The 576,716-nt window shown below is 39.4% G+C and overlaps 1 protein-coding gene and 1 pseudogene across 1 annotated transcript; one reads left to right on the top strand and one right to left on the bottom strand.

The window, feature by feature from the left end:
• The first annotated feature begins 98,074 nt into the window (after positions 1-98,074).
• On the top strand, positions 98,075-103,094 carry SPRY2 (sprouty RTK signaling antagonist 2). Its single transcript, XM_032611704.1, has 2 exons — positions 98,075-98,437; positions 101,300-103,094. Exon 2 carries the CDS (start codon positions 101,351-101,353, stop codon positions 102,296-102,298), a length of 948 nt encoding a protein of 315 aa, XP_032467595.1. The 5' UTR covers positions 98,075-98,437; positions 101,300-101,350; the 3' UTR covers positions 102,299-103,094.
• Positions 103,095-332,518: 229,424 nt separating this feature from the next.
• On the bottom strand, positions 332,519-333,185 carry LOC116743270 (annotated as a pseudogene).
• Positions 333,186-576,716: the final 243,531 nt, after the last annotated feature.

Here is a 576,716-nt window from a genome sequence, read left to right as displayed (position 1 = left end):
AAGAAAGAAATAATCTTGTAGCTGCTTTTTGAAAAGAGGGCTGTGGATGCTCAGATACTTAAGAGTGACATTGAGTTCAAAATAGTTTAAAGCTGTGCTCTGTTTCTAGACTGTCTGAATTAAATACTGAATTTACTACATCCAAGTCCACACAGCTCATGGAGGTTCATTTGATCTTCCTAAGACTCAGTCTCCTTATCTGTGAAACAAGTATGGTCATATTACTATCTCATAGCAGGTTGTGCAGATGAAATGAGATGCAGATTAATCCCTGTAAAGCACCTAGCAGGGAGATCAGATAGTATAATCGCTTAGAAAAAGCCATTAAGTCATGCATAACTGCCCTCCCCCATCCCTCTCCTTCTCTTCTTCCCATCTCCCCTCTCCATACTAGCACACACTAAGGCAAGGCCATGGGAGCACCCAACTAGAAGGTGGCTGTCTACAAGCCAGGAAGCAGGTCCTCACCAGACCCTGAATCTGCCAGCAACTTGACCTTGGACTTCCCAGCCTTGGTAATTGTGAGAAATAAATTTCTGTCATTTATGGGCTTGTTACAGCAGCCTGAGTAGACTACGACACCAAGGAAACAGTGTGAGATATGGTACAGAGATGGAAATGGATCATTTGTGTTCAGAAAATGGCAAGCAGTTAAGACAAGCTAGGATGGAACATTCATGTTGTGGAAAGGAGAAAAATATCAGAGGACCTGAATGAGGACTGAGAACCCTGGAATCCTTGAGTGCCTCTTTCTTCCTAATTGTCTAATGTTTCCGGCAGTTACTGGCCTCTATTTTCACTTGAAATGCCCACTATTTGTAGAAGGGCAACAGGAGTACTCAAATAACGAACCAGCAATCATAAGTGGAGATGACTTTAGCTGCTCATCCAGAGCAGGTCCTAAATATAATTGAGCAAAGAAGAGCTCAATATTCCCAAGGCAGAAGAGAAGTGAAAATTCTACATCCAAGAACTCAGTTAATATTCCAAGAGGACCCTCACAATGATGCTTTGCAGAGAACTTTATTATAAAGAGGCACTTAAACATCCTTTTCATTAACCTCAGACTGCAAGCTGCTTATCCTTTTGCTTTCAAATTGACCTTTAGTGATTTGCAGTTCTTTTGGAAATGTCTTTATTTTAGCAGATAGATCTACTCTTCCAGCTCTTTTTGCTTTGTGTTGTTATGATTAATTGCTTTATGCTCAGCAATCCTTAGCATGTGTGTGACTCCTCATAGTCACAAGAAGACCATGCCTGGGTTCCAGGCAGAAGAAAAGAAGTGGAAAATCAAAGAGCCTGATTCTGCCTGCCTTTTTAGAGGCTGTCTGGGAAACCCTACCAGGAACATTGGCTTTCATCTCATTGGTCCACAACCAGACTTCAGGGCTTCAATGCCACCACAAACAAATTTGTGTTCTGTTGGTAATAAAGAAAATATAAGGAAACAAAATCATGCATAACTATCATGCATGCAAATATTCATTTGCATACCACTAAAAATCCCAAGGGCCACGAGTAGTACACAAAGAATATCTGGGTAAGCACTGTACTTGAGAACCCTGAAAGTTGGCCTTGAATCCTTTAGTACATTGAAAATATTGCCCTGTTGGAGGGTAATTCTACTTTTCAGTTCTATATGAAATTTCTGTATATTAGATTTGCTGAAAATAGGGGTATACTGTAGTAATCTAGATAGTTCATGTGATTACAAACAAATGTATTTTTAAAGTAACATAAACATAGCTAAGATATATTCATTTCTTATTCTTGACATATTAAAGTCACATCCACAAGTATCATTATTGTTTAAGGGTACTTTCCTTTGAGGGAGCAGAAGCAAACAATAAGGGGTCTCTTACAGTGAGCCCAGGTGCCCAAGAGAAAGGATGGTCAACCTCTGCTCTTGCACAGTTTGACAGGCCTAGGCAACAAAATGGATAAACATGGGCCTTGGTGTCAAGCTGACCTAGGCATTAATTCCTACCTATTAGCTATGTGACCTTGAAGGAAATCATTCAATCCCTCAAAGTTTCAATTTCCTCAGACCAAATAAATCATACTCTCTGGGGTGGGGTCCAAGCATCATATTTTTTAACTCCCAGATGGTTCTGATGTCAAGTTTGGAACCCCATCCTCTAAAGCTAGTGGTTCTCAAACCACAGCATACATCACCATCAGACTGCTAGGCCCTGCCTCCAGAATTCCTGATTCTGTAGCTATGGGGTGGGGCATAGTTTGCATTTCTAACAAGTTCCAGGTGATGTTGATGCCGTTGATCCAGGGACACACTTCGCGAATCACTCTTAGAAATGCATCGTATTACCTCTTGTTCCCCTGCAGCGGTATCTATGGATCATATCTGAATGCCCATCAACTTCCTGCTCCAAGTCATTCAAAATCCCTCCTCCCCTAATTTTTCATTTTCATTCCCAATCCCTGCCAACCTCTGGCACTGTTGATGTTCTCGGTCTAGGCTCATTAGATACCACTCATAATTATTTTTATCAAAACTCCAAAACCAGAATGTTCCATATTATTTGTTTATAACTCCATTATTCTTCCCAGTCTCTACATTACTCCAAGGACAAAAAAAAACTGCTTAATTCATTTTCATATCCCTGGCTTTGTGCAAAATGCCTGGCACATGATGGGAGCATAATAAATGCTTTGTTGAATGGAAACAGCCCACAAGCCAAAAATACGTTTCTAACACCTAAGTGTCAAACCTATTTCTCTGAAAAGATCAGCTGGATCAATGATGATGCAAATCTCATCACCACTTATCAGGACCTTTCAGTTCTTTTAAGAAATGTAAGCTGTGTTTTGCTTGGTAAGAAAAGACATGTGTTTTTTTAGCCTTATTTTTAACAACTTTTCACACCTCTGTTCGCTGGTCTGACCATGCTGCTCTCTCTCAGCCTACACACATTACACCTGATAACCACAAACCCCTAGCACTTACTGCCGTGTGACAAAAATATACTGAATTTTCCAAATGGAGGTTTCTTACTTTTTAAACAATAATAAGAGAGAACACATCAGGTGAAGGTTGGCTCTGTTTAGCTGTGCAGTCCTGATAAGTAAACAGGATGGAAAACACAACAGGAACATTTGAATTAGCCCCAGCGGGTCCCGCTGATATAATTGGCCCAACGTCTGTCGAAGTAGGTCTGCTTAATAAGGTGGAGGCCAAGACGGTGCCTGTTACCCTTTAACCTCAGGGTCTGTTTATAATTTGTTATTCATTAAACAGCTAACTCTTTACCAGGAGGCTAAACGCTTGGCTATCTTTGCTGCGGTACGGTGTCCTAAATCTTGTTGGGGCTTGTTCTGCCCTTCCTTTAGCAGACATTATAAGTAAGCTCAAGGAACAAATGCACTCAAAAAAAAGCATACTGTGACATTATATGTGTCAAAGCCTAGTGAAGGTTCTGGAAAATAACCTTTGCTAAAACAGGGTCTTGGTGCCAAAGGGCCATAGGGGGAAGATTTCTGTTTTGTTTTGGTGTGTGTGTGGGTGTGGGTGTGGGTGTGTGTGGGTGTGTGTATGTGTTTTAACGATGGTGGTGGTTCGGAAGGAGGATAAAAAAACCAGATTTGGGGCTTCCCTGGTGGCGCAGTGGTTGAGAGTCCGCCTGCCGATGCAGGGGACACAGGTTCGTGCCCCGGTCTGGGAAGATCCCACATGCCGCGGAGCGGCTGGGCCCGTGAGCCATGGCCGCTGAGCCTGCGCGTCCGGAGCCTGTGCTCCACAACGGGAGAGGCCACAATAATGAGAGGCCCGCGTATCAAAGAAAAATAAAAACAAAGGAGGACTTACCTGGTGGCGCAGTGGTTGAGAGTCCACCTGCCTATGCAGGGGACACGGTTCGTGCCCCGTACCGGGAAGATCCCACATGCCGCGGAGCGGCTGTGCCCGTGAGCCATGGCCGCTGAGCCTGCGCATGAGCCATGGCCGCTGAGCCTGCGCGTCCGGAGCCTGTGCTCCGCAACGGGAGAGGCCACAACAGTGAGAGGCCCGCATACCAAAAATAAAAAAAATAAAAAAAAAGGAAAGGGGGCCTTACCTGGTGGCACAGTGGTTGAGAGTCCGCCTGCCGATGCAGGGGACGCGGGTTCGTGCCCCGGTCCGGGAAGATTCCCCCATGCCGCGGAACGGTTGGGCCCATGAGCCATGGCCGCTGAGCCTGCGCATGAGCCATAGCCGCTGAGCCTGCGCGTCCGGAGCCTGTGCTCCGCAACGGGAGAGGGCCGCGTACGTACCGCAAAAAAAAAAAAAAAAAACAGAATTGGCTGGTGGAAAATCCTGGGATCTTTTACTCCACAGTACAAGAAACTCAGAAAAATATCAGAAAAGAAAAAGTGCCTGAAATAAAATGCTAGGAAAACAAACCAACAAGCAAACCTGTTAGCTGAGTGATCTGGTCTTAAGAAAGAGATTAAGGAAAACTCCTGCTTCCTTTCAAATTTAAGGAGAGAATATGAGTTTGCATAATTGATGAAATTGTTTGAAACTCCACCTACAATTTCCTGGAAGAGTTAAACATTTATAATTTTTTACAATGTTATCTTCTTAACAAATCGTATCTCTGAATCCCCGGGCATGTTCCCCTAATCCTAATGATGTGGCTTCAGTCACTTGACAAATATTTTCTGTATGCCTACTGTGTTTAAAACTCTATACTGATTAAAGAAACACACTCATACACAGACACATACACAATGGATGCAGTCTCTGTCCTCACACAGTTTTAAGGCTCCAGAAGGCCTGATTTTTAAAAATGTGTTTAAAGATTAGACCATCTTCATCATGAAACGTTTAGAATTAAGTTTAAAGTAGACAACATAGGCTAAGCAAGTCTCTAAATTACGGCCTCTGGACACTGAAAGAATAGCAGAGATGCAGAAAGGCAGTTCCTGTGCAGTGAGAAGATACTGTTTCACAAAGGAGCATCCAGGATTCATCATTCTCTCTACCACGGAATCTCCTTTGAAAGAAAGTTACTAATATCAGTGGAGCCAGTAAGGGCGAAAACTTAAATTATTACTTTAGAGTCACAAGGAAACACATTTATAGGGAGTATATGCATGTATGTTTATTTTCATAACGTGGACCAGGATAAGAAATTGGGGAATTAATTGCCAAGAATTTTTTTAAGAATACAGTATCCATATTTCATCACTTTGTAGAAAATAGGAACAATTTTCCACTCTCACATAAAACAATCACTATCCCTTAAGTACAAGTTTAATCCTTGCAAATTAGAGTGTCAAAACTGATTCAGAATCTGTATCACAAAATGCTGCTATAAAAGCAATCTTTCTGCTCATCAGAAATTATTTGCTGTGTAGCTCTTTGTAGAGTTGTGTTCTTCTCTTGTCATTTAATTCACCTTTCATTCACCTCTGAAAATCAGTGCCGAACATTTGTGTTATATTTTCAAGGAATACATGCCGAACCTTGTTTATGGTGCTATACCTTGAGTCCAGAAAAATAAATAAATAAATAAATAACGTAACCAAAACTTAAGTATACTGTAACCTAGCACACTGCATGTTGAACTATATCATACTATTCATAGCAAGTAGTCAAGGGTGGTTATCAAAACATAGCAAAAAATTTCCCCGTGTTATTTCAGGATATTTCAAAAACGTGCCTCTGAGCTGTAACACAGGGCTTGATTAATGCATGATTTCCTCTTTAAAATTAGAACCAGGAATCAAGAATGAAGCTTAATAATTTTCATTTGCTCTTCTTTTCCAAGCATTCTAATTAAGGTCTGGTTCCCAGACCTGGTGAGGCAGCTCCTACATCTGACTGCAGTTTGCCGTTATCCCTGCAAGGCAGGAACTCAAACTTTTTTTTGAGTGAATGGGAACAATCTGGGAAGAAACAATACGGGGGATATGCTGTGAAAGGGGGTTTATTTGGTTTTGGTTTTGCTCTTGTAATTAGAGTTTGCCATGCCCATTGCAACAACACAATTTAACAACGAATGTCAAAAACATCCTTCTAAGTAAAACACCATTAGTTTATGACCCTTGGAGCCCTCTATTAGGGACATCCTAGTGTCCATTGCTTTACCCTTTTAATTCCTTGAGCTAAATGGTACAAGAGAAGTAACTACTTTATTTTCTATTAAGAAAATGTAAAAGATGTATGTGCTATTACTATCCAATGCTTTTAATCTCTTGGATTGACTGTGATCATAAAATGAATTTGAAGTCTTTTTTGGTGGCTTTCATGGAGAAAAACATGGAGAAGAAAGCAGTAATTGTCAAACATGAATTTTCTCAAAATTATTTTTCTATCTGAAGATAATGACCCTGAATTATTTCAGGATAATAATTTTTTTAAACATTGAAAAGTTGCACTGTAATGTAGTTGGTGGTCTTTAAATGTTTCTGGCTAATATTCAGAAAATAGATATTTAAGTTGTCCTTCATAACAGAAGAGTAAAAGTCAAAACTTTTCTTATGCAAATCAGATAATCATATATGGGTGAAGTCAATTTCTTGGACTCTATATAGATGTTCTCCCCACCTTCATTTTTCTAAATATACATTTTTTTAGCTACCATGGCAGTGCCAGGCCCAAGGGGTATCATGTATTTAATTGAGTGAGGTACAAATCTTAGAAACGGAGAGCTAGACTTCGCTCACACATCCTTTCTCCATAGCCACCACTGCACTCTCACGCTCTGCATTCTATCTCCCCATCTCCTAAATCAAAGAAGACCGACTTGATTCATCGTCCTAGAGTAATGTGAACTCATCCCAACCAGTCACTTAAGTAGTTCACTTAAATAAGCTCATTCCAAATGAATGAGTCCCACCCTCACCACCCCGGTTGCCAAAAGCCCATATCAGACCCACAGCCCTTTGCTTCAGGGTCGGGTGATGTTTACCGAATTGTTTTCGGTGCTTCCACCCTCCCTCTCCATGCCTGCCTGCAAAGCGGACACCCATTGCTTTCTCTTGAACACCCCTTAGTTACCTTCTCTAGTTTAAAAGTCTCAGCCCCATCCAGATCAATCTCCAGGTGGTGGTACAGACTACACTTTGAAAAGCAAAAATTTAGATAACTGTTCCTTTTTGTCGGGGAAACACTGGTCTCTGGCAAGGGCCAGCAAGAGAACTATGTATAATAAAATAGCTTCCATCTGATTGAATCAAGTTAAGAACTACCCAAACCTCTACAAAAGTTATGCGGTATGGCATGGATGATTGATAACTGTGTACATATATGCCATAGATTTGTCTATATCCTATGTAAATAAACCCCAAAATAACAATTGAAACTTCTGAAACAATTGTCCAAAGTGTTTATCTGCTATATAACACCCAAATACCAGCACAAATAACACGAAAGAACTGTGAACACTGTATTTCTGTCCTCCATACCTGTGCATCATGCATTTATTTGCTTTTGCTCAGCTGCTGCCCTCCCACCTGCAGTGATCCGTGAGCTGGACTTTCTCCATTGGTTCCACTACCTGGAGTCCAGCACCCTGTAGCCAATGGTACTTCTTGCCTGTCTTTAATCTCTACACGATTGGAAGAGCTAAAATAATGCACTTCAAAAAATCCTAGTGGGTGGGTCTTATAAAGTTTATATGCTTTTATTTAAAGCACTTTTTTTAAAAAAGACCATGATTTCTACTTTGTTTCCTACGTGAAGTACTGACAGAGATTCCTAACCTGAGAGAACAATCTTCAACGTGGTTCAATAACCGCTCCTAATTGCACTGGCTAGAAAAGAGATGGAAAATAAAACCAATCAAATTTTCACATTGCTTCAAATATAAAATTATTAAACATGTAGTTTTAGTATTTTTATTGAGTTCATATTCGTGATAAAATCTTGAATCCTCTGAACTCTGGGGGAACCAAAGAAAGCTTTTATCTTGGGGAAGATGGATTCAGCGTTTCTGTAGGCCTTCCATAAATATAGTTCAGTTTTTATAAAATGGAAAATTATATACATTTTATGAAATTTGGTAAAATAAACATTTTCAAATAAAGAGTGCTAAATTTGTCCATGTGTATTATTGCCTAGTTCAGAGTGTGCATGTCACTTGCTCAGGCAAGCTAATCAAAGACCTTACCTGGGATTGATGTACAAACTTGGGAAGAGAGGTTCTCTTTCTACCAAGTTTGCTAATCTGGGAGAATGTGAATCTGGCCTTTACAGTAGCCCAATAGTTCCTGCCACTTGGGAAGAGCCTACAAACTCATACGAATGTATGTGTGTATGAGGCAGGGCAGGGGGAGAGAAGGAGGAGGGAGAAGAACAGAGTGGGGGGGGGGGGGCGAGAAAAGATGAGAGGAGAGGAGAAATTTGCCAGTACTGAGCTTTTATCCCAAACAGTAAGGTCCTAATCTCTGAAACTTTTCTTTTGATCATGTGAACACACACACACACCCCGCCCCTGCAGTATACTATTCAAACTTGAAAGACAATGAACTCCCTTATTTTTGTTAATCTAGTTTGAATCAAAGAAATATTAATACACCACATCCATATAGGATATGTTGAATCCACTGGGTTGTGTTTTTTTTTAATTTTTTATTTGCTTATTTACTGAATTGCTGTTTTTTCACCTGCTCCGCTCAGTTTGGGAATGCAGCACTTGTGTTTCCGTAGCCATTCTCTCCCATCTTGTTCCATTGGGTAACAAGTATCCAGTTTTATGGGTACATTACCTTCCAGTCGAACAAAATACAACTAAAATATCTTCAAAGTATATAACAAAGAAATAATATTTTTTCTGATTCTTTCCTTTATATTAGATCCTAAAGCCAAGAGAAGAAAAGATATCTTCCTTTTCCTCTCCCAGATACTCCAAGTGCCAAGAAGATGTTGCCTGGACGGGCCCCATAACAGATGGCGAATGAATACACGTGTGTGCCAAGAAGCACGCCGGGATAAAGCCCTACCCAAAGGTACACAGAGGCCCCCAAATTTATCCTGAAGACAAACTTGGAAATATGCTTGTCAAGGTCTCTGCATGTTCCTTCTAAAAGCCATGAAGTCAAGATAAATGAGGATTCCCAAAATTGCTACTCCTGAAGTGTCTGCAAAACCTAAGAGTACTTCCTTTTTTGAAGAAGGTGACCTAACAGAGTCTGGGAGCAAAATCAGATTCCCTGAATAAACAGGAGAGAAGCAATAGAGAGGAACAATATCCTAAATCCAAGAAGTTGACTCCATCATTTAACTACATCTAAGTATTGAAGCCCTTGTTGAAGAAGAAACCCTACTGTAATGAGGGAAATTTTTAAAAAGAAAAGCATAGTAGTTGACCCTAAAATGTGTCTCCAAAATATGAATCTTCCTGTCTTACCCTTCCCTGAGAAACACAGATTGTTACATTTAAAATAACATCTTCCCATGACACCTCTCTTCCCAGCAACTCCACACGGTTAAGCCTCTCTCAACAGATGGAGTCTTGTCCTTTCTTGATCCTCATTCTCCCAGAGAGAGAGTAAATTCACTGAATCAGTCTTAGAGAGGAAAGGGAAAGTTGACGCAGTGGAATTTTTCCGGCACAGACGTCATGATGTCTCTGTTCAATAGCAGAGTCACCGGCAATACAGCCCAGTGATTACATCTTGTTCTCTAAACATGCCGGGCTCTCTCTTTGCTTCTCTCCACCGTTCCCCATTATGCCACACAGCCACCCTCTCACGTAGACAACACTCCTGCCTTCTAGAGTTCTCCTCCCTTTACTATGGTGGGAGGAACTTTCTAAAACCTTTTGGGGTTTTTTTCCCCTCAAATGAAGACAATAAAAGACTGTTCCAATGTTTCCCTAAACACTGTCCATCATGCTACAGATTTATACTTGAGAGACAGATGTAGAAAACAGCATACAAAACCAACATGACCCTTTCGTGTATGGAGCCTTTACCTCTGCCACTGAGTCGTTAGTAGCTGTGTGGCCTTCACTGTTTTATGCCTCAGTTTTCTCATTTGTAAAATGGAGAAAGCAACGATACCTCCAAGCATGTAGTTGTGGTGACATTTAGATAAATTCATACATGTAGAGTTTAAAGACTGCCTATCACGTGGGAAGGACATATAAGTGCATTCTCATCATTGCTTCCTGCACTTTCCCCTTTCGTTGCTGCCTCGGCTCTGCATTGCCCATGGGCTCCTTTTACACACACCCACACCAACGGAAGTTAAGATCCCTCCCTGGCTTGTCCCTTCAATGGGAATTTACTGCTTAACGGTCTAACGCCACGTTGGGAATTTGTGTTTGTTATAAAAATAAGTAAATAAAAGTTCACATATTTAAGAACTTTGTCTTTTCACAGATTTCAGTCCAGGATCTAGAAGCAAACCTCTACAAGTTATTTTTCAGGTGGTGTGATTAATGTCATGTCAAAGCTAGCTCAACTCTTCTGATTAAAATGGAAAGAAGGAAAGAAAAAGGAGAGAGAGAGGGTTAAAAAAAAAAGAAGGGGGAGAGAAAGAAGAAAGGAAGAAAGAACGAAGGAAGAAGGGAGGGAAGGAAGGAAGGAAGGAAAAAGGGATGGAGGAAGGAGAACTACTCTGAGGAAAATCATGAAACTACATCAAAATTCACTGTAAAACAATCCTGTCTCATATCCTATTAAACTCCATAGGGAATGACATTTGCTACAGTCAGAAAAACAGATGGTGGAAGGAGAGAGGAAAATAAAACTCTTTGAAAACTGAGAATGAAAATGCCATTGCTACCATTTTGGGTCCCTCTGACGTGTTCATATATCACATTCTAGCCTCCAAGACAGTCAGTTTCTTTATTATGTGCATGTCTTCCAGCCTAAAATAGTTCCACGGGGCTTCTAAAGTAAGAAGTGAGAGGCGTTTGGATGTGTGTTTGTGTGAGGTTGCATGTGAGCTTGTGAGTGGGACCAGAACGGGGAACAGTGGGGGTCATTCAAACCCATGAGACAGGCGGCCCGGAGTGGGTGCTTTGCCAGCAACGCAGTGATTCATCTTCCTCTCAGGCGCAAGTACATCAAGTCCTCTGTTTTGCTCTTTAGTTCACATTTGTCCTCTTTAAACCAGTGAGTCATAAGTTGGAAATATGTATGAAATAAGCAAGAAGAATATGTCACTGAGTTATTTCTGGTCATTCAATATACACATCCTAGGACATCGTGCATTTGAAAGGCAAATTTTTAAAATATGAGAGGTTTATCCAAAGCAGATAGAATTGGGGCTACAAGAAAAAGAAAAATCAGGTGCAAGAAGAAATGGAGCCTGGTAAAACGATTAGATTTCGGTGGAAAGAATAAAGTATTTCTTCATGCTCTCAAAAGGATAATTTTCTTCAGAGGAAATTGCATGAATTCTTGGTCATTCGAATTAGCAGAGAACTATCTTTGCCAAAGTTTAGTGCTGGGAAACAAATGACATTTGGACCTTTGCAAAGCTGTCCCATCTCTTGTGGCAAATAGGAGCTTCATACCTTAATGCAAACTGAATTCTTCTATTAACACCTTCCCAGCCAAAACTAGTCACCTGAGAAATCAGAGGGTTAAATAGTTGAGGAGTTTTATCGGGAGAAAATACAAACCTGAAAGCAGCCACAGAGAATTTCCGGCCTAAGAATGACCAACACACTCCATTTTCACATTTCCATCTGTTCAGTGGTTACCTGTTGAGCACCTGTCATGTGCCAGGTTGGAAGTATCCGAGGCACTGAGGACATAGGCCATTTCCTCATGGACCTTGGGTTTTATGGGTCAAGACAGGTATTTAGCAAATAATAGAAGTAATATTTGTGACAGTCACTAGTGTGAAGAGTAGCTGAGCTAAGGGCCTTGCTTGTCTGGGTTTGGGGGCAAATGTGTGATGCAGACATGAATATTTGAAATTTCGCTGAGACTCAGGGAGGTGAAGGATGAGAAGGCAAGAACAAGCAAAGGGAATGTCATTAGAAGGCCATGAGGCTAGAAGGAGGGTAAGGTTTTTGAGAAACTGAGAGAGAAGAGTGTCATTGGAGCACAAAGAGAAAGGGGGAGGCACAAGATGAGACCGGAAAGGCCAGAGGTCATAAGGGGAAAATCTTCTAGGCCATGCTGAGAACTGTGGACTTTCTCCAAAGAATAATTACAAGTCACTGGAAGCAGGGGAGTAACATGATCAGATGTGTATTTTTAAAGATAACCATCTTTTATGGAAAGAATTTAGTGGGGAGAAAGGGAGGGAAAAGAAAAAATGTTCAGGGGCTATTGAAGTACTCCAACATCTTGATCCAAGATGATGGCCATGGAAATGTACAAAAGGTTGTGATGAATTGAGAAAGTCTTGTTAAGAAGACAGTGTGATTGTTTTCATGCCCTGGAGGATAGGGCTGGATGGGAGAGAAAAAAGAATGGGAGAGGAGGATGGTGTCTGGGAACTCTCCTCTGTGAATTGTAAAACAGACTTCCTCTCTGTGTCATATGTATTCTTGTAACTTAGACACTTCCATTTTCCTATTCTTTTTGTCCCCTCTCCCCTACTAGTTTTTTTAAACATCTTTATTGGAGTATAATTACTTTACAATGTTGTGTTAGTTGCTGCTGTATAACAAAGTGAGTCAGCTATATGTATACATATATCCCCATATCCCCTCCCTCTTGCGTCTCCCTCCCACCTCCCTATCCCACCCGTCTAGGTGGTCACAAAGCTTGGAGCTGATCTCCCTGTGCTATGCAGCTGCTTCCCACTAGCTATCTATTTTACATTTGGTAGTGTATATATGTCCATGCTACTCCCTCACTTCGTCCCACCTTCCCCTTCCCCTTCCCCGTGTCCTCAAGTCCATTCTCTACGTCTGCGTCTTTATTAGCAGTTTATGTCACAATGCAATCTATAGTTGAAAGACTCTCTGGCTGGGATCCTGGCAGAACAAAGGGAGGATGGGTGTTACCCAGAGAGTGTGGCCTGAGCTGGTTGCAGTAACTGCTAGGAATGAAAAGACAGTGGGTGCATCCTCAGTTTTCTACAGAATAATTTTATTATGTTACATGGAAGCCATTTTCTCTCATAGAAGTATATGTGTAGAGGGAAGTATACGTTTATTTTCAACAGCCAAAGGGCATACACCTTATAGACATTGGTCCCTTTTTTGGCTGCCCAGCATCTGATCTTCTTCTGTATCTTTAGGTGATTTCACATCTTACAAATCTTGGTGGGTGGCATACCCTACCATAGAGGCAAAAGATGCCAGATACTCACCAACCCAGATTTCCTTGCAGCTGGGGTATGTGCACATTTCCTGGGCTGAGCTAGTCAAATGTACCCACCCTGTATTGTAAATCAGAAATTATGCAAAGAAGGGACAGCTGAAAATGTGCTCTGATGCAGGTGGTAGTGACAACATCGGTATCTGCTTCTCAGAGATGGCAGAACTAGGGTATCTAGTGTAGGTGAGACACATCAAGGTATAGATCTCAGCAGTAGTCACTGTATTTTCTCCAGAAGAGTTATAGGATGTGTTTTACGTTGTGGTTCTTGCTACATCAAATCTCAAACTCTTTGTTCTGCTTTCCCAGTGATTCTGTGAGACTCTCAATAGCCTTACAATTAATTTTCTTCCTCCATTTGTATCTGGACTTTAAACAAAAACCCTTTAGTAATGCAATAATATTTCACATCCCACTCATTGGACAGTTAACAAACTGAAGCACACTCTAGATAGTTTAGATAGCACATGTAGAGAGTTAATTTAGCAGTCTGTTATTATATATTTCAGATGATTGGTATCTTCATTCAGAAGTCTCAGTTTTTGTTATTTGTTGTATTTTATTACTTCCTTAACTTTATAAAAACATATGCTTTTCCCTAAATACACAAATACGGGCCTTTGAGAAGATAATGAGTAGAGATGAGACTTCAAACTCTCAAGCAATAATGTGACTCTGCCAGCTGGCATCTTCTCGATATCCATGCCACCAGGTAGGCTCCCACTGACACTGCCGATGTAGAGACTAGCCCCTTGCACCTCCTGTCAGAACCCAGAAGGCACATGACCTCAGAAGGGATGCTAGCCAAAGACAACACAGGAGCAGCAACGAAGGGAGAAGATTTAATATTACCACAAGCCAAAATGGAGCAGACCAAAAGTATGTAATTCCAGGCTCCAATTCCCACACATTCCTCAAATGATTCTCTTTGGGTATAACAAAAAAAGATCCACCAGGGAGCTGGATACACTCCTTCATCAGGAGTCTACCCCAGCCTGATAATCCTGCAAGCAATTTCACAAAGGTGTCAGCGTCCCAGGGAGCCTCCAGCATGACCCTGCATTGTTAATAGCTCTCATCCTCCCACTTCCTTCTTAGCAAGGCAGCCTCTGAAAGGATTTGGCAGAGCTCCATGGACAAAGTTCCGGCTCCATATTTTAAAGGCAGTCTTTTTTTTAATTGAAGTATAGTTGATTTATAACATCGTGTTAGTTTCAGATGTACAGGCAAAGTAATACAGTTGTATCTATTTTTTCAGGATATTTTCCATTATAGGTCATTATAAGATATTGAATACGGTTCTCTGTGCTATACAGTAAATCACTGTTGCTGATCTATTTCACTTATAATTTGTAAATATCTGTTAATCCCATTCTCCTAGTTTATCTGTCCCCACCTCCCTTTCCTCTTTGGTAACCACAAGTTTGTTTTCTACATCTGTGAGTCTGTTTCTGCTTTGTATATAGATTCATTTGTATTATTTTTTTAGATTCCACATATAAGTTATATCACATAATATTTGTCTTTCTCTGTCTGACTGACTTCACTTAATATGATATTCTCTAGGCCCATCCATGTTGCTGCAAATGGCAATATTCATTCTATTTTATGGCTGAGTAATATTCCATCATGTACATATACCACATCTTCTTTATCCAATCATCTGTTGATTGTCACTTGGGTTGCTTCCATGTCTTGGCTATTGTAAATAGTACTGCAATGAACACTGGGGTGAATGTATCTTTTTAAATTAGAGTTTTCATCTTTTCTGGATACATGCCCAGGAGTGGGGATTACTGGATCGTATGATAGCCCTATTTTTATTTTATTTTACTTTTTTTTTAGAAGAAATGCACAAGATGATTTATAACAATAGTATGCATAATAGCTAAAAACAGTACAAATTTAAGAACTCATCAGCAGTAGAACAGATAAATACATTGTGGTATATTACTACTAATAGAATATCATACAGCATTAAAAATTGTCAAACTCCTGCTATGCACAATAATGTGGATAAACCTCACAAATACAATGTTGAGTGAAAGATGTTGGACACCTAAGGTTAAGTTTATATAAAGATTGCATTTACACTGCATTCAAAACTAGGAAAATTAATCTATATAATTAAAAGTCAGGTCAATAGTTACTGTGGTAGAGAGAATAATGCCCTCCCTAAAGATACCTATGTCCTAATCCTTAGAACTGTGAATATTTTTCCTTACCTAGCAAAAGGAACTTTGCACGTATGATTAAGTTAAGGACTTTGAGATGGAGAGATTATCCTGGTTTATCTGGGTGGGCCCAGTATAATCATGAGGCTTATAAGAGGGAAACAGGAGGAGTCCAAGTTAGAATAAGGAAATGTGATAATAGAACCAGAGATTGGGATAATGAGTTTTGAAGATGGAAGAAGGGGTCACAATCCAAGGAAAGCAGAAGCTAGGCTCCAGAAGCTAGAAAAAGTAAGGCAATGGTTTCTCCCCTAAAGCCTCTAGAAGATAGCCTTATTTTTAGTGTTTTAAGGAACCTCCATACTGTTTTCCATAGTGGCTGCGCTAATTTACATTCCCACCAACAGGGTAGGAGGGTTTCCTTTTCTCCACATGCCGTTCAGCATTTATTACCCGTAGACTTTTTGATGATGGCCATTCTGACTGGTGTGAGGTGATACCTCACTGTGGTTTTGATTTGCATTTCTCTAATAATTAGTGATGCTGAGCACCCTTCCATGTGTTAAATGCAGTCTTTTACTCTTTGCAGTCAAATCTATTTCTACTAACTAGAAACCTCCTGATATTCCATTAGCTTTAGCTCCAACGCCTACTCAGTGTCAGAGGCACTTGAGGGCTCCACACTGACCTCAGAGTTAGTGGCAATGGCATTGCTGAGGCTCAGGAAGCAACAGGAGTGGAATGAGAGCAGAGACTGGGAGCTCAGTAGGGTCACCCCTGCTAGAAGAGACCAAAACAGGGATGGCAGCTCTAACACTCCCTTCCTAGGCGATTCCTGATTCTCCTCTAATTCCATGACTTCAGCTCTCATCTGAAAATAGCCAAATGTATATTTCCAGCATGGATTTCTCCCTTAAACTCCAGAATCATACACCCACCTGCTTACTGGACATATACACTTGGATGTCTAACAAGTAGGAAAACTTAAAATGAGCAAAAACAAATTCTTGATACCCGGATACCCTCCCCTAACATGCTTATCCTCTAGTCATACCCATCGCAGTTAATGGCACTTCCATTCCACCAGTTGCTCGGTCCAAAAATTCAGACTTTACACACAAATCATCAAGAAATCTTGTCAACTCTATCCTTGAAATATATCCTGAATTTGACAAGTGCTCATCTCTCTCACCACCCACCTTATACAAACTGCCACATGTTCACAGGACCAACTTCAGTAACCTCTTAATTGGTTACTCAGTCAATTTTTTCCTCCCCCGCTCAACTGTCACTAAGCCCATTCAGTTTCACTTAACAAAATTCAACCTTAAGACTGAGGTCGCTGATGATCAAAACTCTCCTGTGTTTTCTTTAAAGCAAAAGAGATCATGTATTTTTTTTAAATAAAGGCAGAACTATCAATTTGATTCCAGCTACATGATGCCTTATTGTTCAAATTAGTAAATACCTTATAAGCAGTAGGGTGAATCAAATAGAACTCTTTTTATTAATTTTTATTGGAGTATAGTTGCTTTACAATGTTGTTAGTTTCTGCTGTACAGCAAAATGAATCAGCTACACATATACATATATCCTCCCTTTTTTGGATTTCCTTCCCGTTTAGGTCACCACAGAGCATTGAGTAGAGTTCCCTGTGCTGTACAGTAGCTTCTCATTAGTTATCTATTTTATACATAGTATCAATAGTATATATATGTCAAGCCCAATTTCCCAATTCATCCCACCCCCCTTCCCCCTTGGTATCCGTACATTTGTTCTCTACATCTGTCTCTACTTCTGCTTTGCAAATAAGATCATCTGTACCATTTTTCTAGATTCCACATATATGCGTTAATAGACAATATTTGTTTTTCCTCTTTCTGACTTACTTCACTCTGTATGACAGTCTCTAGGTCCATCCACGTCTCTGCAAATGACCCAATTTTGCTCCTTTTTATGGCTGAGTAATATTCCATTGTATATATGTACTACATCTTCTTTATCCATTCATCTGTCAATGGACATTTAGGTTGCTTCCAAGGCCTAGCTATTGTAAGTAGTGCTGCAGTGGACATTGGGGTGCATGTGTCTTTTTGAATTATGATTTTCTCAAGGCATATGCCCAGGAGTGGGATTGCTGGGTCACATGGTAGTTCTATTTGTAGTTTTTTAAGGAACCTCCATGCTGTCCTCTATAGTGGCTATACCAATCTACATTCCCACCAACAGTGTAGGAGGGTTCCCTTTTCTCCACACCCTCTCCGGCATTTATTGTTTGTAGATTTTTTGATGATGGCCATTCTGACTGGTGTAAGGTGATACCTCACTGTAGTTTTGACTTGCATTTCTCTAATAATTAGTGATGTTGAGCATCTTTTCACGTGTTTGTTGGCAACCTGTATGTCTTCTTTGGAGAAATGTCTCTTTAGGTCTTCCGCCCATTTTTTTGATTGGGTTGTTTGTTTGTTTTTGATATTGAGCTGCATGAGCTGTTCTCCTATGGTTTTATATCTCAGAGTAAAATCTGAAGTTTTATTATGAGTCACAAGGCTCCCCTTGATGTGGTCCTGTATCTTCTCACCCACTCCTTACCTTACCATTTCTTTCTCTCTCTTTCCGCTCTAGGTACACTGGCCTCCTTGCTTTTTCTCGTACCTACCACACACCCTCCTAACTTGAGGTTCTTTGCATACTGTTGTTACATCTTTCTGAAATGCTCATTTCCAAATTATAACCTGTAACTTCCCTCACTTCTTTCAGGACCTTCCCTTGTACCCACATAAAACGGCCTCCTCATCAAGTAACTCCGTACTCTCTCATTATGCTTTATTTTCCGTTGTCCCACTTGCCTCCATATTTTTTGCTTATGTGTCTATTTTCTGTTGCTTCCACCAGATCGTACTTAATGTAAACGAACCCTGCTTATTTGATTCACTGCCACATCCCAACACTGATGATAATGTCCAACCATAGCAAAAGTATGAATAAGAAGAGATCTCTGAAGGAACCATGATATTTGAGGATTTAAAGAATAATAATAAGAGAAGTTCGTAAAGAAAACTGAGTAGTCTCCAAAGAGGAGGCAAGTAAACCAGAAGCGCTGGTGACACTGAAGCCACAGGAAGCAACTATTTTGAGGAGGAGGAAGTGGGTAGCACAGTGAACTGTTACAGATGAGTGGCCAGTGAAGTGTGGGGAGAGCAGGGAGAGCGGTAAAGAATCAGGTTAAGCAAGGAGAGGGTTTCAAAAAAATAGATGGTGATCAGCAATGTCAAACATTGCTTATGAATTAAGTAAGATCAAATGGTCCTGAGTTTGTAAAACAGAGATCTCTGTAACTTTAATAAGAGAGGTGAAGATGAGAGTCTAACTGGAGTGGTCCAATCAGAAGCAAAGAAAGAAGGAAAGGAAATAATGAGCACAGAAAACTGTGTGCAGTAGGATGTACAGTCACCTGGGGGCATTTTTTTTCTTTTTCAGATGGAAGAGTTTACTCCATCTTTCTATGCAGATGAAAATAATCTAGTGGACAAAGAAAATCGGTCATATAGTAAAAAGAGAGAATAGCCCAAATAATACTTTGAGTATTGAATTTCATTTCCTCTTGACTACTCAAAGACATTATTCCTGTCCTTGTCCTTGTTTGAAGACCAGGCTTTTGTAATCCATTAAAAATTCAAAATAACCCCACCCAAGCTTGCCATCCTCCTTTTAATCTGCCTTTTCTCCTTTTATGATATGTGAACAATTGTAAATCCTGTACACAATAAGACAGGATTGATGTATAACCCAGTTTATACACTAAGCATATATGAAGCATGCTGATATTTTCAATTTCATTTAAAAGAAATGCTGCTTAAGACAACTGGTCCTGGTTGCAAAACACCAATGCAGGGTCTGACAACAGAAAGGGAGTAGCTGATGTGGAGTTAAGGACAGAATCTTTGGAAATGAGTAGATCAAGGATTTGAGAGACCAGTGGGACGGAAATAAACTCAGGAGAGGTATATTGAAATCACCAAGAGTTTGGCAGGATTAATGTCAACACAAGAGAAGCAGTGAGCCAAGTGCTAAATCTGAAAGAATTGAGGTGATGTGGTCCAAGCGTCTCTGGATGGCTGCCAGAGAGAGACCTGTTTGTCAGGCTTCAATGGAGTTGAGCATCTTTACTCTGTGTGCTACCCCTGGGTGACTACAACAGCTCCTACCACTTTAATTGTCAATTTTATGTTAATGGCTCATAAGAATATATTTCAGTGTTGCTCTGTCCTCTGAACCCCAGACTCACATAGCTATCTACTTAAACAACATCTTCACTGACTCTCCCACAAGCCCCCAAATTAAATACATCCAAAATTAAAGAAATCTCTCATCCCTTCCTGGTTGCTTGAGAAAGAAATCTCAATTTCTCTCTCTCTCTCACCCCACACATCTGTAAATCACAAATCCCTAATGATTCAAGCTCCCATATATCTCTCATCTAGCCCACTTCTCCACAGTCTTCTGTCACAACTCTACTTCAAGAGCCCATAATTTCTTGCCTCATTTCTGTAGCAACGTCCTCATGCGTACTCCTGTCTCCTTTCTCCACCCTGGTCTCCAAAGGAAGATGGATTAGAGGGAGAAATGACTAGAAGGAGAGTTCACTTATCGGACCTTTATTTTTGTTATCATTCTTGCTACCCAAATTTTCAATATTTCCTATTTAAGAGAAATGCCCCACAGCAACTGAAGGAGGACAAAGTTTTTTTTCTCCCCATCTTCCAGTGCCTAAGGCATTGGCATGCAGTTTAGGGTAGGCTGATTTGACACTCACACTCAGGGTTTTGAATATGGAGTAAATAATGTGAAGGGACAGCTAGTGGCATTCAAAAACAGCAGAGGCCAGGGGCCAGGGTGTTGGCAGGACCAAATGTGAGAATGGTGCTTTTTTTCAGCAGGGCCAGTGCTAGCAGTGACATCCTAAACAGTCTGTTCTGATACTTCACCTTGGCTGTGTCCCCAGCTGACTAGACCCCATTGGTTCCCATGCATTTTCTGAACACGTTCTCCAACTAGCCTGTTGATTCTCTAAGTATTCCCAAACCTGTATGAAATATTCTCTTCTGCTTGAGCTGGCCAAATAGTCATTTTCCATTGCTTACCATGAAAACTCTGACTGACACAGACTAGTTAAGAGGTTGTTGTGATAATTTGGGATAAAAGAGGATGGTGGCCTGAATTCAAGCAAGGATGTCATGATGGAAAGGAGAAGAGAGGGTGGAAAAATAGGAGTTAAAATTCATAGGAATTTATCGAATGGTAGGATAAAGAGATGAAAGAGTCACAGAGGACAGTCTTTAGCCTGGATAAATGAGATGTTTTCAGTACTTCCAGACACAATGAAAAAGAGAGAAATAATAATAATAAAGGGGTTGGGCAGATGAGGAAGGGGGTATATTCGTGGTGATGGAAGTAATTACCGTTTTATAAAAGTTGAGTTTGAGTCTTTAAGATGATATTATGGGAGACATAGAGCAGACAGATGGATAGAAGTATGAATCTGTGGGAAAATGTCAAGGATAAAGATAGAGAATTGAAGTCATCAGGAACTGAAATCATGAGAGGAAATGAGATCACTCTGGAAGAGTTCACAGCATGAGAACAGTGGGTCGAGGATGGACATCTGGAGAATACCATAATTTAAGAGATGAGCTTAGGAAGAAAAGCCTAGAAAATAAATCACATCATTTTGGACCACAGTTCCTTTCTTGATGAGATGGTATGACTTCAATTACTCTTTCTAGTTTCCCTGGACACGTAGAGCCCCTTGAAAATCATTTGCTTGTCCTTGGCAGCTCCTTCTCGATGAGTAACAATTTCAAATAATTATCACCTGCCTCAAGTTTCTAACCCAAGATCCAGGACCTACACTCTTTGCTGGCAACCTCTACCTGCAAGGTTTGAAAAATAACACACCCCTCTACACTGCAGACAATTCTTTCAGAGGGCAAACCTCTAAAAGAAGCACAAAGAAGGGACTAGCTATCTGTCACTAACACTCCCATATAGATCTATTCTATATGTGGGCTTTCTCTATTTTCCCCCAAGGCCACCCTGATTGTATGGATTTTAAAGAAACAGAGCCCTATTCCAGCCACCCAATTAGGATTTACTTGACCAACAAGGGACTCTACCAGCTCCTTCCTTGGCTTTTAACCCTATTTTGATCTTTGTTGCCTCAGGTCAAACTGATACCACTGGGTAAAGATGCAGGCTGTGTTGACATAAAAAACCGCTTACAGTTAACCACCTTTCCAGCTTCCTCTTAGTTTCCACTGGCCTCCTAGGATTTAACTATTGCCGCAACATAGCTAGCTTTAATTGATGCACAAGAGGTGATAAGAAGGAAAATAAATCTAGGTTCAATTTTTCCATCTTTCCCTGTCTTAGGGTGGAGGAAGGATGAAGAAAGGATTGTATTCCATAGATCTATGACGGTTAATTTTATGCGTCAAACTGACTGGACTGTGAAATACCCAGATAGCTAGTAAACATTATTTCTGGATGTATCTGTGAGGGTATTTCCAGAAGACATTAGCATTTGAATCAGCAGACTGAGTGAAGAAGATTGCTTTCACTGATGCAGGTGGGCATCATCCAATCTGTTAAGAGCCTGAATAGAACAAAAAAGCAGAGGAAGGGCAAATGCGCTTCCTGCTTGATCTGGGACATCCATCTCCACCCATGGGAGATGATCTGGGACATCCATCTCCACCCATGGGAGATGATCTGGGACATCCATCTCCACCCATGGGAGATGATCTGGGACATCCATCTCCACCCATGGGAGATGATCTGGGACATCCATCTCCACCCATGGGAGATCCTGGTTCTTAGGCCTTCAGGTTTGGACTGGAACTGTACCACTGAGCCTCGAGCTTATGGATGGCAGATTCTGGGATTTCTTCTTAATAACTGGCTCATCGGAGGGGAGTTCCCTGGTGCCTAGTGGTTAGGTTCCCGGGCTTTCACTGTCATGGCCCAGGTTCAATCCCTGGTCAGGGAACTAAGATCTCGTAAGCTGTGCAGCACAGCCAAAGAGGAAAAAAAAATTGTCTCATTGGCTCATATGAGCCAATCTCCGAAAATAAATCTCTTTCTCTCTCTCTATGTGTGTGTGTGTGTGTGTGTGTGTGTGTGTATATATATATATATATATATATATATATATATATATATATACCCTGTTGGTTCTGTTTCTCTGGAGAACCCTGACTAATAAGGACCAAGATAGGACAGGAAATTCCTAACCAATGCAACAGGAAAAAATAAGAAAGAAAATAATAAGCCAAGTATAAATTCATAGGACTATGCTACAATTTAGATGACGCAAACACAAGTAAGAATATCAAGTTCAAGGTATGCAGAGATTAAAATAAAGGTTCAAGTCACAGAGGTAAGAGTTAGGTTAGAAACAAGACTGTTGGGAGAGGAAGGAGTCCTGGGGATTGGCGAAAACTAGCAAAATGTTTATAATTTATATAAAGATGTAGGGGAAGGTTTGACTAGCTTAAAAGCCAAGGGAATGGGAAGTAGCATCAGTGAAACTTTGGACAACATAAAAAGAAGAGGAGAAAGCAAAAAGATTGAGCAGAAGCTGTGTGAAAGTTAGATTTTAAAAAGGAATGGGAGGTATTCCCTAGCAGTCCAGTGGTTAGGACTCTGCGCTCTCATTGCCGACGGCCCAGGTTAAATCCCTGGTCAGGGAACTAAGATCCCACAAGCCGTGAGGTGTGGCCAAAAAAAAAAAAAAAAAAAAGTAATGGGAGAGGGGCTTTAAGAAGGTCAAGGAAGAAAGAAAGTATGTTTGTATCAACTGACACCAATGAAGAGAAAGAATAAGTTAATAAGTTAATAACTGAACTAGGTCCACTGATTTGACAAGCCATCTATGTCCTTGTCAATAGCTGTGTCTATACAGTGATGAAGGTAGAAAGCAGAAATCAGTGGTTTGTCAAGTAGACAAAAGAAGAGGAATTGCCAAGAAAAAGCAAACACTATATTTTCAACAACTGTAGCTGTAAAGACAAAAATAATAAAATGATAGCTAAAAGGAACAAAACTGAGTTATTTGTAGTGAGGTGGATGGACCTAGAGACTGTCATACAGAGTGAAGTAAGTCAGAAAGAGAAAAACAAATACTATATGCTAACACATATATATGTAATCTTAAAAAGAAAAAAAAAATGGTCATGAAGAACCTAGGGGCAAGACGGGAATAAGATGCAGACCTACTAGAGAATGGACTTGAGGATACAGGGAGGGGAAGGGTAAACTGGGACAAAGTGAGAGAGTGGCTGGGACACGTATACACTACCAAACGTAAAATAGATAGCTAGTGGGAAGCAGCCGCATAGCACAGGGAGATCAGCTCGGTGCTTTGTGACCACCTAGAGGGGTGGGATAGAGAGGGTGGGAGGGAGGGAGATGGAGGAGGAAAGAGATATAAGGATATATGTATATGTATAGATGATTCACTTTGTTATAAAGCAGAAACTAACACACCATTGTAAAGCAATTATACTCCAATAAAGACGTTAAAAAAAAATAAATAAATAAAAGGAGATAGAAGCTAATGTTTCAGTTTTTTTTCTTTTCAGAGATTTGAGCAGTGAATATGTTTTTCTATTATGTGACAAATATGAAATCCAACTTGAATTGCTTAAACAACAAAGAGAATTTATTGACTCTCTAAAGTAAAATGATCCAGAAGTAGAGTCAGCTTTAAGAATGTTTTGATAAGTTTCTGCTGCTCTAGTGAAAACTAGTCACTGGAGTCAGCAATGGGATCAGCTTCCTTGGGACCTCATGGTTTCCCCAATGAGAGACTGCTGGTGAGAGAAGGGAAAAGGAGGGCAAAGATTCAGGGAGAAAACCAAAAGGGATTCCATTACAGTCCACACCTTTGGTTACAGCAACCGGCATCCAAATACACCTTTCATCCAAGATGCACACTTTCAAAAATACTGATGCCTGTGTGAAATATACTTCCTGCTTCCCCAAATGAACTCAAAAGCCTTTCTGGTTACTTCATCTAAGACGATCCCAGGGCCTCTATGTCAGGGGCAATCTTTTCCAAGAGGAAGTATTCAAGTACCTACAGCAACTGAGCAGCTGTCCACAACATAATATCCAGAACCTACTAGTGGAGGGAGGAATGGGATCATCACAATAAAACCTCCCACTTGGGGAAAAAGGAGAATCGAAGTCAACGGTGGTCTCTACTCATCATTAAATGGAACAGTTCCTAGGACAGCTTTCTGGGGAGTTTCACTCCGTTTCTCTCCATTGTAACATCAGAGATGGACAGTGGAATGGCTGCTTCGTCTGACAGCTGACTGCTTTAGCAGTCAACATTCTCACAGTGTGAATTTGGGGTCTATGAATAGATGGGGGTTGAACAAATATAGGCTATGTTTAGCCAGGCTTGGTTGGATTTTATTGGTAATACTGCTCTCTAAGGAAACTGAGAAAGATTCTTACCAATTTGTTTCTGCTCCATAACAGGGCTAGTAGTTAAAGCCATAGATGTTATCTAGTTAGAGTTGTTAAACCCAGACCTGGGCCCAGGAGTTTCTGTTTCCTAGTAGCCCAGGTTTGGTTTCTCCCATACTCCTAGCCCTCAGTATAATAGTTTCCACCCAAAACCACAGAACTGACAAGACAAATATAATGGGCCCCTTGCCTCCTGGTGGGGACCCAAGAAGGCTCAACAGAGGACCTGGGAAGAAGATTGGTAAATCAGGCCCTTCCTGTACTCTAAATTTATCTCTTACTAAGTCCTTTCCCTCCCTGCTTGTTTATATTAACCTGAGCTTGGGGTCAGGAATTTGGTATTTCCAACCCTACCAGAAACCAGATAATCAGATTTCATGTTATGTTTGATACCAGTCTGCAGGCAGAAGACATTCCTTAACAAAATATCTTCTCTCCTCTCGACTTCCAGGAGGCCTAATTTTGAAAGAAGCCACACAGGTTCACAAAATCAGAAATTAACAGCTTTGGAAGTTGCAATAAAACAATAAGTGTGGGGAACAATTAAGTAATGCCACTATAATATTCAAAAAGGAAAAATGGAAGACTTGGTAAAGCAGGAATTATTCAAAGGAGAAATATCCTCTCATTGAAAGAAGAGATAAATCTAAAGTAAAGTGGTAGGGATTATCTTCAGGTAGCAGAAAGACATCACATATTGCAACATATTAATTAATTAATTAATAATCCAGATTGTATTTTACATTAACTATCACCACTGCCTGCATTTCCAAAGTCAACCTCTCTTGCCTGGAAACAGACTTCTCTTGGATTTTATTTCAATTGAAATTTTTATTCAGATAATTGTAGATTCACATGAAGTTGTTTAAAAAAAAAGAGATAAATTGTACACTTTAACCGGTTTCTCCAACAGTGATTTTTTTTTAATTATAGTGGAATATGGTGGCCAGGATATTTACACTGATACAATCCATCACCTCTCTTAGATTTTGAAACCAATGGAAAACAATGAAATTGATTCATAATTTAGAAGGGAAAACAAAGTTCAATTGAGGAAGTGTTTGTCTGATGGCCTCTATTGCTTTTGAGGGAAAGAGTCATCTTTAGATAATGAAGTATGTGGGGAAAATTGGGGAGAAAGAAGTTTGCAGTAAAACATACTGAGAAATATCAGGATTTTTCAAGAAAATACTTGCGACGGCTTGAAGATGGCGGAAGAGTAAGACGCGGAGATCGCCTTCCTCCTCACGGATACACCAGAAATACACCTACACATGGAACAACTCCTACAGAACACCTACTGAAGGCTGGCAGAAGATCTCAGACCTCCCAAAAGGCATGAAATACCCCACGTACCTGGGTAGGGCAAAAGAAAAAAACAAAAAACAGAGACAAAAGAATAAGGACGGCAGCTGCACCAGTGGGAGGGAGCTGTGAAGGAGGAAAAGTTTCCACACACTAGGAAGCCCCTTCGCGGGCGGAGACTGCGGGAGGCGGAGGGGGGAGCTTCGGCACCGCGGAGGACTGCACAGCGACGGGTGCGGAGGGCAGAGCGGGGAGATTCCCGCACAGAGGATCGGTGCCGACCGGCACTCACCAGCCCGAGAGGCTTGTCTGCTCACCCACCGAGGCGGGCGGGGCTGCGAGCTGAGGCTCCGGTTTCGGTTTCGGACAGAGCGCAGGGAGAGGACTGGGGTTGGTGGCTTGAACATAGCCTGAAGGGATTAGTGAACCACGGCTGGCCGGGAGGGAGTCCGGGGAAAAGTCTGCACCTGCCGAAGAGGAGAAGAGGCTTTTTCTTCCCTGTTTCCTGGTGCGCGAGAAGAGGGGTTTAAGAGCGCTGCTTAAAGGAACTCCAGACACGGGCGCGAGCCGCGGCTAAAAGCGCGAACCCCAGAGACAGGCGCGAGCCGCGGCTAAAAGCGCGAACCCCAGAGACGGGCGCGAGCCGCGGCTAAAAGCGCGGACCCCAGAGACACACGGGAGACGCTAAGGCTGCTGCTGCCGCCACCAAGGGGCCTGTGTGCGAGCACAGGTCACTCTCCACACCCCTCTTCCGCGAAGCCTGTGCAGCCCGCCACTGCCAGGTTCCCGGGATCCAGGGACAACTTCCCCGGGACAACGCACGGCGGGCCTCAGGCTGGAGCAACGTCATCCCGGCCTCTGCCGCCGCAGGCCCGCCCCGCACGCAGTGCCCCTCCCTCCCCCCACCCACCCCCGGCCTGAGTGAGCCGGAGCCCCCGAATCAGCGGCTCCTTTAACCCCGTCCTGTCTGAGCAAAAAAGAGACGCCCTCCAGCGACCTACACGCAGAGGCAGGGCCAAATCCAAAGCTGAGCTCCTGTGAGCTGTGAGAACAAAGAAGAGAAAGGGAAATCTCTCCCAGCAGCCACAGAAGCAGCGGATTAAAGCTCCACAATCAACTTGATATACCCTGCATCTGTGGAATACCTGAATAGACAAGGAATGATCCCAAATTGAAGAGGTGGACTTTAGGAGCGAGATCTATGATTTTTTTCCCTTTTCCTCTTTTTGTGAATGTGTACGTGTATGCTTCTGTGTGAGATCTTGTCTGTATAGTCTTGCTTCCACCATTTGTCCTAGCGCTCTATCCGTCCATGGTTTTTTTTAAAAACTTTTTTTCTTAATAATTAATTTTAATTGTAATAACTTTATTATACTTTACCTTCTTTCTTTCTTTCCTTCCTTCCCTCCCTCCTTTAGACAACGAATCACCCGAAATTGAGGAGGTGGTCTCTGAGAGCAAGATTTATGATTTTTTTCCCCCTTTACCTCTTTTTGTGAGGGTGTATGTGTATGCTTCTGTGTAAGATTTTCTCTGTATAGCTTTGCTTCCAACATTTGTCCTAAGGTTCTATCCGTCCCTTTTTTTTTCTAAATATTTTTTAATTCAATAACTATATTATACTTTATTTTATTTTTACTGTATCTTCTTTCTTTCTGTCTTTTTTCCTTCTTTCCCTCCTTCCTTCCTTCCTCCCTCCCTCCCTACCTCCTTTCTTTCCTTCTTTGCTTCTTTCTTCCTTCCTTCCTTTCCTCCTTTCCTTCTTTCTTTACTCATATTTCTACTAATTCTCTCTACATTTTCTCCCTTTTATTCTGAGCCGTGTGGATGAAAGGCTCTTGGTGCTCCAGCCAGGAGTCAGGGCTCTGCCTCTGAGGTAGGAGAGCCAACTTCAGGTCACGGGTGAACAAGAGACCTCCCAGCTCCACATAATGTTAAATGGCGGAAGTCTCCCAGAGATCTCCATCTTAACACCAGCACCCAGCTTCACTCAATGACCAGCAAGCCACAGTGCTGGACAACCTATGCCAAACAACTAGCAAAACAGGAACACAACCCCATCCATTAGCAGAGAGGCGGCCTAAAATCATAATAAGGCCACAGACACCCCAAAACACACCACCAGACGTGAACCTGCCCACTAGTGAGACAAGATCCAGCCTCATCCACCACAACACAGGCACTAGTCCCCTCCACCAGGAAGCCTACACAACCCACTGAAACAACCTTAGCCACTGGAGACAGACATCAAAAACAACGGGAACTACAAACCTGCAGCCTGCAAAAAAGGAGACCCCAAACACAGTAAGATAAGCAAAATGAGAAGACGGAAAAACACACAGCAGATGAAGGAGCAAGATAAAAATGCACCAGACCTAACAAATGAAGAGGAAATAGGCAGTCTACCTGAAAAAGAATTCAGAATAATGATAGTAAGGATGATCCGAAATCTTGGAAATAGAAATGACAAAATGCAAGAAACAGTTAACAAGGACCTAGAAGAAATAAAGATGAAACAAGCAACGATGAACAATGCAATAAATGAAATTAAAAATACTCTAGAAGGGATCAATAACAGAATAACTGAGGCAGAAGAACGGATAAGTGACCTGGAACATAAAGTAGTGGAAAACTACTGCAGAGCAGAATAAAGAAAAAAGAATGAAAAGAACTGAGGACAGTCTCAGAGACCTCTGGGACAACATTAAACGCACCAACATTCGAATTATAGGGGTTCCAGAAGAAGAAGAGCAAAAGAAAGGGACTGAGAAAATATTTGAAGAGATTATAGTTGAAAACTTCCCTAATATGGGAAAGGAAATAGTTAATCAAGTCCAGGAAGCACAGAGTCCCATACAGGATAAATACAAGGAGAAATACACCAAGACACATATTAATCAAACTGTCAAAAATTAAATACAAAGAAAGCATATTAAAAGCAGCAAGGGAGGAGGGAGGGAGACGCAAGAGGGAAGACATATGGGAACATATGTATATGTATAGCTGATTCACTTTGTTATAAAGCAGAAACTAACACACCATTGTAAAGCAATTATAACCCAATAAAGATGTTTAAAAAAAAAAAAAAAGCAGCAAGGGAAAAACAACAAATAACACACAAGGGAATCCCCATAAGGTTAACAGCTGATCTCTCAGCAGAAACTCTGCAAGCCAGAAGGGAGTGGCAGGACATACTGAAAGTGATGAAGGAGAAAAACCTGCAACCAAGACTACTCTACCCAGCAAGGATTTCATTCAGATTTGATGGAGAAATTAAAAGCTTTACAGACAAGCAAAAGCTGAGAGAGTTCAGCACCACCAAACCAGCTTTAAAACAAATGCTAAAGGAACTTCTCTAGGCAAGAAACACAAGAGAAGGAAAAGACCTATAATAACGAACCCAAAACAATTTAGAAAATGGGAATAGGAACATACATATCGATAATTACCTTAAATGTAAATGGACTAAATGCTCCAACCAAAAGACACAGATTGGCTGAATGGATACAAAAACAAGACCCATATATATGCTGTCTACAAGAGACCCACTTCAGACCTAGAGACACATACAGTCTGAAAGTAAGGGGATGGAAAAAGATATTCCATGCAAATGGAAACCAAAAGAAAGCTGGAGTAGCAATTCTCGTATCAGACAAAATAGACTTTAAAATAAGGACTATTAAAAGAGACAAAGAAGTACACTACATAATGATCAAGGGATCGATCCAAGAAGAAGATATAACAATTGTAAATATATATGCACCCAACATAGGAGCACCTCAATACATAAGGCAAATACTAACAGCCATAAAAGGGGAAATTGACAGTAACACATTCATAGTAGGGGACTTTAACACCCCACTTTCACCCATGGACAGATCATCCAAAATGAAAATAAATAAGGAAACACAAGCTTTAAATGATACATTAAACAAGATGGACTTAATTGATATTTATAGGACATTCCATCCAAAAACAACAGAATACACATTTTTCTCAAGTGCTCATGGAACATTCTCCAGGATAGATCATATCTTGGGTCACAAATCAAGCCTTGGTAAATTTAAGAAAATTGAAATCATATCAAATATTTTTTCTGACCACAGCGTCATGAGACTAGATATCAATTACAGGAAAAGATCTGTAAAAAATACAAACACATGGAGGCTAAACAATACACTACTTAATAATGAAGTGATCACTGAATAAATCAAAGGGAAATAAAAAAATACCTAAAAACAAATGACAGTGGAGACACAACGACCCAAAACCTATGGGATGCAGCAAAAGCAGTTCTAAGGGGGAAGTTTATAGCAATACAAGCCCACCTTAAGAAGCGGAAAACATCTCGAATAAACAACCTAACCTTGCACCTCAAGCAATTAGAGAAAGAAGAACAAAAAAACCCCAAAGCTAGCAGAAGGAAAGAAATCATAAAAATCAGATCAGAAATAAATGAAAAAGAAATGAAGGAAACAATAGCAAAGATCAATAAAACTAAAAGCTGGTTCTTTGAGAAGATAAACAAAATAGATAAACCATTAGCCAGACTCATCAAGAAGAAAAAGGAGAAGACTCAAATCAATAGAATTAGAAATGAAAAAGGAGAAGTAACAACTGACACTGCAGAAATAAAAAAAAAATCATGAGAGATTACTACAAGCAACTCTATGCCAATAAAATGGACAATCTGGAAGAAATGGACAAATTCTTAGAAATGCACAACCTGCCAAGACTAAATCAGGAAGAAATAGAAAACATGAACAGACCAATCACAAGCACTGAAAGTGAAACTGTGATTAAAAATCTTCCAACAAGCAAAAGCCCAGGACCAGATGTCTTCACAGGTGAATTCTATCAAATGTTTAGAAAAGAGCTAACACCTGTTCTTCTCAAACTCTTCCAAAATATAGCAGAGGGAGGAACACACCCAAATTCCTTCTACGAGGCCACCATCACCTTGATACCAAAACCAGACAAGGATGTCACAAAGAAAGAAAACTACAGGCCAATATCACTGATGAACATAGATGCAAAAATCCTCAACAAAGGACTAGCAAACAGAATCCAACAGCACATTAAAAGGATCATACACCATGATCAAGTGGGGTTTATTCCAGGAATGCAAGGATTCTTCAATATACGCAAATCTATCAATGTGATAAACCATATTAACAAACTGAAGGAGAAAAACCATATGATTATCTCAATAGATGCAGAGAAAGCTTTCGACAAAATTCAACACCGATTTATGATAAAAACCCTGCAGCAAGTAGGCATAGAGGGAACTTTCCTCAACATAATAAAGGCCATATATGACAAGCCCACAGCAAACATCATCCTCAATGGTAAAAAACTGAAAGCATTTCCACTAAGATCAGGAACAAGACAAGGTTGCCACTCTCACCACTCTTATTCAACATAGTTTTGGAAGTTTTAGCCACAGCAATCAGAGAAGAAAAGGAAATAAAAGGAATCCAAATCGGAAAAGCAGAAGTAAAGCTGTCACTGTTTGTAGATGACATGATACGATACATAGAGAATCCTAAAGATGCTACCAGAAAACTACTAGAGCTAATCAATGAATTTGGTAAAGTAGCAGGATACAAAATTAATTCACAGAAATCTCTGGCATTCCTATATACTAATGATGAAAAATCTAAAAGTGAAATCAAGAAAACACTCCCATTTACCATTGCAACAAAAAGAATAAAATATCTAGGAATAAACCTACCTAAGGAGACAAAAGACCTGTATGCACAAAATTATAAGACACTGATGAAAGAAATTAAAGATGATACAAATAGATAGAGAGATATACCATGTTCTTGGATGGGAAGAATCAACATCGTGAAAATAACTCTACTACCCAAAGCAATCTACAGATTCAATGCAATTCCTATCAAACTACCACTGTCATTTTTCACAGAACTAGAACAAAAAATTTCGCAATTTGTATGGAAACACAAAAGACCCCGAATAGCCAAAGCAATCTTGAGAATGAAAAGAGGAGCTGGAGGAATCAGGCTCCCTGACTTCAGACTATACTACAAAGCTACAGTAATCAAGACAGTATGGTACTGGCACAAAAACAGAAAGATAGATCAATGGAACAGGATAGAAAGCCCAGAGATAAACCCACACACATATGGACACCTTATCTTTGATAAAGGTGGCAGGAATGTACAGTGGAGAAAGGACAGCCTCTTCAGTAAATGGTGCTGGGAAAACTGACAGGTACATGTAAAAGTATGAGATTAGATCACTCCCTAACACCATACACAAAAATAAGCTCAAATGGATTAAAGACCTAAATGTAAGGCCAGAAACTATCAAACTCTTAGAGGAAAACATAGGCAGAACACTCTATGACATAAATCACAGCAAGATCCTTTCTGACCCACCTCCTAGAGTAATGGAAATAAAAACAAAAATAAACAAATGGGACCTAATGAAACTTCAAAGCTTTTGCACAGCAAAGGAAACCATAAACAAGACCAAAAGACAACCCTCAGAATGGGAGAAAATATTTGCAAATGAAGCCACTGACAAAGGATTAATCTCCAAAATTTACAAGCAGCTCATGCAGCTCAATAACAAAAAAACAAACAACCCAATCCAAAAATGGGCAGAAGACCTAAATAGACATTTCTCCAAAGAAGATATACAGACTGCCAACAAACACATGAAAGAATGCTCAACATCATTAATCATTAGAGAAATGCAAATCAAAACTACAATGAGATATCATCTCACACCAGTCAGAATGGCCATCATCAAAAAATCTAGAAACAATAAATGCTGGAGAGGGTGTGGAGAAAAGGGAACACTCTTGCACTGCTGGTGGGAATGTGAATTGGTTCAGCCACTATGGAGAACAGTATGGAGGTTCCTTAAAAAACTACAAATAGAACTACCATGTGACCCAGCAATCCCACTACTGGGCATATACCCTGAGAAAACCAAAATTCAAAAAGAGTCATGTACCAAAATGTTCATTGCAGCTCTATTTACAATAACCCGGAGATGGAAACAACCTAAGTGTCCATCATCGGATGAATGGATGAAGAAGAAGTGGCACATATATACAATGGAATATTACTCAGCCATAAAAAGAAACGAAATTGAGCTATTTGTAATGAGATGGATAGACCTAGAGTCTGTCATACAGAGTGAAGTAAGTCAGAAAAAAAAGACAAATACCGTATGGTAACACATATATATGGAATTTAAGAAAAAAAAATGTCATGAAGAACCTAGGGGTAAGACAGGAATAAAGATGCAAACCTACTGGAGAACGGACTTGAGGATATGGGGAGGGGGAAGGGTGAGCTTTGACAGGGCGAGAGAGAGTCATGGACATATACACACTAACAAACGTAGTAAGGTAGATAGCTAGTGGGAAGCAGCCGCATGGCACAGGGATATTAGCTCGGTGCTTTGTGACAGCCTGGAAGGGTGGGATAGGGAGAGTGGGAGGGAGGGAGACGCAAGAGGGAAGAGATATGGGAACATATGTATATGTATAGCTGATTCACTTTGTTATAAAGCAGAAACTAACACACCATTGTAAAGCAATTATACCCCAATAAAGATGCTAAAAAAAAAGAAAATACTTGCATACGTAGTAGTCTGTATTCAGACACTAATTATCTTTTATGTGAAGTATGTATATCAGTTGTGCTTTTCTACTAACAACCCTGAGAACATGTGATAAAAGCAATTGTGACAGCATTTCAGAGTGGGCTGGCCTTAAGTCAAGGTGATTAAAATAGATTATTTCTAAGTTTCCATAATATATAGTTACTTATATTTACATTGACTTGATTAAAATTTCTTGAACCATGAATTCCAAATTCATTAAAAATAGCATTGTATTTTAGCTTCAAAATAAATGCTAGGGTAATAAACAAAAACTCTACCATGAATGAGGTTTGGCAAAACAATCTTGGAAAAAAAGAAAGTGACAAGTGACATTTTTCATCCAATGTAGAAGTAGGATACTGAAGAAAGTTTTGTGCTGCTTCATCAAAGGATCTAAATGCATCTATAGAAATGTACATTCTGGGCCTCCAATGGAACTTTTAAATAAGATATTATCTTTAAATGGCACTTGGAGCAAAAAAAGTCAAAGCTCCTTATCAATTCTATATTCTCCTAATTTCATATCTTTAAAATGTATTTCTACATTTTAATAAAATTAATTTTATTTAACCAAAGTGTTTATTGAGACTATTGTATGACTGGCACTGCCCTGGATCCTGGGAATCTATTGGAAAGCAAAACAGACATAGTTCCTCTACTCTTTTTTTTTTTTAAAGGTTTATTTATTTATTTATTTATTTATTTTTTGGCTGCATCAGGTCTTAGTTGCAGTGCTCAGGCTTCTCTCTAGTTATGGCATGCAGGCTCGGTAGTTGTGGCATGGGGCCTTAAGTTGCCCCGTAGCATGTGGGATCCTAGTTCCCTGACCAGGAATTGAACCCGCATCCCCTGCATTGGAAGGCAGATTCTTAACCACTGGACCACCAGGGAAGTCCCCAGTTCTTCCACTCTTAAGCTTACATTATGTATAGGGGGAAAAAAGGGCAAAGTTTTAGGGAAAATCAAAAGTTTTCTCCCCAAACTTTCTCAAATCTGAAAGAATGTTTGAGCAAAACTCTACACCTTTCTATTAGGATAGACTCTTCTAACTGTTAATATCATTTAATCATTCTTATGAATGGTGAACTAACACACCACCTGGGTTTACATGGCTTTTGAAGGCAGGCATTGCCTCAAACCTTACTCCACACGATTTCAGTGATTTTCTGGAAGCCTTAGAACATTGGCTGTCAGCAGCAGTTTCAGTTGAATTTATGGAGTTACTCTACTTTCCCAACATCTATCTGTCATGGTATTGAACCAAGGGTGACAGTAGTTCCCCTCCCCAAATCATTTAGGAATGTAGCAAATTTAACTGAAGATGGGGGAAGATATATAAGAGGTTTTACATTCAAGCAGGGCATCCATTCAAACTAAATACTACATCCATATTATTCCAAAGTCCTCTGGCTACCCTAATGGCTGTGATGTTTTTTCCCCAGGACCATTTTACCCAATTTAAGACTCCAACCTAAACCACCTCTCTGGCCTTTTCTTCCTCATGTGGCCCTTTCTCTTCTCTAGCTGTTCCTTCTGTGTAACCCCTGATGTTTCTCACTCTCTTACAGCCTCTTGTCCAAATTTCATTATAGGCCTACCTTTGCGTAATCCAAATTTATCAAATCCTGTATCACCCTGCTCCTCTGGAATGTGATTATGGCTCTAAATAATAAATCTGCCCCTCCATTATTACATTATGAGATATTTTCATTATAGATCTGTAGTTAATATAAAAATAGTTGCTTGGGTATACTTCTAGGTGAAACAAGTGAAAAGTGCAGGTCATGTTACCACAGAGAGGCATTCGGTGACTGAGAGCCGGGCAGAGGACGGCAAAAATTATTCTCTGCACAAAAGAGTTCAAAATAAACAAATGAAAGAGATCAGGTAGCAGTAAAATAAGTTAGAATTTGCGCCCACCATGATCCCTGCCACTCCACTTTTTTTTTGGACATTCTGTGCCTCAAGTGGGAAGTGGGAATAGAAATGCATCAGTTGCTCTGGCTGGCAGCCCCTCAGAGTGTAGGACGTGAAGATATGACAGCCCAACACTACCTCAGAAGAAAACAAGTACAGTGCGGAGAGGGGTGATAGTAAGATGTGTGGGTGAGTTAGGGTCGAGCTTGGTTGTGAATAACAAAGAACCAAGCAATCAATGACCAAAGGAAGAGGAGAATGTTTCTCAAATAACAAGAATCCCACTGCCCTAGGAATCAGGATGCTTTTATTTTTCTGTCCTGCCATTCTTTAGCATATGACTCTCATCCTCATGGTCATAAAGCCGCCGCTAAAGCTCTGGCATTGCAGACAACAAAAAGGAAGTGTGCAAAGGGGAGGGTAAAATCCCTTTCCTTCAAGGTTTGCCTTTCTATTTGGCAAGAAAAGGAGGGAAGGCCTCCCTCAGAACTTCCCTCCCCATCTACTTGCCTAGAACTATGCTACATCATTGCTCTGGCTTACAGGAGATGGGATCTTGAGTGTTACTTTTTCCTCTCAATTTTGTAGAAGTCAAGGGAGAAGAAGTTTGGAATGTGTGTTGAGAGAGGCAACCTATTTGTACAACTGGAGTGGCGATGAATAAGAGTCCCTCACTACTTTTTTTTTTTTTTTTTTTTTTTTTTGCGGTACGCGGGCCTCTCATTGTTGTGGCCTCTCCTGCTGCGGAGCACAGGCTCCGGATGCGCAGGCTCAGCGGCCATAGCTCACGGGCCCAGCCACTCCGCGGCATGTGGGATCTTCCTGGACCGGGGCACGAACCCGCGTCCCCTGCATCGGCTGGCGGACTCTCAACCACTGCACCACCAGGGAAGCCCCCCTCACTACTTTTAAGATCCAAGGAAAGATTTGCACAGTGAAGAGGTAAGATGGTCATCAGAAAGGCACATTCACCTCAGGGATTCACATGTTTACTCAGAAACAATAATTTTAAAATACAGTGAGATCAAGTGAGATGAAAGGTATTTCCTGCTGAAGTGACTTGATAAGTTCCTGATGTTGATATGGTATCTACTCAGTTATTGACACACACACACATGTATATATGTAGCGTGTGTGTGTGTGTGTGCGTGCACACACAGAAGGAAGAAGGGGACGAGGAAAAGGAGGAGAGGGAGAAGGACTCATCACACGGAGGAAGAAAACCCTTTCACCTTGCTCAGTGACAAGACAATCTAGCCTCATTTCAAATACTTCCAGAAGTATTAGGAAATAAGAACACGAAACTGGGCTATATTCCATACAACAAATTAATCTGGAGAACACAAAAGTTAATGGATTATGGTTTTACATAAATAATCACATTAGCTCCGACCTACAGCAAACCTGGTCACACATTTGTTGGTTAAGTAACTTCATTAAGTTTTGTTTTTTAAAAAGGACAGGTTCTAAGAATTCTTTCCAGAAAACTTCAGATAAGTGCAGCAGAATACTGATGGGCATGGATAGCTAGGCATTTATTAATAGGATTTTAATAATGTACTACCAAGAAGTTTGAAAGTTGTCCTTGTTTCATATATTTAATCTGGGCACCAAAACAAAATTAACCGAAGTAGAGATAAGTTGTGTTGCAGTGTTAAGACTCCACACTTCCACTGCAAGGGGTGCGGGTTCAATCCCTGGTCGGGGGAACTGAAGTCCCACATGCCCCATGGTGCGGCCAAAAAAAAAAAAAAAAAAAACTGTCCTCATCACAAGAAAAAACTAAGATTTCTAATGTTAGTTTCTGCTTTTGAAAGAACACCAACAATAGCCCCACCACTCTAAACATATATTTTTACAGGAGTAATTGTTCCAATTTTTCTTAGGTACCAATATTTCAACAGTTCTAAATTTGATCTTGAAAATGCATACTTCCATAATGCTGACTCTTTTTAATAAAGACATGCATAAAATAGTGGGTCAGGACATATTAACAGTGAAGTTTCAGGTGAATATTCTGGAGATTCATCACTCATAGCAAGAGAATTGGAGAAAAAAATAGTCGTGGAGGGAATTAATTGGTTTTTTGAACCCACTCTATCAGGTAAAGGAAGAGATTGATTTGGGTTATTACCTGAATTATCTAGGTCTTTCAAAAGCAAAGAAAAAACCCAAAAGGATAATTAATTTTCCTTGATTCAGTCGAAAAATAAAAGCATCGCATGGGAATACCTCAACTTTGAGTAGTTTTCAAAAATGTTCTTAGGGCTTCCCTGGTGGCGCAGTGGTTAAGAGTCCACCTGCCAATGCAGGGGACACGGGTTTGTGCCCCGGTCCGGGAGGATCCCACATGCCACGGAGCGGCTGGGCCTGTGAGCCATGGCCGCTGAGCCTGAGCATCCGGAGCCTGTGCTCCGCAATGGGAGAGGCCACAACAGTGAGAGGCCCGCGTACCGCAAAAAAAAAAAAAAAAGAAAAAAAAAGTTCTTAATAATTTATTGAAAATTATAAATAATATTCGTAAATCTAAAAATTCCACTAATAGGGGGTCTGTTTTAAGGAAATATCCTATATTATGGTAGTTCCATTTACAGACACATTTACTGCAGTGTTTTTTTAATTCATTTATTTATTATTTTTTTAAATTTATTTTTGGCTGCTTTGGGTCTTCACTGCTGCACATAGGCTTTCTCTAGTTGCGGCGAGCGGGATGTACTCTTCGTTGCAGTGTGCGGGCTTCTCATTGCAGTGGCTTCTCTTGTTGCAGACCACGAGCTCTAGGCACGCGGGCTTCAGTAACCGTGGCACACGGGATCAGTAGTTGTGGCACACGGGCTTAGTTGCTCTGTGACATGTGGGATCTTCCCAGACCAGGGATTGAACCCGTGTCCCCTGCATTGGCAGGTGGATTCTTATCCACTGCACCACCAGGGAAGTCCCCAGAGATGTTAAGATGTAAAAAAAAAAAAAAAAAAAACCTGCATCTTACAATTGATGAAATATGGAAAGTATATTTCTTTATTTGGTATAATCATCACATTTAAAAAACACAACAAGGGGCTTGATCAAGCCCGTGTGCCACAACTACTGAAGCCACCGCAATGAGAAGCCCACGCACCACCACGAAGAGTAGCCCCCGCTTGCTGCAACTAGAGAAAGCCCAATGCAGCCAGAAATAAAATATATAAATTTACTTAAAAACACACAAACATGAAGATTAGTCTTGAAGTGATGTTTTACGGCTATCTAATAAATGATTTAAAATAAAGGGATATAATGGAATATTGAAAGTTATACCATAAATATAATCCTCTACCTGAAGGATTTCCAAGTTTTTCCAGTTCATAAAAAGTTTCACGTTTCAACTGAGACATATTTCAAATGTCAAGTAATAATTGCATGTTCACATGACTACAAGCATTACAAATAAAGGAACAAATTTGTTCACAACATATGTTGTCAGCAACCATTTTGCCCCAGAGGTAAAACAGGTAAAAAGTTATGCATGCCCATATCCTGTGAAAAACACAATTGATACCAAGGGTTTACATCAGATTTGAATCTTAATCAATGCTATATTCTTTTTTTCTTAAACATGTTTATTGGAGTATAATTGCATTACAATGGGGTGTTAGTGTCTGCTGTATAACAAAATGACTCAGTTATACATATACATATATCCCCATATCCCCTCCCTCTTGTGTCTCCCTCCCACCCTCCCTATCCCACTCCTCTAGGTGGTAACAAAGCACCGAGCTGACCTACCTGTGCTATTCAGCCGCTTCCCACTAGCCATCTATTTTACTTTTGGTAGTGTATATATGTCAACGTTACTCTCTCACTTCGTCTCAGCTTACCCTTCCCCCTCCCTGTGTCCTCAAGTCCATTCTCTATATCTGCATTTTTATTCCTGTCCTGCCCCTAGGTTCATCAGAACCATTTTATTTTTTAGATTCCATATATATGTGTTAGCATATGGTATTTGTTTTTCTCTTTCTGACTTACTTCCCTCTGTATGATAGACTCTAGGTTCATCCACCTCACTACAAATAACTCAATTTCATTTCTTTTTAGGGTGCAGTAATATTCCATCGTATATATGTGCCACATCTTCTTTATCCATTCATCTGTCGATGGACACTTAGGTTGCTTCCATGTCCTAGGTATGGTAAATAGAGCTGCAATGAACATTGTGGTACATGACTCTTTTTGAATTATCATTTTCTCAGGGTATATGCCCAGTAGTGGGATTGCTGGGTCATATGGTAGCTCTATTTTTAATTTTGTAAGGAAACTCCATATTGTTCTCCATAGTGACTGTATCAATTTACATTCCCACCAACAGTGCAAGAGGGTTCCCTTTTCTGCACACCCTCTTCAGCATTTATTTTTTCTAGACTTTTTGATGACGGCCACTCTGACCATGAGGTGATACCTCACTGTGCTTTTGATTTCCATTTCTCTAATGATTAGTGATATTGAGCATCCTTTCATGTGTTTGTTGGCAATCTGTATGTCTTCCTTGGAGAAATGTCTATTTAAGCCTTCTGCCCATTTTTGGATTGGGTTGTTTGTTTTTTTGATATTGAGATGCATGAGCTGCTTGTACATTTTGGAGATTAATCCTTTGTCCATTGCTTAGTTTACAAATATTTTCTCCCATTCTGAAGGTTGTCTTTTTGTCTTGTTTATGGTTTCCTTTGCTGTGCAAAAGCTTTTAAGTTTCATTAGGTCCCATTTGTTTCTTTTAGTTTTTATTTCTATTTCTCTAGGAGGTGGGTCAAAAAGGATCTTGCTGTGATTTATGTCATTGAGTGTTCTGCCTATGTTTTCCTCTAAGAGTTTGATGGTGTCTGGCCTCACATTTAGGTCTTGAATCCATTTTGAGTTTATTTTTGTGTATGGTGTTAGGGAGTGATCTAAACTCATACTTTTACATGTACCTGTCCTATTTTCCCAGCACCACTTATTGAAGAGGCTGGCTTTTCTCCATTGTATATTCTTGCCTCCTTTATCAAAAATAAGGTGACCATATGTGCATGGGTTTATCTCTGGGCTTTCTATCCTATTCCACTGATCTATATTTCTGTTTTTGTGCCAGTACCATACTGTCTTGATTACTGTAGCTTTGTAGTATAGTCTGAAGTCCGGGATCCTGATTCCTCCAGATCTGTTTTTCATTCTCGAGATTGCTTTGGCTATTTGGGATCTTTTGTGTTTCCACACAAACTATGAAATTTTTTGTTCTAGTTCTGTGAAAAATGCCAGTGGTAGTTTGAAAGGGATTGCATTGAATCTGTAGATTGCTTTGGATAGTACAGTCATTTTCACAATGTTGATTCTTCCAATCCAACAACATGGTATATCTCTCCATCTGTTTGTTTCATTAATTTCCTTCATCAGTGTCTTTTTTTTTTTTTTTTTTTTTGTGGTACGCAGGCCTCTCACTGTTGTGACCTCTCCCTTTGTGGAGCACAGGCTCCGGACGCGCAGGCTCAGCGGCCATGGCTCATGGGCCCAGACGCTCCGCAGCATGTGGGATCTTCCCGGACCGGGGCACGAACCCGTGTCCCCTGCATCGGCAGGCAGACTCTTAACCACTGAGCCACCAGGGAAGCCCTCATCAGTGTCTTATAGTCTTCTGCATACAGGTTTTTGACTCCTTAGGTAGTTTATTCCTAGATATTTTATTCTTTTTGTTGCAATGATAAATGGGAGTTTTCCCTTAATTTCTCTTTCAGATTTTTCATCATTAGTGTATAAGAATGCAAGAGATTTCTGTGCATTAATTTTGTACCTGCTACTTTACTCAATTCATTGATTTAGCTCTAGTAGTTTTCTGGTAGCATCTTTAGGATTCTCTATGCATAGTATCATGTCATCTGCAAACAGTGACAGATTTACTTCTTCTTTTCCGATTTGGATTCCTTTTATTTCTTTTTGTTCTCTGATTGCTGTGGCTAAAACTTCCAAAACTAAGTTGAATAATAGTGGTGAGAGTGGGCCACCTTGTCTTGTTCCTGATCTTACTGGAAATGGTTTCAGTTTTCCATTGAGGACAATGTTGGCTGTGGGCTTGTTGTATATGGCCTTTATTATGTTGAGGTAAGTTCCCTCTATGCCTACTTTCTGGAGGGTTTTTATCGTAAATGTGTGTTGAGTTTTGTCAAAAGCTTGTTTTCCATCTACTGAGATGATCATATGGTTTTTCTCCTTCAATATGTTAATATGGTTTATCACATTGATTGATTTGTGTATACTGAAGAACCCTTGCATTCCTGGGATAAACTCCACTTGATCGTGGAGTATGAACCTTTTAATGTGCTGTTGGATTCTGTTTGCTAGTATTTTGTTGAGGATTTTTGCATCTATGTTCATCAGTGATATTGGCCTGTAGTTTTTTTTCTTTGTGACATCCTTGTCTGTTTTTGGTATCAGGGTGATGGTGGCCTCATAGAATGAGTTTGGGAGTGTTCCTCCCTATGCTATATTTTGGATGAGTTTGAGAAGGTTAAGTGTTAACTCTTCTCTAATTGCTTGATAGAATTCGCCTGTGAAGCCATCTGGTCCTGGGCTTTTGTTTGTTGGAAAATTTTTAATCACTGTTTCAATTTCAGTGCTTGTGATTGGTCTGTTCATATTTTCTATTTCTTCCTGGTTCAGTCTCAGAAGATTGTGCATTTCTAAGAATTTGTCCATTTCTTCCAGGTTGTCCATTTTATTGGCTTATAGTTGCTTGTAGTAATCGCTCATGATCCTTTGTATTTCTGCAGTGTCAGTTGTTACTTCTTTTTTTTCATTTCTAATTCTATTGATTTGAGTCTTCTCCCTTTTTTTCTTGATGAGTCTGGCTAATGGTTTATCAATTTTGTTTATCTTCTCAGAGAACCAGCTTTTACTTTTATTGATCTTTGCTATTGTTTCCTTCATTTCTTTTTCATTTATTTCTGATCTTATCTTTATGATTTCTTTCTTTCTGCTAACTTTCGGGGTTTTCTTTGTTCTTTCTCTAATTGCTTTACATGTAAGGTTAGGTTGTTTATTTGATATTTTTCTTGTTTCTTGACGTAGGACTGTATTGCTATATACTTCCCTCTTAGAACTGCTTTTGCTGCAGCCCATAGGTTTTGGGTCGTAGTGTTTTCATTGTCACTTGTTTCTACGTACTTTTTTATTTCCTCTTTGATTTCATCAGTGATCTCTTGGTTATTTAGTAGTGTACTATTTAGCCTCCATGTGTTTGTATTTTTTACAGACTTTTTTCCTGTAATTGATATCTAGTCTCATAGCATTGTGTTCAGAAGAGATACTTGATATGATTTGAATTTTCTTAAATTTACCAAGGCTTGATTTGTGATCCTAGATATGATCTATCCTGGAGAATGTTCCATGTGCACTTGTGAAGAAAGTATATTGTTGTTTTTGGATGGAACGTCCTATAAATATCAATTAAGTCCATCCTAGTTAATGTATCATTTAAAGCTTGTGTTTACTTATTTATTTTCATTTTGAATGATCTGTCCATTGGTGAAAGTGGGGTATTTTAAGTCCCCTACTGTTATTGTGCTACTGTCAATTTCCCCCTTTATGGCTGTTAGCATTTGCCTTATGTATTGAGGTGCTCCTATGTTGGGTGCACAAATATTTATAATTGTTATATTTTCTTCTTGGATTGATCCGTTTATTATTATGTAGTGTCCTTCTTTCTCTCTGGTAATAGTCTTTATTTTAAAGTCTGTTTTGTCTGATATGAGAATTGCTACTCCAGCTTTCTTTTGATTTCCATTTGCATGGAATATCTTTTTCCATCCCCTCACTTTCAGTCTGTATGTGTCCCTAGGTTTGAAGTGGGTCTCTTGTAGACAGCATATATACGGGTCTTGTTCTTGTATCCATTCAGCCAGTCTGTGTCTTTTGGTTGGAGCATTTAATCCATTTACATTTAAGCTAATTATCGATATGTATGTTCCTATTACTATTTTCTTAATTGTTTTGGATTTGTTATTGTAGGTCTTTTCCTTCTCTTGTGTTTCCTGCCTAGAGAAGTTCCTTTAGCATTTGCTGTAAAGCCGGTTTGGTGGTGCTGAATTCTCTTAGCTTTTGCTTGTCTGTAAATATTTTAATTTCTCCATTGAATCTGAATGAGATCCTTGTTGGGTAGAGTAATCTTGGTTGTAGGCGTTTCCCTTTCATCACTTTAAATATGTCCTGCCACACCCTTCTGGCTTGCAGAGTTTCTGCTGAAAGATCAGCTCTTAACCTTATGGGGATTCCCTTGTATGTTCTGTGTTGTTCTTCCCTTGCTGCATTTAATATTTTTTCTTTGTATTTAATTTTTGATAGTTTGATTAATATGTGTCTTGGTGTGTTTCTCCTTGGATTTATCCTGTGTGGGACCCTCAGCGCATCCTCGACTTGATTGACTATTTCCTTTCCCTTATTAGGGAAGTTTTCAACTATAATCTCTTCAAATATTTTCTCAATCCCTTTCTTTTTCTCTTCTCCTTTGGGACCCCTATAGTTCTAATGCTGGTGCATTTAATGTTGTACCAGAGGCCTCTGAGACTGTCCTCAATTATTTTCATTCTTTGTTCTTTTTTCTGCTCTGTGGTAGTTATTTCTACTCTTTTATCTTCTAGGTCACTTATCCATCTTCTGCCTCAGTTATTCTGCTACTGATTCCTTCTAGAGAATTTTTCATTTCATTTATTGTGTTGTTTATCATTGTTTGTTTGCTCTTTAGTTCTTCTAGGTCCTTGTTAAACATTTCTTGTATTTTCTCCATTCTATTTCCAAGATTTTGATCCTCTTTATTATCATTACTCTACATCATTTTTCAGGTAGACTGTGTATTTCCTTTTCATTTATTTGGTTGCGGGGGTGGAGTGGTTTACCTTGCTCCTTCCTCTGCTGTGTATTTCTCTGTCTTCTCATTTTGTTTAACTTACTGTGTTTGGGGTCTCCTTTTCACAGGCTGCAGGTTTGTAGTTCCCATTGTTTTTGGTGTCTGCCCCCAGTGGGTAAGGTTGGTTCAGTGGGTTGTGTAGTCTTCCTTGTGGAGGGGACTGGTGCCTGTGTTCTGGTGGATGAGGCTGGATCTTGTCTTCCTCATGGGCAGGACCACAGCCGGTGGTGTGTTTTGGGGTGTCTGTGAACTTATTATGATTTTAGGCAGCCTCTCTGCTAATTGGTGGGATTGTGTTCCTGTCTTGCTAGTTGTTTGGCATGGGGTGTCCAGCACTGGAGCTTGTTGGTCGTTGAGTGGAGCTGGGTGTTAGTGTTGAGACGGAGATCTCTGGGAGAGCTCTCGCCGATTGATATTATGCGGAGCCAGGAGGTCTCTGGTGGACCAATGTCCTGAACTCAGCTCTCCCACCTCAGAGACTCAGGCCTGACACCCGGCCAGAGCAACAAGACCCCGTCAGCCACACGGCTTCCTGTTCTCCTTCCTGCACCAGGAGAAAAGCGTGCCCCTGTGCCGATGCTCTTCCACCTGGGCCTTCTCTTTCACATCACTTTTTGGAGGTGGGCAAGTTGTTCAGAGTGGATGAGCGGCTCTACTCCACGAAATCATCCAGGGGCTCTGATGCCTTCTGCTATATTCATTCTTGAAAAATTGTTTAACATCATAAAATAAACAGTGAATCTGCAAGCACTTTTCAGTAATGTAAGTAGTTTAACTGAGGTTATGTTTTACTTAAGAATTACCATTTTAAACGTATTTATTTAATACCAAGCTTCTGACCCAGCTACTTCTGTAAATCTACTCTTAGGTTACTCAAGAACATTCAAAATGCTAGTAATGCATAGGATTTACTTAATATTTCACTTTATACATCTCTTAGGCCTATACTGTACATGTCAGAGTCAATAAACTACTAGAGCCCACATGCTGCATTTGTAAATAAAGTTTTGTTGGAACACAGCCATGCCTGCTCATTTACAGATTGTCTATAGCTGCTTTCCCACTTGAAGAGCATGTGTAGAATTGTGTAGCTGAAGTAAAGACTGGCTACCCTGCAAAGGCAAAAATATTTATTACGTAGCCATCTACAGAAAAAGGTTGCTGCTCCCTATTCTGGAGCAAGGTGACAGTTTTGTGCTCCCCTTCACACCCTACACACTACACCCCACCTTCAAGCTGACTTGTTTCCCATTTTAACAATGAGAAAAATTTGACTTTCATTTAACAGTAGTGTTCTATTTTTCCATGGGGTAATACTTAAAAAAACTCTCAAATATTCCTTGGAGTAGAAAGGGAGCTTAACCCCAATGCAATCATAAAATTTTCTGTGCTCATATGTCAGACAAAGAACCATAAACATCATTTCCTTTGCAATTCAATTGACCACCACCAGCACCCAACCCATTCCCGCAATGGTACAACTAAGATCTACCTGGTATAGTCACTTTTAGTATATTGTCAGGAGAGAATCTCTACTCATGGCATTCCCAAATACAAATATGCTTTTCAGGTGGACAAACTGAGGAACACAGTGGCTCTTATTTTTGTCTGCTCAACCCTTCTTACCTTCTTTTGGATACATGGCCCATGCCCTTAGCCTCAGGATCAAGAACGGGCTTGTGACCTAGACTGCACCAGTTATAAAGCTTCATCCCAATGTCCAAAATGATTGTTCCAAGAGGAGGGAAAAGCCCCAAACCAGGCAAATCAAAGTATGTCCCTCGGTAAACCAAAGTTTGAGAAGAGAGCAGTTTTTTTCAACAGTTTGATCTAAGAACTGTAATTGAGGCCAAAAATTCCATTCTCTATTGTTAAATTAATTAAACAAGGAAGTCATTAGACTAAGGAGGGCCATATAAATAAACCAAATCCTAAGCCTGTAATGCCACAAGGTTATGAAATTGAAACCTAAAGGCAGCAAATCACAAACAGCCAACTAGGCTTTAAGATTTAGCCAATCAATAATTTCCTTACTTTGCTTCTGCCTTTTGTCTATAAAAGTCTTTCCCTGAGCTGCTGTTGGAGGAGTACTTCTAACCACTTCTGGTTTGGTGCTGCCCTATTCCAATTGAGTTTTGCTCACATAAACTGTTTAATATACTTCAGGTTTTTTATTGAAGTATAGTTGATTTACAATATTGTGTTAGTTTCAGGTATACAGCAAAGTGATTCAGTAATATATTGATATTTTTTTCAGATTATATTCCATTATAGGTTGTTACAAGATGTTGAATATATTCCCCTGTGCTATACAGTATATCTTTGTTGCCTATCTATTTTATGTATAGTAGTGTGTATCTGTTAATTCCACACTCCTAATTTATCCCTCCCGTTTGGTAACCATAAATTTGTTTCCTGTGTCTGTGAGTCTGTTTCTGTTTTGTATATAGATTCATTTGCATTATTTTTTAGATTATTATCTTTTAACACATTTCTAGCTGCAGTTCCAGGTGGCCCAGGAAAAAAAGAGAGAGAGAGAGAAATCAAGCCAAAGGAGAAGCAGAGATGAGAAGAAGAAGGAGAAAGAAAATTCCTGATAAGGCTTTAGATCCCTGATTCCAGTCACCCCTCAAGATCCACCTTTCCTATCCTTCTGTAGTGTAGGTAGAGCAGCCAAAAAAATGTTCCCTTTTCCTTCAAGTAGCTCAGTCTGTATCCCCTGCAACCAAGACTCCTGACAAACAGGGCCAGATAATCTTCAGGGAAGGCTGCCAAGGGCACCTATTCTGTGGATGTTGACACCACTACATCTTCAAGCCAATGAGGGCAACAGAACCCGAAATACCATCCCTGTTTTCTCGTAGAAGCTTTTCCTCCCTTCTCTTCTTATGGTTTAGGAAATAAACAAACCAACAAAAGTTTGAAAAAAAGAAGCAAAAGTATTAGTACAACAACAATGCTTAGCCCAATTTACCAGGCAGAAATGTAATCGGCTGTGCACACTTCAAAGCGGGTTAACGCTAATCACGCGGCCCTCCTCTCCCTTTCTTTTTCCTATCTTTCTGTCTCTGCTTCACATCTCATAAAAATTTTATGTCTGAAAGTTTAAAAAGTGATTTATGTAAGGTCTGCTATAAGTATTTAGCTCAAGTATCAAATTCATTTGCGTACTGATAGATAAAAGTAGAGGAAAACCATCTTCTGTCTCGAGTAAGACAAAACTGTAAAGCGAGGCAAAAAGCAATATACAGAAGAACCAAACCTTTTTTTTTTTTTTTAACTTGGCCGATCCTCCCTGCTGTGTGCATCTAATGTTTTGCCTCTGAGAATAGAACTTATTAGCAACCCTAAAATAAAAAAGGACAGGATATTTTTCAACCAGGGCCTCTGCTTTGCCAAACATCCCAGAGTTTGTCTCCAAGGACTTGAAAAGAAAGGAAAGAATAAAGAACGGAAACCATAAAGCATGCAGTAAGGCTATCATCTAATTACTGAATGAATGGCACAGTTGTTTTGTCTGATTGCACTAAGCTAGTTATCCACTGCTAGCTTCATTGACAAAAAGAGAATCGACACAAATTATAAGGAAATTCAAGCACTAAAGGAATGTTTTGGTTCAGAGGTTTGCAATGACTATTGGCTTCGGTTTTTGGCAAAATCTGTCTTTGCCGTAGGAACTCGGCTGTGCTGGGTCAGCCTGCAGTGTTCCCAAAAGCCTAGAAGAGGACGGGCTTCCTTGTCATCTGTATCCCATCAATAAATTAAAGTGATGTTCTCCAGCTCGTGTTTGTTTCTTGGCAGGCTAATCTACAATCAGAAAAAGAAAAGCCTTTCATTTGTGGACTCCAGCTAAAGGAAAGAAGCCTTTGTATGCGGATTCACCGGAGACCAAAATATTAAAAAGTGGAAGAGGAAAACCATATGCTGCATTTCTCCTAAGGAAGCAGCTCAAAGTTCTGGTTAAAGAAATGCTTGAGCTCATTATACAGTGAAGTAAATCTTTTACTACGAGAAGAGGGTATGCTATTGTAATAACAATATTGATACCTCTGGGATGTTACAATCATTGACATTTTAACTAATGTTCCATTTTCTCCTATTGTTTATCAGAAAAACCTAAAAATTAGATATTTCAAAGAAACCTGAGCTGATGATACATTTTAGCATAATGCTTTCAGATTTGCACTTCATTCAAGAAGGAAGTGAGGAATCCAGTGGAATCTGTGTAGAGGATAATATTCATAACCTCATGGCTCCCTCTCTAAGCTAGTTGATACTTTATAGTTGCAGCAATCAAATCCAGATTAAAGTAGAAGTGGGAAAAAAAATCACTGTACTGATTATCTGAACTCTCTTGCATAGTCTGTGACATAACATAGTGTTAGGAACTCTTTTTATTTCTCTTGGTTTTTCAGGGGTTGACCTTGCCCTAGTATCATCTGTGAACAAGTACAATGATGAGAATAGAGCTGGTGTCCTTCAACTGCCTGTAAGAGAGAAAGCACTGGGATCTTCCAATCCCTTTTAGATTGACCACATTTGTGTCTGGTGTCCTTTTTTATCTTTTTGAAGCAGCCAAGCAAGAAAGCCTAATTTAACAACTGTATCCTTTAAAGAAGGCAAATTTTCAGTACTTCAGGTGCAAATTTTCAGTACATTAGGGCTTCATGAACCAATGGTTCCGCTCCTTACAGAAGGGAATTAATGTTGGTTTTCTTTTGTAGTGGAGTCACTTATAAAAACCAGCAACAGGGCTTCCCTGGTGGCGCAGTGGTTGAGAGTCCGCCTGCCGATGCAGGGAACACGGGTTCGTGCCCCGGTCCAGGAAGATCCCACACGCTGCGGAGCGGCTGGGCCCGTGAGCCATGGCCGCTGAGCCTGCGCGTCCGGAGCCTGTGCTCCGCAACGGGAGAGGCCACAACAGTGAGAGGCCTGTGTACTGGAAAAAAAAAACAAAAACCCGGCAACAGATCTAGTGCAAGGGATATGACTGGTAAGAATGCTTGATGAAAACTTGATAGAGGCGTTTCATTGGACAGAAATGTGGATCTGGCTTTTGTTACTCAATAGATAACTGAATCAATCTGTACTTACCTAGTTTACTGGAAAGAGGACTAAATCACAAGTCAGGAGATTTTGTTCCCAGTTCTGGCCTTATTAAGTGGTGAGCAATACACTCTCCAGGGCCAGACTGACTGGCTTTGTATCCTGGCTCTGTCATCTACCAGCTGTGTTACTTTTGCTAGTCACTTTAACCTCTCTGAGCCCCAGCTTCCTCATCTTAAAATCAGGATAAAAATAATACTCATTTCATAATGGGGTTGTTATCATCTGGCATGTAATAATCACTATATAAATGTTTGTTCAATAAAATAAATTATTCTGCTACTGACAGCAAAGATCAGATATTAGCCTTTCAAAACTCAGGTTTTTTTGTTGGTAAAGGGAGATAATAACTAGTGCTTCTTACATCACAGTGGTCTCCAACAAGTAAATTATCTTATCTTTTGCCCCATCCTGCTTCCAGATACAGGAAATACAGACATGGTGCAATGGCACTCTACATGGAATTTAAAGTGGTTGTAAAAAAATTCTATCAGGAATTGCTTCAGACTGTGGACGGTTGAATACTATTTTCCACTGAAGAGAGATTTGTACCTGACTAAGAGAAAGAATTCATTAGAGGACCAAAGAAGTTTTACTCTCTAAATGCCCAGAAGATACATCACTAACCACTTCTCTGTGGCAAATAAAGCAGTCGGGGATAATGATGAATATTTCAAAGAGTCTCTTATAAAGACTAACATCAGATCAAGTGTGAAGAGTTTGATTTGTGACTTTAGGCAATTACTTCTTGTTAAAAGAATATTACTTTCTAATAAAAGAAATCATTAGTTTAGTTTTTTTTTTAATTACCTTTCATCACAATCCTCTGTTAGTAATCATTTGGACAGCAATAAAGGGTTTATTCTTCTCAGGAAATCTCCCATACATAAGAAATAGACACATTTATTTTCCCTTCTAAACTCATCTTTTCTATGAACCTCAAGTTTGAAAGAGTTCTTAAAACATCTTCCAATTCAATCCATTTGAAACTTGACACCCACAATAGGGTGAGTGCCCAGTATATGGTCCCCGTTCTAGAAATAGCAAACCACTGATTCCTAGACTGCTCTTATTACTATAAAAATCTCTCATAGCATTAACAGTTAAAAATTTCGCAAAACACAAAATGTAGAGATATACCTCACATTATACACAACAATATTTTCTACTGGATCAATGAGTACATTGCCGTTTATAAATCCATTAAATCACAGAAAACTAAAAGAAAAATTTATATTTATCAGATCTTTGGTGAGGTGATGACTTTTTAAGGTTAGAAGAGAAACAACAAAAGAAAATAATTAACAAATTTAACTACACAAAAACTAAAACTTTTTAGGGAACAACCAAAACTAAAATGATAAGGCAGACACTTAACTGACCAAAAATATGGATGAGTAATTAACATAAAAGGAAATATGAGTAAATAAATAAAATATTAAAGGTCTCACCAGTAACAAAAATATGCAATATTTTAAAACAATAAGATATTTTATGCCTAATAACAATTATTGCCTTTAAAATTATCTGCTAGCTTTTGCCTAACACTAATTATTAATTATGACTTTTATTATTTATTTATTTATTATTTATTGACCACGCCATGAGGCATGTGGGATCTTAGTTCCAACCAGGGATCAAACCTGCACCCCCTGCATTGGAAGCACAGAGTTTTAACCACTGGACAACCAGGGAAGTGCCTAGTTATTGCTTTTAAAATCAGGTAATGCAGGGTTGACAATATATACCCACACAGTATTGCTGGCAACATAAGTTGTGCAATATTTAGGAAAACAATTTGCCATTACAAAGTAAAAGAAATTGTATTCATTATTCTACTAAATAAACCCTCCTTATGGGAACTTAATTCTATGTAAAAATCCAAGAGAAAAAAAAGACATCTATATTTATATACTCATAAGAGTATTATTTAAAATGGCAAAATATTAAAAACCACTTAGTGTCCAACCATTTATCCCCTCAAAAGAATACTTAAAAGACATTTTAAAAGATAAGTATGGGGCTTCCCTGGTGGCGCAGTGGTTGAGAGTCCGCCTGCCGATGCAGGGGACACGGGTTCGTGCCCTGGTCCGGGAAGATCCCACATGGCTCAGAGTGGCTGGGCCCGTGAGCCATGGCCGCTGAGCCTGCGCGTCCGGAGCCTGTGCTCCGCAATGGGAGAGGTCACAACGGTGAGAGGCCCGCGTACTGCAAAAAAAAAAAAAAAAAAAAAAAAGATAAGTATGGAACGTATTAAGTTAGTCTTTGTCACTCTTCCAATCATTTTTTAGCACTGCTTCCTAACATTCTGGAAACCCTCTCTGTTGAAACTCAGTGTTTATATGTCTCTTCAATTCCCTTCCCTCCCACTGAAGACCCACTCAGGTCTGTCCTGTGAAAATTCCTAATTCTTCAGGTCTGAGGTGTTACTGGGAAAAAGCAATCAGGTCCAATGTGCAGAAGGAATTTATTTCCAGAATCAAAATATTTTCCTCCTGCTGAAATCTCTATATCAGCAATTAGTACCACTCAGTTATTCAAGCCACACTTGTAGTTGTCTTTACTCTTCTACCTCCCTCATCTCCCTTATTCAGTTGGTCAAGATCTGCAGAAATGAACTAATCTCTCTTCTCTATCTGAACTATATTCAAATATCAGCAAAATAACATAAAAGAGAAGTCTGCAGAAAAATCCATTTAGTATGAAAATAACACTATTATAGAACTAAAAATAATTAGAAACAGAAATAGAATATGCATGCTAAAATATAATTTCCAACATTAAGTCCTGAAAAATAACCATGAATGAATACAATAAGACAAACAGATCGAAGCAATTAAGGAAAAGAACATAAATACTGATGATAAAGACATTCCAACATAAGGCTACCAGGGATTTCTGAAATAGAAAACCTAACTGTTGAATTCTCTGAGAGAAACCTGTTTAATCATTCCCATCTGAGAAAATTGAGAAAAAAAAAGGTCAGTGAAAGAATCAAAATATCACTGTTATTTTGATAAAGGCTAAGCGAGTAGCTTAGTTGTGTAGCTAAATGGACCTGCTATCTGAATCGCAGTAGTTGGCATGCTGACCTTATCCATTAGGCAACGCTGAATAGGGGTAGACATCTCACCTGACAGGTAGGAGGACAGGGTGCCTAGTCAGGGATAGCCTGACAACACAGAGGTGAATGTCTGCTTCCTAAAGACTGCTCACTCCCATGAGGAAGAGGGGTAGAGCTGACTTAATCATCCCTAATTTATTTTTCCAAAATTATCAGTGATATGCCACTCTAACTTCTCAGGACAGAGAGAGTAAAGAGGTGGACAGAGGCTATGAGATACACTGAGCACACATTTTAAGACGGCTAGCACTCACTCTCAGTGGAAGGGCTCTCAAAATGTCTATCCAGTGGGATTTTTAGAATTATTCTCTTGTGTGTCTCCCAATCATCCCCTTTCTGAGTGGGAATGTTTACAGCAGTTACCCTATCCCAAAACCATCACTGAGTATTGGATGTGTAATGAAGAGAAAATCTACCACTTTAGTCTTAAAGTCTCTGGATCAAAAAGCACCATTTCTAAACCTGCTGTAGAGACTACAGCACATCACTAGATACCCTAGACTTTGCATTTGGTTTCCTTACTCTGTGGGGCTTTTTGGTTGTTTTCCTTGGGGTGAGAATAAATGTATTTTGCACATACAAAGAAGACTGAATCAAATATTGTGTTTCATAGAACAACTGTGGAAGATATTAAAGTGTGTTCTGCTTCTTCTCTCCTCCCAGGCAAAACAGACGATGGTATTTCCTTCTCCAGTGTGACTTGCTTAAACCAGTAAGACGTGAATGGAAGTGCCATATGTTCCTTCCATGTGGTAGCGCTAAGGCCAGTATGTAATTCACCACACTCCCTTTTTACATTTGGTGATTATGGATGTGCTGAGATGGAGTGCCTACCAGCCTACATCCCTGAAAGACTGCAACAAGCAGAGGCCCTCTAACCCATGTAGAACATCTAGCAAGTGAAAGAAATACTGTAAAGTTGTGTCGTGTTCTGTTGTGTTGTGTTGTTTGAAGAGCCCTGAGATTTGGAATTGTGTGTTACTGCACCATAATCTAGTGCATCCAGATGTGCACGCTGCTTTCTTGCAACAATTAGGAATTTACAGTGGAGTCAGCCCCAGTCACCTGGCCTCATTCAGGGTGCCTTTTTATCCTTTCGAGTACATTCAAAATCTCTTGATTTTTGTTCACCCAATTTGTTGAACTTAGTATCAATTCCCTCTGGTGAGACAGCACCCACAAATCCTTGTGACCAGGCATTTTCAGCCTTATACCTCAATGGGTATTTTCTTTGTTATGAAATGGCTTAGGCATTTTTTTAAAAGCCACCTAATTAAGTTTTCATCTTGTCTCCACATTTAGCTGGAAAAATCATCCTTACCAGATTCCTAATATGAAGCAACTATTTATATTTCTTAAGACTGAGCCCTCAGGGTCCTAATAAAGAACATGCAATGTTCCAGGCCTCAAAAATGTGTTTCTTCCACCAATGTCTTTTTCTCAATTATGCTTTTTCACCTCTACTCCTCTAAGGAAGACTCAGCTGAACTTGTGTCAGTCTATCTAGCACTGACTACTTGGCCCTGAAACTAAGAATATAAACCCAAAATCTCAGCTGCCTTGAAATTCAAGAGAACCAATTACAAGGGCAGAGGTATGGCCAAAAATACTTAAAAGGCCCCTAAAGAACCTCTTTTCTCTATCTTTGGAACTCTGCTTCTTGTATCAGTCAGTTATCACTGTGTAACAAATCAACCTAAAATGTAGAGGCTTAAGACAATATTATTTATTATGAAACTACATATCAGTTTAACTGTTTTGTTGAGTTGTGTTTAGCTGTTCTCATTTGGATTCCTCCATATATCTGTGGTCAACTGAAAAAGTAGAGCAGCAGCCAGGTGGTCTAAGCTAGTATTATTGGGATGACTCATTTCTGCTTCATGTAGTCTCTTATCCTTTAGCAAACTACACAGACTTGTTTTCATGACAATGGCAGGATTTCAAGAGAGGAAGTAGAATCACTCAAATACATTTCCAAACCTCTGCTTTTATTGTGTCTGCTACTATCCCATTGGCTGAAGAAAGTCATATGAGCAAGTGCAGAATCAGAGAGGGAAAACACTATCAAAGGGCATAGATACAGATGGCACAGAAACTAGGGACCACTAGTGCAGTTAACATATCACACCTCAACCAACGTGCTTAGGAAAAGCTAAGTGCGTAAAAATCTGTTATCAGTCTGCACTCTAAGACCATTTCTGAAACCTGCTCACAGGTTTGGTTCTGGCCCTCTAAGTGGTTGTTATTTGATGATGACAATTCACAGTCTATTTGCTAGGATCTATTCACCTTTTTCCAGGCCCACTTTGCCTGTGTGCTCTTGCCAAGAAACTCTGGTTCCCATAAGCCTACGGTCTCATAGCCCTGCACACACTTGACAACTAAGATATCTGTCTCTGTACACTCTTAATAAGGAAGCAAATAGCCCATGTGTAGTTGTTTGTTTTTTTTGTTTTTGTTTTTAAATCCTGAAGTGCTTCATGAATCTTAGAACTAGCACTTACCTGTGCATCAAGCCTCCATAATTTACAGTTGAAGACTGTCGTAGACTGAATGTTTGTGTCCCCCCCAAATTCATATGTTGAATCCCTACTCCTCAATGTGATGATATTAGGGGGAGGGGATTTGGGGAAGTTATTAGGTTTAGACATGGTCATGAAGGTAGGGTGCTCATGATGGGATTAGTGTCCTTATAAGAAAAGGAAGAGATGCCAGAGCTTCCTCTCTCTGCATGTGAGGATATAGTGAGAAGGCAGACATCTACAAGCAAAGAATAAGGTCCATGCCACAAACTGAATCTGCCAGCATCTTGATCTTGGACTTCCCACCCTCCAGAACTGCGAGAAATAAACATCTGTTGTTTAAGTCCCCCAGTGTATGGTATTTTGTTATAGCAGCCTGAGCTAATACACAGACCAAAGTCAAATACCACGTACCTAAAACAGTAGAAAGTTAGTACAATATAAACTTCTACAAAGTGCCAAGGTCAAAACAATCTACATGCACATTAAAATCAAATGCCTAGGGCTTCCCTGGTGGTGCAGTGGTTGAGGGTCCACCTGCCGATGCAGGGGACACAGGTTCGTGCCCCAGTCCGGGAAGATTCCACATGCCACGGTGCAACTAAGCCCATGAGCCACAACTACTGAGCCTGCACTCTAGAGCCTGTGAGCCACAACTACTGAACCAATGAGCCATAACTATTGAAGCCTGTGTACCTAGAGCCCGTGCTCTGCAACAAGAGAAGCCACTGCAATGAGAAGCCTGCGCACCGCAACAAAGAGTAGCCCCCGCTCACAACTAAAGAAAGCCCGCGTGCAACGAAGACCCAACGCAGCCAAAAATAAATAAAATAAATAAATTTTTTAAAAAGATTATAAAAAAAAGTTAAAAAAAATCAAATGTCTAAAGCTATACCAAAATCTTCTTTGGGTGTAATTTTTATTGGCAAGTTCTATTCTCTGTTATATCTAGCAATATTTCTAACCTATACACCAAATGCTAAGAATTTCAGAGGGCCTTGATAAATAGCACCCCTCTCTCCTGCTGAGATTATTACACAATTTAAAAAAAAGACATACCAGCCCTTAGGCAACCAAAATATCACCTTTATGATTGATAGAGGCGAAGCTAGAGGATGCAAGTTAGTGTGACAGCCAAATGTGCCTGCTAACTGAACCCTAGAACTAGGCAGACTAATTAATTCAGATATAGGCAGTACTGATGAGAGCTTTACTCTTTGTGATGGGAGGTGGGTGGTCTGATCCAGGAGGAATTACTGCATGGAAAGCAGAAGTTATCCTGCTTCCCGGTTCTTGCTTCCCTCAGACTTTTATGCCTCACAAGGAAAAGAGTGGAAACCAAGCCAATCAGGTTTAATTTATTTCATCCAAAGTGTAGACCTCCAATGCATCACTGATTGCTGTCTGGGATAGATTAAGTTAAGGGGTTAAATTACACTAATTGAGTTACCTCTACATTGATGGATATATCAGAAATTGGTGATTTGTATTTCTCCCTAAAATCAATAAATGGAATAAAAAATATGCAAAAGCATGATAGAAAAAAATTCCCTGCATTAAAGGAAAAAATATGCCTATTAAAATGAAACACTATGAATTCCACTTTTACCCATGAAGAAATTCAATGATGGCGATAGATAGATAGATATATCCATTTCAACTAATGACAGCGGAGCAATTAGATGTAAATAAGTAAAAAAATAAAACTTGACCCAAACTTCATACTTTATAAAAAAAAATATTCAAAATGGATAGTGTACTGAAATTATAAAATTATAACAGTTAAAGTGCTATTACGAAAAGACAGGACAGGGCTTCCCTGGTGGCACAGTGGTTGTGAGTCTGCCTGCTGATGCAGGGGACACGGGTTCGTGCCCCTGTCTGGGAAGATCCCACATGCCGCGGAGCAGCTGGGCCCGTGAGCCATAGCCGCTGAGCCTGCGTGTCCGGAGCCTGTGCTCCGCCACGGGAAAGGCCACAACAGTGAGAGGCCCGCGTACCAGAAAAAAAAAAAAAAGACAGGACAATGATTGTTGAGGAACCTTAAAGAAACTGTCCTCAGCTAGTGACTGATTTGTAAGTATCTTTCCCAGTCAGAAGTATCAATGCTGTCTGGCATTCACTGTTATTTATTCATGTATTCATTCATTCATTTATGTCACTCTTCTTGGAGGAGTTCAAAACACCAGAAAATGAAGTGTTTGTTCTTCTCCAGGCACTACATCTGCTGATCTGTCATCACGTTAATCCTGCAGAGGAGGTTAACACAGAACCTCGGATGGGGTACCCTTGCGGTGCAGCAAGCACACTGCATTGGCTGAATTACGGCAAGAAAGTAGGGAGACTGCTATGACTAGCTCCCCAGACACCTCTTCTGTGCTGAGCTTCACAGATAGGATTCCTTTGAATTTTTAATTTTTTTTCATTAAAATTCATTTTTTCATTAAAATTCATTTTTTTCAGTAAGGTATAGTTGATGTACAATATTATATGTTTCAGGTGTACAACAAAATGATTCACAATTTTTAAAGGTTATATTCCATTTATAGTTATTATAAAATATTGGCTGTATTCCCTATGTTGTACAATATAACCCTGTAGCTTATTTATTTTATACATAGTAGTTTGTACCTCTTAATCCCGTACTCCTATCTTGCCCCTCCACCTTTCCCTCTCCCCACTGGTAACTGCTAGTTGGGTCTCTACAGAACTCTGAATCTTTGGGGTCCTTGGTAATTCTGCTCTCACTTTAGTCATTCTTATCAGAAACAGGACAAAAACAGAAAATAGAAAAAAGGCAATAGCAGTGGTATTTTCACAACCCTAAAAGGCTATCTGGTTGATGATATTCTGACTCTGCCTGCTTTCTATCACCCAACAGCACAATATTTATTAAAACATAGCAAAAGCCAAAAGTAGGCTGGTTGCTGGCCACAAAGTTAATTTAAAGAGCTGAAGTAGCACGACTACAGAACAGGAGAGCTATGAGAATTACTTTCTGAGGAAACCTAAACAGCCAAGAAAGCAGTGGAGCATTTGTAACCCTGTTTGAAATCAGTGCAAATGTGGGGAGCTGCTCCAATATATCTGGCACACGTTCCCTTCCCATGTTACCATATCAGAAGCAATATTAGCAGTGGTTTACCAATATCAAAAATCAACATTAGATATGAGCAATGATATACTAATAATTAGATTTAGAAACCGCTGTGTTGATTTTTATCATTAATGACTGCATATTCTATTTCCTATAAGTCACTTTCATTCAAGTTCTTAAAGTCTGTTTTAGTTTTTAAAAGTAAGTAAAAGACTTTCACTTATATATTCATTGTTTTCTATGTCATCTCTTGATGAGCCAGATTTGACTCTTTCATACGAAGAAATCCTAGCTCCTTCTGACTGGCTTTCAACAGAAGGTCCCAGTAGCAGCAGCAAAGGGAACTGGTGACCTTGTAGGAAGTCTGTCTCTCCAGTCCCTTGATAAGCACTACTGGTCTTTGCTCACTCTCGGGCAAAGTCCTATGCTGATGATGTTTCAAGCCTGCTTTCACTGCTGGTTCATCTTATAGAAAAATTCAGCCGCTGTCAACAAGTGGATTTAACATTTTCAAGAAGATTTGCAATTTCAAAAAGCTTTTTTTTTTTTTTACCGTTTTTACAGCTAACAAACACTACAATTTGCATATTACCTCTTACACAAATTCTTTCTTAATTTATCTGATTGCATTGATAACAATGTAACAATCTTCCATACATGAAGATAACTACTTTGGATTTTATAGCTACTTTATATATTGTATATTTAAATATTATATATGTGAAGTAGGTATTTTTACCCCTTTTTTGGAGGTAAGGAAAAAAGGTCCACTTATATGCTCAAACAACTCCTAGCTAGTAAGTGGAAGAAGGAAAACCTGGACTCGGGTTTTCTGAGCAAGTCCACCAAGCTTTGCACCTCTACTCAAAAAATAATAATAACCACTTACATTTTCATGACACTTGGAAATATTGAAAGCACTTTGCACACATGATCTCATCTGATCCCAGAAGTATGCTACGAAGTACGCAGGACCAAGTATTGAGTCTGCATTTTATAGATGTAAAAACCAAGGCCCTGAGGGTGGATGCAGGGGGTAAAATGATTTATCAAACAACTTTCAAGTGGCAAACTCAGAGCTAGAAGCCAGGCAGTGAGACTCTTACTCCATCATTCTCTAGTTCCACTGGATCAGCTTGTGCGTTAGCCTCTTATTCAAACTCTTCTCAGTTGATCTCATTAAATTTGTGATAAACAGTATGGCCTCCATGCATGAAGAATACTGGACTACTTTGGATTTTATGAGGACTGCGGGATATTTTTATAGGGAGAAAACTTTTTTTGAAGAGTTCTGCTCAATAGGACTTTTTTTTAAAGTGATGAATCCTGCTGATAGTGATGGTGATGATGGAGATTAAAATAACTGTCAATTATTGCCAATGTGTTTGTGTGATTCTGTTCAGCTTTCCAATCATGGAAATTTATGCCCAACCTGTTTAAATACTGTTTTGTTTTGTTCTGTTTTGTCTCACAAAATTTATGATTGCATTGTGAGCGTTACGAATTAACATTAAAGAGATGTCTTTAAATAACTCAAGCTTTTTTTTTTTTTTTTTTTTTTTTTTTTGCGGTACGCGGGCCTCTCACTGTTGTGGCCTCTCCCGTTGCGGAGAACAGGCCCTGGACGCCAGGCTCAGCGGCCATGGCTCACGGGCCCACCTGCTCCGCAGCATGTGGGATCTTCCCGGACCGGGGCACGAACCTGTGTCCCCTGCATCGGCAGGCGGACTTTCAACCACTGTGCCACCAGGGAAGCCCTCAAGCTTTTATTTTAAAAATTAATTATTTGGAAAAATTATCAGAAACTACTTTGTAGGCATAGGAAAACTCTGTTAACTGGTTTAAATGAGCTAAGATTGGGAATTCCCTGGCAGTCCAGGGGGTAGGACTTGGCGCTTTCACTGCTGGGGCCCAGGTTTGATCCCTGGTTGGGGAACTAAGGTCCAGCAAGATGCGTGGTATGGCCAAAAAAAAAAAAAAAAAAGGAAAAGAGCTAGGATCATTCCATATATACACTCATCTCTTTTTGACATATAGAGGTGATATAACAGTTATTTTATGTTTTTTTGAAGTATAGTTGATTTATAATGTTGTGTTAGCTTCTGGTGTACAGCGAACTGATTCAGTTATATATATGTATTCTTTTTCATATTGTTTTCCATTATAGTTTATTATAGGATATTGAATATAGTTTCCTGTGCTATGCAGTAGGACCTTGTTGTTTATCTATTTTGTATACAGTAATTTGTATCTGCTAATCCCAAACTTCTAATTTCTACCCCCCCACACACTCTCTTTCCTGTTTGATAACCATAAGTTTGTTTTCTATGTTTGTGAGTCTTTCTGTTTTGTAAATAAATTCACTTATACCATATTTTAGAGTCCATATATAAGTGACATCATATGATATTTGTCATTCTCTGACTTACTTCACTTGGTATGATAACCCCCAGGTCCATCCACGTTGCTGCAAATGGCATTATTTCATTTTTTATGGCTGAGTAATATTCCATGGTATATATATATACCACATCTTCTATATTAATTTGTCTGTTGGTGGACACTTGGGTTGCTTCCATATCTTGGCTATTGTAAATAGTACTGCTATGAACTTCGGGATGCATGTATCTTTTCAAATTAGTGTTTTCGTATTTTCTGAATAGACACCCGGGAGTGGGAATCCTGGATCCTATGGCAACTCTATTCTTAGGTTTTTGAGGAACCTCTATACTGTTCTCCATAGTGGCTGCACCAACTTACATTCCCACCAATGGTGTAAGAGGGTTCCTTTTTCTCCACACCCTCTCCAGCATTTATTATTTGTAAGCTTTTTAATGATGGCCATTCTAACGAGTGTGAAATGATACCTCATTGTAGTTTTGATTTGCATGTCTCTAATAATTAGCAATGTTGAGATCTTTTCATGTGCCTATTGGCCACCTGTATGTCTTCTTTGGAGAAATGTCTATTAAGTCTTCTGCCCATTTTTTGATTGGGTTGTCTTTCTTGTTGCTGTTGAGTTGTATGAGCTATTTGTATATTTTGGAAATTAAGCCCTTGTCAGTCTCATGGCTTGCAAATATTTTTTCCCAGTCCATAGGTTGCTTTTTCATTTTGTTTATGGTTTCTTTTGCTGTGCAAAATCTTATAAGTTTGCTTAGGTCCTATTTGTTTATTTTTGTATATAACAGTTATTTTTAAATGGAACTGTTAAAGATGGGGTCAAAACAGCTTCCTCCAATTAATTTTCCACTATAACAAAAAAATTGTGTACTTCAGCTCCATGTAATATCACACGGAAATCTAGACATCTTTGAAATTTGCTTGACTTAGTAGGAAGAGTTCAGATAGCTTGCCTTTGTTGAATAAAAATACAACTGTGATTCAGGTTTAAAAAATTCTCTCCAGGACTTCCCTGGTGGTCCACTGGTTAAAACTCTGTGTTCCCAATGCAGGAGGCCTGGGTTCAATCCCCGGTTAGGAACTAAGATTCCACATGCCACACGGTGTAGCCAAAAAAATTATTTAAAAAATTAAAAATTCTCTCCAAATATTAATATCAGTGAATATGAGGACATTTACAGAAAGATAATGAGGGGATAACATTCCCCTCTTTTGTTAGAAGATAAACTTTATTCCTGCCAAAATGAATTCCTATTTCTCCCCAAAATGGAATGTGTGTGTGTGTGTGTGTGTGTGTGTGTGTGTGTGTGAAAATATTTTGCCAACTACTGGACACTAGTCACATATCAATATAAATTTATCGTTACACCATTAAGGAGTTAAAAGTATATGTTTGCTTCCCTTTAGCATTTAGTGTCTGATTACTAGGCAATAGAGCGTCATGGATAATAAAGGTGAAATCACCAATGAAATTTTTTTAAGAAAAAGAAAAAAACCCAGCTATGCCAAAGTTCTGAGAGTTCCATGTTGTGCAACAAAGCCACTGGCTTTGAAACAGTGCCACGACTCCAGCACCTTGTGCCAGATACTACATTTACTCAGGGTCGTTTGGGCAAAAGTAATGAAAAATATTAAAGCAATGTTTACATAGCAGATATGCAATATCAATCATGTTATGTACATTGGTGATAAGAGTAAGGATTGGGTTGTTTGGGCGAAAAGTGACATTTTCTCTTAAGTAGTGGAAAATTACCAGCAGACAGTGCGTTTGAATTCTCTGCTTAACTTTATTTCTTTATTCTTCCTTCACGCAGCTGCACTGTAAAGCATTGTGATAGCAGAAAAAAAGGCATCACCAGACATGTCTGCTAGAAGTGATCTAAGAGTCAAAGAAACATGCTGATAAACTATAAACTATACAGTGTCCAGTTTATTTCTATGATGACATAAATGGGCAAAGTGTGGGAGCAATAATTATGCTCAGAAAATGCTTATTAATGGCCCTCAAGAAGAAGACCACAGTCCAGCTCCTACCTCTCCCTGCCTCACTCTGATAACAAATTCTAAAGGCTTACAATGCAAGTGAACATCCCACAGTTCTGCTTAGCAATATAGCGTTAAGTCCTAGATCCACCAATACGTTTAAGAGCTGTCTTGTGGCCCCAAATGTGGTTTTCTTTGAAACCCACTGAGCTGTAGCTGTTCCTCAAACCCAAGCAATGCTTGCTCCATCCTAGTGACTAGCTTTGCTGTTTATTCAGTAATCATATAGTCGGGTCCTTAATTCCATACCCAGCTCTTGTATCTGCTAACAGCAAGCACTAGCCCTTGATACCTTATTTCCTATTCCCAAACTGAATACTATTCCCTAAAATAAAGGGCTCTAAATGCTTATTAATCCCCAGTCCAACCCACAAAAGCCTAAGTAATACATGGCACACCTAAAATCAGTATTCCAACTACTTCCAACTACCTACTTTGCCATTTCCTTTCCCTTTGAGAAATGTATTGAATCCCACTAGAGGAGCCAGAGAAGAATGTCTTCCCTTGATAGTAACAGAAGCTTTTACCTATTTTTGAAGGGAGAGAAGTAGAACTAAGCTTATCGCCTACACTGTTGCCCTGGGCACTTCACACAGGTTATCTCATTTAATCCCCAAGCAGATGTTACACAGACTTTACAGATGGGCAAGTAGAGGCCCAGAGAGCCCAAAGTGAAAAAGGAGTAAGTGATCAAATCAGGATTCACACTGTTAGAGGTCTAATTTCATAGTCCATGCTCCTTCCAAGAATACCATTCTGCCTTTCAAAAGAAAAGTCCAGGCCTAGGTCAACTACTGTTCAGGTGATCTAAATGAGGAACAAAGAGAAATTATTCCTGTTATGGGCTGAATTCTGTTCCCCCAAATTCACGTGTTGAAGCCCTAAATCCAGTACCTCAGAATGTGGCTGTATTTGGAGACAGGGCCTTTAAAGAGGTCATTAAGTTGAAATGAGGTAATTCCCCATTAGGGTGGGCCCTAATCCAATATGACTAGAGTCCTTATAAGAAGAGATTAGGACACACAGAGAGACACCAGGGACACGCATGCACCCAAGTGTACACACACGGAAGAAAGATCATGTGAAACTACACCAAGGAGGTGGCCATCTTCAAACCAAAGAGAGAGGCCTCAGAGGAAATCAACCTTGTCAACACCTTGATCTTGGACTTTCAGCCTCCAGAAATGGGAGAAAAAAAACTTCTGTTGTATAAGAAAACAGTCTAGTCTATGGTGCTTTGCTACAGCAGAACTAGCAAACTAATTCAATTCCCATGAGAGGGAGTGCTGGATCTCCTACCCATTCAGGTGGGCTGAGTTATCTTAAGGCCATTGTTGAATAATGCCGTTCATCTTTTCTAGGCTTGAGGTCTGATTTCTATAGAGCTTTCTATATAACCAGATCAGTCTAATTTCTATTAGGTCTTCAAATATTTTCTTTAGACACAGGAAACCACCTCAATGCATGGGATTGGAGACAGAGATATAAAGTAAACATGACAGAGATGTGTACAATATACCTGTTGTGATTGGTACCCTCCTGGTCTGGGAGAACGCAGCTTCCCGCCCCAAAGGTGGGGGTGTGGTAGGCTGGAGATTAAGCTCCACAAAAACTCAGGAACAACAAGATTTGATAAGCTTCTAGAGCGGTAGACATATGAAGGTGGTAGGAAGGTGACACACCCTAAGAGGGCATGGAAGCTCCACACCCCATGCCCCCGTACATGGGGCATGTATATGCATCTACGCATCTCTCCCATCTGGTGGTTCTGAGTTGTATCCTTTTATAATAAATCAGCAAGTGTAAGGAAACACTTCCCTGGGTTCTGTGAACCATTCTAGCAAGTCATCAAACCTGAGGAGGGGGTCATGGAAACCCTGGTTGGTCAGAAGTACAGGTGGCAATCTGGATGTAGCGGTTGACATCTGAGGTGGGGGGCAGTCTTGTGGGACTGAGCCCTTGACTTGTGGGATCTGATGCTATCTCCAGGTAGATAGTGTCAGAATTGAGTTAAATTTATAGGAGACTCAGTCAATGTCCACTGAGAATTGGAGAATTACTTGGTGTGGGAAAAATCCACACCTCTGGTGTCAGAGAGTTATTGAGAGTAGAGGAGGAAAATTAAGTTTTTTTCTTACACTACCCTTAAAAAACCCAAAACTTTGGGTTGGTCCCAGAACCTCGTTGGCCTCCCACTGTCCTCTAGAAAGTGGATGACCTACAGCTGGGCAAGGTCCCCGGCATTCTTGCAGGATACACTCATGCTCTCGAAGAGGAGGGTCTATCCAAGGGCAGGGGAAAGTACCAGGGGGCCTGCTACAGGCTGCGTCTTCCACAGCGTTGAGTCTCACAACATCCAGCCTCAGAAACTCACATTCTTCTGCTTGGTCTGTGTGCTTTGTTTAATAGTTAAGATGTAGGATGAAATATTTAATAAGTACCCCAAGACTCGCTGCCTTCTTCTACATTACCTGTCTTGATATGCCTCGTGACTTTAAATTAGCACACTGGCTTTTTATTTCCTCTAGTGCACACAGACGTTGACCTGGAAAACCATTTCCCCTTTATCCTTTCCATTCCAATCCACTGGGATGGTGGAAGAATGATGCTGGCGTTATTACTGTATGTTTAAAATTGGTTTCCGAAAGGTGGATAGGGCAGATTGATATTTAGATATTGAAGAAAGTATAAACCCCAGTCCCCTCCCCAGCCATTTGTGACGGGGGCAAGAGTTGACTTGTAAGCACACTTGCCGGGATTTGCAGGGCTTCGCCCTGCCAAGCACAAGTGTGTTGCTTTCTGCCCGCCCCTGGCCTGGGGCACTTATCCTAAGTGTGAGCATGTACTGGAGCCAGTGGGAGAGGCAGAGAGGGCAGGAAGGGGATGAGGAACAGAGGTCAGAGAGGAAAATCAGCCCTCACTGCAATCAGCAGCTTATTCTCCCTAGCCAAGGGAAGAGCTCGGTCGTGCGCCATTTTCCTGGTCCCCTGGACAAGCTCAATGGAAATGCCAGGGCAGCCAAGAAATGCTTTCATTCATGATCAAGACTGGAAAGGTGACTCAGCCTCTAAGAGAAACGCTTTTCACCAGACTCAGAGGGAAACTGCCGGTCTAATGTCCACTTGCCTGATATCACAAATACATGGGCATCAACTTTGCTGCACTAGAACTCAAACCTTTATTACAAACGATCAGTATCATATTTTTCAGAAAAGCATGTTGCTTTATTAAAAATCAGCCCCACCCATCATTCTTATTTTTCCTCCATAACACTAGGGAATGAACTAAATCCTCTTGAGGCCCTCAGCTCAGGAAGGTATCTCTAGGCTATCTCTAGGCTAGTGAAGAAGACTCTCCCCACCCTCCTTTCTCTCCTTTGGCCCCTGGCCAAGGCTGCTGGCAGGAGATGTGCAGTTACACCACCTGAGAAGCCACAGGAATATTCCCTGCAGGGCAGCTGAGCTGTGGCCAGTGCTGCAGGGCAGAGCAGCTGTCCCTGACAGGCCCCCCTGAGCAGTCCCAGACATTCCATCTCTCTGGGAAGTGCAGCCAAGAACGTTTGGGGGGCCTGGTAAGGTGATGCAGAGAACAAAGTTAGGTACATAGTTCTCCTCCAGGGAAGTCTGAAGAGGAATCTGAGGAAGAGAGAGAGTACCTCACTGGGTATTTATCCAATAATAGGAGAAAATGTGTTCCTACTGTGATTCTAAAAAAAAAACAGAGTTCTTTAGAAAAATCTCATTTGCAAATGTGTATTCTTATTTCCTCTTACACAACAGAGGACAGAAAAAAATGTTGTGACATGACATCTCCCAAGTCATGGAACATCTGAAACTCAGTATTAAAAGAGTTGGGGGCAGTGGGGAGGAGAGATGGTCTTCTACTGTAACCGAGCAGGACCCTATGGGGCCTTCCCAGAACCTGCTCCCCACTGCCCCACCATGTCCTACGCCTGCCTCTTATCTGTTAAAAAACTTTAGCCTCCTAGGCCTTCCCCAAGTTCCAAAGAGTGAGCTTAATCAGAGAAGTGAGAAAATGCAGAAAGACAGGAAAACAGTTAAACAAGACAAAATAATACTTTAGCCATTAAACAAAGCCAAGGACCTTAAGTTCCTCCTCAAAGGCTTTAGATAATCTCCTGAGCCACATCCTTTAAGCTGTTTTGCAGATACTGAAACCCCCACCAGGTGGAAGAAGTTAACTGTATGCTGCCCACAGGCACGCAGCCCCCAGACTTGCTGGAACCAGAAGGCTGATGATGCTGATTCCCGATTACCTCACCACCAACCAATCAGAAGAATGACCATGTGCTGATAACACCCCCCCCCAAAACCCCCTCCCTCATCCTGTTTTTAAAAACCTTTCTCTGAAAGCCTTCAGGGAGTTGGGGCCTTTTAAGCACTAGCTGCCTGGACTCCTTGCTTGGTGCCCTGCAATACATGCTGTACTTTCCTTCACGACAGTCCGGGGTCAGGAGATTGGCTTTACTGCAGGTGGGCAAGTAGACCCAAGTTTGGTTTGGTAACACTACTTTCATTCTAAAATCTACCATTTCTAATCCACTAACAAGAACCAAGTATCTGGAAAAGCAATAAATAAACAATGGATAAATAGATTTTATTCTTTTTTATCAAACAAGAGAATAAAATCTGGCACTACCCATTGTTACTTACAGAAAAAAATTCTTTTTCATTTAAAAATAGATTTAAGGGGCTTCCCTGGTGGCGCAGTGGTTGAGAGTCCGCCTGCCGATGCACGGGACGCAGGTTCGTGCCCCGGTCCAGGAAGATCCCACATGCCGTGGAGCGGCTGGGCCTGTGAGCCATGGCCGCTGAGCCTGCGCGTCCGGAGCCTGTGCTCCGCAACGGGAGAGGCCACAACAGTGAGAGGCCTGCGTACCACAAAAAAAAAAAAAAAAAGATGTAACTTAAATATGAAATATCTTACTATATACGTCTTATAAATTAGAATCTAGAGCAAAGATAAGCAAATGGAAATAATTTGAACAAACATGCAACTTAGGGTTTTACAATAATGTGTTACCTTTGGTATAGCGTAACATCCTTGTATCAGACACATAAGACAATTTAACTGGACATGTGAAAAATGATTACTTCTACCCATTTCTGAAAAATAATGAATGGCATTTGTTAACATTTTAATAGCTGAATATTAAATATTTCTTCTATAAAACAGCAATTTAAAATTGATTATACCACCCACTCTTACTATAATTTACTGTTGGCAACCCTGTGTACATTTGATAGCAATGGGAACTCCCCCAAGGGGCCTACAAATGGATAGACAGCCCCCTGCACATGTGTATCAAGTAACATTTTCAAGTTATGCTACCCAAATACATGTATTATAAAATGTTGGATGTAGAATTTAAAAGTTGATTTTCACTTTTTAAAATCGTTTTTATTTCTTTTTTCTAGGCTTTCTCTTTTAAACCCATCTGTGTATGTGTATTTTTCTCCTGTTTTAAAAATAACCTAAGTAATAGCATTTCATTACACAAATTTAAACAGTACCAGAATATACAACAGTAGACAAGGAAAGTCCCCAGCAAGACCACTAATAAGACGAGAGTCTGGTAGTTTCCACACGAACACTGGCTTTAGACTGCCTACATTCAAGCCCCAACTCAGCTACTTGCTATCAGTGTGATGTTGGCAGAGTTACTTCGATCCATAAAAAGAGGTACCTAAGAAAGGTAAAAATCTTTCCTCAAAATGTTTTGAATGTTAAATAAAATCATCCACATGAAACACATAGTATAGTCCCCAGTTATACTAAGAGCCCAGCAGATATTAGCTTATCATCCTCATCTTCATTAGTATCATTATGTTTAATGGGCAACCACCTCCAATGGTTTGATTTAATTTTCAAAGTTACTTCACTACTCTTAGTGACTTGAAGATCTTCTCAATTCACTTCCCCTTGACAGATCCTTAGACCTATTTCTGTGAATTCACAGGAACCAAATTCTTTGAATTGTAACTAAAGCCCAGAATAAACAGAAGCAGGATACTAAGACAGTATCTGCTCATTTTGTCTACTACCTGTTAGAATTTCCCTCTCACCAAGCACTCATTTCCTGTCACTGAGATAGTTCCTGGACAATTCTAGCATAGATTAGAAAAGGCTTGTGTAAATAGATCATTCTCAGTTGGTATCGAAAGGGTACCTTCTCTTCATCTCAAACTCAACATCTTCCACCGCCATGGATCCACACCCATAATGCATTCATTCCCTACACCCCACTCAGCACTCCACAAACTGCTCACCAGGCCCCCCTTCTCATAATCCATAATCCAAGGTGACTATAACACCTGGAAAAAACCAAATGCTGGCATTTCAGCTTTGCTTCCTAATGCTTGGCGTGCTCTGACACTCCTCCAGTCTGGAGGTTGCAAACGTGGGCTGTGCGTGACAGTCTATCATGGTGTAAGTTTCTACAGTCAGTTCTGCTAGAATGCTTGTTTTGAAAACGTGAATTTGTTCCAGCGTGACTGATAAATTAGGGAAAATTTTAGCACAACAGTAATTTTGGATTTGCTTGTGCCAATTTCGTCTCCAGGCCAACGCAGAACACTGTACCCAGCTGAACTGAGCTTTGCACAAATCAACAAAATGCACACACCTCTCAAGGTCAATGAGCTCTACCTACATTTGCTGCTCCGTTTACTGTTCCAACTTTCTGCATGTGCTCTTCCAACTTTCCAGCTGATTTCAGGTAACCTCCTTCCCATCACTCATACGCTGCAACCCTGCATTTCGGCCTCATGCCCTCCCTTGTCTTTCATTTCTTCCCCTTTCCTCTCAGCCTATTTTGTGGTTTTCCTCTCTGTTCTCTGTTATTTTTCTCTCTTTATTTCTCCTTCCCTCACTTTTTTTCTACCTTCCTAATGTTCTCTTCCTCTGGCACACAGGGTGGCAGCCACGGGAACAAGGCAGGCTTGGAAGGGGGGCAGTTTCGTAGGAGCTCCCACCCCGACAGACAGATGAGACATTTTCAGGGTCAAGTGCCATATTTATTGCAATACTGACATATTTCTTTACCATTCACCATGGATAAAACTGTGCTACCATTTTTATTATGTTGCTATCTTTTTTGTGTGTCACTGACAAAACTGTTGAGTGTTTACTCCAATCCCAGCCCTGTAGCTTTCAGTGCATGATTTTGCACAGTACGGTGAGTCTTAGGAACACATGTTAGGTACAGCAGAACTGACAGTATCTATCTCTCTATGATTTACTGAGCTTTTACCAGATTCTCAAAGGAACACATTATTATTCAAAAAAGTTTAAGAACGATTGGTCTACAGGAGTTTTGTCCAACAGATGTGAACCACATATGTAAATTAACATTTTTGAATACTGAAAAGTAAGAAATGAAGTTAATTAAAAGAAATTAATTTTAATAATGTTTTCTTTAACCCAACTATTGTCATCTCAATGTATAATTAATATAAAAAATATATAAATGAGCTAGTTCGCCATCTTTTTTTCTTCTACTAAGGCTTCGAAATCTCGTATATATATTACAGCACACTTCAAGTGCTCAACAGCGACATGTGGCTAATGGCCACTGTTAACAGGGTAGGTATGTCTAAAGGATTCTATCTCTCTGATCAGAAGAGAACGGAAGGCAAGGAAGAAGGTACCTAATTCACACTTTTTTCTCAGATAATATAAATAAAGCAAAAAGGTAGCTTTGGTTAAAAAGGGCCTTGAAATAAATCTACTAGCCTTTATATGCTTCCTAGCCTGATTTAGATAATTCCTTGCTTAGTGTCAGATTTGATGTGGTCCAAGGGTAGGGAAAATGCACATCCATTTAAATACATCGTCTATTTGTTGGGGAATTCCTGGGGAATATATAAGAGTTTTCTCTTTCCAAACCACTTCTCCTGGACTGTAAGGTTTATGAACACATGAGCGCTCTTTGACTAATAGTTCTTCTAACAATAAGAAGCATGGCTTTTGAAATCACTTTCATGAACAGAACGAGAAAGAGAAACACATTTAATTTTAAGTTGATTCATATAGGACTAACAATGCATAAAGAATATATTCATAAAGAGATCAATTAAAAAGGAATCCATTTTAGAATGTAGGCCTTCTGGGAAAAGTTCCCTACATTCAGTTGCTTCTGAGTATCAATTTGATTATCCTCAACCAAACACACTCATAGTTTCCTGAAAATTTTTAGGGCAATTCTTTCTTCAAGGGAAATACTATATAAAAGCCAAATATGTAAAATCAAAGCTCCCTTCCCTCCCCACCTTCATGTAGAAACTCAGGGGATTTGCTCTATAGAGCAATATTGGAAAAAACTAACAAACAAACAAAGCCCTAACATCTCTGTCATTTAGAATAATCTGGGTACAATATTAAGTTAAAGCTCTTAGGGAAATGGAAAAGATCTGAAAAAAAACAGTCCTGCATTTAAGAAACTTAAAATATATCATCTGAAGAGACACTACTAAAAACAAAGACATAAAAAATTAGAGAACAATTATGAGGGACTGATGGTAAATATAAAAGTTGTTTGAAGAAGAGGTGTTCTGGTCTCTTTAATCCCTAACCTCTAATGAACAGTGACTTTATAAGTAGGCTAAGAGTGCATTGGCCCATATATCATGGTTTGAGATGCAAGGGGCATGACCTCCCATCCAATAATGTATCTCCTAAAATTCCTGCTTTGGACCGTTATCTGTGTGGCTTATAGGTCTTAACTGAACATGCGCTCGCATACAAACCCTCTCCAGACTCAGGATGAAGGAATGTACTAGTACACTGGGGTCACTATCAAATCAGCCTTGACCCTAACTGCTCACATCCCACGATCCAGAACACGGATCCTGCCAGGAATCCTCCTGACCTTAGAGCCCAACCAGGCACTGCCTGGTACTCCAGGTCCTCCAGCACTGGAGTATATGGAGTGTGTGCACCTTCCATATACCCAGAACCCCCAACACTCATCACCCTCCCCACTCTTTCTAGAGCCTAGAATTCCCTTGCTTAAACACCAGGAGTGTGACTGGATCTCTGCTACGTGAAACTGCCTGTCCCTAACATTGTCACTTGCCTGAATCTCTACCTGGTGTTTTCCAGGGTATTAGGCTGATCTGACTATGGTATCTGGCTCACCAGTGATGGGTAAAGTTGACTTACGAGATCTGGCCTTCTACCCTATTATTTCCTTTCTCCTTCACCATTCCCTGAGCAGCCCTCACAGAGATGACTTTTTAAAAGGAGAGCAGTTCTCTTACCAAGGAAATGCAGCTCCTGTTCCCTGATCAACAGCACCTCCCCCATTCTTTACTGTCTGTTGTTTGGAGCTGTCTTAATTCTCCACTCCTTTCCCAAAGGCCTGTCCATTCTCCAGAGGCGACCCTTCTCCGGTCTACTTTGTCTTACTACAAAAGTTCTCTCCCTGAAACCTACCATTAAGAATGCGCCTTTTGGGGGCTTCCTTGGGACTTTCTGGGGGCTTCCCTGGTGGCGCAGTGGTTGACAGTCTGCCTGCCGATGCACGGGACGCGGGTTCGTGCCCCGATCCGGGAAGATCCCACATGCCGCGGGGCGGCTGGGCCCATGAGCCATGGCCGCTGAGCCTGCGCGTCCGGAGCCTGTGCTCCGCAACGGGAGAGGCCACAACAGTGAGAGGCCCGCGTACCGCCAAAAAATAAAAAAAAAAAAAAGTGCTCCTTTTGAAAGTTTATAGATTCTCCAGAGCTCCCTACTAAATGCATATATCCCTAAGGGAAATAGTTTCATATATTCTAGCAGTTAATACCATAACTGACACCTACCTAAAGGCAAAAGCTAGTGGAAGGAGTTGAATATGTACAGACAGAATCTTCACCTTAAACACCTTTAAGACACAGAATACCGTATTATATATAATATAGAATCCAATAAAGGTTTAGGAATGATTTAACACTAATATTTGATAAATGGATAGTATATATGGCTCAACATACTCTGATCCAAGAAAGTCAGGATTCCTAGGTTGGGGTGGGGGTGGGGGAATTAATGAATTCAATGAGTTCTAAGAATCTTTAGTTATAGTTTGGATATCAATATTAACTAAACTAAGAAATTTTCAAGTATCTTTTATATAAGAATGTACAGATTACTGTAATGATATAACAAGGTTAAATTTTTTAAATGGTCCATGATAATGTCACTCCCCCATCAGTTTTGCTTACTAATGTGAAAATGTTCAAATAGCCAACTACTAGATCCTGTTATTGACAGTTAGTTATGTACGATTAATCCCCACTCAAAAATTCCCAATAAATTAAGAATAGTTGTGTTTTACATCCTAGCTTATGATATGAAAAAGGAGAAATTCATTTTTAGAAAGGGTTATAATTATCTAGCCCAACTTCAGTATCACTATTAAATGTCAGGAGAGAACCCATTTTCACAAACTGCTTTGACACTTGCTGTCAGTCAAGGATAAGATGTGTATGTGGAAATGGTGTTTAAAGATCAAAGACTCAGCATAATTTTCGTTGTTATCTTTTCATCCTCCCAGGTTGGCCCGTTAATTTTTGTAGGGAAACCAGCAGAGGGAGCACCAACCATTGCTTTTTTGTATGTGTGCTCTAAAAACAAAAGGGACTGTGCTTTCTTTACGGATTTTTAGACATTTTACCAAGATTGGCAAAAACCTTGTAAAATACAAATTATATCTATGACTACTAAATTTCCTTTTTAAGTGTTTATATTAAATCAGTATTGAAACATTTTCTTTATTAAAGTTTTAATTAAGAAAGTAATACACATTTGTTGTACAAAGTGAAACAAATCAGGAAAAAAGTTTAAAAAGTTAATAAGCTCCTGCCTCCCCTTCAGATCCTCTGTATTATAAACACACTGGTATGTATCTTTTCATATCCTTCTTATTAAAACAAGTAAAATATACATACTTATAAATTATATTTTAATATATATTATATATTTATGTATATATATTATATACATATATAATATATATATATATCCCCCATGTAGTAGTTTTTTTCTTGCTTTTTTTTTTAATGGGGAGAGTCACACTGAAAAAGCTTATCAATAGGTAGCAAAATAGCATGAAACATCCATGAATATACAATGGATTCAATAAGAAATGTCAAATAAACACAATGTCAGGCCATATAAAAACCATGTATGTACAAAAGATCAAAAGCATATACCACCAGAATGATACTGCTGTACTTCTGAATGAAAAATCTAAACACATATGAACAGATTTGTGGATCTGGAATATCAAATAAGCAAGCCAGAATATACAACACCCTTCTTAAAATGCCACGAGGAATACTATGTGAATTACTATCTGGTTTGTAATTTATATTACCAAGGTCTTCACAAAATAAAACAACAGCCATAAAACTCAACGACGAAAGGTTTTTAAAAAGCGAAATGTATTAAAATGCACTCTTTACAATTCACGATATTTCATACACTCTAATTGAAGTAGGAGATGAAATCCCTTTCCACTCAAAGCTACACTCTATTAAGTTTATTGTATAATTTAGTGAAAAAGGAAAAGGATGTAGCCACAGCTGTGGCCAGAAGAGGCCCTCCATCCTATCCCACTGAGAGAATCCCTGAATTTCACTATATGTTCCAACCCCATCTCTTCACAAAAAGAACCTCTAAATAAGTGGTCCCAGGCCCCAGAGACCCAGCTTGCCAGCTGGTAACTGTCTCTGAAGTCCCATATATTTGTAAAAGCTTCCATAGCCCTTACTGTCACTCCCCACCCAGTCAACTCAGAAGGCCCTCCTTGTGTTTCCGGTGTCTCCGCTCACCCACAGCGGACAAAGCCTTTTAGAGGTATTCTTCAGCTTTGCTAATTTCTACACACCTTGATCTCACAGCATGTTGCTATGAAGGAAACATTGCAGGGGTAGAGGGAAAGGGAGAAAGAAACAGACAAGAAGGGCAGAGGGAGGGCTTCCCTGGTGGCGCAGTGGTTGAGAGTCCGCCTGCCGATGCACGGGACGCGGGTTCGTGCCCCGGTCCGGGAAGATCCCACATGCCGCGGATTGGCTAGGCCCGTGAGCCATGGCCGCTGAGACTGCGCGTCCGGGGCCTGTGCTCCGCAACGGGAGAGGCCACAACAGTGAGAGGCCCACGTACCACCAAAAAAAAAAAAAAAGAAGGGCAGGGGGAGACAGGAAGAGAGAGGGAGAGAGGAAAAGAGCAAAAGAAAAGGATGAGGAAAAAACTGACGTGAGTAGGAGGGAAAATTCCATACCTACAGGATTGGAAAATGAATTATTTCTAGGAGTAATTAACCAGCTGTGGTTTCCTTTCCATCTCTCTCCAAAAAGCAGATTTCTTTTTCCTTTTGCTAGCGGCGTCAAGCATTTAGAAAGTCTTTCAACAACCATACCTTCCTGATAAAATAAGAGAACACTGCATACTGATCCTCATTTGACAGAAGAGGAAAAAGTGAGGAATGGGGAGGTCCAAAGCCTGGCTCAATGTCACAGGAAAGGCAGTTGCAAAATGAGGATAAGACCCAGGGTTCTTGACTCCAGCCCTTGACTTTATCCACAAAGTCAACACAAACAGTCTAGATGTGTTATCTCGCCCCCTTCTGTCTCAAAAGCTGAGTGACAAAGAGTGCTTAGTGTGATACTGAGTGTAAATGACAGCACAGGAAGTCCATTCTCAGGGCAAGCTGTGAGACTGGCAGCTGAACAGGAGGCCAGAAAGCAAGTCTGTACAGAGCACTCTCAGTCTACACCCACCATCTCACCTGCCCCTACTGTGGCCAGAGTCCACAGGGCCACGGGGAGGAGTTGTGAGGCTGCGGGAAGGTATCAGAAGGTTCAAAGTCCACTTAACTCATCAATTCCTGAGCACCTCTGAGGGAGACAAAAGCCTGTGCCTTAATAAGAAATGAGTCAGGTACAGAACTGAGTATTTTACATTATTTTAAATATAATATTTATATTCTAATTCACTTATGAATGATATTATACAATCATCTATGAACCCGACATACAAATAACTGTGCAAATCCTCAAATTTTCTGACATGGTACTAACCTCACGATTCAACTCTTTGAAACGTGTTAATACAGTTCTCCAGGAATTCCATCTAGTCACGTATCACATGTTCGAAGCTTAAATGCTGAAAGTAAAGAAATGTTACATCAAAACAGGTTCGGTATGAATATCAGCCATATATGGAAGAAACATTTACGGGGAAACCACACCCACTGCTAAATTCACACTCGTATCAGCCAAGACATTTGTATACATACAAAGTGTGTAAGTTTAATCGTGTAGCACAAAGATGGGTTTATTTGTGCTATTATGGCATTGTCATTTATTGCAAATATCAAGGAAAAGAAATGAAAAAAGAAAATAAGAGAAATAGAAAAGAAGCCTACAATGGCCTAAGTCTAGTACAAATTGTATTTCATTATTATCTTCCTGTAAACATACCTTTCATTACAAGTGTGTTATTATAAATAATCTCTGCAACAAAATAAATAAAAATAAGTTTATTAAAGGACCAAATCTCAAAGTATAATTTATAATTTCTCATTTAATGCTAAATTATAATTGTCTTTATTTATTAAATAGTAGTAAACATATCCTGTAAAATAGATGTTTTACATAATCTTAATATCTAATCCTAACATTATTGTTTAATTATAATTAAATTGATTGACATAGACCTAGTGCATTGAAATCTGACAGATTCTCAAATACATTTCTTTTTTAATTCTAAATGTCCACAAGTTGTGAAAAGCTAATCTCTAAGGTACACAATGATAGCTCATAAAATATTTTCATTTGGAATGGATTTCTATTTGAAATATCAAGCATCTATAAAATAAAGATAAACAGTAATCATCACAGAAGGGAATTGTTTTATGTTAATCATTTATACTTATATTTATACTTAATTATTGCTAAGGTCAGTCAGAGGTTGGCAGATTTTTCCAAAATCTGAAGGGCAAACATATTCAAGGAGGGAAAGACACACACAAAGAAAACACAAAAACAGGCACAAAGAGAGACACAAAAAGACCAAAAACGCTCAAAATGTACTTTCTTAAAATAGCAGACTACTTCAGTTATGACATATGCACTAGCTTGGGGTTCCTAAATCAGCAGACTGAAGAAAAACTGCCTTGTCATCAGAACTCCAAAATATATGGATCCCACGAGAAACAGATATGTGGAGCTATAGGTCTAAATCCAAACTCTCTCTGTAGAAGAAAACAAATTTTAGCTGTACAATAAGTTGAGCGTCTTGACCAACACATTAAAAATTACCAAAGATATTCTAAGGACAAGATACTAAACTCATTTTCCTTTCAAAAGGGAGGAAAGCACAGATAAGGGACACTCACGGCAGCAAACAGAATGCAAAAATGAAAAGCCAAAATAAAAAAAAGACCGATGAAAGCATAACATTAAAAAGAGAAGTGTTTAGCTGTTAAATCATCCAAATTGCTTTGCCAAATTTTGACGTGCTTGATTTCCTGTAGTAAAAATCTTTTTTTTTGTCTTTGAAAAAAAAAAAGGGAGGAAAAATAACCAGCTGTTCCTCGTATAGTTCAGGAAACAAGTTTGATTTATTACTTGAAGGTTATTTTTGAATGAGTTGCTTGTGGCAGCCAGAGTGCAAGAAAAGTCACTGAGGCCTGTCCACTTGAAGGGCTCAAACTGTTTCCTGAACAGTCCTTCACTCCGCACCTCCGATGGCTATTATTGACAACGTGTGACTGGGGCCTTCCAGGATTTTAAAACAACGGGGGTCCCGGCCAAACAATCAGGCTGTCAATTACCTTTTCCCCTGTTGTGAAAAAGGGGCCCAGGACAATGCAACTTCCCAGCGGGGAGTCGTGCAGCTCCCAGTCTGTAACCCACTCCTGCACGGTTCAGCATTCAATGCCCAGTAAATGGTCAGTGCCTTCACTTTTGTCTGTGCCTGTCAGTTCCAACCAGCATTACTGCAAGGTAGATGTCTCCATGGAAGGATTCTTAAGTTCTTGCAAGGGCAAAATTGACTCTGTGCATTGTCATCTCTGGTCTTCTCGGACTTTTTTTTTCCCCCTAAGATCCGAATGGACACAAAGAACACCCCCCCAGCCCCCCTCTGTAGGCTTGTCCTCCGGGAACGCCCGACCCTCTCTACCTAGATTGTTGCTTAAAAAACTTCCTGTGGGCATTGATGACTCGCTGTGAGGACTGTCCGTCATCCCACCCCTTTGTCCGGCAGTCACTTCCATTCGAATTTGACTGACTGAGGAAGCCTGAGTTATTTGTAAAGAACAACAAGGCTTTTCATTCATAATTTTAGTAGGGGGACAGGGTGCTAATGACTGAGCTTGAATAACTCGGGAATGTGGTATTCAAGGCAGGAAGAAGCCCAACCGACTGCCAAACGAGGGGAGGAGAAGGTGTAGGTGAAAAGTGCCTGGGTAAAAAGCCAAACAATGGCGGGAGGATCACACATGTATACAAGTACAAAACGAGGTTTTCAAAGGTGAGACAATCAAAAAGATGGAAGCAGGAAGGAGGGCAGGGAAAGTCTAACAGGATTTCATTAGCTTTAGGGTCAAGTTACATGACAGAGTTTACAGAATCCGAAACCCATAGTGTGTACAGAGGAAGTGATCTTTTCTTCCACTGCTGGTTCTCCTCCAAAAATTAAAAAAATAGTTTAAAAAAAAAGTAAAACTGGTTTTCACTCTCTTTTGGTACCTTCCATATGTTCAGACAGAGAGTTTGTTTTGCAGGGGTACTCAGCTTGGTAATCCAGTCTGGGTTCCAAAGAGCTTGCCTACTTTCAGGGTCTCTAGTCAATTTTCTGTGCCTGCAGCATAAATACAATATATAATAATGTTATATACCTGCTGCTTCCAAGGAGTAGAAATTGTACAAATATCAGTTCCTGGTTTAACTTAACTGTATAGCTAAGTTTTATGAGTTTTCTTTTTCTTGCTAAAATAATACAATTGTTTGGCTTTTTTAAATTAAGAAATTAAAAGTATCATATTGAATTTTTAAAAATTTATTTATTTTCGGCTGCGTGGGGTCTTCGATGCCACACGTGGACTTTCTCTAGTTGCAGTGAGCGGGAACTACTCTTCATTGCGGTGTGCACGCTTCTCACTGCAGTGGCTTCTCTTGTTGTGGAGCACGGGCTCTAGGCGCACAGGCTTCAGCACGTGGACTCAGTAGTTGTGGCTCTCGGGCTCTAGAGCACAGGCTCAGTAGTTGTGGCGCACGGGCTTAGTTGCTCCGCGGCATGTGGGATCTTCCCAGACCAGGGCTCAAACCCATGTCCCCTGCATTGGCAGGCAGATTCTTAATCACTGCGCCACCAGGGAAGTCCCCAAAAGTATCATATTGAATTTTTAATGCATGATTTTATACATTAGATATAGAAAATAATCCAAAATAACAGTGTTGCACATTTTAATCTAATGCAGAACCAAAGTAATTCTATGTGAAGAATGTTTCAATCATTATTAGAAAATGTTTACTATGTCTCTTTTGTTAAAGCAAGTCAAATAAAGGTTAAAGTGAAGAATAACAAATGCTGATTTACTTAGAGATCAGCAAAAATAAATTGTCAGGTAGTAGAACTCTAGCTCGGCCTCCATTGAGTCTATTAGGACAGGGGTCCACAACCACGGGGCCAGGACCCATACCGGTCCTCAGCCTGTTAAGAACCGGGCCGCACAGCAGGAGGCGAGCGGTGGGCAAGTGAGCGAAGCTTCATCTGCCGCTGTCCATCGCCCCCCATCGCTCGCATTACCGCCTGAACCATCCGCTGCCCCCCAACCCCTCATCCGTGGAAAAATTGTCTTCCACGAAACTGGTCTCTGGTGCCGAAAATGTTGCAGACTACTGTATTAGGACTAGCGGTCTGAGGGAGTTCTAGGGCTACTGAAGTCCAAGGTCACAGTTCAGACTCTGGACTGGATGCTTACTTAGCTCTAAGTTCCTAAGTCATAAACTGACCTAGCAAACGTTCTTGAAAACTGAGGCACTAACTACAATCCCTATGTGGTCAAAATCCATTATCGCTTATCAGTCTGACAACCATCCTGCTCTGACCAATGCAGAAACTGAGGTGTGGAGAGACCCTCCAGTACTTTCCATCTGTTTCCACCTGAGTAGGCAACAAAGGCAAAGGATGATGAACACACTCCTGGAGCCTTCCAAAACTAACCTAAAGTAGACTTCAGGGGGATTTCATCATCATCATCATTTTGGGGCTTGGGTTTTAAGAATGTACGTGAATCTAAATAAAGTCAGGTGGACCAGGTTTATCTTGTGGCTTCCTATGCCCCTGCTATATCCCCACAAATCCCTAGTTGCTCTGTCTTTTCCAGCTTTATTGAGGTACAGTTGACAACTAAAAATGTAATATATTTAAAAGTGTACAGCATAATAATTTGATACACATATAAACCATGAAATGATTTCTACAACCAAGTTAATTAACAATCTATCACCTCACATAGTTACTTTGTGTGTGGGCATGTGAGAATGCTTTAGGTCTACTCTTTTAGCAAATTTCAAGTATACAATACAGTATTATTAACTATAGCCACCATGCTGGACATTAAATCCTCAGAATCCTTATTCATTCTATAACTGAAAGTTTATACCCTTTGACCAACCTCTCCCCATTTCCACCAGCCTCTGGCAACCAACTTTCTACTCTCTGTTTCTATGAGTTCAAATCCTTACGTTTTTGAGAGCAGGATTAAATAATTTGCCCCAACACATAGAACTAACGATTGATTGAGAGTTCAATCACACTCTGGTGATTCTTGATTCAAAACTTAGGCCCCAGGTCCACGAATGACAGATGGCCACGACTGGCCTGGTCCAAGCCCAGGACATTTAAATCATGAAGTAAGTGTATGATGTTTTTCACCCCAGACCTCCCTGCCAGCTGCCTCAATCCTCTCTTGCCGTGATATTGTTAATAACTGGATCTCTGGGATACAAAAAAACAAAAAAACAAAACCCTTGATTTCAGCATTTGGTGATTTCTGTGTTGTAAATAAACTCACCATGACTGATTTTCAAACCTAATGTCACTAAATGTGGAGATGAGAAGAGATACCCATAATCAGCTCTTGTATGCAAGCGTGAGCCTGTTCTAGCATTTTCATCTACCCATGCTCTGTTTAGTGTCTACTGCATTTTCTATGCTTGTTCTCAGTGAGCTATGAATCCCCATTATGGTTTCATTATAATAATATAATGACTTTCATTTATAGAAGAGTTATTACAAGTCAGACTTCTTCTAAAACTCCACATGCATTATTCATTTAACCCTCATGATGATGCCTGGACATAGAAAATAATTTTATCCCCACTTTACGGGTGAAGAAACTAAGGCAGTGGGCAACTGAGAAATTTATATAAAGCCTCCTCTCAGACCAACCTAAAATGGACTCTGTGTGAAGGATCTTGTCATCTAATTTCTAAAAAATCTCCCAAGTAATGCTAATGTATGGCCAGGGTTGAGAACCATTGATCTAGAAAATAAAGCAAGAACCCTTGCTATTTGAAAAAAAAATACAACTTTCCAACTGAATGAGGTTAACTGTATGTTAGATCTTGGATAAAGCTCAATTCATAATTCTACTCGGCTGTATAGACACTCATCATACATTAAAAAACCTTTGTGGAAGTACTTCTCTGGCAGCGCAGTGGTTAAGAATCTGCCTGCCAATGCAGGGGACACAGGTTTGAGCCCTGGTCTGGGAAGATCCCACATGCCACGGAGTAACTAGGCCCGTGCGCCGCAACTACTGAGCCTGCTCTCTAGAGCCCGCGAGCCACAACTGCTGAGCTGTGCTCCACAAATGCTGAAGCCTGCGCGCCTAGAGCCAACGCTCCACAACAAGAGAAGCCACCGCAATGAGAAGCCTGCGCACCGCAACGAAAAGAAGCCCCCGCTCGCCGCAACTGGAGAAAGCCCACATGCAGAAACAAAGACCAAATGCAGCAAAAATAAGAATAAGTTAATTAATTAATTTTTTTAAAAAAACCTTTGTGGAGATCAAATTAGAATGTGGGTCATCTTTAGGACGTGATAGAGTTTTTCTAAAAAAAATATTCTGAATAACCTAAATATCCCAATAAGTAGGGTAATAGTACATTTGGTAAAGTCTCTACTGTCTTACTGAAAGCATGTTAAATCCCTCCCAATCATGGATGATTCGATTTATAATGCCTGCTGAACTGTAATGCTAATGACTGCCACATAGAAGATGCCCTTTACCTCTTAGGCACCGTGGGCCCAGGACATTTGGTATTATCTTAGGTTTCAGAAGTATCATGATCCACTAATAACTTGAAAAGTAGCTTAAAAGGTAAGGCAAAAAAGCAAATTATTTTAACAGTTGTGTAAAGTTCATGAGAAAAGGATGCCAAATAATGGGAAGAAAATCATTTGTCTGCTGCCACAAACCCTGGCCCTCCCTGAGGTTGAAATTGTTCCTATGATGTCTTGAATATACTTATAGAATTCTTTAGGGAAATTCAAATATTTCAGCTTCTGTCTAGAACTATCTTATCTGAATTCCATTATAAAGTTACAGTACTAGAGACATAAAGGTCTTTTTTTACCCACACTCTAGGTATATATTCAGAGAGTTTTAGCGCCTTAATAAACCACTCGAGAGAGGGGAAGATGGCGGAAGAGTAGGACGCGGAGATCATCTTCCTCCCCACAGATATACCAGAAATACATATACACATGGAGCAACTCCTACAGAACACCTACTGAAAAAGACCTCAGACCTCCCAATAGGCAAGAAACTCCCCCACGTACCTGGGTAGGGCAAAAGAAAAAACCGAAAAAACAGAGACAAAAGAATAGGGACAGGACCTGCACCAGTGGGAGGGAGCCATGAAGGAGGAAAAGTTTCCACACACTAGGAAGCCCCTTCGCGGGCGGAGACTGCAGGAGGCGGAGGGGGGAGCTTCAGCGCCGCGGAGGAGAACGCAGCAACAGGGGTGCGAAGGCCAAAGCGGGGAGATTCCCGCACAGAGGATCGGTGCTGACCGGTACTTACCAGACCGAGAGGCTTGTCTGCTCCCCCGCCAGGGTGGGCGGGGCTGGGAGCTGAGGCTCGGGCTTTGGTCGGAGCGCAGGGAGAGGACTGGGGTTGGCGGCGTGAACACAGCATTCAGGGGGTTAGTGCACCACGGCTAGCCGGGAGGCAGTGCGGGAAAAGGTCTGGAGCTGCCGAAGAGGCAAGAGACTTTTTCTTCCCTCTTCGTTTCCTGGTGCGCGAGGAGAGGAGTTTAAGAGCGCTGCTTAAAGGAGCTCCAGAGACGGGCGCGAGCCGCAGCTAAAAGCACGAACCCCAGGGACGGGCGGGAGACGCTAAGGCTGCTGCTGCCGCCACCAAGGGGCCTGTGTGCGAGCACAGGTCACTCTCCACACCCCTCTTCCGGGGAGCCTGTGCAGCCCGCCACGGCCAGGTTCCCGGGATCCAGGGACAACTTCCCCAGAAGAACGCACGGCACGCCTCAGGGTGGTTAAACGTCACGCCGGCCTCTGCCGCCGCAGGCCCGCCCCGCACGCAGTGCCCCTCCCTCCCCCCACCCACCCCCGGCCTGAGTGAGCCAGAACCCCTGAATCAGCGGCTCCTTTAACCCCGTCCTGTCTGAGCAAAAAACAGACGCCCTCCAGCGACCTACACGCAGAGGCGGGGCCCAATCCAAAGCTGAGCCCCAGGGAGCTGTGAGAACAAAGAAGAGAAAGGGAAATCTCTCCCAGCAGCCTCAGAAGCAGCGGATTAAAGCTCCACAATCAACTTGATATACCCTGCATCTGTGCAATACATGAATAGACAAGGAATGATCCCAAATTGAGGAGGTGGACTCTGAGAGCAAGATTTATGATTTTTTTCCCTTTACCTCTTTTTGTGAGTGTGTATGTGTATGCTTCTGTGTGAGATTTTGTCTGTATAGCTTTAATTCCACCATTTGTCCTAGGGTTCTATCCGTCCGTTTTTTTTTCTTAATAATTGATTTTAATTTTAATAACTTTATTATACTTTACCTTCTTTCTTTCTTTCCTTCCTTCCTTCCTTCCCTCCTTTAGACAACGGATCATCCCAAATTGAGGAGGTGGACTTTGAGAGCAAGATTTATGATTTTTTTCCCCTTTACCTCTTTTTGTGAGTGTGTATGTGTATGCTTCTGTGTGAGATTTTGTCTGTATAGCTTTGCTTCCACCATTTGTCCTAAGGTTCTAACCGTCCCTTTTTTTTTCTAAATAATTATTTTTTAATTTAATAACTTTATTATACTTTATTTTGTTTTACTGTATCTTCTTTCTTTTTTCCTTCCTTCCCTCCTTCCTTCCTCCCTCCCTCCCTCCCTCCTTTCTTTCCTTCTTTCCTTCTATCTTTTCTTCTTTCTTTCTTTCTTCCTTCCTTCCTTCCCTCCTTTCTTTCTTTCTTTCTTCCTACTTCTACTAATTCTTTCTCTCTACTTTTTCTCCTTTTTATTCTGAGCCGTGTGTTTGAAAGGCTCTTGGTGCTGCAGCCAGGAGTCAGTGCTGTGCCTCTGAGGTGGGAGAGCCAACTTCAGGACACTGGTCAGCAAGAGACCTCCCAGCTCCACATAATATCAAATGGCGAAAATCTCCCAGAGATCTCCATCTCAACACCAGCACCCAGCTTCACTCAACGACCAGCAAGCTACAGTGCTGGACAACCTATGCCAAACAACTAGCAAAACAGGAACACAACCCCACCCATTAGCAGAGAGGCTGCCTAAAATCAGAATAAGGCCACAGACACCCCAAAACACACCACCAGATGTGAACCTGCCCACTAGAGAGACAAGATCCAGCCTCATCCACCACAACACAGGCACTAGTCCCCTCCACCAGGAAGCCTACGCAACCCACTGAACCAACATTAGCCACTGGGGACAGACATCAAAAACAACGGGAACTACGAACCTGCAGCCTGCAAAAAGGAGACCCCAAACACACAGTAAGATAAGCAAAATGACAAGACAGAAAAACACACAGCAGATGAAGGAGCAAGATAAAAACACACCAGACCTAATAAATGAAGAGGAAATAGGCAGTCTACCTGAAAAAGAATTCGGAATAATGATAGTAAAGATGATCCAAAATCTTGGAAATAGAATGGACAAAATGCAAGAAACATTTAACAAGGACCTAGAAGAAATAAAGAGCAAACAAACAACGATGAACAACACAATAAATGAAATGAAAAAGACTCTAGATGGGAACAATAGCAGAATAACTGAGGCAGAAGAATGGATAAGTGACCTGGAAGATAAAATAGTGGAAATAACTACTGCAGAGCAGAATAAAGAAAAAAGAATGAAAAGAACTGAGGACAGTCTCAGAGACCTCTGGGACAACATTAAATGCACCAACATTCGAATTATAGGGGTTCCAGAAGAAGAAGAGAAAGAGAAAGGGACTGAGAAAATATTTGAAGAGATTATAGTTGAAAACTTCCCTCATATGGGGAAGGAAATAGTTAATCAAGTCCAGGAAGCACAGAGAGTCCCACACAGGATAAATCCAAGGAGAAATATGCCAAGACACATATTAATCAAACTGTCAAAAATTAAATATAAAGAAAGCATATTAAAAGCAGCAAGGGAAAAACAACAAATAACACACAAGGGAATCCCCATAAGGTTAACAGCTGATCTCTCAGCAGAAACTCTGCAAGCCAGAAGGGAGTGGCAGGACATACTGAAACTGATGAAGGAAAAAAACCTGCAACAAAGATTACTCTACCTAGCAAGGATTTCATTCAGATTTGATGGAGAAATTAAAAGCTTTACAGACAAGCAAAAGCTGAAAGAGTTCAGCACCACCAAACCAGCTTTACAACAAACGCTAAAGGAACTTCTCTAGGCAAGAAACACAAGAGAAGGAAAAGACCTAAAATAACGAACCCAAAACAATTTAGAAAATGGGAATAGAAACATACATATCGATAATTACCTTAAATGTAAATGGATTAAATGCTCCCACCAAAAGACACAGATTGGCTGAATGGATACAAAAACAAGACCCATATATATGCTGTCTACAAGAGACCCACTTCAGACCTAGAGACACATACAGACTGAAAGTAAGGGGATGGAAAAAGATATTCCATGCAAATGGAAACCAAAAGAAAGCTGGAGTAGCAATTCTCATATCACACAAAATAGACTTTAAAATAAAGACTATTAGAAGAGACAAAGAAGGACACTACATAATGATCAATGGATCGATCCAAGAAGAAGATATAACAATTGTAAATATTTACGCACCCAACATAGGAGCACCTCAATACATAAGGCAAATGCTAACAGCCATAAAAGGGGAAATCGACAGTAACACACTCATAGTAGGGGACTTTAACACCCCACTTTCACCCATGGACAGATCATCCAAAATGAAAATAAATAAGGAAACACAAGCTTTAAATGATACATTAAACAAGATGGACTTAATTGATATTTATAGGACACTCCATCCAAAAACAACAGAATACACATTTTTCTCAAGTGCTCATGGAACATTCTCCAGGATAGATCATATCTTGGGTCACAAATCAAGCCTTGGTAAATTTAAGAAAACTGAAATCGTATCAATATCTTTTCTGACCACAATGCCATGAGACTAGATATCAATTACAGGAAACGCTCTGTAAAAAATACAAACACATGGAGACTAAACAATACACTACTTAATAACGAAGTGATCACTGAAGAAATCAAAGAGGAAATTAAAAAATACCAAGAAACAAATGACAATGGAGACACAACGACCCAAAACCTATGGGATGCAGCAAAGCAGTTCTAAGTGGGAAGTTTATAGCAATACAAGCCCACCTTAAGAAGCTGGAAACATCTCGAATAAACAACCTAACCTTGTACCTAAAGCAATTAGAGAAAGAAGAACAAAAGAACCCCAAAGTTAGCAGAAGGAAAGAAATCATAAAAATCAGATCAGAAATAAATGAAAAAGAAATGAAGGAAACAATAGCAAAGATCAATAAAACTAAAAGCTGGTTCTTTGAGAAGATAAACAAAATAGATAAACCATTAGCCAGACTCATCAAGAAAAAAAGGGAGAAGACTCAAATCAATAGAATTAGAAATGAAAAAGGAGAAGTAACAACTGACACTGCAGAAATACAAAAGGTCATGAGAGATTACTAAAAGCAACTCTATGCCAATAAAATGGACAACCTGGAAGAAATGGACAAATTCTTAGAAATGCACAACCTGCCAAGACTGAATCAGGAAGAAAGAGAAAATATGAACAGACCAATCACAAGCACTGAAATTGAAACTGTGATTAAAAATCTTCCAACAAACAAAAGCTCAGAACCAGAGATGGCTTCACAGGCGAATTCTATCAAACATTTACAGAAGAGCTAACACCTATCCTTTTCAAACTCTTCCAAAATATAGCAGAGGGAGGAACACTCCCAAGTTCCTTCTACGAGGCCACCATCACCTTGATACCAAAACCAGACAAGGATGTCACAAAGAAAGAAAACTACAGGCCAATATCACTGATGAACATAGATGCAAAAATCCTCAACAAAATACTAGCAAACAGAATCCAACAGCACATTAAAAGGATCATACACCATGATCAAGTGGAGTTTATTCCAGGAATGCAAGGATTCTTCAATATACACAAATCTATCAATGTGATAAACCATATTAACAAACTGAAGGAGAAAAACCATATGATCATCTCAATAGATGCAGAGAAAGCTTTTGACAAAATTCAACACGCATTTATGATAAAAAACCCTGCAGAAAGTAGGCAGAGAGGGAACTTTCCTCAACATAATAAAGCCCATATATGACAAGCCCACAGCCAATATCATCCTCAATGGTGAAAAACTGAAAGCATTTCCACTAAGATCAGGAATAAGACAAGGTTGCCCACTCTCACCACTCTTATTCAACATAGTTTTGGAAGTTTTAGCCACAGCAATCAGAGAAGAAAAGGAAATAAAAGGAATCCAAATCGGAAAAGCAGAAGTAAAGCTGTCACTGTTTGCAGATGACATGATACGATACATAGAGAATCCTAAAGATGCTACCAGAAAACTACTAGAGCTAATCAATGAATTTGGTAAAGTAGCAGGATACAAAATTAATGCACAGAAATCTTTGGCATTCCTATACACTAATGATGAAAAATCTGAAAGTGAAATCAAGAAAACACTCCCATTTACCACTGCAACAAAAAGAGTAAAATATCTAGGAATAAACCTACCTAAGGAGACAAAAGACCTTTATGCACAAAATTATAAGACACTGGTGAAAGAAATTAAACATGATACAAAAATAGATGGAAAGATATACCATGTTCTTGGATTGGAAGAATCAACATTGTGAAAATGACTCTACTACCCAAAGCAATCTATAGATTCAATGCAATCCCTGTCAAACTACCACTGGCATTTTTCACAGAACTAGAACAAAAAATTTCACAATTTGTATGGAAACACAAAAGACCCTGAATAGCCAAAGCAATCTTGAGAACGAAAAGCGGAGCTGGAGGAATCAGGCTCCCTGACTTCAGACTATACTACAAAGCTACAGTAATCAAGACAGTATGGTACTGGCAGAAAAACAGAAAGATAGATCAATGGAACAGGATAGAAAGCCCAGAGATAAACCCACACACATATGGTCACCTTATCTTTGATAAAGGAGGCAGGAATGTACAGTGGAGAAAGGACAGCCTCTTCAATAAGTGGTGCTGGGAAAACAGGACAGGTACATGTAAAAGTATGAGATTAGATCACTCCCTAACACCATACACAAAAATAAGCTCAAAATGGATTAAAGACCTAAATGTAAGGCCAGAAACTATCAAACTCTTAGAGGAAAACATAGGCAGAACACTCTATGACATAAATCACAGCAAGATCCTTTTTGACCCACCTCCTAGAGAAATGGAAATAAAAACAAAAACAAACAAATGGGACCTAATGAAACTTCAAAGCTTTTGCACAGCAAAGGAAACCATAAACAAGACCAAAAGACAACCCTCAGAATGGGAGAAAATGTTTGCAAATGAAGCAACTGACAAAGGATTAATCTCCAAAATTTACAAGCAGCTCATGCAGCTCAATAACAAAGAAACAACCCAATCCAAAAATGGGCAGAAGACCTAAATAGACATTTCTCCAAAGAAGATATACAGACTGCCAACAAGCACATGAAAGAATGCTCAACATCATTAATCATTAGAGAAATGCAAATCAAAACTACAATGAGATATCATCTCTTACCAGTTAGAATGGCCATCATCCAAAAATCTAGAAACAATAAATGCTGGAGAGGGTGTGGAGAAAAGGGTACACTCTTGCACTGCTGGTGGGAATGTGAACTGGTTCAGCCACTATGGAGAACAGTATGGAGGTTCCTTAAAAAACTACAAATAGAACTACCATATGACCCAGCAATCCCACTACTGGGCATATACCCTGAGAAAACGAAAATTCAAAAAATCGTGTACCAAAATGTTCATTGCAGCTCTATTTACAATAACCCGGAGATGGAAACAACCTCGGTGCCCATCATCGGATGAAGGTGTGGCACATATATACAATGGAATATTACTCAGCCAGAAAAAGAAACGAAATTGAGCTATTTGTAATGAGGTGGATGTACCTAGAGTCTGTCATACAGAGTGAAGTAAGTCAGAAAGAGAAAGACAAATACCGTATGCTAACACATATATATGGAATTTAAGGGGGAAAAAATGTCATGAAGAACCTAGGGGTAAGACAGGAATAAAGACACAGACCTAGTGGAGAATGGACTTGAGGATATGGGGATGGGGAAGGGTGAGCTGTGACAGGGCGAGAGAAAGGCATGGACATATATACACTAACAAACGTAAGGTAGATAGGTAGTGGGAAGCAGCCGCATGGCATAGGGATATCGGCTCGGTGCTTTGTGACCGCCTGGAGGGGTGGGATAGGGAGGGTGGGAGGGAGGGAGACTCAAGAGGGAAGAGATATGGGAACATATGTATATGTATAACTGATTCACTTTGTTATAAAGCAGAAACTAACACACCATCGTAAAGCAATTATACCCCAATAAAGTTGTAAAAAAACAACCACTCAAGATGTACTGCCAAAATGGGAGAATGATAGACCTGTACACTGAGGCCCAAAGACAGCTAACTACTGGCCCACTCCCCTGCTCAGAGGCTGCCTCCTTTGGGATCCTCCTTAACTCTGCTGAGCCAACAAAGCCTCAAGCACCAATGGCAGCCAGTTGAAAACTGACTTAGTAGATGCCCTTGAATGGCTTTCCAGTATTTTCATGGCTATTTGTCTCACCTGCCATTTAGACTGTCAGCTCCTTGCAGCCAGAAACTAGCTGGTTCTCATCTCACACCCTTGAGCATAGTGATAGAACTAGTGGCTCCCAGGCCAAGGCCATGAAGAGAGGAATTCTGCCTCCAGAAGGCCACGCTATGTTGATATTCGATAAGAAAGAGTGGTTGACGTGTTTCCCCAGAATGCTGGAGAATCGGATTTGTTATATAGTTCAAGCCTCTAAATATTATTATTCTGAGTCATCGCACATTCACCTTCACAGAATCATAATAACCTGAAGAATTTAGAACAACGGAACATCATAGCCTTCCAGTGTACAACAAATACCTCTGCCACACACCATTTAATGTAAGTGACTGTGCGTCTTCTTCCTAACAGAGGATAGAGCTTTAATACCATTTCAGACACAGGGCTCCATCCCCAAAATATACACTTAAAAATTCAGTGTTGGTAAGAGCCCAAATGTCAAAGCCACTCTCAAATAAGAAGGAACTCACATTTCTCAAGCCTCTAGATTTCCTGAACAAGTAATTCAATGAGGGGACATTCCAGTCAGAAACAACCACATCAGCTAAATAAGTCCCATCTTCCCTAAAGTTCTCTTACCTACTTTGAGAAGGTCACATGAAAACAAAAATCAGTGTAAGGTTAAGGTTTCTTTGAAATACTATTAATAGTTGAATATAGCTAATAACAGTCAAAACATGTTCTAAATCTCTATTTTTATTCCTACATAAGCACAAACAAATAAGATACATAAATCAAATTGTGCTTACTATGTAATTGTAAAACTTTTTGAAAATATGGAGGCACAACCATATTTAAATATTCATTTACCAAATAAACTACCAAGCCCAATTTAACTGAAATTATCACTGCTACTTACTGAGAGCTTCCCATATACTAGCCTTCATAGATACGTCATATCATCCAATCCTAACAGCAACTCTTTTACAGTTGGGCACTAAGGTTAATTGCCTGACTCATTCATTCATTCATTCATCTTACTTTAAAATGTTTGAGTTACTTATATGTGCCAGACCCTTCAGTGCTGGGGGTAAAATGGCAGGCAACACCCGACTTGGATTCCAGCCCTCATGGAGCTTAGAATAATACAGCGAAGGAGACAGTTAATAAATGATCACTCAATTATATGTATGTTTGCAGCAGAGAAGGTCAGGAGAAGAACAAGGGAGGTTTGACCTAGTCAAAGGGTCAGAAAAAAGGTTTCCTGAGAAAAAGACAACAGAGATTTGAAAGATAAGTAAGAGTTAACACAGCAAAAGGCCAGAAAAGTGAAAGGGGAGATTGCATATACAGAGGTAATAGTCACAGCAGCAAGGCAGAAAGCAGGGGGTGTGCAGTAACAGAAGGCTGGGAAGGAAAAGGGGCTGGAATGTAGGACCAGGAAGTTGGGTTAAGGACTTGGATCTTTAATCCAGGAATAATGAAAAGCCGGGGGAGGGGGTTTGAGCATCAGGGCATCCCGATCAGATTGGCCCCAAATGACCTAGCCTGAACCTAATTCCAGATTTCTTAAACTCCCAGCGTCTCTGGAACCTATTATGACATTTAACAGTTTAACCTTCGGTATCATTTTTTTTTAGGAATGACGGCTAAAAAAGAAAAATTTGTTAGATCTAATTTTGCCCCTGCATGATTTTAACATCTTTTAGGGTATAATGCAGGTATGTTGCTGTACTGTAAACAGGGTGTGAAGAATATTTCTCAAAATTGCAAGGGGACTTTCACATAGAACATGAAAGGCAAAAATGGTTCACTATTTGGTGGCTTTCTTGAAGCTATTTTAAAAATGCATTGTTGAAGGTTAGCAAAGTGCTAACTTCTTAATTTGAAACTACAGATTAGTACTTAATTTTAATTATTAATATACTTAGACTTTTGCCAAATGGACTTTTTCAGTAAAAAATTCATGAGTTTTCTTTTACCTATTCTTTAGCCCCCCATGATCAGCCTTTTTGTTAATTTCTTTATTATATAGTTTGAGAGTAGATGTGGATTTTCTTCCAAACACATAAAATTTCCATAAAGATTTCTTTTTTTTTTTTAAGATTTCTTTTGAAACTTTATAATATTTACTATTTCAGGGGTTAAAAATCATGGTCTGAACAAACTTATTTCAGTCACTTCCTAATAATTACACAAAACACAGTAGTAATTTGCAGGTTAACGGAATGACTCAAGTTCTGCCATTAAAAAATCCAAAAACTCTTTATTTGCTTTAAGAAAATTAAGGCAAGGGATTTCCCTGGTGGCGCAGTGGTTAAGAATCTGCCTGTCAATGCAGGGAACACGGGTTCGAGCCCTGGTCCAGGAAGATCCCACGTGCCGTGGAGCAACTAAGCCCGTGCGCCACAACTAGTGAGCCTACTCTTTTGAGCCCACAAGCCACAACTACTGAGCCCGGTGACACAACTACTGAAGCCCACATGCCTAGAGTCTGTGCTCCGCAACAAGAGAAGCCACCACAGTGAGAAGCCCGTGCATCAAAACAAAGAATAGCCCCCGCTCGCTGCAACTAGAGAAAGCCCGCACGCAACAACGAAGACCCAACACAGTTGAAAATAAACAAATAACTTTACAAAAAAAAAGGATGAAAGAAAATTAAGGCAAAAAATATTTACTTATTTTAATTACATTCATTAATTTCATTCATTTACTGGAAAGCACTTATTGAGTGGATAACGTTTAGAGTGATTTTTTTTAAAGAATAAGATGGTGAAGAACCTTTCCATTTCAGTTCCAGCCCACTAAGTCCAAGGCAGTCCTGACATAGACTCCCTCAGACCCTTGGAGCAGTCTAGCCTTTCGAAGAGTCACATCCAATACACAGTTTGCATAGAAAAGCTGGTTTATATAACACCACAATATTCTCAAATGATTCACAATTCACTGAAACTTCAAAATACTTCCTGTCCAAAGGAACAGGACAGGAAGAACAAATTGAATCTGCATGCACCCATATTCCATTTACCATATTGAACATTTTTAGACCTGACCTGTTAACTGAGATGATTAATTCAGGGCTGGCTGGCAGCCTGGATTTTATGTCTTCTGGATTATAAGAATGGCTGTCGTGGAATCTGTTTGATGAAATCTTCCTTAGAGAACAGGATGAACTTCCTATGCCCTTTTGATCACGGGTCCACATAATGGGAAGTAGAAAACCCAAACTTCCTATTTATTCAGAGGCTAAAATCTTCCTACTGCTACTAAGCTTGGCCAATAATATCCGAATACTCATTTCAATTTATGATTTTCACTTTAGCATCTGGGTTAAAAAGACTCCAAAATAAAGGGATCAAATGTTAAAAACAAACAGAATAAAACTAATAAACCTAGGGCTATTTGGGGACAGGCAAAGCAACAATGCTGTGGTCTCACTGATTAGACTTTCTCTGCACACATCAGTGCTACAAAGAAAGAAGCTTGACTGTAAGGTCAAGGGATAAATATATTGGAAATATAATGAGAAAAATCATGTTGGACTGCAGAGAAATTTTGCCTTGTTACAGAGATTCAGTCCACTTCTGACTTTGCATAAATTGTAGTAATAAAGTGCATGGAGCCAGCAGGAAGACTGATCAACCAGTAGAAACCACCAGGTGGATTCAGGTTGAATATAAGATCTCTGAAAAAAGACCCGACCAACCAGAGCCTCCAGTTTAAGATCAACTCATCAAACCACTTCTCTTACCCAGGGATAACTCCAGATCTTTCCCCCAGTTTAGATAAAAGGACATCACCAAAGAAGGTCAGATGCAGAGATAAGCTGTCCCCAGTCCTCCTAGGGATGTAGATAAGAACTCAAGTGTTCTATTTTGAATTCCTATTGCAGCCACTCCCAGTTCCCTCCAAAAGGTAGCAGCTATAGAATTTGGAGATTCAAAGCAATCCAAAAAAGTAAAATGACTACAGTCCTGGCTGTCAAATCAAAAGGTCATTATTGCAAAGCCGTTTCTTTAACTTAGGAAGGTCCCTCCCAGAAGAGTCCATGCATAAATTGTTTACTAAGGCAATTGGGATACTAAATTGTTACTCGTGGAAGCAGTATATGCTGTTGTATTCTGGGCCATCTTTAAATACAAATACATATATAACTCACCTTGGTTATAAAACTAAAAAAAATAAAATAAAATAACCAAATAATCAATATTCTTCTTTGTCTCAAAAACACATCATATCACTGCAAGATATCTCTCTGGTTATCAAACCTGGGTCTGAACCGAGTAAGCCCAAGTGGTTTGGTCAATCTCACAAAGAAACTGGAAATAGAGTTGTTTAAAACTACATTCTCCCATTACTAAAACATAAATCAGAAGCTCAGATGATTACGTGCAACCTTGAAAATATGTGACTTAACTTGGCCAACAGACCTACTGGTAAAGAAGCATGTCTACAGTGTCTACCAAAGACTGGGGGAGGCAAAATTCATGTCAGTTTAGAGTAAGAGTAAGAAGGCATGTTACCTGGTCCCTCCAGAGAACTTAGAGTTGAGTACCGGTGTAGCAGGCGTTTCCAAGGATTGGACATTTTTCAACATCAGGGAACAGGAACACGTGTTCAAACATCAGGGATGCCTCTCTGGACCCTCCACAGCACGTTTGAAAATGGGCTTCATTGTGAAGTTTTACATAACATCCTTTCAAAATGTAAAGTATCTTCCAAAATTAACCCCAGTTATAATTTTGGCATGTAACATGAGAATCAATTTTGGGACACATTACAATAGCTGCACCAAACACTTCATTGTGTGTGCATGCACACGCATACCTAGAAGCATAATTCCTCTTTGGGATGACAACTAAGTAAACTTTGCAGGCAGAATATAGTGCTTTATACACCACTTCTGAAAGGTAGTAATAACAACTAATAAATTAAATAGTAAGGAGTAAATTAGAAAGACTCCAATAGATTCTCATTTTTACCTTGTGCTTAAGTTAAAGGGTAAATGTTTTCCCAGCTTGCAAACAGGAGGCTGCTGGGGAAGAAGGAAGAGCTAGATTATATGGGATTCCTTCTAGCTCATGAAAGATAAGTATAAATCCCTAGATTCTTCTCTATTGATTCAGTAAAAATGGAAGGTACTCTCAGCAGCCGGAGGCTTCTAATTTAAATTCCATTTTATACTTTGAACCAGAACAACGTGTTTTCACAGAGTTCCTGCAGCGCTGGGAGCACAGCCTGGGCACAAGTGTCTCCTAAGAAGCAGCCATCGGGTGCAGGGGTTTGAGGAAGCGAAGAAAAGGCGTTTCTTTCACCTGTTCTGCCGGAGACATGGCCATATTCAGGCAGCGCGTTCCCACCAGCCTTGCACACCCTGGTTTTGGCCCCCAAGTCCGTCCCCTCGGTAAAAGCCGGGGTTCTTCTCCACCTGGTACCTCATCTCACATTCAAAAGGAATGTGTCCGAAAAGAGGGTAAGGAAAGCCACCTGCTGTTGCACTTACATAATAAATGTCTTTTTATTCATTGTGAACCAGTCGGCCCAAGGTACATTCTGGAAGGCACCTCCGCCTGCCTTCGTTGAGTCCCGGGTAAGAAAGCAGCCTCAGCCCCGCGCCGGGCGGGCGGGCGCCCCCTGGTGGCCCGACGGGCCGTGAGCGCAGCGGCGCTTGAGTTCACCCGGAGGCTCAAAGGACTCGGGCGTCGGGAGAGCGGCCAGAGCTGGGGTGGGGTGCGGGGGCAGTCGTTCCGTGTCCTCAGGCCCGGGGACGCCGTGGAGCAGGCGGACGTAGCCCAGTCCACCCTCACCCGAGGGGTGCGGGGACGTAGGCCAGCGCCCGGAAATAACGCATGCCACTTCCCCTGCCACCTCTGGGTCCAAACCTCGGGCGAGGAGAGAGAGCCCTAGAGAAACATGGAGAAGGCAGGGCGAGAGCGCAGCGCGGCCGGGAACGGTCCGGGGACGTTCCAGGACGAGAGCTCGGGAGAAGGCAACGAGTGCCAGGGTAGCTGTGAACGGATGTGGGCTGGAGCCGGACCCGGGAAATCTAGCACCAACCACGTTTTCCTAGCACTGTTTCAAGAACTCTAACCCCAGCACGGCGAGATCGCAGGTGCTCTTCGGGAGTTTTGACCGTGCTTCTCTGTAAAGTAAAACCGTTCTGTAAATCATTAGAATCCAATATTAGGAGTGTGTTGGGAGGGGTGTTAATTTCCCACCGGTGCTCTCACGTGCAAGCACGTTTCTTAGTAAATGAACGGCAGTTAGAGCAGTGCATATGTATGCATTTTCTATCTTTATATACGTATACATATTTTCTTAAAGTGGGAAAACACAGACCACCTTCAAAATGGACCATAGGATCTTCTTGGGAAATGTTCTACGTGACAAGGAGAGTCGGAAATGAAGGGTGACTCTTTAAGTGGAGGAGGACATCTGCAGTGAAACAGCGTGCCCCCTCCCATTTCAGAAGCCCGTGATGTCGCCCTTAGTAATTGTTTATGTGTGGATGACTGAATTAACTAATTTTAAGAAGGCCTGTATTGTACAGTTTCCTTCCGCTGTTGCGTCAAACAAAACAGTAAGAAAGATCTTCAGAAAGCCTCCATCTGTAGCTAACTGCCCCTTTAAAATTAAAATCTAATATTAAACCGAAAAACGACACAATCAAAAGCAGATCCCAGCAAGAGCAGAAGGCACTTGAAACTCGAATCTGCATTCCGTTCCTCGCGTACGCAGCTCTGAGGTGGGAGTGGCGGTTTGTGCTGGTGCCTGGTGTATAATCGGGTTAATCCAGTAGACAAAGAATAAACCAATAGCCCTCCCACCTCACTTCCCGCTCCCCTTCCCCTCCCCCTTCTTCTCTCCCCGTCGCCCCCTCGAGGGGGAACAGAAAAGGGGAGAGGTTGGCTTGCAATGGATTCCGAATAAAGTCTCAAAACCTGCAACTTGTTTTTAATGCTAACGCTGCGTGGCCCGGATTAGTTTGAAATGTTCATTCCCTTTTCCTAGTGGCGGGGAGAAAGTTCCCTAAGGCCAGCCGAACTAAGGCTCGTCCTCATGGCCCCTGGGGAAACCTTAAGGTCAGTGTTTCCTTGAAACTAGATAAACTGACCCCGCCGTGCCCAGCCCGGCCCCGCGGGCACCCCGCGTGACGGCGCCCGGGCGGCAGGACCAGCCTAGGGACGCGCGGGGCGGCGCAGTTGCCCTTTTGAATGCCTCCTGCGGCTCGGAGCGCTGGCGGGCGCTGGAGTGTGAGTGAATGTAGCCCCGCGGAGCCAATGAGCTGGGACCGGATGCGATATATCCTCTGGGACAACAACTGCTCTGTTCCGCCTCGGATCCACATGACGCCATTTACTGCTGCCGCGGCCGCCGCAGAGCTGCTCCCTGCCTCCTCCGGAAAGGCGAGGGCGCAAGCCAACGGCGGGCCCCCCCGTCCGGGCCCCAGACCCTCCCCCTTCTCCTCCTCCTTCGCACCCACCGCCCCCGCCTCGGCCTCGCCGCCGCGCCTCCACAACGCCCAGTCTGCACCGCCGAGAGCTGCGCGCCGCAGCGCGAGCGGAGGAGAGGGGCCGGCGGAGCGCGCAGCGCCCAGGCCCCCGCGCCCGCCCGGCCCGCAGCCCTGCCGCCCCGCGCCCCCGCGCCGCCTCCGCTCGGACGCGGCCGCGGCCGCGCGACTTGGCCATCTGGCTTTAGGTTCTCTGTAAGGCCGTTTTCTTTTCTCATTCGCTCATCTGCCAAGAAAGGAGACTCGCCGTTGGCGCTTTGGCCTCCAGTTCATTGAGAAAAAAGAGGAAATACTCCGCGTGCGCTTTTAGAAAGGGGGTCGCCTCCAGCCCCGAACTCCAGAGTGTTCATCGCCTGGGGACTTCGCTCCGGATTTTCCTCTCCTTTTCTCGTCCAGCCGATTGCTCGGAAGTTAGGCTGAAGCAGAGTTTAGAAGCAAGAGGGGAAAAAGTTTGCATCGGGGCTGGATTTATTTGCACATCGGCAAATAGGAAGAAGAGAATCCAACGGAGAGGGGTTGGTGCAAAGCCGCGATCACGGTGAGGCGCGTTTGGCTGGCTCTTCCCCGTCCTGGCTCCGTGGCCGGCGCGTTGTGGGCAACATGGAGTAGGTGCAGCCGGACCGGGAGTGGGGTCTGTCTCTCCTCCGGCCTCCCTTTCTCTAACCCCGCAGGTTTTCCGTGGGGAACCCGGGAGCTGCCCGCGGGTCTGCCTCGCCTCGGGCTCTGTCTGCCTCGGCGGGGGCTGCAGTGCGCGCCGGGTGCAGTGTCCCCGACCCCACGCGCCCGCGCTCTGGGGGGTTGGGGTTGCGGACGGCTCGCGGCGAGTCGGGTCCCGGCGGTGCACTGGCCGCGAATTGGGCACTGAGAGCGGGAGAGGGAGAGAAAACACTTTGTGTTTTCCAGGTCGCCGTTGCAGGCGCCCGCATTGCTAACCTGTTCCTCTCCGGGGAAGGCAAGTCCTGAGAGAGGCTGTCCCGAGGCAGGGGCGCCGGGGTTACCGAGGGAGCGTGGGTAGCTCGCCTCGCGGGGGCAGCTAGACCTCGCGGGTGAAAAAAGGACAGGGTGCCGGGTGGAGGGAGCCTCCGCCTCTGCTCGGTGTGAACACAGGCGAGCACGGAGCCGGGTGGGAGCGTCGCCCTGCCTGGCGCCGCGTCTCTGCGGTTCGGAAGTGCAGCTTTCTCTTTTTTCCGTTCGCCGTGGTCGGCTTGGGTCATGCTTTTTTTTATTTTTGGAAGATTGGGCCGACCCAGCACAGGAAGAAAGTCATCAAGCGGTCGCGATCGTTTTCCATTACCTGAAAGTAGGTGGCAAAAGTGGCTAAGGTTTGTTTTTTTTTTTTTTCCCTCCCTTTTCCTTTGATGGGCTGATCCACTTTTTTGTTGCTGCTGCTGTTTCTTAATTCGGAATCTTGTGCGTTTTTACAAAGCGGTTTCTGTGTCGGTTTGCCCCACCCTTGCTTGTGCTGAAGTCCTTTCCCCCTAATCCTTAGTCTGATCACACACTGCCCTTAATGGGGGTTTCAAAGCGGGGGGCGGGGGGGCGGGGGCGAGGGAGCGGGGGAAGGAGGGGTGCTGCGAAGGAGGCCAGGGATAAGCAGAAATCTCTCTAGTAAACCTCCTTACCCGCAAAGATGCTACTTTGCACTGCAAGCAAATCTGCGCGGAAACTTTCCAGTTTAGGGATCTGGCTCTTGCACGCCCGGCGTGGGACCCTGGAAAATGTTCTTTCTTTTAAAAGCATTTTTTATTTGACTTTAAGAAGTATATACATGTATATAGATATATATTTTTTCAATATATAGGCGTTTGCAGATTGCAGGCAATGCCCCTTCGGTCAGCGCAGGGTGGAGTCGCCCGGTGTGCATGGGTTAGACCTCGAAGTCCCGGCTCTATGTCCAAGGCAGGGCCAGTGCCCCGTGTTCGAGGGCCTTGGCCGGAACGTGCTGCGATGGGCGGTGTGACCTCCGCCTAAGGGTGGAGTGGCTCCCTCTTGGAGCTGGGAGGCAGTTCTCTGGGGTGGGGGAGATTCTATCTGCGAATGAAGAGAGGGGGAAGCGCGCTCTAGCGTTTCAGGGCACGTCCCCTTCCGACGCGCCCGCGTCCCCCGCCTGTCTGTCCGTCTCGGAATTGTGCGCAGGGGGGCCAGCTTGGCTTCTGGGCTGCGTCAGTCCTCCCGGAAAAAAGTCCCTTGGGGCTCCGACTGTGTGTCCCACCTGCTGGGGACCGTGTCGGGGCGCAGATAGAGCCGATAAACGGAGTGAAAGCAAAGAGCAGCGCGATCTCGTCTGGCCTCTCTGTTGGAACTGAGATCCGGTCTCCAGTTCTGCCTTTTTCCGAATTGGAAGGCGTGTGTCACCTGCCTGTCTCTTTTCTAAAAAGCCAGACTGGATGAAGGTCCACTTTTGCGCGTTTTTAGTCATTGTAGACTTGGCTGGCAAAGGGGTTGGTAGTTCTGAAATTTTACAGAGAGGTGGCGATTTAAGCGGTTACTTGTCAGGATGATAGATTTGAGATGTGACACTTGAATTTTTAAAACACTTCCTGTTACCGCCAATCAGTTTACGTTCTCAATGATTAGGTTCTTGGAAATGCGCAAAGTAGTTAAGATTTTGGCAGAATTTAAAATGTTCTCCAAGGCTCTCGGGTTGTACAATATGTGATTCTCAAGTTGTTGGGAAGTTGAAAATAAGTTCCTGTCTTTTTGTTGCTCCTGGTGTAAGTTTGCTTTATTGTAGTCCTGGCACCTGACAGGATTTGAATTGGTGTGTTTTTAATTCTATTACTTTGTGCTACTGTGTAGTTAATGCTAATTCATGATTGTTGTATAAAATGTATAACTATTCCTGGGGGGGGATATTTACTTTCTTGCATGTCAGATTCATCCTATGAGGTTTTATAAAGTTACAGAATAGTTCAAGGTATCTGATGCAAAAGCAGACTTAATTAAGAACCAAGAATTTCTAGGCTGTATTTAGTGATGTTTAAGGCAAAAATGACCATGATAAGTTTAAACCTGTTTCAGAATCTGAAAAGGTATTCAACTTTTGAAAATGTCAGTATCAATGTTATATTCCAACACTACTTTCCCACAGTGTTTTACATGGAACCTGAACCTTGCAGATTTTATGCTTATTTGAGTAAGGAATTGTTACTTACGCGATTGAAACACAGATCAGCTTGGTGTCACCACATATCACAGGATTAAAGAATTGATGCACAGCCATAATTTTTACTTTTTGGTACAGGCGTGGATCAGATAGCTGTCCGAATACCCTCCACAGCAACTCCGCTTGAAAGCCTGTTTCTCTAGGGGAAGTGGGGAGTGAAGAGTTAACTCAAGGGGGTGGAGAGTGGGAAGTATCCTGGAGTGTAAACCGTCTCCTTCCTCTTGGTTTCCGCAGGAATTCAGATGTGTTCTAAGCCTGCTGGGGTGAGCATACTTCCAAGACCTGATGGAGGCCAGAGCTCAGAGTGGCAGCGGATCGCAGCCCTTGCTGCAGGCACCCCGTGACGCTGGCAGGCAGCGTGGGGAGCCCGACCCCAGAGACGCCCTCGCCCAGCAGGTACACGTGCTGTCTCTGGATCAGATCAGAGCCATCCGAAACACCAATGAGTACACAGAGGGGCCTACTGTGGTCCCCAGACCTGGGCTCAAGCCTGCACCTCGCCCCTCCGCTCAGCACAAGCACGAGAGACTCCACGGTCTGCCTGAGCACCGCCAGCCCCCCAGGCCCCAGCACTCTCAGGCCCACGCTTCTGCGAGGGCTACTCTGTCCAGGTCCGTCAGCACAGTCAGCTCGGGGTCTCGCAGCAGTACTAGGACAAGTACCAGCAGCATTTCCTCTGAACAGAGGCTCTTGGGATCATCCTTCTCCTCGGGGCCTGTTGCTGATGGGATAATCCGGGTGCAGCCCAAATCAGAGCTCCAGCCAGGTGAGCTTAAGCCGCTGAGCAAGGAGGATTTGGGGCTGCACGCCTACAGGTGTGAGGACTGCGGCAAGTGCAAATGTAAGGAGTGCACCTACCCAAGGCCTCTGCCATCGGACTGGATCTGCCACGAGCAGTGCCTTTGCTCGGCCCAGAACGTGATCGACTACGGGACCTGCGTGTGCTGTGTGAAAGGCCTCTTCTATCACTGTTCTAATGATGACGAGGACAACTGTGCTGACAACCCGTGTTCCTGCAGCCAGTCTCACTGTTGTACACGGTGGTCGGCCATGGGCGTCATGTCCCTCTTTTTGCCTTGTTTATGGTGTTACCTTCCAGCCAAGGGTTGCCTTAAATTGTGCCAGGGGTGTTATGACCGGGTGAACAGGCCTGGATGCCGTTGTAAAAATTCAAACACAGTCTGCTGCAAAGTTCCCACTGTCCCACCCAGGAACTTTGAAAAACCAACATAGCATCATTAATCAGGAATATTGCTGTGATAAGGATTGTTCCCTTTTTTCTTTTTTTCTTTTTTTTAACACACACATATGCAACCAACTAAACAGTTAGAAATCTTGGCACTGTTGATAGAGGGTCGGGATATCCTTTGCTGTTTGCAGTGAAATGCTTTTTGTCCATGTGCCATTTTACGCGTGTTAGAATTCAGCTAATGGAGCTCAGAGTATGTGATGCAGATCTTGGCGACCTACATGTTGCATAAGCTAAAGCAACAGACACTCCTAGGCAAAGTTTTTGTTTGTGAATAGTACTTGCAAAATTTGTAAATTAGCAAATGACTTTTTTTCCCCATTGTTTTCTCCAGAGATAATGTGCTATATTTTTGTATATACAATAATATTTGCAACTGTGAAAAACAAGTTGTGCCATACTATATGGCACAGTCACAAAATATTATACTAATATGTTGTACATTCGGAAGAATGTGAATCAATCAGTATGTTTTTAGATTGTATTTTGCCTTACAGAAAGCCTTTATTGTAAGACTCTGATTTCCCTTTGGACTTCATGTATATTGTACAGTTACAGTAAAATTCTACCTTTATTTTCTAATTTTTTCAATATATTGTTTAGTGTAAAGAATATTTATTTGAAGTTTTATTATTTTATAAAGAAGAATATTTATTTTAAGAGGCATCTTACAAATTTTGCCCCTTTTATGAGGATGGGATAGTTGCTGCAAATGAGGGGTTACAGATGCAGATGTTCAATATAAAATAGAAAATATATTAACGTTTGAAATTAAACTGAGCTGGATTGTCTTATTTTACCTTTTCTTTTGTTTTTTTGAAGTGAAAAACCATTTTATGTCAAGGATAGCACTTCAGTGAAATTGTTTCACTTATCTATGAGATTATCTTATGGTTGCTGCTTTAAAGTAGAGTGGAGATTCGGTGATTTTCAGAGATAACTCTAGCCATCAGGAGAGAAATAGCTGAGCACCTGACTCAGTAGTATAAATCATATGAGGGCTCATTTTCGGCTCCTGTTGTTTTACTGATTTGCAGACTAGCCTTTGTTTTGCAGGTTTAAAAAAAAAAAAGTCTTATTCATTCAGGAGACTTCCCTAAAAGATGAACCATTAGACTTTTTCTTTATATACAATATTAAGAATGGATGTCATAAGGCTAATTCAAGACCAGAGAAATGAGTTCATTTCAACAAATATTTATTGACTGTCTTCTGTGTGTCAGGCACGCAGTATACACAGATCAATGCTTATAACTGAGGCAAAAATGTTTTCTTGACTTAGCAGATCATGGCTCTGTTTTTTCTAGTCTCTTTGGTTTTAGACTCTTAAGTTTATCACCATGATACCAAGTTCCTTATGTTAGAAAAGACATGGAAAGCATAACTTGTTTTGGTTCAGGCACTGGGTATCATGAAATTTCATCCTGTATTGGTCTAATAATTCAAGCACAAGCAGGCCAACTTGAGAGGCCCTGTTGTATTTATTTAATCAAATTATCCAGAAAATTGTTAAATTTTACACTGGGAAAAGATGCAGAATGGCAAAAACGTCAGTGTTTGCGGTTATCTTTTGGACGCAAACACAGCAAGCTGCTAAAAGCCCATCTTGACAAATATTGGGTTTTCTCACTTGTAATAAGTCACTTGATTAATTAGTCACTTTATGGCTGATTTTTTTTTTTTCCCAAAGCACAACCTTTTGCTGCCAAGAATCACCGGAAGTCTAGGAAATGATTTACCTGACATTATTGTTTAATCTCTCGTTTCCTGTTCTAAGGCTCCTTCTCTTAGGTTAAGAGCTCTTAGTACAGGCTGTCTTCTGTTTTGTTTTTTGAAATTGGCTTTCAAGAAACTATATAGTCTCCTAAACCAAGACATTGCTATAAGGACCTTCAGTTTCCTCTAAGCTTTCTCCAAAAAAAACCCTCCAAAAAACACAAGGGTAAATCAATTTAGAAATTACTCTTAAGTTTCAACTCTGGGATACTGAATGTTGCAATTCTAATACTCATAACTAACCATTATGGTCTAAGAGGAATTAAAATATTGAAAAAAAATAGGACAGGGTTTCTTATTCATCACACAGTTTTCAGGATTTGTAAAGCCCAAATTTTTGACTCCCAGTTTCTGACTGTGTATCAGAAACTGCCATACGCACTGAGAACTTTTTTGTACAGAAATTGTGAGAGTCCTTTTTTTTTTTTTTTAAACCACATGAGCAGCTTTCAAAGTGTTATATAGACAAATTGAATCAGATGCAATTCGGTGTTTATTGAAGATGTAGAATAAAGACCTCTTTCCATGGTTATGGAATCAATCTCTGATTGTGTAGCCTAGGGATTTGCATTTTTAATCATTCCACTAGTGATTATGTACAGTTTGAGAACTACTGACCTAGATATTGCTTTCTAATTTAGCTTTTTTTTTTTAATGGAGTCCATTGTAAAGCATAATTAACGAGTTTGAATGTAGAACATAGTGATAAACCAGCTGAAGTTAGAAGAGGACTTGGTGTAAGTCTATATGAAGTCTTGATCAAAATTATTTAAAGATAAATAAGGAAAACTGGATTCCTCAAGAAGCTTCTAACTAACTATTAAATGTTGAGTTTGTCTATAAACCAGTATAGAATTCATTTTCAGAATATAAAGAATGTTTCTCTCTAAACAGATTGAAAACAGATGGTGCTAACTCTTCAGTGTGTTAAAGAGCTTTTAAATATTGCAGATCATCTCACTGAGGTAAAGAATAATCACCTCAAGTTCTTTTCTTTTTTTTTTTTTTTTTTTTTTGCGGTACGCGGGCCTCTCACTGTTGTGGCCTCTCACTTTGCGGAGCACAGGCTCCGGACGCGCAGGCTCAGCGGCCATGGCTCACGGGTCCAGCCGCTCCGTGGCATGTGGGCTCTTCCCGGACCGGGGCACGAACCCGCGTCCCCTGCATCGGCAGGCGGACTCTCAACCACTGCGCCACCAGGGAAGCCCCTCACCTCAAATTCTTAATCTCAAGTTCGTGAAAATTCTTATTATAAATACCAGTTGATAATGCAATGGCCATTATTCGGATATTGCGATAGATTAAAAGTATAATGATACAGCCAACATTAGTTGACCCCTTACCATTTAGGGGCCTCTTAACTATATATTTTTCTGGTTTCTTGCCTTTTTATTTTTTTAGAAACCTGTGCATTCTCTATATTGAGATTCATTTAAGGATGACAACTTGATTGCTGTTACTGAAAACAGTCATTTATGTGTGTTGAGGAGGAGACTAAGGTCCTGCCAGGTTTCGCCAGGTTTCTCCATGTTGGAGCATGCTCTGGGCATTGTCTGTGAAAGAAGAAAGCCAAAACCAAATACAGGTACTCTCAACCAAACTTTGCATGGCTTTTTTCTCCAATACACCTTTGTCTCAAGGACTGCTTGCCTCCAGGATATATAAGATAGTGATAATGTCAGATAAATGAGTTTGCTCTTTGCACAGTGCAGTGAGGTATTGGATAGACAGTTGATGGGTTTAATGCTTTGGAACGTATATGTCAGAACTTTCAAGGGTTTAATGGGTTTCGAGTTTCACTTGTAGTTATATCCAAATCTGGCCGTTTGCCTTCCTCTCTTAAATATGCAGAAGGACCAGGATGTACGTGCAAAAGTCTCAACTTTGAAAATGGGTTAAACTGTGTAGATCAAAAACACTCCTTTAGTAAAGAACAATAAAAATAGGCATTAACTAGTTACATCAATACTGTATCAGTATCCATTCTTTGGTTTTCAATATTCATGAAGACACAAGTTACGTTAATTTCTACTTTAATTAGGCCAGTTGCCTCATTTCTCTGCAAGATACCAAGGGTGGGTCTCCAATGATTGAAGACTAGAGCAGAATTTTAAAATCGGGCCTGTCTCATTTGGCTGAACTGATCACTAGAGTGAAGCTGTACGTCTGGAATATTTAACCACTGGTTTAGCCATTCATGGGAGGATAAAGCTGTCAGACTGTATCCTATAGTTGCATTGTATTTGGGTATCATACACCACCTTCCTTACATCATGAGAGACAACCACTTGAATAATGAGAGATAAAATGTGAATTCGACTAACGACAGTGCACCTCTGGTCAAAATTAAATTTAAGACACTCATTTAACTTGTAGTCGAAGAAAGAGAGAAAAATATCTAGAATATATGTTATATAGAATATAATACACATTATATTCTATATAGAGAGAGAATGTAAAAATATATAGAAATAGAGCAAATAAAAAAAGATTAGCACTTAAACCTTTACCAAATGTTTCACATTTTTATTTAAAACTGCATTTTGATTGACCTAAAGAAATCTTAAAAGCCAGTCTTACTTGGCAACTAATATTTTTTTAATAAACTATTAAAGGAGATTAGAACGAAGACTGTTTGTTGCCTTGGCCTCTGGCTTGGCTAGATGGGGCATGTAAGGCTTCAGCATACCTTGAAGGAGTTAATTTCTCAAAACAGTTCTAATGCACAGAGAAGACATTAAAAATTTGGCTTAATACAAGAACTACACTCCCCACCCCTGGAATGGAATTTGGGTCCCCAAAACTAGGCATTTCAATTGAACACATTTTTTTTTGAATGCCTACTCCTTAACCATCACAGGGCTAGTGGCTGAAGTACAAAAGGAAAGGGTTAGTGACTCTAATGCAAGCCAGGACTTTCCACAGCAAAGGCACAAGCAAGGTGCTATGAGAGACAGAAAATGGGTAAAGCACTGATGAGTTCACGATGGGTTTGATCTCCAAGGCTTTGCAATGGTTACAGATAGTTAAATAGGCACAGAGTTTTTTGCTGAGTCAGAGGCAACAGAATTCCCACTACTCATTAAATAAAACTGTTCACCATGCTGATATCTTAAATTCTAAATGAAATGTAGAGAGGAATCCCTGGTGGTCCACTGGTTAGGACTCCAAGCTCTCCCTGCAGAGGGCTGGGGTTCAATCCCTGGTTGGGGAACTAAGATCCCACAAGCGTGAGGTGTGGCCAAAAAAATATTTTAAATAAATAAATGAAATGTAGAGATGTTTAATATTTGGACACCTATAATTTGATGTATTTATTAATTTTATGATTCATGATTGATTAAAACTTTTCCCTAAAAAAATGTGGATTAAAAAATACATTTGAAAGATATATAACTAAGACATAAGTTGGAAAGATCTGTTTATTCTTGTTTTTCCAGTTTTTACTAGCGTTTCCCTCTTGTCACTAACCCATAATTTTAGCTTGCTTCTGTACCTAGAAAAATGAATACTTGTGAAGAACAAATTGGGGATAATGAAACAGAAAAAAAACGCCTTCATGATAGTATGAAAGAAAGTAGTTGAGCTTTGGAGCAATTCCACCCTTGCCAAAAAACAATGCCTGAGACCTGACTTCCCAGGTCCACACGGCTCACAAAGCCCAGATGACCACCTCTGGCAACTACGTTAACACAACTAACATTTTTGAAATGGTTTTGTGCTCCAAATAACATCTGGTTTATTGACTTGTACCAATAGGGCTCACAGTCAAGCAGGCTCTGGTAAATATATTTGTATCGCCTCTCATTTCTCCAAGTTCTTAATAGTCTCAAGTGCATCCTTCCTAGACCCAGCTTTCCTGCTCCAAAGTAGGCACAAAGTAGCCGTAATATCTGCTGCTAGTCATAGCAGAAGTCGTTCCTGAGATTTCTGTTACAAGGTCATCTTTATAAGTTCGGAACTGCGTTCAGGGATGCATATCTGAGGGTCACTGTGAACATTATAAAGCCTAGTGACAAAGCAGCCCAGCATACATCGAACAGCAGCACAACAGAGCCTTGGGATAAACATTTAGTAGCTGTTATGTTGGCAAACTAATGGCTAGGATGTGTCGGGAGATGTTTGTCTTTAACCCGTCCCTCTGCTAATGAGGAACTAACTCCAGGACCAGTGATCTCAAGATCAACATTCGCATTCAGGTCTTGATGTCACACAATTAGGATACAGCCTAATTTGGTTTCATTCCAAACATTCATTAACACTATACTGTACCTTTGAGCTTAAACTTTGGCAGTGGTTCTTTTACAGACTATTGCTCTGATTCCAATAATCATTGATCTGATTCTAATCATCTGATTCTAATCATCGTATCACAAGATATGAACCCAACAGTGTGTCTTCTGAGCCTTTGCCCTGCCATGGAAACAATAAAAACTACAGGCTCAGAGTGCAATTTCTTGTCACTGATGTCATATTTATGGTGTATCTTCAGTGTAAGAGATGTTACAGTAAGTGGGGGGAAAGCATTAGATCTGTGATTGTGGATTAGCAAAATAAGAATGATGCCCACAGCCCTTTGGAAGCTAATAATCTAGGACTTAGGTTTTTAGTCATAGGAAATGATTGGTAGCATTACCCACGTCCTGCCCTGGGCAATTTGATCCCCCAAGGGGACATTTGCCAAGGTCTGGAGACATTTCTGGGTTTCACTTCTAGGGGTGGAAAGGAGGAGTTATTGGCATTTGCAGGTAGAGACAAATTGCTAAACATCCTCCACTGGCCAGCATTCCCAACAACAAAGAATTATTCAGCCCCAAATGCCAACAATGCTGAGTTTGAGAAACCCTGCTAAGAGGAAGCTAGGAGAGTAGTGGGGAGAAGGTAATATATCCTTCTGAGGCAGGGCAAGGACAGCCATCAGCTGTGTTGAGGGACGGAGAGGTCAAAGGACCTGGGGGAATGCTGTGACCATAATTTTGGAATTTCACATCTGAGTGCTAAACCTCTGAAATTCTTCTAATGGAAAACACCCTACATTTGTAAGTATCTATATATGTCCACACACCTACTTTTCTGTAGTACTTGAAGTTCATGTGCTCTGGAGACAAGCGCTGTGCAGATTCCCTTGTTAGCTGTGTAGCCACATGCAAGTTACTTAACGTCTCTAAGCCTGATGTCTTCATCTGAGAGATAATAATTCTTGACTCAAAAGTTGTGAAGATTGAAGAGGTATGTGTGAAATATTAACCCTTGTGATGGGTACAAAATAAGTACTAAAAAAAGTATTTACTACTATTTTGTATTCGGGTGATTTTTCTTCTTCTTCTCCTTCTCTTCCTCCTAATTCCCTCAGGCACAGTGTTAAATGCTGGAGACTAAAGACAGTATCTCCCACCCTCTTAGAACTTGTTTGTAGGAAAACCAAATATTTACTATAGAGTATAATACATGTGATTACAGACTTTAAATACACATAAAGAGGAAATGATTAACTCTATCTTGGGTGTAGTACGTGGGATTAGGAAAGTTTCCCAGAGAGGATGATGTCTGCAAAGCAACTTGAGTGATTCTTTAAACTGAGGTGGTGGATAGGAGCCCACAGACAGCCAGATGTAAAAGAGAAAGAACTCCATTCTTGACTGTGAAAGAAGAAAACAGAATTGACATGATGCCAAAGGACTGATAAATTTCAAATAAGTGTTTCTTTATAAGAGATTTATGAGATTTTAGTTTCTGAAAATTGGGTTCTAATAAATCTGCGTGTGTGTGTATGTATATATATATATATATATATATATATATGCACTCAAGAGATGTGCATCTTTAGGATTTATTGATGTGTTTCTGACATTTCTTAATGGACATAAATTTGTTTCAAGTAGCAAAACTTAGTCAACTGTGCCATAAAATTCACAAAATCCCTTTGCCGGCTGAAAAAAACCACACCAAATGAAGCCCCTACTCCAGGATGATTCTGTAAGTGAAATTATCAGCTTTACTCTAGTTTTAATCAATTTGTGGTATGTATACTATCTTTCATATTAAGCTATTTTAAAGTTCTTGGAGAAAAGGTAAAAGTACAAATCATTGTAAATAATACTCTAGTTAAAAAAAAACTGGGGTTGTTAAAATTGAAGATCCATTCAGAAACCCCATTTTTTCTTTCTAGACTGATTTTTGCTTGTTGATAGGTGCTATTTTCTTCCCACTTACTAAGTAGTTGACACATTGAAGTATACTTTAAAAATAACCTTCTGCTGAAAAAAAGACACAGGTAAATCCCTTTGTAAAGCAATGAAAATTTTCATATGACAAATAACTCCAAATCAGACTATCCATAATTAAGATAGAAGTCTGAAAAGGAAGTATGTAAAACTCTTATTGCTAGATATTACCTACTTCTAAGATATTAAAGGTTTCAAATTTATGTGGCTTAATATGAGGAACATTGGCTATAGGATCATAGGACATGCATCTTTGTGGGCAAGTTACATACCTCTCTGTGGTTAACCTCTTAGTTTCTTCCTTCAAATAAGGGGTAATAATACATACTTCAAAACTAGTCTGACAATTAAATGAGATACTACTCTTTAAATAAAGTATCTGTTAACAGAACACTGTTAAATGGACATTGTTAATAATATAGTTATGTGTTCATTTTACGACAATTTCTCCAGAGAGACTGCGTGCATCTATATATGCATGTGTGTGTGTTGGTGTGCACATGTAGATTTTTGCAATATTTCTACTAAAACAAATAGCTATATTCATTTCATCCGATGTTAATGTACTTTGAGAACACTATCAGAAAGAGGAAATTTAGGAACTCATGCATAGTCCCCCAAGTACTACAGCTTTACATTGATAACTTCCCAGTTGGATTTGTCACAGTGTTACAAATTTAGGTTTGTTTTTGTTTCTGCTTTTTTGGTGAGGGGAGGTGGAGGTTAACGGTAGTTGTGCATTTGGGCAGAGCCCAGTACTGGCATGTAGGAGGTACTCAATGAGAATTTGATGAATGAATTCATTCAATCAAAAGTAAAGGTATACTGAAGGAGGCTAAGAAAGAAAAGATATGAATAATAATACATGGCAAAATCTAAAATTAATTGATTGGTATAGATATAGTTCTTCACTTCTAAGATGAACATTTTTATTCTCGTTTATGCGTCTCTGAAATTAAGAGCATCTTACAATCAAACGTGTTTTACAATTGCCATTGGCTAGGCAGCAGTCATGACATACCTGTCATTGTTTGCAGTGGTTGAACTTGACTGTAGCTATTCATCCACTTCTACTGAGTTAATGTGCATTGTTAGTTCTACACATTTTAAGTTTAATTGTGTTTAAAATGTCTTCATGAAACAGCATGAAAATGAAGTTATCATGTGCGCCAAAAACAAAACTATTAAATATTGTGTTATTGGGCTTAAATTTAATACTAAGGAAAAATATGCTATTTGAGAAATGATTCCAATCTGATTTTTCTTGCAAAAAACAAATAAATGCCTATAGGACGTAAGAAACAGAGAGACCCACAAGTCAATGAATAGATGAGATAAATTTCAAAGCCATGCTAAGCTGGTATGACCAATTTATGTAACTCAACAGGCTGACGTTAAGATTTTGTTATGAATTTATCAACAGTACTTTCATTTTCTTCATGGTTCAAAAACACTGGTGTCTCTTACAATCTGTGGTGTCTTAAATTTTCAGAAACAGGGTAGTCATTTGGGACATTTAGAGAAATTGGCAGTGTTCAACCAGGGTACGGAGGACAGATAAAATTTTGTCTGGCTGTTGAAAACAGGTAGTGAGGAGGTGTTCTGGAAAGTCAAAAATCAGGATTGAGCAAAGTTTCATTCAGAGCAGAGTGAATAGACCAGTCTGGCTGAAATGCATGTTTATGTAAGGGAGAAGTGAAAATGAAGACTGGAGAGACAGATTTGGCCTCAACTCTGAGGAATCTGAATGCTAAACTAAAGAACCTGGATTTATTCCGAACATGTCCCCAAATCCATTTTTGGCCATTCAATAACATTTTCCAGTTAACAGTAAGCATAATCCTTCAAAAGTGTATTATAAACATTTTGATCCCTTTTTAAACAGATTTGATGACTTCCTTTTGCTCTTGGAACAGAATTCCAGTTCCTTCAGGATCCTGAATGATCTGGTTCCTCCCCACTCCAATACCTATGCTTCTGTCCCTTTCCACCCTAACCCCAAGGGTCCGCCTTCTCTCTTTTTCTGACGTCAGTTTCTTCCCTTCCCTCCACACATCCTTCACAAATACTGTTGCCTCTACATGGAATCGTCTTCCTTAGCCCTCATCCCACATCCGTTCATCTGAGAAATTCTTACTCCTCCTTTAAGATTCAGTGAAAATGTCACCTCCCAGCGAAGCAAGCTCCTTCTCACCCCTAGTCTAGATAATGTCCCCTGGTGATTCTCTCTCATATTATCCAGTCTTTTTCTTTCAGAGTCTGTATTATCAATGTAGCTACATAATCATCTGTGTGATTATTTAATTTTTCCCTCTGTTAGACCTTTTTTATTTAGTTTACAACTGGATTTCCAGGGCCAAGTCCCATACCTGGTACATAGGAGATGCTCAATAAATATTTGGGGAATAAATGAATGGATGAATTTAATAGACTTCAGATATACTGATGGTGTCTGAGAAAGAGAAGATATGAAGAAGTAGCCATTTTGGGAAATTCGGCTGATCATTTCATATGGAATGAATAAGAAGAGAAAGAATTTAGTTAAAGAAAAACTTGCCTCGCACAGCCATTTGTCGGAGGGCAGCTGTAACTTGCTACTGCTCTAACTTACTTACATACCTATCCTTCGGAACTGACTGTAAGGTTTGTAAAGACTGGAATGAAATCTTCCTGTCTCCAGCACTTATCACAATGCCTGGCACAAAGTAGATGCTCTCTGAATGTCATTTCAGATGAATGGGTTTTCACTAACCACAATCCAACCATTACTGAGATGAGTCTATTATGATTTTATATGTATATATCTCTTATCTTAGATACACATGACTCTTTGAGATTTTTTTCGGAGCCTCTGCATTTACTCCATCAGTCCAAACAGAAATATGGACTAGCTTTCCTAGTGGCAATGAATTAGATCACAGAACTGGAGAGAGTTTTATCAAATTTTTTGAACTTCTGCAGTAGTCGACTAGAACCAGCAAAGATTTCCCTCACTTACCCCTCACTGCCCCAGAGTCTTCAACTAGCCTGAAATTAAAGGACCCTCAAATGCCCCGAAGACAGACAGCAATCTAGCAGAAATACACTTACAAACATAAAAGGAAAAGGAAAAAGAGAAAAAAAAAACACCTTGAATTTCTGATCATCCTGGGTAGGACTTCTTTAACTTAACTGTGTGCATGAAACACCTGGGGACCCTGTTAAGATGCAGATTCTGAACAATAGCTTGAGGGAGGGGTCTGAGATTCTGCATTTCTAACAAATTCCCTGCACGTCTGCTGATCACTCTCCAGCAGTGTATTAGTCAGGGTTCTCCAGAGAAATAGAACCGATAGGGTTTGTGAGTGCGCATGTGCGCTTGCACGCAGAAAAAGAGACTTATTTCAAGGAATTTACTCAGGTGGTTGTGGAGGCTGACACGTCCAAAATCTGCAGGATGGACTGTAGGATGGAGACCTAGGTAAGAGCTAGTGTTGCAGTTCAAGTCCAAAGACATCTGCTGGTAGAATTCCTTTCTTGGAGGAGATCAGTCTTGGTTCTGTTAAAGCCTTCAACTGATTGGATGAGGCTCACTCACGTTATGGAGGGCAATCTACTTTACTCAAAATCCACCAATTTAAATGTTAATCTCATCCAAAAAACACCCTTACAGCAATACCCAGAATAATGTTTGACCAAATATCCGGGTACCATGGCCCAGCCAAGTTGACACATAAAATTATCACAAGCAACAAGGATCTAGGGCCTTCATCAGTACATCAAAAATTCACTACGTGGTGTCAAAAGAATGGGACTTCTAAAAATGGGACACTAAGCCTCTATTAAATAATATAAAATATATTTCTCTTCTGAAAAAGGATATATTTAAAATATCACTGTGTGTAAATAACTTTATAAGAGAACAATTTAATGTCTAAACTACCTATTAGAGCTTCAGTGGGTCTCTAAGAAAGCACCAAAAAATTGATTTTGATGCCATACAAACATAAGCAGTCCAAATCACTTACTTTAGAAATTGATAGAAGGCATCTCACGTTGGTGCCATCGCTTGCTGACCGACTGGCCTTAGGGTGGTTACTTAACATCTCTGAGCATCAGTTTACTCACATATGAAAGAGAGATTTTAAACTCTTCTTTTCGTGAACTGTTTTGTGATTATCTTCGCAGTCTTCTTTAAGTTGATTTGTATACTCCTTGACGGGGCAGGGGATATTTTATCCCCAGTATCTGGCATGTCCTTTGCATTTGCAGTATTTGTGGCATGATTACATGGCAATAAACAAAGTACTTAACAAATGGCAGCTTCGGTTGTTAGGCAGACACTTCACTTTCTTTATAGGGTGAAGCAGAATAGAAATAAGACCATTTTAGACTATATCATTATGTACCAAATGTACCCTGTCTCTGTTTTTGCCCCCTACATTTTAATATGCAAATTGGGGCTACATCTGTGCAAATCATAGTAATTTATTACAGTACCCTACTGTTGACTTGTTGCTTTCACATACAGAATCTCATTTTGACTTTTGATGGTGGCCCTGAGATGCTTGTAAGGACAGAAATTAATATTTCTATTTTACATAACAGGACGTTGGAGTTTCTGTAGATGAGAGGATTGCTCCAAATCATGTAGGAAGCAAGTAAAAATATCTTCAAGCCCAGACTTTTGATTCCAAGTCCCATGTTTTGATCATATCATAGTTGAATCTTTCTATTAATGCTTGCAGAGAAACAGCTTAAATGCATTCTGCGTTGATGACATTTTTCATTCTGGCGTCTTCATACATGGGCAACAAATTATTATTTAAAATGAGGCTATTCCAGACTATCTTCTTACATGAGGTCTAACACAATTTTTATTGTTGTAATTATCATTGCCATTGTTACTATTCCTTCAAATCAGGGATTAGTAATAGATCTCATCCAGTACTTCTCAGCAATTCTAATCCTATAAGATAATGAAAGAATACACAGACCTCCATATTTTTTATATGAAAAGTACTTAATTTGAAAACATATCTAAAGAGAAAGCCATGAAAATATATTTTCTATCCTCTACCGTGTTGCATTTTAATGAACCAGAATTGAGAAAGTAGTTGAATAACAAGAGTTCCCTCATGGACCTTGAATTTAAGAACAATTTATGTAATAGTTTACTCAAAATTTGCCATTCAATTCTCTGGTCAGTTATTATTAGGAAACATACCATTTTATTTTAATTGATTTTCCTAATAACTATAAAATGCAATTATTTTATAATTATTCTAATCATACTAATCTAAAAATGGAAAGAGTTATGAATTTTAAAACTGAAACACTAAATTTCATATTCTATTTGAATTTGATTGAACTGATAAATAAAGGTTGCCCAAGGACTGTACTGGAGTCATAATTGTGAACCTTCCAAATTCTGGGTTGGTTACTATTGTAGCTTTCTTTTCTTCCCTATAGAAAATGAAATGATGCTGACTTATTGAGTGTGGCAGATCCATTTTTATTTATTGCTTTAATTCATTGTTAATTTATTTGTTTTAAATATATTTAATTTATTATTGTTTTATTTATTATTTATTGTTTTAATCTGTTGTCTGTCTCATATATAATTAAACCCTAGGATTCACATCTGCAAATGCACTTACCAAAGGGGGAAAAAAAAAGAATTTACTTAAACTTTTCGCAAGTTCCACAGATTTGCAGGTGCATTCAGGTACATATAATTATCTGCTATCCCATCATCCCTCTCCCCCCTCCCCTCCCCAAAGAGCCTCCTTTCCTAAGACTCCGAGTTTATTTTTTTACAAGCAAAGGTCTTATACGTACTTTGAAGGGAGAGATGAGGCAGGATTTGACTTAAAAGGCCAAACCCTCTCAGTTACCTGCCTAAATCCTTGGAACCAAGCCTAAACTTTAAGTAGCAATTTAAACAGTAAATAAATTCTGCTAATGGCTATTAGATTGCTAGCTGGGGAGATTAGCATAGGGAGTAATTCTAATTAAATAGAGGACACTGAAGAGAGTTGAAACGTTTCAAGAGCAGATTTTGTCTCCCATGCCTCATTAGGAATATAAAATCAGCTTCCGCTGTAAGAAAGACAACCTTTCAAAAGACTGCTCTTGGGCCATAACGAGGTTGTATAAGCTTCATTTTCAAATTTTGCATTCCTTTTTCAGTAGTGAAGGGTATTTTTTTTTTTTTTGCCCAAATCCAACAGAAACTATGTTAAATCACCATGTCTGTTGACAACAATGTATCTCCCATGTAGACATATCGAAATCACCATGTCTGTTGACAACAATGTATCTCCCATTTAGACACATCGAAAGGCTGACTTCAGCCTCTGTAGCAGAAGGTAAGACTTCACAGATTGTGGCTTCCCAGTGGTTCTTAGATAGGCCTTGGAGGAGTGGGTGTCGGCTCACTTAACCTTCTCCATCTCACCTGCTTTCTGGACCCAGACCTCACACATCTTGCAGCCCCCTAGGTATAATTCATAAACAGAAGTGCAGAAGAAAATGAGGGTAGATCACTAAGTAACTGATTGGGTCTGCCTGATAGTCATCAATTCAAAGTTTAATTGCACAATTGATTGACTTAAAAAAAGGTGACTGAGTTTGGTGGTAAGCGACACTATGAGCATTTATAAAAGAAAATCGTGTATTTGTTTCGTTCCTTTCTCTATGAACATAAGCGAGTTAGCACTAGTTCTTACAGCCTTTGCCTTGAATCTTTGACTCGTGTTTGCTCTGCAGGTATTAAAAACATGAGAGCATTTAATACAGGAGACACTGTAGTTTATTCATTTTTTTATTGTTGTATAATCATGATGGTTTAAAAAAAAAGCTTAGACGTTGAAATAGACAAAAAATCACTTTCAAATTTTGGAAGTAAATTTCTAGGGGATCTCTCTGAGAATGGAAAACATAGGAACCGCCCACACTCCCCTCCCTAACAAATGGCCCTTACTGCTCTGAGCATGAGGTAATGAACCTACCAGGTAACTTAGCCAGAAGGAAGGGCCAGGTGCCTAGTTCTGTCCCCTCTCTCCTTCACTCAGTTACTCCCCACTCCTGTCTCTCCCTGTGGAACCAGAACAAATTATGCTGCGCTGTTGTCATAGATTATGTCAACATCATCAAGGTAGGCTGATCCTTTGCTTGGAATATACGTGCTGGTAGGGAACACACCTATAACTAAGACTCTTATGAGTCATTTTATTTATTAGTTTATTTGCTTATTTTACTAAGGGAGTAATTTCCTGCAAAAAATAAGTAGGCCAATTTATTTATTTGTTTTACTGATTCATTGTGCAGTGTCCCAGAAAGAACATGAGACGAAGTCGGCAATACCCTAATTTGGTCCCTGCTCTGCCAGAAGAAACCATGTGACCTTGGGTGAGTGTCTTAACCTCTCTGGGTTTCTTCATCCTTATTGAAAGGAAAAGTAATGCTTATTTCTCAAATTTTATAAGATTTCATGATAAGATACGGTATGTGCATTTTCAAGCACAGCATCTGGCTCATGCAGGGTGGTTCACAAGTATTAGTTCCTTTTTAATCTCCAATTCTCTTTACATCTCCCAATCATAACAATCCCTGATGTGACAGTCTAGTCTCTCCTGATACCCATGGTTTTGATGTTTTAGCTTTAGATTTGTAATTAAGACACACTGAATAAGTTTCTTTTAATTCTCTTTCTACTATAGTGCCCCTCTCATCCTTCTCTTGAGGAAGGATTGCAATGAAAGTCAATATCCCTTTTAAGGAATTATACTTTTTCTCTCAGGGGGCCAGCATTTCCCTGAACTGCTCAGTATTAGATAGCCAGCCCTGGTTTTGAGATGCTAGGATGTTGGCATTATCTGAGGCAGAATCAGGTGGTAAATGCTCGCCAAGTTCAAGCAGCCCTAATGTCCTGCATAGTCTCTGCAAAATCGAATGATGGGAGCCCTCCCTTTCTGTGAGGTAATTACACCGTTAAGTCCTTAGAGTACAAATTCAGCCTTTCTGATAGCATGTCCTCCTACACAGGACCTTGCTTTGGACTGTCAAGAGGATGCTGCGGATCTAGCACAATCAGACCTGCCATGCATGCAAAGCAAAGGCGTCGTGGGGTCCTTAACCACAGGTGGGCATATATTTATGCCACAATCAACCTAAAATGAAGCTACAATAACTGCACCAGCTTTCACTGTTTCTTTACACCCTCCCACATACTTTGTTCCTGCTGCCATTAGTGCAGTCTCTGGAAATAACATGGGCAAAGGGAGTAACTAGATAACACTTTCTAGAGAGTGTCCTACCCCAAGGTCATTACTTTGCTTATGTTATCCCAGATTTGCTTCTCTCTCTCTCTTGCCTTTAAGAGTTCAATTTCTCTTCTCATTCACTCCACATGAAATGATCAGCCGAATTTTCCAAAATGTCTACTCCTTCATACTTTTTCTTTCTTAGACACCATCAGTATATCTTTGCTCTATTAAATTCATTCATTCATTTATTCCTCAAATACTTATTGAGCGCCCCCTATGTCCCAGGTGCTAGGTTTCGCCCTGGAAATCTAGTGGCTGCCAGTTTCTTGCAACTGCCTCCCTGAGAGCCCCAGTCCAAGCTGAGCAAATTTTCCTGCCCTGTTCACTTCACATTGCAACATGGCACTGCATCTGGGGCGGCCATGACCAGGGAAAAGACATGGGACACAAAGGCGACCTGGTCCTGGGGAGGAGCCTGGGTGGGGCAGTGATAGCCATTGGTGGTGCTTACTCAAGCAGTGCCCCAGAAGCGGCCCAGGTCTCTGCCGGCAGCCACTCCACCACAGCACACATCCCGACTCCAAGAGTCCATGTGGGCCCCGTCTGCCCTGCTGAGTGGTTTCACAGCAGGGTGGGGCTGGCAGAGGCTGGGGGCAGTGACTGGCTGTGAGGAACAAAGGGGACTTGCACCTGAGGCTGTGTCTGAGTGGACACATGGGAGCCTGCAGAGGCAGCACATCAGATCTCCGTCTGCGGGGGACTTGCATCCATGTCAAATCCAGCCCTCGCACTGAAGGCACCAGGCCCATGCCACCTGTATAGGGATGCTCCCACATAACGTCACCACTTCAAGACCACAAGAGATGACTGTTTTACCTAAATTCATAGAAGCAGAGAAACTACTCTCAATTGAAAGAAGACGGGAAAAAATTTAAAAAGAGAAAGTAAAAAAAAAAAAATCCCATTTAAAATCATATCAAAAATAATAAAGTGGGCTTCCCTGGTGGCACAGTGGTTGGGAGTCCACCTGCCAATGCAGGGGACACGGGTTCGTGCCCCGGTCTGGGAAGATCCCACATGCCGCGGAGCGGCTGGGCCCGTGAGCCATGGCCGCTGAGCCTGCATATCCGGAGCCTGTGCTCCGCAACGGGAGAGGCCACAACAGTGAGAGGCCCGCGTACCGCAAAATAAATAAATAAATAAAAATTAAAAAAATATATAAATAAAGTACCTAGGAATACACTTAACCAAGAAAGTGAGAGACCTATACTTTGAAAACTATAAAACATCGATGAAGGAAATTGAAGAGGATATGAAGAAATGGAAAGATATCCCATGCTCTTGGATTAGAATAATCAATATTATTAAAATGGCCATACTACCCAAAGCAATCTACAGATTTAATGCAATCACTATCAAAATGCCCATGACTTTTTCACAGAACTAGGATAAATAATCCTAAAATTTATATGGAACTACAAAAGACCCAGAATTGCCACAGCAATCTTGAAAAAAAAGAACAAAGCGGCAGGTATCAACCTCCCGGACTTCAGACTACACTACTAAGCTACAGTAATGAGTACAGTACAAAGCATAGTACTGGCACCAAAACAGACACATAGGTCAATGCAACAGAATAGAGAGTCCAGAAATAAACCCACTCACCTACAGTCAATTAATCTACAACAAAGGAGGCAAGAATATACGATGGAGATAAGACAGTCTCTTTTCTCCATTGTATATAGTGCTGGGAAAAACTGGAGAGCTATATGTAAAATGATGAGATTAGAACATTTTCTCACACCATATAGAAAAATAAACTCAAAATGGATTAAAGAACTAAATGTAAGACCTGAAAATATAAAACGCCTAGAAGAGAACATAGGCAGAACACTCATTGACATAAATCACAGCAATATTTTTTTGGATTTGTCTCTTAAGGCAGAAGAATAAAGGCAAAAATAAACAAATGGGACCTATTTCAACTTAAAAGGTTTTGCATAGCAAAGGAAACCATTGGGGGAAAAAAAAAACCTACTGAATGGGAGAAAATATTTGCTAATGATATGACTGACAAGGGATTAATATCCAAAATATATAAACAGCTCATACAACTCAATAAATGGGCAGAAGACCCGAATATTTTTCTGAAGAAGGCATACAGATACATGACAGGCACATGAAAAGATGCTCAACATCACTAATTATTAGAGAAATGCAAATCAAAACAACAATGAGGTACCACCTCACACCGATCAGAATGGCCATCTTTAAAAAGGCTACAAATAATAAATGCTGGAGAGGGTATGGAGAAAAGGGAACTCTTGTACACTGTTGGTGGGAATGTAAATTGGTGCAGCCTCTATGGAAACAGTACAAGTTTCATCAAGAAACTAAAAATAGAACTACCATATGATATAGCAATTCCACTCCTGGGTATATATCAAGAAAATATGAAAACCTTATTAGAAAATATACATGCACCCCAATGTTCATAGAAGCACTATTTATAGTAGCCAAGATAGGGAAGCTACCCAAGTATCCATCAACAATCAGATGGATAAAGATGATTGATACACACACACACACACACACACACACACACACACACACAAACACACAATGGAATATTACTCAGCCATAAAAATGAATGAAATTCTGCCGTTTGCAGCAATGTGGATGGACCTAGAGAATATTATGCTTAGTGAAATAAGTCAGACAAAGAAACATAAATACTGCATGATATCACTATATGTGGAATCTAAAAAATAATACAAACGAACATATGTAGCAAAACAGAAACAGACTTACAGATATAGAAAACAACCTATAACAGTGAGGAGAGGGAAGAGAGGGACATATTAGGAATATGGGATTAACAAACTACTATGTATAAAACAGAGAAGCAACCAAGATATATTTAAAGCACAGGGAATTATGGCCCTTATCTTATAATAATTTTTAATGGAGTATAAACTGTAAAAATACTGAATCACTATGCTGTACACCTGAAACTAATATAATATTGTAAATAAACTATACTTCAAATAAGAAAAAAGGAAAGAAAGACAATGATAAGGATGTTATACGTCAGGGAAACTTGGAGTTTTTTTGAAGTAGTTCGGCAGAAATACATCTTACAGATAAAATTCCGGGACAACAGATGCCACATCAGAAAAGGTGGCTTATAAAACAGAACTCTCTTTAATTGCTTGATTGCTCAAAGAAACGCTCTGTCCATCTGCTTAATACGGTAAATTATTGGCAGTAAATAAGCTGCACAAGCGCTTTGCACCTTGGTTGCGAGGTTATTGCTCTACAAAAGGCCCCTCGGATATACTTCTTTTTTTTTTTTTTTTTTTTTTTTTATAAATTTATTTATTTATTTTTTTTGGCTGTGTTGGGTCTTTGTTTCTGTGCGAGGGCTTTGTCTAGTTGCGGCGAGCGGGGGCCACTCTTCATCGCGGTGCGCGGGCCTCTCACTATCGTGGCCTCTCTTGTTGCGGAGCACAGGCTCCAGACGCGCAGGCTCAGTAGTTGTGGCTCACGGGCCCAGTTGGTCCGTGGCATGTGGGATCTTCCCAGACCAGGGCTCGAACCCGTGTCCCCTGCATTGGCAGGCGGATTCTCAACCACTGCGCCACCGGGGAAGCCCCGGATATACTTCTTAAGTGAGAAAATACGGAGCAAGTGGAGCTACAGTGAGGTGAACTGGCTTCTGATCCTGATTCTCTCACTAATTGTTTAGCAGCAGGCAAGTCACTTAGTCCATTTTTGCCTCCTATAAAGTAGGAGAAGTGGATTAATACTAAATGATCCCTAAAATCTTTTACAGAAATAATGGGTCCTACTTTTTGGAAAAAGAAAAATAGAACTTGGCAATAGCTAAGCTCTTACATCGTTTCCCTATCTAGTCACCAAGAAGCAATTCTCCTTTGATGTCTTTAAGCACCCCTACGTTCTCCAAAGTGCACTCTCAACCCTCCTTGTTGTCCGTGAACTAAATTTTCAACACAGAATGAACAGATATCCTATGGAGTCCATTACACTGCATTTATATATGCCATAAAAGATAAAGGTAGGCTGATTGACGATTTAAAGAACATTTGCTCAAGGGAATAGCTTTTGCTTAGAGAATAAATTTATCTTGAATCAAATGCTACTCTACTGCTAAAAAGTGTTCATTTTCAAGAGGTAACAAAATTGTTTTTTCTAACCAGTAAGAGGTTTTTTTGTTTTTGTTTTTTGCTTGTATTGAAACTAATATAATATTTCTGATCAGGTTTCATCTTTTAGCGTGAACGGTTTAGAGGAGTAGTCTCCAAAGTGGGATGGGGGCTCCCCAGAGACATGTATAATGAACTACTGGACTGTAGAAAGATTATATATATATATATATTTTTTATTTTAGAAATAATAAAAGTTAATCTTTCTTAATTTTTAATTTAGGGTTACATACTAATGACTTCAAAGTTCTCATGCAAGTGTGCAACGTTCATCCCAGGTGTGGGGAGAAGGACACTGAGGGAGAGTGGAGGAATTAACATGGCTCTCACTAGCACCTTGCTTTCAGCACATACTAACATTTGACAGCTATGTGTTCTGGGTTAACTGCATTTGCCCATTATGTTATCCAGTTTAACCGAACCTAACACTCAAAGCCTAAACAAATGCTTAAAAATTTAGTTCAACTAGTGCAAGCACAAATAAGCAGTAAGAAAATGAAATAGCTGATACTTCTACTCCAAATCCTAGTTCTTCATTGGTCAAGATACAAGAAAAAAAGAATGGTAGTCTGAACAGAAATGGAAAGAAAACAAGAGTATGTAAACTATGGACATATTCACTAGCATGAGCGATAAACATACCTTAAGTGTTTATTTTATATAATAGCACTTTGTAACATGTCTTTCCCAACAGCCAAACGAATCATCAATATTAACTGAGCCTAACCTAGAATCAGATTTTCAAACCACTGTGTCACAAAACATTAATTTTAAAATTAAATATATTCAATGATGGTGGTTTTATTATTTGTAGTAAGGGCAAATTTATTTTTGTGCTCTTAATAAGATAAAGGATTACTTTAAAGCATTCATTATTCTATTTTTATCATATCCTTTTTAATTTTTATTTTTTGCTATATTTTATTATAGACACAATACATTAATATAGTAATACTTGTATATTTGTAAGTTATGACGTAGTACACTGTAAACTGTTACTGATGGGTACACGAACAAATGTTTGGTTATCACTGAGTTAGAGAAAAATTTAGAAAGTGACTTGGAGGAGGACTTCTTTATTATCTATGTGACTTTGGGAAAGTGTTTTAGGTTTCTCACCTGTACAATGTGAATATTAATAGTACCTAATATATATGATATTTGTGGAGATTAAGTGTGTGTATATGTATGAGTATGTGTATTTTTTAAAAGTGCATGATGTTGACATGTTAGATATTCACTCATTCATTCATGTTACTGCAGAATTTCCCAAACTGTGTTCCAACATACTTTTCTGGAAAAGTGCCTGTATAAATGTGAGCAATGCTGCATACTCATCTTTTCTTGGAGATTTGCAAAACACGTTACTATGTTAATAGTTCTGAGACTTCCTAAAGTAAAGGAATCTGTTTAATTTTATTTAATTCTTCATTGCTCAGATGTATTTGAGCCCAGAAGCCATTTTGTTTTTAAGGAACACATACGAATATCTCTCAAAACATGGTTTGGAAAAACTGCCTTCCTGATTATTTGTGTCTTGTCTTAATATTCTTCTGCTACCTTAGATGTCCTGAATGTTAAAGGTCAAGTTGGTTGATACAAACCCTCAGTGTTAGGTCCATGTCCAGAGAAAACTCACCCTTACGTGAGTTCTAATTCTAATCATAGCACCTCCTTTTATTTCGGTGCTTCCCAGAAATCAGAAAGATACCAGGACAACCCACTCAAATCATAATAACACAGGGGATACCTCAATTTAAAAACAAAAAGAGGGCTTCCCTGGTGGCGCAGTGGTTGAGAGTCTGCCTGCCAATGCAGGGGACGTGGGTTCGTGCCCAGGTCTGGGAAGATCCCACATGCCACGGAGCTGCTGGGCCCGTGAGCCATGGCTGCTGAGCCTGTGCATCCGGAGCCTGTGCTCCGCAACGGGAGAGGCCACAACAGTGAGAGGCCCGCGTACCGCAAAAAAACCCAAAAAACAAAAAGAAAAGATTGAAGAAAATACTGCTACTACTATTAATAATAATACTAGCACAGTGGCTCCATTAGGGAGGTGAAGGGGGATTCTAATCTCACTGAAATCTTTAGGCTAAGATAAATGCACTTGAACATCCCTTGACCTTCTGATATAGAGCATAAACCAAGTATGAATATTGCTGAACACAAATTTCACAGCAAGTTTTCCGGGGAGAGTTTGCAAAGTCCAGTACACCACTGTTAACTCTCTCAGAAGAATGAGTTTCCATTTCCGTCTCTGGTGTTTAAGGTTAAAGTCAGACCAGCAGAATCCCTGTTCCCCTTCCCTCCTGGGAAAGTCACATTTCCTTCCAATCTCCTATAAAAACTTTTCTGAACAACTGTCAACATTAGCTAGCAAAACTTCTAACCCTTCCAGCAAATAACAAAGGACAAGGAGAGGCTTTTGAAAATTCTTATTTAAAATGTCATTGGAATATTTCCTGGTTCTCTTCATTCATTTTTTGTGCTTTTTCAGTAATACTATTCCTATATTCCCCTGGAAATTCACAATCAAAAGTATTTCAATATTAGTGTTTCTGAAAAAAATATGTGTAATATATGAAATGAAAAGCAGGATATAATGGAATAACCTCTTTAAACTGCTTTAAGAAAACTTAATAGCCTTGAATAAACAGAACTATTTCCAGGAATAACAACAGTTCTTAGAGCATTTTTTCTCCTTTTTATTTCAAAATAAAATACAGCATAAAAACTAAGCTTCATAAATCACTGAGATATGGAAATAAAGGAAGCTATGTAACTTCCTAAATCAGGGAAAAAAATATTTTTAAATTTAATTTATCTATTTATAAGGATAAATATATCATATCTGAAGTATAAATAATTATAAAGTTACAAGTAATTTATTCTTCAGAGTGACAAACTTTTGAACAATTTCCAAATTTTCAACACTGTAAATAATATATAATTTAAGATTCTGTTCTTTAAGTTACAGGATGATGAAAGATATTTTTCTTCTGAAATACTGTCATAACTAGTTTGTAAATTTGCTCAAGTTAAAAGCCAGATATTTCATAATTAGATGATTAATGAGTTTCTTTCTTTAGTTCATGGGTCAGTCAGGGGTCTGAGTTGAAGATTTCTTAGGGTTTATTAAAAAGAAATACATTCATTCACATCCTTTTCTGCTTAAGAAAGCCTAAGACACCCTTCCATGGTTCCCTAACACAGCGGTCATTTGGAGATCTGGCCTGGAAAAGGTCAGAGCCTCTTATATCCTATGGAGAGTCTTCTACAAGCTTTCTTCCTGAAACTCAGAACTGATCACATAACTCTCCTGCTCAAAACTCTACCATACCAATTCACATCCTCTACAAGTTGCCCCATCATCTATCCAGCTCTACCAACCACTACCCAGTTTCTCTCCTACCCAACCCAACTTTACCCTTCCCATGTACACTCTTAAGTTCCTGAAATGACTTTCGTCAACTATTATTCAAACTGTTTTCTCAGCCCGGAATTCGCATCTTCCACTACTCTCTCCATCTGCACCTTTAAATTCCACCATGAGTCCCACCTCCTCCAAGACGCTTTTCTTAATGTCCGCAGTCAGAATTAAACTCTGCCATCTTTACACTCTTCCAGCATCTGTGTTGACCACTGGTATACCTTGGATTTTTCCAGTATTCTAGCCTGTTTCTTCATCTCGTCTTACTACAGATTCTTGCCTTGGTTAAAGTCATCTTTAGGGATTAGCTATTATTGAAATGAAACTGATTCCAAAATGTGTATTTTCAGTTCCAACCACTCCTCTGAGTGTCCCACCAGAACCTGCTCATTGGCCTGCATGCCCTGTGTTGGATGATATATCATCTGCCAAGTCACTTAAGCTATATTCCTGAATCACCTTTTTTTTTTTTTTTGCAGTACACGGGCCTCTCACTGTTGTGGCCTTTCCCGTTGCGGAGCACAGGCTCCGGCCGCGCAGCCTCAGCGGCCATGGCTCACGGGCCCAGCCGCCCCGCGGCATGTGGGCTCTTCTCGGACCGGGGCGCGAATCCATGTCCCCTGCATCGGCAGGCGGACTCTCAACCACTGCGCCACCAGGGAAGCCCTGGCTTTCACTTATTGTTAGAATTATCTTTCTAAAACAACAGTAGGAATAATATTAAGAATGTCATTTCCAAAGTCGGATAGATATTGAGGCTAGATTTGCAACTAAGTGTACGACCTTAGGAAAGATACACTGTCTTTTTGAGCTTCAGTTTCTTCAAGGGCCAATGGAACAAAAATAGTATCTACCTCAGAGGATTTTTTGTGACAGAGTATAGTGCATATAAAGCTTTCAGGACAAAATGCACTCTACAAAAATTCCCTATCAAAAAGCTTCGAATATGAGCTCCTATTATATTATTATCATTATCATTTTCACCATCACACTGGCTAGACACCTCAGTGTTGAAAGGGTAATTATTAATCATCATTCAATAAAAATGGTCTTTATTAAGTAAATAAACTCTAACGAAAAGCAGGTTGATTGCAAATCAATGCCTGCAGTTTGGAACACTGGCTCTCAGGGCTTATAGCTGAAACCACTTTGTTCATGGTATTTTACTTTGTTGTTAGTTCTCTCCCATCAGCTGTCACACAAGCCTCTTTTTGCTGTCTGGAGGATAGCTGCTCCTATGGCCCCCAAAGTCAACTTAACATATGTCAAGAACTTTGTGTTTTAGGGCTCATCAACTCAAATATAAATTCCAAATTTGATGAAATAAATTCAACTCTTGCTATGATGAGGTAAAGGGCACTCAGAGGATTTAATGTATATTAAAGACTCTACTGTTTTAAAAATTAAAGTTCTTTATTACCCTATTCAAAAATTTGACACTCTGGCTTAAGTGATCTGGCTTAAATGTACATTTCTGGGTTTATCTCTCTCCACTACCTCAATTCCCCTACTCAATGCAAACACACTTTTCTTGTAAGACCATGTCTCCTTAATGTCTTTCCTTATGGGTCCAGAATCTTCTTCTCTGGCTCTGCCTAGTAACACGTTGTCTTCTTCTAGGTCTATCCTAAATGTCAGTCCTACAGTAAAACCATTCCCATGACTGATTTCCCTACCCATTTACTTTCTTTTGGAGTCCACACAGCATTTTATTCATCATGTAGATGAACAGATCTCATTGTTGTGTAGTTAACTTTATAGATCTGAATCTCTTGGTTAGATTGTCAGCTTCTTAAGGATCACGAGTACTTGTACAAATAATGTCTGGTACAGCACCTGGAATACAGATACTGACTGGGTCTTTGCTGTACAGAATGATATTATAGTGATGTTTAGTACCCCTTTTGCATACTGACTTTTATTGGAGCTACTTCCAAACAAGTTTTCCCAACTAGATTGTCTCCTGGATGGAAAACATCATGTTTCATTCTCTTTATATTTCTCAGAGGGCGTATTACAGCATTTTGACCAGAGTAGGAGCATAAACTGACAAAAGATTAACATGAGAAAAGATATATAAATTTTATTCGATGTTAATATTTTAATTATTACATGCACAAAGGCTTTCTTAGAAAAGAAATGAAGACAGACTCAAAGAGGCATTAAACCCAAGGGGTTATATATCAACAAAGGGTGATAAATTTGGGGAGAGGTGAGGAGACAAAGAAAAAGCAGTTTGAAATTCTAGGGATGGTGAATTATGGGAAGGTAAATATATGGGGTAAACTAATGGAAGAAAGGTATTTTAGTAAGGTTTGTTTGTGCAGGCTCATGTCAGTGCCTACCTTCTGTCTCCAGTGATAATTGTTGTGATTTCTCTTCTTGGTACGGGAAAGGAAAGGGGGTAAACCTTCACAAAGGGGAATTTATGCCCTGCTTTTAGGCAGATAGGGGGAGGGCAGAGACCCCTTTCTATGTTTGCTGTTTTTTTAATTGCCTTCAGCTTAAAACAAGTCTTATGCTAAAATGGTATATTTGAGGATGGCATATTCTGATCCCCTTAATATAACAAAAGTGACGTTTAAAAATCAAAGAAGAGGGCTACCCTGGTGGCACAGTGGTCAAGAATCCACCTACCAATACAGGGGACATGAGTTCATGCCTTGGTCCAGGAAGATCCCACATGCCACGGAGCAACTGGGCCCATGCGCCACAGCTGCTGAGCCTGTGCTTTAGGGCCCGCGAGCCACAACTACTGAGCCTGTGTGCTGCAACTACTGAAGCCCGCGCACCTACAGCCCGTGCTCCACAGCAAGAGAAGTCACCACAGTGAGAGGCCCACACACCACAGCGAAGAGTGGCACCCACTCACCGCAACTAGAGAAAGCTCGCACGTAGCAGCGAAGACCCAATGCAGCCAAAAATAAATAAATAAATAGAAAAAAATTATTAAAATAAATAAATAAATAAAAATCAAAGAGGAAATGATTGTTTAATAAATGATATGGAGTTTATTGACAAGTGTTTTGGGGAAAATATAAGTTTGCTCCCTTAAAAGTACAAATACATTAAAAAGGAATGGATAGTCAAATATGTAAATTAAAAAAAAATAAAAAACAGGAAAGAAAAACTAAAAGATACATGAGTTTTTTCTTTTAATTAAAAAGAGACCTTTTTTTAAACACCAAAACCAGGAACTTTAATGTAAAATAGTAGCAGGTGGCTACATAGATTTTTTTGAATATCTAAATGGTAAAGGCCTAAACAAAGTTGAAAGACAGTTTATCTATCTATCTATCTATCTATCTATCTATCTATCTATCTATCTCTACCTGCCTACTTATGTATCTACCTATACTTACCTACCTATGGGAAAAAGATGAGCCAAATGATACAAAATGGGCAAACAGTATAAAGAGATAAGTAAAAAAAAAAATTGTGCAAGTGAAATATTGAAAGATGTTTAAACTCAGGAAAAGAAAGAAAAATGAGATGTTATTTATTACTTAAAAAACAGACAAAGATTAAAAATAAGATTATATCCATTGTTGGTGAAAGGGAGGAAAGTCCATAATAGAGGAAATGAAAATGGGTACAAACTTTCTAGAGAACTAATGTGAAGTATTAATATCAAAAATATGCATACTCTGATACTGTAAATAGATTTTAAGAAAACTTTCTTCGGGAATTATTAGATAAATGTTATGAGCTTTGTATCTAAAGATGTCTAATGCACATGTTTATAATAGCTACGATCAAGCAAACTAAATTGTTATTGATATGACTGTTAAATAAATTGTGACACACTTATGTAACGAAAAGTGTTTCATTGCATGTGCCGGTTAAAAAGGATGCCATATGTCTATATTAATGGTCAGACAGGAAAAGTATCCAAAAAGCAGACCAGAGAGTGGTCATTCTTGGATATATGTGTGTGTTGGTGCTTGTGTGTGTGTGTGTGTGTGTGTGTGTTTCTGTTTATTTAGGGTAGGACATATACCAAATTGTTAACGGTGGTGATTTTGTCTGGGGATACAGGACTTACATTTTATACATTGCTGAATCATTTACTGGAACATTTTCAAGTTTTTCTCTTAGTTTTATAATTTTAAAATGCAGACATTTAATAACATGGAAAACTTAAGAATAAACAATGAATGGGGCTATGTTCTTGATTTCATCTTTTAGATCAGCCGTCCCCAACCTTTTTTGGCACCAGGGACCGGTTTCGTGGAAGACAATTTTTCCACAGACAAGGTGGGAGAATGGTTCAGGCAGTAATGATGTGTGCGATGCTGGCTTGCTCGCAGCTCACCTCCTGCTGTGTGGCCTGGTTCCTAACAGGCTGTGGACCACCTCTGGCCCGGGGGTTGGGGACCCCTGCTTTAGATGGACACTACTGGATCGGAGTGGGAGCAAACATCCACTGAAGGGGTTGAGAAGAACTGAATAGAGGGGGGCAGTGCAGTTGTTTCTTGAAATAGGAGTAGTTATTCCTGAGGTGGAGAAGGGAGGGCAACAGCATTTCAAGTGAGAAGAATTGGGTGTATTGAGGCTAAGGGGTGGATCAAAGCCTGGGTTTAAGAAAAATCAGTAGTGATAAAGATCAAGAAGAAATGACACTGGGTAAAAGTTCCTACAGAACCTGGTGACTAATTGAACGTCCTTGACATAGATAAAGTTAATGATGCAATCCAGTTTTCCAGGCTAGATAATAACATCAATCATAAAGCTAGAGAACACAAGATGCAGAGTCCAGGAGCTCTTCTGTATACAGGTTCAGGCTCCAAGGCTGAGATGGAGCTTGTTACCTACTGAAAAGGAGGGGTTGGCAAAAGGGATGTGGTGACAGCAGAGAGCCTCTAATTCAAACCAATCTACTCTGCACTTTCCTGAGTTCTACCCCTTGTTGTTCATCTTCAATCAGATCCCTTCTCAGAACCCAGCTGAGCTTCACAATGATATTAGACTAAGTTCCTCAACCCATTCTTCCTAAAGCCATCCTCTGGGTGAATAACCCAGCTACAAAATAAGCAAGTTCTTAGTCTCTGAAGACAGTAGTTCAGCATGGGTTGAGTAGCTCCCAGATACAGGCACCTAGGTGAGTCTTCTTACAAACATGATTCCATTTAATCGCCACAGCCTGCTGTGAGGTAGATATTATCCTACGCTTGTAGATAAGATACTAAAGCCCGCAGATGTCAAACTGATATAAATGGCAGAGACGCCTCCATTCAAACTTTTATCTCATTCTGTTGCATCTTTATCAACTAACTTCCACCCTATTGCCTCTGTATTCTCTGTGATTTACAGCGTTTCTTTAAAAATGTACAAAACTAACCAAACAAACAAGAAATAAAACAAGACAGTGGGAGGAAGTATCTACTCTCCAATCGCAATGTCAACCTAAAGAGAAGGTCAGTTCCTTGGAGCTTTCGAGGAAAATTCCTTGACAAAATGATAATTTTCAGAGAATGCCTTTCTTAGAACTGTTTATCTGATACTAATGATTGTCTCCTGGATTTTATATGTGGATTTTACCGTTGGTAAATTTCAGAGCAGAAACCTACCAGCGTTACCTGGGCGTGAAATAAAAAATGATGAATAAATACCTCTGTGTTATCTATGGGGAATTCAGGTGTCTGGTGTGGTGCTCTTAAACTGCTAAATTTTTAAGCACTAATATTATAAACAGTACTGTTCAAGACACTGAGAAAGAAAGACCATATTTGTTCTCAAAAAAATTGTATGTATCTGGAGAAATAAGAGGAATAGGGTTAGTTAAGAATGTCATTGTAAAATAAAACAAAATAAAAACCAAAGCTTTCTGTGGCCCTGCTTCCCCTCCTTTGCAATGGAAACATTGTGACTATGACATAATAGACTGTAAAAACATGCATGCCCAACATGTGCTCTGCCTCCCAGCCCTCTCCCTTTCAATATTATCATATAAATGACTATTTTGGATATCTTAGGATTTAATTTTTACAAACTCTCTCTGCTTCAATGACATATATCTTCTTCAGCAATTACAACGTTTGTCCAAATTAGTCTTACCATAAACTTAAGGCTCAGAGATAAACATGAATCTGAAGGGAACACAGAAGGCATTTAATAAATAATTATAGTAATGATTTCTGATCTCTATCGTTAGAACAAGAACTGGTCTCTCCAAATTATGCACTCTTTTTTTAATAACCATTTTTTTATTGAAGTGTAGTTAATTCACATGCTGTTGCCAGTCTTAGGTGTACAGCATAGTGATTCAGTTATATATATACATATAATATATTATATATGTAATATATTATATGTATATATTCATTTTCAGATTCTTTTCCATTATAAGTTATTATAAGGCATTGAATACAGTTTCCTGTGCTATACAGTAGGTCCTTGTTGCTTATCCATTTTATATATAGCAGTGTGTATATGTTAATCCCAAACTCCTAATTTATCCCAACCAGCCCATCCCTTTTCCTGTTTGGTAACCATAAGTTTGTTTTCTATGTCTGTGAGTCTGTTTCTGTTCTGTAAATAAGTTCATTTGTATCAGATTTTAGATTCCATATATAAGTGATATGATATTATTCTTTCTCTTCCTGACTTGCTTCACTTAGTATGATAATCTCTAGGTCCATCCATGTTGCTGCAGATGGCGTCATTTCATTCTTTTTTATGGCTGGGTAATATTCCACTATATATATACATATATATACAATATACAAATTGGCACTTGCCAAATAACTCTACAAGGATTAAATCATGTTTTGCTGCAGCTGCTGATTTTCAACACCTCCTGAAAGGAGTTCAGGGTGGAGAGCAGAAATGAGGCACTCTGTGCTCTGGGAAGAACTGGCAGAACCGGTCTTCAGATAGTTAGATATTTTCAGGAGCCGATTTTATGAGCCCAATTCTTGCATCTCCTCATATCTAGAAAAGCACTAAAATCCTTCATAGTGACGACTGCCCCACGTGACTAGCAGAAACCTTCTGCAAAAAAATATGTGCTTGATTTTATGTACTCCCCCTTCACCAAAATCACATATGTACTGATATTCCCCCTACCTCTCTGGAACAGTTCCTCAGAGCTATCTGAAATGCTGTCTCCTGGGCTGCAGTCCTCATTTTGCCCCAAATAAAACTTAACTCGCAACTCTCAGGTTGTACAGTTTTTTAAGTCGACAATATCTCCTTTATCCATTCATCTGTCCAAGGACATATAGGTTGCTTCCATGTCTTGGCTAGTGTAAATGGTGCTACAGTGAACACTGGGGTGCATGTATCTTTTCGAATTAGAGTTTTCTCCGGATATATGCCCAGGAGTGGGATTGCTGGGTCATATGGTAGTTCTATTTTTAGTTTTTTATGGAACCTCCATACTGTTCTCCATAGTGTCTATACCAATTTGCATTCCCACCAACAGAGTAGGAGAGTTCCTTTTTCTCCACACTCTCTCAGCATTTATTATTTGTAGACTTTTTAATGATGGCCATTCTTACTGGTGTTAGGTAATTCTTCATTGTAGTTTTGATTTGCATTTCTCTAATAATTAGCAATGTCGAGCATCTTCTCATGCGCCTGTGGTCTAGAAATGAACTCTTAATTAAAATAAAAACTTTTAGTTCTAAGTCAAATATACTGTTGTAGTAGAAGCCCTGAGTTTTAATTAAGCTGTATACTTACTTCTGTGTCCCTTGGTTGCCTTAAAAAATGACTAAGGCATCTCGCTAGTCTCTAGTTCTGTTTCTAATCACTGAGGTAGCATCATGCTTAAACATTTAGATTTGAGTTTGAGACTGTGTATGCACATTGCTGGTTGCTTTGCCTCCAGTATTTCTTTTGGGACATCCAAGTCTCAGGATATCCAAAGCTTTGGCAATCTAGGAAAAAACTTAGTCACTGATCTCATAATTGTTACAGAAAGCCGTGGCGAGGCTCTGCCATTGATTACTAGATAAGGTAGAGCTAATTAAAAAATAAGATTCAAGCTTCCAGCCAAACTCACCTCCCAAATCAAAATTCAGCCAAATGTAAATGCAGTGAAACACTACTTGCATTGAGCTAAAAGCAGTGACCAAAAGGAAAAAGGGAAACTCACTAGTCAGCTAATGTGGACCTCTTTTTTTTTTCTTTTTAATAAAAAGTCTACTAAAATAATAAAAATAAAATAAAAATTAAAAAGTCTACTAGGAAATTATTCAGTGTCCCAGACTATCTATGGTATTTTTGTCAGACATAGGCGCCAGTGAATATCTAATTTTATCATTATACCTTATGAAAGGAAACACGATACCTTTTTTTTACCCTGAAACTCTTGATTGCAAAGCTCTATTATTTGATGAAGGGTAGTCTCTAGAAGGCAAAGAGTTAAAGACGTCACTTTAAATGACAAAAGCTAAACACTTTACCCCACTTTCAGTCTCTCATCCATTCACCCTTCTCATTGTGACCGATTTCGGCTTTCTAAGCTCTTCAACTACCTGCCCCTAATTTGTATTCCTAGGGAGAGGCTTGGCTGGTGATTTTGCATTTGTGTGCTAATGTTGATGAGCCTCCTTCTCTGGGGGAGGGGAGAGGAGGAAACCACAGGGCTGGACTGGGGGTGGGAGTGAAGGTGCTGGGTTTGCTCAGAGAGTCAAGCTGAATTTTAACCTTGAATTGCCTCTTAACAGAGCTTCTAACAAAGCCTTCCTGGTTTGGAGAAACCCTGTTCAAACTCCCATGTATACATATTTGAACCAAATAGTTTAGCCAAAAATGAAATGTGGATTTGGGGAAATTATTTTGTTATTATAATGATAACTAAAGAATAATAATGTGCAAAACCTTCAAGGCATATGAATGGCTCAGGAGAGCTCTTATAAATCAAGAAAGAGATGGATTTACTGCTTTTGGGGAGGGAAAAAAGGAAAGAAAAAAAGTCAAGTATTTTACTAAAAGAAAGAATATTTTTTTATCCACTGTTAATAGACTATGGGAAACAAAATCTGAAATAATCATTTCAGATATTTTCAAAGTATTAAGACCCTGATTTAGTTAGACCAGTGTTTCATTCTACTTCTGAGGGCACAATTCAGTCAGACTAAATGAATGAAATACTTCTTTTTATTTTATTTTATTTATTTTTTATACAGCAGGTTCTTATTAGTTATCTATTTTATACATATTAGTGTATATATGTCATGAGTATATCTGCTATTTGTAAAACAAAATAATAGTGTACTCATATCTTTTAATTAACTTATAAGGGGTGCCAAAACACCCACCAGAAGGAACAGCTTTGACCCACTATGGAGGTGTATTAATTCACCAGCTAACAAGGGGAGAATTTCATTTCTCTACCAGCTAATGCCCAAATTCAAAATTCTAATGAAGGTGTAGAATATCACTGGCTTTGCCTGATCAGTAATTATTAGAGGTTGTTGTGTGGTCCTTTTTGAAAGTAAGAGTAAATCATATTATTCAACAACAACAAAAAACTTGTGAGATGTAATCCTTATAACATTTTCTGAGGGAGATTGCAAAAGGATCTTGAGGGGAAAAAAGGCATTCATTCAGGATATCACAAACTAGTGAACAGAGTTCTGAAGTAAATGAGCAGAAATCAGAGATCAATCAACATTCAAACTTTGCATCGAGTACAAGCCCCTCAGACAAACTGTATGACTTGGTATGTCCTTGACTTCTCTATAGCTCCGTTCTTTTATTTCTAAATTTAGGCTAATTCTAAAAGAGAGAATAACAAAAATGCTAAAAAAAAAAAAAAGATTTAAATAGTCTTAAGAATATCAAAAAGGGGATTATTGTCTTCCTACTAAGAGTGCAAATATTTATTGGCTGATTTACTCCTTTTCCTCTGCAGTTTTACCCAGTTTACACAGTAATCTCTGCCCTCCCGTGCTGTGTTTATTTTCATCCTATAAACACACTTAATGCACTCATCTTGCGATGCCAATGAACTGTACATGACAAATACAGGAATTCACAAGTGAAAATAATGCTGAGGTCTAAAGTCTCTGGTTAACTTGACAAACATAGTCTTCAAGAAAGAAATGTGCTTCTTATCTCATCATCCTAGTCTGTTTTGGGATTGGAGTCTAGGTAATACTCTGAAATGGATTTTCCCTGTCAGATCAAGGCAAGGGTCTGGCATTTGACCTTTCCTCCATTGAAAGACCTGAAAACTGGCCATTCTATTCATTTATTATTTATTCCAATATTCATTGAATAAATACTTGTTAACACATTTTGTGCTAGGTACTATGTAAGGAAGATCTATACCTCTGTGGCACTGTGACCAAGGAGAGAAGTCACACACACAACATTATTAGAGTAAGTAGTAAGCCAAACTGGTGGTGTGTGTACAAAAAACTGCGGGAGGTTAGAGAATACGTAAGGAAAGAGCAAAAATAAGACAAAACCAAATAAAACACTGGAGATGACAGAGAAAGTTTCACAATGAACACTGAAACTAATAGCCCAGACATTTTAGTATGCAAATTATGATTCCTGGAAACATGCGATCTCACCCCAAGAATAAAGATATTAGAAAAGCTAGCAAGGATAGGGAATAACTGTTTCGTTAAAATGTGTTAGATATAAAAAAAAAAATGTGTTAAATTTAATTTGTCAATGACCATCAGTTTTACATTATTTGAAGTGCTTTCATGAAAATGAGCTATTTCACTTTTCTAACACATCTCTTGGTCAGGGTTGGACCACCATACCAAGGTTGTTTCCAGGCACCTCCAGGACATGCACCTCCAGGAATCAGAGAGTGTTTACGGTAAATGGTGTGGTCCAACTACATGCTGAAGTTACTGTCCTTTAACAAGGAGAATAACATTTAGGTGAGTAGTTTTGACTTTTATTTATTTCAGTAATTTATTTTATTTATATTTTTATGTGAATATTTTAATGATAATTATAATTATATTATAATCATTTAACTAAATATGTAATTAATTATATATAATTATTTAATTATAATTTCAGGGAGTTTAATAAACAACCACGTCCAATGCTTTCCTTCCCCTTACAAGGTTCAGTTTCACATTAACTTTTGTTTATACAAATTATAATAGCCTTTCAAACACACTCTCACTTCCTTTCTCTTTCCCACTGAAGTCCACCCTTCTCAAAGCTGCCCGCATTATCCTTAAAAACAACAAATACAACAATGCTCCCCTCTTCACAAATGTCATGGCATCTCTGCTGCTTATAAAGTCAATTCCCAATCTTTTTGCACTGATAAGGACGTCCCAGCCTCAACTCACCCATCCCTCAGCCTCATCTCCAGAACCTCACTACCTCCTTGAAGTTCAAGGTCTGTTCTCACTTATGACACCTTTTCTTTCAGGATCCATAACTCTGAACAGGTGCTTTTCCTCACTGAAAATGCAGCTCCCCATATTTTTCCCTCCATTGCATCATCACTTCTATGAGACTTTCTCCAACCCTCTCACCATAGTTGGTTGTGGCTTCCTCATGTCCCCACATACTTTGAACACAATTCTATCAAAAATTTTAAGTGTTTCAACTACTTGCTTATACATGTGTAGGGGAAGAAAATTTTTCCTTTACCCTTCTAGGTTCCTTCATCTTGTTAAGGGAGTCTCTAAGGCTCTCTGTTACATTCCTTTGTGTATAATTTTCTTTTCTTTTTTTTTTTTGCCATGTGGCATGTGGGATCTTAGTTTCCCGACCAGGGATCGAACCTGCGCCCCCTACATTGGAAGCATGGAGTCTTAACCACTGAACCACCAGAGAAGTGGTTTTTGTGTCTAATTTTTAACTTGATCTTTCCATAGGTATCAACAAGACAGTTGTTTAGGATGAGAGCTCTCTATTTTTTTCTTTTTTCTTTCAAATATGGCCAATTCAAAGTATCCATTACCTGGACATTGATGAGTACGATCTTATATAGATCTCAACAGCTACTCAAACAGATAAGCCTTCTTATGGCTTAACCATGAACATAAGAGGTGTCCCAAAAGAGGGCTGAAAAAATGCAGCCCTTGAAAGAACCAGAGAGTTTATTGCTAAGTATAATCTAAGAAAGTAAAGCCCTTTGTTGTCATAGGAGGTAAGAATGGTGTAGTGACAATGCTGTCTCTGGTTTCCCATTAGAATGTGAGATACCTCCAGTCACAAACTCGCTAATCTGTGACACCCTGCAGGTCCCTAATGGGACTTTGCCAGCACTAACAAAACAACAAAAGTTGAGACAACAAAAGCCCCTTATGGATTGAGACCCCTTATGACAAACTCTCCTGAGAGCTGGCAGAGACAGACAGAGCACCGCTTCTGACTTTGCTGGTTTTCCCTTTTTCTTTATTTTTTGGTCTTAATTTACAATATTGTATTAGTTTCAGATATAGAACATAGTGATTAAGTATCTTTACGTATTACAAAATAATCACCATGATAAATCTACTACATTCTATCTGTCACAATACTAAGTTAGTACAACATTTTTCTCTTTTTTTTTTTAACATCTTTATTGGAGTATAATTGCTTTACAATGGTGTGTTAGTTTCTGCTGTATAACAAGGTGAATCAGCTATATGTATACATATATCCCCATATCCCCTCCCTCTTGCATCTCCCTCCCACCCTCCCTATCCCACCCCTCTAGGTGGTCACAAATCACCAAGCTGATCTCCCTGTGCTATGCGGCTGCTTCCCACTAGCTATCTATTTTACATCTGGTAGTGTATATATGTCCATGCAACTCTCTCACTTCCTCCCAGTTTACCCTTCCCCCTCCCCATATCCTCAGGCCCATTCTCTATGTCTGCATCTTTATTCCTGTCTTGCCCCTAGGTTCTTCAGAACCTTTTTTTTTTTTTTTTTTTTTATATTCCATATATATGTGTTAGCATACGGTATTTTTCTCTTTCTGACTTACTTCACTCTGGATGACAGACTCTAGGTCCATCCACCTCACTACAAATAACTCAATTTCATTTCTTTTTATGGCTGAGTAATATTCCATTGTATATATGTGCCACATCTTCTTTATCCATTCATCTGTCGATGGACACTTAGGTTGCTTCCATGTCCTGCTATTGTAAATAGTGCTGCAATGAAGATTGTGTTACATGACTCTTTTTGAATTATGGTTTTCTCAGGGTATATACCCAGTAGTGGGATTGCTGGGTCACATGGTAGTTCTATTTTTAGTTTTTTAAGGAACCTCCATGCTGTTCTCCATAGTGACGCTATCAATTTACATTCCCACCAACAGTGCAAGAGGTTTCCCTTTTCTCCACACCCTCTCCAGCATTTATTGTTTGTAGACTTTTTGTTGATGGCCATGCTGACTGGTGTGAGGTGATACCTCATTGATTAATGATTAATGATGTTGAGCATTCTTTCATGTGTTAGTTGGCAATCTGTATATCTTCTTTGGACAAATGTCTATTCAGGTCTTCTGCCCATTTTTGGATTGGGTTGTTTGTTTTTTTGATATTGACCTGCATGAGCTGCTTGTATATTTTGGAGATTAATCCTTTGTCAGTTGTTTCATTTGCAAATATTTTCTCCCATTCTGAGGGCTGTCGTTTCATCTTGTTTATGGTTTCCTTTGCTGTGCAAAACCTTTTAAGTTTCATTAGGTCCCATTTTTTTTTTTTTTTTTTCCATTTTTTAATTTTAGTTTTCATTTCCCTTTCTCTAGAAGGTGGGTCAAAAAAGATCTTGCTGTGATTTATGTCATAGGGTGTTCTGCCTATGTTTTCCTCTAAGAGTTTTATAGTGTCTGGACTTACACATAGGTCTTTAATCCATTTTGAGTTTATTTTTGTGTACAGTGTTAGGAAGTGTTCTAATTTCATTCTTTTACATGTAGCTGTCCAGTTTTCCCAGCACCATTTATTGAAGAGGCTGTCTTTTCTCCGTTGTATATTCTTGCCTACTTTATCAAAGATAAGATGACCATATGTGCGTGGGTTTATCTCTGGGCTTTCTATCCTGTTCCACTGATTTATATTTCTGTTTTAGTGCTAGTACCATACTGTCTTGACTACTGTAGCTTCGTAGTATAGTCTGAAGTCCGGGAGCCTGATTCCTCCAGCTCTGTTTTTCTTTCTCAAGATTGCTTTGGCTATTCAGGGTCTTTTGTGTTCCCATACAAAGTATGCAATTTTTTGTTCTAGTTCTGTGAAAATTGCCATTGGTAGTTTGATAGGGATTGCATTGAATCTGCAGATTACTTTGGGTAGTATAGTCATTTTCACAAAGTTGATTTTTTCAGTCTAAGAACATGGTATCTCTCTCCATCTGTTTGTATCATGTTTAATTTCTTTCATCAGCGTCATAGTTTTATGCCTATACGTCTTTGTCTCCTTAGGTAGGTTGATTCCTAGGGTATTTATTCTTTTTTTGCAATTCCATTTTTTGCAGTTCCATTATCTCTTCAGTCAGCCTGTGAGCTATTTCCTTAAATATCTGAATTTTTTAAAACTATGTATGTCTTTAAATCTTTCAGTAGAAGCTGTTGCTGGGGACTCCACTGCAGTTTGAGGGGGCCAAAACAAAGGCAAGAGTCTGCACCTGTTTCTCAGGGAAGAGCCAAACCATCCAAAACATACAACCTTAAATTTGTGGAGAACAAGTTCCTTCCTATCTACCCTAGCACTTGCCCTTTGCTCTAGGAGTATGGGCTGCCATCTCCAAGGCCAAAGTGGGCTGAGGAATAAGGGTTCATAGCTGGTTCATGCAGGTCACATTCTTACCAAAGTTCAGCAGCCTCTTCCTTTACCAAGTGCTTCTCTGGTTGTTGTAAATGTCTGACCATGTTCCCAAGTTCCAAATTAGATGATTCTGATAGGTTTTTTCCCCAACTTAATTGTTCTTTTGGTGAAGAGGCTGATCCCTGGAGCTTCCTGCTCTGCCATTTTCCATGGCATCACTTGATGTATAGTATCTTAATTGTTTACAGTGTGTGTGTGTATTTCCCCAAATAACTGACCTTCTAAATTTCTGACACTTTTCATAGACTAATTCATCTGAGAATATTCAATTTTGCTAAGTTTTAATAAAATTTAAAGTAAATTCTTCTCATAAACCTTAAGTGTCATTAATTTTCCTAACCATTATTGAAAGTGGTATTTTAACTGAATAATATAAATATGTTTCCTTTATAAATCTTTCTTCATAAATAGAAACAATGAGCTTTGTCATCATTTTTGTTTGGTTATACTGTGGTTTGAATCAGTCAAAATGTTAATGAGGTTAAACTACATTTCAATATTCCTGGGTCTGCAGGTTAAAAGATTTCCAGTTTAGCACTCACTAACTATGCAAATCATGTCAGATACCAGTGGAAATTTGGTAGTGAGTACTAGGTTTACTAAATTATAGATAGCTACTAAAAGATATTTTGGTTTAGAACTGTATATGGGTATTGAAAGCATATGACAGATTTTGATAGATTAGGGACCAGAGTTAACAGATCTATATTCAGTACTGTTTGTGTATGTCTGTTAAAGCAAAAATATGACAATGTTCAGCTTATCTGTACCCTCATACTTTGGGGATGATCTTATATGCTCAGATGTGTGATGTGGAAGGAACAGAGGCAGATATGAATGGAAACTATCTTATAACCACAGGTAGGATTGGTCTCAGGTGTTTCAGTGAATGAGAAGAAAGTGACTTTGAAATTATAATGATCCATGTCACCCCTTGTTTCTTCATAAGGAATATGAGAACTCTTGTCCCCCATAGCAGCATGTGTTGGAGGACAAAAATAGCATATGGGCTTCCCTGGTGGCGCAGTGGTTGAGAATCTGCCTGCCAATGCAGGGGACATGGGTTCAAGCCCTGGTCTGGGAAGATCCCACATGCTGCGGAGCAACTAAGCCCTCGTGCACCACAACTACTGAAGCCCGTGTGCCTAGAGCCCGTGCTCCGCAACAAGAGAAGCCACTGTAATGAGAAGCCTGTGCACCGCAACAGAGCCCCCACTCTCTGCAACTAGAGAAAGCCCACGTGCAGCAACAAAGACTCAACGCAGCCAAAAATTAAATAAATTAAAAAAAATAGCATATAAATACATACATACATGGATATATATATTTACATGTAAACCAATAGTTTGGTAATGAAAACTTTATTATTTGCTTTGTGCTATGAGAAGGATCAAAAGAAATTTCCCTTTTTAGCTCCTGAAGTTCTCTCATTTACTCAATCATTCAATCATCTATTAAAAATTTTTTAGGAGCCTATTGTGCTTCAGGCACTAGGGATACAAAGATAAATACAATGTGGGCCTTGAAACTTCTAAATTAGTTGGCAACACAAAGTGGTGTTAAGTGAAACAATTAGCTAATATGATAGTACTGAAGGCTGACTTAGAAGTGGTGCCTTTCTACATATGGAGCTGAGCTAACACCAAGGGAATTTATCCTTTATGTAGGCAGAGCCTAGGCTATTTATAAGAGACTAAAGTGGTGAATGCTTCACCATTTCCTGTAAAGAATAAAATAGAATTTGTCCTGCTCATTAAGCATGAATCTCCTAAGGCCTTGTAGAAGCTACTCAAAAAGAAGGGGCTCATGTCCTGGAAAAGAGAGATGACTGGGCAGGAGGGAATCACTGGGAACAGAATTATCCAGTTTGGTTTATTTTGATTAGGGTATCTCAGAAATCAGGGGGAAATGAATTACCTAATTCTCTCTCTCTTTTCCTGAGCATGTAGGTTCAGCAGCAGCTGCTACCCATCAGGACAGGTACAAATACTTATAAATGAAATCATTATGTGGTAAAGGTGTAATAGGTTCATTCTTCTCCTTGCTCATGACAGTGCATAAGAACGAGGCTCTAGTGTGTGGACAGCTTCCTGTAAGACAAAGGCCTAATGACGCTATGGGAGCTCAAGTATGGTGACACAGTTTCACATGTGGGGTGGTCTGGTGGGTGTCAGTGACTAGGAAGGGTATTCATGCAGGGCTGGCCAGCTTGGTGTAATGCAGAGTCTAAGCAAGGTTATGAAATTGTCCATGTGGACAAACTGATGGAGTTTTTGGAGCTGAAGCATATGAGGAGGGCTTCTAGATGTGGGGATGGCCCAGATAGAGGTATTATATCCCAATAATAGTGAGAGGGGGGTTGTAGTGGTGATGGGAGTTTGGATCAATCTACTGTGAGATTGATCAAATGTATAAATATACGGATAATGTGAGATAGGCTCTTACTTCTAACAAGGAAGTTACAGATAAGGAAAGGGAGAAAATTACAGTGAATTCTGATGTTGGATTGGAATACAGGGTATTGGTGTGAACTCATGGATTTCAATGTAGAGAGATATATAAATAGAAATAAAGATAGATGTTAATGTGTATGAATGCACACACATATATTCCTTAGTGCTGTGAAAGGGCCTGGGAACAGCGCTCTAAGAGCAATGAGAACACCTAACACCCAAAACTGGGCTGCTAAATGTCATTCTTTATACAAAGGAACCAGAAATGGCTGGTTCATGAAGAAATGGCTGATTCTAGGGCCTTTGTTAATGTGTCAAATGGACACACCAACCAGCTTAAGTGGCTCCCACTGGCCAAAATAAAAATACAAATAAATAATGATATGAATGGATTATAAATCACCGAATAAAGTAGAAATCTATGAGATGCTACTGATATAAATTAATAAATGAATAAACTGAAAGTTTATTGAGGAATAGGATAACTCTTACCTCCAAAAAACCTCCCCCACAATATACTTTTAATTATAAACGAACAAAAATAGCTTCACAGCAGGAAAATCTGTCAGGCATCACCTTAATTAATCAAGAGATTAAAGTGAACATCACTATGTGCTCTCAATACGGTGCAATGAGGAGAGCACAGAATTACTTTTGTGATGTGGCTGTCAAAGATGCCTAACTCATCAAGAGGAAACAATAGAAAAACAGAAATTGAGGGATATTTTACAAAGTAAGTGGCCTATAATTTTCAAAAGTCTTGAAAATTAAGCAAAGGCTGTGGAACTGTTCCAGAATGAAAAAGATTAAAGAGATGTGGCATCAGAATGAAATGTGTGATTCTGAACTGGATCCGTTTCTCATAAAGAATATTATTGGATCAACTGGGTCTGAGGATTAGATGGTAACATATCAAGGTCAACTCCTAATGTTGATGATCATTTTGTGCTTATACAAATGTCCTTATTTGTATGAAATATACACCTACGTACTTGGTGGTGATGGGGCTTCAGATCAGCTACTTAGTCTCAAATGGTTCAGGAAAAAAGTCCTTTGTTCTGTACTTGCAGCTCTTATCTATGTTTGAAATTCTCTCAAAATAAAATCATATTTTACACTGCTAAAAATAAAAAGAACTAGGGCTCTGTTGTCAAGTTGCCTTAGCTCAAATTCCAGCTCCAACTGTGTGAGCTTGGGTAAATCCTGTAATCTCTCTGAGCTGCTGTTACTTCCTCTATGAAAGAACTATAATAATAGTAACTTCTTAAAGGGGTCGTTTTAAAGTTTAAATGAAAAGAGACTTCACATAGCCTCTGGCTCATAGGAAATTTTATTATTCCTCATTAGAGGTTATTTTTCTTACTCATTTTTATGGAATAAAATAAAGGGCTTAATTAGCTCAGTGTAAATGACTACAAATTAGCTAGCATTCATGTAGAGTTCGATTTTTCATACTGGAAGATGAAGCATTATATGTTTTAGTCACTTAAAAAAGAATCTTATCTTTCATCTTCAGTTTTGAATACAAGACAGGTTTCAGTTCAAGTCCATTACTTGAATAATATAATTTAGTTCAACCATATTGTGGTTTCATGTACTCTAAATTCCTCTGTAATAACAATGTTAGATGCCACCAAGTTCCAGCTGTGAAAACATCCATGTATAAATACACAGACACTTTTACTGCCAGAAATATTCAAATATTATAGACATCACAGTGGCAGAAACTATTTCTAAATCAACAACAAAAGATGACAAAATAAATTTTCATATTCAAAAGATTACAGCTGCAATTGAGAAAATTCAGTATAGTGAAGAAGAGGAAAGATGTATTAGTTTTTTTTTTAAATTATTGAAGTATAATTGACATACAATATTATGTTAGTTTCAGGTGTATAACGTAGTGATTTGATATTTAAATACATTACAAAAGTATTACTATGATAAGTCTAGTGACCATCTGTCACCATACAAAGTTATTATAGTATTACAAATTAAATTGCTTATACTGTATATTACATCCCAGTGACTTCTTTATTTTATAACTGGAAGTTTGTACCTCTTAAGTCTTTTCACCTATTTCTCCCAACCACACACCCAAAGATATATGCACCCCTATGTTCACTGCAGCATTATTTACAATGGCCAAGATAAGGAAGCAGCCTAAGTGTGCATTGACAGACGAATGGATAAAGAATATGTGGTATATACATACAGTGGAATATTACTCGGCCATAAAAAAGAATGCAATCTGCCATTTGTGACAACATGGGTGGATCTACAAGGTATTTTACTGATATGTTAGTTTTTTGTTGTTACCCTGACAAATAATCATAAACTTGGCTTAAAACAGAATCCATTTATTATCTCACAGTTATGTAGATACAGATCTGGGTGGGCTCGGCTTGGTCTTTGATTGGGGTCTTACAAGGCAAAGTCAAGGTTATCTCCTGGGCTGGACCCTTTTTTGGAGGCTCTGGGGGAGAATCATCTTGTAAGCTCATTCAGGTTGTTGGCAGAATCTAGTTCTTAGCACATATAGCACCAAAAGAGTGTGAAGAGAATCATCCTCAATGTTATTTCCCTTGTTTATAAATGCAACACAGGTAATTTTAAAGACATTTGAAATTATATACTCTACATATATATACACATGCTTCTACAGAGAATACAAAATTATTTCAATTTTGACTTAGAAATTTAGGTTTAGTTAAAACAGAACTATACAGTATTAAACATTCAATGTGTTCCACACCTTCTCTGGTTCCCATTCTTAATGGCCAAACTGGCCAAATTATCATCTACATAGGTGTTTTCACACTTTGAATCTCTGTCGGCGGGGTGGTGGTGGGGGTGCAGAGGAAGAAGGATGGCTTACTGGAAGAGCATTTAAGATGATTCTAGAGTTACCATCACCACAGTTGTCCATACCAATTTTGTTTTTGTTGCCACAATGAAGAAAGTTTTGAAACATTTCAGAGAATGGTAGATTAGAAAGTGGAACATGACAACAACGACACTGGGCAATTACAGATGCATGGAGTAGCATAAACGGTGGCCCTTAACATAAACAATAACCTGCATTTACGTGCTTTCATGCACAGAGCCCCAGGAGGGCCTGAATCTGGCCGCCCCCTCCCCCATGGTTCTATAGCTCAGAGGCTTGGCTTAGGTGGGGTTGGAAATGCCCTAGAATGGCTCTTTGTTGATTTTCCCTCGTGCTAGAGCCTAGTGTTGCTGTGAAGCAAAGTGCTATTGAATTTGCTCACTCAGGCAGAACACTCAACAGGAAGGAAGGAAGCGGCCATTCTTTCTGGTCCTATTGTCTGGCCACCCAGCTTAAGCAATCAAACAGCTCTGTGGCCATAGCTGGGTGCTTACAAGCCTGTCTAGTATTTTTTTTTTTTTGCCCAGTGGTGGTCACTGGGGAAGGGGGCAGGGATGGCGGAAAACTGGCTCTTTATGGTTTTCACTTATTTTTGATTCAGCCTGATGGCAAGTTTACACACTCACTCTCAGGTACCCATTTCCTTATAGCAAAGTGAAAGGAGAGTCAGAGTGATGAGAATGTATAGATTTTGGAAGTGGACTAGCTATATATTGGGCTTTCTCTATGGATGTGTTGTGAAAACAGGAAGGAGTAAACATTTTCTATCACTAATAAATTTTGGGATGCGTCACTCTTTCTGAATTATAGTGTTTAATGTGTCTCTAACCTTGTCTTTGGACAAGTCATTTATCTTCTTTGCACATTCTTCTCTGTCATAAACTTCTCTGCAGTTTTCTTTTCCTTTTTAATTAATAGAATAAGGATAATGACCTTACTTTGCTTATGTCACAAGGTTAGTATAATAATAGAATGTGTGAAGAACTACTTAGAAAAACATTGCATCATCCAAATATGCAATATTATACAATATACAATATTAAGATTCTCCTGAGGAAAAAAATGCCACCAATGAAAATAAGTAACCAGGTGAGAAAGAAAACTTAATGAAAGCTAAGAATTACTGAATTAAAATAATAAATTTTGTCTCTGACATATCTGTTTATAAATTATTAAAAAAAATAAATTATGGACAGCTTCCTTCAAAGTTTGAAGTTTCTCCAAAACACTATAGCTTTGGGATTGCCACAAGAAGTCAGTTAGTAGAAATCTATACCCAGCAGCAAATACTATTAGGGAGGGACAATTTTTTTTCCTCAACCATAATTCTTAATTTTTAAGTGCAGTTTTAAAACTCATTTATTAAAAGACTAAAACTTCATATGATTATTATTCTTTTACATATAAATTTTAGAGGAAATGAAAAATTTTAAATCAAATAAAATGTTGAGTAATTATAGTTAAATTTTGTGGGGAAAATATTGCCTTCACTAAGATGAGCTTTAAGTTGAAACATTTTTTGACAAGAGTCCTAAGTAATTATACTGATTACAGTTATATCTTGTAAAATTCAGAAGTCGTGAGGAGTTTAAATTACTCTGGGTTATTTGGGACTTTCTGATAATAGTTTCCCCATAGTCTGGGGAAACTATGCCGTAATCTTGAATAAGTAATAACCTTTAACATTAAAGTGTGAAGAATGGCAGTAGCTTTTAAGGCATGAGACAGTCATCAAGGACAGGATAAATTATATCCTTTAAGGAATATAGTCAAGGAAATATTTTCCTTTTCTTGGAAAGGATTTGAACGGATTTTTCTTTCCTAGGGACCCGATGTCAGGAGAAGCTGTGGCTAGCTTGTTAAGGATCTAGAAAGCAGAGCTCAGATGGGCATATTGAGATATTACCTGCTGATCTAGGAGCCTTCCCTCTTTGATTTGCCACTTTTAGAAGTCGGGTCATGATGCCACACTTTTCTTCTTGCCTATGCCCACTACCCTTCTCATTAGCAATTCAGTATTTGGCACTGTCAGCGTAATTTTCACAAGTAGAAGTCAAAAGCAGTTCTTTAGGAAAAGATTGAGGACACTTGAGTAGAGAATCTGTTTCATCCTGCTACTTATGGATATCCGGGTTATAAAGCCAGGGCTATCAGAACAGTGGTGGGAGCTCTCAAAACCTGAGAACATTATAGGAATTACAAGAGACCAATAATTCCTCAGCTGTAGACTAGGTTTAGATCGTCTCTTGTGTCATAATTTATAGGCAGGCTTGGAGAGCGTCCAACCCTCGAAAAACTACCCAGTTACCCCAGTGTCAAACTTCATTGTTTTAAGTTTACGCCTTTGGATTCTTATACCTTCGGATTGAGGTCCCTTCTTATTTAGAGTGAATGTGTTTTCCAGGCTCTCTTCCTAGGGGTGAGTCATTGTGAAAATACCAGAGCCTGCAGAGTAGTAAGGGAAAGTTGTGCTGAAAAGGGAGAAAAGTTACTCAACAGAGAAGAGAGGCACTGAAAAAGAGATTTTTCCTATACATTTTTGGCTATTGCCCCTCATGTAAAGCTTCAATCCCTGAAGTTTTAGGTAGAAAAAATAGGGAAGGTGATTAGATTGAAAGCCTAGAGAGCTCAGATAAAGCTCCTGCATTTCCACCGAAGGCATGTAATTTAAATTTCCAGGGCTTCCCTAGTGGCGCAGTGGTTGAGAGTCCGCCTGCCGATGCAGGGGACACGGGTTCGTGCCCCTGTCCGGGAAGATCCCACATGCTGCAGAGCGGCTGGGCCTGTGAGCCATGGCCGCTGAGCCTGCGTGTCCGGAGCCTGTGCTCCACAACGGAAGAGGCCACAGCAGTGAGAGGCCTGTGTACCACAAAAAAAAAAAAAAAAAAAAGAGTAGTTTGAACAGTATTAAAAAAAAAAAATGTAGATTCTGTTTCAGTAGATAAAGGACAGACTGAGATTCTGCATTTCTAACAAGCTCCCAGGTAGTGTCCATGCCCGTGGTGTGTAAACCAAACCTTGTTTAGCAAGGAGTTAAGAGATTATTGCAGACATCCAGGTGATAATGTGGCTCAAAGTGGTAGAGGTGGAAAGGAATGGTATTGAGGGAAATATTGGGATGCTGGATTTATTTTAAAAATGTAACTGAGAAGATTCCCTGATGGCTTGGATATAAGGTATGGAAGAAAACAAGTCAAAGCTCCTTCCAAAGTTTTTGCCTTGAGACAACTAGAGGAATGGGGAAGCCTGTAGGAGAAGCAAGTTTTGTCAGGAAATCAGAAATATGATTTCTGACATCTTAATCTTGAGATATTTATTAAGCAGGCAAACGATGAAGATGAGTTCGTGATTGGATACATGAGTCTGAAGTTCAGGGGAGTGGTTGAGATTGCAGCTGAAATTTATGAGTCTATATATAGTATTTAATGCCATGAGAATGGAGGTCAGTTAGAGAATCAGTGCAGATAGAAATAAAAAGAGATTCTAGGACTGAGCCTTGGGACCATCCAACATTTAGGGATTACAAAGATGAAGATAAACTAACAAAGGAAACTGAGAAGATGAGGTAAACCAAGATAGCTTGTGTCCTGGAAAACAGTGAAGAAAGTGAAATCAACAAGACAAACAATGAAATTACAAACACCACAAGTCCAAAATCTTAGTAACTCAACAACAACAAAAAAGCTAGGATGGCTCCATAAATTTAAATTCAATTTGGAGCATTTTAAATTGAAATTTTGAGCCATGAAGGTGTTTCAGAGAGAGTTTAGAAATGAGGGACAGAGCTGACATAGTATCTAAGTAGCTATATATTTTGTACTGAATTAGTCAAATCACTGAAACAACTAGACTTTAGTAATTAATTGGTTTGAGTTCTTTTCTTCTTAAAGAGACTGTTTACATTAATGTTATTTTGGCATCGTGCATAACTTAAAAATAAAACATATGTGCCTCATCAGGAAATATCTAGCCTTTTATTATTGGGTATCATATGGTGAGTTAGTACTGGTCACCTCAGATCTCTTTTGTGTGATCTTCATCTCATCACCTGCCTCAGTTTCCTCACTAATAGTAGGAGAAATTCCTATCCTACCTAGGTCACAAAGTTGTTGTGACAATGAAATGAAATAACAGGCCTCTATGGAGACATCAATATTATAGAAAGAGAAATATTTCTGGAAATAACATTATTAAAAGGATCTCCTTGAGTCAGCTTCTCAGTCTATATGATTCATAAGTGTATCTTATGAAATAAGCATTCTTTCCATCATTATATGAAAGGCTCAGAGTCACTATCTTGAAGGTACTTTACCTTTACGAAAGCATTTTGACCCATATAAATGATAATTTCACATGGTTCCAGCTAATTCTTCAGAGTTGATAGTAAAAAAGAGAAGATAGTTGATATTCTAAAGTCAGCAGGTTTTTTTCTATCATATTCCCAATATAGCAAAAAAGGATATTTCTATCGAGTCCTAAATGGAAAGCTTCCATGTTTACCTTCTGTATCCGTAAACATCTCCCTCCACTTCTGCCCCAGAGTCTATAAAATATCATTTTAGGGCTCAAGATTTACCATAGGAAGATGAGAAATGAAAGAAGTAAAGGTGAGAAAAAGCAGCAGCAGCATAAAGGCATTTCTTCTCCCTTTTTATTCCTTCCAAAGAAATTAGCTTTATGTGTTCCAGACTAACAATAGTAAGTTGCAAGAAGCAATTGGCTATCATTCAGGAAGAGCTAGATTATGCTGTAGCAACAAACAAGTCCAAAATCTTAGTAACTCAACAACAACAAAAAATTTTATAATTATTCTACATATTCAAGTTGTTCTTCTGGGCTGGGGGGTGGGCTTTACTTATGGTAGTCACTCTGGGACTCAGGTTGATGAAAACATCATCTTGATAAGACTTCCCATGATCATCAAGGCAATAGGAATGGGACATTGAGAATCACACATGAGCAATTACATTTTTTTCATGGAAATGACAGAGACTACTTTTGCACATATTTCTTTGACCAAACGAGTCATTCATCTGTTCCCAACTTACCATGTGCCCAGAAGGAGGAGCATTAGAATATTTGTGGGCATCCCTAGTGACTACCACTACCGTATTTGATGAAGGAGTGGGGTGATAATAATAGCTCTTATCTCATAGATTATTGTGAGGATCTCTATCACACTTAAGCATAGAGTAAGCTCTATTATATGAATTACATTTTTAAAAATACTTAACTTATACAATAAATATTTTTACAAAACTAACAATCTGTATGGGGACCATGATTGGCTAATATATTCTCTAGGAGACTTATGTGGAATTCTTATGTTTTCTTTATGTCATTCTATTTCCAGCTCATTTCCATGTTTACAAAATCATTGATATATCTAGACAAATTTCATGTTTAAATAATTATTGACTTCCTTTCATTGATGAAAATAGAGGCTGGAGGAGAAACATCAATTTTATCACTCCAAAAACACACACACACAAATTCAGAATATATTCTTATCAAATATTGTTTCCATGGAATGTTAAATCCCCTCACAAAGAACTGTACATGATCTTTACATAATATAAATAAAATAACTGATCTTTGTTATGGTCAACCAAGCTTTCAAAAACCATTCCATCAAATACTTCACAAAGAGTTATGCAGATAACAGAAAAGCCATCTCTGTTGCGTGTTAACATAGACATGCCTCTGAAAAACTTTGGTAGGAGGCAACTAAACTCAGAACTGCTCAGGATTAGATAGCAAGCTGAAGTCAGGTCTTGTCTACACAAAGGGAGTGTCTGTGGATGCAAAATACGACAATTATGCAATGAGTTTCATCCATGTAGACAATACCAATTTTTAAAATTTTTATTTATTTTTGGCCGCGTTAGGTCTTCGTTGCTGTGTGCGGGCTTTCTCTAGTTGCGGTGAGTGGGTGCTACTCTTTGTTGCGGGGCATGGGCTTCTCCTTGCAGTGGCTTCTCTTGTTGTGGAGCACGCGTTCTAAGCGCACAGGTTCAGTAGTTGTGGCGCATGGGGTTAGTTGCTCTGCGGCATGTGGGATCTTCCTGGACCAGGGCTCGAACCCATGTCCTCTGCATTGGCAGGCGGATTCTTAGCCCCTGCACCACCAGGGAAGTCCGAGGATACCAATCTTGATAAAGTCAAAAAAGGCAGATTTTTCTCAATGCATTTCTTTTGGACTGAATGATCTCAATAATTGTCTTAGCTCTCCACTTCACTTAAGGAGCTCTTTCTAAAGAAAAGTTGTGGTTTGGCAGGTAGCCAATGATTTGGACAGTAAAGTAGACAATTCAAGCCAGTGCAATACTTGGGATAGGGATGGAAATTTGTAGGCCTGGCTGAAATGATGACAGGGGAGAACTGTAAAACCCTTCCCCCCCTGCAATTGATGGGTTCAATGGCTCCGTCTGGACCCTCTTCTGCAACCTCCTTCTACTCAGATCTTTTTTTTCCCAGGTTATGCTAACCTGAGGCACATGAGAAATAGTGTGGTTACAAAATATTCAAATCCTAGAAAAGCTTATTGTTTTTTCTAAACCATATGAAATATGGAAGGGGATTCAGATATATTATAAACATAGTGATTTGTAAAACCAAATTAGAAAATAATAATTTTACTAGATGTAAAACCAAAGATAAATATAACCAGATGTAGAAAACTAATAAGAATCTGAGAGTAATGGAATTTGGCTGCATCAAGAGGGGCAAAGCCATATTCTCAGGAAGTAAACATTATATTAGATATTTCTTCCCAGAACCTAAAGAATTTTATAGTAATGTATTTCATTCCCAGAAATTAATAAAAATAAGTCACACAATTCCCAGAAAATACAGTTTAAAAGTTGCTTTTACAGAAAAGGAAATACTCTATTAGCAATTGTTACCAAAAGAAGAATTTATTGCCTTGAGTGAAAAATAAAACTGGAAGTTCAAAAAACTTTGGAATCCAGATTTTTCTTTTTCAGCTAAAAAAGGTTAAGTATTTGTAACAATATTTGGAAAGCCTATCAAATTTAAACAAAGTTTTTGCAAAAGAGATCTTTTTATAGATACAATTTTTTATTACCATAAATGAATGGATTGGCTGATTTAAATTTTTTTCAGAAGAGTGCCTTTCAGAAGTTGTACATACAGCTGCCACTGGTCTGTTAGAAACTCCCCTTTTGAATCAGAGAAAACTTTATTGTCTTCGAGATGGTGGTTTTTTTTTTTCTTTTTTAGCCTTTTTATTTCTTTCTTGCAATTGAAGATGCAAGTCAACATGTTCCTTTATTATGAGTTAATACACTTAGATTTTTATAAAAAAGCAGATGTTCTGAGTTTTAAATTCAAATCATATTGTTAAGAAGCATCCTCTTACTTACTTTTTCTTCCTCGTCCTCCCCCCACCCTTTATTCTATTTTCAATTCCTTATTATTCACAGATCTTCCATAGATTTCTGCCCTTCAGAAGATTATGGTCTTCCAAAGTTAAACCACTTAAATCTGTCCTTCTAATGGAAATGCTTTTTTTCAGTATTTAAGAAGGACATTGCTCTTGACATGACTGAGTCTAAATTTCCTCCCTCATTCTTTTATGTAGCTTTTATTTTCTCACTGTCCACATTTTCCCAAATTGCCATTTTACGGTTTGCTTTTGGAGTAACACTGCCAGTGTTATAATACCTGTTATTTATATGGTGTTTTACAGCTTTATAAAGCACCTTTATTTCTTTGGTTTATTTATTACATTTTGCTTCTTCCAAATGTATTTGTCAAAACTTTTTTCATGTGGAAAATGAGTCATGAATGAGGCATATATTGTTTTAGACCATCTATTGTCAGAAATAGTTTTCTTTTCACTACTTTCAGAATTATATTAATCCTGGAGTTTATATCGTTTCTGAAATATACCAATCCTGAATTTAAAGCTACAAAGCACTAAAGGCCATTATCATAATTTCTCATCCTAAAGTTACTTTAGATAATGGTATGATTTCTTTATTATTATTTTCTACAGACTAACTATTAGAGATATTACCAGCTTCAGTTTTGAAGAACCATGCCAAGATGTTAGTGTCTTAATAGATAAGTATTTCTTGGGGAATATTTCTGGCTATGCATATGTCATTGTCACACATTGGATCTATTTTAAAGTGAGTGCTGAAATTATGAACGTAATTTTGATTTTTTTTTTGTTTAAGTTTATTTATTTTATTTGTTTATTTTGGGCTGTGTTGGGTCTTTGTTGCTGCACGTGGACTTTCTCTAGTTGTGGCGAGCAGGGGCTACTCTTCATTGCGGTGTGCAGACTTCTCATTGCGGTGGCTTCTCTTGTTGCAGAGCATGGGCTCTAGGTGCACGGGCTTCAGTAGTTATGGCATGCCGGCTTCAGTAGTTGTGGCTCATGGGCTCTAGAGCTCAGGCTCAGTAGATGTGGTGCACGGACTTAGTTGCTCCGTGGCATGTGGGATCTTCCTGGACCAGAGCTCGAACCCGTGTCCCCTGCATTGGCAGGCGGATTCTTAATCACTGCACCACCAGGGAAGCCCTTGATGGTTTTTTAATCCTAGCAGGGTTATTATCTTCTTAGTGCTAAAGAGCAATAACTCTTCTCTTTAGTGAGGAATAGTAAACATTTCTTTTTTTTTATTTCTAAAGAAAACAAATGACTATAGTTCAACTTTCACTGTGAAAGCAGAACAAAATGAATTATGGATTGTCCATAGTGGTGAGCACAGCTTGTGATACTTCAGATATCTTTTATTTTACTGAGATTTGAGGATTTCATAGCTGAATTTGTTATGCTGAAATTTCTCTTTAGACACTTGAGGCATTCTGTCTGTTATTAGAGTTACTGGGAGATGGAATTACCCATGATGATATGTTGGCCTTTGGATAGTACTTTTATTATCGTTTTTTGGGAGCATTTTCTTTTATTTTACCCTTGTAACAGTTTTCCGAAGTAGGTGCTATGTAAGAAATTATATTCAACCTTAGCAGCTTAAACCATTTATTAGCTCACAATTTCTGAGGGTCTAGCATCTGGAAGCAGCTTACCTGGTTGGTTCTGGCTCTAGGGTCTCTCTAGAGGTTATAGTCAAGATATCAGCTAGGGTTGTAGTCACCTCAAGACTTGACTGGCTGAAGAATGTAGTTTCAAGTTCACTCACATGGTTATCAGGAGGCTTCAATTCCTTACTACGTGTTGGCCAGAGACTTCAGTTTCTTGCCATGTGTGCCTCCCCATGGGCAGAATCAATGTTAATGGAAACCGTCTTATTCCAGAAGAAAGAAAGAGAATGAGAGAGAGAGAGAGGAAGATGCAAGGAGAAGAAGAAGAAGAAGAAGAAGAAGAAGAAGAAGAAGAAGAAGAAGAAGAAGAAGAAGAAGAAATCATGCAAGACAGAAGCCCAGAAGCCGCAGTCTTTTATATAACCTAATCTCAGAAGTGATATCCATTACTTCTGCTGTATGCTGTTGTTCAGACCTCCCCTGGTACAGTATGAGGGGACTACACATGAATATGAACACATCACTGGGGGGGTCATCTGGGAGGCTGGCTACCACAAAAGGCAATCAGACATTACAAGGCTAAGTCAACTGAGGCTTTGGGAAACAACTGACTTGCTGTAGATCATATACATGATTTTGTGGCTTTGAATGTGGCAGTAAATTTTCCACATGAGAATCTCATGCTCTTCACAAGTTTTTCCCCCCATAATCATGGTTTCCTACCTTATGATAAAAATTTACAAGTTAAAAAAATTGTTACTGGATTCTATGAAATATTTTTCAATCCACGACTAGGTAGTTTTTTAAGCACAAAAAATGAGGCCTGCTGCACGTCTACCATTCCCATCATTTGTGCATTGAACTAGGGCACCACTCAAGTAGAGAATGTAATACCTCCTGTATGATTTTTGATCACACTCTCTTCCCTAGTTTCATCAGCCAAACCAGGAACTGTAAGAATGGACAGCTGTGACTACAAAGGCCCTTTACACCCTGAGTGCAGAGATTTGGAAAAGCTGTATGAGAAAGCAATGTGAATGGTGTCTCAGAACTTAAGCATGGTTAAGGTTTTTATCTACAAAGCAGTAAGTGACAAAATATGTGGTAATTACCAGGAGAATTTTCTACATTGTTCAGTAACACTTGAAAAAAGCGCATATAACTAGAAATTTACAGTAATCAAATTGATGATCTACTATTTTCCATCACAAGACTGTTACGCCCAACACGCGGTGTTAGTCATCGTACTTTCTGCTAATTATTGTTTATAACTTCGCAGCGTGGCACCCGTGGTCCTCTGGAATTGGATTTTTACCTCTCTCAACAGCTTCCGTTCCTCAGTTCCTGTGATTTGTATTTGATGATTCCTGACATTGAAAGTATTTTCCCCTATCTGTATTTCTTGCCACCTTTGTGCAGGCGTTCATTTACCTGATAAATGCAAAAGCATGTGACTGTGCCAGGCACAGGGTTAGATGACAGGAGAAAATGTGAAGAAGGCAGGCTACTTCCCTCCTCTTAATCTCTCTGTGGGAGATATTCCTGAATAAATGATTATAGATAAACTTATCAAATTATAATTGTAAAAATGGTATAAAAAGGGAGGACGAAGTGTTGCAGTACTGCGCAGGAGGGGGTCTAACCTAATGTGTATGGTGGGGGAAGGAAGTTGACAAAGTTCTCCCTGAGGGAGTTTTTAATAGTCGGAGACTTACATGAGGCTCCACACAGGCAGATGCTTAGGTAGGTTCAAGACTGTTCTTTAATATCCAATTAATTTAGTGGGAATTTCCGAATTGCCAAGTGCAAAGTTACAGATGTTATACTGCTATCCCCTGAATGTTACTGTAAATGCTTAAGTATTGGCCAACTGTTTCACGCAAAATAGGTGAAAATAAAGTATACATTTAAGCATAGAGTTAGTGATAACTTTATATAATTCGTCATTACAATTAAAGTGTTTATTCATACATTTAATAAACTTCTATTAAATAGTGTCTCATGGTGGCAAGAGAATGAGCCTTAGAATCAGAGATTTGGGGTCAGTCTTCACTTTAACATTATTGGTTTGGGGAATAAGCTGAACCTCATTGAGATTTAGTCTATTCATCTGTAAAGTGGGGACAGTGATGTATACTTTGAGAGCTGTTGAGATAACGAGATGAAGTATCTACCAGCAGTTGGGGCATTGTGGGTCTTCAATACATGGTAACTATCATCATCATCATTATTATTGTTAATTATTATTTGCCAGGGTTGAAAATAAATCAGATTTAGCTTGAACCATCAGAATTTTTCTGTAATTCAGTTGTGGAAATGTTATCAAAGTTTAAATATCTTAATACAGAGCCCAAGAATTACATCTGTAATTATCATTATCCAAGAATACCTGACTACTGTGTGAGCTTTAGAGAATGTTGTAATATATTCTAATTCAATAATTAGAGGTGTTGAAGAACCACAGGTTGTGCATAGAAGACCGGGAAATGACTAAATAGCCTTGATTTTGGTAACCTGTATTTATGGTTATGCTAATGTATGTAATTAGGAACTACTTAGTGAAACCAGGGGTGGTGGGAGTTGGCGGGAAGGAGGTGGTGGAATCTTAGAGGACACTGTCAGCCCTGCTAAAGCTCTATGTGGTGTGGGTGACAGAGAGAGTGAAATGTAAGCAGAAGTGTTATACACGGGCCGATCTGTTTTCGATGGCTTGCTTGGGGGAAGGAGTGGAAGATGGATTGAGTGAGAAGAGGAGTCAGCTATGAGTCCCTTAGTAGACTGGGTGAAAACTGTTGAGGAACTGAACTGGTCAGGAGATTACAAAGCAATAAAATAATCAGACTGAGAAATGGTGATGGCCTGAGCCAGATGAAATTAAAATGAATCTTTAGGAGATTTCATTGGCAGGGGTTTTTTGATGAGTTGAATGGAGCAAAGGTAGTCGTGTTTAAGGAAATGGATTACTGGGAGGTAGTGACAATATTGACAGAAAGTCAAGGACAGATTTGGAAAAAAAAAATATTTCAAAGGTAAAAATCAACTGGACTTGGTGATTAAGTGGATGGGTGGAAGTGAGTGAAAGGACTCACAAATGATCCCTGGGAGGGGCCACCTTTTGAGCAACAGAACATAGTTGAGAAATGCATTTAGAGGAGTTTACGATTTCTACTTTAATCCAACCTGTTGACTTTGAAGTGCTTATGGGACATCCAGGTGGTTATACAGGTAGATGCTGGATAACGTTCATCTGTCCTGTATATGTAAGTCTGGGAGACACAAACAGGTACGTGACAGCTGACCCCATGATTGGGGGATATCTCTTAGAAGTATGGGTTGAGTGAGAGCTGTGCCACCCTTAACTTCTTCCTTGCCCTTGTTCATCAAAAGAAACATCTTGCAAATGGGTCCCCTTTATTACATTATTCCACGCCAGGATCCTGATTCAGGCCCTTACTATCTGTTTCTCAGAGAGCCTCCAGAAAACTCTCCCTTTTCCCAGTTTTCTCCTCTAGTGCCACCAGAATTTTCTTTCTGTAATAAAAATTAAACCTGTAATCATCTGATTTGGTGATTAAAGACTGGTAATGGGTCTTCACTGCTCACAGTGTATAAATCCCACTTTGTAATGTGAAAATACAAGGGGTGCTGACCTCATATTACACCTTCCCACGTGCCCAAGATCTCACCAAAGTCACCACCACCTCCTGCACACACCATGTATTTTTATGCATCTAACATCTTTGCTCACGCTCTTGGTACCCACTAAAATATCCCTCTCTACCTTGTTTGCATGATGAGCTACTATTCAGGCTTCAAGAATCACTTGGATGCCATTCTACGTTCTGAACTTTTCCTTGATTCCTGAATTCTCATCCCATTCCCAATTCAACAGTCTGTATGTGCACTACTACATATGTGTTCACGTTTGTTTACATGCGTATGAGCTTTTTAAAGATAATGCATTGTCTTTTTCATCTTGTTATCCCATTGCTGGTACATAAAAGGCATCTAATAATTGCTTACTGAGTTGAATATGGCAGAAATGAATTCAATAAATTCTGTGGATAAACATATGAAAACAATGACTAAATTCGGTATTTGATTGCTGTGAAGAGAGCAATTTAGACCAGGGCTTGATTATTAGAAGTATATGTAGAGATGCTCATCCTTTCCCAAGAATCTAAATCGTGAGAGAAACAGCTCCTGCAGTGGTTTAAAGGAAGAAGTATGGTAAACTTGGAAGAGGGCTGGGAAAACAACAACTAATAGAGACAATCTTTATCACTGAGTGAACTTGGGCCAAGGGAAATTAACTGATGTGAGACTGTGAAAGTAGACTTTACCTGTTATCCACAGTTAATCACACTTTATCCTGCATAGTAAAGATGAGCTATTGCCCCTATGTGAACTTTAGACATAAGTGAAGCTTAAGTTGTTACTGGTGATTTTAAATAATATTAACTATTTCCTGAAATAAATGCCTTTTAGAAAAAACTTAGGTACTTTTTACCCTTCATAAACTGAATAGAAAAACATTTCTTCCTAATTATCTCAGGAACATCGTTATAAGGATCAAATATAGTTTAGAATAAGTTTGTATATGTGTACATATGCACACATATAATTTATAGAAAATTAACACAGAATTTCAATAAAAAGAAACAATCTTTACAAAGTAACTTTTATTACTTTCTCTGTTTATAAAAATTGCACATATTCACTGTAGAAAAATTAGAAGTTATATGCACATTTAAAGAAAATGAAAATCACTCAAAATTTTTCCATCCAGAGTAAACAATCATTTTTAACATATCACGGAATTTCTTTTATATGAAAATGTTTTTTAATAATTGGGGTCACATCATGTATGTCATTTTTATTCTAGCTTTTCACTTTGGTATTGCAAAGTAAGTCTGTGAGTCAGTAAATATCCTTCAAAAAATCTAAATTTAACAGGTTTGCCATATTTCATCACACTGTCATTTCTTACTTTAATAATTCCCCTATTCCAAGCATTTGTGATGTTTCCATTTGCTAGTTATTAAAATTAGTCATAATCTTCATTTCCTCACTGCCTGCGCTCTTTTTTTTTAACACATTATACCCTATACTTCTGTTTGTAAGTCACCAAAGAAGACATTATGGCAAAGGTCACCCAAACCTTCCAATAGCCCAAATCATAGGATTCTTTGCAGCAACAGAGGCACAATGACTACAGACTCTAGAATTAGATGCAACTGAGTCTAAATTCTGTCTTCACCACTTAGAAGCTATGTGATTGTGGGAAAGTGATTTCATTCTCTGTGGATCAGTTTTCTTATCTGTAGAATGGAGCCCATTTTTACAAATGTGATTTTCCCAGGATTGCTGGAGAATTCCTTGAGCTATCCATCTCAAGTGCTTGAGGAAACGTCTGCTGTGCGGTAAGCACAAAATAAGTGCTACGTAAGATGTTTTAAAACCCTTTACCCATTAATTCTTGTCTAAATTCTCTCCTCTCTCAGCTTCTGTAACTGTCTAATAGTACTTCCTCCACTTCTTTCTGTCCAGAGTCCTCAAGGTTCTTCTGTTAATTTTCTAACTCCATTCTACTTATGGCCCTTGGATGACTCTCCTCGTATTTCTCATACCTCGCTAGCTGCTCCTTTACTGACCTTTAACAAACTCACCCTCTTCTACTCACCATGAATTAAACATTGTAGCTCCTCAGTGTCGACACCGTTCCTGCCTGACACTCCTCTCTCTCCCCTGCTATTTTCTCCATGTGTTAAGAATTCAACTACCAGCTATGCAAAATTGATTCACAAACATGTATTTCTAGCTCAGACCTCTCCTCTGAGTTTCAAATTTTCATCCCATATGGATGTATTTGCCATCATTTGACTGTCTATTTGATATCTCCTCTTTAGTTCCCAAAGGCACCAAAAATTCAACACGGCTCCAAAACAAAATTTTGATCTTCCCAATCCTATTCCTCTTTCAGTATCACCTGGGCATCATTCTTAACCCCTTCTCCCCCATCCTCATCCAATCAGTCATGAATGCATTGATTTTACCTCCTGAGTATTGTTTGAATCTACGTACGTTTCCCCACCAGCACCCTGGTCCAGACTACCGCCATAGCTTACTTGAAATTTTAGTAGCTCCCTGTTCACTCCATCCCCTAAGAGTGGTCACAAAACTCCATCATCCAACCATAGTGAATTTTTCTGTATACAAATATGATTGGGTCACATTCCTGCTTTAAAACTTCCCCTGGCTTCCTAGTGCTTTAAGGATAAAAAGGGGTGGTAGTGGATGACAATCTCTTTAGCAAAACATCTAAGACATCTTCCCTCAGTGTGTCCTTCCAGTTACAGCTTTTACAACCCTTTCCCCCCTTTTCCTTCCTCTTCCCCCATGTTTAGTACTCAGTCACACTAAGATCCCTTTTGATTTCACATCTTTATTTGTTTTTCATGTAACATCCTCTGCTTGGAATGATTTTTTTCCATACCCCAAAATGCCCAGCAAATTCCTAATCTTCATTCAAGACTCAAATCAAAGGTTACCCCCTGTATAAACCTCTGGTCTAAACCAGTTGACTACTTCTCCCTCTGACCCATCTGTGCATGGCCAAAATTTAACTATACCACTGCAACATTTTATTGTGCTTATTTATTTATAGGCCTTATGTCCCTCTACTAGAAAGTAAGTTCCATGATGATAAGATTTAAAAGAACACACAGCACATTGCCCAATACGAGGTAATAAGAAAAGCTAACATCTATTCTACTCTTAGTAAATATCAGGCAGTTTGAAGTGCTTTACGTGTTTTAGCTCATCTTTCAACTTTCAAACAGTCCTATCAGAAAGGTAGCATTAACAGATGGAGAAAGGGTTTCCCTGGTGGTGCTGTGGTTAAGAATCCACCTGCCAGTGGAGGGGACATGGGTTCCAGCCCTGGTCTGGGAAGATCCTACATGCCGCGGAGCAACTAAGCAAGTGTGCCACAACTACTGAGCCTGCGCTCTGGAGCCCGTGAGCCACAATTACTGAGCCCATGAGCCTAGAGCCCGTGCTCCGCAACAAAGAGAAGCCACCGCAATGAGAAGCCTGTGCACCGCAACGAAGAGTAGCCCCTGCTCACCACAACTAGAGAAAGCCCCCGTGCAGCAACGAAGACCCAACACAGTCAAAAATAAATAAATAAAATAAATAAATTTATTTAAAAAAAAAAAACAGATGAAGAAAAAGAGACACAATTAGTAAATGGTGCCTTCAGACTTTGAAATCAGAGAAACTGGCTCCAAATTCTAGGTTTTAAGTACGCCCCATATCGCCCTTCACAGTCAGTACTTAAAAATATTTGCTGACTGAATTAATGCATTTCTTTCTAGCAGAGCATCTTTGATTGACTTCTCTTCCCCCTTGCTAGAAACTAAGCTGAACCAAAACTAGGCTTAAGATAATTAGGCTACCTGGTGACTGCCCTTGTGTCACATGTGATGGGCACAGAGCTGAGGGTGTCCCCAGTCATACTGCAGGGAGAAGTTTTATTTCATGGTTGAGGAAGCACTTTCCTCTATCTCTTCTGCTTGACTTGAGCAAAGAAGATGGTTATCCCAGTTGTGCTGGCAGCTGTTTTGCACCCATGAAGGGAGCCAGCGTGAAGATAAAGCTAACCCAGAGAAGAGGACCAAGAGCATTGCCGAGATAAAACTGAAGACTTGATACTACCGAACCTGGAACCTGGCTTATTTCTAGATTCCTGTTCCTATAAGGTGATTCCTATTTTATATGCCCACTTGAGGAGATTCCTGATTCTTGCAGCATTTCATTTCCAAGCTGCTATGATTTTGCAATAGCTAACATTTCTTGAGTGCTTACTATTTGACATTTACAGCACTGAGTGCCATAAGCCACAAGGTAGGTGCTATTATTAGCCTCATTGTACACGAGGAAGCTAAGGCTTTGAAAGCTTCATTAATTAGTATTGCTCACGTCACTCATAAGTACTTTGATTGTAGTCCAAACCTAGGTTCGTCTGATTCCACCCTCATCCTCTAGCAGCACGGCACTCAGTTTGACATGAACTCACTTTTTAGACAACTACTGCATGACTGTACCTCAGTAACTCACTTCCAAGCAACCGAGGCACTGCCAGAAGCTTTCCGTCTACATTACCTCACATTCTGATAACAGAGATGAGGTCCATTTTTAATGGCCAATAGCATGTTTGGATATGGAGTTCAGTGTTAGGTAAAGAGTAACCGTAAAGAAATGTGTGGTCAAAACTCAAGCAGGAAGAACATTTTGAAAGTGAGATTACTGTTCACCTAGGTGATGATGTTGGCAACTCATATAAATCATGCAAACTCACTGGGAAAACAATCAAGAATGTTAATGAAGTTCTAGGGTGGGTGCCTAGGGAAATAATTTGTAGATGATCTTACTTGGGGAGAATATGCCAATGTCATATTTTCAATATAAGTTTTAAATAAAGTTCGATATTATAAAATGCAAGCAGGACACAGAGATTAAAATCAGACTAAATCAAGTCAAAATCTTGTATTTGGGTTTTCTGACTCTGTGCCCTTTGTTTTAGCATGGATGTATCTTATGTGAGCTGAGTTGAATTTCCACACATCATCTCTGAATTACACTTTCAAAACTCCAATCCAGGACTTTGTTTTATGAGTCTTCCTTCCTCCAGCAACAACTTGTATTTATTCATAAGTATAGATCTCTTGGTTCTGATTGAAATGATTTTTTTAGAGTGCTGAAAGGAGAAAAATTCTGGCCTGGACCAAGTGTTTGTCTTCATGGGGCCGCTCTTTAACTGGTGTGACTAAATCAGATGAAGCAGCCCCATGCAGACACTTTGACACAAAGAATTTCCAAGCCACGTCTAATGACAGCATTTACTCTTAATATGGATGGTGTGAGAACAGAAACATAATGTTTATTAGCAGCCCTTACTAAAACAGTAGCTCAAAGAAAGAGCAAAGAAGATGAAAACGGGAAGTCCTCAGCAAAGAGCTCCCATTTTCTTGTGAAATTAATTCACATTATTGGGTGTGCTGCCTTGAATGAATTTCCTTCCTTTTACACTCCCACTTAGCTTTCCTTTAAGTGTCAAATGAAGCGGGTGGTGGAAAATGCGGTGCACCAGTCATTTTGACATTCCTTTGCAAATTAGTCAGGCTTTGATAGTACAGGTCGGCTCTACCAAGCAGGGGGGCTTTCAGCCTTGGGAGTCTGGCAGGAGTTCAAGAGCAACGCGTTGCTTTGAACTCACTTGTTAGCCGTGCAAAATAAACACCATCCACCTTGCAGTAAAAAAGCATCAGCAGGAGAAAAAAAGAGAACATTCTAAACCCCTCCCTTGAGACTTCAAAACCCTCGCTGGGGCTGCTAAATTAGGACAGGAAAAAGAAGGCTTGCTTGAGAAAAGAAAGGAGTGGGGAAAGAACTATCCTATAACAAACACACACAAAAATTACAGTCACTGAGAACTAATTATGTTTTCATGATCACAAATGCTTTGAGAGTTTGAAAGCTCACGGACGCATCCCCGATGCTGCTATAAAATGTTTCCTGGCTAATTATTTGCCAGTACAACTGTTCACTTCCTGTGGTGGATTTATGCTAAATCCTGTTATTAGTCTTGCTCTGCAATTGCCATTGTCTATGACTAGAAGCAAGCCTGAAAGGCTACAGTCGGCCTTTTATTACACAACCTGTGAATGGAGATTTGACCCAATGTCCGACCACTTCCCCCCTCTGGTTTTTATGTGAGCTCGCTGGGCCTTTCCCTATAAATCACCAGGTTCCAATGAACTTTTACTCTTTTTTCTCTCCTTTCAACTCCTCTACTGTGTGTGTATGTGTGTGTGCACGCCCGTGCATGCGCACACTTTAAAAATAAACCTCGCAATGTCTTTTTTCTCATTAACAGTCGTTAAAATCTTTTCATCATACACAGCTTCTACAGTTCTTGCTTTTAAAAAAATGAAAGCAATTTTTGATGACTTGATTTAGTTCAGTGGTTGAAATTGGGAGTGGTAAAAAAATTTAAGAAAACAATAAGAAAATAATTTACATTTCAGCAAGGATATAATTTTAAATAAATATAATGTGCAAAATATCATAGTAGCTACAGTAAAAACTACTTTCTGTAGACCTCCAACAAAATATTTTCTAGAATACTTGATATTTTGCTCATTTTAAGCAGATTTGGTAACAACTTCTATATAATGTTTTTCTTCGGATAAAATTAATATAAATATTGTGAATCATCTCAAAGAAATCTTTTCAAATATAGTTTGTACTATTCTAAATCTCCAAAATACAAATATAGTATTTCTGATTTGTGGTACTACTATATTCAAGAATATATTCTATATTTAAAAGCTATTCTTACATTTAGAAGTCAAATCTTAAAGATTCATGAAAGCTATAGGTTTTCAAGAGCAAAGTAGATTATGAGAATGAAAAAAATTGGAATGGTAACCAGGACTTGATTTTTAAGTTATTTACTCCATTTTTTCAGTTTTTAATGGTTGTATACATATCTTTATTATGCACTCTTTCTTTAAAATTTTTTAATCAAAATTGTATCCCCAAATATTCACAGGAATAATCCTTGTGGACTTTAAATTGTTCTCACAGATCTTTTTCTAATGTTCATGTAGACAGTTGATATTAACAACTTCGAAAATCTTATCTTAATTGCAAATACTCTTTGTTTTTAGGAATCAATCTTGTTAGAAAATTTCATCTACAGGTACTTGGTTATATCCTCGAATATTTTCTGTCCAGACTTTTAAAAAATTATGAAGTACTTTAGGCAACCAAAACAGATAATCAGTAGGGAGAGTTAAACAAATTATACCATATCCAGATGATGGGATTCTACATACCCATTTAAAAAAAAAAAAAGGAAGAGAGAGAAAGAAAGGGGTTGATCCTGCATGGAAGATGGATGCATGGAAAGATGTCCATGATCATTTTTGAATGAAAACAGTAAGTAGCAAATACTATGTATAGAATAATATCATTAAAAAAATACAACTGTATAAGCATATGTAAACACAGAAGAGTCCCAGAGGGTTATGCATCAGCATATGAACAGGTTGTTCCTGGGGACACAGGAAAGGAGGTGGGGAGACCTTTTTCACTATTTGCCTTGTATAACTTGGGAGAATTTGCTCTTTTTCAAAAAGTACTGCTCATTTAGACATTTTTTAAAATAATAATAATAATTATTATTAAATGTGATCTAGGCCTTTGCATCTTTGATGTGTGTCTGTGTCAGCAAATCTTTTATATCTTCAATAATATTTTAATTCTGCTTTATGAGAAATCTGTAAGGGGGTGCTTTCTGGGGCACATCCTCTCTCTGAGGCAGTCTGTAGAAACTTGTCAACAATGGCCTAAGTCTTCCTTCTCTCCATCTTCCCCTCTAATAAAAAGTGGAAAAGGACGCTGAGAGTACTGGCTGCATTCCACAGCAGCAAATAACCCTGAACTTCTGAGAGCGTGTGAGTGTGTCCTCCATACTCAGAATGGGGATCTGGAAGAAGTTTGGATAAAAAAAATCTCATCACCTCACTGCCCTCAATCACACTCCATTACTTCAGAGCTTCTTTATTGTGTCCTCAACCCTCCACCTCCACACACACACATACACACACACACAAGCACACAAACACAAACGAAATTCCCCCTCCTTCCTCTTCCAAAGATGCAAAATCCCTGACCTGATCCCTGTGTCAAGTATGTCTGGATAGGATGGGGCATCATTTTGTAAGAAGTCTAGGACCCTATAGCATGAATTGTGGAAAGGACTCAGGCATTGACTCTGAATCTTGGCATTTTCTTCTTTATACAAATTTTACACATTTTAAAATGGAAACTTGCCTATACTTGTTCAAAGTAATTTGTGTAGTAGTACCTCTCATATACGTTTGTGTGAAAAATAAACGCCCACCACGTTACCTAGCACATGGAGCTCAATAAGCAAAGAATGAAATAAATATTATTCATTTATTTTTACAAAATTTATATAAATGGCAGCTGTGATTAGTTTTTTTGCTCTAATACAGTTATACAAGTTTCCCTGTGTTCTTAGCGAACAGGTCTGAGGATCAGGAATTTTCTTTATTCTGTTTCAGGGGCCAACTGTATCGATTATATATCAATACTATGCCTGGGCTTCCCTGGTGGCGCAGTGGTTGAGAGTCTGCCTGCCAATGCAGCGGACACGGGTTCGAGCCCTGGTCTGGGAAGATCCCACATGCCGCGGAGCAACTGGGCCCGTGAGCCACAACTACTGAGCCTGTGCGTCTGGAGCCTGTGCTCCACATCAAGAGAGGCCGCGAGAGTGAGAGGCCCGCGCACCGCGATTAAGAGTGGCCCCCACTTGCCGCAACTAGAGAAAAGCCCTCGCACAGAAACGAAGACCCAACACAGCCATAAATAAATAAATAAATAAATAAATAAATAAAAAGCTAAAACTATTAAAAAAAAGAATACTATGCTTGAGGTTTGCATATTACAGTAGTACCCCCTCATCCACAGAGGATATCTTCCAAGACCCTCAGTGGATGCCTAAAACTGTGGATAGTACCAAATTCTATGTATATTATGTTTTTCCCTATACATACACATGATAAAACTTAATTTATAAAATAGGCACAGTAAAAGATTAACAATAATAGCTAATAATAAAACAGAACAATTATAACAGTAAACTAATAAAAGTTGTACAAATATAGTCTTTCTTTCTCTCTCAAAATATCTTACTGCACAAAGTTAACGCCTTTTCCATCTTAATTAAGCACTCATCATGCACTGTGGCTGTAACTTATGCAGTTAGAGGAGCAAGCTGCAAAATGGGCACAAATTTCTTTTTCCTTCCTCATAATTCATGAATAGATTTGTTCTTACCACAGATCTTAGCAACCTCAGCATACAATTTTTTTTCTTTCCTTAATAAGTCAAGAACTTTCACCTTTTCACTTAAAGGAAGCACTTTATGGCTTCCCTTTGGCATATCCAAATTGCCACTGTCACTACTCTTGCCCTTTGGGGTCATTATTAAGTAAAAGAATGGTTACTTGAACACAAGACAGTTGACAGTCGATCTGATAACTGAGCTAGATACTAAGTGACTAAAGGGGCAAAAGGATATGGGGTGGGGGGCCGTGGGACAAAGAGGTGAGTCCCGGTGGCACAGAGCAGAACAGCGCAAGATTCATCACTCTACTCAGAATGGTGCCTAATTAAAACATACAAATTACTTACTTCTGGAAATTTTTATTTAATATTTTCAGACTGTGGTTGACCTAGGGTAACAAACTGTGGGAAGCAAAACCACAGATAAGGGGAGCATTACTGTACCTCTATTAATATTTATAAGTAACAATGTCAATATATGCTCCTAGGGTGAATTTTTGTGTAAAGTCACATACCTGAATCCCACCAACTAAACCAGGTAGCTTCATTCCTAATGCCTCAAACCTTGGAAAGATCATAATAATCCCCAAATACGTTTGGTGGAAAATATCTTCCCTAGAATACTTCCTTGTTGACAAAATATTTTCTCTGGGGAGTGAGAATGAATGGCAGCATGTGAACCCATTAACATCACGGTAGGAGTTAGTTCATGAGATTAGCTAGATTTAGGAAGTTGGAAACCAAGGAAAAAAGTAACAGGTTCTGGTGGAAGTCCATTGCTTTGTAGGTGGATTTGTAGAGCACAGAGGTGTAACTGACAGATGTAGCTTAGAAGCTAGCTGTAACATTTCCGTGAAATATGACCTTGAGTCCCTAATATAATCTCAGTTCCTTCTCTTGTGAAAAAAGAGCAATGGGACTTACCTAGTGGCGCAGTGGTTGAGAGTCCGCCTGCCGATGCAGGGGACACGGGTTCGTGCCCCAGTCCGGGAAGATCCCACATGCCGCGGAGCGGCTGGGCCCGAGAGCCATGGCTGCCGAGCCTGCGCATCCGGGGCCTGTGCTCCGCAACGGGAGGGGCCACAGCAGTGAGAGGCCTGCATACCGCAAAAGAAAAAAGAAATAGCAATGATACATACGTAATAGTGTTACTGTGAGAATAAAATGTGAAAGACTTTTTTTTTTAACCACAGAAAGCATTTGATAAATATTAATTACTTTTGTTGTTCCATTGAGCTCAGTGCCTTGCTACCTACAATGGCCTAGCTTTGATTGAGAAGATAGGTACCAGGGAACCAATTATATTCCAGAAATTATAATAAGTATGAGAACACAATACTTATAAATGGATGTGTAAAGGAGTGATACATATTCCTCCTGGATATATTCTAGGAGCTTATGGTCTGGTAGGGGAACCAGATGAATAAACACATATTTATGCATCAGTGTGATAAGACTATGGGCAAGCACATAATTTTGGGGCAGAAAGCATAGACTAAGGAAAAGATATCTAGAGGACAAGACCTTTGAAGATAAAGTACTACCTAGAAACTGAAAGGGAAAAGAGAGGGTCAGAATAGTAAATATTTTAGACGTTGTGAGCAGTGGCAAAATCAAGGATATTATGTAAGAGAGTAAAAATTTCTACAAATTCTGCATCGATAAAATTTAAGATAGTAATAATAATAAAGTAAATTTTTTGTAATACAAGTCTACAAACAAGGAGAACACAATTCTTTGTTGGGGGGGTTGATAACAGTCACATAATTAGGGTTCAAAATTAGTTATCTATCATCAAAATTGATTGTAAATGTTTATCTGATTTACAAATGCTGATTTGTAAAATGTGTACGAGATTTTATATATTTCATCTTTGAAAATGTCCTTTCAGACAGATAGGTATCCATTAGCATCTGACCTCAATTGAGTGTATTCATCATTTAGAAGGCATTTATAGAATTCTATTAGATTCATCTCTTGATATTGCATTTTAGCATGTGATTACATTACAGATTATTAACTTCCAGGAGAACGTTACATAGAAGCTCCTCAGTTGCACATTTAAATGAATTTTGAAATGTGGAAATTTCCTTCACACTTACATCATGTTTGGAAAATGTTACTGGAGGTCAGAAGATATATCCATGACACATTTGTGTGGAAATGGAGAGCTCACTCCTTACTTTTAACATTCGGCAGAATGGGAAGTGTATAAAGTAGCTTGACGTTACTTGTGATTCAAACAATGTTAGTTTTTGTCAAAATGTCTTTATTACAGTACAAGTTTCTCCTATAGTGTTGTTTGACCTTGTAAGTTTAGCTTGAGTTCATAAAGAAACAACATCAATTCTTCAGCAAAAGCTAATTTCCAAGACCATTCAGTATTTGAAAATAGTGGTTGAGGGTAATTTTCATTCAGAAAAATTTTAATCTTCGCCCTGAGCTAAAAAATAAAATCACAATAAAACTTTGTCACTGCTGAACCATCAAATTACTGTAGGGCAAATCAGAATATTCAGCTTCTATTTCTGACCAAAACTCACAGAACTGATGTTGGTTAGCCCACAGAAGTAAATGGAGTTTTCTGTCAACATTACTGGTTCAAAACCACACAGTAGATTAATACATTTTCTGCAAAGCCCTGCTGATGAAAAATCATGGGCTTTAAACACTTTGCATTGTCACAAACTTTCTAAATTTTTCCAACTACGCCTTTTTCTGCTCTGTTCATATTTTCACTACTATTAGTTATAACACATCTTAGCAGATTCCACTTCAGGTTGTACAGAATTCGTATTTTGTTAACACCTTTGAGGGCCTATAGTTTTTAAATGAAGACTATTCATAGTGGCTAATTCTTCAGTCACTTCAAACTGGGCATTGCCTGCTCAAGTAAACAACAGCTGAGCATCAACTTTAACATCCTCAATTCATCAAGAGCTGGATAAAACTATTCAAAGTCATTTGCTTTGTATTTTAATTGGCTATTGATGCTCCTGTCAATGTCCTCAATTCTTTACCCAAGAATTCTCACCAATAGGCTACTAATCTTAAGAAAATTTATTTTCTCTGGACATGTTTCTTTGGTCAGTGTGTCAAACATGATTTAATTACATCACCATCAGTAAACAGATTTCTTGGAATGGCTAACAAATGTAATGTTTTTGGTTGCAGCTCATTTAATTTTTAATTTTTTAAACATCTTTATTGGAGTATAATTGCTTTACAATGGTGTGTTAGTTTCTGCTTTATAACAAAGTGAATCAGCTATACGTATACATATAACCCCATATCTCCTCCCTCTTGCGTCTCTCGCCCACCCTCCCTATCCCACCCCTCTAGGTGGACATAAAGCACTGAGCTGATCTCCCTGTGCTATGCGGCTGCTTCCCACTAGCTATCTATTTTACATTTGGTAGTATATATAAGTCCATGCCACTCTCTCACTTCGTCAGAGCTTACCCTCCCCCCCACCATGTCCTCAAGTCCATTCTCTACGTTGCAGCTCATTTTAATTCCTTATTCTTGTGGAGAAATTGTGCTAAGATGAGATGTTTTGTTTTAACTTTTCTAATTGTCCCAATCTCTGCTCTCCTGCCAGTTGGAAATATTGGGATGAGTGCTTGGTCTGGTAGTGTTGAAGCACATTGTATTCTGTTAGCACAGCCATGTTGTCTTTGCATAATAAACACAATGCTTTGTCATCCAATTTCATAACAAAATAATCCAAATTTAATTGTGCCTTGAAAGTGTGACATTCAAAATCCACTTTTTTATTTGCTTGTTATGATGTGATGTTACACTGGTAATAAAATTAAAATAAAATGCAGTACAGTGACACGCATGACACTTGAAATGCTACTGAGTTATAACTGTGTCACTGTTGTTTGTACTGTGCTTAGCAGCAGTGTGAAAACAATGAGTGCACCCCATATAGACCCTGTTGCAACTATTCGACTGTGTCGTTGTAACAAGAAAGCAGCCAGACAATATGGAAATTAATGAGAGTAGCTGTGTGCCAATAAAACTGCATTTATAGATATTAAAATTTGACTTTCATAAAATTTTTATCTGTCACGAAATGTTTTTTTTGTTTTTTTTTTTTTTTTTAAAACCATTTAAAAACGTAAAACCTATTCTTGCTTCACAGGCTGTATAAAAACAGCTGGCAGGTTGGATTTGGTCGTTAGGCCATACGCAGTTTGCCAATCTTCAGCCTAGAATAGTGCCTGGTATATAGTAAGTATTCAATCCAAATATTTGTGATTTAATGGATAGCTTGCAAATTATAGTGTACTTGTGAATCATATCCACTTATTAAAACAGGAATTCCTAATATTAACCTTCATAATTTGATTTAGTGGGTTTAGCAGTCCACAGAGCTGCTTTTTTTTTTTTTTTTTTTTTTGCGGTACGCGGGCCTCTCACTGTTGTGGCCTCTCCCGTTGCGGAGCACAGGCTCTGGACGCGCAGGCTCAGCAGCCACGGCTCATGGGCCCAGCCGCTCCGCGGCAATGTGGGATCTTCCCGGACCGGGGCACGAACCCGCGCCCCCTGCATCGGCAGGCAGACTCTCAACCACTGTGCCACCAGGTAAGCCCCAGAGCTGCATTTTTAACAAGTACCCTTGGTCATCTGTTGCTGGCAGTCCTCAGCCCATTCATTAGAAAAACTGCTGTGTTTTTAATTTTTTAAAAACCTCTCTGATAATTTTTCTCCTTAACTGTACTTTAAGTAATCCTCCAGACAAAAATTGGAGTGCCTTAGTTGTTTTTTTGATATTGAAAAATCCACCTTAATATGTGAATTAGTTACGTTCTGAGCAGAGGGTATATAAATGTTATGGGATGAAATGAATGTAATTATCAGTGAGTAACGAAAACAATTTTTTAAAATATCAAGATGAAATGGCAAATTCCTTCAAACTTGATAACTCATCAGCTTCCACTGGGCCTGGGCAGACACTCGCAAAGTTCTCACACCCAATTAAGGCTATTTACCAAACTTTATATATTTGCTTTCCACACTACAGGTTTATGAAATGGTAAATCATTTCAGATATTGTGAGATGGATGAGTCAAATCCTATTTGCAAACGTTTGTTCCTTATTTCAAATTACAATGAGCTTTAAAATATGCATGTAGATAGTATGTCATACATTGGGTATGACTTGAGAAATATCTAAAATACCACACAATTGTGGTATTTTATAAAAGTGTGTTAGATGGACAATGTCAGAAGGCTTTGTCTTCAATAGGCCATAATTATCACACATTTCATTAAGAAATGGATACTCGGGGCTTCCCTGGTGGCGCAGTGGTTGAGAGTCCGCCTGCCGATGCAGGGGACACGGGTTCGTATCCCGATCCAGGAAGATCCCACATGCCGCGGAGCGGCTGGGCCCGTGAGCCATGGCCGCTGAGCCTGCGCTCCGCAACGGGAGAGGCCACAACAGTGAGAGGCCCGTATACCGCAAAAAAAAAAAAAAAAAAAAAAAAAAAAGAAATGGATACTCATTTGTACCATCAGCATATGGAGAATTTAGAGATTTCTAAGAGATGGGACTAAATGCTGAAATTTTACGATTTCATTTGAATGTATTTTTCCTGAATATCTACTTGAGATCTTAAGGTCCAAACCAATGATATAGGTCAAATAATTTCCAATTATGCATATAGAAAGAATAATACTCATTTGTCTAAAAAATTTAAAGAAAAAAATGTAGAGATTGTATACTTCGGACTACATTAGGTATAATGTGTCTTGTATTATACTGAAGTAAATATGGGCGTAAGTTAGAGAATTGAAGGGAATCCTAGAAATGGTGGTGAACAGTGCTTCAAGAAGAAAAGATCATGTCATTTACTGATTTAAAATCACCTAGCCCTAAATTTTCATACAACCAGTGAAAACAAATATAGTAAAGTTTCATATGTGTCTGAATCAGACAGCAGGCTTTTACATTAATTTTGGGTGATTGATTAGAATTAACCTCGGAAACGTGTTGAAAATCAATGACACCATAAAAAACAATAAAGATGACTCTCCAGTTTAGTGACTCCTAAAGTAGAGTAGTCAGATGTAGTTTCCTGAAGACAGATAATTTATGAGAGGTAAACTTGGATGGTTATATATTATATTGAGGGTTAATGTATTGGTAGAGATTGTGAAGACCACGTATAACTCATGTTCCCTACGAGACTGACAGAATTACATCAGACTCATACAACCTATCCATCAGGCAGATATTACTGAACCCATTTTAAAGAAACAGATATAAAGCTCACAGAGGTTAGGATATTTATTCAAGGTCACATATAAGACATAGGACTTGGATCCAAAGCTCCTCTTTCCACTATATGCTATTAAAGGTCTGCTTTCTTGACCTTTACTTCGGATTGCTTTATCAAATTCGGTTATTTCAGTGGATAACAAAGTTTCCATTTTATGACTTTCATGAGCCACTTTGATGTAAAATGATAAATGAGTCATGCTTTACTCCCTCTCTCCCTAACTTCTCCATCCTCCTCTTCCATCCCACATATTCATTAGTACATTGCATCCATAAAGGTAAAGTATTTTTTTAAAAATATGAACTCCTGAGTCACTATGCCAATCAAATATAATAATTATATGTCAAGTAATGTTTTCTTTTCTCGGTGTTAGTCATAGAGTAAGGTTGGTTCTGTGTGTATCATTGGCTTATTCATTTTGACTAAATTTATTGGTGTCTTTCAAGATGAGTGTTTTCTTTAGGTTCTATTATTGACATTAGTTTCATACTTCAGTGTGGGAGACAGAATAAAAGTTTCCCAAAGACATCCACATCTTAGAACCTGCAAATATCTTACCCTTATATGGCAAAAAAGACTTTGCAGATGTGATTAAATTAAGGCTCTTGAGATGGGGAGACTACCCTAGATTATCCTTTTGGGCCCAATGTAATCAAAAAAGTCCTTGTAAGAGGGAAGTGGGAGGACAAAAGTCAGAGAGGAGACATGACAGTGGAAGCAGAAGTTGAAGTGATCAACTCTGCAGATGGAAGGAAGGGCCATGAGCCTAAGAATGCAGAAGACCTCTAGAAGCTGGAAAAGCAAGGAAAATGACTCTCTCCCAGAGCCTCAGAGGAAGTGTGGTCCTGCCAACAACTTGATTTTGGCCCAGAGAAACGCGTTACAGATTTCTAACCTCCAGAACTATAAAGTGATAAATTAGTGTTGTTTTAAACCACTAAGTTTGTGCTAATTTGTTATAGCAATAAAAGGAAGCTAATACGTTCATCATATCCTCTTACAATCAAATTGAATTGAGGGGTATTTCACTAAGATATGGTAGCTAGTATGTGGTCATCTCTGAAAAACTGATGTGTGTAGGAATGACCTTGATAATCTTTTAGAGTCATATTTCAAATAGAAACATTAACAGCATCCAACTTTTCTAATTGCCAATACTTTGTTGCAGACTAGTGGTTTGTAACTCTTCCAGACTGTGGATGTCTTCTGCATTATATTTAAACCACCATCTTTAGAGCAGTGAATAGCAGACCCAAATTAGATATGTTTCCCATGATAACATATTCTTCCAAGGTTGACAAGTACCTATGAACCAATACAAAAACCACAGTGTGTCAACTCTAATATTTGAAATAGTCGCATTCTATAAGCTAATCTTTAGGAAAGTTATAAAGTAAATGCTGTGATTTTGCATATTTACTACTGGGAAACTTTGTTCTAATAAATCTTAAATAATTTCCCTCCCATCCATCTTCCATAGCTTTTTTAAAAAATCAGTTAATTAATTAATTACTTTTTGGCTGCGTTGGGTCTGTTGCTGTGCGTGGGCTTTCTCTAGTTGCAGCGAGTGGGGGCTACTCTTCATTGCGGTGCGCGGGCTTCTCATTGCAGTGGCTTCTCTTGTTGGGGAGCACGGGCTCTAGGCATGTGGGCTTAGTGGGCTCACAGTAGTTGTGGCTTGTGGGCTCTAGAGTGCAGGCTCAGTAGTTGTGGTGCATGGGCTTAGTTGCTCCGCGACATATGGGATCTTCCCGGACCAGGGCTCGAACCCGTGTCCCCTGCATTGGCAGGCGGATTCTTAACCACTGCGCCACCAGGGAAGTCCCATAACTTATCTTTTTGGAACTACTGTTAATTGAATTTTGGATTTTCTGAAATGATTCTCTGTGTTGATTTCCTTCTTTTCTGATGTTTTATTTCTCAGTTTTTAAATTTGGCAATCATATTTTTAATTTCTAAAAACTCATTTTTTCCCCCCTCTGGCTGTTTCTATTTTCATGAATTAAGCTCTCAAATCTCTTTGAACAGAATAAAGATGGAATCTTTTTTTCCTGTTCTCTGATTTATATTTATTTTGCTCCATAAAAATAAAAATTAAAAGAATTTTCTTTTTTAAATGTTAGGTAGTGTTTCATAGCTTTTAAGAACAGAGGTTTTGGGCTTCCCTGGTGGTGCAGTGATTGAGAGTCCGCCTGCCAATGCATGGGACACAGGTTTGTGCCCCGGTCCGGGAAGATCCCACATGCCGCGGAGCGGCTGGGCCCGTGAGCCATGGCCGCTGGGCCTGCGCGTCTGGAGCCTGTGCTCCGCAACGGGAGAGGCCACAACAGTGAGAGGCCCCCGTACCAAAAAAAAAAAAAAAAAAAAGAACGTAGGTTCTGGAAGCCAGACTTCTGGCTTTCAACCTCAGCTCTAGCACTTATTAACTCTGTGGCTTTGGACAAGTGATTCCACTTTTAATGTGACTGAGTTTCCTAGGTTGTAAAATAGGGATTGTAATAGTGCCTGCCTGACAGAGATTTTATTTCTAAGAAGATTAAATAAATGAAGAATGTAAAGATATTGAATGGTATCTGTTATATAGTAATTACTCATTTGAAACTATTGGTTATCCACATTGGTCTGGTGATCTGCAGTTTTCCCTTCTAACTGAAAAATGAAGGTCTACTTTATTTTAGGCAGCCAGTGTGGATATAGGGAGCTATAATGCAGCTAGGTCAGCTTCCACAAGGGCTTCTCTCCCAAATAGGAAAACTACTCAGGATGCAAATAAGGTACTTCAGCTCATTGGACAGACTTCACTTTACTACAGGGCAGCGTGCAGGGAGAAAGCCAGAGGTTCACCTGGCCTTGCAAGGCCAGTGAGGAGAGTTTTACCCTCATCCACACTGGAAGTCTGAGCTTTACACGGAAACCTTGCTCACTTTTTTCCGGATAAAGCCTTACACTGTTTTCACCTGGAGGTAAATGCTGGGCTGCAATTCCAGTTTTTCTGCCTGCAGTGAGGATGAGGGAGTGGGGTTGGAGAGGTGCAACGAGCTGCAGGCGGAAGTCCTTTTAATTCCCCCCGTTTTAGCTTCATTCCTCACTCCCACTCTCCGTGCTGTCAACTCTGAGCCCACGGTGCCATTGCCGAGAAGATTGGCGTCCACCAAGCTCCCACCTGGGCTCTGTCTAGAATGTAGATCTGTCTTTGTTTCTCTGGTTTTTCTGATCAGCAGCTTTCAGCTGCTCCTAACCTCCCAGAATTTGTTGAAATCTCTTATCTGCTAATGACTGCACCCACTCCCTGCCTTCCCCTTTATTGTTATCAGTTTACTCTCTTTTCCATTTCCTTAAGTCTCTTCAGTGCGGTCTGGGGGCAAGGGTCTTGACTCAGGAGACACAGACTTTGTGATTAGAATAAAATGTTGACTCCCAAGTCCCCCCACCCCCTCTCATTTCTTTTTCTTTAAGTCTTACAATTTTATAATGAGGTATATATATTATTATTTCAGTTTTACATATGAAAATTTTAAAAGGATCAGAACACATGACTTGAGAGTGACAGCACTCAGATTCAAGTCCAGGTCTTCCCAATAAAAAAATCTCAACCCCTTCCTCTAAAATCCAAGAATGGGGACCCAATATGAGGATAAGCATTATGACTACTTAATATCAAGAAGTTAGAAGAAAATAAAAATATAAATCCTATAGATTTTGACAATATGTAGACCAGTTATTTAAAAAATTTTAAAAACTTTTAAGCTATGGATATTTTTCCATAGTGCTGGTGATGGTGTTTGAATTCTATAATTTGGAACCCAAGACTCTGGGAGGATTTTGAGTCCTGCGATTTGGAAGGCCTATGTCATGTATTCTTTGTTACCCAATTCCATCCAGTGTTTATTACCAGCTCAGGCAATAGAATCAAAGCCACAAGGAGATCCAGACTTTCCATTCCTTTCCAAGGCCCTTTAGGTGGCAAAAGCCCACAGCTATATTTCTCCAGAAGCACATGCAGTATGATTTAGAACCAAAGAAAACCACCACTCTAGCAGAAGTCTCAAATATTATCTCAGATCTACATTTTCACTTTCAAAGGCATGATGAGAAAAATGTTAAAAGTCTGTCAAGATTTTTATAGATTTGTAGCGAAAACACTACTAGTAACCATAACAAGCCAATACTCCTTGGGTTAAGTTCGAGAAAATGAATATGCTGTTATTATTATTATAAAAATTATTCATTGTATTGCCTCTCAACAATCTCTCAGTAAATGCAATCTGAGAGGAAAAGGAAATTATCTCTGTATTAAAAAAAAGTACTGTATTCAACTGTTGAGTCCAGTTGCCCACAGACCTACGATACCTATGGTTGAGGGAAATCATCAAAACATAGGCCACGGATTCCTTTGTTACTTTTTGGATGAAATTTGTGGTTTTAGCATTTGCGAAGTAAAGATTCTGGAAGAAAAGCGAGCGTGTTTCTTCTGATGATCAGTGGCTGCAACTAGATTTGTTCTTTTTGACCACATGACCTCTAAGAACAAACGTTGTGATTAGTTCTTTCTCTTGATCTGGTCTTGACAATTTGAAAATCTTTAGTGGTTCGCACCTGAATCTGACTTGAAAAGCAATATATTCAGAAAAGCAATAAATAGAGCAATAAATAAGGGAAGAAAAAGAGAATTTCTTAACCAAGTCTGAAAATATCATTCTTGATCTAATAACACAATGTAGCAATACAATTTTAAGTTTCTACTGGTGCAAATTGTTGTAAGTTTCCTGTCCAATGTCGTAAGGATTCTTCTTTACATACAAAAGGTCTGATTTTATTGCACCTAGTTGGTATGCTCAGCAAATTATCAGCTAATGTGTACCTTTTCTCTTTCCTAGCTAAAATATTTTATTAGCCATCCTTTTGTATTTATTAACATTGCTATGACTTTCTTATTTAACTATAGAAATCTGTGTATGCATGAGAAATAAGAAATGGGGCCCAGTTTTTTGCAAAGTCAAGGACTACAGTTGAATTGAGAAATAATACCCATGTATTTTAACAACTAGTGCCTAAACGTGTCTGCTTGCATTCTTTATTTCTCTTAAGTGGTATTTCTTATGAAAGATTTTGTTTGCATTGCTACAGTCAGAGAAAAGTACACTCAATGGCAAGTTGGACATGGAAAGTTTTCTGAAAGAATAAAAAGCACATGTTCTGACCATCATCACCTCTCTCAGCTCAGATCTGAACCCCAAATTTGAAACACTTAAGAAGCATCTAAAACTTAATACTGCCACTTATGCTACTGTAGCTTCTGAATCTAAGAAGATCCCCAAAGAACCAGGGGTTGCTAAAAAGCAGTTCAGTTACAGAATATAGAAGGTGGATATCTTTACTTTCAACTTGCATTGCAGGGGAATTAATATCTCATCTTTTGTAATGCAGTATAATTTTGAACCTATTTCAGGAAGGCTATTTATTATAGGGTAAATTGATGTTGATCAAAATGTGTTCAAATACTTCACATCTGTTCTGACAGTAGTATGATCAGGCCCAAAATAAATCCCCACTGTAACCTGCCTGCATTCAAGTTGGAAAAAAGGATCTTTATATTCCGTTGATTTCTAAGGCCACTCTATAAGTGAGAATAGCATCAATCTCTCCTCCAAATTTAAAGTTCAAATGTGTTTCAGATTACCCTCTCAAATATATACGATTCAGTTAACTTGTTTAAAACATATTGATTCCCAGTAGGCAGCTCCACCTGGGAGGAACTGATTTCTATTTAACTATGTAAACTTTTGCTTTTCCCCTGGCCAAACATGCGCACATGCATTCACACATACACATGCACACAGAGTGGATTTTTTTCACATTGAAACTGAAGATGTAAATGAAGGCCTGCAGTCTCTGTCTGGTTCTAGTTACAAGCTCTGTTTGTTGACATCACAGATGAAGGCCTGCTGTGTCTCTGGCTCTGTCTACTCCATTTCCCCTCTAATTAGGCTTTGCCCTCAATTAACTTAATGATGCAACTTTTCCTATAGATCATTTGCCCTTTCAATCAATTAACAGAATATGAGGGTGCATCCCTCCTTGGCTTGAGATACATTTGCCTGAGGGCAGACTGTTCAGCTCCCAGAAGTATCACATAAGCAAAAGCAAGATGTTGACTACCTTATCATATATTATCCCTAAGAAAATCAGGCCTAATGGAAGCCTTAACTACACTGCATTTCATTATTGATTTGTGTCAGGGTAAAGAATTTATCTGAAACACTAGGGTAGGTCAAAAATATTGATGGGTGTGTTGTGAATTTAAGGCAGTTCAAAAGAGCAAATGAGGACTCCTATAATGTCAAGTAGAAGTATGAAACACACACACACACACACACACACACATACACGCACACACACACGCCCCTAAATGACCTGGACAAATCATTAAGGTTTCCATTATTAGCAGAGGAAATCAAAATGATCCCTCTGAGACAAGATTACTTTCCTTTTCCCAGCCTGTAATTAAGGATTACAGAATGGATTTTAAAATAATTTTACTTTAAATAATAAAGATAACCATTACGAGCTTATTTTAGAACCTGTACCAACATTTGAATGATGCAAAGACCAAGATTTTAAGATAAAGTTGACTAACGCTTTCTTGAAATGTGTAACAATTAGGCTAAGAAAAGACAAATATGGAAGTTTAGCATTTTTACCAAAAGGCAGGATGAAGTAGACATAGGATGGCCACAGGGTTCCACATAGACAAGAAATATGAGAAATCATGAATCTTCCCCAGAATATTGTTTGTTTGTTGAAAACAAAGGCATATTTTCATATATCTTCTTTTATTACTTGTAATATGTGATATCTACTTTTAATAAAATATAACTTGGTTTTGATAGAGGCTTCAGATAAGAAGAAACGCTTCCACTAAAAAATTTTTAAAAGCTATATTACTGAGCTAAAGAAATAGGGTTTGTAGATTTTACCTGTAGAAGACTCAAGAAGACTATTTCATATAATATAAACACATGTGAAGGAATGTTATTTAAGCAGATTTCTCATTTCACTAAGTATAGCAGGGAGGAGACTTACAGGAAGAAGTTTAAATTAGACATTAGTAAAAGCATTGTACCCCAGAAGGATTATAAATAATGAACTTTATACATGGCAAATGGAAGACTCTTCTCCAAAGATGTTGAATACAGAGGATACATAGATCATTGTTTTAAAGGAAGAACAAAGGAGACTTTTCTTCTTTTCAAAATTAAGGATTGGGTGACCCCTTGGGTTGCTTTCCTTGATTCCCAAGGATCTTTCATCTCTGGTTTGTGTGTGTGTACCCAGGTGAGTATCTGCTTTATGCTGTGACCTCCAGGAAGGGAAGGTCCAGGTCAAACCCTGCATAACCACACCTGAAGAGAGGAGGTAAGGCACACAGATAGCTTTAAGTTTCATGCCATATTTAGACTCGAGCCTGAAGAAAGCAAGGAGCCATGGAAGGTTTTAAAGCATAGAACAAGTTCAGGTAATGGACGTACCACTCCAGGGATATTCAATTTTACATCCACAACTAAGCTTCAGGTATGACTGCAAACAATAATGGGTTCACCTGGCTGTCCCATTCATGTCTATTCAAGTTCAGCATGTCCAAACTTGAACTCATTATTTCCCCTCAGAGACAATGTTCATCTTCTTTCCAGTTTGTTCCATTGGTAGCCATACAGGAAACCAGAATCACTAACAGAGTACCTTTGGGATAAGCACAATAGAGCCCAAATACCGAAGGTCCACTTAGACCTGGAGAAAGGGAAATGGTTTAACCCAAACCTCATAGCCAGGAAAGGATAGATATAGTATTCCAGTCCAGTTAGAAATTACTCTATAGCCCAGGTTCTTTCCAAAAAATCAAAGTTAAATGATAATTAATGGAAACCTACCATCCAGTTAGGGTTAGGGTTCAAGTTACAATGGAAATGTGGGACCAGGGCGAGAGCTCAGGGGTAAAGCACGATGCTGAACAATGCCGCAGGAAGAGAGGAATGCTTGCCTATGTCCTAGGTTTTACTCAAGAGGAGAGGGACTCAGGGGAGAAGAAAATGAAGTTCTCAGACATCATTCTTGGGAAGGCATCCAAGTTTACACTGAATGGGACAAAGGCATGTTAAGCAGCTGTGGCCTTGGGAGTATCAAGATTGCAGCCCCTGGTACCAAAGGCATAACCCGAGTGCTAATACAATTAGGCTGATTTCCTATGGTCATTTTATAGAATTTATTTGATCTTGGGCCAATACATGAAAAATTAATTTTATTACTTTCATTATTTAAGAATTTACAGAGTATTATCTGGAAAGGAGGCAGATGATTCCCAATTCAGATATATATATATATACATCCTGAATTCATTGGTGATGTTAAAAACAAATCAACCTATCCATATGTCTGTGGGCCACAATCTGTTTCATCCTCCTTCCTCTGTGATCATTATTTCACTTGGAACTTCTGGCCTTTCTCAAATTACTGAACTGTCTCTGAGACAGGAGTGGTTCCACTTCATTTAGTAGATTTGGATCTCTGGGGCACTAAAATTGTAAGTATACGTAATACCATTTTCTCCTTTAGCTCTGAATTTAGCTAATGGCATAATGCTAGATAACACAATAGCAGACCACAAAAAGATCTGGGCGCAAAAAACTTTGATGCCTTCTGCAAACACTTTCTTTATTTTCCTTCCTGAGAATACATGTCTTTCTCACTCTTCTTTGGATAGTCTTCCAAAGAGGAGACTCTCAAGTTAGGTGCTATGTTTGGTTGGTTGATTCCTGGCTCGTGAAAGATCAGGGCAATGTTGCCTCCGTAAACATCTTTAATTTGCACCTTTCTCTTGTTTATTTTTTCCGAAGTACCTTTGGCCCATGGTGTTCTTATCTTATTATAGATTACACAGTTCGCTAGTGAAAAATTCACAACTCGCCTATATTTGTTGTGGGAAAAATGTTGTGGCCCATATCAGATATACTTGAGGTAAGTTTAAAGTATGCATCTCAACTTACTCAAATAGACTGATGATGCCAGAAATATTGATTAATCTAGAGAGGTCTACATTTTACCATTTTTCAAGCTGACCTTAATATTACTGCTTTTTGTTTTTTCGTCCATACACAGACTAAGGCTAAGCTAATTTTGTGGACAGATATTCTTTGAATCCTAAGCAGACAACCTTCCTCCAGACTTCTACAGTTGTATTTCATCACTTCTCAATGTACTGTCTCTCTAGTGGCCCAATTCCCTTTAGACCAGCCACCCTCAGTAAGACACTGTTAAGTTTTTCTATCTCCTCTCAAGATCTGCACTCTTTCCCTCTTCTGAAGGTACCATGCATTTTCCACCTCTTCTTCCCTGGGCGGGGGTGTGTGTGACAGGGTGGGACGGGGGCAGGGGTGGTGGTGGTGATTTATGACCTTCTTTTGTAATGCAACACCTTTCCCTGGATCATTCTCCCCAGATTTTATTTTATTTTATTTATTTTATTTTTATTTTTTGCAGTACGCGGGCCTCTTACTGTTGTGGCCTCTCCCACTGCGGAGCACAGGCTCCGGACGTGCAGGCTCAGCGGCCATGGCTCACGGGCCCAGCCGCTCCGAGGCATGTGGGATCTTCCCGGACCGGGGCACGAACCCGTGTCCCCTGAATCGGCAGGCGTACTCTCAACCACTGTGCCACCAGGGAAGCCCCCCCGCCCCCGATTTTATTTTTAGCCAGTGCTCCTAAAACTGATGTCAGTGCACTCAAATTCTCTGAGAATCTGCAAAAGTGGATTTTAATATTGATGATAATTGACAGAAATCAATACAAACATATTTCAACTCACTATGCCGTCTCCCTGTGAAGTAAGTGATGTTACTAAAATTTTACAGATGAAAACCAAAGTTAAGATTCAGGGAAACTAAGCAAATTTTATAAAGTCACACGCTACTAGATAGTAAAGCCAGATTCAAAACCCAGGTATTTTGGGTTTCTCAGAGAGAAGAAGCAGATTTGAAGACTGCAGTTGCCCTCCTACAGTGATGACCCTGGGGACAGCTAAGTTATACAGGGCTGTTTGTTTCTGTAACGAAGTGTTCCCCACATTGATACTTCATAGCTTTTTGTGCATTTTATGTTGTCAGTTTGCCCATCCTGGAAACAATCTTGTCTCATGTTTGCTGAGACAGAAGGAAAACTGAAGAGTCCCAGACCAAATCAGATAGCTGAGGCTGCTTAATTACTAAACTGAATTTTATTCTGAATGTTAAGTCAATGGGTACTGGCCTGAGGCTGACTGCTCTTCACCTGGGAGAGTAAAAGGGAAGGGCTTTAGCACACTGATTCTGTAAGAGCTACAGCATTGCTGCTTGGAATGGAACTTTCAACTGGTTTCTGAATCGTTAGGTTGGGCAAAATGAGTTGCAGTTGAGGGACAATGTAACGGAACACATAATTTGCACTGAGTTTTTCCAGGCTTGTTTATGTGCATACCTCCTAGTCATTAGGAAACCTTAAGAGCCATCTGTCACTCTTGCAATAAGGATGTAAGCTCTTCACATAATTACCATGGCACTCTTTATTTGAAGCAATCGTGTTTCTTCTTGTCTTCGTGGCACTTATTACTACTTGATTATTTTTCCTGTTTCCTTGACTATTATTTTCTCTCTCTCCTGGAATGTAAATTCCAATGAAGCAACTATAATCTGTTCTGTTCACCACAGTATCTTTAGGCCCACACCCATGTCTGAAACATAGTAGGTATACAGTAAATATTTGTGGAATAGATAAAGCATGTACTAGAGATGATTTGGGTGGATGGACTAGATAGCGCAGATTCCTTCCGACCAAAGTGTTTATGATTTCATAATTTCAGTGTTTTAAGATGATTTTTTTGACATAAAATTAAAGGCCATTGGTAGAGGAGTTACATTTTAAAATCAGGGTTTTAAGAAAATCGATATGGCAGAATATGCTGTGTGGATGACGAAGGGAAGAAGCTGTAGAGAATTTTACTACTTAGAAGGAAAATAATCTAGTTGAGAATGATGAAGGTCTATACAAGGGTAATTGTAGGACAGATGAAGAAGAGAAAAATACATGTAGATATTGATTATAAAGCAAACCAATTTTTAACTAAATAAAATAGATATATGGTAAATCAATATAACTGGTTGGAGATTTTCATTTACCACCTCAGGGAAACTTCTAAACTGCCCATGGATTGTGGACTTGAGCTTACAAAATTGCATCACGAACTTGCAGATGAAAGTTTATATTAACCCAATAAGTAAAAAGTCCTTATTTATTTATACCTTTTGAATGATTGATGACATGTATATTTGAAGGTTTAATCTACTTAGCTGATTATAAAATAAGTATTTCAGAGGGTATATTCTGTGAATTAATGAGTCACCTCAACTCTTTTAGCTTAATAAATTCTAACTGGATTCCAGAGTGTTAAGTCATACCTTTTATCAAGGTTTTGATGGTTACTTTAGATGATGACTACTTTAGCAGTAGAAATCCACTTATTATCACTTATACCTAATGTATGAGGACTCAGCTTATTCTATAAAAGTAGATTTTCTTGATAAATTGAAAATTTACCTGAAAGATTTCTTGGGAAGACAAATGTTATTGATTTTTTTATTGTTTTTTTATTGACTTTTATAAAGGATAAAATATGTCAATAATAATTACAGAATATGCTTTTCTTTTTCTGGATAGTTTCCAATATGTGATAGAAATACATCTTTATTGAAATAGTATTTCCTATAATTTGATTTTACTCTATTAATCTCAATAATATTCAAAGCAAACTAAAGCCCTGAGATGAGAGGCAGAAATGGATCAGCAATCACATTATGAAAAGAAGCAAAAGAGAGAGTTCTCCAGCAGGAGGAGAAGCTGTTGTCTGGTTTCGTTGTATCGTTCAGATACAGAAGGGGCTATCAAATCAGAAGTTTCAATTGTGGTTAATTTTTTTTTTTAACCACTTACCCATGGACATTTATGTTATGAATCATACATTTTACAAAGTAATTATAGATAATTTGAGGAATGTGAGGATTTATCTGTTGAAAGCCATGTTGCATTTTTTACAAAGAATTTGGGGGAAAAGTCCTTGTACTTTATAAAATCAGAACATTAAAATACACAAACAAGTCAGATGATCTCACCCTATGGGTAAAGGAGTAAGTCTTGTGACTGAATTAGGAAAACTTGGGATAACCTATGATATTACCTTTTTCCTCTAAAAGAACAGTTGAAAATTCTATAGGAGCAGATCATGAAGTTTGGAACCAGATGGCTGGAGACTCAAGGAAGGCTTGGAACTGGGCTTCAAACTGGAAGAGTATTCTGTGCTGTTAAAATTTGAGATCATTTAAGGCCATTTGGCTACAGAGTGAGAAGTCCTGTGTTTGTATTTCACACTTGCATGTGAACTTGCTTGAACTGAGAACAAACTTGAACTGAGGGAGCCAAGAGTGAGTAGCAATGAGAGTGCTATTCTAGACATAGGTTGGAAAGCTTGCCCTCCTCATGCTTCCCTCTGAGGGATAGGTCCAAACTCACAGGCTCTGATCTCCAAAATTCCAGCATTTGGTCACACATGACCTCACTTCTTCGTCCACCTCTGGTCATAATCAATCTGGATCTAGGAATAGCCAGCCTACGGTTTATCTGGAATTAAAATCTATGTCCTGGCTCTAAAGGCAGGATATAATCACAAAGTTTAGAGTTTTGTATAGATTGAAGTTGTGCAGGAACAGAAACAAATATTAAGTGAAGGAAGCTAGTAGACAGAGGGGAACGGAGTTCATATAAGGAAAAAGGAAAGACACCATTAAAGAGACACGGGAAGTATCTGGTGGCTGGCTGGATGTTAACTAGAATGACTATGAAGATCACTTTGCAATACATACAAATATCGAGTCATTATGCTGTACACCTGAAATAATGCTATATATCAGTTATACCTCAATAAAAAACAAAAACAAAAAGCTGGTGGTGGTTCCTTTGAGGCTTTATTAAGCTTTCCCTGCATTCAATGCTAGTGTGTTCTCTCAATAAAGTCCTTTTTCTGGCATGATCTGGGTGGATAGGGTGACCCATCATCCCAGTTTTCATGGAACCTTCCTGGTCTTAGCAGAAAACATCTCAATTCCCAGTAAACTAGGACAGCTGGTCACCTTGTCAGAGTCTCTATTTCTTGCAACCAAAACAATCCTGACTAGAACAAATCTCACTTATAGAAGAAAGATAAAGGCAATAAATAGATTGATATAAATTAAAAGACAAGACTCGCAATGATATAGCTACAAATTTGTGAGTTTGAAAAAATTCTTAGAGAGTAATTCGTTATAAAACCCACAAAAGTTAGAGGAACACCACATTTTCCAGTTCACCTAATTTTAAATTATAGCTTTTTTCCACATGAAAAAATGAGGTTGGTAGTATAGTATTTTTAAGCTCTATTTTAATTTAATTGAATATGTTATTTATATAGTTTATATGTAATATATCTTAAACTACATTAGAGGTACTTTATTATATATTATACGTATCATATACTGTGTGTGTGCATGAGTGCTTTAAGTCAGGGCCTCTCCCACTTTATTCTGCATATGAATCACTTCATCTGAGATCTTTTTAAAATACAGATTCTGATTCAGTAGCTCCGGAGTGGGGCCTGAGATTCTGCATTTCTAACCAGCTCTCAGGAGATGCTTATGCTGTGAAGCTTTTCGTGAGATCATACTTGGTTTTCTAACTATCCTCATCTGCACTAAATTTAACCTCCATATCTGAGCTACCGCCAGGTTTGAAGAGTAGAGAAACAGGGTCAGCCAAGTTGGGTTGGGATATGGGACAAGTCAGCAAGAAGGAAGCTAAACAAGCTAGTCAATGCTCCAGTTACATACAGGACAGATATAAAGCAAAGGTTCTAGGACCCTAAGAGTCAGGACGGTCAAAGCCTAACACAGGCACACCTTGGAGATACTGTGGGTTTTGTTCCAGACCACCAGGATAAAGCAAACATTGCAATAAAGCGAGTCATGACTTTTTTAGTTTCCCAGTACCTATAAAAGTTATGCTTGGGCTTCCCTGGTGGCGCAGTGGTTGGGAGTCCGTCTGCCGATGCAGGGGACGCGGGTTCGTGCCCCGGTCTGGGAGGATCCCGCGTGCCGCGGAGTGGCTGGGCCCGTGGGCCATGGCCCCTGGGCCTGTGCGTCCGGAGCCTGTGCTCCTCAACGGGAGAGGCCACAGCAGTGATAGGCCCGTGTAACGCAAAAAAAAAAAAAAAAAAAAAGGTTATGCTTGCACTATACCGTAGTCTGTTAAGTGTGCCATAGCATTATGTCTAAAAATTATACACAGCTTAATTAACACTTTATTGTTAAAAAAGTGATGCTCGTCATCTGAGCCTTCATTGAATTGTAATCGTTTTGCTGCTGGACGGTCATGCCTCAGTGTTGATGGCTGCTGACTGATCGGGGTGGTGGTTTCTGAAAGCTGGGGTGGCTGTGGGAATTTCCTAAAATAAGGCAACAATGAAGTCTGCTGCATTGATTGACTCTTCCTGTAACAAACAATTTCTCTGTGGCATGTGATGCTGTTTGATAGCATTTTACCTGCAGTAGAACTCCTTTCAAAATTGGAGTCAATCCTCTCAAAAGCTGCCACTGCTTTATCACTAAGTTTATGTAATATTCTAAACCTTTTGTTGTCATTTCGATAATCACAGCAAAATTATAAAGGGCGAAGCCATCAAATTAAATAGTACCTGGTGCAACTGAGGTCCAGTAAGCAGATTGAATCAGAGTCCCTGGGGACAGGAATATGAGCTGAGATCCAGGATGTCTCAGAGTGTCCATGTACCAGGCTGTGTAGGTGAGCCTTGATATCCAAGGAATTACATATGAGGCATAGGAATCATGCACCACGGGGAGTGTAACAACATCTTAGGAGGCTAGGGGTCCTCGATTAGGACACAGGTACAGTTAGAGTAAGGGCAGGACTGGAGCCCAAGTCCAGGCAAATAAGTATGCCTGATGGGCAGAAACCAGGCACCATGCATGAACCAAACAGCAAGAACAATTCACTGATGTAAAACAAGAGAAATCATTAAATGCGGAAGAGCAGCTAATACAAGAAAAGGGCAAATCTAAAACAAGAAGCCAAGAGAAGTAAATCTCCTTGCTTTCTTCATTCCTCTCACAATCTACCCTCTAGACCACAACCCATGTTCCAGATTATAGCCAAAAGCAACATATATCATTGCTTCCTTGAGGAGATGGTGTTTAACTGGGAAAATGCGGCACTAAATATGTACCATCTGTATCAAGACACTCACAGCAGTATATGACCTTATCCTTCAAGGCAGTAATAAATGTAGAATATCAAGTTGCTTTATTTAATAATATTGTATATTTGTGTAGTACTTTTGAAGCTGAAAGTACTTTCACAAATATTATCTCATTTAATCTTCATAGCAACACCATAAAAATTATACAGCTGGCATACCCAAGTCATGAATAAGGAAACTAAACTATGGAGAGATTAATTTGCCAAAGACCAAGTAGCTTCTAAGTGGCTGCACTGAAGTTTCTGATTTCAGATCAGTGCTCCTCTAATTTGACAAAATGTAAAATATTTTGTTCAATTTCAGATTTCTTTGCACAGGAGTTCTTGTTTCTAAAACCGCAAGTGGGTGGGGCAGAGTCTGTAGCTAAAATATTTGGAGAATAGAATAGATGGTAAGGAAAATCAGAGCAGATATAAGAGGAAAACAAGTAGATTAGAATACACTTAATCAACATTACCATCGTGAGTATCTTTGGGTATCAAAGAATACAAATAATTCTCAGGCAATTAAAAGCAAAGCTAACTGATTTACAATAGAATGAATGAAGCTTGGGATATGAATGACAAAAAAATGTAGCACGTGACTTGTTCCAGAAGAGAGAAAAAAAGTCATTTCAAGACAGCTGGGGAAAGGGAGATAAGACTTATTAGCCCAAGTTTCAAGGGACAAGTGAGTGAAGCCCAAGTTTGAAGGGACAAGTGAGTGAATAAAGCTGACAGTAACCATCTTACCTGCAGTCAATAGGAACACATGACTCACTGCAAGAGGCTATTTTTCTCCTCAGGACCAGAACATAAGAACAGAGACAGCCCTCATGGGGCTGTCTCGTAGCACCATATTTTATCACCAGAAGAACTCCACTGGTGGAGGAGAGACAGAAGTTAAAATTGAACCAAAGAACTAGAAAACATTGAAAGGAACGTAGCAAAGTCTGGCTCTAACCTTGATTTTTAATATGGATCCTAGATATGTTAGCAAGTGAAGCAGTAACTACCAAGAAACATTTCTTTACAAATCCACACACTGAAGAACAGGAGACGTAGACCGGAGATTGCAAATGTGCTATCGTGTGCTGAAGATAGGCAGCAAACATATTCTGATGGCCTAAAATGTGTTTTACAAAGTCAGAAAATGTTGCCAATCCAGTAATTTCGTGTAAAAATGTAAGATAAATCTTCCCATAAAAAAATTAATTCAGGGCTTCCCTGGTGGCGCAGTGGTCGAGAGTCCGCCTGCCGATGCAGGGGACACGGGATCGTGCCCCGGTCCGGGAAGATCCCCCATGCCGCGGAGCGGCTGGGCCCGTGAGCCATGGCTGCTGAGCCTGCGCGTCCGGAGCCTGTGCTCTCCAACAGGAGAGGCCACAGCAGTGAGAGGCCCGCGAACCACAATAAATAAATAAATTCAGATCCGGCATTACCACAGGGCTACAATGAGCCAGACCGAATAGCCATCTTTTCTTAGGGCTCACCAGGCACCCCTCTGACCAGCGCTCCCTGACCTTTATAGAGATTTCAATCTGCTCCATGCCTCTCTCCTCCCCACCTTGGCAAGTATGCTTGTTCTAGGCTAGAATGACAGAAAGGAAGCTAGTGACCCAAGCTGTGAAGGCAAACCCTGTCTTTGATCTTGTATCCACTCAACATATATTAATTAAACAACTAGTGTATGCCAGGGACTCTGCCAGGTCCTAGAGAGACAGACTAGAATAAGTTGTAGTCCTTGCTCTCACGGGGTTTACAATCTAAAGGGAAGGACAGACATCATGTGAATAATGGTAAGCGTGGTTAATATTAAGTTGGAGAAACGGCAAGTGCTTGGGGACTGTGAATATGGTGATCCAACCTGGTGGGGCATCATGGGAGATTCCTGAAGAAATGTAAGCTGAGCCTCCAGGTCTCCCCAGGATTGTCTAAGTTTGGCCTTGGACATGATTTAGGGCTCACAGTTAATCACAGAGTATTTATAAAATGGTTCATGCTACTGGGATGCTGTATAGCAAGAAGAATGTCCTGAAGAATTGGAACAACTAATTCTCTCTCAAAGTGTTAGTGATTTAGTCCTACCTCAGTGATGCTGCAAAATAGTTGTACGACCCACCATTCTTTTACCCAAGAGCAAGGACTCTGTTGGGCAGAACAATAGCATTTATAAAATTAATATCTTTCCACTAAAAAGAATAAATTAAAAATTATTCTAATGGCTAAAACAGTTATCTAACAAGTTAGAAAGACAAAGAAAAATGTTTTGCTGTTGTAGGAATGACAAACATTCATGGGTAGCAACAATGGTATTGACTGAAACTAAATCTTGGAAAGAAACGCAGTCTGGAAAAGGAAGTCAATGTTATTTGATCTTTACTATCTCCATCAAAGGCTCTCGTAATTCAGTCTGACAGCATTTTCTGAGCAGCTTTGACCATTTCACAAGGCTGTAACTTACCTTAAGAAGAAAATGACAATTAACAAGGTGCATCACAAAAAGATAATTGTGAACTGAAAGAAATGAAACAAAACGATGAAATCCTAAGATTGAGTTTTATAAGTCAAAATTTCAGTTTACAAATGGACACTGCTTAATATTGGTTTTTGTTTGTTTTTGGTTCTTCAGAAAAGAGAGTAGTGTTTGAATGTATGGACACACATACAGACAAGCCAGGTGAAATATGCATGGCACATATTCTGTACCCAAACCTCTATAAATTGTTTTGCATGGTTTACTGTATAAGCACACACATAATAATGGTTAGATTAGGAGTTTAATTCCTGGCATAATCATTTACTCCAGTTTATAGAGACAAAGCTATTATTACCAACTAGGAGTCTTGCTTTGGTTGAGAGGAAAAATTTTGCTGAAAGTGGATTAGAACACACACTTTAAAATTTTAGACGAAGAAAAAATGAACGCCTAGAGATTTCTTGACCCAGAATGAGATATGGCTTCATAGTATTAAAGCAAGTATTGCTCACAGAAGAATCATTTAACTTATGGTGATTCTGACCAGCTGTTTCCCTTCTTCATCTACTGAGCGGCCTCACTGAAAGCTCAACACTCCTTTGAAAGGTTGTTTTATCCAAAAATTAATTTAAAATTTACAGTCATTCCATTATACATTGTGTTTATTTTAGTATAAAACGTAATGCTAGAATTCCTTGTAAAATGGGGTGCATGACTTAGCCCCATTTCCCTGTTTGGTAGTTCAGGGAAGCCCAGAGTCCTCTCCAGCAAATGATATATGTAAAGCACTTAGCATAGCGCCGAAGACTTCATTCAACAAATGTTAGCAGTTCACTAATTTAATAAAGTATGTAATTTTAATAAATTTGATTAGTGGTTCACTTCAAATGAAAGTACAATCAAAACTGATTTCTTTTTTTTTTTTTCTGTTTCGGTACTTCATCTCTATGAATATTTAGCAAGGATTTCTACTCATGTTTATAGAATGGTAAAAAGGATACTATAAGTTTTAACAAAGAGACATCTACTTTAGTTACTGTTTGTTACAACACGTCCAGTATAATTCATTGGGACAAATTTCAATTATACTAGAAAGCCAAAGCATAAACCAGTTTAGAGACACTTGCAAGTGACACTTGATCTTTATTTCAACCAGTTACAGTTTAAATAATTCATTTTATTTTCTCATGTTGACCAAAGGGTCAGAACCACCAGTTATGCAAGAGGTGAGCTGTAGTTTAAATGAAACATTCATACAAAAATTCAAATAAATCTAATAAAGTTGTCCCTTGGTGTCCATGGAGGATTGGTTCCAGGAGCCCCGAAAATACCAAACTCTATGCTCAGATCCCTTATATGATATGGCACAGTATTTGCACATAACCTACACACATCCTCCTGTATACTTCACATCATCTCTAGATTACTTATATTACTCAACAGAACGTAAATGCTATGTAAATAGTTGCCAGCATGTGGCAAATTCAAGTTTTGCTTTTTGGAAATTTCTGGAATTTTTTTTCCCAAATATTTTCGATCTGTGGTTGATTGAATCCACAGATGTGGAAGCCACCCATAAGGAGGGCCAACTATATTTATAATTTTCTATTACCTTGACTTCAGTAGGTTTTTTTTTTTTTTTTTTTTTTTTTATGCGTTACGCAGGCCTCTCACTGTTGTGGCCTCTCCCGTTGCGGAGGACAGGCTCCGGACGCGCAGGCTCAGCGGCCATGGCTCACGGGCCCAGCCGCTCCGCGGCACGTGGGATCCTCCCAGACCGGGGCACGAACCCGCGTCCCCTGCATCGGCAGGCGGACTCTCAACCACTGCGCCACCAGGGAAGCCCCTTCAGTAGGTTTTTATTGTCTGTTTATCTGTCTCTCAATTATCGATCTAGCTAGCTTCTTCCTAGGATTAAGTTGGCCATGCTTCTCATATCTATCCAAGAAAGTGTGGAAAGGTATATAGAACAGTATCTTTCATTCTGGGCCATCTCGCAAGAGAAACTTGATTCTTCAGTGAAATACAGGAAGGATCTGCTTAAAGAAGCATAATGATGTCTCACAAGCTGCAATAGCAACATTTAGTAGGGGAAGGGAAGAATTTACTTTTCAGTTGAAACTCTGTGGAGAATTTTTAGGTAGAAAAGGGAGGGTATAATTATGTGGTTTGGAATTTGGCCAGGGCACTGGAATTCATACCTCTTCACTTTCAAGATGTGTCACAGACCCTTTAATTACCCGAAGTGGATCTGGACCTCTGTTTTCTGTCTATCCCATCAAAAAGACAACACACTTTGTTACACATTTACCCAGTGTATCTTTGAATTTTAAATTTTACTGAGCAACACGCAGAAATAATCTTAATCTCTCCTATTGGAATATTTTGGGGTTTTTTGGGAAATCCTGACTTACACGGATGGCAAAGTAGAAGCCATCCTTTCATAAGAGGATAACCACAGGTGTCCATGGGGTTCTTAGGCAAAAGCCTGAGGCTACTACCTACTAGGAATCAGACTCCTTGGCTTAACATTGACCTTGGCTACTTACTACCTGTAAAATCTTGTATGTATTAGTTAACCTTTAGTTGAGCTTCAGTTTCCAAATCTATAAAGCAACCAATATTCTTTTTTTATATATATATATATAAGTAAGATAGTGTTCAAAAGTTCTTAACCTTATACTTGGAAATAGCAAACAGTAAGTAATAACAAATGTTAAGTATTATGATTATTATTTCCATGGCCTTCTCTATGTCTTATATGCAGCACATAGTAAGCTATGCCTTGTGGAGAAGTGGTAAAGGCCCAGCTAAGAAATATAAATTACAGTCCGACTGTGAAGAGCTTTGAACATCAGGCTAAGAGGTTTAGATTATTATCCTTCAGGCAAAGGGAACCTTTGAAGGGTTCTAATCAGGGAAATGACAGGATGACATTTGTGTCTTAGAAATGGGGCTCTGGTTGCAGGGTGGAGGAGGAATTTGGGCTGGAAACAGTCTCAAACACATTGCAAACTCATCTGTGTCTTCAAAGAGAGAATGAACCTAATTTAATCTCAGTTATTGAATTGCCCTGCAATGCTTTGATGCCTTCATTGTCTTTTGAGAAACATAATAGATTATTTCATCTTCATATAAAATGACCCCCAACTTCTATCCACTTTTTTCTGCATCCCTTCCCCCAGGCCAGGCTGCTTTAGCTGCCTGCTTCCACATTTCAACATGCTTATTTGTTATACTGTTTCCACTTCCTATTTGTTACTTCTAAACTGTTAATGAGGATTCAAATAGCCAAACTTGTTAGGACTGTGGCTAAAACAATATTCGCATGGCTAATAGAAATACAGTTTCAATATAGACGTATTTCTACTTACCAAAATTCAGTTTATACATTTTTATAGAGATAAAACAAAACAAGCTACAGATGAGGACAAAAGTGTTCCAACTCTGGCCATCAGCAATAATGTACAAATAGTGATCTGTAATACTCTCTGTAATAGTGATCTGTAATACTCTCACAGGGATGTGGGGAAAGTGGAATAATGCTGCTCCCATTTCCATAAATTGCTGCCCTGCTGTGAAAAAGAGAATCAGGGATCAAGTCTTTGTCTTGCCTCTGAATCACATTTTTCTCCACTGTAAACCATTTCCTTTCTAGCAATGGCTCTTTGTACCTACATGCAGTATAGAAAGAGACAAAAAATTTTTTCATACCCATCATTTGTTTATGGCAAAACACCATTGATTTCCTGGAAATAAGCATGATACTATGTTGGAGGTCAGCACTGAAGCATTATCACATGAAAATATTAAAAATACCAGGTCATTGATTTAGCTGGCCTAATGTGAACTGTGTGGATTAGAGGGCAAGGAGTCAACCCTAATAGTGCTAGTAACAGAGAAAATGGAATAGAAATGGAAGTTGTCAAGCCTGAGACAAGGCTCAGATACTGATAGCCAAGGTGTAACTCCAGGGCTGAGATGTCAAGTCCAGATGTTGGCTTAAGGCCGTGGAACAGGAACCAAAAGACAAGAAAAGAAGAGACAAATGAAAATATCCAATGTGGCCAGAGATAAGGAAAGAGGACAGACAGGAAACAGAGGACACAAAAACTAGTGGCCCAAAGTTCAAAGGAACAGTAGAAACCTACAGGAGTAAAAAGAAGAAGGAAAACACACAGAAAACAAATCTGGGGTGCCAGGGCCTAGCTCCCAATAAGTAAGGCCCGTTTCTGTCTCATTCCTGTAATCTAAGCTTTACTGCTGTGGCAGGAACCAATGAGATTGTGACCCTCCTGGACAGTCTCTATCAGTGCCGCCAGTACATTTCACTGCAGAAGTCAAGAGTGGCCTGTAGCAACTACGGAAAACAGTATGGAGGTTACTCAAAAAACTAAAAATAGAGCTGCAATATGATCCAGCAATCCCACTCCTGGCCATATATCCAGACAAACCTAAAATTCAAAAAGATACATGCATCCCAATGTTCATTGCAGCACTATTCACAATAGCCAAGACATGGAAAATCTAAATGTTCATCAACAGATGAATGGATAAAGATGATGTGGTGTGTGTGTGTGTGTGTGTGTGTGTGTATGTGTGTGTATATATGTATATATATATATATATATATATATATATATAATGAAATATTACTCAGCCATAAAAAAAGAATGACATAATGCCATTTGCAGCAACATGGATGGACCTAAAGATCATCATACTAAGTGAAGTAAGTCAGACAGAGGGATACAAATATCATATGACATCACTTATATGTGGAATCTAAAATATGACACAAATGAACTTATCCACGAAACAGAAACATATTCACACACATAGAGAACAGACTTGTGGTTACCAAGTGGGAAAGGGGGTGGGGAAGGGATGGATTGGGAGTTTGGGATTAGCAGGTGCAAACTATTGACTTGGGAGAGATGCTAAAAGTCTGCCAAAGAAAGATGAAAATTACACTTCTTCACAATTTCTCCAATTCTAGAACTGTTAACTGGCTTATTACATCCCCCATTTTTAATTCTCTAATAAAAGAGTACACTCCCAAGACCCATAGATTTTCTCAAAAGACACCTTAAAAGTCTCAGTGATGAATGGAAGTGCCATCAGTAATAACAGTGGTGCTCTGTTCTCTGAAGCCTATGCTTGGAAATAGACATTTGATGTTTTCAACAATCTTGTTTAGTTTCTCACAAGTCATGCATCAATAATGAATTAATAGAGCTTCAAAATAACTCCCGAATCTGTTACCATTAAAAACAGTTGCCTGTCTTGAATAAATGTCTAATATTGAAAGGAAATGGCTTCACTTTCAAATATGAGACAGCTGTAAAAAATTATATGTATATACACATTTATGTACAGTACAGACTCTTCAAAAGAATTCTCAATGGAGAAGAAATATCAATCTATTCTTCAAAGATATCACACAATAGTTTGGCATCTCTATATATACAAATATATAATAATTCATCCACATAATTTATCTGATCATTTGTATTTTGAGAGTCTATTATATTCAATATAACCAGTATATCTAGTTATAGAAACATGTTCCTATATATAAGAACGAAAGATGAATAACGGTACCTAGTTCTTCCATTTGAAACAATTTCAGTGCAGTTTAATGGAACTAATACCTAATATTTCAAAAAAGGAATTATCCTGCTGGCAAAATCATCCTATACATAACCAACTTCACCCCCTCCCTCCCTCCCTCTCTCCCTCCCACCCTCCCTTCCTCTCCTCTCCTCTCCTTGCCTCTCTCTCTCTCTTTCTCTCTCTTTTTCCTTTCTCCACTAGAAATGTTATTATCCAGCACAGAAACCATGGAGAACAAACAGCTACAAATAATGACAACTAGTTCTTGGATGCCTGATATGGTGCAAGGTGCTGTGTTAGGTGCAGATACAACTATGTCCTAGACAGTGTCCTAGACACTGACCCCACTGTCATTGTTCACAGGCTAGTGTGGATCCAGACAGGGAGAGAGGACATTTCAATACAGCATGCGGAGGCCCAAGAGACATGATGTGTTACCGGGAAACATAGGACAGTCACAGAATCTGTGCTTGGGGGTGACAAAGCTTTCTCGAGGAAGTGGTATCTTAGTGGAGATCTGTGAATAAACAGGAGTCACTGCTTTGTTTTGGAATGAGGGAGGGTGAAAGGGAAAAAATGTATTCTAAGCAGACTAAATATTCATAAAAACTCAGAAGCAAGAAAGAGCCTAAAGAATATTAAAGACTCGCAGAGTTGGGGGTTTGCAGGTGGGAGGTGTGGTCAGTGGGTACCGGAATGTGGCTCAGTGGTAAGGGATAAGGTGGAGAGGTTTCCTAATAAATGTTTTGGAGTTTGGACTTTAAGAAAAGTAAACAGAAATGCTCATGAGTACAAATATTCAATCATGTCCAGATTACCTAAATATCTAGAATGCTTCCTAACCTCTGCTTTTAAGCACATCCTTGTGAAAATCAAGACTAGCTCAGCAGCAGGGACCTAAGGAAGCATCTAGTTCATAGATGAAGAGCTATATCAGCCACAGATTATTATTTGTTTTTTCTTACCAATGGCTAAAATAAGGTTACAGTACTCAAATGTAGACTCAGCAGATTTGAGAAATAGTTTGGAATCGTCATGTAAGCTGTTTTAACCCTGAATTACATAATATTTGAAATTACATGAATCTTCCCCAGGCAGGGGTTCTGGAAACCCTTAAGACCTCTGTGCACACTGCAGAGATTGCTGCCAAAGGAAACCCCCTGAATAGGGAGAGGCAGACCATGAGGAACAGGAAATGAAGAGCCCTGGAGGGAGGCGTGCAAGTCTGCACAGACACATCTGCCCAGATCCTATGAGTATCTGGGATGATGCAAAGATTAAATAATAAGTTGGGTTTTTTTTTTTTGTTTCTATGTCCTTTTGATTAAATTTCCACTGGAAAGTTTTTTTGAGCACTATCTAATGTAGTGACACTTGAATATCCCCAGATGAAGGGAGAATCATCCCCGTTGCTCTGTGGATATTACTGTTTAGATCAATTGTTCTTTGTCTATTTTGAGTGCATGGAACATTTTGAGAAATCATTGAATCTTGACCTTTGACCTCTAAATATGCAATCTATATAAATGTAATCGCACACAAAATTCTACCTAGAATTTCAGAAGGCTCACAGATTACCATGGTCTATCCATGGACCCAGATAAATACTGTAATAATGGTAACATTGACCGAATTTGTATTATATGCCAAGCACTCAGCTGAACACTTTATATGCCTTATCTCATTCAATCCTCACAATAATTATCTGATACAGTTACTAGTATCCCCATCTTAAAGATAAGCAAACTGAGGCTTAGAGGGGTTAAATAATATGCCCAAAGTTGCTCACATAGAATGATAGAGCCATGATTAAAGCCTAGTTAGGCTGTCTCCAGAGTCCAAGCTCTTAATCACTGCCCAGATCCCTGATCACATTTGCAGTCTAATGATACAGAATGACATGGAAATAAGACCATACTCAGATCCAAGAGACACATTTCTCATTCTGGTTGGGTTCTTCAAAATCAAAACAAGATAAAATAAAAGCTTTAAAATCATTTTAAGGAATCAGAAAATTCATAGAAGGAAAATGATATCAAAATCATCCATAATTGGTGACCCAGGGATATGCATTAACATCGCGAAGTTTATTGAATAACTTCTATGTGCAGAAAATGAGACTTAAGGTTTCACAAGCATCATCTCACTTGATCCCCATGGTATTAACCTAGGGAAGTATCTAACTTTTATCCCTACTTTATAGAATAGGACACAGGCTTAGGGTGAACAGGTAACTGATTCAAAATTATATAGTCAATGATTATGTGGTAAATTCAGAAAATTATAATTCAGTTTATTTCACTGCAGATTCATGGTCTTAATCAATTTGCCATATTGACTCATCTCACGTTATACTTTTCCAAATATTTATTTCTAGGCATAAATATCTACACGTCAATGTGTATTTTAAAAATAGATCATACTGAACACATACTTTTATAACAATATATTGAAAATTCCTATATCAATATATACATTAGTCACAAGTATATTTCTAAGGAAATGCTATTTAATGACTGTGTAGTATTCCAGTGAATGGATTATCTTGATTTGTGGACTACCTTAATTTTAAATATTCATATTGGTTTCAATTTTTCACCAATCCCTTACTTCTATATAAAATTCTTATTCTATTCCTTCATCTTAATAGCATTGTTCTACCCATCATAGGGTTAGTATGAGGACTGAATCAAATAATAGTTAAGAGTAAGTCCAATAAGGGAAAGCAATGTATTATCATTTCTCCTTTGAGGAAAGAAATATGTCTAAGCAGTAGGAAAATGAAATGGTCACTTTGTGCACACAAATGAAATCATGACCTTGTGAAAATTCCCTACTGTTCTACTTTATCAACTGTGAGCTTTATGCTTTACTATCCAAGATAAAGATATGTAAGAAATTATCATTTTATTTGAGAATAAGACAGATCACCAAGAACACTGGCTGACTATATAGTTGGTTTACAAAAAAAAACACACACAAAAAAACGGATAACCACAGATTGGGAAATTTTAACTACCATCCATGCAGTCTCAGAGCTGCCTGGGGTGGGAGGGAGGGAGGGAGAATAAGAGAGAGGAGATATCACTTTATTGTACAGATACCAATGTAATCAGTAAATGGTTCTCCGAATATTTTGTTTAGACTTATATCTTAGTAGTAATATGAACTGCATGACCAAAACTGAACTTGTACTTGTCATCTGATTACACACTTTGGACTTCTTTAAAAATTGGACCCAAACATATAAATTACTAATCAACATGGAGGTACGATTGGGGATTCTCATTAGTAGACTCAGAGGGTTATGATGACATTTGTCTATAGAGAAACTGGCAGGTCAGCCTCATCCCTACTTGAACTAGTATGTTATTGGTGTGCTTGATCTTAGAGAGAAAAGCACAGGGAAAACCCAGGGCATCTCTCTCCTTTCTCCTGGTTACCACTCCCTGCCTGTCAAATCCTTCTCTCAGACTCTACTACTCTCAATGACATCTCCAATTTCACTGCTTTGCAAAGTGAAGTGTGCATAGAAGTTGCCCCTCAAATACTGATTCAAACTTAGAATCATAGATTTTATATCTGGAAGGGTCATCTAGCCATGACTGGGTTTGGCTGTCTCTCTGGTTATGTAAAGTGTTATAGATTATTTCCATTTTACAGCTAGACACATGGAGACTTGAAGGATTAAATGACTTGTCGAGTCCCCCAGGTAGGAGACCAGAAATCAAGTTTTCTGATTCCTTGGGCAATAAAAATGATATCGAAATTGATGAAGGTTTGAAAAATATATTTCAAAGCAAAGAATAAAAATGTTTGGCTGAGTATTTTTTTCCTACATAATTCTGCTTTGAGTATATTTTAAATGAGGACAACACTGGTGTTACGTCATTACATTCGTGGGAAAATAAGTTCTGCTACCTAAGTCAACAGTGTTTTCCAGATTTGTAAATTAACAAACCTGATGAGATGTGTCTGTTTTCAGATGTAGATGACAGAAGGAAGAATGAATCACAGGGTAGTTTATAAGTGCATGTAAGGGTCCCTGAAACAAAATGGAAGCAATGGAAAAGCAGGAGGCCAGGTGCCAAGAACAGGAGAAAGGGGCTGAGCTGTTCACATGAAAGTGAATCAATCATCAGCCTGGGGCTGCCAGGTTAAGGGAGAAAAAAAGAAGATAATCCAAGGAGTAAGAAAGAAGAAAAATGAAATATGAGAAAGGTCACAGAAAAAGAAAAAGAAGAAAAAATATATATAGAGAGAGATCACAGCAACAAACAAAATGCAGAAGGGGAAATGGTATCAATTTTTAAAGTTCACATAAGAAACATGTGAGACCTTTAATCAGACCCTCTCCCTTTTCCTGCACAGCAATGTTGCCGTTTGGTTGGGCCGCTCACTGATTGATTACATAGGCCACCTCCTCTGCAACTTTTAAAAAATTATCTCTGGTTTGAATATCTTTTGGAAACTTTAAGTAAATGAAAACATTGTTTTCCCTCCTTTTGAGTAACTTCTCCCACAACCTTAAAATTTAAAGATTTTTTCAAAACTCTTTTTAATTGCTAATAAATAGCCTATATGATCTGTAAGTATTTTACAGCCATGAAATTTATTCAACAGAGATTGTCGACTGCATAGTGTTGGCCAGGCCCTGTTTTAGGTGCTGTGTTCTCATCTGCTTTCAGTCAAATGGTTGTAAACACCTCTACATAAACTATCAAGGAGGGACTTCCCTGGAGGTCCAGTGGTTAAGACTTCACCTTCCAATACAGGGGGTGCGGGCTCGATCCCTGGTTGGGGAGCTAAGATCCCACACGCTTTGCGGCCAAAAAACCAAAACAGAAGCAATATTGTAACAAATTCAATAAAGACTTTAAAAATGGTCCACATCAAAAAAAAAAATCTTAAAAAAAAAAAAACTATCAAGGGGCATTCACTTTCTCAGAAACATGTAAATATACTCTACTTTACAATAGATTTAGATCTACAGAAATGTTAAAAAGACAATGCCTGAAAAAAAAAAAAAAAAAAGACAATGCCCGTATATCCTTCACTAAGTTTCCCCTGTTGTTATCATCTTTTTTTTTTTTAACATCTTAATTGGAGTATAATTGCTTTACAATTGTGTGTTAGTTTCTGCTGTATAACAAAGTGAATCACCTGTATGTATACATATATCCCCATATCTCCTCCCTCTTGCATCTCCCTCCCACCCTCCCTATCCTACCCCTCTAGGTGGTCACAAAGCACCAAGCTGATCTCCCTGTGCTATGCAGCTGCTTCCCACTAGCTATCTATTTTACATTTGGTAGTGTATTTATGTCCATGCCACTCTCTCACTTCGTCCCAGCTTACCCTTCCCCCTCCCTGTGTCCTCAAGTCCATTCTCTACGTCTGTGTCTTTATTCCTGTCCTGTCCCTAGGTTCTTCAGAACCATTTTTTTTTTTTTTTTTTTTTTAGATTCCATATATATGTGTTAACATACGGTATTTGTTTTTCTCTTTCTGACTTACTTCACTCTGTATGACAGACTCTAGGTCTATCCACCTCACTACAGATAACTCAATTTCGCTTCCTTGTATGGCTGAATAATATTCCATTGTATATATGTGCCACATCTTCTTTATCCATTCATCTGTCGATGGACACTTAGGTTGCTTCCATGTCCTGGTTATTGTAAATAGAGCTGCAATGAACATTGTGTTACATGACTCTTTTTGAATTATGGTTTTCCCAGGGTATATGCCCAGTAGTGGGATTTCTGGGTCATATAGTAGTTCTATTTTTAGTTTTTTAAGGAACCTCCATACTGTTCTTCATAGTGGCTGTACCAATTTACATTCCCACCAACAGTGCAAGAGGGTTCCCTTTTCTCCACACCCTCTCCAGCATTTATTGTTTATAGATTTTTTGATGATGGCCATTCTGACCAGTGTGAGATGATCCCATTGTAGTTTTGATTTGCAATTCCCTAATGATTAATGATGTTGAGCATTCTTTCATGTGTTAGTTGGCAATCTGTATATCTTCTTTGGAGAAATGTCTATTTAGGTCTTCTGCCCATTTTTGGATTGGGTTGTTTGTTTTTTTGACATTGAGCTGCATGAGCTGCTTGTAAATTTTGGAGATTAATTCTTTGTCAGTTGCTTCATTTGCAAATATTTTCCACATTCTGAGGGTTGTCTTTTCATCTTGTTTATGGCTTCCTTTGCTATGCAAAAGCTTTTAAGTTTCATCAAGTCCCATTTGTTTATTTTTGTTTGTTTGTTTCCATTTCTCTAAGAGGTGGGTCAAAAAGGATCTTGCTGTGATTTACGACATAGAGTGTTCTGAATATGTTTTCCTCTAAGAGTTTGATAGAGTCTGGCCTTACATTTAAGTCTTTAATCCATTTTGAGTTTATTTTTGTGTATGGTGTTAGGGAGTATTCCTATTTCATTCTTTTACATGTAGCTGTCCAGTTTTCCCAGCACCACTTATTGAAGAGGCTGTCTTTTCTCCATTGTATATTGTTGCCTCCTTTATCAAAGATAAGGTGACCATATGTGTGTGGGTTTATCTCTGGGCTTTGTATCCTGTTCCATTGATCTATATTTCTGTTTTTGTGCCAGTACCATACTGTCTTGGTTACTGTAGCTTTGTAGTGTAGTCTGAAGTCAGGGAGCCTGATTCCTCCAGCTCTGTTTTTCTTTCTCAAGATTGCTTTGGCTATTTGGGGTCTTTTGTGTTTCCATACAAATTGTGAAAGTTTTTGTTCTTGTTCTGTGAAAAATGCCATTGGTAGTTTGATAGGGATTGCACTGAAGCTGTAGATTGCTTTGGGTAGTATAGTGATTTTCACAATGTTGATTCTTCCAATCCAAGAACATGGTATATCTCTCCATCTATTTGAATCATCTTTCATTTCTTTCTTCAGTGTCTTATAATTTTCTGCATACAGGTCTTTTGTCTCCTTAGGTAGGTTTATTCCTAGATATTTTATTCTTTTTGTTGCAGTGGTAAATGGGAGTGTTTTCTTAATTTCACTTTCAGATTTTTCATCATTAGTGTATAGGAATGCAAGAGATTTCTGTGCATTAAATTTGTATCCTGCTACTTTACCAAATTCATTGATTAGCTCTAGTAGTTTTCTGGTAGCATCTTTAGGATTCTCTATGTATAGTATCATGTCATCTGCAAACAGTGACATATTTACATCTCCTTCTCCAATTTGGATTCCTTTTATTTGTTTTTCTTCTCTGATTGCCGTGGCTAAAACTTCCAAAACTATGTTGAATAATAGTGGTGAGAGTGGGCAACCTTGTCTTGTTCCTGATATTAGTGGAAATGGTTTCAGTTTTTCACCATTGTGGACGATGTTGGCTGTGGGTTTGTCATATATGGCCTTTATTATGTTGAGGAAAGTTCCCTGTATGCCTACTTTCTGGAGGGTTTTTTTCATAAATGGGTGTTGAATTTTGTCAAAAGCTTTCTCTGCATCTATTGAGATGATCATATGGTTTTTCTCCTTCAGTTTGTTAATATGGTATATCACATTGATTGATTTGTATATACTGAAGAATCCTTGCATTCCTGAGATAAACCCCACTTGATCATGGTGTATGACCCTTTAACGTGCTGTTGGATTCTGTTTGCTAGTAGTTTATTTAGGACTTTTGCATCTATGTTCATCAGTGATATTGGCCAGCAGTCTTCTTTCTTTGTGACATCTTTGTCTGGTTTTGGTATCAGGGTGATGGTGGCCCCGTAGAATGATCTAGGGAGTGTTCCTCCCTCTGCTATATTTTGGAAGAGTTTGAGAAGGATAGGTGTTAGCTCTTCTGTAAATGTTTGATAGAAATCGCCTGTGAAGCCATCTGGTCCTGGGCTTTTGTTTGTTGGAAGATTTTTAATCACAGTTTCAATTTCAGTGCTTGTGATTGGTCCGTTCATATTTTCTATTTCTTCCTGGTTCAGTCTTAGAAGATTGTGCATTTCTAAGAATTTGTCCATTTCTTACAGGTTGTCCATTATATTGGCTTATAGTTGCTTGTAGTAATCTCTCATGATCCTTTGTATTTCTGCAGTGTCAGTTGTTACTTCTCCTTTTTCATTTCTAATTCTATTGATTTGAGTCTTCTCCCTTTTTTTCTTGATGAGTCTGGCTAATGGTTTATCTATTTTGTTTATCTTCTCAAAGAACCAGCTTTTAGTTTTATTGATCTTTGCTATCACTTCCTTCATTTCTTTTTCATTTATTTCTGATGTGATCTTTAGGATTTCTTTCCTTTGCTAACTTTGGGGTTTTTTTGTTCTTCTTTCTCTGATTGCTTTAGGTGTAAGGTTAGGTTGTTTATTTGAGATGTTTCTTTTTTCTTGAGGTAGGATTGTATTGCTATATACTTCCCTCTTAGAACTGCTTTTGCTGCATCCATAAGTTTTGGGTCGTCGTGTTTTCACTGTCATTTGTTTCTAGGTATTTTTTTATTTCCTCTTTGATTTCTCCAGTGATCTCTTGGTTATTAAGCAGTGTATTGTTTAGTCTCCACGTGCTTGCATTTCTTACAGATGTTTTCCTGTAATTGATATCTAGTCTCATAGCATTGTGGTCAGAAAAGATACTTGATATGATTTCAATTTTCTTAAATTTACCAAGGCTTGATTTGTGACCCAAGATATGATCTATCCTGGAGAATGTTCCATGAGCACTTGAGAAGAAGGTGTATTCTGTTGTTTTGGGATGGAATGTCCTGTAAATATCAATTAAGTCCATCTTGTTTAATGTATCACTTAATGGTTGCGTTTCCTTATTTGTTTTCATTTTGGATGATCTGTCCATTGGTGAAAGTGGGGTGTTAAAGTCCCCTATTATGATTGTGTTACTGTCGATTTCCCCTTTTATGGCTGTTAGTATTTGCCTTATGTATTGAGGTGCTCCTATGCTGGGTGCATAAATGTTTACAGTTGTTATATCTTCTTCTTGGATCGATCCCTTGATCATTATGTAGTGTCCTTGTCTCTTGTAATAGTCTTTATTTTAAAGTCTATTTTGTCTGTTATGAGAATTGCTATTCCAGCTTTCTTTTGATTTCCATTTGCCTGGAATCTCTTTTTCCATCTCCTCATTTTCAGTCTGTATGTATCTGTAGGTCTGAAGTGGGTCTCTTGTAGACAGCATATATCTGGATCTTGTTTTTATATCCATTCAGCCAGTCTATGTCTTTTGGTTGGAGCATTTACTCCATTTACATGTAAGGTAATTATCGATATGTAAGTTCCTATTACCATTTTCTTAATTGTTTTGGGTTTGTTATTGTAGGTCTTTTCCTACTCTTGTGTTTCCTGCCTAGAGAATTTCTGTTAGCATTTGTTGTAAAGCTGGTTTGGTGGTGCTGAATTCTGTTAGCTTTTGCTTTTCTATAAAGGTTTTAATTTCTCCATTGAATCTGAATGAAATCCTTGCTGGGTAGAGTAATCTTGGTTTTAGGTGTTTCCCTTCCATCACTTTAAATATGTCCTGCCGCATCCTCCTGGTTTGCAGAGTTTCTGCTGAAAGATCAGCTGTTATCCTTATGGGCATTCCCTTGTATGTTATTTGTTGCTTTTTCCTTGCTGCTTGTAATATTTGTATTTACTTTTTGATAGTTTGATTAATATGTGTCTTGGCGTGTTTCTTCTTGGAATTATCCTGTATGGGACTCTCTGCACTTCCTGGACTTGACTGCTTATTTCCTTTCCCTCATTAGGGAAGTTTACAACTATAATCTCTTCAAATACTTTCTCAGTCCCTTTTTTTTCTCTTCTTCTTCTGGGACCCCTATAATTCGAATATTGGTGGGTTTAATATTGTCCCAGAAGTCTCTGAGACCATCTACAATTCTTTTCATTCTTTTTTCTTTATTCTGCTCTGTAGTAGTTATTTCCACTATTTTATCTTTCAGGTCACTTATCCGTTTTTCTGCCTCAGTTATTCTTCTATTGATTCCTTCTAGAGAATTTTAAATTTCATTTATTGTTTTGTTCATCATTGTTTGTTTTCTCTTTAGTTCTTCTAGGTCCTTGTTAAACTTTTCTTGTATTATCTCTCTTCTATTTCCAAGATTTTGGATCCTTTTTAGTATCATTACTCTGAATTCTTTTTCAGGTAGACTGCCTATTTCGTCTTCATTTGTTTGGTCTGCTGGGTTTTTACCTTGCTGCTTCATTTGCTGTGTATTTCTCTTTCATCTCATTTTGCTTAACTTACTGTGTTTGAGGTCTCCTTTTCACAGGCTGCTGGTTTGTAGTTCCTGTTGTTTTTGGTGTCTGCCCCCAGTGGGTAAGGTTGATTCAGTGGGTTATGTAGGCTTCCTGGTGGAGGGGACCGGTGCCTGTCTTCTGGTGGATGAGTCTCGATCTTGTCTTTCTGGTGGGCAGGATCACGTCCGGTGTTGTGTTTTGGGGTATCTGTGAACTTATTATGGTTTTAGGCAGCATCTCTGCTAATGGGTGGGGTTGTTTTCCTGTCTTGCTAGTTGTTTGGCATAGGGTGTCCAGCACTGTAACTTGCTGATCATTGAGTGGAGCTGTGTCTCAGCACTGAGATGGAGATCTCATGGAGAGCTTTCACTGTTCGATATTATGTGGGGTTAGGAGGTCTCTGGTGGAGCAATGTCCTGAACTCGGCTGTCATATGTTAGAAGCTCAGGCTTGACACCCGGCTGGAGTACCAAGACCCTGTCAGCCACACAGCCACGTACGTGGGGATTTTCTTGCTTTTGGTAAGTCTGAGGTCTTCTGCCAGCGTTCAGTAGGTGTTCTGTAGGAGTTGTTCCACATGTAGATGTAGTTTTGATGTATTTGTGGGGAGGAAGGTGATCTCCACTTCTTATTCCTCTGCCATCTTGAAGGTCTCCATTGTTATCATCTTACATTACTGTGGCACATTTATTACAATTAAGGACCCAATATTCATATATTACTATTAACTAAATTCCACACTTGATTTGATTTCACTTGTTTTTCCCTAATGTCCTTTTGACTATTTTAGGATCTCATCCAGGATACGTTACATTTAGTCCTCATGTCTCCTCAGGCTCCTCTTGGCTTGTGACAGTTGCTCAGACTTTCCTTGTTTTTAATGACCTTGACATTTTTGAGCAGTACTGGGTAGGTGTTTTGTAGAATGTTCAAGGTTTGTTTGTCTGTTGTTTTGTCATAGTTAGACTGTGGTTATAGGTTTTGAGAAGAATATCATGGAAGTTAAATACCCTTCTCATAACATTTTATCAGAGAATGTATGACATCAAAGTGCCATATCAGTGCTGATGATAACCTTGATCACTTGGTTAAGGCAGCGTTTGCCAGGTTTCTCCATTGCAAAGTTATTATTTTCCCCTTTCTATATTCTATTCAATTAGCGAGTCATTAAAGGCAGCCAACACTTGAGGGTAGGGTGGGAGTGGAGATGGAAGAAAATTAAACTCCATCTCCTGGAGGAGGGAATATCTACATATATTTTCCTGGAATCCTTCTGTAAGAAAAATGTATCTTTTCTGCCCCATTTATTTATTTAAATAGATTATATATATGCTAGTCTATATACTTTGGATGGGTTATCTAATGCCATGTCTTTTGTTGCTCTCATTGTTATAGTTTTGTCCACTGGGAGCCCTTCCAAGTTGGCTTCTGTGTTCTTTGAAACGTCCTTAATTTTCATTGTTTGAGTACTTCCTTACTTTCTGGTACCACAAGATACTCTGGGCTCATCTTGTTTATTTCCTATCCCAGCCCCAGAACCAATTTTCTAATGAGTCCTGGTTCTTTTTATTGGAGAATGGTATTAGAAACCAGAAAAAGAGAAACATTCTTCATTATAACACTGTAAAGATTGTGCTTTTGTCTTTGGAGGATTTTTTTTCCTCAGGAAAGAAAAGCTTTTTCTAATCCCAAATGCTTTTAAGACAGCTAACGGACTGGATTCTTTTTGAACAGTGGACAGAGTGCTAATGTGTGCTTGATCAGACAGTAAACGGGAATAATATTTAGTATTTGAATAATTTAAAAAGGTTAATGGGAAAATCATTGTGAAAATATTCTTTTCCACAAGCAACCCTTGAAAACTCTAACCACAGAGGGACCTTCCAAACGACTACAATCTCTACCATCATTCAGGCTTGCAGTTACTGAATGGAATAAAGAATAAAGTAAATGTGGAAAATAGACATCTAATATACAGTTTTCATTTATAAACCCATATTTCTTAGATGAATACATATTTTAATTATTGAAGTAATAAATACAGCTCCCACTTACTGCAGACTATTCACTAGCTAGCTGCTTTACACACATATTCTCATACGTGCACTAGAAGTAGGATTTGAGATGCAATATATTTATGAGCCCAGAGCCAAAATCACGTGCAGAAAACAAAACAAACAACAAAAGAATCTCCTCACTTCTGTCTCATCCTAAACAACCAAAGGCAAAAGGTAGATATTAGGTTTTAATCTTCTTAAAGAAGTAAATTAAGAAAAAATATAAGCAAGTGAGAGTTTTTAACAAAGTACAATTCTAGCATGACACTTAGAAAGAGTCAAGTCACACTCTTTAACCTTTTGATAAAGAAACTAGAGTTCACAAGACTTGGCAGCATTCCCACCCAGCTGGTTAATGGCAGAAGTGAGACTGCAGCTCAAGGCTTTTGGTTCCCAGTTCCATGAACTTTCCTCTAATCCTTTCAACATATGTGTGTGGCCTCCCCTGACACAGACCGACAAACAATGCTCTGGACAGTTGCTGGGTGTCCTGCAATCCAACCCAATTCTGACCCGATCTACCCAGAGAAGGTGTCAGATTCCACAAGGTAAGAGTTCTGTTCTACAAGATTGGACCTCCTCCCCACTTCAGACACCAGTCAAAGCCCAGATTGTCACCTGTGTTTCTCATCCACTGGCCATACACTGGGGCCCCAATGACCCCCTCCTTGGCCTTCAGACCCCAATCACAAGTCCAGGTTGTTACTGGTACTCCTGACCAACCAGCTATAAACCAAGTTCCCACCACCCCCTCCTTTCTTGGGTTGGATTAATTTGCTAGAGTGGCTCACAGAACTCAGAAAACATTTTACGTACTAGATCACCGGTCTGTTATAAAAGGATATAACTCAGGAATAGCCAGGTGAGAGAGATGGGCAAGGTACATGGGAAGGGGTACAGAGCTTCCATGCCCTTTCCAGGTACCACCCTCCCCAAATCTCCACATGTTCACCAACCCAAAAGCTCTCTGAATCCAGTCCCTCTGTTTTTTTAGGGAGGCTTCATTACATAGGCACCATTGATCAAATTATTGGCCATTGGCTATTGAACTCAATCTCCAGTCCCTCTCCCTTCCCCAAGGTCAGGGGGTAAGACTGAGAACTCCAATTCTCTAATCACAGGGCTGGCCCCACTGACAACCAGCCCCCATTCTTGGTGCAGGCCAAAAGTCACCTCATTAATATAACAAAAGACACCTTTATTAGTCTCAACATCTTGACGATTCCAAGAGTTTTGGGAGCTGTGAGCCAGGAATCGTAGACAAAACCAAATATATATGAAATATATTTAGGTCATCTGAATGACCAAATATATATTTTTTGTATAAATCACAATATCGCAGCACCATTTTGGGGTATAAGTGGTAACATTGCTAGAAATCAAATGCAGAGCAAGGGAACATATAAATCCTAAAAATGCTGTATACAGATTGATGCAACTTTCGCCTGGCATGAAATAAAAAGCTTATAACATTAAATTAATGCTTTGGGACAGTTTCTGTGAGATGACTGTCTTCAGCCCTTCCGTCCTCTTCTTTTTTTCTCTCCTTCCTTGCTTTCTTTGCTTCTCTCTTTTTTTTTTTCTTTCTTCTTTCTTTTTTCCCTCCTACCTTCTCTCCTACTTGCTTCTCCTTCTCTCTGATGTCCTATAAATCTGGGACATCTGACATCAGGGTTAGAGCTGGGAGAAGGTAGAATAAAGTGTCCTTCATGCTTCTGTGAGGTCAAAGAACTGCTGGATTGAGCTGACTATTAAAAAGCAATAGATAATCCTACTGGGAAGAGTGCCATAGGGAGATGGTACTTAACTGTGCAGTCTTTTCCATTACTAGAGGCAAATTTCCCTCGGAAAATAATCAGGTAACTTGTCAAGTCATAGGCAGGATAATTATTCCTTTTTGCTTTTATTGGGAGTCAGGGACAGAGCCAGAGTTACCAACCACCTTTGAAAATTCAGTCTTGTCCCCTAGCGCCCCCACAGTTGCTCCTCCTATTGTGTGTGTGTGCGTGTGTGTGCGTGTGTGTGTGTGTTTGCATGAAAGAGAGAGAGTGATACACACACAGGCACAAAGGGAGAAAAAGAGCAAACTGAGGTAAAGGGCCAGTGTATTTTGGTATTTTTAACATCTACTCCATTATGGATTGCATTATTTCAAACGTAAAGCAATAGAATTTCATTACTAGAAAAATGAAGAAACATGAAAGACATAGAAAATACAATCCTCAATGTGTTTATTATTAGATTCAACAGATATAAATTACCCTGGGAACTTGCTATAAACATTTTTGAACACTTAGTCCTGACTTCTGTATTTACCTTATTGTACAAACAAACAACAATCAAAATCAGTCCACAGACTGGCTTTGAGTAGCATTGCTAGACCAATTAAATCAGACTCTTTAGGAGTAGTGTCTAAATCTCTCTGTCCCTTTTTAAATGGGATTTCTATGTAATTCTAATGTGCAGCTTTTAAAAGAAATGCTGTTGCTAGGTTGGGTCATCTGAAAAGTGGCCCTTATAGGCTCCTGTACTTAAAAAAGCCCTTCGGGGCTTGGAGATAAATTTTGGGGTGAAGCAGGGTCTTCTTACTCCTTTCCTTTCTTAAATTCTCACCAAACCTACGACCATTTTTTTTCCTAAAGGAACTTATCGAAAGTAGGTATTAGGGTACTGTGTGACAGCAGGGTAAATAGAGAGGTATGCTATGAAAAGGATGACCCTTTTAAAAACTAGCTTTTATTATTATTATGTTCGGATCACACTTTCAGAAAATAATAAACACATTTGAATCTCCTTTGATGTTAAACAGGAATGAGGTCTAATTCCCATAATTGAAAACTCATTCTTTTCTTTTTTTGCGGTACGAGGGCCTCTCACTGTTGTGGCCTCTCCCGTTGCGCAGCACAGGCTCCGGACGCGCAGGCTCAGCGGCCATGGCTCACGGGCCCAGCCGCTCGGTGGCATGTGGGATCTTCCCGGACCGGGGCACGAACCCGTGTCCCCTGCATTCGCAGGCGGACTCTCAACCAGTGCGCCACCAGGGAAGCCCCAAAACTCATTCTTTTATGCACTCAACAAAAGCAGTTGTGCAGGCACTAGGGATGCATTAGGGTGTTAGACAGAGCTCCTGCCCTCATGGGCTTAATGACCACTTTTATTTTAGAGAGAGGAGTTACTTACTTTCTCTCTAAGAAGTAATTCAATCTGGTTGAAGTTGATCCATTAATCTTACTTAGGCCCTGTAGATGCTAATGAGTTAGGACCACATGAGGATTAAGTCCGTTGAAAAATCAGAATTTAATTTATCCAGTACTAATTGCCTACAGGCTTACCTCCTGGAAAGCCACACGAAAGCAGCTATAGCTGAGTGATTCAGGCCATGGATCTTGATAGAGGGCTGAAGGGGTGACAAATGTCACCCATCCAGCACATCATGTAATCTGCGACCTCAATCCCATGGATTATGCCAGGAGAGGGGCTGGTGCTACCCCAGACATGACTGCAGATGTACAAGCCATGCAACCAGCCAGCCATATTACAACCACACAGCTTGGACCCCAAAATGTTTGCTTCCGTAACCGTTGAGTGCTTGGCTGATGAGCCAGGGCCCGAGCTGAGATTCCACCCATCACATTGCTGGTGTATCTCAGTCCATGACTGTGCCAGAGGAGGAACTGGTATTTCCCAGTCACTCAGTTCAAAGGTCTGAGGTTCCTCTTCTGGAGACTGACACCCAGACCTCTGGAGTTCCCGTGTAATGCTCCAGGGTGCAGCAGGCAGTGGGAGAAGGGCACATCTACTATTGTTCCCAGCTCTGAGAATTTCTCTATAATAAATCCTGCTCTGGCGGTCTTGGTAGATCTGCTTGGCTGTTGGCTAGATTTCTGTGGTATCTACCAAAAGTAAGAGGCACGGAGAGGTCACAACTCAGGGCAAACTTTGCCAGAGGAAAGAAGACCTTGGGAGATGTGAATCCAAGGAGTATTAAATAGACTAGATGGAATCTCCCGTAGGGTAGTAGAGGAGCCCAGGGAAGCACTCCACAGCAAAAACAGGGCCAGAGCAGTCTACCCACCTTCAGAGCAGTGGAATCAGCAGGTATAACCCAAACCCATAGGTATATGATTTGGAAAGCTGCCAGCACAGAATGAGTACTGCTTTCACTGACACATTCTTATGGGAAAAAATGATTGAGAGATAACTGCATGCCAGACTATAATAGGTAAGTAGTAGGGACACAAAGATAAAGAGAGAATCTCTGTTGTCAAGTAACTACGGCTAGTCAAGGAGACCAAGTCTAAAGTGATAAATCTTATAATAGGTTATACATACAATGCTATGGAGGCACAGAAGAAGAAACAGCAAACACTATTTGAGAAAAATCAGAGAGGACTTCACAGAAGAGGTGACATTTGAGCTGTGCCTCAAAGAGTGGGTCTACAACCCATTCGAGGAAATCTCACATAGGACCCTACAAGCTGCATTTAGTTAAGACACATCTGTCTCTAGTTGATGCATAGAGCTTTTCCTGGAGACCTGGGATCTACATATCGTAAGGCCAACTGGCCCGAGGCAGGGGAACGCAATCAGACTCACAGGTTGCATCAGACCGAAACTTTCCGGACCACCCAGTTCCAGAAACTGACCTGGAGACTTTCTGGACCACCCAGTTCCAGGAACTGACCTGGGGACTTTCCATCCGGCCCAGCCTTCCCGCCTTTCGAGGGGCGGGACTAACGGTCCCAAGACTGATGCGACTGGCACCAGATATTGCCACGATACCCGAAAAGACCACCAAATAAGGAATACCCTGCGCCCTCCCGGATTCACCACAACCCTTTCCCTTCTTCCCCTATAAATTCAGCCCAAACCCTCACCCGGGCACGACTTCTCTGGCCCCTTTCTCTCGGACCAGTGAACCTCGCCCGGGAGCGTTCCCAAATAAAGTTTGTTTAAGCTCTCCTCCGTTTCTTGGTGCCGTTCCTTACACATATATGGTACACCCTTGACATCTGTAAAGGGAACATTTTGAGATGTTCTAGAATCCCTAACTTCACATATACTAATTAAGATATAGAGGATGAGTAATCAGTCAGTCTTACTCACCAGCTAAGTACCTGCTTCTACATTTGAGCCATGTGGCAGCATGCATAGATGTAGCCGAACTCTTAAAGGCTGAAAGTGTAACCATGAGTCCAGCATGCTTTAGAGAAGGATTGTCCCAGTGCTGCAGAGAGGCAGTGATGCTGCTGGACAGGGACTGAGAGTCCTCGGCTCCCAGGAAGAACATTAAGGCACATCTGGTTACCTGGAAGACACAGCAGAGGTGACACTGAAGGAGGCGATTGGTATCTGGGGTCAAGTTACATGACCTAATGAGTCATAATGGGCCCAAATGGATTCCTTTCAGCTGGAAGGAATTTAAGCATGTATCATCTACTGAATCCACTCACCACATTCCTGGCACAGTGCTAAGCGCAGCACAAACCATTAGTATTTACTTGTCACCAAAATCCTGTAAGTTAGAAGCCATTATGTCCCTATCTCTGAGATGAGGAAACTGAGCTTGGAGAAGTTAATGAACTCAAGGGCATACAAACTGGGAAGTGACAGAATTGAGGGTTAATAAGGATTATCTATCACCTGAAACTTCTGCTCTCAGCATTTTGACCCTTCTTCATCCTCAGTTAAAGATCAAGGACTACTGGTGAAGTTTGTGCAGAGAGGAAAAAGGCTGATACACTTGGGACCTTGAGGCTGGCTGGGGACACGTTCCTCTAGCAGAGAATCATGCTTATTTCCTGAGCGAATTAAGACGGGCTCCCATGCCAAGCATTGTCAGGAATCTGGTTTTTGTCTTTCACAGGTTGATGTGGCCCATGACAGGAATTATACATGTCTGGGCCGAATATATGTTACTAGAAATAGATTACTTCAGGAAGTCAGATTTATACAGTTTAAATAGAAGTAAAGGAAACTGGAAGTAAGATACAGCAGCCTAATCTGTGGTTGAATCATGCACCATAATTAAGCCTTCTCATTTCCTGCTCTTCATTTTGCAAATGTCTCCATCTGTGACTCATCTTTTTTTGCAGCAACATTACTCCCTCATATTTCTTTTTCTTGCCTTGCTATATTCTCCATCGACCCTGTCTTTTAACTTTTCTAGGAAGATCCTATTGATGTTTAAAATTATCAAAGAGAAAGGTGGAAGAGACAGTTCCTGGAGAAACATTAAAAATTCACATTAAATAAGTCAGGGTCCTCAGTAAAGCCAGAGGTTAGAATTTAGTAACTGATGTTACTGAGAACATTATATACATAAATTAGTACAACATATTACTTTAAGAGCCTAATTTTTGGCTGGAGCTATTCTAGGTATTGGGAATATGAAAATAAATCAGACACAAAACTTTTTGGGTGTTACGGACCGAATGTTTGTGTCATTCCCAAATTCATATGTTGGAGATGGGGCCTTTGGGTAATAATTAGGTCATGATGTAAAGCCCTCATGAATGGGATTAGTGCCCTTACAAGAAGAGCATGAGAAAGATGGTCTACCTCTGACATGTGAGGATATAAGGAGAAGATGGCCATCTGCAAACCAGAGAGAGAGCTTTCATCAGGAACCTAATTGGCTGACACCTTGGACTTCCCAGCCTCCAGAACTGTGAGAAATAAATTTTTGTTGTTTAAGTCACCCAGTCTACGGTAATTTGTCAAAGCAGCCTAAGCTAAGACAATGGGTAAAACCAAGACATAAAAAGATAATGTCAATAAAACATGATGCATGTTGTGATAGAGATGTATACAAGTCGCTACAGCAGCTCTTCATCCAACCAAGGGGTTCCAGGAAAGTTTCTGAAGAAAAAGATAACAACTGAGCTCATTCATTAAGCATGAATTAGAATTAATTAGGGGCAGGCAGAGGAGTAAGGGACGGGGAAAAGGGTATTTCAGGCCCAGAAAATCCAGTAGATAAGCAAAGGCACAAAGGAATGGAACCACCAGGTATGTTTGGAGAATTACACGCAGTGCAATGTTGATAAAAGGCAAAGTTGCAGGTGGTGAGAGGCAAGAACCTGGGGACAAGCAAAGGCACAAAGGAATGGAACCACCAGGTATGTTTGGAGAATTACAGGCAGTGCAATGTTGCTAAAAGGCAAAGTTGCAGGTGGTGAGAGGCAAGAACCTGGGGACATAGCCACATTAGAGGGGCCTTTTAAAGAGCATGCAATTCATCCCTTAGGTGATGGGCTGATGGAGTGGTCCAGAAGGATTTTAAGAAAGAGAATCGACATAATCACATAGCACTTTAGAGTGATCACCTGGATGTTAAAAAAGAAGATCTGAAGGGTGAAACACTAGAACCTGGGACACCAGTCAAGGGTGGAGATGACGGGGCCTTGGGCCCTCGTGGTGTGAATGGAGGAGACATAACGCTGTCAGTACTTGGATATAGGGATTGTATGAAGTGCAGGGAGGATTACAAATCTTTTCTGAGGCTTTTTTCTTTTTCTTTTTTTCTTTTGGTTGCGATATGCGAGCCTCTCACTGTTGTGGCCTCTCCCATTGCGGAGCACAGGCTCTGGACGCGCAGGCTCAGCAGCCATGGCTCATGGGCCCAGCCGCTCCGCGGCATGTGGGATCTTCCCGGACCGGGGCACGAACCCGTGTCCCCTGCATCGGCAGGCGGACTCTCAACCACTGCGCCACCAGGGAAGCCCCTCTGAGGCTCTTCTTGAATTGCTGTTTATGAATAGCAAAGGTTACCCTAATCAGAATGTCAAAACCCTAAGGAGGTCTTTCTGCTGTTCATTTTCCTAGACCAATGTTGGATCCCAGTGCAGCTCTTTCTTCCTGTGCCTCGGGTCAAGGGATTTCCCCTCCTTCAGTAACTTCTAGCATTCTGTTGGTTCTTTGGAGGACTTTTTCCTCTAGCCCAGAAGTGGTAAGGGTCCCAGGCTTCTCAAATATCTTCTTTGCTTGCTATCCAAAAAAAAAAACCCAAAAAAACAAATACGCCTTTCCTTCATAACACTTACTGTGTTTGCAATTAATGAGTAATGCCAACAGTATTTAATGTTTCCTCTTTTGCAAGTATCTATTCTTGGTGGCAACCATCGGACACTAACTCTGTTCAACTGGGCACTAAAAGATATAGGAGAGAGGTTGACAGAGATTACTGAAAACTCAGGGAAGGAAAATTGGCAGGGAGCCCAAGTCTGGGCAGCTGAAAGGTGAGCCGATCACACCAGGCTGTCTGTTTAGAACCTCACCACTGAGCCTGCTGCTACACCGCTGGACTCAGAACTCTGTTGGCACTACATTCTTGAAGAATTTCTAGTTGTTCTGAGCCATTGTCATGTGCCCTCAAAGCTGAAATTCCTAGGAGAGAGCGTGTCTGGTCCTGGCTGCTGGGAGATGGGAAAGGAATGAGGGCTTCCTATTAACTTCTACAGTGGGAAAGTGGGAAGCGAGGTGCACTCTTCCCTTGACAACTCTCTAGGATTTCCTGCTCAAAAGGGTGAATTCTGAGTTGTATATCTCCCTATCTCTATATCTAGACACACACACACACACACACACATATATGCACATTTACACACCTGCTGGACTGGAAGTTTCATGAAGGTAGAGTGTGTCATTCTCATTGACTGTCACATCCCCAGTGCCCCGCAGAGTTAATTGCAGACAAGGGCAGATAGTAAATACTCAGCAAATAATTCTTAGATGAATGGAAGAATAGATGAATAAATATGCCTTTTATAAAAGGCATTTTACTTCTAATCACTCCAGGATTTTAATAAATCTCTACTACTTGGTCCTCATCGGTAGCTTCTAACTGCCTTCTGAGACAGTAACTGGAATTGCTCCCACCCTCTGCTTGTTTCATGGGGTTTATCATGCCCACCTCATCCCCGCTTCTGAACCTCAGACTTTAGCAAAGGTACTGTGGACCTTTAGTCCATGCTTATCCTGTTTGCCAGCTGGAAACTGATCAAAGCGATGCTATCAGCATTCCTAAAGGCAGCTAAGCTGTTTACCTTTCCTTGGATCTCCAGACTTGATAAGACCCAGCTCTGGAGACCTCTGGCTAGGGGAGAAAGCCTGCAGGTCCTTTCCTCCCAGAAGTCAAGGAAGAAGGACAGCTCCCTTGGTCCTGTTTAAATGCTAGTTGACAATGGATATGGTTTAAATTTAAAACCATTTGGGATTCAAACTAGTTGTTTTCTCAGAACCAACAGAAATATTAAAATTCTGGGGAAATACAACAATGTTTTGACGTGGATTATCTATTTTTGACTCTCTGATTGCCTTAAAAGAGTGAGCTAGTCAAAGTCATGTGACAATGATATAAAAAATATAACCCTTTTAGGACTTTGTAAACATAAAAATAGTCATAAAAACTTATCCAAGACTCAAACACTATTATTCAGTTGATGATGCTGGAAGTTAGAAGATTTTATCAACATAAACTAAGTAGTTTAATGCTAATGATCTATCTTCAGAAATAATTCTCCTTCTGTAGGATTTCTTAATCTAAAGGATTTTGAAAACACACACTTCAAAGATTCTATTATTGCCATCAGTTTCTTGATTAACATTGTCTCAGAACATGTGCTTGCTACGTTTCACTACATAGGCTATATTTTAAAATTTCTTTAACTTTGGTTATTGGTAGTTGCTTGCTTTAACTGGGATTCATAATTCTCCCTGCTGAGAATAAAATTTGTTGTCAGAATAAAGCACATTTGACTCTTTCTCAGCTGCCAAAATGTGAAGTCTTGTGGTTGGGTATTTTGGAAAACTGGCAGGTTTTGTTTACATATTGTGGTCTTTCTCCAAATTTATCCCACATCCCACACCCCACAAGTCTAGGACCCTTTCCAATGTAATTGCTGTGGACAAGTGCGAGGCGAAAATGGCTTCCGCAGTCACCAAAGCCCTTCCATCTCTGAATCACACACAGCAACGCCAGAAGAGCTTCCCTGGCCTTAAAAAAAAGAAATTGCTGACCTACAGAAATACCTGATTCTAATTTGCTGTACAGATGGAAACCTTTTCTTCTCTAGATTGGATGCAGAGGACTTTTTTTTTTCTCAATGTTTATAATTTAACAATTGCTTAGAGCCTTTCATCTGAAAGCAATTTACGCATGTTGGGCCCAATTATCCTAACATGTTTAAAACTTACCAGTATTTTTCCTCTTTCACCTTGGTGCATTAGTCTCATTGCACAGCAAATCTAAATTTAATCATGGAAGTGCTTTATGGATTAAAATGCTAGAAAACCCTTCTTGCCCAGGAAAGAATAATATCGGGGAAAATGATATATTCTTCTCACAGAGATTAAAACTTTTGGTTTGGAACTGGATCAGCCATGCCGTGTAATATTCAGTCAGAAGAGATGTTGAGTCATGAACCCACACTCACTTTCTGTTTCCATGGTGTTGGAAGAAAGCCATGCAGCAAATATGTTACCTTAATCTGCTGCCATCCAGCAGTCTAGAGCCATCTGCTTTGGCCATTTGTTAGGATGGCTTATTCAGTCAGTTCATTCAAGAAATGTTTATTGAGTGCTTACTCTGTGCCAGGGACTATGCAGGAAACTGGAAAGAAAAGGGTGAAAAAGCGAGATGTAAGTGTGCCCAGGAGTTTACACTCTGAGGGAGATAATCTGTACACAAATAGTTCATTGTAATACTGTAAAAAAAAAACATTGCTGAAAGGAGAACTTGGCCCCAGATGACCAAGAATTTGGCTTCATCGCCTGACTAAGATGGAGGATGTGAGGTAAGGCTTCCAAAAGAAGTGAGAGTTAAGATGAGGCAGGAATGGGTGTCAGATGAACAGGAGGGAGTAAGAGAATGCTGGGAGAGACAGGAGGAGCATGTGTGAAAACCCAGAAGTCACGTGCTTGCGAAACTGGAAAAGTTTCATTCAGCTGAAGGGTAGAGCTTAGGGTTGCGTGTTGTAAAAAATGTTGCTGAGAGATAAGGAGAATCCAGTTCATTAGGACCTTGTAAACCCTAAGAGGGAATTTACACATTTTCCCAAAGGAAACGGGGATCCACTAGAGGACTTTATACAGAGGAATGGCAGGAGTTGATTGCACTTTGGAACGAATATTTTGGCTGCAGTGTGTGGAGTAGATTGGATGGGGATTGAAGCTGGACCTTTGCTATCATAAAGGAGAAGGACGTTGGTTGTTCTGAATTATGGTGGCGACCGAGAAAATAAATAGAAGTTGAACTACTCAAGTGAAAATCAGTGGGTGACTGACTAGATGTGGGAGAGATAGGAGTCAAAGTTAAGGTTCGGGTTTTTGCTTAGTGATTTCCCTACTGCCATTAATATAACACCATTGGCCAAGCGTTCACGAATTCTCCTAAGTCAGTAGTTTCATGGAACGTTATTGCATGACATCTTCACCCCCAGCACTCTTGACACCTAGATATTGTTACATTGTTAAGAAGTAAATTAACAGGAAGCTAAAATACAACAAATGAAGTTTAGGAAACATTAAGTAAGTAAATAGCATAAGCACTGAAGAATTCTAGGTGACTGGTTCTGTGACTATATTCAACTTCACGTGCAAACATAGACTTCCGAGCTAGTAAATGACAGAGAAGTCCGAAGCAAGGTCTTCTGGATTCAGCATCCATGTTTGTGTCATCACTTCAGGGTTTTCAAGCGGTCCAAGTCCTAGGATCCTGTGAAGGTATCTGCCACGCACCCCTCCCCACTCCAACCCACACTCACACCCATCTCCATTCCAATCACAGCATCCCAGTGGTTCCTGTTTTATACGGTGGGGGTCTGCGTGATATTGTACTTGACAAAAATAACGAAAAGTCACAGGAAAAAGTTTGAAAGTTACTACTCTTCACACCTGCCTTCCTCAAGCCCCCAGAGTTACTAGCCACGGCAAGTCAATGCATCTCTTGATCTCCAGTCTCCTCATTCACAAAATAAGATCACAATTCTCTCCACTATGTCACAGGATTATGGAGATGATCCAATGGGGTTATTTTTATTGCAGTGCATTTAAAAAATTAACTTTACTGAGGTACAATTTATGTCCAATAAACTGGATCCATTTAAGGTGTGCAGTTTGACCAGTTTTGACAACATATACACCTGTGAAATCATTGGCACGATCAAATTATACAATGTTTTCATCACTCTGAAAGAGCCCCCTTATCCCTTTGCAATCCATCCTCCTTCTGCTTCTCCTTCCCTACTCCCTACCCTGCCCTGAAACCACCAATCTGCTTTCTTGTGGCTACAGATTAGTTTGTATTTTCTAGTAATTTAGGGAAATGAAATCATATGGCCCGTACTATTTGCATCTGGCTCCTTTCATGCAGCAGTGTGACAATTCTGAGATTCATTTATTGTTTTGTAACGTGATTCCTTTCTTTTCATTGCTGAGTAGTATTCCATTGTATGATTGTACGTTTTATCTATTCACCTGTTGATGGACATTTAGATCATTTCCTGTTTGCTATTGTAAATATACTTGCTATGAATATTCACGTACAAGTTTTTCCTGGACTTAAAGTGCTATTTGAACTGCAAGATGGCATTTAATATAAACTATAAGTATTTAGATGTTCAAATAATTTTGACTTTTATAGGAAGTGTCTGTCTCATGTAAGAGCAGTTTCTGTTTATTGATTTCTTGAGAACAGATATGGGGATGATGCATGTAGCATTTCTATGAATGCTGTCAATCCAGAGCTCCGTTTCAAAAGAATTTGCAACACTTCTTATTAAAGACATGTGAGAATAAAGCTTTTAATTTGAAATATAAAATTGTAAAGAGATACAGTATTTTTTTAAATGGCAGAGTCATTCATGAAAAATAGGTTTTGGTTAATATATGTTCACACTCCAGGCTATGATACTCCCTTGACGCATGCCCTGAAGTCCCTTTGACTTCAGGGAATCTGTGCCCATAAATTGAGAAAAGAATATATGCAGGGATTGTGTTAATTACAATAGAGTTATTGTTCAGATCAAAAAGCATCTCCCTGAGGCCTTGCCTTCTGGGTCAGCACTGACATCCTATTTGCCCTTTGACTACTGAACTTAAAGGAATATCCATTTGTTTCTAACTCTATATTTTGGCATCTTCTTAAGTTAAGTTGCACTCTTGCTCCCCAGGAAGTAGATATGAACTGAAATATATATTGATTTTCCGAGGGTCAAATGAAACCTGGTTCTCACCTCCTCCTTGAAGCTCTTCCAGATTTCCTCGAAATGTATAATTTCAGTCTCTCTCCTTCCCTTATGTGAAAACAATGCTTTCCTTGCTCAACAATGTTATGTGCAATTCTCTGGTATGTATTTTTATTTCCTATTCCAAAATTCCTGGCTCTCATCTTTGTTAGAAAAGCAGAGTACTTCCTCACGATTCTGAGAGCCGCTCTGGGGCAGCCTTTCTCAAACTATTTGTTCCTAGGGGCCCTTTACACGCTTAAAAATTATTGAGCACCCCAAATCACTTTTGATGTTAGAGTTATAGCTACCAATATTTAACCCATTAGAAATGGGAGCTGAGAAAAAAATTTTAAGTATTCATTTGTTAATTCATTAAAAAATAAATATATTACCTATTCAAATCAATAATGAATTTCCAGGAAAATAATCATATTTTCTAAAGCAAAAATGCAGTGAGAAAATGTAGTGGTATTGTTTTACATTTTTGAAAAATCTCTTTAATGTCAAGCTAATAGTCAGTGTCTTGCATGTGTTTCTGCATTCAGTCTGCTGAAATATCCCATCTCATGTAGCCTCTGGGAAACCTCTCTCAATGTTAATGAGAGAAGGATAGTGAAAACATAAAAAAAAGTCTTACTATAATTATGAAAATAGTTTTGACCCTGCAAACCTCCTGAAACATATTGAGAGATTCCCGCCCCTGCCCAGAGAGTTTCCTGGATAAACTTTGAAAACTGCTGTTTTAGTCATTGCTGCAGTATGATGTATGTTTTATTAGCAAATACATATGTCCAATATAAATATAATTAATGGAAAGTGGCATATTTGGACTTTTTTCCTTTATCAAGTTTTTATAATCAATTATAACTAATATAGCTAATTTATTGGTGACTGAATTTTTAATTGGCTCTACTGTTGCATATCTGGGTAAGTGAGACTCTAGGGATATAGATATAGCTACAGATATGGATATAGATATAGATACAGATGTATTCAATGAGGTGAGAAAAGCTCTCTGTGCAAATTCCTATCATAGAAATTAACATCATATATTGTAATAGATCTTTTTATTGTCTTACTGGATTACGGTCTCTTTGAGGGCAGCTGCTGTGTCTGTACATAAATGCAATCTCATTGCCCAATGCCATTCCTGGATCCCTGTTTATTAAAACATGTGTTGAATAAGATAGACCAAGGATGCTCCCACAGACTTATTGGTGAGGAATCTAACTACATGATATGACTCTAATATTTTACTGACAAAATTAGTTCCAAACTTAGAGGTGACAACTGAAAAATTGAAGTGCACAGGCATCCAAGTACACAGTGCTACCTGTCTCCATCTTGGCACTGAAGCACAAGTGGGAAGACAGCACTGTCTGGGCTGGCAGGACCACTCCTCAGGTGCCCTTGGGAGCATTTTTTAAGAGAACAGTTTCAGAGCACAGCCACTGGTCAGTTTCAGCAAGGTCCTCCAAATGCAGCAAACCAGACAAAAGCAGACCTGGATGAGCTGAAACGGAAGTCAAGAAATGGCTACTTTGGAAAGGAATAGGGAAAAAGGGGAGGCCAAAAGATAGATCAGGGCATGTAAGGAGGGATGTGGTCAGAAACGGTGTATGAAGACATGGGAGTGAAGATGTGTTTTCCCTAGTGCTAGTCATCCACTGTGGTGTGCTTTCATGTATGAGTTAAGTGGCCCTGCCTTTAGAGGGTCTCAAATGGCTGGCATCTTATGATGGAATTATTGATGATTTGTGAATCTTTAACTTAATGACATTTGATGCCATATTATTACAGAACGATCCACTGTTCCTAGAGACTCAGTTGGCTTTTTTGATTCTTCTTTCTTGGTTTCTCCCTCCCTCCCTCCTTCCCTCCCTCTCTCCCTCCTTCCCTCCCTCCTTCCCTTCCTTCCTCCCTGCTTGCTTCCTTCCTCCTTTCTTCCTTCTTCTCAGTCTCTCTCCCTTCCCCGCCCGCCTCTCTTTCTTTCTCTTTTTAGCTGCCTCTTATTCTATCCTGTACTGCTGGGTACAAGTTTCACATCAGCCCTTACATCTGTATGGCCCCTGAAATCTAGCCTCACATATGGGGTTTCCTAGAGCAAGTCCCTAGAGGACTCCAGATTTCTTCAGGCCTATTGTTAGCATAGCATAGTTCTGACTCTACAAAGTGCATCATAACTCGTCCTGTCTTTTCCTAGGTGTGCACGTTCAAAGCAGAGTCATACGTGCATGGAATTTCCTGAACGACTCTCAAGGGCTTACAATGACTGCAGCCAAATGTTGAGTTGGGAGAACTTCCCAGAACAATATGAGAATATCTGTAGTACAAACTGATGCAGAGCACAAAATGCTCATTTTTATTAGTCATACGCCATAGTGACTGCACCTCCCTCGCTGAAAGAGACCTCAAACTTAAGTTCAAAACAAAACTTGTCATTTTTCCTCACACATGTTCTTCTTTCTGTGTTTCCACCTTCCAGTTAATTTCAGCACCAAACCCCCGGTCATAGAGATTAGCTCATCTGATTCATTCCATCCTCTCCCTTGTTCTCAGATACAATGAGTGGCTACATCTGCTTCTCCCACATCTGCCCTCTTCCTCCCAAGTGAAGCCCTCATCCCCTCCAATGTGGACTCTTGCAGTGTTACGAACCCTGCTCAACTTCAGCTCCGCAAAGGAGCAAACACTTGCACCGCTGTCAGGGTAATCTTCCAAAACATGTTTCAGATTATGCTGTTCTCTTATTTACAATGTTTTCATAGCTTTGCACTGTTTAAAGGAATAAATTCCTGATATCTGGTTTCAACGTACCTTTCAGTCCTTTCTCTGGTAAAACTTCCTGCGGCACCTTCCCCAGCCCTGCCCAATCCCCATTTTCTCCTTCTTACAAATGAATACATTTTCATGACACATGAATGCCAAGCTAACCACTACATTTCCAGCCTCCCTTGCAGCTACAAATGGTCATCTGACTAGGTATTAGCCAATAATTTGGTAACAGAATGGATGGGTACCCTTCATGGATTTACCCTTAAAATAAATGATGTGTGCTCCTCTAGGCTCTTCTCCCTTTCTGGGTGCCTGGGAAATGGTGCAACTAGAATGCAATCTCAGGTCTTCAAGTGAGGGCTTATAGAAGACAGCAGAGATACCGACCAGCCTTAGAATAGCCCTTAACTCTAGACTGTTAAACCACTATAGTTTGGGCTTCCCTGGTGGCGCAGTGGTTGAGAGTCCACCTGCCGATGCAGGGTACACGGGTTCATGCCCCAGTCTGGGAAGATCTCACATCCCGCGGAGCGGCTGGGCCCGTGAGCCATGGCCGCCGAGCCTGTGCATCCGGAGCCTGTGCTCCGCAATGGGAGAGACTACAACAGTGAGAGGCCCGCATACCGCAAAAAAAAAAACCCCAAAATCCCCACTATAGTTCAAGAGCGTTACATTATAGCACCTTAGACTGTACCCTAACTAATACATTCTCCTTTTTCCTTAAACAATAATCATTTTTGTTCAAGATGATCATGTACTCAATTAAAATTCATTACCTCCTCAGACTTCCCTGCAATTAAAAGTGACCATAAGATACATTTTGGGACATGAGATATGACAGGAATACTTCTCAGAGGAGCTTCCAGGAAATGTTATTTTCCTGATAAGAAGAAATAGACTAGACTAGCATATGTCATTTTCTCCCCTTTCTTTTTGATAATTTTTTTCTTGCCCCAGGACCATTTATGATGCTGTTTTTGTTTCCAATTCCCTATTGAAAATTCATATCCCTCCTCTCACAATGTCTAAAATACTATTAGATTTTGCATTTCCTACCTAGGACTTTCAAGTTATCCATCTAATAAATGGGTGCACACTTAACTAAAACACTGATTCATAAATTTGAATTAGACAAGGCTTTGCTTTTTAAAACCATCCTGGATTGACTACCTTGGGATTTCTAATCATTTAAGGAGAAGTAACACAAACAAATAAACTTGTAGTTGGATTTCTCTTACTTCCAGATGAACTATTCCTAAGTAATTCAATGGAAAAAAACGATTTGGGAAATTGCATTAATAATTGGCTCAAAATGAGACAGCTATATAATGGGGTTACTGAAGAAAATAAATATAAATTTAGGATACACAAACAGAAGTATATTCTCCAAACCAAAGGACACTAATTTCTATTGTACTTTCTTCAGGGCAAGGCACAAGTCATTATTGCAAAGATTACATTATGTTAACAATTTTCAAATTAATTTCAATTTCATTATCAATAAATCATCCAAGATTAGTAAATATGAATCAAACAAATAAGGAAGTGTTTTATAACAGCAGCCCCCAAACTTTTTGGCACCAGGGACTGGTTTTGTGGAAGCCAATTTTTCCACGGACTGGGTTGGGGGGGTGATGGTTTTGGGATGATTCAAGCACGTTACATTTATTGTGCATTTCTGCTATTATTACATTGTACTATATAGTGAAATAATTCTACAACTCACCATAATGCAGAATCAGTGGGAGCCCTGAGCTTGTTTTCACTTGCCACTCACTGATAGGGTTTTGATATGAGTCTGCAAACAATTGATTTATCATGGTCTCCGCGCAGTCAAACCTCTCTGCTGATGATAATCTGTATTTGCAGCCGCTCCCCAGCGCTAGCATCGCCGCCTCAGCTCCACCCCAGATCATCAGGCATTAGATTCTCCTAAGGAGCTCACAGCCTAGATCCCTCGCATGCAGTTCACTGTAGGGTTTGCACACCTATGAGAAACTAATGCCGCTGCTGATCTGACAGGAGGCGGAGCTCAGGAGGCAATGCGAGCGATGGGGAGTGGCTGTAAATACAGATGAAGCTTTGCCTGCTAGCCAGCTACTCACCTCCTGCTATACTGCCCGGTTCCTAATAGGCCATGGACCTTTACCAGTCCATGTCCCAGGGGTTGGGGACCCCTGTTTTATAAGACCTTTTCAGGGCATAACTGTTCCCTGTCACACCAGTACAAAAATAAATGAAAATTGTAGTCCTCTTTTGAGAAATAAAACAAAAGTAAAACATTATACTGCTGACCCAGCACTCCTTACTTTCCTTCTTTCCCTTCAGTAGCTTCTGACGGGTCTAATTTCAAAATGTACCTCTTGAATTGGCCCACTTCACTCCATCTTAATGTCTACTCCGGAAACCAGTGTGCATCACTGCTTATCAAGACACCTGCAACCTCCTTGCTGGCCGCCCAGCTTCTATACTTGAGCCCTATGTTCTATTATGCCCATGGTACCAGAGTCGTTGTTTAGAAATGTAAGTCACGTCATATCTGTATTAGTTGGGTTATGTGATTTGTTATAGCCAATAAATCCAACGATTTTGATGGTTTAAAGCAAGAGGTTTATTTTTTGCTCATGTAAATGTCTAGCACCTGTGTTCCTGGTTGATGAGAAGCTTTCTTTTGGGCTAATTTCATCTTGTAGATCTGACATGCTTAGGGCTTCAGAGTCCTTTATTTCCAGCATGAGAGGGAAGACAGAGGGTGGAGAAGGCACGCTTTTTTACTACTTTGGCCTGGAAGTGACACAGAGCATGTCTGTCCGCATGCCACTTGTGAGAACTGGTCACCAGGACCCACCCAGATGCTATAGAGCATAGCACTCAAGTCTTGCAGAAAGCATATGGTTTCTGTTACAACTAGAAAACCTAATTTAATCATGGCCTATAAACCTTTCATGATTTCGGTTCTACTTCTGTCTTCAACATCATTTTACATTACACTTCTCTGAGCACAATGACCTCAATCCTCATTGACTTTCTTTCTGAACTTCGAACATTTTCTGCCTCAGGACCTTTACAGTTGCTAATCCTTATGCATACAGCACCCTCTCACCCATGTTTGCAAGGCTCTCTTCACATTCAGATCTCAGCTCAAATGCCACTTCATTATGGAAGCCTTTCCTCATCAATTCATCTAAAGTAGCCACTCACCTAATCACCTTCAATGATATTATCCTGTTATATTTTTATCTTCATAGCATTTATCATTATATGAATTTATCTTATTTACTTACTTGTTTATTTTCCCTTCCCTTTATGTGCTAGGAGTGCAGGGACATTTTATTCCTTGTACTCTACTGTATCTCCACTGCTGGTACACTATAAATGGCAAATCAAATCTGTTGAATGAATAAATAAATTAATAAAGAGAATTAGTTATGGAATATTTTCATTTTTCAACCATTTAAGGAAATAATTGTTATGGATTAACATAATTGGGAACTGTTTTATGGTTGATGGATCAAATCCTTTAATGCTTATTCCATGATATAATTAAAATATATTTGGAGTTTCTATGTAAAAAAAAATTCTATTAAGCAACACATGGTGCACAGAGATAAGTCAATGCATCGGCAAGCATGTACTCTATTTAGGCAAGAATTACAATGACTATAATATAAAGAAATGTAAAGGTTTAAGTAAGTTACCATAAACCCATTAAAATGAAATGCTATGGAGAAAAAAGGAAGAAGGACCATAAATGATTGAGGGAATGTGACAGGGCTTTGGCATGGTCATCAAGGATGGTTAGATTTTTTTTGTCTTATCATCTGTCTTTTCTGTTACAAGTAACAGAGAGTTCAGAGAATTATTTTAATCACAAGTTCTCCATGCTCTATATGCAAGTCTGTATGTTCATCAGACCTCATCCTGATCCTATGAAAAGTCAGCATACTGCCTGGAAAGAAAGTGTATCTCTTTGACAGAAACTTCTCAGACTGGCCAGTTACAAGTAAACTAAATACAACCCAAACTGGTGGATCCCGGAGACCCAGGCCAGCTCCTTGTGACTTTGCACTCGGTATTTCCACAACTGTAAAATGAGAATGACTACAAATCTTGCTCCTTCCCGAAAAGGTCCTTTATGAAATATCATGGGAAAATATTGACAAAACATTTTGAATTTGTGGTTAAAATATTCCTGGAATATCTCAGTGAATGTAGAATTTGGGGTTTAAAGATCAAAGAATGGAGTCTGATAAATGATGTATTTCAGTTTTTGGCATCTTTCATTCAGCTTCCACGATTCCTGGAATTATTCTGCATATTCAATTTTTCTTTTAAACTATTTCATGGTATTTTTCTTGAGAAACCATATTACTGGTCTCTTAAATATCCTGTAAACTCTAATCTGTCTTCTGGTAAATCTGTCTTCAGTGGTGATTGGATTAGATCTGTATTTAACATCAGCCTACCCTTTGTCAGTGGCGGCACAATGCAAGACAAGACAGAAGAGAGCCCTTATCACTGACTGCACAGCCAGACCTTCTGGGTACCACTGCACATCACTTCCGGAACACTGACCTGCTCCAGGGCACCCTTACCTTTCACCCTCTTCCAACTCATAGTACTGACATCCTGCCTTAAATATTCTTCTACTTCTACCTGCCTTCTCTTATCTCATATTCTAGCCTCTGATTTGTCAACAATTTACTCAACCCTCCCTCCCAACAAAAGCAAACATCTGTCATTCTATGGTTTATAATTGTTGACATGAACAAAAATGAAATTAGAAACCTGAATGAAACAGAAGCAACACATGCTTGGCCATCTCAGTCTCAGTATAATACTAGCTATTATATCTTAAAATTTAGAGGATCAGTGTACGGTTTCTTCCATCTGAATAACCTTCAGGGAACGACATAGGCTCCAATCGTTTAGGCAAAGTCATTGTTCTACCAATAATGTTCAATCATTATTAAATGCCTAATAGGTTTTTAAGCATTGTTCTAGCCTTGCTGTTCAGTGAAAAATAAAGGGCTTGTGGCTGTGCTGAAAGGACAGCACAGGCCAGCGGAGGGGGGAGAAGGCACATCACGTTACATGAAGTTAGAGGTATGAATGTGATCAACTGCTGGCACGGCCATTAAGTATCTGGTGTGTGTGTGTGGCGGGGGGTGGCTGGCTGAGAAGATTCCCAGGGGAAGTGATATCTGAAGTAGGTTTCATAAGGTGAATATGATTTTGAGAAACCAGGAGGCTTGGGGCATAGAGCAGTTCAGGCAGGGACCAGCAAAAGCATGGACTTTGAATGTATTTGCTGACTTTCGAGGAGTGGTTTTGGACTGAAATTGTTTCTATCCTCGAGAAGACAGGAAGAGGAGAAACTTAATTGCCTTGTGACTGGCTTGTACCTATTTTGATTAAGGTATCTTGTCTTTCTCTACAGCGAAGCTAAGTATGCCATAGCTATATAATATAAACTTATATATCTTCATCCCATTTTATAGTTATTCAAGTGCTTTTGAAAAATTGCTCAAGTCTGAGCAATTTTTGCAACAAGCCTGTGAGTGAGGCAGAGATGGTATTACGTATCACAGTCATTAAGAGCCTGGACACTGAAGTCCAACAGACCAGCCTCAGATTCTCCCAATGCTGGGCCAGTTACTTCATTTCTCTGAGACACATTTTCTTCTATTGCCCTCTCACACATGCCTATAATGTCACACTTTTCTTGACTGATCAGATTTCCTTAGTATGGCTGACTTTCCATTTGACTGTAGGAAATCCAACCGTTGCCAATTTTAGAAGCAGCAGAGAATGGAGATGAAGACGAAGGCCTTTGGAGTCCTATTGCCTGGCTTCAAATGGCGGCTCTGTTCCTCTCCACATGGAAGGACCACGGCTCTTCTTTGGAAGGTAACATCTCACTGTCTTGAGACTGAGTGTCCCTCACGCCCCTGCTCTTTTTGCCTGGACCATATTCCCCAAGCATGGGCAGAGGGTCCTTCCAGAATTCACTGTAGCAGAGCTGAGGCATTCCTATAATATTAACAAGACCATGAAAGGCATGAGAAACTGAAAGGGACCCTAAAACTGATATCAGCTTCATTTGCTGTTAGAATCCACAATCCTCGGCCCCTAGAGAGTTACTTCTGGTGTTCTTCTCCATCTCCCACTGTGTGGAAGGGTCAGCTTACTGCCTGAGGAAGCTGGCTCTGTAGCCAAGAAGCCCGCTCCCTGAGAGTGATGGGAGAGGGGAGGAAGTTTTTCCTCTCATACCAGAATAACACATACTCTTAGGGGTTCCCCTCCCCCTCAGGAATTCAGTCTTTCCAGGATGATTGGCAGAGGACATTTTAATTTCTTTCAGGCTGGAAAACTTTACGCCTTCCAAAGCTCAGTGAAGCCAGGCAGGACCCCTGGCAAGCTAAAATTTTGACTAGTCTTCCAACTGATATTTTTAAGTGTCCATTTATTTAGTGGGGCAAACATTGTCTTCTGTTAATAAAAACGGTAAATATCTTTTTTTTTTTTTTTTTTTTTTTGTAATTTAAAAGATTTTTAATGAATCCTCAGCCTCTTTCATTTACTCATTTTGGTATATAACAATCATTACTGCCAGGAATTCTTTTATTTGAATTTCACCTGGAATTTTGTTCTTTTCTAATTGAGATTTTTTTTTTTTTTTTTTTTTAAACATCTTTATTGGGGTATAATTGCTTTACAATGGTGTGTTAGTTTCTGCTTTACAACAAAGTGAATCAGCTATACATATACATATGTTCCCATATGTCTTCCCTCTTGCGTCTCCCTCCCTCCCACTCTCCCCATCCCACCCTTCCAGGCTGTCACAAAGCACCGAGCTAATATCCCTGTGCCTTGCGGCTGCTTCCCCCCAGCTATCTACCTTACTACGTTTGTTAGTGTGTATATGTCCATGACTCTCTCTCGCCCTGTCAAAACTCACCCTTCCCCCTCCCCATATCCTTAAGTCCGTTCTCCAGTAGGTCTGCGTCTTTATTCCTATCTTACCCCTAGGTTCTTCATGACATTTTTTTCCCTTAAATTCCATATATATGTGTTAGCATACGGTATTTGTCTTTTTCTTTCTGACTTACTTCACTCTGTATGACAGATTCTAGGTCTATCCATCTCATTACAAATAGCTCAATTTCATTTCTTTTTAAGGCTGAGTAATATTCCATTGTGTATATGTGCCACATCTTCTTTATCCATTCATCCGATGATGGGCGCTTAGGTTGTTTCCATGTCCTGGCTATTGTAAATAGAGCTGCAATGAACATTTTGGTACCTGACTCTCTTTGAATTTTGGTTTTCTCAGGGTATATGCCAAGTAGTGGGATTGCTGGGTCATATGGTAATTCTATTTGTAGTTTTTTAAGGAACCTCCATACTGTTCTCCACAGTGGCTGAACCAATTCACATTCCCACCAGCAGTGCAAGAGTGTCCCCTTTTCTCCACACCCTCTCCAGCATTTATTGTTTCTTGATTTTTTGATGATGGCCATTCTGACTGGTGTGAGATGATATCTCATTGTAGTTTTGATTTGCATTTCTCTAATGATTAATGATGTTGAGCATTCTTTCATGTGTTTGTTGGCATTCTGTGTATCTTCTTTGGAGAAATGTCTATTTAGGTCTTCTGCCCATTTTTGGATGGGGTTGTTTGTTTTTTTGTTATTGAGCTGCATGAGCTGCTTGTAAATTTTGGAGATTAATCCTTTGTCAGTTGCTTCATTTGCAAATGTTTTCTCCCATTCTGAGGGTTGTCTTTTGGTCTTGGTTATGGTTTCCTTTGCTGTGCAAAAGCTTTGAAGTTTCATTAGGTCCCATTTGTTTATTTTTGTTTTTATTTCCATTACTCTAGGAGGTGGGTCAGAAAGGATCTTGCTGTGATTTATGTCATAGAGTGTTCTTCCTATGTTTTCTTCTAAGAGTTTGATAGTTTCTGGCCTTACATTTAGGTCTTTAATCCATTTTGAGCTTATTTTTGTGTATGGTGTTAGGGAGTGATCTAATCTCATACTTTTACATGTACCTGTCCAGTTTTCCCAGCACCATTTATTGAAGAGGCTGTCCTTTCTCCACTGTACATTCCTGCCTCCTTTATCAAAGATAAGGTGTCCATATGTGCGTGGGTTTATCTCTGGGCTTTCTATCCTGTTCCACTGATCTGTCTTTCTATTTTTGTGCCAGTACCATACTGTCTTGATTACTGTTGCTTTGTAATATAGTCTGAAGTCAGGGAGCCTTATTCCTCCAGCTCCTTTTTTTCGTTCTAAAGATTGCTTTGGCTATTCGGGGTCTTTTGTGTTTCCATACAAATTGCGAAATTTTTTGTTCTAGTTCTGTGAAAAATGCCAGTGGTAGTTTGATAGGGATTGCATTGAATCTGTAGATTGCTTTGGGTAGTAGAGTCATTTTCACAATGTTGATTCTTCCCATCCAAGAACATGGTATATCTCTCCATCTATTTGTATCATCTTTAATTTCTTTCATCAGTGTCTTATAATTTTCTGCATACAGGTCTTTCGTATCCTTAGGTAGGTTTATTCCTAGATATTTTATTCTTTTTGTTGCAATGGTAAATGGGAGTGTTTTCTTGATTTCACTTTCAGATTTTTCATCATTAGTATATAGGAATGCCAGAGATTTCTGTGCATTAATTTTGTATCCTGCTACTTTACCAAATTCATTGATTAGCTCTAGTAGTTTTCTGGTAGCATCTTTAGGATTCTCTATGTATAGTATCATGTCATCTGCAAACAGTGACAGCTTTACTTCTTCTTTTCCGATTTGGATTCCTTTTATTTCCTTTTCTTCTCTGATTGCTGTGGCTAAAACTTCCAAAACTATGTTGAATAAGAGTGGTGAGAGTGGGCAACCTTGTCTTGTTCCTGATCTTAGTGGAAATGCTTTCAGTTTTTCACCATTGAGGATGATGTTTGCTGTGGGCTTGTCATATATGGCTTTTATTATGTTTAGGAAAGTTCCCTCTATGCCTACTTTCTGGAGGGTTTTTATCATAAATGGGTGTTGAATTTTGTCGAAAGCTTTCTCTGCATCTATTGAGATGATCATATGGTTTTTCTCCTTCAATTTGTTAATATAGTTTATCACATTGATAGATTTGCGTATATTGAAGAATCCTTGCATTCCTGGAATAAACCCCACTTGATCATGGTGTATGATCCTTTTAATGTGCTGTTGGATTCTGTTTGCTAGTATTTTGTTGAGGATTTTTGCATCTATGTTCATCAGTGATATTGGCCTGTAGTTTTCTTTCTTTGTGACATCCTTGTCTGGTTTTGGTATCAAGGTGATGGTGGCTTCGTAGAAGGAATTTGGGAGTGTTCCTCCCTCTGCTATATTTTGGAAGAGTTAGAGAAGGATAGGTGTTAGCTCTTCTCTAAACGTTTGATAGAATTCACCTGTGAAGCCATCTGGTCCTGGGCTTTTGTTTGTTGGAAGGTTTTTAATCACAGTTTCAATTTCAGTGCTTGTGATTGGTCTGTTCATATTTTCTATTTCTTCCTGATTCAGTCTTGGCAGGTTGTGCATTTCTAAGAATTTGTCCATTTCTTCCAGATTGTCCATTTTATTGGCATAGAGTTGCTTGTAGTAATCTCTCATGATTTTTTTTATTTCTGCAGTGTCAGTTGTTACTTCTCCTTTTTCATTTCTAATTCTATTGATTTGAGTCTTCTCCCTTTTTTTCTTGATGAGTCTGGCTAGTGGTTTATCTATTTTGTTTATCTTCTCAAAGAACCAGCTTTTAGTTTTATTGATCTTTGCTATTGTTTCCTTCATTTCTTTTTCATTTATTTCTGATCTGATTTTTATGATTTCTTTCCTTCTGCTAGCTTTGGGGTTTTTTTGTTCTTCTTTCTCTAATTGCTTGAGGTGCAAGGTTAGGTTGTTTATTCGAGATGTTTCCTGCTTCTTAAGGTGGGCTTGTATTGCTATAAACTTCCCCCTTAGAACTGCTTTTGCTGCATCCCATAGGTTTTGGGTCGTTGTGTCTCCATTGTCATTTGTTTCTAGGTATTTTTTTATTTCCTCTTTGATTTCTTCAGTGATCACTTCATTATTAAGTAGTGTATTGTTTAGCGTCCATGTGTTTGTATTTTTTACAGATCTTTTCCTGTAATTGATATCTAGTCTCATGGCGTTGTGGTCGGAAAAGATACTTGATACAATTTCAGTTTTCTTAAATTTACCAAGGCTTGATTTGTGACCCAAGATATGATCTATCCTGGAGAATGTTCCATGAGCACTTGAGAAAAATGTGTATTCTGTTGTTTTTGGATGGAGTGTCCTATAAACATCAATTAAGTCCATCTTGTTTAATGTATCATTTAAAGCTTGTGTTTCCTTATTTATTTTCATTTTGGATGATCTGTCCATGGGTGAAAGTGGGGTGTTAAAGTCCCCTACTATGAATGTGTTACTGTTGATCTCCCCTTTTATGGTTGTTAGTATTTGCCTTATGTATTGAGGTGCTCCTATGTTGGGTGCATAAATATTTACAATTGTTATATCTTCTTCTTGGATCGATCCCTTGATCATTATGTAGTGTCCTTCTTTGTCCCTTTTAATAGTCCTTATTTTAAAGTCTATTTTGTCTGATATGAGAATTGCTACTCCAGCTTTCTTTTGGTTTCCATTTGCATGGAATATCTTTTTCCATCCCCTTACTTTCAGTCTGTATGTGTCTCTAGTTCTGAAGTGGGTCTCTTGTAGACAGCATATATAAGGGTCTTGTTTTTGTATCCATTCAGCCAATCTGTGTCTTTTGGTGGGAGCATTTAGTCCATTTACATTTAAGGTAATTATTGATATGTATGTTCCTATTTCCATTTTATATATTGTTTTGGGTTCGCTACTATAGGTCATTTCCTTCTCTTGTGTTTCGTGTCTAGAGAAGTTCCTTTAGCATTTGTTGTAAAGCTGGTTTGGTGGTGCTGAACTCTCTCAGCTTTTGCTTGTCTGTAAAGGTTTTAATTTCTCCATCAAATGTGAATGAGATCCTTGCTGGGTAGAGTAGTCTTGGTTTCAGGCTATTCTCCTTCATCACTTTCAGTATGTCCTGCCACTCCCTTCTGGCTTGTAGGGTTTCTGCTGAGAGATCAGCTGTTAACCTTATGGGGATTCCCTTGTGTGTTATTTGTTGTTTTTCCCTTGCTGCTTTTAATATGCTTTCTTTGTATTTAATTTTTGACAGTTTGATTAATATGTGTCTTGGCGTGTTTCTCCTTGTATTTATCCTGTATGGGACCCTCTGTGCTTCCTGGACTTGATTAACTATTTCCTTTCCCATATTAGGGAAGTTTTCAACTATAATCTCTTCAAATATTTTCTCAGTCCCTTTCTTTCTTTCTTCTTCTTCTGGAACCCCTATAATTCGAATGTTGGTGCATTTCATGTTGTCCCAGAGGTCTCTGAGACTGTCCTCAGTTCTTTTCATTCTTTTTTCTTTATTCTGCTCTGCAGTAGTTATTTCCACTACTTTATCTTCCAGGTCACTTATCCGTTCTTCTGCCTCAGTTATTCTGCTATTGATCCTATCTAGAGTGATTTTAATTTCATTTATTGCATTGTTCATCGTTGCTTGTTTCATCTTTAGTTCTTGTAGGTCCTTGTTAACTGTTTCTTGCATTTTGTCCATTCTACTTCCAAGATTTCGGATCATCCTTACTATCATTATTCTGAATTCTTTTTCAGGTAGATTGCCTATTTCCTCTTCATTTGTTAGGTCTGGTGGGTTTTTATCTTGCTCCTTCATCTGCTGTGTGTTTTTCTGTCTTCTCATTTTGCTTATCTTACTGTGTTTGGGGTCTCCTTTTTGCAGGCTGCAGGTTCGTAGTTCCCGTTGTTTTTGATGTCTGTCTCCAGTGGCTAAGGTTGTTTCAGTGGGTTGTGTAGGCTTCCTGGTGGAGGGGACTAGTGCCTGTGTTGTGCTGGATGAGGCTGGATCTTGTCTCTCTAGTGGGCAGGTTCACGTCTGGTGGTGTGTTTTGGGGTGTCTGTGGCCTTATTATGATTTTAGGCAGCCTCTCTGCTAATGGGTGGGGTTGTGTTCCTGTTTTGCTAGTTGTTTGGCATAGGTTGTCCAGCACTGTGGCTTGCTGGTCGTTGAGTGAAGCTGGGTGCTGGTGTTAAGATGGAGGTCTCTGGGAGATTTCCGCTGTTTAATATTATGTGGAGCTGGGAGGTCTCTTGTTGACCAGTGACCTGAAGTTGGCTCTCCTACCTCAGAGGCAGAGCCCTGACTCCTGGCTGGAGCACCAAGAGCCTTTCATCCACACGGCTCAGAATAAAAGGGAGAAAAAGTAGAGAGAATTAGTAGAAGTATGAGGAAAGAAAGAAGGAAAGGAGGAAAGGAAGGAAGGAAGAAAGAAGCAAAGAAGGAAAGAAAGGAGGGAGGGAGGGAGGGAGGGAGGAAGGAAGGAAGGAAGGAAGGAGGGAAAGAAGGAAAAAAAGACAGAAAGAAAGATGATACAGTAAAAATAAAATAAAGTATAATATAGTTATTGAATTAAAAAATATTTAGAAAAAAAAAAAGGGACGGATAGAACCTTAGGACAAATGTTGGAAGCAAAGCTATACAGAGAAAATCTTACACAGAAGCATACACATACACCTTCACAAAAAGAGGTAAAGGGGGAAAAATCATAAATCCTGCTCCCTGAGACCACCTCCTCAATTTGGGGTGATTCGTTGTCTAAAGGAGGGAGGGAAGGAAGGAAAGAAAGAACGAAGGTAAAGTATAATAAAGTTATTACAATTAAACTTAATTATTAAGAAAAAGAATTTTTAAAAAAAAGTCATGGACGGATAGAGCCCTAGGACAAATGGTGGAAGCTAGAGTATACAGACTAGATGTCACACAGGAGCATACACGTACACCTTCACAAAAAGAGGAAAAGGGAAAAAAATCATAGATTTCGCTCCTAAATTCCACCTCTTCAATTTGGGATCATTCCTTGTCTATTCAGGTATTCCACAGATGCAGGGTATATCAAGTTGATTGTGGAGCTTTGATCCGCTGCTTCTGTGGCTGCTGGGAGAGATTTCCCTTTCTCTTCTTTGTTTTCACAGCTCACAGGAGCTCAGCTTTGGATTTGGCCCTGCCTCTGCGTGTAGGTCGCTGGAGGGCGTCTGTTTTTTCGCTCAGACAGGACGGGGTTAAAGGAGCCGCCGATTCGGGGCCTCCGGCTCACTCAGGCCGGGGGTTGGGGGATGGGGGAAGGAGGGGCACTGCGTGCGGGGCCGGCCTGCGGCGGCAGAGGCAGCGTGACGTTGCGGCAGAGGCCGGCGTGACGTTGCACCAGCCTGAGGCCCGCCGTGCGCTGTCCCGGGGAAGTTGTCCCTGGATCCCGGGAACCTGGCAGTGGCGGGCTGCATAGGCTCCGCGGAAGAGGGGTGTGGAGAGTGACCTGTGCTCGCACACAGGCCCCTTGGTGGCGGCAGCAGCAGCCTTAGCGTCTCCCGCCCGTCTCTGGGGTCCGCGGTTTTAGCCGCGGCTCGCGCCTGTCTCGGGGGCTCGCGCCCTCAGCCGCGGCTCGCGCCCGTCTCTGGGGTTTGCGCTTTCAGCCGCGGCTCGCGCCCGTCTCGGGGGCTCGCGCCCTCAGCCGCGGCTCGCGCCCGTCTCTGGGGTTCGCGCTTTTAGCCGCGGCTCGCGCCCGTCTCTGGAGTTCCTTTAAGCAGCGCTCTTAGACCCCTCTCCTCGCGCACCAGGAGACAAAGAGGGAAGAAAAAGTCTCTTGCCTCTTCGGCCGGTGCAGGCTTTTCCCCGAACTCCCTCCCGGCTAGTCGTGGTGCACTAACCCCTTCAGGCTATGTTCAAGCCGCCAACCCCAGTCCTCTCCCTGAGCTCCGTCCAAAACCAAAACCTTAGCCTCAGCTCGCAGCCCCGCCCGCCCCGGTGGGTGAGCAGCAAGCCTCTCGGGTTGGTGAGTGCTGGTCGGCACCGATCTTCTGTGCAGGAATCTCCCCGCTTTGCCCTCCGCACCCGTCGCTGTGCACTACTCCGCGGTCCCGAAACTCCCCCCTCTGCCTCCCGCAGTCTCCGCCCGCGGAGGGGCTTCCTAGTGTGTGGAAACTTTTCCTCCTTCACAGCTCCCTCCCACTGGTGCAGGTGCCGTCCTTATTCTTTTGTCTCTGTTTTTTCTTTTGCCCTACCCAGTTACGTGGGGAGTTTCTTGCCTTTTGGGAGGTCTGAGGTCTTCTGCCAGCCTTCAGTAGGAGTTCTGTAGGAGTTGTTCCACGTGTGGATGTATTTCTGGTGTATCCGTGGGGAGGAAGGCGATCTCCGCGTCTTACTCTTCCGCCATCTTCAAGGTCCCTCCGGTAAATATCTTTTTAAGTTCAAAAGAAGGGATGACATAATTTGCCTATAAAATAACATTTTTACATATTTGCCATCATAGGCAAGAAACTTAAAATATGTTTCCCTCAAAGATGATATCTATTTTGTCAGGAGTAAGAATATCCACTGCACCAGTCCTATTAGCCCAATTTCCTAAATATGGAACTACATTCACCTTCGGGACCTGAACTTTAGCTCATAAAATATAAATATAAATATATAAATATATATGTATATATATATATATATATATATAAAATCTGAGTGTATGATTTTTTAAGTCTGGCTTATTTAGTTTTCAATAATGTTGTACATGGGACATTAAACGTCCAATCCAGGCTGGTTTTCAGTTAGGACTGGGATCTCAACTCCAGAGGTGTCTGCTTGAGTTGAAGACACCATCTCCATATTGACTTTTTAAAAAAATATATTTATTTATTTTTATTTTTTGGCTGCTTCGGGTCTTAGTTGCAGCACACGGGATCTTTGTTGAGGCACGTGGGATCTTTCATTGCAGCTTGCGGGTTCTTCATTGCGGCATGCGAGCTCAGTAGTTGTGGTGCGTGGGCTTAGTTGCCCCATGGCATGTGGGATCTTAGCTCCCCGACCAGGGATCAAACCTATGTCCCCTGCATTGGTAGATGGATTCTTAACCACTGGACCACTGGGGGGAAGTCCCTCCATATTGACTTTTATAATCTTCTGAGTCTAAGCCCCTAACCTCTTGCAGGGAATAGTTTAATGAGAACACTACACACACACACACACACACACACACACACACACACACACACACCCATACATTTTTTTGCAGTAGCTAACTTTATATTTTACTATACATTATACCCTTAAACCTTTATTTCAGTAGACAATATTAATTACTTTCCTACTGTAGATGGTGAGGAAAATAATATATTTTATCTTCCTCCTCTTCCTCCCTTTCTCTTCCACCACCCAATTTTAATCCATTACATGTATTTTCTTAGTGTTTGCCTTTCTTTATTAATAGGATTATACTGTTGTTACTTGGTTTGTTAGCTTTAAATAATATTCTTTTAATCCTGATTGATACAGATGAGAAATTAGCATTCTCCACCGTCTGCTTTCTTTCCCTCTTTCTCTCCGTATTTTTACTAGTCATACCACACACACACACACACACACACACACGCACACACACAATTTACCCCTCTTCCATCCCACCCTAATGTCTACATTTGTTTTATTCTTAGTTGTACAGGTAAATATAGTCAATTCTTACTATCACCATCAGTTCTTTTTTCATAGTCCTCTTTGGTCTTCTGGAGATTCTACTAGATCTATAATATTGCCTGAGTTATTGTATGAGAAAAACAATTTGTTAGCTTCATACATAAATAGCAGTGTAGCTGGGTATAGAATCCTTATGGGGAACTTTTTTTCCTTAAAGGTTTTTTGTTAGGCTTACTCTTAGATACTGAATTAGGTATTGTGGAGAAGTCTGTACTCAGCCTTATATTTTTCCCCTTTGTAAGTAATCTTATTTGTTTGCCTGTTATCCAGGGAAGGCTTTATATTAAAAATTTATTAATATATGAGAATATGTCTCACTGTTGACAACACTAAGTAAATTTTCCCTGGCATATATACTGCATGTTTTCTTATGTTAGATTCAAATCACTTTTTATTTCAGAAATTAAATTTTGATATGCTTATTCTGTTGTGTTGTTTTAGTTTTATGCTTTGATTAAAGGACTCCAGTGTCTACACTGCATTTCTTTTTAATGTTTTTGCTCATTTTAATCTTATTTTGTCACTTTAATCATTTCTACACTTTGTATGTCTACTGTATTTTTGGCACTATTTTCCCTGGTAATCTAATGTTGCCTTTATTTTTGAGATTTCTTTTTCCCTGTCCTTCTCCTGAGCAATACCAGCTCATTTTTTATTTCTTACTCATATCTCAACATTATTTCCCTTAATTTTTGTATTTCTGCTTTGTGGTCTTGCTTCAGAGTGGCAATTACACCATTAAATTATTTTTTTAAATCAAGGTAAATTTACATGTATTTCATAGTATCATTTTAAAAAAATTAACATCTATATTCAACTTATTCTGTCATCATTACTCTTCTAAGCATTTTATAAATGTTAGTTCATTTAATCATCACAATAACCCCATGCAGTATGTATTAACTTAAACTCCGTTTTACAAACTGAGGAAAATGAGGCACTAAGGTATGAATTAACTTACTCCAGAGATGTGTATTGGTAAACATGCAGTCTGTTTCCAGACTCCACTGTATTAATGACTATGCTATGCTGCCTCCCAGATGAGTATTTCTTTTTTTTTGCGGTACGCGGGCCTCTCACTGTTGTGGCCTCTCCCGTTGCGGAGCACAGGCTCTGGACGCGCAGGCTCAGCAGCCATGGCTCACGGGCCCAGCCGCTCCGCAGCATGTGGGATCTTCCCAGACCGGGGCACAAACCCATGTCCCCTGCATCGGCAGGCGGACTCTCAACCACTGCGCCACCAGAGAAGCCCCCAGATGAGTATTCTTGGTTATTTATTTTTTATTCTTTCTTTCTTTCTTCTTTCTTTCTTTCTTTTTTTCCTTCTTTCTTTCTTCTTGTAGTATCTCATTTTTGTTTTTGCTTTTGTAATCATTATTGAAAAAGGTGCATTTTTCTGGCCCAACTATTGCAGGAGTTTCAGATGTGGAGGAGGACCCAGTTCCAGGCTGTGGCATTTTGCGCATTGGTTCACGTAGCTACTGCTTCTCACCAGTCCATGGATATGGGCATGTGCGAGACAGTGCAAAGACTATCTTGAACCTGGTTGTCACAAGACAAACTGCTTCCCTATACATATGGCAGTTTTATGAGTGATTCTTTATTTAGACCTCCCTTTTCTGTGTCTCAAAATCAACGCAGGTCTGACATTGCTTCTTCTGCCAGCTGGTGCACCCCAATTCTGTGTTGCAAACAGCAGTCTAGTTTTAACAACTAGACTGTACCCACCACATCTGAGGGTTGTCATTTTGCTTCTTTCTGATATCTGCAGAAGCTGACCCCTTGCCTGCTGCCAGGGACTTCACTCTGTGGCATTTTCTCTCAGTTTCCTCCCACATGGCCCCTGCTCTGCCCTGCTTGGTCTCCACTGCTTTTGGCAGCCCTTACACCTATTTTGGGCTCTGGAGATTTGAGCTGTCTCTTACTTTTGCAGAAAATGAAGTTTGTATTTTTGTTTCCCATTCCCCTTGTTGCTTTTGGATGTCCTCCAGTAGGAAAAGGGGGCTATGCTAACTGCACGGACCACATTCAGACCACTAGTGCCCCCTTTATATTTTTATACTTCCATTTCTTCCACAGTCAAAGACCCTGAAATTAAAGTTACTAGACCTCTGACGGGAATGGCTAATAAAATGATTATAAAGTTTTTCATGAATGATCTGTTATTAGTGAGAGAATGGGAGAGAGTATGAACACTATTGGCCTCATTTGATTAGGCTCACGTAGCCAGACTCTATTGAAATCACTTTTTACCCTATTCTCATTGATGAATGTTACTAGCATGCTGTTTACTTCCTTTACTGGATTACAAATGAATGCAATTAGAATTCTAAAGTAAAAAACCAAACCCTCTTGCCCTCATTTAATGCACACCTAAAGGGTCTAGATTCATAAACAGTATCTATTTATCATGTACAATGATATAAAATAAAAATGCTATTCAGCTTAAAGGTTCTTTTGTGGTTATGACTGAATTACTGAAGGAAGAGTATGGTTCTCCCATGTCATTTTAATAAAATATGTAACAAAATGGAAAGTAATAAAATATGCTCCCTATCAATAATCAGCTAAGGAAACATTTATTTTAAAGTCATTCAATCCATTCTCAAGATATTCTAGTAAAGTGAGATTTTTAAAGTTATGGCTTTACTATATGCTTGGATTAAACATCAGTGTCATTTTCTACTCCAGATTTTAAAACTATCCAAAGTAAAACACTGTTCAGAGCAAAGATAGTCTCAGAAGTTTTCTTGCAGCACTCCAGCTGTAAAGGAGGAGAAAGAAATGTGTGCATTTACTGTTCTCTTAGATTTGAAGCCTCCTTCCTAATTTCCAGGCAAAAATATTACCCATGTTTTCGTATGAACATTATTTAAAACTTGTGTAAGTTTCTTCCCATGTTTAATCCCATTTGATTTATATATGTAGTTTCTAATATTCCATTTCCCTTTTCATTAAATATTTACTTCAGAAACTGAAAGAATTTGTAGCAGGAAAGAGCAATTTTAACAATGTTAAATGAAATTGATATTTAAGTTGAAACATGGCCTTCTTCACCTCTCAATTCCCCATAATTCCTCTTATGCCTTAATTATGGTTTGTCAGGCCTATGATTTGGCTATAATTTGCTCCTCTGAAAAAAGTTTAAGAAATGAATCATTTGTTTTTAATCCTTATTAGTGAGATTTCTTTTTCCTCTCAATTTTCTCACCTTCTAATTTTCAATACAAATGATGAATCATGAAGTCACTGGGATTTTCCTAAGCATGTTTGGCAACCTCTTCGAATTTCTTGCCTATAAAGAAGTCTAATTTGGGATTTTTATGACAGGAAGACATCATTTATTACCTGAATAAAACATGTGTTAGTGAAACTAATTAAGTGAAGAACTGCTATATGATGTAAGTTGAAAAGTTTATACTGTTACATTGCTTTTTTTAAATTTCGAGTAATATCCTATTATTTTATGTTGATATTTACTGAAGCCTGTTCATGTTAAAGTTGTCCAAATTTTAAAAGTTAATAAAGTAAAAATAGTGCCTTTTACAATTAGTCTTAAAATTACATGTTATATGATCATCAGATATAGCAGAGCACTATAAATGTTTCGTTTTAATTTGAAACTTTGAGTGTTAATTCAATGTTAGTAGGTACTCAATGTTAAATGAACAGTTGGATGAATGAATGAATGAGATCTAGTAAAAGAAGGGTGACCAACTCATCCCAGTTTTCCCAGGATTGTCCTGCTTTTCAAACTGACAGTCCCTTGTTCTGGGAAACTTTCAGTCTCTGGCAACGTTAATGGTAGGTCACCCTAGAGAATGTAAGTTTACTTCACATACCTTCTGCTTCGTTTTAGAACAGGGGTCAGCAAACCATGGCCCTTGGGCCAAAGCCAGCCTGCAACTTGTTTCAGTAGAAAAAGTTCTGCTGGAATATAGCAATACCCGTTCACTTAGTATTGTCTGGGGCTGCTTTCCCACGACAATGATTAGTTGCAACAGACTGTATGGCTGCAAAGCTGAAAACTTTACTACTGTTTTCTTTACAGAAAACATATCTATATTCATACATTCCATATTTTATCTATTTTACACAATTAAAAGAGCATCATATAGAAAATAACTTTTGAAAATGTGTGATTACATTTGATTAAAGATATTATTTATGATTTGGGGGTAAAATAAAATATATTCACTTACTTTAACCTCCCACTCTATGCCAGCTACCGTGCTAAGTTTTAGAAATAAATGTGAAAATAAAGAAGATACTTCTGTCCCCTTGGGGAACTCATTCTATAGTCAAGGAAATAGGCAGGTAATGTTGATAAAATGTAAGTAAAATATAAGTGAATGCAAATGCGTTCAGATGAAATATTTTAGATCAGGTGGGATAATGTTTTAAGACAGTGGTCATTGTTAAAAATTTTCAACTTTTTTTTTTTTTTCTCCACTAAATCTATCCTTTATTCACCACCTCGGCGTAAAGATCAAGAAGAAAAGAGAAAAAAGCAGGTATCTTGGCTCCTTAATTTCTTGATTGAAGATTGTGACTTACACCTGCCACTTAACACTGCAGTGACTACACTTTCAGATTAAAGTTTTCTTCAGCATTCTCAAGGGTTTTTAAGTTAGTGCTAGCATGATAAAAATGGAACAAGCAGGACCATTTAGGGGAAAGTTGAGATTTAAACCAAACTCAGAAAAGATGACACTTGTGAGTCAAAGTTGCTAAGATCTTACAGGACTTTCTTAGCAAAACACAGATGCAGAAGGAAAAAAAGAGAGTCAGAAAGAGGGAGGAAAAATAAATTAATCCTTACTAGAGAAATAAGGAATGAAAAAAATCTTCAAGTAAGGATAATAGGAGCTTATTAAAATCTTATCATATGGTAGTGTTAGAATCCTGGATTCAGCTCTGCCTGAATTCCACCCCTGTACATTTTAGCAATGGGAACTATTAAATCCCATTTTTCACTTTTCCCTGATTCAGCTCATGTTTCTATCACCTATAATTGGTAAAATCACAGCTAATGCATAGTGATTCTTAAAATTTTCCTCTGAAATAGCAGAGGAAAATAAAAATGAATATGTGACAACTTGAAAGCATAGCCCAGAGAAGTCTAGAGTATGTATAAAACATCCATCTTTCAAATCTCACATTTTACCTTAAAATTCATGAGAATTTTGTGTCATTCCTCATAATATGGCTTTTTAAATAATAAAAAAGAATGTATGCTTCAGAAAGAAAGAAAAATAATAAAATCTTTCATGGGCCCTGCACTGGCCTAAGTGATCTACAAACCTCATTACATAAAATTTCACAAAAACAATTGGTATTATTATTCCTATTTTACATATGAGAAACCTGAAGCTCAGTGAGATTAAGTTCCTCAAGGTCACAGAGCTATAGATTGAAAAGTCAGTATTTAAATCCAGACCCAGTTTAATGCCAAACCTTAGCTATTGTCCTGAGACTCTACAGAATCACAGACCAGAAAGGACACAGAGCTGAGGGGCATCAGAATCAAGATGTGCTAAGAGATGTGTCAAGTTCACCTCAAGGACATGGAATATAGGCTTAGGTATAAGAATAACAACAAAAATAACCTTTTCAATGTGAGTATCTCATATGCATCAGGCACTGGGAACTAAAAGGCAACTGCAAGACCTTGGAAGGAACTACCAAGCTAGCAGGGTAATATGACCTTGTGCAGGAAATTAACTTCAGCTGTGCGCGTGTGTGGAGCTCCAACGGGTCTTGACATTTTAGTAAGCATTGTTGTGCCACTGAACTGATGTGGTATGTTGAGCTACAGAAACAAAACGGTGGAATGGGTAACACAAAAGAACCGCCAAAGATATACTGTGAAGAAAAGGGCGTCATCTTGGGAGAGTAGATCACCCTCCCCTCCCCTTCGGCACAGGTGGGCAATGGACACTCAGTGCTAGAGTGCCCGGCTAGCAGGAGAGCTTTTTGTTTATCTCACGGCTACTTCAACCTTGATTAGTCTTCTATCCTGGAACCTGTGACTCACAGGCTGAGGATAAGTAATAGCAATTATCAGGTATGGTTTTTTTTTTTGCAGTACGCGGGCCTCTCACTGTTGTGGCCTCTCCCGTTGCGGAGCACAGGCTCCGGACGTGCAGGCTCAGCGGCCATGGCTCACGGGCCCAGCCGCTCCGCGGCATGTGGGATCTTCCCAGACGGGGGCGTGAACCCGCGTCCCCTGCATCGGCAGGCGGACTCTCAACCACTGCGCCACCAGGGAAGCCCCAGGTATGTCTTTAATTAACATAGAAATATATTTTTAAAACTACCTTGAAAATCAATCTATTACATAAGGATGGCACACAGTTTTTGACAGTTTCATCTAAGATAATATATTAGTATATTATGCAGGTACACACATATAAATGCCTTCTTTTTTTTTTTTTTTTTTTCTTTTTTTTTGCAGTACGCGGGCCTCTCACTGTTGTGGCCTCTCCCGCTGCGGAGCGCAGGCTCCAGACGTGCAGGCTCAGTGGCCATGGCTCACGGGCCTAGCCGCTCACACGGCATGTGGGATCTTCCTGGACCGGGGCACGAACCCGTGTCCCCTGCATTGGCAGGCGGACTCTCAACCACTGCGCCACCAGGGAAGCCCTAAATGCCTTCTTATACACTCTTTTTCTTTTCTTTTTTTAAAGAATAAAATACTTTGTGTATCTACATGGCAAAAAGACACATGACAGGTGAATTATCACCCAGTTAATGATCCAGAATTGATGAAAGCTAGAAAACACACATTCTAAAGCAGATTTTTTTTTCCTACTTTGTGGAGGGGGAAAAGATAAGCAGAATTTTGTTTTGTTTATTCAGGTTACAACAGACACTTGCCTAGTGCTCTGCAGTTTCTAAAACTTTTACCCAAGTCACCCCATTTAATTCTCAGAACAACCCTTAAGGTAGATGGGATCATACTCCTTTTAGAGAAAAGGAAATCAAGACCCCAGAATTTAAGTGACCTACCGGAGGTCACATTGCCAGTAAAGGCTGGAGTTACAACTAAAGCCTAGGTGTCTGAACCCAATTCCATTCCTTCTCCAGCTCCAGCCCATCATCACTTCACTTCACTTGATACAATGTAAAGTCTGTGTGGATAGAATTTCTAAATAAACAAACCAACAAAACCCCAAAATGTTGCAATGAACTTGGGAGTGCAGATATCTCTTTGAGGGCCTGAATTCAATCCTTCTGGATAAATACCCAGAAATGGGATTACTGAATCACATAGTAGTTCAATTTTTCAATTTTTTAAACGGTCCTCTACAGTCGCTGCACCATTTTACAGTCCCACTAACAATGTAATAGTGGTCCAATTTCTCTACATCCTCACCAACACTTTTTATTGTCATTTGTTGTTGTTGTTTTATAATGACCATCCTAACAGGTATGAGGTGGTATTTCATCTTGACTTTGAACTGCATTTTCCTGATGATTAGGGATGTCGAGCATCCTTTCCTATACTCTTGGCCATCTGTAAGTCTTCTTTGGAGAAATGTCTATTTAGGACTTTTGCCCATTTTAAAAATCAGGTTAGTTGTGTTTTTTTGCTATTGAGTTGTAGGAGTTCCCTGTATATTTTGGATATTAACCCCTTATCAGATTTATGATATTTGCACTCCCATGTCCATTGCAGTATTATTCAAAATAGGCAAAACAATCTAAATATCATAGACAGATGAATGGATAAATAAAATGTGAGCTATAATAGATACAACTGATATATATATGCATATATATATCATATATATATTATATATATAATAAAATATTATTCAGCCATCAAAAGAAGGAAATTCTGTCATATGCCACAACATGGAAGAACTGCAGGACATTATGCTAAGTAAAATAAACCAGTCACAGAAGGACAAATACGGCATGATTCCACTTATATGAGGTACCAAGAACTGTCAGTTTCATTGAAGCAGAAAGTAGAAGGATGGTTGGCAGGGGCTGGCGGAGGGGAAGAGGGAGTTGCCTGCTGTTCAAGGGGTACAAAGTTTCAGTCATCACGAGAGATCTGCTGTACAGCATGGTGCTTATAGTTAACAGTACTGTACTGTATACTTAAAAATTTGTTAAGAGGGTAGCTCTCATGTGATTTTTACCACCGTAAAACAACAAACAAAAACAGGGTGAAGGAAAAGATGGGAGCACTAAAATATAAAAATCTATTCAACACAGTAGTTGACTGTTTCTGAATACAAATCCACTGCCGAGGACAATTCAGACCATCACTCAGGGCCAGTCTTTGTTCCACTGATAGGCAGTTGGGGCAGTGACACCAGGAGGCCACCTGCTGAGAACTGGGCCAAAGAGTGACCAGAGGTGGGATCCATCAATTAACCTTTGACCCCCCCGCTTTGCCATTCACCACCACGGTGGTGCAGATCTGGCTGGCTCTCTTCCTGTTCACCTTGCTTCACCCTCAGAGCGTAGCTGCCCTCGATTCAGCTCCTTTCTTGAGGGGTGGGTATGTAAGGGTGTTCACCATCTGACCTTCTGGAAATGAGTTAAGAGGTGAACTCTTTTCTTCTTTCTTTTTCTTTTCTGGTTGACAGTCAAGGAGATCTCTGGTTTATGAGAGTAAACTCAGATTTTTGGCTACAAATGACTGGCTCTCTGAGGAAATACAGATGGACAGTTCTTGGAGTCGAGAAGTGTGGAAAATCTGATGAGGAAGGTGTGGGCCCGGCCAATGGAAAGCGTTTTGGTGGGTCTAATGATTTTGGGAAAATCTCTGCAAGGCTGGAACATTTTGCCACACATAAGTGGTTATTTCCTTATCCTCTTCTACCTTCACTGAGGGCTCTGTGTAGCAGATCGGAGAGCGAGAAAACTGAAAAACAGCCTCAATGTGGGGAGAGAGATTTCAATTTAGGTTTTTCAAGTGTATGGCATGTAACAAAGCCTGTATTTCTTTTTCGTTTCAAATGAAATCTGCCTCATTCTGGTTCATTTAACTCTTGGAAACATAGTTTAATATGTTCCGAAAGCCCTTTGAGCCCTTTGAAGGAGGACTGTGAAGGCTTTCACCACCGTCTCCCTTCTGTAGAAGCAGGAAATCAAGTTTTGCCAAATGCAAATGAGCTCAGACTCCAAAAGGCCAAGTTTCAAAATGCAGAATGCTGTGGGATTTCAGACAGCACGCCCTGCACACATGGTATTTGGAGGGTCTAAGAAACGACAGAAGGTTATCACGACACACTTAAAATTTGTGACTTCAGAAAGGCTAACCTGCACAGGATGTCTTAGACTTCCGTTAGTGAGTTAGAATACCTTTCCTTCCTTTTCACGGTCGCCTTGGAAGCCCCTGCCCCTGAGAATTCTGTAGAACCCCCTGTTTCTACAGTTGTCTGTGTTCTGGTTTGGAAAAGAAAGGCCTCTCTTTGATCCCCATATCATAGTGGATGCACACTGACTGCCTGAAAAATGGCATTGGCTTTGGTGGAAGCAAACAGAAGCTGGTCCAAGAAAACCCCCTGCTGTCCCTCAAAGGGTTAATAGAGTCAGTTCCAAAGGAGTTAAGCAACCACTGAAATAGGATAATAAATGTGACACTCTCAGACTATCAGTAGCAAATATTTGAGCTTATCAAATAACGGAGGAAGTAGTTTAGTTACAAATCAACCAATCTCTCATAAAACAAGTTTTCACACAGGGTCATTTCATTGAGCTGGAGACAGCTAGAGGCCACTCGTAGGCAGAACTCCCACTCTGTGTGTACTGGGTACAGCCCCTGGTGATTAATGGACAGCCAGGGGGGAGGCTGCCCCCGCCGCCGCTCTGCTGAGAAACCAAGCCGGGCAGCCTATCAGCAGCACAGCCGTAAACAGCATCTCAGGATTATTGCGAGGAAGTGACTCATCTTCTGGGAACATAGCTGGGTTTGTCCTCCCTCTCTTTCACCACCCGCCTTCTTTCTCTCCCTTTTTCCCCCCTGTATAGCAGAGACCATCGTGTCCTAGAAACTATAGTAGATGTCACTGCTTGGCACTTGCTGTGCAAAGAGAGGACAAGTATGTGGGTGTGAGGGGGAGGTGGAATTCTACTCTTAAAGTAACAGTGACTGTGATGCCCAAAGGCTCTATGGAGGCTGTTGTTCTACCGCCTTTGAAATTAGTTTGTTGAAGGCATCTAATTTGGATTCCAGAAAAAGCACAAACGCTGTGTTAGGGTGGAGAGGGAAAAAATTAGAGCTCCTTGTTTCAAAGTAAAATTCTCATTGAGATTTTAGAAAAAAACACATCTTGGCATGATTTGATTAATTTAGCAAGTGAAAAGAAAAAGATAGAGTGCTGCTAGAACCTGGGGATGTGAATGTCACCTCTAACGAAACAGAAATATGCATATGATATTTCTATATTATGATATCATAGAACGTTTGTTTTCTCCCCCCAAGGATTGTAAAAATAAAACATGTAGATTATACAAAATACAGAAATAGAAATATAAAGTTGAAAAAATTCAACCGTGATACCACCATTTGAAGGCAACCATTATGAACACTTTGTATGTTTTCTTCCAGCGTCTTTAAAAATAGATTGTTGAGACCTTAACCATATGTAGAATTTTCTTTCTTTCTATTTTCAGCCAACGTGTTAGCATAATGATGTCCCCATCATGTTATTCAGTCTCTCCTTATACATAATTTTAAAGCTGCAAACTACGTATTTTTGCAACTTTAACTAACACAGGGCAGTTTTGGAATAGGCATAAGTTCACGCTGAAAGCAATATTTGCTCTATTTTTGAGGCGTATTTACTTGAGCTGTTTCTAATAAAAATGCAAGAGAAAATTCTATGCTATTATTCTCATGGTTAACGCATTAACTTTTGCATTTAAAATAAATATTCTGGCAATTGAATTTTCCACAGAACTAGAAGAGAATCAGTCTTGATCTCCTAGCCTTATAATGTACTTAACCCGCTAATGCCCTTTCCAAATGCACGAGCCCTTATTGACCAACCACCTTTAGATGTCAAGATGAATTAAAAAGTGAAGGCATGACTTTCACATTCACCCCCTTTCCCCACCCCCCAGTACCTGCATTTAGATGCATTTTGTTTATGTGGGACATCTGGAATTACTTTTGATGACTATTATCTTTTCTGGGTCCCGGAACTGGACACATTTTCTCCTAATCAGCCCCGGAGCCATTATACATTCTGAACAGTAACTCCAGTGTCTCACCAACAATGCCTCTGCCTTTCTCTTACTTAATCTGGAATAAAAGTTATGTTGTGAGTGTTTGCATAGAAATATGGCACTGAATTCACTTAAAATATTCAGCATGCCTTCTGGTATAAGGTATGTCCTTTCCCTGTTCCCAGAACAAAATTCTCACTAAGGGTTAAAATGCTGTGGTAGCCCCATCCATGGGGGCGGAAGAGACGACTGCCTCTTTCCAAAACATGGGATTCAGCTCGTTTCCAAATAGAGTTCCTCTTAATTGACTTTAGTATTGATTCCTATGAGACTTAAGTTAAAGGACAGAAAATAGCTTTCTTTTAGAATAAAATTCAGGCTTACCTAGATTTTTTTCTTGCCCCAGAATAGATATAATTTAGAAGGAGAATTTAGAAGATAGTTTTGAAAGCTGTTTCTGTTTGCAAATCCAAACTTTAATAGCCTTCCATACATTTAGTTAGTCAGAACTTACTGAGAGAGAAAATCTCAAATACTGTGACAGATTATACTTGCAAAATACTAAATTTTAGCGTCGTGTCTCTCTTAGAGTTTTTCTTTTAAGTTAATGGCAGTTCTCAGTTATAGGGATGTCTGCAAGATAAAGAAACCAACAATTTGGACTATGGATTTGAAGAAATATTAATACATCTCTACCTTTTTTTCTTCAAATCATTTGCAGTTAGTAAAAACACTGTATGAAGATGGAAGTGAATGAACTTTTATTTAGCACATACTAAATATGTTCCAAGTGCATGTTCCAAGCTTTATATACACTTAGATATTTAAGTAAACCTTACAACAATTTTGGGTTGTAAGTATTGTTATCCTAATTTTATCAAGTAACAAACCAAACATGTATAATTAGTAAAGTGTGGAAGGTCAGTTATCTCAAATTTGACAGTCACAAAGGAAAGTTATCACTTTTTAACAGACAAAGATGCTTCCAGTAGCATATCATACAATATTGAAACATAAAACTAGGAAGTAAAATCCAATCAGAGGGAGAATTCTAATAGAAATTCTAAAGGTAAACTTCTCTAAAGATACAATATTGTTTTTCACTCCTGAAAATTCAAAATTGGAACTTCTGAAGAACTATGAAATGTTCTATCATAGAGTGAGCAGGGAATACACAAAGATATTGTTTTAGTACTCTAATCTGAGGTTCCCATCAACCCTCTTATTTTCCTTCTCCTAATGAATGAATATTCACTTTCCAGTTTCCCCAGTTATTGTTCTCATTCTTTCTGGGTCATTTGACCCAGTCCTATTTCTGCATGGTCAAACCCCACTTCTGTTATCGGAGCAGAGGATCCGAGGAGCCTTGGAAGGGAGGTAAAGGAAGTAAAACCTGTGGGCAAGAGAAGAATGCAGTGAGGGTCACAAGAGCAGCCACTATTTTTTGAAGGCTGTCTCTGTGGCCGAGTTTGTGCCAGGTGCCCTGCCTGTGATTCTCACAGCAATGCTGGGTGGTAGGTGTCCAATTCTTCTTATTTCCTGTTGAATAACTTGAGGTTCAGAGATGTTAAAGAATTTGCCAAAGATAACAGCTAGAAAGTGCCAGAATCATTATTGAAACTTAGATCTGTCTGACTCCAAAATGTTGTTGCTTTTTATTAATCGATTGCATTGTTCTCTCGCAGGTATAGTGATTTGCTAGTACTCTCGTTTTTCACAGCTCACAGGCAGATATTGACAAATAAAAAATTAAAAGGACCCAGACACATCATGTCTAAAAGTCAGTCAAGAGACTGGGTTCTCAGAGGAGGATGTATGTTCCTTATTCTCTAGAGTTTGAGAATAAGCTGAGACAATTATTTTTCTCTTCCTGATTTATGAGAACTACGTCAAAGGTATGGACCAACACTTTCTTGGGTCACATCGGTCTCTGCAATTCTGTGTTCTGCGTTGACTGCCTCTTCTAACCAAACCTTCCATGATACGTAACTAGACTGGCATAGTTACTTGAAGGAATAAAAGTTCCTGATGACTTTTCAGGATAGATCTCGGATAGAACATGTGATAGAATTCTTCACACCATCTCATTCTTTTCAAGTTCCTGATGAGAGTTGCCTTAAAACTAGCAGAGGCTATAATGGGAACAGGGTCAGCTGGCCCTGAGAGAACTTTCATACTCATTGGTTTGATTCTTGGCTTTCTCAACTCTTAGTGTATCCTGAGATGACCGGACAGACTTGACACGGCGTCCTAAACGAAGGGCTACACTCTCTGGGGTTGTGAGGAGTCAGCAATATTTCTGACTCAGTATTGTTTCATATCAGATTTGTATATGTTACACTTTGCACTTGGTATAGATCTCCCTTCAAATAAAATAGCGATTATTAAATACTCTGGTGCTTTCCGGAATTAATATTGAACAACTATGCTTGCCTACAGTTCTTGAGTTTGACCGACTCAACTTCAGTGTATGTACATGTTTTTATTACAGGAATAATATTTTTGCAAATATTAAACCCGTTCATTTAAATTGTTTCCCTCAAGTAAAATTTCCTTTGTGTAGTTTCAAGCTTAGCACTTCAGGATAGGACAGAACAGGGACCTGATTCTATGACAAAGTAATGGGCTTGAAAGGCAGCCTCTAGGGAGAGCAGCGCTGGGAATGTTTAAATCCCTACTTCACCTGCTTCCTTCTACAGCACCCCTCCCTGCACATGGGCACATACTAGTCTTAACATTTCAGCAATAGCACCAGGAAGACCTCCATCATGGGGTCCTCCAAATTTACAGAAACAATCTCCATGTTTACTTGATAAGGCTTAGCATAGAGGCTGGCATTTGGAAGGAGGGAAATAGCGTAAAGGGGAAAAAAACATTCTTTCCATTCCAGGGGATTATGGGAAGAGAAAGAGAAGAAACATTAGCCTTTGGAAATATATTTGCGGTCCCTCGTATTTTGGTTGTAAATAGCATCCCATCCTCACTGTTGAGAATGTATTATTTGAGATAGCACCTAAGAAGCAAGAGCTGAGCTAGTTCCGCCTGTACTTCATGCGGCACAAAAAGCGCAACGCGAAGAAAGGATAAACACATGTGGAAAGTTACACCAGTGTACTCATCTCGCACTCATAGGTTGTGTTGCTTTTAGATTTGGAGAGTTTAGATTCTCTCTGGGCGTCCTGCAGATGGACCTCAGCAGGTACTGATAGACCTTAGGGAAATCTTGGGGTTCACTCTTTAACCCCCAGCCATCTAGAGAAAATGGATAAGGTTAGAACACCAAGCAAACTCCTGAAACTTTTATTTACCTAGCTCATTTCCAATGAGCTGGACCCTCCAATGAATTTCTGAACTTGTTGCCATAGTGGCGGTGCCCACAGCTAGCATCAATGGCTCCCATCTCAGGCTGTGCATTACAATAACCTGGCAAGCTCCAAAAGCCACCACAGCCCAGGCCCAAACTGAGACCCATGAAACCAGCATCTGCTGGGGGCGGGGCCCTGGCACCAGGCCTTCTAAAAATCTCTCCAGGTAATTATAACATGCAACCTGGGCCAAGGATGACTTAGTTAGCTGCAAATTACTATTGTCCTACAGCGGCAAGCAATTTTCATTCATGGGCCTCTTCCTGAATCAGCTATACGTAATTTTATTTGTTATCACTCAGGAAGATTTAAGCACAGAAGTATATTTCCTTTACAGAAGGATATATTGTCCATTTTAGTTTTTGTTAAAGGAGCAAAATTATGACAAGAGCACTTATTGTGGCAAAATAAGTGCTGCTCTCAGTTGACACGCATGCTCTGATGTATAAGGTGGAATTAAAACAGGGCTACCCAATCTTGGCACTGCTGATGTGCTCGGCCAGATAATTTTGTGTGTGTGGGAGGGACTTTCCTATACACTGTAAGATGTTTAGTATTATCCCTGACTTTCACTCACTAGATGCCCGTAGCACCCCCCTCCCAGTTGTGACAAACAAAAATGTCTCCAGACAATAGAACAACATCACAGGGATCCAGACATTTGCTCAAAAGAGAGGGAGGTAGAAGGAGGTGAAAGTAGGCAAACACTAATCCTGGAGGTTAATCCATTACAGTCAAAACCGCTGTCAAGATAAGTAAAATTTCCAGTCTAGCCATCCTTGACAGCTACTTCCTCCTGAGAACCTTTTCTCTTTCATTGTGACAGTCACTGCTCTTAAGGAATGCAATTGTCTGTAACTCAAGAAAAGGAGGTGTCAGATTGGGGGCTGTTTAGAACTTCAGGTATGGCCTGGAAAGAAGGCTTTAAAATGCACTGAAATTAACAATAGCCTTGGGTTTTCATAATTTCGCATGCCTTCTTTTCTCTCTCCCTTCAACCACTCTCTTTATTTAATTAATTTATTTATTTTTTATTTTTTTGTGGTACGCGGGCCTCTCACTGTTGCGGCCTCTCCCGTTGCGGAGCACAGGCTCCGGACGCGCAGGTTCAGCGGCCATGGCTCACGGGCCCATCCGCTCCGCAGCATGTGGGATCCTCCCGGACCGGGGCATGAACCCGTGTCCCCCGCATCGGCAGGCGGACTCTCAACCACTGCGCCACCAGGGAAGCCCAACCACTCTCTTTTTAGATGATAATCATGTGCATAATTAAAACCAATCGGGCTCTAGTCAATTCTGTGACGCTACAAAACATATTTCATCATTAGTGGTGTTAATATTGGTTAAGCTCATTTTATGTGAAACGCATCAGAAGGACGATAGGAATGTTTGATAAAAAATTTATATGAATATGATGTATGTGAAGACAAGCAATCCTTTTTCTTCCTTGAGATATTAAAATTCCAAATTGAAAATATAGTGGGGCAGTCTTTTAAAAAACATTCTATAGAGTAGCTGCTATGTAATATCACAAGGAAACACAGATGGGTTAGGGGAGACTTTAAGAGGTCGACTAATCCAAATTCAGTTCAAACAAGATCTAAATAATGATCTGAGATTCTCATTGTTATTTTCAAAATCACTCTCTACTTTTGGGAGCATATGGGATGCCCTCCGCTGGCTGAAAAAAACTCAAGTAAGCTTTGCAGCTATGTGAAAAGAAGAAGCCATTAGTGTATAACTTGATTTTGCATGTCCCAAAGCTTCAGGGATAAACAAACAAACCACCCCTAACAACAAAAACCTACTCTTTTCCAGTAGCCTGAACAAATCTCCAGGCTTTCTCCAACTGGAAAGCCCAGCAGAGAGCTGTCCTACTTTGACAAATAATTTAAATTTACTTCTCAGGTCTTGAGCCTACCTTTATTATTCCTCTTCTTTCTTCAAATAATATGAAGACACTCGCATTTTCTCTCTCTATGTTTCTACCTCCTTCCAACTCCATAAAGATGGACATCTATCCAGGCTCTTGATGAACTATTAGACCCAAAAATTGGTTTATTTGGCACTTTCATAGTGTGAGGCAAAAAATAGCCTAAGTTCTTTTTAGGGAAGAGGGTGAGAGATCCCTCCTTTTTTTCCCCTGACTCATGGGGACCCTTAGTTTAGGCAAGTATGTCCTACAAATATGGTTTGTTTGTTATTTTCACTTTCTAAATTCAATATGTTGACATTTGCAGATGTTTGAAAGTTATTATTTTTCATGAGAAACTGACATTTCTCAGTTTACAGATTTGTTACTTGTTGCTCTTAAAAAGCATGGTGTAAGTGTCCCTTTGTAACATTAGTCTAGAGCCTCAACATAAAGCCATAAAATTACTGAGTACAATGAAACAGTATGTTAACAAAGAAATCCATCCTAATATAAGTTTATCATGTCTCCAAAATTAAATTTTACATATTTAGTCTTAGAAAGATACTTGGATCTGATTTTTTTTTTAGTAAAACACTTCAAAGGTAAAATGAGTGTGTCTTAAGGCATTTTGGGTTTTCCACATAGAAAGTTTTCCAAACTCTCAGTTAAAAGCTGTGGGTCTCAAATGGGAGGAGGGCACTCCAGATAGACAGCATTCAAAGCTTGACTAACTGACTAATCAGATAAACCTTAGTGAGACTCTGGACATTCCAGGAATATGTCTGGAAACTATCTCAATTACCAAATTTCCAAGTACTGAAATGTGTGGGCATGCTCCATCCTGGATTTCTGCTGACTCACATTTTTATTCCCAGCAACACCTTTCTTCTGTCTCCCCTCACACCCCAATTGCAGCCTCCCTCCTAGTCTTCATCCAGTCGTGCCTAAGTTGATGGTCATTGCACAAAGGAAAAAAGGCTGTACAGGAATGAGATCTGGGGGATCCAAGAGCTGCTGTGAGGTAGAAAGGAGGGGAGACTGCCATTGTCACTCGCTTGCTGCGTCCTGCCAGCACTGCCACAGCACACGACTCAGGCGGGTCTAGGTCATTGCCGATGGTGGATCTTCAGTGTTGTTTGCAAAGAGCTAGGAGGCTTTACTGCTAAATCCGTGAATGTAAAGGAACTTCCGGAAAAAAAAATTGTTTCAGGAGAGTTTTTCCTCTCCCTTTTCACCTTCCTCCCTTCCCCCCTCCCCTTTCCTTTTCAAAGAGGGAGGCGGTATAGATGGTGGGTAAGAACTTGGACTTTGGAGCCGAGCTGCCTGACTCAAAACTCACTCTACCACTTACCAGCTGTCCGTCTTAGGCAACTATTTCACTTCTCTGTGACTCATTTTGTTCATCTGTAAAACCTCTCTCTCAGGGGTTGTTGTAACAATTAAATGAGTTAGTATGTACAAAACTAGCAGTATCTAGCACCTGGTAAGTACTCACTGAAAAAAAAAAAAGGGAGTTCCCACTGCATAGCAGGTGGATCACGCAGGATAGTCTATGTACAGGGACAACACAAAACCCACCTTAGTAGACCCAAGTCCAAGCCCCACTAGAGATAGATGAGCACTTCTGATTCCCAGGCTCAATTTCACAGAAGAAAAAATATAATTGGCACCAACTTGTATTGGGAATCCACCACAAATCTGAGCCTCTGTAACCATGAGGCCAAGATCCTTTAGTACATATGTAGGTTTAGGGATCCACTCTGTTTAGGGATAGTTCTTAGCAAAAGGGGAGGCACGAATTGAACAAACTCCTCAAAAAGCGCCTGCTACATTATTGTATGAGTCTTCTAGGGCTCCCATAACAAAATTGTACAGAATGAGTGGCTTAAACAACAGCAATCTATTTTCACACAGTTCTGGAGGCTGGAAACCCAAGAAAAAGTGCCAGCAGAGTACGTTTCTCCTGACTTGCAAATGGCCGCTTTCCTGCAATGTCTTCATGGGGCCTTTTCTCTGGGCTTGAGCATCCCTGGGGTCTCTTTCTCTTCTTACAAGGACACAAGTCCTATTGGATTAGGGCTTCTCCCTTATGACCTCCTTTAACCTTAATTACTTCCTAAAGGCCCTATCTCTAAATGTAGTTGCATTGGAGATTAGGGTTTCAACCTATGAATATTGCGGGGGGACACAGTTTAGACCATAACATTTATCTTAGATAACTTCTATGAGGTCCCTGTCTTAGAAACTAGTGAAGAACATGTTTGTCTGTTTTCTAGTTAAGCCTTAACCTTAAATCCTTAAATGACTGATATACTAGGAGGTGGTGGGGCAGTGAATAAAAATTACTCTCTTCACGTTCGTTATCAAAGGTGACCTGGAGTTTTGATAGCATGGAGGACTCCTAATAACTATATCACAAAATTGTTGCTGAGAGCGTACTTGTTTGGTAGAGGGCATTGGTCGGATATTGTTTAAATATGTACATGATTAAATTAGTGATAAAATTATATGTCTCTATATTTCAAATGATTAATTTGTGGAAATTTAAAAATGTTTATGTGCTTTAGTTCTTGATCCAAGCTGCAGAGCAGATGCAATTATAGAAATGCATTCCACAAAGGTATATCCCTTTCCCAGGCTTTTATCTTACTGCTTAAAACTCTTCTTATAATTTTTCATTTACCTGAAATAAAAACCTATATGTCATTATTATGTTAGGAATGATGCCTACTTTCCAGGTCCTTATACTAAAATTAGAAGGCTTTTCTTCAAATAGAACAAAATCTCAGTTAAGCAACAAATAAGAAAAGACAAATGTCATTAATTTAGGTAGAAAGTCATACAGAAAGAGACCAAATGAGTAAATTCTAAATCCCCATAAAAGTTCTTTCTAATTTGGAAATATTTTTTTCCTCAAACCATAATTGATACTGTCTCCTTGGAAACAATCCTAAGAGACTAGCTGGGTTACTGGAAACCATGTAGTTTAAACCTAAATTATAGTAATGTGTTGCCTCTTCCTATTAATGCCAGTCTTACTAGTAAAGACAATTTGTGTACCTTTCTATCATGTTATAGGCTAAATATGACGAAAAAGTGCTCTGAGTCAGAATGTGAGCTGAGAGGGGTGAGTGCATATTTTTCAGTGCAAAGTAATACATTGACATTTTGATTTTACTCATTGGTTTCTTGGGCTACATTAATGCGGCTGTGTGCCCACAAGACAAGGTCAGCTTCCTGAGCTTTCAAAACTGTGTGGGACATTCAGTAATCTCATACGGTGAGTTTTGGAGGCAGGGGTGGAGGAACCAACTATTCTCCCACAAGACATTGGCAGCTACTTAAAACACAGTTAATAGCAACTTAGTTGAATTTAACAAGCACCTCCCTCTCCTGTTAATTACAGTATGTAAGGCACTGTCCTAGGAATCTTGGAGATGAGAAAGCGAAACAGACTTGGCCCTGGAGAAAGACAGTTCAGTAAAGGGAATCCAATTGACTTTAGGACTCAGTGAAGTGTAATACATTATACTGGAGACACAGTTACCATCTGGAAGCGCAGAAAAGACAAATGTGTAGAGAGAGAGAGATATGCAGGGACAGCACACCCACTGTTGGGTGTCCACTGCTGCATGTCCACTGCTGCGTGTCCATGGCTCTTCCCAACACAGGAACCTTACCAGCAGGGAACAGGGCAGGTGACTTTCCACCAAAGCCCATGAGTGACTTTGAGATGCACAAGTGTGAGGAAAGGGAGAAAGACCTTCAGTCATCTCTCCAGAAGTCAGTATTAACTGTGTTATTAATAATAACTGTGCTATTAATAATAACTGTGCTATAATAAATAAAGATTTATTTTCTTTTATTCTTTATCCTCTGCTACCTAGAGGCCAATATTCTTGGAAGCAAAGAGACTTGGCTTCCCACTTGTGTTTTAGGATGGGAGCTTAAACCTGTGGAATGTGATAACATTCTGGTCAACATTCTGGTCAATGAAATACTTGATGTTAAAGTAAATTTATTAAATGCGAGTTCCCCTATTTCTCAAATAATTAAATCATTACTTATGGCAAACAAGCTTATTTATTAGCATGTATTTACTTTGTGATATTGTGTTTTGTGTATATTATAATTGAATATGCAAGGCTGAACTGTTTCTTTGGCATAGCCACTAGAAATTTGGAGTTTAGATGCTCCTTTTTCTACTAACAAAGCCTAGGCTTGGAGCTATTGTTTTCTGTGGAGCATGCTTTATTTAAAGTTGGAATTTAGATATAAAGTCTTCATCAATCTAATACTAATTTTATTTTTTTGGCAAGTGCCTCTGACGTAGCAAATTCACTGGTCACTATGATTTGATTTGGGAACCTGGGAAGTAGAGGTGATACCTTTACAAAGTCATGGTAGGAGAGTAACAGCTGGCTAAGCCTGGCTCTGATACTTGATGATCACTTAGTATTTCTTGAAATATGCTGAAGAGTGTGAAATTGAAATGGCGTGGATGATGACAATTATTTATTACATGAATATTCGGTGGTAGGACTCTCTGGAATATATTTATTCAGAAACTAAAGGAAGATAGATTCAACATTGCAGCTTCGTCAAATTACTATGCCAGCTTGAGCAGCTTGAACCAGACAGCATGTGAAGAGACTCTAAGACCCCCTTTTTCTGAGCTGTCTTCTCAATCTATTCACTAACGGAAATTTTGGTCTTCTCATCATCTTCAGAATCGACCTCAAGGTTTTATTCTTCCATTTCCTTTCTTTGTCACCTAGTCTCAGAGCCCATTTCTCTATCATCTTGGTTCCTTTGGCAGTAATTCTACTTCTTTCCTATTCGATACTGCTTTAGAAAATACCTCAGCTTGCCCCAGTACAAAGAAATTAACCAAGGAACATGCTTCAGTAGTTTTAAGTTACATTAACTTAAGAGCTACACAGCTTCTTAGCATGACAGCTTTTGAGCTTTTCAGTTTCTAATGCAATTTAGAGTAGTAAATTTGAAAACATAAATGGAGCTTATCTATTAATAACCAAATGGCATTAATAACCAAATATGATGAGGACATTGTGCCTGTAAGTTGAAACCAATATCAAAAATTTTTTAAATATTTAGATATTTACTATTGAAATATCTTTAAAATAGCTTTTATTGGTGTTTCAGATACATAAAATAGGATTTGAAATGCAGGCATTTCCATTAAAAAATAGTAAATAAAGTACATGCTATCTTTTAATCACTTTCAGTTTTGCCTGTAGCTATGATAAAGTATAGGAAAGAGTTGGATGATGGGATGATAATGATGACAATTTAGTATCATGTAAAGGTGTAAAATCTCAGGCTAGTTGTGCACATTCCATTGGCTGACTTTGACTAATGCCTTTTGACTGTGTCAAAAGATTTTCCAGACTATGCTGAAAAGAAAAATCAGCTGATTGTCTATGAATGTTAGACATCTGTGGCCACCTATTGCTCTTCTGAGCTCTTGTAACACTTTATTTGTACCGTGATTACTATACTTATCACTTTATCCTTGTGTTATAGCTATTTGTATATCTCAGTTCTCCCAGCAGCCTATAAACTCTAAGAAGTCATGATATAGATCTAATTCATCTTTGAATGTTCCATAACACCTATCCCTGAAGTCAGTAAATGCTTATGGAATGACTGAATGAATAACAGATGGTATTATTTTTATATCACCGCTCCATAATTAATATTGACAAATTTATATGGTCATGTAACAGATTTTAACAGCAAAGCTTTGTGCATGTGGGAGTCGAGAAGAGTAATGCACATTCCTGAACGAGTGAACGATAGCTGATGACTTCAGAACCACCAGACAACCATTTACTTTATCTGGATCAAGGACTCTGCATGGATAAAAAGCAAAGAAAGTCATCCTCCTTGAAAAAAAAAGTTGTCTTAAAATAGAGGTGTGCTATCTAAAGCTCCTTTAATTCTTTGGGTTCAGCCCTATGAAATCACTCTCCTTGATGTTTAATCATCCCAAATCCCATAATAATAACTTGGGAAAAGATAAACGGCCATAGAAAACATAGAGCATGGTAGAATTTTAAGTCTAGTATTAGGAAGATTTGACCTGGTTATAAAACTCATTCATGGAAGCATCGTGGTTAGAATTGGTGCAAAACCACTCACCTCTACACTTGCTTAAAGGTACCAACAGGATATAGGGAGAGAGGCCTTCATAGAAAGTAATGGACAACCATAATGCCTAAGTTACTTAAACTAAAACAGATGTTTTCATATGTGTGTTTGAAGTTGTAATTGCTTTTATGTTTGTTTGTATGTTTGTGCTAAGAAAAGAAATAGATATTGGAGGGAAACAGACAAAATGTTCTACACGTGCATTTCTTACAAAAAAGGAATTTGCAATACTGTTAAGGAGTAGAAATACTTAATGGTTGATCAATAAAATTCTTCCAGACTTTCTCATTACACTGACCTTGTCTCTCTCTCTTTCTCTATCTTTTTTTTGCCTTGGATTTGGCAGCTGCTACAGGGATTGTGGTTTTCATGAAAAAGTAGATCTTCTTCTTTTTAAATGTCCATATATTACAAATGTAAAACTTTAGAATTTCAAAATATGATAAAAATTTTTGTTACTTTATAGGTTTAGATTTAATTTATTTTAGAAGCTTCACCATTCTTTTGATAGTAGCTGACAGATCCAATCCTGTTCCCATATGCTTCCTGCTATTTTAAAAGAAACAGTACACAATTGCCTCAGAGAAGCACCATGTGTTTCTGAAGTGTGAATCTGAAAACCATCCATCTGGTCATGCTGGCATCTTTCTGAATTGTATGTGATTGAAAGAAATGTATTCAACATTTTGCAACTCTTTGGCTAGATGAGGAAGATAATAAGATAAAGGAGATCTTTTTCTCATTTCCATTTATTGAAAATCAACCTTTCAGCCTGGAATACCTTGCTTACCCTTCCACCTGGTTGACCCTAATCATCCATCAAGACCCAAATCCCATGCCTTCTCCTTAGTGAATTCCTCTGTAACCCTAGCTCTGTTTTGTTTGCAAAACTCTATTCATACTGGTAAGAAAATGCTTATTTACTTTGATTAAAATTATTTTTTAAAATATTGCCTCTCCTATAATCTGTGAACTCCTAAAATGGAAAGCGGATGGTCTTCAACGCAGTTTAATTTGACAAAATATAATACAATATTCCAGATTCTAGTTCTGGGCTAGAGGGCTGCAGAGATAGTATTGAATAAGCAGAGATCATTTTTCCCTATAGAGATTACAATCAATCTGGGAAGAAAAAACTGAACAACTAATTATACTTAAAGGTGAAGCTCAGTGAGGATATAGCTACATCTGAAACCTCATATACACAAAAATAAATCTGAAAGTTCAGTCTCTTTAAGGTTGCTTCTATTATTAATAACTTCTGTATGACATAAATATTCAGTTTGATTTTCTAGATTGGTGGAAACGTTGGATGGATCAATACTACACTTCAGTGTCTCATGAAGGTAATGAACAGTCTCTGAATTATGAGCTAAGCATAATGCTGGGTTTTATATATATATACTATTTTATGATGCATTTGTAAGCCCTCTATGCTAAAGTTACTTTATATTTTTGAAACTTAATCCCAAAAGTAAGAGTTTTCTTAAATTCTTTAAGAAGTAGGTAAGCTGTATTAAATCATTATAGTTTCAAATATATGATATTAAAATATGTCCACATATCAATCAAAAAGAACTTATAACTTTATGGTAAACTAAGAAACTAAGACAAAACACTAAGGGTAGGGTAACTTCCTGTATTTTTACTGCATCGAAATACATAATTGGATCGACTGTAAAAAGAACAGTAAAAAGACTCAGTAAAAAAGACTCAGTCCATAAAATTTTAGCTAAATTGATAGTCACAGAATTTGGTTCATTAATGAAATAATCTGTTTCTGCCCTAAATGGGGACACCTTGTTTGTGGGTCCTACTAGAGACCAAATTCCTCAAGGGCAGTCATCATCTCTACTTCTTTTGAATTTTGTCAGAGTCTTTGGACTAGAATTCTGCACCAAGTGGAACTTACTGAAGGTTGAATAAATCAACTTTGACCCTCTTTTCATACTACTAAAATGCAATAAATTTAATCAATACACATTCTTTTATCCCTACAAGCATCCTCTGCTATCTGCACTCTTTCTTATAATGAGAGCTCTTTTGCTCTGCAAACTCTGGAACTGTGTTGAAGCACTTACACTTTAGAGTAGAAAACTACTGAATAAGATGGGTTTCGGGCACTCTTTGGAAAGCTAGTGATCTGTGCACTTTTGGTAGGAAAAACTGCCTACTCACTGGCAGAGATAAGGAAAAAAAGGGGTGTTGTTACAAAGTAATACTGGAGAAGTGTAAAAGATGGCCTGGACAGGAGAGAAAAGAGAGACTGGAACACCAGCTAGGAAGCAATGATATTGAAAAAGTTAAGTTTTAACTTCTTGTAAAAGGAAGCGTTTACTTTTCAATTTTTAAAAGTGGTAAGATATAAATTTCAAATCCAAATTATTGTCCAACAATACTGAGAATATTTGCCACTCTGTTCTGTTTTGAGAAAGCTCCACTGAAAGTTGTGTGATTTTAGAGTTAGTGTAATGAAGGAAAAAAAAAAAAAACTTGAAAATCTCTTACTTTGTCATGACTGGGCTGAGGGCAGATGACTCACAGTGTGAATTCAAATAAAATCATTTAACCTTTTTCTCTTATTCAACCCATCTGGGAAGCTGAATACAAGCACTTTACCATGAAACAGATGGTGCACCAAAGCTAAATTTTCCCAGATTAAAAAAGAAGAAAAAATGTGTTATAAGCACTAAAAGAACCAAACGTAGAAAAAGACCAAGGATTAAAAGAAAAAGAGCTATAAGCTGGATCAAACCTTTTCCTCTGTAAAAAATAATGTAATACTTAAAAAATAAGTCCTGTGAGATGCTTTGGGGACAAAGTAAAACATTTCCTCAGCACCATATGTGTAAAGGTGTTCATGACCGGTGGTATGTATGGAAAGTAAAATGCTCTTTGTTGGCACAGAATTGTGTGTTCATTTACCTATATGTCTCAGAAAACAGGTATGATTACTTGAGTATTTTAGGTTATTTATTTGATATCTGTAAAGTTAAATACTAATAAAAGTATTTCTTGAGAAAATGTATGGGACCTATCTGATTACAGCCCTGATGAACATCAGCACTAGTTGACAAATTTAAAATATTTCTAGTGTGTTCTAGAATAATTATGTTTTCTAATCTATTCTCTCTCTATAAGTATATATATATTGCTTATATATATGTGTATATGTATATATTGATATATATTGCTTTGAAGAAAGGCAAGCTATTGCCCTTTGGTAACTCTGGATGATTCTACTTTTATTGTATATAAAAGATTATTAAGTTCAAATGTATTTATATGCCAGTATTAACATCTGTCCTATTTTATGGGAGAAGTGTCCTGTTGCAGTGAAAGCAAAGATATATTGATGAATAAAGTAGAACATAATAGAAAGTATCTGTACTTTCTTATTTCTTGGCTGGTTGTGATAAACTTGGGGGAAGTTAGCTTACTACTTAAATGACATAGTTCATAGATAAGCTAAATGTGAAACCCGGGAAATTCACATTGTAGACATCCAGATGCCACAGTATAAAAACCCAGATTGGACTCTGGGCCCAGGACTGCTTCCAAGGGGAGGTTCTACTGTGGATGAGGAAAATGGGCTCTCACTAACCCAACACAACCTTTCTTTTAGTTAATTCTCAAAATCCTGTTTATAAAGCAAAAAGAAAAACATGTATATATTTTTTCTTTGAAGAATCACTTTTTTATTAAATTTGGGTCATACTCCTATTACTGAGAAATACAGATGAGGCATGGCTAAATGGCTAAGAAGCAGTGAAAACTGAAAGGCAAACATAGCCTGTTTTAAGAAAGTAAAGTTTCTTACGTCTCTTATTCTAATTTCCTATGGAGAAAAGATAAAAGCCTCGACTATCATTATGGCTTTTAATGTGTGCAATAATCAATATCCAGATAAAGATAAATTCTCCAGTTTAACATAGCCCTTGTTCAAGGCAGCAAATGCACTTTGGGAATATTTGCATAAATAATCTAAAGTGAGCCAATACAATCTCTTGAGACTTCCAAACCAATCTGTAGATCCCTCCATTATTCTTTTTGGGTTATATATGTTCAATTATATTTATCAAGTATATATTCCAAATATATATTCAATTATATTTGCATATTATTTGTTATATGCATATATATACATATATATATATATATATATATATATATTCAAACTACATTTGCCCAATTCTTTTTTTTTTTTTTTTTGCGGTATGCAGGCCTCTCACTAATGTGGCCTCTCCCACTGCGGAGCACAGGCTCTGGACGCGCAGGCTCAGCAGCCATGGTTCATGGGCCCAGCTGCTCCACAGCACGTGGGATCCTCCCAGACTGGGGCACGAACCCGTGTCCCCCGCATCGGCAGGCAGACTCTCAACCACTGCGCCACCAGGGAAGCCCTGCCCAATTCTTTTAACAGCAAAAATAATGAGAGGGAAGTAGAAAAAATAAAAAATGAAGGATAAATCATTTATGTGAAGAATTAAAATTCCCAAATAATACTGAATTTGTGATTAAGTGTTATTCGGAGGAAAAGGGGCTTAGGTGCCAATTTCAAAGAGATTATTTGCAAAGTGCCTGTCACTGTACACAGACCTCCCAAGACTTGTACTGGCTCCTTGGCCTGTAAGAGTTTCTCATAGAAGCACTCCAGCTATACTTTTAGGCGGTTTATAAAGGGAAATGTCTGGAATGTGTAGGACCACCGTGCTGACTTCTGGTATATCACATCCAGCAAGTTCCCAGGGCTTTGCGTAGTACAAGACAATGTTGCCTTTGATGGAGAGACTTGGCTCTCTTAGATGATGCATATTGATTTTTCCATCATTATCTCTAGGGTATCTTCTTATACTCTCCCTTCTAATCGAAATACTGAACAGAAATTCCTTAGTATCTAGTACTGAATTTTTCTCCCATCTTTTCCCTAAACTAATCCTGAGATGTGACATGGTATTTGGGCTCCATGTAAGTTAGACTCATTTCTAATCCTTCACCATAACCAGAAGTGAGTCATTACTGACAGTGGTTAAGTAGTCAGGCTCACTTAAGAATAGTGCATTTACATGTATATATTGATAGTCCATAATGGAATTTGCAAAGTGTAAGCTCATATAAACACTTTCAAATCATTTCTACTCTCTCCATAAATCTAGCATAAAAGCATCTGGTGCTGTGTCTATATTTAATGTTAAAAATGACTAGTGTTGCTTCATAGAGCCATTGTTATCATTTCTCTCTGAGCATCAATTCTCTATATATGCAAATTACACAATCTATTCCCCTTCCTCACTGCACAGCAAGAACTGCAACCAAAAATGGATGCAATCTGAACACATCACAAAACTCTAATTAGTGGCTTCAAGTTTTATGTGCTCCATAGTTGTACTAACCTTGTAACTCTCCAAATAGGTAACAGATTTAGAAGAAAGATGTGAAACACATTTGCTTAATGAGAATCCTCCAGATTATTGTCTAACCTGACTTTTTATTTCAACTCTGCTATAGTATAATGTCATTTAAGTTACAACATTTTAGAATAGATAACCAAACTTATGGACACTCATATGACTGGTGGTTCTATCAAATGAGAAAACATGAATCTTCATGGTTATTCAGGTAATTGCTTATAGCATACTCTTAGCACACTATGAAGAAAGAGAAAGGAAACAAACACTTTTTGTATACCTTCTATTTCCCAGGCACCATGTTAATAGCTTTTATTTTACCTTATTTAATCTTCCAAACTCCATCTTGGGTAGATGTTATTATACCTATTTTACAGGTGAGTAAATTGAGGCACAGTAAGTTTAAATCAGCCCAACTCTAGTCTTTATAGATCTAAAGTCCAAGCTCTTTCCACTATATTGTATCACCTGCCCAAGAAGGAGAAACATATTTATATACTCGTTAATGCTTTTAGACCTCTTAAACCCAAGTATTTTTATCTTAACTTACAGTCCTGTTTAATTCCATGTGGTTTATTAGGGAGAGTTAGGCTTCCCCAGAATGAGTGCTTGCAAATTCTGGTTTTCCACTCAAGAGTGTAGAGAAATAGCACAGATTTCCTTGTCCTTCTTTCTGAAATAAAATGAAACTTCTATTTTGCAGTGTGTTGATATTTTTAACATGTGTGCTGATATTAGCTTAAAAATCTCTAATATTATTCTTTTTTTCTTCCTTTTTAAAAAATTTATTTTATTTACTTATTTTTGGCTGGTTGGGCCTTCATTGCTGCATGCGGGTTTTCTCTAGTTGTGGTGAGCAGACGCTACTCTTCATTGAGGTGCGCGCATTGGCAGGCAGATTCTTAACCACTGCACCACCAGGGAAGCCCATCTAACATTATTCTTAAAGCACTATCTTGTTTGAGATTTTGAGTGCAACTTTGTGATTAAATTAACCCTCTTAATTATTATGCGCGAAAAGACTATCCAGACTTCCAGCAACATGGCTCTTTTGCTTCTGCTTTTTAGCCTTTTCTCTTCTTGGAGTTTGCTTTTCCCAAAGGCACAACACTAAGAGAACTTTAACTTGTCTTGAAAATTGCAACAAAATAGCTAAAAATATTGTAGCATTATTTATTTTCCTATTATGGCTTTCATAAACAATATTTCTCAACATTTAGGCCAAACAACAATATTGAATCATAAAGGACGTGAACAGTCTGATCTGAACTAGATTTCTTTAGGAGTTGGATATATCAAAAAGACACATGTAAGAATAAGAGCATCTCTGATGGCTTCCTCTCCAACTAGAGTTTAAATGTTACACAGATAATTCATGTATTAATCACACTTTCAATCAATATCATCGAGGGCTTTCTAATCTAGCCCTTGAGCTGGTCAGTATAATAAAGGATTCTGTGGACAAATACGTTTTTAGGGAAGTTCTCAATATTCCATTGACCTCTTGGAGTGTCATCTTGTACATCCATTCATCTATTTAATAGTGACTTTGAGGAGATTTGCTGTAAAGGAGCTATTTAACCTTTTCTGGTCATGGAACTCTTTTCATTTCTTGGCATTCCAAGGAACTACTGCTTCTTGGAACAGATGTTGGGAAATTTTGGTGTAATCATTTGCAAGTGGAAAGATTTCTATAGGCTGTAATGTTTTAAGCAGCTGAAGTGTTCATTAATTAATTTAGTAGATAAAAGAAAAAGAAATAGGACATTTATAGTTATATGTGATTAAAAGAGACAGAATACCTAAAAATTTATAACCTTTGACTTTCAGTGCATTAATCTAGTTAAACTTCCCTTAATAGAGAAGACTGCTAGTATTTGAATGTATTTTCCAATAGCTATTTTTATTTTGTTGGTAAATAAAGTGACACTGAGTTGCACCAAGAAGACTCCCTAGATCTTATTGTTCTCTAATGCAAACATGTGGAACTCTTTGGAAAGGCTTCCAAGGACTGCTTATCATTTGAACATTGAGAATCAGATCATCAAGGTAGACAGCAAACCATGACTTCCATTCTGCTCTCCCATGAAACTGTCCACAAAGATTCCAAATGGGAGTTTGTTACAAATAACAGGGCTTTGTGGTTATCGATGGTCTTAAATTTTCATGCTTTTGTGTTCATTTTCACTTGCAAATATGGAGAGCTAATATCTAACCTCCTGTCCTTTTACCTCTTACCTAAAAAACATTGTGTTCACATATGGCAGTAGGAAATTGTGCTCACTTTGGAGAGCTCACTCAAGTGTCTATAGTTTCAAAAATACCATTAACAATCCATCTGCTTTTTACTACACACCTATTAGAATAGCTAAAATAAAAATACTGACATTACCGGATGCTGGCAGGGATACCGAGAAACTGGATCTCATAAATTGCTGGTGGGAATGTAAAATGGTACAGCCACTCTAGAAGTCTGGCAGTTTCTTTTAAAATTAAACATTTCCTTACCATATGACCCAACAATCAGACTCCTGTACCCATATTCTAGAGAAATGAAAATGGATGTTCCTGCAAAAAACCTATAGATAATGTCTACAGCAATTTTAATTGTCCTAGCCTAAAACTGGAAACAACCCATATGTCCTTCAGTGGGTGAAGGATAAACACTGTGATAATCCATCCCAGGGAATACAACTCAGCAATAAAAAGGAACAAACTATTTTTATATGCAGAAACACAAATTAATCTCAAGAAAATTATGTTAAATTTTTTAAAAAGCCAACACCAAAATGTTGCATACTGTGTGATTTCATTTATATAACATTCTTGAAATGATAAAACTATAAGAATGGAGAACAGATCAATGGTTGCCATGTGTTGGTGAAACTACAAACGGTACCACAAGGGAGCCCTTTGTGGTGAGTTCTGTATCTTGATTGTTGTGGAGCTCATATGACCAACATGTAATAAAATTTCATAGAATTACATTCACACATATGCCAAAAAGAAAAACACATACTAAAACCTCTAAAACCTGAGTAATGACTGTGGTCTAGTTAATTGTATTGTGTCAATGTCAATTTCCTAGTTTTGAAAAATGTGCTATAGTTATGTAAAATATTACCATTAGGAAAAGCTAAGTGATGGGTACAGAGGACCTCTCTATACATTTTTGCAACTTTCTGGAGTTTATAATTATTTCAAAATAAAATTTTTTTAAAACTTTCAAAATTTCATCTGTTTTTCAGGGGGTGGAAGTGGGAGACGTGAGTGAAGGTACAAATTTCCAGCTATAAAATGAATAAGTCCTGGGGATGTAACGTACAGCATGGAGACTAGAGTTAATAATACTATATTGTATTATTGAAAGTTGTTAAGAGAGTAGATCCAAAAAGTTCTCATTACAAGAAAAAAAATTTCTAAACTACGTATGGTAATGGCTGTTACCTAGACTTATTGTAGTGATCATGTTGCAATATATACAAATATTGAATGTTGTACACCTGCAGCTAATGTTATGTCAATTATACCTCAATTTTAAAAAGAAAGTAAAAAATTACACCTGTTTTTAAGAAGTCTTGTGTCTTGGGTTATCTCTCCAAATTCAGCTACACAAAAGAAATGATCTGGGCTTCCCTGGTGGCACAGTGGTTGAGAGTCCGCCTGCCGATGCAGGGGACACGGGTGCGTGCCCCGGTCCGGGAAGATCTCACATGCCGCGGAGCGGCTGGGCCCGTGAGCCATGGCCGCTGAGCCTGCGCATCCGGAGCCTGTGCTCCACAACGGGAGAGGCCAAAAAAAAAAAAAAAAAAAGAAATGATCTAACCAATCAGAAGTGCTGTCTCTGCCTGAGACCTCCTCCTCATTTTGCCCTCAGTACAACTCCTACAGTGAAACTCAGAGGTAAGACTTACGTTGATGTTTTTGGTTATACAAAGCTAAGTTAGGCCTCGCAGAGAGCAAATGAAAATAATTTTCAACTTTAAATTTAGAAAAAAGATGTTATCTAAAGACACTTTCTAAGAACAGTGGAATTTAACATGGTAGGTGAGGCTTCAACTGCAGTTTTGTGGACAACACCCTTTAAGCTACAGAGGAATTACTAACATTTTCCTTGGTATGAGTGCATAAGGGAAAAACTAAAATAGGGTAATCATGTCATGTGAACAATGATCTTATTAAACGCTTACGTGATTCAAAAACAGTGGCAGATGTGTGATATTGGGAGTGGCATATGGTGAGATTATCAGTGGAATTCTGTGAAAAGTTTTAAACTTCTTACAGATGATTTGAAGGTCTAATTATACAATGTTGATTAAAAAAATAAAAATGTCAGGCCATGTCTAAGATATGGCATGAAACTGAACAGGTTTCTTGAGTGACCCCTAGAAAGTCATTTATATATTTCCAAAGTTGTCTTTGGCCATATTTTCATTATGTAAAGTTGTAGACGATTGGTTTAGTGCTGAAAAAAATATACGTAAGTTGTTTAAAATATTTTTTCATGACCCAAATCATGACTAGATCTACAGCTATGTCTCTCTTTGCATTGTCTTATCTACTTCCAAGGCATTTATGGTCTCTGCTTTCCTTTGGGTACTCATTCCCAAAGACTTGTAAATTTGTTGTCCTGAATGTCCCAGAGGCCTTAAATACCTCAGCCTTAATATATCAATACTGAGTTCATGATTTGAATACAATTTCATGCAAACTTGTTTCTCTTCCTGGAGTTTTTTTTTTTTTTTGCGGTACGTGGGCCTCTCACTGTTGTGGCCTCTCCCATTGCAGAGCACAGGCTCCAGACGCGCAGGCTCAGCAGCCATGGCTCACGGGCCCAGCAGCTCCATGGCATGTGGGATCTTCCCGGACCAGGGCACGAACACGTGTCCCTTGCATCGGCAGGCGGACTCTCAACCACTGCGCCACCAGGGAAGCCCTGGAGTTTCAATCTTGATTAATGATGTGGCCATCCACCCATTCCCAAGGGGAAATACTCTTTCTCCTTCATCCACATCCCATCACCAAATGCTGCCGACTTGCATGAATGTTTTCAAACTCAGACTCCACTGGCCATTGGAATTGCCATCTCCATCTGAGCATGTCATCACTCTGTGTTAAAACCTCCATTGGTTCCTTAAGAGACTAGAGCTTAATTGTTCTCAGCACAAACAAGAAATGACAACTATGTGATAAAGGCATTAGCTAATGCCTCTGTAGTAACCATATCACAAAATATAAATGTATCAAGCCAACACACTGTACAGTTCGAACGTACACAATGTTACATGCCTATTATATCTCAATTTAAAAATAACAACAAACAAGCAAAAAAACAAAAAAAAAACCCTCCACTGGCAACTTGTGACATTGTATTAGTTTTCTGTGGTTGCCATGACAAGTGACCACAAACTGAATGGATTAAAACAATGCAAACGATTGATTACCTCACAGTTTTATAGGTCAGAAGTCTGACACGGGTCTCACTGGACTAAAATCAAGGTATTAGCTAGGCTCTGTTTCTTCCTTTAGACTCTAAGGGAGAATTGATTTCCTGCTCATCTGGGTTGTTGGCAGAATTCAGTGCCCTGTAGTTGTAGGACCAAAGTCTCATTTCCTTGCTGGCTGTTGGCAGGGAGTTTATTCTCAGCATCTAGAAGCTGCCCACATTCTTTGCTTTGTGACTTCCATCCTCCATGTTCAAAGCCAGCAACGTCTGGTCAAATCCCTCTCAGGCTGCATCTCATCTCTCTGACCCTTCTTCCATCGTGGCATCTCTCTCTGACCCAGCTGGAAAGACTCAGCTTTTAAGGACTCATGTGATTAGATTGGCATAATCTAGGATAATCTAGGATAATCTCCCCATCTCCAGGTCCTTAAACTTAATCACATCTGCAAAGTCCCCTTTGCCACATAAGGTACCACATTCAGGTTCAGAGGATGAGGATGGAGACATCTTTGAGGACTAGTATTTTGCATTCCACAGATGCGTTGTAGTTTTAGGAAAACCAATAGGTAAAGTCACTCTTCTTCCAAATCAGAAAACAACTGAGAGAGAAAATGCAGAAGTCTGACAGACTGCAGGGCATAGACATATCAGCTTTATTAGTGATAACACCGATTGAGGGATGTTGACTTTAGATCCATGGCAAAGGGTCTTTCTAATATTTCACCCCTGAATTAGACAGGTTTTCCCCTCCAGTCCAGTCCCCTCCAGTAGGGGCAGGCACAAGCTCCCGTGAGCATCCCTGTGGAAGACCAGTGTGTTTGAACTGTGCATGTTCAGTCCCTCCCCAGACTCATTTTCCAACCTACTCTTCCTCTTCCAGAGTGCGAAAGGGGTGTGCTGAGGGGACACTGGAAGTTCTCCATGAAAATATGGCAGAAGGAGACTAAAAGTGTCCCTCACCACAGTCCACTGACTGAATCCATACGTTAAATACCCTATTTTTCAGAGCTGAGCCCCACCCACTACCTTAACTCCAGCCAGTGCCCTTCTTGTACTCTGCATCCCAGCAGCTGGGGCTTGTCACTGTTCCTCTGAAACATACCAATTCCCTGCTTTCCTCTTTGCCAGCTTCTCTACCTAGACCATCCTTCCAGGCTTTGTGTGGTAAAGTCGTACTCCTCCTTTAAGACAGCATCGTTTGTCTTCTCTGGAGACAGCTCTGTAGCTTCTCTCCAGATTGCCTTCTCCGGAGGTCATACCTTCTCATGTATTTTCAATGTCTCACACAGTGGTTGGATTAGGGCATAATAGGATCTCATTAAATGTTGTTGAGTGAATGTCATTGATTTTGAATAAAATTTGTGAGTGGATTTCTTTGTTTACATTTCTGCCTTCCTCTTGAGGGAAGGAAACATGTCTTATTCATTGTTCTAGCCCCAGCACCAACTCCGTGGTTGATAGATACAAAGATCTGCGTAAATTTTTCCAAAAGAATATGTAAAGTAATGATTTAATTAATTCTGGAAAAAGCAGAATATGTTATTAGAGTTGTCTGTATATGTATACCTAGATTCTGTGGTCAATTGGTTCCTATTCTTTAAAGGGAACTTATGATACATAAATCAAGAGCTCTTCTCATGGCCCCAAAAATCTTCAACAGTCTGTCCTCAGGACACTTCTCTGATCTGATTACCAAACACTCTTTCCTGGCTCGTTCCCCTGTTTTGTTTTTATTTTATAGTAGGTATATCGACATACCCAATATTATACTATGTTATGCTATATATTGGTTTATTTCCTTTCTGTCCAACTAAACTATCAGCCCTGTAAGAAGTGACTTTGTTTTATTCAATAGCTCAAACAGTGCCTCCTACATAATAGGCTTTAAATTAATTCTTGTGCAGTGAATGAAAGGATGAATGAGATACTGTGGAATGGGAGGATAAAACCAGGACTTTGTAATCAGAGAGGACTGGATTAAAATCAAGGTTCTCCAATTTTGCTAGCTATCTGGCCTCAAGCAAATCATTTAATATTTAATAATATCTATCTTGCATGGTTGGTGGGATATTGACAATAGTGTATGTAAAATATCTGGCACATACTGAGTGTTCTTGCACTGTTGGTGGGAATGTAAACTGATACAGCCACTATGGAGAACAGTATGGAGGTTCCTTAAAAAACTAAAAATAGGGGCTTCCCTGGTGGCGCAGTGGTTGAGAGTCCGCCTGCCGATGCAGGGGACGCGGGTTCGTGCCCCGGTCTGGGAAGATCCCACATGCCGCGGAGCGGCTGGGCCCGTGAGCCGTGGCCGCTGAGCCTGTGCGTCCGGAGCCTGTGCTCCGCAACAGGAGAGGCCACAACAGTGAGAGGCCCGCGTACCAAAAAAAAAAAAAAAAAAAAAAAACTAAAAATAGAACTACCATATGACCCAGCAATCCCACTACTGGGCATATACCCTGAGAAAACCATAATTCAAAAAGAGTCATGTACCACAATGTTCATTGCAGCAATATTTACAATAGCCAGGACATGGAAGCAACCTAAGTGTCCTTCGACAGATGAATGGATAAAGAAGCTGTGGCATATATATACAATGGAATATTACTCAGCTATAAAAAGAAATGAAATTGAGTTATTGGTAGTGAGGTGGATGGACCTAGAGTCTGTCATACAGAGGGAAGTAGGTCAGAAAGAGATAAACAAATACCATATGCTAACACATATATACGGAATCTAAAAAAAAAAAAAGGTTATGAAGAACCTAGGGGCAGGACAGGAATAAAGACGCAGATGTAGAGAATGGACTTGAGGACACGGGGAGGGGGAAGGGTAAGCTGGGACGAAGTGAGAGAGTGGTATGGACATATATACACTACCAAATGTAAAACAGATAGCTAGTAGGAAGCAGCCGCATAGCACAGGGAGATCACCTCGGTGCTTTGTGACCACCTAGAGGGGTGGGATAGGGAGGGTGGGAGGGAGGCTCAAGAGGGAGGGGATATGGGGATATATGTATACGTATAGCTGATTCACTTTGTTATACAGCAGAAAGTAACACAACATTGTAAAGCAATTATACTCCTATAAAGATGTTAATAAATAAACTTAAAAAAAAGAAATGGTGGATATAATTTTGTCACTTTTACAGTTAAAGGCTTTATGTTAAAATTATTAAGGAAGATCAGTTTTCCTTTGCTGGCAGAATATATTTTTGCATACATCTTCACAAGGAATGAAGTGAAATTCTAGGGTACATACTCCATCGCTATCAGCAGAGTCGAGTATCTTTTATGGAGTATCATAATATCCACTAAACTTATTAAGAATGTTATAAAAGGATTTTAAACATTCCTAAGCCAGAAATATTTCAAAGGCATCCAAAAAGCTCTCCAAATTTAGTGCTTCTCATTCAACCCCAGAACGCTGGGCCAGAATGGCAGTTGTAAGACACCCATGGCCTCTGCAAGGCTAAAAGGCCTTTGTATGCATATACCATAAGGCAGGTTCATAAAACAAAACCCAGCCTTTCCATCATTCCCAAAGTGTTTTGTTGCATCTGCATTTATCTTAGATTTTACAATAAATTCAATTACAGTTTCAAGTTTGATGATGATAGAGGACTTTTTGTATTAAATTATACTGATTATTTTTAAAGTAATCATTATTTTCTATCTGGTATTTTATGGATTTCAAAGAAATGTATCCATCGTGTCTGCAGGATAGGGAAACATAAACTGTAAACTGCAGGCACATTATCTTGATTAAATTTGAACCACCCTGTAAAACAAGGTTAGTTTTCATTCTTCGTTAATGAGGAAGCTGTGGCCCAAAGCAATCTCGACTTCCCCATGGCTACAGGAATCAAAATCTGGTTGGTGTATGGTGTAATGGAAAGAGTAGAGCTTTTAGAAAAGTCTGAATCAGTTCTCAGCTCTGCAATTGGTTTTGTGTACTTGGCAAATTTTCCCTAAGCCTTAGTTTCCTTTTCTGTAAAATGGGGTTATTAGTCTCACACAAGGCTAATTTCTACATTTAAATGGAAAACCTATATATAGTAATCTTTGAATGAATCTTCTTACAGTTTTTAATATGGTGGTATTAAAGCATAAGTCTCTGACAGAATTTAGTGTCTTAATACACTCCCATATTTTCCACGTGGAAAAAAAAAAAAGAAACATGCAATATGCCATTTCTCTGCTTTGTTTTCTACCCTTGTGGTTGACTCTTACAGTGTTCCTGAACCACTTTTAAAGGACGTGCTCTACCTGCTTTACTGAATCATGGTCAATTCATTCATCTGACAGATATTTATTAAACAGCTATTATAGGCCAGACACTATACTAGGCATTGGACTTGCAGCGCTGAATGAGACAAGCAAGGCTTATATTCCCCTGGGACGGCTAAAAAATATAAAATTAAATAATGAAACAAAACAAAATATTGGGTCTTTGGATTATGATTAGAGCTATAATGAAATAAAATAGGGTGGAGTTACACAGTAACGTGGGGCAAACATATAGACTGGTGTCTTAGGGACACTAGTCTCTGGGAAGACTTAGAGAAGACATCTCTGAGAGACTGACAAATTAAAACCATGATAGGGAGTCACCTGAGTAAAGACCACAGCAAGAGTTTTAGCTTTTATTCTTTATTTAGTGGGAGCTCACTCTGGAAGCTTGGAGGACTATGCTAGTAAGGGGACAAAAGTGGAAACCATGAGATGAATTTGGGAGCTGCTCATCAAGAAAAAGTAATAAAGGTAGTAGTGTAACAGGGAAGGGCCAATCCTGGCTCCATGTTGGATCTGTTTCTTTTACTTTAACCTTTGCTTCCCATTGCTTTTGTTCCTTAAAAGGATACTGTCTATACATAAAGGCCTGCCTCAGGGAACACTGCCCCTCTGCCTGAATGTTAAACCAAAGGGCCTTTGTTCAGGGAAGTATCCTGACCCTGTTCACCTGTGAATGGCTACAAGAAAGAAGAAAGTAACACATCCCCTCCCCTAGGATGACCATTCCAGGAGATATTTGCAAGACTTATGGCCTTTTTACTTTACTTCCCCACCTCCTCCCCCTCTTTTCTATAAAAGAAACTGGCATCCAAACCCCAATAAGATGGTTTTTTGGAGACATTAGTCTGCCATCTTCTCAGTCTGCCGGCTTTCTGAATAAAGTCATATTCCTTGCCTCAATACCTCGTCCCCTGATTTATTGGCCTGTCGACTCGGTAACAATAGAAAGTAATAAGGGCATAGAAAAGATGGAAGGTGGGTGCTACTCCAGAAAGGGTGGCCAGGGAGGGCACCTCTGTGGAAGATTCTATATTTGAGAAGAGATCTGAGTGATGTGAGGGAGGAAAGATATTTCAGGTTGCTGGATTAGGCAGTAACAGTGGGCATGGGAAGAAGCAGATGGACGTAGGATGCAGAGATGACATTATCTGCAGGTGGATTGGATGTGGGGTGTCTGGGATGAGAGAGACCCTAAGGCTTGTATAGTTTCACAGGCTGATACAGAAATCCAAGAGAGGAGGAGATTTTTGAAAGGCTTGGTGAATCAAGAATGTGTTTTGCTTATCAATGACCATTTTAATTATCTGTGAGACATAAAACAGGAAAGCAGCAAACCTTTACATAGAAAACCAACTGCAGTTTTCTCATCTGGCATGGCTCTATTTTCCAAAGGTGGTCAAACTTCGGAAACATTTTGGTCAAACATTTGGTCAAAGGTGGTCAAACATTTTCACAGAAACACAAATACAGATAAGTTATGGAGCAGAGTGAAATAGTTATGGATTTTAAAGATGAAATAATCCCAGAAAATGTTAAAATGCAAATACAAATGCTTGTGTGTGTAACAGCTTAGGGAAACAACTTATACATAAAGGAAAGATTTTATAGTTTTGAAATGTAGAAAATGAGAGTTATTGATCTTTTCTTTTAGTTTTGCTGCTTAAAAAAAGAAAAATTAGGGGAAATATGTAAACTAGAAGCAGAACTTGTATAGCAAACTATATTGATACTGACACATCCTCAGAAATCAGGTAAGAAACAGATTGCTTTTCTGTCACAGTTTTTATATGCATAATTACCTGTTTAAGAACTTCATTGTATTTTCTCTTTACTTTTCTTATCTCTAGAATCATAACTCTGAGACCAATTGTATTCTGCTTCTACAGTTTTGCCAACAACTTGCTAATCAATTAAGCAACCCATCAATTTTATGGGAGAAAAGTAATCCAGGCATTTATATACAAAGGGAGTTGATCACTTTTAATTGTTTGATTTTTATTTAGTTTGATCATCTGCAACTGAAATACTTGGGAGGCTTGGATTTTTTTTTTTTTTTTTTTTGCTGTACATGGGCCTCTCACTCTTGTGGCCTCTCCCATTGCGGAGCACAGGCTCCGGACACGCAGGCTCAGCGGCCATGGCTCACAGGCCCAGCCGCTCCGCAGCATGTGGGATCTTCCCGGACCGGGGCATGAACCCGTGTCCCCTGCATCGGCAGGCGGACTCTCAACCACTGTGCCACCAGGGAAGCCCCTGAGGCTTGGATTTTAATCTAGTAAATTCTCTGGGCAAATGTCACTGCCTGTTCCTAGGTCTGATTCCATTGTGTCAGGCTTCCCGGTGGCAATAATCTGTTATTCACATATATCTGTGGTGCCAGGTTCCTATTTAAGCACGAAAGGAAGTGATTATGTATTTGTCCCCCTTAGAAGAGAAGCCTGAGGGACAGATTATGGTCAGAGTAGCAATGTTTAAGTTATTGAGGCAGAAATAACTTGTGCGGAAAAAAATATAAAGTGGTCCCAAGAGGATTAACACATTTTACTTAAATGCCTCCACATCGACCTCATTAGACAGTTCAAGGATAATTTTTCCATTGTAAGTACATGGCACTTTTATTCACAATAGTGTTAAGAAAAAAAAAGAATAATTATCTTTTCTTGCATTTTAACAAAAGATTTCACAAAGACAAAACAGTTTACTGAAAATAGCAGTTGAGGGGTCTGTTATAATTCTATTGTTACTTTCAGAGCAGATGCCATGTCACATGCAAAATGCCAAGACCACAGAAAAATATTTTTAGCTGGGTAAAAATATGTGACATTTAAGAAAGAAATGGTAGTGCCTTGATTCATTTGTTAATTGAGCACTCCAACATTTTCTACACACAATTGTTTGAAGGTTATAGAATGTAAAAAAGATGCAATCCTTGCCCCCACGGGATATATATTTTTAGACAATTAAGATACAGTGTTCTTTATGATTTATAATATGGAAGAGGAAAAGAGAGAAAGGCAGATAGATCAAATGTATTCTTGGTCTCATCACGGAGAGGTCCCAGTATTGATTTCAATATGACAAAAGCTTGGGCTGGACTTTCAGGGGAAAAAAATGTCTTAAATGGGCAAAAGGAATTTGCTGGAGTAGGAGCTGGAAATGGGAGAGAAACACTGTAGGATGTGGGAGAAGCTTACATAAACTTCAGATGAGATTAGATAGGGGTTTAGAGGAGACAAAGGACAGAAGTTACATTAACTTGCTGGCAAGTTCTTTCAGCAATATTTAAAGTAAAGAAATGTAAGGTAGGATAGAAATAGGTGACGTTTATTGCTTCAAGTCTGGACACAGACAACAAAAGCAAACATCTTAAAATTTAGGAAGTCTTGCAAAATCTATCATATGGGCATCAAAGCTATAGATGGTGAGACTATTTTGTGTATTGGGCACACTGTAAATAGGACCTCAATAATTTTTAAACAAAAAACACTCTCATTTATATGGTGCATATTGTTTTTCATCTCTAAAGTGAAGACCTAAGTTTAACTCTGGGACAGACTTTTGCTTGTTCCATAAAAAGGTTAACACTGGAAGTGGACACACACACACACACACACACACACACACACACACATATATGTGTGTATACACACACACACATATATATATATGGAGAGAAAGAGATATAGAGAGAAAAACAGAGAGGCCATTTATGTTCTGAGGGATGAGCTAGATGCAAGGAATTAAATCGAACAGAAATACTACAAACAAAATGGTTGGTTGAGCAGTTTAGAGTTGTAAATTGCAATCGTAAATCTGCAAATGTTATTTCTGATAGAGACACATTTCCTTTCCTAAGAGTGGGTCCAGACTGTTTTTACATGTATACTGTACCTTGCTCTTAGGAGGCATGTATTGTACATTCTGCTGCCTAAAGCAGCTGCCTACAGGGGATGGGTGAGGAGACCCTGGAATATGAGAGAAAGACGTAAAGACCTGATGTCCCCCTCATATTATGGCCACATGCTATAGGAGGTGGACCCACATTTATGTAGCACATCCTGGACAGAGTGAGGGATGTCTCATCTGTAAAGATATTTAAGACAAATATCATGGAATTTGGTGAATGTATTGATACTAAACTGTTATATGCCTTTTTAGAGCCATTTTGTAATCCTGGGCATAAAGCAGGGTTTGTCTCTGTGGTAGGCAGATGGCAGACTAATGGCTCCCAAAGATGTCCATGTCTAACTCCCCAGAACCCATGGACATGTTATATTACATAATGAGGGGGGATTAAGGTTGCTAATCAGATGACCTTAAAATAAGAAAATTATCCTGGATTGTCAGGGTGGATCTAATGAAATCACAAGGGTCCTTTAAATGTATAACAGAGAGGCAGAAGAACCAGAGAAGGAGTTGTGACAACAGAAGCAGAATCAGAGTGATGTGATGTGAGACTCAACAGACCATTGCTTGCTTTGAAGATGAGATTCCTCAAGCCAAGGAATGCAGGCAGCATCTAGAAGCTGGAAAAGGCAAGGAAACGAATTATCTGCTAGAGCCTCCAGAAGGAATGCAGTCCTGCCAACACTTTGATTTTAACCTACTGAGACCTGTTTTGGATTTCTGACCTTCAGAACTGTAACATAATATATTTGTGTTGTTTTAAGCCACTAAGTTTTTGGTAATTTGTTACAACAGCAATGGGAAATGAATACAATTTCAAATGCAGTGGATTACTGAAGATCAGTCACCCCAGAGAAGAGTCAGCTAATAGCAGAAAGACAGGACTCAGGAGAAAAGCCTGAGACTGCAAATTTCTCCTCCTCCTGGTGGGGGTTAGGGTCAGAGCTCCTGTTTAAGACTCCATGCCATGGAGATAAACAGAACACCTCTGTCGTGGAGAGTAAGGCAGCTCTTGCCTAATAGAGTTAGACCCAGAGTGAGGTAAGGAAGTGGCCTGAAAAGAGAGCCAAAGGCATGGTCACAGACTGGTGAAGGTCTCTTTCCTTCTCTTAGAACCTTCAGCAGAGTACCACTAACCATGACCTATTAGTCTTGGCTGAGAAACTGAGCCGGCTCAGGAAAGAGAGGGCAGTGTGTTTGGTACCTTCTCCCAGAAAGAGAGTGGTGAGGGCTGTGGCCTTCTTTCATCAGCAGAAAACAGCATATCTAGCAAAGCGCTGATGCCACAAGAGGAATGAGTAGAAGTAAGTTGGGGGGCTGGGTGGGAGGACATTTCTGTGCTTTTTTAAGCTGTTTTTGCAGAAAAAGCTGGGGTTAATATATGACAGTACTTATCTGGCATCAGCCTCAAGTGATCGTAATTTGGGTTCTAGCAATAAATACAAGATTTCTGACTCACAGCAATAAACAAAAATATGAAAGAAAAAAATTAAGTAAATTTAACTGAGCTCAAAAATAAAATGGACAAAATGAACCAGAAACAGAATAAGCTGGAATTGAGAAACACGTGAAGAGGTCAGTGCCAAGCAATATCTGAGTCAACAATCTAAAAAAAAAGTAATGATTAATTCCCTGACATATCAAGGACCTAAGCTGATAGTCTGACAGTAGTTACCTTTTGAATACTCAGAGACAGATCCATACAGATAGCTATATATGCAAATTGGTACATAGCAGACATGGCATGAATAGTCATTGGGAACTTTTAAATAAATCATGCTGGGATGATATTTTTCTATGTGGGAAAATGTAAATTAAAACACTACTTCACACAATATAAAAAAAAATTTACAAGTGAATCTAACCTATAAATATGAAAAGCTAAACTTTAAATCTTTTAGAAGAAAATGCAGGATAATGACAACATGATAATGGGTTAGGGAAAGATTTCTTAGACACAAACCCCACAAAAATGTAAAGGTTAAGGTACAATATTGATAACTTTGACAGCATTGAAATAAAAATAATGTGAACAGAAAAATAAACTACTAGTAAAATGAAAAAAAAGTGAAAAAATAACTGCATGAAATAATTGCAAAAATAGTTGCATAAAAGCATAAAAATGACAAATGATTCATATATTGAATATATAAGAAATATATAAAACATTGAGAAAAAATGAGCAAACTTTTGAATAGTTGTAATTCATATAAATAAAACTTGGATTTCTAATATATTATATATATAATGATTATACACATAACGATGACATATATAAAATGATTGCAAAGTCATAAGTAATCAGGTCAGTGCCTATGAAAATACTAGTCTGCAAATTGGCAAAATTTTAAATCTGCCAGTATCAAGTGTTGTCAAGCATATTTGGAAATAGTAATTCTCAAAATTTGCTGCTTGTGATGGAAATTGTTACAATTACTTTGGAAAGAACTTGACAGTATTTAACATAGATGAAGATATATCTAGATATATCTAGATATATCTATATCTATATCTATATATATATATATACCTATATATCCTAAGTCCTCAAATTCCACTTCTAGGGGTAAACTCTCCACTGTGCTTCCCCCCACTAAAGAAACGCACTCTAATATGTGCAAAGCAGACACGTACTAATAATCTTTGTAATTGTGCTAATTTAATAATAAATTATAAATTACCTAAATGTCCATCTGCAGAAGAACATGTTAAGTAATCTGTGCTGTATGTATAAATGCAGTATTATAAAATGGAATTAATAAATTAGAGTTACATCTATTAAATGGACATTTAAAAAAATCTGGTGTGGGCTTCCCTGGTGGCGCAGTGGTTGAGAGTCCGCTTGCCGATGCAGGGGACATGGGTTCGTGCCCCGGTCCGGGAAGATCCCGCATGCCGCGGAGCAGCTGGGCCCGTGAGCCATGGCCGCTGAGCCTGCGCATCCGGAGCCTGTGCTCTGCAACGGGAGAGGCCACAGCAGTGAGAGGCCCGCGTACCGCAAAAAAAAAAGGAATATGTACTATAGTTTTACAAGTTTTAAAACTTTGCATAAATAGATTCATACTCTCTCTATATATAATATGACCAGATTTTTAAAATTATTTTGTTTTTCAGTAGGCGGGCCTCTCACTGCCGTGGTCTCTGCCGTTGTGGAGCACAGGCTCCGGATGCGCAGGCTCAGCGGCCATGGCTCTCGGGCCCAGCAGCTCTGCGGCATGCAGGATCCTCCTGGACCGGGGCACGAACCTGTGTCCCCTGCATCGGCAGGCGGACACTCAACCACTGCGCCACCAGGGAAGCCCCATATTGCTTTTAATAGTTATATAGCTACATAGAAAAACACAAAAAATACATGAGAATCCAGACACATGGTCTGAAGGAAATATTTTTAAATGTTAAGATTTGTTAGAGAGACTTCCCTGGTGGCACAGTGGTTAAGACTCCATGCTCCCAATGCAGGGCGCCCGGGTTTGATCCCTTGTTGCGGAACTAGATCCCATGTTCATGCCACAACTAAGGAGCCTGCCTGTCTCAACTAAAGACCCAGCACAAGCAAATAAATAAATATTTTTTTAAAAAAAGATTTGTTAGAGCTAAGAGGTGATTTTACAAATATTGATTTTTATTTCTATAATTAATTTTTCCCCTGGAATTTCATAATTTAAAAATTCAATAGAGAAAGCAAAAAATGGGTGACTTTGGTTGGTCGAGTAATATATTTTAGACACATGAGATGTGATGATATGAGCTATTTCATATATATGAGACGGGAAGAATACTTGGAGGGGACTATACCTCATAAACAGGACAGCACTATGTCAATTACTCATGCTGTTAAGAATATTAAGCCAAATAAGTGAAATATCAATCATGTGACAAGTTTTCCATTCAAAAGGACATGAATTTTGAAAAGTCTTTGGGAAAACTCAAGCTCACTAAAATCATAGTTTTATAAACTGAATGAATATAACCTGCTATAAATCACCATTCAGAGAGTGCTCACTACGTAAGATCGAATTCTATTATAGCTCCATGTTTCAAGGGCTATAAGAAAAGCTTTTATTTCCAGTTTCCAAGTTCCAATCCATTAAAAACAAAACAACTTAAAGTCTTTGTTACAATTTCGAATGCCAGAATATCAAGGGGACTGATTCAGAGAAAATAAGGTTTAACCCCAGATGAGCCAATATATTAAAATTAATCATGAAATCTATGTTAGTTTTTAAAAAAATGTTATGCTTTTTGAAAAACAACTGTTTAAAAGTACACATTTTCTTCTGCTTTATCTTCTGATTTCCCAATAAAAAGAAACATTTCTTCTAGAATTACCATCTAAATAATAATTGAAATGTCTAGGTAAATAAATTGTACTACTTAATCACTCTGCTTTTTAACACTTAACATGGCACTTATACAGATTTATTCACAAACAAAATTTTAAATTCTAGTTTTAGATTATTCTCGCTGATGTACTTCTATTTTAATCTTATTTGAAACTTTGAATATAAGAGAAATTTTAAATTAAATTTCATATGTAAAACATTAAGATGCTAAGATGACATATACATTTGATATAAAGTGAACATATTGGTGATTGTTTAAGAAGGAATACATACATTTATAAAATTGAATCTCAATTAAAAAATATTTACAGGTGCCTACTATCTACCCAGAATTAAAAAATATAATAAAAGATTTGTAATATAACTCTAAGAGTATTAGCCAGTTAGTGTTCAGCGTGCTAAGACCAAGTTGTAAAGCTTGGAGCTTTCTCAACTTCTAATCAACAAAATGCCTGATTTATTTGAAAAAAGAAGAAAAGGAAAGCCTACAACCTTCTTGTCTAATCATTGCCATCCCACTCACAGACCTGTAGTTGTGTTGGGCATAAGTTAATGACGTACTGCAGCTGTATATTAAGGCAAGAGCAGGCACAGCAGTTAGGGGAGAGGAAAGGGCAGGAGAAGCTGTTGAGAATGACCTGTCAAAGAACCAAAGACAGCAAGGAAGGTTCCATGTGAGGCCACAAAGGAAGAGCTTCTGTAGGTACTGGAGGGAGAAATGTTTGTTGTGGAATGAACTTCATGCTAGCCGTTTCCACCTCAAATATTGTGTAACAAAGCGTGATTATACTTGAGTCAATATTAGAAAACCCTCATGATTCACCCTAAGAACTGAAGATAACTGTTGATGGCCAGTCCCGACTCTATGAGACATAATTGCCTCATCCGCCTTCACCAGCACCACCAACTCCCTCCCGGTAAACTCATCACTCTCTATTTAAAACACACAATGTTATCACTGGCAGAATTATTGATGTCCAAAAAAAAAAAAAAAGTACAACTCATAGAAAAGCCCAAACAGACTGGCCACTCATTTGGTCCAGCAGCAACACTAAATGGCGCTCTAGTCACCGACACAGATGGAGAGATTTTGGAGATGGCCCAAAGTCAATGGAGAACACAACTCAACTCTCATGCTCTGAAGAACTCAAATATAGAGAAAAATGAAGAATATAACAGGCACATAGATTTAATTGATATATTTTGTCATATTTGAGTCAGATCTCTCTCATTAAAAAATAAATAAACATACAGAGTGCAAGCCCCACCTCTAACCCTTCACTCCCCTTAATGTCTAATATTCTAATATTGGTCTCTATCTTACTTATGCAGTTAAGAGTTTTAATTTTTCTCTTCATGCGTTTTGATTACATATTAGAACTAGTAACAGAAATACCAGTTGTCTGAAAGAAGAAACATGGGTTCTTAGAAAGCAAACAAACCAACCAAAAAACTTGTTTAAAAGAAGAACGAGGAAAAAGAGGACAAGAATGACGGAGGAAGAAAACAAAATTGGACCACGGACACCTTAGCAGGTGGTTTCTTGGTGTAATTAAAAATGTATTCACCTGGGAGATCTGCTAAAACATCTACACTTCAGAATTCTCTCCCTACAAAATATTTTAGGGTCTCCAAACTGAGAGGATACATTGAAAGAGAAGAAATACAGGTTTTTTTGTTGTTTTTTTTTTTTTTGAGAAAAATGGTGGACAAAAGGAATCTGTGAAATTTCAAGGTCTGAAAGGACAAAGTATTTAGGTACAAGCTTGAAGCTTAGTTATGCTGTTCTTTTAAAATAACTGCAAACTATGGGAAAGAGGAAGGTTTAGTTCTAGTTATCAGTGTAAACTTGATGACAGCCATTCTGGTAAGTCAAAGGTTGTTCAGAATGTGTTGAGTTTATACCACGGTATTCAGTCCAGTCCAGGCTCCGGCCCTAGGGACTGAAGAGCAGAGAGAAAAGGGGAGAAGACCCCCTCTGAGAAAAATATCTACACTGCAAAGTGCTAATTGCCATAGGAATGAGGTCCTGGTGCAGAGTGTTTCTCAGTAAATCCCTATTACCATCTTAGAGACACCTCACATGACCACCTTATTTAAATATGCTAAGGTAAATAAATCACTGGATATACTGAACCAAAATATCTCATTGTGACACTAGAGTTGCTTAGATCCTTGGAAATGATATGATACTGTTGATGTTCATAGGATACCATTGCATTTACTAGGATGCCACTGCCAGAGAATCAATTACTTGAGTGAGGAGGACAAACATGAGCAAAAAATTTGAATTAATGAACAGATATTTGTATTTCACATCAAGGTGTATGATATATTTCTTTTTCCCTGGAGAGGTTGCTATGCCAAGTGGCAGAATTTAGGCATGGCTTATTGGGTGTTCTTTTTTGAGCCATACATATCTGTGGACAGAGATTTTCTTGAACATTTTGATAGGTATTATGGGCTGAATTGTGTCCCCCTCAAATCCATTTGTTGAAGTCCTAACCTCCAGTATGTTCAGAATGTGACTTGCACTTGGAGACAGGGTCATTAAACAGTAATTAAGACTAAATGTCATTGCAGTGGGTCTTGATCCAATATGACCGGTGTCCTTATAAGAAGAGAAGAACAGGACAGAGACATGCACAGAGGAAAGCCCACGTGAAGACACAGGGAGATGGTCATTGACAACAAGGGGTCCCCAACCCCCAGGCCTCGGACCAGTACCTGTTAGGAAGCAGGACACACAGCAGGAGGTGAGAGGCAGGCAAGCAAGAGAAGCTTCATCTGCCGCTCCCCATTTCCTTCATACCTCCCACCCCTGGTCCGTGGAAAAACTGTCTTCCATGAAACCGGTCCCTGGTGCCAAAAAGCTTGGGGACCGCTGATCTACAAGGTCAGGAGAGGCCTCATAAGAAATCATCCCTGTGGACACCTTGATCTCAGAGTTCCAGCCTCCAGAACTGGGAGTAACACAGAACTGGTCTGTTACCTTGTTACGACAACCCGAGCAAGCTAACACAGCTATTGTCTGTCACCTTTAGATTTCATAGTTTGTGGCCACTTAACCATCTACAAGTTAGTAACAGACTGACCACATAAATACTCTTTCATGAGGGTCTTAATAACAATGTCAAGAATCTAGAAAAGTTGCTATCTCCATGGTTATGGAGGACTAAAACAATATTTTTATTAGAAGATTTCCCCAGATAGCCAGAAATAAATTTTAACACAAAGTTCTGGTTCTTCCTTCAATCCTAAAATCAGGGTGATTGGAATAAGTGAAAAAAATTCTATACCTAATATTAAACCTGGTTTACTTGATCATTGATAAGAAATAAAATAGAACCACTCTAGGCAATGGCTTTTACTTAATGACTGCCTTACTTTCTTATCCATGGTTTGTTTCTGTGTTTGTTGTTTGTTTTAACCAAGATCAGGGTTACCTGCAAAATAATTTTTAACTGACTGATAAAGGTGGAACTCAGTAAGAATCATATTATCTACAAAGATATTCAAAGAAGAAAACATTCTTAAGAAGGTTCGGTAATTTGACATCCCATTATTTAGTATTTACCGTATGCTCCAGTACTCTCTTGGTGTTGGAGCTACTACACTGAGTAGTATAAGCTTGCCCCATGAAGCTTAAACTTCAGTAGAGAAGACACATTTAGCCATCACAGTGCTATGGGCACTTAAGGGCATCAGTTTACTTAATTAAGATGTTTAGGGTAAGGGCCGGCAAACTTTTTCTTTTGGTAAAGGGCCAGATTGTAAATATTTTAGGCTTTGGTGCCACACAGAATATCACAACCAATGGTATGTTTTAAGAAGACTTTATTTATGGACACTGAACTTTGAATTTCTTATATTTTCATACGCCATGAAATGTTTATCTTTTGATCTTTTTTCCAACTCTTTAAAAATGTAAAACTCAGTCTTTGCTAATGGTCACAGCTAGGGCACTAGAGAAGACCTTGTGAGGAGCGAGCATCTAAAATGAGAGTTGGGGGCCAATACAATCAGACAAAAGGAAATTGGGTTGGATGGGGTGGGGTGGGTGATGGAGCTCTCTAGTTGCTGAGCAACGAGGAATAATCGAAAAAATTGCATGAAGATAGTTCACCTTGTTGAAGCTGTCTAACCTTAATAAAAGCAGCTTAGGGGATACATAGCAGGAAGAACTTTTCTGTATCTCTACAATCACACAACATATGTGAGCACCTACTCTCCCTACCAGGAAACTGGACAGACTCCTTATATAAGCTGTGCGTAATTCTCACTTTACTCCATTCCCCTGAAGGCCTGTGAAAGTAGCAAATGATTCCCTTATTCTCTTGCTACTCTGGCAAAGCAATTTAATGAGTTCAGAAAAAAAATGAGATCACAAATGTATGTTTACTCAACAATGCTTTAGCAGTAAGTTTGGTGATCTTTAACTCCATTGGTGTAACTCTTTATGACATTGCATAACTCACTTCACTTCCTCTGCACATCCATTTCCTTCCTGCTAAGTAAAAATAATATCTACCATCAAATGTACCAGAGTTATTCTTAGAGTACACAAAATATTTTGGCATGCACATCACAAGAAAATCCCCAGTTTTAGAGCAATTAGATGAATATGGATCTAAGATCAAACATTAATATTTTCCAAAGACTAAGTAATCCAAATTCTGATTTTAAAAAATTTGACTGGGTGTGCTATTACATATTTGAAAATAAGATACAGTTTTCACTGTTTGGCTGCTGCCAAAACAAATGTATTTAGATAATTTAGAAAGGAAGCTACAGGCTTGTTTTTTTTTTTTTAAACTGCTCTGGAAAATAAAGTAGATTTATTGACTTTAAAGTGACATTCAATTTTAATCAGTATCATATTTGTTCAATGTATTAAAATGTAATGATAATCTGGCAAAAATAGAGAGCATGTGTTTGGCCGTGGGCTCAATACTTGAGTGGGGATGAGGCAAAAAGTTTTTTCTAGTAACCAAGCCAATACCGAGTGCCTGCAGTCCTAATATAACCGCAGTCACTAAGGTTTTAAAGTGCTATCAAGAGCTTGAGTCCACACCGGTTGGTAAATAAATAAATAAAACAGTCCTTCTGCTCATTAGGAAACCATCCAAAGCCAGTGAGAGAGAATCAAGTTCCTAATTTATGAGTCAGCCACTTAAAAAAAAAAAAAAGGCAATGCTAACGTAGTCGTTCATGCAGCCTTTCCTCACGCTGATCTTTCTGGAAAAATCAATTCCTGCAGGACTGCTCGGAATCACTACCAGTAAGATCTATTATACTGCCAGACTTAGAAAATAAAAAAAAGTTTCCCTGGAACTTCAAACAGGAGATTGAAGAAATGATTATGGCAAATTGTTGTCCCGAATTAATTCAAATGATTAACATGACACGCTGTGTAACTGAAAAATGCAAAGTGAAAACAAAGGTCCCCATAGTAAAGTAGATGCACATTCAAGATAAATGGAATAAAACTGGAAGAATAAGGCTCCATTAGTGTGTTCTCCAAGTAAGCCTTCAATTTAGTCTTCACTGTTGGCAGCATATTGACCAGTGGATAGACATTTACCAGAAAATTGTTGACCACAATTATTAAATTCTACAACAAAAAATTCTCAGATTGAACCTCATGCTGTGGACCGCGAGACAACTGAGAAGACGCAATCTATTTTGCTTTTAATTCTCAAAATCAAGAGTTTGTTTTATGCGTTTAAAACTCCCCATTAAAATAGCTTTTCATTCTATTCTCATTGTCTCTTTTGCTCCTGGTTTCCTCCCTTCACTTCCCCCGCTGCTCCCTCCAATTCTGACCCACTCCGCTCTCCTGGCATTGTTCTCACATTTGCCTGGCAGAACATAAAACAACAAATATGTTCAATTTGAGTGGTTTCCTGCAATGTTATTCTATCAAACTGGCAATTTCCGAAAGGATTTAGAAAGGAGTGTACAATTCCTTAGACACCCGGGAGGTCCGACAGTGACTGCCAAAGCAGGCCATGCTTCCAGCGGGTCCTAGATCTGAGCATAGAAAAACAACCCTTTCTCTCAGGTTTATTTTTTATGCTGAATATCGAGCAGACTTCAGACACCATCTAAGTAGCCTGAAAGCACTATATTTAGCACCTTAAAACTCAAAGGAATTTAGGATATTTTGATATGGGTGGTGCATGGACACACAGTTTTTTTTTTTTTCCAGCAGTCATGTAAAGTAATAAAATGTTATCAAGACATTTAAATTATATCTAATGGCCTCACATAAGGACCAGATGCAAAATTCATTAAAATGGGCTCTATTTATTCCCTTTATAGTCATTTCCTGCTCCCCTACCCGGCTTTTGACATTTCCAAGATGGTGGCAGCTTTGGAAATTTTATGATTTGATTGTGGCTTGGCTTGAACTCAAATTATAGGGTCTGATTTTGATCAAATTAGACATCTAATGACTCAGGCAGAACAGTGCATGCCAATGTCAATGGTGGCAAGATGTACTAGAGCACTAACTGAAGACAGAATCCTGCAGACTCTCAGGGTCCATGATAGTACAGCTCATGTCCTCAAAGTACCCCGGCTCTAAAAACCATAACAGGTTACTGTGGCCCATCATGTATTACTATTTCAGCTCTTGGAGGGCTGAAATCTTCTAATCTGGCAACGTGGACTTCTCGTGGGCCAGTTTGTTTGTTCATCAATGCCTGTAGCAACTGAGTCCCTTACCCTCAACCCTCTGCAAAGGTAGCAATAGCATCCAGTAGTTGTGGCACACCTGTGTGACCCTCTCACTCTGCTGCAGTTATGCCTTCACTTTTCCATTTCATGTCAAATTTTGGCACTGGGTTGAAAGATGTTCTTGAGTACTTTTTGCTTTAAAACCAGAGAAATGAGCTTATGGATTCCTGTTCAGAAGATAATTAAATAAACAAACCCTTACATTTTTACCTTTGATAAAAACTCATCTCATTATTTCCCCCTTACACAGACTGTGTTCAATCCTGTAATTCAGCAAGCACGGGGACTTCCAAAACAACCTTTGGGCTTCATGCAGTGTGACTACATGGCCTTTTAGCAAAACATCCCGGCGCCAGGCACTATCCTAAATACATCGTCAATGGTGGTAAGCCCTCGGCTCTGAAAGGGCGCCCATAAGATTGCCCTTTCCCAAACTTCCAAAGCCCTGTTGGCTCCTGGATCAGAGAAAGAGATACTGTGCCTTACAGCATCTACCTCCAATCGTCCTCTCCTGCAGGACTTGGGAGTCCAGCATTTCTTAGGGCTAAGAGGAAGTCTCTGAACAAAATGTGGTACCATGAGAAAAAGTCGCAAGACTGGACTCATCTACCTGGTATCTTCTTGGTAACTAACTGCGTGCTCATGAGCAAGTCACTCAACCTCCCGAGGCTTCAATCCATTCAACAGTTCAAGTAAGAGGTTACAACCTATGGTTTGATAACAGGAACCGGATTTTCTTTTTAAAAAATTAATTTAATTTATTTATTATTTTTGGCTCTGTTGGGTCTTCGTTGCTGCACGTGGGCTTTCTCTAGCTGCGGCGAGCGGGCGCTACTCTTTGTTGCAGTGGGCAGGCTTCTCATTGCGGTGGCTTCTCTTGTGGTGGAACACGGGCTCTAGGCACGTGGGCTTCAGTAGTTGTGGCGCACGGGCTCAGTAGTTGTGGCTCCCGGGCTCTAGAGCGGAGGCTCAGTAGTTGTGGCCCACGGGCTTAGTTGCTCTGTCGCATGTGGGATTTTCCCAGACCAGGGCTCGAACCCGTGTCCTCTGCATTGGCAGGAGGATTCTTAACCACTGTGCCACCAGGGAAGCCCAGTAACTGGATTCTTAAGCTGGAAACTAAAAAGAAATACAGCAGGGGCTTCCCTGGTGGCACAGTGGTCGGGAGTCCAGCTGCCGATGCAGGGGACGCGGGTTCGTGCCCTGGTCCGGGAGGATCCCGCATGCCGCGGAGCAGCTGGGCCCGTGAGCCATGGCCGCTGAGCCTGCACGTCCGGAGCCTGTGCTCCACAACGGGAGAGGCCACAGCAGTGAGAGGCCCGCGTACCGCAAAAAAAAAAAAAAAATACAGCAGGAGTAAACAGCATGAGTATTGTTAAAATGCAGAGAGGGGTTCAACTCAAGTTGTTGAATCATTCCCTCATCTATGAATAACATTCTCCTTGCCTTTTTGATAATTTTCTAGCAATCACTTTATTGTGTGCATGTTATCAAAAGGTGACATTGGGAGTTTGGGACTTCACCTCTGGTTTTATCTGAACTAGACCTTAAAGAGCTGTGCATCTTGGATGACTTGCTTAACCACTCTGGACCTCGCTTTTTCTCTACCTGAAAAACAAGGAGGGGAGAACAATTTCATGATCTTGAAGCTCTCTTCCAATCTATTCCATAAATGATTCCTGTTCCTAGCCTGGTGTCTTTGGGAAAGTTAAGGAAAGCAGACATAAAATGATTAGGAGCTGAGCTTTCTCTTTGGCCTCCGACCTAGAAACCTCAGGATCAGAAAACAGGAAGACAGGTTATTGTACATCTGATTTTTCCTTAAGGTGTGCATTTTCAGTTACCAGGTACCATGTCCAAAGCCATCTCTGTACTGGGGTCTTTAGTTGTCAAATGTACAGCTTCTCTCCTTTTAGTGTATTCGCAAGGCTCTGGCCTTTAAATACATCTCTCTGCTGCGTTTAGGATCTAACTACCAACTTGACTCACCACTATTGGATCTGCCTCGGTTGCTGTCAGAACCTTCGTCATGGATAGGGTGATTCCCTAGTTGAAGAAAAAGACAGAATAGCAAAACTAGTTTCCTACAATATACTGTTTCATCTGGTATATTCTGTGCTGTCTCCACTAATCCCCAGCCCCACATATATTTAAAAATGAGAAGTGAGGTAGAGGTTGGTCTTTTTTTGGTCCATTGCAGAGATAGCTGACTAGTCAGACCCACAGCCACACTTAGGAGTTCAGATAACATCCCTGAAGCAAGAGATGGAGGCTCGTGGTCTGCAGTTTTATTAGGTCCCCAAAGTGTGTGCTGTCCCAGTTCAAATATTCCTGGTTTGTGCTTTATGCATCTTAAATCCATCCCAAAACTTTAATAAGAAAAACATGCTTTTATTAAAACAATATTGAAATTGTCTTTTTATCGTTTTATATGTTTATTTTTTCAGAGTCTCTGAGTTTGGTTTTTGTAAAAAAAAAAGATTTTGTTTCATTTTTTACAAGGAATACAAGAAATATTACATATACAAATCCTGCAATAAAAGGATTCACTTTTTAAATAAATTCATTTTCAGAAAAGATGTAAAACAGTGCATTTGTAACTAAGCATTTTCAGAGGAAATAGCTTTCAAATATTGGAAGTATTTCTTATATATATTTGTATATATATATATGTACGCATTTGTATATGTTAGTTTGTCTTGTTCTCGGTAGAAAAAATATGGCTGAATTCTTCTAAGAACTCAAATCAATAAACTTGAGAAATCAGGATTACAATTGTGACTTTATCAAAAAACTGCCCTCTTATCTAGGGAAAAATGAAACTTTTTTCCCTTTTCTTCCTTTTTTTTTAAAACTTTTCTATTTGTCAAGAGGCTTGTTTTAAAATTGAGTATGTGTAGTTCAGTGATTAAAGTATGGCTTTCTCTATCTTAAAATGCATTGCCACTACAAAAAGATAGTGAAAAAAATGATTGAAAAAAATGAACAATATTTGCTGAATCCTATACATTTTCAAATATCTGTGACATATTTGCAAGTGATGTTTGTTCAGTGACCCTGCCTATAAAATAGACATTTTTGTCAACAATGCCCCCAATTAGATTGTATACTTAGGAGTTTATAGTTCACAGATATCAATCTTGATTAACCTACTAATGTTAAAGAAATGATTTCTCAATAGGGCAAAAAACCGTTAGTAAGCAAGATGTCATTTCTTTGAAAACTTTCATTATGATAAGGGCCATATGATTCAGAAATGCCAGCTAACCTTGTGATTCATGTATGATATTTAAGGCTTGTGCAAAACTTGCCAATTAACCTTTGTCCTGGAATCAAATTTAAATTATTAGACTTCCTATGAACCGTCCTAGAGAGCAAGAAAATGTGAGCGCTTAGACATACAGGAGAAATGGGATAAATACATACATTTATGCCAATGTGAGTGAAAGTGAAAAGCATGTGTAGACATCATAATTATTGGATAATACAATCCTGCTAAATGATAGATACGAAGGTCTAAGAATCATTTATACCTCTGATTATTAACCCAGTTTCATTCATTTAGGCAAACCTATTTACTGAGTACCTTCTGTTTGCTAAGTCCAATGCCAGATACCATGGATTCACAGAAGAATAGACCAGGACTTTTCCTCTTGGAGAGCTTACAAAAATTGTAATACTGTGGGTCAAGGCTCAAGGAGAGCTATGTAGAGGCTAAAATAGCGGTGTTAAGGGAAAAATGGCAGCAACCAAGCATAGTGTTTGAGAATGTGACCTCTGGAGCCCAGCTGTATGGGTTCATGTCCCAGCCCTGTCATTTACTACCTGTGTTCCTAACTGCTCTATGGCTTATCTACAAAACGGAGGATGATGATAACAGCTCTGGCCTCCTCAGGTAGTAATGATGAGAAAATGACTTAATATTTAGAAAGTTCTTCAAATCACACCTGTCACATCATGAGCAGGATGGAAGTGTTTGTTGAATAAATAAAGCCCTCTGGCTTGGGAAAATGATTAGAGAAGAAGAAACTATTTTGAGGTATGTGGTTCATTTTTCATGGTGAAGAAAGAAACATGTTATCCATACCAGGTACTTAGTCCTGGAACTTAGAAGTCGACACATAAAATAAGAATTCTCCCATTTAGCACAGAAATCGCACACGTGGCAATCCCAGATGGGATTTTGTTGTTGAAAGTCAGATTGCCTTTAAGTTTCATAACTTTATAAATGCTCCTTCCATGAGCAACTTTTGAAATTCTTCGGCTCTAATTTTAAAAATAGACATGGTGGGGGGGTGGTTTAGAAAGTGTTAGTTAATCAATGCTTATGTAAGTGTGTATAGAAAATGGACTCTGTCTACATGCTTCATAGAACCAGTTACTCATGAATTACTACAGAATCAGATCAGCTCCTTTAAGGTAAGGTACTATTGCACTATATAAAAAAGGCAAGGGCTTCCCTGGTGGCACAATGGTTGAGAGTCCGCTTGCCGATACAGGGGACACGGGTTCGTGCCCTGGTCCGGGAAGATCCCACATGCCGCGGAGCGGCTGGGCCCGTGAGCCATGGCCGCTGAGCCTGTGCGTCCGGAGCCTGTGCTCCGCAAGGGGAGAGGTCACAACAGTGAGAGGCCCGCATACCGCCAAAAAAAAAAAAAAAAAAAAAAAAAAAAGGCAACACCCATCTCCCAAGATCGTTTAAGTCTCCCACCCCAAAATAGTCTCTGTGTAAATCAAAGCAATAAAACTAAATGAGAAATTCTGAGTACTAGGCAAAGGGCCTTCTCTCCAATCTCACGTCTTATCCACAATGCATCCTGGTCACAATTGCATCTCTTTGTTCTTAGGACCCATCTGTAGGCATTAGAGAATTTCTCTGCAGGGGAGCAGTACTGGAAGAACATTATAATCCTTTAGAATTGAAGACTATTACATTAATCTTTACCTTCCCTTTTGGTTCTCATGTTTCCACCACAACTTTAGAAGAAAGGAATCTGTTGTATCTTGTCTTCAGCTGTAACATCCGGATGTTAGTATTTCCATAGTTAAAACCTAAACTGGTTCTAACATTGCCTACCACATAAATTCTGAACATGATCGAATGTCATACAAGGCCCTCCTGAATATAGGCAGCCTCTTATCCCCCACGTCTACAGCTCTGCTTCTCATCACCCCTTGAAGCAGATTCAAAATGGCCACACGTTCTTTGACTCTTCTCTAATCAAAGACTTCCCCAGTGGTGCAGTGGTTAAGAATCCGCCTGCCAATGCATGGGACAGGGGTTTGAGCCCTAGGCCAGGGAAGATCCCACATGCCTTGGAGCAACTAAGCCGGTGCGCCACAACTACTTAGCCTGTGCTCTAGAGCCCACAAACCAGAAGTACTGAGCCTGCATGGTGCAACTACTGAAGCCCGTGTGCCTAGAGCCCGTGCTCCACAACAAGAGAAGCCACCGCAATGAGAAGCCCACGCACCGCAATGAAGAGTAGCCCCTGCTCGCCGCAACTAGAGAAAACCCGTGCACAGCAACGAAGACCCAACGCAGCCAAAAATAAATATAAATAAACAGATAAATTAAAAGAAAAACAGTCCCCTGAATCTGGACTGGTTTGTGGCTCCTTTAACCAACAAAGTATGGTGGAAATCTCATTGTGTCAGTTTCCAAATACACGCCTTAGGAAACTAGCAGCTTTCACTTCCTATCTCTTGGAACTGTCCCTCTAGGGGAAACTGCCAAGTTAAAGGTATGACTACCCTGAGACCGCCATTCTGTGAGAGAGCCCAAGCTAGCCATGAGGAAGGGCCCCATGGAAAGGGAGACACCTAACTAACATCTAGCTGTTCCAGCCATTCCAGCCCAGGAGCCAGACCTCTAGGTAAGAAGTCTCCAGATGAATCCAGACTCATATACCATCTTACTGCAATTGCACGAGATCCCCCAGGTGAGCCCATCAAGCTCCACAATCAAGAGAGATAATAACAAGTTATTTTAAGCACTTAGTTTGGGGATAGTTTTGTCATATAGTGACAGGTAACCAGAAGATTGACTTGGAACACCCCTGAGCCCCTATCTATTCTAAATTACTTAAGTACCCAAGCAGCCTAAGTTGTTTTTGAACAGCTTTTCTATCTACTCTTGTCTCTGCTTCAAGAGTTTCTGCTCCAAACCTCAAGATTCAGCATAACAATTACACTCTTAAAATCGTTTCTTTACTACTTGTCACCAAGCGCAACCCCACGCTGAAGCTGACTGTATGTATGTATGTATATATTTAACAAACACACATAGCTCTTTATTCAAGTATTTAATACATTCAGTCCCCTTATTATCTCCATTTTATAGATGAGGAAACTGAGGCACAGAAAAGCTAAGGAATTTGTCCATGACCAAACAGCTGGTAATTGGAAGTCATGATTCAAACCCACAGAGTCTGGCTCTGATTTTGTGCTTGTAACCAGCACAGGATGCCTCCACCTGGAGCATTTCCCCCACTCCTTCTAGAGCTTCTCATGGCTGCCTTTGCTTTCCTGCCAGGTCTCAGCTCAAATGGCAGTTCCTTGGAGAACTGATCATCTAAATCAAGTAGCACTCCTCCTTCTGCCCCTCTCCCCAGGTGGGTCAGGTTCTATCTACCCTGCTTTATTTTCTGCCTAACATTTATTATAGTGAAAACAATTTTTTTTTTGAACAGAGATATTGTCCTTCCTATTCCCCATTATATCCCCAGAATCTAGAGCATTGCCTGATGCATAGTAGGGCTTAATAAATATTTCCTGAAAGAATGAATACATGTACTTTCTGTCTTCTGCATCCTAAATACACAGGATCCACTCAAACTGATCATCATCACTAGCAATTTGCTTCATGACCACTCACCACTGTTATAGCAACAATGAAACATGAGTTTAGTTCATATCAGTATAACTCAGCCACTTTTGTTTATTTATTGGTGACTGAGTATATCTGAGTTCCTAAAAACATTCTGTAGCTAATGAAGGACACTGTTCCCTGATAACTGACTGCATCTCAATAACTTTCTCAGGAAAAAAAAAAAAGTGGTAGAGGGCTGTAGGGTCTAAATTATATTAAGACTGATACTATAATGCCTGGGACCAATATTACCTAGAATTATGGTGGTGGTTGTCTGGGTATTACAGAGGTCATTCAGAGTTGGCTAAGATAAAAATAGAAAAGTTTAGGAAAACCAAGGATTCTTGGTAAGCAAGGTTGTTTTTTATTGCCTAAAAATTTAATTATGTACTTTCTCTTTCTCTTCTATCAGCTTGCCTTTCTTCCTACCTCCTTTCTCCCTTACACAACCTCATCACATCCACACTCTCTTCCCACGCAATATCCTCCTTCTTCCTTTGCTGCTCCATTGCACGTCATATTTGAGACAGGTCATCATATACCTTTGTTCTCTTGCTAGTGATCTTATCGCTTAATTTCATGCCATCTTCTTTATCCTTCCTTACACTGCTTCAGGTAAGGCCCCTATTCTATTCTATCTTACCTAACCCAGCAGTAACCTCATACCTCTGTCTCCAATCTCTCCCTATCCTAACCCTACACTGAGCCTGTCACCAAAGCAGTGTCTCCATGGAAAAAGAGCTGATCTCATTATATGCTAGCAGCAGGGATTCAGATTCCTACATAGTGCTTGCTCAGTCGATCATGGATTTATGAATAAATGTTCTGTAGTCGTTTCTTTGAATTGCTTAACAATGCAAATAATTGTTTGTTTGCCTTGTAGTCACCATCACTGGAATCTATAAAGTATGAAGCATTCCATTTATAAAATACCACATAGTTGAGGAAGGAATTACCTGACCTATTTGTATGAAAGCCTAACTATGTCTATGGAATGAAATATCTGCTTCAAACTAAGGTCTTCCACAGTTGATAAAAGGGATTTCTTATCAGAAAGGTTTGAATGCTGTTTGTTTTGCTTTTCCTGGTCAATAGCATCGCCTCAGCTCCTAGTTTTTAGCGTCAGAATCATCTTGTCCTCAGGGGAGAACTATATCATGTGGACTCCGTAAATGCCCTACAATTTTATGTGCTTGCAAGATACTGTCTGTCTCCATGAGGTCTTAGAAGAGTCAGCCCATGTGTGTCCAAATGTCTGTAGTGAGTGATTTGAGAACGAACGAAAATCTGCTGAAGCCTCCTCTATGATTAATGCAGATTATTTCTCAGCTAAACAAAACAAACTTAACAATTTTAGACTTAACAGGAAAGTTGCAAACATAGTACAAGTGTTCCTTTATACCCTCACTTCACTTCCCCTTGTGTAAAGATCTTAGTCATAGTATAATTGTCAAGAACAAGATATTAACAACAGTACAATATTCCTAAATGAGCAACAGTTCTTATTTGAACTTCACCAGTTTGCACTGATGTTCTTTTTTCTGTTCCGAGATCCATGACATGACATGTAAAAGGCTTCCATTTAAATTCTGCCCTTTGCCAAAAGTAAATTAACCTGGAGCACATTTGCAGTGACAGAGAGAGGTTTGCAGGTATTCATAAAGCAAACAATAGAGTAGAAGCCAGACCCTGCCTGGTGATTTCTGAGTGGATAGAAGAGCAGGTGGCCTAAGGCACATCTTCTAACTTAAGGCTTCCTAATTGTGCCTCTGCCTTTTTGGAACTTTCTTTTAAATTATGATATGATGATAATATCTTTGATAAGCTGAAGCCAAAGTTTTTTCTTACCCTGCTAGTACCAACTGCTAATTTTTACTGAATTTTTTCTCTGGAAGAAGCACTTCTTTTTTTTGTTTGTTTGTTTTTTTGCGGTACGCGGGCCTCTCGCTGTTGTGGCCTCTCCCGTTGCGGAGCACAGGCTCCGGACGCGCAGGCTCAGCGGCCATGGCTCACGGGTCCAGCCGCTCCACGGCATGTGGGATCTTCCCGGACCGGGGCACGAACCCGTGTCCCCTGCATCGGCAGGCAGACTGTCAACCACTGTGCCACCAGGGAAGCCCGGAAGAAGCACTTCTAAGCATTGTACATTAATGGTCTCATTTAATCCCCCAGATGCTATTAGTATCCCCATTTTTCAGTAAGGAGAATGATGCTTAGATATTAAGTCAGTTCTCAAAGTCACATAACTTGCAGGTGTTAGAGCCATCTTTGGAGCCCAGGCCTTCTGACTCTAAGATAACACAATTCGTTTTCCTCTGCTCCTTCTTTTCCCCCTCCACTTTCTTCTCTTCTTACCCAACTCAAGATAAATTTCTGAACTATAATTCAAAAAGATACATGCACCCCAATGTTCATAGCAGCACTATTTACAATAGCCAAGACATGGAAGCAACCTAAATGTCCATCAACAGATGAATGGATAAAGAAGATGTGGTATACACCTGCACACTAGTTTACTAATATACATACATAAAGAAGATGTGGTATATACATACGCACACTGAATACTAATCAGCCATAAAAGACTGAAATACTGACATTCGCAGCAACAGGAATGGACCTAGAGATCTCATACTAAGTGAAGTAAGTCAGAGAGAGAAAGACAAATATCCTATGATATTGCTTATATGTGGAATCTAAAAAAAAAAAAAATCAATACAAATGAACTTCTTTACAAAACAGAAATAAAGTCAAAGACATAGACAACAAATATATGGATACCAAAGAAGAAGGGGATGGGGAGGAATAAATTAGGAGTTTGGGCTTAAAATATACACAGTACTATCTATAAAATAGATAACCAACAAGGACCTACTGTATAGCACAGGGAACTATACTCAATATCTTATAATAATCTGTAAGGGAAAAGAATCTGAAAAAGAATACATACATAACCGAATCACTTTGCCGTACACCTGAAACTAACACATCATTGTAAATCAACTAACTATACTTCAATTTAAAAAATAGATTTAAAAAAAAAAAGATAAATTTCTGAGCTCTAAGTCAAGACCAAACTGACATAGTTTCAATATGAAGTATATATTATTGTACCTTCAGGATTTCCCAGGAGGTGACGAACGTGATTGACAATCCATTAATACATTAAAAAACCCAAACATTTAATAGGGATTTGCCAAGATGGAGATGCAGGTGCAAGCACTGGCAACCTGGGAATACAGCCTGGCTCTGTCCTAGGAAACTCACACATAGGAAAGGAGATGAGAGCTAAATAAATAACTGTCACACAGAATTACAGGTGCAATAGTAGAGGTGAGCACAAGGTACAGAGGTGGGATAAACTCTGCCTTTACAATGGCTGACAGAAAGCTAAAAGGGCCTAAACATAAGAAACAAAGCTGAACTAATTTATAATATATAATGCTTTCACAGGTAAAATAATTTCTGAACAAAACCCATACTACGTGTTATCCGTCGCACTTACATTATTTCCAACTATATGGAATATTAAGAAAACATAAAATGTCAGTCAACCCACTATAGGGACATTGAGGTTATGGATACCCCTCCCCTTAAGAAATACCCCACAATCACTGTGCCTATGGTCATTGGTCATATGGTCAGAAGTTGCTCCCTTTATGATACCGATATCACAACTCCTCTAAGAGTTTTCATCTCTATTTGAGCTGCCCTTAGTAGTTAGGGTTATTTGAAAGAGACCTTCCTTGTCAGAACAGGACCCAAACTTTGAGGCCCAATAGGCAGGAAATTGATCTCTTGTGTCTGTCACAGAAGTATGAAACTCTGCATGGTACAGTGTCGTGTTACGGGTGCAGGTGCATTGCTGAAATGACGTGCTGATGGCCAGGGGGTGAGGTAGCCCTGTTCTCTTTCATAGCTGAAAACAGAAATGTTGCAAATACAAGGAGGACAACTGGCATGCTTCACATTCTTCAGTGTTGAAAACAATCAGAGGTGGGGGAATGGGAGAAAAATCAAATTTCTACGAAGAGATGTCAGCAGTAAATTTAATGCAGGTGCAATATTCTCCAGACAAAGAACATTTTGTTTCTACCTTCTGTGGCTTCATGAAAACCGGCCCCTGCTGCCTCCCTGCTGTGTGTTTTTCTTTTTATCAGTGTAAGGTAGATTAAAGTGTTGATACCCTTCCTGGGCAAAAGTATTTTTAATGTTCTTAGTACAACTGTTGAAGAAGTATTAACTTCCTTCAAAGCTAAGCTTCTGGGTGTAACAGAGCTTTCTCTACCCTAAGGTTCAATTAGTTTGTTAAGCTTTGTACTTTCCTGATTGCTTCCGTGTATTACTGTGACATGGTTTTTACCATTTGTTTGCCTTTGAATCTGTAATAAAGAAAATGAAATTTTTAGAAAGAAAAAGGAAAGAAGAAATTAAAAAAAGTTAAAAGCCAAACATTTACTTAGCTAAGGTAGCAAATTTATAACTTAAAAAATAACAAAAATCCCTATCAAATAAAGGATATTTTATGAGACATACACAAAATTGCAAGGTATTCATCCTCCCTTATTTAAAGGCTGTCATAAGCAGAGTGATTGCAGAGTAATCAAGAGGTGTGACTTTCTAATTAGTTTTACTTGGTGATTGCCTAGTGATTTGTTAGACTCTACTCTGATAATAGTTTACCAGAGAAGGATTTCCTGTGCCACTAACGAAGCTTAACTTCAGGCCTTACCCAACTGTGTGAGAGGCCTTAGCAAGCCATTAGAACGCATTTCAGGTTTTTTTGTGTAGAGACATTTAATTGGGGTTACATAAGAGATATATCATGAATGTCATAATGTTATTACTCTAAGTGAACCAGCACAGAAGGCTGTAGGAGTGTTCCTTTACCAGGAAAGCTAGCAATAACTGAACTATACTGGACGTGATTGCAAATGATGTGCTATATTCGTAAGGCTTCTAAAATTTGCAAAATTAAGACATTTCAATCCCAGTTGGCTGCCACTTCTTATTCCAACATCTCCTGTCAAGTTCACAACACTTGCCCTTCCCTGCTTTCCCTCCCAAGTGGGAGTTAACATTTTGGGGGTTGGGCGAGTTGGGGGATATGGCGTTATGGCTTACAGTCACTTCTGTGTACAGTTAAGTCATTGCTAGCTGTCCTGGTGTAAGTACTCCCACTGCCTACTGTGCCATTGCACCCAGAATAATAACGTGATCACATCCATAGCCTGTCACCTAATGAGTGTCTCCAGCTAAATGAATCACTACACAAGAACACTTGAAAATGCCCGCTAAGTCTACAGTTCATATGTGACAGAAATTTGATAGTTTCCAAACTTGATACAAACCTAAATGTTTAAGCAGTATTATCAATACCATGTTGTGCAACTGAAAAAAACTTGTCTAAAGTGTAAATAATAATAAATTTTAAAAAAATCAACACTGCAGGAGAAAAAGACTGAATTATCTTCTTGGTGTTTCTATAGAAGATATTACAAAATGATCATAACAAAACATTTTGTTCAACTGTTACCATGTGGGGTATTGGCCATGTGTAAACCAAGGCTGTTGTGTTAGGGAAAATGGTCGGAACAATTAAGAATGGTGGGGTCTACTCTTTCTTTTTTCCTCTTTGAGCCAAGTCCTACAAGAGCTAAATGAGCTCAGACTATGATTAGACCATCTGCAAGCAGAGATGGATTAACTAACTTGGCTGAGAGACGCACTTCCTGCAAATGACCTGGAAACGAAGTTGAGTGAAACTCTCATGGTTTGAACCTTCGAAGACAGAACAAGCTAAGTTCTTCTCCATCTTAAACACAGGACGGCTTAGAAGAGGCAGCTTTAAATTGGTACCTTGGGCCTTGCCCACAACCCTTCTACAAAAATTCTCTGCCAAATACAGGGAGAAAGTATTAGAAAAAAAAAATTGTTACTCTAAATGTTTGCATCCCCATCCAAGGCTGTTTCTAATTACCTCAAGGCACTGACCAGGAGGACTTTAGGAAAATGGTCAGGTCACAGAAACCAGTAGATAAAAGACTTAATGCATAAAGCTACGCCCACCTAAGATCCTTGACTATTGTTAGTCAGAGAATTGACTGGAGCAAATAGCCTGAAAGCCTACTAAATTTTGAGAGACTATCTCATCTAAACAAACACCCTGGGACAGGACAATATCTGCCTGTGACTATTCTACCCCCAAAGCGATCCTTGGACTCTGAACTGCACTAAAAGCACATGTAGCCCTGAAGGTGCACTCCTACCTACCCAGGGCTCAATATTGCAGTGAAGGATGACAGACAAGAGAGGTCTCCCAAAGTATCCAAACTGGGGCGACCAGCTGAGTCAAACAAGAGCTGCAGTTCTTATCGGCAGGCTCTGATCTATGTCCTGAGTCACTGACTTCATTTTTTTTCCACATGTAAATTTTTGTTGCAGCTAATGCTGTTCCTACTCCACCATTGTATACTGGAGGTTTTGCAAGTAGATAACTAGATTACTGGTTCATGAGATGTTACATTTAGTAAAAGTTACACCATCCCAGAAAGTCTTTTCTTTGACCTAGAAGAAGAACAATTATGAATTCAGGATATAATCCCCTTTCAGGAGAGTAGCATTCCTACATTTGAAAGTGTTTCTCAATGGGAGTCAATACTGGGATTCTGGGTGAGATAATTCTGTTATTCACGATATGCCACAGGTTACAGGACGATTAACAACACTCCTAGATGCCAAATACTACTTGAACATACTGCCCTTCCCCAGTCATCTTGACAAGTAGAAATGTCTTCACACATTTTACAATGTTCCCTAAGGGGCAGGTTACTACAATAAATGTATATATGGATTTTGGGTAGCCATAGGGGTAGACTTTGGCAGATATAACTAGTTGTCCACCAAATGTATATACTTTCATCTTCTTTTTTACTGTAAGAATCACCATGTCAAGATAAGATGCTTATCCTTCCAGATTCCTCTGTACTTACCTGAAGTCCAAAAGAAGTATGAAGAAATCACTAAAAGGGGCTTCCAGGAAAAAGTAAGACAGACTTTGCTGGCATAAGGCTTTTGTCTGTTTCCTTTCCCTTGTTCCTTCTTGGAATGTAGATGGGGTGAGTGAAGTTTCTATAATTGTTCTATATTCATGAGGTTGAAGGCTATCCATTAGGTTTGGCGGATAAGAAAAAAGGAAAGCCTGGGTCCCATGTGGTGGTCTTGGCTACTGTATCAGCTTAGTCTACTCCTCCCCAGGCTTCCATGAGCAATATAAGCCCCTTAAACCTCTGCTGGAGTTTCTGTTACTTGCAATCAAACTCAGTTCTAACTGATACAAAGTAAAAGCAACTGTTTCTGCCCTAGCCTCAATAAAGATTTCATGGTCTAAGGAGGCATAAAAAGGAGTGGAAGAGAAGAGCAATAAAGTAAGTTACAACTGTGTACTTTTGAGAAGGGAATTGAACTCTGTCCCCAGAGTTCAGGCTGAACCCCAGGATGGACCTCTAGAAACCCAAGGTAAATGTGGGGATCCAAGGGAAGAGGGAAACTCTTGCTGGATTTCTCTTACATCCCAATGAATCAGAGACTGTTTTATCAATATCATACATATAACTTGTAGGAATGCTCGAGGTAAATATTACAGGGGGAAAGTGGGAACTATTACTGTTACAAACTTTCACTCCATTCAAGGTAAAAATACATCCAGGTGGGGGGATAAATTAGGAGTTTGGGATTAACATATATACACTCCTATACATGAAATAGATAACCAACAAGGACCTACTGTATAGCACAGGAAATTATACTCAATACTTTGTAATAACCTATAAGGGAAAAGAGCCTGAAAAAAGCGTGTGTGCACACGAGCGTATAACTGAATCGCTGTGCTATACACCTGAAACTAACACAACACTGTAAATCAACTATACTTCAATAAAAAAATACATCCTGTGTTGTGATAGAGGGCTTTTCTCATTGTTGCAGGTGTCTTTTACATTTGTTCAACTGAATTGGTTGAGACCTGCCAACTACGAGTAGCTCACTGTAGGCCCAAGTACTACTAAAGCATTCAATCCCAAGGGGGAAAAAAGTAGGAATGAAATAAACTTTCCCCTTTTTGATGAAGAACATATATAGTTTAAAGAGGTATTACACGGGAAATTTAAAGTGAAATCAATTAGTAGTGTCACATGCCTGTAACGTCTCACTCGGAAAATGTCCCTTAAGAGTTAAATGAAGCTGGAACCACATTCTGAAAACCCAGTTGCAACAGCTGCTCTCTGAGCCCCTTCTGCAGAGAGGAAAGAAAATAAGTTTTAATTAAATTGTATTAATTGGTTTAGCTGATCTGGAAATAGAGTAAGGGCTCTGCTCTAATTTTGTTTGTTGGCTCAAGTCCACTTATCCTTGACATGAGAATAAAGGAATGAAGCAATAAAATGCCTAGAAATGCCCTGGTAGAGACTTTTAAACTGTCCAAGGTTAAAGAGTGATGCTATCTCGGAGATGAACTTAAAATTCTCTTGCCAACTCAGAGAAGTCAGAAGTGCAAGCAAGAAAAGAGTGTGATTAAAAACCCTGTTTCCTTAAAGCTCTGCAAAGCTGCAAAGAAAGGGCAGGCATTCTTCCCATAATAGTGAGCACTTGTTATAAAGAAAAGGAGAAGGTTGTGAAAGCATCAGGGTATAATGACCTTATTTCAGGCCACTCAGCGTAAATGTTCGTATATAAGGTAACTGGGATTTTTAAGAGAATGTAGCTTTACAGTTTGATGTTGCTCTGTGCAAAATACATTTTATTAACCCTTAAAACTATATTTGAATACATGATCCCTGCCTGCATTGCAGCATCTTTTATCAGTATTATTTTTTAAAGATATTATTTTAAAGGTTTAATGCTATACAATCTACTTTTTTTTTTTTGCTTCTGCATTCCTACAAACTAAAAGTTTGAATGCAATCACAACTACCAGAAATCATTCTTTAAATGTCAAAATTCTGTGACACATAGGAGATAGTCTACAAAGAACAGCTTGAACTTTACTGTCCAGAAAACAGGTACTTAAAAGTTGGTATGGAAAAAATACAGAGGGGATGATAAATCTGCTATGGACTGAATGTTTTTGTCCTCCCAAATTTCCTGTGATGAAGCCTTACCCCCCAGCGATGGTATTTGGCGATGGAGTCTTTTGGGTGGTAATTAGAGTTGGATGAGGTCATGAGGGTGGGGCCCTCATAATGGGATTAGTGCCTTTATCAGAAGAGACACCAGAGAGCTTGCCCCCTCCTGCAAGCCCCCCAACCTTCCTCCCCCTCCACACAACTCACTCTCTCTCTCTCTCTCTCTCTCTCTCCCTCCCTCTCCATCATGTGAGGACACAGTGAGAAGGTAGCCAGAAAGAGAGTTCTCAAACTCTCAACAGAAACCAACCATACTGGTACTCTGATCTAAAACTTCCAGCCTCCAAAAGTGTAAGAAAATAAATATCTATTATTTAAACAACCCAGTCTATAGTATTCTGTTATGGCAGCCTAAGCTGACTACTACAAAGTCAACCAGAGGAGGGGGAAAAAAATTAACACATCATTTATAAGCAATGTTTGTAGAAATGAGATTATATCTCTGATTTTTGGGTTTTTTGTTTGTTTGTTTGTTTGTTTCCGGTACACGGGCCTCCCAATGCCGTGGCCTCTCCCGTTGCGGAGCACAGGCTCCAGACGCGCAGGCTCAGTGGCCATGGCTCACGGGCCCAGCCGCTCCGCAGCATGTGGGATCTTCCCGGACCGGGGCACGAACCCGTGTCCCCTGCACCGGCAGGCGGACTCTCAACCACTGTGCCACCAGGGAAGCCCTGATTTTTGGTTTTAATCCATTGTGGGGCTCTGAGAGTGTCTGATTATTAATCCTCAACTGCTCCTCACACACTCCTGCAACGTGACGCATTTTTGCTATAGTGTGACAACTGCTGAGAGCAAACATCTAAATGTCGGTGACTCAGGCAGGCACTAAGTATGTATTTCCCATCTGCCTTGTATGTTAGAACAAACTGTGTCTCCAGAACGCAAATCATATCTCTAGAAAGAGGTATATTTGCTGTTTCCCTTCTACTGGAAGGTCCATATGTTTGTGCTTCAAGAGTTGTAGCCAAATGATGGTATGATTGAGAATGAGTTCTCCACTAGGAAGCGGAGTGGTGATGGACATTGGAGTGGATACAGCTCCAGTGAGGGGTCAATGCTCTGCTGGAAGGAGAAACTTACTCAGGGTAGGGTAGGACCAGGAATGGGAGGAAGAAGGAGGAGAATTAATACACAGAAGGACCAGAGCCCCATCCCCCTTTCTGTGTTTAGGTCCACTCAGCCACTTATGAGTTTTCTCCCCCCTCTTTGAATGCCTGCTCAACCTTAACACATACATAATTACACATATAGTTTCAAAAGCTGAGAATGCCTGGCTTTGGAAAATTCTGACATACAAAGCCATACAGAATGCTCACCTGGATGCAATTTCTTACTCCTTCCTCCACTATAATATCTTCTCTCCTGGCTAAAGTAGTCAGTGGTCAAGATTGAACATTCTTGCCGGTTCTACCACTATTACTTTCAGGGAGTAGTCCCTGAAGGTAGTTCTCAGGTGGTCCTCCAGGGGTGAGGCCCCAGAGGTAGAGAGTAGAAGGTCACCATTCTTGACAGGCTGCTCTGTACAGCCTGTTATCTGATATTATCTGTACAGATAATATCACATGGTCAGCTTTAAAGCCTTTTAATTCCATTATGTCTTATGAGGTGGAGAAAAGAAACCTTCAGTGTCACAGTACCTCCTTTTTCTTCTTTCCTGGGGGGTAAACCATTACAGAAAATTGAAGATTTCTCCCAAATATATTCAAAGTAACTACTTTTATAAGCAGGTTTCTAATTCCAGGATGAATGCTCTTTTTTCCAGATCACTCAGTCTTCTAGGAGTGCAGAAGAATAAAAACCCAAATGCCGAAGTTTTCACAATGACCCTTCCCGCTGTGAGCTTGTGCAAATATTCTGTGCTATGCAGTGATGACACCTGCACCCTTTCCATTTCCCTCTTGCCTAGGGCAAACGGTCAGCTTCTAAGGGTAATTGTACAGGAAACATTCACAAAGTCCTTTAGCATCTCAAATTCATTTTTTATTTGAATGTCCTTTTTAAAAAGACATTTACTGCTATGTTTATTAAAATAATACTTTCATGTGCTAGTCATTTATTACTATGTAGCAAATTACTCCAAAACTTAGCAGCTTAAAATAACACACATTTATTATCTCAATTTTTCAGGGGTGGGGTGGGAATCTGGAAACAGCCTAGCTGGGTCCCCTGTTTCATGTCCTCTAACAAGGCTCCAATCAAAGCCTCAGCCCAGGATCTCATCTGAAGGCTTGACTGAGGGAGGATCCACTGTGAACCTCAGTCAGTGGTGTGGTAGCCTTTGTTTCCTTACAATATTTGGCCTGAGGCCCCCTGTCCCTCACAGGCTGCTGACTGGAAGCTGTTCTCAGTTCCTGGCACAATGGGCTTCTCCCACATAGTAGCTTGCTCATCAAAGCATGAAAGTCAACAAGGTGACAGAGAAAGTCTGCTAGCAAGACAGAAGTCAAAATCTTTTGTGATCTTATGAAAGTGACAACCTATCATCTTGGCTATATTCTATTGTTTAGAGACAAGTCCTGCCCACATTCAGGAAGAGGGGATTATAGAAAGTTGTACATTCCAGAGGTAGGAAGGATCGAGGTCATCTTAGAAGCTGCTTTTCACACCAATCATTAGAGAAAATTTAGAAGATGCAGAAAAATTAAAAGAAGATTATTAGTGTGACAGAAAGTCAAGCAACCATGTTTATACTATTGCTTCTTTTTGTTCTAGTCTTGGCTTCCATGCATAAGTTAAAAAAAAATTAAAAACTTAATGATCATCACAATCTACACAATAAATTCTGCTTTTTTTTTTAAAGTTACCACTAAGTTATAGTAAATTAACTTTATTTAAATTAGATAATTTAATTTAGTGTAAAGATGTTTCCATATTATTACAGCACTCTCTCTTTTGCATTAATGTCCATCAGACAATTTATTATTCTTTATTTAAACATTCCTTTGTTGCTGGGATTGTCTAATTATTTTCCTATTATAAATAAGGACACTGAGAATCTTTATGAACTTACTTCTTCCTCTGTGGTTTGGCTTTCCCTTCTAACGGACTCTTAGAAGTAGTCCATCAAAGTTAGGGTTATGTTAAAAACATCTGATAAATATTCAGAGTAGTTTCCAATATTCCTACTAGTAAAATAGTATGGTGGCAGGTAATAGATGACATTTCAGACAGATCCTCGATGTAAGGGAGGCTCTAAAGGGGATAAACAAGTGATATCTCAGGAGAAAGTCAGTGAGAACATGATAATGGAGAAAATGGAGGCAGGTGAGGGGCAGAGAGCTGGGCAGGATGACAGTTTGCCTTAGGAAGACTGAGTAGACAGGGAGAAACAACCATCGAACTAATGAAGAGATAGTAGATAGGATGCCAACACAGTTATCCTTTGGTACTGGGTCCAGGACCCCCATCGATACCATCTGCAGATGCTCAAGTCCCTTACATAAAATGGCATAGTACAGCCAGCCCTCTGTATCTGTGAGTTCTGCATCGGATTCAACCAACCACCGATATGGAGGGCTGACTGTACATAAGAGAATGGACAAGTGAAACGATGATAATTGGAAAGGATGAGTAGGTTATCCAGGTAAATACTCAGTGATGGGTCAATATGTCTGATATTCAGCTATTGGTGACAAAGGGGGGGCACTTTGTCACTGGAACAGGTCAGAAGCCAAGTCAAGACAAGGGTAAACGAGGTTCATTTAATGTTGATTAATTAGAGCTACTAAAATACTGCTCCTTCAATTTCCCTCAATAACAAAAGGATTGTTCCAACATTTATAATTCAGCTGAATATATTGATGGATTTAATTGGGGGGGGCGTAGAGGAATGGGGGTTAGGAAGCAATCTGAGACTTTTAGCATCATTTAGGATCATTTTGTATGATGGGAACGAAGAAGCTGTGAAGTGGAAAAAAAGAGTGCTCCAAGGAGTGTGCACAATTTTATGAAATAGAAGAAGACAATTATCTAATTTTTTTTTTTTTTTTTTTTTTTTTTTTCAGTACGCGGGCCTCTCTGTTGTGGCCTCTCTCGTTGCAGAGCACAGGCTCCAGACGCGCAGGCCCAGCGGCCATGGCTCACGGGCCCAGCCGCTCCGCGGGATGTGAGATCTTCCCAGACTGGGGCATGAACCCGCATCCCCTGCATCGGCAGGCGGACTCTCAACCACTGCGCCACCAGGGAAGCCCCAGTTATGTAATTTTTAAGAAATTTAATTTCAATCATGTTCTTGTGCAGATTAAAAGAAAAATCCTTCATCTTACTTTGAGGAGTGAAAAGGGAAAAGAAAATGTCCACCTGTATATGTGGATTTTGCACAAAATATTATTATGAAGTCTGTCCCAGGGCCAAAGAAAGAGAAACATCCTACTTAGTGTGTTTAGACTTCATACGGCAAGGATGTTTTAACCTAAAATACAGCAAGAATCAGAAATAACTTCATATATTGGTCAGTAAGATCTAGCTAGAAGAATAATTCCATGTATTAAATTTTCTTCTCCTAAATGAGATAAAACAGTTGTGGCAATAATAATTAGAATTTCACTTCTCTACAACTAGATCTTTGGTAGAGGAAAAAAAAGCTCTAAGAGAAAAGCCCCCATACCTCATGGGACAAGGTTAAGAGAGAGGGATCAGTGACGAGCCCGCTTTGCTGGGAGGAGCGGGGCAGTGTGATAAAAGGACTGAGGCTAAGCGTTTGGGATTCCAGCCACAGCGTTTGGATGTGCTGCACGGAGACTCAATGCTACTCTTTCATCTCTCCCGGGGACAGGAAATGGGGGGAACTGCAAATCTGAGCTCTGGGCCAAGAAAGGCCAATAATATCACATTCAGAATTCTCCCATCCATCCCATGGAGCAGAATGCCAATACATGGGGGTATGCTCCTTTGGACTCTGGAAGGGAGAATGAAGGGTAGGTATTTGGTTCTATTTCTTTTCTCTTCCCCAAACCCAAATAAATAAACCTGTTATTATTGTTTGGAGGGACCTGTTCTAAGGACTGTTCAGTCTGGCAGAAATCTGTTTGTAGAAGCCTGTTGTAAAGACTGTTTAAATGGTAGAAGCCTGTGTGTGGGTGGACTAGGAAGAACTCAATAGAGCATCTATAAAATACTATTCCTAGTTCAGAGGTCAAATATACAGCAGTCCATATGAGGAACTTGGACTTTATGACAAAGGCAAGAGAAACGGCTACACAAACAAATCTGCTTATGTAAGCTAGCTGAATACTGAGAGCAAAACTTGAAGCGAAGGCTGATTATTATTTTGGAATTTTAATAGGATCACCTAATAAAAATTATTATTATAGAGCATTTATTACATAATACTGACAGCACTAAATAGTAAAAACATTATATGGAATGTGGACAAAATGCTGTCCAGAGACAAATTCATGTTCTTTAATATTTTTATTTCTACGTATGAAAGAATAAAAAAGAAATTAAACATTCAACTCACAAGTGTAGAAAAAGAATAACTAAGTAAGGTAGGTTATACTGTAGAAAAACATATTTAAGGTAAATGTAAACTCTTTAGATAAATGTAAACTATTAAGGTGAATGCTCTCTGAAGCTCCTAACCAGTGCTTTAAGAATCACTAGTTTTGATGACATTAATGTGAAAAATATCCCAAATACCACCACATTTACATGTGCTATTACCCAGAGTCATTTACTGTCTTATTTCCAGTATGTGGTCTTTTTAGGAGAGGTTCTGTGTCATAAGGTATCCCTAATGTCTAATTTAGTGCCAGGATGCTTGATAAAATTTTATTAAATGAACATTTTAATAAGTAAGTTATAATGCCATATGTTATTCAAATCACATATATTCTTTTTTTTTTTTTTTTTTTCACATATATTCTTGATCCAGTTTGTCACATAAATATTTCGTCAAATTTAATCCATATTAGGATCTTTTTTCATTCTTCATTTTTCAGCACAGAGAATTCTCAAAGTCTAAGCGAATAAAGCATCTTCATTGTGGCTTGAGAACAACCCCATTGTACTTTTCCTAATATCTAACCTTGACTAATTCTCACATGTATTTCAGAAATATGAATAACATCTTCATGCAATTCTTATAAGGCACAGAAAATAGGTATCATTATTTCTGTTTTAATGACAGATTTTGAGGTTAGGGTGACTCATGAACAGCTGAGCAGTCAGTAGGAGAAACCAAAATAGAAGGGAAACGCCTCCCCTGCCACCCCCGCGCTCAAACCTCCAGCACACCCTCCTCGGGGACTGGAGCGTGATGCGCCTGGGAGGGAAGCGTGCAGCCTTCCTGCAGGTTCGTGCGCTGCAGAAGTAAGGGTCCGCTATCCCCCATCAGTGAGCACAACTCACTCTCCTTCTAGCAGATAAAAATGGAAGACAAAGGGAACTCTGAGAAGCAAGCCCGTAAAACACGGAGCTTGATTTATTTGGAGGACGATGACTCATTTACCTTTAACTGAGTAATTTTCAAAAATCACCATCTAAGTCACCTAAACAATAATTTTTACATCCCAGAGAACGTCACCTTAAAAGGCAAACTACCTTGTGTGTTAGATGGACACTGCCCAGCCTTTTACTCTCTGTGAGGGGAAACAATATTTTATCAAATGGGTTTCTCTGATTCTATTTTTTTTTTTTTTTTTTTTTTTGCAGTACGCGGGCCTCTCACTGCTGTGGCCTCTCCCTTTGCGGAGCACAGGCTCCGGACGCGCAGGCTCAGCGGTCGTGGCTCACGGGCCCAGCCACTCCGCGGCATGTGGGATCTTCCCGGACCGGAGCACAAACCCACGTCCCCTGCATCGGCAGGCGGACTCTCAACCACCGCACTACCAGGGAAGCCCCTCTGATTCTTTTTATGTACCCAAGAAAAGAGTAGCAGGGCATGCTTCCATCTCAGGCTATGTATACTTAATTTATTTAAGAAAAATTCAATGATGGAATTAGCAGGTGTCAGTCTTTGACTTGCAAACAAATTATTCTTGGAATTCTTAAGGAGCTTAAGAATGTTCTTAGAATACTTAAGGAGCTTAAAGGTAATTTTAAAAACGTGTTTAAAAAATATTACCAGTCATCCTGTATATACAAACAAAATGGCCCTGAGCAGATGAATTAAACATTACATCTGTAATGTGCTTGATAAAGTTAAGATGCACCTCTCCCTGCACCATCCAATTCAAATAATCGTGTTGTCCAATGCAAATACGATTTTCCAGTAACTGAAGTCACTCCTTTCCCTACACCTCTGTAACTGGAGGCATGCACGTCTATCTTACTTACTGAGGCTGCTTTCATAATTCCAGTGGGTTGGGTTCTAAGAAAAATTTTTAAACTGTTTTGCTCTCCACCAAGTTTTTTTTTTGCCACAGTACTATAGCTTACAGCAACCTACATCTCACAAAGAGGAGAAAAAGATAGTTACCAAAACCTTTGCTTAATTCACCAGAAAATTTCAAATACTATTACTGCCCATCCCATACTCTCATTATTGTTGAATCATCTCCCACAGCCTTACATTATTGATCCTACTTGTTTTTCTCTTCTGAACACTAGTGCCTGTGGTTCTCTTTATTAGCATTAATTTCTACTCTGAAGTTAAACTTCTAGAATTTATGTCCTCCAGTGTCCAACTATCCCACCTCCTCTGAAAACCAAGCATGAATACAAAGCATTCAAGCCATTGGATATGAGGAGAGGAGCCTGTGAATGAGACAAGCACTTATAGAAAGTAAATCAGACACGTTAAACTCACACTTGGCTGTAAAGAACAGCCTGAGTCTGATAGAAGGACTCCAGCCAAAACAGAAGGTTCTTGTAGTGAGACGGCTGATACGGTCAGGTTGGAAAAACCTCTCCACTCCTTCCTGTGGGCACCTGAATTCCACAGGCTTGCAAACGGCAAGAGTCACTGAGTAATGATTCCTTAGAGTTTTCTGTGTGCCAGTCGGAGGCCTTGCACATGGCATGTGGCTCAGGACATGATGATTTCAGTTCCTTGAGCAAACTCAGATAAAATAGGGGGGAAAATATTTCCCTGCTTATCCTGGACACTGTCCCATGAAAGCGAGGCAGTACAGTCAAGTAAAGTTTTCTAGGGAGTCTTAGTAAAATGTGACATTATTTCAGTGTAACCTGGCTGGTAGGAGGTGCAACGCCGCCAATGGCTTCACACACTACATATTTGCTGTGTACAAGCTAAGTGGCTATGAAGACACACTTTTCCTTATTCTTTGGATGAATCCAATGGAAAAATTGCATTTGGCCAATGGATCCCTTTTAAAGACCCTGTATCCCCACAGACTTTGATAGTAATTTACTTCTCCCTGGAAGCTACGAACACAGTGTGGACCCTGAGAAATTTCAGTAACTTTAGTTAAGATTAAGGCTAGATCTTAGAGGAGTTGGCTATATCTGGAGTAACTCCGCTGCAGAAAAAGGATTCTTGGGGCAATTCTTTGGCTTTGTATTTTGCCCTGCATGGCTTTGCCTAACCAACTAACACAGTACCGACTGTGTACTCTCACTTCTGCCCATTGTAATGGGGAGTTTGACACAATTGTTGCAGTGTCAAAAAAGTGGCAATATTAGATGGAAGCTGACCTTCAGAATGAAATGTTCTCTGGGAAGATAAGGCTATCACTGATCAATCTCTAGAAATTTTTACTCAGACCTTCATGACCCCCTCTGATAGCAACTTGGATGAGATTCAGAGTATCTAGAGAATACCTTGAAATTATATGCCAAGTGATACCATAATATTCACAAAGGGGTGCATAACCCAAACCTGTTAAAATTTAGCATCTAGAATGGATCTTCTTATTTCATTTTTACCTTTTTTCATTTGGTTTTTCCCCTCACCAATTCTTTTCCAAGGATATGCTATTACTTCCCCCACTGCCATTGCTTCTCTCATTCAGTTCAGCCTACTCCCCAAAATGCTCGTTTTCCATCCATTCATTCACTCAACCATTCAACAAGTATTCGCTAGGGTGCAGGGCCTGTTCTGAGTGCTAGGGTAAGAATAGTGAAAAGAAAACAAGATCCATTGCCTCAAGAAGCTGTTGGTCTAGTGACGGGAGATGGTCAAAAACTAGAAAACAAGTAAATAAATAATTTCAGATAGTGATCATAACTAAAATAAATACTCTAATGGATCTCAGGTACGTCTTTTAAGTACACAGAATGATAAATGGATTCTACGTATGTCTTTTAAGAGCTGACTTACAGTTTAGACATGGGGCATGGTGGAAAGACAGGTACCAAGGATTTTATCTTGAGCACTTAGAAGGATGGTAATACCATTTTCTGAAATGGAGCAAACGGCTTTGGAGGGTTAGAGGAAAGAGAGAGCCAACGATTCTCTTACCTTTGAGATGTTACCATAGGTGCTTAGGAGTGAAACGAGGGATAGAGTTCCAGTCTGGTGAGTCATCAGCCTACAGGTAGTCTTCAAGTCAGTGGGCCTGGGAACTACCAGCTGTGGAGAAGACCAAAGACAGAGAGTTTAGAGGGCAAATAGATTAAGACAAAGGGCCAACATACTTTCTTAAGACGTAAACTGCTACGCAGATTGCAAAAATAAGTGATTAATATGTGTCAGACATTTAAATACATACATTGCTGGCCTTGAGAAACTTGTTATTCAATAGTGGGAATAGAAATAAATGGATAATTTCTGTATAGCATGTTAAGTCTCTTTTTGTTGTTTGTTTTAGGGCATTGGTTGTCTCTTGTCCTCATATATTAATCTAATACATATGTATATATAACTGCCTTAGATATAGGTATAGATACAGATAGATATAGCAGTTCTGATCATATCCTGCCCTCCATTTAGTCACAAATATGTATTAGAGTATAATCTATTCCAGGCACTGTTCTAGGTTCTAGAAATACGATTGTGAAATTATGTGATTACCAGCATTATGTTTTAGTGGGAGAAATCGATATTTAACAAATAATCATAGAAATAATTGAAATGATAACTGTGCTAAGAGAGATAAAGGGTGAACACAAAGCTTGCCTAAAGGCTGAAGCTGACCTAGTCAGACTAAGAAGTACCATTTTAAGCCTAGGTTTGCAGGATGGCTGGTGGGAAGTCAGGAAGTCAGAGGTGAGAAGAGTAAGGAAGGGGAACAGCATATGCAAAGGCACGTAGCTGAGAAGGAACTTAAGAAACAGCATGACCAGAAAGCCACGAAGGAAGCAGGAAGACACTCCCCATCTCCATCACAAGACCCAAAAGAATACTGTGAGACTGCAAACAAAAAAGAATTCCGGGGATCAGTATCTGAGGAAATCAGAAACTGCTTGGAATTCCAGTGAATGGTTCCGGAAGTTGACCATAAATAGGAACCCATGTCTGGGGTAGTTCCTGGTGAACATTGGCTTTTAGAGGTGAGGATGGGGCCTGCCAGCTTTGGAGAGCAACACATTCAGTATCCCTTGTGTACTGCTCTCACAACATCGATCACTTCTTTTTAGAATAATTCCCATAACTAGGTTGAAAACTCACCTTTGAAACTTGTGCATACCTAAAATAATGCTTTGCTCCCATTAGACAATCAAATGATGAACTGTTTAATTCAAGTGAGCAGTTTTATGGTCACCTGGGGCAACAGTCCTAACTAAGAGTAACACAGTGGGCAATTCGTATTTGAGGTCTCATTTGGAGCAGACAAGTCCATAGAGACAAAAAGTAGATTGGTCTACTCCCTCGGGCTTTGGGAGGGGTGGGGGGGAAATGGGGAGTGACCGCCAATGGGTACCGGGTTTCATTTTGGGCTGATGAAAAATTTAGAAAATTGATTGTGGTGATGGTTGTAGCTCTGAATAGCACTGAACACTTTATATGGATAAATGGTGTGGTATGTGAATTATATCTCAATAAAGCTGCTTTAAAAAGGAATGGGAAAGGCCGGAGGATTTGCCAGGGGAATTTCTATGATGTATTGTTATTTTATATCTGAAGCTCTTAAAAAGCTTTGAGAGTCACTTAAGAATCACGAAGGGCCCAGAATCCTGAACCCTACCAGGTTCTCCTTTGAGCTGTTCTTCTTGAACCTTGTTACTTGCCCAGACAGGATATGTTACCAAAAAATTGAGAAGAATAAATGGTCTCAGTTCCCATTGCCTGAAAATCTTGGTTGGATACGTTACTGGGACGGTTAGAGCAGTGGTGTAACTTGAAATCGTTGGCGTGGGAAGGATGGAGGGGGCATGATGGAAGGTTCCATAGATGACCTCAGACTGCAGCCCTCCAAAAGGTGTATGTCAGTTGTGAATATGTGGTTATGAATTATTCAGGAAGGAGGTTCTTTGATCACAGTCTCAGAGAAATCTATTGCACCCCTTCCCAAAGAAAAAAGAGGTAAGCTTTAAAATTTTGAAATAGAAAATGCAGACTTTAAAAAAAATACCACTTCCTAATTTAAAACAATTTTGTTTCACTGGTTGGGAAAGGAGGAGTGGAGAGAGGACAGGAAGAGGAAAGAGAGAGAGAGAGAACACTAATTCCTGATTTCTGAAAGTAGGAAGCAGCATTTCCTAAGGTGTAATCTAAATTAGACTAAGTAGAGCAGGAAGGACTGATTGAATCTGCTTGTTCTCTCTTCCTGTAATCATTTTAGGAAAGGGTATGGTTTATAAGAATAAGCGTCAACTCTGATGAAACAAATGAGATGAATGAGAAAGCCATCCTTCATCTAAACACTGCAAATCAATGTTATCCCTCCTTACCCTCTCACTGAAGATGCCTGCCACATGAATGATTCATGGTGAGCCATCAACTCAGCACAGTCACTCTGCTAGAACACCAAGGGTTTGCTTACACATAATTACTCAGAACTGAGTAGGAGGAAATCCCTGTCTTGGATCATGGAAGATAATGGAATTCCAACTAAGGGTGCCCTTGGCAAAGTAGAAGGACTTTCCCTTGGACCTTTGAAATCCTTAATGAGTTGAATCATGTCAAGTAACAAAATAAACAAGGATGGGAAACATCAGTTGGGTTTGGTCCAAAGTCTAGCCTGCTTAAGGCTGGGCTTCCCCCATCACTGCTTAAACATAATACAGTTTTCTATCAGCCAAGCCTGTGGTTTCATTTCATTTTTTTTTTCTTAAATCAGATTTCAAAAGCCAGACACTAGCTGATGGTAATTAGTAGGCTGAATTAGTAGGTTGAAGTTTATTCTTACCATTCTTTCTTTCCAGGCATGCATAATTTTTGTGAAGAGAAAAGAAAATACAATTATCCCCAAATCCAGCCAGTGTGGCTCATCTGCTCTTGTGTTAGATCTTTAGAAATGGTTCTTAACAATTGAAAGGAAGACATATGATATTTAAGAACAGTGTCTTGTAACCTCATTTATAATATTAAGGAAAAAAAGCTCAGTCTTGCGATCATTTCCATCCCTCTTCACAAAAATCTGACACAAGAAATATCGATTCTATAAAACGTGTGACATAGAGGCTTGTTCATACCGTAAGGAATTTACTGGTGATTTTATTTCTAGGTTCCCTATTACATTTTAAACGATTCCCTTAAAAATGCTTGACTTGAAATTTTCCAGGACCACTTACACAATGCAAACTAGAAACATCTGATATAATGTTGAAGGACTCAGATTTTTCACATCAGGGAAGGTAGGAATTTATACTCAACTTTGCAAAGGTTGGGTCTATGACAAAAGATTCACTAAATCAAATAATCTCACTAATGAAATTCCTTCTTGAAATGTTGGTTAATTTTGGAAACTTCACTGATCTTTGAGTTCCTGCAAAGAGTTTGGTACTACAAAAGTAAATATTAAATAAAATTTTGGTAATAAAATATACTCTTTATCATTTGGATTAATATTGTTTAGGTCATATTTTTCTTCTACCCATATTTATATCTAAGGAATAAATATGGCATGGAAGGCAAACCGTATCCAAGATGCTTTTTTTTTCTTTTATCATTTTTTGCTCAAGAAAATTTTCTTATTCCAAACAGTGAAAATTAAGAAAAGAAAACTAATTGAAAAAAATTCAAGTTTACATTTTTAAATGAGCCTGTACCGAACCCTTGTGACAAAACCATTAGTTCAAGGACAATCTGTGTATATAATTGATCTTCATCATCCACCTTGTTTCTCAGTAGATATATTGTTGGGTTCAAATAACTTCATGTCACAGACAAGCAGAAGGACAATCCCAAGATGGCAAGACCCTCTTTAGCTTCAGGGAATTTTTTTTTTTTTTTTTACTAAATTTGTGGCAAGACATTGATTATGGACAGAATTTTACAGTCATAAAAGCTTTTTTCTTTTCTGGATAATAGTTTGATCATACTATGTTTCTACTCAAGGACTTCTAAAAGACTCTGTGGGAGGAGAAATAGGAATATGACACAACCTCTGCTTTTAGGAAATCACAGTTTAGGGTAGAATGTGGACATGTTAACATACGTGTGAAATAACACATTGTAGTAAGGGCATTCGAGATTTAATTAAGGAAGAGATTTATTTAAGGGAAAAACATAACCAGAAGAGATAATAGTTGATTGGAACCTTGAAGGATAGGTAGGAGTCTACCATAAGAATTTGAATTTTGTCTGGTAGGTTTATTAATGTATATTACAAGCCTTCAAACATAATTATTAAGTAAAGAGCTAAGAAGATGTGTGCTACTTTTCTCCCCCCCGACTAATTTGTCTTCCCTAGTTTTTTTTACAACAGTCTTATGAAGTTCCTAAGGCTACTAGTGCTTCACAAATAAAATACAGACCCGAACGAAGCTGATCCACTAAGCAGAAGATATGAAACTATATTCATTCTTCTGATTCTAAGGTCTTTGTTCTTTCTACTCTGCCTTTCTACTCCCTCACCCTTCTTTTGAACTTCCTGACCGTTCCTATCACAAGGTGAACTCAGAACAGATACCCGGCAACAATTACTTATTGATAAACAGAGGCATATAGTTTTGATGCTAAAAAAGTCTTTTTATTGGAGTATAGTTGCTTTACACTGCTGTGTCAGTTTCTGCTGTACAGCAAAGTGAATCATCCATCCATAAATATATATCCCCTCTTTTTTGGATTTCCTTCCCATTTAGGTCACCACAGAGCACCGAGTAGAGTTCCCTGTGCTATACAGTAGGTTCTCATTAGTTATCTATTTTATACATATGATGCCAAATTTTTAAAAAATTAGTTAATTTATTTATGGCTGCGTTGGGTCTTTGTTGCTGCATGCAGGCTTTCTCTAGCTGCGGCGAGCGGGGGCTACTCTTTGCTGCGGTGCGCAGGCTTCTCATTGTGGTGGCCTCTCTTGCTGCGGAGCACAGGCACTAAGCACTCGGGCTTCAATAGTTGTGGCTCGCGGGCTCTAGAGCGCAGGCTCAGTAGTTGTGGCGCATGGGCTTAGTTGCTCTGCAGATGTGGGATCTTCCTGGACCAAGGCTCAAACCCATGTCCCCTGCATTGACAGGCTGATTCTTAACCACTGTGCCATCAGGGAAGCCCTGATGCCAAAATTTTAATACAGATTTTCCAAACACTCCAACAGCCTCTAAACTGGGCCTGTAACCCTCTTAAATACTTCCTCAATCAGGGCTAAATGGCTTGCTTGTATGAAAACAGAAGCATGTAAACTTTAAGCAGCCAACAGTGCCCTTTGTTGAAGAATCTCGGCCTGAGCTCTTGTCAGAGGAACGTCAGAAGCTGGAAGGAGAGGAGAGTCCACAGCCCTGTAGGAACTTCTCAGATGTCACTTATCTCAATGACAAATACTCTCAGTGACTCTGTAAGTTTTCTCTGCAGCCCTAGCTCAGGGTGTGGGAACTTTTGGTTGCCCACGTGCTTAATTTCCAAGGCTCCAGGGTCAGAGCAGGGATTCTAATTTCCATGACTGCATTCATGCGTCTGTTGAATTACTCCTTCCCAGAAGGAACTGAACATTTTTGATTCATTGTTAGGGTTTCCCAGGTCTTTGTATTTCAGCACACACCTACGGGTAGTCGACTGGCAAGGAGTGGGGTGGTGACTGGGGAGAAATTCTCTGCCTTGAATTCTTGCTTCCCTTTCAAAGATATTCCTAGAACACTCCATTGACCCTTTGTGCTTGGGACGATGAAAGACATTCCTGGGTGGGCTGGTGTATTTTACACGATGTTCTCAGATGCTTTCCACGAATGACTCAGGCAAGTGTAAGCTGCATAGAATTCTGGTGCAGAGGAAGGGAGAGAGCGGTACTCTGCTCAACCACGAGTGTTCTCCTTCTGAGCAAGCTGAGTAATGCTGTGCTGAAGGTGACTCGTCCAAGAAGCCAGGGAGTAGGAGTCAGGCTCTCTGACTTTAAACGCCAACATAAATGGAACAAATACGGGCAGGTGATTTAACTGCTGGGGCTCATTTTCTAATCTGTGAAGCAAGAAAATGAATACCTATTTGCCCATTTGAAGTGATGGGAAAGGTTAGGTGCAAAACCAGGTTGACCGGTATTTGTTGACTGCTTGATGAAAGAAGAGTGGCTGAAAATACTTGCAGTCACTAGAAAAGATGCCTGAAGGAAAAAGAGATTGTTCAACCCGAGTTTAGTGTCTGGTACTAGGGATACGGTAGTACCATACTACACTATGGTAGTACCAGACACACAAAAATATGGCAAGATGGGCTCTTGCCCTCAAGGGCTCACATGGTAATTTAAGAGACAGACATTGAATAATTAACTGTGCATTTAATTATACAATTAATACTGTGATAAGTACCACAGAGAGGATTATGGTATTAATATATGAGAATAGAAGAAGACTTAGTCTAGTCTCAAGAAGGTGTTCTATATGGGAGCGACATTTAAGTTGAGTTATGAAAGATGAAATGTAAAGAGGGAAGTGGCAAAGATGTGGGAGATGCTTTTAGGAAGAAGAGGCACTGCATATGCAAAGGTTTGTGAGGCAGGAAGGCACATGGCAGGAATGTGGAATTGAAAGCAGGCCTTTGGGGCAAGAATGAAAAGAACAAGGGATGGGAGAGTGGTACCAGATAAGGCTGAGAGCTAGGTGGGAACCAGTCCAAACAGGGCCTTGTGGGACAAGGTAAGGATTTGGAATGTTTATCTTTAGAAAAATGGGAAGCCTTTACAACCTACAGATCAGAGAAAACAATCGCAAACCATGTATTTGATAAAGGGTTCATTTCCAAATATATAAGGAACTCCTACAACTCAGGAGTAAAAAAATGAATAACCTAATTAAAAAATAGACTTGAACAGATCTTTCCCCAACAAAGACAAACACATAGCCAACAGGTATATGAAAAGCCGCTCAATGTCACTGATCATCAGGGAAATGAAAATCAATACCACAGTGAGATATTATTTCACATGTGTTAGCGTGACTATTATGAAAAAAAGAAAAAGACAAGTGCTGGTGAGGATGTGAAGAAACTGGAACACCTGTACTCTGTGGTGGGAATGCAAAACAGAGCAGCCTCTATGCAAAACAGAACTGAGGTTCCTCAAAAAATTAAAAGTAGAATTACCATATGATCCAGCAATCCCACTTCTGGACATTAATCCAAAAGAAATGAAATTAAGATCTCCAGGAGATATTAGCACTCTCACATTCATTGCAGCACTATTCACGGTAGTCAAGATGTAGAAACAACCTAAATGTCCAACTACAGATGAATGGATAAAGAAAATGTGGTATGTACATACAGTGGCATACTATTCAGCCTTATAAAAGAAGGAAGTCTTGTAATATGTGGCAACTTGGACAAATCTTGATGACATTATGCTAAGTGATATAAGCCGGTCACAGGACAAACATTGTATGATTCCACTTATATGAGGAATCTAAGACAGTCAAACATACAGGAAAGCAGAATGGTGGTTGCCAAGGGGTAGGGAGAGGAGAAAATGGGAAGTGGTCGTTCAATAGGTATAAAGCTCAGTTATGCAAGATGAGTAAAGCTTAGAGATCTACTGTACAGCATTGTGCCTGTAACTAACAATACCGTGTTGTACACTTAAAAAGCTGGTAAGAGAGTAAATCTCGTGTTAAATGTTCTTACCACTGTAAAATTTAAAAGAAAGAAAAAAAATAAAGAAAAATGGGAAGTCTTTAAAGGGTTTTAGCGAGAATGACATAATCAGATTTTTTTTTTTATCACACTGAATTCATGCTGGAGAATGAATTACTGAGGTGTGAGCGCATGAAGGGAAGCCAGAAAGGATATTTTGAAAAAGAGACTTTCAGTTCCTTCCTGCTATGGAACAGGAATCCAGTGTCCCCATTCTGGTGACTTTTTTCAGGCTTGACCTCTTGAGTAGATTCTGAAATTTTTGTTCTCCTCTTTCACACCCATAAGACTTAATTTTCTTCTCTTCTATTCTTTCCAAACCTCTGTATGGTAAAGAAAATATGATTACTTCTTGATATGATCTTGATGGGAGATACACTAACCTTCCCAAGTAATGTAGCTGAATTCTAACAGTGCTGTTACTATCTTTCCTGCTCATCGCATATTTATTAAGCAAATATAACCTATAAAGAAAATTCAAGGATAGATAAATAGATGATAGATAGATCGATCATATCAACTAATATGCTTTTAGCTGCAAGAAACAGAAATCCCACATAATAGGAAGGCTTAGGGCAGGGTAGCTCTAGGTTGGTTCATTTGAAGACTCATCATTATTTTAGGGATCTGATTGTTTTTCTTTTTTTATTCTACTGTTCTCAAGCTCTCCTGATGGTGCAGAGCTAGATGTAGCACTATTACTAGCATACCCTATCATTCCAGGTCCAGAAAAAGGGTTCATCTCTTCCAGATGTATCTTTTTTTTTTTTTTTTTTTTTTTTTTTTTTGCGGTACGTGGGCCTCTCACTGTTGTGGCCTCTCCCATTGCGGAGCACAGGCTCCGGACGCGCAGGCTCAGCAGCCATGGCTCACGGGCCCAGCCATTCCGCGGCATGTGGGATCTTCCCGGACCGGGGCACGAACCCGCGTCCCCTGCATCGGCAGGCAGACTCTCAACCACTGCGCCACCAGGGAAGCCCTAAGTGTATCTTTTTGAGAGAAAAGAAATCTTCCTCAGAAGCCTCCTAGCTGACTTTATTCATGTTTTATACTAAGTCATTCACAGGGGAATGGGATTATTATGAATTTCAATTATTAACTAAATTATCTTAAACTTATTAAAATTCTCATCCTAGGACTGGAATTGAAGGCAGGTTTTCCTGAAGCAAGAGGCTTTCGTGGTCCCTCGGTACAATTAGGATCTCTTATTAAGGGAAAAGGGAAAATGGTTGCTGGTGTCTAGAAAATCAATAGTGACAGCCTCACGCATAAAAATTAAAGGTAAATCACAGAACAGTTGAGCAAATGAAGGATCTCAAAGTGTTGTCTTTAGAACTGCAACATTAGTAACACCCGTGAACTTGTTAGAAATGCAACTTCTCCAACCTATTCAGGGCCTGCTGAAGCAGAATGGATGGCCATGGGCCCAGCAGTCTGTGTTTTAAAAAGCTTACAAGGATGGGCTTCCCTGGTGGCTCAGTGGTTAAGAATCCACCTGCCAATGCAGTGGACGTGGGTTCGAGCCCTGGTCCAGGAAGATCCTACATGCCGTGGAGCAACTAAGCCCGTGTACCACAACTACTGAGCCTGTGCTCTAGAACCTGTGAGCCACAACTACTGAGACTGCATGCCACAACTACTGAAGCCCGTGTGCCTAGACCCCATGCTCTGCAGCAAGAGAAGCCACCGCAATGAGAAGCCTGCACACCACAATGAAGAGTAGCCCCCTCTCGCTGCAACTAGAGAAAGCCCATGCACAGCATGGAAGACTCAACGCAGTCAAAAATAAATTAATTAAATAAATAAATTTTAAAAAAGCTTACAAGGGATGCACAGAAAAGTTTGAGAAGCACTGCTATAGAATTAGAGAACATGTTAGAAGGTTGTGTCACCCACAAATTGGCACTTGCCATCTACCTCTACAACGTTTAAATTATGAGCCACTGCAGCTGCTGACCTTCAACACCGCCTGAAAGGAGCTCAGGGTGGAGATCAGACATGGGGCACTCTGTGTTCTGGAAAAAACTGGCAGAACAGGTCTTCAGATAGCTATTTTCAGGAGCCGATTTTATGAACCCAATTCTTGCATCTCCTCATATCTAGAAAAGCACTAAAATCCTTCATGGTGACGACTGCTCCTTGTCACTAGCAGAAACCTTCTGCAAAAAATGTGTGTTTGATTGCATGTACTCCCCCTTCAGCGTTACATATATACTAACCTTCCCCGCTACTTCTTTGTAGCAGTTTCTCAGAGCTATCTGAAATGCCATCTCTCAGGCCATAGTCCTCATTTTGTCCCAAATAAAACTTAACTCACAACTCTCATATTGTGCATTTTTTTCAGTCGACGGTTGAATGACACCAAGCAAGGAGTTGAAAATATCAGGCAGGGGTGTGGGAGAGAGATCAGGCCTGGAAAATGTGACAGGCCAATGAAAACACAGGCCTTGCTTCATACCTAGTAAAGGAGACATTTTGCAGGAAAGCCATTTCCCATCCTCTAAATCATATTACCTTTCTTATCTACCGGTTGAACCCATCCCGACTGCTGGAATAAGACAAATGGGTAAAGCTAAGAAAATATCCTGCAAAAACTATACGAGGAAAGTATAATAAATAATTCATTGGGAACAGTGCCCAGGCATAAAAGAATTTGAGTAAGTTTAGAATTTGGGAAATTGATCGTGATTTCTGGAACATAAATATGGAAATGAAGACACAGAATGGCTGGAAGACATGCTAATTTACAGATCCAGAATAACAATGATACGTCCTTCTTCTGGTCATTTCCAGAATGATGATCAATGGAGAACACTTGATACGGTTGCAAACAGCCAGCAAAAAAATCTATATAGAGATTTGTATTCTAAATGGGAAATACTTTTGTGAAACTGAAATATGGGGAAGGGATAAAAGTTTTCTTGTATATTCTTTACTTCTAGGAGTACATGTGGAAGCTACACATCTGCTCCGGACGTTGCTCAAAGGAACGTGGAAGCCTGGTTTGTAGCAGGTTGAAGTGGTTTAAACGTGAAGTGTGGGAAATAATAGCACAGTTACTGTCACGAAGGCCATCCTAGGCCAGTCATGTGGAAAAGAAATCCAAGGGCTTCAGCTGCCTGGGCACATCCCAGCGCCGTGGCCCACTGAATCTAACCACAAAGGCCAGCTTCGGAAGACAGGAAAGGGGAAAAGCAGGGTTCACAAGGGGATTGTTAATACTTCCGAGGGAAAAGGGAAAAACTAGCCAGGCTTCACGTAACAAGAACAATCATTTCCCAAAAGTGCCTGGGCTAACTTCAACTCTATGTGAAGTGTACTGTACAAAATTAGTTTGCATATTACTTGATGTTCTCTCTGGCCTTCTTTTTTTTGTTTTTTTTTGGTGGGGACGGGTTCAAATAAAAGGCTTTCAATGAAGGTTTTAGAATTGAAGAGCTCCACGTTTAAGATGTATCATCTAACACCTCAATGTTCAGAAAGTCTGACTAAAAGAAACGAAACCAAAAGCAACCCACTCAGCATTAACATACAACTCTTTTCTTTTAGCTGAATTTTACTTTAATATAGAATGAAAACAAAAACAAAAGCCCAAAACCCTAATAGGTTAACACAAGTCAAACAACCATTCTACACAGATAAAACCTTCACAAAGGTCAACCGAAGTAATCTAGAGCTAAAACTGAATTGTGCAGATTTTCAATGAAGTCACCAGTCACGTGACATAAACAAATTATTTACACACTTGCAAGCCCTCTAAGAGATGTGCCTCAAGAAGCATTAACCTTTGTTTTTTTCATGAGCCATCCTGAAGACTTGCACATTTTATTTTTCAGATAATTTAACGTTTTAATAGAGTGCATTCTCTACCAAGGGGTAATGCTTTGGTACTATTCATACATGATTGCTTATCCTAAAGACTTGACATTTCCCTGAGAGGAACTTGGATTCTGCTTTAGAAGTGTCATATAAATTAAAACTTTATCAAATACCAGTATGGAGGGAGGTGACACAGGATGCAACATATGCGGTCAAGTTAGCTCTGTAGATTTAGAAATTACTCCTTCAAGATATTCACACTAGAGACCTTAGTCTGTCCTGCTTACTATTCAGTAGTACAGGTCTGAATCATCAGAACCTTGGCAACCCCTTAATATTTCACAGTTATTAACAACTATCTCTAGGGGCCAGTCTGTGTTTACTGAGTTATGACAAATTTATTATAAAGAAGGAAAACAAGTGTAGCCAGCCATCTTAAAAAATGCCCCAACCACTGCTTCTCAATATAGAAAGATTAAAACTACATACATTTATCATACAACAAATCCCATCTCTGTCCCCTGAAATTCCCCTAATTTCATTCATTAGAAGGGGATTTTTAAAAAAGACTTAAAGAGCATCTTACAGCAGCATTCAGCTTTCCCATGAAATACTCAGCACCTTAAATATTAAGTACACTTCGTTTTTTCTTTTAGTAAGCTAGATACTGGCTTCAGAGTTTGTGGAACTGGAGGGAAAACAACACACTCAAAACTACTCTAGGAATCTTCCTTTGGCAGAATAGTAGGTATCCAAGTTAAAAATAGGAGGGTCATTTTGTTGCTTTGTTTTCCAAAATTTAAATCGTTTTTTGTTCCCCTTCTACATCAACCTCAGTCACCACTCCTGAGTGGAGATGGGCAGAGGCTCTGGCCCCTTCTCCAGCGGCTTCCCAGCAGCTGCTTTCTTATTGCTGCAGCAAGGCTTGAATAGATGTATGTCAACAAGGACTTCCCCCAAACGGCCTTTATAGACAGTGCCACAGCGTATTTTCTGTCTTTTCTAGTATGTGAGATCTAAAAAGGAAAACACGGACGTGCTGTTAGAGCCAGAAGCCATCTCTGTATCTGACTGGTGACTGTAACGAGGAGATCGAGCTGGAGAGGCACCTAAGGTGGTACCGTGAGCACCAGAATTGTGACGTTTAAATTCCTTCTGCAGTTTACTGATCTGGTTGCTTTTTATCCTGTTTCCAGATAGAGTTTTCACTTCCTTTGGTTTCAGGGTAGTCTTTAGACTGGGTCCTGCCCTTGCATCTACCACATGACTCCAGTTTTTGTTTTGATCCTGCTGGTGACTTCTTCCATCTTTTCACAAGCAGGACACAGGCATTGCAGATGTCTCCTGAACGAGTCTCCTGTAACCCAAAACAGCTCTGGAAGTCCTTTTCATAGCGTTAATTGTCAGCGAATCGAGAACTGGAGGATTTAGCGAGGCAAATGTAGCAGCCCTCTATACTTCAGTATACCTTTGGCTTGTGAAAACCAAACATCATTTCTCCTGGGCAATAGTCTTAGTATGCTTTGAAGGACACCAATAGTTCCTCCAATGTAATAACTTCCCCAATTCCACTTTCTAGATTCCTTCTGGGTAGTAAAGTGTTTCTTATATTCAAAAATACCTTTCAAAACTCAAAATGCCACTGGATGGACCCCTGGGCACGCGACGACCGAGACAGAGGCACCCAGGCAGCAAAGAGAACCGCTCCCCGGCGGCTCGGTGGGTAAACGCAGTATCTGGGGTCTGAGGGAAAGTCGGTGGAGAGCTGCCCGGCGGGGCGGGGCGGGGCGGGGTGGGGCGGGGTGGACGGAGGGAAGCGCGTCCCTCGCCGCCGCCTTCCCTCCCCTGTGCCCGGCCCTCTTCTTAGGCAGCGGTTCTCAGATTTGAGTGTGCATCACCGGGAGGGCCTAAACAAAAGCCCAGCTTCTGATTCAAGTAGGTCCACAGAGGTGCCTGAGAATTTCATTCTAAACAAGTTAGGCTACTGGTTCAGAACCACACATAGAAAACCACTGAAATACTATTTAAGATTCTTGAAGTTAAACTATTTTTTTGTTTTTTTGTATTTTCCACTTCTCCTTTGATATCCCATCATACACACACACACACACACACACACACACACACACACACACACACACACACACACCATAAGACCTAGAAATTTTTCCATAGTATAGTCCAGGAATCTTGTGATAACTGATGGCTGAAGACAGCTAGTATAACACCAGTTCTGTTACCCTCATGCCGACCACCCAGTATACTTATAACATTAGAAGAGCAAAGAAGGAAGGCCTACAGGTGTGATGATTCTTTTTTGTTTACCAAACAAAGGAATGGGAGCGTCTTAAAATTCAAGCTAGAACATAGATATTCTACTAGGAAGCAAATAAGGAAAGAAAGACAAGCCATAACCAAAAATTAGTTTTTTGGTAGTTTTAGAGAATAGCATGCAACTCTAACAGAGAAATTGGATACATGATGTCCTGGAAATAAAACTGACTAATAATACATAAGAATTGGAACAAGCTGTGAGACCTAACGTTTATCAATATTTAAAAAAGGATAATCAATTTTACCAAAGACAGCTGAAGCTGGACTAATTGAAAAAAGGGGGACTAGGATATGAGGTTATGGTCGTTTTCTAATGTTTTGATTCTATAGGTTTTCATTTGGAAGAAAAACATAGTTCATGAACTATGTGTGTGAAGATTAGTACTGCAGAGTAATTTTAAGTTTTAAAATGTATATACATTTTTTTAAATAAAATTTATTTTATTCCAAGTATAAAAGAATAAAAGGATGAATACAGCATTTTTGGAAATTTTTTGGAAAATTTAAAACTAAAATTTTAAAATGTTTACCCATATTCTCACCTTACAAATACAAGTTTTAATACCTGGCTGTATTTTAGTCTTTTTTCTAAGCATCACTTTTACATAATTTCAATACAAAACTGACACATAATTTTTACAGTGTTTCTTTTTCTAAATATTATAACGAGTGTTTACCATTATTCAAATATTCATTAGCATATTTAATGTCTAAATAAACATTCATAAAGTATCACAATTTATTTAAATTTCCTTTATTGTCGAACACTTTGTTTCCCCCCCTTTTTTTCCCTATTGTAAATAGTACTACAATGAGTACATTTGTACATAAAACTCTCTCTGTATTTAAGATGTTTTTTTTTGGATAGATTCCCAAGTTTAGAATTACTTGTCTCAGGCTTGGTCATTTAAAAGACCCTTTCTACATATTGTCAAATTATTTCCCAAAGAGGCTATAACACCTTTTTTCTCTTTCTCACTAGCAATACTCTATGTCCAGTATTGAGCACTCTGAAATTTTTTATCTCTGCCAATTTGATAAGAAAAAATTATGTCTTGTTTTGTTTTTATTTGCATTTCATTGTTTACTAATGAACTGAATCTTTTTCATGTTTGCTGAGGAGAGACATTTTCTCTTGTATGCATTTCCGAACATTTAATTCAGTTAATTTTCAATTATATAAATATTTTCATATTTATTTATGAAAAAAATGAGCATGGATTTTAAGATTTTTTAAGAATATAGATTTTTAAGAATTTAATAAAATAAAACCTCAAGATACATAAAGCAATTTAGTTGGTGTTAGAGAATCGAGTATTATACACAGAAGAGCTTGTGGTCCCAATTTTCATCTTTGGAGCTCAGATTTCAGTACTGTGTTTGAGGAAAATAATTTCAAAGTAAAACAATTGTCACATTAGGATAACTATATGCCAGTACACTTGAAATCTTCCCAGCCTAAGCACAACATCAAAGACGTGGCCGATTTAAAGACTGTCACCCTCAAATGGAAGAAGTTTGCTCCACATTAAATGGTTTATGTTCTTTCCTTATGATCAAACTATTAGGGGGAGAGGGTCTAAGTATTCAGTGCAAACATCCTAAGTAACTGCCCCACCGTTTCCCAAACTCTTCACTGACCACAAGAATGAAAACATCTATCAATCCATTGCTTACTAAACACTGCCTGGAAGAAAGCAAGATTGTTGATTTTGGTAGGTTTTCAAATTTCCTTTGCCTGCGGAAAGGTGACAGAAAGGGTGTCCAAAAGACCAATGCAATACCTGGATATGAACTGCATCTGGAAACCACTTTTTTCAAGATTCACCCTTTGGAAGAAATACTTGGCCTTGGTCAATGCGGCAATTGATCTCTGGGGCTACTGACAAAAGCCATAAATGTATGCTCATTATTCTTGTTCTGTCAACAGCCTTTGACATTTCTATTTGGCCCATCATAGATCAGTCATGGGGAAATACAAGGTAAGTGACTTGCTTTCCCTTAAGTTCAGAAATTTAAAGTATCTTAGAAATCGAATTCTTTACAATTTAGTACTTTTGCTTTAGGTCTTTCTCAAGAGGTGAAGCATAGTTAATGCTCTACATACATGTCAATATATAGTGGACATTTTTTTCTATTTAAGAAGGTGCTGTGATGATGTTCTATATAACATTCTGTTTATTAACCTTTATTAGAAGAAATTTATAAATTTTAGAAGAATAAAAATTTTGAACAACCAATCATGTACAACTTTAATGTCCATGCTTCTGAAATCTATTTTATTTGCATCAGTTCGCATCAATGATATTAAGTTTCCTTTAGAAAATGAGAGCAGTGATGATAAGGAGAAAACAATTACTTCATAAAAAATACAAAGATGAAACTCTTCTAACATTTAAGTATCTATGTTCAGTATGGAAGTGTTTGTGTGTAGCTATCCTAACTTTCCTGTCTCCTTTTCCTGCATGTCAAGTAGAGCGTATACAAAAAATTTAAAATACGAGTTCCCAATTTCCCACATCTCCTTTGGGTGCCCCTTCTGCCAGCACTCCTCTTCGATGTGGATCATCTCCAGGGAATCTTAATGGCTTTTGTTTCCAAAAGTCTATGCCCCTAAGGCAGTAGTTCTCCATAAAGGGCAAATGCACCAGGGCCATTTGGCAAGGTCTGGAGATAATTCTCAGTTTCCACAATTGCGGGTGCTACTGGCATCTCGTGAGTAGAGGCCAGGGATGCTGCTGAGCATCCTACAGTGAACAGAACAGCTCTCAACACCCCCCAACAAAATATCCAGCCCCCAAAGTCAATAGTGCACCATCTGAGAAACCCAGTGCTTGAGCAACAGTCAGGACTCTGTGCAAGGACAAAACAAATGTGAGGAATATTATAAGACAGTTGATCTCTCCCCTGCTACAGAAAATGATTCATTTGGATGAGAAAGGAGACAGGATGGATGGGAGGAAGCAGGTTGAACAGAGATAACCTTGGGGTCCCAGAGAGACATGTACTTCCTCCACCTCCATTCCCTGCCTCCAAGGTTGGGTCTCAGGAAGATAGGGGACGGCAGTGTGTTTGGTGTAGGCAGATGGGACCATAAGGAAATGACAACTCCTATGCGTCAGCACAGAAGCAGCAGAAAGTGTGGTACCCTTGGCCAGGCTTGGAAGAAGCATAGAGAATGCCACTTCTGAAGGAGACTTCAGCATGGGAACAAGAGACGCCTCAGAGGCTACCACTTGGGCCAATGACTGAGGCCCAGATGCGATGATGGAAATCTTAGCAGAGGCCAGTCTTGTACCCCTCTAAAGTCCCTGGAACACAGATGCGACCCTGGAAAAGTGGGGTAACCCAAACTGACTAGCCCCCCACCCTAAGCTGAAAAATGAAACGGATTTAAATTTTTATGTTACGCGTACAAGTTGCACGTCGGACATTGTGGTTCATGATCAGTACATGCTGCGAGTAGAAGTTCCACTCCAAATTGTGCAGATAGATTGGAGACATATAAGTTTAACCCAACTAATTTAACTGAAAGCAATCCTCCTTTTCATTTTGTTGTATTGAGTCAGAATAGGTATTACTAACCTTTCAACGTGATATTGGTGTTTGACTCTGAGATCCCCACCTCTTCCATTACCAAAAGTGTTTTAGAGTTTTACTCTGTGTTTGTGTATCAGGCCCAGTGACACAACTGAAGACAGTCTGGCAGGTTTAAAACCAGGGCTAGCTTAGTATAACTACCTGGTTCAAACCCATTTCACATATTGAATTGCTATAATTTTAAGGAGAGTTTAATTAAAAGAAAATCATTATCTGGTATGTCAAATATAGTTTTGTGGTATTTGATCTGGCTCATTTTTTTTTAATGTAAGATTATGTAACAACCTGTCACTGACACCTCTGTTAAGTAAAGCCAGTATTATCTTTCAAGGGTGTCACAGTTCTATTGATATGAGTCTCCACCCAGAAACCTAGGAAATTTACCCAACTATTCATCAAGAATTCTGGACACCATTATCAAAGGAACAGGACACGTGTTGGCAGAGGACACAACACCCTCTGCTGCCAATCCCGGCAACAATCCAATGTTTGTGCACCAACCCCCAGCCAGAGGAAGGCTTTGCTCCTATAGCACATCTACTACATTGTCCCCTTTGGATGCAAGCTGGTCTTCTCCCTCTGCTAGTAAGCACTCTGTTTATTTGCTTTCCCCAAATCATTTGGTGTCCTTACCTCTCATTGGAAACTAGATGTTAAGATGAGAACCTGGGAATTCGCCTTCCTCAGTGAAGACAATTATTTATTATACAATCCTTGACAGCATATACTCCTCTGCCATAGCAGCAAGTTGACTTGGGGATAACTGACACTGATAACACCCTACTTTCCTTCCAGCAAACCTACATCTGCATTGGGTATCCTTTCCCAGAGCATCACCCCTTAAGGCTATCTATTTATTTACATTGGTAATGCCTCCATTTACTTCTTGAGGCTCTGGGACATATTATACAAATTCAATAATCAACACATTGCCCTGATATAAAGACATTTCTTGGAGTCCAGAAATAAGTTCAATCAGCGCTCAAAGCTCCATTAAAGCATTTCTAATCTAAAGTCAATCTCTTCTCCTCTACACAGTCTGGAACTACTGGAAATGTGCCATGGTTTCTTCTCCTCTTGGGTTATACAGAAGTTGCTTTACTGTTTATTCTGGAACTGTTTATGGGAACATCTTTGACTTGTCAAAGTGAAAGAGATTACAGTGATTCCTGATCTGCACAGAACTTTATCTAGCATTACCCTTGGCACTTACTGAAATCTTATACCAGTTGGAGTCACCATAATTTTACAAAAGTGATATCACTGTAAAATGTCATTTGTAGAAGAAAAGAAAGTCAGAAGGGTCTTAAATAGATTCTCAGGAGAAATGGTATGGTATAGAGGAGGAGATGTATTGAGCAGAAGCTTCATAATCGTCTTCGTATTTATGGAAAGTTATCATAGTTAAAGTATTTATATTATCCTTCATCTATGAAGAAAACGCCAGGGAGGGGAAAGCCAGAATTTATGAGTAAGAAAAAACGGTACCAGTAGTAAAGTTGGTTGGCACCATGACATCATGGAAAGACTGTGGATTTTAATGTTAACACACCAATAAGTTAGAATCCCTAGTATGTCAATATTACTAAGTATTAGATCTTGGGTGAGAAATTTACTTCACTTTTCTCATAAAATAGGAAGCAGTGATGCAGGGTTTTTGTATGGCTTAAATGAGACAAGCATATTACTGCACTGAGCACAATAACTGACAAGGAGTAAAACCTCAACTATGATGGTTTTCTAACTGACCTTTCTGGTCTTTGATTGATTTTAAGAGTTAATGACTTTCTGATTTTTTGACCCAGAGCTGTTGATAGTCACATGAGTCTGACAACAGTCCCAGACCCACAGAATAATTTAGGTGGTTGAGATGAAAAATCCCCACAACTTTTCAGTAATCTGCAGCTCTCTGAGTAGATAGTTCTCAAACTTAACCCCAGCAGAAAGGGCTGGAGAGCTTAGTACTTCCTACAGTAATGTCACCCCACAAACTACTTTGCTTAGCTCTCTCCATCTGTGCTTCAGCTCTTCTTGCCGAAGACCCAGCACTTGAATCCTTCTCTACTGTACCCGAACCTGCATTGCTCACACCTCCCCTCCCTGCACCTTTCACTCCATTCTCTTGTCTTTCTTCAGCCCCCAATTACTCTTTTCCTAATGACTTTCAAAAGAACTGTCCCAGAGAAAGACAAATATCATATGATATCACTTATATGTGGAATCTAAAAAACAGTACAAATGAACTTATTTACAAAACAGAAACAGACTCACAGACATAGAAAACAAATTTATGGTTACCAAAGGGAAAGGGGGGGTGGGATAAATTGGGAGTAGGGGATTATCAGAGGCATGCTGTTAACAGGTGCTACGTATGATAGATAACCAACAAGGAATGAAAAAGAATCAGAAAGGAGTATAGATATATACATATATATGTATAACCAAATCACTTTGCAGTATACCTGAAATTAACACAATATTGTAAATCAACTATACTTCAGTTAAAAGAAAAGAACTGTCCCATGGTTCACATCATATGGAAATAGAATTCTCATGGTGACTGAAACGTTATATGGGAAAAGCTTCACGTAAGCTAAAATTTTGTACGGAACAAACTTTTGGTAGGAATGGATCACTATACAACTTCAACTTGACCTTCCAAACTGCCTTCTATTAGTGGTCTCAAAATCTCTATTAGTTCTTTTCTTGGTTCCTTAATAGGCCTATCTCATCCTTAACAGTCTATGTTAGTTTCCCATTATTAGACTCTTACATTGTGGCAGGCACTCTACAACAGCCTAATCTCATTGAATGGTTACTGCAATCCTGCAACATAGTCCCACTTTTACCTACAAGGAAATTGAGGCTTCTAGAGATCACAGGACTTGCTCCAGATGGTCAACCTTGGCTCTGAAATGGAAGCAAAGTTTATGGTAAAAAACAAACAGGGTGGACAGTTGATGAGAACATCTCCAGCGAACAGAGGAAAATTCTGGTAAAGACTGATTTATTTTCCACCATGTTTCAATGTGTCCAAGAACCTCCAAGATTTCTGTTTTCCATGAAGCATGCAATTATGCTTATTCTAACACCACTGAAACCATTTCTCTGACTTATAAAGTCTTTGTACTAAAAATATCATTTCCACAAGTCTTGAGTCCAGTCATGGAAATAAGTGGTACCAAGCTCAGACGAAAAGGTTTTCCTTACCTATTTCCTATGACTATATGAAAAAAGTGATACTGAATTTTATTCTTAGGGTAGACAGACATCCATATATATATATATATATATATATATATATATATATATATATATGGCTTAGTTATATTTTGGCTTGGAGGTAGAGAGTTAAATGACATAATTCCTGGTTGTTTTTAGGATTGGCTAGTTATAACAGAAACTCCAAATAATTGTGATTGAAAGAAGACAGATGTTTATTACTTTATTACTTTCTTTACCTTCAGTGTAAAAACTGAAGGAAGGAAGCTCAGGGCTGTTTTGGTGGCTCCACAGTTATTTGGGAACTTAGTGACTTCCAAATTTCCACTCCACGTTTCCCATAGTGTAGCTCTCATTCTCCTGGTCTAAGGTGGATGGATTCATTTCCTGGGGATGCTGTAACAAGTAACCACAAACTTGGTGGCTTAAAGCAACAGAAATTTATTGTCTCACAGTTATAGAGGCTCGAAGCCTGGAATCTGGGATCAAACCAGGAAGGCTTTCTCTGAAGGCATCTTGGGGACAATCCATTCCTTGCCTCTTCTGGTGGCCGTGGCATTGCTTAGCTTGTGGCCACACCACTCTAATCTCTGCCTCTATAGTCACACGGTCTTCTCTTTTTTCTGTGGCAAATCTCCCTCAGTCTCTCTCATAAAGATGGGTGTATGACTGCATTTAAAGCCCACATGGATAATCCAATATGACTGCCCTTTCTTGAGATCTTTAATTTAATCACAACCACAGAGTTCTTGTTTGTAATATTAGGTAACATTCACAGGTTCCAGGGACTAGGATGTGCATCTGTTTTGGGAACAGGAGGGGAGAGACAGCATCCAGACTACCACAATGGATCTCCAGCCGTTTTATCCCTGTTTCAAGAAAGAGGACTGATGAAGGGGAAGAGAAGGGACACACCCACTCCCTTTAAGAACATGTTTCAAAAATTGCAGGCATCATTTCCTCTCACTTTCCACTAGCCACATCTCAGTTACATGGTCACAGTTAGCTTCAACTTATGCAGGGAATTAAAGTCTTTTATTCCAATTGATTATGGTCTCAGTTTTATATAGGAGGGCAGAAGAGATATTACAGGACAAATAACATCGGTTATCACCTGCCACTTTGGCCACCTAGATATTCACATACACCTTTCTTTACAGAAACCCCTCCTTCTCAGTCTCTCTCCAAGGGAGAGATTTCCAAAGTCCATCAAGTCTTGGATATCTGCATTGATGGGCAGTTATCTCATCTCTAACAGACACATATATGGCTCCACATAGCCCAGTTATCTGCCCCCAACAAAAATATACTTCAGTGCTCCCAAAACATGGCATCCACAATTAAAAACTCCCATTTAGAAAATGGAGAATGGGAAACAGAACCATCTTGGAAGTGATCGTATCTTGTTGGGCAGGAATAATGATGACTCCCTTCTTGTTAGTAGGGTAAGTTCCCAGTTTATTGCATCTGAAAGCACCTTTGAGTGGACTTCCTTGATCACTGTTCTCCATGGCTCATCTGAGGTGGGCATCGGAGAGGGTGCCCTTTTAAAATCTGTATGGCTTTTGTAGCCTGCCCCTCACTGGTACTGGTTCGGAGGTCAAATGGTTGGTTTCAGTCCCAAGCTTTTGGGATTGAACAGGATTTGGGTTTTTCTGGTAATATCATTTCCTCAAAAATCTAGTGGACTTCCAGTTTATTTGCTCCTGGTCAGTTCTATGTGCTAATAATGACAGATAAATATCTTGTAGAGTCAGAGTTTTCAAGAGTGAAGAGACACAGGTCTTTTACTTATTGCCTCTGGGCTCTCTGCCCATCCCCCTTTTTTCATGTTTCAGCCTGGTTTTCTTAAAGCCATTTGAAACAAAGAACCAGAGTGGGAGACAAGACTCTTCATCTGATCTTTGCCACTGAGCTGCCCATTGTCTGCCAGAGAAAGATTAACTACAGGTGCTTGGGAAAGCCTCAGAGGCACCATCTTATCTTTTGCGAAGTCTGCACCTTTGCAGCCTTTACTTAAAACTGCTCCAGTCTGAGGGTACAAGAGCAGTTAGCTTTTTCAATCTTATAAGGTCCAAACTGCTGACTGTTAGGAACATGGACTTTGGACCCAAATTGCCTAGTTCCAACCAGGTTCCTCACTTATCAGATGTGCAACTGGCAAGTTACTTGACCTCTTTGGTTCTCATCTGCAAAATGGGGCTAAAAACAGTATCTATTTCATTGTGTTGCTTGAAGAGTAAGTCACTTAAGACATATAAAGCACTACAGTGGTGCCTGGCACAGAATCAGCAGCGCGTATCCGTAGTTAGTATTAACTTACTAATATAGTAGTACTGGGCTCTTGGTCAACTTGTATTGCAGGATGTAGTCTGTTACCAGACTGATTAGCTCCCAAATGAATCCACCTCTTTTGTAGACTCTCCTAAAGCAGCAAGAAGTAACAAACATAAGACATCTTGAATGTTTCCTACGATTTCCCCTAATGCTAGAACCATAGCCTGTGGCCTGCTTTCTAAGATGCCATAGGCATCATTTCATCAAATATTCTGCTGTAACATAACAAGAGAATTTAGCTTTTCACCTTCCATTATCTGAGGCATTAGCATCTACAATTTAGACTTTGTCGCGACCAACTCTCTACTTTCAGGCATCCAATTCTGTATCCATTAGGGTTTATATTTGTCAGTTCCTAATAGAGATCTTAAATACAGGAGACATAAACAAGATGAATCTTCATTTCCTTTTGCATAAAAGTCTGGATTGAGGTAGTTTAGATGATTCCACAGTGATTCAATAGTCAGGTCTGGGGCACACGTTGCTTCCAGTTTCCACATCACCACTGCGAGGATGCTTTCTTATCCTCACAGTTCAAGATGAATAGCCAGCCATCACACCCATGTCCAAGCAGCAGGAAGGAGGGAGGGGAGAAGGAGGAAATGTTTCAGAAGTTGAGCACAACATATGCAGGACTTGTTACAGGGTCACACCTAGTCAGGGAGATTGAAAAATGTGGTGTTGCCTCCAGTGTGTTTGCCAAACCCCAAATCAGACTTTCTGTTATCATAGGAGACAGTGAAAACAAGGCCTATGAGATGAACAGAAGCCTCTGCCACATTCACTGAAAATGGTTGATTCTCTAGTTTAACATAATATCTTTAAAAAATGCCTAACCCATGACCTTTCATTCTATCTTTATTCCCTACTACACAATAACGTAAAACCAGTGGGTGCTATGTATTCAATAAAAAATAAAACGCAATATCTTATATCAAATGACAATTCTATCCTGAAATTGTTATGGTTTTTCCCTTAGGATATAACTGCATTTCCTAAAATTGAAATTAACTTGCATTTATATTTTAAAAATAAAGACCAAACTTTTTGCATGTTTGTGTAACATATGGTTGGTAGAGATTTATTTTATCTACACTAAAAAAAATTACCTATTTTAACCCCTATGCTTCCTAAACTTGCATACAGCAAAATTATATTCTTAGAAGGTATAATGACCAAAATATCTGAGTTAAAATGAAAATCAGGATATTCCAGTATACTGACTATTTAGAGGAGATGTGAAAGACTGAACAGCTTCCATTAAAGTTTTTTCTTTTTCTTTTTCAGATTATCTTCATGAGAAAGACAAAATTGAATTAGCAAAAACTAATATTTGGGGGTTTTAGCTGCCATAAAACTTCAAATTAAAAAAAAATTACAATTAGCTAAAGAAGACTGAGCAATATGTAAATGGCTTGTTTTGTTTCTTCATCGACCAACATTGCTGTATCTACGTCTAAGCTTTTTTTTTCTTTTCTTTTTTTGGTTGGTTGGTTTTGTTTGGTTTTGTTTTGGGTGATGTTCAGCATTTTGTGTCCTGATAGGAATTTTAATGAATGTAAAACAAAAGCACTGGTACCAAGCTGAGCCCAGTGGATGAATCAGGTATGCGTGTGTATTCACAGCACTCATTACTGACAATTTTCTTGTGCCCAAATGTCGGTCAATCAGACATGTCACCAGAGAGGCCTATTTTTAAAAGATCTGGACACATTTTAAAAAATAGGTAGACTTCAGAGATGGAATTAAAAGGAAATTGACAAGACCACTATGCAAGTCTGAAACATTCTGCACAGTTTCCCTGTTTCAGACACAATGGAAGTAGAAGCAGGACCCGGCCTGAGAAAGCGTCTGCTTTGGACAGTAACTCTTCAACATGTCACTGAGATAAAGTGCTTCCTTGGAGCCAGGAGGCATTAACCATTTCCTTTTGCAGTCAGTCCAGTTCTTAAATAGAGTAACAGCTAATTTATTTTCTTCCTTCATCTTTAGAATACTAATGTGGGCCACAGGTATTCAGAGTTTATTGGTGTAACACATTTTACAACAAAAAAAGGAATTTCTATAAGTTTCAACAGGGTACAAAAGAGATATGACCCATGTCCACTGGTTAATACTTAGTTATATTTTACTCAACCTGTCCAGAAAGGATTCAAAGCAACCTACTGGAATTTTCAGTTTAAGTCACTGCCCTTACCCTCATCTGAAGGTGACTTCAATATCTGAGTAACTCTTTCCAGGCCTCAGTTCTGCATGGTCTAAAGCAAGGATGGGCCTTCCTCAGCTTCTGCTTTAAAACTCTTCAAAGGTTCTTCATCCTCCATGGTCAAGTTTTTTAACATGGCGTACAAGCCCTTCATGCCCTCACCTCCTCCTGCCACCAAAGTTTCATGTCTTCCCTGATAGCATATGACTTAGCCAGAACGTTAAACAAAATATTTTAAAGAACATTCTAATGGAAAGAAAGCAGATCCACATGAAAATGAAGTTTAAATGACCAAATGGTTTGTTTAAGGTATTGGCCAATTGTGCATTATTTTGTTACTCTTTGTGTGTATTAAAGGATTTGTGCCAAATTTTAGAATGATTAGTGCTTTTTAAATTTATAATTCATTTTTTGGTTTTGCACTGCCATATAGCAAAAACTTTGAATAGCGTAAATGTCCATCAAATTGTGGTTTGCTTAAATTAACTATAGTAGGTTATAATGTAGTGCATACATGGTATGATTTCATCTTACAAAAAAAAATCAGTAATATAAAAGAATATATAGAAATCATATAAAAGGGATTGGAAAATATTTGGCAAGAGAGTAATAGCACTTATCTTTGAATGGGTGGGATTACTGTATTCTTTATATTTACACTATTTTTGTTTTCTTCCTGCAGTACTAATTCATTGCTTTATTTTTAAGGAGAAAAAAGTAATAGAAGAAACTAATGATGAAAGAAGCTACCTTTTAATGAATAAGAGGTTACTGTGTGCTGGGAACTGTGGGAGCTTTTAGTTTTAATTGTCTGTTTTAATCCTCAATAATTCTGTGAAGTAGAGATGATGAATGTCAGTTTATCAATGTGAAAATAGGATGCCAAGTTCAGGTTCAAGGCCATATTGTCACTATGTCCAGACATGGGATTTGCACACACACCAACCATGCTTCTAAATAGTCATTATACTTCCTGCTACTGATGGATATTTAGGTTGTGCTTTCAACTATTACAAACAGCCCAAGGAAGAAATAAATAGCTAAGCAATTAGTTCAAAATTTTAAAAAGCAAAATTAAAATTAAAAAGCCATTTTACAAATCAATAATGCTTCAAGCCATATGGACGATTTATTTCATAGTGCACCAGAAAGAGCAAACTTTGAGGGGAAAAAAGTAACTAGCGACAGTCATTTCAACAACAAAAAAATTTTTAAGGAAACTGTTATGTTGATCATCTGTTCAAAAATATTTAGAATCAAATTGCTTTAGAGACAAATTATCTAGAGTCCTCTGGCCCCCATAGGCACTTATTTGGCACCCACTGTAGCCATTTTGGACTACTTCATACTTCCATATGTAGCGAAGAATGGTTGGAATCTTGACCTTCACGCATGCCCTGGAATTCTCTTTCTACTACTTAGTAGCTCTTTTTTTTTTCTCTTAGTAGCTCTGATTAATTCTTCAGGGTTCTGACTCCACTCTCGCAACAGGCTTCCATTTCCAACTGAAGGTGAGTTAAGCTCAATTTCACTGTCCTCCCAACTCTGAAACACATAACAGCTAACATGGCAGATCAAGTGGCCAAGCCAATATGGCCTTCGCTAACCAAAACAGATCCTGCCACGCACAAGTCCCACTACAAACCTGCCAGAAAGATCACATGTGTTCTCTCTCCAATAGGTATCTAAGCTCCTTGAGGACAGAGGGCACCTGATATTTAATTTTATGTCACAGGGCACATTAGCTATACTGGAGCTAAATTAGGATGGCAAATGGAGCAGTTCTCAAGCATATACACCTCTTTTTTTGGTCTAGAATGCTCAGGGAACTTCTTACCCATCAAAGTATATGTGGTATACACAGAAACAGTGGTTTGGTTACCCGTCTGATTTCCCTGGAACTCCAAAATGTCATCGGAAAGCGCATGGAACCTGCCCACCATTGGTGTTCGACATATGCAGATATACCTAGTAAAGGGACGGAGGTGGGGAGAAGGAGCCAGACTTCATTAGAAGACTGTGGGGCCCTTAAAGGAAAAAGCCTCAAGTCAAATCTGGCAGGCAGGGCCTGACCCCTCAGTGGGCACTATGTGTGAAAGGGGAGCAGTAGTTCCACGTGCCAAGTGAGATGGCTCGTGACCAATTCCCCACTCAGCACTCTCCAAACTAATCCAGAATATCTGTAACCCAGATAGAAGAAGGGTATTAAAAAAATAAAATTAGAATATCACCAGGGCCCAAGCATTTCTCATTTAGATCCACCACTCTGTACTAAAATGCACTGAGGTGAGAAAGGTAGACATGTCCTCTGGTCTGTGGAGAGAGAGTCATCAAAATTCAAAGTCAGAAATAAAAGGAATCCAAATCAGAAAAGAAGAAGTAAAGCTGTCACTGTTTGCAGATGACATGATACTATACATAAAGAATCCTAAAGATGCCACCAGAAAACTACTAGAGCTGATCAATGAATTTGGTAAAGTAGCAGGATACAAAATTAATGCACAGAAATCTCTGGCATTCCTATACACTAATGATGAAAAATCTGAAAGAGAATTTAAGGAAACACTCCCATTTACCACTGCAACAAAAAGAATAAAATACCTAGGAATAAACCTACCTAAGGAGACAAGAGACCTGTATGAAGAAAACTATAAGACACTGATGAAAGAAATTAAAAATTATACTAACAGATGGAGAGAGATACCATGTTCTTGGATTGGAAGAATGAACATTGTGAAAATGACTATACTACCCAAAGCAATCTACAGATTCAATGCAACCTCTATCAAGCTACCAATGGTATTTTTCACAGAACTAGAACAAAAAATTTCACAATTTGTATGGAAACACAAAAGACCCCGAATAGCCAAAGCAATCTTGAGAAAGAAAAATGGAGCTGGAGGAATCAGGCTCCCTGACTTCAGACTATACTACAAATCTACAGTAACCAAGACAGTATGGTACTGGCACAAAAACAGAAATATAGATCAATGGAACAAGATAGAAAGCCCAGAGATAAACCCACACACATATGGTCACCTTATTTATTTAGTTTTTTTGCGGTAGGCAGGCCTCTCACTGTTGTGGCCTCTCCCGTCGCGGAGCAGAGGCTCCGGACGCGCAGGCTCAGCAGCCGTGGCTCACGGGCCCAGCCTCTCTGCGGCACATGGGATCTTCCCGGACCGGGGCATGGACCCGTGTCCCCTGCATTGGCAGGTGGACTCTCAACCACTGTGCCACCAGGGAAGCCCTGGTCACCTTATTTTTGATAAAGGAGGCAAGAATATACAATGGAGAAAAGAGAGCCTCTTCAATAAGTAGTGTTGGGAAAACTGGACAGCTACATGTAAAAGAATAAAATTAGAACACTCCCTAACACCATACACAAAAATAAACTCAAAATGGATTCAAGACCTAAATGTAAAGCCAGACACTATAAAACTCTTAGAGGAGAACATAAGCAGAACGCTCTATGACATAAATCACAGCAAGATCCTTTTTGACCCACCTCCTAGAGAAATGGAAATAAAAACAAAAATAAACAAATGGGACCTAATGAAACTTAAAAGCTTTTGCACAGCAAAGGAAACGATAAACAAGATGAAAAGACAACTCTCAGATGGGAGAAAATATTTACAAATGAAGCAAATGACAAAAGATTAATCTCCAAAATTTACAAGCAGCTCATGCAGCTCAATATCAAAAAAACAAACAACCCAATCCAAAAATGGGCAGGAAACCTAAATAGACATTTCTCCAAAGAAGATATACAGATTGCCAACAAACATATGAAAGGATGCTCAACATCACTAATCATTAGAGAAATGCAAATCAAAACTACAGTGAGGTATCACCTCACACCAGTCAGAATGGCCATCGTCAAAAAAATCTCCAAACAATAAATGCTGGAGAGGGTGTGGAGAAAAGAGAACCCTCTTGCACTGTTGGTGGGAATGTAAATTGATACAGCCACTGTGGAGAACAGAATGGAGGTTCCTTAAAAAACTAAAAATAGAACTACCATACGACCCAGCAATCCCACTACTGGGCATACACATATACCCTGACAAAACCATAATTCAAAAAGAGTCATGTACCACAATGTTCATTGCAGCTCTGTTTACAATAGCCCAGGACATGGAAGCAACCTAAGCATCCATCGACAGATAAATGGGTAAAGAAGGTGTGGCACATATATACAATGGAATATTACTCAGCCATAAAGAGAAACAAAATTGAGTTATTTGTTGTGAGGTAGATGGACCTAGAGTCTGTCATACAGAGTGAAGTAAGTCAGAAAGAGAAAAACAAAAACTGTATGCTAACACATATATATGGAATCTAAAAAAAAAGGTTCTGAAGAACCTAGAGGCAGGACAGGAATAAAGACGCAGATGTAGAGAATGGACTTGAGGACACGGGGAGGGGGAAGGGTAAGATGAGATGAAGTGAGAGAGTGGCATGGACATATATACACTACCAAATATAAAATAGATAGCTAGTGGGAAGCAGCCACATAGCACAGGGAGATCAGCTCAGTGCTCTGTGACCACCTAAAGGGCTGGCATAGGGAGGGTGGGAGGGAGATGCAAGAAAGAAGAGATATGCGGATATATGTATATGTATAGCTGATTCAGTTTGTTATACAGCAGAAAGTAACACACCATTGTAAAGCAATTATACTCCAGTAAAGATGTTAAAAAAAAAAAAAAAACCTTAGGCAAGAGGACTTCCCTGGTTGTCTAATTGGTAAGACTCCACGCTCCCAATGCAGGGGGCCTGGGTTTGATCCCTGTTTGGGGAGCTAGATTTCTCCATTGTAAGGCTACCACTTTTTGTTTATTGTTAATAAGTGATATATGAGCTAATACTTTGAAACTATGTGAATAGCCTTTCCCCCAACCCAATGACTTTAGATCCATTGATGATCCTTGTTTGAATAAATTATTACACTGAAAAAAAAAAAATTCAAAGTCAGATACATGAGCGCTCTAGGAGAGTGTGGGAATCCTGTTTCCCAAGGGTGTGGACAGACAGGACATCTCCATCATGAAGATGCTTCATTATATTACTACAGCTGCCGTAACAAATTACCACAAACTCGGTGGCTTAAAACAACACAGATTTATGATTTTATAGTTCAGAAGTCTGAGATGAGTTTTACTGGCATAAAATCAAGGTGCTAGTGGGTCTGGGCTCCTGTTGAAGGCTCTGGTGGAGCATCTGTTACCTTGCCTTTTCCAGCTTCTAGAGGCCACTCACATTCCTCGGACAGTGACCCCTTCAAAAGCCAGAAATGGTGGGTCACGTCCTTCTTATTTTGCATCAGCCTGACCTCCCCTTTTGTCAACCTCTTGCATCTAAGGATCTTTGTGATTACATTAGGCCTACCTGGATAATCCAGAATAATCTCCTTATTTTAAGGTCAATTGATTAGTGACCTTAATGCAATCTGTAACCTAAATTCCTTTTTGCCATGCAACATAACATTTTCATACGTTCTGGGGAATTAGATCCTGGACATCTTTTGGTGGGGGCATTCTTCTGCCTATCACACGTGACTAAACAGATTATACCTAGAAAGACAAGAGCAGTAGCAGCATCGAGTGAAGGATGATGACTGGATGGGCCTGGCTGTGACATAGGAACAAAGAAAGACCTCAGAGGAACATCAGACAAGGAGGCAGAGGGAAAGCTACAATCAGGCAGTGAGAGCAGAAGCCCCTGGAGCAGTGGACAGATTATGTGGTTACATGTCAGCAGCTCATCCATAGCTCCACCCCACAGGATTCCTAGAGAGTTAAGAAAGGAGGGGCTGACACACTGTCTTTTAGTATTTAGGAACTAATCAGTGAACCTATAGACAAACTGGAAAATATTATTACCAAGAACATAAATATTGGTGGATTCTGGGCTCCACTTACAGAACCCTCGGGATTCTCTACTATTCAAGAAGGCACGGGCTTGGAGAATCAACATGTAGAATTGCTGAATGACATCAAATTTGTTCTCACTGACTGATCCATCATGGACATTACTCGGTACGCGGGCCTCTCACTGCTGTGGCCTCTCCCATTACGGAGCACAGGCTCCGACGCGCAGGCTCAGCGGCCATGGCTCACGGGCCCAGCCGCTCCGCAGCATTGTGGGATCTTCCCGGACTGGGGCATGAACCCGTGTCCGCTGCATCGGCAGGCGGACTCTCAACCACTGCGCCACCAGGGAAGCCCATGGACATTACTCTTTAACATACATCTTCAAAGTAGAATAACATATGGTTTAAAGCAGTTATTCAGTAATTATGTGCTAAATGAACACACGAGTGAATGCTCTCATCTCAGGTAGCATTTGGCAGAGTGGACAGATGGCTTCTGAGTAGTTTAAAAAAAATTCTTAAACTACATTTCTATAAAGACCAAAGTATGTTTCCTCCTTTTCATTAAGCTAATCTTCTCTGGCATACTCATCCCTTCAAAATTTGTTATTTATTTTATTTTTTAATGGGAAAACCAAACAAAGTTTAATAACATGTATACATGGGAGAGACCCAGGAAAACTGAGTAACTCCTGTTATTTATTTTAGAATTGGAATTCAAATACATTTACAATTACATACTGGTTGGCCAGAGGGTGGACATTTGAAAAAACAAACAAACCAGTGTTTGTAGCAGCTATGTGACCTATAAAATCAATTTGAAAAAAATCCATAATTATACACACAGAAAAGTTTTAAAACAATGGCTGATTCTATGACTTCATATAGACATATAAATCCAATGTGATTGTGGCTCTTAAATAAAAGATAAACTGCCATAATTATTATAATACATCTACCACATGGTTTTCAACCTTAAAGTCATTTCTCCAAGAAAATTCTCTTAATTGAACATTAAAGGATGGGTTGTAGATCGGGGTGGAAGATGTTTTCTATCCTTTACTTGAGGATGACAAGAGGAGACAATTTATTTCACTCCAGACACTGAAATGTCTAATACCCTTCAGTGCTGTGCCTTGCCTTACATCTCCCACTGCTAATCTTTGTCTAGGTGAATTGGTAGACAGAGCGCTTAGCAGCAGGACAGTGAGATGCATAGCTAAGTACAGCTGCTCTATTTTCAGACAGATAAGTGATCACTTGTTCTGAGATATTGCATATAGATGAACACAGTAGACAGCAATAACTATAAACAGAAATTTGTAGGATTCAATTCATGGATCCAGAAGTTATTTTTATATTCTTTCCTGGCTCATGTAGAATATTTATTTCCTGTCTTTTCTCATGACACACTCAAGATTCAAGGAAGAAAACTCTTGATTTAGGTTACTTTACACAAAACCAAATGCATTTAGTCTATAGCATACCATCTACAGTGATTCATGATCACACAAGTTACGTGTCTGACTTCTAATTATCTTTGCTTTACCAACTGCTAATTTTATAAGTAGCTCTCAAGAGCCAAAAGCTGGATGAATGATTTGCCAGTGATCAAAGTCATGAAAAGGGAGGCAGTTTCTTGGGTTCATTGTAAGATTTTGACCAAGCCACCTTTCCACAAACAAGTTTATAATCGCCTGTTCTTTTTCTATCTCACAGGAATGTTGCAAAGAGAAATTGCAAACAATATGGTTGCTTCTAATTATAATAATATACTGAAGTTAATGTTAATTGAGATGAAGGCACAATTAAATGTTTTTATGGGGCTAAATTTCCCTTTTCAGTTTTAAAAGAACCCAGTCCTCTACATTTAGGTTTAAATATATTGCCTTAATTCAACCCAAACCAACAAGATTGCTTGGTAGTCAATTTTGGGGAATCTGCTTGAGAACATTCAAACTAACATGTCAATATATAATATGGTACAGCAACTATACTTCAATAAAAAATAATAAAATTTAAATAAACATATATCCCCGTACACATACCCATTACAAATAAGAATAAACAACTGAGTTAGATAAATACAAAAATAAATAAATAAAACAGATAAGTAACAAGGATATACTGTATAACACAGGGAATTATACACATTATCTTATAATAACGTTTAATGGAGTATAATCTGTAAAAATACTGAATCACAATGCTGTACATCTGAAACTAATATGATATTGTAAATCAAATATTCTTCAATAAAAAAATAAACTGACATTCAAATATTTCTATATAAATGAGTGGTACTTAAATCTGTGATCAAAAGAATTCTGAATATTGCTTCTAGGGCTCAGAGAAAGGGGTGGGGTCAGACAGGAGCAAGAGTGGTGGGGTCAGTGATGCCTCAGAGGGAGAATATCATTGGGGTCTAGAGAATGAGCTTTAGGCTCAAGAAGACCAAGATAGGTTGAAATCCTGTCTGCCAAGTCACGATCTCTCTCCAAGCCTCAGTGTCCTTCTCTTTTAAAATAGGGGCAGCAGTAGTAACTCCTCATGGATTTATTGTAAGGAGCAATGATCTAATGCATGGACAGGGCTTAGCACAATGCCGGACACTAGCAACTCTTCTGTGACAATTGGCTGCCTTTTAAAAACACTGTTAATATAGGGGAAGGAGAGAGAAGAGGGAGAGGAAGGAGAAGGAAGGAAAGCAGAGGATAGGGAAGGAGGAGGGAGACGGGGAGGAGGTTCAAGGGCATATCTCCTGGGTAAGATAGCTCAGGGTATGCTGCAGGGCTGTGGCTCCCGAGCAAAGCTTCAGACGTTAGAAAAAAGTGAACCAGGGAGGAAAGAAAGTGCCAGCCTCGTGTGGAGACTTGAGTTGATACTGAGAGGAAAACCAAGGACACTGCATCCATTCAAAGCTCCAAAATGAATCAAGCCACAAAATGCCAGGGACACCAGTGACCGGAGGAACTTCCAACATGCCTGGGAGACCCAGGCAAACGTCAGGCAGTCGTCAAGGGGAATTCAGGGAGTAACTCATGAACCCAGATGAGTCCCCCAGAGCACATACCCTTCATCCAGAAGAGGGACAACCTGGGGGACTGTGGATGCTTAAATATTTTGTTTGTGTTGTGCACGGTTTGGTTTGGGAATCTGAGTGAGATCTACTTTGCAGAAGGCAATCACAGGGAAATGGTAATAACGGTCCTAGGAAAATGAGATAGTACCTCAAGGAGCTCACAGTAGAAGGTGGAAAAGATGAATACATGAGAACTATATACAATGGTGCCAGCCATTAGATGAGCACACAAACAGAAGCTGTACTCAGTGGTGCAAGCCTATACCAAGTGTTTGGGGAGCTGAGGGAAGAGTGCAGTCAGTCATCCTGGATGGAGACAGGAACGGCCTGGAAGAGTACGGAACTCTGGAATCAGACAACACATTCACCAGGAGAGCAGAAGAAAGGGACATTCTGAGTGAGGGAACAGCAAAAGCAGTCATGCAGGTGTGAAAGGGGATGGCAAATTTGGGACACCGGGTATAGTGGTTATAACGTCAAGGGTATGTGTACCAGTGACTCAGTGATGGGAGGAAGGAAAGCAGAGGAGATGGGAGTGAAAGGAAAGCCTTGGCTGTTTGGGGAAGTGTCCCCATGTGTCATGTGTATTGATAAATCCGTTCTTAGAAGTACATTGTTCAGTGTGTAATGGGTCACAATAATTACATGACCCTATGTATAATATATTTATGTGAGAATATTGATTTATTGTTTACAGAATATGTCTGCATCTTATTTAATTTTTATAGCAGCACAGGAGGATAGGTCATGCCGTCCCTGGATTTGCAAATGAGGACAAAGTCTGAAAAAACATTAGTAGGTTGCATGCCTGGGGTTGCTGCACGTTGACCAAGACTGGCTGCCTCGGTATTCATTCATATTCAGCAAACATGTACTGAGTTCCTACTCTACTGCCAAGCGCTCTGATAGATGCTGGGAATACAAAGAATGCTCAAATGAATACACAGAAAGGAGGGGAAACTATTATATAAATGATGAATTAAAATATAATGAAGTAAAAACTACTGCAAGGATGTGCATGAGATTGCAACTCAGAATATGCACAGAGAAACATAGGAAGAGCTGCCCAGAACCGGTGCCACCCGAACTATGAGTGGGTGTTTAGGGGTGGAAGAGAGAAAGGTTGGTCCAGGCCTGGGACCTGCATGTGTAAAGCCATGGAAACATGAGAGAGTATCACATGAGGCCAGACTGTGTGAGCAGGTCAGGGAGGATAGTCTTGGGTTGCAGATGAAAGACATAGGAGCTAGATCAAAAAAAGTCTTTGCAGGCTACGCTCGAAGGTTTGAATTTTCATGCTGTAAGTGGCTAGGATCTACTGGAGTATTTTAATTGTGTGTGTCGAGATCAGATTTGTTATTCAGAAAGCACACTCTGACAGCAGTTCAGTGGGTGGAAAGGAAAGTGGTTACCCTGGAGACGGGCAGACCCAGTAGAAAGCTATGACAATAATCCAGGAGAGAGAAAATGAGGATAGTGGTTGGAGGAATGAGCAGATTCAAAGACATTTTGGAAAACTCACTGGATATAAATGCTGAATGAAAGGAAGACTCAAGAATGATGGTCAGGTTTCTGGCTTGGACATCTAGGAAAATCATTAATCAAGATGTAGAGTTCCAAAGGAACAGAAGACTTGGAGGAAAATATTGAGTATATATGGGATGAGTTGATTTTGAGGTGCCTCTGGGACTTCTGGAGGACATGGTTAATATAATATATTTAAAATTCAGAAGAAGATTATGACTAAAGACATAGATTTAAGAGTAATCATCAAATAGTTTGTTGTTGAAATTTTGACAGTCTCCCAAACTACAAGATCTGGGTACCATTGCTTCTACCCAATTCATTTGCACCATCTCTGAAGTAAGTACTAGATCAAGCTTTGTTCCAAAGTACAAATTAGCATAGCAGCTCAGTAAACAATGTCTCTGAGTTTCTGGAAAGAAAGATGTTCAGTCACCATAAGGCCCAGAATTAATGAAAATCATGGAAATAATAGCTCTATTCTCCAGTTGCTTTTGAACCTCAAATCACTCTTTGGCAACAAGGTAAGAATTTATAGAAACTGCTGAAAAGACCTTCTGGTAAATAGGGCAGCAAAAAGAGTTTGTTTTTAATATTCATTCTGAACCATATATGTGGTTGTATTTTGAAACTGCTAGTTCACATACTTGACCTGAATTCCTTTTCTAATTGGAAAGTCAATTTTGATTTTGATTACAGGATAAAATTTCTTTAGAAAAAAATCTCCCATGAAAGTTAGTTCCTTCTCATTATATTTTTTACAAGATAAAATTACAAGAACTGAATGATATGTGCATATGTAATGGATGTAGTTTGCCTATATTTTATTAGAAGGCAATTCTTAGAGGAAAAATATTTTTGCTCAGCTGTGGATAAACATCAACAACATAACTTCAAAATCAAATGAAAGTTGTTATTTCTTTCAGGTTGGGTAGAGATGACCATAATGTCAGACCAGAGTGTTATAATCATTAATGCTTGGGAGAAACACTAAAAATCAATATTTTGTCTCCAAATTGTCACAGATATGAAACAATCAATCCCACTACTTTTCCGTTCCTATCCCCACACTTCCGAATTTGGATCACAGTGGAAAGAGGAGAAGATTCATTTGTCACTGCATATATTTTGTCACCAGAATGAATATCAAGAAGGCAGGAAGGAAATTACAACAGATGCTTTTACACATTTAATCTCCTCACGAAAGTTTTCACAATAGTCACAGAGCTATACATTTAAAACCATTAAAACAATAATAGTAAAATGATTAAAGCAGTAACTATTACATGATAAATGCTCCATAAGTATTCAATAGTCTTATTACTAATTAGATATATCTCCACTCTTTACCTGAGGAATCCCATACTCAGGAGGTTAAATGTCTCTCCAAAGTGACATAGCTAGTAAGGGATGGGTCCAGGATGGGAACCCAGGTTTGCTTGCCTCCAGAGCTTACGCTTTTTCTATTATTCTATACTGCCACTTAGTGACAAGTAAATTTAGTCCCTACTGAAAACAATATTCCCTTACAGAATATTCTCATGGAGAGACTACTAAAATAGGTATATAAAAAATAATCCAACTTCTATCCTTTGATAGCTGATTCCAAGAAATCTTTCGATTTACCTGTGTCTTAGTTTTCTCATTTGGAAAATAGAGATGTCATTACTTTCCTTCTTTGCCAATATACTATTCAAATATTTGATACACTGTAGTAGATTACAGTTTCTATGTTATAACTTTGGTATACAGTCTCTCTTTTGATCTTCAGAATAGACCTAATTTGACCTAATGGAAAGCACATCAAATTTCCAGTTCCACAAACTTGGACACATTGCTTAAGTTAACGAAGTTCTTTGAATCTCTGTTTTCTCACTTATACAAAGGCTAGAGGGTGAATTAGATGTTCTCACTGGTCCTTTAACAATTTTATAAAATGGGGTTGTGTAGGAATTATTCCAAAGTTTAGATGTGGGAAAGGGCTCAGAGCAGATCAATGGTTTTCCCAGAGGGTGTTCAGAAAATAAATGATGAAATCCTAGGACCTGGGATTTTTGACTCCTAATGCAAGTTCCTTTCTATTCTACTGAGCTACACTTTATTCTGATGGGCAAAGACACATTATTGATGCTTGATATGAGTGATAATTCGACTCAACAGATGATTGCTTTTGCCTTTAGGTAGATTGATAAACTTCAAAGTAATTAGCATCTACAATTGCTAAAGTGAGATCTGAGTGACTTGGTGACCTACCAAAAGAAAACAGTTGGCACCAGGCTTTGTGAGTTGCCCTTCATCAGCAAGCTTCATTTTAACACAGCAAAGTTCACCCTGCCTCTACCTGAATTGCCCTCTTGAAACAAGTAACCAGTGTCATCTTTCTCTTGAATTGGCTGGCACTGCTGTGATATCAGTTATCACATGATATTCCAAAAGGCAACTGTGATCTTTAGCTTCAAGGTGTTGGCAATCCACTTGGAGAAAATGAAGTTTGATGTTAAGCACCTGGCAGTTTCTATCACAGCTGGATTGAACAAAAGGGTGCTTACATCGCCTGGAATATCACTGAGTACTGTATAAATGTGACTCAATATTTAAACTGGGTGAGAAGTCATAAAACCTTAGGTTTCACAAAAGTAGAGCTTCAACTATCAAAGCTATCAGGATCTTGGAAATTATTTAGTTTAGTCACCTTATTTTGTAAATGAAGAATTTACCACATTTATATGGGCAGGGGAAGAAGGAATTGGAGCTGGAGTTTCATTAGCTAACTTGTTTTAGGGAACTGCAGAAGTAAATGGGTGCTTGGCAAACACCAACTACACTAGAGGCACCAGGCATTTTCTAAATGCGTGTTGACGTTCCTCTGTATAAATCCAAATTATTCCAGCATTGCTTCAGAAGCAAGCATCGCAACCCTTAGAAATGCTGGAACCCAAGAGAGGTAATAAAATGCAGCAGCCCTTCCTCCTTTTTTGCTCTAACCATTATCCACCAGCTTCTCTGGTCCATTTTTCACATGGTCATTTCTGACTATGACCTTCCTAAGTCACTGTTTCCCCTCCAAAAATAGTCCAACAAGGCAACTCATACCCTACCTGCTATAGACTGAATGGTTGTGTCTCCCCAAAATTCATATGTTGAAATTTGAACCCCCATTGTGATGGTATTAGGAGATGGGGCTTCTGGGACGTGAGAATAGCTTCCTCATGCGTGGGATTAATGCCCTTATAAAACAGATCCCAAAGAGCTCTCTCACCCCTTCCACCAGGTGAGAACACAATGAGAAGACAGTTATCTATGAAACAGGAAATGGGGCTCTCACCAGACACTGAGCATGCTAGCACCTTGATCTTGGACTTTACAGCCTCCAGAACTGTGAGAAATAAATTTCTGTTTTAGCCCCCCAGTCTATGGGATTCTGTTATAGGAGCCCAAACAGACTAAGACACTGCCCGTGTTTTTCTAATAATGTGTTCTCCCCTCTCTCCATCTCTCTCAGTTGCCCTGTATCACTATCACCAGTTCTGTTTCTGGCTTGGAGAGTGGCAAGAATGCAAGGGCTCGCTACTGGATCTGTTTCAAATAAAGACTAACAATTATTCTGGAGAACAAAATGGTATACTCATCCAAGTAATGCAGTGGAGGCCTTTCTCTAGGTCATGACTATCTTCAGTTCCCAAGCCTTCTCCATCCAGCTGTGCTTAATAAGCCCAGGGTGCACACAATGATCTTCCACTTACATCTTCAACTGGATGAAAGATGATGGGGAGGCACATAGCTGGTCCAAGGGGTCAGTCTTCCAGAATGAAGAAAAAGAAAGTGGCTCTGATATCACTACCTAAGAAAGACCTAAAGCTGTTTGGTGTGGCCAGAAGAATATGACTTTCCTGAGTGACCTGCCAAAGAAGTCTCATTACTCCATAGCACCTCCCTCTCTCTCTCTCTCCATACGTGTGTGTGTGTGTGTGTGTGTGTGTGTGTGTGTACGTATATATATATATATATATATATATATATATATATTCAGAGCATAGTTTCTTTCCCAGCCCTGGACAAGATGGCGGAACAGCCTGACTTTCTCTCTCTCCTTCTACCTTCAAACTGCAAGATATTAATTTTGTGTGTCTTTTCTTTTTCAAGGCTGTCTTGATGTTCACCATAGCCTGAGCTCATCTGAATAAAAGCATGACTTAGGACAAGGTACTCAGAGAGTCACAACCCTGAGTCCAGAGCCTCCAGAGAGGAGCCAGGCTGCAAAGCTTACCGAGGAAAGAGCCGTCTGATAGAATTTAAGAGACAGAATTCTCACCAGCCTGGACGGAAAGTGATAACGTGTTCTCACTGAGAACATAAAACATGGCACCAAAAGTCTTCTTTTCTGTTTAATAAATTAAAGAAATCATCACAAAGGGAACCTGGAGCTGAATGGCCACATCATAATACATTCATTGCATGTGATGAATGAATCACCTGTTTTTGATGGAGACATTCCCCAGAGTAACACTAAAGTAATGAACATCATTAGGGATTGTTCTTTCTAGAGAAAGATGATGCCACTGACCCACCGACAGAGTCAGAATTGTTTTCAGCAGTGAGAAAGGATTTGCAGCATAACAAATGAGAACTAATTGAAAGTGCTGACCCATAACTGTGAAGCAGAGAACATCCCACAGAAGTTTTAGCCACACTGGTAGGCGACCCCGCATCATCGCTGCCACAGCAATTCTAATTCTGATACACTGAAAAAGGAGGACACAGGTTTGATGAAACCTCAGAATGATTAGTGCTTGATGCCTGACCCCCATACACACAAAAACAATTTTGGCCATGGCAGTCTTTCCCCCAAAATTACAATTGTGTAAGTGATAAAATCTGATATTGAAATAATATACACACACACACAATTGTATTAAAACACGCAAAGAAAAGGGAAATAGGGAAATGACTAATTGTGAAACTAAACATTTTCAAAAATAACATCCATATTCCTAGATTGCCATTCTCTAGATAGTAAGTTGAACAAATATGTATTGTAACATAAGCAGAGGTGAAAGGTATTTTACTGGTAGCATTTTAATATGGCGGGGGGACTTCCGTTTTTGGCTATGAGGAAGTCATTTGTATCAGACTCATTCTCTGATAGAACAACTATAAGATCTGTGTGTGTTTTATTTTAAAGAAAATACTATTTGAATATTACAGAAAGAAACCAAGGCAGCCAAGAGTTGAGGACTCTAGATCCTGAATCCCTGAAAATTTTGCCAGGATTCCAGAGAAAAAGAAGATACTTCGATGTGAGCCTCACAAGCCCTTGGGGGATAGTCTGGTTTGGGGCACAGAGCATGGAAGCAAAACAGAGAACAGTGGTGTAGGGTTTGTTGCATTCTCACTACACTGCAGAGATAAAAATCAAAGTTTTAACTGAGGAAACAAGAAAATATTTGGAAATGAGTGACATGTGCAACGTAGAAAGAGTACTGCTTAAGGTGAAAAATTTTAAGCCTTAAGTAAATTTACTAGAAGAGGGAGAAAAAAAGCTAAAAATCAGTGATCTAAGTATCCAACTCAAAAATCTAGAAGAAAGAACAATTAAACATATTAAATAAAAAGGATGGGAAGGAAATAACAATTTAAAAAAAAGAGATCGGTACTCAATGTAATATAAACAAATATTCAACTGGAAAAATTAAAGAGGTAAAAGTTGGTTATTTGAAAATATTAATATAATTTATAAATCTCCAGAAATACAGATCAAAAAATGGAGAGAAGGGAAATATTAGAAACAAATGATTAATATCAGGAATAAAAAGGGAATGTCACTATACATATTAAAATATAGTAAGAGGAGGTCATAAATTTATATCAATTAATTTCATAAATTAGATAAATACATTTCTTGAAAAGAACACAACTTATCAAAACTGATTTAGATAAAGAAATAGAAAGTCCAAATAATGTTATTATCTATCAAAAAGATTGATTTTAAACCTTTCTAGAGAGAAAACTCTGGGCCCAGATGCTTCAAAAGAGAAACATTCTAAATACTTTATGAAGAAATAATCTCAATCTTTCACAGACTTTTTAAAGTCTAGATACAGGGGGAATATTTCCCAACTCATGTTATAAGGCTATCACAATCTTGACAGCAACACCAGACAAAGACAAAAAAAAAAAAGAAAAATTACAGATATTTTGTTAACAGAGGCACAAAGCATAATATATACCCAGAAAATTGGGTTTAAATCAGGAATGCAAGGTTGATTTATTGCTCAAAAATCAATTACTGTAATTCATTACACCAGTTCATTACAGTTAAGGAAAAAAGCATGTAACCATTTCAATAAATGCAAAAAAACACAAGTAAATAAAAACGTTACAAACATTCATGATTGAAACAAAACAAAGTAACAACAAATTCCTTTTAGAAAAACAGACATAGGAGGAAATTTCTTAATATGATAAAGACTTTCTTCAAAGAAAATTTATAGCAAACATCATACTTGATGAAATATTGGAAAATTTCTTCCTGAGATAAGGATATCTCAGGAGATAATACAGCCCCATTGCCATTTCCATTTAACAGTGTCCTGGAAGTCTTTCTAATGCAACAAAGCAAGAAAAAGAATAAAATATATATGGATTGAAGAGGAGATTATGAGAATGTATATAGAAACTCCAAAAGCTAAACGATTAGAATCAATAAGAGAATTTATCAGTCAGTAGATATAAAGTGAATATACAAAATAAACTGTATGCACAAAATACCAGCAAATAACTAGAAAATAAAATTAACATCAAAAAATTAAGTATCTAGTACTATATTTAACAGTAGTGTGTAAAAAGGAAAACTATAAAATATTATGGAAAGAAATTAAAGAAGAACTAAATCAATATAGCATACACTGTGTCCATGAGTTAGAATACTTTTATACATATATTTTCCTACAATAGTGTAGGAAAGCCATTTCTCTCCAGATTGATTTATAAATTGTATGCACTCCTAATCAAAATCTCAACAGGCATTTTTGTGAAGTTTAAAAAGCTGATTTAAAACAATGTGGAAATGTTAAAGACCAAGAATAGCCATGATGACCTTGAAGGAAATCAAAGTTGAAGACCTATAATACCAGATATTGAAACTTATAGATATTGTAAGTTTACTGTTGGTTAAAGTATAGACAATAGATACATTGAACAAAATATTCCAGAAACACACCAACATATCTACAAATTCTTCACTGATGGTGAAAGTGTCATCACAAGCAGTGAAAATGATAGTTTCTTTTGCATTCGGCTCCCAATAAATTGTGCTGTATGAAATGGATGTCCACAAACAGAAACAAAAATGAGCCTTTAATCCTACCTCACTATCTTATATCATATACAAAATTTAACTCCAGATGGAACATATTTCAATATAAAAAGTAAAATAATACATTTTCTGTAAAATAATACAAGAGAATATATTCATGAGCTTAGGAAAGGCAAAGATCTTTAAAACAGGACACAAAAACACTATTTATAGGAAAACGATAGATAGATTGGACTTCACTAATTTAAGAACAGATGGATCATCGATGCTAGACCCTTCCATGTGTTAAAAGAAGGTAGAATACCCAACTTTTAAAATTTATAACTATTTAAACTTTTCAAAAACTAACATATGGATGAATTAACTATATCTAATTAGCAGAAATCTTCTGGTCTAAAAAAAAATTAAAACATTTATTGAGGGACATGGAGTTTCTCAATAGAGATGCAAGAGACAATTACTTGATTGTAATTTAGTTAATCCTATTTCGAGTGATGTAGTAGGGAGCTAAGTCTGTTCTTCAGAAAGCATTTCAAAATTCAAAAGTGGTTTAAAAGGGAAAAATTAATCAAAATGTTTGTGAACATCTGGCTTCACTCTTTTTTAGTTAGGCTTTTCTGAAGCACAGTTTTTTTTTTTTTTTTTTTTTAAAATCTTTATTGGGGTATAATTGCTTTACAATGGTGTGTTAGTTTCTGCTTTATAACAAAGTGAATCAGCTATACATATACATATGTTCCCATATGTCTTCCCTCTTGCGTCTCCCTCCCTCCCACTCTCCCCATCCCACCCTTCCAGGCTGTCACAAAGCACCGAGCTAATATCCCTGTGCCTTGCGGCTGTGAAGCACAGTTTTGACAGAACTAACCCATTGAGTTGCAGCTTAAAAGTGGAAGCAAGTAAACATTGAAAGACTATCAGGGAAAAAGCAAGTGAGTGTATGAAACATGCACAGAGATTCTTATCTCAGAGAACTAAGGCCAGGGGAATGTATTCAATATTTGTCATGGAAGTTAGACTTTAGAGTTCTATCTTATATCATTACCTATAATTAAGAGATCATGTTATTAAACTGTGTGTGTGTATTGGTTGAAGGGAGACCTAACTCCAAGAATAGAAATAGAATACGAACAATACCCTATCATCCGGAATCCATGAGTGTAAATAAATCAGCCCCCAAAATGAGGCTATGCAATTTTTACAAAGAAAAGAAAAAAAAAAAGCCTTCGTGCATTATAAAGCAAAAAGATAGATCTGCAAGATAATAGATCCAGCAGGCAGGACTGGCTACATAATTTGTAGGGCCCAGTTCAGAGTGAAAATGCAGGGCTCCTTGTTCAAAAATGAGATAGAGGGCTTCCCTGGTGGCGTAGTGGTTGAGAGTCCGCCTGCCAATGCAGGGGACGTGGGTTCGTGCCCCGGTCCGGGAGGATCCCACATGCCGCGGATTGGCTGGGCCCGTGAGCCATGGCCGCTGAGCCTGAGCGTCTGGAGCCTGTGCTCCGCAACGGGAGAGGCCACAACAGGGAGAGGGTCGTGTACCGCAAAAAAAAAAAAAAAAAAAAAAAGAGAAAGAGTTTCAATGGTTGGTGATAGCAGAGCATTAAACCAAGTGCAGGGCCCTTCTGGGCACTGGGCCCTGAGTGAGTGCCCCATGAGGCTGACCCTGTTTGCAGGCAAAGATTACACACAAAAATCAAGCTTTTCTTCCACACTTGCCTACAGGGAGAATCACACCATCAGCAGTGTTGTCTCTAAGTATAGAAAACTACAAAGTGAAGGTTTGGATTTGATAAGTTTTTCATATGAGGCTAAACAGGGAATAGGATCCTCACAGTGAGACTTACTGTGCTTTTACTTCTGAAAATCATAGCTTGCTGATTCAAGACTGTGATTTTCAGAATGCATTACCATTTCTGTTTCCAGTCTTGTGTTACTTAGACTGCACTGGGCCAATCAGAAATGACACACGTGCAGGGCTTCCCTGGTGGCGCAGTGGCTAAGAATCCGCCTGCCAATGCAGGGGACATGAGTTCGAGCCTTGGTCTGGCAAGATCCCACATGCGGCAGACCAACTTAACCCGTGTGCCACATACTACTGAGCCTGCGCTCGAGACCCCACGAGCCACAACTACTGAGCCCGCGCACCTAGAGCCTGTGCTCCGCAACGAGAGGCCACTGCAATGAGAAGCCCCCGCACTGCAATGAACAGTAGCCCCGACTCACTGCAGCTAGAGGAAGCCCACGCACAACAACGAAGACCCAACGCAGCCAAAAATAAATAAATAAAATAAATTTTTTTAAAAAGAAGAAATGACACACGTGCACATAATATCTAGCTTGCTTTAATTCCATCAATTAATATAGAGAGTGAGACTATTTAGAATATTTAATACAAAGAACAAACCAATGCCATTACATGAAAAATGTAAGCAACTGTGTGCTATTCCATCCTGCTCTATCTAGCCACTTTATCTGCATGGATTTATTCCAGGAGATAAATCTTTCAATCAGAAGTTTTTTGTGACTGTAGTCCATGTCCTGTCAGGTTGTCTATCAACATTGCAGGTGAATTTTCCCCTCTTGATTCTGCTAAACTGGAAAAGGGCTTACAAAGCAAGAAATCTTAGACGCTTCATTCATTCTAGGCACTGAAAAAATGGTAAACATATTTTCCTCCTGCTAAACACAAAATACCCATCTCCTGATATGTTCCCCTAGAGATACGACAAAGCACAGATTTTTGCTTTATCTGAAGGACATAAAAGGCACATTTAAAGTTACATTTCAGGGTTTAATCTGCTATTTCTTACCATTAAGAAACACATTTCCAAAATCAATATCTACTTCTATTTAGATTTCTTGGAAGGGAAGAATGAAATTGAATATGAGAAAATGTGACTGGTAATGAACAGTAAGAAAGAGGTATTTATACTTTATCTTCTGCAGTCCATCCTGTGAAATAATAATGAAGCCAGGGGATTGATGATAATGATCACTTGCTTTTATGTGCTAGGGAACCACCATCTCTGATGGTAGAAACCACTAAGGCAGAGTGACTGCTGCGGGCGGAAGCAGAGCCCTCATGCATTATTTAGGGATCGTGTGTTACAGGAAAGACTTCATCAAGATGTGTACAAAGTGAAGAGCTAGTGCTCTGTGATGTCAAATTAATACTTGTCTTAGTTGAGGTTTTAAGGAGAGCAGGTAGAGGCATCAGCAAACTCGTACACTTTGGATTATTCTACTTCTTACCACCATCTTTCACTCACTTTAAAATCTTTTCAACATTGGGTATTAGGTTTGCTGCATTCCTATCCTACACAATTTTCTTCCATGCCATTTGATAAGCTCAGAAAATAAAAGTCCCTGTTTACCTGCTTGGGAAACCTTCCCACTGCATCTTGAGAGTCATTTTCCATTATTATTCCTTTAACCAGCTCTCTCCCCTTGTGCCGATCTTCTTGGTCTCTCAACTGGAATATTTAATGACCTTGATTGCCCTGGCTCCAGCCTTCTCCCCTTCTGATCTGTCACTCAGATGACTTCTAGGTTCTCTTTTGAAAATGCATATATCATCATGTCACTCTTCTGGCTCACAGGATGAAATCTTAGCTCCCATGTAGATTCAAAGGAAGCTGGCAGAGTCCAGGTAAGCAAGGCAGGGGAGAGAAGTCTTGGCCAAATCCACGTACATCTAGCTTCCCACCCCACCCTGAAGCACCAAAGGCTATAGCCCCAGTGCTCATTGACACTTAAATTGGATTTCAAGGTTCTTAGCTAACTCTAAGTAATCAAACTCTAATCTGGAGATTGCTCAGTGTTTTGGGGTCATGCCTGGCTTACCACTATCACTTTTCTATTCCAGGGAAACACACTTTTCAGGAAAAATATTCTGAGCTGAGGCAGAGACCCAGATGGAGTTTTTACTGATGAATACCAAGAGGTCCTCAGGGGAAGGAGATAAAGCATCTGCTTGGACTAGCTCACGTTCTAGGTGTAAACTAAGGCACAGTAGAAGTTCAAAGGTTCACATGCAGTCCAGGCCATATCAACAGGTTCAGGATTTCATAGGGATTTGGAATCAAAGCCCATAGTCATCAATTCTGTGTTTGAAATGCCCCCCTTCTGCGTATACCACTGGAGACTCCTCTAGATGAATTTGGAAATTCAGAATCCTGACATATCTCTTTCCATCAAGGTTCACTAACAAAGACCATCTACATCACATCAACCTACAGTAGGAATTTGAATGGTTTTCCCAATGACATTAAATGAATTCAGTAAACAACAAAAGGGTACAACCCCAAAATGGAAATCACATTACCTACAACTGAATTTTATAAGCTTTTTTTTCAAGATCATATATTTATGCAGTACTTACGTTAAGACTGAGGAGAAGGATATTGAATCTCTGAAAGATCTTAACAAATTATGTAAAGCTCACTTTCTTTGCAGTGCAGAGCCAAATGTTTCCTATTAATGAAAGATTTATTTACCAAATTCCCATAATAAAGCCGTTTATGGTATTTTCTAAATGAACAGGGCCACGTCCGTCCTCAGTGCCACACTGTCGCCTTGCAGCCTTAGAAGATTTTTCATATTCCACAAGGGATTTCGTTTAAGAACTAGGCTTTAAACAATTATGTCTTTCTTAATACTTTAACAACTTTAGAGACTTCTTGGGGTGTGGTGTTACACTGAAGTCTCTTCAAGCTTCACAAAAATGGATATAAAAACTCTTAGAACTATGCCCAGAATCAGATGAATCCTTCATGGGACAAACTTCGATCATGGGATCACAGAAAACATCACCTTCTTGGTGGCACGTTAGGATTTCTGTATAAACCAATGTCTTCTGTTATTATCTTTACTTGCTTTCAATAGAAGAAATTTAAAAATGGAAAAAAAAAACAAAAAAACCCTCAACCTGTAGTACCGGTAGTGAGTGAATAGCTGACAAGAGGACTTCGTAACCACAGAGCTACTGATTTTGACATGAAAATACTCCATGAGAATGTGCACTCTGCTTCAATGCATGGACAGATACTGTTTTCCTGATGCTTTTTGGTGAGACTTCACAAGGAACTTGTCTTCATCATTTCAGTCACTTAAAACTCAACAAAAAGCTAAAGCTGTTGAGGCAGCAGGGCTCACAGTTTTGACAAATGGATAAAATGTTCCTCTGCTAGATTTGTAAAAACCTGGAAAAATGTTTCTGACATCCTTCTGTGTCAGTGCGCACGCACTCCCACCAGGAAATCCATCTCCAACTTGTTGCTTCAAGAGCTCCTCTAATCTCTCCTCCCTCTTTCTGGCATCAGCATGTTTTCCATGACGGCAGTGTGAATTCTTATAAATGAAGGTGCTGACATCTGCATTCGCTTCAGGGCCTTCTTCCTGATGTCTCAATATTTCTGGAAAGCATGACTGCCAACACCCCTGACCACAGAGTTCACAAGATGGACTCGGACTTTAAAAGTCTGACCAAAAATAATTTTAGGCCATGATTAAAGGACTCAGTCCAATCACATCTCCCTTTCAGTGTGTTTGCTAAGATCCTATGTAGGCAGCATTTGGTATCGTAAAGGTGTATAAAAAAGGCAACAGAGAACAAAATGCACAATGTCAATGGCTATGTTTTGAAGCACTAATTCTGTTGGGTTTAAAAGTCAGTCAATGCAGATGGTCCAAGAATAAAATTCCAGCCAGCGCCAATATGAAAATAAAAGTAATTAACTTAAAAATTAGATAAGAAAGGACAGGTGTGAGATATATTCTGGGGGTCCACCTTGACCAGACTGAGATGTCAGGTCAAGTCCTCACGTGTCTTGTTTGCATTCAGGCTCCAGAAGTTTCTGGACAATATGATGAGGAAAATTTACAGAAATGATAATGACTGTCATCTCCAAGAACATAAATGTCACTGAGATGAACGCCCTTGAACAGAAAGGTGAGGTGAGGTCCATCCACCAACAGGTGCCATGGCCTGCAAGGAACTTGCCCTGAGATGAGAAGAATCAAGTTTCCTGAGCTCTCTCCTGGGCATGGTGGTGTAGCACTTTGCAAATACACTCTGCCCCAGGCCCTAGGGAATCTTCCCTAAATGGTTTTAGGTAATGTTTTAAAAATTGAAAGAACAGGGTGGCTTTGAGGATAAGAAGAGACTCAAGAAAGAGCCATATTCTCTTCATGGCAAAGACATGTATGAAGAGAAGTGTTATGTCCAGAGTGAAGTGACAGGGGTACAAACAACAGGGGTGATGACCTCAATGCCCCTGGTATCTCCAGCACTCCTGTGCTTCATCAGTGGCATAGAAACCACTCAACAAGGCCATTGAGTGGCACTCTCTGAATATAGGCAAAGGGAATCCTGGGGACAAATGTCTGCATTTGGTTCTAGGGGCCATTGAAGAATAGGTCAATGGCAGATGGACCCCGGGGACAGAATGGTTTTGGAGAAGGGATGAGTGTGGAGAAGAACAATTAACCACATCTGAGTGTGAAAGTAATCTCCCTGCCTCTGGTGCTTACATGGTATGAGTAAATTTGTTTTACTTCACTTCAGAGCCAAAATAGTGAAGTTAGGCAAGAAGTATTATGATGGGAGAAAATATTTAGCATTCTAAGATCACATAATTGGAATTTTAAATTTTCTTTCCCTAGAAAAAAATAATAAAATGAAAATTTTAGATTTCTCTAGCTATCATAATGACTTGAAATTATTCTTGGTTTTAATTTATAAATATCCAATATTATTTTCAAAGACTCTTTTCAAGGAGGGTTTCCATTTATAAACATTTTTATCCCACTTAGCAGAATTAACAATTGAAGCATCGACCAGCTGAACTATTGAGTCTATATGTATTGTAAATAGCTGTCTCAGGCATCTCAAGACCTTTCCTGAACTCTCCACCTTTTTCCTAAGACCATCTTTTCTTCATATGTCCGCATCCCAGAGGCTGTCACCACTATTAACTGAATGGCCCAAGCCAACAACTGGAGGTCATTCTCAATTCCTGTTTCTCTTTTCATTCACTTATTCAATCATTCATGCATTCAATTACTTTTTTCACTCAACAAATATTTTGGAATACCACGTATGTGCAGGGCACTTCAATAGGTGTTAAGATAAATGACTCACACCACGTTCCTGTAAGTACGGCACCTTCTACATCAAGTCAGTTACCAGCCCCTTTGATTTAGCTTTATAAGCATTGCTTCAATCTGTCCACTTCATCCCATCTTCACTGTCACACCTTAGCTTAGGACAGAGTTTATCAGCTTTGGCACTCCTGATGTATTGGAATGGATACTTCTTTTTGTTGGGGGCTGTTCTGTGTATTGTATTGAATGTATAATACACATACAATTCTGTGTATCGTAGCATGTTTAGCAGTGTCCCTGGACTCTACTCACTGGATGCCAATAACACCCCACCCCAGTTGTGACAACCAAAAGTGCCCCTAAACATTGCCAAATGTCCCCTCACTCCTGCCGACAGAATCACCCTCATCTCACTGCTGAGGTATTGAAATAAATGCTTAACTAGTATCCTTTCTTTCTGTCTCCTCCAATTTGTCATACACATTATGGGCACCTCCATTTGCTGAGCCATTTCTAAACTTGATCCAACCTCATCCCTTTTTACAAACAGGGCAGTGAAGGTCCAGTGGAGTGATTTTCCCATGGTCACAGAATAAGTAGGAGCCAGTATTCAAAACTAAGACCTGACTGAATTTTAAAAACCCCACAAAACAAAGAAAAAAACTTTTAAACGGTGCTTTTAACCAACAAGTAATAGTTTCCAGATTGTTTGTTCTAATATTAAGAACCAAATACGTTTTTCTCAGATTAAACTCGTTTCCCGGCTCCCCATAGACATTTTTCCCTCTTCTTAAGTTTTATGTCTTTGCTCCCTCTTCTCTATGAGTAGTTTTTCCATGGCTCCCCGAACAGTTCAGAGTCATTAAGAATCAGTCAGAACAATTTTATTTTTAAGCCTGATTATTACTATCAAACAATTTGCTTCCCCAAACTCAAAGAAAATTATAAGAAAGTTACTATAGACAAAAACATCAAACTACTCATCAAATTACTTGGAGCAGAAATTGGCTTGGGGTTATAAATTCACTCAGCAGAAAAAAATAAATGTTTTCCTATTTATCGTTTAGTAAAAAATTTCTACATTTATCATTAAAGACCAATTGTATGCATACTTTTACAGTCAGTGTTATTTTCCATCCTTTATTAAATTCTCCACTGGTAAAGGTATAGAGAAGTTTTAAGAAATGATGCCATTTAAATGCAAATCAAAGCCCCTAAATCTTACCTAGATCCATTCCTTCCCATAATAATTTATTGAGTTGCTTGATGTTCCAAATAAAAGGTCACATTGTGCTCTGTTAAAAGAGCTTCTTTTGAAAACAGAATTGTACACTAGGGAGATGGATTATGATTTCCTTGGGAATGGTGATTCTGAATTTTCAGACTTTGGAATAATTGAAGTCTTATTCCTAACCTCATATTAACATAGTTTAGGGCATTAAAAGTATATTTTATTATTGGGAGATTTGGATTGACATATATACACTAATATGTATAGAATGGATAACTAATAAGTTATCTTGTATAAAAAAATAAAGTAAAAGTCAAGAAAAGTATATTTTATTATTTATTAAGCATTCGGTCAAAACTTTTCATACCAAAATGATTTATTTATTTTTTAAGCAAATGCTTTCAAGCTTGAAGTTAAACAAATGCACTTCATTGCTCATAATTAGAGATAGTCTTGGTTTGACTTAGAAAAATGTAGAACATATTGACCACAATGATTTCACAAGTAATTCTTCTTTTGTCATATGAGAAAGTGTAGGACCAACATGAGAACTATGTTAGGCTCTTTCTAGCTAGTGTTTAATAACCATAAAATTATGTATTTTTTCTGCTGCTGTAAGCTTATGAAGTTGGGTTAAAAGGAAATTATGTATAAAATGTATGTATACACATGAATATGTATGTAGATATAGGCACACATTTTATATATAATGTATACACATTTTCTTGAATTAGAAACAACTTTTGTTTTGTTTTCGTGTTTACTTGTAAAGCATTCTTGACCTATACTGAGTAGTGACTTTGTTATTATTGTGTCCCTTTGAAGCACTACAAATGAGTTAATTTGATAACAAACAATAACTGAATACACAAAACATAGCTGCTTTTTGTGATTGAGGATCATGCTGTGACAGCAGCTACTATTGTTATTAATGTTAATTTTAACCAGTTAGGAAATTGTAAGTAAAACTGGGAACGGGACCTAAGTGATGAGAAGAATATAAATGCCTCAGTCTTTACCTAGCTTCATATACCTTAGACATACATAAATGAGGATCTGTTCCTTCTTTAAACAAATATTTATAGGCACTACACTAAGCATTGAGGACAAAAAAAATAAGACAGACTCTTCTCCTGCCCTCATATAACTTGCAATTTCCCAGGAAAGACAGATGATTACACAAATAGAGTGTGGTGTGGGCTTTAAGGTTTTTTTTTCTTTTTTTTTTAAACATCTTTATTGGAGTATAATTGCTTTACATTGTTGTGTGAGTTTCTGCTATAGAACAAAGCGAATCAGCTATATGTATACATGTATTCCCATATCCCCTCCCTCTCGCATCTCCCTCCCACACTCCCTATCCCACCCCTCTAGATGGTCACAAAGCACGGAGCTGATCTCCCTGTGCTATGCGGCTGCTTCCCACTAGCTATCTATTTCACATTTGGTAGTGTATGTATGTCCATGCCACTCTCTAAGTTTGTCCCAGCTTACCCTTCCCCCTCCTTGGGTCTTCAACTCCATTCTCTACGTCTACATCTTTATTCCTGTCCTGTCCCTAGGTTCTTCAGAACCTTTTTTTTTTTAAATTCCATATATATGTATTAGCATACAGTATTTGTTTTTCTCTTTCTGACTTACTTCACTCTGTATGAAAGACTCTAGGTCCATCCACCTCACTACAAATAACTCAATTTTGTTTCTTTGTATGGCTGAGTAATATTCCATTGTATATATGTGCCACATCTTCTTTATCCATTCATCTGTTGATGGACACTTAGGTTGCTTCCATGTCCTGGCTATTGTAAATAGTGCTGCAATGAGCTACATGTAAAAGAATGAAATTAGAACACTCCCTAACACCATACACAAAATAAACTCAAAATGGATTCAAGACCTAAATGTAAAGCCAGACACTATCAAACTCTTAGAGGAAAACATAGGCAGAGCACTCTATGACATAAATCACAGCAAGATCCTTTTTGACCCACCTCCTAGAGAAATGGAAATAAAACCAAAAATAAACAAATGGGACCTAATGAAACTTAAAAGCTTTTGCACAACAAAGGAAATCATAAACAAGATGAAAAGATAACCCTCAGAATGGGAGAAGATATTTGCAAACGAAGCTACTAACAAAGGATTAATCTCCAAAATATACAAGCAGCTCATGCATCTCAATACCAAAGAAACAAACAACTCAGTCCAAAAATGGACAGAAGATCTAAATAGACATTTCTCCAAAGAAGATATACAGATTGCCATCAAAAACATGAAAGGATGCTCGATATCACTAATCATTAGAGAAACGCAAATCAAAACTACAATGAGGTATCACCTCACACCTGTCAGAATGGCCATCATCAAACAATCTACAAACAATAAATGCTGGAGAGGGTGTGGAGAAAAGGGAACCCTCTTAAACTGTTGGTGGGAATGTAAATTGATACAGCCACTATGGAGAACAGTATGGAGGTTCCTTAAAAAACTAAAAATAGAACTACCATATGACCCAGCAATCCCACTACTGGGTATATACTCTGGGCTTTAAGTTTTTATGGGCTACCAGGGAGGGTTTCTCAGAGAAAATGCCTTTGAGCTGATGTCTGAAAGATAAATTAAGACTTGACTGGTAAAGTTTGAGGGGAGAGGGAGAAGGAACCAGGGCAGGGGAATAGGATGTATCAAGATCCAAAAGCAAGAGACACCACGGAGACTTAAAGACCCTGGAAAGAGTTTGGTGTGACAGTAGGACAGAGTTGTGTGGGGAGGGGTTGGAGGTGAAGAATCTTGGAAGCCGTGGTAAGTTTTAACTTTGTCTTAAGAATACTGGGAAAACTTACAACTGGTTGAACTGGGGAATGGCACAAATTGGGGAATTGGCATTTACAGAAGACTGTGGGGATTAAGAATGGATCCAAATTGCGTTTTCAGTGCTCTAGGTGAGTGATGGTGTTGGCATGGATTAAGGATGGTGGCAGTCATGCTGGAGAGTTGAACAAAATTGAAACATAATTCTTCTATTCACTATTGACCTTGTGCTTGATTAAGGAGTGAGAGAGAAGTCACAGATGGCCCCCATGTTTCTGACTTGGGTAATAGTGCTACCATTCAGTGACATAAAAACGCTGGAGATACAGCATTGAGAAGATGATGGATTTCATTTCTGAAATGTTGAGTTCAAGGTTCTTAGATGCCTCTAACCAGAGCTATCCAGTCCAAAGTTGGCTATGTGGCTCCAGTTGTCTGCAAATAGGTCTGACTTAGAAATAACATTTGGGAGACATTTCACAAAACTGCTGAACAAAATCCACATTTTCTCTTTCATCATGGGGACATAAGTGGACTATATTTCCTTGTATCCTTTGCAGTTGGATGCTGCTGTGTGACTAAATCTGGCCAGTGGAATATGAGAAGAAAAATACTTCACCTATGGACCTATAAAAACTTCTCACGTGCTCTGGTCCATGGTCTTTTTCCCATGTTCTTTTTCTTTTTAGCAGATGCTGGAGATGGCAGGAACTCTGTCAGCCTGCATTACTAAACAACTGAGGAGGGGTCCTTCTGCTAACCTTTTCACTGACCCATTCCTGCTACAGGAGAAACATCTGACCTGTATTATGACTGAGGAATCATATATTTAGGGGGTGAGTTTGTTACAGCAACAAAGTTGCCATAACTAATTCAGGAACCTTCTGATGCATAAAGAAAAAATGACCTGAAGCCTCAGATGAGATTGTACAGGGACAGGGTTGTCTTAGTTTCTGATTGCTGCTGTAACAAATTATCACAAACTCAGCAGCTTGAAACAACACAAATGTATTCTAGTTCTGGAAGTCAGAAGTTTGTAGTAGGTCTTAGAGTGTCAAGGTGTCTGCAAAGCTGCATCCCTTCTGGAGGCTCTGGAAGAGAATATATGTCCTTACCTTTTCCATCTTCTAGAGGTACAACCTGTGCGTCCATCACCACATCTCCTTCACTGACTCTCCAGCCTTCCTGTTTTCCTCATAAGGACTCTTGTGATTACAATGGCTCACTTTCCATCTCAAAGTCCTTATGTTAATCATATCTGCACAGTCCCTTTTGCCATGTCAGGTAACATAGTCACAGGTTCTGGCAGTTAGGATGTGGACGTCTCTGGGGAGAGGGCTATTATTCTGCCTACTGCAAGGTATGGAATGGCAGAGGAAAAGCATCAAGACTACACTTTGAGTAGCATCAAGTTAAAAGGTATGGGCTGAGGAAGAGGAGACAGCAAGGTAACCATGAATGAACATATACAGACACGGGGGGAACTAGGCAGTGCTGTGACATGGAAAATATGAAAGGAAGTACTTTAAGAAGGAGGGAGGTTGGGATTGACATATATACACTACTATGTATGAAATAGATAACTAATGAGAACCTGCTGTATAGCTCAGGGAACTCCACTCAATGCTCTGTGGTGACCTAAATGGGAAGGAAATCTAAAAAAGAGGGGATATATGTATTCTTGTAACTAATTCACTTTGCTGCACAGCAGAAACTAACACAACATTGTAAAGCAACTATACTCCAATAAAAATTAATTTAAAAAAAAGGAGGGAGCAATCAGTTGTATTTTTATCAGTGAGAGATCCAGGAAGATAAAGACTTACAAACATTTTTTGAAGTTAGCTACAAGGAAATCGTTAGTGGCCTTTTAAAAATCTGCTCTGTGGGGTTTCCCTCGTGGCATAGTGGTTAAGAATCCACCTGCCAATGCAGAGGACACAGGCTCAAGCCCTGGTCCGGGAAGATCCCACATGCCGCGTAGCAACTAAATATTAATAATAATATTAATTAATTAATTTTTAAAAATGCTCTGAGTAGAGCAGTAAGAATGGAGCACCAAGTTGAGTCATCGTTGGGCAGGGGTGCTGTGGATATATCAGTAGACAGTTCTTTCAAAAAGATGGACTCTAAGTAGGGGAAAAAAAAACAACTAAGGAGAGAGCAGTGAGCAGAAATTAGAAACAAGGGAGTGTTCCCCCCACCACTGCGAATATATATGTACATTTAAATTGCCTGTGAAGAGGGAATTATTAAATATACAGAGTGAGATGGAATAATCAGAGTGAAGCCCCTAAGAAAAAGGAAGAGAATCTCTTTCATTTTAACAGGGAAAAGAAGAAAAAGATAGGGTTGTATATAAGTAAGTTGAAGGAATTACTGTTTAATTACGTACTTGTTTTCTCTGTGAAACAGAAGACAAGATTAGAGGTCGATGGGGAAGAGGGCAGCTGGGGAGGGAGGGGTCATACCTTTGAGAGATGTAGGTATTGTCTGAAATGCCACATGGAATAGGAGCATGTTGACCAGGAAAAATATAATATAATATAATAATAATATAATAATATAATATAATATATGTAAATATAATACTTTTTTTTTATCAAGGAGCTATAGGTGCCCCGTCAAGATTAGAGACACAAAGCTGTGGTGGACCAGTCCTGACTACTGTATGACTTTTCCCTTGAAATGTCAATGAGTTGAATGCAAAGTAGAGAGGGCAGCAATTACCTTTAGTAAGGTTTAAGGAGTTTTCTTCCATCCTGTGTGATGGGGAAACAATAGAATAAGAGGTTTCAAAATAATGGTAAACCAAGGGATGAAGAGATGGCATGGGTAAGGAGATAAGTGAAGAGAAGAGGGACCTAATGGGAAAAGGGACAAGGGACTCCAAATAAAGATACAGAAAAGTCAAAGAACTGGTATGTTGGGATCAATAATGTGAAAGAGAGAGAGAGAGTGAGGGGGCGGTGTCTGGAACACATGGTTAAGAGTGAATGTGATGCTTTATTTGAGTGGCAGTGCGATCTGGCTGTGATGAGGTCTAGGGTGTGGCCATGGAGTGGGGCCTGAGAGGGGGAATGATACCCTTGAAGGTGAGGCAGGCAAGGGAGCACTAGGCGAGGTTGTCACACTGAGTCACCTAGAATGACGTCAGGCTGAGGGTGGAGAAGATGACTGTTGGCCAGGTGTCGAGGTCTTCCAAGGATTTACTGGCCATATCATCAACAAACAGGCAAGGAGAAAAAACTCCAAAGTTGCCCAAAGAGGCAAAACACATTTAAGCAATTATCTGAATAACTCAATTAAAAATCCTTCTTATGGCTTTTTAGGAAGAGGAGACTTTGTCTGTATTAGCCTAAATGAATTCACCTGACAACTTACAATATCCACCCCCCCCCCCATCATTTTTCCTGTCTGAATAGTTAGGAACTCACTCTGGTCCCATCTGGCCCTCAGGCCTGAGAATGGATTAACACTGGACCTACTGCCAATGAAAGTACACAACAGCGTGCTGGCAACTCTCTCCTTCTGTTAGACTAGTCAAGTCACAAGGAGAGGGCTGTGGTGGAGAGTTTGGATTGCAGAAGGTGCGACGACACTGGGAGTATCCCTGCCCTAATCTGTGTTTGTCCCTCTGAGCTGCAAAGGAATTGCTTGCTCACACCAGTTCCCCAGGCCCATGATTCAGCCTTGTCATAAAAGAGTATTTTTAAAAAGAGCTGTAAGACCTTGCACTGTTTAATGTACTCTGTAATGCAGGACCAACTGTCACCTTCCTTACCCTCCAGGAGTGAACAACTGTGTGCCTATTTTTAGTTGCCTAAAATCATAGATTAAACCATTTACACTTCTACTTGATATGAGTGATGTGCAAGCAAATTAGTGCCTTTCAGTGATGATAAACAGGGATTCTTAAGAAAAGGCCCATCAAGAATATCACCATCTGTCTTCTTCCAATTCAGGAAACTACAGCATACACTTACTGACCGCTTGCCATGTACCCAGAACTGAAGCAAACACAAAAAGAAGGTACACACACATGCTTGCTGAGCACACTTATAGGCTTGTTTGGAACATACATAACATTTATAAAACATAAGACTTTAATCAACTACCCAAATCATCTGAAATAAATAAATGGCATTTATTATAGGATGGATGAGCTCTGTTCACTTGAAGATGAGTGAAGTATGGTTCCTGTTCTTGTGTAGCTCACAGGGTATGGGATGTGTTGGGATGAGGGAAAGCAGCATGTACACAGGGAAACCACAGAACCACAGAACGTTTCTAGAAGCCATATTAGAGACTTGGGAGGCAGAAAAGAGGAGTCGCTACAGGAAAACTTAGGAACATTCTCTCAGGCGAGAGGAAACTGGAACCAGGTCTGGAAGGCACTGCAGAAATTTGCTGGAGAAGGGGGGTGGCGAAGGAAAGGTGAGAGACCAGCCCTCCAGGTTTGAGCCTTCTCAGTAGCTTTCTCTGAATAACATCACTCTAATGGGTCCCTTGCTCACTAATCCATAGTTTATTAACTACTTTTGGGACTAGAAAGAAGAAATGTTAGGGATTCCATGATTCAGAAATTCAGTTGTGAACACTGAAATCCAGAATTTTATAAGTCCTTATCAGAGCTCATACAGCTCATCAGGGGACAAACTGGGACGAGACAAATCAATAAATGTCTGCGGAATAAATGACCACACAGGCTAACCAGTGCTGGTACAAAATCTGTAGAAGAAGAGAATAAAAAAGGCAATAAAGGCAAAAGTTCAACATTGAACAGTATCTCTAATGGTTATGACAATGCTTATTTTTGTTGCTCTTAGGATTCTGCTCAATGCCATTCAATGCCAGAGTAATTAAACTAGACATAACTTGGTTAAAGGAGAGTTTATTGTCCTGTTTCCTTGCACAAATATTCTGTGCTTGCTTATGATATTTTTGAAATTGCAACTGAGTCTTTTAACTTGGGGGGGACCCCAGGCCCACACTGAGCAATTGTTTATTGGGAGGGACAGGCAAGGCAGACTCATGCTCCACAGTGAAACTTCCACTGCCTCAGAGGCTGACAATGAAGGTTTTACTTTTTTAGCTTATTGGACAAAGTGAGAACCAGATGTACCAGAACTTCACAGTAATGTTCCTGATGACCCAAATATTGCAGAATGGGAAGATCCAAGCCCAGCCTACTGTAAGCCAACAATAATCAAAATTGATGGGGCTCCACAGATGTTGTACATAAATGTGGGTATTTAGAAGAGGTCAGAGTGACTTTCGGTTTCCGATCTGACATATCAAGAGCTTAGAAGTCACTCTTCCATCCTAAGCAGTAAAAAGCTGTATGAACTGAAAAACCAACAACTCTTTTTAGACATGTCAGACAAGTCAGGTCAAAGGGAAAACCACTGCCCCCAACATTGGAGAGACAGAGAGATGGATACAGAGAATCACAACTTACTGGAACATAAATCCACAAGCAGAAACTTCCATGGTACCAGTGCCTGGGTAGGAAAACCTGAACTGTAATTGACAAATTGCTGGAGGCTCAGAGTGGACCAGTCTGAGAGTTAAAAATTCTCAGGGAGCCAAGTCACAGGGGATCCCCTGCACTTTTGTACAGACACCAAGCAGGGTACGTGCTAAACAAAACAAAACAAAACTCTACACCTGGACATATATCATTTTCAAACTACAGAAAATCAAAGATAATATTACCTCCAGAAGCTCTACCAGGTCCCCACAGTGAATATTGGAGGAAAATCCCCTCATGCTTCTGGAAGAGGAAGGAAAAAAGGAACTGTTTTGAAATATGTCAGAGCATTCTGTTCTTCTTAATAAGACCTGCCCTCAGTAGAAACTATTTTTACCAGAGCCTAAATCTGATGGGGTTTTATCAGAGCCTAACCTACAAGGGGGAAGGGAAATATGTGAGTCCAGCTCCCTCTACCCATCCTGCCCCACCTAAGGGAGGGTGATGGGACTGAGAAGCACTGGCAAAATCCATGGTCCAGGGATACAGGCTCAGCAAAAGACTGAGCCTTGATCATAGGACCACAGAACACTTTCTCTCCCTCACACACTAACACTACATTATAAAGCCCTGTTTACTGCAGTTCCTTTTACCCACTATATCTTGTCCACCTATCAACAACAACAAAAAATTATGAGGTACTTTAAAAGGCAAAGAACACAGTTTAAAGAGACAGAACGAGCATCAGAACCAGAGTCAGATATGGCAGAAATGTTGGAATTATCAGACCAGAATTTTAAAAAACAAACTATGATTAATATGCTAAGGGGCTTTAATGGAAAAAGCAGACAATATGCAACAGATGCATAACATAAGCAGAGAGATGGAAATTCTAAGAAAGAATTTGAAAGTAATGCTAGAGGGCTTCCCTGGTGGTGCAGTGGTTGAGAATCTGCCTGCCAATGCAGGGGACATGGGTTCGAGCCCTGGTCTGGGAAGATCCCACATGCCATGGAGCAACTAGGCCCGTGAGCCACAATTACTGAGCCTGCATGCCTGGAGCCTGTGCTCCGCAACAAGAGAGGCCGCAATAGTGAGAGGCCCATGCGCCGCGATGAAGAGTGGCCCCCGCTTGCCACAACTAAGAAAGCCCTCGCACAGAAACGAAGACCCAACACAGCCATAAATAAATAAATAAATAAAATTAAAAAAAAAAAAAATAATGCTAGAAGGCTTCCCTGGTGGTGCAGTGGTTAAGAATATGCCTGCCAATGCAGGGGACACAGTTTCAAGCCCTGGTCCGGGAAGATCCCACATGCCACAGAGCAACTAAGCCCGTGCACCACAACTACTGAGTCTGCACTCTAGAGCCCGTAAACCACAACCACTGAAGCCCACGCGCCTAGAGCCCATGCTCCGCAACAAGAGAAGCCACCGCAGTGAGAAGCCTGCACACCACAATGAGGAGTAGCCCCCGCTCGCCGCAACCAGAGAAAAGCCCACACGCAGCTATGAAGACCCAACGCAGCCAAGATAAATAAATAAATAAAAGTAATAAAATAAATTTACTTTAAAAAATAATTTTAAAACAGTAATGCTAGAGATCAAAAATATTATAACAGAAATGAAGAATGCCTTTGATGAGCTCATTAGGGCATGACCTGGCTGAGGAAAGGATCTCTGAGCTTGATGATATGACAATAGAAACGTCCCAAAAAATGAACAAGGAAAATACTGAAAAAAAAAAAAAAAAAAAGGAACAGAGTATCCAAGAACTGTGGGACAACTACAAAAGGTATAACATACATGTAATGGGAATTCCAGAAGAAAAAGAAACAGAGAAAGGAACAAAAGCAATATTGGAAGTAGTAATGATTGAGAATTTTTCCAAATTAATGTCAAACACAAAAGTATAGATCCAGAAAGTTCAGAGAACACCAAGCAGGATAAATGAAAACAAATAAATCTACCCTAAGCATGTAATATTCAAGCTTTAGAATATCAAAGATAAAGACAAAAAAAAATTGAAAGAAAACAAGAGGAAAAAAATCTTACCTTTAGAAAAGCAAAGATAAGAATTGCACTTGATATCTCCTCAGAAACCATGCAGTCAAGAAGAGAGTGCAGTGAAATATTTGGTTCATTAAAAAAAAAAAAAAAAAAAAACCCCCAAAACAAAAAATACAACAAGCTAGAATTCTGTACCCTGCAAAATTATACTTCAAAAGTGAAGAAGAAATAAAGACTTTCTCGGGAAAACAAAAATTGAGGGAATTTGTTGCCAGTAAACCTGCCTTGCAAAAATAATGTTAAAAGAAGTTCTTCAGAGAGAAGGAAAATGATGTAAGTAAGGAAACTTGGATCTACATAAAGAAAGAAAGAACATCAGGGAATGAATAAGCGAAGGTAAAATAAAAACTTATTTTCTTATTCTTAATTGATCTAACAGAAAATAGTTTACATGAAATAATAGCAAAAATGTATTTGATTAAGTATGCTTATGCATATGTATACACTTATGTGTAAGTGTAATGAATGACTGCAATGGTAAAAGGGATGGGAGGTGTAGGAATTGGGAATATTGTTATTATAAGATATTTATACTGCTTGTGAGGTGGTTTAGAGTTATTTTAAAGTGGACTTGGATTAGTTTTAAATGTGTATTGCAAACTTTAGAGCAATCATCAAAAATTTTTTTAAAAAGAGGTATAATTGATATGCAAAGAAAGCAGAGAAAACAGATTGGAGTGCGGGGGTGAGTGGGTAAATGGGAACTCTATACATTTTCCAGTCAATTTTGCTGTTAATTTTAAACTGCTCTAAAAAATATTTTATTAAAAAAAAAAGAAGGGGTGGGTGACAGAATGTTTAATACTTGGGTTCTTAGAGAATGATATCTAATAATTTGACCAGGAATTTGGGTCAAAAAAAGATGGGCACTGGATCTAAAATGTTAAATTACCTGAAGATGGTTTGAAACTGGAATATTGGGAACTAATCTATTGATCTTCTTCTTGGAAATACTGATGCTGCCTTACAGTTCTCATCGTTAGTATATTTATCATAAAGTACAATAAATAAACAGCCTTGGATTAGACATGCATTTTCAAATGTATAAATATCCATTTATCCAACCTGGATGTCAGGACTAGATGGAAACAGGTGTGGCATAAACCAAATGGATAGAAAAGGCAGAGATAGGACAGCTCTCTACTCTATGACACTAGTCTTGAACAGAAAGAAGTGAGCTAGAGAGCACCATTCTCTGGGCTCTGAGAGATACCACAGTCTTAAAAATTAAATGTCCAAGACTCTTTTGAGAGTCATCCCATATTATTTAGATCATTATAATCATGCTAAATTGTTATTATAATACTAACTGATATTTAAGTACTTGCCATATACCAGGCACTGGTCTAAATAAACACTTTACTGTATTACAGATGAGAAAACTGTGATACAGAGGAACCTACATCACAGATGGAGTGATATGCCCTAGGCCACACAGCTAGCAAGTGACAGTGAGGATTCTAAGCCAGACTTGCATCCAGAGCCCATGCCCTGAAGCCTCGTGCTAGACCGCCTCTCATTACACAGAAAGAGTCCAGAGTCAGCCAGTTTGCCTCATGGTCTGTGTGGCCTTGGTTACATTGTGTTGCTTTTCTGAGAGTGAGACCACTCACAGATACATCAAGCAGCCTCTGGTTGTTCTATCAGGGAAGAAGGAAGGCAGCCAGAAGACTTGAATTCTTATCTTTGTTCACTTCGACTTACTTAACTCTTCCTAAATCCTAAATCCCTTTGGGAAGAAATAAAGTTAAGTTTGGGAACTGATTTCTGCATAAGGTCCTGAGGGTCCAAGGGATACACCATGATTCAACACAAAGTAGGCAGTCAAGAAATGCTTGAATGAATAAGTGACTGTATCAATGAACCAGTCAATTCAATTAAGTATCTAGATAACTATGGATTTAATGACCTCCTTATCTCATTTTACAACCATTCTCCCCTGCATCATCACCATATTACCTTTAACATATATTATCTCAAACCACTTGTGTTCAAACACTTCAATCAAGTTTAACGCTTTGCTGCATTCGCCAAAGCCTTCTTCCTTTGTGTTATGCTGTCATCGCTCAGGGTCTTAACTGTACCCAGAATGCCCTACTTTGCCAAAGCTGAACGTTCAAATCCAACTTATGGTTAAGATCCAACTCAAACACAGCTTATCTCTACTAGAGAAAAGTAATTCATCCCACCTCTGATACCCTACATTATCATTACTCTATACTGCATTCAGATTTGAATATGCCTTATCTCCCCACAGTAAGTTGTTTGACAAGAGATGTCATTACTGCTTTATTTTCTCTGTCCCTCTTAGTGTTTTTTTGTGGTATAAGTGGCATCCAAAGAAGATAGTACTGGGTTTGAGTTGTTAGCATTTATGAGTAAACCCTATATTCTATATGTTATATTCCTTATCAACTTTTGATTTATAATTCATCTTTTATCAACAGAGTATTAGTTAACTCTTGACAGGAGTATTTCAAATTGTTTTGTGCTGTGTTCATAATTGTATGTGCCTTTTGTGAATTAATTGTTTCAGTGATGAAATCTCTTTAAAATTTATTAGAAATGAGATCCATTTTGTTTTATTATCCTAGAAAAGTTGGGGTTATTAATGAGAAAAATACATTTGTAAGTGTATATTAAAATTTACGTTTAGTACAAGATTTATTTTTAAATAAAAAGTATGCATTAAATGCAAAATTTAAAATCATATTTACTGTGATTCTTTTATCAGAGAGAAGACTCAGTCAATGTTGCCTGTAGACCTTTGAATTTTCTGAATTTAGTTCCTGGGACACATATATATCACATGTAAGGAAATTAGAAAAGAAACAGTCTATCCTGATTATTCAAAGAAACTCTGAAAGAAAATAGTAATGACTATGATACCTAAATGTATTTTTCAAAATAAGTTCCCATTATTACACTACTCTATTTTGCAATAGAACTATACTTATAATATATTTATATCTGAGAATACTTTTGAACTATATGTAGCATTTTATTTTTTGACAAGATATTATTGTTGTAATCCATATTGTAATGAATTGTTTCCTTTTTAAAACTGCATTTAAAAACAGAAATATATACATATAATATAACTGCAATGCTTATATGTACATAACACACATCATCCCATCCCAGAGGGCATTGCAGTCTCTACTCCTACATCTCTTTCAATCCTTTAGGAAGTTAATTTTTTAAAATCTTCATTTCTTCAGGTCTCTGAAATTCCTGGGAAACACGCTCCTTCACCTAAAGAGCTTCATATCTTTTCCTTACTATTCTGATCTCTCACATCTCCTCTGTGCTACCTTTTGCAACAGAACATCTTAGGTTGGTCTCTTCTAATACCCCAACACAGAGATACGGACATATACAGTACGCACGTACGCACGCACACACGCACGCACGCACGCCATCCCCACCATGAACAGGTCCCAGAGAGCACCGTTCTCAGCTCTGAATTCCTCTGTAGTGAGAATCTGCCTGCATAACTTTTATCCTTTCCCTTTCTCCTCCATGGAGTGTTGGGTGTGGCGAGGGAGAAAAATGAAAATGTCTATGAATACATGCATTATTAATATTTTTCCTGTTATATTTATCCAAACTAAAAAAGAATAATAATAAATGACCTTTATAATGCCTTGTGTTAAACTAATGCCAGTAGGGTCTGTCAGTAGTACCAATTTTCCCTGCTGAATGTAAGGGATATATTATATTTTTAAGTCTTGGTAAACTATGTTGTTAATGTTTTAGAGCAGTTCTAGGTTTACAGAAATACTGAGAAGATAGTACAGAGAGTTCCCATATACCCTGCACTCAGTTTCCCTTATTATAAACATCTCACACTAGAATGACACCTTTGTTACAATTAATGACCCAAAATTGATACATTATTATTAACTAAAATCCACATTTTCTTTCAACATCCTTAGAAAAGAAAATATAATGTCCGTTTTCTGTTCCAGGATCTCATCCAGGATACATTATTATGTTTTGTTGTTATGTGTCCTAAGTCTTCTCTTCGCTGTAAGAGTTTCTCTGACTTAGCGTCTGATTACACTGACACTTTAAAAAAGTATCAGGCAGGTATTTTGAAGAACTTCCTTCAACTGAGATTTGTCTAATTTTTTTCATGGTTAAACTGGGACTGTGTGTTTGGGGAGAAAGAACGCAGAGGTAAAGTGTCATGTTCATCCCATCATATCAAGGGCACATACTATCAACATTCCTTGTCAATGTTGATGCTGATTTGATCATCTGCCTGAGGTATTGCTTGTCAGGTTTCTCCACTGTGACGTTACTCTTCCCTCCCCCACTTTCCACAGGTGAACTTTTTGGATTAGATTTTCTTCAGTGCAAACATGGATTATATTGCAGGCTTCAGAGTGTAAGATTAGTTGCTACTACTGGAAAAAAAAATCCTTAGCTAAAATGTTAAACAACAGGGAATTGGCATATTTTTTCCCAATTACACTTTAGTTTGTTTGCCACAATTTTAGGGATAAATATGTATTTAACTCCATTTTCTGGAGAAAATAGTATACAGAGTCATTCCCGAGTAAGGTCAAGTCACTTTAGTGAAAGTTTATTAGATCATATATAGACTATTTGGTAACAGGAAAAAATCAGATTTCATTTGTAACAAAGCAAAGGGACTATATTTAACATATACACACATACACACGTGAAGTACACATAAGTAAAAGGAGAAAGAATCTATCTAAAACTTAAGGGAAAATCTCTGGTCATAACAGCTGGATAAAGGGTTTTTTTTTCCTATGATAAGATGATTTTTCATTATTATTACCATAAACGGTACTTATAACAAGAACCATTAAACTAAAACAAAATTAAACTGGGACTTCCCTGGTGACGCAGTGGTTAAGAATCCGCCTGCCAATGCAGGGGACATGGGTTCAATCCCTCGTCCGGGAAGATCCCACATGCCGCGGAGCAATGAAGCCCGTGCACCACAACAAGAGAAGGCATCACAATAAGAAGCCCGAGCACTGCAATGAAGAGTAGCCCCCGCTCGCCACAAGTAGAGAAAGCCTGCATGCAGCAACGAAGACCCAATGCAGCCAAAAACAACAACAATAAATTAAATAAATAAAATGAAATTAAACCAAAACTATGAAGATATGAAGAAACAACTCTGTATTCTTCCTCTCACAATTTCTCTTAACATCTTTTATGCTCTTTTATTGCTTGCTTGCTTTTCAATATGTCATGTTTAAGAAGACAATTTTTTTAATATAAATTTATTTATTTATTTTTGGCTGCATTGGGTCTTTGCTGCTGCCCGCGGGCTTTTCTCTAGTTGGGGCGAGCCGCAGCTACTCTTCGTTGCAGTGCACAGGCGTCTCATTGCGGTGGCTTCTCTTGTTGCGGAGCATGGGCTCTAGGCATGTGGGCTTCGGTAGTTGTGGCACGCGGGGCTCAGCAGTTGTGGCTCGCGGGCTCTAGAGTGCAGGCTCAGTAGTTGTGGCGCGTGGGCTCAGTTGCTCTGCGGCATGTGGGATCTTCCCTGACCAGGGCTCGAACTCGTGTCCCCTGCATTGGCAGGCGGATTCTTAACCACTGCGCCACCAGGGAAACCCAGAAGACGTTATAAATGGTCGCATCTTACAATGGATTTAAAAAGAGTTGGTGTCTTCAGTAAAGAGATCCCCAAAGTTGAAACATCTGTTTGGGTTAAAATTGAAATGAGGTTTTAGATTCTCTGTTATTTTATTTTCTACTAAGTTTTAAGTAATACACCATTAGCAAAACTCTCACATTGATGTGAAACCACAGAAGGATTAAGAAGCAACTTAGACGGGCAGGGTCCCAGAGCTCCAGACTGAAAGGTCAATAAAACATACTGGAATAAATCAGAAATATGGTGCCAGTTAATTCAGGTTTCCTCATTCAACTTCTTAAATAACCAGAGAAATAAAAAGACATTGAATGGAAACAGATTTTGTTTTTTAGGTCCTCACTGATACACCCTCTCTATAAAGAGCACCATAATCTCTGAAGTCAGCTTGCACGTAGTTCTACAAAGTTAGCCATCTCAGCAGAATTTCTGAAAGCTAATAATGTAAGCCTAGTCCATTTTGCTAAAAAGTTACTTGATTACCTAAATTTTAGGAGTTACAACGCCTCCCAAGAAGATGTATGATATGAGAAATAGCATGTAATAAAAATATGTAATAAATTCCTGATTTTGCTTTATTTATAAGATTTGTGAATTATTAAAGAGAATTAATACACATGAGGTGGAAAGACACTCATGGTGTACAGTGAGAAGTCCCCATTTTTCCCCTGCCCCTCAGCTACCACCTCATTCCTCAGTGACAGCCATTTTCAGTTCCTTGGATAAACCTCATGCATTTATAAATTTATCTACAGAAATATTTTGATATGGTAATAGGTGATATATATGTTGTTCAATACTTTGTATTTTTTCAATTAAAACATCTTGGAGAACGTTTTATATCATAAATATAGAACTTTATTTATTTATTTATTTTTTTGCAGTACGCGGGCCTCCCACTGCTGTGGCCTCTCCGGTCGCGGAGCACGGGCTCCGGACGCGCAGGCTCAGCGGCCATGGCTCACGGGCCCAGCCGCTCCGCGGCATGTGGGATCTTTCCAGACCGGGGCACAAAGCCGCGCCCCCTGCATCGGCAGGCGGACTCTCAACCACTGCACCACCAGGGAAGCCCAGAGCTTTATATTTTTAAAATGGTTCACATGATACTCTATTGTGTGGTTGATCCATAATTATTTAATAAACCCCTAGTGATGGACATTTAGTTGTTTATACACTTTGGCTATTATAACTGATGCTCCAATTAATCTTTATTATGTATTATTTCTTATATATTCCATCTTACCTGTGGAAAATTCCCTATTGTATGTAATTTTTGTTAATTGGAAACCAGTTTCTCTTTAGACTCCAAATAAATATTAAACTAATATTTATGGAATATCAGTTTGAAGGGAGATGTGAGCAGTTAACCCACTGAAGGTTTGTGTACCTGAAACACAAATCAAGATACTGGGTTAGAAAAAAAGGGATTTTAAAAAAGATTTATAAATGTATTTATATGAAGATTTTTAAACATTAGGGAAATTAAGTCCTATTTACTTATACATTTGAAAAATGATCAGTTTCTTGAAATTGGAACTTTACTGGAAATTCCATGGCTTATGGTTATACCCTCCACGTAAATACGAAATGGGGAAGGTCGATGGCAGCATTTGGTGTGCTGAGGTATGAGAAAGCTTGCCCCACTCCATCCAGGCAGGCTTAGACTGACAGAGACCAGGTGTCGGACGTCAATGACCTCTAGTTACTATAGGTCAATAGGCTTCTGTCAATAGTAAGGTAAGAAAATTTCCTGCCAGAGAAGATGAGATGCTGTTTGAGAAAAAAAAAAAAAAAAATCAAAACATCTTTCTCATTAACTCTGAGTTCTTAAAGTGCTAACGGGAATAGACAAATGAAAATCTGAGAAAATGTCTCATAACTAGAGCAATAATTTACAAGGGAAAAATGTGGCAATTAAATAGAATATTTTTGGAAATGATATTCATCTTGACATATGGATCCAAGTTGTAATGTAGGAGACCTTGGAGAACACTAAACAGGAGGACATAGATGACCAGCAAAGTTTAATCATTATTATTTAAAGTTTTTTTGTTGCTGTTGAATGATCTATATAATAACCTGTTTTTTTTTTAAGGAGTTCTAATGTCAGGTATTATTATTCTTTTTAATCCAGTGAGTTTCCTAAGGATATTGTTAAATATGATATACACATAAAGTTGTTAGGTTTTATAAAAAATTTATGAATTAGAAATCATTTTAAAAAATCTGCCTTTACCCCAAGTGAAAAATGGGCAAGCAATCTGAACAAACATTTCTTCAAGTAATATATACAAATGGTCAATAAGCACAAGAAAAGATACTCGACATTCATCGTCAGGGAAATGTAAATCAAAACTACGAGATACCACTTCACAACCAGTAGGATGGTTGGAATCAAATAGTCTGATGATAACAAGGGCTGGCAAGGATGTAGAGAAATAGGGGCAGCCCCCCCACACACACACACTGCTGATGAGAATGAAAATGGTGCAGTCGCTCTGGAAAATAGTCTGGCAGTTTTTCAAATGACTAAACATAGAGTTACAATAAGACCCAGCAATTCCACTCCTAGGTATATACCCAAGAAAAATAAAAACATGTTCCACACAAAAGCCCATGCATGAATGCTTATAGCAGCACCATCCATAATAGCCAAAATGTGGAAACAACCCAAATGTCCACAAGCTGATGAATAGATTTAAAAAATGTGGTATATCCATATAATGGGGTATTATTGGCCATAAACAGAAATGAACTACTAATACATGCTGCAACATGGATGAACCTTGATAACACCTTGCTAAGTAAAAGATGCCAGTCACAAAAGGCCATGTACTATATGATTCTACTCATACGAAAATCCAGAAAAAGCTAAAGAGATAGAAAGTAGATTAGTGGTTGTTTAAGGGATGGGAGGAGGGGATTGGAGGTAGAAGAGGATTGCTAAGGGTACAGGGCTTCTTTCTGAGGTGCTAAAAATGTTTTAAAAATTGACTGTGGTGATGTGATGGCATCTAAAACTGAAAATATACTGACTTGAATATCCTAAAAACCACTGTGTTGTATGGTTTACATGTATGCCTTTCATGGTATGGAAATTATATCTCAATAAGGCTGTTTTTAAAAAGTCACCCACCCCCCGGGGGAAAAAAAGAAAAAGAAAAGAGCAGAACCTGCTGTTGTTACATAATACTTATTCTGCTCTAGGTTATTTAGATAATCTCTGGTTTCTGGAAGAATTAGCAGTTTTGTAATAAGACAAGGACAGTTTTACAAAGAAGGAAATAATCACAGTGGTCTTTTAACCTTCCGTATAATCAAGCACCATTGAACACCCAGCAGCCTACTGTCAGAAGCAGCTTCTGCTAGCATATTCCAAAGCATTTATGAAGAACAAATTACTCTGATTTCTGAATTGTCAGAATGAGAAAAGGCACAGCTGCTTTCAATGGAAAGAAAATCAGATTGAAAAGTGGCAAAGAAATATTCCTATTGTTTTTGAAATTCTCTTCCTCTCTAGATTCACTCATTCCGCAGGCTCTCAGGAAATGAAGCCCTTAACCTGATATTGCTATATATACCAATTTATAGCTACTTCTGCCCTGCACATACAGAAAAACCAGTGAGTTATTCCTCTCAGCGAAATCATTAGCAAAATTGAATGTTTATTGTGCACTCAGTCTGCAGTACAATGTAAGATGGGTATTTTTAGGAAATAGAAGAAATACCTTAGACAATTTCTTGTCACTAAAATGATATGTCCAAAGCTGTTCCTTCTTTCAGCACGGTATTTTTTCAAGTCCCCAGATCTGCATATACTTCAGGCAGGAAGCTTAGTGCTGTATATAAATTCTCATTTAACTTCACACTAATACTATGAAGCAAGTGAGTTAGTACAGATCCTTAAAATGCAGGACAAAGATGCTAAAATAGTGTACAAAATTCCCATAGACTCAAGGCTAGGAAGGAGCTTATATGCGTGGTTCATTCATTATTTACCTGTTCATTCACCAGTTCTATACTATGTCTCAGTGACTAGTTGTGCAGTGGTGAGTGAAACAAAGTGCCATCCTATAGCTTGATGAGGTGATGGACAATAAACAGCCACTCGAACAGATGTTTACAAAATATGAAAGTGCAATAACAGAAGAAAAGTGTGCTACAATGGAGAAGATCACGGGACTGTATTTAGATGGAATGATTAACGAAGGCTTCACTGAGGAGGGGGCAGTGATGGAGGACAGGAATGTATGAGAAGGAGCTGAAAATCCAGGGAGGGGAAGACCATCTTTGCGGAAGGAAGACTGTATGCTCAAAACCTCATTCAGGAAAAGGAGGAGTGGAATGAAGGGCCTGTGACTAGCACGTAGTAAGTGAACCGGAAGGGATGTGAAATCAAGTGGGAGACATCACCAGGGACCCGACCACATAAGGCCATGATAGCCAAGGTCAGAGGCTACTTCATTCCTTGTGCCTTGAGAAGCTTAGCCTAAGAAAGCAGAAGTGCCTGGAGGCAGCCTTGACCTGCCATTGATCCAAAACTTGGGTTAATTGAGCACCACACTTCTATTATCCTACAGAAATTGTGAGGGTAAATTAAATGACATTCTTTAAAAAGCATGCAATTATCATAGCTTTCATAGATTTATGACAGCTGAAAAATACGATACATTTAAACTTCCAGGGAAAATGTACTTAATACCCCTATCAAACTTATCCTTTAAGTGCTGAAGCCAGAACTTGAATCAGATGTTCTAAATCATGCTCTTTGCATGACATCACAAAAGACATCTATTCCTTGGACCCAATCGCGATACTCCAGCGTTTCATTTAACATGAGGTTCACCAGAGCATCGCACGCTTAAATGGACGTACTGAGACCTTTATAGGAATCCTCTCACTAGGTAAAACATCCCTACAGTCTGACAGCATTATTTGCACTTCAGTCACTTTGATTACAATATCGTCCTGCTTCATCTGCTTTTAGATGTTCTTACGGTTACAGGAAACCATGTCTCCCTCTGAGTTCTCCACTATTTGATCCTCACAATAAGCATGAAACTTTGGCCAAGTAAGTATTTTGTCTCCATGTTATAGATGAGGTGCAAGGCAACCTCACTGAGCTTCAGATTTCTCACCTATTAAATAGAGGCAATAATGCTCACCTGCCACCCTCTCATACCAGGAGGAGCAGATAAAATAATGGATGGGAGAGTGCCTGAAAAACTAGAAATAAAAGGTAAGCTGTTATTATACTATCATAAAAGGACACATCTGCACCATATACATTGCAATATAGACGTGCAAAAAAAATGTACGTCGCATCCATATCAGATCGGCATCTTGTTCTGAGGTCCCACGGTAATGCACTTGGGGGTGGGAGAAGACCTAAGCCTGCCAATTCAGAGTGATTCAATATCTTCCAGCTTAAAACAATCCCCTTTTAGGTTAATTTGATCCATTCTTAGCAAAGAGTCAAAGTAAAGCTGAAACTTCCCATCATGACTGTCTCTCCGATTCACAGATTCCCCCGCTCTGTTCCCAGATAACACATGAGCACAAGGGGAAGCTTACAGATCCTTACGGCCATATACCGCAGGGACCCTGGTGTTAACTCGGCCCTGTGCTTCTCTTCTGGCCCCCGTGGGCCTTAGGCTGAGGTAAACTCATCTTACCCGTCTCCATTTTGGTCTCTATCCTCTCTGCATCTGCTCATGAAGTTCTATAGCTGATGTAATGCTAGTTTCTCCTCTCAGCGCAGCCATGGTCCAGCAGATCACACTCTGCACCTCAGCCTGACCTCATTTTTCTCTGCCCTTCGGATCTTCTGAATCTTGGCCTTGGGCTCCATCTGATCCCTGGTGAGGCTGTCCTGTCTTCAGCCTCTGCTAGGTGCTCCCCTCGTCCCCACTGCTGCAGCCCCCTGGCAGGCCTGCTGCCTCTCAGCCTTACTCATCACTGGCGACATGTGGGAAATTCTGGATTGCCCCAGTGCGACCAACAGATGCTAGGGAACAAAAGGTTCTCTCTCTCTCTCTCTCTCTCTCTCTCCCTCATGCTATGCCACCATTTCTACACTCGTTGTGGCTGTTCCTTGTTGGCAGAGAACAATTTCCCTCCATTCAGTGTCCCAAATCAGAAATGGGACACAAGCCCACTCTGGTTTGGGTTTTTCCACTAACCTATTCATTTTATCCTACCTCCATCCCTCAACTTGAGTTTCAATGAAAAAATTGGAGAAGAACATAGGACCCTTGCTGCTTCTCTCTCTCTTTCTCTCTCTCTCTCCCCCTCAACTCTCTCCCCGTTCCAGGAATTGTCATGAGCTACTTTACAACATATTTTCCTTCTTTCCACGTGGTGAATAAAAGGGTAGCAGACCTGCTGATCAAAAAGGGACTATATCTGCAGGTATCATGCCCATTCCAATCTTAGACACATCTGCCCGTGTAACAGACCCTCAAAAGCCAGAGACTCTGTTATGCATTTCTGCATCAGCTGCATATAACCCAGGGCTTTGCCTAGGATTGACGCTCACTGAGAGTGTGTTGAGCGAATCAGTGATTGAATCCCCTTAATTTATTGGTAAAGAAACTGAGGTGAAATATTTTGCCCAAGTTAAACATTGAGTTAGAGGCTTAACTGGGACTAGGTCAAGTACTCTTTTCAACATGACCGGCTGCTTTTTATCTAGCCTTCCTCAATGGCTGGCAATACAGAGCCTAGAATATAAGACCTAAATGTGAGGAAAGGAGTCAGGAAGGAAAAATAAATCAAAAGTTCTCCCCCCAAAGAAGAACCAAGCTTTGGGATTGACATGTACACACTGCTATATTTAAAATAGATAACCAACAAGGATCTACCATATAGCGGCAGGGAACTCTGCTCAGTATTCTGTAATAACCTACATGGGAAAAGAATTTGAAAAAGAATAGATACATGTATATGTATAACTGAATCACTTTGCCGTACACTTGAAACTAACATAGCACTGTTAATCGGCTATACTCCAATATAAAATAAAAATTAAAAAAATAAAATTAAAAGCTTAACACACTAAAAAAAAGAAAGAAAGAAAAATCCAAAGGCAAGTATCTGAAGGTAAAATATTGTGATTTTTCCCTTTGTCTATGCAACATCACATCAGCTCAAATCTGTACTACTAAAATCTCTGAATAGGGATCTTACAGAATGCTGCATTTCTGCTGTGATCAACTATTTATTCTTGGGGGATGGGTTACAGCAGAAATTCTTCCAGCCATTTTCCCCTTCAGATATATATAAAATTAGGAGCATCTCCTCCTAATAATACTATATGAAAGGTTTAAAAGAAATGAAACTCCCTTGAAACTGGAATTCTCCCATTTTGCTGATTTAAAATTCATTACTTGCTGAAAATAGGAACTGGCCGTTTCTCCCTCTAACAGATTGACCACATTCAGAAATCCTTTTGGAGAAATGGCTAACTACTACACACAGAGTGGTAGCAAGTTTTGAAATTGCAACATATGCTCAAATACAGCATCTTGATAAACACACACCTAAGAAATGCGGGCAGCTTAAGGTTTATGAGTTTGAAAGGTTATTTTCTTAACGAACAACAGTAGCACTATTCTCAGGAAGCATACCACAGGGGGAGGTGGGATTTTAGATCTATTTGTTGATGTTTCCAAAGGGGATTTAAGCAATCCGCTTTCGTACAGTATGTGCCCTAGCAGACCAAGGCAGCAACTAGGATATTAGTGGGGCATGTTTATACCAAAGGTTATGATCCTTTTGAAGAATGCAATGGTGAACAAGCAGGAGGAAATCCATTTGCCCCGCTTAGCTTCTGCTTCCTTAGTTCATCATCTTCTCTTTGCCCCTACATTGTTCATTTCTCCTTTTGCGGGGGCTCCTAGATGGGGTGACGTGTGTTGCTGAGGGTTTGGGGGCTCTAATCTCTTAAGACAGTCACACACAAGGGCCCTAAGCCACAGAGTACGTGTATACAATGACATCAGTCTGAAGTATTAAACTTTGTCACCAGAATTGTTTTCCTATGCGGATAATGTAACACGACTACAGATAGTGACATAGTGTGTATGTGTGTGTGTGTCCCGTTAGGGAGAAAAAAACCCTTGTAAAATTCTTAGAAACTGAAAATGCATCAGTGAATAGGGCTTTATGTTAGATATTTATGGGGAATTTGGTTTGTTTTCTGATTCTGTTTCAACTTTTAAGGAGCACCGTTAATGTGATTAATTAGCAAGAATTTATTGACTTGAAAAATCTCGACAGCCAAACGTATATGATTTTTTTTAATGTATTTTTTCAGGTGAAACTATAAACTGGAGGCCTAATTAAGACCTGCTGTTCCCTGAAATTTCGTGTGCACAGCTCTGGGAAGGAAAGTTGCATGGAACTTTACTTGAAGGGGTATGTGTAATCTTAGGAAAATATCCCAGCATTCTATTCACTTCTTTCAGATGTAGTCCTTACTTAAGAGCCCCAGTGAATTTATGTCCATGGTGAAGATGAAAGCCTGCTATGGAGTCAGCTTAGGGAAAACTCAAATCAGCTCAAACGTCACGAGTTGAGGACTTCGGCTGTTCCTAGCCAATATTTCCAAATGTATGCTTAAACACCATGATGGATCACGCAGTTTTAGTCTTTTGACATTTTCTTACATGTTTCCTTCCCATTACTTTGCTGAGGATGAAAGTCTCTCTAACAAGAGAGAGTGAATCAGCCTGCAAGGAACATAATAATTATACAAGAGTATTCAGTGTAACAAAAAATTTTCACTTTTGATTGAGGTTGCAAAAGGCCTTAATTGACTGACTTCTGACTGCCACCCACTTTACCTGCTTTCATTAGAAAAATCTCTTTTCCTTTCCTAAGGTTGCGTTCTTATTAAATAGTTCTGATGCAGACTTAAAGCTGTAAGAATAAAAGAAATCTCTAATACATAATTCTAAAAACCGTCAAAGTTTTCTTAGCTCAGCAACATATTTATATGACTTATCCCCAGATGTCACTATCCGGAGGTGATAAACTTTTGAAATCAGAATTGCCTCAAAATAATAAGCGAATATTTTTTTTACTCACTTAAAGGAAGCTTTCCTCTAATGCCTCAGGTAGAAAATATGAACTACTTAGAACTTGAGAACAGAAACCAATCTCATAGTTGTCATTCAGTTATACATCTGGAACAGGTGGTTTTGCAAATTTATTAAGAACTGTAAGCAGTGGGGGGAAAAGAGTCACAGAATTTTCCATTTTTAAAAAACATTTCTAAAAAGCCATATTGTGAAAAGAAAATTGTCCAGCTTGCAAATCTCAACCAAGACACAAGTTTTTTCCTTTAGATAATTCACTAAATATCAGATAATGGATAAACTAACGATTCGCCGTCCCAGTGCATAATTCCGTTGCCTGTAAGCTTGACAAAGCCAAACCACTTACAGATAATACACAACACAAAGTCCCCTTTTCCACTTCACGGGTAGAGCCTCGTTATGTGCTTTCTTAAACGTGGAGGAGAATACAGGCTCTTCCTTCTCTTTACAATGCTGTATACAGTGCATTTTTCCAACAGCTCTTGCCCCAGAAAAGGTATTGGTCATTTCCTATGAGACATTCTCCAGTGCCCTCAAAGACCTGGAGATAGAAACGTCCATGCTTGCCTCTTCAGACAAACAATTCCGCTTCCCTGGCTCCACCTTGCTGCCTGCCTGCCTCACCCCCGATCCAGCCAAGCCCTTGCTCAGGAGCTCAAAGCCCCAGGCCACACAAGGGTAGAGCAGCCACGTCAGAGCTGCTCCTGGCACCAAGGAAAATTATTTGCCCCGAGAGGCAAACACAGCTCGAACAGTGTCCACAGTATCAATTCCTCTCTTCTGTGTTATAAAAGGCCCTATTGTAGAAATACAAATCACTCGGAGATGGCATGTACGATGTCTAATCACTTGAAAGCTACTGGGCACCCACTGGGTAGGGGGCCCAAACTAGACAGTGTCTGTAACCTACTCACTGGAGGGAGGCAGGGGAGAGAACATGACACAGATTTGTATTCATCTCCTGTTCTAGCCCTTCACACCATGGCAAACACACATCCTTTCAAACCAGTAGACAATTACAACCGTAATAGACATGAAGACTGTTTTGACCTGTGAGTAGCAAGGTAAAGGACAGAACACAAGCTTGATATTCATCCTGACCTAGTTTTGAATCCTGCTTCTATAGTTAATCAACTGTGTAAATTTGGGGAGTTTGCTGAATCTCTCTAGGATTTTCTCTCCTTATTTGCAAAATGAAAAAAATAACATCTACGTCATAAGTGCTGTGAAGAATACTTTCTCTAGTATGTATTAGTGCCAAAAGCTCTAGGCGGCATGTAATAGGCAGTCAATGATCTGAGTTCCCTTCCCCAACTCTAGAACTCTAAAGGCTTGTCGAGATGTCTTACATGCATTATCTGATTTGATCCTGACACAAATCCTACTCACAAATATTTTAATCTTAGAGACAGAATTTTAGCTCTTTGCATTTCTTCTGTTTCCTTTTAGGAAACACCATCAAAAAGATACACTTGTTTTCTTCTATTACCTTAGCTCTATTCTTGGGCAGATTTTACAAAGTACCTGAAGGAGTAAAAAGGGTTAATTTTATTCCAGTGTTGCAGATGTCTTCAGCACCTTGACTTCAGTAATACACTAAGAACAGTAAGTCCTTTTAATGAAAGTGAAAGGTATGCATTGTACTTAAATCTGGAACTTTTTCCTCCTGAAGCAACTCTGCCACTGGGACTGCCATCCCGCCATTTTAGACAGGATGAGATATGTTTTTGCTCAGGCTTACCCTTTTTCAGCACATTTCCAACCAACGGCAGTTGGTATCCAAGCAGTTAAAACTACATCAGCACTAATAGCTATGAGCTCATCTTGTATAAAGACATTTTTAGTTAAACACCACAATCTTGGGGGGGAGAAGAAAGTTAGCATGCTTAACCGGGCTGGCTTGGAATAGCTCACAATATGACGCATACCACAGGAAATAGAGTGGTATGAGGCACCTACAAAATATTTTTCAAACAAGTCATTGACGCTGTAAGCCCCATGCCTCAGCTTTAGGAAGTCACTTATTAAGAATCAACACCGGCCGTGCCAAGCTAAGCTTTTGCTCTTGGTGATTTTCCAATTGAATATTCAGGGCCCTGTTTCAGTCTTGTTTTCAGGGGAGTACATGCCTGGAATGTTAGCAAGCTATTTGCTGGAAAAAATGCCCACAACAGGCCCAATGTTGATCACATTAATGCGTTTGAGTGAGTATGGAGTGCAAATGATTGAAAATGCTTCCAGATCCCCGTTGCAAGGGACAAAGCAGGCTCTGTTCTCTGATCTGATGGTCATTTTTTTTTTCCAACGGAGGATGTGGTGCAGGCAGAGGGAAGAGGGCCAATCTCTGTCTAATGGTTCCAAACAGGGCCCGGGCCTAGCTCTCTGGATGCTGACGAGAGGGAAATGAAACACAGATGGGTCAGATGGGTAAGGAGAGGGGGATTACAGGTCAGGCCAAAGAGTTGGAATAAATTAAGTGCTTATGAGGTACAGAATGGCACATTGTTTAAGTGAATGGACAGGGAAAAAACATTCCAGCATTGTTCAGTCCACCGAGCGAACCCAAATCTCCTCTTCCCAGGCGAGCGCAGGCCACAGAGAGCCTCATCGTCAGGATGTATGTGACCCACAAACGAAAACGTGGCCAAGTGGTGCCTGAGCCATTCTTCTAGACTCCAAAGAAGCCAATTTTGCTCTATTACACATGAGATGTAATTTATTGGGAGAAATGTTTGGGTTCACGTGTCAGATCATGGAGAGTCAGATTCGGAGTTCCCCAGGGATCTCTGAGGAGAAGGTGAGTAACCACAAATTCATACAGCAGGGAAATAAAGTGACAAAAGAGATGTTTCATTGTGCCTGAAATATTGAACCAATTTCCCCCTTTTTAGCCTTTTAAACCTTTGCTCACAAATCAAAGAGTAGTTCAACGGAGAAAACTTAGCAGAAGCCTGTAATTCCCGATAACAAAAAAAGGGGTGGGGGGAGTCCAATATTCTTCCTTACTTTTAAGTGCCTTCATAAAGCAGGGAAGAAAAGCAAAAAGGACTTTCAGAGTGTTAGAAAATAATCCAAACAACTAGGTAACTAAAAAAAAAAGGAAGCACTGATAACCATAATAGATTGGTCCATTGTGTGTTCTAGGTGTGTTAGAGAAATCATGAAATCCCAGAAGGTACACAAGCCTGATTATTTGATAGCAGGTCATCATAAGACAGGCTGGAGAAAGTGTGTTTTCCTGAAGGAACCAAACCAATAGAACGTGAGGGCAGAAAGTGTCACCTCAAAGGAGAGAGCTAAAGTTGCAGCTGCCAACAGAATTAGAAAAGTTCTAAAGCTTGGAATTAATGGTTTCTTTTTTAGAGTGGCAGAAATTATTTTCAGAAGTTTATTTTCATACCAGCCATGTTTCCATTTTATGGGCTTGACCTTTAACAGAATATCCCACAGGCAAAGCTGGAGACAGTGGTTGTCGGCAGTCATCAGGGCGCTCACGCTGTGAGTATGAAAAGCGTCTCAGTTTATCGATTGGGGCACTGCAATTCCAGAGACTCAGGGAGATGATTCCAGACAACCAGTGTGGAAAGTCTGGGTGCAGCCCATCTTTAAAAGGCCGGTGATTTGCATTGTTATTATTTTAGTAAGTTGGTTCAGTGAGTGATACCAATGATATGGACATGTCATCTTTTCTACTGTATAACTGTACTAGTTAGAATGTACATATTTTACCTTTTCCCCCCAATCTTCTCCCCTCCAAAGCTTTTATTAGTCCTGTGCTCTGAATCTTGGAAAGGAACCCCGAGAATAAATAACCAGTTCCTAAAGCAAATTTGAAAAGCGATTGTGACACCGGCATCAGTATTAAGAGTTGGAGAGACAAAAAAATGACTGCGGAGAAATTTCTAGCTTATGCTGAGCAAAATCATAAAACTATTATTCATGGAAAGAAGGACAGACCCATAAGAAACTAATGTCTGGTTTTGGTTGTTTGCTTTTTCCTTTCCAATAAAATGGATGAATTTTTTTTTTTTTAGTATCCTTTTCTCTCTTGAATAAAAAAAAATGACAGTGGGAAATGTTTGTGGAAGAATCTGAAGGCAGAAGATATTTTGATAATGCTGAAATGGCTACATGTTATAAAATCAGAGTTAACTCTTTTCAGGAAAAAAGTACATGTAACAGGACAAGGTTCCCAGGAGACTGCTGGTTCATCTGGAACATACGTCCAGCGGGGTGTCTTAGGGTCAGGTGGAGGCCACCACAGAGCTCTCAACTCGACTTTCTGGGTTAGACCCTGAAGTATTAACCAAGGGAGTTGAGTAGCAGAGAGGTTTCTCACGCACCTAAGAGGACACTTAGGGCACCTGGCTTCATGCCAGGGATTACCAGAGGATGGAAAACGTACTTGCAAGCTAGCAACAGAGCCGGCCAAATCTCTGTGACTAGGGCATAAGCCTAATACAGGACGCAGAAGCTTCCATGACAAACACCCTTAATCAGGGAAGTAACGATGAGGCTGTCGTCACCTCCAGCCACGGCTACCTAGCTGCAGCCATGCCTGAATAACCTCTCACAGCTGGGGACACTTTCTGAGGGACGTAGTCCTCTGGCTTGCCGGACTGGAGAAAACACTACAAAAGCACAGCTGTCTAGAGCAGCGGGATAAATCTAACATCTATGTCATCCCCGTGGTTAGCATGAACAGTAGACAGCAATGTTAAGTGAATCTCTTAAAAGCATCCCCAAATTTTATAAGCTCCAGATCCCACAAAACCTGAATCCACACCTGGGATTACCATTTATGAGGTGGAACTATAGAGAAAGTTTTCAGAGAGGGAAGGGAAGTATACTTGCTTTCTTGCTATGTCTGGCTTGAGGCCCTGTAGAATTCACACAAAGCCACTTGGTTGGTAAATACATGATCTGGAGAATAGGGCTGAAATCCAATTCTTCTAATCCCCAGTACATGACTGTCATGGTACATCCTACAACTTTCATTTAACAAAGGATCTGTGCAGAAGCCTTTCGCCTAATCTAGGCATTCTCCTAGGAGTAAGTTAACAATCCCTAAGCACTTACTACTTCTTTTTTTCTTTTTGTCTTTAAAAACATATAATGCAAACAGAAATCTGAGGACTTGGGGCCACACTGTAGGAATTTTATTTTCCACCAACCAGCTTCCGAAATAATGAAGGAAATACAATCGTTGCTTCTTATCCACAGTTTCACTTTCCGTGGTTTCAGTTACCTGCAGTCAATCATGGTCTGAAACTATTACACTGAAAATTCCAGAAATAAACTATTCATAAGTTTAAAATCACATGCCGTTCTGAGTAGCGTGACAAAACATCGTGCTGTCCTGCTTCATCCTGCCTCGTTCAGCCAGGGATGTGAACCGTCTCTTTTTCCAGAGTATCCAGCCTGTTAGTCACTTAGTAGCAGCTGGGTTCAGGTCACCCTTACTTTACTTAATAATGGCCCCAAAGCTCAAGAGTAGTGATGCTGGCAACTCAGATGTGCCAAAGAGAAGCCATAACGTGTTTTCTTTAAGAGAAAGGTGAAAGTTTCCGACTTAAGAAAAAAATCATATGCTGAGGTTGCTAAGCTCTATGGTAAGAACGGATCTTCTATCCATGAAATTGTGAAGAAAGAAAAAGAAATGTGTGCTAGCTTTGCTGTCCCACCTCAAACTGTAAAAGTTACAGCCACAGTGCATAAGTGCTTAGTTAAGGTGGAAAAGGCATTACATTTTTACAATAAGGTATTTTGAGAGAGAGAGGGGAGGAGAGAGAGACCACATCTGCATACATTTGATTACAGTATATGGTTATAATTATTCTGTTATTAGTTTTTGCTGTTAATCTCTTTCTGTGCCTAATTTATAAATTAAACCTTATTGTAGGTATGTATGTATAGGAAAAAACACAGTACGTATAGAGTTTGGTACTATCTGCAGTTTAAGGCCTCCACTGTGGGTCTTGGAATGTATCCCCCTTGGATAAGCAGGGGTCTGCTGTATTGACCAACTCTGCAAAGCACAGGCTTCATACTGTTTTCAAATTGTGGGGACAGATTCATACTTTTCTCCCTCGACTCTTATAAACAAAAGCAAGTGTTCACAAAGCAACCGACTAGGGCAGGATGTGTCCTACAAAGCTATCTGTATGATACAGAGGCAACCACACCCCAGACTCCGTCCTTCTTGGGAGAGGTTCAAGGTGCTCTACATTGTGATGAAGAATGCTCTGTCCTCTCAGAGGCTGGAAGGGAAGATATAGTGTTCTTCCTTCAAGGGGAGGCCCTGACATTACTATTCTTACAATGATTCTTTGGTAATAAATACAAGGAAAATACCATCACCCTGAAAATAAAAATTAATGCACAAGAGGTACACAGTAGAGATTGCATTCAAATCAGGGACTTCTGTAACCCCGACTGCCAGGCCAATATCGCCTGTATCCAGTCACTTTACAACACTTGGGTGTTTGCTGTGCGCTCAATTAAAATCCTACTCTGGTGGGAAAAACCAGATTTCCAAATGGTAAGTTTACTGATTCAATAACATTTAAGAAATTCTGCTTATGGAAAAACTCATTAACCAAAACTAATAAATAAGAGTTTACCCGGCAGTCTGGTTCCTCTTTATTTGACAGAATTGAAAATCACTCTGGAACAACTTAGTTCATTTTTCACTTGTTAATTGAGCTTAATAGTTCAGTAATTCGCTTTCTGTTCTAAGCTTGTGAACTCTTCATTCTTTCCGGCACAACTGGCATTCTCTTGCTGTTAACTTTACAGAGCATACAGTGACAAAGAAGTTTCACATAGGTGAAGAGCATGGAGGAAGGGGGAAGAAAGGAAAACTTTTACGTGGACCAGTGTAATGACTTAAGGCTCAGACCAGCCTTGAGGTATGGTGTCAAGTTACACGGCACTGTTAAGATTCTACAGCATAGTTTCAAGTGCAACGTCCATGTGAGGGACACTGTTATTACCGAATACTTGTCATAGCAAATTTCCACTTCTGTTCAACATCCTCTAGAAGAAACTGCAAAAAGCCAAAATTGTGCATGCACTGGACAAAAACTTTCAATCTCTTTTACCCTCTGGCACAGTTTTCCTTTGGGAGGCTACTACTGTACAAATGTTTGTTTGTTTATTCCAGTACAAAACATTATGCCTGCTGTTTTCAAACCAGGAATTTGTTAAAAGTAGCTTTGATGGGAATATGGATATGTTATGATCTTTGGGATAAAGTGCAAAGCTTGAGGGGCAATATCAGAGTTTGTCAAAATACTTTTGCCCCTCTTCCGTTTTCCCTTCAACCTCTGGATAGATGCCCCAACTTCATCTGTTCTAGCCATATGAGTCAGACCCCAACCAACCTAGATCCTCTGGACCAACCACTACCCACTAAACAGTGACCACTAGTCAACTCTTACTGTGTAAACCTTAAAAGTTAGTAGTAGTAAGTCAGCTGGAGTTGTAGAGTCTTTGAAATACATCATATGGTTTAATTTTATATCTCTCCATGATCCTTTTTTCCCCCTTAAGCTATATTGAATTAGGGAAAAAGGATTTTTTAGGCAGGCAGGAACATTCAAACTAGTTCAGTCATACAGAAAAAAGTAAATAATTGTTTTGTCTCTGGATGCAAATTAAGTACTACTACTTAATAAAAAAAAAGTGAAAGATGCACCCGAATGCAGCACTATTTACAACAGCCAAGACATGGAAACAGCCTAAATGTCCATCAACAGATGAATGCATAAAGAAGATGTGGTACATATATAGTGGATTATTACTCAGCCATAAAAAAGAATGAAATAATGCCATTTGCACCAACATGGATGGACCTAGAGATTATCATACTAAGTGAAGCAAGTCAGACAGAGAAAGACAAATATTATATGATATCACTTATATGTGGAGCATAAAAAACGTATTTACAAAACAGAATCAGACTCACAGACATAGAAAACAAACTTATGGTTACTAAAGGGGAAGGGGGGAGGGATGAATTAGGAGTATGGAATTAACAGATGCACACTACTATATGTAAAATAAACAGCAAGAACCTACCACATAGCACAGGGAACTATACTCAATATCTTGTAACAAGCTATAATGGAAAAGAATAGAAAAAAAAAGAATAAAGATATATACATACATATGTATAACTGAATCCTTTGCCGTACACCTGAAACTAACACAATATTGTAACTCAACTATATTTCAAAAGAAGAAAAGACAGGAAAGAACCACCCACCGCAAAAACAAATAAAAAAGTGAAAAGAAAAGCCTGCACAAAATTAGATAATGCCAAATTATTTTCCAGAGTGGTTGTATCAACTTATGCCTCTACCAGCATTGTGTACATGTTACCGTTGTTTTACACTCTTGCCAATTTAGATCTGAAATCATTCATAATTTTAAACATGCAAAATCACTTGAAATATGCAAAAGCAGTGAGTGTTTTGACTTCTATGTGAAGTTATTGAGATGAAGTCAAAGGGAAAATTGGTGAAGTGTCTGGGCTCAGTCGTCAGCTCACTTTTCTTCTCTGAACTCACATTCAGAGTTGATCTCACTGAGGTCTGTGGCTTTAACCACCATTGGGTGACCTCCAAATTTCTTTCACCAGTCCTGACCTCTCTCCTGCTTTTCATTCAACTGTCTACTCAGGTTCTCCTTTTGTATGTTTAGTGTGCCGCTCATTCACCTTTCCATTTCTATACTGGCCACCTGAATTTCACAGAAAAGAAGCTGACAACGATAAATGGCTAGGTTGACTCATGTCAGCTCACATCAAAACCCCTCATGGTACATGTGAAGAACCAAATTTTTTATCATTTATGAAAAGGATTCGTTCTTGTCCCACCACTACATAGAGGTTTAACTCTTTAACCATTTTGATCTAAGTAACAAATGAATCGATTTTAGAGCTTTTATATTTGCATAATTTCCTGCCAGTTGTGAATCTACTTAGTATGTGATTTGGCATCTTGAATTTTTTTTTTTTTTAAAGAAGATGTTGGGGGTAGGAGTTTATTAAATAATTAATTTATTTTTGCTGTATTGGGTCTTCGTTTCTGTGCAAGGGCTTTCTCTAGTTGCAGCAAGTGGGGGCCACTCTTCATCGCAGTGCTTGGGCCTCTCACTATCGCGGCCTCTTTTGTTGCGGATCACAGGCTCCGGACGCGCAGGCTCAGTAGTTGTGGCTCACGGGCCCAGTTGCTCCACGGCATGTGGGATCCTCCCAGACCAGGGCTCGAACCCATGTCCCCTACATTAGCAGGCAGATTCTCAACCACTGTGCCACCAGGGAAGCCCGCCATCTTGAATTTTTACTTAACTTTATAGTAGACACCTGACTTATTATCACAAATTCTCCTGAAAACACAAGTATAAATGTCTGCATAATATTCCACCATGTATATAGATAAACCATAAACTACTTATTTGATTTCTCTACTGTTAGGTACTTATATTATTTCTAGATAGATTATGCTGCTTGATTCTCTTAATGATTTATTTTTCCACTCTGTTTATGCAGATTATTTTTGCTGATACATAGAAAAGTTATTAGATGTATTTATCTTGTGCCAAGTCAGTTCACTAAATTTTTAAAATACTTATAGTTTCTACTAATAATAGTCATGTAGTTGATTCTTTACTGTTTACAAGGATGTAGTACAAATAATATATAATAAAAATAATGTAAATAGAAATATTTTCTCTTCCCCAAAATATAATTTTTATTGTTTTCACACGTAAGTACTTCCAAAATAATGTTAAGTGATAACATTTATCACTTCCTGAGTATGAAAGAGTGCTAGGTCCTCTCATAATTTCTTCATAAATATTATATATTATTTATTAGTTCATTATTTCCTAGATTTTTTTCCTAATTAAAAAAAAATCTCCAATATCCTTTTATATCTGATTAGCTACTGGTTTGAAATAGATATAGTTTATCATGCCAAGGCAAGTAACTTAAATTTCTTTTTAAAAATAAGTTTTATAGAAAAGTTCTAAGGATAGTACGGAGAATTCCTATATACCCTCACCCACTTTCCCCTAATTTGATCGGTACATAGTCACAGTGCATTTGTCAAAACTAAGATATTCACATTGGTATATACTATTAAATAAACTCCAGATTTAATCCAGATTTCTCCAGTTTTCTCACTAATTTGCTTTTTCTGCCCCAGGATCACATCCAGGGTACCCTAGTGCACCTGGTCCTCAGGTCTCCTTAGTTTCTTGCAACCTGTGACAGTTTCTCAGTCTTGTTTTTGATAACCCTAGTAAGTCTGAAGAGTTCTGGTCAGGGATTTTGTTCAATGTTCCTCAGTTTGAGGTTCTCTGATGTTTTTCTCATGGTTAGAGTTACAGGCTTGGGGGAAGAATGCAACAGACAAGTGCCCTTCTTATCACATCGCATGCATGAGTACGTGATATCAGCCTTACTTGTCTCTGGTGTTAGTCTTGATTAAGGTAATGTTTGCTAGGTTTCCCCATTGCAAAATTACTATTTCTTCCCTCTTCCATACTCTATTCGCCAAGCTAGTCATGAAATCTAGCCTACCTTCACCTCCTAGGGGAGAGAGCACCTACATATATTATTTAAAATTATTCTATAAGAAAGCTTGGCCCCATCTCTTGCACTTATTGATTTATAAAACACTGATTTATATTAGTGTGCACTCACAGATGTTTATTTCATACTTTGGGTTAGAATCCAATACTACTACATTATTTATTTTATTGCTCAAATTGTTCAAGCTTTGGCCAGCTGGCTTTTTCAGTTGACTCCAGTGTCCCTTTAACATGCCCCATCATTTGTTGTTGTTCTGTTTCATTCTGCTCCCTTTGTTTCTTTGAGCACTTCATTACTTTTTGGCAAGATTCTCCAGGCTTATCTTGTACTTTCACCGCCCCAAATCTAGAAACAGCCATTTCTCAAAAGAGTCTTGGTTCCTTTTATTGGAGAATGGTATTTAGAAACCAAGATCTGAACACTATATGTTGTGTTCTTTTTACTTTTAAAGTGTTTTGTGCATCCCAATGTTCATGGCAGCATTATTTACAATAGAAAATATGTGGAAACAACCTAAATGTCCATCAACAGAAGAGTGGATAAAGAAAATGTGGTATATATATACAATGGAATATTACTCAGCCATAAAAAGGAACAAAATTGTGCAATTTGCAGACACGTGGATAGACCTAGAGACTGTCATACAGAGTGAAGTAAGTCAGAAAGAGAAAAACAAATATTGTATGATATCGCTTATATGTGGAATCTAGAAAAACGATACAGATGAACTTATCTGCAAAGCAGAAATAGAAACACAGATGTAGAGAATGGACATGTGGATATGGGGAGGGGGAAGGGAGAGTGAGACGAATTGGGAGATTGGGATTGAAATATATACACTAGTGTGTATAAAATAGATAGTTAATGAGAACCTACAGCACAGGGAACTCTACTCAGTGCTCTGTGGTGACCTAGACGGCAAGGAAATCCAAAAAAGGGGATGTATGTATGGCTGATTCACTTTGCTGTACAGCAGAAACTAACACAACATTGTAAAACTTCAATAAAAATTAATTATAAATTAATAAAGGCAGCTACAGCAGCTAAAACATAAAAAATAAAACAAAGGAATGTATATGGCAAAACAGAAACAGACTCATAGACACAGGGAACAAACTAGCAGTTACCAGAGAGGAGAGGAGTGGGGGGAGGGACAAGATAGGTGAAAGAGATTAAGAGGTACAAATGACTAGGTATAAAATAAAAAGTTGCAAGGATGTGATGTACAGCATAGGGAATATAGCCAATATTTTATAATAATTTTATATGGAGTATAATCTATAAAAATATTGAATCACTATGTTGTACACCTGAAACTAACAATATTTTAAGTCAAGTATACTACAATAGAAAAAAAATTAAAGTTTTTTGTTTTACCCTTTAAAAAATTGTGGTTTACCATTGTAACCATTGTTATGTGTACAGGTCAGTGTCATTAAGTACATTTACATTTTTGGGCAACGATAACCACCATCCATCCACAGAACTCTTTTCATCTCACAAAAATGAGACTCTGTGCCCATTAAACAATAATTCCTTATTATCCCCTCCCTCCCAACCTCTGACAACCCTTTTAATTTCTGTCTCTGTGAAACTACTGTAGGTCCCTCATATAAGTGAAATCATACCATATTTGTCCTTTTATGACTGACTTGTTTCAATTAATATCCTCAAGGTTTATCCATGTTGTAGCATGTGTCATAATTTCCTTCCTTTTCAAGGCTGAATAACATTCCATTATATTATATACCACATTTTGTGTACCCATTCATCTGTTAATAAGACAGTTGGGTCATTTGCAGTCCTTGGCTATTGTGAATAATGCTGCTATAAACGTGGGTGGACAAATGTCTGAGTCTCTGCTTTCAGTTCTTTGGGTTATATACCTAGAAGTGGAATTGCTAGATCATATGGTGATCCTATGGTTTTGGGGGGTTTTTTTTGAGGAACTTCACTATGTTTCACAGCAGGTGCACCATTTTATATTCCCATCAATGGGGCCCAAGGGATCCAATTTCCCCACATCCTAACCATCAACTCCAAAATCACAGAATGGACAACACCAAGAGGGAACCCTAATGTCTGTACTATAGGTGTCAATGATGTGTCAATGTAGGTTCATCAGTTGTAACAAATGTACCATATGGGGGTTTGTTGATAACGCGGGAAGCTATGCATGTGTGGCACCCGAGGGTATGTCAGATATCTCTGTACTTTTCTCTCAATTTTAATGTGAACCTAAAACTTCTCTAAAGAAAATGAAGTCTTTAAAAAAGATTTTAAAAAGTAAACAGAATATTTCTCAACGTTTCTCTATGGCCTTAGTGAGTCCACTGAATGATAAATTGAACTTAGCCTGTAGGGATGGGCAAGCAATTGCATTGAAACAGCGTCAGCTGAAAGAATTAAGATATTTATTTTTAACAGTTTCAAAGGAAACAAAGTTCATTTGACTTATCTCTAGAAACCATTAATATTTATTCCCTCATGGTACTTATTCCTTAGCTCTACCTACAAATGAAATAGAAGTTTGAGGTTCATTTATTAACTCTACGGCAAGCTATTTGCCATGAAAATGCTATCTAAGCAATCACTAGAGATATTTAATACAACTTTTAAAATAACTGGTAAGAGAATAAGCTGACAACTTAGCAAAGAATGCTGGGAGGTGAACAAACTTTTTGACACACTACTCCTTTTCTTTGACAAACTCAGTGAGGATAAATTTGTGAGGATAAAAAAGCTTTTCAAATTGGCTGATTTAACAACGGCTTCTCACTAGAGAAAAATCTTTTCAGTCTGATGAGGCTAAAGCAATCTAAATGGAAATATTGGTTCCCACAGATTTCTATTGGCTTTGATGATAAAACCTTGTGCCTCATCTATTGCCTTTTGATCTAGTTGAAAAAGGATGCTGGGAGAGGCTCGGACCAGGCTCCTTCAGTGACCAGCTGCTGATACAGCTGTGGCTTGTTAAGGCCACGGGACAAGAAAAAGTTCCAGCATGTTTCCTGTTTTATCACATTCTTAAGTTAACATTATATTACTGAGAAAAGTGATATCCACACAGATGCAGAAATATGGTATGTACTGAAGGCCAAATGGATTGTAAAAATGAGGATCCAGCTACATATTTCAAGAAATTATTAAGATGTAAAAGCTTATCAATAGCACCTTTATTCCAACTTAGCAATTTGAAACAAAGATCTGCTTTTATATAGTTTACTTGTCTAAGATTGATGGGGAGAGAGTTTTAAGTCTCTGGAGAAATACACATTCTGGTCTCAAGTATCCAGATGGATTTGCATCCTAGATCCAACCTCAGAGGCTTAAGGAATGCTGCAGAAGGCCTCCAGCTGACAGGAGAGATCTTGACTATGACTCTCACCGCTTTCCATTAAGGAAATGAGAAGCAACTCACTTTTTACAAGGTGTTAACTAAGCTTGGCTGAGCAGCCCAACTGAAAAATCAAACATGCCCAAACACTTCATGTTTATAAAAACAAACTCCATTAACGTGCTTGGCTTCCCTTTTCATAAAATTGCAGATGATTTACTGCATATCTTAGTGCAGTCCAATTTTCCTGTAAAATGCATGTATTATGTTTGGCACATTTTAGGCGATCAATGTGTAATTGCTGAATTGAATTAGAATTGATTTGTTTTCCATGAAAATTATAATGGAGGATTTTATAGAACCGGTGATTATCCAACTGGCATAAAAGAGAGTATTTATACAAGCTATAAGTACTGGTATGCACTCCTAAAAGGAAGTTAAACTTTTTTTTTAATACCACAGTGTTCATCCTTCCAAAGTTGGACTTAAAAGGAAGAAGACCAAATTCTCTAACAACATGCTCCATCAAGTTGGGCCTCATTACAACAAGTCACTTCAGAGTAATTTAAGTGTCTCCAATCCCTATATACCTGATTATTTAAATCATTCTAGTAAACCCACTTCGAGGACTTTCTAAATTTCTTAAAATATTTCCAGGATAATATCTACTATTTCTCTTTATCCACTTAAAAAAAAAAAAATTCAATAATAAAGCAAAGAGAGTTGAAGCCCTCTGTTTACCCATCCCTGATCACATTACCTGCCCTTCCTGCTCAGAAAGAACAATTTATCCAAGTCTTAATTCAAATTTGCTCACAGACCTGTGGCCTGGGAGCAGGAAAACACTGTAATAGGTTCATAGTGGAAATTAGTTTCACTTTTAATTTTCTGCAGAGCACAAACTTAAGTAAGGTTGTGATGATTTCACATATTCTTCAGAAGGCACTGGTCCTCTCCACCCTATTGCAGAGATATACTTACTAAAGTGTTGGCCAAGAACAGATGGACATTGTAGAGGCTTCAAAAACCCATGCTTTGGGCTTCCCTGGTGGCGCAGTGGTTGAGAGTCCACCTGACGATGCATGGGACACGGGTTCGTGCCCCGGTCCTGGAAGATCCCCCATGCCGCGGAGCGGCTGGGCCCGTGAGCCACGGCCGCTGAGCCTGCGCGTCCGGAGCCTGTGCTCCGCAACGGGAGAGGCCACAAGAGTGAGAGGCCCTTGTACCGCAAAAAAAAAAAACAACCAAAAAAACTCCCCCAAAACGAAAAAAACCCATGCTTTTTTGATTGTGTAAGCAATTTAGTCCCCTCCCTTGCACAGGCAGGTCATTGGCATTCTCTCTGCACAGCCAAAGGTACGTTTCTGCCCTTTTCTAACTCTCTACGTTGTCCTAAAGAGGAGAACAAATCGAGAATGATGAGATCCACAACTGTCCAGCCACTTCCCTAGAGCTGTGGCCTGTTCCCAAGTGGGGTGTTCACACCCAGGACAGGGCAAGAGGAGCCATTAGCTTGCGGACAAATTCCATTTGAATTGCTATTTAAATTTATTTTTATCTAACGCTAAGAAGAAATAGATTAACTATCAATAGAAGTACATGTATAACTTATGAATATAGGGGATGCATGCTCACAATTTTTTAAAACTCATAACAGTTTTTAATCAAAAAATGTTGGAGACCACCGCTCCAAACAACTCACGTTTACTATCTGTGTGACCTAAGAAAAAAATAGCTTCAAGACATATTATGTGATTTAAATCACATTCAGGTACTATTTATGTACCAATATATTTGGCTGGTTAAAATAAATTATGTTCCTCTACACCTATGTAAAGTGATATACTTCCTTGAATTTTCAGTTCAGCTAAGCAAATAGGATTAAACTTTCCTGATTCATCCCCTGTACACTCTAGGTCTTGCAATAGATTTAAAACACTGTTTTACCCTCAGTGCCAAAATCCACATGGAAGGACTAATTGTACAATACACTTTTAGTCCTAAAGGCTGTTTGTTTGTTTGTCTGTTTTTGAGAATCAGAATCTAGAAGAATTTTTCAGTTAAGGATAGTCAAACTAACATTAAGAGTTATATAGTCTTCAAATATTTATGGAGCACCTACTATGATACACTGAAGATACAAAGGTTAATAAATACTTATTTAGTGTTTGCTTGTTTCAAGCGTTAAGTAATGAAGATTAGGTGATGAACAAAGTAGAATTGATGATTCCTGTCTTCATGGAGTTTACAAGCTATTGGAAAAAAGATACAAACTGAAATAAAACGGAGAAAGTTTTAAGCAAGATATGAACAAAGCCTTGTAGATGGTTTCTCCATGACTACCCCTCTCTACTTCTTTCAGATTTCCTCTTCTTTGGCCACTGTTCCAAAAAAACAGCTCGCTCGTCTTGTTCTCATTTGCTCATATCTTGGGAGTCCCTAAGGATTCCTGACCTTGACTTCCCACCTCATACTCCTCTATGTATTTTACCTGACCAACCTCATTTAGGTGACAACAGGTTATAATGAGTTTAATTTGACTGATCCTGGCTCTTCTGAAGTTCTTCCCTGGAAATATAATGGTGTAACCCAACAGAAATGAGATATCCACAGAAAGTCCTGAGAAAGGGAGGCCAGGAGCAGGTGAGAGGTGAAGGGTTTTTATGAGGTAGGCTTTTGAGGGAGGCATAAATCATTTCATAGAGGGCAGCCAACTGTAAAAGTTGCATGTAGGAAACCCTGTGGGTCCCACTCCCATTGGATATTTCCTTTGTCTTGAATGATTCTTAAATTATTCTAAATAATAATCATTTTAAACTCATGTATTAGTTCTCTTAGATTGGGAGCCTCATTTCACAGTCTCAGCTACTTCCTTTGGATTTTTTAAGCTTGCCTTCTTCCCATGCAGCACAAGACTCAGTACTAAGCAAAGACTCATTCCTCCCAGGAACAGTTATTGGACGCTACCTCAAACAAGCCCTGGTGACAGTAATGTGGAGGACACAAAGGTGTGTGCACAAAGCCATAACATGTCATTTTGACCAAGGGAACAAGGATTAGGTTATCTCCCTCTTACAAACACTGAGAAATGTTGTGAGCATTTGATACTTGAAAAATGACTTCTAGATATTGCTTGCAGCCACATATCACACAGCACTGACAAATATATTGTGTCAATATAATATTATTATGCTTCCATTCCACGTCATCAGTCACAGCCTTATCTGTGTTACGCAGCCTCCATTTCAAAGGCCTTTAGGAGACTTCTATGGTGGGTAGTGATTTAAGAAGAGATGAGAATAGTTGCACATTTCCTAGAGTCGTGGGTCTATTTTGTGGGAATGGTGATGATCACGATCATGATGATAATGATAAGGTTCCCAGCTGTCGGTTGAAATTCCTTTCTGGGAAACAGCTGGAGATTCATTCTCTAAAGATCGCATCTGGCTTGATTTGCCAGCACTCAAATCCCATTGATCTGGTTCTGTTCTAGCCCTCTGTACTCACAGTTCAAAGAGCAGGGAGGCCTGTAAAGAAATTACTGCCATATTGTTCAATCGGCCACAGTGAGCAATATATACGATTATAATTAGGAACACATTAAGGGAAGCAGCTCAGTGGAGATAAGCTGCTTGACTGCATACGCTTTTTGATGAGGGCTTAGCGCCAATCCGAGAAGAAAAAGATTAAATGTTTGTTACCAATCCTTTTGAACTTGTGGCAGAACATGTGGTAAAGCATTTTTGATTCAAATTAAAAGCATCCTAGGATAAAAATAACCCTGTTCTCCCAGGCCTTTCCAAGTGAAACCATTTGGAGGCTGATTTATTGTATAGCCCTTAACCCCTTTCCACCAGCATGATTAACGTAAGCATTTCTGAATCCCATGTAAGCCTGGACAGGTATTTGTCTTGTTACACATCTGTGGAACAAATGGCAATACAAATTAGACACTCAACAGATGCAAGTTTTCGAAGGCCAGGCAAATTTAATTTGACTGTGCATGTAAATAAAAAGTTCATTGAGCACCGAGGTCAGGGATGTGGGTTACAGGTAGAGAGCATGGTTGCTTCAAATGTCACCAAAAGGCCAGCAATTCAGAAACTCTGAAGAAGGGGCTTCCTAAACCAAGCAGAGAAAATACAGGCGGCTGCGGCAGGTCCAGAGAGCCAAGCCTGGGGAAGGCTGAAAAAGAAAAGGTCTAGGTGGACCACATCAGCAAGAAAGGCTTTCCATGGTCACTGGGAAGAAAAAAAAGACCAGACGACCATGTCAAATATTCTAAGCTTCCATGTCGAGAGAAGCATGGTTTAGTGATGTCCTCTGGGAGTGGAGAATAGAAAGTTTATTCCAGATTCAGCCTCTTACTTCTTCTGTGGCCTTGGGCAAGTCTCTTAACCTCTCTGTGCCTGTTAATCTGTAAAACTGGGACACTGGTTTTTACCCACTGCCAGGAATCTAAGGGTCCTGAACGTCCTTCTGAAGTGATTGCTGACCTATTGAAAATGACAGTATATATTTTTCACGAGTCTGAAAAGTGTGTAATCGCATGACATTATCTGCCAAAGGAATACTTTAAGTTGGTTTTAATTATATCATGTGTTATTTTAATTTCTATAAACAGTGAAGTCCCTAGAGGTGAAGGAAAATGCGATTACAATACTTTCTCACATTCTCTCACCCAATTTCCACGCCACCCAACATACACACATTTTCTCTTCCCATTGCAAATTCTGAGGACTTTTCCCTATATAATTTCCTCCCTGGTTAGGTGGATGTCGTCAATAGCAGTAATGCTGAACTTCTGAAAGCTGTACAAATCAATAGGTAATACCACAAGCAAACTTTTTAGCACTTTAGTTATCAAACTCTATCAAGATGTCCATATTCTATTGTCTAAAGTAGCCTTCTCCAAGTTCCCAGGGATGTTCATAGGTGTTTTTTGTACAAAGCTCTTTGATCATATCATTTTGGAACATATTTGGTTAAATCCAGTAATATGACTTTCTTGAATATGATAATATGCATTGTGAAATTCTAAGAGAGGAAAAAGTACGAAATGCTTTCCTAACTTTTTTGGATCCCTTTATCATTGAATTCTCTCAGACTTACTGTTCTGACAAAAACAATTGGGGAAATACTAATCTAAAGGGTTTTGTTAGGCTTTTGCTGTTTGAGAAAGGTGAATGAAAGTGGGGCTTTTTAAACAACAGGGAAGTTATTTCCCAATCCAGACGAGATTGATTGAGTGAGGATTTACCTTTAGAAAGGAGATTAAGGCAAATGGACAGGTATTCTTTTACACTCTTGCTTCCACCAGGAAGATAATGTTGCTATTACAGTGGACCTTTGAACAACTCAAGTTTGAACTGCATGGGTCCACTTATATGCAGATTTTTTCCAATAAATACATACTATAGTACAATCCACAGTTGGTTGAATTCACAAATGCAGACCCTCCAATGTGGAGGGAGGACTGTAAAGTTATACTCGAATTTTTTTTTCTCTTATGACCCCTTTATTATTAAACGGTGTCTTTTTCTTTTTTCTTTTTTTAATTTATTTTTTATTGAAGTATAATTGAATTACAATGTTGTGTTAATTACTGCTGGACAGCAAAGTGACTCAGTTATACATATATATACATTATTTTTCATATTCTTTTCCATTATGGTTTATCCCAGGATATTGAATATAGTTCCCTGTGCTATACAGTAGGACCTTGTTGTTTATCCATTCTATATATACCAGTTTGCATCTGTTAATCCCAAATTCCCAATCCAACCCTCTCCCACCCCCTCTCCCTTGGCAACCACCAGTCTATTCTGTGTGTCCCTGATTCTGTTTCTGTTTCATAGATAGGTTCATTTGTGTCATATTTTAGATTCCACATATAAGTGATATCATATAGTATTTGTCTTTCTCTTTCTGACTTACTTCACTTAGTATGATAACTTCTAGTTGCATCCATGTTGCTGCAAATGGCATTATTTCATTCTTTTTCATGGCTTAGTAATATTCCATTGTATATATGTACCACATCTTCTTTATCCATTCATCTGTTGATGGGCATTTAGATTGTTTCCACGTCTTGGCTATTGTGAATAGTCCTGCTATGAACATACAGGTGCATATATCTTTTTGAATTAGAGTTTCGTCTAGATATATGCCCAGGAGTGGGACTGCTGGGTCATATGGCAATTCTATTTTTAGTTTTATGCATACTCGAATTTTTGACTGCAGGGCTTAACCCCCATTGTTCAAGGGTCAACTGTACCCTTGTGCTTTGTCTACTTTGGTTCTTTGCCATAGGAATAATAATAATAAAAATATTTGGAGCAACCTAACTCTATTATAAATCAGTGCCGACTACTAGGGGGTCAAACAAACCAAACCTGTACTTGTTGATAGTTTTATAAATAACTATGTTATGTTTAAATGATCCTTATTGTTCTTTGAAATGCCAATTAGTCAGGAAACTCTTGCTGCTTTATAGCCATTAGTCAAGGAAAGTGGGACTTATGACTCCACAGGCCTGTGAGACTTCACAGGCATGTGAGAGTAACTCATTGCCTCACTCCTAAATGGTAAAGTTAAAAGGGAGCCAGGGACATCTTTCAGGTAAAAGTAGTATGAATGAAAATGAAAATCCATTAACAACTTTTACAGCCGATAGCTAGGTCACCACAGTGCCCTTCCTGTGAGTACCTTTACGTCATGTGTTTTTCGGGTCAGCCTTCCCCATTAAACTCTGAGTTCCTTGAGGTCAGAGACAACATCTTATTCACGTCCTTTTTCCTGGAATATTCCGTAGCGTTTGAGTCATAGTAGGCACCTGTCACACATTTACTGAACTGAACTGACATCAAGTGATTTGGAACAAGAATATTTACAAAAATATCTTTCAATACCATACTTAGAGTACAGAGGTTGAATCTTATTTTCAAAATGAAGTAGAGAAATTTTATATTTACCTAGGTATTTCTAGCCAGAATATACAGCTCATTTGTGGCTAAAAAAGATGACAAAAACATAAAGACCTTATAATATCTATTCTGGGTCATAGCGACCGTGCTCAAATGCAATGTTTACCTACATGATTTTTTTTTGATGATATGAGGAACATTACTGATACCCCAGGTAAATTTCACTATTTGATTATAACCTAATGAGGTGATTTTGAATCATGACTTTTCTACCTGTCATGGAATTATTCCTCAGCACTCTGTGTTACCTGAGTATGTGATAACCCTGTTCTCAATGTTATCACCCAAGACTTTCATGAAAATTTTAAATCCATGGCCAAGGGAAGAATTCAGTAGTAAGAAAATAATTTCATTTAAGTAATCAACAGCATTGGAATGTGGGCTTTCCATTTGCAGTTATGTTCTCATCTAGCCTGCCTTCCTTTGATATATGCAAGGATATTCCAACACTGTCAAATCGTTGCTGACAAAGATACAGTTTGAGTATACTGTCATTGTAAATCTGTTACTATGACACCAGTCTCAGAGCTGACACCAACTGCACAACTGAGCTTAAACAATCATGAAGATTGACATGGTCAAAACTCATGAACAGAAAGAACAATGCCATCCAACTCGTGTCGAGCACAACACATACCTTCACACCCCTGCCTTCACTGACAATAACATGGTCACTGCCATCGTGCTCATAGTCATGAAACATGTGGCCAGTGACAGGGCTCCCTCATACTTCCTTGCCCTTGGGCTGTTTGTGATGTTAATCCTCTACTTTACATCTGTGTGTTGTAATGCCTTCCTTTTCCCCTGAATGTCAGGTAATTGTCACAGAATGCCTTTAATTGATGGCTTTTGCATTTTGAGAGCAGCCCCTTGAGATATTTTACTATTTATTACAATCTATACTAGAAATTCCAGGAGTTACCATCAGGCAGATTATGGTGCCAGACTATGAATTAAGGGATACATTTTCTATCAGTTTTAAGAAGCTAAAAACAACAACAGCAAGAACAACATATCAGAGAATTAAATGAGAGAATTCCAGTACCTATGGGAATTTGATAAAGACAAAGTAGTAGTTTAATTTATTGGGAAAAGAATGGATTATTTAATCACTAGCAATGACACAGAGAAAGAAAATCAATCTAGCAGCATTTAATTCAGATGGACTAAAGACAATAGTAAATAATACATTGATTAAAAAAGTACTTGAAGAAGATCTAGAAGACCTCATGTGCAATTTTAAGCAACACAGGAAACAAAAGTTAAGAGAAAAGACGGACGTGCTGTATTTTAGAAAAACTAAATTGGCAGAGGGTATCAGAGTTAAAGGACCAACCTAGAATAGAAAAAAATAGTTTTCAATCAAATAATAAAGGGCAAATACATAATGTTCACTGTGATACATAGATAGGCAGATGACAAGTAGGTAGATATTACCAATAAAAGAAAAAAGAACTACTGAGTTATACGAATGACATAATTGTAGACAGCTCATGGAAGAGCAAATCCAGATGACTAACAATCGTAGGAAAAGATGCTCAATTTCACTAACAGTCAGGGATGGGACAAAAATGTATCACTTTATCAATTTGCCCTCAAACTAGCAGAAGTTAGAAATAAGAACACTTTTTATAGGTTTGGATAAAAGGAAATAATACGATTTGAATGAAAAAAAGGGAACCCCTCCCACAGTATTGGAAACATGAAGTGTCACAGTCTCTTTTAGAAAGCAATGTGCAAAATCTATTAAGTTAAAAATACTCTTCAATCCAAAATTCCTTCTCTGGTCATCCTATAGAAAAAAAAAAAAATATATATATATATATATACTACATAAGGATTTCATACAACATTGTTTGAATATATTTCACTTAGGATTGTTTCAAGTGAAAGAAAGAAAACTAAGTGGAAACAAATGAAAGTCTGCTTATAAGTGAATGGTTGAATCCATGTGGTATAACCCTACCGTGGAATATTATGCAGCCGCTAGAGATAAGAAAACAGAAGTAACCATTTGATAGGGTACAAGTATTTTCATGTGGTATTGGTAAGTAAGCAAGTAAACTGCAGAAAAGTTCTATGATACAATCTTTTGATAAAAAATATCCCCATTATGCATATGCATAGCTGTGTGTGTATATATATGTATGTATATATTACATATATATTTATGTGTGCATGTATGTATATCTGTATATATTTTTTTGCAGTTACCTAGACATGGTAAGATATATAAAAGATGAATGAATATAATGTTTTTATGGGTCACTGGATGGGAGAGAAGAATGTGAGAAGAGAGAAAAGGGATCACAAGTAAAAAAGTATAAGAAAAAATTCTACACTAAAAACCTCTAGCTTATATACAGCTATACACATATATAACATGTTTATACATTATGCAATATAATACACAGGTATTTAAAGGTATGTTTGAATGAAAAGGGGTATATGAACAAGTCAAAATTCTCCTTCTAACTAGTTCAAACTACTAAAATTACAAAATAAATGAATCAATTTCTGACACTAAGAGCACCTATGTCAGCTCTCCTTATTCACTGCTTTAGAGACTACCAAATGCTTTCCCATGAGCTGTCTCACATAAAACTCACAACCCTGCCTATGATTCAATATAAGGATGAAAAACAGCAGAAATCACTGTCACTATATGCAACTTGTATCCAATTCTGCAAATTTAGATTAAGAAATCGATATGCTTTCAGGTCAGATTTTAAAGTCCAAAGTTTAAATTATAAACTTTTATTCAAAATTCCCTGCCATCTTATAAGGCCACAAAATCGAAACGATACTAAAAGCAAACTATAGAGAAGAACACTTAGAGGCAAAAGGCTGTGCCTGAGAATTTCAGTATTCTACGAATGAAGCTACAAGCGCTAACATTCTTGTAAAAAGCCCCAGCTAAACTGGGAATGAAGACTCACAGCTTCTAATCTCGGTTTTGCTGAGAACTTGCAATGTGACTTTGAGTAAATCACTTGACCTTTCTGAGCTTCTGATTCCCTGTAGGTAATCACCCTGGTCTTATCTCCCTCATTGTTTCAAAAATAAAATGAGATGGAGGAATTATGTGAAAGCACTTTGAATGGTAAAATGTGGCATATTATTATTCAAACAAGGCATTATCCTCTCGAACCTACTTAGAGGGGGTTGTAAATGAAATACTGCATATTAATGTGATCCTGGGCTTCAGAAAACTTGGCTTCTCTGGGCACCATTACAGTCTCGGCTCTTTTTCAGCTCAGCATAAATTATGTGCTCCAAACAAGTCTTTAATACCCCTCGGAAGCCTGAGAGGCGAGTGTGAGGCTGCTTAGTGCCCCCAAAATAGGTACCACTGAAGAGAAAGGAAGAGCGTTTAAGAAAACAGTGAACGGGCTCTGCCTGCCAAGTCTTTGCTGGAGCTGCAGTTTCTCATGTGCACGGGTGTTGAGAATAAAGGAAGAATGTCTAAAAACCCAAGTCTAGGCAGGAATTTCCCTACCCTCTGGGTATTTTACGGAGTTACTATAATAGATGCATGTCCGTGCGTAAGTGTGAATATACACAAACATGACATTACAAAAGCAGATGGCTTTGCCACGTTACATACCCAATTCATGAAAGGGCATCAGTTCCACAAACCTTATTTGCTATTGTAATTGGGTCCTTTTGCAAGCTTGTTTTATGTGGTTTTGACCCGAGTCATTTCCCCATTCTGCAGCATTCTAGGTATTCACAAAGTGCTTTTTTTTCCCCACAGCTCTAGGTGTAGGTGACATCTCAAAAGTAATTATTTTCCTACTTACAAATCTCAGAAACGCCTGAACGGTTTGTCATTGTTGTTGTTGTTTTCAATATAAGAGCTTTGGAATGAGGCAAGACTTGGAAAGATTTGGTCATAGATTTTCTCCACCTGGGGACCCTGACTCAGTCAGGGAATTCTCAGTGCCATTTTATTAAAAGCACCAAATCCACTCATTACCTGTGAGGTTTCAGAGGATGCGAGATCTCTAAAACAAGGTTTCACTTCTGCGTGCCTCCTTCCTGGTTGCCAGAGCCCTTTAGGCTGTCATTCTTTACTCCACAGGGCTCCTGATCGCCCTTATCACTGCCAAGAAAGAGTTTTTCGCCATGCAACAGCTTAGTGGTGAAGGGTCTGAGAGATTCGAACTGACATCCCACATCAAACACTTATGTGACGTTGGGCAAGTTTCTTAACCTCTCTGATCCTATTTCTTCATCTGGCAAATGAACATAATAGGTTCTAACTAAAAGGATGGTGGTGAGGATTAAATGAGATGGTGGCTGCAAAGGGCTTCGGATAATACTGGGAACATGATAAGTACTCAACCAATGGCCGCCAGTAGTTACAGCAAAATAGTAGCAATCACAGGCCTTCTCACTACTGCTGCAGTAAGAAAAGTACACAGTTACCGAGGGCCTAAGCCCTTTAAAAGAGAGAAAAGAAAAAAAAAAGGAGTATGTTTTCTAAACTTAAAGGGAGACGAGCTATACACATCAATTAGGAAGAGTGTAACTATGCAGACGGCTTTCCTGTCCATAAATCACTGGTCAAGCTACATAAAATATGTTCAAGGAAACCAGGAAGAGGGAATCTGCACTCTCTTGGGTGACTCCTGAACAGAGCCATGACACAGCAAGAAAGGAAAAGTAAACCTTAAACACTTAGTACACTTGAGGCATTTTCATATGTAGCTTAAGACGTACACGACATTACAAAACACTATAGATCATATGTGTGCTGAGAATTACCAGCGCTAGGTGGTAACCAGTCTCCCTGCCCTTCGTATGACAGCTTCGTATGAAACAGCGTCTTTGGTTTCCGTCTTGTCTTTTAAAGAACAGATCAAGCTTATCTGAGTGGATCCTCAGGACGCAGCCGTAACACAGCTCTGTGGGCACAGCTTGGGGTGGGAGCAGCCCTGATTTGTAGCATTTGTCAATTTCCATAGTGTAAATACTCCGACCATGAGACTTCATTGAGAGCAAAATTGAGAAGCCATACCAGTACAAGCGGCTCCTCTGTGCCACTGTGTAAGCGAAACTAGCCCTGGGGGCAGATGTGATTAAGAGGAAGATTTGGGCTCTCTGGATTTCTCTAGTCAATCTCACTCTAAAATTGTTGGATTCTATTTTTCTCTTCAGGCTGACTTACTTCCATTCCCTTCATTTGTCCCGCTGATCTTACCTACTTGTCCTTGGTCCCTCCTATTGTGCTGCTATGAATCTTGAGGGACCTGCATCCTTATGACCATGAAGATAATGAAAGAGAGGTATACAGAAGTTAGTCATTTAGGGAAATATAGAGACCTGGATTTCTAATAATACTGTTACAAAATAAGCTTATTTTAATCCAGATTCACCGTAATATGCGTCCAGAGTAAACTGCCGATACTCAAGCTCAGGTCCTTACAGTTGCACATGTGGCCTATTTTCAATATGCATTAATGTGGTTTATCACCTTCTCTCTTCACCCGATCCAGTCTGCACATTGCTGCCAGAAATAGCTTCCTGAAATAATACTTGGATCACATTTCCCATTCAAAAGTTCTAGTGGTTTCTCCATCCCTTCAGGAAAAAGTCCAAACTCCAATGGCTTCGAGTGCCCACATCTCTCATGGTCTCTTTACACAGCCTACTTGCCATCTTTTCCACACTTGGACTCCTGTCTTCCTTTGTGTAGAGAATGTTTTGATTTATCTTTGGCTGCTAAACTCACACTCTTTCTTCAGTTCTGACTTCAAATTCTCCTTTTTCTGAAACTCTCTTCTGAGTACTCTTTGTGATTTGATCTTTCCTCCTCTAACCTTATTCAGGTGTCTTGTCTTTACTTCCCAAGTTGCTCATAATTAACGCTGCTTGATGTCGAAGCTATTTGTTTACATAACCTCTGCAAATGGATTACCAACATGGACAGCACCAGGACCATGTCTGACTGTTCCCCAGCACTCCCCTGTAGAATTCTCTGTGATGATATAGATGTATTTATCCACACTGTTCAGTATGGTAGCTACTAGCCACATGTGGCTATCAAGCACATGAAATGAGCTTTCATGACTGAGGAACTGAACTTTAATTTTATTTATTTCAATTTATTAAAATTTAAATAGTCACATTTGACTAGTAGGTGCATATCGGACAGCATGGTTAGACCCTCCACAGGACATAACACAATTGTCTTCTACTTTGCAGCTATTCAACAACTATTTGTTGACAGAATCAGTGAAGTTTCCTTGTAACGTAACCCAGAAACTGGCTTCTAGCTCATCCCTAGTTTCTAACTCATTCTTTCTACAGCCTGTGGCCACATCCCAATCTTCCAAAACTCTTCTGGTGACCTTGTTGACAACAGTCACTGGATGGAATTTAAATGTTCGCTAGAACACAGTCTGTTTCCAGCCCTCTAATCAGAGGTGAGTGCTGAGCTTGCCGGAATGGAGCATTTGAAAGCAAAACTATTTTTTTCCCCAGGCTCACCTTCGCTCTTAAGGGCCAGTGTGCCAAAGCCTGCGTGTCTTAAAGTCTACACTGAGACTTTCTAGAAATTGTCCTACCACTTTGGGTCATTTCTGCCATGCTACTTAAACTCAGTAAAAGTCTACATTTCAATTTCTCATAGCTGAAACATGGTTAACTCTGGGTAAAAAAAAAAAAAAAAAAATATATATATATATATATATACGTAATAGTTTAATTTGCAGCAAATATTCTCATGTATTTTTGTGCATTCACTTGCACAAATGGGACAACAGTTCATTTGTAATTTAAGGACTTTAAAATAATATAAACACTCTGTTTCAGCAATGTTGAAGAAAAACTAGAAAATTGCTCCTCTCAAACAACTTGGGAAATGCTAAACTTCATTGAGTAATAACGCCAAAGAGAATTTTAAAGCACGATGGAACTTAGACCTCAATGAGCCCAATGCACCCACTCTACACTCAACAAATATAATCATGGTCATTTAGAATTGTTTTCATAAAGCTATTAGTAAATCTTTGCCTACAGCAGCGATAACCAGAAATATATTCTATTTCTGCAACACTCTCCATTAATTAACAGAATCCTAGTTTATGGGACTATTAAAATGTCTTTTATTTAAAATGAGCAAATTAAATTAGATCACTTCACTTTATAAACATCAAAAGTAAAACGCTGTTTTCGTCCTTCATGCTGTAGTAGTCATTTAGAATGAGGTAACGTAATAACATGAATAATTCACCCCAGAATTTGGCCCAACTCCTTATGAGCTTTTGTTTCTCAGAAGACATTGAAAATTGCATTGCGTGATGACCTAGCACATTCACACACACAAAAATGTAGTGTCAAGTGTACTTAACTGTTTTATAGGAAAACCTAATTCAGAGAAGTTATTTTTTACAAAGCTTGTATTATCCTATCAATACTCTTTGTAGAAAAATTAGAAAACACTCCTAAGCAACTAGTCATTTTGTACTTTGCTTTCCATGCCCAATCTTTGACCTCCGATTATACTGAACTGTGTGACCTGTTATACTACTCAAAGATGATATTGTTCTACTGCAAGTTCCCAATTTCGATATTAAAAGGAATACAAATTCGCTTCCAAGATAGTGACAGTAAAATGTACTCACTGTCAATTGATGATTTCCCTAGCTCTAAATGTATTAGACTATAAAAAGAGATCTTTCTGATAGCCAGATTAATTATACAGGATGCTTAAATAAATGCAACTATCTTTGAACTCACATAGTAACCAAACCAAGCCAAAAGATGTTAGCAGAATATTTTCTCAGATAGAGGTTATGTAGCACTTTATGATGTACAAAAGAATGTGTATAGAATATAGTTTATATAGAGTGCCCTGATGAAGAGCTTATTGTTATCCACCCCCACCAAAATTTCCCCGCGCTCATCCACTTACCTTGGTTTTCCTCACTAATGCACGTATAGCCCCTTTTTACACAAAATACAATGGTCCTCTTTGGCTCAGTTTGTGATATTTATCTCAGATTACAAATAAATGGCAACTGTTTCCTTACAATATTACAGTGTACTAGGAATACTTTTTGTTGATCTATTTTGGTTTAAATTCTCAGTCTAGCCTCCAGAAAAATCAATTTGGTCTGAGACACAGGTATTTCCTACTTGAGAAATGCCTACAACTATGCAACCTGTTGGATGGATGGGCCGAAGCCATTTAGGGTTCATGTATTGAGCAGAACCAGTTCTACACTCCTGGACACTCACACTTCTGAAGAGCATGTTTACAGCCTAAAAACTTTCTTTACTTGAAGCCCCAGCATGAGCTGTTCACATTTTAAACAAATTAGCTTACATTTATATTCAGGACAACAGACACTAGAATTGGCTAATGTGTTCCAACAGCATTAAGACAATCCGATGGCAGAATGTGGGTCTAACAGCTATGCTTGTGCCTATGACTCAAAGCCAGGCCCAGGGCATAATTGATTAATCAATTACATAGCCCAGTAAAAATCATTTCTCATGTTTAAAAAGGAAGGAATCCCTAAAAGCACAAAAGATTGTTTGGACATAATGGAAAGAAAATCCTGCTAAATAAAGCCAAATGCTTTCTTTACCAGGAGAAAAAAAATATTCTAACACCTCATAAAATTGAAAGAAAGATATATTAAAGTCAGTAGAATTTAGCATTTAAAACAGAAAAAGAAAAATACTTAAAAGATGTCAAGGTATTGTTATTATTAAGCCACACCAAAAGCACTCTGTAAAATAGTAAATACAGCATGATGTCATTTTTTTAAAGAAACAAATGTATAGACCAAACTATTAACGGTGATTGTCTTCAGATAGTGTATTGATTATTTTTTGTAACCTACCTGTGCTTTCTAAGTTTTTGTATAATAAATAGGTATTCATTTTTAATTTAAAATAGTTTAAATTTTAAAAAGAAATATTGACTGGAGCTAATAGCAGTATATCCTGTAGTAATAACAACAGCAATAACAATGATGGTGACAGGACATACCTAGATACGCTCTGCTTATTCCAATTCTGCTTGTTTTGTCATGAAAATATTGCTCTAGGGCCCAATTCAATATTCACAATTGGTTGGATATTTCATATTCACACAGTGAATGTACATTGTCAAACTTGATGAATATGGTCCATTTTTTAAAGTGAAGTTTTTGATCTGCTATGATTTACTTCTCAAGAGATAGTATCTGTGCTGGGTAACATGCCTCCACCAGAGACCTGACACTGATGATGAAACAAGATTTTTTTCTCTGCTGCCTATTTGCTGAAAGGTTACTTAGCAAATCACTCGACCCATTCATAGATTGAGCAGTTACGTGTCCCAGGCACAGTACTTGAGATACATATGTGAAAGATACAGACACATAAATATCACAAGATTCTGCCTCCTGTGGAGAGATGTTGGGGGAGGGGAAAGAAGATATGGAAACAACTAATTACAATATGGTGTAATACGTGCTAATAGAACAAAATACAAATTACTAGTGGAATGGTGGGGGAAGACTTTCATCTGGAAAATAAAGACATTCTTTCTTCTGAGTCTATTAAAAGCTCATTATGAATACTGGTGCCCGCTAGGATCATACCACTTTAGCTCCTATGGATGCATCGAATTAATATACACAATCAGGTATCAAATTCAACTGGGATTTACTGAAATTCTTAAGTGATATCATAATGGGGGTCAGGGAGACCTCTACATCTTCATTAGCACAGTTCTATTGGCAGGTATAATGGGAATAGCCAGGATACTAAGTCACTGTATTATCCTCCTAGGTAATCCTTACTTCCTAGTTTTTCCATGATTCCTTATATGAAAAACCACACCTGGCTAATGCATATTGTAGAGTTTTTTCCCTTGTACAGAGAGGATATCTCTGGCACCCATGAAAGCTAAGACATGAGGCTTAGTGAAATAGATGAGGCCTAAGAAGTGTTTCTGTCAGAAAGAAAGTGCAATGCAAAGCCACTCCATAGAGTCTAAAAAGTGGAGAAGGGGCTTCCCTGGTGGCGCAGTGGTTGAGAGTCTGCCTGCCGATGCAGGGGACGCAGGCTCATGCCCGGGTCCGGGAGGATCCCACATGCCGCGGAGCGGCTGGGCCCATGAGCCATGGCCGCTGAGCCTGCACGCCCGGAGCCTGTGCTTGGCAATGGGAGAGGCCACAGCAGTGAGAGGCCCGCGTACCGCAAAAATAAATAAATAAAAATAAAAAGTGGAGAAGAGTTAGGCAATAATGGCAGAACCAGATTCCTCAGTGTCTAGTCCCTACCACCCCCTAACATCTTGGGAGATCCAAGAACATGAGTTAATGACCCACTTTCTCTGGTATAATTTGAAGGATGGAGAATTTGATTTAATTTGATGGATTTGTCTCTGTGTCTCATCCAATATGCCACCAGTATGACAATGCAGCAAGAGGAGAGGTGTCCCTTGAGAGCCTGAAGGAGCACTTCTCAGCATGGGATGTGCCTGGATCTTATAAGCTGCAAAGAGAGCACACGGAAGTGTCTAGAAGTCTGGCGGAAGTCTGGGTTGGAAGCAAGGGCAGCAGAGCCTAGAGACTAGAGACTGCAAGCAGATGGCTGGGCCCACAAACATCAGGTATGGATATCAACATGATTTTTCCAGAAACCACATGGATCAGGGACATGTCAACAGACCCCAGGGGGCCAGCACAGACTAACTCCCTCACCACAGAGCCTGAGAACAGCGCCCAGAACAAGGACCTGCATTCATAGATGCTCCACTTGCCGCTGCCATGGGATTACACAATCTCCCCCGACCCCCAACAATGAGACATATGACACCATCTTGGGGAAGAGAAGGGAAATGGTTGAGAAATCTGAAAGACTGAACATTTACCCTAAAGAGACTGAGTCATCCAAAAGAAATTATCTAAACAGGAAGAGACAGAAATGCAGTTAATTAGCAAGATTAAAGCACCCCACCCCCTACCCTTATGCCACTAATAAGCAGAGTTAACAAGCTCAAGAGAAAAAGTAAATCATTATCAAAAGATTCCCCCAAGCTTCTGAAAAGCCTATGAGAGGGAATTATACCAAGTAGTAGTCACAGGGCAAATGTCTTTTATCCTATTACACTAACACCCAGCACTCAAAAGCTGGTCTCTTTGAAGCACTGTGACCCTCACTCAGCTGACAATTTGAACTGATCACGGTAGAAGAGAAGAGATGCCCTGTCAGTAAATCTTTGATGTCAATAGAGATCATTTTTTTCATCAGCTGCTTGCGGCTACTTGCTTCGCCCTGCAAAGTGGGTAGTCAGTGGTGAGGGTTAGCCACAAATACCTATCCCTGGCTTGGTTTCTCCTATGTTATTACCCGTAGACTCATATTTTACAATTATTATGAGATGGATAATAAGAAAAAAGTAAAATGTATTCACAAATTGGGTTCATGTTTTGGTAGAGTGTAAAAAATCTGGGTTGGGAGATAGTAGATGGAGTGGTTGATACTATCTCATCACCAACTTGCCAAGTTTTCACATAAGGTCTACCATTCTGGAGAAAGAATGTTGTCAAATGAGTTTGGAATGCTGAGTTAAGTAGAATTAAGCAGACTTCTTATCTGAAGAGCTACCGCTAATAAATCTAATGTGCACAGTGAAATTCCAAAAGGGCTAAATATGCGGTTTCTTAAACTTATTCCAGTAGCCTGCTGCAGCTCGCCAGTACCAGCTCATGAGAGATGTGGGCCTTTCTTCCCAACTCTGAGATATCACTGGGAGTTTGCAATTAGCCATGGTGGGAGCATTTACAACATAGAAACTGACAACACTAATAGGGTGTTTGTTTGTTGGTTCTTCCTAGAGAGCTGGTTCTTAAACATTTACCAGCATACCATCATCTTAGAAACCGTTTCTTAATAAAACATGTGATAGCACTAGTATATTAGTATCCTATTGCTGCTATAACAAATTACCACAAAGCGAGTGGTTTAAAACAACACAGATATATTACCTTACAGATCTGTGGGTTAGGAGTCTGACACTCAGCTAAAAGGCAAAGGAAGACAAGGTGCCAAATATATAAACAGCAAAACAACATTTTAATAAGTAATAAAATCATTTATTTGAGATACAGGGAAACATCAATCAATTTAGGAATCAAAACTTAGGATTGAGAGTATTTAGTCTCACTGGGCTAAAATCAGGGTGTCAGCATTCCTTTCTGGAGGTTCTAGGAGAGAGTATATTTCCACGCCTTGTTTGCAACTTCTAGAGCCACCTGCAATCCTTAGTTCATGGCCCCATTTCTCCACTGTTAAAGCCATTAACAGCAGGTCAAGTCCTTCTCATGTTTGCACCATTCTGACCTCTTTTGCCTTCCTCTTCCACTTGGAAGGACCCTTGTGTGATTATATTGGGCCCACTCAGGTAGTCCATGATAATCTCCCTATTTTCGGGTCAGCTGATTAGCAACCTTAATTCCATCTGCAATAATCACTACCCCTTCAATATAAATCAACATATTCACAGGATCCAAGGATTAGGATATGGATATCTTTGAAGGGCCATTATGCTGCCTAACATGGCTAGTGTTCCAAGGAACACATTTTAAGGAGTCACAAATGTCCTTAAATGGAAAGTGCATTGGGCTACTCACTTTCTAATTTATCTTGCATAAATGATTTATCTTTTTAGAGCCTCAGTGAATTGCTCCATGAAATGGGGGTAATGTTTTGTCTACTTTGAAAAACTGTTTAGCCATAGAAGTGATAATGTCTTAAAAAATGATGAAGCTCTCTACCTATATATCACTATTATTAATAATAACATAATACAAAGTTTTATTTAAGGTCAAAATAATTTTATAATTTCTAACTCAATCATCCCCTACATGCATATATCCTGAAAAACATGCAGCCATAGGGCTGGCTCTGGCCCCCTGCCAGGAGGAAGGTGTAGAGAAGTAAGGACCTAGGTCACTTTATATTTTCACTTAAGCCTGGATCTAGATTAGATCTCCCCGAGTCCTTTGAATTAGTGAAAAACCTGGGTAAATGCAGGATCTTCCAGGCTCTTTGGGACTAGATCTCGGCAAATTCCTCTTAATGAGCTACTCTTTCCTCTCCCTCCTACTTCACCTTTGTCAATAACATCCTTAAGCTATAACACAGATAAGTGGGTTGAGGTGGAATAAAGAATGAAAGTCATCTTTAATAACTGCTCCCTTTTAGACACACCTGAACCCCAGATCCTTTCCAGAGGGAGTCATAGAACTAAACACTCTCAGCCCTAGGTGTTGATTGCTAAATTGTTTGATGTTTCTCTGTATCTCAAATAAATGATTTTATTACTTATTAAAAATGATTTTTTTTGGCTGCTTATATATTTAGCACCTTGTCTTCTTTTGCCTGTATGTGTTGAGGTTACATTACTTCAAATCACTTTCTACTTGCTAATTCACCCATGTATGGATCCTTTGTCTCCCTAATGATTCCCAGCATTCTGGGGGTCTTATTACACATATTGTTTCCTGCACCATCCACCAGCCTTGACAAAGAGTAGATGCACAGCTGGAAAAAAGATTATTAAGGAATGTGCTTTTAAATGAACCATAGATTTTACATGGAAAATAAATCTTAACAAACTATGTATTCATTTGACTGTGTAGAATTTCAAACCATTTTACTCTGCCTTACAGAGAAAAACAAGATCTCTCCAAATGTTTCTGGCAAAACAAGTAGCTGTGAGCTGTTAGTTATCAGCCTCTGATAAACCTGACACTACCCCAGGCTGGTTATATAATCCACCACTCCCTGGTCCTGGAGACGGTTCCACCTTTGGAATCCGTGTCGCATTATGCTGCCATCAACAAAACCAGCCAGGCTAGATGGTGACCTGAGCAGAGCTAAGATTACAAGAACAGGATCACTTTCTGTTTTGTTTTGACTCTATTGTAAGGATTCTAAGTGTCAGAGTTAGAGTCTTTGGTGTTAGGGCTTTTCTGATAACACCATCAGGTCCCAAACTAACTTGTCCTTTCTGGGCTTTATTCCAAGGAGCCAGCAGGGGATTGGTAGCAGCAGCAACATCTTGGCGAAAAGAGTCTTGAACCGGCCTTGGCAGCCAGCTGGGCTTCCGTGGGCCAGTCCTGCCTGTGAACCACTGTGATGGGTGCATTTTCATTCCCTTTGGCTTCATGACAATGACTAAGGCCCTTGGATTTGAAATGTATGAAATGCACTTGCCCAAGAAGAAGCAGCAGGCCTTGAAACCTAGAACTGTTTCCACAGGAAATGAGAAAAGAAAATGCTAAAAACAAAAATGTATTAAGTGGGAAGAGGGAGAAATAATTATACAACCTGGGTGAAGCCTCTCTTACAAATTCTTATGAATATTTTGAAAGCAGATACGTACATCTGCCTTTCAGATTCTTCCTTCCACGAGGAAAAAATAACATCCATTGGGACTTTATTTTTCTACTTTTTCCAAAAAGTTTGGCTTAGGCCCTGGGCTCATTCAACAGAGATTGATATGCCTCCAAAATAATAAAGCATAACCAGCATAATATGACTGCTCAATAAAAACAGCTGTGTAGACTTCCAAAGAAACAGTATTGTCTTATGCAAAGTCTTCAGATTTTAAAACAGGTCTAAGAATATCCCCAGGGCACTTCTGGGGAACTCAGGAAACAGGCCTAAGGTGTGGGCTGGTCATGAGATGTCAAGGGCTAGGCCTGCTCAAGGTAATCCGATTCCATTAAAATATAACTGGCACATCCTGGATTCTGCAGAATACACCAAAGCTAGTTGAACGTGAGCCTTGCTTTGATAAAATCTATGGCTTGGTAGCTGGAAGAAGGTGTGGGTTGGCGGAAGGAAATATATTATGTAGGAAATATTTCCAAGCAGTTAGAATTAGACTCAAAGGTTCATTCTGGTCAAAAAGCACACATCTCTGAAACTGGACTTTCAAAATATCTCACCCTTTCTAAAACCTAGAGAGACCACTGGATCTTCCTCCTACTGTGACTTCTCTACCTCAACACCATGGAACCTGATTCCTCCCCTTCAGATTCACCTTCACCATTGAGCATTCCTTTTTAATATCACCTGGCTCCAATCTTTCATGCATTCTGTACCTAGTTCCATGTTTACATACTATGGGTAGCTTTACATATTGCAAATATACGGTAGCAACAGCCGTACATTTTTGAGAGGGTGCATCTGCTTGTCTACCTTTCACATAAGATGGTAAATTTATTTAAGGACGAAGACTGTATTCCTTTCCTTGGACTGTCCCACAACTTCTTATAAAGCACTTGACAATTTAGCTCTTCATAAATCTCTTTTTCTAATGTTGATCAATATTTATCACAGAAAAGAAGTCTGAGTTCCTTTTTATCATCTAGATCCTAATTTACTGTTTATTTCTATTGCCTTGGGAGACTGACCTAAGAAAACATTGGTGCGATTTATGTAGATCCTAATTTACTCAAATCAACTCTTGTGAGAGAATCTCTGAGAGACTTTCTCTAGGAGTGGTGGTGAGACACATTTAGCGGTCGGAAATGCACTGTCTTAGAGAAAACTGAGCCAGTCGAGTCACACCCTCTCCAAAATCTGACTCTGGCAAGATGCCCCCCTGAAGGGTCCTAAGAAGTTTTACTCTCAGCATGGATTAGGCATAGTTAATGCTAACATGAATTTAGTGGGAGTCAATATGACACATGTGATCAGTCAGAACTCTGCAAAATTTAATTCTTCACCTTCTGTTCTCATGTAGGGGAAGGATTTACCACATGTTGAGTGAGAAGAACTGAATGCGCATGAGATAGAGTCCCCAGGGAAGCAAGGAGTAACCAATCTCAGCCTTATCCACAATACTTGTAACAAGGCTTTGTGAGAGGAAAACCATTCCTCCTTTGGCTGTTTTAAAGCATGGCTGGAATTCTTTGAACCACCCCCCGGCCAAGGGATGGTTCTCCACTTGAATCTGGGTGGCTTTCTGACAGGGTTGAGCAACAGAATACACAGAAGTGACACTATGTGATTGCCAAGGCTAGGTCGCAAAAGGCCATGTGGCTTCCGTCTTTTTTGCTGGAATGTACATTCATAAGCCCAGAGCCACCACCTCAGAAGTCTCACTACTCAGCGGCCACCATGCTCAAGTCACTTGGAAAGCCCATGTGTTGGGCTCTGGTTGGTAGAAGAATCTGAGCCAAGCTTTCAAGTCATCTCAGCCCAGGGGCCAGACATGTAAGTGGAGAAGCCTCCAGATGGTTGTAGCCTCCAGTGGGGTTTGATTCATGCCCAGTTATTCAACCCTTCCCTGGCTGAGACCTCAGACATGGTAAAGCAGAAACAAGCTATCTCTGCTGTGTCCCTTCTGAATTCGTGACCCACAAAATACATGAGCATAATAAAATAGTTTGATGCCTCCCTTTTTTTCTGCTTTCAGGGAAGATTAAAAAGGCAGGTCCATTAAGACTAGGTCATTTCATTAACTATCAAATCCCTCATTTTCATAATTCAGTGGCAAATATTAAGTTATATGTATCATCAGAAGAATGCACATCTAGTTTATGGTTTCTGATACCAGAAACCACAGCCTGTATATCTTGTTAAATCACTAAAAAAGTTTGTCTCCAGTGGGCAAGTTCATACTACTTGCTTCTTCTTTATTACACCAGAACACAGAGAGGTGCTTTCTTTGAGAAACTTAGGAAACACTAGTGTCCTCACTCACAGCTGGTATGGCCTGAAGCAGAAATGAAGCGCCAACCCAGCCTCATGGACCATACTCAAGAGATCAGATGTCACAGTCCTTACTCTTGAACAGATAATTAATAGAAATAAACAGCAAAATGTTTATTACTGAAATCACAAAAATTTTAGCAATGCTACTATATTAGCATGCTAATTGGGTAAAACAATATTTTTTATCTGAAGATACTTGGGCTAGAGATTCTCAGAATATTCATATTTTTCAAATATTGGAAGAAACAGTATTTAGAGTGAGAATAAAGGAAAGGTTAAAAATAGGAAAAAGGTATAGCAAGCTAATAAAAGACAATCTACTAAATAAGAGTACTGAGTTAACTAGTCTGAAAATGTTCTGAAAAATAAATTGTATTTATTACCAGGTGTACACTATTTATTTCATTGAATAATTATTTAGTTTCTATTTGTGTAACACAAATGCGTCAAACTTAACAAAACAGGCCACAGGCCAAAATGCAATATATTTCAATATGATTAAAGGACATCTTTATTATGAGGTTTAATAATATTTTCACTAAATAGCAGTGACTTCATTATTGTCATCATTTCATTGACCATATTTCAGACATCTGGGATTCCTAGTCTTCGGATTTGGCATGATCAGACCAATTAGTCCAGTTATTTTTTTATTTGTTTTTTTTTTGCGGTACACTGGCCTCTCACTGTTGTGGCCTCTCCCGTTGCGGAGCACAGGCTCCAGACACACAGGCTCAGCGGCCATGGCTCACGGGCCCAGCCGCTCTGCGGCATGTGGGATCTTCCCGGACTGAGGCACGAACCCGTGTCCCCTGCATCGGCAGGTGGACTCTCAACCACTGCGCCACCAGGGAAGCCCTAGTCCAGTTATTTTAAGAACACAACCAAGAACACCCTAGCATTAATATATATGGAATTATTGAGGGGACGGTCATGACTTGTTAAACTTTAGTCAGCTATTACCCAAATCTGGTTGCTTACATGGACCCCGTTTCTCCTCAGACCCAATTCTGAGATTCCAACTCAATTTCTTGGTTGGTTAAAGTAATTTTAAATCTGACGCATCCATTTAACAGTGAGAAATGGTGAACACATCACTAATTTTTTCACCAAGGAAGAAAGCATACAGGAGGGATAGATTATACATAGTCAGGTGCTAATGAGTCCAAGGGTCCTCTGAGGTCTGGATTGCTCCTGGGCTTCTTTCTAAAATGTAGTCCCAATACCTTCCCAAGGCTTAGAAGAGCTAACTCATAAATCTCTATTAGCAATAGGGAAGACAGTTGAAGGAGTGTGGGTACATGTGTGCAAATCTATCAGTGTTCCTAGAAAAAGTATTCACAACACACTGAGCAATGTCATGAAAAGCAGGACACTTCTCACCAAGATTTATTCTTCATCCCTCCTGCCCGTTTTACTCTGTAGTTGACAAGACCAAAGTGCTGTAAAATGAACCATCTACAGGAATTCACCTGGAAGCCAGTAGATTAGCCATCATGTGCCCTAGAAATGCTGGAGAGAGAGCAGTAGATGGCCACAGAGGTTTTTTTCTTTCTAATTCTGAGCATTTCCACTTTGCCTGAGTATCATCTCCTCTGGAAAACTTAACTCTTAGAAATTCAGCTGAAGTTCCTGACATTGTAAACCCAGTCTAGCCGGCAAAGTCTCTGCTTTTGACAGCCTTATTCAATAAAAATGTACTATTTTCTGTGAATTTTTAGTACCTCTGTGCTGGCTATACCCAGAGGACCTTTTTTCATTAACGAAACATGCGTGCCCTGATGAACCATTGATAATACGCAATTAACCGTGTCTCTTAATTTCCTACAAACTAATTGGTGAGTAAGAATTTAAATAGTACTGGACAGGGGTGAGAGAGCACACCGTGAAACATTTTAAGAACAATGTTAAACAGCAAGTTGAGCTACAAAATATGTCTTCTTCTGTTTAAATGCCATGTTATTTAATACTTCCCTACCTATTTTCCTCTCTACTTTTATTTTCAGTTCAAAGTTGGTTTGATATCAACCTGTAAGATTAACTACAAACTGACAATTTGCTTTGCTCTAAAATTCATGTGATCCTAAAAATGCCTACTATTATTAAGGCATTTGTAATTATGCCCTTGGAATTTTAATTTGCTAAAACGGCACCTTTATAACCATTTTTCTGTAATCACTTGAATGAATGTTCTTCTATAAAGCTGTATCAGTTCCAGTTAGGCATAGCTGGCAATGAAAATGAAATGTGGATTCATTCATATGGTGAGCATTATTTTATTAGGCTACTTGCCCTGGTTTTAGAGATACCATGCACCATGTATTTAAATTATTCCCTTTTCTCTCAAGAGGATAAATCCTTGATTGAAATAACTTTCTCCTTTTTTCAATCAGCTATAAAAGGGAAATAAATGAATTAAGCACTAGGATTAAATTAATGCTGAATGGAGCAGCTTATAACCACTTCTCAAATTTAGTACTGTTCATCAGGAAAAGAGAATACAAAAGAGAAGAATCAGCTGAAGACACATAAAGGGAGAACTGGACCATGCGTTAATTGCCTAAGGGTCACCTAGGAACTTTGATTAAAAACATTAACATCTTGATGTAACAAATCTACAGGACTTCTTCATCCCTCTCCCCCAAAGCTCCCACAGGCTTTTGGGGGCCTTCTGGTTGCCCTGGTCACAGAAGGTTTTCTTCCTTTAATCAAATCCCCCCTCCCCTACTCCTCAGTCTCCTGCTTTAAAAAAAAAAAAAAAGCCTTTGCTCAGCAGACCAGCTCCACTTTTATTGCTCTTTCTTCTGGCCTCTAGCAGCACAGAGCCCATGATTGGATGGCAGCTGATTCCAGGGTCACACAAGGATTTCCAGGAGAGCTACCTGAAACGGGGACAAGGACTCAAAGGCCACTGGCTGAGAAGTTTCTAGGGGATCTGCTTAGGAAACTGTGACTACATATCACAGATATCTGATTCGTATTTGTCTTCCATTCTCAAATGTCCTGAAGGTTGAGTCCTTAGTGCTCGGGTCAATAGTAGGAGGGAGGGAGTCTAGTGTGACGGACACCTCAGGAATTGGCTTCCCTCTGGGTCTAGCTCCTCTTGGCAATTTCCAGTTCTCTCTACTGCTCTTTTCTGTGTATGATGTTTATCCTTTTCCCCTTTCTCCTCTATTAAGTTGAACAGTTCTAAAGAGTTACAACTGGGTCCCCTATTCCTCTTACAACCACAGTGGAGCAGACTTTTCTGTGATTCGAATGCTCCGGGAAAGCATTGCATATTCATCCCTCTGCTTCCATCTTCTACCCCAACACCTTCTCCCCGCTAAACCCGAGCCTGAAATTCACTCTTAGAGCATTGGCAGTCCAGTAATCCTCTAGAGGCAGAAGATGACGTAGAGCCAAATCACCCAGAAAGGTTTTTTTTGTTTTTAAACCACAGAGACTTCCTTCCCATGGGAGACGTATCAGAATGGTTTGGAAGAGCAGAGTGATTTCTATCATTTGAAAAGACTGACCAAGAGGTGCTTATTCTCCTCTGCTTCCCCTTCCTTCACTACACACCCCGCCTAGAAACACCCTGAGATTACGCTGGGAATAAGGGCTTTAAGCTAAGCCTGTGATTACCAAGAGAAGGTCAACTAACCAAGTCACGAACCTCTTGCTGATAATGGTTTTTACTTCTTTCCTTCTTATTCAACCTCAGGCAGCTTTTGGAATAGAATAGTCACCTTCTAAGATGCGGCTCTGATTAAAACCTACAGTGACTCTCCCTCATCTCAGAATGAAGCTCCAACTTCACAGCCTGTAGGCTCATCTACTGCGGTGTCTCTACATGTTCCCTATCATATAATCTCACTCTAATTTAAGGGACTACACACCGTTCCCACTTGGTGCTTCAGACATGATATCCTTTTGCCCTGAGTTGATCTTCGTGGTTAACATCCCCACTCTTCCTCTCACTCGTCACGATTCACCCAAGAGCACCTTTCTCCGGGAACCCTTTTGAAACCTCCAGAGCTGGGTTACATGCTCATCTTAGGTCAGCACCTCTCGCAAACCTCCTGGACAGCACTTCTTATCACACTGTATTTGGAGCAAAGAGTCTGGCTCTATTTTTTGGGTGTTTGAATGCAGATAGCTTTTAAGCCCCATTCTTTCTTTCCTTTGTGTCCCACATTTGGACAAGCTGATAAGAAAGCCAGGGTGTTTCTCCTTTGGCGCCGGCAGGAGATTCAAACCATGCAAGCTCACGTCCGCAGGCGGGACCTCCCACTCTGGCCTCACCCCCTGACCACAATCAAAACCCGAGCCAGTCTCCTTCCCTTGTTCTTTCAAGCATTTCAGATCTGCCTGAGAGGCTGCTCTGCTCGCCTCAGAAACCTCAATTACTTGAGCAGTAAAACTTTTCCTACCCTCTTGGTGTGTGTCGGGTCAGAAGTCTCAACATCTGAACTAAACTTTGGGTGGAAGGTCCATCTGCCGTTGAAAGTGACCGTGACAGTATTGTAACCACTGATTTTCTTGCCCGTCTTTCCCTCTAAAGTATAAGTTATTTGAAGATAAGAACTGTATGTTGTTTATTTACGAGGCACCGCTGTGCCTCATACAGTGTCTGGCACAGTAGTGGATGTTCACAAAATATTTGCTTATTGTATAAAGCACGTCTTTAGCCGAATCTTTGTCTCCATTAAATAAAATATAAATAAGTTAGATTTTTATGATTTCAAGGGAACTCCGGTATCATCAAATACAACCCAAACTAATGAGGCATATATGTGGCAAAATACATATATAATATATATGATATGTAAGTACATATATTATATTAATATATATTGCAAAATGTATATTTGCCTGTTACGGCAAAACAAACACACTAAAGGGCTTTTGTTATTTTTGTTGTTGTTGTTTATAGTCAGATGTTTCAAAGGGAAACTTACTAAGATACAAAGCTATTCTTTGTGGACTAGGCTGAGAGGTTATGAGATCACCGACCCCGGGAGGTATTTAAACAGGCATCTCTTGGAGATGTCTATTCCAGTCTCCACAGCTTCAATGTGGTTTGTTAGGATTACCATTGCTTTGGATAGTTTGAAGAACCTGGAAGTAATCATGGACACAGAGCCAGGTAGCAAATTATACATATATTTATTACACATTTCACAATTATTTCGAAAATGCTTTCAGATGGGATGCCTATATTTCAAAGCCGTCAGTATCAAAGTTAAATCTCTACCAGTAGCTGACTTTAATAGCTGCCTATAATACACTCGATCATCATCTGCATCAATTACAAGGATAATACGCAAAAACTCTGGTGAGCTGGCTACACAGCACAGTGAAATGAGGCAGTCATCTCCCAGCGGTCACTGATTTGCACAGACATACCCCCAGCCCTGCTACCAAGCCTTCCGTAGTTCCCCAGGCATATCTCTGTGGGAAGAATATATTGTACTATGATGTAACTTTCTATGCTCTTTTCCATCTTCCTGCACTCTCATGTATCATGAAAGAGGAGACTGTCTCTGGTTCCCTGCTGCATTCCCAGCTTCTAGTGAGATGCTAGCCACCAGGACTGCATTATGACTTCCTTAGGCTCTGGGCACTATAGGCTTTTAGGGTCCCTCCCTCAACAAAATAATTTTTAAAGTGATATTTTATGATTGTGTTGGTAGAAAGAGGAATTCTATATTAAAACGTTTTCTGGGACCTAAAAATCCATTTTTTTCTTGTGATTATAAAAGCAATTAGAACATTTCTCTGGGCTCCCCAAAGGATTGTTGATTTTAGTGCCTATTGGGTAAGTTGGCCCTGCTGGTCATACGAAAGGCAGTCAGTCACTGTGAATGGATGGATGACGGATGGGAGAGGGAAAGAGAATGCAACCAGCCAGCTAGCGGTCAAATTCATGAGATCATACGCACATCATCAGTCTAAACCTCCCCTCCCCTCTCCACCACACACCCTTTGAGGTCATCAGACCCAAAGAAGTGGGACCGCTGCTGCGTTTCAGGGGGCCCCGCTCTTTGGAGTGTCATCATTGATATTTTCTTCTAAGTCCCCATCTTGTGCCTGGGGCCAGCAGGGGTCACAATACTATCTGGGCCAGGGGGCCCAAGCCTTGGTCAGGACCCACAGGGACCCCAATTTCTGTTCCTCCTCTTTGAGGTGTTCTCTAGCACTTTAACCCCCTTAATCTACCTCCCCCAAGTCAAACGCCCCAGGAGTTCCAGGACTTGTGCCGGTGGGAGAGTCTGTCTGGGAGTTCTGTGGCTGGGACGAGGTTCCAGGAGGGTGACTTGGCAAGCAAGCAGATCATTCTCATTGCCCAGTACGGCAACTGGGAGGCCAGAATGGCACTGCTGACGTGCTGATTTGGATAGATTCTTATTCACCTCGGGCAAAGGGCAATGTCAGGTTTTGGGCTCACCCTCGGGCTTGAGGAATCTGTGTGAGTCCTTTGCATGTGCCAGCTACAGTATGGTCTTAGGTCTACAGCACCGACGATGACCTGGTGGTGCTGCCGTCTTTTGACAGGTGTGCCCCTCCCTGCCCCATGCTGGCACCCAGGATGGTAACCCCACCCCCTCCACTGCCCTACGCCATGTGGCAGGCAGTCCTCCAGGGCAGCCACACCTGTCTTCCTGGGACATTCATTGTTTCCAACACCAACAGGCCCTCCTCACTGATGTGGTCACAGCGTGCTCTCTGGGTTGATCTTAAGCCCGATGAGGAACCTATTTTCCTGGCTGGAATCACTTTTCTCACTCTGGCCATGGCTCTCTATGTACCCTTCCTGCTGGTAACCACGGCTCTCTATGTATCCTTCCTGTGGAAAGCAGGGTGATGGTCAAGACTAAAAGATCTAGGAATGCAGTGATTATGATTTAATCCTTGATTAAGAATTCAAGAGATAATGTGGTTGGGAGATGTATTTGTTTTATGTTTACGCCACAAATTTCCAGACAATAAATTCTATAGGACCAGAAAATGAATTATTGTTCACATTTTCTGTGTACTTTGAAAAAGACTCGCATTTGTGGCCATCACTACTGAAGCCCAATAACAACCTTAGAGAGAAACTTCGGAAGCAGTATTTGTGGGCAGTGGGAGTGGCAGCAGGAAGCCGGAGGCAGATAGTGAATAATGGTGCGGATCAGCTTCAATTAAATGGGATAAATGGGAATTTCAGAGGCAAAAAGATCAACATTGCTTTAATACGAACTGGATCCAAAGAGCCACAGTACTGTGAGTGACAACTCGGTGGAGACATGATTCTCATGGTGGGAATTAGTACACTTAACCATTAAGAACATGAAGAGATGGTGCCTGGCTCTGAACAGAAAGAGGTAATAACTAAACACTACACAGAACCCTCCTGTTCTTCGATTGGCAATAAACAAGTACCTCTTCTCTACTTATTAGTCTAAATCTTCATTGTAAGGCACTGTGCACAAGTTCATGAATGTTGTAATAGAATTTTTTAAAAATCGTCCTCTGGGCTTCTCTGGTGGTGCAGTGGTTGAGAGTCCGCCTGCCGATGCAGGGGACACGGGTTCGTGCCCCGATCCGGGAAGATCCCACGTGCCGCGGAGTGGCTGGGCCCGTGAGCCGTGGCCGCTGAGCCTGCGCTCTGCGACGGGAGAGGCCACAACATTGAGAGGCCCACGTATCGGAAAAAAAAAAAAAAAAAAAAAAAAAAAAAAAAAATCGTCCTTCTGTAGACCCAGGCCCTGCAAAAACTAAAACTTTGCAGGCTTGGGGCTCTACACACCCTAGGGTGTTTTTCCGCTTTTTTTTTTTTTTTTTTTTATTGAGGAAAAACAGTTGGAAGGAGCCTCCCTTCTTTCCATGTAATGTATTCCTGCAAGGACGCAGATCGCGTGATTTCTGCCTTGATTTCTCACAAATTCTAAGCAACGGGAGGGATCACGTAATTAACATATCAAAGCTGTTTGCCCCCTCCCCTGCCATCGTCCCCACACTCACACACACACTCACACACACTTCTAGTGATAAGTCCGCTTCAAGCCTTCAGGCCTCAGCAGTTTATCATTTTCATGGGAACTGCCAGAAGCACCCTCAAATAATAGCAGCTCTTTGAAGAACTGTAGTGAAACTCAAGCCCTATTGAAAAGATCTGAAAATTGTGCTCTCACAGTCATGAGAAAATACTTTCTTTTCCAAGTGTCAGGAGAAGAAATTTAGTCACCACCACAGTTGCTCCATTTTCAGAGAACCGGGGGTGGGTCTCTTCATTATCTTACTATTAGCCGAAGCAAGAAGACACTTAAGTGGGAGGGAGAGAATTTTTAGATGAAGAATCAAGCACCGTCTTCTTCAAAAGTGTCTGAACAAAGCTTGATAAAATACCACCATTTCTGATACTTCCCATTCCTTTTATTTTTTTCATTCACAGTGAAAAGAGCATTATGTCAGCCAAGACAAAACTCAGGAATACAGCTGTTCAAAAATGAGATTCTGCCCTGATGAGAAGAGTCAGAACAAATAAAGGAAACATATGTTGGTGTTTATGAAATTACATTTGATGATTTTATGGTAAGACAAACAAGGCGATAAGAAATAGGAAGGGGAAGCTGGGCTCATGTTAATTAGCAAATTCCAGAAGCACTCTGCAAATGTCTTCAACAGTGAAGGTCTGCTCTAATGTTTTACAAGAATCTAGTTTGATGGCAGGATGCACATCAACTCATATTTCTGATCCTAAAACCCAGCTGATTATTCCAAATAAAATGTATACATTTTTGTAATCCCTGAGATTTCACTAGATTCAACTACCTTGAACAGTATTGAGAAAGGGAGGCTAAGTCATTTGTCCCATCATTTGTGAGTAAGTAGGGTTGATAAGATAAAACATCAGCAAGAATTATACTGCACACAGTGTATCAGGCTAAGTATTTATAATTTAAACAATAGAAGAGACTTGAAGAAATTAGAAGCTGGGCTTGTCTAATAATGACGTTAAATAGAGAATCAAGAACCTACATAAGCGAGGGTAGTTAGTAATGGGTTTTTGCAAGGATGAAGAGGATAAGAACCAAGATGTGAGAGGCGGGTATAAGCACTTCATTTGGCATGAGGTAGGCTGCATTTTTATAAGGAAGTGAGAAGGTGAAAAGTACTAAGATCTCCAAACCTAATTTGTAATAGAAACATATAAGAAAATAATTTAGGGATTATCAAAATGTCTGTGGTAGGCAGAACGATACACCCTCAAAAATGTCTACATCCTAATCCCTTGAACTTGTAAACATGTTACTTTATATGGCAAAAGGGACTCGGCAGATGTGATTAAGAATCTTGAGGTGGGAAGAGTACACTAGATTACCCAGGTGAGCCCAGTGGAATCACAGGAGCCTTATGAAAGGAAGGCAAGAGTGTCAGGGTAGGAGAGAGATTTTGAAGATGCCATTAAAACTGCTGAGTTTGGAAGATGGGGAAAGGGGCCATGAGACAAGGAATGCAGGCGACCTCCAGAAGCTAGAAAAGATTCTCCCTGAGGGCGTCCCCAAGAAACACATTCCTGCCCATACCTTGATTTAAGCGCAGGAACATGTGTTGAAGTAACAAAATTTTACGATGAAGATATGTTTTCTTTTTACTTTTTGCAGAAGGGATATTTGTAGAAACGAAAGTATCAACTGATATATTAAAATTATTTGTGGAAGATTGAAGATTACATGAAGAAAGTAAATTTAAACATAAGACTGGCCCCTACTAAAATATGAATTGTATTTTTTACTCTTCAGAAAGTTCCAAAAAAAAGTTTCTGTCTCCCTCTAAACTATTCACCACTCCTTTCCCAAGGCAGTAACTTGATCTTTACATCACTAGCACTTAGCACAGTGTCCAGCAAAAAGAAGGCTCACTAATATTTGTTGAGGGGGATAATAATAAGAAGAGCCTATCTATATTTTCAACTATATTAACTTATTTAATTTCTACTAAAACACTCCAAGGTAAATATTAGCATGATCGTTCATATTTTTTATATTAAAAAACTGAGGCACAGGTAGATTTGGGAACACGTTGAAGGCAACACAGCCAAGATTTGAACTCAGGCATTTGGAGTCTAAAGCCTTAGCTACTGACCACCGTGCACTAGTCCTTTGCACCTTAGGCAGCTAGGATATCAAGCTTCTAAATAGCCAGGGGATTGAATAACTATTCACAGCTAGGAAGCACATCACAAAGGGAGCCGAGAAATTCTTTATTCACTCTGTTTCCTTTCAACAGCACAGTGTTATATGTGGGAAATAAATTCCTCCACTATAAAATTGAAGAAGTTTTTATAAACATGTAGTTTGAATAACATGCAGTTTTAAATATCAGTCATTTGTTGTTATTGTTGTTGTTGTTTTTCCCGAATACGTCAAGCCTGGAAGGTTTGGAAGGATTTCCCCACAGAGGCAAATTCTAGGTAGAGGAAACCTCTGAGGCACGTGAGAAAGCAGCTAGAAATGTGTGTGGAATTACAAGGTCGGGTGTCTGATGGATGAGACATGTGCCAACCTTCATCGGGCTGAGCTACAAGAACAGGTTTCTTTCCTCTGTGACTCTTTCTTCGAGACTGTTTTTCAGATTTTTCACGACTTGTTTTTCCTATTATGGAAAATATTGCCCTTCCTCTGAACTATAAGAAGGTTATTTTAAAATGAAACTCAGAGATTTATCCCACTGGGGGCTCACCGTGACCCGATGTCACGTCGGGGTGGTGCCTGTGCTTGTGTGGACAGGCATATGGAGAATAGGCTGTGAAAGTCACTCGTCATTTGCTATAATGACGCCACCAAGGTTATTATTTCTTCCCCATCAAATTATCCCCATCTTGAGAACCCTGGACACAATTCTTCCTGGTTCTAGAATTAAGAACATTTCGGCTTTTCTTAAACTATGTTTGCTTATTTATTATGCACTGTCAGAAGAACTGTGTTTGCTTTTTAAAGGGAAGTTAAACCTTAAGTCAGAAGAATGCGGCTGGGAAGTTGGAACTTCAGTTAATTAGTCAGTGGGCAGGAAATAAAATTGGGGGGACTCTTCCTTTTTTACTTCTGAAATAAACCTAGCTCTGTCACATAGAACGCTGTGGCTCAGAAAAGTAATACGCCTTTACATAATATGAAACCCCCCAAAATAATCTAGCTACATTGCACAAAGTAAGACAGTTAATGGAAGGATAACGATTCCGTCAGACGTGTATTTTGTAAATTTTCTTTAAAAACCAAAAGAGGATAATGGATTTTGGAGTGGGAATGTTCTAGCCTGCTTTAGCCCCCCACTCTATGAAGCCAACACTCAAAAGCAAACAAACCAAGTTGGTCCATGTGAATTGGAAATCTAAATTATTTACATTTTCCTTGAAGGATCTATGCTACTGTATACATTTTTAATAGAGTGGAGTTCTGTATAGCAGAAAATTACATACCTTGGAGCAATTCATACATGTGAATGAAGAGATATGTATGGGAATATTCATAAAGAACAAAACTGAAAAAACCCAGATGCTTATGACCGTGAAACTGGATAGATCTACTGGGGTTTATCCAACAAATGGAATCCTATGCAGCAATGAACATGAATGAACCCTTTACAGCTGCACACCTCAATATGGATGAATTTCAGAACCACAAAGAGGAGTGAAAAAACTAAGTCACTACTACAGAACAGTTACTATAGGATACAATTTGTATAAAGGCCAAAAATAACCAAAAGAAGTTTTAAAGTTTGGGTATACGTAGATCTGTCATAAAATGACCATCAAGGGGCACAAAAATAAAACAGTGCTTGTTGCTGAGCAATACAGGAAGACACACAGAGATGGAGAGGCACGTAGAAGATAGCCACATTGGTAATATACTGTAGTATTTCTTAAACAGGGTACTCATGTTATCATTCTTTGTATCTCCCACATATTTGTTTGCACTGCCTATGAGAAATACTTGATAATTTAAAAAAAACTGGTAGAACCAACTAGCTTGCTTGGTCAGAAACTAACTAGTCGTTCACCAAACCGTTTCCTTTGTGTTTCTGAGCACACAGCTGGCATCCATCTTCCAGCCTTCCGCGTAGTTAGGTGTTGCCCTGTGATGAGTTCCAGATCAGGGATTATGGGCAGAGCAGGCGCAGAAAGGCTGCCATGCACCCACCACACTGTTTCCTCCATGTACCTGCTAATCAGAGGCAGAGTCTAGTTTAGCAGGATTCCATGGCCTGAGTGGCTAGGAGAGGCATTGTGTGGTAGCAGAACCCCTGCACCTGACTGTTGGGAGATTTGGAGGTTGCAACAGCAACTAGCTTACCCTGCTCAATACACTTGCTATAAAATGATGATCATTCAGGCCTCTGTCTTCAGAATGGAATTAAGAAGTTTAATAAAATAAGGGACTTCCCTGGTGGCACAGTGGTTAAGAATCCGCCTGCCAATGCAGGGGACACGGTTTCGAGCCCTGGTCCAGGAAGATCCCACATGCTGCGGAGCAACTAAGCCCGTTCGCCACAACTACTGAGCCTGCACTTGTAGAGCCTGTGAACCACATCTACTGAGTCTGCATGCCACAACTACTGAGCCTGCACTCTGGAGCCCATGAGCCACAACTACTGAGCCCACGTGCTACAACTACTGAAGCCTGCACACCTACAGCCCATGCTCCGCAACAAGAGAAGCCACCGCAATGAGAAGCCTGCATACCACAACGAAGAGTAGCCCCCGCTTGCTACAACTAGAGAAAGCCCACGCGCAGCAATGAAGACCCAACACAGCCAAAAAAACAAAAAAAGTTTAATAAAATCCGAATACAAACTAAAGTCTATTCCAGAGAAACTACATCAATCTCTGGTGATTAAGAAGATTCAAACCCATCTAAGAAGCTGAGCCCAGAAGTTTCCTCCCTTAGAAAATCAACAAACAAGAAGTGAAAGAAAGTCAATACCACTTTACAAAACAAATAAGAGCCTTCAACTCGTTTCTTACTTCCAGGTGCCAGTTCATTTGTGAGAGAAAGAGAGAGCCACCATCGAAGTGTTTGTAATTTAGAGACCAAGCATTCAAAAAGCACCGAATGATGGGCTCACAATAAACATTCCACAGAAAGATTCCAAGGAGAGGATAAGCAATTACCTCTTTTGCACCCACACGACCATAGCTGCAGAAAGTACCATTTGGAAGAGAGCAACAGCCGTAGCTAAATTTTAGGAGGACTTCTTTTAGGCCAGGCATCCTCATTGTCTTACAGACATATTTCATCCTCGTCAATGTGACAGCGCCGTCATCACCAAATGACAGATGAAGAAACTGAGGCACAGAGAGTAAAGTGCAAGGTTCAAGGCTTCTCGATACCCTATCTTAGGCTACGTTAAGGAGCAAAATGTGACTCTTCCAAAATATGGGATAGGTACTTCCCCTTAAATATATTTGTTATACACACGCCCCAGTCCTCCTTGAATTTTCTCTTCCAAATTCAGTGCGCCCAGCAGTACATGAGAAACACCACTAACTGAAAGTAGCAGTAGTACCAAAAATAGGCAGCAGAGAAAGGGTTCAGCAGAGAAGGGGCTTCAAGCACTTTCACATTTTCCACCGTCCCTCTTGCTACTGCTTTTGAAAATTATCAACCTTATTTGGAGCATGTTTTAGAACCCCTCATTTTAAAACAAGGAAAACGATTAACGTACATGTCCTGAGTTCCTATTGGATGGGTAATGTTCCATTGGACACAAAATAAGGCTGGTGTTACTTGGGAAACAGGGTTCCCACGTCCGAGTTGCCACGATGCAGAATAAAACATAAACATGTCAACTACACCATTGGACCAAAGGAAAAAGAAAATCAACATCCTGTTTTCCTGAACCACGGAACTGCTAATTGCCTTTAAGTGAGTAATATATATCAGTGACCTTCAGATGAGCTAATTGCCTTCCTTTCAGAAGCCTATCATAAGGCAGGAATGGGAAGGAGCCTCTGCTTTTATTAAGACTGTTTAAGAGGAGTATAATATGTATGTCCTGAAGGTAAAATAAACAAAGAAATGAGGAAAGGAAACAATGAACAACAGAGACATAAAATGTAACTAGAAAGTGGGAAAAGATCTAGCAACTCTGGAGACATCAGGAGTTGAAAAGCATCAGAAAATATGTCCACAGATCCCCGCCACCTTTGCCTTCCCCAGTAATAAAACTAAACTAAACAAGTGCTTGTTCTTTTCCAGGCACTGCTATAAGCAGTCTATGTGTATTATCTCATTTAAACAACCAAGTTCTATGAGCACTATGCATGTTCCATGTTTTAGATGAGGAAACAGCAGCACACATAGTTTAAGTAGCTGGTGCCAGCTTTTAAGAGACACATGAATATTTTAAAAAGAACGTGGGTGCGAACACTGAACCACCTCTACTTTGACCTGCGTTGGTTCCTTTGCTTGAATCTTCCCATTTTCTAATGGCCTAAATGAATGCTGATGGTGAGGAGTCCAGGTAATTCTGATATGCAGACCTTGAGCACAGTTCTCTGGGGAGAATGCTCATGAGTAAGTATGAAGAAAATTATAGCGACAGGGGAGTGAGCCGGAGTGGCTGCCGGAAATCCTACTAGATGGTGTGATGTTGTCAAATAGCATTGACTGATCGCTTGTGCATCATCTGGAGAGACAACACGTGAGTGAGAGAGAAACAGACGATGCCTGTGCCAGTGTGAGAGATGGGGGGTGGGAAACAGGAATGAGAAAGAACAAAAGGTATGAATGATGATTTTATAGTAGTTTCTAGAAGGTTATGAGCCATATTGCAAACATGCATATTGTTACATGAATTGCAGATGATTCTTACAGAATAGTAACTTCGCAGGAGACCAAAGATATTAGCCACTCCAACTGCTGAAGTTAAGAAAAGTCAAGTTACAGGGCGTGAGGCAAGTTTTTTTTAAGTTATCCAGCTGGTTAACATCAGAGACAAGAAGAGAAATCAAGTTTCCTAACTTAGAGTTTATTGCTCTTTCCATAACCCTGTGCTACAGTGTCTAATAAACAATGTCAAGTTTTCATTATCAGCATCTAAATCTCACATGAGCCATAGGCAGCAAAGTCCACGGTTGTATATTGTTTTCCTCCACCTGTGTGAAGTTGCTAATTACCTGCTGTCAATGGAAACAACCCTCGTGGGCCGCTGAAGAAATGGATTGGAAACACCGGTTTGAAGTCATGTAAAAAACACAGGTGTTGCTTTCTTCAGTTAAAGCCTAACAAGAAACATAGTGGGATGAAAGGGTGGGCGATGGGAGAGGAAAAGGAAAAAGTGACATCATCCTCGGCTAGAATTGCTGGAGAAAGGAGAAAAGCAAGAAAATAGCTTCCTGAGCACTTCCTAAAAGAGAATTTGGAAAGGTGAGGATTCACAGGACTAAATTTTGTCCACGAAAAAATTTACATTTCAGAAAAATAATTTGTGAAAAGATTTCCCATTTTACTCCATCTTCAAAAAATGTAAATAGGAAGTCATGGTGGTTACAATGAAAGAAAAGATTAGATGCTGATGGAAGCAGGCAACAAATTATAAAGTTGAGGGATTTGGGGGTTTTGTGGTTTTGTAGGGGAGCCGGGGGGACAAGTTCTAATTAATTTTTAAAGGTTCATATTCACATACTGTAGAATAGTGTACTGTAGCAGGCACTTCACCTGGGCTACTATAGTCAGTGTTAAGAATGTCTTTTTGGTTTGTTTTCAATAATGGTAATTTACTTTTCAGAAGTCTCATACACAATAGGCAACGTTCCAGAATTAAAATATATTATGTACTATTGACTCTTCACTTGAACACTGCCTAATTCTCACATTCCAGTTAGGAATTCCATTTAATACAGGAAAACAGCAACATTTGTTTTGATTACTCATCTTGCACACTCCAAGGCAAGGAATTCTCAGGCCCTGGAGAATGTATGGAAAAGCTCTGGCGAGAAGCATTACTTAAAACTTCAGGAAGCTCTTTGTGCCTCTTCCATCTCCATCATCTTTAAATCCAGGTACAATTGTCATAGGAATTTGTTCTTTGAAACCCTGCAGCAATATGTCTCTTCATATCCATGACAACAGCTCTCTATCAACTTCTGAAGGAACTTGCCTGTATTGTAAACAAACCTCTCTTGGCAATTGGCCTATATTCTTTCTCTATCTCATCTTCCATCTGCTCAAAGCTTTGCTTCAAAAAGAAATAAATTGCAGGTGTGTACTTTTTCTTTCTTCACCCCCTCCCTATTTGTTTCTGAAAGAGGTTGATCTGAGAGATTAAAATTCTCTTCACTAGGGACTTAACAAGCTCTCCAAGGAGACTGAGTACCTGTGTGTACCTGTGAACCGAATTGGGAGCCTATCAACAGAGAGCTTGCTTGGTTCCCTTTAACACAAGTCCCTTCAGCAATAGGAAGCTGACTAATACATTTCATCAAGTAAATTCTAACTGCAGGAAAAAACCCAAGAACTATTTAGTGCCAGCCAAAAATAAATCAGAAATATGTTTTTTCCAAGATCTTTTTAATGAAAGACTAAAGTGTCTATTACAGACATAATTTAATGATAGAAACAGAAACTTACCACCCGTAATCAAGATGAGAAATTTAAAAAAAAATTTTTTTTGAAAAAAAGAAAATGTCTTATGTGTTTAACCTGAAGTTCCATGAGCTCAAAATGGCATACAGTTTTAACCTCAGGGCTTGGAATGCAGGTCAGTTATTGGTCCAATATCATAAATATGACATGTTCATAAGTTCATTTACTGACACTCATAAGTCTTTTTTAATTCAGTATCCCAGCTATTCGATCAAGTGACTACTAGTGTAAACACAATTAACTAGTGTGATGCCAGGTATCAAAAAAAAAAAAAAAGTCCAGCAAAAAAGAAAACCAAAAACGATATATTTCCTTCACCAAAACAAATTTGAAGAGAGATAAATGGAAAGAGAGTGTTTGGCTAGAGCTTTAGAGAGGTTTGGGGCATATGAATCATGGTTTCAGGTCTCCATTGAAAATGTCATTTTATTTGCTTGTTTTGTTTTGTTTCTAATTTTCCTTAGGGTGTGGGGGAAGGACCACATCACTGATAAAATCAGAAGAAAGATCTTTGAAAACTCCAATTTGGAAAGTTCAAGGGGCCTTCTCTTAGGTAAATGAATTTTCATGTTTTTATGGTCTAACTTTTGTATGTGTAATTACATAAATTCATATTCATATTATAAGGAGAAAGTTCAAAATTCAATGTAGCTGTGGAAACAAACAACAATAAAAGGAGTCTTTTCACCTTTCTTGAACATACCCTGCCTAATATCCAATTGTCAAGTGACAAAAAAAACAACAAAAATTATTCAAGGCAAAATACCTTTAACAATTTATATCAGGGGTCTCCAACCCCTGGGCTACAGACCAGTACCAGTCTGTGGCCTAAAAGGAACTGAGCCGTAGAGCAGGAGGTGAGTGGCGGGTGAGCAAGCAAAGCTTCCTCTGTATTTACAGCCGCTCCCCATCACTCGCATTACCGCCTGAGCTCCGCCTCCTGTCAGATCAGCAGCAGCACTGGATTCTCATAGGAGCGCAAACCCTACTGTGAACTGCGCATGTGAGGGATCTAGGCTGCGAGCTCCTTAGGAGAATCTAATGCCTGATGATCTGGGGTGGAGCTGAGGCGGCGATGCTAGCGCTGGGGAGCGGCTGCAAATACAGATTATCATCAGCAGAGAGGTTTGACTGCACGGAGACCATGATAAATCAATTGCTTGCAGGCTCATATCAAAACCCTATCAGTGAGTGGCAAGTGAAAACAAGCTCAGGGCTCCCACTGATTCTGCATTATGGTGAGTTGTATAATTATTTAATTATATATTATAATGTAATAATAATAGAAATAAATGTAATGCACTTGAATCATCCCAAAACCACCACCCCTTCCCCCCAGTCCATGGGAAAATCGTCTTCCACGAAACCGGTCCCTGGTGCCAAAAGGTTGGGGACCGCTGATTTATATCCAGGAAGGCTACAGAGATGCTTGTTTATTGTGGAAAGAAAGATTATCTGGGGTTTATTATTTAGCTCTGATACTTAATAACTGTGTCCTTAGGCAAGGTACTTACATTCACTAAATCCATTTTTATGTATAAGTTTCCCACACTGAGAATGGGAATAGTACTTCTCTCCCAGCACATAATTGCAGGCAATAAATGTGAGTTTTATTCCCCATGTAGTGACTAGTGAAGATTATCATTGTGGGCAGAGACATTCTGGAGAGTGGAATTCAGTATAGAGTTAGTCTTTTGTTTCTAATTGAAATGTCCAACATTGTTTTATTAAAAAAACAAATTATAAGTGAGGTAGCAATCTTCACAGATACAGCATTATAAATATTCTCCAACAAAAGATATCAGCTCACATACTGTGCACCATCGTTCCCTGGCTACTCACCTCTTGTTCTTCAGCAGTTCCCCATAATGTCATTTGCTAAGGGGATACAGAAGGTTGCTACTGTAAACTCACACTGGCTTCATCTGGACACCAAATAAGGTAGAGAATTGAGTCCAGATTCTAAACAGGACATAGCTTCCTATATGTTTAAGGGGGTCAATTGGAAAACCATTTAGACTTCTCAAGACAATAGGAGATGGGGATGGTGTGAAATTATATCAAGATGGAAAGAACGAGGGCCGATTTAGTGTACCACATCTAGCCTTGGAGAATCATTTTCGAGGCTGCTCTAGTAATTCCAAAGAAAGGAGCTGCCCAAGACCAGGAGAGAACTCATCAAAACCTGGCCGCCTTTTGGCAAACAGGTACAAGGTCATCACCTGTCTTGGAAAGCTCTGTACCTTCCTCAACAGCAGTCTTGTCTTGCTCTTAGGTTCACTGCTTACCTGTTGGTACCTCCCACTGCCGCCTACCCTGACTCCTTCATTGTGTTCTCACCTGGCTTTCTGCTAACGGTGACTGAATTCATAGCTGCTCAAGGCATTTGGGAAAAGTGTCTTACATAAGACTTGTCTCCAGGGTTTTTTCTTTTTTTTTAATATAAATTTATTTGTTTTATTTATTTATTTTTGTCTGCACTGGGTCTTCGTTGCTGCGCATGGGCTTTCTCTAGTTGTGGCGAGCGAGGGCTACTCTTCGTTGCGGTGCATGGGCTTCTCATTGCAGTGGCTTCTCTTGTTGCGGAGCACAGGCTCTAAGTGCACGGACTTCAGTAGTTGTGGTGCGTGGGCTCAGTAGTTGTGGCACACGGGCTTAGTTACTCCGCAGCATGTGGCATCTTCCCAGACCAGGACTCGAACCTATGTCCCCTGCATTGGCAGGCAGATTCTTAACCACTGCACAACCAGGGAAGTCCCAGTCTCCAGGGTTTTTAAAGGAGCCTGAAACCTCTAAAAGATGCCTGGATCTATGCTCTTTGTGCACTTTCTTCTCACTTACACCTATATGCTTTTAATCATTCCCAAGATAGGTATTGAGTGCTTATTTCATGCGAGGCACTGTGCTAACTGCTAGGAATGAGGTGGGGAATAAGGGCATCTCTGTCCCCGTGCAGTTTCCTGGGTAGTGGAGGATATATGTTTTAATCAAATAATCGCACAAATGTAAAATTATGATATAAGAAATTTCGATAGAGGAACTTGACCTCTAGCATTTGGAAATAATTTTCAAGGAGGACCTTGTAGAGAAAGTGAGTCTAGAGCTAAAATTTGAAGACATAGTAGTTAAGCAGACAAACAGTCCTATATAATGTACTTATTGCCTCTCCTGCTCACTGGGATTTTAGCCCCACAAGAGCAGACTACTCCGTCTTCTCTGCCACTTTATCCTTTGGGCCCATACTGCCTGATACAAAATCTGACGTGCAATACATCTTTATTAAATGAACGAACTAAAATGTGTTGAAAAAGAAAAGGGAAGTGCAAGCCAGGCAGGCATTTGCAAAGTCTCTTTAGCTGGAGGAACCATAGAAAATAAGATACTGAAAAAGGCCGTAAAACTTAACTGACTTAAGGTTTAGGGCCCTGGGGTGTTAGAGAGGTGTTTCAAATCCCTCACTGTTGAGGCAGTGGGTGGGGTCCTTTTGACTTTCTTCCCCCTTCTCCTCATTTATTTTTTCAATGAGCAGCCAAGATTCCAGGGTTTATCTGGACTGTGATGCTTTCAAAGAAACGACCTCCTTCCCCTCTCACTGTGGACCTAGTATCTCCCCTACGAAAACTGCGACCAGTTATTATTCTCATATAGAAATGAAAGGTGGTCTAATATACCCCTGGGGCAGGTCAGGGGCTGCTGTACAGAGATAAACTCTCTCTTCCTCCTCCTTCTCTCTGTCTCCCTTCTTCCCTCTTTCTCTCTCTCTCTCCCTCCCTCAATGATTATGCAGGGCATTCACTGCTCTGAAAAATAGTTGGTGCACACGTATAAAATACAAGAACGGGGCTGAGAGCAGAAAATATTTTGGCCTTGAGTTGAGTCAGTCAATATTCATTGAATATTCTCTGAATGACCAGGTCTCTCCTGGACCCCAACTTTGGGAGAAGACTCTCTCCATCCTGAGAAGGCATCCACTTAACTGGAGAAACTGAAACAATATCCTCAAAAGAAGTTGCCAACAACAATATTACAACTCAGGCGAATGAATTCTGTGTGGCATTGTCTATGAGGGCACAGTACATGAGCTAAATCAAGAAGGCTTCATGAAGAACACTGAGATTTTTTTTTACTTTGATTTTGAAAGAGCAGAAGGATCTAGATCATCAGAGAGGAACAAAGAGGTAAATTCCTGCAGAGAAATATTTTTCTTTGCATAAAGTAAATGTCTTCAAAACCTAGGATCACTTGGAGAAAAACTAATCACCCAGTTGAAGCAAAATCCTGATCTGATCACCATAGCTCAGTGGAAAATACAGTGAACAAGGACAGCCAAAAGAATGATTTCCCTTATCCCTTTTCAAGGTCAAACAAGAGTCCTTTCCCTGGTACACCAGAGAAGTGTGCACACGTTCATCCAAAGGGCAGGCAATGGGCTCAATAATAAAAGACGACATTACGAACCACATAGCAGCAAATTGCTTCAAACTGAAAATCTCTTAGCCTAAACTACAAATTATTCATTTTGATATTAACCTTTATGTCATCTTTCCTCTGCTACGTAAAAAAAATTCAGTATTGCGGTATACCATTAACTATTTCTTTCAGCGTGCATACCGTAAAATTTTTAAACATATTCCATAAGACAAAAAATGTAGACAGTGTGCCATTTGTTAGGAACCTTCTTACATGAACGCACAAAAATTACTGCACACTGCCTGTAAGTTTGTGCTGTGAGTGTTTTCACCTCTTTTTGGATCAACACCTGCTAGTCTGGTCTTGTGTCTCTGTCACTTGCTCAGATAGTATTTCACTGCTTAGAAGCCTTTGAAAGGCAACAGATAACAAACACTCTTTGGTCCCTTGCCTTTCAATAGAATAACCTGAAACTTCTTATCATGAAGGCCCAGGCAGACCACGATATTGAGGAGGGGCTGGGAGTTCCCAGATCCTAGTTCCATGTATAATTTGATTTCTTTTAAATAAAGAATAGGTTAAATTGAACCTAAATTCATGCTAAAAATAATTTTTTACAGCAGCATCGATGACCTGCCTAGGTCGTCCCATTTTCTTCATTTCAAAACTTAGCTCTCTGTTTCCATCACATCATATGCCTGCACATGCGTGACACACACACAGGAGGTCTGGCTAGACATCACGGCGTCAAGGGCTCTGTTTCAGTGGGAGACTACAGTGAGTAAATGCGCATTTGCAGAGCTCCTGACGAAGGGGCTTTTAAATAGCCCCAAACAAGTTGACCAGCCCAATAGTCAATTCAGCAGGGATCGAGGAACACCCACCTGTGGCCAGAGAGGAGCTAAAATGATTTTGCCGTGCACATCCACATTATGTGAGACATTTGCAAAGCCATTTTAGGAGAAAACCATTAGTCCAGCTAAAAGAGCTTTGGTTTTCAAATATTAACAAACAAATGTGTGTGTGTGTGTGTGTGTGTGTGTGTTTAAAGGATTTCTCTCTAAGAACGTAATATTTACTTAGCATGTTGTGATTTGCAAGAAATCAGTGCTTAGAAAACTATCTGCTTTAGAAACTATGACTTGCAATGCACACAGCAATTATTCATCATACATAGCCCAGGAATTTGCACGTTGTAGGTGCTCATTCTTTGTTGAATGAGTGAGTGAACGAGCAAATGAATGAATGAACGAACATTGTTGCCCATCCTATTCAAACTGAGAAACTCAACAGCACAATTGAGATGGGCTAGTATGAACAAACTGACAAAAGCTAACATGCAGTTTTCTCCTTGCTGAGCACACATGTAATCTGTCATGGTCAATTATATTTCTGGCATGGCTGGCGATGCCTCTCTGAGTGGCCAGTGGCAAGTCAATTAACTTCTCTTTAGTCCTATTTCTATTTTTGTAGCTTGGAAATGAAAATACCGACTGACCATCTTCCTCAGAGCCAGCGTGAAGCTAAAGGAGACACTGCCAGGCAGAACAACAGAGGCCAACACAATTGGATCATCTGGATAAATCCACAGAGACAGAAAGGAAATGGGAGGTTGCCAGGGGCTGAGGGGTATGGGAGGGAGGATTGGGGAGTGACTGTTTAATGGGTACAGAGTTTCTTTGGGACTGATGAAAATGGTTTGGAGTTAAATAGAAATGGTGGTTGCATAATATTATGAAGGTACTAAATGCCACCGAAGTGTGCACTTGAAAGTGGGTAATTTTATGTTATCTGGATTTCAACTCAATAAAAAATTTTATATCATAGTATTTATAGGTCTAAAGCATGTTTTTGCTAAGTCCGTGAAAAGTGTGGTGAATGTTGTCTCTCTACATGTTTCCAAAGGACAACAATTGTTCCACAGTTTTTCGCTAAGCTTATGGTGAGTTTACAGAGAATCAGAGTGGATAACAATGTCAAATGTGGTGATATCCTGATAAAGTGACACGGATCTGAGTGCGGACCTGAAATCAGGGCAAATTTCGCGACTTCTCCATACAGAATATTTCCTGGCAAGCAAGAAATTATTTACCTCCTTGATCATTTTAAAAGAAAACTCACTAATATCCATACATCATGTAGGAAAACCCTGTTGAGCAATATTAATTTGGGATTACAGTCTATTTACACATATTCTCTGAAAGCAAGATTTCTTTCAAGGAAGCTCAGCTGTCACAAGGACATCTGAATTTCACAAATCTCGCTCTTCAATAAATCAACAGGAATTCACAGGGCTCAACTCTACATAGTATGTGCCCAGCACGGCTGCCAAACTCTAAAGTGTGATAGAAAATGACAAAACAGGTTTTTATCTCCATTATTTTATTATTTACAAAGTTGGGCTTTATCAAACAGATAGTATCAAATGGTAATGCTTAGAATTAAGGAAACAAATGCAACATAACCCTGCACTTATATAACTCTTGGCAAAATGCTTTGGCATCTATTACTCTTACAGCCAACATGGGAGGCAAGCAGAGTAGGACTGTTTCTCACCATGCTGGAGGATTAGAAAGCTGCAAGGACACACAGTAAGTGGTCCAGCCAGGAGTAGGCTTCAGGTCTCAGATACCTGGGCTGGTAGTCCTTTCATGACAAGTAAACCAGGGGTCAGAAGATCTGAGTTTTAACTGTGGTTCTGCCATTAACTTGCTGGGTGGCACTGAGCGAGTCCCTCAGCCTCCTGGATTTTAATTTCTTCCTCTCTTAAACATAGCTGGGGCACATTTTCTCAAATGTGCTTTTTTTCGGAGCCTGCATTCTCTGTTAGCAAATGCAGAAATTGCATGTACATTAGGGAACTATTCTTCCCTGTCATTTCTTAACCCAGGTGAGACTTTTAATGTAACGCAGCTTTCAGATGCAGTAACCCACATTTTTAAAATGCTCACTATGTAACGTTTGTGTTTGCAAAGCCACTTCTATTAACATAGTCTGACAAAGAAATTCCTCAGCAGACAGCTTTCGAGCTTTTCAAGGTCACAGGGGTCCTATCCATAGGTAGCTTTCTTTCTTGCCTGCACATCCCTCACTGTATATGGCACTCGGTCGTTGCAAAGTGCCTTTCCATCTCTTGTCTTACTTGACATCACTAGTACCAGGCAAAGGCTCAGACTAAGTCCCACTATCTCTCCCTAAACTAACACGGCCCCATTCCCAGTCCTATTGTTAGCTGACAAGGATGGGACAGAGATAAGACGGGGTGGGAAACTGACCCAGTGACAGCCAATCACAAGAGCTTTTGTCTGTGGATCTGACCGGGGTGATTCATCAGCCACCAATCCCGGGGGCTTTCAATGGGAGAACAAAAAGTCCACTATTGCCCCAAAGGCCCTGCTTGGGTTTATTCCCTTGTGCAAAAGAAAAAAAAAAAAAAAGTTAAGTTAACTGTCAAGAGCAACTTCCCACAAAACAAAGCTCAAGAGAGAAGATTCAAAAGAGACAAGCCAAGTGTATTGCTTCTGTGTCTCTACACTTACAGAAAGAGTAGAGACAAGCTGCATAATTAGGATAACCTGTCCCCAAAAGAATACCCCAATAACCTCATTTATCTTAAATGTCTACAAAATCATTGTAAAAAAAATAAATTATCTAAAGGATGACCTCACCATTCCAATCATAGATGGAGTCTTACTTGTACGTCAGTTCTTTTTGGTCCTCGCTGGTTCTTATTTTACATGATTATGTAAAGACTTTTTTTTTCTTTTTTAGCTCATCTACTCTAAAGTATCTTTTAAAATACAAAATCAAGTAAGCTCTTTCTTTTTCTTATTTAAATTTTTTAAAAATTTTATTGCTGTGTTTAGAATCCAGAAAATCTCTATCCATAATTTGTACCAGGGAACACAAAGTGTGCAGAAAACCATGGCCAAATGACGTGGGTGGGTAAGTATTCCAGAGAGTGGTAGATGGTGGAGGGATGACCTTCTCCACCCCGAGAAAGCCTCTGATCACCCTTGTCTACAACGAACTTCCAGAGTTAGAAGGGAGTAACATTGGGAAGCAAGGAAACAAAGCAAAAAGCAAACAAATAAGCAAAACAAGTGGTCCTTTACAATATGCTAACATTATATTCAGGGCCTGCCTGCTTTATCTGCCAACTTTTTCATTATTTCATTTTATCATTAGATGCAAAATGGTATAGCCCAAACCAGCCCTGGAAAGATAATCAGGAGATACAAGTTCTAATTGCAGCGCCAGCCTCTGGCATTACTATTATATGTCCTCAGCCTTGGTCATTTCTCATTTATTTAATCACTCACCATTCAGTAGTTACTTATTACGTGTGTAATATTTTCCAAATGCCATGCTGGCTGCTGGCTCCAAAAGCCTTCCACGTTTAAGGTTTCTTTCAAAGAAGGTAGTACAGGCGATTGCTTACGTATCAATTTCAGTGATTTGTCCTCTGAGACCCTGCTACCGTGACCATACTTGTTTGGATTAGGAATTGGCAGTTGATCCAAATGCAGCCATCTATTTGCCTTCCAGCAACTTATAAGAAACAGCCCAAATGCTTGTCTATACTGGATAATAACCAACTGAACCACTGTAAGAATCTCTCGGGGAGGTTAAATGTCAGATATACAGAGAGGAGAACAGGCAGTAGAGCAGAGCAGACGGCAAGAAGGAGAGATACAACTTTATGCATGGCCATGGTAACAGAATCCATGCCTCAGTATACACGGTGAGTAGAGTGAAGGGATTGGAGAATTGATAGCAGAAGTAGAGATCTTGGTGAAGAATAACTAATATCTGCTGCCAGGAGGGAAAGAACCATGATAGCGTGGAGACATCGGAGAAGTAAGGGGCAGAAGAGAGCAAGGTTAATCTAGAAAGTTAGACAGAGGCAAGATCATACCAAGCCTTGAAGGCCATTTTAACAATTTGGGTCCTAATCCCAAGAACAGCGGGAAGCTGTCAAAGGATATTCCAATAAGGAGAGGCAAACTGAGATGTGCATTTAAATTGACAGCTGTGACGGTTATGTGGGAGTTAATGGGAAGGGCTCACAGTGGAAAGACCAGGTCGGAAGCTTCTGTAGGAATCCAGGGGAGAGTTGGTGACAGCTTAGACCAGGGGGCTGGCCAGTATCCTAAACATGCAGGGCTTCAAGGTGGGAAAAACATTTAATTCATCTCTGCATTTATAATGTGTGGCACAGGCCTGGCACCTAGTAAATACTCAGGAAAATGTTGTTCAATGAATGGAGATAACTTTTCCAAAGTAAGTGGACAGTAATAGTTCAACGTTTCCTCTTCCACATTGAATCGACCCTAAATGAGAGACGTCTCATGATGGAATTTCTGGTACTATGTGCTACTCTCTCAGAGGAGATATTTGAGGGTAAGGGAAAACTTTAGCCCCCTGATATGACCCCATTAAAGGTCTCTCTGTCCAAGAGGCAGAAAAGAATGGTGGTTAAGATCATAGGTTCTGGAGTCCAAGAACCCAGATTAATCTCCTAATTCACCAATTTCTCATTGTGTTAAAACAGGTATACTATTAAACCCCTCTCTGTCTCCATTTCCTCATTTGTACAATGGAAATATTAACTGAATTAAAGCCTGCCTCGAAGGATTATTGTGAGGATTAAATATGTTAATCATTTATCACAAGACGACATATAGGAAGTGCTCAATAACCATGATTATTATTATTATTATTCTCACCTAGACTGTGAACTTCTCAGAGGAGAGCACTCTTTATTAGGAGATAGGGCCTGTGACATATTAGCTACTCAACAAACCTGTGCAGTTGACTTTGCATCCTGATTCATCATCCTGAATGTGAGGATTTCATTTCAGCATGTTTCTTTCCAAGCCATCTTTTTTACGCAGGTCTCCTAACATCTTTTGTATCCTGAAAGGGAACATTCTTCTCACCCTGTAATTATCAGCCTTTCCATCCCCTTCCTCTTTTCCTGTTCCAAACAAAATTATTCAGTCTGCTTACCCTTCCCCCCACAAATCCTGCCATTTCAAAGTTAATTGCTTCTACTTCTATTACACACCTGCCTTGCTTTATTCTGTCTATTAAAGTTGCTTTCTTGTAAGTAGATTGTATCTATTCCGCTTGTCCCCTTTCCCTTATTAATGAACTTCCTAGCCCTGGCATCAGTTGAGAGTTATCCTTCAACCCGGGCTTCTGAAACCAGTCTCCAAATTCTTTGCTGCTTAGGTGATTGCTTTTGGCATCCTCCTTGCTAATTCACCTTTGTTAATTCACCTCTGAAGACATCCCGTCCTTACAGAGTGCAGGAGGGAATTATTCCTCCAATTTTTTTTTTAACTGCTCTTTCTTTGGAGTTGGTTTTATTTTCTCCTCCCTTTGAATGTCTAGTAATCTGCATCTTCCAGCTAGAATTGCACATTGTCTATACCTCTGGCAGGTAAAGAAGAGAACAGCCTCACCTCCAGGCATTCTTCCAAAAGGCATCTAATAAAAGCCCACCCAACTCTGTCCGTCTGGGTACCTCTGAGCATAGGCTGGTTTCCTTCATGAAGATTAATTCTGCCTTTTCCAATTTTTGTGCTCTGCTGGCATTCCTTACCTTCTATATCAATGCTGTGTGGGTTGATTGTTCTCCTCAATTGTACTCTTAACACTGATTATATCTACTTATTCTGAACCTAGTTTCATGGTTCATTTGCAAACTATTTATCTCTCTACCCACCCTGGACAGTCTCTTGGATTTCTTTACACAATTCTTAAATGAGCTTCTTGAGATTTTGTTTGTTTGAATCATGTTTTTATGCGGGGACTCCTTTTTGCTTTGTTTTGTTGTTGACTCTTACTGGTATTTCTCTAGGAGTGGTTACTGGGGAGGGTTGCATTTTCCAAGCTCTGTGTTTTTGGCTGCATTTCTGCCTTCACCCCTAAGTGGTCCGCTTAGTCACTCGACTCATAATCAATTATGTTCAAATTTGTCTCTTTATTTGCTGCTGGTTCAGTGAGAGGGAGGGTTACTGGATTGAGAATTTTAAAACCTTAGGGTTGAAAGAACCCTAATCTGGCCCCAAATTCTCTCCAAAATCATGTTTTCCTGACTGCATTTAGATACTCCAAGTGACAAGAAGCTCACTGCTCTACAGACAATATCTTCCACTTTTAGACATTACCATGCTCTACAGAGTACTTCCTAATCATTAAGTGAAATCCACCTGGCTATAATTTTCGCACGTGTGGACCACTTTTGCCCTCCAAGTTTCAACGCAATACGTTGACTCGTTCTCCATTGACTATTTCAGGTATTTAACAATAGGTGTCCCAAGTCCTTGATTACTACCCTTTCCCAGGCCAATTATCCCAGATTGCTTCAACCATTGATCAAGTGTGTTGGCCCCATCTCCCTTCCCCTCTCCTATAGAGTCCTTGCCTGTGAATGCCCCTTCTGATCCCTCTGACCAGGAACCGAGCGCAGTGTTCCCCAAGGATCCAACCAGCTCAGACCATGGTGCAAGGATGAGCACTTTGTTATTTTAATTAGCCTAAGATCATGTTAGCTTTTGAACGTCTTTACTTTTTAGGTACTCATAAAATGTTTAATTTCTAATTTCTATAAGAATTACTTCTGAATCAGATGCCTTCTACTCGAGAATAGCACAGCTAATTTTTGGAACCTAAATATAAGGCTTGGAACTTAGACTTACTAAGCCACATTTTGTGAATCTCAGGCCTTCTTTTCAACTTTTCCATTTTTAAAAAAAATGCCAGCTCTAGTATTCAACAGAGTTACTCTGCCTCCACTTTTCTTCAGCTGTAAATTAGATAACTACTTCTCCTCCTATACCATAATACAAATCACTGGGGAAAATGTCAGACTAAGGGTCACCAGAGAATCCCACATAAAGTTGATTATCATGGAAACAACCATCCTATTCAGGCGCTATAACTCTCTGGAATGCATAGTAATGCCCTCATTTCTTCAGGTGGTATACAAAAATAGCATCTGCATCATGTTTATGATAACAGCTAATGTATATTGCGGGTCTTTCAGGGCTAGGTATTTTTCTAAGAGGTTTGCGTGCATTAGCTCATTTAGTCTTATGAAGCAGGCCACGTTATTATTCCCATTTTACCCATAAAGAAACTAGGACATAGAGCAATTAAGATGCTCAGTCAGAGAGTGGTGGCAGAGGGATTTCTACTTAGTTCACAAAGACTCCAGAGCCTGTCTGCCTAACCCTTCATTGAGATTTTATCAAATGACATGCAAAAAATACAGACTTTTTATGATTCTCCTGATTAACCCACCTAGTGCTTTCCAAAATAAGAAATGCAGCTGGTTTAATGTGGATTCTAAGTGAATCGAAGTGAAAGAGAATGCATTTTTTAGCGATCACAACTGCTTTGTAAATCATCACAAACCACATCTGCAGTAATCCAGAGCTCTCACTTTGTTGGGAGCAGAAACCAAGTTCACAGCTCTCGAACCTCAGGGTTTATGTTTGTTCCATCGTTTTATGCTCCACATGACGTGTGCAGTCCAGCTACCCTGACAGCTACTGACCGTGCTTCAGAGGCCATATTTCCTTGGTTACCCTCAAAAATAATAAAACAGTTTAAATATTTAGCCTATCACTCTTTTAATCAGCTCACCTTTCTTGAACTTCAGTTCTCTTTTAACCTTGACACCTGTGATCCTCACAGTCGCAGAACATCTCTCAGATTAAAAAAAAAAAATCGGGACACAAACAGATTTTGAGTATTTCTAGTCTTTTGCCGTCATCTTCAAACCTTACAGCATCTTTTCCTCATAGTGGGCCTTTCTCCATTGCCCTGGAGGTTATAGTGAAGAATGTCAGTACAGGGGGACATCTACTCTCCTGCTCCAAATATGGCTGAAGGGAAGATTTTATCAAGGCATATAACATGCTGGAATGTTTCAGGGACAGAATATAGTTCCACCCAAATATCTTACACGATCCCTGTAGGAGAAGATGACGCTATGCGGAATCCAGCTCCACTGACACAGTTCACCACAAACGGGTTGACCAGAGTGGGAGTGGCCACGGCAATCAGAACCCACAGACAGTGATACAGAGCCCGAGGGAATCAGGGAAGTTGAGGGTTCACAGTCACTGGCAGAAGAAAGAACGGGAACTAAAGAAATGAAATATGAGACGATAAGGACCAAAGAAAAGAAGACGAAATGGGGAGAAAGTGATCCCTATGGGCTGGGGTAATTAGCATGGGTCATGGGTGTCTTTTAGCAGTCAGCTAGCTTGCCTTTCCAGCTCAGCTCCCAGCGTTTTCCTCCCATGACCCTAGGGTACACCCAGATCTAAATGTTGCCCTCACCTGAGCATCCTGGGCAGCATATCATGACATCGTGACCCTTTGCCTTTGTTCACAGTTAAAGAAGATTAAGCAAGGAGAGTGTTTGGTGCTGTGCCTAGAATATAGGAGTTGTGCAGTTTTCATTATTAGTTATTTTCTCTGTGGTTCAGTGACACTCAACAGAAGGAAAAACTCACTTTTGCTTTAAATACAGACCAGTTTTAAGCGCCTTGCAGAAAATGGCTGGGATGGGAAAATCAAGATTGACCTTCGAATGACCTTGAGCAATGGTCTGAGTATATAGACAGCGCTGAATCAGGCAGCCGACCTAAAGTTCCTCGACATTTATTTCGTGTTTAGTATGTATATTCCAAAAGTATGCTTCTATGAGCCATTGACCACAAACATAAATTCTTTTTCAAAAACCACGTATCTGAGCCAGGATGTAGTTAGTGCTCACTGTAGATGCAAGGACCCCTCCACTGCCACACCCCACCCTCAATACATTTCCGGAGAAGATTCATTAAAAATGTATTCTTTTTTTTAATAAAGCAAACACTTTCGAAAAAGAACTGCGTCGGCGGGAATCTAGCAACACGAGCTGTGCATTGGGCTTGGCCTTTTGAATAGCGGTCAGTGAGAGAATGTGTAGCTTATGGTTTACAGAAAAGTACCGAGAAGAGTGTTGTTCACATACTGCTACTAAAACAACAGAAGTCGTTTTTGTCTCTAGATGTTTCAGGACAAATCGAGTCCAAAAGAAATAAAGAGGGGGAATGTTTTTCCTGGCTGCCTCTCTTGTGGCTCTCAGCATCCTGGCTTGGTGGGTGCAGAATCACGTGACAATCTTTTTGAGATGGAGAACATAGGAATAGCCCTTTCTCAGACTGAGCTTGCGATCTGTAAATTCCAGCCAAGCCAGATTTCATTCTCCCTCTCCAAAACTGTTGCCAGGCATTAACACCAAAAGAATTATACTGCATAGACTTTTTAAAGAAATCAATGACAAACATCTTTCATCAGCCAAACAAATTCAACTACGAGAAATATTTTGTGTGAAACATATATAAAAACCCACAGTGGTTTTGCGTGGTGTGTACAGGTCAAACTTCTTTATGTGCCAAGGTAAAATATGATGAATGAAACACAACTTTTCACAATACACCGCATTTTTTCTCATGCTTCCTCTGTGAAGGATTGTGAATGTTAAAGACCAGCAATGGGGGACCAGCAGCCAAAACAGAATTCAGGGTCATTCTCGCTGACAACATTGTGAAGTTACTGAGGGAACGGCAGGATGAAGCTTTCAGCTTTTTTCAGTGTCTAGGAGAAAATATTTAGAAGTAAATTGTGCTTGGGGAAAGTTTTGTTAGCTTCAAAATCAAGAGAGAGTCAGGATGCAATTAGGCTGAAGGAAAGGATTGCATCTGAGATTCCTAAAGGGTGAAGCTGAATTTTCAAAGCCACTAATCAGAAAGGGAAACAGCCTTGGAAACACAGGGTCTGTGAAGAAATGTGTTATGTACAAGATGATCCCAAATTCTTTAATTTATCAACTCCCTACCAGCTACAGGTACCTGGAAAATTTGATCAAGCTAATAAAAATGACTGGCTGTCACAGGAAAAATTTCCATATATGGGAATCCCAAGTCATGTTCAATATTGGACCAAAATTAGTAGAAAAGTTTCTAGATCTTGTGTAGGAACCCCTCTGTGTCCAAACGGAAGGAAAAACAGGGTCATAGGGATAGGTGACATCCTTTGACTGGGAACTGAGGACACATGCTTTGTCCTGTCCTCCATATGCTAAGGAGTCCATATATGAAAATATACTACCCAGCCCTTCCCTGAGATTCTCCCCTAGAAGAGCTAGTAAGCATCTCAAATTGAACATGTCTAAAGCTAAATTCATTCATCACCTTTCCTACCAATTCTGCTCCTCTTTTTATGTCCTCTGCCTCAGCAAGATCCACTCTGTTTATCCAAGCTAGAAACCTCTTTCTTTCTGAACACCTTGTATCCAGTTCTCAACAGGTCCTACTGATTTTACTTCCCAGACATCTTTTACAACTATATATACCTTTTCTTTCCAGTGCCACTACCCTAGTTTAAATCAAAATCCTCTTCCGTTCAGACCACTGAAATGGTCTTTTAGCTGGTCTTTCTGTCTCTTGTCGTGACTCTTCCCCACCTCCACCCTCAATCCACAGTCCCTTCCTGCAGCCAGCATGATTCTGAGAAAATGCGACCATTCAAAAAGAATTCCTTACCATTGTAGACACTGGTCTGGGAACTCTAGAAGCCAAAATTACATACTGACTCGAAATTATAAAGTGCTAAATTATGATTCCAGTCAAAATAACAAACTCACTAGGTCTCTTGTGTAAAAGGCAAGGCACTGACTGGAAAAATAGGGCATCTGTACATTTGGAATAGGACTGGCTATCTACAAGACTTCAGAGGACTTAAAGAACCCTCCAACCCATATGTAAGTGCTTGTTATTTGTTAATTTCCTTTAAGGCCTTCTCCTCATTGTTGCCAATTGGGTGGCCAGCCCTAGACCTCAGCATGGTCCAAAAGATAAAGCATGGCAACCAAGTATGGAGCTATTCCCAGACAGAATGACAGCAATTCTCTAATTTATATTTTTAAAAATCTGGGGGGAAATAATGTCATATATCTTGAAGATGTTCAACCAAAGAGGATAGAACATAACTTTGGATAGGGTGGCAACCACCAATGATAAAAGTGTAATCGCCATAGTGTCTGAATTCAATATGCTTGCCTAGGCAGCTGGGTACTGGTCAAATCAGTTGCTGGGCTAACTCAAACCAAGATTAAGCACAGGATTGCACTAGGTGATAGCAAAAGGCCAGAAAACCCTTATGTTTATGGAAGGAGGCCTTAAAGAACTTAGAAGACTTCTGGATTTCCAAACTAGATTGGAATGCTCAACCCACTTTCTCATCAGTCCCTCAAGAGGGCCCAAAAGATGCCCTTCTGCTTTACCATAAGGAAAAGACTGGGAGGGTAGCAATCCAGCCTTTTTAATGCACTTAATAACTGAGTTTAGTGCTGGGACTGTTGACTGTATTCAACTGAAATGGAGAAGAGAAGAAGTAGGAAGAAAAGTGGGTATGATCATAAAAATAGGCAGAGCGCCTAATTTGGAAATCAGATCTCAGAAAATGATCTGACCTGCAGATGTGTCCTACTGTGGCTATTTAATCTCGGGGATGTAGGTATTAAGTTGATGGCCTTATGTGACAGGCAGAACCTGTCAAACAGAGGCTCCTCTAGAGAGTCCTGGCACCTCCCCAGGTGCCAGACCCTAGTCAGTCCTCAAGCCCAGAGCAGCTTGCGTAAAAGAAAGGCTGGGCAGCTCCAAGGGTTAGCCCTCTTTTACCAGCACACACTGTTATACTGTGAATCTTGTTCCTGTCCTTTACCCAGACAAGGAAACCCTGAAAAACTGTGATTTCTTTTGGATACTGCCTCTAAGGTAGCACTGAGACCTGGGGTCTCAGAATGAAACTTATGGGTTTGTCAGACGTCCTTTCGGCTGGCTGTTAACACTGACCTCCCTTGTCCCGGCAGCAGGTATAGGGAGACTCAAACATATCCTGGGGTCACTGTCCTAGTTTCCAGTGTCTAGATGAGATGGATGGATATCCTCAGTAGCTGCCAGAATCCCCAGTGGCCTTTAGCCCTTAAAGTAATGGCTTAGTGGGATTCATTGGTTCAACTCCTCGCTACACAATGAGTACATGAAGCAACACTGCTCCCTGAGAGAAACTGAAGAGAGTGGTGCAATTAAAAAGCCTCTGAATGGGCAGGCACGTGGCTTGTTATCAGATTATCACTGAATTGCCCAGTTTGGCCTGGCTTAGAGGTGATGTGGGCACATACTAGGTGAAAGGAGAGTGCTATGGGATGGAAGTTTTTTCCAAGGGTAACCCTGAAATACAGTGGGGTACAGAGTAATCTTAAGTACACGTTTTATTCTCCACTTTGCCTGGAAGAACAGGTCCAAGGACATGAACTCGTTGATTCCTAGGAAGTGGCTACTGATCCAGTTCCATGACCAAGAACTTGAAAAGAGATGTGTTGGGAGTTGGTGACTAGAAATTTTGAGAAAGGGGTATGTGAATAGACTTCTTGGAATGGGTTCAAGGCCTGAAATTATGGTACATCATGGCAAGTTTCTCTAGAACACACTCCCTGCAGAAGAAGGTCTAGCTAAGGTAGAATAGCCAGCTGTTAATGTTCTCACCTCCTTTGTGTTCCAGTAGTGAGACTGGAACATATCCTGTGGTCGTTTCCCTGGATCCTCAGTGAGAATAGGCTAGCCCATTTGGCGGGTGGTGATCATCCTGCTTCTCTAGGCGACCCAGTGCTTTCGCAATGGAGTCACAGGGAAGGAAGCCACATGGGCTCTCCCATGTATATATCTCCCATCACCAAGGCTGGATAAAGCCACTTCTACAGCTAAGGGCCCAAACTGACACTAGGAAAATGACTGAGATCCCACAGCACATTTCAAGGAAACCAGCCAGAAAAGCAGCTAGTGGCAGTTCCATCTCCCTGAACCCCTAAACTGCAGCAATTTGTCCTTGTTGAAGTAGAGACTTGCTCTCCATGTTATAGTGTTGGAAGACGTTTTCCTTCTCTTTACTCTTTCTCTTTATTCACCTCCTGTTAAGTATAGAGAATGTAATTGGTGGATAAATTTAACTGTTTTTCCTGTATGTTAAAAAATAATATAGTCTCATGATAGAACTAGAAGTGGAATGAAATATGATCTTTGCCTCAGTGAGCATCTGATGAGGTTAGGAAGATAAAACGAACACCAGAAAAAAAGAACATAACGATAAAAATATACAAGGATGCAGGAAGATTGCTCATGAAATAATTGCTTCCAGAAGGAGAGTTTACTGAAGATCTGAGAACTCTAGAAAGGGCCAGTGGGCTGGTGCCACAACCTGAGCTTGGTGGAGGGATGTTTACATGAACGGAATGAAGCTGGACAGCAGCCACGAGGGCGAAGTGGCAAGAAGAAGGTATAAGCAGGGAGAAGGGAGGAGAACACATCGGTGATTGTGCATAGATCCAAACTCTGGGTGGGCAGGTTTCCATCTGGACACAGACTCAACTCTAAGACCCAGAAAGTCCCTGGATCTTTTCTTTGTTCAGGAAGTATGTTTACAAAATCATCATGTTATCTTAAACATGTTTCAGTATACTTCAAAAATGCATTCTTTCCTTTTCTGCCCTTTAATACCACATAATCTATTTCAAGTCCTCTAGATTCCTAAGGAAAATGTCTTTGTCACTCTCAGCTGCTAATACTCTTTCATAAAGAGGAGGTTTTATTCCAACCTGATAAAAATGCAAAAGAAAAAACAATAATGTTCTGCATTCCACTGCATTTCCTTTCACCCAAAGTTCTTAAAGCACTTTGAAAATATTAATTATATCTCTGAATAGCTGTAATATAATATAACTCTACCATCATCTCTTTTTTTAACCAATGAGAATAAAGCACAGAGCAATATAACTATTGACTCAAGTAAATGAGGTCCCAGAATCCAGGCTAAGAGCCAATACATCACTTTACAAACCAGGCCATGAAAAGGAAAAGAAACTAAGGATATAGGTCTTGCAGATTAAAAGAGGCAGATTCTTTTCTCCTTCTTAGAACATAAAAGATCTATTCAATTCTCAGTACTTTTTTCATCTGTGAAATAGGCATAATAACTTTCAATGACCTTGGAACACGTGTACAACACTTAGACACTCTGAGGGAGGGCAGAAAGGGAAGCTTTCCTATTTTCCAAAATTATTTTTCTTTTGCTGACAAGCATTTTTTACCAACAAGACAAATTTTGGCAAGATATATTTTTCCCCAATAAAAAGGAAATGAGCCTCATTTGCCTGAACTAGAAACACAAATGGTCTCTTTAGCCATTACTTCTAGCTATAATTTAAAGTCAGCTCACACCCTCTAATTTCCAGGAGAATTGATAGAGGATTTAAAGCCCCAACTCCTCTATGGAAATGTTTCCTTTGCATCCAGCGTTCCTGAGCGTTTTAATCCAGCTTTGTTTACAGAGCTTTCTTGTTTCCAGAACAGCGTTTCACAGTTGGCAGCAGGCGGCAGGGTAGATAAACTTTCAGCTATAACAGCATTTCCTCCCAGCAATTACAGTGTTAAATTATGAGCAAACAAGTTCTTTTTAAAATAAAGAACTCTAACAAAGTGAACACTTAATTAAGAGCATTCAAATCCCTTGATGCCTTGGTTAATTCACCTGCACCCTTTTCTGACCTAAAATAAGCCATCTAATCCAAAACACGAGATTTTTTTTTCCTGGGCCAACGAAGCCACAATTTGTCACTCAGGTCATTTAGTGCCACATACTGCCATAAGTCTCCCTAATGCAGTGCAAAGTCATGGTTATGACATGTAGGGTTTCTGGGTAGCCAATTTTAATGAGGAATAAATAATTTCTCCTGTTCAGCTAATACCTGTTGGTGTAGAAAGGTAATCCAAATGTCACTGCTCCATCTCTTTCCTGTAGAAAAAGAATAATGGGCACCATCTGCTTTGAATATGTTCCCTGGAGGCAAAGGCTCGAGGTCTCTTTTCTAATCAAGAATGATCTCTGATGGGCTTCCCTGGTGGCACAGTGGTTGAGAATCCTCCTGCCAGTGCAGGGGACACGGGTTCGAGCCCTGGTCCAGGAAGATCCCACATGCCGTGGAGCAACTAAGCCTGTGTGCCACAAATACTGAGCCCGTGTGCCACAACTACTGAAGCCCGTGCACCTAGAGCCCGTGCTCCGCAACAAGAAAAGCCACCGCAATGAGAAGCCTGCGCACCGCAACGAAGAGTAGCCCCCTCTCACTGCAACTAGAGAAAGCCCATGCACAGCAACAAAGACCCAACACAGTCAAAAATAAATAAATAAATAAATAAATGGTCTCTGAGAGCTGAGGCTGTGTACCCCCAAGAGTTACAGTGTTACTAAAAAAAAAAACAAAACAGGAAGTTCTGGGAATAAAAGACTGCACCATCATTACTGCTTACACGTGTACACATCTCTGCTCAAAAAAGGTAGAAAAGTATCCAGAGGAGGAAACCGCATACAACAAATGTGTTTATTGCCCCTCTTTAATAAACACTGGCGATAAGAGGAAATTTTAGAGATAGTTTTGGTTCCTTCCAGCTTTAGCTGTGTCCACAGAGCTGATGGGAACCTGGGCAGGATGCTCAAAAATGGACGAATTGACAATCTAGCCTCTGTAAAGGACCCCAAGCCGCACCCTATCCAAGTTGCCTTTGTGCCCTGCTCAGCACTTGTGCTGCCCGGGGACACGGTGCCAGAGCCTGATGCCGGTCCCCACCTGTACCCATCAGCTTGCTTCCAATGGGGACCAGGCTTTTCCCATTTATCAGAAAGCAAAGGCTTGTTTTGATTTCTTGGCTTCTTCCTTGGCTGAGATGTCTGGATATTTAATTTTTCTCCTTTTGGGAGCATATACCCAGATTTCTCTAGATTCAGAAACAGAAAAATAAACTCAGTAACAAAATGAAGGAACATAACATGACACGCTCTGGGCCTTTGTCATCTGCTTTTTCCTGTTGTGTTTTTAATTCGGCCATTCCTCTGTACAAATTTGCAATGGACCAATGTTTAAAGTAAACAAATAAAAATAAGGCCTTTTTTTTTTTTTTTTTTTTTTTTTTGCGATACGCGGGCCTCTCACTACTGTGGCCTCTCCCGTTGCAGAGCACAGGCTCTGGACGCGCAGGCTCAGCGGCCATGGCTCACGGGCCCAGCCGCTCCGTGGCATGTGGGGTCTTCCCGGGCCGGGGCACGAACCTGTGTCCCCTGCATCGGCAGGTGGACTCTCAACCACTGCGCCACCAGGGAAGCCCTGTTTTGTTTTTTAATTTATTTTTTTACATCACACTTGTAGTTCAGATGGCTGCCCTGGGTGCTCCCCATGGTACCAAGCTAACTTCCTGACCCCTGTACTATAAGGACGTCCCTATAACACTTGCATTAGTAGGATCAGTAGGGTGCTGTAGGAACAGATCTCAGTGCCACTGGTTCCTCACCGAATCTTTTTTGGGGACATTATGGTTAAATGAAGAACTTTTCCCTTAAGGCCATTAATTGAAAGTCATTCATAAAAACTAAGTTTCAAAAGTAATTGGGGAAATGATGGCAGGGATGGTTGCTAATTATCTCATAAAAGTACTGTTTCTTCTATGATTATCTATGAATCTATCTATTGATTATGTGATCTTTAAATTGTATGTGGCCAATGCAAAACACTGACCACTCCTTTATGTTATACTTTCCTTTGGATCCTGCTTTTTGTTTTTTAAGTTTTAAAAAAAGTATCTTAAAAAATATTTTTTTCTGATAGGGTGTTTCTTATTGATATATAACATATTTATCACTGTATTCTATGTTATATATATTATCTATATAAATATGTATGTTTCTAACATGAAGAAAACATAGCATTTCTCTATTCTAGCTTCCCAAAGTTTCTTAATTTTATTTCTACTTTTATGTGTTCCTAATTAACAACAACAACTACAAAAATGACACTTTGCTTAAGCAGCCTCAAATTCCATGGCCTCTTCACATAAGTAAATGTAAAATTTTGTTTAAAAAGCTAAATAAGTATCTGATAAAGTAAAAATGAGCATCATGGGGGAAAAAATGAAAATATGACGTCACCGCAGCCTCATCTTGAAATGGGCTGCATGTCCTTTGAGAAGTCCACGTAGAATGACAATATGTACTCATGTTCAGAGAAGTCTTTTACATTTTGAAATTCTGTCCTTGGATGCTCTGAGAAGAATCTGTGGCCAAGCATAGGGACCTTTTCTCTTTCCCATCATCTGGATGCTGCACTAGTTACCATGAAGTTCATCCACAGATGTTCCTGGTTTTTTGGTTCGTTTCATTGTTCTTTGTTTTTTCTTTTCCTCCTTATGATGGCAACACGCCATAGTGAATAGAATATGAGTTCTGGAATAAGGCAGGCCAGAGTTCAAAACTCTGTTCCATCTCTGAGATATAGGTCAGTTACTCACCCACTCAGAGTATTTCTTCACCCACAAAATAAGAGTAGCTCTTGTGATTCAAAGGCACATTCACGGATCTTATAAGTCTTAAACTGAAGTCTTATTATGTAACTTTGAGAACATCTTCATATACTTGCTGGAGTCCAAGCCCAGGTAATCCAACTGAGGCAGTGCTGTCTCTATACCAATCTGAAGAATGTATTTTAGGAACCTAGCTGTGACAATCCTGGGCCCATTGGATTCAACCATGTGATGTTGGACAAAGTGTGGGAAATGCTGATTTGAGAGGCACTGGGACAGTAAAGGATGACTGAAGACTGACATGCTTCACCTGTGTGTGTTTCCATTTGATTAGCAACCAACTTCCTAACAAAGGGGAAGATGTTTGACTCATTCCCAGGTAGAGATGGAATCATCCCATCTGCCCATATCCAAGTCTGTTCCACCCTAACCTAGATCAACACTGACATCTTTATACCTACGTAGGGTCCCTCCTGAGAGAAGAAGACCCCAACATGAGTGTGGATGAAACTTCTGCCCCCACTTCTCTAGGAAGTCTCCAGAATGAGGAGACTGTCACAGAATGATCATCAAGGCAGCAGAGGGTGCACGGAGGAGCCCTGAATAAATGCAGGATGATACACTCCTCAGTTTATAGGAGAGCTGAACATAAGGAAGTGGCCGCAGGTCCTTTGGGGGAGGAATTGAGGTGAAGTTACTACGTACAATTGCCTTGTTGTTGCACTGTCATTTTCACTGGGATTCAGCCTCTCCTTCAGTCAGTGGCTCTGACTATGAGAACTGGCTCAAGTTTAGAAACTAAGAGATCTTGATTTTTTTTAGGGGCAACTGCTCTCAGCCTCCTGGTCTCCCATTCTCCCATGTTTTTTTTTTTTTTTGCTTTTTTTTTTTTTTACACGAGTTGACTAATATTCTTGTTGGCTGCCCATCTATCTTTCCCATAGAAAAGCACAGTGTTCTTTTAATCATTTCCATAACTCTCTGGCCCTGTGTGCCACTCTGACCTAGATGCTCATTTTGAAAATTGTAGTCGCTTTACTGCTGACAGATAAGCACAGCCACCTGGCTTTTATTATACTGAGATCTTTTTATCCTCATTGCTCTCAGAGAGTCCTGTTTTGTAACAGCATCTCCTACCATCAGCCTTGGCTTATAGAGGACAGTCATCCCTGACCTTTTCAACAATACTGGTGTCCCTCTTTCCAATGTCCTCAGGGCTCTCCTATGTAACTTGCTGAGCTGGTGGGTTTCGTGTCCTTATATAATATATCCACTCTTCCATGCCCATCTCCCTACCACTGTCTGCCATGGTAGTTCGGACATTTCTACTTGAGTTAATGTGTGCCATTGCTTTATCAAAGCTTTCAAGAGCCATTCTATTAGTGTGTTAGCACCATCTCTCACCTTTGCTAGGTGTTTAATCCATACGATGAGAAAGTGCTCCTGTATTGATACATTCTTCTTTATCTATCTTTATGTCCCTCCCCCATTGATCCAAGTCCCTCAGAAACTAGGCCCACTAAGACCCTGATCGTACATATTAGTCTAGAGTTTATTTCTCCCTTAGCAGGCCCAACTTTTTCCCAGTTATTGGTCCAGGACAAAGGGGCCAACTTTGGAAGGCTGCATGCTATCTTGAAGGACAGAAGCCTCTGCATTTTCGTCAAGGAATGGGGGGAGTATTAGTCTTTAACAGGAAGGAGTAACAAATTATTCAATCCCAAAGGCACAGGGGAATCTCGGGATTCAAGGTTCTTTGAGTGTAACAACCCAGATTTCCCTATCCTGGAATCAGGACTTCTTCTTCCCAATGAGAGCTCTGACCTTGGTGAAGTAGACTTGGCCTAAGTGACTAGAGCTGTACCACTCTTCTAATTAAGTCCTGGGACTAAGCCTTAGCTTTTTTTTTTTTTTTTTTTTTTTTAGTTATAAAAGATGAGAGACTCCATAAGCTGCCAAGGAGGCCCTCTGGCTTTTAGCCTTTACCTTAAATGCATGATTAATCACCCTCAGCTTTTCATTGTCTTTCTTCGATGCATCAAAAACAACTAGCCAGAGCCATCTGATTCTATAATCTTTGTAATTACTTCTTATACCAAACTTCTCACATGCCTGAGGTATAACATCCCACCAGTTATCTGTATAGTCCCTCCCTCTGATATCCCATCCCAATTCACAGACAAGGAAAGTTTTTAAAAGTATATTACAACCATATGTCAGTGTCCATCAGTGCTCTGTATTCTACCAGTTATGTGGTCCTTATTGTCAGTCATCCAGTCAGCAAGGAATCTTATAGAAATAAAAAAAAGACTATAAAGGAATACTGTGAACAATTGTATACCAATAAATTAGAAAATTTAGATGAAGTGGCTCAGTTCCTGGAAAGACAAAAACTACCAAAACTTACTCAAGAAGAAATAGACAATCTGAGAGATCTATAACAAGCAAAGAGATTGAATTAGTAACTGAAAATCCACAAAGAAAAGCCCAGGGACAGATGGCTTCACTGGTGAATTCTACCATATATTTAAGGAAGAATTAATATCAAATTTTCAAAAATTCTTCCAAAAAAAATAAAAGAGGTGGGAACACTTTCTAATTCATTTTATGAGGAAGTATTACCCTGATACCAAAGCCAGACAAAGATACTACAAGAAAACTACACACCCATATCTTTTATGAATAAAGACACAGAAATCCTCAATAAAATACTAGCAAACCAAATCCAGCAACATATTAAAAAAATTATACACCCCGACCAGATGGGATTTATACCAGGAATGCAAGATTGGTTTAACATCTGAAAATCAACTGATGTAATACACCATATCAACAGAATGAAAAGCAAAAACTACATATTTCAATAGATGAAGAAAAAGCACTTGACAAAATCCAACACCTTTCATGATGAAAACATTCAACAACTAGAAATAGAATGGAACTTCCTCAACCTGACAAAGGGCATGTCGGAAAAACCCAGAGTTAATACCATACTTAATGGTGAAAGACTAGATGCTTTCTCCTGAGATCATGAAGAAGACAGAATGTCCACTCTCACCACTGCTATTCAACTTTGTACTTGTGGCTCTAGCCAGGGCAATTTGGCAAGGAAAAGAAATAAAAAGCAACCAGAAGAAGATAGAAGTAAAACTATCTCTATCTGCAGATAACACATTCTTGTACATAGAAAATCCTAAAGAATCCACTAAGAACCTAGTAGAACTAACAAATGAGCTCAGTAAGCTTGCAGGATAAAGGATCAAGATACAAAAATCAGTTGTATTTCTATACACTAGCAATAAACAATCCAAAAATGAAATTAAAAAACAATTCCATTAACAAGAACTTCAAAAATAATAAAATACTTAAGAATAAATTTAACAAAGAATTTCAAAACTTACACTCTGAAAACTACAAAATATTGTTGAAAGAAGTTTTAAAAGATCTAAATAAGTGGAAAAACGCCCCACGTTCATGGATCGGCCGACTTAATATCATTAAGTTAGCAACCTTCCCCAGTTAATCTGTAGATTCAATTCAATCTCCGTCAGAATCCCAGCTGGGTTTTTTGTAGGAACTGAAAAGCTGATTCTAAAATTTTTTATGTAATTGCAAGGGACCCAGAATAACCAAAGCAGTTTTGAAACAGCAGAATAAAGTTGGAGGATACACACTTGTTAATGTCAAAACTTCATGCAAAGCAATGGTAATCAAGACAGTCTGCTGCTGACATAAAGGCAGACATAGATCAATGGAATAGAATCGAGAATTCAGAAATAAAGCCATGTGCTTCAAGTCAACTGAATGTTGCCAAAACCAGGTAAGGAAATGGAAAGGAACAAATCTGTACCATACGATATAAAATAGGTCAGGCAAAGCCTGACAATAGGAAACAGTAGAACTGTTTCATAGTTGTGACCAGCTCTGGGCTCAGTTTCACCTGCTTGGAATTCCAGCAGGACATTCTAAGATGGCAAAGAGTCCCAGCTGGGACAAGAGTTGGGACACTCTTTCTATGTGGCCAGCACTCGTGCTTTATCACCAACAAGATATACTAGTTATTTTGGTTTTGCAGAAGCAAAGGATAATGCTTTCCATCTGGCCTTCTGGATTGTAAAGAAACCAATTCTCCTCCTTTCGGCATCAGTATATGTGAAGTGAGACTCCCTGAAGAAGAAAGGATGGTAGGAATAGCTGAAGTCTTCCTGATGATAAAAGAAAGCACCACGCTCATTCCTTCCCTGGTAAAGTTAACGAAGTCCTAATCAACAATAAGAAAGCGTACCCCCTTTCAGAACCTTGGCCTTGGCTTGCTTTTGGCCTTAGGAAAACTTTACCTTTGTAGAAACGGAAGGCAGAGCAGCCACTTCTGCAGTCTCTCAGCCCCTCGGCTGAGGTTCAGTGTCAGAAAAGTCTCTTGTTTTAATCAGCAAAGGAGCTATCTTTCTTCTGCTGTTAATGATTTTTTAGCACTGTTTAAACTCAATATTGTTTTTAACAGGAAATAAGATAAAAAGAAGGATCAAGTCATACAGAGAAACAGAAAGTGATTTTTCCTTTAAAACTCTCAGTATTCATATCACTTTTCCTGGGAGAGTTTAATTCCAAGTGCCACTTAGTTATTTTCCAGTAGAAAATGACAGCAGCCTGTCTGAGGAGAAAACGGGAACAAACTACATTAATATATCACCTCCCCTGCTCCCAAACTCTGCCTGCCTTTCTCCTACAAGTGTGTCTGGCCAAGAAGCTAAGAAGAGAGGGCATTTGTGGCTAAAATGTACTCATAGCTCGCAATAAGCATTCTTTACATTCTTTACATTTTAAATACATCAGGGTCGGAGGAGACAAAAGGAGGAGCTGCCCTTTATTATATGGGGTGAATAATAATGGACAAGGCAAAAGACAAGAGGACTCCCATGTCATTTTTTACCTCACTTCTCCATGGAGCGGTCAATTTTAGTCCGATGACCAGTGCAGGGGGTGGAAGTCTTCCAAAAAAGAAGAAAATTGGATCCAGAACTTCTGCAACTTAAAATGCTCTCAAGTCAATAGGCAGAAATGGTTGGAGGTTTTTAAGGCTCTGCCAATTAGTATTTTAGAAAACTCAGGGAGACTGTGTGAAACACTCTTAAATCTGACACTATCAAGTCACCAACATAACAATCCCAGACTTCTTCAAAATGTTATCAAATGATCCACGTGTCGGAACTAAAGAGACCACGCACGAGGAGCAAAATAATAATGACCAAGGAGATGGTCTTCAATCCCACTCTGTCTAGCCTCCCGGAAGTGGGAAATAACAGAGATATTTTGGCCCCAGGAAGTTCCCCACCTAAGGTTTTCAAATAAAATCTTAGTGCTAGATTTTATGACAACAGAGTACCGCCGTAGGTGAGTTGATAGTGCCCTGAATCCCATGGTGGGCATAAAAAATGGCCTTGACGGCAGACTTGAGAAAATTCTGTTTACCTTGGAGAACATGCACTTAGCAGGTCCCTCTTTTCCTGTTTTTCTAAGGTTGGATGTGAGAGACACTACTGTGGGAGGTTCACTTATAAGCTCCCAAATAACACAGCCTGCTGTTCCCAACTAAGCCTCCAGTTCATTGGTTCATGTCTTATCACCCTAAACCCCAGCCACACTGGCCCATCAGCCTGGGTGTGTGAGCTACCACCAAAGCCTGGGAACCACGTGCATGCTGTGTGATGATTTTGCACACTTTGGGGATGACTTTCAGGAGAGAGGGAGTAGTGGACACAAAAGTAGATCTCTCTTGGATCAGAAGAGGGGAGTTCCTAGATTCCCCAGGGACAAGATGAGTGGGGTAAAATGAATGCTTGAGTTTACCTAAGCCATGATCAGCAGAACAGCTGGCAAGACATGGTGATCAAGAGCACAGACCCTGGAGACAGACTCTTCTGGGTTTCAATCTCTGCTGGGCGGTTAATAAGTTCTGTGCCCAGAGCCCCCCATGTCCAGCTTCTCTGCACCACAGTCCCTCAGATACAAAATGGGGGTAATAGAACCTACCTCATAAATCTGTTTTGAGGATTAAACATAACATTGTACATAAAAGCACAGTATAGGACACAGCCCTTAGTAGATGCTCAATAATTGTTATTACCATGACAATCCCATTACATGGGGGACATTATTTTTTAAAATTTCCCAATCCTTCCTGCCCTAAATCCTCCTCTGCAAAGCACATTCTGGGTTTTAAATAGTTTTCATATACAAGGGTTAGAAGCTGCCCTTCTTACCTGGCAGACGTCCCCTTTTGGTGCCCGCCTGCTTCCACCATCCACTCAAGGTTTCTGGCCTAAAACTCTCAGATAAGATTTGAAGAGAAAAGTAAATAGGGAATTCTTTCCCTCCTTTTCAAACCTATGAAGATGAATTGCTAATTCCTTCTCTTAGGAAATAAGGCAAAGTATGTTCAGTAATTAGTTGCAGGACAAAGCATGCTTGTCAAATTAGGCAAAGCAGATGTTCTCCTGGAGGAGTGACAAAAAGAAAATTGGTGAGGGAGGAACAAGATAAGGAAGAGCAGGGCTGTCAGTCTGTAGAGAACGCAGGGCAGTGTGAACCTGCCGCAGTGCTCATCCACTGGGGAGCACCGTCCAGAATGTCGACCTTCCATGTGGTCTCCACTCCCCATACTGCTTCTACATGCAGCCCCCTGGACTCTATATGGGGGGTGGGGGCGGTTCTTCAAATCCTAATCTTGGAGAAAACTCTGAGCTCAATGCATTTGACTGCCATGCACCGTGTTTGTGCCTTAGCGCCTGACACTGGTCTCGGCCAAGTTCCAATTTAAAGTCCCACTCTTTTGGGCTTGGACCCTTAAATCAACACATTTGGGTATTGTTCTTCTCATGTAGAGAAACTGCATAATAACAGAAGAGAAGATGAATACATGGGTGGGTAAAAATTTTAAGTGCCTATAAATATCTCATATAGTTGGCATATTTAATCTTCATAAAATACTAAAGTTGGGATTGTTTCCTACATTTTACAGACAAGAAAGAGGCTCAGTTCAGACTCATCAAGAGAAAAAGGGAGAGGGCCCAAATCAATAAATCAGAAATGAAAAAGGAGAAGTTACAACAGACACCACAGAAATACAAAGGATCATCAGAGACTACTATGAACAACTATATGCCAATAAAATGGAGAACCTAGAAGAAATGGACAGATTCTTAGAAAGGTACAATGTCCCAAGACTGAACTAAGAAGAAGTAGAAAATATGAACAATTACCAGTAATGAAATTGAATCAGTAATTTTAAAACTCCCAACAAACAAAAGTCCAGGACCAACTGGCTTCACAGGTGAATTCTACCAAACATTTAGAAGAGAGTTGACACCTATTCTTCTGAAACTATTCCAAAACATTGCTGAGGAAGGAACACTTCCTAACTCATTCAATGAGGACACCATCAGCCTGATACCAAAACCAGACAAAGATATCACAAACACACACACACACACACACAAACTATAGGCCGGTATCACTGATGAACACAGATGCAAAAGTCCTCAACAAAGTACTAGCAAACTGAATCCAGCAATACATTAAAAGGACCATACACCATGATCAAGTGGGATTTATCCCAGGGATGCAAGGATTCTTCAAGATACATAAATCAATCAATGTGATACACCACAGTAACAAATTGAAGAATAAAAACCATATGATCATCTCAATAGATGCAGAAAAAGCTTTTGACAAAATTCAACACCCATTTATGATAAAAACCCTCCAGAAAGTAGGCACAGAGGGAACCTACCTCAACATAATTAAGGCCATATATGACAAACCCACAGCAAACATCATTCTCAATGGTGAAAAACTGAAAGCATTTCCTCTAAATCAGGAACAAGACAACGTTGTCCACTGTCACCACTTTTATTCAACATAGGTTTGGAAGTCCTAGTCACAGTAATCAGAGAAGAAAAAGAAATAGAAGAAATCCAAATTGGAAAGGAAGAAGTAAAACTGTCACTGTTTGTAGATGACATGATACTGTGCATAAAAAATCCTAAGGATGGCACGAGAAAACTTCTAGAGCTCATCAATGAATTCAGTAAAGTTGCAGGATACAAAAGTAATATACGTAAATCTGTTGCATTTCTATACACCAACAACAAACGATCAGAAAGAGAAAGTAAAGAAACAATCCCATTTACCATTACATCAAAACAAATAAAATGTCTAGGAATAAACCTACCTGAGGAGGCAATAGGTCTATACTCAGAAAACTATAAGATGCTGATGAAAGAAATTGAAGACAACACAAACAGATGGAAAGATATACTGTGTTCTTGGCTTGGAAGAATCAATATTGTTGAAATGACCATACTACCCAAGGCAATGTACAGATTCAGTGCAATCCCTATCAAAATACCAATGGCATTTTTCATTGAACTAGAGCAAATAATTTTAAAATTTGTATGGAAACACAAAAGACCCCGAATAGCCAAAAATTATCTTGTGAAAGAAGAACTGGCTTCAGACTATACTACAAAGCTACAGTAATCAAAACTGTATGGTACTGGCACAAAAACAGACACATAGATCAATGGAACAGGATAGACAGCCTAGAAATAAACCCACGCACTTATGGTCAATTAATCTATGACAAAGGAGGCAAGATATACAATAGAGAAAAGACAGTCTCTTCAATAAGTGGTGCTGGAAAAACTGGACAGCTACATGTAAAACAATGAGATTAGAGCATTTCCTCACACCATATAAAAAAATAAACTCAAAATGGATTAAAAACCTAAATGTAAGACCGAATACTCTAAAACTCCTAGAGGAAAACATAGGCAGAACACTCTTTGACATAAGTCACAGCAAGATCTTTTCAGATCTGTCTCCTAAAGTAAAGGAAATAAAAGCAAAAATAAATAAACGGGACTTAATTATATTTCAAAGCTTTTACATAGCAAAGGAAATCATCAACAAAATGAAAAGGCAACCCATTGACTGGGAGAAAATATTTGCAAATAATATGACCGATAAGGAATTAATATCCAAAATATATAAACAGCTTGTACAACTCAACATCAAAAAAACAAATAGCCCAGAATAGGCAAAAGAACTGAATAGACATTTTTCCAAAGAGGAAATGCAGATGGCCAATAGACACGTGAAAGGATACTCAACATTGCTAATCATCAGGGAAATGCAAATCAAAACCACAATGAGATACCACCTCACACCTGTCAGAATGTCTATCATCGAAAAGAACACAAATAACAATTGTTGGTGAGGATGTGGAGAAAAGGGAACCCTCCTACACTGTTGGTGGGAATGTAAATTGGTACAGCGACTGTGGAGAACAGTATGGAAGTTTCTCAAAAAACTAAAAATAGAAGTACCATATGACCTAGCAATTCCACTCCTGGGTATATATCCAAAAAAGCCCAAAAACACTAATTCAGAAAGATATACGCACCCCAATGTTCATAGCATTATTTACAATTGCCAAGATATGGAAACAACCTAAGCGTCCATCAATGAATGAATGGATAAAGAAGATGTGGTATATATACAATGGAATACTACTCAGCCATAGAAAAGATTGAAATTTTGCCATTTGCAGCAACATGAGTGGACTTGGAGGGCATTATGCTAAGTGAAATAGGTCAGACAGAGAAAGACAAATACTGTATGATATCACTTATATGTGGAATCTAAATAATACAACAAACTAGTGAATAAAACAAAAAAGAAGCAGACTCACAGATACAGAGAACAAACTAGTGGGGTTGTGCTGGGGGGAGCAATATAGGGGAGGGGGAGTGGAAGATACGAATTATTGGGTGTAAGATAGGTCGAGGATGTATTGTACAACATGGAGAAATATAGCCAATATTTTTCAATAACTGTGAATGGAAAGCTACCTTTAAAAATTGTTTAAAAATTTTTTAAATTAAATGATAATTTTAAAAAAGAAACACTAAAGAAGCTCACTGAGAGGTAAAGGCAAGCTTCAAATGCCGGACTCGAAATCTTATCTGGTTCTTGTCAAGCCACACTGATTTGACTCCCTGTGGTATTACTGCAAACTGGGTATCCTTAGTGTGTTTCTAGCACTTTTATGAGCTTTTTCTCACTTAAAAAGTTTAGAGATTGGAATAAATCACCTCAAAATTACTTCCCAACTCTGTCACTTATTAAAAGGAAGGGCCTTCCTGCAATGGTGAGGCCTGAGGATAACAGGATTCTTTCAACGTTTGGAAACACCCAGCCCCCTCACTCAGGGTGGGAGACAAAGCTGGGATCCGTGGGGAAGCTGGTCCTGGGCTGAGAAGCCAGGCAAGTGTGAATTCTAATCCTGGTGCTGACATTGACTTCCTCCTATAATCCTCGCAGCCACTTTGTTTCTGGGCTTCCATCTCTGCAACAAGGTTAATAGGACTCATCAGTCGCCCAGGAGGTGTTCACGTCTGCCCCGCGTTTGCAAGGAGCTGAAACCTCATTTCTGAATGCTTGTGGCTGTCTTACATGGGGGAACCTTCAGAAACAAAAATCAGGAATGCTGGAGGGCAAGTTGTTGAAAACCGCATTTAAAAAAATAGCATGTGTGAACCTGCTCAATGATCTCAAATCTAAAACTCATTTTAAGAAGCAGGAGTTCCATTATTTGTTCAGCTATTAGGGAAAAAATTTTGCAGCTAAAGTCCAGCCTAGGAGAAGACACATAGGAAAAATGTTCTAGAATAATACCAGACATTTTGGAGTTCACACTCACAAAAGCAATGTACTCTAATCTCTTTCTTTTCTTCCTTTTTTTTTAAAAAAAAAATATTATCTTTACCAACAGAATGACAGACTGAGTTGGAACACAGGATAGTCGCTTACATCCTCGTTTAAATGGTTGACTTTTCATCCTGAAGAAACATTCTGGAAGAAGTAGAATCATCCAGAACTTGCTCAAAGTTTCAAATGGGTAGAAATAGCTGAGGACAGCAGGAAATCCCCAGATTATACGCTTCTCTGTGAGGTGAAACAATTTGCCAGGTGAGCTTCATCTTGTCATGCCTTTTGTAGATGAATATATACAAAACACACACACACATTCAGAGCATACAGCTTTTATCAAAAAGTTTTTCCTACTCTGCTGTGATGGGGCGCCTGCCGTGGAGAGTTGGGGGAAGAGAGTGGGTCAGCCAGCTGTGCACCTGCATTTGTGTTTCTTCCCACCTGCACATTCATGGAAAGAGAAATTTCCTACTGTCTCTCTCCATACCTTCTTATTATCCTCAAAGGCTGATCGTGTCTGTGCTCCCTCTTAAGAGCAGTGAGACTCACTTTTCTTTTATGCAGGTCTTCCTTATGATTCTTTTTCCATCCTGAACTGAATTTCTGACTGCTTTTCTCAGGCTGTGATAAATCAGGGACTTCTGTTTCCCACTCCAGACTCCATTCTGCAATCACAGTAGCTATACAACCCACAGAGTTAGGCAAACAAAAGAATTTTTCATTTTCTCTTTCATTCAATAAGGCTCCAATTTCTGTCACCCTCCAACCTTTTGACCTGTGTCCTAATGGCGCCGGTCACTCAAGGGCAGAAGTTCAGCCGTAGGTTAAGTCTGTGTGTGTTTACGTGGAGGAGAGGGTCTGTTTGTGCTCACTTCCTGTTGTCTATGCCTGCACAATGAGATTGCTCTTCCAGGGCCCTGAGATCCCCCCTGCTGAGTAAGCTCCTTCCCATGAAAGATAGGTTAAGAAAAAGAAAAGAAAAAGGTTGTTTTCCCTTTTCTTTCCCTCTGGTCACCAAACCCTTTTGTCTTTGCTGCAGCTGAGCTGACATTAGCCAGTCTTACCTTGAAAGGTTTGAGGGAATAGGTGCTGTAATACTGACTATTCCATTTGGTTGTAACAATTTCCCAGTTTGCATTTCCTAGCATCTATTCATCCATGAATCCTGAAAATTGCATTCAAATGTGCTTTGGGTTGCTGTTTTAAGATGTTTGAAACTAATGGGAAACTATGTATTCAATAACTGAAGCACCATGGAAACACAGACTATATGGGGAAAGTTCTAATTAAGTCACATAATTTCCCTCATAGGATCTTTCTCTCCTATATGCCTACTCTTGCCTTGTCACCAGCTACTGCCCTACTGTGCCATCCTACCACGCTGCTTCCAGGAGATAAACTCTCTAACTGCCACTAGTATTTGTGTTAAATAGCTGAACGGTTATGGAAAGTGTTGCTTTGAATCTGCCTGCCGATGCAGGGGACACGGGTTCGAGCCCTGGTCTGGGAAAATCCCACGTGCCGCGGAGCAATTAGGCCCCTGTGCCACAACTGCTGAGCCTGCGTTATGGAGCCCCCGACCCACAACTACTGAGCCCGCGTGCCACAACTACTGGAGCTGCCCCGCCTAGAGCCCGTGCTCCGCAGCGAGGGAGGCCAGCACAGTGGGAAGCCCACGCACCTCCGCGAGGAGTGGCCCCCACACGCCACAGCTGGAGAGAGCCCGCGCACATTAGTGAATGTGCCAATGCAACCAAGGATAAATAAATAAATAAAATTAATTTACTAAAATTTATTTTTAAAAAAGACTGGAGCTCTCATTTTTGGTAAACAAACAAAAAAATTCATTCATTTATTCATTTGTGCATTCATCCAATCCACTCAATTATCCATTCAGCTGTTCATCTCTCCCTCTTCTAGGCAGACCCGGGCTCTAGAGAGTGGACAGCTGTGAACTAGTCTGAGTAGTTCAGTATGGCTCCAATAGAGGGTGGGATGAAGGGCAGGTGAAACCGGCCTGGAAAAGGACGTAGTATTCATTAACCACTCATATAATATACACCATGCCTTATATCTCCTATCTTCCCAAGACCTTCTCTGCACAGCCCATACCACGTGAGCAGGCATTGTGTACATAGCATGGTGGTGCCCTCCAGGGACCCCGTTCTCTCACATTCAACTGGCCCCTGAAAGATACTACAGAAAGGATATTTAATTTGGTACCTCTCCAGAAACACTGATTTACTCTCCCTGCTGGCTCTCTCTTTCCCCTCCAAGTCTGTATGACAGACTCTAAGACCAACAATGGGCATGTAATTAACTACTTGACCTCTGGACAGATGATATGTAATGCTTCCTTCCTTCTTTTCCGTTTTTGCCAGGATTCCAAGTTATGTGTGTCTTTCGGTTGCTCAGTCTCTTGTTTCGTCTTCCCCCATATGGTGTGACAGATCACTACAACAGACCATTATGGATGGGCTCCCATGTGGGAAGACTGCCCTACTGAGGCAGATTAATGATCACCCTGGAGGAGTGCCACAGTCTGCTTTCCAGGGACCAAATCCGGATGCTACTGAGGAAGATATAAAAAATCCATAGGCACTTAATTGTGCAATGTTATACTTCTCAGTACCAGCTGGTGATCAAATTATGAGATGAAACAGGAGGATTTATAATCCTTGAAATTTCATCTGAGCCTGTGTTGTCACAGAGGCAGTCTGACCATATGGTCCATCCCTCTTGCAAAGTTCCAAGAAACCCCCCCAGGGTACTGAGCCCCAACGGTTAATTTCATTGTCTGTTTACTTCCTATTAGAGCAAGAGATAAGATGCCGTGGGGTACTCCTATTCCATTTATTATTTTTCTTTGAATCTATGTTCTCATCAAATATGAGTGGTTCTCTCCCTAAAATATGTGACTCTTTTTCCCAAAATGGTTTAGCATTTCTTACTGTAAATCCTTCATCATACAGCTGTTCCCTGTTCTTTATCTGAACTGTCATATACTCTCCTTCCTAGGATTTCTATCATGGTCTTCATTCTGGTTTACTATAAGCATTTCCAGAATTTTCATGGTGACTGTTTTTCTCGTCTCTAACTCAAGGATCTGTGCCAATATATAAATATATGGGACATAGTTCTCTATATATGGTTTTGTTCCAATATCAGCAGGAAAATAAAGTTATGTTTCTCTCCCCCAACGTTCTTCTATATCTGTATATGGAACTTAGGAGACAAAAATGTCTCATTCAAGACATAAATAGCAAACCTAAGGTATTTAGGAGATGTATAAAAATCAACGAGCTGAATTTTAGATACAAAAAGCCATCATGGATCTCTGAATGGAGATCTTGAAAAGGAAGATAGTGGCCAGCCTGGGAAAGAGTAAGATACCTTCCACTGGATTTCATGAGTAAGTGTTGCCCAAAGATGGATGTATGTAGAGTTGCAGGCACTTATAGTAAAAAAAAAAAAAAGTTTTGAAGGAGCAGGAATAAGATGGGAGCCTCAAGGTCAAAGTCATGGACAGTAATCTAAACAATTCACAAAATTGAAAACGTAAGAGGAAAGTGAAAAAAACTATCATTAATGCAATTTAAACAAGTACTTGTCGATTTAATCCGTTATTTGAAAACTAAGTTTATCATAAAAGGGACTATATTCCGGCCAGAAAGGACATAAAGAGAGAAAAAAAGTTTGTATCTTCAGAAATCCAAAAAGGCAGTCCAGTTAGATAGACAGTTAGAAATACAATTAGCTAGTTATACCCCATTGACTATACCTAAGTGGTCAGATTTCAGATGCAAGCTGGATGGATATACATCACCATTAAAAGCGTAGACTCAAGCCAGACTAATTGAAATAAGAGCCTGGGTCTGCCATTTATTAGCTGGGCAACTTGGACAAGTTGCTTGACCTCTCCATGCCTCAGTTTCCTCCTCTGTAAAATGGTGATAAGAATAGTATTAACTCCGCAAATAGATCAATTGATTATGAGAACTAAAGAAATATGTTAAAAAATGATTTATATTTTATATGTATAATATATATGTTATATATATATATAATTTTTAACAGTTCCTGACACATAGTAAGCACCACATAAGAATTAGTTGTTGTGTTACTATTGGACAGAACTAAGAAACAAGAAGGTACTATTACTATTTTGACCTTTGTCAAGCCAGCTGGCTTAGGACATAGCAATAAAATCCTGGACAGCTACATTTGCAGGATGGAAAAGGGGGGAAAAGAGCCAAAGGGAGAAGGAAAGAATAGGGATGCCTTAAAAATAATTTCTGCACAGTTCACATTTTTTCCAGAGCTAGGTCCAACTAGACCCTTTATCCCCACATTTTCAACACCTCAGCTCCCTGTAACGGGGACTAAAAATGTAACTCACTGCACATATCTTCTGCCATCCTTCTGGAAATCACCTAAGATATTTGCTGTTTGTAATCAATTCTCTTTTAACCAGATTAGGTCCCAGTCCTCTAGCCTCTATGTGGATTCACCCCTAATCTCACTAAGAGGCAGATGAGATTCTGTAAAGGAGAGGTAGGTAGAAAATGCTATCAGTGTGAAGGGAACAGTGAAAGCGAAGGCAGAAAAAAATAGGAAACATAAATGCAGAGACCGTTTGGACTAGAACACAAGTACATGAAGTAATGTAAAGGAGAAAAGGGAGCTGGGACCGGGCAGACTTGCTGAATGCAAAGGTGAGGACATCACACTTAACCTGGAAGACAACACGGGCGGGGGGAGGGGGGGCCCTGGGGGCCTGGGAGGAGAATACTTGTTAGTATTCACAGAGTACAAGCTAAACGTTTAGGAGTCCAACGTTTAGGTTATCGTTACCTAGATAACCTTGCTCACATTCCTTCTCTAACCCTCAGCGTCCTTATTGTTTAGATTTTTTAAATATGTATGGAACTTCTACTTTGGGCCAAACACTATGTAAGGCCCTCTAAGTAATTAATAGCAGCATCTGTACAATTAAAGTCAGACCAAGAGACCTGTTCTGCATGTTCCAACTCTAACATCTTATGATGCTATAATCAGGATCCAGCCAACTGGATTCCCAATCCCGTTAAAGAACGGCCAAAATGTTTACCAAATGTTGTTGCATATATTCTACAGACTATTAAACACTGAACATTTTTGTTCAGATCTACTGCCACTGGCCTGGCACTCATTTTACTTTTTCCAGGTGAATAAACAGGTGAAGAAAACTTGATGAAGAGTGACTGATTCTCTATACTGCCTAAGAAATTAATTACATATGAGAATGAAAAAAAAAAAGGAAGTGTAATATGTAATGATAATCAGGTGGTACATTATCTCGTCTAATTTTAATCAACTTTGGAATTCTATAAATAGAGGTCTAACTAGTTGGTTAATTCTTTTTCAGTTTGTGTGTTTTCAAGCGATTTGTGATTTTTTTTTTTTTTTAAATGTCTTCCTCCTTTCCTTTTAAGAATCCCTGGCAAGTTGACATACATATGGTGAACATATGGCCTTCTCCTAATTGATTTAATTCAGAAGAGGACCCAGGGGAAAGCTCTGAGCACTATCTGTTTGAGAGGTTTGGGGAATGTTTATTTCAGAGTGAAGGGTCTAAGTGTGATAGCATCAGAGCAGTGCAATTGAAACAGGCCAGGCAGCACCCACACATGGTCGGAAGTATCAGTGGTATAAATCATTAGGATAATTTTAACTCAAAGTCTCTGAGTTGGCAGAACATTATAAAAAATACATTTTTAAATAAAAGTGGGAATTACTGATTGTGATGTTTATTTCAAGAGATTTTTTTCTAATTGCTTGTACTAAATTTCCCCCAACTTGTAAAACTGTCTCTCCCCAGGTGAAGCTGCATTGCCTAATTAACCAGTGGATCAATTTGCTTACATTCCAGAAGGAGACTATGTTTGCCTAATGCATCCTCCACCTGATAGAGATAATTCTGTAGCTAAACTACTGCGGAAGAGCTGGGGCAATCCACTGCATTCCTTCCCTACAGACCGCTATAAATAAAGCCATGTGTCTATCCTCTGTTTGCTAAATGGCTCCTAGATGATAGTAATCCAGCTGCAACAAAACCGAAACCAAATTGAGTGTACTCTCTTTATTGTCCTCCCTGGTTTGGCTCTAACAATAAAGTCAAAATACATGTCACTAGCTGATGATGACCTTATTGATTTGGAGTTTAAATCCTTAATATTGGGTCACAGGACTGAATTTTGAAAATGTGACATCTGGCCATGGTTCTATCAATCTAATGCCCTATACCCAAAGCCTATTTTGCTTTGTGATGCAAATAAGGGACATACCAGATAAAATCAGCCCTTCTGAGTCAGGCATAGGAAATATATAATTAATATATATATTTATGTATTTTTATATGTCTAATACATGTGTATATATGTATATATTTAATGTATGTGTATATATGTATATATGTGTATATATACATATACATATATAACATATAAATGTGTATGTATATGTATATTATATATGTGTGTGTCTTTCTTGTCTCTTTAGCCCTCAGCCTGACACGTATGTTTTTAATAAGTGTTTGTTGAATGAATCAACGGTTGGGTTTTTTTCCATGGTTTACATAAATAACCATCTAGTGGATAATTTTACAGTGGCAGTAGCACTAGTACTGGTAGTAATAATTCTGCTACTACTAATATAGCTCCTATTAACTGAACGTTTACAAAGTCCAGGCACTAATGAATATGTGCTTAGAACTAAATACTCTGTCTCATTGAATCCTGATAATTGTCCTACAAGCCAGATCTTGTTATTCTCCAGATTATAGATCGGGGGGGGGGGGGGGGGGGGGGGGGGGGCGGGGGGGGGGGTTGGGGTGTGAGGAGTTTAAACAATGTGCCTAAGAACAAATAGGTGATAATATAGAATCCAAATAATATGCTTGTAAACACAGCAAACTCAACTCAGGGGAGTACATTGTCATTTCAACGAGAATTCATTGGAAGTTTCAACACTATTTTTGTCTGAGCAGTATAATTTCACTTAAAGATTCCTCCTCTGCTAGGAGTTAATCATATTCAATTGTTCTGGCAAATTGTTAATGACCCTGTTTTCATAGACTATAAAATAGAAGGGGTAGGAGTGGGGCCTTTGATTCTGGACACAGATTGCAGTTAAGAACAGAGTAAGACAGGAGCCAGGAAATATTATATTTCTGAAGTGCCCTTGTCCATTTCCATGGGCCTGAGCAATCCTCAGAAAAATTATTATTGTACCTAATTAGCAACCGTTGGATCATCTTCAAATCCTTTGCAAAGGAGTGGAATATCATTGCTTCAGCTCCATGGAATGTTTAGGAATTTTCCTTTAGGAATTCATCCTAAGGAAGAAGACTTTAAGATCTGCTCTGTGCAGCACATGCACAGTATGCTAGCACATTTTAATGTTTTGTAAAGCGATGCAACATAAGTGCCATAGAAAACAGTACCCCAGTCAATGACCCTACATTTAAAATTCCCTTCCTGAATTCATATGACTATAGTACCACGAGAAAAAGGAGACCTGATATATTTCTCTGCATCTTCACAGTACACTTTGTTCTACCCAGTGGAACCCAAAGAGGGATAATCAATCCAAATATTATTTCAGAACTGTTAGCTCATGTGATTTATTCCACACAATAGAGTTACTAACACCTCTGGTGTCATTTCTTAATCAACTGGAACTTGACTCTCCATAGTTCTTACAATTAATTGCATAATTTGAGCATAAATTGTACACTGAACATTTCTACATTATCACAGCTATTGACTTAATAAGAGGAATAATGTAGACTCATACTAAAGGTCTCTTCTGGATACCTTGAATGTCATCTCTATTTGTGAACAGAAGCAGAATTGGAGTCTACCCCTTTGAAAGTCTTTTCACAGAACTTCCTCCAAAGCCTTTCCAGTTTCATCTCATGAACCTCTCTTTAATTTATAGACAAGGCGATTATCCAGTGCAGAGTTTTCCAGACAACATAGTTATAAATATTCTTTTTCATAGGCCACATCTGCATACTCAGGGTGGTCAGATTGTGTGTCCCCATTTGAGGTTTGGAAGCCTGGCCACAGGAAGCACGTAACGACTAAGCAGCGTAAGTTGAAGACGGTGCCATGTCTATCCCAGAACTGGACAGTATTTTGAAGGCAGTGGGACAAGACTGATCAGTCTACAAGGGATTTCACACCATGTGAGCTAGTGATCCTGCTTAAAATAGTCCCCTTGCTAAAGAAAGATTAATTGGAGTAAATATTTGTATGGTGAACAACTCACATTCTTCCTTTCCCATAAATGTCTACCTATCATCAAAGATCCAGTTGTCACCTGCACAAATTGCAGGTGTTGAAGCCAGGCCTGTGACCCTGAAGACCATCTTTGCCGTTTCTGAATGACCTATGCATCCAAAAATGTGCCCGACGTCTACAAGCAGTTGAGCTCCTGAAATGTTCTCAAAGGAATACAAAGCATATGCCATGCAGCTGGCTCACATATCACCCTTGGTGTCAGACAACTGCTCTCTGAAGTGCTCTGGTTTTCTGATCAGGAGACACCTGTCATGCTGGTCATGCAGTGGGGAGAGCCTGGGGCTGGGATGCCAATGACTAGATTCTGGGCCTGACTTGGCCACCAGGAATGTTTGAGCACAGGCGAGGTCCCTTTTTCCTAAGCCTCCACGTCCTTGCTTGACAGGTGGCTCTATGAGCTTTAAGGTCCTTAACCCAGTTCAAAACACCTGTGCTCATAGGATTTTATAATCAAACAGGATAGTGGGAGCTTACTTCGATCTACTCTGAGAGCGTCTTTGGAATTCTACTGGTTATTAGATACTTTGGAGAATATTATTTTCAGAAAATTACTTTTTGGTTATTTTTTACTTGGAAAGAAAGTCCACACCCACCCTCCAACAAATCTACAATACATTATGAACATCATAAACTACCATGTATACCTTTTCACAAGCACAAGCCCTCACTGCATTATCACAGCTATTGACTTAATAAGAGGAATAATGTAGACTCATACATTATGAGTCTCTACTACATTATATAAGTACACAAGGCTTTATAATCAAGCATACTTATCCATTTTGCAAATCTGGTTCAGCAGATTCATAATAGACAGAAGCTAGCACAAAGACATCCGAACTTATTTTATGGTGACAAAGAACTGGAGAAAAATAGAAAATAACTATTTTGTCTGCTTGAAGCATTTTGCCTGAGTGACTGGGATTCATTACCCAACCAGGACAAGTGGCAAGAAGTAGGTGCCTCAAAGAACTCCTGTTTCTGAATGGCTGTTTCCTCCAGCCATTCAGAAACATCCTGAGCCATGGTGATTTACCACCTCAGCCAACAATGATCCCTCCAGTGTCAAGCTGACCCCTGTCTGAGAAGCAGCTCTTGTTTAAAAGCTCCCACCCAAACAGAAGGGTGCCCCCTCCTGAAGCACTGGGCACATAAACCATGACATCCCTAAATAATAGAAAAATAACAACGTAAGAATTAATGTTTTCATGACAATTTACACTTAACAAAGCAATTTCACCTTCCCAATTCAAACTCCCCCCAATGATCTTTAGAAGACATTTCCCACAGAACAGATGCTTTGTTTTGCTTTATTATTATAATTTTCTCTGCGTAGGAAATAGTACAGACACACAACAGACTGCAAAATCCAATTTTATCCAAAATCATAGACCTTGACATGCTGGAAGCTTTGAAAATGTTTTCCAATTGCAGTAACAATGAGAAGCTATGCAACCTGCACCTGTAAATGTAAAACCTGAAATGGAAACAGGCAGCCATTCATCTGCTTTCCATTTGGAGCTGTAAAACTGTCCTGGGATGTGCTGAGGAGGCATCTAGGGGTGTTTCAGAGTAGAAAGTACTTGCTAATGGGAGACAAATTTAGGTGGCCAAGAGCTGAGGAAGAGCCAGATTTAACCCCTCAAAAGCAGATACTAGTTTGTCAGTAGAAGCTTTTAAATAAACCATAGCTCTAGTGATACTTGCTTTCATTAGGACTCATAGTCCCTCAGGTAGGCTTTTTAACCCAGTTCAATAGACCCCTCCCGGTTTACCAGATGTCTCTACTCAGGATGGCCTCTGTAGACAAACCCTCTCTACTCTAGTATCATTCCCCTTATCTCTTTCTGAGTTTCTTCCTTGTCAATCACCCACCCAGAGAGCCTCCACAGTCTGCCCTTCCCTCTCTCCCAGGTGGACACCTTCAGTTGACTTAAGGACATCTTGATGTAGCCTGCTGTCTTGTCATCATTCTTAATACTGCTGCCTTTCTCTCTCAAAAGTACCTCTTTTTGGAAGATAAATTATGTGGTTGCCTTCTCTTATCTTGCCTTCTTCCCTTGCTCCTTTTATAATATCTTTAATAACTATTTCTGTAACATCAAAGTACCGTGTCAATATGAATGTCTATCGGATCACTCCTCCAGCCCTTCCTCTCCCTTTCAAGCTGCAGACGAACAGTTCTATTTCAGTGTTCTATGTCTATTTGAGAATCCTTCTAGAACCACAGATTCAACAAATAATAAAGTCATCTGCCCCTCTTTCTCAGACACATACAGTTACTCTCTGGCATTATTATTTCTGTTAAAGGAAGTCAGTAAAACTCAGTATTGGAAAGTCATCTTATCAAAGGAATCATATGTCATTTCCCATAACTTCTTCTGGGTCAAGATGCTCCAAACCCATGTTTCATGCTCCCTTCCACTGGAAGCACCTCCCACCCTAATTTCCTCAGTCCCAGACTATTACAAATGCTTGCTCACAGCTGCTCAAAAATTAGCCGTGATTCCACAGGACTGCTAAATGAACTTAAACCCCTTGGCCTGGCTTTCAAGGCCTTTCATATTATGCCTTCAAATCAACTTGTTGATCTATTTCAGCTCTAACTTACCAGAACTTTATGATTCTAAATATCCTTCCTTATTTCTCAGTAGTAATCAACCTTGTATTCTATGCCTCAGGTGAATCTGTCTACCTACAAACAGGTTGTATTCATTTCTGAGAATAATCTGTAACTTCTTGCCTTTGTGGCCTCATCTGTGTCACTTTAAAAAAAGTATATTTTAACAAACTTTATTTTTCATAATAGAAAAATTCCAAAGACAGTACAAAATGTTTCAACACACTGTGCCATTTCTTCAGCCTGGAATGTTCTCATCTTTGTTTCTACCACTGAAGTCTACCCATTCTTCAAAGACCTATTCAAACACGGCTGCCTCAGAAAACCTTTCTTTCTCCACTCTCCCGCAAATAAGTAATGTTTTCTCATCTTCATGTTCACCACTATTGCCATCACTCTTTATTTTCAGAACTTTACATTATAGTGGCCTCTGAAGGTTCCACTTCCTTTCAATGATAGCCACATCCAAATTCATTTTCCATATTGCTGTCAGGCTGATCTTTCTAAACATGAAACTCATCATAGCATTTCCTAGATTAAAGGCTTTTTTTTTTTTTTTTTTTGCGGTACGCGGGCCTCTCACTGTTGTGGCCTCTCCCGTTGCGGAGCACAAGCTCCGGACGCGCAGGCTCAGCGGCCTTGGCTCATGGGCCCAGCCGCTCCGCAGCATGTGGGATCCTCCCGGATCGGGGCACGAACCCGCGTCCCCTGCATCGGCAGGCGGACTTTCAACCACTGCGCCACCAGGGAAGCCCAGCTTAAAGGCTTTTAATGATTCTCTTTCCCATCGGACAAAACTCAAACTCCTCAACATAACATGCAACAATCTGGACACTATTTATCACTCCAAACTCAAGTCTTCATTTTCCCAATTTTCATCCTTTGGGCTTCAGCAACACTGAACCTCATAACTTTCCAAACAGACTCCCGGGTGTTTTGCTATTGTCTCTCCCCAAAAGTCCTTTTCCTCCTTGTATACCTGGATAGCTCCCCTAAACTCAACTCTGATGATAATTGCCCTATGACACTGTCTTTGATCATCTAATATTTTTGCCTTCTCCACTCCAGACAAGAGTAATTATTTTCTTCTCTTGGTATTACCAAATAGTACTTGTATTATTTCAGTTATCACAATATATTTCATTTGACTAGATTTTTCTACTAGATTGCAAATGCTGTAGGAGGAGGACTTATGTCATGGTTAAGAGTATGGACTCCGGAGACAGAATGTGAGCTCAAATCTTACCTCTGCTTCTCACTAGCTGAGTGCTCTTATATATCAATTAGTTGTGACTACAAGAATGCGGCATAACAAGCAACGACAAATCCTCAGTGGTGTTAACAACTCTTTGTATGCTCATGAGTCTATGGGTTGACTGGTAGTTTGGCTAATTTCAGTCAAGCTTGGCTGATATTGGTTGGGCATGTTTATGCATTTGTGGTCACTGGTGGGTTGGCTGGAGCTGGCCTGTCTGGGATGGCCTCAGCTGGGATAACTAATTTCTACCTTTCTCTCATCCTCCAGCAGACTTGCCTGCACTTGTCATCGTAGTGGAAGCAGAATTTCAAGAGAATTTCAGGGATATACATGGCCTCTTGAGACCTAGACTGGGAACTAGAGCAATGTCATTTCTCCCAAATTACTGGCCGAACGACATACAGCCCAAATTCAAAGTGTTGGGAAGTAGACTCCAAATCTACCAGAAAAGATTCAGAGACACATTGCAAAGGGCATAGATATAGGGAGGCCATTACTGGAGCCACTTGTGCAATCAATCAACCACATATAAGGCAACTACAACTTTAATAATTAACAAACTTTTTAAAAATCATTCACTACGTGCCATGTGCTATTCCAGATGGCAAGGAAAAACAGTAATCAATAAAAACAAAAATCCAGGGCTTCCCTGGTGGCGCAGTGGTTGAGAGTCCGCCTGCCGATGCAGGGGACACGGGTTTGTGCTCCGGTCTGGAAAGATCCCACATGTCGCGGAGCGGCTGGGCCTGTGAGCCATGGCCGCTGAGCCTGCGCTTCCGGAGCCTGTGCTCTGCAGCGGGAGAGGCCACAACAGTGAGAGACCCGTGAACAGCAAAAAAAAAAAAAAAAAAATCCAGTTCTCAAAATGCGTGAATTCTAGAGGGAAGACAGGGTACAAATTAAAAAGGAAAGTTAAGCATATGATTTTCTGGTAGTGATTAAGGTTAAAAGTGAGTGAGTATAAAGAAGAGAAGGTAGAAATGATAGTTGTGTATAGGGCATGTTTAAGACTGAGTGGCGAGAGAAGAGGATGTAAAGGGGTGAGAGCATGAATTATGAGGATTTGAGAGCATGAGCTATGGGGATGTGGGAGCGTGAACTATTGGGATGTGAGAGCATGAACTGTGAGGATGTCAGAGCATAAATTCTGGGTTGTGAGAGTATGAACAATGGGGATGTGAGAGCACGAACTATGAGGATGGGAGAGCATGAACTCTAGGATGTGAGAGCATGAACTGTGGGGATGTGAGAGCATGAACTATGGGGATGGGAGAGCATGAACTGTGGGGATGTGAGAGCATGAACTGTGGGGATGTGAGAGCACGAACTGTGGGGATGGGAGAGCATGAACTCTAGGATGTGAGACCAGGAACTGTGGGGATGTGAGAGCAGGAACTGTAGGGATGGGAGAGCATGAACTCTAGGATGTGAGAGCAGGAACTGTGGGGATGTGAGAGCACGAACTGTGGGGATGTGAGAGCACGAACTGTGGGGATGGGAGAGCATGAACTCTAGGATGTGAGACCAGGAACTGTGGGGACGTGAGAGCAGGAACTGTGGGGACGTGAGAGGATGAACTGTGGGGACGTGAGAGCAGGAATTGTGGGGATGTGAGAGCATGAAATGTGGGGATGTGAGAGCAGGAACTGTGGGGATGTGAGAGCAGGAACTGTGGGGACGTGAGAGGATGAACTGTGGGGACGTGAGAGCATGAACTGTGGGGACGTGAGAGCAGGAACTGTGGGGATGTGAGAGCAGGAACTGTGGGGATGTGAGAGCAGGAACTGTGGGGACGTGAGAGCACGAACTGTGGGGATGGGAGAGCATGAACTCTAGGATGTGAGACCAGGAACTGTGGGGATGTGAGAGCAGGAACTGTAGGGATGGGAGAGCATGAACTCTAGGATGTGAGAGCAGGAACTGTGGGGATGTGAGAGCAGGAACTGTGGGGATGTGAGAGCAGGAACTGTGGGGATGTGAGAGCAGGAACTGTGGGGATGTGAGAGCAGGAACTGTGGGGACGTGAGAGCATGAACTCTAGGATGTGAGAGCAGGAACTGTGGGGACGTGAGAGCACGAACTGTGGGGATGTGAGAGGATGAACTGTGGGGATGTGAGAGCAGGAACTGTGGGGACGTGAGAGCAGGAACTGTGGGGATGTGAGAGCAGGAACTGTGGGGATGTGAGAGCATGAACTGTGGGGATGTGAGAGCAGGAACTGTGGGGATGTGAGAGCAGGAACTGTGGGGATGTGAGAGCATGAACTGTGGGGATGTGAGAGCATGAGCTGTGAGGATGGGGTCCCTGGAGGGGGGAGTTTCCTAGGCAGAGGGAAGAGTTTGTGCACTGGCAGTGAGGTGGCAGTGTGCCTGGCACTTCCCACAAATAGTGAGGCCACTGCAGGTAGAGGATTCTGAGCATCCGCATGAGCAGTGGGAGAAAACATGCAGTGAGAGGAGAATGGGATGGTCAGGAGGATTCTGTCTTTTACTCTAAGTTAGATGGGGAAGCCATTGCAGAGTCTGCAGGAGAAATGACATAGGGACTTAGAGCAAGGAAGGCTGCTGCCAGAAATAGCCTGCATGGAGCTCTGGGCAGAAAAAGGAAGACCAATTTGGAGCCTGTTACCACAATGCTTTGATATCCCACACAGACCTCACATTCTTCAGAGCCAAATGTGCCTTCAAATCCAGAGCAACTCAGTCTTTTTTGGTTTCTCTCACTGCCCACTCTTTCCTCCTCTCCTTCCTGTGCTTTTTATAGAAGTGACATAACACAATTTTTCGTCCTGTTTCTACTACCTGCCCTCAACTGCCACTGCAAGGTGAAGGTCTTAATTGTCACATCGTTTCTCACAGGAACCAGCATCTTTGGAACTTTTTGAAAATGTACTTCTGAAATATAAAATATCAGAATGAAATCAACTTCTTTGTATTATTTAAAGCAATTTGAAACATTTTACAGACAATGGGATGTAGTAGAAAGAAAATTTAAAGTTCAATGTGTCATCTGAGTTAAGGGACATACCTACTAATTGTATCCCCTTAGGAAAACAGCCAAACTGGTCTCTGCACCCCATCCCATCTCCTTGAAAATGGGGATAAAAATACTGGTTAAGATTGACGATGGCAAGGAGTAAATAAAAGAGTGCAAGCAGTGTCTAATGTGTATGCTAATTCCTTCCTTTTCAAAATGGGTGACTTGGGGATGGGGGAGATCTTAAGTGTGAGTAAAGTTATAAAAAGATAGAATTTAAGTCAATTAATGCTAAGGTGGGGTGAGTTCGTTTTATATCCCTGAATCTGAGTGAAGCTGGACTGATAGTAGGCATCAGACTGGAGCTCACTACTGTACTTTTGGCTGCTTTGGAAATTTTTTAACTCTGAAAAAAACTGACTGCCCCCAAATAACCCACAATTTGCCTTTGCCTTGGGCTGACCGCAGCCCAGCATTTGCCAGAGTTGAGGCATCCCCGTTAGGTCTCAGTGTGTTAAGGCCTTTGAGATTTCCCCCTCCTTTGCCCTTGGAGCCCCTACTTTGCCCTTGGAGCCCCTACTTTATCGCCAGGGTCCTTAACGCGTCAGGCACTTTTCCTCCGTTCCTCACAGCTACCTCCACTTACCTTGTAGAAAACAGTACTACAAGCTCCCACTTCCTCCAATTTAAAAGTATAAACAACAAAGAACAGGCAAGAGTAACTAAACAAATATATAGAGATTGCTAGAGTTCCAGAAATCACATAATGTGCAGCTCAAAAAAAAAAATGCTATGAAAGTTCTTGGCTGATTTTAGAAATTGTCTTTAGAAATCTGGCCCAAAACTATGTTGACTGGACTCTACATGGTCTTACTTTGGTGCCATTGTTTCCTCTAACTCCAAATCCCCCAATTAACTGGTAGGGAAATGGTTGACATTAATAGTAATAGTTAACATGTATTGAGTACATGAAGTGTATAAGTGTGGACAGACCCATTTAATCTTTACAATGCCCTATGCATTAAGTACTATTAAACTTACCCATATTTAACAGACTAGGAGTCTTAGTGAGACACAGAAAATTTAAGTCACTTAATCAAGGTCTGTCTTGCTGGTAGGTGGCAGGATAGGGAGTTGGTCCCATGATGTCTGTTTCCAGAGCCTGGGCATATTCCTGCCTATCAGACATGAATGTGACCCAACATGACTGTGATGGAAAAACCAATCAAATGGAAATATCTGGATGGTGCTTGGGAAGATGTTTCTATCTCTACAACATTGTCAAGAATGTAAATTTCTAGCAGTAGCTGGTACATTCTTCTCTTCCTCTGGAGTATAAAAGGTGAAAGAAAAGAAGAAAACAGGGGGATGAAGGTAGAATTGGAAAATTCACTGTATTCAAGAAATATTATCTGACAAAAAAAGAGTTAATTGGCAATCATTTTAAAATAAATGCACATGCTTTTTAACTAATTAACCGTTTTAGAGTAACAATGTGAATAAATTAGAGTATTTTATGATGAGTGATAGACATATGGAAATAAATCTAAATTATTGAAAAGAACAAAAGTATTAGTACACGTAATGTCATCATCATTAGTGTATTGTCTGATGAGGACAGGAAAATAACTCAGCACTCTTTGAGTGGCAGTCAACCAACTTCATTTACAACACTCTGCATTAGTGTCTTTCTTCATTTGGCTTTCTTTCTTTCTTCCCCTAATATGGAGTTACCTCCTTTTTCAGTTTTGAAAAGGGTCATTTTCATGATGGATAAAAAATTTTGATTTTGAACTGTTGCTTACCTATCCTCTAAAAATGCTCTTATAAGCTTGAACACAGACACTCAAGATGTGGAGAAGTATTTGTCCCAAACATTGCATGAGGCAGTCTAACTGGTATCTGTACTTTGAGCTCCTCTGATGAATATAGAAACAACACATTTAAAAGTAGATTCAGGGGTATGGTCCTGTGTAGCCTACAATTCAATGAATAGTAAATAAATTTTATTAAAATAGGCATTTAAAATTACTACAATCAATAATAACGTATGTGGAATATCCTACTTAATTTTATGAGCTATCTTTACACAATTGAAATGACTGTTTCGTTCTTAAGTATTCTATACAAAACCATCACAGTTTGATTCCTAAACCAAAGACTCTCAAGAGTAGTCTTACATATTTATGTGACAGTTTTACAGGTTGACTTGTTTCTGAAAAATAATGTGGTAGCATGAAAAATGGATAAGGATTCAGGCACACACATTTTTTATTGTCCATATGATTTCCACCAGAGTGACTGTGTGTATCAAGTTTAAGGCCTCGGGTGAGCATTCTTATGTGCATAAACTAGAACATACGTTATTGAGGAAGATAAGATTTTTTGAAACCTAAGGATTCAACAACATTTAAGTCCAAAAAATCATTCTGGATTGTCAGCATGTCCAGAGTCTGATACATGTTGATAACAATCCTTATACCCCCTAAATAGAGTAAATAGATGTGTGAATTCAGACCCAGAGGCACGCACCGATACCCCAGACTGATGCAGATATAGGCGATCCTTTATGTCTGTTCTGACTTTGGCTTTTGCAGCTGCTGTTTTCTCAGTGTTGTCTCCGGGGCAGTTTCCTGTTGCCATAGCTGATGGCCTGCCCACGCCTGCCTGGGCCTTTCAAGTGTCAACACTCCCAGGCAGGCTGCAGTGGTCAAATGCTTGTTAATGAGATATAGCAGCTGGGTAGGGGTGAACCACTGAGACGGATAAAGGAATGCCTCTGGTGCAGGAAGCGATGCCTTTTGAATCTTTTCAGCAGGGTGAAAGCTTTCAAATCAAAGAGGGTATGTTGTATTCATTAATAAACCCAAGTTCCCATGCAGTCACATTAAAGCCAGCAGTTTAACTTTGCATCAGACAGGTGAATTTCCCCCCGATTTTACCCTGAAAGACAATGAGCAAGAAAACAAGGCTTTAGGTTGGAACAAAGCAGCACTTCCTCATCTGTGAGGCTGACCGGACTGCTAAACCAAGCAGGGGCTGCTGCATTCTTTTTCAATTTATCCTTTTGTCCGTGTATTTGTAAGTGTGCATGCACACGCACGCGTGTGTGTTTCAAAGCTCATAGCAACCACTCCTGTTCCCTTCTCTTGAGTCGTTTAGCCAGAGCATTTCTTTTTTTCTCTTTCTTTTAACACCTGACTTCAAAAACAGAATTAACAACAACTACTTGTGAGGAAAAAAGTACACAGGCGTGGCTATGGGCCCATATCACCTTTCTCTCAGAAGGAATATACCTGTCCACCCCCAATCTCCTATTCCCCTCCCAACCTGTCGCTGCGATGGTTTCTCCAGGGGCCTGTGGAAGTTGGCAGCATCATGAGACAGCTCCAACAGCTGGGAGAAGGCAGAAGGGGAAAAAAAAAAAATACTGAAAGCATCTACATCATCTAACTGGGGAAGTTCTAAAGATAGTGTTGAGGAAAGTATTATTATTTCCTTAAGTACATTTGCTAGAAAATTAGACTCATAGAGAATGCAAATAGCCACAATTAATAGATCAAAGATGGATTCTCTGTTTTAGGGTTGTTTAAGATAGTTCAGGATAAATGACACAATTTTAGAAGTGTGGATGCATAACTTGAACCAACAGAGATACAAAAATATTCTAGCATCACTGTCCCCATTTTTCCAACAATCTTATGAATTAGCTAATAATTCACCAGGGCTATCTAATCACTAGAAAGCAAAGGCACTATCTATGTATTATCCTGATGACATTAACTACAAAGAAGACTAGCTATCCAAGGAAATAAATAAACAGAGGGGAAGAGATGCATTCTTCAAAGTACTTCAGTTTTTTGAATATTCACAAACTGATACATTTTAGGTCTCAATTCCTATAAGAAGGCCTTTAATGACCTACGTGAAAAAAGAAAGGGAAATCCCATTTATTGAATGCTTATAATAATGTCAGGCACCAAGCTAGATAAACACCTTAAAAAATGTATATATAGGGGCTTCCCTGGTGGCGCAGTGGTTGAGAGTCCGCCTGCCGATGCAGGGGACGCGGGTTCGTGCCCCGGTCTGGGAGGATCCCACATGCCGCGGAGCAGCTGGGCCCGTGAGCCATGGCCGCTGAGCCTGCGCGTCCGGAGCCTGTCCTCCGCAACGGGAGAGGCCACAACAGTGAGAGGCCCGCGTAACGCATAAAAAAAAAAAAAAAAAAAAAAAAAAAAATGTATATATAAAAATATAGACGTAAATATATATAATCTCTTTAAATGTTAATAATACCATGAGTAATGTTATGAAGCCTTTTTTACTAATCAGGACCTTCAGTTGTGGAGACTTTATATCATCTCCCCAATGCCATAACTAATTGATAATTTTTAAAAGAACACTCTTTACTCTGCCTGCACTTTTTATTTTGCCAAATTGCCTCCCTGGCTGGGCTGATTTTGGCCACATCACTCTGACCTATCAAGTACTGATTGATAAAAAACAACCAACCAATCCAGAATATTCAGTGCTGTATAGAAGTGTGCATGTGAGTGTGTGTTGTGTCTTTGTGTGAGGCATGGTAGAGGGCTGCATTAATACTAAATAACCCAGAAATCTAAAGAAAGTGCCATAATGGGCTTCCATGGAGCCTGTATTTCCACTAGATTCAGCCTGGAGGTGACTATGGGGTATGTTATATTTATATTTCATATGTTAAAAGGCACCTCAGGACTATGTATCTTGATAGCACTCCAGAATGGGATTAGCATGAAAGAATTGAGGAGGAGAAGGGTCAGGTCTGCAAAAGGTCCTTGATTAGAATCTACAGAGCATCTTCTGGAATGCCCGCTGTGCCCAATCTCTCTTCTATGCCAGTTTAGGAGAGGCCTTCCTTATAGTAGGGATCTAAGGAGGTTCTGCACTGAGAAATTCTGCCAAAACTTGACAATTCATATTTATTTAAAAGACATCATCCAATGGTTGGCTTTCTAAAATCTCATCTTCTGCCTTCACCCCAAGTTCTGAGCACCTCCAAGGAGCTGCTGGGTGTTTTCTTTCCAGCTGCAATAATTGTCTGACTCATCTGGAGCCACTGCCTCTGCCCTGGCTCCCAGGAATTGGCCTGTCTTCTTAACAGTATACAGCTCAACCCCATACAGTGGTAAACTGCGTAGCCACCAGTAGCCTAGAGTGTTTTTTCCAGCCCAGGGGTGGAACACAGAAGCACATATCCAAGCCCCGTAAGCAACTCAGACCTGAACTTTTTTGCCTGTATCCCTCTGTTTTTAAATTCACTGGATCTTATTAGTTCCTTGGAAAGCCAAAACCCTAAAGAGCGCAAAATTATTACAGTTTCTATGTAAAAAAACAGAAATCCCATCCCCAGAACACACGTGCCTTTAATGTAAGTTTGGCATTTGATACACTACTGAATTTTGTTCTTTTCTTTTCTGCTTCCTTCCAAATCACCCCCACTTTACACCATATTCCCTCATATCTTTTGCTTTTTTTTTGGCTAAGAAGGTTTTGACTTAAAACCGAAAATATTCCAAGTGACAAGTAAGTAGCCCCTTCTCAAATAAAATCTGCAATAACGTGCCTGGACTACATTAAGGAATGCTGGAGGGGATCCCCCAAACCAGTGTTTGAACAGTCAACCTAACAGAATCCTAGGACACCATTGAAAGGGCTCCAGTTACCTAACTGACTTAGAGCTAATCGGTGTAATCCGCATGACAATACATTGTCTGACTTCGGGAATCTGCTGCATTACCGGCAGGAGGGGGAGAGCCAGAGGGAGCCACTGGGAGTGTCCCAAGCCTCTGTCACAGCAATGTGACAGCAGCTGCCTTGCCCTCTGGCTCTGCTTTTGAACAATGTGGAGCAAGAAGTTTCATAGAGTGAGATAACTTAGATTTATTAGGGCGAGTAGGCTTAACACGGAGACAAAAACAGAGAGAAAACCACAAAACGCGATCAATAGCTAACATCCACATCCCAGGAAACAGAATAGCAGTGAGCGTAAGTTTCTTGGCAGGAAAACCAGATGGGTCTAGAAAGACGTTTTGGGAAAATGTTTGAACCAGCGTCAACAGAATGAAAATGTTTTTAAATGAGTCTTTTGACTAATTTTTCTCTCGGACAACGTAAAGACCAACTGATGCCATGGTTAAGTCTTTTAAGGGTAACTTAGACTTTCCTGTGGCTATTTAACCCATCTCTGAGAATTTGTTTCAAGACTCTTTAAAGCATAAGAATGAAAGAATAAACTCTCAGTGGCAGTGGATCTGTCACCTCCCGGATCTGGGTTGAATCGGTAGGTAGCACAAGTCATCTTAGTACCAACAACCGTGTCTTTTGTCAAATGTCCCTCCCACTCAAGAAAGTACACCCAATATCTGCTATTGACACTTTTCAAAAAGAACACTTCTGTTGTGAGATTCTTGTTTGAAACTGTTTGATCAGAGAGGAAGGTATGTATATTTACACTCTGGTTTCGCTTCATTTCAGGCCATGCAGCCCATGAGAAGAAGGCAGGCTGATAGAGAATGGCACTCTTGTTTCTACTTACATCCTGTAGACACAACTTATGAAAAATAAAGGATACTAGAGGGAGGGAGAGGAAGAGAAAGAAGTTGAGAATTAGAAGGTATATTCTATGGCTTCTACGTAATTTTGAGTGAGATTACTAATCTTCAGTGGCTTGAATAGCAAGATGGTCCTGTTGACTATCAGCATAGGCTACGGTTAGATTACTATTTCTTATCTCTTGTTCAAAGCTCTACTTCAAAGGACTATTATCAACTGTTCAAGTAGACAGCAAAACCTCGCAATGCCTTAGAGTACTCCAGAGTGAGGAAAATGTGAAAGCATTCTTTCTTGAGATAGAGGTAGGTCTGGGGCATGTTGAAGAGAAGAGAAAATGGCTGCTAATCCAGTCACAGTGCTAAAGTACCGATGAGTGAATAGACACCAAATAAGTCCCTGGAAAATTACGGAACTTAATTAGAAGTCAGAGTAACAGGGAGTTTGGATGAAACTGAATTTAATTCTAATCTGGGAAAAGCTAGACACTGTATGGCAGCAAAACCATTCAATTTGTTCTAGTAATTTTCTTAATGATTCACTCATTCAACAAGTATTTACTGAGCTACTATTAGCTGCCCGGCTCTGCTGAGGGATTGGCAAAGCTGCAAAGAACAAAACAGGTGAGAATCCTGCCATCATGGAGCTTGTATCCTGGCGATTATTACCATTTTGCTATACAGTCAATACAACCAAGCTGAGACTGCAAAGACTGGCCTTAGTCAATCATTCTGACCATTTTTCTCTAATAATTTATATTTAATATAGCATGTTGAAGTCTATGATTAATCTAATCTATGAAGAAAAGACACCTTTTATGTCAAAGTATTATTAATCAGAGCTTAATTTGACTGTGTGTGTGTGTGTGTGTGTGTGTGTGTGTGTGTGTTTGAGTGGGAGTAGGAAGGCATTTTAAAATTTGAAATCCAGAAAATCACAGAGAAGAAAGTTATTTTGGGGAGAGAGAGTTGGTCTTCCTGGAGGCACTCTATATTTTTTCTCCAAAATCACAATTTCCCAAGAGAAATAATTCACTTTCTAAAATCTCCTAGGACATTTCCTTCAGGGTCAAGTGGTTAAATTCACCCAACTCAAGGGAAAGGAGAATAGCTTCAAGAATACGCATATGGACTTCCCTGGTGGCGCAGTGGTTAAGAATCCGCCTGCCAATGCAGGGGACATGGGTTCGATCCCTGGTCCGGGAAGATCCCACATGCCACGGAGCAACTAAGCCCGTGCGCCACAACTACTGAGCCTGCACTCTAGAGCCCGCGAGTCACAACTACCGAAGCCGGTGTGCCTAGAGCCCGTGCTCTGCCACAGAGAAGCCAGTGAAGTTGAGAAACCCGTGCACTGCAATGAAGAGTAGCACCAGCTCACTGCAAATATACAAAGCCCACGCGCAGCAATGAAGACCCAAAGCAGCCAAAAATAAGTAAATAAATAAATAAAAATTAAAAACATGAATATGCACCAAACACAGAGAATTTGTAATGAGGACCAAGTCCAAGGATATAAGAGAAGCTTATGTGTTGCAAAGGGGAGAATGAATCTGGAAATTGACTGTTTATTAGATATGAATTCTGCTAACTATTGTTTTGTGCATAGAAATAGACCAAGTATTACCTAATTATAATAAAACTTGAATTCAGAAAGAAGAAAGGCAGTATCCTTTGAAAGATAAATATAAGTTGTGACTTGTTACATTTTATATAAGCTTTGTAGCAATAATAAAATAATCATTGGGACAAATCCTTATCTTTAAAGATAAGGATTAAAGGTTTCAATACAGCATACTATATTTTCAAGTGTAAGGACAACAAGGAAGTTCTCTGTAGAAAATGCCCATCTATTTGAAGCACTTTCTTTCATTTTTCCACCTCTGCCTTATATTGGGCTCTTCCCTCTGCAGTGCCTGAAAAGGTTATGTGGTACTTTGCTTTCTAACACATTCTCTTGAGGTACCTAATAACTTTTGCCCAGGGTTATAGACAGATCATAGCTGATTTGACTATGCAGTATATTTGTTTTATAGGTCACTGTCATTGTTTTATAGGTCATCTGTTTTATAGGTCATTGTATCCATTCTATATCCTCTTCCGTCCATAGAGCGCGTGCCTGCGCGCACACGCACACACACACACACACACACACACACAAAGAAAAAAACCCTAACAGATCAATCGCAGACTGATCCCATAGGAGGAAGCCAACCCTTTGATTTTTATCTTAGGTAAGCTCCAGTACAAACAACGTTCAGCTGTTCACACTCAATTTCAATTTCAGCCATCTCATCTCAAACCCCAAATTTATGGATATTACCAGGTAACATAAAAAAACTATACCTCATTTTTCTAAAATTCTTTAACAGACATCTATAGTATAGATGCATCTATTCCAAACTATATTTTAACCATCTGTTTTCATTCAGTGAGTCTTACTGTTGGCATTCATTGAAACCTTTGTTCCCAAAGGGATGCCACTTTTTTCTTTTCCTTCTTCAAACTGCATCAGTGTAGTAAAGGGAAATAGGACATTTTCTTCACACAATAGAAAGAGCCCAACTAAATAATGAACATCAAAAAATATCCCCTTTGGAAATTATTAAATCAAATAAAGTTGTTTTTGCTGAGTGGTCAAAGGTCTGTATTTGAAGCAGATAGTCTTTTACTCTCTATGATAGTTTAGGATGGTTATAGAGGTCTAGTGGGTAGAGTAGCATCATTTTAAGTTGTCTTGAGAATAAGGAAACCCAATGGCTGGGTCCAGTTGACTGAATGAGGCTGATGCAATCCACTGACTTCCCAGTGGATTGAGCCACAAGTTATAGAAACTATGAAGATGATTGATGTGATCAGATTAGTCATGCCAAAGTATAGTTTAAGAATCACCAACAGACATCCAGCTAAAGTCCATGTTGCCTCAGGTCTCCCAGAACCTAACTGATTCTTGAAAGCATTGCTGAATTACAGATGTCCCTCATCCAGGAAAACAAACTAACAAAATCCAGAACTCTCAAAAAAAGTTACTACAAAATAATCCAAACTGCAATACGATTTTTCCTTTAAGTTAGGCTTAAAGTACAAGTGCTTTACACACGTAAGCATTGTGTGATTTGCAAAAACGTGAATTGTATTCAATGTTTCTGTGTCACATTCATTGTATTAAACAAATGGCACATGAATTAAAATCTCAACTTTTATGGAATATGAAGCACAGAGGAACTGACTGGAAAATAACCTAGGTTCAAAAACCCATTTTACACAAAACAATGAAGAGCAAAGGATAACCAGTCTGACCACAGCAGTCACAAATCCTAGAGATTGAATCCAACCACGTCTTAGACTTCTATAATATCGAATGTTTTAGCCACTACACTCTTTTTTAATCTACATACTGTTGACTGTAGTGTATGAATCATTCAACAGTCACAATTCAAGTTTGACCTTTTACTTTCTTATCTAGAGACAATTTCATTTTCAAGTGTCCAAGAATATTTAAACTATTTAAAGTATTTCAAGAGAACTTTTGGCCCAAGTCACCCAAGCTCAATATCTAACAGTTGCTGCCACCTATAGGCCCAATCTCAAGAGAAGGAGCTGGGACAAGAACAGAGGCTTGTAAGTTTCAAAGGCACAGTTCAACAAAGCAAGTTTTTAGGTTTTTTGGGTTGTGGGTTTTCTTCATAGAAAAACACAGTTGGTAGCAGAGACTGTTCATGCAGTTCCCTGAAAAATTGTATTAGATATGACAAATTTCATTGGTTTCATCAACCACAATCTCCTTAAACCACCTCATGAGGGGCAAGAACTTTAAAAGGAGCAGCCTCTCCACTCACAAAACAAGCAAATGAAACAAAATGAATCAAGTAAGCGAGGTCTTCAGTCACATCTAATTGTGATTGCCATGGATATACAATCATGTGAAAATAATTGACAAGGAGATATTTTCTCTTGTGTCCATTAGCATGTATCACATGTGAGAATTGAATTTTGGGGGATAGACCCTCTCCCTTTCGGAGATTTTGTGAAACTTTCCCTGTGATAAATATATAGATAATATAATATAAGTCCATCCTAAGGCTGAAAGAAAAGAAAAAGTTGTATACATAAAACAACTTGAACTTAAATCTCAGCTTCAGGATTTTTTTATCAGTGGAGATAATAATGACTACCTTCAAATGTCATTTGAAAGATTAGAGACACTTTCTTTTTATAGATTACATATACATAAGCATATAAACATTTATATTTATTCATTGAATATATATACACAGATATGGATATATATATATATTTTTTTCTCAATGAGTAGCACACGACAGTTTATAAAAATGTTACCCCAGTCACACCCACTAATTTTATGATGTTCTTTAAGTCATTTCATAATTGGACTTTTGCTTCTTTATTTGTAAAGTGAGGAGCTTAGACTAATTCCTAGATTCCTCCTGGGCTGAGTATTCTAGCATAAGGCATTTGAGTTTGGCATCCTCTCTACCCATACCATTTGGACCTGTTTCTGTGTTTGGGTTGCCCTTATGTTGGATAAGTGGTTGAGGATCAATGCCCTCTAGTCATGTGTTTCCTCTGTATTCTGTACTCGGAGACCAGAAGAGGAGGAAAGTCTTCTTGGCTGATGTCCATTTCACTATTCCTAAATACAATTGGCCCCCCTGTTATGAGCTGAATTGGGTTCCCCCCAAATTGATGCGTTGAAACCCTAACTTCCAGTATCTCAAATGTGACTGTATTTGGAGACAGGGCTTTTAAAATGAGGCCATCAGGGTGGGCCCTAATCCAATCTCACTGGTGTCCTTATAAGAAGAGGAAATTTGGACACACAAGATGCACCACTTTGATACACCAGAGACACCAGGGTACATGCCCAAAAAGGAAAGACCATGTGAGGACACAGAGAGAAGGCGTGAGGACACAGAGAGAAGGCATCAGGAAGAGACAACATCTACAAGCCAAAAAGAGAGGCCTCAAAAGACCCAATCTTGCCAACACTTTGATCTTGGAATTCCAGCCTCCAGAATACAAAAAGATACATTTCTGTTGTTTAAGCCTCCCAGCCTGCCGTATTTTGTTATGGCAGCCCTAGCAAACTAATACACTTCTTGCCTTAACTCTGTGACTTTGCTGAAGTTACGTATGTTTTCAGATTTCTTATACTTCAAATAGAGATACTTTCTTTGAAAGTTGTAAGATTAAAAATGTTGATGTATATAGATAACCTACTATGTGCCTAACACAAAGCAGTTACTCAAACATTAATTCTTTCCCTTCCTGAATCCTGCCTCTGCTGTCAAGTGCACTTGAATTTATGGAATGTAATTTCACCTATTCTTGGTTCTTCCAGTAGTCACCTAGTCTATGCGTACAGAATTCAACGAAATATTTTAAAACAAATATTGATATATAACATCGTTTGTGAAACTATAAACATTAAATGTAATTAGTTATATTTAACAACATATTTTGTTGAAAAGAATAAATTTATGTGAAATAAAAAACCTCCTAATCACTCCAGATAGTATAGGTACCATATCTGGGTGAGCTCTAGGCTTGCCTTACAAAGCTTCATGGATTTCACCATTTAGATAAACACTTCAAAGTCTAAGTGTTCATTCAGATCTCATCTCAGGCATACATGTTTGCTGAGCTTCCAAAACCTAATATGATCAAGATCATCTTAATGTGTCTTTTTTCTCTTCCCACCTTCTAGCAAAGGTTCAAACAAAACTGTTGGCGCTTGCTTCTCTTACAGCCAACATCATCTCTCTACCTTCAGTTATATCCCAGTTTCTGCCTTCTTATGTCAGTGTAGGGTTAACTCAGTATCTTCCTAATATATTTTTTTAAATTTACTTCTGCAGATTTTATGAACTAGTAAAGCTTAGGGCTAATAAAAACAAAATCAATTACTATACTTATGAAACTATACAAATTCAAGGAGGCAAAGCTTTCAATAAGAATACTTACCCTTCTTATTCTTTTGGCCCAATTCCATAGTCTTTTTATTTCTCCCTCCTCCCTTTTCCTCCAAATCCAAAACCCAAAGCAGACTCTTCCCAGAAGCCCATGAGAAAAGAAAAATAATGCAAACAAATGTAAGTTAAACTTTTTGCAAACTTCGGAAAATGAACTGTTCTGGTTCATTTCAAATTTTTTGGCAAAGATCCAGGATCAAATAAGAACCAAGATCCCATGTCCACCGTGAAGGGTGGAGAGTGCACACAGTATAAAAGAAAAAGAAGAACTGAACGAGTATTAATCTAATTAAAGAGGGAGCCAGCTTTCATATTCAGGTAAAGTCAAGAATTTTCCTCATCTATGACTGAGAGAATTGTCTGCCATAACCCCACACTTAAGATTAAAAAGTAATAGAGTGAAGTTCTCAAACTGACAACTGCTTGAATAAATAGATGACAAAATTTGAATAATCTTAACTTTAGCATAAATGGTAAATACAGGAAAAGAGAAAAATCATTTGAAATTAAATGTATCAATCTGGTTCTTTGGTTCCAAGTAGCCCCAAGTACGACTATTTACTTGAGAAACAGCAATAGAATAAAAGACACAATTCAGAAAATAGAAGAGAACATTTATTAAAATTCCAGTTAGTATCTTTGATGCACAAGGTTAATTAGCCAACTCAATCCCAATCACAGCTCCTCCTCTTTAAACACCTTCCAATGACTGGTCCATGGTAGCCATGTGATCCAATTCTGGATAGTGATATTTAAACAGAAGTCACCAGGTAGGACTTTCAGGAAAGATTTTTTAAATATATAGCTATCTATAGATATAGAAAAGATACAAATTCATTTCAGCCTTTTGTCTTTATATTTTTTCTTTTGTCGAACCTGACAAGATGCCAAAAAGTGCAGTAGAGCTCTCTTACGACCATGAAGAGATAAGCACAAGGAAAGAGGTCCACATGTTAAAGATGGCCAGAGCTCCAAGATGGAGAAACCCTCTTTACTGGATCAACCCCAGGCTGCCTATCCCCAGATTCCTGCTTCAAGAGGCAAATAAACCCTCTTTTTTTATTAAGCTACCATTGTTGGATTTTCTACTACTCATGGCCAAACACACTTGTAACTGATAAAATATCTTTAAAGAGATTTATAAGGTAGTTCATCCATAAAAACAAGAACAGGTTCCTATGAAAAAGGAACAACCAGAGAACTTGAAAGAATTCTTGTGATTTCCACACAAGATTGTCAAATTTTAAAAAATAATAATAGAAGGGTTAAAGGATAGAGTAAAATTGGGAATTCCCAGGTGGTCCAGTAGTTAGGACTCAGCACTTTCACTATAGCAGCCCGGGTTCAATCCCTGGTCAGGGAACTAAGATCCTGCAAGATGTGCAGTGCGGCCAACAAAAAATAAAGGATAGGGCTTCTCTGGTGGCGCAGTGGTTGACAGTCCGCCTGCCGATGCGGGGGACACAGGTTCGTGCCCCGGTCCGGGAAGATCCCACATGCCACGGAGCAGCTAGGCCCATGAGCCATGGCCACTGAGCCTGCATGTCCGGAGGCTGTGCTCCACAACAGGAGAGGCCACAACGGTGAGAGGCCCGCGTACCGCAAAAATAAATAAATAAATGATAGAGTAAAATCAATTTCTATGACTGTAAAACAAAAAGCAAAGATATAAAATTTAAGAGAAACATTCAAGGAAATGGCAGGTAAATCCAGTAGGTATAAAATCTGGTCCAATAAGATCTCCAGGGCAAAAGAAGAGGAAACAAATGGGAGAATATAATCAAAGAAATTGAAAGAAATTTATTTTTCCTCTGAACTGAAGTTCAGTTCAAATTAAAAGGAATCACCAAATGTCAAACAAAATGAATGGAAAAAATATCTATTACCTTGGCACCTTATAGGGAGACTTTAAGAGTCTAAAAATACTGATACATCTTATAAGCACCCAGGAAGAAAATATAAGGGTTTCATCTACAAAGAAATTGTCATCATCAACAGAAGAGGCTAGTAGACTATTTCATCATCAACAGGCTAGTAGAATATTTAGCAATGTATTTAAAGTTCTATAGGCAAATGATATTCAATGTAATGTTGTACATTCAGGTGAACTATTATTTTAGTATGAGGATGTAATAAGAATCTGACTCCTTTCTTGACATTTTACCACTGACAGTTTTCAATCTCCACCCCTCTTGGTTCCTTCGTGCCCTACATCTAGGCAAACTTCTAAGAAGGACCATGTACTTCCTCTCTTAGCACTGGCAGGGGTTCAAAGGCTCACTCTTGCCTTATGGTACCTCTAATCACAATTAAAGCCAAAGCACTTGTCCCTCCGTTCACTCAAGCCTCTTCTGACTGGCTTGGGTACCTGCCCTGCTATCTCCCAAGAAAGCTTCATTATGTAAGTGATCATTTTTCACACACTCGGCTGAATGTATGATGGCATGTCTCAACATTTAGACCAATTTTGAGTGGAGGATTGATCCTGCCCACCTGGAGGCAAACACAATATACAAGGCCTGAAAAAGCTAACTTTCCATGTACCTTTCTGGAAAAAAAAAATCTATTGAAGATGTTCTCCAGAAAAGTGTAAAATGTTCCCAAGATGGTATCTATCTTAAAAAAGAAATATGTTTCAAGACATAGAAGACTTAATTCAGCAGTGTGATAAAAATAAATCCTGGGATTTCTATGGCAACTCCAGAAATGAGTTAGACAAAATCAGAACAGGAAGTCAGAACTCCAAGTAGTCAGAATTTCTAGAATAACTTCAAGACAAATGACTGAGAAGTTTAAACTTCTTAGTGACATGAATTAAACATGTTTCTTATGTCAATAAGAATAAAGACAACTGAAAACTTCAGTGGGAAAAGAGCTCAATAAAAAAGTTATAATTCAAACATGGAGCAAACTGAAATGGGAAACGATCTTAACTGATTATAGGAAATACAAACAGCAACAATGCAAAGAATCTCTATGGCACTGATATTCATTTAGCAATGTAGAGTTATTATTTCTTTCTGTGTGTGTCAGATCTTACTATTTGGTTCTTCAGGTAAAAATATATACATGCTATATTATGAATATTCTTCATTACTTTCCAACTTTAGGATCAACATATAGACAAAGCATAAAAGATATAGTTTCAGATTAGAATGTCATTGTTAAAAATCTTAACAATGAAAAATAATATCTTAGCTAACAGACACCTGAAATAGAGATGGAGAGGGTAAGAGGAGACAGAGTAAGATATTGTGTGTGTGTGTGTGTGTATATATATATATATATATATAGAGAGAGAGAGAGAGAGAGAGAGAGAGACATAGATACACATATGTGTATATATATATGCACACATAAAAGATACATAAAAATATGTATATATAAAAGATATTGTGTATATATACAAACAATATCTTCTTTATTTTTTTTTAATAGAAGTTCTTAATTTTAATTATGTCCAACGTATCAGTGTGTATTTACCTGGTGATGACATTCTGGGCCTGTAGTTTTCTTCTGGGTAAGTTTTAAATTATGAATTTGATTACATTAATAGATATAGGACTATTCAGATTTTTCTGTTTCTTGTTGTGTCAGTATTGGTAAACTTATTTTTTAGGAATTTGTTCCTGTCATATGTATAAGTTGTCAAAATTATTGTAATAAAGTAGTCTATAATATCTTTTTCTTACCTTGTACTAGTATATGATATATACTTTTTGTTTATAGAATATATATTTTCTCTATCTTCTTGAATTTTTAAATGTATGTATATACATATATATAGTAAAGGGATATATAAAGCACATTTGTGAAGCAGTAAGAAAATATTGACAAACCAATATTAAAAATGGGCAAAAGACAAATGTTCTCAGTTTCTTTATCTATAACATGAAAATAATATCTACTCCACAGAGCTGAATTAGAAAATCTTTGTAGAATAAAACACATGAAATGAGGCAATTATAATTATTTTATTATTGTTGTTATCTAATATTAAAAGAATCTAAGAAGTAAACAGAGTTGGATGATAGATACAAAGACATAAGGAAACATAGCCTATTTCAAATTTTCATCTTTCAACTACATGTGTTGTCCCATAAGGAGAGTCAGAACAAGAAAAAGAAAAAGAGAAAAAAATGTATCAATGTGGACGGAAGATTTGCTACCAAATAAATTTAAGCCAGTGCAGGAAACACAGTCTGAATTAATCAATTTTCATTAATATCAACTCTTTACTCCATCAAGACTATGTCACCATTTTCTAAAAGAAGAATGTCTTCTGATCTCATAGGAAGTATTTTATAGATCCAGAGCTAGAAAGATAGGAAGCAAAACTTCTGAATTTTCAACTTCAGAAAAATCTCTTCATTATCAGTATGCATTTATCAACTTTATCTACTAAATGACATTGATAATAAACCAAAAATAATACCTAAGTTAAAAAACATATGTGTAAAATGCCAATAAAATAATACCAGAATATAAAAATAGCATTCACTAAACATTTAGCAGCACTAGCTAAACCATATGGATTTGTTTTATATTGTTGCCAAAAAAAAATCATTTTAAGGTTTGTCATTAGTTTGCACTCTAAAGCTGACAACATTTTGTAAAGTAAATTTTGTATTTATGTAAACTATTGGACATGATTACACATTACCTTAAAAATTCCTCAGAGTTCATGAGTTTTTTCAGCACCTATGCAGCTTAAATATATTATGGGATGTCATTAAAAGTGTGATGGATGGACATCTAAATGAGGTGCAGCCAGCTGCTGTGAGGCAGCCATTAACCTGAACTAGATCCCAGAGTGGCTCACCTTTTTTAAAATTAATTAATTAATTTATTATTTATTTATTTAATTTATTTACTTTTGGCTGCGTTGGGTCTTTGTTGCTGTGCATGGGCTTTCTCTAGTTGCAGCCAGCAGGGGCCACCCTTTGTTGCAGTGTGCAGGCTTCTCACTGCAGTGGCTTCTCTTTGTTGCGGAGCACGGGCTCTAGGCACACAGGCTTCAGTAGTTGTGGTGCATGGGCTTAGTTGCTCCGCGGCATGTGGGATCTTCCCAGACCAGGGCTCGAACCCATGTCCCCTGCATTGGCAGGCGGGTTCTTAACCACTGCACCACCAGGGAAGTCCCGGCTCACCTACCTTGATTTCAACGATTCTACATGGAAAATAATCCAAAGTGAAACTGGTCTAATCTAAATGAATAATAAAGCTGCACCAAAAAAACAACAACAAAAAAAGCATCAGAGGAAGGCATTATTTATATTTTAACATCTAATTTTTAACCTAGAATTTATCTATGAACCTTACTGTTCCTTAGTGGACTCACAAAATGTGTACAGAAATGTATTTTTAATGGGGAGTGTTAACTGAGACCATACTCCCAAATTTTAATTTTCTTGTAAAACCTTATTCTCTGGAATTACTAAGTTTTTTTGGTTTGTTTTTGTTGTTGTTTTTGTTTTGGCCATGCCACACGGCTTGCAGAATCTCAGCTCCCCGACCAGGGATTTGAACCCGGGTGACAGCAGTGAAAGCCCAGAATCCTAACCATTAGGCCACCAGGAACTCCCAATAAGTTATAATTTTAAAGGGCAATCAGGCTGTTTCTCTAGAGGTAGAGCCTTAAATTCTGCTTTGAAGGAAAGAACTTGTTGTTTTTTTTCCTTTTCTTTTTTCTAAGCACGGACATTTGGCATATTCAACATGAAAACCAGGATCTCTTCTGTAATTCTCTATCTTGAAATATGGAAGAGGTAGGCCATGAGGGGATTGTTTTCTTGTCGGTGAAGAGTGGCCTTAGTGGGCCATGATGCTTCCCAAAGTTCAGGTGAATGGATTCCGAGAGGGAAGCTGGATGGGCAAGGACATTGACAGGGTAGATGTCCTGGTAGATGGGGTCAGAGAAGCCTGTTCAGGGGAAACACTGACAGATGGAGAGTGGGCTGGGGTAGATAAGACTAACTTCAATTCAACATGTTTTACTAAGGGTCACACTTGTAGCCATTGCCTGAGGCTGCATTCCGGATGTTTAGAGCTGAAGTTCAGAGTAGAAAAGGAAGAAAGGAAGCCAAAGGGGAGATGACCATTGTCTTCCAAAGTTCCATAAAGCTAGTTGCTGTGTAACCCTCAGTTTGAAGAAGAAATTAATGACTCAGATTAAAACTTGTTTTCCAGATAAATCTCTGTTATAATGTTCAGTTAACTAACGTGGATAGCTATTTACTCCCTAAGTAAGGTATTACAGTTCACAACTTAAATAAGATAATAATAAGTAACTTTTTAAGTGAATAAACTTAACGTTATTTTATGGAGGCCAAAGTTTGCTAGGATGAACAAAACAAAACCCCTTAATAATTAAAGAAAAACTCAAATTAATGGATACAGTAAGAATCAATTTAGTTTAAAAACAATTGTTACTTCACCTTCATTTTCTGAGAAACAGATAATATTTTGAATAGTAGGTCCTAGTCCTCCTTCAAGGTAAGGAAAAATCATAACAATTAACATTTATACAGGGACTTCCCTCGTGGTCCAGTGGTTAAGACTCCACACTTCCACTGCAGGGGCCACAGGTTCGATCTCTGGTCGGGGAACTGGGATCCTGCATGCCGTGCAGCATGGCCAAAAAATATATATATATTAGTCTATCAATAAAAATGTATGATTCCAATTTAATAAAATGCACAAAATTTTTAAAAAATGTATATAACCTTGGAATATGAAGTTTAACTTCCAGTGAGAGTCCATGGATGGTATCTATGAACTTTGTGAAACTATGTGAAAATATTAGCCTTAACTGCATTTTAATGCATTTTTTGAGAGAATATTCACAAAATTTTATCAGATTCGGAGTCAACGTCCCCCAAAATGAATAAAATCCAGAAGCAGTCCCCAGAGGAGGCCACAGCCACCACACTGGAATAGATGGCATTGGAAGCCCTGATCTTGTCTAGGAGAGAACCAGTATCCCCACTGGGGGTCTCACTCTCCCCAGTGTGAGGCACTACTTTGTCTTAAGCAGGAAGAGGCTCCACCCTGTCTTTCTCAGGGCTGTCAGCCACAGGGAACAAACAGAGGATAAGAGTGGCCTCTCCATTTCCTCCTCTCTTGCAAAGAACATTCGAGTCTGGGCCCTGGGTCTGCCTTCTCTAGGGTTAGAGAGATAGGAAAAGACCCCTCATGCCACTGGCCAGAGTCTGATTTGCAGAACCCAACTCTCCCTGCAGATGGGTCTCAAGGTTGAGTTTTGACAGCCCATATTAGGTTCCCGCAATTGGCCTCAGGTCCGTGCCATATGCTTTAATGCAACTTTAGCTGGGAACCACAACTTTGAGAATAACTGGACCGCCATCAATACTGTTGATCTCCCTCTTGGTCCTAGTATTTCTTCTTTACTAGCTAGAACCCAGAAGAGCGGATGAGTAAGTACCTAGGAACCCAGAACTCCAGTAGGAACCCCTAGAATAGACTTTGCAATTTACAAAATATGTTTTTTTTCATTATCTCCTCTACTCTTTTTTACATCCCTAAAACTTAGGTAAAGTATTATCATTCTATATAAGAAAAATGTTCAGGTTTGGACAGCTGGTTAATTGTAAGGCTAGGGTTCAAATGCAGATCATTGACTCCAAGTGAATTGCTTTTTACATCTCCTCATCCCAACAGATACAGAGCCAAGGTCATTCCTCTGAGGACGGTGTGCGCCACTATGGTCCATTCAGATATCAGGATCTGAGGAGAACCTGACATCCACCCAGCAAAGTGTGCTAAATGGCCACCCTTTCCCCCTGATATTTAGATAAACAGCATTGCCTTCCTTATATCATCCTCATCACTTCTGTTACCTTAACTGGCAGGCATTAAGTGGAGATTTAAATCACCAAAATATATGGAAGTAGAGATTAGAGAGAAGGGGTGAATATAGCACTGATGCCTTAATTTCCACAGATAAGCACCAAAGAAACGAAATTAACTAATTCTTCTCTAACCAAATAATACTGAATTATCATTAATGTTTCTTCCTTGGTTATGAGAAGAAGGACATATGTTCTAAGGGCCTCGGAGGGTAATGGGAGATTAGGCCCCATTATAAGGGAGCTACCCACCAATATTCTTTCTGTTACTCATACATTTGTCTAAATTCCCACTTAGTTCCTTTGATATTCAGCATCCTCATGGCTTTAACAGTCACCCCCACTCAGGCTACCTCATCCATCTCTTCTCTTCTACCATGAATCATCTCAATCCCCTCTCCTTACCTCTGTTCTCCCTTGAGCTCTGAGTGATCTGACCTTTCAGTTGGGCGCCCTTACAGGTTGCTTCTTGGAAGGATATTTCAGGGAGAGACAAGAGGAACCAGACCACTATCCAGACTAGAGGGATTAGTAAATCAGGATGTAAAACAGGGAACTAAGTTTGTGATTAAGAATATAGGCTTTGGAGACAGATATATGGATGTCCAAATATTCAAATCCTACCCCTGTCACATATGCACTTTGAGTATATCTCTTATTGATAAATTGGCCAAGCATCAGTTTCCTCATTTGTCAACATGAGGATAATAACACCTGCTTCATCTAGTTACTGTGAGATTAAATAAGATAATACGTGTAAAGTGATTCCACAATGTCTGTTACATAAAAGGTGTTTAATAAAGGAAAGCATAACTTACTGTATTCTATGAAGATTTCCTTAGCCAGAACTGAACCTCCCTAAATCTTACAGCTTTTTTGCTCATGCTAAAACATGCTATTTTATAGCCATTTATCTCAGTTATCGGTGTTCATGCACCATCTCATCTACTGTTCTTGAAACTTTTTGAAGGAAAATCTTGTGTCTTATACACTTGTGCATTTTCCTTAATGCTCAGCAATACGCTGCATAAAGTAAATATTGAAAGTTAAAAGCAATTTGCATTTACTAGCATGTCTTCACTGTAAGACTGATCTCACTATTTAGCTATGACGCGTGCCTTTGGCATTCAAAGCTGATGCCTCAACCACACCCAAATTTTCCCCTATCCGTGTTCTGCTCAAAGGACCCAACTGAGAGGGGATGGGGGCTTCTAGAGGGGAAAGCCACCAGTCTGAAGAGGGAGACTTTCTTCTACAACATTTTGCAACATTCTGAATTATTTTACTCAGTACTTAGTTAATTTTTTAAAGGAAGAGGAGGATTAGGAGAAAGAAAAGGAAAAAAAAAAAAACCCACCACTCTCGGTCACAGACCTTCCAAGGAGCAGAATTTGAGTTAGGGGGCCCTTTTTGCAACAAAACACAGTTAAAACCTCCAGGGCTGAAGGTACAAAACCATGTGTTATGAATGACAGTCAGTGTGAATATGGCTTTTCCAAAGCGTACATTTGATTAGATTGTCCGTGGCCCAAAAGGCACTAAATTTTAAAATACAGTTTTATTAGGATAGATATTTATAACCAAGAAAGTGCTTTTATGAGAAGATTAATTCAAGGAAGATACATTCTGTCCAAGCGGAGCAAACCATACACTTTTTTTTTTCAATTTAACTGTTAATGAATCTAAGTTTTTTGTTTTTCTTTCTTTTTTTTTTTTTTGCGGTATGCGGTCCTCTCACTGCTGTGGCCTCTCCCGTTGCGGAGCACAGGCTCCGGATGCGCAGGCTCAGCGGCCATGGCTCACGGGCCCAGCCGCTCCGCGGTATGTGGGATCTTCCCGGACCGGGGCGCGAACCCGCCTCCCCTGCATCGGCAGGCGGACCCTCAACCACTGCGCCACCAGGGAAGCCCCATGTTTTTCTTTTTTAAAGTGCCAAATGACCTCTGCAAATAGTCTTTCCAGTGCTTCGGAATGAATTGGGTTGCGGGTAATTAACATCCATTTAACATCCCCCACTGAAGAAGAGTCTGTAAGACAGTCTGGCCTGATTAAAAGCCAGTGATGGCATGTGTCTTCATGTTGCAGGAAAGCTTTTAGAATGTGCCTGGTGTGCTGAGAAAATCCTATGTTTTGTAAATAACCTCCCTCAAGTCTGATCTGAAAGTGCTCTCTTCCTGATTTCATCAATAAGGTTACTATGTGACTTTAAAAAATTCCACTGCTCTAGGAAAACTTCTGTTTCCTTTTATGCCCAGATTTAGCAGGTTTTTCAAAGCCCTTCTTATTAAGAAAAGTTGTGGCTGGAAAAATGGATAAGTAGTTACAACTATTCCAGGAAGCTATAAATATTCTAGTTTAAGGCATTTAAGAAATTATCCTCTCCTTTATTGTCTCCCAGGGCCCACCTACAACTGGGTGCTGCCCTCCCAAAGTGAAGTGGATGGTCCTAAATGATCATAGGTGGGTTTTAAAAAATAAACACAAAATTAGTTTCACACCTACTTAGACAGCTTAGAATTTTAACGTGTGAAGTATGCCAGGACTCTGCAGTGAAATAAAGCTTTGCATTCAAACTGATTTCAGCCAATCAGAAAACAGTACAGAGAGCTGCCCATTTCATAATTAGGGAGCATTACTCCAAGTTCTAGATTTTACTTATTAATGAATAAAGCATTTCTTGACCCAGTTTCGCCATTTATTCAGAAGGACCTTGTTTTCAAAAAGTTTTAAAATAGCATGAAGGCCCTGATTTATGCCCACCAAATCCAGGAAATTCAAAGTTAATCCTCAGAACTATTTGTGTCTAGTTTTGCAGCAAACATTCTATATAATACTGTGCTCTGTTTGAGGATGACACAAAGTAAAGAGACCACGGCAGGCTGTCCTGCAAGCTTGACTTTTTCAGCTTCAAAACTTTAAGTTATACACTGACATATTTTCTATTGCATTTCTCTTTCTGCCATAGCTTATTTCAGTTTTGTTTGCCTGTTCTTGATTATAACTTTGACATCCATGGGACTTCATCCAATAGTCAGGAGCAATGGCAACTTTGACCAAGAGTCCCAGTGGGGTAAGAACTCTCAGAGGCCAGGACGTGATAACAGTTACAAAAGCTCTTCTTCTTCCTCCTTCCCCAAACTCCTCTCCCTGGAATCATTTTTAGACATACCAGATATTGAGGAAAGGTTCTTAGTGAGAGGAAAACAATACCAAAGTGATTGGAATATGACTCAGGAGACCATCATTCCTGTTCCCTCCCTGGAATGCCATCTGCTCTCTATGTCTAGACAGTCCAAACCCTCACTCATCCTACACATGCCATTCACATGCCATCTCTTTCAGCAGGTTATCCCTGTCTTTGGGTTCCAGTTTCCCCAAGTGTGACATTAAAGGGGAGATTCAGATCTTGAAGGTCTGCTCCAATCCTGAGATGCTGTCTTTTTGTAACCTCCCAAGTACACAGTGATTTTCCAGGTCTGAAACTGGAAATTCAAGAACATTCTGTCCTATTCATGTGGCACTTAACAACTGCTGACTTATACTACTTCAAGTCCCAGCTTTGCCACCGGCTACCTGTGAGACCTTGAGCAAGTTACTTAATCTCTAAGTCTCAGTTTCCTAATCTGTAAAATGCAGATCATAATGGTATGCAGCATACATTACAGAATTGTTTTAATGACTACAGGACAGAACACATAAAAAGAGCTCACCACCACGACTGACAATTAGCAAGCGCTCCATGAATATTAGCTCAAGCTAATTCGGGCTGTTTTTTCATGTATAAGTTCCCTGTCATCCCAAACATGATCATAAGCTACTTGAAATTGAGAATGATATGTTTGTTTGTGTGCCCCCATCTTGCTTACTACAATGTCCTAAATATAATAGGAATTGAACAGTGTTTTGTTGATTACTTGATTGTTACAGCTTTATGTCTGATTTTCAGTCATCAACTTTTCTGTACCTAGGTTTTCTATCTATGAAGATATAACTTCTGCCAGTTAGCTCTTAAAACTGTGTGGAGATAATGATCCATGACAATGGTTTAAATTGTTTCTGACTCCACTGCTATGTACATAATTTTAGAATAGCAGTCTAAAAGCAAGAGCTTATTGGAATTAGGTTGGGCTCTGCCCTGCTCAGAAAGCACTCAGTCAAAAAAAGGCTGAACCGAAGTTAATGGAAGCCATTGTGTTTCTCCATTACACTGTACATTCCAGTGGTTTTGAGTATGTTTGTGTGTTTGTCATTTGTTTTTGAGAGAAGGGAGAGGGAAGGATGATGGGAGAATGGAAAGGGGAAAGGTGTATAGAGGAAGAAAGAAGGAAGGGGAGAGGAAGAAACAAAAAGGTAAGAACAGAGAAAAAGAAGATGGAACGAAAGGTGTTCTAGGAGAGACAGGGTGAAAGGCAAGGACTTGTGAGGAAGGAAGGGGAGATAAAGAGAGGAGAGGCTACTGTGGTTCCAAAGCTGCAGAGAAAACTCCATCTTCAAGTCCAAGTGCGCAGCCTGCTTACCTGGCCTCAAAAATGTTAACAAGAGGCATGAGAATAACTTAAAGAGGGTTTCACTCTGAAGCTGAAAGTTGGCCGACTCTATTATTAGCTTACTGTTGTTATTTGATGGAGATTTCCATTGTGGAATAGAAAATGGTGGCCTTGCAGGCTGAGGGAACCACATCACATCATTATTTCTAGTCTGACTTTTCTACAGAAGCCTCTTCACGATCCTGAGGAGAGTGTGTGTGCAATAGACATAGGTTTTTAGAGACTTTTTTTTCTACCGGGTGCTTTCTTCCCCATTCACACATCAGAGACTTCTAAATTCCAAGTTCTGTAAGGAAAAAGACGGGGCTGCAGTGACTTCCCAACTGGCTGAATGCGCCCCAGAAGAACCAGCACCATTTCACAGAGCACTTTCAGCAGTCTACACTGACATCTTCTGGGTTGCTGAATAGTTTGCCTTTCAGTTGACTTAAGAATACAGTGCTCTTAATCAAACCATGGCTCCACTGGAGAAACCAATCAGATACCAGGCTTAAAACCCAAAAAGTAACATGAGTGCCCTTCTGTGAATCCGAGGTAAAGGGTGGTGTTGTTAGGAATCACCCAACCTTCCAAGCAGATCTGCGTGTACAGAAATTGATTAACACACTGCAGTCCCAATCCACCTACCTTTCGGGAAAACAGGTTTCTCTGCATCCACAGAGGCGGCTTATCTCTGTGGGCTACATTTTCAGTGAAGATTAAGTGTGTTTCGTAGGGGGGACATCAGCAAAGATCCCTGTAAGATATGACTTTCAAAGTCAGAGCTATCAGGAGTGGGATTTGGAGGTTTTAGCTGCAAATGTTATCAGCAAGCCTAGCGGCAGCTGCTTCTCCAACAAGCACACGGATTTACTGGATTGCCTTAGCTCCCACAAGGGAAGAAATCATTTCCTGAGAATTCTGAGTCCTGCAGGCTACTCTCTCTCCAAAGGCTACATTCCTCTGGGTTCCTCTGGGTGTAGCAGTGGACATCCCTGGCCCGCTTCCATGGAAGCACATCGCAGGAGACTCTAGTGCCTGGGTACCGGGCCAAGAGCTTTCCACTCTTAGAAAACATATTGGCCTCTAGAATTTCAGTGCCATTTGAAAACAGATACTTCAGTTTTTAAAAGTTCTCTTGTGAAATGTGCAGCTATGTCAGGATTTAAGTCATGCCTTATCATGAGATGGAAAAACAAGTCTACGAGGGTTAGAAAAGGTGAATTTACATAAACCTCCCTATATGTGCTTTCCTTGCACTGCTCTGGAACACTCTGACACTCTGAAACCAGGACTATTTGAGACGTTTTGTTATCAGGGAGTCAGATGGCTTCGGTTTCAATCACAACCCTACCACCTCTAGCTGTGTACCTTGGGTAAGCTTCTTGACTTCTCTGAGTCTCAGTTTCCTCATTTGTATAATACATATTTTTAAAAACAACTAGACCTCTAGGGTTGTTATGAGAATAAAATGATATAATGTATATGAGGCCCAGCACAGAAGAAGCCGTCAGTAAGTAATAGACTCCTCTGATATGAGGTCAAAGTGGGTAAGGAACCTGGTATCAAAAGAGAGTCATTATGGAAACTAAAATTCATGTTTCCTAACTTGTTCAATGGCCTGTTAAACTACATCACCTCCCTGCCTAGCGGCTGGCTTTCTCCAAAGATTTTTCAAGTTAATTCTCATGTCATGTTACAGTCAGGTGGCTAAAGAATATAATTCTGTTCCCCGCCTGGACAGGAGTATTCTGATGCATATATGTTAACCCGGGTAAGTTTGGGTTTATTTTTTTAAAAAAAGTTTTTATCTGCCACCATCCCCGCCCTTGCTTGCTCCTTGAGCCCTTCAATCCAGGCCCCTGGCTGTCCCCCACAGAATTCTCCCCTGACTCTTCTTCAAACCTCACTCTTCCTTCCAAGTTCCAAATTAAGATCTTTATAGTACACTCCTAATTAATACCACCCTCCTTGTTTTCTCTGAAATTCACAGAATTTATGGCCTATAAAAAACAATTTTAAGATATGGTACATATCTACAATGGAATATTACTCAGCCATGAAAAAAGAACGAAATAATGCCATTTGCAGCAACATGGATGCAAATAGAGATTATCATACTAAATGAAGTAAGTCAGAAAGAGAAAGACAAATACCATATGATATCACTGATATGTGGCATCTAAAATATGGCACAAATGAACCTCTCTACAAAACAGAAACAGACTCACAGACATAAAGATCAGACTTGTGGTTGCCAAGGGGGAGGGGAGGGAGAGAGATTGACTGGTAGATACAAACTATTACATTTAGAATGGATAAACAACAAAGTCCTATTGTACAGCACAGGGAACTGTATCCAATCTCCTGGGATAAATCATAATGGAAAAGCAGATGAAAAACAAGAATGTCTCTATGTGTATCACTGAGTCACCTTGTTGTATAGCAGAGATTGGCACAGCATTGTAAATCAACTATCCTTCAATTTAGAAAAAGAAGAAAGGGGCTTCCCTGGTGGCGCAGTGGTTGAGAGTCCGCCTGCCAATGCAGGGGACACTGGTTCGTGCCCTGGTCCGGGAAAATCCCACATGCCGCGGAGCGGCTGGGCCCGTGAGCCATGGCCGCTGAGCCTGCGCGTCCAGAGCCTGTGCTCCGCAACGGGAGAGACCACAACAGTGAGAGGCCCGCGTACCGCAAAAAAAAAAAAAAAGAAGAAAAAGAAAACATTTTACATTTAATTATATCTTATTCTTACTGGTTCATGTATTAATTGTATCTCTAGCTATATTTCTTTGAGCACAAAGACCATTTTCTGTATTCTTCCCCCATAATTGCCAACCTAGTTTTCAGCAGAGAAGGTGCTCAGTAAATACTTTTTTTATTGAATTGAGAATTATCAATTGGTAGTTGATACAGTTTTATCAAAATTATCATCTGCTTTTACATCAACCACCTACACAGAGTGTTCACAAATGGGGCTTCCGCCATGGTAATATCCTGTCCGGTGCTTCTCTCTCTCTCAGCTCTACCTGTGACCTATACTTAACATCTATTACTATCCCAGTATCACCAACAGTGCGACCTAAGCATGTTTCCACTTCCTCAGCACTGAATCAATGCTTCCTTGAGTAGGAAGGATACATGGCTGTCAGGCACCAAAACATGTGATTTCTACTGTAAGAAATATTATAGAAAAAGCCAAAGCAGAACATGTTATTCAGGCCCCACATAGATGCCTTGGACCTTCAAATAATATAATATCTCTGTAGAATTCACAGAAGCAAGAAGCATGAGTAGGTCAGCCCAGGAAACAAATTAAGTATGGAGGAAGAAGGTGGTGCCTTCACGCTGAAGGAAAGCGAACCACCATGCAGTCTACTGCAGGGTAGAACACGAGCCAAAAAACAGATGACATTCCATAAAATTGCATAACTCAAACATAATGCAGTTCACATTTGGTAGAGATGCTTCCAATTTTGTTTCCAGGTAAATATATATATATACATGTTTTTAAGTTGGGATCACCATGTACATAATGCATTTATGAAATAACATTTATTTCAATTAATAATTTATCATAATTATTTTTATGTCATTCTATGTACTTCTGCAAGATTACTTTTAATTGCTACAGAGTATTTCATTGCATTGGGTGGAGAAATTTCTACAAAATTTCCATTTAATGACATTATTAGCCATCCCGAGATACAAATTCATAGCTAAAACTTTTATGTATCCTTTATTATATCCTTAGAAGTTCCTGGAAGAGGAATTTCTGGTACCATCAATTCTTGCTCTCTTAACTCTCTATCTTCCCTCCAGTCACTAGTCCATTGCTGATCTTTGTGCTGCGTATCTTCCACTTAACTCTCCAAATCCACTCCCTGCCCCTCTTCTGTATCTCGGGAAATAGAGCTGCATGAACTTCACTGACAAGCTCCCTGGCCTTCTTGCTTTTGCTTGGGTTCAGTCACTGAGGCATGAAACAAGGGATCAGAGGGATGGAGAGAGGAGCGTAAAACTGGGGTAGACATTCCCTTGACCCCTTTACCTGGAAGGTGGGCCATGAGCTAACTGCGTCCCTCCACTGAGCATCACAACTTCCATCAGGTGGTCCTTTCCACGTAGCTCTTCTCCCTTTCTCTCTCCAGGTTCTAGTAATGACTCCCTTCTCTCGCCTCTTTAGGTTAGGGTAGTAACAGAGCCCACTGTTAGGTTAGGCCCGTAGTACTGTGTTATCCTTTATGGTTTCCCCACTCCCTGTCGAAACCTTTGCAAACAGCCTATCTATTAAAATCCCAGATTATCTAAATTGAATTTGCCATCAGTTCACTGTCATGCCACTGCCCGAGCCACGCCCTCTACAGCAAAACTCCTTACATGAGCTGTTCTCATTTATTGTCAAGGCTTTCTCTCTTCTTGTTCTTTTTTTAAAATATTTATTTATTTGGCTGTGCCGGGTCTGCATTGCTGCATGCGGGATCTTTAGTTGAGGCATGCGGCATCTAGCTCCCTGACCAGGGATTGAACCTGGGCCCCCTGCCTTGGGAGCACGGAGTCTTAACCACTGGACCACCAGGGAAGTCCCTCTCTCTTCTTTTTTTTTTTTTGAGGTACGTGGGCCTCTCACTACTTCTTCTTGGTGATTTCCTTTAGTCCCATGGCTATCATCTCAAAACCAACTACTTCCAGATTCATATCTGCAGTCTGTACCTCGCCCCTAAACTCCAGACTCACTTACTCAACATCTCAATCAAAACTTATCTCTACTGTCTCATATATAAAACCTAACCCTTGATTTCTGTTTTTTTCCCCTGCAAATGTGTAGATGGCAACTCAGTTTGTCTAGTTTCTCAGACCCAAAACTTTGGAGTCATCTTTCTTTCTCCCATACTATGTGTCCACTCTATCAGGAAATCCTGTGGACTCTGACATCGAAATGTACAGAAACCCACAACTCTCTCCAGTATGATTTCTCACCAAGGTGAGAGAAATGCCTCGGAACTAGTCTATTTTCTTTCTTGTTGCCCCTTCCCCAACAGAATCTTCTTCTTAGAGCAGCCAGATTATGTTATCCATCTGCCCAAACCCCAGTGGCTGATGTCTTTATTTAATGTGCAAGGCCCTAAGTCATCTTTCCTCTGCACGTGTCCTTCTATTCTTTTTTTTTTGCGGTACGCGGGCTTCTCACTGCTGTGGCCTCTCCCGTTGCGGAGCACAGGCTCCGGACGTGCAGGCTCAGCGGCCATGGCTCACGGACCCAGCCGCTCCGCGGCATGTGGGATCTTCTGGGACCGGGGCACGAACCTGTGTCCCCTGCATCGGCAGGCGGACTCTCAACCACTGCGCCACCAGGAAAGCCCGCCCCTCTATTCTTATCTCTTACTCCTCTCCCCTTCACAGACTGTCCTTGCTAGTTCTTCAGCACACCAAGCTTGCTCTTACCTCAAGGCCTTTGCATTTACTTTCCTTCTTCCTGGAATGTTCCTGAAATGTCTGTCTGCTAGATATTCACAAAGATTGCTTCCTGAGTTTCTTTATGTATCTGCTTAAATATCATGCCATCAGAGAGATTTTCCATAAGGACCTTGTCTTGAAAAGCACACAACGAATCCCCTTGCAAAACTAACTTAACCTGCTCCTGTTTTTATAGCAGCGATCACTACTTGCTGTATTTTATGTTCACCTTTATGTCTTTCTAGCCTTTTCCTTGCCCCTAGGATTAAGCTCATCGAGAGCAGAGATACATTTGCTCTCTACTGCATTCCCAGCACTTAGAACTGTGCTTGGCACATAGAAATGCACTTAATGAATAAACAAATGAATGAAAAGATGTGTGCGTTTCTTTTTAAATGTTTATTATGAAAGTTTAAAAACATACACAAATTAGAAGAAATCATTTAATGCGTCTTCATTTATTCATTAGTGAACTTCAACGATTATGAATATAAGGTCAATTTAGTTTTATTCTTTCCATTCGACTTCCCTCCATTCACTTCCTACTAGATAGTTTTAAAGCAAACTCCACAAGTCATGTCATTTAATCTGTAAATTATACGTGTATTTTTAATTGTCCTCTAAAAATGTATGCAATTTATACTCACGGTGAGCAGTGTTGAAAAAGCCCATTTCCTCATCTCCTACGCATACTAGCAGATATGACCTTATAAAAATCATCTTTGCCAGTTTTACTGGTGAAAAATCTTGATTCTTTCATTTTTAAAATAAAGAGAACAATAAATAAAAAAAATATTCCTGAGGTCTGTGGTAATGTCCTCTCCTTTCTGTGACCTCTCACAATTCTAAAATACTAATAGACAAAAATGTATTAAATCATCTTTCCTTCTCTTAAAGTTTGTCTCATATAATTATATACAATAACATATAATTATAAGATCAGAGCCCTATCTTAATCCTCTCAGCACATAATACTAAAAGGCATATTAGAAGCATCGTAATTTTTTTTGGAAAAAAAAAAACAACTCCTTCTTTGATTTTAGCAGTTAAGTAGAGGGTCTGGAGTAAATAGAGAAATTGCTGAGAAAAAGAAGGTGCTTGACCCTAGCCAGTATCTTTTCCAATTGACCACCTCCATGGTTAACCTTATAAAAAAAACCTTTCTGGAACCTTGGCTTCATCTTTGAAGCCATCTTCCAACTGTGGATGGAAAAAAATCTGTCCAAGGTGTCTCTCATCTGCTGGGACTGGAGACCCACTGCATCTTGGCAGTGCTGGGAGGGCTCAGGTTGGTGGCTCTGGAAGTCACACAGAACAACTCTGGGACTCTCCCTGGAGAAAGCCTTCTGTTCTCATAAGTGTTAGCATATTAAGCATCTACTGCATGGAATAGGATGGGGAGGGGTTCGGAGAAGAAAACGTGAAGACAAATGGGGATATTTAAAAGCAGAAAAGAAAATCCAGTGCTCAGAAACAGCATTCTTTAACTTAGACTAGCTATAAAGTTTCTCTCTTGTTGATTTCCTGTCTTGGAAAGAACCCATTAATGGAAAAAAAAAAAGTACCGGCTGGAAACTCAACTGTGATTTTTTTTTAATGGTAAATCTGGTACCATTCATATCCAGGAAATGTGAAAGGCAGATTTAAAAATCTCATTTTGTCATTTTACCCAAAAGCTTGAACAACCTACTTAAAAGACAAAAAAATAAATTTACAATCCGGGCGGAGGTTGAGGAAGTGCCTTTCTTGCCTCTCCTCCTCGCTTTACCAACGGAGCTTGAAGCTTCTTAGTCTGTCGTCACATTTAACTCCACTCCTTCCCTGCCAAGGATCTGATGGCCGAGGTTCCGGTTAGACTGGGAGTAGAATAAATCTCTCTTGTAATTTGCTGGAGACCCTATCCAGCTAGATTTCTGGATGAGAAATTTATTGTGTCTCTTCACTGAGGGATATAACAACAGGTGAGCAATTTCCACACCCCATGTGAATGGATGTTCAGTAGACCATGGATGTGGTCAACTTACCCATCAGAGTGCAAATTTAATCGGAGGCAAAGGGTGGAAGTGGAGGGCTGCAGGGAATGAGACCTCCTCAGGCTGATCCTTTCTGCACTTCCTAAGAGGGCTCTGGGGTTTCCGAGCAGCTTCTCCAGGTACCTGTGGCTCCTGCCTTCCAGGTTCTGAGGGACAGACTGGTCCTTCCATGAGTTTTCCAGAGGCCCTAAGAACCCTCGCACGGTAGCTGCCAGACTGGCCTTCTGGGGTGCCTGTCCAGAGCCTTTTAGGAACATAAATCTGAATAATACCCAGAGTGACAGGCTGCTGGCCATTCTCTCAGCACCCTAGACTAAGGTAGGATGGATATTACTCCACTGACTCTGCCTTGGTTGAGGGTGAGTACTCGCAATCCCCAGAGGAATCCTTTCCCAGGCAGGAGCAAGCCACTTTATCCACAGCGCAGAGCATGGGCCCTGTCTGTGCAAGAAAACAGCCTGGAAGGAAAAGAAAAAAGAAGAGAACAGGAGGAGAAGGGGAGATGGGGAAGGGGACAGGGAAAGAGAGAGGAGGGGAGGAGGAGAGGGAAAAAGCAAGGCGTGTACTGCTTTCATTACATCTGTTTCTTGGTGTCATTCCAGAGACTGAAGACGCCAGTCTGAGATAGGGGCTCTTCATTTAATTGCTTGATAGATGTAGAAAGGTTTCAGTAGTACCTCAACTTACATAGCAGGTATGTTCCTCAAACTGTTTTTTCCTTCTTTAATTTATATAAATTCATATACCAGAAAGATTCCCTACTTAAAGTATCCCTATTAGGAACCTATTTTAAAAGTGAAAACTTTTGAAATGAGAACAATTGCTTCCTTTATTTTGTTTTACTAATGTAAACTTCCCTTTCGCAAGTTATAAAAAACCAGAATTAAAATGTTATATTTAAATAGAACCTGACTTAGAAGTTAAAATAGATGGTTTTACTCATTCTTTAAAATAGCCTGATGAGGAAATAATATACTGACTCTGCCTCTGGCCAACAACACAGTTTACAATGTGACTAGAACTTGGGTCCCCTGGCACTAAGGGCATTACCTTTGAGAAAAAGGAAGAAGTTGTAGCAATGCCTCATTTAATAACTTATTTGGGAATAAATATTTTCAATAACAAAGTCTCTTTTAAAAAGAAATAAATACTTTTGAAAAGAACAAAGATTTGAAGATAAAGCATTGCATGAGGACTGCCCTCTGTTCCTCAACTCCTCTTTTATTTCCTTTTTCATTCTTAGATGTCAGTCCCTCCCCATCCCACTCCAATTCTCCCTAAAGTTCTCTCTCACTTCCTTCCCTATTAATCACTTACTATCAGCTAATCAAAGAAAACTTTAATGTAACAGAGTTTCAGAGTATCGACCTAAACAACAATGGTATTAAAATAAAAGGTCTGTATTTCAGTGTATTCATTTAAAGTTTTTGCCTCCTGTAAAAAATACTTCAGAAAAAATACATGCACCCTAATGTTCATAGCAGCATCATTTACAACAGTCAAGACATGGAAGCAATCTAAATGTCTATTAACAGATGAAAGGATAAAAGAAGATATTATATATATATATATATATATATATATATATATATATACACACACACACACACACAATGGAATACTACTCAGCCATAAAAAAGAATGAAATAATGTCATTTGTAGCAACATGGGTGGACCTAGAGATTATCATACTAAGTGAAGTAAGTCAGAGAAAGACAAATATCATATGATATCACTTATATGTGGAATTGAAAAAAATAATATAAATGAACTTATTTACAAAACAGAAATAGACTCACAGACATAGAAAACAAATTTATGGTTACCAAAGCAGAAGGGGGGAGGGGTGATAAATTAGGAATTTGGAATTAACAGATACATACTACTAAATATAAAATAGATAAACAACAAGGATCTTACTATATAGCACAGGGGACTAGATTCAATATCTTGTAATAACAAATAATGGAAAACAATCTGAAAAAGAATATGTACATGTAACTGCATCACTTTGCTATACATCTGAAACATGGTAAATCAAATATACTTTAATATAAATAAATAAATAAGAAAACATCAGACATAAGCAAATAGATAGTGATACATAATCTTTTTAAAGTCATGAGGCCATTCCTCCATGCATTTTTGGTGGTAGGGTGAGGGGCAGAATTAGCCCAGGATAACTCTTTGGAGCGTCATGTTCTGTCTAAATGTTTTCTTTCTGGCATGTTCTTCCCTGACTGATTTCCAGTCTATACTCTCTCACTCCTTGCAACCTCACTACCATCACTGCTTCCACCTACTTAAGACTCACATTAGATTTTGATTTTAAGACTATTTTAGAGTTACTAGCGTTTTAATCTCAGTTGCGGTGGCAAAACATAATTTTTGTAACTTAACTGATTCACACAAATATACAATGAACATGTATAAAATTTATTCAACTCATTAATTACTGAGGACACCAGTAGATGGTAAAGCGGTTTCAAAAAACATATTAAGGACCTGGCTATTTATAGGCAATCTGAAAAACAAGAAAGAGTATTAGGATAAGATTGCTAGTTTGACACAAAACTGGTTAATGTCCTACAAGGCAATAAACCACTGTGTATCTTTTCCATCAGACAGAAATCATTTGCATCTCTATCAAACAAAAACTACAAGTAAATATGTAATTCCACAGTGCCTGGGACCAATCAATAATAAATTTCAAAGTCAAGCAGTAGTACATTGGCCTACAACAGTAAATAATTTGGAAATGGGCATAAAATATGACATTAAAAGATAATAGAGCTATTCTCTGGACCTTGTTTGTAAGTTTTGGATAATTTTTTTTTTAAGTAGGAATGCAAGTCCTATTGCTCTATCATTATTCCAATCCAGTTTATAATGCTTCTGATAATATTTAAGAAGGGTCTTTAGAGCATATGTTTGTCGTTAGTTGAGGTATCAGTATACCTATGTATCTTAAATAGGAAAGATATTCAACTAAAAATATTTGCTAAAGGACACAACTGTCATGCCAGACAGTGGTACTCATCAGACTGGAGCCTTCAAGGAAGGTCACTAAAATAGAAAATCTGAATAATCAGAAACCATGTCTGAGATGGATCATGGCAAGCTAGGGACTGGGAAACTGATTTAAGAATTGGGATCAAGGTGTATGCAGGGCTGGGAAAGCCAGAAAGCAAAGCTTGAGGGTAGACTAAGTCAGATGTCAAGATCTATAGCCAAGATCTTATTTGGCCAACAGGCCTCAGAGGTCAGAACAGATGAGGTAGACAGACAGGGCCAAAGTACTCAGAGAGACTAAATCAAGGGTATCACCTAAGAAATGTAAGAGCTTTGATCTCAGACTATACTTGACACCCCTCATCTACCCACACTAGAAAGGTTGCTTAATACCAGGGCAGAGGCTCCATCCCAGGGTCAAGTGTTGCCCAGCTATGTGGACTCTTCTACATGCTCCATTGTTTAGAAACTACAGATAAATTTTGACAACAGAAAAAAATAAGAGATAGAAGAATAATATTTCTGTATTCCCAAAGTCCTAGTTAAGTGGTCTATTCCCCTCTCAAACTAACTGCTTATAAAAGAGAAAACTGAAATGAGGCTAATGCCTCCAGAAATCGATTTTTGAATCATTTCCAAGTTTTTATTTGATCCCACTGACATACCTTTCTGATGTCAGTGAAAGTATAACTCCTATTTTTACGTAAACAAAAATCTTAGTCTCTTTTGCATTGATGAGTGAAGGTAATTTGAATATTAAACAGTGAAATTAATCAGCATAGGAAGTTAACACAAAGAGCGCTTATCCTTTGGAGTGACGACCCAGGACGTGACTATTTTTCTTTAAGAATTGCATCTCCCTCTCTACACATAAGGGTTGGCCCTGGCTGTCATGTTGATCCTGTCCCTTTGGCAAAACTGTTTGAACCAGGGGTGGTACTCACACAAGTTGGGCCAATCAACGTTTCTCTCTTGAGAAGTTGGAATTGGGATTCAAGGAAGCTAGTTAGTCTCTGCTAGTTGCTCAAACTGAGGATGTGCAAAAGCAGGCACTCTTGGGGAGTTCTTTTATTATTCTGCCGTCTCATATGGCAGAGTCTAGCCTCATGTGGCCATTTAAATTAAAATTAAAAATTCAGAAATTTAATCACCCCGGCCATATTTCAAGTGCTCAGTAGACACATGTAGCTAGCAACTACCATATTGAATGGTGCAGTTACAGAATATTTCCATCACTGCAGACATTTGTTGAACATCACTGATTTACCACATACTCAGAGAAGCAGAGGAAGCCTGTGTGCAGAGGCAGGGGAAGGAAGTAGATGTGTAGACAGAAGTAGAACCAAGAGACAAAGAAAAGGTAGGAGATTAGCTACCTCTATTTTCGAGGCCTTTGTTCTAGTCTCTAGTAAGACTCAACTCTTACCTGCCTTTAAACTCCGTGATATATGTGTCTATATCCCTATAATAAATTTTCCTTTCTCATTGAAGCTAGTTCATTTAGAATGTTTTACTTGCAACTCAAAGATGCTAGATTAACACAATTTGAACCATTTTAGCCTTCCCCATCATCTTTCCCATCACATTGGTGCTGAATTTCTTGGATCGTTATTGCTGTTTTTCACTTCATTTTGTCTACAATATGTTTTTTACATTTATCTGCAGTGAAAATTTCAAAAATATACTGAGCAGGGGGTATTAATTTTTAATTTTAGATCTTCAAATTAGATAGTCCAGGCTAATTCCTGTGGGTAAAACTTGGGTGGGTTAAAGTGAGGTCTTAGGCACAGAATTAATTGGAAGGTGACTTGTTTACTTCCTCTATCCAGAAAAGTACTAAATAAAGTGCCTCCCAGAGAAAGAAAGGACTAGTCAAGATATAGCATGAGTCTCAAGCTTGCCACATACATATTATCTCAGAGAACTGAATCTGTGTGACTTAGGAGTCCCCTCAGAAAGAGTTTACTTCCACTTAGTATCTTTTATTGCTACAACATTTTGGGAGAGAAGGCAGTGGCCTTATACCGGCAGACATAACTTTAGAACATACAGGCTTGCAAAGCAAGAGCAGTCTTGACCTCGCGCGGGCAGAATACCTTTGATCTTCACCAGCCGTGTAGCTGCCTGAGATTATCTCAAATGCTAAACAGAGAGAGGGAGAGAGCTAGCCTGAAGCTACACTAACTCCACTACCTGCCCTGTGCAATGATCCCTTACAAGTGAAGGGACTGCTGTGAAAAGCGACTCAAGTCCATGGGTGGGAGGGAGAGGAATTTCTATCTGAGAAAGAAGCAGTTTGCCACCTGAAACTCTGCCTGTTGTCTAAGGGAGGTGAGTCACCTTCCTTATGTGTTGATGTGCTTGTGTCTGTAAGTTTAGGAGTAAGATCCAGAAGTACAAAGGGGAAGATAACTGGAATTGGGAAATCAGAGGAGAATCTGAGTAGAAAAAAAGAGGCAATATCAAGGCTAGATTCTATGAGAGGAAAATTCCAGAGAGAGAAAACTAACAAACCCAGAGAAGTGGCCCAGAAAACACTTTAAGGAAGAGAAATGTCTCATACTTACAGGTTTAAAAGTTGTTTCTTGTGAAATGCTCAATGCAAATATTCACTCCAATTTCTCTCCTATAAAATTTTAGTAACACCTCCTCCCAAATAACAAAGGCCTCTCCTGTTCAGGGAGATGAGCTAACCTGACACAATTCATGAGAAGTGGGCCAAAGACAAATCCCTCAGTATGAGGTTATTCTACGTAATTCTTCTTCATAATCAGTGCTTAACTTTTATTAACAAATTATGGCCTTGAGTAAGCTTTGTGAAGCTGTTTAATCTCATAGGAAATTACATTTCAGCCATCTTAAGTTCAACCTTCATAGTTTTTGCCCAACAAAGGTTAGCTGGTGCTCAGATTTAATGGGAAGCAATGAAAACGGAACAGTAGTAATAAAACCAATAACAACAACAATAATGGCTTTCATTCACTGGCCACTTATTATACTCTTGATACTGTACCCATATATCCATCTATCTCATCTAATTCTCACAACAAACGTAAGTGGTACTGCCCTATTTTATAGATGGCATAATTGAAGCCCAGTGGATTAAGTAACTCACTCAAGGTTAATCTCTAAATGATGGAAGCAGAATTTGTATCTAGGCATACAAGTCATAGCTATAGTAAGAAATAAATGGCCCATAGGAAAATTGGAACTCAGGGAGTTTAATAAATGCATGTGGAAAGTATAGGGTAGTATTCCAGGGCTAGTTCCAGTGGCAGCCATCACTATCCTTGGCTCAAAGGGACAGGGGATGTGGTGCCTATCAGCAGTCGGTGTCTTTCAGAAGCTATGACCTTTGGTCAGGGATATAGGTAGCCCATGGTGACCATGGAGAGGAAGCTGGTGAATTTAGTACCCTGACCACACACTCTTCCTTCTCTCTACTGGAGCCCACCCCCACCCCCCATCGGTAAAACTGAATGCAAAGCAAATGCTTTTTGTGAGCAGATTCTTTGAGGCTTTTGAGTTTCACATCCGAGTCAATGGATAAACCACAGAAAGTGAGAACCCAGAACCACAGAAACTAAGAGGTCCACAAGACAACAAGGACATGGAAATCTTGGGGAGGCTTAGACTTCCCCAGGTTATGGAATTAGGGGCTTAAGACTATTATGTCTAGATGTCAAGAGTTGGAGACTCTCTTGAGTTCCATTTGATGTCTGGTTTGCATAGAGATAGAGTTCACTTAGGTTTGAAGTTATATCTACTGATTGCTGAACTTTTCATTGTTCTGAAATATATATGCAGTCAGTTCTGCTGTATTCTTTGTTTTGAAAAAAACTATTTTTTTTACAACTTGATTGATATATTAGGTAACAAGTTGAGCATAATTGCTTGTGCACAGTTTTGCCCAGTAGAAACACTAGAGAAAATACAGAAAGTTACACCAGCTGAACAAATCTGCATAGAAATACACAACACACACACACACACACACACACACACACACACACACACACACTCCTTAAACATCTACCAGCTGGGCTTCCCTGGTGGCACAGTGGTTGAGAGTCTGCCTGCCAATGCAGGGGACACGGGTTCGAGCCCTGGTCTGGGAAGATCCCACATACCGTGGAGCAACTAGCCCCGTGAGCCATAATTACTGAACCTGCGCGTCTGGAGCCTGTGCTCCGCAACAAGAGAGGCCGCGATAGTGAGAGGCCCGCGCACCGCGATGAGGAGTGGCCCCCACTTGCCGCAACTGGAGAAAGCCTCGCACAGAAACGAAGAGCCAACACAGCCATAAATAAATTTTAAAAATTAAAAAAAAAAAAAAAAAAAAAACATCTACCAGCTATGTCAGTTCCTTGTATGTTATGAGTCACCCATTCACACCTGATATTACAATTTTCCATGCAAATGGATGCTTTTGCATAGCACAGTGATTCTTAGGAAAGAATATGTCACATTGTAGCAGAACTGGGTGTATGTATCACTGATGGGCCAAAGACTTATGTCAACAACTGGTACTCTACTGCCCAACTTTTCCAGGCAGTCTCTGAAATATGAGATGTTCAGGCTAAACCACGGGTACTCTTAGAGGCTCTCCTACTTTTCCTTGCTCGTGTTTGAGCCCTTCCCTTCCCCAGATCTCTACTGAGGTCTCTTCTCCTCACATGCTTAGTAGATCATGGGAGAGACTGTCAAAAGAAAATAGGGCTCACTCTCTCTCCCTGGTTGAGAGGTGATAAAACTTGGGTTTAAATCTCTTCTGCTTGGTCTAGGCCAGAGGTTCCTCCTAATGTCAAACCATCAACTAGTGGTGGTTGATCATGAAGTTCCTACAGTCCTTAGGAAAATAAGAAAAATAAAAATAATGTGATTATTTTTTCATAAAATGAGATACATTGAGTTTTAAGGACTGTCTTTTTTTCTGATCTTTTTTATATAAAATGGTCATTATTTGGGGTTCTATTTTTTCTTAACACCCTTACCTTCCAAAATGAAAACATTTTTAAAGTCTGTATCCCATTTTTTTTTCCATTTACTGTACTGTAAAGTTCCAACACCTAGGCATCACTCCTCCAGATATGCAATTTTAGTTTGCCAGCCCTCCAGGATATGCTGGGCTCTATTATCTTCTTGATCGCGGCATTTTGGCAAATGTACCATCAAGAGAGCAGACCCCGTAACTGCCCATGAAGAGACAATCTAGACCCCCTTAGTCCTCTGTTGAAATACTCAGAATAAAAGTTTTAAGTCAAACAGTTAACTTCCCATATTGTATCATTTTCTGCATCCAAATAGTATGGGACAGCTGTCAATTTTAGACACAAAGAAAAGAAATCAGATGTGCATAATATATAAAAACAATGTCCAGTCCCATGTCCTTCTATCCTGGCCCAGATGGTGAGGGAATACACCAAACATGGGAGGAAAAACAGTCTCAGAACCAAAGTGGGACAGCCAGTGTAAATGAGATTTGGTAGGAAGGGGAGTGGTCTTGGAAGCGCTAATGTGGTTATTTCATTCTTATATGAAGAGGGCTACACAATCTAAAACTGAAAGAGGACGTTAACACAAACAGACTGAATAAAGGTCATAAAACACTTGTTGTACACCTTTATCAATCACCTGTTTCATCCTGTCTAGCTCTCTGACAGATATCACAAGGGATTCTCAAACACACACACACACACACACAAATACATAGAGAGAGATATAGATATTCCCTGTCCTCAAAGAATCAAAACATGTTTTTTTAAAAACAAAACAAAACACATATTGTTAGGAGAATAAGCTAAATGATATAATAAGGACAAAAGTAAATCAAAGTCAGAAAAGAAAAAGAAAAAAAAAAAAAGAGCGTGTGTTGGAATGATGAATTTCAGGAACTCCATGAAGTAGAAGATAGAACACGTGGGGAAAGAGCAAATAAACCAGCTTATTTGGGTGGAAGAATCGGCTTGGGGTGGGTTGAGGTGGGGAAGGCAGTAGGAAATGAAGTTAGATAAGAAGACCCAAACCAGTTTACAGACGCCTTGGAGGTAAGGCAAAAAAAACTGCCATCTCCACCTCCTCTTATATTAGTTCCTTTTTAACATGTTCTCTTACTTCCAATGCCAATCTCTCTAATTCCACTGACTTTACTCCTTACTCAAAAGTAGGCCAAATGTACCAGACCCAAAGTTCTATGAATAGCTGTTCAACGCTTCTGGATTGCATCTTGTCTTTGCAAAGGTGTGCTGGCTCAAGTTAAGGAGACCGTCTGGAGGAGCCGCAGGGCTGGCAGAAGCATCGGGACGCCAGGGGTTCTCCAGCTAAAGGCACATTACAGAATTTACATTGGTCATAGTAATTCCTGGATTCCTATTATCTTTAATATGCTGAACTATCACTGGGATCCAGGAAGGGAATTTAAGTCATGTGAAAAAAATTATCATTATGAAATTCATTTAACTAGATATTTTGGGAGATTATATTCCTTGCAATACATCATCTTTGATAAATTACAAGGCTGCTAATACTTGACTAATACTTATTTTACTTTTACCTGTGAACTTTGATGAGATTTTCTGGGCATTTTAAAGCCTGTTTAGTCCAAAGTGGTAATGAATTATGAACATCTAGTCTTATTTCCTCCTCTGCTGTCACTTTCTTAATTATTTTTGGTTTCACGGTCTTCCATGTCTAGGATAATTGTTGGATAATTTCCCCCTTCATTCTGGTACAGAGTTCAGTTTGAGTGCACACCATCCCTCTCCCCCTGGAAGGAATAACAAGAATGTTCATGTCTTGTTTTAACAAGTGGATGATCTGCCCCAACTTCAGAGTCAGAACTTCACACTGTAAAAAGGAGACCATTATGTTTAAATTTTTGCCCTGTGAGAAAAGCAGGATATGTCAGGCCTCCACTTAAGTTTTTCCTTTTATCCTTATGAGTTCCTCTCATGAGCTAATTTCTTTCACAGACTATATAAGCCCCTTAAAGAGCAGGACTGTTCCCTGACAAACACACTGGCACGCAGTTAATCATTAATTTTGCATGGTCCACATCTGCTGTCTGCTGGACTGTATATTGTTTGAGGGACTTCCTCCCATTAGTATAAATGCTACTTACTGTGTGAGGGTCAGTGTGAGATGTTTATCTGAGCTATTATCAGCAGTCCAGACAGAGTCGCAGGCCTCCCCTTAACAAGTCCAACTTACAGTTCACAGGGCTTAAACCTACATGAATACAGTAGTATTTTTTATGGCAAAACAACAGCTGCAGGGACAGACTCAGAGACACGCCCGGCTGAGTATGTGCAGACACTAAAAACAGGTGCACCTCACGACTCAAAGTGTTGTGTGCTGTAAAAAATTTAAAAAGAAAAAAAGCATGACATTCATTTCTTCATCAGATCAAGGTCTAAATAAAGTATGTATTGGGGAGACATAAAGGAATTCAGAAACTTGATCAGCTGAATCACCAAGGCTTTAAAAAAAAAAAAAAAAAGCCATAAAGGTAGAACTTAAAATCGTCAGAGAAGGATTACGTTTCTTTCACTGCTGGTGAGTATACTACCTTATAAAAGTCTAAGGAGGCAGCCAGCCGTGCACATAATAAAAGTTACTTTTTAATGGCAAGCAAATTAAATCATATCATCTTTCTTCTCTTTCTTGGACTTGGTCTAGGGTTCCAGTTTTATACCACTTGGGGAAAAGTTGAAATTAGGCTTCGTGTGGGTGGAGGAGAGACAGATTTGAATGTGATCCTGTCCAAATAATCTCTTGCAGCCTCGCTCTAGGGTGGGCCGTGAAGGCTGGAAAGAGTGAGCCTCCCAGCCCCCGGCGGAGGGGCCACACCTCCGTGGCCACGCTGCCAGGAAGGCTGAAAAGGCGGTGCCCAATAAATGTCAACGTTGTGTGGCTCTTTCAACTTGAAAGCGACTTGCACAAGTTTACTTGGAAATTAACACTGCAGTCATACAGAAGCGGGAAAGGAACGTGTGTTGTTTCCAGACATAATTGAGATTGAACTCTAACCAATTCCGAAACAAGCGATACTTTCCGCAGCCCCGGAGAAGCCAGCTGGCCTCGGGCAGAAGGGAAGTATTGCAACCGTCGGGGACACAAAGCGCTCTGTATGCAGCTCGCAGAGAGAGGCAGCCCTGCCACTCGGGCTGGCCATTCATCTTTGTGTGTCCTCGTGACAGAGGTAGTGTTGAGAAGGAGACGTACACGCCACCCCCCCTCCCCAACGTGAGTGCTGCTTCTGTGGTCTAAAGTGGTCCCCAACACCAGCTGCAATTGAAGCATTGCTGACCCAGGAAAGGACCCAAGATCACTTTCAACCTGCTGTGTAGACATCAATAATGCAGGCCTGTCCCCCAGAGCTCTGAGCAGTTCCCTGCCTTCTATGGAGCCTGACTTGTCCCCGGCTCTCGAGGAGGTCAGCAGCAGCCCACTGAGGAAACCAGAGACAACCTCAAGAGACGTGATTCAGCCCCAGCAGAATACTGATATGTGCAGGCTCTCCTTGGAGGCCTGCCACTCTTAGATTTGGAGACTGAGAATTCTCAAGTTATGTAAAAGTTGAGTAAAAATAACAATGCTGCTGCTACCTTTTATTATAGAAGTTACACATTTAGTCTCTTGCAACTCAACTCCTGGGGATGTGAGGATGACTGCATTGCTGATTCATTGGCTTGGGACCCTCTTGGGTTTCTATTTTCAGTGGAGAGCCAGGCCTTTGATCTGGGGTAAAATAAGTTATGATGAATGGAGTAGTTTATAGAAATAATTTTCTTAGGCATCATGGCAGTATTTTGAAGCTATAATATTCTTAATGGTATAGTTTTTATTTTTGTTTTTTGGATTTTTTGTTCTAAGGAAGATTATAAAAGTTTCAAGCAAGGGATTGAAGGGTTTTAGTTATTTTAATATCATGAGGTTACCACCCCTGACCCCCTCCTCTCAATTCCATTGTCAAGAGAAAGAACTGAATTTTACTATTGAATTAATTGTCAAAAAGATAATTGATACAAATTCAAGTGTTCTGAATGTATTTAGCTAAAATGTTTACATACTGATACAACATTTACAAATGCAGATAGAAGTGGGTAGCTGCTGAAGTATGTTTGTCTGTCAAAATAGGACTGGTGAGCAGTCTGGGTTGGGATTGACAAATGAGACATTAACTCTCCCTCCATTTAGTTGGGGGAGAGGAGTTGCCAGAAGCAACTCAGCATTCATAAGGTGGAGCAATCAAAAGAGTCCACACAGCATCGTAACAAAGAGCATGGACATTTCCCACAGACCGATCTACTTTCAAACCCAGTTCTACCAGTGGGAACCCTGAACACATTGTCTGAACTTCACCTTGTTTCCTGCATTTTAAACTACCTGAAGGCATGCTGTGCTGACTAAATGAAACAGTGGACGCCTGAAAGGTGTTATCTGATGTTGGGTATAAGCAAGAGTGTCAAAACCAGGCATGTGAAGCAAAGATGAGTATATCCAGGCTCCGAAACAGGTAAACAACTAACAATCAAGAGGTTGAGGAACTGTGGTGACAAAGAACAAAACTGAAGTTGCCAGAAGCCGTAAAAGTACCCAGACACCTAGGGATTGAATGGTGGACCTGGTGATCAAAACTCAGAATTTCAAAACCCTGGAGATCAAGTAAAGAGAAACCTTCAGGCCTGAAGCCCAAATGTCACAGGGAGCAAACCGAGCACTGTCTCCATCCCAACAGGGCAGAGTGATTTGCAGTGAGGACTGAATTGAGCCCACGTGGCTCCTATAGGCAGCAAGGCAAAAAGGAACAAAGCAGCATTCAGAGGTCCCCGACTTTTCTGGCCCAGGGACTGGTTTCGTGAAAGACAATTTTTCCACAGACGGTGGGGGGCAGGGGGTGTTTTCAGAATGATTCAAGCGCATTACATTTATTGCGCACTTTATTTCTATTATTATTACATTGTAATACATAATGAAATAATTATACAACTCACCATAATGCAGAATCAGTGGGAGCCCTGAGCTTGTTTTCACTTGCCACTCGCTGTTAGGGTTTTGATATGAGTCTGCAAGCAATTGATTTATTATGGTCTCTGTGCAGTCAAAACTCTCTGCTAATGATAATCTGTATTTGCAGCCGCTCCCCAGCACTAGCATCACCGCCTCAGCTCCACCTCAGATCACCAGGCATTAGATTCTCATAAGGAGTGCACAGCCTAGATTCCTCACATACGCAGTTCACAGTAGGGTTTGTGCTCCTATGAGAAACTAATGCCGCCGCGGATCTGGCAGGAGGCGGAGCTCAGGCGGTAATGCGAGCGATGGGGAGCGGCTGTAAATGCAGATGAAGCTTCACTCGCTCCCTAGCCCGCCGCTCATCTCCTGCTGTGCAGCCCGGTTCCTAACAGGCCATGGACGACTACTGGTCTGCGGCCCAGGGGTTGGGGACCCCTGGTCTAGATAGAGGATAGGAATATTCTAAAGATATTTATCAGCAGTCACTTGCTCTCTAGATGATGTCATCCAGTCTTAAGGCTTTGTATTAGTTTCCTGTGGCTTCTGTAACTAATTACCACAAACTTATTAGCTTAAATCAACACAAATGTATTATCTCAAAGCTGTGGAGGTCACTGGGCTAAAAGCCAGGTGTCAGCTGGGCTATGTTCCTTCTGGAGGCTCTAGGGGAAAATCTACTCCTTTGCCACTCCTACCTTCTAGATGCTGCCTGCATTCCTTGGCTCATGGTCTCTTCCTTCATCTTCAAAGCCAGCAGCTTAGCCATCCTCAAGTGCCTCTCTCTCTCTCTCTCCCTCTCCCTTCCCCTCTCTCTGACTCTGGCCCTCCTGCCTCCCTTTTATAAGGTCTCAAACTCAATACGTCAAAAACCAAACTACTGAATTCCACTCAACACCCTGCCCACAACAAAACCTGTCCTTCCTACTCCCTTCTGCTTCTCAACCCATGGCTAGTACATTATTTCTATGCTCAGACCAAAAACCTTGAAGCCATTCTTGATTTCGCTCTTTCTTTTATATTCTACAACCAATGGGTATGTTTGCTCTCTCTGTACGTTCTTACAAATACTTATACACAAATGTTCATAGCAGCTTTATTTGTAAGAGCCCCAAACTGGAAACACCTCAAATGTTCATCAACAGGTGAATGTGTAAACAAAGTATGGTATATCAGTATATCAGCATCACATAATGGAATACTACTCATCCCAATAAAAAGAATAAACACATAACCGCATGGATGAATCTCAAAATAATTATACTGAGGTAAGAAGACAGACAAAAGAGTATACACTACATCCATTTAAATAAAATTTTAGAAAGTTCAAATTAATCTAATAATTAATTTATAGTGACAGTAAGCAGATCAGTAGGTTTCCTGGATGCAGAGTTGGGGTCCTGGGTAGGGGCAGGAGGGAGGAGTTACAAAGGAGCACAAGGAAACTTTGGCGGGTAATGAGTATGCTCACTTTTTCAATTATGATGATGGTTCACAGGTTCATGTATATGTCAAAACTTATCAAATTATGTAGACTTTGGATATGTGCAGCTTATTGTGTGTCATAGTTCAATAAAACTTTAAAATATTGTAATTATGAAAAAATATGCCTTGTTTTTTAAAAATGAGGTTGTCTTCTTCCACATGAGAAGGTATTTTTAAAAATGATTCACAGTCGAAATAACTACTGACATTTTGCCAAGAATTCAACACTGTTAAAACTATTGAAATTGCCATGATTTCAAATTTGATATTATAGTTTAATTCTTCTTCAGAAAATATAATTTTAATTCAAAGAAAAGAGGATATACTAAAATGACAAGGTTAAAACTTTTTGAGTGAGAAAACTATTCTCTTAAAATTATGTTTTTATGTAATTTTTAAAAAGTAAATTATGCACCTCCTTTTCCTGAAAAAATGACAGAAAAGACAATATGCAAAAAGATAGAAACGACAAAATCTCCCATTGCAAAACATCTAGAAATTCTGGCTAAAAATCACCTTCATCCTTCAAAATACAAGGTGAGTTTCTAAGGAAATATATGGTGGTATTTTACATATCAGAAATGACTGGAGAAAGAACTGAAAACCAAAGTGGTAACTTTTTAAACTGAAATTTCAACTGCTCCTATGGGGTTGTATGTGTTCATCTCAGTTTTCAAGAGTCTGAATTCTAATGCCTACTTCATGGTCAGAAAATATGGCCTGAGCCCACTAGGAGCTAGAAATGTAAGAACCTCATATAATGTCAGAACACTCAAAGGACTGTAATTTTCAGTAGTAACTAGAAAATAATAATCCACCCAATAACACAGGAAAACAACAACAACAACAAAATGTCTATCTCAGTCTAGACTCTGGGTAGGAAAAAATAACCTCCTCTGAGAATTCCTCATCATGGGGCAACAGCTCTCATGGGTCTGGGATTTGAAACTATAATATTCGTGTGGTCTTGGAATCCTAGAATGAGAAAGTAACATTAAAGATTACACGAAGTCAGTAATATGCTTGGGATCCCTGGCAGAAGCAAACTCAAAATTCCTCCAAGAAGAACAAGTCTTCACACAAGGATTCTCACAGATAAAGTCCCGCTTATGATGAATTCACAATCCAGAATTACTGAATGCATGAAAAAAAAAAAATCCATGTGAACAAGAGACAGAAAACCAAGCAGTGTTATTAGTACCTCCACTCTCACGAAATTCAAATGCTAAAATTCTCTGATATAAACTATGAAATGAGTACATTAAAGTTGATTAAAGATGTAACAGAGAGACTTAAAAATCATTAAAAATAACAGATTAAGAAAAGAAGAAGACAAGGCGAATTTAAGAAATTACCAGATGGAACGTCCAGAATTCTTTTTTTTAAACCTATTTAAACGTAAAACCAAATGAATGGGCTAAGTGTTGATATGACACAGCTGAAGAGAAAATTATTGCAATGATAGATACAGCTGAAGAAATTATACTCTTATTCAGCACAGAAAGTAAAGTAGATAGAAAAAATAAGAGAAAAAAGAGACAGAGATACAATGAAAAAATCTAACATATCCAATGATACTTTCAAAACAAGAGAATAGAGATTACGTCAGAGAGGCAATGCTACTTAAAGAGATAAAAATAGAATTCTCCAGGATTTATGAAAGATATGAATCAAATTCTAAAATTGTGTTTAATTCCAAGTAAGATACATATAAATAAACCCACCCCAGGCATATTGCACTGAAACTGCTAAAGGCCAGAGGCAAAGTGACTTAAGAGCAACCAGAGAGAGAAAGACAGATATTATACAGATATAACAATTAAAATCCAGAAGACAAGGACAGAAGAATACCCTCCAAATTCTAGGGTGAAATAGCCATAATAAAATTCAGTGATGCTACATATAATTGGAATCTTTGAAGAATGAGATAACCAGTTGAGCGAACATTTCAGGTAACTGAAATTATCTCTTTAAATACTGTAGTGGTTTACATTTTGGCTAAATGAAACCCTTTTTTAAGTTACACCCATTCCTGAATCTATATTCAAAGCATAGTAGCTATAATGTAATTTTTATTGAAATCTCAAGCAGTATGCCATAATTACAATTAAAAAACAAAGCATGAATAGGGAGGTTTTGGTTCAAGATAACAAACCAAGTACATAAGTTTACTATCTTCTCCAAATCAGTGAAATGTCAGTAAAGATGTATAAAAGGGAATAATTCATAACAGTGCTGAGAGAGGGAGAGAAGCCCATCAGCATGCCAGAGACATGACAGAGTACCAGAAGAGAGAACACATATGGGAATCTTATTTCCAGGTAGCCAGAGTGGAGGAAGCTCAGGTCCAGAGCCCTCAGTCCAGGAAAAGACCCAGCAAATGTGTGAATCTTTCCTCTTGACCGTAAGCGCAGCTGTGGCAGGGATGCGTGGCAATACAGTAATCTACATATTGATAAGAGGGCAGTATATTAACCTCTGCGACAGATCTCCTACCACCTCTCCTCTACACATACAGGAACCTGGAAGCAGGAATGTTTGCACTGTGACAAAAGCAGAGCTGGATTTACTAAAGAAAATATATCATCTTCCAGGGGAGTGCTAGTATGGTCATCCCCCAGGAGTAAAGTCCCTCTCATTTTGACGTTTGGGGTGGGGAAAGCTCTCTACTGTTGCTTTCACCCCAACAGCAAGTCAGTTAAATCCAAGAAGGAAAGTCAATTCATTTAAATAATTAATATGAAGAAGAGGGTGAGTTATCTTAGTAATAAAGGTAAAAGTATACATTTCTTCTCAATAAGGAAAAAACAACTAGAAGCTGCAGAGTAGGAAAAATAAAACAGCTAAAACAAGAAAATCACGGTCTGTATCTAAGGCGTACTTAATTGCAAAACGATGCTGAGCATCTAATAAAGCAGGAGAGAATCCATTTGACATTGACTCTAACCCTCCCTTGAGTGGCCCAAGTTTTGTGAGAAATAATTTAATTTCTTTCTTATAGTCCGGCTATGAATAACAATCGCCAATATTTATCATTTTTCAATTTTAAAAACACACCTATAGTCAAAGCACAGAAGACTAAATAATACTTACAAAGCAAACTGCAACATTTATAAACTTTAGCAATTTAAAAAAATACAGCTGGGAGATTTATAGATCTGGAAAAGGCAGGATAAGATAAAGAAAGAGGGACTTCCCTGGTGGTGCAGTGGATGAGACTCCGCGCTCCCAGTGCAGGGGGCCCGGGTTCGATCCCTGGTCAGGGAACTAGATCCCACATGCATGCCACAACTAAGAGTTCACATGCCGCAACTAAGGAGCCGGCCTGCCGCAACTAAGCCCCAGCACGACCAAATAAATAAATAAATATTAAAAAAAGAAAGAGAACAAGAAAATTGTCTGAAGTTGACAGATTGAGAAGTAGAAGCCTAAGAGATTATTATGTTAAATTATAAAGGAAATTTAAAAGAATAAATTAGTATATCAAATATAATAAAATTTGGTAAAGAGGAAAAGGTAAGAGAAACTATAATTAGCTAAATTCTTTCTATTTCATAAAGGCAGTTAATTAAATTCTGTCTAAAGTTGACAAATCAAGAAATGGGGCCTATATAAACACATTATTAATGATATCAAATAATCCCTGAAGTGCTGAAACCAGAAATGATTTTAAGTGGTTACTTCTGGAGAGAGCAGGAATTTTCACTATTTTACATAGTTCTGTTTTATCTTTTTATTCCATGCATTTATTGTTTTTGCAATAAAATAAAAATAATAATAAACTTACACTTCTAGGAAAGATTAGAGATTACCCTTATTCTGAAATATTTTTCAAATTTCATGTATAACTAAATATCAAAATGCTTAAGTCTGAAATACATGAGAGAAAAAATTTGAGAGGAAATTATGGCACAGATTCCTTTTAAGATGAAATAACACTTCAGCATATAATTATAATTTGTCAGGGAAAAACTTTTAAGGTATTACTTTACTTTACTTTTAAAAACCACATAAGCATAAAATTATATTCTGCATCTTTTACTTACTGTGTGCCCATAGGTGATTTATTTATCACTGAATCTCAATTTTCCCAAAATCTCATAAATAAGCCTAATGATATCTGTAAAGCTGGTTGGCAGAATTAAATGAGATGATTTTAATGAAATTACTAGCTCATTTCAGATGTTCAAAACTGCTAGATTATTAGCACCAATATCTACATAATAAATACCTGCCTGTATATGAAAAAACAGCAAGAACAACAGCACAACAAAAAACCTTCAGGATGGTATAACGGAGAGATCACAGATTCTTTAAAGAGAGACTTGAGTTCACATCCCAGATCCGATATCTTGTAAGCATGTGACTTCGGACAGGTAACTTAAACTTTCCAGATCTCCCATTCTACATCTGAACATTGGGGATGGTAATCCATCTCAATGATATCTTCCAAGGATATTAAGGTTTAAGAGCTGGCTGCTTTCACTTATGTAGATGACTCCAGAGTGATGAAATGTTGTAGCTGGAATTTCTATTTTTTCTCTATCACTGTCTACAGTGGACATCAGTCATGTAAAACAGATGGATCTGAAGTACTTTATGTTTGGAGAATGACCCACTTCGTAAGTCTTGGCTGAGATCCAAGAGTACAGGGAGCTGAATCTATTGAATATTTATTTCTCCAGCCTCCTTCTCCCTTGTACCCAGGATGAGGCATGTAACCTTGACTCTGCCAATCAGAGCACCAGACTTAAGATTCCAGACCTGGGACACAAGAGAACAAAGGTCTGGGGAGTTCACATTCTCCCTTCCTGGCAGTGTCTAGAGTAGCATTGCCTAATTGCTTAAATTCCTGATGCAGAAGTAGCTGCAGTACAAACTGTCACTTCTGGCAATCACAGGGGGTGAGAGCAGCCATCTTCTCATGAGTGATTTTGTAGCCTTTCCAATGAATCTTTGAGCTACCCAATATCTTTAATAAACATTTCACTGTTTGCAACCAAGAACCTGACTGGTATGCTGTGCAGCGTCATTTCCTAATATTGTTGGTACCTCTCCTGGCAATCCTTAAACCTGCCCAATCCCAAATCTATGTCCAGAAGATGTTCAGAGAAACATAGTTCCACATGATAAGAATTTGCCTTTGTGCTCAGAGAATTTCCGCTAAGATCAACATGGGGGCTTGGGAGAGGTATAGAAAGACTAGAGTGAGGCAAATGATGTAAAAGTCAGAAAAGGAGGGCTTCAGAAATTGCAGAAAAATGGACCCTGCCAAAGTTCAAGAAAGGAGTGAACATCACTCAAGGGCTTTACTTCCTCATTTGCGGAAGGAGTTAGTGTGTTTTTGGTTAAACACAGCATAGTTGTATCACGTTAGGTAGAATTATGACCTCCTGATTTTCTTTATTTGGAGAATAAGGAGGTGGGTATGGGTGCCAGGTTGACAAGGGATGGACCTGTCATGGTTAATTTTATATGTCAACTTGATGGGGCTAAGGGCTGCCCAGACAGCTGGCAAAACATTTCTGGGTGTGTCTGTGAGGATGTTTCTGGAAAAGATTAGCATTTGAATCAGTAGACAGAGTAAAGAAGATCTCCCTCACTGATGCAGGTGTGCATGATCCGATCCATGGAGAGCCTGAATAAAACAAAAAGGCAGAGGATGGGAGAATCTGCTCTCTGCCTGTGCTGGGATATCAGTCTTCTCATGCCCTCCGACAGGCTCCTAGCTCTCGGGCCTCCGGACTTGGACTGAATTACACCATGGGCTTTCTTGGTTCTCCAGCTTGCAGACAGCAGACTGGGGGACTTCCCAGCCCCCATAATTGCATGAGCCAATTCCTATAATGTCTCCTAAGATTAGATATAGATATAGATAAAGATATAGATATAGATTTCTCTGGAGAACACAGGCTAATACAGCACACTGAGAAAATCTTCTGTGGCCTAAAGATTAATTCCACAAAGGATTAACTGATGGATTTGTAGCAATTGAAGAGAAGTCTCTGGAGATTTACCACTAGGCTTATTTCTATTGCTTGTCCTATTCAAGAGTTTTATCTGCTGCAGGTGAAAGCATTGAAGATATGCTGATGAAATTTCTGAATGACCCACAGCAGAGAGCTAAGGTCACTGTAGCAATATTGCTTATAAACCATTCAGTCCCCATGGCATCCAGCTATAGACTGGAAGAAGCAAGTAGCTTGCCCCAATTGGCTACATTTACCGTGTCATGAGCATTCAATGGGTTAATATACATACAGAGCTTAGAACAGGACTTGGCACATAAACAGTGTTCAGTAAAGGTGAACTGCGCTTCCCTGGTGGCGCAGTGGTTGAGAGTCCGCCTGCCAATGCAGGGGACACGGGTTTGTGCCCCAGTCCGGGAAGATCCCACATGCCGCGGAGCAGCTGGGCCCGTGAGCCATGGCTGCTGAGCCTGTGCGTCCAGAGCCTGTGCTCCACAACGGGAGAGGCCACAATAGTCAGAGGCCGTGTACAGCAAAAAAATAAAATAAAAATAAAAAAAATAAAGGTGAACTACTAAGTTATTGTTATTGTTATTAGACCTAGCTAACAAAGACCTAGCCTTTCATTCTTAAGTCTAGGTGGCTGCAAAAGATCATAATAAATGTAGTAGCTGCAACGGGTGCAGTTTTCTGACCAAAGAATCATTCACTCCCCTTGAAGGGGAGGTGGTTTTACTGAGGGAATCACTATGGGGCAGAGGAGATGATAAGAGAGATTCCAGCAACAAAACCTGCAAAGAGACGCACAAGGTAATACAGACGCTCATATAGTTCTCTGCACCTGGTGAGTGTTTAAAAATATCTGTAGTATGGAACTTCCCTGGTGGTGCAGTGGTTAAGAATTCGCCTGCCAATGCAGGGGACATGGGTTCGATCCCTGGTCCGTGAAGATCCCACACGCCACAGAGCAACTAAGCCCCTGTGCCACAACTACTAAGCCTGCGCTCTAGAGCCCGCGAGCCACAACTACTGAAGCCCACATGCCTAAAGCTCGTGCTCTGCAACAAGAGAAGCCACTGCAACGAGAAGCCCGATCACTGTTAACTAGAGAAATCCTGCGCACAGCAACAAAGACCCAACACAGCCAAAAATTAATTAATTAATTTTTTAAAAATCTGTAGTACATGTTAGTTGAGTAGTTTAGAGTGCACAGACAATGCAAAAGAACACTGAGAAAGGAGAGAGCCATGGTGTGTGTGTATGAGGCAGACTATATTGAGATTGTCTTGCCTAAAGTCAACGCTAAGTATTGGAAAGCAGAGAAAATAGGCAGGAGAGAGAAAATAGATGAATCAGACTAATGCGTGATCCTGAATACCAAGCTAACGAATTTGGACTGGAATCTTGGTTCTGAAAGGAGGGGGATGGCACATAAGGAATAACGTTTTAGGGAGATTTTAGCAGACCTTAGGGCAACTTGGTAGAAGAGTCAGATAGGTAAAAAGAAAGGTCATGAATATGCTGTCAAAATAATCCTACAGGGTGATGAGGGTGTTAACACGTTGAGATAAAGTCCACACGTAAAAGTCCTCATTACTCCAAAAGTTAAATGAGCGCTTACTCAATCTCTATTATTTAACTTAATTCACTTTGAAACCAAAGGGTCAACTTGGTATATATTATCAGTTCCAAGTGCTTATAATTTGATGAAACTCTCTAAATTGCTTGTCTAGTCTTTTGACTTGGTCAAAAGAATAAACTTTTTACATCTGAACCCCTGAAAAACTCCATATATTTGAGAAATTAAACCATTGAATAAGGAGTCAGTCTTGGCCAAGAAAAACATATGTTTGTGTGTTAGAGGATCTAGAGGAAAAATTTGTCAAAAAGCACCAAAGGTTTCCACTTTTTATGCATGTTTGTTGAGCTTGCAACCTAAGTTACCTAAATGGAAAGAGGAAAAGTTCCTTTTTTAATGTGTTCGTCTAAAAATTAACACCCAGAAAAGTGATGTTAAATGATGTGTTTATTTATTATAGATTAATAATATATGTGTCAGTTTTGAGGATTCTTTCAAATTTTAAATATTTTAAAACCATGCCAATAAAATATAATTTCAAATTTTCCATTCCATTTAGGTGCCTCTAAAGCATATGAAGTGTGCATGTTTTTCCTAGAATTCAAACTCACACAATCTGTTAAATTTGCGGCACGGACCAAAAACCTTGGATTTAGCACTAATTTCTCGACTTATCTCACAACCCACTTCCAATCCTTCAGCAGATGATGAGGATTCTACTTTCATAATACATCCAAAATCCTGACACTTCTCACCGCTTCTTCTGCCAACACCTGATCTGAGCCACCATCATCTCTCACCTAGGTTGTTGCAAAAGCCTTCCAACTGGTCTTCCTGCTTCCATGCTGTCCCTCTTAATCAATTTTCAAAAGAAGAGCTAGAGTGGTTGTGATAAAACCCCTAGTTTCCCCCTTACTACTCTGCATTCTGGGGCATGGGTCTTGTTCTTTGGGCAAGTCAGACACACATGTGACTCAGGGCCTTTGCACTTGCCATTTCCTCCATCTTCCCCTAGATGTACAATGGGTTGACTCCCCCGTCCTCCTTCAAGTATTTACTCAAATGTCAGCTTTTCAGTGACCAACATTATACAAATGGACACATCCCCCAAATACTCCTTAGCCCCCTTCTCTGCTTTCCTTTCTCCATAGCAGTACATATACCACAGTCATACCTTATATTGTACTCATTTGTTTCGTTTATTGTCTAGAATAAAGCTCCAGGTGGGTACAGATTTTTGTCTCTTTTATTCACTGCTCTATACTCAGTGCCTAGTGTATTCTAAGCATCCAGTAAACATGTTGAATCAATGAACTAATCTAATGAGTATTACTTTCAATATAATTCAGTGTTTTATCAATTGTTCATGAGGATTGGATCAGGAACAGCAAGGAAATATCACGTTCTTCAAATATCATTGACACTATCAAAAGCCAGATTGAAAACATCCTGGCTTACAACACACACTTAAAAATCAGATATGGGTACAAACCCCACCTCTACCACCTTCTGGCTACATTATGGAGGGAATGTTATTTAACCTCCCTGTATCCGAGATTTTTCATCTTTAAAATGTATGTGGGGACTTCCTGGTGGCATAGTGGTTAAGAATCTGCCTGCCAATGCAGGGGACACGGGTTCAATCCCTGGTCCAGAAAGATCCCACATGCTGCAGAGCAACTGAGCCTGTGTGCCACAACTGCTGAAGCCCAGGTGCCGCAAGAAGGGAGGCCAGTGCGATGAGAAGCCCACGCACCGCAACAAAGACCCAACGCAGCCAACTGACCCTGCAGAAGTCCAAAGAATCATGAGAGATTACTACAAGCAACTATATGCCAATAAAATGGACAACCTGGAAGAAATGGACAAATTCTTAGAAAAGCACAGCCTGTCAAGACTGAACCAGGAAAAAATAGAAAATATAAACAGACCAATCACAAGCACTGAAATTGAAACTGTGATTAAAAATCTTCCAACAAACAAAAACCCAGGACCAGATGGCTTCACAGGTGAATTCTATCAAACATTTAGAGAAGAGTTAATACCTATCCTCTCAAACTATTCCAAACTATAGCAGAGGGAGGAACACTCCCAAACTCATTCTACGAGGCCACCATCACCTTGATACCAAAACCAGTCAAGGATGTCACAAAGAAAGAAAACTACAGGTCAATATCACTAATGAACATAGATGCAAAAATCCTCAGCAAAATACTAACAAACAGAATCCAGCAACACATTAAAAGGATCATACACCACCATCAAGTGGGATTTATCCGAGGGATGCAAGGATTCTTCAATATATGCAAATCAATCAATGTGATACACCATATTAACAAACTGAAGAATAAAAACCATATGATCATCTCAAAAGAGGCAGAAAAAGCTTTTGACAAAATTCAACACCCATTTATGATAAAAACTCTACAGAAAGTGAGCACAGAGGGAACCTACCTCAACATAATAAAGGCCATATATGACAAACCCACAGCAGACATCATTCTCAATGGTAAAAAACTGAAAGCATTTCCTCTAATATCAGGAACAAGACAAGGATGCCTACTCTCGCCACTATTATTCAACATAGTTTTGGAAGTTCTAGCCATGGCAATCAGAGAAGAAAAAGAAATAAAATGAATACAAATTGGAAAAGAAGAAGTAAAACTGTCACTGTTTGCAGATGACATGATACTATACATAGAGAATCCTAAAGATGCCACCAGAAAACTACTAGAGCTAATTAATGAATTTGGTAAAGTTGCAGGATACAAAATTAATGCACAGAAATCTCTGGCATTCCTATACACTAATGATGAAAAATCTGAAAGAGAAATTAAGGAAACACTCCCATTTACCACTGCAACAAAAAGAATAAAATACCTAGGAATAAACCTACCTAGGGAGACAAAAGACCTGTATGCAGAAAACTATAGGACACTGACGAAAGAAATTAAAGCTGATACCAACAGATGGAGAGATATACCATGTTCTTGGATTGGAAGAATCAATATTGTGAAAATGACTATACTACCCAAAGCAATCTACAGATTCAAGGCAATCCCTATCAAATTATCAATGGCATTTTTTACAGAACTAGAACAAAAAATCTTAAAATTTGTATGGAGACACAAAAGACCCCGAATAGCCAAAGCAATCTTGAGAAAGAAAAACAGAGCTGGAAGAATCAGACTCCCTGACTTCAGACCATACTACAAAGCTACAGTAATCAAGACAATATGGTACTGGCACGAAAACAGAAATACAGATCAATGGAACAGGAAAGAAAGCCCAGAGATAAACCCACGCACCTATAGTCAACTAATCTATGACAAAGGAGGCAAGGACATACAATGGAGAAAAGACAGTCTCTTCAATAAGTGGTGCTGGGAAAACTGGACAGCTACATGTAAAAGAATGAAATTAGAACACTCCCTAACACCATACACAAAAATAAACTCAAAATGGATTAGAGACCTAAATGGAAGACCGGACACTATAAAACTCTTAGAGGAAAACATAGGAAGAACATTCTTTGACATAAATCACAGCAAGATCTTTTCTGATCCACTTCCTGGAGTAATGGAAATAAAAACAAAAATAAACAAATGGGACCTAATGAAACTTAAAAGCTTTTGCAAAGCAAAGGAAACTACAAACAAGACGAAAAGACAACCCTCAGAATGGGAGAAACTATTTGCAAACGGATCAACGGACAAAAGATTAATCTCCAAAGTATATAAACAGATCATGAAGCTCAATATCATAAAAAACAAACAATCCAATCCAGAAATGGTCAGAAGACCTAAATAGACATTTCTCCAAAGAAGACATACAGATGTCCACAAAGCACATGAAAAGCTGCTCAACATCACTAATTATTAGAGAAATGCATATCAAAACTACAATGAGGGATCACCTCACACCAGCTAGAATGGGCACCATCAGAAAATCTGATGCTGGACAGGGTGTGGATAAAAGGGAACCCTCTTGCACTGTTGGTGGGAATGTAAATTGATACAGTCACTATGGAGAACAGTATGGAGGTTCCTTAAAAAACTAAAAATAGAACTACCATGCGACCCAGCAATCCCACTACTGGGCATATACCCAGAGAAAACCATAATTCAAAAAGACACATGCACCCCAATGTTCATTGCAGCACTATTTACAATAGCCAGGTCATGGAAGCAACCTAAATGCCCAGCGACAGACGAATGGATAAAGAAGGTGTGGTAAATATATATACAATGGAATATTGCTCAGCCATATAAAGGAACAAAATTGGGTCATTTGTAGAGACGTGGATGGATCTAGAGACTGTCATACAGAGTGAAGTAAGTCAGAGGAGAAAAACAAATATCGTATATTACCACATATATGTGGAACCTAGAAAAATGGTACAGATGAACTGCTTCGCTGGGCAGAAGTTGAGACACAGAGAGTAGAGAACAAACGTATGGACACCAAGGAGGGAAAGGGGCGAGGCGGGGGGAACGTGGTGGTGTGATGAATTGGGAGATTGGGATTGACATTTATACACTAATATGTATAAAATGGATAACTAATAAGAACCTGCTGTATAAAATAAATAAATAAAATAAAATTCAAAAAAAATGTATATGAAGGCTCAGATTATTGATAAGGTTGAAGGCAATATGCATATAAAGTGCTTAACACAGGGTGTGGCACATAATTAGTGATTTATAACCATCATCATCATCATTATAGCCCCTTGATTAGTATAACCAGAAAATGGGTACATTAATCCATTGGGTTTCTTTATCCTTGTTTGTGTACCTGAGCCAGTCAGCCCAAATATATCTGAACTGCATACATGAAACACTGAACTTCTTTCTATTTACACTTCAAAAATAACTAGGATGATAATGGAATTGTTCTATATCTTGATTGTGGTGTTGGTTACATGACTGTATGTATTTGTCAAAACTCACAGGACTCTACAATGAAAAGGGTGAATTTTACTCAATGTAAGTTATGACATTTCAAAACAATACATGGGAGCACTAGTGCAAATGTGTGGAACCAATCATAGTAGTCAGAATTAATTACTTGCTTTTCTCCAACGAGGAGCAAAAACCACTAGGGAAAATCTAAGGACATCAGAGGTAAGGAATTTGCTCTTTAATGCACAGGAGACATGAAATGGCTATGCTTGCCTAATTCCAAGTAAAAACAATTATTTCAAAACAAAAACAAAACATGTGCTAGCATTGCAAAGCAATGAACTGACTCTCTTCTCACTCATACTAATGGAAAGGTGGCAGTTATAAGCCTCTATCCAAATACATGAAACAGCCTTATTATAATACATGTATAATTTTACAGTTCCCAATGCTTTAGAAGCAAGTATAAATTAACCTAAAAACTGTTCTTAAACATAACACCACTCAGAAACTTTCATGGTTATATGATAAAGCAATATATCCAAATTTTTACTATTCTTTTGATGAATTACCTAGTGACCCATAATAAAGAGAAAACTTCTGGAATTTAATGATATTGCCAGGCCAAATGAAATTTACACAAATATGTATCAATGAGTAGAACAGAAAACACATGTTTTTTTAAATATATGTTTGTAATTCAAATGTTCCAGTTTTCTCAAACATGAAAGCAGCTATGATTTCCAATGTGGCTACATACAATGTTGTCAACAGGGAGGAGAGGAATCTAAGCCTTTACTTTTCAAAGAGATTATATGTCAAGGTAAACTTCCATTTAATACATTTATTGTTAATTTTCCCTAAATGGTTGGCCACACTGACTGGCTGCCATATAAAGAAAAACAAATTTTTTTTAAAAATTGAGAATTATTTGCTTAAAGGTAATAACCAAACTTTTATAGAAAATTTCTCGTTAGTATGTGTCTTAAAAGAAAAGAAAAATCAACAATTGGTACTTTCTAATCCCTGTTTAAGGACTCAGGCAAGAGTACTCAGAGATTTAGCTAGACATGCTAAATAAATACTGCAGAAACGAGGCCCATTTGAATTGAATTTGAACAGCTGTCTGTGGTGTCTAGACCATAAATGATACTGTATTTCAAAAACAAAATGCTAAATGGTTAAGTATTTCCAGGGCCTAAGATAGAAACACAAAGTGAACTCGTTTCTTTGTAAGCCGTTGGAGTTCCCCAGATATTTCTAAACACCTGTTTCAAGGAAATATTGTCTGTGTTTAAATGGTAAAAAGATTCAAATCAAGGAATAAGGTCACTATGACATGGGTCTGAATTCCTAAACTAATATGTATAGGAGGGTAATTGGCAAGGGTAGAATTTTTTTTTTTTCCTAGAGAAAGTAGTCCAAATGCAATTTAATAAAAGGCAGATGGCAAATTAGAGACAGTTGATGGTTAGAATTATGGAAGATATGCATTTCATTTTTTGTTGTGAAAACTATTTGTAAACACCAGATCAAGTATAATTTTTATATTTCAAACCACTGAGATTAATACAAAGCAGAGTAGTTTATGGACAATCCTGATGCCTGTGGTGAAGAATTCCATCTTAGGTACTGATTAGCTCCACGGCCAGTGGCATAAGAGCTCCAGGGCAAGCCAGAATCTGCTACAATATGGTGATGACTTAAAATAGTTTTAAAGCAGACAAGACAGTTGAATATAAAAGTAGAAGTAGGGTCCTCAGAGCCCCTATGGGATCTTACTCTGTGCAGCATGGAACAGTCACCTAGAAGTTGAGTATTTCGTACATTTCTGGTCTCCACCAATTACAAAAGGCATGGTGAATTTGCAGGATGTTCAAAGCAAATCAATACAGATAATTAAAGAGTTGGAAAACAAGGCTGATGGGCAAAGGCAAAAAGAACCACCTTTTTTAGTTCCCTCAGGGCAGTGATTTTGCATCCCATTTAGTCTGCAGCCCTCAGAGCAGTGAATATTGATACAATACACCAGGTAAAGTGAGTCCTTGGTAAAAACCTGTTGGTTAACCTAGGAGAAAAATTGAGAATGACATGAAGCGGTCTTCAGATATGTGAAGGACTGTTATTTCCTAAAAATGGTAACCTCTGTCTCTGCCTCTACCCAGGAGATAGAGCAACGACAGAAGGCAAAAGCTAGTCGGGATAGGTTACGGTTTATCAATAGGGTGAGCAACTTGTTCCAGTTTGCCCAGGACTTTCCCAGTTTTAACAATAAAAGTCCCATCCGGATGAGAAATAAAACATTGCCTGCCATATCAGTAAACGAAGGATGTTGCAGCCATCAGCCATCACATTACAGCCACCCCAATGGTGAGCCCTGACGGAACTCAGGATGCAAACAAAGAACGCCCGCCACCTAGCAGTCATCAGACTGCAGCCACCCCCGATGGTACAGCCTGAGGAACCTCAGGATGAGAAAACACAGGATGCTACTAACCCTAAACTCCCAGCCATCGTATAGAATGGATAAACAACAAAGTCCTACTGTATAGCAAAGGGAACTATATTCAATATCCTGGGATAAAGCATAACGGAAAAGAATATAAAAAAGAATGTATATATGTGTATAACTGAATCACTTTGCTGTACAGCAGAAATTAACACAACATTGTAAATCAACTATACTTCAATAAAAAAATAAATTAAAGAAAAAGACAGAAAACACAGGATACTGGCCCCAGATAGCTGAGGTGCATAACGAAGGAATGATTTCAGTGAGCCCAGATTCTTGCATCTTCCCATATATAGAAAAGTGCTATATGTATAGCTGATTCACTTTGTTATAAATCAGAAACTAACACACCATTGTAAAGCAATTATACCCCAATAAAGATGTTAAAAAAAAAAAAAAAAAGAAAAGTGCTAAATTCCTTCACTTGAGATATCTGGTTTTCTTTAATTAACAATAATCATTTGACGTTCCGACTACCTGCCCTTTGTTGGAAAAATTCCTATATATCCTGGCTTCCCCCTCAACTCCTAGAACCAGTTTTCTCGGTTATTTGAGATGCTGTCTCCCGGGCTTGAAGTCCTAAGAATGCCCACCTAATAAAACATGACTCTCAACTTTAGGTTGTTCATTTTTTTTTTAGTCAACACGGGGAACCCCATAACCCCTGAGCAAACTAGGCAGTGGGTCATCCGACATTGCAGATGTTTAAAACAGGAGAGATTCTTATCTGAGAATGGAGAAAAAACTAGTGCCTTTTCATGGGGTTTCCCATGCATATGATTCTACCAGTACCATTACTATCACATTTATTAATTATCAGGGCAATCGTGACAGTGATAACAGCAGTTATCATTTTATTTCTACCTGTCAAAGTAAGTTTGTGCTGACATTAGCTCATCGAAACCCCATGAAATTTGTGTTATAACCTTGAGCAGAAGAGCTAAGCACACCCCCCAGTCATAAGGAAATAAATACGAACCACAAAAAGGAGTATAATGATTACTTGTAGTTGCATTACAAGCCAGTCTATGCTTGGTCATGCTTGAGGTTGATCAGGCCAAATAAAACATGGCCAAGTGGTTAAAAGCAGGGCTTGGAATCATGCAGGTCTGGGTATGAGTGCTTATTAGATGAAACGGCCTTGGACAAACTACAGAACTCTCTAAGCATCTGTTTCCTCATCTATAAAATGGAGATAATGTCATTACCTGGTCATAATAAGAATTTTATAAGACTTTCTTTTAGTGAACCTTCCTGCAAAGTGATGGTGTAATGGAAAACAGGTCTATGAAATAAGAACATAATTGGACTCAGGAATCGAGGTCTCTGGTTACAATAGCTGACATTTTAAATATGTTCTATGTGTCAGAAACTTTCTCAGCACTTATCATGCATTACACATTGAATATAACAACCCTATGAGAAGTATTATTCTCATCCTCATTTTTTAGGGAACTGAAATACAGAAAATTTAAGTATTTTGCCTAAGATCACATAGGTAAGAAAGCAGCAGAGTTCATATTCAAACCTCAGCAATGTAACCCCAGAACATGTACTTGTAAACACAACGCTATACTGTCCCTGGTCTATTTTCAAACAACCTGTGAAGGTATGCGTGAACTGCATACTCTTTAAAAAACAATAAATAAATACAATTTCTCTCAGTAAAACTTTTAATAAGTTTTAGTGGCATAGGGTCAAGGTTAAATCCTCTGACAAGTACCAAAAATATATTTTGTTGATTACAAGAATGAAACAGTCATACCTTCAGATACAATTTGAAGTGATAAATACATAGTACATCCAATCTAGTTTTCATCTAACTAAAATAGTGCTTTCTATTAGCACTATGTGTTACATACTCCATGTGCTAAATAACTACTTTTTGCTCAATTTTTCATATAACCCCCGTTTGAATATTCCAGATTCAGTTAGCTCTCTATTTCATAAAGCAAACTACTCCTAATGATAGGTTAGCTTTAGGAGTAAAAAAGACTTTTATGATACAAGTTGACTTGGCTTTCAATAGGGAAGTAGTTTATCCTTTAGAAACATAGATACAAATATCCTTAACAAAATATTAGCAATGAAATCCCTGAATATGTAAAATGGATAATACATCATGACCAAGTGGGGTTCATCATAGTAATGCAAAGTTGGTTCAACATTCAATATGCAGTCACTGTATTTTATTATGTCAACAGACCAGACAAGAAAAACCATACATATATAATCTGAAATATATGCAGAGAAAGCATTTGACAAAATTCAAAATCCATTCTTGACAAAAACTCTCAGCAACCTAAGAATAGATGGAAACTTTCTCAGTGTGATAAAGGACCTTTTCAGAAAGCCTGCAGTTAACATCACAATTAGTGGAGAAATACTGAAAGCTTCCCCACCTAAGATTCTGGGGCAAAGGAAAGGAAGAATGTCTGTTCTCACCACTTCTTTTCACCATTGTATTGGAATTCCTATTCAATGTAATAAGGTAAAAAAAAAAAAAAAATTAAAAAGAAAACTGCTCCATTTATTGACAATAATTATCTATGTAGAAAATCCTAAGAAATCTACAAAGCATATACTATAACTCCTAAGTTTAGCAAGGTCTCAGGACACAAAAACAATAAAAAGAAGTAATTGCATTTCTCTGTTCTAAAAGCAAATGATTAGAAAATATAAATTTTAAAAGCTATTCTGTTTATAGGCCATTTTTTAAAACATCAAATACTGTACTTAGGAATAAATTTAATAAAACTGTGCAAGACTTAAACACTGAAAACCTAAAAAACATTGTTAAGAGAAATTAGAGAAGACGTAAATAAATGAAGAGATAAACCATGTTCACGAATTGGAAAACTCTATTGTTCAGAGGTCAATTTCCCCAAATTGATCTGTACACTTAGGCTCATTCAAATAAAAATTCTGGCAGCCTTTTTGAAGAGCAATTTATAAGCTGATTCAAACTTTGAATGGAAATGCAAAGGCTTTAAAATAGCAAAAATAATTTTCAAACAGAAGAACAAAACTGAAGGATTTACACTACCTAACTTCAAGAACAACTATAAAGCTACAATAATAAAGACTGTAGTTTTGACATAGGATAAATAAAACAGATCACTGAAACAGAATAGAGGGTTTATAAATAAACCCAGTTATATGGCCAGTTGATTTTCAACAAGATGTCAAGGTAATTCAATGGGGAAAGGATAATCTTCTCAACTTGCTATCCATATGGGAAAAATGAATCTTGACCATCACCCCTTGTACTCTAGTTTCCATTGTTTCCATTAAGAAGTCTTAAGAGCACAGGAAGTCTTATTTTTGCTCCTTTGCTCACTGTAAGAGTTGGTAAAACTATCTAGTCAGCCATTACCATGAGTGGAAATTTGTCATAATTTCAACAATCGCATTTTATTTCTGTATTTTGGTCTTTTTAACATTTTAATGTATTCTTATTTTTCCAATTTCATCTTTTATTTATGTAATATGTTAAACATGGTTATATTTCAGAAAATTCCTATATCTGAAGTTCTTGAGGGCATAAATTTATTATTTTTCCTAACTCTTGTCACTTGTTTCCTCTTTTTTGTGGTAGTAATTGATTTGATTTTTAAATTTTAATCTGTGGAACTCTGGGTCTAGGATTCTTTTCTAGAAAGAGACTTGTGTTTGCTTCTACCGGATGTCAGGTTACCTTACGTACCTGGATTGACATTTATTTAGGGTATTAGCTTGGGGTTTGTGAATTACCCTGGTAATATAAACTTGGACTCCAGGCCCATTGGAGAGTAGATAACAAGTTCTAATTTTCCTGAGAGCCTAGACAGAGACAAGCAAGTTTCATTTTTGCTATGAGCAAGCAGATTTTTTTTATGGCCACATTTTCACTGGAGGCACAGTTCCTTCAAGGGGCCCAGGATTATATGAAGGTCTTAAGTTCAGCTGCTCTCCTTACAGGTCCATTTGGTTTCTCTCATTATCTTGCATTGCCATCAATATCCTTGACTTTGACATTTGCTGCCAAGTTAGTCTGAGCTTCTTTTACCCACCACTCTTGTTTCAGTTAGTTAGTTTATGTTTACTATATTTTACTATACTTTCTTTTCTCTTTTTTATGTGCCTTAGAAGGTTCTCTTCCTTTTATGTGGCGTAAGCAATACATTAAAAGTGGTTTTGCTCTTGTTGCTGCTTATCCAGCACCTACGTATTTTTCAGTGTGAGGATTTTTTAGAATATGTAAGACATCCCTACTGCTGAAAGTAGGAAGCACACACGATATTTCAAGTAACTTTAACACTCCTTTAAATAACACAAATTTTAACTTGGTTCATCTCTTTACACTGATGCTTCAGAAAAGCAATGGAGTGAAGGAAGTCCTGTCTTTAGATTAGATTTCTTCCGAGTGATACCACAAAGGCCTTAACATGAAGTGAGGGAGAGAAAAAGTACCCCCAAAAGATTTTTATGTGAAGATACACATAGTCCTCCTACAACACCTCAAAACTAGACTATTTTTAGGCTTCCATCTCAGGTTCTTCACAGATGGTGAGGCAACATACACAGATGACTCATTTCAACTTCATGTGTGACATTCTGACGGAGAGAAGTTTTCTTTCCATTTGTGAGACAAATAATACTTTCCCTACTACTAGTATGGACTCCACATGCTGTTGATTAGATGTCCATACCATAGTTTCTTTCAATATAAATCCTTGGCATTATTAGTGACCCCCCTGAAACACCACTGTATTTTTTCTATTCCAATTGCCCTTTGTGTTCCTTTCACAGAATCAGTAGTTCACTCAGCTACATATAACTTACTAAAAGGTATTTCTTTCTTTTTTTTTTTTTTTTTTAGTAGTATGCGGGCCTCTCACTGTTGCGGCCTCTCCCATTGCGGAGCACAGGCTCCGGACGCGCAGGCTCAACGGCCATGGCTCACGGGCCCAGCCGCTCTGCGGCATGTGTGATCTTCCCGGACCGGGGCACGAACCCGTGTCCCCTGTATCGGCAGGCGGACTCTCAAACACTGCGCCACCAGGGAAGCCCTAAAAGGTATTTCTTTAAGTCACTTCTAAAGACCATAATAATAACTCTGGCCATGACAACTTCTGTAACCGTTTATTAAGTAGACAAAACCAAATATAAAGTTTATCTTTCTTGTATGTCTATTGCAATGAGACATAAGGAGAATATGCAGACATCTGCTACAGTTAGAGCAAACTGGAAAAACTCTGGAGATTAACTGTATTGGACACCAACTTGGAAATATATCAGTATTATACATTTAGAAAAATGAAATCCAGAGTTGCTACCCAGGTTCTTTGAGAAAATGTTTTGCCAATTCAAATATAAATACATGTGGTAGTAATCAATGTCTATGGATTTTCTAGGCTACTATTAAAATGAATGCATCTATTTGTAATGGTATACTTAATTTAAAACTTCTATTGTTTAAAATTCTAATTGTTAAAATACAAAGTTTCAGACACTTCAAATAAAGAGTACTAGCAGAATGAAAAGAATAAAGGAGAAGGTGAGAAAAAAGGAAGAGTAAAAATGTGAGAGAAGAAGAAAGAGAAAGCATAAAGTGGAAAAAAAGAATTGGGGGTGGGCAGAGAAGTAGTCTGAGAGTGAGAAAGAGTTGGAGGTTGAGAAGCAATAGACATGGTAAAATTATGCTGAGTGTGTAGCTAGTAACCTGTATGTAAAGCACTACCAAACTTATTTCTAAAACTTACACCTTTAGTCTGAGCTCCATATTAATGTTATAATCACTTCCTGCATTCTCCCATTGGATGAATGAGACATCTCAAAAATCAACAGGTTTACATCAAACCACCATGTCTTCCTAACTCACTCTCTTCCCCCAAACATATATATCTAAAACCTGCTGCACCCAATACTTCTCATCAAAGTAACTAGTATCCTCTACTCATCTACCAGGTGAGCTGTGGCAAATCCTTTCTTTTTCTCCTTGCACATAGATAGAAAATATTTCCCAGTATCTTTTGCAGTTAGGTATGGTCATGTGACTGACTCTACCAACAGAATGTGGATTAAAATGACATATGCTACTTCCAGATCTTAATCCTTCACACTCTCTCTCCAGGGGAAGACTCAGAAGCTCTAGGATGAAGAGGAACTAAAAGGAAACAGCACAGGTCCCTGAATGACTTAGAATAAAGCCTTCCCCTACGGCAGACTCTTAGCGGACTGATACATGGTTTGGGAGAATTATAAAGGCTTACCTTCCCAACTAAAATGGTATCTTGAAGTAAGAAACTCAGATAACAAACACCAAAAAAATGCATGGCATTGACCTATCAGTTGGAAAGCAAGCAGTAAAGCAGCAGCTGTCATAGGTTCTGAAAAGACGGTACTATATGTTATACAACGGCAAAATATTTAATAAAACTGTTGTCTGTTCTCCACATGACAACAAAATCTCAGCATCTAGGAGATGGAGCTGGCAAGAATCAGAATGTTGTGTGTTACTTGTTACTGACTTCCTCAGGCAAGGTATTACAGGAAGGAGAGGAGCTTTAAAAAGAATTGCCTTGTTTCAAGAAAGAAATTAAAAAACAAGAACGTACAGAAGTTTATAAAAGCCCACTGCTACTAGACCACTAGTAATGAAAGCTTGATAAAAGCTTCCAGCAAAAACTGTTCAGTAAAACTTCTCAGTGAAACAAAATAACTCAACCTTGTGTCAAAGATTGAATAAGGGTCCTAACCTCGTCCCCATGCTTATTGTTGCAGAGAGCCTCAGGTTGCCTCTATCATGTTGAGAGAGAAATATGAAAAGAACTAGGAAAGAGTGTGGTTATTGGTACATGGAACTGACTGGAAACAGTCAGATCAGGAGCCGACTACTGGCATACCTCGTTTTTTGCACTTTGTAGGTATTGCATTTTTTACAACTTGAAGGTTTGTGGCAACCCTGCTTCCAGCTAGTTATTGGTGCCATTTTTTTAAACAGTATTTGCTCAATTTGTGTCTCTGTGTCACATTTTGGTAATTCCCACAGTATTTCATACTTTTCATTATTATTATGTTTATTATGATGATCTGTGATCTCTGATCTTAATATTATAATTGTTTTGGGCCTCCACAAATTGTGCTCATATAAGACAGCACACTGAATTGATAAATGCTCATGTGCTCTGGCTGCTCCGCTGACTGGCCCTCCCTCTTTTTGGACCTGCCTATTCCCTGAGACACAACAATATTGAAATTAGGCCAGTTAATAACCCTACAATGTTCTCTAAGTGTTCAGGTGAAACTTGAGCACTGCCTCTCACTTTAAATCAAAAGCCAGAAATGACTAAGCTTAGGAAGGAAGGCATGTCCAAAGCCAAAACAGGCTGAAAGCTAGGCCCCTTTCTCCAGTTAGCCAAGTCAGGAATACAAAGGAAAAGTTCTCGAAGGGAATCAAAAGCACTGCTCAAGTGAACACATGAACGATAAGAAAGCAAAACAGCCTTATTGCTGATACAGAGAAAGTTTTAGTGGTCTGGATAGAAGATCAAACCAGCCACAACATTCCCTTAAGCCAAAGCCTAATCCAGCCCAAGCCCTAACCATCTTCAGTTCTATGAAGGCTGGAGAAGAAAAGTTTGAACCTAGCTGAGGTTGGCTCATGAGATTTAAAGGAAAGAAGCTGTCTCTATAATATAAAAATGCAAGGTGAAGCAGCAAGTGTTGATGTAGAAGCTGCAGTGATTTATCCAGAAGATCTAGCTAAGATCATTAACGAAGGTGGCTACACTAAACAACAGATTTTCAGTGTCAATGAAACAACCTTATATCAGAAGAAGGTGCCATCTAGGACTTTCACAGCTAGAGGGGAGAAGTCAGTGCCTGGCTTCAAAGCTTCCAAGGACAGGCTGACTCTCTTGTTAGGGACTAATGCAGCTGACGACTTGAAGTTGAAGCCAGTGCTCATTTACCTTTCTGAAAATCCTAAGGCCCTTATGAAATATGCTAAATATACTCTGCCTGTGTTCTGTAAATGGAAAAACAAAGCCTGGATGAGAGCACACCTGTTTACAAAACGGTTTAGTGAATATTTGAAGCCTGCTGTTGAGACCTACTGCTCAGAAAAAAATTCTCTCAAATATTAGTGTTCATTGACAATGCACCCGCTCACCCAAGAGCTCTGATGGACATGTACAAGGAGATTCATGTTTTCATGTCTGTTAACACAACGTCCATTAGGCAGCCCATGGATCAAGCAATGCTTTCAATGTTTAAGTCTTATTATTTCAGAGATACATTTTGTAAGGCTACAGGTGCCATAGATAGCGATTCCTCTGATGGATCTGGGAAAAGTTAAGTGAAAACCTCTGGAATGGATTTTCCATTCTAGACGTAATTAAGAACATTTGTGGTTCATGGGAAGAGGTCAAAATATCAACATCCACAGGAATTTGGAAGAAGTTGATTCCAACCCTCATGGATAACTTTGAGGGATTCAAGACTTCAGTGGAGGAAGTAACTGCAGATATGATACAAGTAGCAAGAGAACTAGAGTTAGAACTGGAGCCTGAAGATGTGCTGAATTGCTGCCATCTCATGATAAAACTTTAATGAACGAAGAGTTGCTTCTTATGGATGAGCAAAGTTTGAGATGGAATCTACTCCCGGTAAAGATGCTGTGAAGACTGTTGAAACGACAACAAAGGATTTAGAATATTACATAAACTTAGTTGATAAAGCAGTGGCAGGGTTTGAGAGGATTAACTTCAATTTTGAAAGAAGTTCTACTGTAGGTCAAATACTATCAAGCATCATTGCATGTGACAGAGAAATCATTTGTGAAAGGAAGAGTCAATCAATGTGACAAACTTCACTGTTGTTTTATTTTAAGAAATTGCCACAGGCCCCCAACCTTCAGCAGCCACCGTAAGTCAGCAGCCATCAATGTCAAGACAAGATCTTCTACCAGCAAAAAATATTAGGACTTGCTGAGGACTCAGATGATGGTTAGCATTTTTTAGGAATAAAGTATTTGTTAATGAAGGTAGGTACATTTTTTTAGCCATAATATTATTGCACAATAGACTGTAGTATACTGTAAACATAACTTTTATATGCACTGGAAAACCAAAAAACTTGTGTGACTCGCTTTATAGTGAGATATCCACTTTCTTGCAGTGGTCTGGAACCAAACCCACAATATCTCTGAGATATACCTTATTTTTTGAGACAGTTGTACTGACAAAGAAATTATGAACCTGGTCTAAATACGCATGTAAGTGTTCAGGGAGCCTTCAAACATCTCTCAAGCAAGAATGCGCTACGAAAGCTGCGCATCCTTTAAGAAAGGCAAACTCTCCACCATCTACTTCAGACACGGTCAAGGAGGATACGGACAGGCAACAATCTCCCAGAGGACAGAGCCAGGGGTCACGAACCAGGGAGCTTCTCCAAGACCACAGAATTGGGACTAATCAAGAAAATTCCCCTACCTCCAAGATAAGGGATGTTTCATAATGTGCACCCAGTGAATTTCAGAATTGCTACACACCAGTGACTGAGTGCTACCCATTCTGCCTCTTTCTGAATGGAAGTGTTTATTTGTGCTTACTTAGGCTCTGCAACACCATTGTATGTGGGTGGAAGGCAGGTAGAAAATCTGTTATTTTACTCTACAACTCACTGAACTATGAGAAGCAACATCTCTCACTATAAATCATCTGGAGAGTCTGCACTCTGAGCAGGATGAATGACCAGCTGGGGCTTTAGGTTGTCTCCCTTGACAAAATGATATCTTCTATACGAGAGAAGAATAGTGAAAAACACTCTTGGTGGTTGGAAGGGCACACTGTGTTTGTGTCTTCAGCAAAGTTTATTTTCTCCTCCTTTTGGACACCCAAAGATACTACATTTCCCAGGCTCCTTTGCAAGTAGGTATGGCCATAAGAATAAGTTCAGACCAATGAATGTGGCAGAAGTGATATATACAATCTCCATGAACGGACTCAAAGTCTCCCCACAATCCTCCGTGTTCTTTTTCTTTCTGTGTCAACAGCTGGATGGAGGTTCAGAGGAAGACTCTGAGGCCCTATAGCATAGCAGAGCCAAGAAATGGAAGGAGTTTGGTTCCCTGAAGGAATGATTTGAAACAGTGACACCCCTGCCCACCACTACCAATGTGCACTGGGCGGTGCCATGAGAAAAAAAAAGAAATCTTTATTGGGTTAAGTGCACTGAGACTTTGAAGTTGTTACAGCAGTTAGTGTACCTTGACTAATCACACTCTCAAGCTGAATACTGAAAGTTAACCTCAATTTTCCACTCTTTCTCACCTCTTACGTATCGTTTTTATAATATGTCTACTTTGGTGCCTAAGTGTATTTCAAATCCTTCTCTTTCTCACTGTCCCTATTGGCACTGTCTTAATTCAGGTCCTCATAGTCTTGCATCAGAATTATTGATACAGTCTTCTAATGAATAGCCCTGTATTCCAGTTTACTGTGTATACTCCTAATCATCTTGGACACCGCTTCCAGCAAATTTTCTAAAATGCAACTCTCCCTACTCAAGATCCCTCAGTGGCTTCTAAATGCCTTCAGAGAAATTCTAAATGCCTTAGCACGGACTATAAGAGCTTTCAGGATTTTATCACTGTCTACCTAGTTGGCCTCATTTTCCCCCCACTCCAGCACGTGCTCTCAGAACATCTTCCATACAAGAGTATTCTCTAGGATTTCCAATTATGCAGCTCCCTTAAGTAACGACCTATAGCTTGGTTGCCTGCTTAGGGTGTGAATAAAAAACAGATTCCTGTTCTCACTAAATTACTCTGGAACCCTCATGTTTTATCCACTGGTACCCTCATTCCTTACTCTTCATCCATGACCCCAACTTCTTTTCCTTATTACTAAATCGTTGGTCCATTTTCTGTCAGTGGCTTAATTTCACACATACTTAGAATAGTGGCAAATCCTATTTTTCCTCACGCTAGTCTGACTCCACTTGAATGCTGTATTCCTAATAATGGATTTCAGGGTAACACCCTCCACTGTGCCAGCAGCTACCCTCTCTGCTCTTTCCCAAGACAATCAAGCCTCGACATTTCTCCTAGTTTTCCCACAATGGAAATTTTGTCTGTGCTCGCCTCCTTCTGGGAGTTGAGAACAAGACTGGAACCTGGGCTTCTTCAAACTTCCATTCCAGTGTCCATCCTCTTTATTTAGAATATGTCCTCCTACTATTTTGCCTGGAAATTCCCAGTCACCTATAAATCCCTATTCAAATGTTACCTCTTCTGTGAAACTGTCCTTGATCTTCAAAGCAGTTTTACCTTCTTTTCTTCATACTCCCATAGCACTTTTTCATACTCCTATTTTATTACTAATTTATTGTATTTCAACATTTTGTTTCTTGTTCATCTCTCTATAGGGTATACACTGAGGACAGAACATTGTCTTCTTCATTCTTGTTTGCATGGTTCCTAGCAAAAGCAGGTGTGTTTCTTGAATAATTAGACTCATAAAATCACTGATCCCAAAAATGTAGTTGAGGAAGAAGAGAAACAGTGGGGTTCAGCTTGTCAGCATGGAGTATTAAAAACACTGAGCTGGGTCAAAAGACCTGACTCAGTCACTATCTCCAGGAGCAATGAGCAAAGCGTCTTAAACTCCTTAGATCAACTTGAAGGATTTTCCAACTCCAAATTCTAGATACCACCCAGACATATTCCTCCCATACCAAAAGTAGCGGGGAACGGGGACACATACAACAATTTACCACGGACAATACCAGACTCTGTGCAGAATTTTTTTTGGAGTTTTCTGTGGTCTAACTCTGACCAACTCACTCTTCACACATTAGTACCAGTAATAATTTGTTAACCAGAATTTTATTTACTACATCTTCTCCCTCTAGTAAAATTAAAACTTCTTGTTTGCCTTCTCTAAACTCTGTATTTTCATGAACATGCCTTTTTTTATTTGGTCTGTCTGATCACCATCCAGCTTCCAAATGAGCAAGAGCTTCTTCAAAGGTTTTGCCATTTCACTGTTACTTCTGAATATGTAAACAGAAATACATTGCTTTTAAAAATAATTATTTCTAAGTCAGAAGTTAGCTGCTTCATGAGAAATATCTTACTTGTAGGAGAAAATTGCCAAAGATATTTGGCTTGGTTTAGCCCAACTTGGATAAGGGGCCCAAATCTGTCATAACTGATACTTGCCCAGGCTCATACTCAAAGAGTGAGGAACATATGTATGTTATCAAGCCATTATCTCGTTACCGCCATCAGTTCTGTGTGTGTGCTGGGCAGAGACGCATCTGTCTGTTCTAAGCCTGAGAATGAAAGCTTAATGCCAACAGTTATCAGGCTGCTGGGAAAATGGTAAAAGCTAGACTGTGGTAAGATTAAGATTCAACTGTCTACACAAGGAAGTTTAGAAGGCTTGGGGGAAAAATTGGCCTAGTGAGAAAGTTGATTTTATGCTCCTTTAACAAATTTAAAAGTCTTAATACACACACATAAATAAAGGTGTCCATTTTTCAGAAAGGCCTGACATCTCACACACCTAATAGAAAGAAATTTTTATAGTTCTAACTACTGGTTATAGTTAAAAAGGTATCTCGAAGTTCCCACTATAGTTAGAAATGTGTCTTGAAGTCCTCTTTAAATTAATATATAATTATATATAATTTTAAATGTGTCTTCAAGTTCTGGGAGAGAAACTTCATCTTGTTCCCTTTTTATTTTAGGAAGATTTTAAAAATCAAAACAATGTCAGACATACGTAGAATGGGGATTTTGAATAGTTTTCCTTCTTTCCCACCGAGTCTTAATTATTGGGCAACCTAGATCCTATTCTCCTATATCAGCAGGAAGTTGCAGAAATGACACTAGCCAGACTGTGGGACTGTGGGAACATAGACCAAAGTATGACTTTTCCATGCACTTTTCTCCATTAAGCCAGAGCCATATAAGAAAGACTGTGGAAATTTCTGCTCTTTTTGGCTCCATTTTCCCAAATATACACTATCTGTGGTTTAAGATACAAGTCCCATATTTCTCTGAAATTCAAGAAAAGCCAAACTCCCCATAAAATTCATTAGTCAGTTAAGCAAATATCTAGTGTGTCAGTGCCTAGGAATATTCAGCAACAAATGTGATAATTGATTCAGATATTTTTAGTGACCCTATTTCCATTCCTTTAAATTTAGTATCAGAGCAAAACCAGTGGATACACATGTAAATTTTGATATCTTTAAAATCTCTACAGCAGATAGAGTTTCTATTGCCTGATTGACTCCTCAAATTCCTAAAACTAAAATTTTTTTCAACACAGCATAGTGACATATTCAAGGAGAGGGGATAAAAGGTAAATCATGCCCGAATACCTTTAGCATGAATAAAATTCTAAAACTGAGTCGACAGCCACAACCTCTCAACCCCCAAATTCCTCCTATTGAGAGTCACAGTCTAATTCCCCTCTCCTTGAACCGGGACTGGCCTTGGTGCACTGATTGATGAGTAGAATAAGGCAGCTGGGTTTTTCTGGCACTTCTGAGACTAGGAGATAAGAAGCCTGGCAACTTCTTCCCAGACCTTTGGAACACTCTATGTGGGAGCCCTGAGCCACCATGTAAGAAGTCTGACCACCTTGAGGCCACCATGCTGTGGAAGCTCAAGTCACGTGAAGAGATGATGGAGGGTAAGACCCTGCACGGGGAAAGAGAGGCCAAGGAACAATCAAATATGTGGCTGAGGAAGCCGCCTTGTAAGTGGATTCTCTAGCTCTAAATGCCTCAGCTGATGTCACAAATGGATTACAGACAAACCATCCACTGAGCCTAGATCAGAAAATCCTGAGCAAAATAAAAGGGCTGTGTGAAGCCGTTAGCTTTCGGGATGCTTTTTTTACAGCAATAGATAAAACAGAACAGAGTTTGGCACCTGAATTGGGATGTCATTATAACAAAAATTTCAAACGTGTGACATTGGCTTTTGGACCTCACAGTGAGCAAAAGTTGGAAGGACGTCTTCTCTGGGCTTGAGGGATTGTGAGGAAACAGTGACTGCAGGCTGGAGGGAAAGGCCACCTCTATTTCGTAATGGTAGGAAATTTGGCAACACTATGCCCTTGAGGAATTTACAAAAAAGAAAATATACCTCATGAACTGATGGATTTGTATAAAGAAATTTCCAGTTAGAATGCTGAGAGTGACAAGCAGCCTCTTACACCTATGTATGAGAATGTACAAAAAGAAATAACTGAATTTTTTAAAAAAGAACTGTTCAGCTTTCAAGCAGAACTGAGAGGAAATATAAAGGAGCCAGAACTTGCTGGATTAAAAAAAAAAGAACAAACTTTTTAAATCCTAGTTTTTCCAATCAGCAAAGGACTCTCAAAATAAGAAATGGCTTCCAGGTAAGTACCAAATTTGGGGCACCACTGGCAAAGCATTGCCACAAGGTAACTAAATCAAGGATATGGGTAAGAAAGATTAAAGGGTGTGTATACTAGGGCTTCTCAAGATCTTAAGAACCTGCCTCTCAGATCCTTTCTCCCAAACAAAAAATCTTAAGGATATTGTTCCCAATCATCCTGACTCTCCATCCTAGGTTTAAAAAAAAAAAAAAAGGCTGATTTTGGAAAGAAGCATGGTCTGGCTTTGGACTGTTCTCCTATGGCAGGGCTACCATTTTTTGTTGGGTTTTGCAGAGAGACAGAAAACTCACCTCTCTAGCTCACAGGTCTTCAGACTTGTACTCAAGAAACTTCACCTGAGAAACGTATCCATATCTGGACCTGAATTAGCTGATCAGATCCCAGACTTCAAGCTAATGCTGAAAAAGGATGAGATTGAGAGGCTTGGAGATATGTGAATATATTGTGTGTTTGGGAAGAAATGTAAATAATTTGTGGCCAGAAGGCTGACAGTGATATTAATGTTGACTACAAATTCCTTGCTAGTATTGAATCCTGACTGGCCTTAGTGTCTTGCTTAATTAACTACAGAATATAGTATAGGTGACACAGTGGGACTTCT

Source organism: Phocoena sinus, chromosome 18 (assembly GCF_008692025.1).
Source record: "Phocoena sinus isolate mPhoSin1 chromosome 18, mPhoSin1.pri, whole genome shotgun sequence".
NCBI classification, from domain to species: Eukaryota; Metazoa; Chordata; class Mammalia; order Artiodactyla; family Phocoenidae; genus Phocoena; species Phocoena sinus.
Note: the sequence above shows the minus strand (reverse complement) of the source record. Positions and strands in the feature narration are given on the sequence as shown.

Bases quoted from the DNA above. Each gene is read 5' to 3' on its own strand.
- SPRY2 (XM_032611704.1), top strand. From the start codon at position 101,351: ATGGAGGCCAGAGCTCAGAGTGGCAGCGGATCGCAGCCCTTGCTGCAG.